This window comes from Rhinatrema bivittatum, chromosome 10, assembly GCF_901001135.1.
Source record: "Rhinatrema bivittatum chromosome 10, aRhiBiv1.1, whole genome shotgun sequence".
Lineage (NCBI taxonomy): Eukaryota > Metazoa > Chordata > Amphibia > Gymnophiona > Rhinatrematidae > Rhinatrema > Rhinatrema bivittatum.
The window spans coordinates 106281015-106796076 of record NC_042624.1 but is presented as its reverse complement, the minus strand read 5'-3'; the positions used below and the strand labels follow the sequence as shown (position 1 = coordinate 106796076).

General features: G+C 42.3%; 3 protein-coding genes and 1 long non-coding RNA gene across 16 annotated transcripts; 2 read left to right on the top strand and 2 right to left on the bottom strand.

The window, feature by feature from the left end:
• Positions 1–9080: 9080 nt before the first annotated feature.
• On the top strand, positions 9081–50273 carry C8A (complement C8 alpha chain). The gene is made up of 11 exons (XM_029618202.1): positions 9081–9330; positions 13306–13405; positions 18602–18746; positions 19704–19851; positions 25827–26016; positions 33125–33325; positions 34913–35153; positions 39097–39231; positions 39971–40128; positions 45682–45904; positions 49989–50273. The coding sequence occupies exons 1-11, from the start codon at positions 9215–9217 to the stop codon at positions 50135–50137; spliced, it is 1806 nt and encodes a 601-aa protein (XP_029474062.1). The 5' UTR covers positions 9081–9214; the 3' UTR covers positions 50138–50273.
• An 8845-nt stretch (positions 50274–59118) lies between these two features.
• Positions 59119–94049, bottom strand: C8B (complement C8 beta chain). Its single transcript, XM_029618842.1, has 12 exons — positions 93853–94049; positions 90651–90822; positions 80585–80726; positions 78610–78751; positions 77430–77562; positions 77118–77315; positions 76160–76400; positions 73820–73948; positions 70463–70626; positions 65588–65741; positions 60981–61049; positions 59119–59950 (listed from the first exon to the last, which is right to left on the bottom strand). Exons 1-12 carry the CDS (start codon positions 93933–93935, stop codon positions 59799–59801), a joined length of 1779 nt encoding a protein of 592 aa, XP_029474702.1. The 5' UTR covers positions 93936–94049; the 3' UTR covers positions 59119–59798.
• A 24085-nt stretch (positions 94050–118134) lies between these two features.
• DAB1 (DAB adaptor protein 1) lies at positions 118135–440164 on the bottom strand. Of its 13 annotated transcripts, none has more exons than XM_029618405.1 (16): positions 380004–380116; positions 374789–374991; positions 238856–238995; positions 232115–232213; positions 164555–164686; positions 162806–162925; positions 160981–161019; positions 159543–159608; positions 151406–151465; positions 140976–141026; positions 136813–136875; positions 133580–133688; positions 125270–125812; positions 123273–123403; positions 122793–122891; positions 118135–118448 (listed from the first exon to the last, which is right to left on the bottom strand). In XM_029618405.1, the coding sequence occupies exons 2-15, from the start codon at positions 374853–374855 to the stop codon at positions 122808–122810; spliced, it is 1704 nt and encodes a 567-aa protein (XP_029474265.1). In that variant the 5' UTR covers positions 374856–374991; positions 380004–380116; the 3' UTR covers positions 118135–118448; positions 122793–122807. The 13 variants fall into 13 exon arrangements, with proteins under 13 accessions (XP_029474265.1, XP_029474268.1, XP_029474269.1 ...); XM_029618408.1 differs by having other exon boundaries at positions 151412–151465; XM_029618409.1 differs by lacking the exon at positions 122793–122891.
• A 6011-nt stretch (positions 440165–446175) lies between these two features.
• Positions 446176–448631, top strand: LOC115100147. Its single transcript, XR_003858972.1, has 2 exons — positions 446176–446303; positions 447153–448631. It is a non-coding gene; the product is annotated as an uncharacterized LOC115100147 (long non-coding RNA).
• The last annotated feature ends 66431 nt before the right edge of the window (positions 448632–515062 follow it).

Below are 515062 nucleotides of genomic sequence, written 5' to 3'. Positions count from 1 at the left end.
CACATGGACAATGCCCGTGCTAAGGAAAAGGGGTGTGTTTATGGAATTTTTAGAATTACTACACTGCGCGGTAACATAACGCTTTGCATCGGTAGTATCAATCACGTGGTGCAGTAAACATTTCGCACCACCCCGCAATAATTCCTATCTTGCGCTGAGAGAGAGTATCTCACTCTGCATGTAAAACTGGTCCCTAAACCCTAAACCACCACCAACACCTCACCTCGAGCTATGAGCTGGCCCTCCTATAGAGATATACATTCTTGACTACTATGGCCTTATAGATAGTCTCTGTCTCTCTCTTTTTCGCTCTCATTTTTCAAAGATTGTAATTCTATTATTCTTTTTTCTCTTCAGATTGCAGCTATTTGGGTGGTTCCAATCTATTTTTTTGGCTTACTGTGATATTTTATTCTTTTTCTTTTTGTATTGTGCCATCTTGTGGACATATCTTTAGGAAATTGCTATGTATACTTTTATTTCCTTATCTTGACTTTATTGGTGATGCATTTGTGTTTTTTTTCCTCTGTATAAATTTGAAGGGGGTCCACATTAAGAGAGCCGGTGAGTAGGAAAGTCACCCGGTCTGGATACTTTTACTCGTATATTCAGCAGACTGCATATGATTATGCATTCTGCTGAATATGACTAGGCAAAATCCAAATTATCTGGATATCTTTAGGACTGCTCTTGGACAAGAACAGACTTACCCTGATATCTTAACTGGATAATACTGAATTTCAGTGTTATCTGGATAAGCTAGCCTCATCCTGGAATGCCCTTGGAACACTCAGAATTATCCAGGGTAAGTTTCATCCTGCTAAAAACTTATCTTGATAAGTCTGAGGCAGTCAGAGCAGTGGGAATTTCCAGTCTCATGTTTTGTCAGCTAAGTCCTAAACTTAGCCAGGCAAAATGTTTCAATGTACGTCACACAAACTAATGAAAGAAACAGTGAACACACTTGTATAAATGGCAATAAGTACAACCTAAAAAAAAATATGAATTAAACTAATTATTAGAAAGGATGTCAATAAGCTGGGACAAATGCTAGACCTCTAAATGAAGGAATGAGGAAAAAGAGAAGATTCCCTTGCTATTGACTTGGGGCATTCAGCCAGAAACATGCAGTTACCATTGGACAGAAGAAGGAAGAGTTTTTTGTTGAAATAAATCAGGAGACCCCCTCTGCCCCCCAACTCCGCCCCCTGCAGGAGTCTGGCAGAGAAAAGACTGAGAGGATTGGAGTCTTGGAGAACTATCAGGGACCTCAGGTATTTTTCCCTTTTTGGAAGAGGAGACCCATTCCAGCTAGTGGATCCCAACCCATCTTGGGATCCTTTTTTCTACACCCTGGAGGAGAGGATATCTCTGAGCCTACTAAACTGATGGACACTTATGCAGATTAAGCTGAATTTGGATATTTTTAATGCACATGGATGATACAATGTGGAAATGTGTATGGTGCCAACTTATAACCATTGGCAGAATTCTATAGTTAACGTTCACCCAATGTTCTGGGGGCTTGCCTGTCCCTCCCTCCCTCCCTCCTCCCCCACTGGAGAATAAATGATGGAGATAGTGGGACTTTGGACTTGGCTCCAGGACTGAGTGTGACTCCCACCTTCTTAACACACCTTAGAGGGGCTACACAAGAAAGAAGATTCTTGCCTCAATGCTTACGGCATCTAGAAATCAGATGGCATATTAGGAGCATAAGGCCCATCTAGTACATTACCATGCACTCCAGAAGATCACTACTGATCTCTATCTTTCCCTCCATGTCCTCACAAACAAGAATCCTGTATGTTTACCGCAGGCTTTCCTGAATTCTGTCACTGTTGTCTCCACCACCTTGCCTGGGAATTCATTCCATACATCCACCACCCTTTGGGGCAGATTTTAAAAGCCTATGCGTGCCGGGCCTATTTTCAAAAGGTCCGGCGGCGCGTGTAAAGCCCCGGGATGCGTGTAAGTCCTGGGGCTTGAAAAAATTGGTGGACCTGGGGGCAGAGCATGGGCATGGCCAGAGGTCTCCATACGGCCGCTGGGCCAGGGGATCGCGCGCTGGCACTCGGCCAGCGTGTGCAACCTACACCTGCCCAGAGACCAGGCGCAACTTATAAAATAAAGGTTAGGGGGGTTTAGGGAGGGCTGGGGGGTGGGTTAGGTAGGGGAAGGGAGGGGAAGGTAGGGGGGGCTGAAGGAAAGTTCCCTCTGAGGCCACTCTGATTTCGGAGCAGCCTCGGAAGGAATGGGGAAAGCCATCAGGGCTCCCCTAGGGCTTGGCGTGTGCACCCCCTTGCGCGCGCCGACCCTGGATTTTATAACATGCGCGCGGCTGCGCACACATGTTATAAAATCAGGCATACATTTGTGCACGCCGGGTTGCGCACACAATTGTACGCCCGTGCGTATGTCTTAAAATCCGGCCCTTTATGCGAAGAAATATTTTCTGATATAACTCCTGAGTCTATTCCCTTGGATCTTCGTGCTGTGATGTCTTGTCCAAGAACTTCTCCTCCACTGAAATAGGTTTGCTTCTTTTTCGTATTTATATTTATACCTTTTGAGGTATTTGAACATCTCTAACATGGCTTCCCCCACCCCAGCTCAAGGATATGCATATTTAGATCCTAAGTCTCATATTGGGGTTTTGATGCAGACCTTGCACCTTACTTTCACTTGTATTCCATATCTGTTCTCGTGTTTTTCATTTAGGGTCCTATTTTTTCCCTCCTATATTATCGTTCCTCTGTTCTGGCATCTGATTGTGTGGTTGTGCTGTGTGAGTAATAATAAAGTGGGTTGCCAGCAGGTGGTAGCATCTGCAAGAAGGTTTACAAATCCTGATAGAATATTCTGTCTGCACAGTCTCCATGGAGGATTTTCCACCAGACTCGGAAATACCAAATAACAGTCTATAGCTCTCATCTATATTGTGTGTGTGTGTGAATAATTTGATCAGGGCTCTCAATGTGTTTGATTAGAGACAGTGAGCGTGAAACATTGCTTGTTTGGGTTTTTTTTGTTCTTTTGTCATTAGTGAGAATTCCATGTATAGGACATACATTTGTGTTTCATCCATTGCGTTATACAAAATTTATGTATACACACTTTGTAGTGACTACGGTATATACTTTGTGCTGATGTATTTGTTTATTGATGTATAGGATGAACTTTGTAAAAATATGTATATTTGTATAGATCTTTAAACATTCATGCACTGAAATATATGTGTCTAGGGGCCTTATTTTCCAATATCGCATTGGTAACGCATTAGGGGGCGTTACCAATGCAAATGAGGCTTCTTTCGTGCAGTGGGGAAAAATCGCGTGCGGCGATGTTTTCGCCATTCACGAGGCCTGTTGCAGGAGGGAGGGAGGGAGGGAGAGAGGGAGAGAGAGAGAGAGAGAGAGAGAGAGAGAGAGAGAGAGAGAGAGAGAGAGAGAGAGAGAGAGAGAGAGAGAGAGAGAGAGAGAGAGAGAGAGAGAGAGAGCCTGCCTTACTATAGTGCCTATGCCCTACCTAGGTATTTTAACCCCTATGGGAGGGCCACCTACTAACTCGGGGTGGGGATTAGGTATGAGCGTCGGGGGTTGTGGGCCACTTTCGCATTCCACATGAGACCTACGGACAGAACAGTGGTCTCTAGTGCAGATTTGCTGGCTGTCGGAGTGAGGACGCTCACTCCAAGAAGTGGTTTGGGCAACGTTCTCTCTACCTAGCTTGATGGACACTCTACCTGGGCAACAACATGCTAGGGTGGAGAGAATGTTGGCCAAATCTCCGCTTGGAGTGAGCGTCCTCACTCCGGCCAGCAAATCTGCACTAGAGACCACTGTTCAGTCCGTAGGTCTCATGTGGAATGCGAAAGTGGCCCCCAACCCCCGACGCCGCTCATACCTAATCCCCACCCCGAGTTAGTAGGTGGCCCTCCCATAGAGGTTAAAATACCTATGTAGGGCATAGGCACTATAGTAAGGTCTCTCTCTCTCTCTCTCTCTCTCTCTTTCCTCTCTGTCTCTGTGTGTCTCTCTCTCTCTCTCTCTCTCTCCTCGCTGTCTCTCCTCTCTGTCTCTCTCTCTCTCTCTCTCTCTCCTCTCTCCTCTTACTCTCTCCTCTCTGTCCCCTTTCCTGCAACAGGCTGTCTGGGATGGCGGTAATCCTTTTCAGGCCGTAACGCAGTCCATAACGCGAGGTTGGAGTTGTAGTTATTAGCCGCGATTTGCGAATTTATCGCACGCGGTAAAGTGCTTGGAAAATGAGGCCCTAGGTTAGTTTAGAAATCGCTCATTTATTTTAATGTTTGTAATTTACAAATAAAATATTATGTTTTAATGTGAACATTGGAAAAAATGCACACTGGCTGAAAAAAAATTAACTTCCCCAATATATAAAGGATAGTACAAAAACAGGGGTAAGTATTATAATCAATTTTAATAAACTTTAATTAAGATGTGTTATGGCCGTCGGCCGCGGCAGTCTGCGGCCGGGACCAAGTGCTTACCCGTGGCATCGGGCTGTCTCCGAGGCTCCTGCTGGAGCAGGCAGCCTTCCTCGGCGCTCTCCCTGCGGCCTTGGCCGCTGTTGAGGCCGGCCACATGGCCCCTGCTTGGCCGGGATGACTCCTCCCCCTCCGGGTATGTTAGAGACGCGCGTGCGGCTGAAGATTTTATTTAAAGGGGCCACGACAGGAAGTTGTCGTGGCTCCTTCCTGTGACTCCTCCCTCGACTCTGGTATTTAAGGCAAGGTCTGCTCCTCAGACCTTGCCTTGGCATTGAGGCTCCGTGTTGGTTGATTCCTGAGCTCCGCTTCCCTGGTTCCGCTTCCTGGTCCCGCTCCTGCTCTTCATCCTGCTTCGTCTCTCCTCCCTCGTTGGACTGATTCTTGACATTTGACCTTTGGACCGGCTTCCGTTCTTCTCTTGGCTCGACTTTGGACCGGCTTCTGACCCTTTTCCTGGTTTGCACCTGGACTGGCTTCGGATCACTCTCCTGACTTGCTCCTGGACCGGCTTACAACCCCTCTCCTGGATTAGACCTTTGGAGCGGCTCTTGACCATTCTTCGGCTTCCACTCCTGGACTGACTACGACCTGCTGGAGGTGCCAGCTGTCTGGAATCCATGACCTGCAGGAGGCGCCTGCATCCAGACCTAACTTCAGTCTTCAGTGAGTCTCCTAAGTCCCAGCGGCCCGGGTCCCTATGGGCTCCTCCTGGGGGGAACACGAGCTTCCAGGGCAAAGTCTTCGTTCAACTGCTGATTCACCAGGCCTTGCCCTCCGACGGTAGGGACCTAAGAGGGTTGATTTTCTCTTAGGTAGCACTAACTCTACCTCAGAACAAGGGTCCACTTTCTGATCCGTAACAGATGAAAATAGTTTATTCATAATGTCAAATTTACAACAAAATTAGAAAATAGGCTGACAAGCATATTCATAATTTTTCAACCATATCATTCATCTATTTATACAAAACTTAACCGATTAATCAATTGCTTAAATGATCCACCACAATTAAAAAAATACACATACATGAAGCACTTGCTCACACATCAATACCATGTACACTAATACCTACAGTACCTGAATGTAAACCGATGTGATATCTCAGATCAAATGTCGGTATATAAATAAATAAACAAACAAATAAATAATGAAAAAAAATCTAAATATTAAAAAATACTGAAAAATATCTTATGGATATCTTTTTTTACATAAAGGGAAATTTTAAAACACACACGCCTTCATCCATGTGCTTGCAGTTGCCGGCGCGCACACATGGATGCAGCAATTTTATAACATGTGCATATCGGCGTGCACATGATATAAAATCTACCCATGTATACATGCGCTCCCAATTTTATATCAGTGCGTCTGGGTGCTGAATCGCACAAGTAATGGGGAGGATTTTATAACATGCGCATAGTGATGCGATAGGCCCTATTCCCAGTTCCCTCCCTGTCCCCTCCAATAAAGGACCGGACTGGGAGGGAACTTCCGAAACCCCCCACCTATGCTGCCTGCCCTTTTTTCCTACTAACCCCGACCCCTAAAACCCCCCCCCCCCCCAACTAACCTACATTTTTTTTTATTTCCCCAACTTACCTGCTATCCTGTGTAGCAGCAGGTTGCATGTGCCTGTCTAATCCCGTCGTGTACGTCAGCAGGACAGTGCCCAATGGTGCTGTCCCAGCCCATCCACGCCCCAACCAGAACCCACCCCAGTCCACCCATTTTATTTCACGCCGTTCTTCGGTGCGTACTGGGAGTTACGCACGTGGCCGCAGGCGTTTGACAATCCCCGTGGCGTGTGTGCAGCCCGGCCATGCCCGTATCTCCCGGTATAGGAGCGCATAGGTTCTTTTAAAATTGGGCTGATAATGTCAAAATTTCAAAGGAAAGTTTTGACAAAATCTTCTGACATCCAACAGAGGAATAAACGAGTAAACTTCACTCTTAATCCCGGGTGCAAAAAGGCTTGTAACGAAAACTTCTGAAATCCGACAGAGGAATGAAGAAAAGACTTCACTGCCAGTCCCGACTAGCACTCAAGTTTCACCTTTTATATATAAATCTGCATCAGGGGACATGGTTGAGGTCCATCAAAATGGGGAGTTAGAAACCTTTTTGCTAAGAGAGAAGTACTTTTGGATGACATGCTATTGGGATGCGTCCTGTGTTTGAAAGAATACTTTACGAGAAGTCCTTTTTTTCTAAGCCGATGAGGTCTGGAATAGGTGGTTAATGACGGTATGAACATCGGATAGGAGTGTTTGATTCCAACAGACTTTGCCTATACAAACATTGGGCAGGAAGTTTAAGCATGAACATTGATAGTGTCCCCTGAAGCAGCCTTATATACAAGGCGAAACTTGGGCCCTAGTTGGGATTGGGAGAGAATCCTTTTCTTCATTCCTCTGTCGGATTCCAGAAGTTTTCTTTACAAGCCTTTTTGCACCCGGGATTAAGAGTGAAGTTTACTCTTTATTCCTCTGTTGGATGTCAGACGTTTTTGTCAAAAGTTTCCCTTTGAAATTAAGACATTATGTGAAGAGGGATATTCATAAGATTAGAAGTCTTTCTACTTGTACATCTTATTGTATGTGGGTATTTTTTAATATTTTGAAATTTTTTTATTTTTTTTTATTAGTGCATATGGTATTGATGTGTGAGGAAGTACTTCATGTGTGTGTATTTGTATGAATGTTTGTTTTTTTATTGGGGTGGATCATTTAAATAATTGATCAATTGGTGACGTTTTGTATCAATAGATTAATGTATATGGTTGAAAAATTATGTAAATGCTTGTTAGCCTGTTTTGTAATTTTGTGTAAATTTGTCATTATGAATAAACTCTATTTTTATCTTAATTAGTTAAGGTTTATTAAAATGAATGTGAGCATTGAACAGTAGTGCTTTTGTCCTCTTGGATTTTTTTTTTTTTATATGGTCTGTAAGCTTTGGCCATTCCAGAGCGATTTTATGAGTTTTGTTTAGTTTGTTATAAATCTCTTAGGGGGTCTCTTATCGCGTGCGATACCAAGATGGGGGCGGAGTCGGGGCGGCGTAAACCCTGGAAGAGGCGGAGTCAACGCCGCACCGTGGCCGACACCGCGAAGACTTCGCCGACAGCAAAAGGTACGCTTGTTTATCGGTGTCAGTTTCGCCCCGAATAACTACACCTTTTATGGTGTAGTTAATTGGCGCGACGCCGGCAGCGATCGCACCGTGGAGGTGCGATCGCTGCCGGCTATCGCAGGACTGCCTCCCCCCCCCCCCCGTCCCCCATTAGCTCGCGATTCAGGGAGCCCTGTGACGTTGCTAAATCTAGACAATGTTCTTATGTTCTCACGTACTCCGGTGAATGCTGAGATCCCTTGTCATGTAACTTTACTTCTGCTATGGATGATGTGTAACTTATAAAATAAAAGGATTGAGACATTTCTGAGGGGTTTAAAGGGTTTGGCATAACTGGGGGCAGTGTAGGCTATCAAACCAGGGGAGGTTGGAGACCTAGCTGTTAACTTGGCAAATTGGTGTTCGAACTGGTAAACTCCCCTTACTTGCGTGGTAGAAGCGGGATGCGCACGTCCACTTAAAATTTGGCGCACTTGTACATGCAGCCAGGCTAATTTGTAACATGCACGCTTATATAAGTGCAAGTTCTAAAATAGCCACATTGCTGGGCATGGGCCAGTGCATGCCTACAAATGCACATCCGAGCTATGGTTTGCTAGTTCGCGCCTAGGGACACGGCCATCTTATAACATACGTGCGTACATGTGTGCATGGTATAAAAAAAGGCTGCATGTGCGAAATGTTAAGTAGGCACATGCATGTGCATGCAAATGCTGCTTCTACCGCATAAGTGGGGGGATTTTAGTAGCCGCGCGCTGATGCAATTACCAGTTTCCCCAGTTGGTTCCCGGTTCACCCAGGAGAGGGATAGGACTTCCTAACCCCCCTAGTTAAATAGCCTTCCTTTTATCCTGTTAACTCCGACCTTTAAAATCCCACTCCCCTCTTTACTTTTTTTTGTTTTTTGTTTTCTAACTTATACCATCCATAGCAGAAGTTAAGTTACGCAACAGGGGATGCCGACGTGACCTATGCAAGCGAGTATTTAAGCGCACATCTCTTGGTCTTCCCCTGACACGCCCATGCCCAGGCCATGCCCCTCACCTTTAAAAACAACATTTGTGCGTGTAGTGGGAGATATGCGCGTATACAGCCGGCTTATAAAATCTGCTTGGAGTGTCTCCTGGCTTTGCCGCGTGCAGCGCTTTTAAAATTCACCTTAGAATGTACGTTATAAAAAATTCAGAACTCACCAAATTACCCGAATGAATCAATTTACAAAGCAATGCCTTTTTATCGGACCGGTCCTTTCGTTGTTCACATCCAGTTGGTGCACTAATGAGGTTACATTTTAACTGATAAACAAATCCGTTGATTTTAAAATGTAAACATAGACTTGCCAATTCCCATTGCAAAACTATTGCCCTTCAGGATCATCCCAGAATGTCAAATGATAAGGTACAACCTTTGTCAATGATTTGCAGGGTTTTGTTTTAGTACGTTCAGAACTGAGTACCTTGATGCTGCTGGCCTTAAGCTTCAATATAAGGGTTCCAATTTAAAAAAAACCAAAACAAACAAAACGTGTTTTTAACCTTTAAAGCAAAATACATTAGCATTGAGTATATTTAGATGAAAATGTGTGCTTTCAATGAGATTTCCACTTTGTTCCTGTTGATAATCTGTCTTGTATCATGTCTGGGCACAGTTACAGAAAACAGTAAATTGGATGGGTTTCCTACACAGAGGTAAGTATCAGCTGAATAACAGCTTTAATTACTGAATTAATAATGTGTATTGTAAATCAAATATATACTCTGGTTAATTATGACTTTTGAGGAGCACTGTATTGTGATTCTGACAGTAACCATATATTATAATAACATAATCTACAAATTGTCATAGTAATTTTGGGCTTAATATGTTAAGTATATCAACAGACCTACTGCATATTCATAAAAACTCCTTTTCAATTTAGCATAATTAGGATTTATGCCTGCTAGTTGTATTTTTCTGGAAGTAAATATCCTACGAGTTTACAAATAAACTTAAGCAAAAAGGCACAGCTCTATCCATGCCACCAGTTTGCTTGCTATGCAAGACTATGGTTTTCAGAATTCATTTGATTTATTTACATTTGGTACTGCAGTGGTTGGATCTCTTTAATATATTTAAAAAAATTCTTTGACTAAATTAGTCGTAGGGAAAGTAACCTTTTGCATACATTGCACCAATTTTCAAAGTAAACCTATGGGAAATAAAGTGCACACTCATCCACACAGTTACGCCTGCTTTTAGCAACAGTATTGTTATCTGCCTTGAACGTTGTCTAGTGTGGGATATAATTTTTTAAATAAGTAAATTAAATCTAATTTGTGTAAGGTAACTTACATGCACACTTTTTAAAATAAAAAATATGCACCATTTTTTTTCTCCCAATAAAAGTATGCATAAAATTGGATTATGCATATACTTTGCATAAACCATGAGCACAAACCCATGTTTTATGTGTGTAAATGGCTTTAAAAATTACCCCTTAGAGTCAACTGTACCAAGCAGTTTCACATAGGCACAAAATGGTGAGCACACTCTTGTACATCTGACCCCAGTCCTGTATTCATTGTGATATTTTTCCAAAGACACTAAATACAAAAAATCTTTAGGATTCACTAAGCGTATCCCATCCTGTCATGCACATTTACTCTTTCCATTTACTTAGACTAGAAGTTTTCTGGGTCAGAGAATCCCTGCCCTCTTTAGTGTAAGTGTAAGAATGATTTTTATTCATTTATTTTTAACTCACCTATCATATTCTGCTCTAGGTGAGATACAGCATAAATTATGCAGAATCATTTCTTGTAGCTCTGCAAAAAACATCTGTGCACAGCTTGCTCAGGGCTGTGCACAATATTCATTTTATGTTCTGATTTTTATTATTTTGATATTTATTTGTTGTCCTGCTTAAATCCTAAAACTAAATGATGGTAATATTGCAGACTGTAGGGACACAAGTAGACATATTTTTTGTTTCAGTTAATTCATTTATTTTTAGATCATTTTTTAATTTGTTTTTTCATTTTGTTGTATTTTTAATTCATTTTTCTTTTCAGTAAATGGTGTGCACTATTTACAAAATGAATGAACTTGAAAATTTGTGGGATTTTCAGAGGCACTGGCCATTGGTATTCATTTTCAAAAATCTGAAACGAATCTGCCTGATTTTGGTTCGTATTCCTTATTTGTTTTAAATGAATGCCATCCCTAGTAGATTGCAAGCATCCTACCATAATTTATTTATTTATTTATTTATAACTTTTCTATACCGAAGTTCAAATAACAGAGTTAATTATCACTCCGGTTTACATTGCAACCATAAAACAGTGACAAAGTTGTCTTACATAGAACAGGGGGAGAGAAAAACTTGGATACAGCTTAAGCATAGGGAGTAACGTGTCAAAACTGGTAAGAACTGATAAGAGTTGGCTTTTTGGGGTAACAAGGTATTCCGAGGGAGGGGGTAGGAATGAGGGATTGGAAGGGGGGTTGGAAGGTGGGGGGGAGGGTTACCATAGATTTAATGAAACTAATATACATATATTAAATAGCTTAGGCTATTGATGTATTAAATAGCTTAGGCCATAATGATCTGCACGCCCTTTTTTCCTTATTCCTTTTGTATTTTTTCCTATCTTTAATAAAACAGTGTAGTTTTATTGGTTTCCCCTCAGTTACATTGTAAACCGGTACGATAAGACCTAGTCTTGAGCATCGGTATAGGAAAAGAAATTAAATAAATAAATAAATAAATAAAATAGTTGCTGTTTTAGTCAATAAAACTGTTGTAGGTGATTCTTTTTTTATTATACATTCTTCATATGTTTCTGACTAGCTTTTAAGAGATATGCTCCTTTCATTGGATCAAAACAAAATTTCTGCACTGATCTGATGAAGGGAGTATAGCTCCCATAAAGCAGCCAGAAATGTATTGTTGGTCTAATAAGAAGGCATCACCTACACATTTTTTGCTGATCTTTGTTTCTACATTTTCCTATCTTGCAGTTTTCAGGTTCATCCTCTAATTTAAGTAATGTAAGATAGGTTACCATTTAGGCTTACACTGGGGTAGTCTTCCAAACCTTTCTAATATTCTAAGCCCATACCAGTTAGGCCGGGTCCTCTGTTCTTCAAAACATAAACTACTAACACTATTTTCTCCTAGGGAAATAAGACTTGAACGAAACCAGGAAACGAGGTTCTCACATCTGGCTTCCCAGCCTTTGGAATTCCCTCTCCTTTTTTCTATCTATGAAAAAAGGATTATTCTAACTTCAGAAAGGCCCACAAGACCTTTCTGTTTTTGCACGTGCTTGAAAACTAATGTTACTTTCACTCGCTTGACTAGCTGATTATTTCTGCACTCTTTTACTATTTTAAACTGTATTTATGTAGTCAATTTGGCGGTTATTGTTTTATTGGAATTGATTCTATTAATTTTATGTTACGTTTTACCAGTTTTATTATATATCACTTTGATTATCTTTATAAGAAAGGCGATCAATCAAGTCTAATAAACTAAAGTACTTTGGGGTAGATTTTTAAAGTTATGCGCAGGTGTAGATTTGTTCGCGCAACCCGGCGCGAACAAATCTACGCCCGATTTTATAACATGCGCACTGTTGCGCGCATGTTATAAAATCCAGGGTCAGCGCGCGCACGGGGGTGCACAATTGTGCAACCTGTGCACCCCAAGCCGAGTAGCCTGCCTCCGTTCCCTCTGAGGCCTCTCTGAAATTGGAGCGGCCTCGGAGAGAACTTTTTTCCCGGCCTTCCCCCCACCTTCCCCTCCCCCACTTTCCCCTACCTAACTCACCCCCCAGCCCTAACTAAATCTCCCCCTACCTTTGTTAAGAAAGTTACGCCTGCCTTGGGCAGGCTGCCGGCGCGCCATTCCCCGGCCCGGGGGCTGGTTCAGAGGCCTCGGACATGCCCCCGGGCCGGCACCATGCCCACGGCCCCGCCCCCGGAACACCCCCGAATGCCGCGCCACCCCGACACGCCCCCCCAAGCAAAGCCCCGGGACTTACGCGCGTCCCGGGGCTTTGTGTGCGCCGGCAGCCTATGCAACATAGGCGCGCCAGCATGCAAGTCCCCTGCGCACGTAAATCCAGCTGGATTTACGCGCGCAGGGCTTTTAAAATCTGCCCCTTTATATGGTGGTTGACATCACAATGTGCTGAAGCTCCAATGCAATCCTGGAATTGGTTTAGCACATAGTAAAAGGCTTTCAAGACAAGCAAATTTGTCACTTTCCTAGGGTATGCAATGGCAAGAATCAATGTGAACTTTTGTGAATTGATGAAATCGCATCAAATCTGTTGGATTTTCCCCAGATTGGATGTAAAAAATTTCAGGAATTTCTCCAGCGAATCTAAAGAAAATCAGAAAATTCCCTTAAAGCTGGAACTAGGCTGACATTTCACCCAGCTCGAGTTTGACTTCAAATTCTCTGCTCAGCTCTTCTTACCATTGAAATGGACATGTTACAGGATTTTAAAATCAAGCTTGGTCTTGGGTTGTAGACTGAGCTTGCACATGGTGCTATGCATTTTTCAATACAATCGATATTTTTGTCAGATATACTAGTTCAATTCGGACAGATACCATTGTTCTACTAAATTTGCATTCCCAATCAATGTAAATCTGATGTCTCTAATGTTTTTTAGGAGGGCGAGCAGGTCAGCAGATGGGAGTTTAGCTCCTATTGACTGTCAGCTTGGTCACTGGACAGAATGGACTCCTTGTTTTGCTTGCCAAGAGAAAAAAGTAAGAGCTCAATTTTTGCATGTTCTAGAGGTGATGATGGTGGTATCAATGTTGGGAATGATGATGGTTAGGTCAGCACCCAATATCTCAAGTTATGATTCAATAAATTATTATGCAAAAAACATTTATGTTAATTGGATGAATCCTCTCCCTAAAATTTCTGCTGTAGGTAGTGATGGATTAAAGGAGAGGAAGTCAGAGAGACAGTTTCCCAGGCCCAAAGCCTAAAGGAGTGCAGGGGTTTGGGGCTCAGGATTGCATAAAGAGGAATGAGAGTAGGGGGAGCCATGACTGGGGTTACTGCCTAGAGCCCAAGTCACCCTTAATTCATCTCTGGCTACAGGAGGAAAAACTGCACTAAAATAAAAAGCTGAACATTTCAGGAGAATTAAGGTTAATTTGATGGAAAATTCAGATGTTATGGTAAGCATTGTTAAATGTACCACCATTCAATTACATAAGAACATAAGGGTTGCCACACTGGGTCAGACCAAAGGTCCATCAAGCCCAGTATCCTGTTTCCAACAGTGGCCAATCCAGGTCACAAGTACCTGGCAGAATCTTAAGGGGTAGATAAATTCCAAGCTGCTTATCCCCAGGAATAAGCAGGGGATTTCTGCAACTCTCCCTTAATGGTTAATGGACTCTTCCTCCAGGAACTTGTCCAAACCTTTTTTAAACACATCTACACTAATAGCTTTCACCACATCCTCTGGCAACAAATTCCAGAGCTTAATTACTTGTTGAGTAAAAAAATATTTTAATAGTTTTAAATGTATTACCTAGAAACTTCATTGTGTGTCCCCTGGTCTTTGTACTTTTTGAAAGAGTAAACTGATTAACATTTACTTGTTCCATTCCACTAATTATTTTATAGACTTCTGTCATATCTCCCTTCAGCCATGTCTTCTCCAAGCTGAAGAGTCCTAAACTCTTTAGCCTTTCTTCATATGGGAATTGTTTTATCCCCTTTATCATTTTGGTCACCGTTCTCTCTGTACCTTTTCTAACTCTGCTATATCTTTTTTGAGATGTGGTGACCAGAACTGCACACAATGCTCAAGCTGAGGTCGCACCATGGAGCGATACAGAGGCATTCTGATATTCTCTGTTTTATTCTCCATTCCTTTCCTAATAATCCATAGCATTCTATTTGTTTTCTTGGCTGCTGCTGCTGCACACTGAGTAGAAGATTTCAATGTATTATCAACAATGACACCTAGGATCCTTTTCCTGAATGGCGATTCCTAATGTAGAACCTTGCACTGTGTAGCTATAATTTGGGTTACTCTTCCTAAGGGGGTCGATTTTCAAAAACATGCATGGGCATGCATGTATGCGTGGTTCCCGGCACACGCACATGGACGCGGCTATTTTATAACATGCAAATGTTATAAAATAAGATTCCCGCACACACATGCGCGCCGGATTTTAATGTCCCTGTGCGAATGTGTGGATGGGTGGCCTCTCCCGTGTGTAACAGGGGAGTTAAAAAAAAAATATGCATGGCGATGTGAGTAGGGTTTTCCCAGTTTATTTTATTTATTTATTTATTTATTTATGTGTGAGCTTTTATATACTGAAGTTTGGTACTAGCCTTCACTCCGGTTTACAGGTATAACAACGGTTTGCAGTAATAACCATAACAGTCAAGGTTTGTACATTGAGAACAGCAACATAACGTTTAACAGTGATAATATTGATTGTGAAAGGCAAAAAAAATAAACCCTCCCAGTCCGCTTCAATTAAGGAGCAGACTGGGAGGGATCTTCCCTATCCCCTTAACTACTGTTCCTACCTTTTCCCCCCTCCTCTCCTCTCCTCCCCGACCCCTAACCCCTACCTAGCTAGCCCACATTTTTTTGTTTTATTACTTCCTGCTCCTTCCGAGCAGAAGTAACTTTGGTGCGCTGGCCGGCTGCCGGTGCGAGCTTCCCCGGGACAGGACCTAATGGTGCTGTTCCGGTCAGCCCCCGTCTCGATGGCCCGGCACTTTTGCGCATACCGGGAGATGCGCGTGGCTGGGCCATTTCTAAAATGAGCTCGGCTTGCACACGGCCCAGTCACGCGCGTATTCCCCGGATTTTATGCGTGCGGGTTTTTTAAAATTCAGGCTTGAGTGCATCACTTTGCACTTGCCCACATTTATTTATTTATTTTTTTATTATAATTTTTATATACCGACATTCTTGTATAAAATACAAATCATGCCGGTTTACATTAAAACAGAAGGTGCAGGAAAAATGTTACCTTTGTCAAATACATTAAATTTAATTTGTCATTTGCATGCCCAGTCTCCCAGTCTTGCAAGGTCCTCTTGTGATTTAACAATTTTGAGTAATTTTGTGTCGTTGGCAAATTTGATCACCTCACTGGTTGTTCCCATTTCCAGGTCATTTATAAATAAATTAAAAAGCAGCGAGATGTGACATTAGTAGAATTTCCTTTATTTAACTTTGCTTCTGCACCATTTACTCAACTAGAAAAAATTTAGGCCAGAGCACGAAACCATGGGAGGAGAAAGCCTGAGATGCTTTTCCACGCCTTCCCCTTTCACTGGCTTTCCATGTAACTTTGAACAAGTCGCTCTGGGACCTAGTTATAAAAATGTGATAATGCCCATTATTATTAAATGGGCCTCATTAATCTCAATGGAGCCCATTTACAGGGACGGTAACTTTCAAACCGGCGTGCGTACACCCATCTGCCCGCGTCCAGGTACGCAGCTATTTTATAACATACGCAAGCATATACGTGCATGTTATCAAATCACCTTGCCTTACGCACGTGTGCACCACATTTTAAGTGGGCGAGCTTATGTGCGTGCAAATCCCACATAATTTGGGGCATTTTAAAAGGGGCGCACGCCGACCCCATTTCCAGTTTTACCAGTTCATCTCCAGTTTGCCCAGTTGAGAAAGGACCTCCAACCTCCCCCCCCCAGTTTGATATCCTTCACTCCCTCCAGTAGGCCCCGACCCTTAAACCCCAAAGATCTGCCTCGTTTTCTTTAAATTTAAACTTACCTGACACCCATAGCAGACGTAACGTTACGCAGCAGGGGCCCTCAGCACACACCAGGGCACGTAATTATTTACGCACACATCTCGGGTTCCCGTCCTGAAAACACCCATGTCCTGCCCGCACCCTGCCCTTTTTGAAATCTTTCGAGATGTTCGCGCTGTGGGAGATACGCGCGCATCTCGGCTTTTAAAATCCACTTGGCGTGCACGAGCCCAACTTATTCGCACATCCCCCGGCTGATGCGCACGCCAGGCTTTTACAATTCATCTCTATCAGCGTGCGACAATGCGGCTGAGCGCACTTTCATAAAGAGGCCCCTTCGTGTCCGTGGGCTTCAGTTTACCCTGCTGCGGGGGTGGCCGATCGTCATTTCCTGACTTGCATGCAGCTCTCATGTAGAGTTCAAGGGGCTCTTGAAACACACTTAAAATGAATAAAGGCAAAATAAAATATTATTTATTCAACTAATATTACTAGCAAATTACCTAATAGTGGTACAGATAGAGCCCCACTGCTCACCCATATACATACACCACCGTGAAGGTTTGTAATTTTTTCTCTTTTGAAACTAGCCTGGTAACAATGGCTCTACCTTTCAGTCTAACCATGCTGGGCTGGTCTATCCCTAATATGTAGGATCCACAAACTAGCAATGCTAGATGCCTATTCTTCAGGAGCCCATCATCTAGGACCACAGGTAGGGAGCTCCTGGGACAGACCTTGGTCCCTAGCATAGTGTTTCACTCAGGTGCTAAGGTCAACACAGCCTGTACCAGACCCTCCCCTGCACACCTGTCACACATGCACACTGGAGCGCTAAGCCCTGCACAGCCTGGACTCAGACTCGGCTCTCTCTAAGCACTCCACCCTGGGTATGCAGCGGATATCCGCTGCATACCCAGCGGATATCCGCTCACCTACACTTAAGTGCCCTACTGGCCACAGACAGATCTCTGGCCTAGCAAGGCTGGTGCAGCACACCCTTAGAGTCCCCAGCACCAGCACAGGCAAAGTACGCCCGCTGACAAACAGTCTGCCTGCAGTAGCCAGTAGTCCTGTGTTTTAAACGTAGAAACGCGATGGCAGAAAAAGACAGTATGGCCTATCTAGTTTGCCCATCTGCCCAGCTAATTTAGCTTTACAGTTGCTATCACTCCCTCAGAGATTCCCTGTGTTTATCCTATGCTTTCTTGAACTCAGGTAATATTTATGTCTCCACCCCTCTACTAGAGGCCGTTCCATGCACCCACTACTTTCTGTAAAGAAATATGTCCTAAGATTATTCCTGAGCCTACTCCCTTTCACCCTTATCCCATGAGCCCATATTCTAGAAAGAGGCCCGCCTAAAATTGCTACCATATGCGCACATATGTAGGCGCAAGCAAACATGCGCTAGTATTTGTATCGTTCTCACAACTGCGCGCACGTTATACAAAATTTGCCTCTTGGCGCATAGGTCTGCTCCTTATTTTAAGCACTTGCGTGAGGAAATGATGTTCACGGATTTTCCTTTGCGTGCGTCAGCACATTTTATGACGCATGCGCGTGCAGGAAAAGACCAGTTTTTAAGTAATTAGTCCACCAGTCTGCCCAGTTTATCTGTAGGTCATCCGGGCTCCCCCCCACCCCCCGATTATTCAGCCTGACCTCCCCCCTGTTTACCCTGACCCTTCACCCAATCAGTATTTCGCCATAAGAGTGTAGTTTGGGCTTATAATGCTGAATAGCAGAAGTAAATGGGCTGCACGCTCGCCGCGTGCGCTGGTTATAAAATAGCAACTTGTGCACATAACTGTTGGTCCTGCTCCGGAACTTTCCTTTCTCAGCGCCCCCATTTATTTGCCCTCCATTACTTGGGCATGTACGTGCGAGGTTTATACACTAAGATGGCACACGTGTGTGCTTGTATGCGAGGGCATCTGCCAGTTTTTGCGCACGCATCTCTTTTTTAAAATTCCCCTTCTAGTTACACGTGTAACTCCATTTATAATGACCTCCTAAATGTGCGTACTTTATAAATTACCTGCCTGGGTGTATACATTAAAAGGTAGACCTTCCAAAGCCGTTTAAAGGGATAACTCAAACGTTATGGCAAATATGGCGCGTTCACCACTTATCTGGCTAAATTATGTACCATTCGGGATCTCCTTTTTTTTTTTTTTTATCATTTAGTATAGACACAGAAAATTACAGCAGCCAGCCAAATTTGAGGGAAGACAATGCGCCGGTTATCTCTGGGATGAAGCATTTTGCAAGACAACCGAGAAATGTGCACCACAAATCCAATGTGGAGAAGACTTCCAGTGTGAAGAAACGGGTGAGCAATACGTCTGCTACCATAAAAATAAAAGAGACCTTTAGCCCTAGGCGGGACAAATAAGAATCTTTTCATATAAATATTTTGGGTACCCCACACTGGGGGGGGGGGGGGGTGCAATTTTCATAATGACTCAAAGATTACCCCCAAGGGGGTTTTTGGTTTCTCTTTGAAAATGCGGCCGGCCGTGGACGTGTGTTCGTTTGCACCTGCACGCATGTTGCCTCTCCATCTCCACCCCCCTGTTTTTAGCAGGTAAAAGTACATGCAGTGACGGGCACATGTAGTTTTACCTGCGGATGGGGGCTGAGGGGGAGTTAAAGAGGCAATTCTTAGTGGGGCTTTTGCTTGTGTTTGCCCCCATAAAAAGCTTTGAAAATTGCCCTCATAGTAAAGGAACTGCATGCTCCTTTTTAAGTTAAAGTACTGTTTTCTCCTGCATATCTTGACTGTAGAGCTCCATATGAAAAAGGGTCAGACGCTGACCGTCCTGGTATACTCCCCATTGCATTTACAGAAATGTTAGATAAACAGGATTACATTTCTGTGTATGTGGGCCATGTGTGTGCATGTGGGGGGAGGGGGGAAGGGAGGAAGAGCTATAGGTCCACTCTACTCCTACATTAGTGGTAGCTCTAAAATCCCAGCCATCTAATGTTCTCTAGTTCAGTGGTTCTTAAATCCAGTTCTTGAGGCCTCTGACCAGGTCCGGTTTTCAGGATATCCACAATGAATATTCAGGGTCTATAATTTTGCATTTGTCTTAAGAGCCAGTTTAGTTTGCATGCTTTGCTTACGCTGAAAACCAGGTGGTCACGCTCAAGAACTGGAGTTGGCAGTCTCTACGCTGGAGACGTGCTTCAGCGGCTAAAATGGAAAAGACACAAAGACTCTGCTCATCTGATATTGACAGCACAGATTTAGACAATGGCCATAAAAGGAGCAGTTATTTTCCAGGTCGCTGCATTAAACTTCACTTGCGATGCAATGGGGAGCAAGACTGCAGAGATGGATCTGATGAAAGAGATTGTGATGCTGCCTCCGATCATGAGACTGTCTGCAGAAATCTCTTCCCCATACCTGGGTCTGAGACAGCAGTCAGAGGGTGAGTAGTGACCTTGTATAAACTGCTTTATCAGCAACCAAATTCATTCCTGTAAAATCATATTAAGGGGGAGAGTTTACCAATTGCAAAACATAACAATCACTTTGAATTAATTGGAGAAAATGGTTGAACAAATAATTACTTGATTTATATTCAGGCACTTCAAAGAGGATTACATTTAGGCCGTATTCATAGAGGGCTTACAATCTAGGCTTGTAGCTGAGGCAATGGAGGGTGAAGTGACTTGCCCAAGGCCACAAGGTTCAGCATGGAGATCTGAACTCTGGTTTCCCTGGTTCACAGCCCACTGATCTAACTGCTAAAGCAGGTGGGGGTACTCTTTTTGGGGCATTGGACCAGTCATAGCTGGGCTGCACCTTCATGGAAGCCATTTGCCCTGGGGTGCCAGAGTTCTTTCTGGCAGGGAGGAAGATTTAACCTTTGGGGCTCTAGGTTCACAGGGGTAAGCCCTGCACCAACACTCAGTCTTTCTGCTATTTCTTTCCCAGCAGTACCCACTATTTGGTTATCCTGGCTTTAGGGCACCTCTGACTCTTAAAGAAGATGATGGACACTCTGTTGACGTGTTCCAAAATAAATTTACTGTAACCAAAAATTACCTAAAGTCCAATTAGCAATAACAATTCTCTAGTTGATCTTCTCACAAAAGGGAACAGTCCAAAGGTATTTTTTTTCTCAGTGCTATCAGCTGAGTCAGTGTCCCTTAGGTGGCCAGCATTAGGCAACAACGCAACACACTTTAGTGATAGAATGTGAGCTCCTAGTGGGGACTGGGATCTCCTATCTCTTTCTCTGAGATTAGCTCTGGGCCTCTGTTGTTAGATGTGTGCACTAACACCGAAGCGATAGAAACATGAAAAGAAAAAACCGAACCATGGGAAAACCGATATTTCCCACAAGGTACCTGAACCGAAGCACGACCCGATATAATAAAATGAAGCACATGCCTATCTAAGAATAGTTGCTCAATTTACTGTCTACAGGGAGTAAGGATGCGCAAAATGTGTCAAAGTAGGTTTATCCAGGGCCAAGTTTGCTTTCTTGGCAACCCTTCAAGGATGTGGTGCTGGTGGGCCTCTTCCCAGATGTTGAGCCATGGTGAAGAACCATTTTGCAATGCTTTGCTGTAGCGTTGCCTCTAGAAACCACCAATTCCTTACATTAGTTTACTCGGTGTTGCACTGGGCTCGCTGATGACTTATGAAAATGTAAATAACCAACCTAAAGCAGATCATAAATGCCAAATCCTACATCTGTGACGTGGTCCAGGGCCAGGAATCCCTTGATGAACTTTTTCAGAAAATCAAAGCCAGTCTCATCAAGCACAGCAGAACTAGCGGCTGAAAACTCCTTGACAAGAACTTAGCATCGCATCGTTGTGCTTATGGAATAAAATAGCACGTTGCGTTACTAGTCTTGGTGACTGTATGAATTATTACAAAACTTTGGTGCCAGGACATGAGAGGTGGGGGGGCCTGGATTTTGGATTAAGTCTTATAAGACTCAAAAAGGAAGAAAACAAAGCCTAGAACAGTCCTACCAGTGGAGGTGGTGGAGATCAACAATGCAACAGAATTTAAATATGCTTGGAACAGATATGAAGGGCAGTGGTAGAAATCAGGGATGAGAAGTCTGGTACGAGACATGGGGGGGGACCTGCTGTCAATTTATATGCTCATCGATTCAAAGTGGTAGCCAATAGGGATGTGAATCGTTTTTCAACGATTAAAATTATCGTCCGATAATGTTTATATCGTCTTAAATCGTTATAGAACACGATACAATAGAAATTATAACGATTTATCGTTAAAAATCGTTAAATCGTGTTAGTGCGCACTAACTCGAGTTAGTGCGCACTAACTCGATTTAGTGCGCACTAACTGAAAATGATACAAATAAACACTTTCCAGGTCACTGAAGGTCAGTTAGGAATGAATATGTGTTCCTATTGGCTGGCTGCCCTCTTATCTATTGATATTACCAAGGTTACCACTGAGGTGATGGTTGGGGGGATGGGAAATGGAACTGGAAACTAACGAACACCAACAGAAAATGAAACAAAGTGTTCACACTTCCCAGGTCAGTAAAGGTCACTTAGGAATGAATATGTATGTATGTATTCCTATTGGCTGGCTGTGCTCTTATCTATTGATGTTACCAATATGGTTGGGGGGATGTGAAATGGAAACAGTTGGAAGCTTGACAAAAAAAGTAATGTAATGATCAGCACTCACGTGACTAGAACTTGTTTGTTTATTATTTTTGTTAGCAGGCACCTGAAATGCTAGTGCATGTTGAATTTGCCAATCACTGTGCATTTTAGAAAGGTGGTCCTGGCTGGAACTGTACACAGTTCAAATATATGTAATTGATTGTTGGTAAGTGTATTTTTTAAGTAGCCACACTGGCACCAGTATGTTTACTTTTCCTCCTACTTAACTCACTAGCTCAGCTTTGTAAGAAGGGCTTCTCTGCTTGTGTGTTGTTTTTGTTTGGTGTGAGGAGAGCAGAAACATCAGATCTTTATTCAATCTACTACAGTCATCTCTTACAGTGCCCTATCCCTATTAATACCAGGAGTGTTGTGATCTTCCTGCACACAGTGCCCTAACCCTGATACCAGTCTGAGACAGCTCCCTCCCTGCATTACTAGTGAGAGGCTGGCTTCACAGACAGGGGGGAGCTGCCTGACCCTCACTCCTGACTTCCCCCATGTCCCAGCTAGTGAATGGTGTGTGGGTGAGGGGTGGGGGGGAGGATGGTGAAGTCTGAGACAGCTCCCTCCCTGCATTACTAGTGAGAGGCTGGCTTCACAGACAGGGGGGAGCTGCCTGACCCTCACTCCTGACTTCCCCATGTCCCAGCTAGTGAATGGTGTGTGGGTGAGGGGGGGGAGGATGGTGAAGTCTGAGACAGCTCCCTCCCTGCATTACTAGTGAGAGGCTGGCTTCGCAGACAGGGGGGAGCTGCCTGACCCTCACTCCTGACTTCCCCCATGTCCCAGCTAGTGAATGGTGTGTGGGTGAGGGGGGGGGGGGGAGGATGGTGAAGTCTGAGACAGCTCCCTCCCTGCATTACTAGTGAGAGGCTGGCTTCACAGACAGGGGGGAGCTGCCTGACCCTCACTCCTGACTTCCCCCATGTCCCAGCTAGTGAATGGTGTGTGGGTGAGGGGGGGGGGGGGAGGATGGTGAAGTCTGAGACAGCTCCCTCCCTGCATTACTAGTGAGAGGCTGGCTTCACAGACAGGGGGGAGCTGCCTGACCCTCACTCCTGACTTCCCCCATGTCCCAGCTAGTGAATGGTGTGTGGGTGAGGGGGGGGGGGGAGGATGGTGAAGTCTGAGACAGCTCCCTCCCTGCATTACTAGTGAGAGGCTGGCTTCACAGACAGGGGGGAGCTGCCTGACCCTCACTCCTGACTTCCCCCATGTCCCAGCTAGTGAATGGTGTGTGGGTGAGGGGGGGGGGGGAGGATGGTGAAGTCTGAGACAGCTCCCTCCCTGCATTACTAGTGAGAGGCTGGCTTCACAGACAGGGGGGAGCTGCCTGACCCTCACTCCTGACTTCCCCCATGTCCCAGCTAGTGAATGGTGTGGGGGTGGGGGGGGGGGGGGGGGGAGGATGGTGAAGTCTGAGACAGCTCCCTCCCTGCATTACTAGTGAGAGGCTGGCTTCACAGACAGGGAGGAGCTGCCTGACCCTCACTCCTGACTTCCCCCATGTCCCAGCTAGTGAATGGTGTGTGGGTGAGGGGGGGGGAGGATGGTGAAGTCTGAGACAGCTCCCTCCCTGCATTACTAGTGAGAGGCTGGCTTCGCAGACAGGGGGGAGCTGCCTGACCCTCACTCCTGACTTCCCCCATGTCCCAGCTAGTGAATGGTGTGTGGGTGAGGGGGGGGGGGGGAGGATGGTGAAGTCTGAGACAGCTCCCTCCCTGCATTACTAGTGAGAGGCTGGCTTCACAGACAGGGGGGAGCTGCCTGACCCTCACTCCTGACTTCCCCCATGTCCCAGCTAGTGAATGGTGTGTGGGTGAGGGGGGGGGGAGGATGGTGAAGTCTGAGACAGCTCCCTCCCTGCATTACTAGTGAGAGGCTGGCTTCACAGACAGGGGGGAGCTGCCTGTCCCTCACTCCTGACTTCCCCCATGTCCCAGCTAGTGAATGGTGTGTGGGTAAGGGGGGGGGGGGGGGGAGGATGGTGAAGTCTGAGACAGCTCCCTCCCTGCATTACTAGTGAGAGGCTGGCTTCACAGACAGGGGGGAGCTGCCTGACCCTCACTCCTCCGGGGTATTGTGATCTTCCTGCACACAGTGCCCTATCCCTGATACCAGGGGTGTTGTGATCTTCCTGCATGCAGTGCCCTATCCCTATTAATACCAGGAGTGTTGTGATCTTCCTGCATGCAGTGCCCTATCCCTATTAATACCAGGAGTGTTGTGATCTTCCTGCATGCAGTGCCCTATCCCTGATATCGGGATGTGTGCAAGAAGATCACAACACCCCCGGTATCAGGAATAGGGCACTGTGTGCAGGAAGATCACAACACCCCCAGTATCAGGAATAGGGCACTGTGTGCAGGAAGATCACAACACCCCTGGTATTAGGGATAGGGCACTGTGTGCAGGAAGATCACAACACTCCTGGTATTAATAGGGATAGGGCACTGTGTGCAGGAAGATCACAATACCCCTGGTATCAGGGTTAGGGCACAAGTTCTAGTCACATTGACTGATCACATTACTTGTTTTGTCAAGCTACCAACTGTTTCCATTTCCCATCCCCCATATACTGTCAGTAGGAAACTTGGTAACATGAATAAATAAGAGGGCAGCCAATAGGAATACATATTCATTCCTAAACTGACCTTAACTGACCTGAAAAGTGTCAATTGTATCATTTTCAGTTAGTGCGCACTAACTCCCAGTTAGTGCGCACTAACTCCCGTTAGTGCGCACTAACTCGAGTTAGTGCGCACTAATCGGAAAAAACGATTTTTAACGATTTTTTAACTAAAAAATCGTGCCTAAGACGATTTTCTTGCCCTGCCACACGATTTCTATCGTTAAGACGATATGGAAAACGATTCACATCCCTAGTAGCCAACCAGAGAGGAAAGCAATGGAGCAGGCTAGGTGGGTCAAGTGGTCCCTGTCTCCTATCATCTATGATGTTACTGTGCCTTTTTATTTTTTTGAAGTTTATTATACAAAGCTGTTGTCCTGAGAAATCCCTCGTATTGTTGTCACTTCATTTTACATGGAAGGGTATTACTGACTGGCTTTACTCCCTCCTCCTCACTGTACTATAAAAACATTATGTACAGCATCACTAAACGCCATGTCTGTTTTTTGACCAAAACCAGAGAAAGCATACATACACTTACAGATTGACTTTTGGCACATCATAAACTAGAATCACAGAGGACGACAACTAGGTGATCTAAATGGGCCAGATGGTATTTATCTGCCATCATTTGATTATGTCATTATACTAACAATTATTTTTGATGACCTGGAAAAAAATCTGAGAAAATTATTTTTCACTCAACGCACAATTAAGCTCTGGAGTTCATTGCCAGAAGATGTGATTAAGGCAGTTAGTGCAGCTGGGTTTAAAAAAAGATTTGGACAAGTTCCTGGAGGAGAAGTCCATTAACTGCTTTTAATCAAGTTGACTTAGGGAATAGCCACTGCTTATTACCAGCATTAGTAGCACGGGATCTACTTAGTGTTTGGGTACTTGCCAGGTACTTGTAGCCTGGATAGGCGACTGTTGGAAACAGGATGCTGGGCTTGATGGATCCTCGGTCTGACCCAGTATGGCATGTTCTTATGTTCTTAACTCTGGCAACAGAAGAATCAGGAGAAAATGATGCTAACAGTTACTGTATATGTTCTTTACTAAGCAATACCAAACTGAGAATTTTCAATAATGTCTTTTTCTTTAAAGATTTAATATACTTACCCAGGATGAAAACCAGTATGTGTATGACCCTACATATTATGGTGGCCAGTGTGAGTATGTCTACAACGGAGAGTGGAGAGATCTGAAATATGATCCTGCCTGTGAACGCTTATATTATGGAGATGATGAGAAGCATTTTCGAAAACCTTACAATTTTCATTTGTATCAATTTCTGGTAAGTGCGCTCGTTCTCAAAAGGGCACCAGCTTTCTATATTCTGTCCAGCCAAAGCGAGGCCTGGCACATTGTTGTTTTGGCTTCAGCATGTTGTATAAGCACAGCGCCGGTAACTTTCAAAGTGGCACGCGGGAGCACGTGCGGGCGCAGGCACTGGCCTGAGCCCAGGGACGCGGCTATTTTATAACTGGCGCACATATATGTATGCGTGTCATACACTGGCCTGGCCATGTGCACGTGTGGCCACATTTTAAGTGAGTGCGCAAATCCCGCTTCTGCCACGTAAGTCGGGGGATTTTAAAAGGGGCGTGCGCCGACGCTATTCCCAGTTTTACCAGTTCGACCCCAGTTCACCCAGTTAAGGGATAGGTCCTCCAAACCCACCTAGTTTAATAGCCTTAACTCCCCCCAGTTAGCCCTGACTCTTAAACCCCCCCCCCCAAATCTGCGTCGCGGAGGTATTTCCGCGCACATCTCAGGTTCTCGCCCCGAAACGACCACGCCCAGCCCCCTTTTGAAAACCTCCTAGATGCGTGCGTGTCTCGGCGGCTTTTAAAATCCACTCGGCGCGCATGAGCCCAACTTCTTCACACATCCCCCCGCTGATGTGCACATCGGGCTTTTAAAATTCACCTTAGAGAGTTCCCACGAGTAGGCATTATGTTGAAGGACATTAAACAACTGTGAATACAAGTGTCTTCTTCAATCTACTCATATACCAGATTACAAGAGCTCCTGCAGGCACCGCTAAGGTGCAGCCCCATTTAAAATGGCATAGATAGAGCAGGAGCACACAGTGTCCTAGATGCTTGTACAGTTATCAGCATTATTCCATCTGTATGAAATGGGAAAACCTGCTAGAAGGTAATTTTCAAAGGAAAATGTAAATGCAACATGCTATCACAGCAGTTTTCAAAAATCCCACTTACCCACGTTAAGTGCTTACACTGAAAACGAGAAATAGGCATGCACATTAACTCAACATCTACAGCATTTTCCTTTTTATCTATTATTTCTCAATGCTAAATATGTGCTTTTAGTATTTTATTTATTTAATATCTATTTTTACTATACTTTATTTTAATTTCTCTTTATTTTAACAGCTAATGTGTTTTGTCATTTCTGATCTTTTAATTATTTTAGCTGTTAATTCTTTTATGATATGATTGTAATTTCATTGCTTTTATGTATTTTATTGAAATGCTAACCGCTGTAAAGGCTATGCTGAGACAACGGTATATAAATGACAATAAACCTTAAACCTTAACACAGGTAAATCCTATTGATAATTCAAAGGCATGTATTGTAGCAATTTTCAATAAAACTGGTCTGAAAAGTTCACATATCGACAAAAATGTCACAAATGGGCTCACACAGCAACTAGGGCAGCCAGACACTTGGCGACGTGGCAGACAGAGTGAGAGAGAGGAATTTGCTTAACACATTTCAGACAGAAACAATAACTTTAGCAGAATGAGCTAGGGTGAATGATTTAGTTTTTTTTATATAGCACTTATCTCAAAAAGTTATTAAAGCAGTGTACAGTAAAATCATTAGAAATCAATCATTTACAATGTGCCCAGTCTGGTTATCTCTGCTCATTGGGTGAGTTTCTGAGTTCATTTCATGTCATACAATATTGATCTCAAGTAGATGATTTACCATGTCTAACACAGAAAGGTATCTGAGAACGGCAATACCCAGGATGCTTTACATTTAATTTTACTATGTATGTGGTTCTTTCTTTAATATGAAAGGTCATTGAAATCTGTATAGTATCTTATTTTCCTATATATTTTTATTAATACACATTAGAGTATGTTTTCTGGAGGGCATTTATCTTAAAGGTTATGTACCTACTGTTAAGCCCTGGCGAGCAAACCTTTATAGTCCAATATAAAGCACCTGCCTAATTTGTGATTGAATATCAGGGTTATGTGACTAAAACATACAAGCTTACCTTGAGCCTTTTAAAATGAAAGCATAATGAATGCATGTCGATTATGTGCACACCTTTACAATTCAAATGTATGAGCATAGTTTGCAAACCCTCTCCCCCTGAAACATCTCCAGGAATGCCTCTCTTTAACGTAGCCAAAAGCAAGAGCGCTGTGGAAATGCTCCCTTACTTTCAGGCAGAACGGTCATTAGTCCTCCCCTCCGATGGCATGGCCTCTTATTTCCACTGCTGTAGTGCTAGTGGGGGCCATGGTTCACTGGCACCCAGGGGCCGCTCAAGGCAATCTGCTGCCTGAGGCAAGGGATGAGATGATGCTCCCTCTGCCCCCTGCCCCCCCCCCCCACATGCTCTCTCACCCCCCTCCCCAGGCTCACAATCTCTCTCTCACGCACACACACACCTCCACACACAATTACTCTCAACTCCGGCGCGAGTGGGACATGGCTCTGCTCGCGACATGCTGGGGTCTCCTCCATCTTTGCCATTTTCTGCGCATAACATTCTGGTCCAACAGCTCCCAGTGCTTTCTATTATATGACCTTCCATCTACATCTGCTAACTTAAAGTGGCCATATCCGTCAGGCAAGGCACGTACCTGCCTCCCTTGCTTCAAACTGTTGGTCTCTTTATCAGCTCAGGAACTGCTTCCCCTGCCCCTAAAGAGAACCTGCTTTCCATAATGGTCGCCATATTTTTTCCTACACTAGATAACGATGACTGCCCACTGGAAATTGCATGAGCCTTCCTTCCCTCCCTACCTATTCAGATTAGGCTTATACTACTGGCAATGGAAGAGTCCTGTTCCCCGAAACTACTGCCAGTGAGCAGAGAACTCACAAAAAGTAAGACTGGACACACTTTCCCTAATCCCTCTTGCCAGATAGAATAAGCGGCCTCCGGTTGAAAGGAGCTGAGCTCGGCTGGCTCCCCATGCCCTTACCTTCTGGTCCACGATGGAGCACGCCATCTCGCGGACACGTGCCGAGCTGAAGTCACTAGCATCCATCAGTACCAGATCATAACAGAATTTGGATGTAAATGGAGATGCTGGAGCCAGGCTCGAGGGATGGATAACCGGCGAGGCACTCATGGAAAACTTTCAGCGTCTGAGCAACAACAATAACAATTTGGGGTGGGACAAAAAAAAAACCCCAACAGTGATGAGAAACAGGGGCGGATTGTGGGAAAATAGTGGCCCGGAGGATTTTTCTCCATAGTGGCCCATGGGTACCCAATTACACATACAATATAATTTACATATATAATTTACATATATATGCACACACCCCTTAAAACATAAAAAAAAGCTACCCGGCATGCACATGTTATAAAATCCATGGGCCGTGCCCACATATATCATTTATAAAATATTTCAGTAAGTACTTTCATTCAACAAGAAACCTATTAGTTTGAAAACATTTACTATTTTCAGTAGAAGAGCAGGTGGCAGTACAACAATACACTGTTCCACAGTCACCAGCAGCTTGAACTGACGGACTTAATCCCAGAGTCAGAAAAAGTGACATTCTGAGGTAAAATTAATATACACGTTGTTGTGATAATTTAATTCACTGTTGTGATGCCAACAAGAAAACTTTGCATCTTGGAATTCATATGGCATCATACCTATTGTGATATATTTCGGCATGGTCCTTCCGTTTCAACACAGTACTACCTGCCAACACTCAACGAATAACAACCCTGCCTATGAAAAAGAATACCACAAATATTACACCAGAATCTAAAATATCAATACACCTCCTATCAGGAAAACAGAACAGGCCAAGCTACTACAGATCCCTACAGAGAAACCACATGTTAAAGGAATGCTTCATCTCAGTCTTCGCATGCAGAACACAAACTCTCACCAAATACAGAATAAAGCCACATAAAGTATAAATAGAAATATGCAGACAAAAACTAAACTGTAAAAAGCATCACGCCAGACTCTATACAGTGCAACAATGGAAAAACAAAAATTTCACCATTCCTCATGAAACAATCAATAAAATCAAAATATATAAATCATTAATCATAATAGTAAAATCATACTAATAAAACAATTTCAAAACAGCTGATGAATAGAATATCCAATAATTAAAGACTCATGCAAATTTTGAAAGCTTTACCAAACACCAATAAAATATTTCAAAACAGCAGACACATCATACTACCCAATAATTAAAATGGTAGTCAATCAAGAAAAATGAACTTTAAAAGCCACCTTTACTTACCCTCTCCAGCAGTTCTCCTACTCCTTTCCCTTGCAGGCCACACCAGAAGCAGTAGTAGCTGCTTAAGCTGTCCTCACGGTCCTCTTCCTTAGGGACCACAACCAGTCTCTTCTCTCTCTCACACACACACACAAGCACACACATACCAGTCATCTCCCTGATCAGTCTCTCTCACACATACACATGTCACTTCGCTGGCCAGTCTCTCTCAATCACACAATGCTTTCGCTCTCTCTTACACACAGGCTTTCAATCACATACATGTTCTCTCTATTTCACTTACACACAAGCTCTCAATCACACACATGTTCTATCTCACTTACAAACAGACTCAATCACACAATTGCCCCCTCTTTCTCATAGCCACAGCCAGCCAAAAACATGCTCCATCTCTCTCTCTCGCGCACACACATTGACACACATGGAAACACCTTCTCTGCCTCACATACACGCCAAACTCACACAGAGAAGCACCCTCCCTGCCTCACATACACACCACACACACACAGAAGCACCCTCCCTGCCTCACATACATGCCAAACACACACACAGAAGCACCCTCCCTGCCTCACATATATGCCACACACACACAGAAGCACCCTCCCTGCCTCACATACATGCCACACAGACTCAGAAGCACCCTCCCTGCCTCACATACACACACATAAAAGCCCCCAGCTGAACAGCTCATCTTTGGTCTGCCGGCCTCGTCTCCGGCGGCAGCTGGCGCCGGTCTTCATTTTTTCGGCCCCCCCCCCCCCTGGCCTGGTCTTCTTTTCTTCGGCCCCTGCCGGCCTGGTCTTCTTTTCTCCAGCGGCGGCGGCTGGCAGCAATGTCACTCTCCCGGGTTCCGGCGGCGACACTTGGGCTTGTCTTCACTTTTTTCAGCTGCCGCCAGCTTGGGCTCCAACAGCGGCTCGCGGCCCCTCTTCCTTTCTTCAGCCGCTGCTGGCTTGGGCTCCGGCAGTGGCTCACGGCCCCTTCTGCTTGGGCTCCGGCGGGGCTTACGGCCCCTCTACCATTTTTCCAGCTGTTGCTGGCCAGGATGGGCCCTGTCGTGGCCTTGCAGGCCTCTCTTCCAGCCCCACATGGTTGTCCTCTGTCTGCGGCAGGATGGCTCTGCTGCAGCCCCGCAGGTTTCTCTTCGGGCCGCAGCGCTAGCAGACCCTCTTCTTCTCTTTGGCTGGGAAGTCAAAAAATAAAAATCACATGATGGGAGCGACCGGCCCACCGGTGGAAGCCCGATCCCCCGATAGGGCAATCCGCCCCGAGAAACTTTAAAGCCATAAAAATAATTAAAGAATCCAAGCAAAAAGCACCTTGAAAATTTAGCAAACTTTGATGAAGGGGCTGGGGCGTCTGTGGGTGTGGAGAGATGCGGTGTGGGAGGCACAGGGAGCTGGCTGCTGCTGCTGCAGAGTTAACAGAGCGGCGCCGCGAGACGTTTGGCGGAGCTTGCCCGGAGCTCGCGCTCGGTCCCGCGGCGGTCGGCTGAGAATGATGCAGCCCTGAGGCGCTTTAATCCCACCTTTTTTTTTTCACAGTTCCCGCCTTTGCCCCTGACTACCGGCCCCCCCCCCCCCCTCTCTTTCCTTTCTCCCCTCCCACCTCTCTAATGGAGACTTAACTAACTGAAGTGACCGAGGACACTCCTTGGCTCCCACTATGCAGAAAATGGCAAAAAAGATGGCATTTGTGCAGTGGCCGGGCTGCACTGCACAAATTCTGCGCTTCACGGTAGCGCAGAATTCCCCCAGGACTATCCACAGGAGGCCCGCGGGTCCTGTCTTGTTTTGGCGCCAGGGTGAGGTGACTGCTAGAGGAGTTTGGGGGGTGGGGGGAGGTGTTTAAGGCAGTTTTTCCCGCTTCCAAAGTTTGCCACCCGAAGCGGCTGCCTCGCCCTGCCTCATTTTAGAACCGCCCCAGCTGGCACCTCTAGACCTGGCACCCATTTGGTTGCCTCTCTCGTACTACAGCTCTGCTTTCAGGTGGCCGAATATCCACTTTCACCGATTCAGCCAATCTGCCAGCATAACTCCTTTATTCTGACTTAGCCTTTGAAAATGTATCCCCACTGATAACCGTTATGTGCAGGTACGATGGACTGCCAAGGTTAACGGGAAATCACCTAGAAGACCATAGCTAGGTTTTGGCCAAGTCAGGCTGTACTGAATTTTACCCCATGCAGGGCCGTGCTCAATAGCGATTTACTTGGTTAAAGTGGCCTGGCTGAAAATTGCCGCTCCTCAGCTAACAGAAGCTAAAAGTGTGCGTGGGCCTTCCGCAGCGTATGAACTGGTAGCTGCCGGAAAAAGAGGCATCACTCATTCAAAAAATTTGCACGAAGTATGGATGTTAAAAGCACTCGTGAGGTTTGCAGCCTCACAGACCGATCTGAAATTGTCCCTTGTAGTCCCGAAAGAAATGAGAGAGAAAACCATGGTTTCTTATTCTGTACATATATTTAAAAGATGTGAAAAAAAAAAAAATCCAAATGCTGCTAGTTTCAGACAGTTTGTCTTATGGGTGACTTCCGATGTGACAGCTGAAGACACTGCAAGATTTCAGAAGGCAAAGTCTACTTTTGCCTTATTATAATAACTTTATACCAGTGGAAAAGCTTTTGGGCATTACTTCTGCAGCCCACCTGAACGGAGCACCAATACGTTCTAGAATAATGCTATGATACAACTGCAGCTCTGTAAAAAGAACCATCTTAGCAATTACTCCAAAAGCAAATTACGCCCTTAGGCAGATATTGGAGAAATTCATACATTTTGGTAAACCTTGCACAAAGCAAATATTTAAAGAAAACAGTCTGAATGTTCAAAAAAAAAAAAAAAAAAGTAAATTCCATAAAAACATAAAATAATAAGTAATATTAAATTACCATCACTTCTATTTTATTTCAGGCTCATGCCGACTCTGGATTCTCTTCTGCGTTTTATGAGGATGCAAGAGACTTACTTGATGCCATTAAAAGGGACACATCTTCATCTTTAGGATTTACATTAGGAATAGGTCCTGGTGACAGTCCTGTGAGTGTTCAATTCGGTACCAGCAGAGAAAAGGCTGCAGGAAGTCTTCGGAACATAACTAAATACAGCGAGAAGGTACTGATATAAAATAGGGCAATTTTTCTCATTCAGATTGTATTCTGTTCTGCATCCTCTGCACATCTTAGGTGCCTTTTTATCTTTAATGCTTTCATTGCTTAATTTACTCAAAAAATGAAAGCAATAGCAAAGTCACATATTGGTATCTCTCTCTCTCCTCTTCCCTCCCTCCCTCCCTCTCCCCACCACCGAATGACATAATGTGCCTGCGGTGGATTAATCAGCATGCGATGTGAAAATGAATTGCAGAAATTAGCCTAACCATGCCCCCCTTTTTTTTTTTTTATCGCGGGAGCTATTTTTGCTATATTTATTATTTTTTGATGAATCTAGGCCTACCTTTGAATCTTATCTTGTGTTTTCCAGTTTGTTTTTGAATAACCTCATTAGAAGGATGAGTTTTGTTTTTGTTTTTAAACAATTTCAGGAGCTCACAAAGTTAGGACATCAAATTCTACTGGGCCAGAGTGAAAAAAAAGTGTCTTTCAGTATGTAATTGTATATTTAGTTTATGTAATTTACAGCGCTGTACTCGTCTCTAGTAGAAATACTGGAGTACTGTGTTCAGTTCTGGAGCCCTTATCTCAAAAGGGATAGAGACAGGATGGAGGCGGTCCAGAGACGGGCTACCAAAATGGTGTGGGGTCAGTATCAGAAAACCTATGGGGAGAGACTGAAGGATATGAATATGTACACCCTGGAAGAGAGGAGGTGCAGGGGTGATATGATACAGACCTTCAGATACCTGAGAGGTTTTAATGATGTGCAAACATCAAACCTTTTCCGCTGGAAAGAAATCAGAAGAACTAGGGGGGTCACGAAATGAAACTCCAAGGAGGACGTCTCAGAACCAACGTCAGGAAATATTTCTTCACGGAGAGGGTGGTGGATGCCTGGAATGCCCTGCCGGAGGAGGTGGTGAAAACCAAAACAGTGAAAGATTTCAAATGTTGTGGATCCCTAAATGCTAAAGAATGGAAATGAAGGAAAGAGGGCATTGATTAACTTCCTGGTGCAGTGGTAACAACCCTTTAACCAATAAGCTTGTTACATAAGAACATAAGAACATGCCATACTGGACCAAGGGTCCATTGAGCCCAGCATCCTGTTTCCAACAGTGGCCAATCCAGGCCATAAGAACCTGGCAAGTACCCAAAAACTAAGTCTGTCCCATGTAACCATTGCTAATGGCAGTGGCTATTCTCTAGGTGAACTTAATAGCAGGTAATGGATTTCTCCAAGAACTTATCCAATCTTTTTTTAAACTCAGCTACACTAACTGCACTAACCACCTCCTCTGGCAACAAATTCCAGAGTTTAATTGTGCAACTCCATCATTGCTCTCTACTTCAATGGCAGGGGAAAAAGGGGAATTGGATTCTTACAGAAACCAATGAGGGCCCGACTTTTATGGGCTGGGGAAACTGATAAGCATAGGGTAATCTACAAAGCACAGAAGATATTACCATAAGCTTACTAGGCAGACTGGATAGACCATTTAGTCCTTTTCTGCTGATATTTCTAAGTTTCTGTGTTTAAACTACACAGTTAAGAGTATCTTTTGTTGAATTTGTTTCCCTACAGAATACTGGTTTTGTACGCGTTATGACCAAGGTGCAAACAGCTCGTTTTAAAATGAGAAGGAACAACCTTGTTCTTGATGAAGACTTCCTGCAGTCGTTAATGGAACTTCCAGAGAAATACAACTACGGACTGTATGCCAAATTTATTAATGATTATGGCACCCATTTTCTAACCTCAGGAACCATGGGAGGCATTTTTGAATACATCTTGGTTGTTGACCAAGAAATGATGAAGGCTGCTGGTTCGTATGCAATTGAAAGCGTTTTGCGTTATTGAAAGCTATAATTCATGTGCGGTGTTTCGAAATGACATGAGAAAAAAAGCAGGGAAACATTCTATTTCATTACGCGTCTTTTCAAAGTGAAAAGAAAAACACCACCAAAATGATTTAAGGGTTGCTTTTTTTTTTGGTTTCGGAATGCAGCCCTGGCCCAGTCTCCTGCCAACGCCACCAACCATCCAATGCTGAAATAAAAAAAATAAAAATTAATCGCCCTGCTCCTTCTCCTATTCCTTTCTCCTCCATTGATCAATCTTGCCCCATCTGTGGGTTCTCTTTTCTCCAAACGATACCTACTGACCCTGAGGCCAGAATGGTGGAGACCTCAGAGCCAGCAGGAGCACCTGGGGATCAGTTCTTTCCACTTCTTATAACCTACAGTTGAGATAAGATGGGTTCAGGGAGAGGGGAAGGCCCAGCGGTGGGAGGGGGAGAATAATTTTGATTTTGATGGCACTAGTAGGGGGGGGGGGGAGGGGAATCCGGCCTCTTTTTTTTTTCACTTTTTTTTTTGTTTGTTTTTTTCTTTTCATTTCGAGTAAATGAAAGTGAAATAAATGAATTAAAAAAAAAAAGAAAACAAACAAAAAAAAAATCCTTTACTCATCCATATCATAGAATCATAGAAATGTGAGAATGGAAAAAGAGCCTTCGGCCTGTCCAGTCTGTTCATCCACGCCAACTACTCAGCACTCCAATCCCTATCACTCCCTGTGCTTATTCCATGCTGCTTTGTCTTCACCACTTCAATCGGAAGGCTGTTCCGTGCATCCACCACCTTCTCTGGAAAGAAACATTTCTTTAGACGACTCCTCAGTCCACCCCCTTTCCCCCTTTCCCCCTTATCCCATAACCCTTCATTCCAAGCCTCCTTTCCATTGAAAGAGGCTCTCTCCTATGCATTGATACCTTGCAGATATTTCATCTCTATCACATCTCCGCTATCCTGCCTTTCTTCCAGTGTATCTTTAATTCTTTCCAAGACCATTGAACGTTTTCAAAAGCTGGGAAGTGCTACAACAATAGGTTTTCTTTGAGTTAAATGCACTTAATGAACTAGAAATAGATTTCTGAAAATTGCTAAGATAGCAGGTCACATTTACATTTTCCTTTGAAAATGACCCTGCACGGTAGAGTTTAAGAGTTGGTAAAGATTAAGGATCACAGATGTGGGACTAGGTCACATAGGTATAGCTGAATTGTTTATATTTTTGTTTTTTAGTTCTTGGTTCTGTCAGATCATCTTCTCGGTTCCCACCTGTACTTACAGTTAAAATAACGTGAATAACATAAACATAGTGTTGATTGTAAGTGGCATTGCATTATTTTACTTTTGTTAACAGTTTTGAATGTTAGCAAAGATGCTGTAAGCCATGCCCTTAAAATAGCATCTATGACTGTCTATTGTGTCACTTTTTTCCTCTTTCTTCATGATAACTTTGAGTGTTTACTATATGGTCTTTTTCCAGTATTTATTTTTTTTCAGCTGGAATATTGCGCCACAGCTTAGAATTCCCAGCAAGCATTGAGAAATTCTGGATGTTGAAGGCATTTCACCATGTATTTGTAATTGCAGTGAATGTCTGAACTCTTGCAAACATGATCTCTGCCGTACTGCGGGGTAGTGTACTATAGACAAGTGTTGCCTCTTCATTATTTGTAGGGGAGCACAGCCTTTTTTAAAAATGTTGTTTTGCATAGCTGGTGTACCATTGTTGTACCAATGCTAGAGAGCAGGAAACAGTTAAGGGGAAGTCGTGCTTCCAGCTCAGCGTGAGGAGTTTTTTTTGGTGGGGGGTAGGGTCAGAGGAAGGATTGAGGCTGGTGGGGAGGGTACTTGGAGCCACCTTGTTTAACAAAGATTGGATGGCTGGAAGAGCCTAGGACATGACAGATTTATTTTTAAAGAACGGATGGGTGTGAGGAAGGACCTAAGACCCATACAATGTTCTTTAAAATCGAGGGCAGGAAGGGGAATCAGGAGGATAGCCTTGGAATTTGATTTCCTTTTGTTTTATTGAAAAGAAATGAAATAAAACTGTGAATCAAGCAAAAATATGACATAAAACACAAAATAAAATCTTTTTGACTGCACACTCCTATCTTTCCTGTAACCTGCAACCTTTTAATATGTTCTTGGAAGAACTCGCACAGCCCATCGCCTCAGTGTTATTGTTAGGGACTACAACAGACACATTTGTTTCTGGCCCACATAACCATTTCATGTACAAGAAGCAAGTACCAAACTCATCCCTTATCCACATACTACACGCACTGCTACACTCCTGTTATAGAACACCAATTCCACCTTCTCCCCCCCCCCCACCATACATCTTCACAGTAGGTAACATCTAACTTCCCATAGAGTCACGTAAGTCACAAATCACCATCCCATCCCAATTTCTCCTCCCCATTCTCCATCGCACAAACATCGCCAGAGTTCCTTCTTCAATCAGCTCAAACAAGCAAAGGAAGAACGATTTCCTGCAACCTGGGGAAACCTTTATTCTTCACTTTCTGAGTTCCCACATGAAAGTGAATTATGGCTCAATTCCTCCAAAGATGTGAGTGTACATGTCATATGTATGGAGACATAAGAGAAACAGTTCCAGCGCTGAATATCTTCCAGTATTTTCCCACTTAAATGTCAATGCAACTCATAGACCAGTTCCAAGAGTCTAATAAAAAATATTACATGAGCTGAGGAAGCTACATTAAAAGGCCATGGTGTTTTCATCTTAAGGCCCCTCATGGTGCTAGGACAGGTTCCACCTGAACTGGAAACTGACAAACTCAGGAGAAGTCATGTTATTACACATCTTCCTTCATAGCTAAAAGACTGAAACAATATCTTCAACTTCTCCTTGTTTTTGCTTACATGAATTTAGAGCAGAACAGTTCTGTCCCAATGTTCATACTAAGTCATAATTGATGATTCTCTCCTTCTCTCCCTGTCCTTGTGTTTCTCTAGAAACAAACCCAGTCCTAATCCATCATTTTTGCTTTGATCATGAACCAGACCCAAAATAATCCAATTTGGCTCCAAAGCATGATTTTTTTTTTAAAACTGTAATTCAGTAAAGTTGGATCTACCCACATTGAGAAAAGTATATTGAGCTTTTGTATGTGTTGGTAAGAAGTGCTTTTATATCCTTGTGGGCTTTTAAAATGTCTTTTATTTAATATTTGTATAGTGCAAATCAAATGTACTGTAATCAAATAGCATTTATTACCAAATTTCTTACTAGTAGAACATTTTATGGAAAAATATATTTGTAATGCATATTTCATGTTTTAACTGAATATGGTCTTGAATAAGTTTATTAAAAGTTATTACAATTAGAACTAAAAAGGACAGTTTTCAAAAGTATGTTACCCATGAAAATGAGGTCTTTGAAGTTGCCTACCTTTAATGCAGGCTAAGTGGCTCGCGTTCAACAGCATGGGTAATTTTGCCCGCCTTGCTTGGAGACACTCCGGGGGGGGGGGGGGGGGGGGCAGGGAGAAGGCGGACTCCTCAACAATGCATGCAGCTTTGTATAATCAAAACCATGCTCATAGTTTCCGATGGAAAAATTACCCTAAGAGAAATCAGGTGCAAGTCTCTGTTGGATAATTTTTCCAGGGGGCAATAATCAAAGCAGAATTAACTGCTTAGTTGCCATGTAGGCAAAAAGTACCAGTAGAGTTTGCGCCAACATGGACAGTTTTATTATTGCCCCGAAAATATGAACGTGTTCTTGAAATCTATTTGATGCATCCAGAAGACATGCTCATTGCCAGCTACCGATTATCAGGTGCTTTAAAGGCCACTTATCATTTGAAAAAAGAACAAACTGTACTTTTTGTTATTGTTCTCCCTTCCGATTTTAATGTTATCATTCTTTCCTTTTCTTGATTACAGAGTTGACCAGTGAAACGATGAGTTCATGCATTGGACAGACATTGGGGATCTCAGTTGTTTCAGAAGAGGAGGGTCTAGAAACAACATTGAAAGCCTCTAAAAAGGAGTGTGAAGATAGCGGTTTGATGCGCCATAGTAGGTTTCCCTCTGGCTGACCTGATTAAAAGAAATGGCGCTCATATCGGTGAAGAATGCCTCGGCATGGTTATTGGGTCTGTGAAGGGCTTCGCTTTCAAAAGCTTGCCAAAGTGTGCACATTGGCATCCGTGATGATCACGCGCTCAATGAATCCCTATTTTCGGTTGTGATGGTGGGGTTGGTAGGCTGCACTTAGTAAGCCCAGTGCGGTGCTCGAGGCATTGAGCTATTTTGAAAACCTGACAACAGAGAAATGCAGAAAAGAGATTCACACACTGAAAGCGTATTGCTTCGTGTGCAGTTTTAGTATGCATGTAATTCACAGAATTGCATTTTATTTTCCATGATAAATATGGGAGCAATAGTCAAAGCTGGGGTTTTTTTTTGTGGATAAACAAGAGTTTAACGTGTAAAAACATGTTTGGAAAATTGTCCCTCCCCCACACGTGGGTGCTGTAAAACAGAGGAGTTAGGTTGGAGAAGTGGGAAGAATACCTAGAGATTTCATTTTCAGAGCTCTGTGCATACTTGCAAAGTACATGGGCACAGACATTATCCATGCTGGCCCTGTTCTCAAAGGGAACTCGGCAGGGACTGCAAGCTCTGTGGGGAAGCACTAAACTGTCCTCCAACCTGAATAAACATACAGGATATCTTTGTTAACTGGGAAAGCCAGATTTAGACTTTTTTTCTTACCTTAACATTTTTTTCTGTATACCTCACTTTAATTTTCCAGATTCAGCTGAACAGAAACAACTCATTAAAGATGTCATCTCCCGGGTTCGAGGTGGGAGTGCTGCCTCAAGTGGCAGATTCTTAACAGATTTTAATGCCGCTACATATCGGCACTGGGGAAGATCATTAAAATATAATCCTATTGTTGTTGATTTTGAGGTAAGACTCTTCCAGCTGGAAGAATATCCACAACCATGTGCAATCAAAGGAACTACAGTGTACCTGTATATCAGCAGGGTAAGACTGCACTTCTTTCTACAACAGGCAGGCAGTATGTGTCAATGGGCATAAGGAGCATAGAGGGAGTGATTTTCTCTTACAACATATGCACCGTGGCCATTGATTGACTGTGATAGGGAACAGCTTGCTTTCTCTGTGTAAAAGTCAGTGACGCTATATCTCTTGTAGTAACTTCTTAGTAAGCATCAGCACTTCTCTGTGCTCTGTTTATAACAAAAGTGACAATCTGGTCTGCTGTCTGTGGGTGTCCACCCTAGGGTGTACATTGATTGCAGCGCTAAAAGCCCCTAGTGATCCATTTGAATAAATTCCATTATGCTACTGTGCTTGCTGCTATACTCCTCACTCTGTCTTGGGGTCTTCATGCCACTGAGTGTGTGGCCATATCCCTCACTCTATGCCTGTTATGAATCCAGCCTTCTATGCAGCCTCCCTGCCACAAGAGATCCTCATGGAGCTACACCTGCTCTCACTCTAGTCATAGTCTCCATGGGCTCATGAGTCAGTAGGGCTTGGCCTATTTAGACCTGCCTTTTGTTACAGCTGATGCCTTGTCATCGAGTACACCCAGCACTCTGCTTGGCTCTGTTCTGTCTTGCTTAGTCCTGTGGCATCCGGGCTTTCCAACTCTGTCTTGCCTAGACCTGTGGACTCTGGGCCTTCCAGCTCTGGCTTGCCTAATTTGTAGAAAGAGGATTGCATGACCATTTTAATGTGGTCTTGCATAGAAAGAAAAGGATCAATAATAGCTCCAAGTTTACAAACATTTTGAGAAAAATGATGGTCTGATTATTAAACTGGAAAAATGTAGGAGTATTAGGAATTGGAAAACATGACAAAATAATAGCTTCAGTTTTCATGATTTTGAGAACTAGTTTGCTTTGATTGAGCCCTTTCTGGATAGTTGTGAGACAAGACAAGAGAAATGTTTCGGTTTGTAACCAAGCGTCTTAAGTGGAAAGAACTTGATATTGTCAGCAAATACTTGAACACAAAGGCCGGTTAAAATGCAGCATAAGGGCATTAGATAAATGTTGTACAGGGCTGCGGAGAGTGCAGAAGCCTGGGATACACTGGAACTGAGGGGGATCTAAGAGGAGGGTTGGGAATCAATTTTGATTTATTGGGTCCTGAGGTGAAGAAAGTACTGAACCCATTATCCCAACAGATTGCAGTCTAGAAAGAAGAATTTGATGGTTGACTGTGTTGAATGCTAAAGAGATATTCAGTAACACCAAAAGGAAAGACATACCCTGAACAAAGCCTCATCTCACCGTGTCAAAACTAGAAAGTAGAAGTAATTCAGTGCTATAGTACTTTCTAAAGTAAAATTGATATTGAGCAACTATGTTATTGGAATTGAGAAAATTGCTGAGCTGAAGAACAGCTGTTTCTATAATTTTAGCCATGCATGGTAAAGAAGCAATAGGATGATAGCTGGCTGGTAGTGTTAGATTGGCTGAGGTTTTCTTAAGGATAGGGTAAACTGAAGCCTGTTTCAATGAATCTGGAAGAGAGTCATATTTGAGGCAAGAATTAATGAAATTGGAGATGAATGTAGCTGTTTCAGTCCTAATAATTTTCAAAAGTGTTGTAGGACAAGGGTTGAGATGATTAGAATAATTCATTTTATTAATGTTATGGATATTATCTGATTCTGAAACAGGTACAAACTGTTCCCAGGTTGGACCATCAGAAATAAACTCATCAAGAACATCATTTTCAGTGTTCAAAAAAAGTATTTTTCACAGCTACAGCTTTGTCAATAAAATATAGTGTGAATGTCTCAGCAATGTTCTTTCTAGGAACTGTGGGTGGCAAGATGGAAGAACATAAGCTAGGGTTAATAATCTGTTTAATGACAAATCAATTCTTTAGGGTTATTAAATACAGTGGTAAGATTAGATTACATGTATGCTTTTTTTGCAGTGTTAATGGCATCTTGATAAGTTGAGAGTTTGGAGTTAAAATAACAACTTGTTGCATTGAGTAGTATAACGACATCACTTCCTCTCTAACTTCCTCAGCTCACATTTCTTTTTTTTGGAGACAATTGTTAAACCACGGGCAAGTTTGGCTCTTTTCCTGGGAAAAAAAGCTTCAAAGATAAGTTTATCAAGGATCAATGTTAGTGAAGTATTCCAGTGTTGTACAAATTCCTTGGGGAGGTTGCAAATATTGTTTTCTAGTAATGGTACTATTTTTGATGCTAACGTTTGAGGGTCAATATGGCCGCGTTTCATAATGGTAGTTTTGGTGCTGGTGGGCATATGGTTTGTACAAGAAGACACGAGTGAGAAGGATATGAGGAAATGGTCGCTCCATGGAATTCTAGTAGTAAAGACACCTGCACCGCCCAATGAAAAACCAGTATTATTAACAAAAACCAAATCAAAGCAATGACCTTTCTTATGCATTGGAGCAGAAATAATCTGCTGCCAACCACAAAAGTAGAGGGTATTCAACAGAATCTGAGCTGAATGGGATAGAGAAGGAGCATCAAAGTGGAGATTGAAATGACCTAGAATTACAATTATAGTCTTAACAAGGTGAAGATCAAGGTTAAGGAGTGATTCAAAGAGAAGGGAGGAATTATGAGAGAGAAATCCATAGGTTAGACAAATGTTAATGAAATGTGATTTCAAACAAAGTAGCTCATATGGAAATGGAATTGTAATGTCCAGCTCTGTGAACTTTAGATGTTTTTTAAGGAAAAGAGCTAAGCCCCCATCTCTACGACCTTGTCTGGACTTGAAAAAATAAGAGAAGTTAGGAGAGCAGCAGCAATTAAAGATTGGTACATCATAAGTCCTTTAGCCATGTCTCTGTAATACATAAACAGATATAAGATCCTGAATCTAACAAATCATAAATAAGTATAACAGTGGGGTTTTTTTTAGCTATCGATGGCATTGACTAGGAGGGTTATTTAGTAGATACAACAAGGGTAGGAATAGGTGTTAACAGGGTGCGTTTGAGAGTTCTGAGGGAGGATAATCATTTTGGTTGACGGATATTATAGTGATCATAGCATCCTTGGCCCATGATTATTGGAATCCTTGGTTGTTCAATTGTAATGGTATAGAATGCTCACTGCTACCTTCTTCAGCCATGTCAGTAGCGATAAGGACCAGATTCAGGTAAGTCCAAATAATGTGCGCATAAAGGGGCAAGCTCCTTTGTCTCAATCCTTCATGTGCACGACAGAGGCGCGTCCGCACCTCATTTAAATTGCCGGGCACTCTCCAGTGATGGCAGCAGTGGGTGGGGCTCTGGAATGAAATGTCATATTCCTTCCAGTTGTCACATAGATGACAGATAATGAAAGGCGGTGAGGCAAGACAGCAGGTCCTTCGGCGTCTGCACCTCATTTAAATCACCGGACGCCCTCAAGTGATGTCAGCAGTGGGCGGGGCTCCAGAATAAAGCAGGGGATTCCTTCCATTCACCCGGTTGATGACAGATAATGGCAGGTGGTGAGTCAAGCTGATGGGAGAGGCAAGATAGCAGTAGCAGCCAGCAAGGCGGGAACCTTGATAGCCAGCCCTTGCCTCCAGTCTTGCCCTGCTTCAGTATCCACTCCTGCATTGCCTCAGATCCCAGTCCTGCTGCACTACCTTAGTGTCCAGTCCTTGTCTCCAGCCTTGCACTACCTAAAGTTCCAGCCTGCACCTTGGTCCCAGCTTCAGTCTAAGTCCTGCCAGCCCCCAGAACCCAAGGGCTCAACCTGCACGGAGGTGGCCGGTCCAGGCAAAGATCCTTTCTGCCCTGACTTGAAGTTCTTTGCTGCCACTGTGGGGGTTCCCAGCCCTAGCTGGACCCTCAGTTGTGACAATGCCTTTGGGTATTGATGCCATTGTTGGTGCCCTTTGCTCCTCTTTTGGTATCTTGGGGTGTCATTTCCACTATTTGTGCCTCTTTGCCCTCTCGTGGTGGCTTGGGCTGTTCATACCACTGATGGTGCCCTTTGTACCTCTTTTTTGGGGCTGTGGGTTGTTCTTTCCACACTTGGTGTCTCTTGTGGTGCTATTGCCTCTGCTGCCAATGGCTGCCAGCGAGTTTTATAAAACTTGGATAGGAAAACCCCAAAGTTAGAGTCAAAAATAGGCCACATCGCTTCCCCCATTGACTCTAATGGAAGCACATGAAATGAATGAGCTTCTGATCCGACCCAAAAAAAACTGAATGAAATGGCGAACCAAACTGAATATTTGTTCTATTCACATCCCTACTGACAACTAATTCTTACATATTCTCTGCACTGTGATATCAACGTCAAGGGATGCACTTTCATTTGAAACAAATGGTAAATCTCAATGACATTTCCCATTTTCCTTAATTTTATTTTGAAAACAGTTTCATTTGTTTATATTTCATTTAATTTTCAAATAATGGCAGCCTCCTTTAACTCCCCCTAACCTCTCACCCATCCATGGGTCGAAGGGGCAGAAGTTATCTCTAGTCACTCCTGTCCAGCCGGGTCTCCATTCCAAAATGGCAGCGGGCCAGCACCATTTTGTTTTACAGAGATAGGGAAGTAATAGCGATGCCTCTGCCCAACAAACCGGGCACCAGTCTCACTGCCGTTTTGAAAGAGAGACTCAGCCAGACAGGAACGGCCCAGGATCTTTCCTGCTCCTTAGACCCCACTGATATGGGGTAAGTGGTTTACGGGGTGGGTTTGGAAGAATCAGGAAGCCCCTGGGGTGAGGAGGCGGTGATAGCAGAGGGGGTGGGGCAGGATGGACTCATCATGGGGGGGGGGGGGGGGGGTTGTGTCATTTCAAATAGATGAAACAACATTAAATAAAATAATTTAAAAAAAAAAACCCAAATGTGAACTAAACATGTTTTCATCTTTATCAATGTGCAGTATTAAGCCAGTTTCAATGGGATTTTATGAGGAAGAGGCAAGTAACTCATGTCTGCCAAAGGTGGTTACATTAATTAAGTTCTGGCCACTGATGACATGCATCCAGTTGTTTCCCCCTAGCTAGCAACATTCCTGCGACCACCCACCCACCTCTTTCGAGCACTTGGCATGAATATTGTTCATGTCAACAAAATAGGAAATAGGTGGGATATAAACAGTATTTAAAGCTTAGAACTAAGCCCAATGGAAAATTATCGGGATGTGCTGAAATTTCCCTTACCCAGAGACACTTTTGTGACTTCATACAAGTTAAATTTTCCCCTGGTTCTCAGTTAAAATCACAGGTAACTCTTTTGAAAGTATTAAATTATAAGTCTGTTCTTATGTACCGTGCCAATATGGAAGGAATTCCTGCCTCATTCTGCCCCAAGTGAGGTCATTCTTCAGTGAATGTTCGAAAAGCATTCTAAAATCCTATTTGGAAGAAAAGCACAATATAAATTTGCGTTACTCTGAGCATAGTTGGTGCTCTTAATAACAATATACAAAGGCAGGGAGAATAACCAAGATCATCTGTTCTGTTTTCTGACATGTTATAGTTACAGCCAATATATGAAGTAATACATAGAAGTAACCTTCGTGAAATGGAAGCAAAAAGAGAAAACATGAAAAGGGCCTATGAAGAATATCTGAATGAGTTTAATGCATGTCGCTGTGGTCCATGCCAGAATAATGGTGAACCAATCCTCAATGGGGACATCTGCCTCTGTCAGTGTAAATTAGGTTATGATGGTCCAGCCTGTGAGAAGACATCTCGAACAGGTAGGACAACCAATCCCCTCCAATAAGTAAAAATATCTTCTTTTCAGCTGCATTTTTGCTATGATGATGTTATTGACTATTGTAATATTTTTGTTGCCACTGTCGAACCTGTTCTCAAATGCTGCCAGTAGTATCTCATTAGTGGCACTGGGCGGGCTAGAATAGCTAAAGGATAACATTTATAAACGTCATCAAAGAGCGCGAGTTCAAATTGTCCCAATAATAAATTTGATATGCATCAAGCCTTCAACCAAGGTGCTTTCTAAATAGTGATTTTAATGTACATCAGTTTTCAAGCAGAATAATTTGCAATAAATCAATATAATCCAGGCACGTACCATCTGACATTCTTTAATTCGAAGTTCATCACTGTGCTTGATATAGTGTGAATATTTCAAACATAGGGAAGGTATAAACTGGTTTGGTCCCCTGACACGGCAATGTTTCGCTTGCCGGCTTCTTCGGGAGAAAATCAGAAAAGTAAATATCAGAACCACACAGCAGAGAGATTGCACAGACGTTTTAAAGCAGATAAACAAGCACATGTCTAAAAATACACAGGTAGCACCTTTTAAAGTAATCAACAAATATATAAATATATGGATAAACAAACCCGTGCCTAAAAATAATTCCACAGCTTACATACAAAATGAGCAGTGCTTCACAGTGATGTACAGACAAGAAGTGCATTACCGGACAGGTAAAGAGCTATTAAAAATGGTGCGAGCCACATGATCTAAGGAATACAATAAAAAATAGAAGAAACAGACTGCATGAACCCAGAACATTCAATATCTCATTTAAGGCCGAGTGGATGCAGTGACTGTAGAGTAACGATCCACTTCTGTTCATGTTGTAAAAGTAATCGATCTCTGTCACCCCCTCTGGGACGGGCATGAACTGTATCAATGGCAAAAAAAACCCAACCCTAAATCTGAAATGGTATGGTTAGCGGCTCACTGTCTTCCTGTCCTTTTTCTCCAGTCATTGGCAAGGCGTGCCGTGGAATTCACAGATTTTTAAGCATCTGATATGGCTGCAATGTGAATACTGCTGTGAGGGCCCCTTTCATTTCCGCTCTGGATATTGATGTAGTGTTAATAAAATTGTCCAACAGCAGCCAGCAAAAGGTTAAAAAGTCATCCTTATTATAGCAAACATTGGCAGTTTCCACTGTTCTGCAGTATTTCAAGAATCCTGTTTCTAGCTGGTTTCACCAGGAAGTTCTCTGAGAACATAAATAGCAGAGGGAAAGTAATTCTCAAAGGTATTTCCATGGGTAAAACATTGCTTTGCCCACAGGACTGCCATGTAACAAAACTGCCCATCCCATACGCGGGTAAACTTACGCGCGTGTGTTCGGTCTCTGTGCGCGTGAGTTTATCCGCAGTGGCTTTAAAACATAGGCGTATATATGTGCGTGTGTTTTAAAATCGGCTATTCGTGTGTACATGTGCACTTGATTTCATATTGATGCACTCATGTGCGCACAAATGCCGCCTTGCTCGCTAAGCAGGGGGAGTTTTACAAGTCACGCGCTCTGATGCTAGAATCCATTTTCCCAGTTTGTTCCCAGTTCAGTTAACCAATCAGCCTTCCTAATCCCCCCCATTACTTTGCCTTTTACCCTTAGGCCAGACCCCCTAAACCTCGCTATGTATCCTATTTTTTTTAATTCTATGACTTACACACTGTCCATGTCAGAAAAATTCGGTTTTAAGCCCATAAATCCTTTTGAAAATTATGCCCCCTATTTCCAGTTCTTCCCAAAGCGTCTGCCTGGGAATGCCACCCATAAATGTGGTTAAATGTATATACATTATATCTATATAAATAAAAATGTTAAATAGTTTGGACAAAATGGCTAATCTCAGAAACCACTGAACCGATTGCTTTCAAATTTGGACACAACCTTCATTTCGCATACAGGAAGGTTCTTCTGTACTTACATTACAGATATGTCACACCTGTGACAGGTACAATAGGTTTAAAACATTTTTCCAGAAAACAGGGACATCTGCTGGATGTAAGCGCCATCTGTTACACCTTACACTAACACGCGCTACAGTAATCATTTCGCCAGTCCAGATCCACGTTTCACTTCCATTTTAACACATTCGCGCACTTTTTTCGCCGGAAGATAACTATTTCCTTTACAGATAAAATACACCCACCACCCTCCTCACACCCCCCACACACATGCCAAATTGATTTACTTCCCACAGCCTCCCAACACACACAAAACCACCCTCCTCACACCCCCCACACACATGCCAAATTGATTTACTTCCCAGGCCCTCACAACACACACAAAACCTGACAGAAGTCCGGGAGGCTCCAGCGGGGGGCCAGGACCGGTCCGGGACACATCTCCTGCACTACGGCCGTCGGCTGCCAGCAATCAACATGGCGCCGACGGCCCTTTCCCTTACTATGCCACTCAGGGACACCAATGGCGGCAGTCGCCCATGTGACTCCCGGACTTCTGTCAGGTTTTGTGTGTGTTGTGAGGGCCTGGGAAGTAAATAAATTTGGCATGTGTGTGGGGGGTGTGAGGAGGGTGGTGGGTGTATTTTATCTGTAAAGGAAATAGTTATCTTCTGGCGAAAAAAGTGCACGAATGTGTTAAAATGGAAGTGAAACGTGGATCTGGACTGGCGAAATGTGACATAGTAAGGGCCCATGTGACATAGTAAGGGCGAGGGCCCCTCGGCGCCATTTTCAGGACTGGCAGCCGGCGGACCTTTGCCCTTACTATGTCAGAGGACCTACCGCTGCCATTGCTCCACCCCACTGACATAGTAAGGGCAAAGGGCCGTCGGAACCCGTTTCAGTGCTCGCAGCCGACGGACCAACGCCAATACATCGCTCCCGGACCGCTCCTGAACGCCTGCTCCACCGACTGACATTTTTATCGGGTCTCGGGGGGGCTGGAGGGTGGGGGGTGGTGATGAATTTATTGCGAACATCTTTGGGAGGGGTCACGAGGGGGGGCAGGTTTAATTCATTCAGCAACTCTGGGGGGGCAGGGGGGGCTACTGTTTTTCGCATGGCTGGGGGAGGGGGGGGCAGGAGAGTGTGGGGTGGTTAGTTTAAGAGAACTTTTCTCATAGGGTTGTTTTTTGGGGGAAGGGGGAGGTTCACACACAAATGCATACACTAAAGTTGCACGATCTCGGGAACGCACCAAAATAGCCCTCCCCAGACTACAAAACAAATTTGGAAGTGCAAATTTGGTTAGGCCCTCCCCTATTTGGCTACATAACGCGCACAGACGCCCAGGGACAGACCACAGGTAGCACCAACAATTTTAATTTCCCAGGTCTTGGGAGGGGGCAGGAGGGTGGGGGGTTATTATTTGATTTAAAGGGTTGGGATTGGGGGTTCCCACAGAAATAGAAAGACAAAGGTTTTCTGATCTGAAGGGTAGGCAGTAGGCGGGGGGAGGTGACAGTGAGGGGAGGGAGAATGAGGGGGGAGGTGAGTGTCAGGGGAGGGAGAATGAGAGGAGAGGTGAGTGTGAGGGGAGAGAGTTGGACTGGGGACAGGGGAGGGAAGGGGGGTGAGTGACCAAGGGGGAGGAGGATGAGTGACTGTGGTAAATGAGCAAGGGGAAGGGGGAGGAAGGGTAAAGAACCTGACTCTGCCACTGCAACGCGTGGCCGGGTACTGCTAATATTATATACATTATGGTCCAGCATGGGCATTTGTAGCCTCAGTATAAGATGGCAGTTTTCAGACAGTCAATTGTAATTTATGTGCATAAATGGCTTTAAAAATTGTCCTTTTATCGTATTTTTGGTTGCACTTAATGGCAGTTTTGTTGAATTTTGGGAGGGGCTCGTGTTTCGATTTGTAGATGAATTGGCTCACATGTCACCCATATATATATCTCCCTTCAAACTGTCTGGCTCCCCTCACTTTTGCTCCTGACTCTTCGCTACCGAAAGTCTGAAATAAATGTGATTGTACCACAGGAAGAGCAGTTAAAATGCGCTGTTATATTCTGCTGAGGCTCTGTTGTTTGCCTATTTAAAGGAAATCTGCATGTTTTTTTTAATGAAGTTTTAAAATGTTTCCACAGGCACCAGTGCAGATGGGAGCTGGAGCTGCTGGACAGCCTGGTCACAGTGTCAGTCTGGAACAAGAAGACGGAGCAGGGAATGTAATAATCCTGCCCCTAAAGGTGGCGTGTGGTGCCTCGGAAAGAACGCACAAACTGAGTACTGCTAAAGCTGGCTTAGACTGCTGGACAGCAGATGCGATTACACAGAGACAGAGCAGAGGCCCGATTATTTTGTTAAATACATTAAAAATGCCCCGAGATCTTCAATAAACAAGAGGGAAGCCTTGAAATGTCAGCACTGCATTTGGTTGGAGAACTAGTTCATTATCACAGTATTTTCAGTTTACCTGGATGCCAACAGCCTGCTAAAAAAAAAAAAAAAGAACTTCCAAGTTCACCTCAATATGTAGTCTGTGTGTGTGTGTGTGTATGTGTATGTGTGTGGTATGTGTCTGTGTGGTGTGTGTGTGTGGTGTGTGTGTGTGTGTGTGTGTATATTTAACCTTATGAGCTCCAGAAGGAAGTCCTCTTTGACACAATGCAAGTATTAGGAAAAGCATGAGCAATAATTTTTGAGAGACTGAGATCATACACTACGGGCCAGATTTTCATATCTACGCCCGATTTTATAACATGCGCGCAGCCACATGCATGTTTTAAAATCCAGGGTCGGTGCGCGCAAGGGGGTGCACACTTATGCACACCGAGCCCTAGGGGAGCCCCGATGGCTTTCCCCGTTCCCTCCGCCCCCCGCCCCCCCCTTCCCCTTTCTAACCCGCCCCCCAGCCCTACCTAAATCCCCCTCCTACCTTTATTTTTGTATTTATGCCTGCCTCTGGGCAGGCGGAGGTTGCGCGCGCCTGCCAAGTGCCAGTGCGCGATCCCCTGGCACAGCCGCTGTACCGGAGGCCTCGGTCCCACTCCCACCCCGCCTCCAGACTGCCCCACCCCGCCCACTCCCCGCCCCTTTTTCAAGCCCTGGGACATACGCGCATCGCCTGGCCTATGCAAAATAGGCTCGGGGCATGCAGGAGGGGTTTAAAAGGGTTACGCGCATAACCCTTTTAAAATCCACCCCAATGTGATCTGGCCTACGTTTGAGGTTAATTCACCCCATGGAATGCACAAAAGAAACCCATTTGGAGACATACTGACCTAACTGAAACCTGTTTGTTTTCTGTGAACTTTCTGTGAATTATAAAGTACATCCAAACCAGAAGACACGACTACTACTATTAAATATTTCTATAGCTCTACAAGGTGTAGGCAGCACATAAGGCACAGTTCCTCCTCTCTGGAGATTACGGTCCTCATCAAGAGAGACAAATAAGATAAATAAGAGTGCTGGGCAACTAGATTTTAAGGTGGATTAATTTGTGGCCAGAGCACAATTTAGCTAATTGGGAAAAGCTGTAGGAAATAAAGCTTCTGCCCCCATTAAAAATCTATCAAAGAGAAACTGGAACAGTGGGATTGAAATTAAATCAAGATAATCAAACAGCCGCTTTGAATGGCTCGGACCAGGTGGCATACAGTCCAGAGTTATGAAAGAAATCAAAACCAAAATTGCAGATCTGTCATTGGTAAGTTATAACCTGTCGTTGGCATTGTAAAATTGGAGGGTGGCCAATGTAACCCCGATCTTTAAAAAAGGCTTCAGGGGTGCTCCGATAAATCATAGACTGGTGAGTCTGACTTCAGGGCCGGGAAAAATTGTGGAAACTATTCTAAGGAACAAAATCACAGAATATATAGAAAGACATGGTTTAATGGGACACAGCTACCAGGGGCGGATTGTGGGAAAGTAGTGGCCCGGGGGATTTTTCTCCATCTGGCCCATGGGTACCCAATTACACCTACAATATAATTTACATATATATATATATATATATGCACCAGTGGTGGATTGCAGGAAAATATAGGCCTGGGGCATTTTTTCAAAACCAGCCCTTTCCCTGCAGCACATATGTCAACAGCTCCCAAAAGCACGCCATGTTAATTCTGGAACCAGATGGAATTGAGCTAAAATATCTCCAAAATAAAAACGTCTTGTGAGGTAAAAATATTGCTTACAACATGTATATTATACTTGTATGGAGTGCTGAAAAACCCTGCAAAAAAAGTAAAAAAGACCCTTGGAATTGGTATTGTTATTCTAGGGGCAGTGTACTCAGGAGTGCAGCGGCTGTGATGGACAGGTTTCAGCGAGAGGTCTTTTTTGCCGCCATCTGGGAGGTTTAGCAGGTCTAGATAGGGGTCCCAAAGCAGATACCACACCCAAATCTCAGGACCCCCCGCCCTCCTGGGAGATCCCACATCCCAACCCCAAATCTCAAACCCCAGGCTAATAGCGCCCGCATTAACTGGTGGGAAACTGCTTTTCTCATCCTGGTCCAGACAGAACAGACAGGAGATGTCTTCCCCATGAGTACAGTTTTGAAAAGATTGACAACTTTTGAAAAAATATTGAAAGTTGTGAATGTCTTTAATTTATTTTTAAAAATATCTGAATCGGTCTTTTCCACCTCAGGACCTCCGAGTTGAGCACGTCCAAGTTGTTCTCGTCCCGCAGATCTGCCGTGGGTTCCCTGCTGAACCTCCCGCATGGTGGTTAGATAGACCTCTCGCTGATACATGTCCAGGGCTGGTTAATGAGGGCTCTTTCAGCGTGGGGTTTGAGATTTGGGGTGGGATGTGGGATCTTCTTTGGGACCCCTATCCAGAGCTGCTGAATATCCCACATGGCGGCTACAGTGACCTCTCGCTGCTACCTCTCCTGGGCCCCCTTCCATTACAGCCGCTGCCCTCCTGAGTACACTGCCCCTAGAATGTAATTGCACCTTCCCAAGGGAAGGAGGAAGAGATTTTTTTTTTTTTAATGGAAAAGGCCAATTCAGAATTCTTTAAAAAATAAATTAGACATTCGCGACTTTCAATATTTTTTCAAAAGTTGGCAGTCTTTTCAAAACTGTACCCATGGGGAAATGAACATTTGATGGCTGTTCTCTCTGCTGGGAATCTGCAGTTCTCACCCAGGTCAGGTTAATGCGGGCGCAGCCTGGGGTTTGAGATTTGGGGGTGAGATGTGGGATCTGCTTTGGGATGCCTATCCAGACCTGCTGAACCTCCCAGATGGCGGCTAGATAGACCTCTCGCTGTTATCGGTCTTTTCGATTAAAAAAAACAACTAAATCGCTTCCTGGTTCCGTTAGGGAGGTGCAATTACAATCTAGGGGCAGTGTTCTCAGGAGGGGAATGGCTGTGATGGGCAGGTTGCAGGGAGAGTTTTTTGTAGCCGCCATCTGGGAGGTTGAGCAGCTCTGGATAGGGGTCCCAAAGCAGATCCCCCATCCCACCCCCAAATCTCAAACCCCAGGCTGAAAGTGCCCGCAATAACTGGACCTGGGTAAGAACTGCAGATTCCCAGTAGAGAGAACAGAAAAGAAATGTACAACACTTACCCATGGGTACAGTTTTGAAAAGACCGCCAACTTTTGAAAAAATATTGAAAGTCGCGAATGTCTTTAATTTATTTTAAAAAATTTCTGAATTGGTCTGTTCCATTAAAAAAATAAATCGCTCCAACCTTGACGTCCAACCTGGATGTCCAGAAGTTGGGAAGTCCAACATTGGGGACAACCAACCTGGACGTCCAATTTGGGGACGTCCAACTTGGACATCCGGAAGTTGAGACATCTAACATTGGGGATGAACAGAGTTGAGACGTCCAACCTCAGGATGTCCGAGTTGAGCATGCCCAAGTTGTTCTCGCCCGCAGGGCATTTTTCAGCCTGCAGTTTGAAATTTGTGGTGGGATGTGGGATCTGCTTTGGGTCCCCTGCTGAACCTCCCAAATGGTGGCTAGATAGAACTCTCTCATGAGGTTGGACATCCCGACTCTGGACATACCAATGTTGGATATCCTGACTCTAGACGTCTGACTCTGGACGTCCCCAATGTTGGATGTCCCGACTTCCGGATGTCCAATTCTCCCAGGAGGGGTTTGAGATTTAGGGTGGGATGTGGGATCTGTTTTGGGACCCCTATCTGGACCTGCTCAACCTCCCACATGGCAGCTAGATATACCTCTCACTGATACGTGTCCAGGGCCATTTAATGCGGGCGCTTTCAGCCTGGGGTTTGAGATTTGGGGTGGGATGTGTGATCTGCTTTGGGATCCCTATCCAGACCTGCTTAACCTCCCACATGGCGGCTACAGTGACCTCTCGCTACTACCTGTCCTGAGCCCCCTTGCATCACAGCCACTGTCCTCCTGAGTACACTGTCCCTAGAATGCAATTGCACCTCTCCAAGAGTACGAGGAAGCGATTTTTTTTTTAATCGAAAAGACCGATAGCAGAGAGAGGTCTATCTAGCCGCCATGTGGGAGGTTCAGCAGGTCTGGATAGGGGGTCCCAAAGCACATCCCACCCCCAAATCTCAAACCCCAGGCTGAAAGCGCCCGCAATAACTTGACCTGGGTGAGAACTGCAGATTGCCAGCAGAGAGAACAGACAGGAAATGTCCAACACTTCCCCCATGGGTAAAGTTTTGAAAAGATTGCCAGCTTTTGAAAAAATATTGAAAGTCAGGAATGTCTTTAATTTATTTAAAAAAAAAAAATTCTGAATCGCTCTTTTCCATAAAAAAAAAATTGCTTCCTTGTACACAAGGGGAGGTGCAATTACATTCTAGGGGCAGTGTACTCAGGAGGGCAGTGGCTGTGATGGAAGAGGGCCCAGGACAGGTAGCAGCCATCGGACTTTGTAGCCGCCATGTGGAAGGTTAAGCAGGTCTGGCCCTTTGTGCCAGCGAGCTGCAGATGACTGCCCACATCCCCAGTGCTGACACTTCAAATACTCTCTTGAGGTACACTTCTAACTTCCTGTCTTGGAGGTCCTTCAGCACCATGCCCCCTGTGACCGGGATGGTGGTACGTTTGGTGACCGCAGACACCACGGAATCAACCGTCAGAACCTTGAGCAGATTAAGAAACTCCTCTGGGAGAGGATATAGCTTTTCCATTGCTCTGCTAACCTTTAGGGTGGCTTCGGGCGAATCCCATTCCCTAGAAAGCAACTGTAGGAACGTGGGATGGGCAGGAAAAGCCCTGGCCGGTGGCCGGACTCCTGCCAGCACAGGGGCCCACTTTTTTGCCTTGGGGTTGGGCCCTGGTGGCTCCGGGGGGGGGGGGGGGGCATCAATATCCAGCTCCTTCAGAATATGCGGGATCAGATCGTCCAGCTCGCCCCGTTGAAAAATGCGGAGGACCCAAGGGTCGTCCCCTTCCATCTGGGCCACCAATAAATGGTCGTCCCCGGCCGGATCTGGGACCAGGTCCCCCCCCCCTGTACCGGAGGGTACTCTCTGGGTGGTCCAGGGGGATCCTGGGATGAACCCGTCTTCCCCCCTTCCAGATGGCTGCTATCCTGGGGAGGCCCCCCCCCCCCCCGGGAGAGGATCCGCTCGTGCCAGCTTGGGAGGTGGGGGTCCCGGGATGACATCCAGGGTCTGTGACATCCTCTGCAGGAATGCATTATGCATAAGAATAACAAATTCCGGGGAGAAGGCAGGGGGCCCGGGGAAGGCAAGGCCAGGGCCTCCCCCGACTGAGATCGCAGCTCCGACGCATGTACTGTGGCCAAAACAGGTGGCAGTGCCGGAAACGGGACATCTGCATCTTCGTCAGAGGTTCCGGCGTCAGTCGTGTCCAGGGACAAAATGGCCGCCATTCCCGCGCTCAGTGGGAACTGGGCCTGCCACTGTCAAGCATCACGGTCCTGACCGCGAGCTCCGGAGGCATCCCCCTGCTGCGAAGTGCCCTCCCCGCCATGGAGGCAGCTCGTACAAAGTCCCTCCCGCGAGAGCCTGCCCCCGAGCCGGCCACACGCGGCGCAGGCCGACGCTCGTGGCATGCCATGTCGGAGGGGGAGGGGTGATGAAGCGCAGAAAGTGGAACTCTTCGGCGCCGGAAAGTATGGCCCGAGCCAAAGACCGCCCCGAAACACCCCACCGCCCCGTGAAACTCCAAAAGCCGCCGAGGAATGGGACCTTCCGGCGGACGGCGGTCCCAGGGAATGGACGTCGCAGGGCTGCGGGTCAGTAAGCGGCTGGGGAGGGGGGAGAGGTTAGAACCTCTAACTTGCATCCCGGTGGTCTGGCGCAATCAGAAGACAAACCTGAGAAGAAAAGTTAACATTCACTTACCCACCAACAGCACTGGTAAACTAGACAGTCAGGAGGTAGAAAAACAGAATGCCAGGCCTGTCAGCAAGTGCCCTGGGGAGAGCCAGAAGCAGAGACTCTCCCAACTCACAAAAGCATCCTTATTGATCCACCCTTCCACTCAGTATTTTGAGACGTTGCTTGGCAAATAGCAGCAGATATTCAGGTTTCCTGGAATCATTTAATGTCATACGTGGGTTTATCCTGGGCTGACAAAATAATATTCAGCACCACCATTCAGGGTGAACAGGAGGCAGAGCCATCTGGCTCTGCTCCTGAACAGTCCACAAGGGGCTATTCAGTTACTTATTCAAGTTTTATTTACCTCCCGGACACCTCCATTCGAAACTTATCTGGAAGACGTGTGGCAGGGGCCTCCCGACCCTCATGCCACACAGTTATGGGAGAACAACTATTCAAATTCTCTTTTCCTCCCATAAAGGATTCTGCCACCTTTTCTGCCTTTACTCTTTCATATTCCGTTCAGCCTGACTGTGAAAGGAGCGGGAGGACTGGAGATATGAAACGCAGCAGTCTGGTAACTTTCTTGTTGCTGCTTTTTAACCAGACAGTACTGTTTTCTCAATGTATGCGGTAGAGTAACGATGCGCGTGTTTTACAAAACACGCACAGGTTATAAAATACACTATGGTAAAACTGCGTGCGGCCCATATACAAGGAGATTCGCTGCTGCGCGCTTTGCTTTGGACGTTACCCTCCCCGTCTTCTTGTTGCCATTTTACCCAGGTAAATGTCTTTTTGGAAATTGCCCTTTAAGAGGGTCATTTTATAACGGCTCGTGTAAGGCGTGTGAAGAGAGAGCATGTGGACTTTACTCAGATTTTCCAAATGAACTTAACACAGCTAAGTTTGCTTTGAAAATGAGCAGGTGCATATGGAAAGCTGTCTGCATACATTTCTGCCTGCTTGAGAGCAGGTGTAAATAAATATATATATATATATATATATATATGCGTATTTTTGTACACACACTTTTAAAAATCTCTGAGCTGCTTCAGGCATCTCTAGTTACAATGATAAAATATATATATATATATTTTTTATTTTCACAGTGGTGACTTTCTGTCAGCTTCTCCAGCTGGAGCCTTTTTGAATTTTCTTCCGTTTTTCCCTGCTGCGACTGGAGTTGAGGGTGGAGGCCACCACTGGCCATGATTTGATTTGATTGATTGATTGATTTACTAACAGGTGAATTTTAAAAGCATGGCAAGGGCGTTAATTAGGGGATGCATGAATAAACCGGGCTCGCGGGCCGAGTGGATTTTCAAAGCTGCCTGGATACGAGCGTATCTCCCGCAGCGCGCACACTTCCAAGCTTTGCAAAAAAATGGGCGGGGCAAGGGCGTGGTCTGAGTGGGGCATGGGTGTTTCAGGGCGTGAACCAAAGATGTGCGCATAAATACTTATGCACCGGGCGCAGGCCCAGATCCCCTGCCGTGTAAGTTTACTTCTGCCGTGGAGGAGGTGTAAGTTATAAAATAAAGAAAAGTAGGTAGACCTGTGGAGTTTTGAAGGTTGGGGCTGACTGGGGGAGGGGTGAAGGCTATTAAACTAGGGGGCTTTGGAGGACCTACTCCTTAACTGAGTGAACTGGGGACAAACTGGTTTAACTGGCAATGGCGTGGGCGCACGCCTCTTTTAAAACCCCCCAACTCGCGCGGTAGAAGCGAGATGTGCGCACCCAGGCACATTCCCGTTTAAAATCTGGCGCACATGCGCTCACGGCCAGGCTATTTTATAACACACGTGCACATATAGGAGAATGTTATAAAATGTTCACACCCCTGGACACGGGCCAACGCGCGCATGCAAACGTGTGCCCTTTTGAAAGCTGTCATCCCTGGTTTTTTTTTTTTTTTTAGAAAATTACCACTGGTCTTTGAGTTTGGGGAAATTTTCCATTATTTTGATTGCAGAGTCAAAGCGGGATAAATCTGCTTTGCTTAGCTAATGTAATAGATATCTTGAAAGAAAAGGCCAGATGCCTGAGACATGTTTCCCATAGAGACAGGGACAGTAAATGTCGTACTGGCCTGTGGGCGAGCGCCCGGAGCACGCCCAGGGATGCGGTCATTTTATAACTTGCCCGTGTTATAAAATAGCCTGGACATGCGCCCCTGTGCGCCTAATTTGAAATAGGCGTGCGTCTAGGTGCGCAAATCCCGCTTCTACCGCTTAAGCTGGGGAATATTAAAAGGGGTGGGGTGTCCAAGCCATTGCCGGTTTCATCAGTTCACCCAATTAACAGCTAGGCCCTCCACACACCCCGCTGCTTGAATAGGGTGCACTCCCCCCAGTTACCTCAGACCCTTAAAAGCCCCCAGCTGTGGTTAGTTTTTCATTTTTTTAAAGCTTACATCTCGCCTCTAGCAGAAGTAAACATACGCAGCAGGGGGCCTGGATGTGTGCCCGGCCACATAAGTATCTGAGCACGTATGTCTTGGCCACACCCAGAAATGCCCAGACCACGCCCCGCTCCCCTTTTTGCAAGCTTTTCAGATGTGCGCGCGGTGGGAGATCCGCGCGCATACGAGCAGGTTTTAAAATTCAGTTGGCGCACGCAAGCCCAACTTGTGCGCACATCCCCCAACCGATGTACATGCCGGGCTTTTAAAATCTACCTCAATGTGGGGGGGGGGGGGGGGGGAAACCATCAGTTCATCTAACCTACTCTCACTTTCTTTAAACGGAGCCTAGGGAACTATATAGAGGCCAGATATACTGATATATATATATATATAGGGGCTATTTGGGGAGAAATGTTCAGTCCATGACATGAATCGGGACACAGCTGCTGTTTCCAGTTTCCTGTATCAGATTCATATTGAAAACTGTTTGACTTTGAGAGCTGCATCTAGAGTTACTCTTTCTAAATAAGATAGTATAAGCATAACACAGTCTGTCGTGTTCATCTGATTTCAGTATTTATTGTACATTCCAGATTCCATACAACTTATTTGATAACATTTTTCCAAACATACTCCCAGCCTCTGGATGGGTAGCAGCATTATTTATATTTTACATGACAGACTTTTATGGAGGAAAGAAAGTACAACTCAATGTAAACAATCTCGTGGGAATGTCTCTTTTGACTGCTTGACACCCATTAACCAACACTCTGCTTATTGTAGAGATCCTTTCTCTCACTGGTAAGACATTTGGGAGTGAACAGAATGATCCCTGGGGCACTGACAGATTTCTGACAAAAAAAAATAAAAATTCAGTTCTATTTTAATTGGAAAAAAAAAAAGAGGAAAATTTGTTTTAAAAATAATAATAATAATGACCCCCAGAACAGAGCATTTTCTGTGGTTAATGTCCTGGTGAGTTAAGAGGCCTTGCTTTTTACCCGAGACCCCTAACTCTTCCTAAAAGGGGACTTAAGTGCTGGTAAATGAAAAATTTAAGATACAACCGAAAAGATTAATTTGGAATTAAACCAGGCTCAGTCTTCTTCCTTTAACTTCCTGTGCCTGGACCATCAAATACAATAATTGACCTCTGATTAATTTCCAGGCCAGTGACAGCAAGCATGTATCTCGTGGCTATATTATTGTTTATTTTAATATTTTTTTTCTTAAACTAACAACTGATTATTTCAGTCTCTTGGCCCTTACATCCTTCACCTCCATTTTGGGGGTGAGGTTTATCGCACTGTCTGTTCCTCCTTTGTTCTCCCCTGGAGCACGAAGACCATCCAGACCAACACCCCCAGTTCCCATTCACACTGATGTCTGGAAAAGAAGAAAAATAATAAGCATCAAAAAGTATCATGTGATGAATTTCCAGGCTATGCAACACGCTAACAAGGATGGCAAGGATAAAAATGTGTACATGTTTATCAGGCATGCAGTTTTATAAAGGTCCATTTCTTTAGGGTAAGGCACAAAGTTTACCTGCAGAAGTCCCTTTGCAAATTAGCCTCCCAGAGGAAAGCAGAGAGTAGTAGGGATGTACATTTATTTGAAACGAATTTGGAATCCAAACTGAAAATGGTTCTGTTTGTTTCAAATGAATCACATCCCTACCTGGTCCAATAATGCCCAAACATTTTTTTTTTGGGGGGGGGGGGGGGGCAAATAGTGTGTGCTATTAGCAAACAGTCCGCACTGTTTGCCGAGAAATAATTCTGTACTGGTGCTGAAAGGAGCAAGAGCGATCCTCAGTCAATTCTGATGGCCGGGTCCTCTGGAAAAATGGTAGGCTCCATATTGCTTTATGGCCATAAAATATTACGGCTATAAAGCAATACAAACACAAAATAAGCTGTACAGTCGTAGTAGTTTACAGTTGTAAACAATATGGTGCTAACTGGCTTCATTTCTAAAGATAGCAGAGCAGAAGTGACTGGGGATCCCTCTGCCCCTTATGGAAGAGATAAAGGGGGTGGTGGGGGTGGGTGTAAACCCCCCCCCCCAAAATGTAAAAATTAAAACAAATATCTTGCCTCTGCATATCTCTAGAGAGTAATCTGGGGCAATAACATAAAAAAAATCTTCTATATTTGGAAAAGTGGGTGAAACAAAGAAAATTTGGTAGGATTGCAAGACTTTCTAATGTTCAATGTCCAACCTTTTTTGTACTACTTTATTTGAGAACAAAATACTTAACTTTTGGAATATGGAAGAATGAAATATGGTAAAGCATTAATCAGTTCCCCATTGTACAACACATGCACTTGGCATAAATCCTTTTTACCATATCGTCAGTATGAGAGAAGGCTTATATCATTCCAGTGTTGCGGTTATCTGTCTTGCCGCATACCTTTTCTTTTTGTCCTCTCACAGGCTTTGCCCTGAAATCCCACTGGACAAATACAGTCACAACGAGTTTCTACAAAGAGAAAAACTTTATTAGATCTATGATAAAATAAAAACCACTGAAAACATTGCTTTGTATGTATTTTTAGGCTTTGTTGTAATGGAATATGTTATACTTTGCCTTGAGTACCATGGTGAAAGGGTGAGCCATAAAATACAGCCATTAAATATGAATGTACTTAAAGGACCCTTCTCAGCTTACAGGAAAAACTGACCCGAAAAAGGCCTTGAATGAATGCATCCAAAAGCTTGTATGGGAGTGCCTCGGTGCAATGGGTCCTCGCCAATAGAAAGGCAGGGAAACACGGTTAAACCTAGTCATGGATTTGCCCTGTACAACAGCATTCTGGATACGCACACTCTAGGCTAGGAAAAGCAGAATTATGGAAAGAGGAGGTTTTAGGGAGTGTTTTCCCTAAACCATACATTCCTACTGAAAGCTGATTTGCAGTACACGAAATTAAGTTTATTCCTAGTTGAACTCCTCTTTTTACGGAACCACTACAAAAATGTTAGAATTCGCATCCCTAACCGTGATTTCCCTACAGAAGATCTTGATCCTAGACCCATCCACTGTTGGAACTTTAAGCAGGGAGTTTGTATGGGAAAAGCTTTTGTTTAATTTTTGGTTTCATTGCCACATTTTAGTTTCGTTTCTGTGATTTAGCGTGTGCTAAAAATCCGCCCCAAAATGTATTGTTTTTCCCCCGTTTCAGATTAGAAATGGCATGAAATGAAACAGATGTTGCTGGTGTTACCGATGTTGTTTTAAACAACTGCCCATTCCTAACTTTAATATTTCTCAGGCATAGGGATACAATTTCTGTAAGTCTGATTGTACTTGTTTCATATTCTCTCTGTTTTATGCTTGGAAACGGCTCGTTGAAAACTGCTTACCCTCCCTGCATGTAAAAGCACCATGCTTGCTTGCAGTACATGGTACGTCATGTGCAAAGGATAGAGGTGTTCCTGGAGGCGGAGTTGGGGAGGGGTTAGCATCGACATGCAATGCACATACATGAGTAATCTTACTGGAAATGCTCACTCACAAATAGCAGGTACAGATCCGTGTTCATATTTTTTTTCTGACCCAATTTTCAAAGGGAAAGATTTTCCCTTTGACAACTGATGTGAAGTCTTCAGGTAAAAAGTACCCACTGATTTTACACTTCTGCACACAGTTTGAAAGTTGACCTTTTTGGCAGCAATTTTCAAATAGCTCATGTACTTTACACTACGGTAACAATAAAAAAAAAGAATTGAGGTGAGTAGTTACGCTACAAAAATGAGTGTAAAGTCAGCGGGTTAAAAGTGACCATATACTTTGCACCTGGTTCTTTTTTGCGGGCAGCAAGGGAGGGTTACATAGCACGCTTACTTGTGAAAATGTCATATATACAAATGCTAGTTTTCTAACGCTGACCTTAACCTGACCTAAATACGCCTCCAGGAAGGCCTCCTCACAATCTGCTGTAAAGTACATGGTCCTGTGGAAGCCTGCCCGTATTTTTAGCTGACCTGAGAAAGGGCAATTTTCAGCCCGGCCAATTCATGCGAGTGTAAGAAGAACCGTAAGCTTCCTTACCAGAAGGTTTAAACCAAACGTTCCGGGGGAGGTCGGGAGAGAGATGAGGTTGGGGGGATTTAGCTTCCCCACGTGGGAGAGTCAGATGGTGCGGTCGTAGTCTTACAAACCCCCCGCCACCATCTCAGCGCGCGGATTCTCGGTTCGATTTTCCAGAGTTACCCCGCTGTAGGGCAGACCTGTCTGTGCAGCCCCCCACTTCTGATGACTTTTCCCGGATAAAGAACTGGAGACAGAGTGCCTTAGCCCTGCTTTTTGGGACCGAGCTTTGGAGGTGCTTTTCCTTTCGGGGAAGGACGTTTTTCTACCTTTCCTTTCTCTCATTTACTTTACCTTTTGAGGAAGATTTTTTTTCAACTGTGTTTTTACTGACTGAGAAACCCAGGGACTTAGAGTTTTGTTTATCCAGAGGGTGCCTTTCACCTAGAAAGGACCCGAGGAGAAGCAGTGTCACTGAGGAGGAATGGACTCTCCTCCCTTACCAGTGAGCAGGAGTCGGAAAGCATTTGTCTAAGAGCTTTGGCTATTGACTCAGGGGAGGAGCATCTTGGAAAAAGAGGTCATACAGTGCCAGCCTTGTAGAGACAATAGAGAAGTGGGGAACGGAGAAGACTTCAGGAGCAGTACGAACACTGGGGCTTTGCGTTCTGATAATCAGTTGGAATGCATTTTATAATCATTACTTAGGGGAAGAGGCTGAGGATTAAATTACAAGCAGGCCGATTAAAAAAAAACTGCTCGAGAGCCGGCGCTCCGAGGCACCTCCCCTGGGCGCGCGATTCGGTATTTAAATTAGTGCCGGCGCTAATAAGGAGGCGCCAGGGACACTAGCGCGCCCCTAGCGCCTCCTTATTAGCGGAAGCGGCGGATGTCAGCGGGTCTGACAACCGGCGCTTAATTTTACCGGCGTTGGTTGTCGAACCCACTGACAGCCACGGGTTTGGAAAACGGACGCCAGCAAAATTGAGAGTCCATTTTCCAACCCGTGGGCAGATTGTTGGTTTTTTTTTTTAAAGAAATTTTGGTTTTTTTTAATTTTTGGGGCCTCTGACTTAATATCGCTATGATATTAAGTCAGAGGGTGTACAGAAAAGCAGTTTTTTCTGCTTTTCTGTACACTTGCCCAGTGCCGTTTGAAATTAACGCCTGCCTATGGGCAGGCGTTAATTTCTGAGAGTTAAATGTGCGGCTTGGCCGCACATTTTACTTTCTGTATTTCGGGTGACTAACTTATAGGCTCATCAACATGCATTTTCATGTGATGAGCACTATTAGTTTCGGGGGGGGGGGGTTGGCTGCTTGTTTTCCATTCGCTATTAGCCCTTACAGTATAAGGAGTAATAATAGTGCGTCAAAAACTCATGGCCAAACGGGGGCTAAACGGTGCGCTCGGCCTCACGCGCCGTTCTGTATCGGCCTGAAACAGAGGAGAAGTAAGGAGTTAAATTACTCAAGGAATTGGCTTAAATATTCAGAAGGTGTTTCCTGGAAGAGTAAGGTCACAAATTTATTAAATTTCACCTTGTAAGAACAATTTGGACTAGTGTCCTCGAGCTGTAAAGAGCCAGTAATTCACTTTTACAACTTATCAGTAAAATTGAGTTGGAACCCACGCAGTTTCCAGCGTGATCAATGCTGCGATTCGTTTTAAGAGACTGTCAGCACTCTTTACAAGGAACTGGAAGGTTGGCTTGGAAGTAAGCAAAGTAATAGGGCATCCCCCCACAGCGAGCCCTGGACTCTCAAAGATGAAGTAACACCTTGGTGAGAGCTGAGCAATTAGGATCCGATCTGAGATGTGACCCTTTGGATCCATTATCCGGGTTTTGCCACCCAGGGATTACACAAGTAAATTGCTGTTTACCCAGAGGTGACAGATTAGTCTGACTGCCACTAGATCTGCAGCAGTTTTGAACCAGGGAAAGTTCTAGCGAATATGCTGGAACCCAGAAAATACCTGCGACTATAGGAATGGAGTCGTTGAGGGGCCTGGCCAAACAGGAGGTGACCTAGTATGCAATAAAAGTCCTCTGGGACAGGCAGTCTGTACGTGTTTCTTGCCCAGGAATTATTTAGGCTTAATTGGACATCTGGAAACAATTTTGAGGTTTGGACTGAAGATAAGCACCCAAATTATTAGGTTAGATCCAGAGGAGGAGGAAGGAGGGTCTATGCAGAATGCCACATAGATAAAGTGGTTATTTATCTGAAAATCCAAGCATGAGCTGCTTAAAGTTGCATGGATAAGGGCTGTGATACAAAGAGCTGGACTGTCCTGGGATTTTAAGGACTGGGGGCTGCCTGTGATAATGCTGTATGAGGCTGGAGGCCGCAACCAGTAGGTGGAGACGAAAGCTGATGTATAGCAAGATACAATATATATGCAGGTAAACTGTAAATAAAGTAGGTAATGGTACATTGTTGGCATCCTGGCTTATCTCTAAGTAGAGAGACAGAAATAGAAAGAAGCTTGCCACTCCTGCTTGAAGCTAATCCCCACCCTTCCGTGAGCATCACAGAGTGACAGCGTCCTGAGATGAGAGACTGGTAGTGCTCTGCGTCATCAAGCATTGGGCTTTTAATCTCCACTGGTGGCAGTCTGATACTTTTTATAAGTGAGAAAAAACTCAAATCATTGTTTGTTGAACTAGCCCTCTTTACGAGTTTTCCCAAAAAATGTTTATTTTGAAAGATGTGTCACCAAGGAATCTGTGAAGCTCTGCATTCACTGCCTTCTGACCTGGGAATACGCTTCCTTCCCAAACCAGCTTCGTCAGCTCCTGATCTGAAGTTCAGAAAAATTTCAGGGAAGGAGACTTCAAAGATTAGAGAGAGAGAGAGAGCGTGAGAGTAAGAATCAGCGATTTAATTCTCAGCCCCACTGGAACTTGCAAAGTGGTAGATCCAGCCCCCACCCTCACCCCCAAAACAAAATTTTAACAGAAATGTTTATTGGACAATTTAACCTTTCAGAAATGCGATTCCATTGTTCTGGCAGGGAGCACAGCGACAAGAGCCGGTTTCTGCCTCATACTCCTCCAGCGCGCGCTTTACGTTGGCTTTCAACGTGCTCACGCTCGCAAAGTCTGCGGCAGTCATCAACTCGTAGAGAGGTTCGGCCTGCAATGACAAAAGACCCATTTATAAACTCAAGGATTATTTGTTATCTTCTTTACAGCTCCTTTGGCTTGTTACTTTGAATCTATTAAATACATACAAAGATGTTGTTGCCTTCTTTGACACTTACTTGTTCAAAGCCCAAGAAGAAAACATCACTGTGGGTGAAAGGGAGTCAGAAAGTCAGTAGAGGGGGAGAATCAAGGGTTACTATTCATCAGCAATGATCTCAGATTAATTAATTTATTTATTATTAGCTGACTTGTCAAACGTCTTTACCCAAGACATCAGACACATGAATTTATGGAATAAACCAACTTTAAAAAAAAAAGATTTTAACATTAATTTAACATTACAAGAGCTGCAGAGAGCCTCAGCTGGAATCAAAGCACTCAAACTATCAGGTGTATTTCTTTATCCCTCCATACAAAAAAAAATAAAATGTACCTATTATTTAGGATTCTCTACACCTTGGAACCTTGCCAAGTACTTGTGAGATGGCCTGGCCACTGTTGGAAAGAGGCTACTGGGCTTGATGGATCCTTGGTCTGATCCAGTTTGGCAGTTCTTAAGTTCAGTCTGAGGAGCTGCTGGCAAGCAAGGGGCCAGGAATATGACAGGTAGGGGTACATTTTATAACATGCACACGTGGGGCTCCTGGCATGCGCACATGGATGCACTGATTTTATAACAAGCACACATGGGGCTCCTGGCATGCGCACATGGATGCACTGATTTTATAACAAGCACACATGGGGTTCCTGGCATGCGCACATGGATGCACTGATTTTATAACAAGCACACATGGGGTTCCTGGCATGCGCACATGGATGCACTGATTTTATAACAAGCACACATGGGGTTCCTGGCATGCGCACATGGATGCACTGATTTTATAACAAGCACACATGGGGTTCCTGGCATGCGCACATGGATGCACTGATTTTATTACATGCACACATGGGGCTCCTGGCATGCGCACATGGATGCACTGATTTTATAACAAGCACACATGGGGCTCCTGGCATGCGCACATGGATGCACTGATTTTATAACAAGCACACATGGGGCTCCTGGCATGCGCACATGGATGCACTGATTTTATAACATGCACACATGGGGCTCCTGGCATGCGCACATGGATGCACTGATTTTATAACAAGCACACATGGGGCTCTTGGCATGCGCACATGGATGCACTGATTTTATAACAAGCACACATGGGGCTCCTGGCATGCGCACATGGATGCACTGATTTTATAACAGGCGTGAGCATGTTATAATCCATGTGCAGGCGGCGCACACAAGGGGAGGGGAATTGATGCAAAATCCGCGTAGCGACGCAATTGAGCCTTCCCCAGTTCCCTCCCAGTCTGCTCCAATTAAGAAGCGGACTGGGAGGGAACTTCCCTAAACCCCCTGCCTAACCTTCCTTCCCCTCTCCTCCCCACCCCCTAAAGCTAACCTACCTTGGCTCAATTTTTTTTTACTTTATTACTTGCTGCTCCTTTGGAGCAGATTTACGTGCGCCGGACGGCTGCCAGCGTGCGATTCCCTGGGACAGCGGCTAATGGCCGCTGTCCCGCCCCTTTGAAGAGGCCTGGCACTTGTGCACGTACTGGAGTCTACGCACGTGGCCGGACCCCTTTGAAAATTCGTGCGGCACGCACAAGACCCAGCCACATGCCTAGACCCCGGCCTTCAGTGTTTGTTTTCGTTGCACGGAACAGATCAGCACATTCAAGTTAGCTTTAATGCAGCCTCCTGAAATTATGTGCAGCAGCAGACCTGTGTAATGATTTTGCCTACCATTTCCAACAATGGGGCAGGTCCTTTGGCTTTAATTTAACCGAGAAAACAAAAACTACAATCATAAAGTTAATTTAGGCGCTCTGCTCAGGAAATGTCATTAGGTCAGACAGGTGCACAATTTTGATTGATTTTTAGTCTCTTTGCCCACAGAGCTCTGTTTCTTAAGATCTTTGTAACCATAATGCTTATGAAGCTGAGGGGGAGGGGGAGGCATTAATATGTCATCAGGAAAATTAAAAATTATTCAATTAAATATAGCTTGTTAAATTTTAGTGACCATCTCATCACATCCTAACAGATAAAGACATTTATTTGTAAATGTTCCCTTTTTCGGCATTTTTCACGAGTAAAATTATTCCTTGCTGGGTACTTGTGACTTGGATTGGCCACTGTTGGAAACAGGATGCTGGGCTTGATGGCCCCTTGGTCTGACCCAGCATGGCATTTCCTACGTTCTTATGAAAGTCTGTGCTTATTAAAGGAATAAAGCCCTTTCTACTGCACAGAATTGCATGGGCTCCTGCCTATGCCTTTACCTGCCACAGGCAATTCTCTGAAGCCCTGCTTTGAATATTGCTTTACCAGGATCTCTTTTGTTCTAAGGTAGCAGATAGGTTGCAAGTTCTCATTCAAGGAAGGTTAGGATAAGCTAGATCAGGGGGGTTACCTTTCAACGAACTTCCCCAGCCTAGGGAGCGTCATTTTGAAACATCAAGGGAAACTTTTATGCAGCAGCATATGCATCGATTTACAAAGCAAACTTATGTGGATTTGTTTGTTTTGAAAATTATGGGAATTCCAGGCAAAAACTCCCGCACAGAGTCACAGCTACTGTTTGCAACTCGGGCGTGTGAATGTATGCGTGAGCTTTTTAACATCGGACGTGGGGGGGCATGTTTCCAGGCTCCGCCCCGCAAGAGCTATTTTTTGTGCGTATAAAAGCAGGCACCACATCAGGTTGTGTGTGATTTTTATAGCGAGCCATTTATGAGCGTCAACCTGTGTTTTAGATGCAGAAATGACTTTACCACCAGAAGAGTAGAAGGTCTTGGCCCCATTAAAACATATCCATCATTTTCTCTATATCAACTTGCACAAGAAATTAGAAACCATACCCAGTATGGAAATGAAATGCGGGACCCCGGCTGTCATTCGTTTGTTTCAGATTTACTAACCACCTCTCCTGCAAGGAGGTCACCATGCCCAGCTCCAGCCTAAGCTGGAAGGGAAACCTGCTCTGAGGTTCTTTTATATAGCAGGGATATATAAAATAATGACATTGCTTTGCTTTCTGTTGTTTCCAATCCAAAATGACACAACCCCCTTCCCTCCCCCCCAAAAATAAAAACCTTTCCATTTCGTTTTATTTTCGTTTTAGCACGTGCTAAACTCATAGGAAGCCATTTCTGCAGGTAACAGACTTTTATAAAACTGGCCATTTTGTGTGCAGGAAAACGTAGATGGATATGGCCTGAGGGCCCATACGTTTACCCGCCGTGAGCCAAGGCATTCCCGAGGCAGGGCTGGGGGAAGGCCTTTGCACATCTGTACATACTTTTGAATTTTCCAAAGTATGCACGTAACTTTTCTCCTAAAAAATAAAAACCAAAAACTACATGCACATAGGCGAGGGTCTAAAAGGATGCAGGTAGCTTTTGTGGGAAAGTACGCTCCCATTGAAAACTGGCGTAACGTCCATGGGGAAACGGTTCCCTCAGATTTTACACCAAGGCGGGCACTTTCATCATTACTCACGTAATGAGCCTATCAAAGCAGGTAGGGATAATTTTCAAAGTCATTTACATAGTATAAAATGTGGGTTTGTCTGCGCAAATGGCTCGTTTTTTAAATTGCACATAAAAGTATGTGTAGAACCAGATTGTGTGCATGATTTTATGTACATTAGAAAATTGGCATTTGGGGGGGGGGGGGGTGATTTATCTACCTAAGGGCTAGATTCATCAAACTATGGCATATGATAGGAAGAGGGGCAAGTTTTATGGTAATAGCTTATTTATCACAATGTGCACTATCTTAGCACATTACTGCAGTGTGCACATTACTGCAGTGTGCATTACTGCAGTGTGCAATAACTTTTCACACTTTGCAGTAAGTGCCACAATTGTTGTAATTCCTACCTACAACTACTGGGGGGGGGGGGGGGGGGGGGGGAGACAGACAGACAGACTGGCTATAAGGCCCTTCTAGTAGGTAGGTATTTATACCTCTATATGAGGCCCACCTAGTTACTTGAGGTGAGGTTTAGGTAGTAGTGTAGGGGTTAGGGGCCACTTTTACATGCAGAGTGAGAAGCACAAACAGAACAGTGCACTCTTGTGAAGATTTGACGTCCTTCGGAGTGAGGAAACTCACACAACAATGAGATTTGTACAGTGTTCTCTCAACCCAGCTTGATGTTACCCAGGTAGAGAGTCCACTTAGCCAGAAATCCCGCCTCAAACTCCACCATTTTCTAAATTACCATTGCATCATGCGTTATGGTGCTTTATGCATGCGAAAAGCTCATAACACAGCTTAGAAATTAACCCCCTAACTTCGATATTATGTGCGTAAATTAAACTACACAAGTTCCACCCTGCAAAGAACAGATATAACTTTGTGCCAATTAGTTTGCATGTGTATTCTTAGCGATCATTTTCAAGGCAAATGTATGTGTATAAGTTTGCTTTGAAAACTGGCAATACATAAGTTATGTAGATTGTTGTAAAATCAGTCACCCTCCCTACGTACACCAACAAAAAATAAAAATAAATAGAAAACTAAAATAAAATAAAATGACATTTTTTTCCAATGATGTCACTAATGTACAAACCCACAAAGAAATATTATAAATGTGATTTCCAATAATGTTTCCTTCATTTTATATTCCTATCCTCTCTTCATTACCCTACTTTTAAGGTGATGATGTCAGGATTGTATTGAACTGCATCTCCCCACTCTTGCATTAGATCTGGTGTCGGTAAGTCTTTGTAAGCGAGAGTGGTGATGTATTCACTAGCTCCTCCTCGGACAAGGGCTAAAAAGTCTTCTACAAATTTTCCAGTCCTGGAAGTATCTGTAACATAGAATTATCAGGTGTCAAACTGTGTTTTATTTTTTCATCATTTTATTTTATTTTTTTTAAATAAAATCCTAGTTCCACGCACACTGTGTTCTATACATAAATTGTTTTTTGCTTTTTATTAGAATAATTTTTCTCGCTTCCTTTTGTCTTTCTAACTTCTCCTCCTCACGCTTGGGTGAGCCTTGATGGCCAAAGGCAGGACCATCGTTAGGCTGGTCTGATCTTGCCAGGCCCTGCAGTGGGTTTTACTTCTACAGACTTAAAGACGGGCCAGCCCATGCAAGGTGGGCCGAGGGGAGGAGAAAGGTGACAGGCAGAACTGGTGTGATGTAGGGCTGAGGGGGCAGAAGAAATCAGAGGCACCTCCTTCCCACCCAGCCCGCACAGCTGCCGCTCTCTCTTCCCAGCACTGGACAGGCAGCAGAAGCACCGCAGTCATGGAGTCAGAAGGAAGCTGCCTGAGCTGCTGCTGCTGCTGCTGCTTCCGCTTCCCCTACCTTCCTTGACTAATTCATTCATTCTGCTCATAAGATGTGATCAACTACGGAAAGCGAAAATAAGCAGCACTATACTGCAAAGTACAGTCCTCCTCCAATGGCACCTACTCTTCTGCCACTACCAAAGGGAAGGGAGAGCAGAAGTGGGAATGGGGATGAGGGTGAGAACAATGAAAACCAGGGGGCAGAGCCCATTCAAGGATATTAGGCACCCTAGGCAAATCTTATAGCCTGGCGCCTCACCCCTCACCCCCACCCTTCCCCACACACAATTAAAATTATGGATTTATATTAAAAGATTTTACATGAAAAAAGATGTTGATGTAAAAATATCACTTACAACATGTATATCATATCTGCATGTTCTACTGTGGTGTCAACCAGAAAACTCTGCTAAAAAGCCACTTGGAACTCATATGGTTTTAAGCCTATTGCAGTGTGTTGGATATGGACTTGGCCCTCAGAAAGCCAAGAGTAAACAGAATTATCATTACAAGATACTAAACCTCCCAATGACTGCCAGCACTCAAACAATAACAATCCTACCTATGAGAATGCAACACGGCAAATATTATACCAGGCCCTAAAACACAATACTACACCTATTAGGAAAACAGAACAAGCTAGGCTGCTATAGATCCCTATTCAGAAACTACAAGCTAGCAGACTGTCTCACCACGGTTATTCATGCAGGACACAGACAAACCCTCACTGAATACAGAATAAAGAGACCATACAAAAAATAAATAGAATCTACAACAAGCCAGACTCTACATGCAGTGCAACAATGGAAAACCAGAAACCTTACCATATCTCATAAAACATCAATAATAACAGTTAAATCATACCAATAAAAAATGAGTGTGTTAGGGAATATGGTACAGTCTCTCCCTCCCACATAAACATGCTCTCTTTCCCCACACACACACATGCTCTCTGTACCCTGGCCCACCCCCAACATATACACACACATTCTTTCTGTCCCTTGGTTCCCCTTGCCACACACACACACACACACACACACACACACACACACACACACATGCTTTCTCCCCCACATGCTTTTTCCCTTTTCTCACACACAGACACATGCTCTGTCCCCTGAATCCCCACCCCACACACATACATGCTCTCTTTCTCCTGCCACACACATACATGCTCTCTCCCTGGATAGCGTAGGCAGCAGCAGCCACCTCCTTGGGTACATGTATCATCGTGAGGTCTCCTCGCTCTACTGCTTGTAGAGCAGACGTTGGTTCTTTCTTCTCCAGCTCCTCTCCTTGGCTGTATGGGCCCTGCTGCTGCTGCTCCAGTTCCTCTCTTGGGCCCTGGTTCCACTGCTCTTCCACACAGGTCCTGCTGCCCCTACTGCTGTTCTTCTCTTCAGCTGGGAGGGCCCAGCTTCACTTCTCCGGCTCTTCTCTTCAGCCGCAAAGGGCCTGCCGCTGCTGCTCTAGCTCCTCTCTTCTGCACGGACCCTGCCGCTGCTACTCCCTGGCTCCTCTCTTCTGCGTGCACCCGGCTGCCACTGCCCCGGTTCCTCCAAAGCCATGTAGGCCCAGCTGAAGCTGCTCTACCGCGAACTCTGAGTCTTTTCTTCTGACCCTGTAAGATCCCTGCCTCCAGCTTCAGACTGGGCCTCCTTTTTCTCACCTGTGTGGATCAAACGCATGCTTCCTCTTCTAGCCCATGGGCAGGAAGTAGGAGGCCCAATGGCAATGGTCCTGCCACCAGAAAAGTCTGCACTGTTGCTTCCACATTTGAAGAGGGCTGGTGGAAGCTCTAGGCTGCTGTCCCTAAACCTGTAGCACTTTAGGCAGCCGCCTAGTTCACCTAGTACTTCCACTGGCCCTGCTGGGGGGGGGGGGGAGATGAATAGAGAAATGGGTGGGGGAGGGGACATGAGCAGGAGAGATCAGAGATGAAAGGAAAGCAGGGGGATGGAGGCAGTGAGTGGAGGAGACCGAGGGGTAATCGTACCTGGTATGAAAATGAAACGTGGGGAGGGGTCTCACATTTCATTATTTATTTTCAGATTTAATGTCCACCTCTCCCAGGGAGGCTGAAAGGTGGTCACAGTGGCCTGCTCCAGCCTAAACGTGGCTTCTGGTTGAAGGCTGGAAGGGACTCCTGCTCTGAGGTTGAGCCCATCAGGGTTCTTTTTTATGCAAGACTCGTTGCCCCCGCAGCTGTGCTATCAACGTTCCCTTTCTCACAGAACAGAGCAGCATGCCTGAACCGGATGGCTTCATCAAACGACCCATGCTAATCTGCAGGGCCATGGCCAACCAATCCAATGATCCCACCCAAAACTACCTTTCGTATATTGTACAAGCTGACATATACTGTAGTGGGGTTTTGGCATGGGAATTGCTGAATCAGTAAAATACGGTGTATCTGGCATATAACTATAATAGTTTTTTAAACTATTCATTTATAAGTAGCAGTTATCCAATTAAGTTGGGGCATTTTAGGAAAGAACTCATTCCAGTGATAAAGAATTAATAATCATGGCCCAGGCGGGCACTATACAAACTCCCAGAGAAAACCTCTGCCACATGCACCACACTCCTGACACACATCCTCTCTGCTGCTTCGTCTCTGGACATAAGAGCTGTCAATCACATCTGTTTCCATGGAAGCCAAAAGTCATGTCTGTTTGCAAAACTTTTTTTTTTCATGCTTACCTCCAATTTCTTTTAAAAGTGCCTTACATTCTCCAACAGATATTCCTGCACTGACGTAGACACCTTCAATATTTCCTCCAATATTAAATCCAAAATTCATGCAGGATTGGACATCACTTAAAGAGTACCCTTAAAAACACATTAGAATTTCAGGCATTATTTAGGTACAACATTTCAGGGACCTTCAAGAACATTTCTCGGTTTGCACCTATAATGTAGCAAAACAGCATTTCTCTTTAAGAACTGAGGCAATTTCAAAGAGGGGAACATTGCTTGCTGCTCCACAGGATATTGGCATAGATTAAGAGATGCTATAATGATAATGCACCACATGTAAGTCATAAAATCATAGATATAGAACATAGATCTGGATGTACTTTGTCCATTTGGGTAGTGCTGAAAAGTGGAAAATAAATACAATTAAAAAAAAAAAAAAAGATTTATTTCATATAAAAACAATATCATCAAGGGGAAAACCAAAGCTTTTATTACATGAATGAGGGATATTGGCATTTCTTATACTTTGGTATAGCCCAATAGGAAGTAATTAGAAAAGATATCTTCATGGAAAGGGTGGTGGATGCAGGGAACAGCCTCCCGGGGGAGGTGGTAGATCCAAAAACAGCAACAGAATTGAAGAAAGCTTGGGATGAGCCCAGAGGATCCTTAAGTCACAGATGAGGGAAGGGCAAGAGAGAGATCAATGCAGCCCTGGAGCAACAGATCAGGAATGAAATTGAACAGAGTAAGATGTATCTTGCAGTCCTTTTCCGCCTGTTTCCGTACCCTATGGTTATCTCTCATGAACACGCTACACTATGACATCAGAATGGAGCCACTAACCTTTGATTATAAACTTTGTTTGTAGCAATTTGATTGAAGATAGAAAAGGGAAAAAAAAATCTAATTTTTAATGGATAAGCAAACCAAATACAGGCATTGATTAATGTTCTGGCTCGTTTTGTTCTTTGCTCCCTTCCCCCCTGGTTCTTTTTCACAGGGGACAAGTGAGATGTGCTTGTGTCGGGTAGCAGAGCCCGCTAACAAGCTTCCCCTTGTCTCCTTGATCTGTGCAAGCTCTTACGGTGGAAAAGTAATGCAAGCCGACCAGAAAAGATGAGCCCAGATAAACAGTGTCAAGAAATGACAGTAACAGTAACAATGAGGAGCAGCACGGATGGAGGTGATTATCATCTGGAAAAAAATGCACTGACTTTATACAATAAAGATTAGATTTTCAGCCAAGAATAGGAATCGCACACTTAAGTGTTTTCTGTGATGAGAGTGTAAAAGCACAGGCACGGCTGACGGTGGTTGTTTTGCTAAAGGAGAATGCCAATGCGTTGGGTGTACAGTGCTGACAATCAGGGACATTCCTTTAAGAAGCATGGCCTCTGAAACAAAATGAAAATGAAGTTGTCCCCCAGAAGTCAGGAGAATAGCACAGGTCCTCAGCCTAATAAAAGGATTGACAATTATAATAAATTTTATTGGACAAAAATGAAAATTATCCAGAGATGTTGAACATAAATTTAAGGACCACATGTTGGTCCAAGATCTCTGCCAATGAAGAATATGTTGTTTGAAAAAGATGTAGCAAAAAGTCAGCTATTAGAATGCTAAACTGCTAATTAAAGTGACTCAGTAGGTCTTGCACAAATATCTTACTTTAGGGTCTGATTTCCAAAAGAATTTACACGGTTTTATATGTGTAAAGCACTTTACCCATGTAAGTGGGCTTTTGAAAATTGCTACAATATATGACAATGAATGTCCATAGGATTTACCCATATGAGTGCACTTTATACTCATGAATGGCTTTTGAAAATTGCTATGATAGTATGTTACATTTACATGAGCAACTCCTTTGAAAATTCACCTATTAGTGTCGCATTTCAGAGGTCTGTACCTGCCAACATCTTCCATATTTAATCATTTCATTAATTAAAGCATGCTTTTTGCAGTCTCATTCATTCTGGAGGTCAACCACTGGAAGCAAGGCATATTAATCCATTGCTCTTTCTTCTTCACACATCATCAGTGAAAGAAAGGGAAGATTTTAAGTGCTTACTGATGTTTGCTTTTCATGATATGTGAAGAAGAAAGAACCCAAACAAATGAGTCAAATAAAGTACATGAAAGGGTTACATAAAAAAATGGCATTCACATGAAGAAGAAAGAACCACCACTTCATTTTTCTCAAGTAGGCCGAAAATATCAAAATTTGCAATTTGTGGTTATGCTGAGCCATGGGCAAGCCACATGTCTATCCAAAGAAGAGTCTGTGATATAGGAAGAGCAGCTTCTCGTGGCAAGAGGAAAAAGGCTTAAAACACCAACCTGATTGCTCAAGCTGTTCACTGCTCATAATTAAAGTATATTCATAGATGCCTCCGAGAGTGGCTTCCGTGATGTAATGGGTACCGTAATCCCTGAAGAGGTCTCTGTAGGCACCATAATTGTACTCTACGGGCAACTGCTTTATCCTCTGAAAGAACTCATAGTGAAGCATCAGATTCCTGCTCTTCAGTTTATATTGGGCCACTTGCAGGTCAGAACGAGCATGGATATATTTGCTACTCTAAATGGAAAAAAAAAGTGCATGAAAGTAAAGGACCTGCTCTGGGGAGTATTTTAATTTTAGTGGTGTTTTTCAGCCAGTAGGTTTTAATTTTGTTTCCGATATTGCTACTCCCTTCTGGCTGCACTCCACCACATCAGTAACTTCTCCAAACTTGATATTTCTTCTGTAAGGGCATGCAGTAGTCTTTATTTTAGCAAATTCTGTTCTGGATTTGTTGGAGGATCCTACAGTATGGGCCTGCCTACCGTTAACAGTGTATTCATGAAAGACTGCTCATGAATAAATCCCTCAAATTCCAACTTTTGTTTCCTTTACTCTCCTTGGGGACAGTGCCACAGCAGGCCCCAATGACTTAAACTCCAGGGACTGTTCCTTTGTTTCTAGGTGCTTTGCCAGGAGCAGCCATGTGTATCCTGGCTTCCTTTGCCAGCCAGCCACCATTGCCCCTCCTCCCTGACCTGTCTGATTTCTGAGGCTGCCCAGATCAGATTCCTGCATCTGACACCCTGCTTTCCATCAGTAGTGCATGAACTCTCTGCTAGTCGTGTTTTATCTCTCTGCAGCATTGTCACTAGGCACAGATGCTTTGCATATTAATACGACATTGTCTGAAGTTTACATTCATTCCAGTATTGCCTTATTGGAATTCATACTATATAGTGAGCAGTCTTGTATGTTCTACTGGTAAGGACATCATTCTGTGAAAGCACTTACAGTTCTCGAATATCTTCTTGTCCTTGTAATAAACTTCTTAAATTTGCTGTCACTGTAGCTGAAGCCCAGCTCAAATACCCCAGGTATTTTGAAGCCAAAACTGGAGCTAGTCTGTTTAGAAAAAGCCTTGAAAATATCTTCTTCAAAATTTGAATAGGATTCATATGCAGTCAATTTAAATTCATATTTTCCTCTGGACTATAAAAAAAATAAAATAAAAAGAACAGCAAGTTATTTTAGTATTATAAAATTAATTTACATAAAAGCATGGGAAATGGATACTAATAACTAATTTTCTGTTACAGTACTTACTTCTGGAATATAATTTTCTACATTGTATGGTTTTCGAAATCTGGTGTCAATAATATAATGGGGTGAGCACCCACCAGCATAGTATCTGTGATCCAAAACTAATCCTTCAAGGTTATTAGTGAAGATATTTAACCTGCAGAAGAGACAGTAAGAGGTTCATTGTATTTTATTTCATTTATCACACTTGATTGTGTGACCCCAATTGCCTGCTGTCAGAGACAGGATGCTGGGCTCGATGGAGCATTCGTATGCCCCATCATACAATACATCAAAATTCAATCCAAAGCTGATCCCTCAACCAGTCTCACATCAAATATACATTCCATACAACAAACCCCATCGTCCCAGTTCCAAAATTTTTAGAATCCTGAACCCATCCAACCCATAAAAAAAATATAAAAAATATATAAAATATAGTGCGCACTGACTGGTTGTTAATGCGCAGTAAGGTCTATTAGTGCGCACTAACTCACTTTGTTGAAAATTGCCGAAAATAAAAAAAAAGAACCGTGGGAAACCAACATTTTCCATGGAGCTCCCGATCCGAAGCCTGAACCAATGGGGCGGATTTTAAAAGCCCTGCTCACGTAAATCCGCCTGGATTTACGCGAGCAGGGCCTTGTTTGCGCCTGGTGCGCCTACAAAAGTACGCGAAGGCGCACTTTTTAAAAATCTACCCCAATGTGTTTAAACGAAGCACATCTCTAATATCTTATACAAGAAAAGATCCCATTGATTTGAGTGACTGGGGTGCCGTATAACTCAGGCAGGTTAACATTTCAGATTCTTGAATCATGTAGCAATGTGCTTTGCCTCTGATTGACAAATCTGATTATTAACCTGGATTTATATACAGCCTTTCATCTGACTGGATCCCAATCCAATTTAGTACTTTAAAAACATGTGATCGTCTCTCAGATACTAGCATGGCTGGTAGATTGTGATGCCTGAACCGTGTGACAGCTTCCAAAGGAGAGAGAGGACACAGGAGCACTGTTGTTATTACTCAAATACAACTAGACAAAACGAAGCAGAAATCTGCCAAGTGACATGTCTAAGGTCCCACTGAGAATCCGTGGAAAGTAGGATTGGAACTCGCGAGTCTCAGAAGCTCCCTTAGTTCAACAGCTCCCTGCTACGACCATTAAACCACGCCACCTTCTATGCTAAGAAGACTCACCCACTTGCCAGTTTCTCTATTCCCCAGTATTCCTCTGTCACCTGGGTGCACGTCCGATACACTTTCTTGCAGTTTTCTTCATCAGACTGATCCCCACAGTCATCGTCCCCGTTGCAAACGAGTCTCCGTGGAATGCATCTTCCTGATAGGTAAAGGAGAAGTTTTTCAAAGTCACTTTCAGTCACCCTTTTTTTCCCCCATTTCTCTTCTGTCACTTCCTTTATGAGGATAATTTTCAAAGGTGCGCTAGCCGTGGCAATGGCTTGTTACAAAACTCCCTCCCCATATGCGGGGAAAGCTTCACATGCATAGCCACTCCAGGGGAGAGGGGGTGCCAGCATGGCCATTTGGCTAGGGCCTACAATGTTCAAGGGGCCTACTTGTGTTGGGCAAAATTTAAAAAAAAAAGCTAAATATATCTGTTTCTAACATGTATACATACAAATTTCAATTGTAATTGAAGAATTTGCTACAAAAAAGCTCGTAAAGCCTTCTTAAATAAATAAAAATTATTTGGGAAATTTAGAAAACAACTTCTCTTATTAAGTATCACATCAGGACCTTACATAGGGGCCTACTTTTCTTAGCTGGCACGGGATGAATTCCCGCTCTCCCCGGCCCCGTGCATAGCCTCTATGTGCGGAAGTGTTCTCGGGGGATGGGTCTGGCAGTGATTTACACTGATCACATAGTTTTGGATTTTCAAAAGTATGCATGTAAAGTTTCCCCCCCAAAAAAGGTCTGCACACAAATCAACAGGTATAAATGTGTTCAAGTTGTTTTGGTGGGATATTATTCAAAGGGACAGTATGCATGCACTTTCCCTTTGATTTAAAACGTATGCAGTCTGTTAAAAATTACCCCTTATAGGTAGAGGATGAATTGTAAAAGTGGCCCCTCCTGATTTCATAGGGCAAAGTATGTTCAAAAGCAGAGCATGCCTACGAAAACTCAACAAATAGCTAATAGCTTACACTGTCTCATAGAAACAACAAAGATTGTGTTTTGTGTATAATAGTAACACATTATCCACCGTGTCAAGGTGGGAGGTGTTTTCCTGCGGTTCCCTTGTATTATAAGAGCAGTCATTTTGGCAAAAATGTTATCAATTATATCACACAGTTTATGTGTGAAATGGCATTCTTCTAAATGTATCACTTGGGATGGCAGTGACAACCCAAGTGTGAACAATGTACAATCTCTGTGTTTATGCTAATGAAATGCCACTAGTACGCAATGTAGATGTGGGTAAGTGGCATCTTGGGGGTATTCCAATCTGCAAATTATAGTGTGTTACATACTTCGATTATAATATTGCTACTGCAAAGAATCCATCACCAGTGGTACTACTCACTCATATCCCATGGAGATTCAATTACACCTCTGTTGGTAGTTGAAATATGCCTCAGTAGTGAGAACCTTAAGAAAACTATTAGGTACCATGGGCATTTGTCATATCTTGCATTAAAATAATAATTGTTAAAATAGATTGGGACTTTAAGAGGTAGAGCACAACGTGATACCAGATGTGATCATAAATTCGCTACTGCATAGTAGAATACTAGGCACGTTAAAGAATTCTCTAGAATCTTCTCCAAATGTCACAGACAAGTGAAAAGAGTAAAAAAAAATCACTAATTGACATGCATAAGTCAGTTGTGGCCTTCTTTTCTAGACATCCTGACCACCGTGATGTCTGTAATGGCTCTGATAACCCAATTGTGCAATGGTGGCTCTCGCCATTCTGGCAGTGTGATACCTGTGCGGTACTTCCGATTGGGGTAATGTTGCATGGCAGTTTCCCAGTCTTTGCAGGCAAAAGATGCAGAGTATAATATTTCCTCACTCACCTTAGAGCCAGGTAATGGCTTATCCGTGAGCTGAGAGCAGAAAGCGATCTAAGCAAAGACAGTGCAGGCTATGCCCAACGGATCAAACCGAAAGTAAGGAGCACTCAACAAAATGAAATAAGCACCTGTTATTGTACATGGAAAACCTTCACACCTCTGTGCGGTTCTGCAAGGAGTGCTTGTAACACAAGCTGCTTCTTCTTTGTCAGAGAAATTGCATGGGTCGCCACCGAACTGAGAAGGTTGTTCCACTCGTGCATACCTGTACTACGTAGACAGAGAACGGAGGTATTTAAGTACAGGATCTTGAATGCTGTGATCCCAATTAAAAACAATAACCTTCCGGTTGAACCTTATTTAACCTTAAAAAGGAACTCTGCATTTGTTATTGGTATACATCCTGAAAGACTAAAATAAAATCTTTTAGAGATTCACTTAGATGAGACATCATCTCTAACAAGAGCTGAAAATTAAAGAAGCTACTGCACGCTATTTTTAAAACGAGCTGAAGGAATCTTGGGGATGTAGCAGGTCATGGGACCATAAAGGATAACCTTTTCTATTAACAGGTGTCTCATTAATTCTTTTCACATACACCCGCCAATCATGCCCATCCCCCACCTCTTCTCTTTCTCCCTTTCTCTCTCTCTCTCTCTCTCTCACACACACACATTGATCTAATCCAGTTTTTGAATGTCAGTATAAAGTCCCAACTGGCAGACAGATTTGGTTTCAAAACTTACCGTGATGGCAAACAAAGAATGAATGCCCCCTTAGTCTGCTCAGTTCCTCTCCTTATTGCAATATTCAGGGCCACTTTAACCACTTAAAGGGCCCCAGGGCAAACTTTTGAGGCTGGGCTGCATTTTATTGTTTCCATGTTTGCTTTTGAGATTTTATTACTTCCTGTCCAAATCCAAGCTCAAGGCAAATTACAATCCGGTGTGCTAGGTAGTACCCTCCCGCTGGGGGCTGGCAATCTGTCTGTACCCGAGGTAGTGGAGGGCAAAGTGACTGGCCCAAGGTCACAGGAAGCACTAGTGGGAGAAGTGGGATTTGAGGCCTGGCCTGCCTGGTTCTCATCCCCCTGCGGGAACCACTAGGCCGCTATTGAGCACCACCCGCCTCCTCGGCCCCAGTATTCTCTTCCTTCCCTCCTCCCCTCCCCCATTAACCTGCTCCCGGCGGTCTGCTGCTGAGGTTTTCCTTCTCTGTGCTGGGAGATGCATAGTCAGTCACTAGGGATGTGCAGGCCATAAAAATGGATTCCAATTTTTTTTTTTCAGTTTGTTTAATGTTTATTTCACATCGGTTCATTTCCTAAACTGAAATCAACATAAAACAACAACAACAAAAAAAAAGACTCAAACAGGTTCTTCCCGGGGCCCTCTAACACCCTCCCCCCCACCAAGAAACCTGCGGCATCTGGCCTACTTTGCTGGGTTGAGCCAAGCCCAGCTGGGACCTCCCCAGGCCCTTCTGACTCCCCTCCTGCTCTCTGAGTAATCGATGCCCACTCACTCCTGTCCTTTGCAAATCCTTTTAAAAAAATGGCGCTGGCTGGTTCTTGGACTGGCACAATGAGTGATGTCAAAATGGCGCCGGCCTAAGGGCTGGCCAGCATCATTCTTCAAAGGATTTGCAAAGAGCAGGAGTGATTGGGAATTGTTCTTGCCACTTTCTTTCCCATTAAAAGGATGAGGGCCGGGAAAGTCCCCGATCCCAGCACATGGGGGGGGGGAACCTGGGGTAGGTGCCCCCCAGTTGAGCTCTGCTCAGCCCAGCTGGATAGACCTGGGTGCCATAGGGACAGGAGGGGGACTGGAGGGGTCTAGGAAGGCACTGGGAAGCAGCAGAGGGGACTGAGGGGCCAAGGGAGGTCTATTTTTTGCTAAACAAACAAAAAATACCCCATTTTTGGGTATTTTCAGGCAAGGCTATTTTCAGTTTGGATGTTCTATTCATTTAAAACAAATGCACATCTCTATCAGTCAAAGGCCACCACCTCCTTCCAGCCCATGTGGGCTAATGCAAGCCCCCCTCCACCTTCTTCTATCCTGCTTAGGCCCATACAAGTATCTCCTGAAATGTCTTCTTCCTTCAGGCCTGTGCGGGCTGGTATAAGCGTGATGGGAAGATCCATGCACTATGAGCAGGGCCAATGCAAATTTATTAATAGACATGTTCCCAAAAGTGACCTAGAAAATTCCAGCCAATTGGGTTTTGAGGATATAGACAATGAATGCAAATGAGGAACATCTTCAGGCAATGGAAGCGGTGCATTCACCATGGATATCCACAACCCCTGACTGACTGGGGGCTCCCTTCTTTGAACCTTCAGCCTTGCACCCCTCCCAAAAACCCCCTCTATGTGAGATTTTGAGCATTAAGCTCAACAATCAGAATGAACCCACCACCATCACCTTTCCCCTGAACAATCCTGAAAATAACACATTATTAAACATCAAACCTTTGTTTCATATATCTTTATCTATCTATCTATCTATCTATCTATCTATCTATCTATCTATCAATATGGACAGAAGAACACAAGAAATATCATGCTGGGTCAGACCACGGGGACCTTTGAGTCCAGCATCCTGTCTCTGACAGTGGCAAGTCCAAGTCACGAGTACCCAGCAGATCCCAAAGAGCAGATCCATTCCTTGTTACTCAGTACCAGGTACAGCAACATTTTTTTTCTATTCTACTCAACTAATAATGTTCTATGGAGTTTTCCTCAAGGAATTTGTCCAAACATCTTTTAAACCCCTCCACTCTACTTGCCTTGGCTATGTCCTTTAGCAACAGGTATTACACAGCTTGATTGCTCACTGAGTGAAGAAGGATTTTCCAAGATTTATTTTAATTCTGCTGGTTGTTAGCTTCCTGGAGTATTATTTTAGCATTTTTTGAAAGGGTAAATAAATATACTTTATTTACTCGTTCTACCCCCTCATGATTTAATAAACTTGTATCATGTTCCCTGTTAACCACCTCTTTTCCAAGCTGAAGAGCCATAAAATGCAGCAGGTCTCTTTGTAGGGGAGCCATTCCACACACTTTATCATTTTTGGTTGACCTTCTGTGTAACTTCTTTAGTTCTGCTATGTCTTTTTTGAGATGGGGGGGACACCAAGATTCGGGTGCACCATGGATCTTATCAGAGGCAAGATGATATTTTCCATTTTATTCTCCATTCCTTTTCAGATCATTCCTAACATTCTGCTTGCATTTTGACTGCCATCACACACTGAACTGAAGATTTCAATATAATGGGGTACATTTTCAAAAACAGCGCGTGCGCGAACAAAAGTACGCTGGATTTTATAAGATACGCGCGAAGCCGATACCCGAGGCAGGTGTAAATCTGCGCGCGCCAGCAGGCTGCTGGCGTGCCATCACCCAACCCGGGGGCTGGTCTGGAGGCCTCGGCCACGCCCCCGGGCTGGCGCCACGCCCCCTGCACCCGCCCTGAACCGCCCCCTGACCCGCCCCCTCCCGCCCCTTTTACGAAGCCCTGGGACTTACGTGCGTCCCAGGGCTATGTGCGCGCCGGCGGCCTATGCAAAATAGGCGCGCCAGCGCGCGTCCTGCGCGCGTAAATCCGGCCGGATTTACGCGCGCAGGGCTTTTAAAATCCGGCCCATTGCGCACAAGGGCTCCGAGGTCCTTTTCCTGGGTAATGACTCTTAATACGGAACCCAGCATCATGTACCTTTTAGTTGGGATTATTTTTTCCTATGTGCGTCACTTTACATTTGTCCACATTAAATTTCATCTTCCATTCAGATGCCCAATCTCTTAGTCTTGTAACGTCCTTCTGCAGTGCCCCAGAATCTACTGCTATTTAGCAACTTTGAATACTTTTGTGTCATCTATAGATTTGATCACCTAACTCATTGTTTACTTTTCCAGATCATTTATGAATATGTTAAACAGCACAGATTCCAGTACAGACCCCTGGAGAACTCCACTAATGGCCTTTCTCCATTTTGGAGAACTGACTATTTATTCCTACCCCCTGTTTCCAGCTGTTTAACCAGTTATCAGTCCACAATTGGACACTGCCTCCCATCCCATGCTTTTTTAATTTCCTGAGGAGTCTCCCATGGGTTACTTTGTCAAATATCTTCTGAAAATTAAATTACACTATGACGGTAACTTTCAAACTGGCACGCGGGCGCCAATGTGCACATGAGTCAGCCTGCACCCAGGGACGCGGCTATTTCATAACTTGTGCGCGTGTATACACGCATGTTATAAAATCGCCTGGCTGTACGCATATATGCCAAATTTTAGGTGGGCGCGTACATGGACATGCAAATCCCGCTTCTACTGCATAAATCAGGGGATTTTAAAAGGGGCGAATGCCGACGGTATTCCCACTTTTACCAGTTCGTCCGCAATGCTCCCAGTTAAGAGAGAGGTCCTCCAAACCCCCCCCTCCCCAGTTTAATATCCTTCACTTTCTCCAGTTATCCCTGACCCTTAAAATCCCACAGATCTGCCTATTTGCCTCAACCCACCCTTTTCCCTCACCCCCGCCACTCCTCCCATCTGACATAACATGTATATTCCAGCTGTATATATTCCATATATATATATTTCCATGTATATTTCCGCTGATTATAATCCATGTTTTCTGTATTATTAATTTATTGTTTTATGTTAATTTATAGTTTGTAATTTTGTTAACTTATTGTTCAATTACTTAATTCTGTCCTATCTTCCGACATCCATGTTTTTACTCTCCCTGTTTTAATGTAACTTCTCTTTTCCACTTATACGTTAATTGATTTTTCCCCTTGTTCTAATGTAAACCGGTACGATAAGACCTGGTCTTGAGTGTCGGTATAGTAAAAGAAGTTAAATAAATAAAATAAATAAATAAATAAATATTTTTCTTTCTTTGATAACTTGCATGTCATCCATTGCAGAAATAAAGTTACGCAGCCGGGGGCCTCAGTGCACACCAGATCACGTAAGTATTTACGTGCACATCTCAGGTTGACGCCCCAAAATGTTCAAGCTCCACCTAGACCAACCCCCATGCTCCGCCCCTTTTTGAAAACTTCTGAGCGTGCTCTGGGAGATATGAGAATATCTCAGCAGCTTTTAGAATCCGCTCGGCGCACGCAAGCCCGACATATTCACACATCCCCTAATGAATGCGTACGTCAGGTTTTTAAAATTCACCTTTATATTAGCTGGTTTGCTTTTATCTACTCAAACCGAAAATTCCTACGGTGCTTTTTACAGACATTTTTGTTTATACAGATATTCTGTGCATATTTTTCCCTTCCAGAAGTTGCATGAAAATAAAATCTAGGGGAAAAGAACTACTATTTCAAAACTATGCAAACTGATTTGCAGGATTTTTACACATTTTTTCCCTAAAACTTAAATATGATCTTATGTTTAATTTCCTTTAATTTTTGCTTGTAACTCAGTTTATTTCATCCATAGACCATCCTGTATCTATCTTCTCCCTGCATAGTATATTCTTCTTTGGGTGGAACAGTGTCCATTTAATGAAGTCAAATAATATCTGTCCATCGCAGACTATATTTTCTTAATTTTTCTTTCTGTTGTTTGTCTTTTAGTAGCTATGGGTAAGGGTGACCTGTTAATTCTTAAAGTAAGATTTCGACTTGCTTCATTGCACTTTTGCCAAGTCTTATCTGCTGAACCTGAACCAAGCCTGACGTTTCTCTCTTTGGATGAATAATGGATCTGCTTCTCCATTAAATCTAATTTTGGACCTGGTATAAGCAGTAAATGTTAATGCTGCAAAGTATTTTATGCAGTTAGATTTTCCATTAGTACATGGCTTTTTATTATTTTGAGCTGAAATGGAGCACTCCAGCATTCGACCAGGTACTCCTGCACCCAGCATTCGTCCAGACACTCCAGCATTCAACCAGGCACCCCAGCATTCAACCAGGCACCCCAGCATTCGACCAGGCACCCCAGCATCCAGCATTCGACCAGGCACCCCAGCACCCAGCATTCGACCAGGCACCCCTGCACCCAGCATTCGTCCAGACACTCCAGCATTCGACCAGGCACCCCTGCACCCAGCATTCGTCCAGACACTCCAGCATTCGACCAGGCACCCCAGCATTCGACCAGGCACCCCAGCATCCAGCATTCGACCAGGCACTCCAGCATTCGACCAGGCACCCCAGCATTCGTCCAGACACTCCAGCATTCGACCAGGTACTCCTGCACCCAGCATCCGACCAGGCACCCCAGCGTCTAGGCACTCCAGCATCCAGCATGAGACCAGCCACTCCAGCATCCAGCATTTTAGAAGGCTGAGCCCTCCCTTCGGGCCTAACTCCATGGTTGCTTGATGTGACCTCAGTGTAAGACCCATACCGAGAAGTCCTCCCGCTTCAGGACACCACTAGCCTAGAACTCCCCCCTGTCTACTGGATACTTCCTACGGGCTACACACCCACCCCTTTTCCCATCATGCACCCCCTAACCATCCCCATCATCCACAACCAAAGGTGGAGAGCACCTAAGCTCCCCACCACACCACTCCACCACAACCGCCAACAGAGACTCAGGCCCATCATGCTGACACCCATCACCCAATGCCTTGGCCTGGCTCTGTTTTCAATCACGCTGTTTAATGCGCAATCCATATCCAAGAAAACACACATACTCAATGACTTCCTATCCGACTCTAAACCAGACATCTGTGCCATCACAGAAACCTGGTTAAAACCAACTGACACAACCCTAATCAACCAGCTTCCTATCCAGACCTACGACATACTGTCCATACCCAGACGCAAAAAAAGAGGAGGAGGCCTCCTCTTAGCAACAAAAAAATCGCTAGGTCTGACATTGCAGACATCCAATACTATAGCAAATATGGAATTCGCTTTATTCAACTCTAAACATCTGACTATCGCGCTAATCTACGCTCCACCCGGTCTTTTGGAATCCGACCCTTCCCCAATCATAGAACTAACAGCAAAACACTTAAATTCAGGAAAACCGGCCATCTTGATGGGAGACTTCAACCTCCACGTGGATGTCCAACCTCATTCCTCCAACTGCAAAACTCTTCTCTCCTCCCTCAACCATATGGGTTTCAGACAAATTGTGACAGAACCCACCCACAAAGCTGGTCATACTTTAGACCTGATCTTTATAAACGAAGGTCTTTCATCCCACTCCACCCCAACCTGCCTTGCGGTTCCTTGGACGGACCACCTAGTCATTTCCTCAACGTTAAAGATCCTTGAGCCTCTTCCCCAAACAACTCAAACAATCACCATCTCAGTCAGGAAACAGTGCTCAGGAGATCACCTAAGCAAACACCTAGCCAAAGAACTAATGAATCTGGACCTCACTGACGCCAATTCAGCAACCTCATCATGGAGCAACATCACCAACAAGGTTGCAGATCAAGTGTGTCCCATGACAACAAAGTCTATCAACCCGGACAAAGACAACAGGAAACCTTGGTTCACCACAGAGCTGAAGACTCGTAAACACGAGCTTAGAAGCAAGGAAAACCAATGGCGTAAAAGCCCATCTACAACAACCCTCCTCAACTACAAATCATGCCTCAACACCTACAGAAACGAAATCAACAAAACAAAAAGAGAATTCTTCTCCAAAAAGATACACCACTTCTCATTTGACTCAAGAGCCCTCTTCTCCTATGTCTCAGCCCTCACTAAACCTCCTGGACCAAACATCCCAGATGAACAAGCTCTTAAAAAAGCCAGTGAACTTGCCGACTTTTTCGACAACAAAATCACCGCACTCATAGCCCCCCTCAAAGGGCCTACGCCGCACACAAGCCATGCAAGCAACCACAGCCCGCAATCAGCTACAGCAACCGCCCGTCAAACCAACACATACACAGCAGCGCTTGAAATTCTTGAACCCACGTCCACCCTAGAAATAGCGAACATCCTTAGGAAGATAAAACCGTCCTCTCACCCCTTAGACCATATACCATCAAACCTGCTGAGTTCAATCCCTGACATCATTGCCAAGCCAGTTGCAGATATCATTAACTGCTCCCTCGCCCAAGGCCAAGTTCCGGACCAACTCAAGTTAGCATTGCTCAAACCTCTCCTCAAAAAACCCAACCTTCCCACCACAGACCCGGCTAACTACAGACCTATAGCTAACCTCCCCATGCTAGCTAAAATCATGGAGAAAATTGTCAACAGACAACTTTCTGAATTCCTTGACGACAACAATATCCTCACCACTAACCAATATGGATTCCGGAAGAAAAAGAGCACCGAATCCTTATTATCCACACTAACGGACACCATTATCTTCAATCTCGAAAAAGGCCAACCTTGTCTCCTCGCGCTTCTGGATCTTTCCTCAGCGTTCGACACCGTGAACCACTCTAGCCTACTACAACGTCTTACAGACATCGGCATCACAGGAACAGCTTTCAATTGGTTTAAGTCCTTCCTAGAGAACAGAACATACAAAGTTAAGATAAACAACAAGGAATCTCACCCCATCCAAGCCAAGATGGGAGTACCACAAGGATCATCACTCTCCCCCACCCTCTTCAACATTTACCTTCTCCCACTCTGTCATCTACTTACTAACCTCAAGCTCACCCATTTCTTATACGCGGATGATATACAAATTCTCATCCCTATCACGGAGACCATACACAAAACCATGGACTACTGGAAAAAATGTCTCTCATCCATCAACGATCTTCTAACCAGCCTCAACCTGGTTCTAAACACCAACAAAACGGAAATACTCATAATAGCACCGGATCAACCTGCCCCGCCAACATCCAGCAACTCTCGAGACACCTCAGGATATGCCACCGCACCTCAAGTCAGAGATCTGGGAGTACTACTAGACAACAGACTCAGCCTCAATAAATTCATAAATAACACTACAAAAGAATGCTTCTTTAAATTACAAGTGCTAAAGAAACTAAAGCCTCTTCTACTCTATAGGGATTTCCGCACAGTACTCCAAGCCATCATTCTCCCTAAACTAGATTACTGCAATTCACTCCTGCAGGGCCTTCCAGCATACACCACCAAACCACTCCAGATGGTACTGAATGCCACTGCAAGGATACTTACAAACGCCAAAAAAAGGGACCATATCACCCCGATCCTCCAGCATCTCCATTGGCTGCCCATCAAATATAGGATTCAGTTCAAAACCTGCATGATGATTCATAAGGCCCTACATCACATCTCTCCACTCAACTTAACCTTCCAGCTTCAACTACACTCCTCTAAAAAACCAACCAGAAGGGCATACCAGAACAGAATGATCACCCAACCTGCAAAATCTACCCTGAGGAAACGTGCTCTATCTACAGCGGGCCCGTCTCTCTGGAACTCCCTACCACCGGACCTCCGCATTGAGCCGTGCCATACTACTTTTAAAGTGAAACTCAAGACTTGGCTCTTCCGTCAAGCTTTCCCAGAGAGCTAAAAGCAAGAAGAACAACAACCATCCTTGCCTTACAGCAATAATCTAATGTTTATATTACTTCAGATATATGTTTCCAAGTTGTGTTCTAAGTTGATCTTAGTTGTTTTTCCCAATAGATTGTACTTTATTATATATTATCCGTTTATTAATTCGATATGTTCCATGTAAACCGCCTCCCCGGCGATAGTTATTTCTGTTAAATGTGAACCGGAGTGATATGTATTGTATACAGGAACTTCCGGTATATAAAAACCAAAAATAAATAAATAAATAAATAAATCTGATAAGCAAGGTCACATCACCATATACAGTAAACTCTCGAATGCCTTTCAAAACCTGCTTTCTTCCATTCTGAAAATTTCTCAATAGCAATAGCATTCCCTAGGTTTGTGCAATTTTGATGATAATTAAATGTTATTAATAAAAGCTTTTGATTTCATGGCTTACATCCAGAGAAGACATTCAATAATCAATAATGTATGCACCTTCATTTTGTGTTGCACTGCCTAAATGCAGAACAGTTCCATTGGACTGTAACCACAAGCTAATGTTACATATTATTATGTTAAAACTAGAGTGGTATTTAAACATAAGAGAAAGGAAAGTGTAATTCAATATTACGCCATCCAGATTCCCATACATCAAACTGAATGCTGTGATATAAAAATGCACAGGAGAGACTACACTCTACTAATATTATATTTATAATTTATTAAAACTCACCCGCTTCTTCTGGCAAGGGTCACAGCCGCTCCAGGACGACCAACTGGAGAGCACACAGTCAAGTGGCTGAGGTGGATTCCACACAGATCGTGGCCATCTCTTCATAGCTGCATGATGAATAGTTGAATTCAGCTGAAGGATGGGATCAGGTTCACCGCTGAATTTCAAACAACTGGAAAAATTGTATACTTATAAGCTCAAAAAAATACCATGAACAAAACCCGAGCCCTTTAATGGAGACTAAAGTTGTTATTCAATAAAAAATGCCCTTCCAGAGGAGGTGGTGAAAACCAAAACCGTGAAAAAATTCAAAAGGGCAAGGGTTAAATACTGCGGAACCCGAAAGGCTGAAAGATGGAAATGAAGAATAGAGTGCACGGAGTAACTTGATGGTGCAGCGGTTATTACCCTTACCCAATAAGCCTTGATACTGTTGATGCAACTCCATCATTGTTCTCTGCTTCAAGGGCAGGGGGAAAAGGGGAAATGGATTCAGATTCAACCGAGAGCCCTGACTTTTATGGTCTAGGGAAGCAAGTAAGGGGGTAACTTGCTAATACGGCAGTTACTACCCTTAACCAATCAGACTGATACTTTAATGCAACTCAAACATTGCTCTCTGCTTCAACGGCAAGGCATAACAGGGAATTGGATTCAACAGCAACCGATGAGGGTCCTGGGAAACAGGTAAGCATGGGGGGTAACCTACACGGCACAGCACAAACTACCATAAGCTTACTGGGCAGACTAGATGGCCCATTTGGACCTTTTCTGCCATCATTTCTATGCTTCTATGTTTACATTGTATGTTTATTTTATTTTATGACTGTTTTTATTTTCTGCTCCAGCCTCTTCTCTCTGTCCATGAGAGACCCTTTAGTTATGTGGGCGCATGTAGTCACACAGCTGAGAGGTGGAGCTATTTTTGGGTCCCCTCCCATAGGCAGTGGGGGTTTACATTAGTTCAAAGCCAGCAAGCTTGAACTAAGCCAACAAGCTCTGGTACAAAGAACTTGCCACTGTTTCTGTGCATGAGCTTGTAGAAGCTAATTTATTTCCCTGTGTCTTGGTCTATTCAAATATAACTACACATTGTTATTATTAGTTACAATAATAATTATAGCACCATTTCTTCTACCCCCAAAATAGCTGTATATGTTTCAGTGATGCTATAACAGAACAGTGTATTTCAATCCTTTTGGATGAATAAACTACGTAAATCCAAATTGTTGTTGTTATTATTTGGGTTACTGTAAAGATCCTGAAAATCTAAATACAAATTATCGCAATAAAACATGATAATGGATTTGACTATCTAAATAAGCATTGTGTTTGACAAGGTCATAAAACAATGGATTTTCATTTGGCAGCAGTCCTGAAAGTGGATATTATTAAGTATTTACAAACTGCATTGGAGGGTTTTGCAAATTGTAATTACCTTCTTTTAAAGAACAACAATGATTTAAATTTCTTTTGGGTACCGCATCTGTGGTTTTATTCTCTGCAGAGGCTTTAATTACAAAACAGTGATGGGGGAACTCAGCCATTTAAGCCGCAGTTAACAACATACTAACTACCAAATAACATATGCACATGAGTTTTTAGGTCTATCAGGGACGCGTTCGTACTCTGGCGCCAGTGAAGCTCTAAAGAATGGAATGCTGCATTCATGACGCCTGGAGAAATTGTACTACAGGAGTTCCAGGCTGCACGCACACAAAATGCCATACTAAGAGGGTGAATTTTCAAAAGTATACATGTGTAAAAATTAACATATACATGTGTAAGTAGCTTCTACTTGTGTTTTCCATATTTTATAAAAGTTGAAAATATGCGGGTATTTTCACTTTTGCATGCACATATACTATAAGGGGCAGATTTTCAAAGGGTTACGTGCGTATATTACGCGCATAACCCCGAAAACCCGCTCCTGCGCGCGCCGAGCCTATTTTGCATAGGCTTGGCGACGCACGTAAGCCCCGGGGCGCGCTTATGTCATGGGGCTCGAAAAAAGGGGCGGGGAATGGGCAGTCCAGGGGGCGGCGTGGGCATGGCCAGAGGGCTCTGAAGGCCCTCTAGGCCGGCGCGCGCAACCTACGCCTGGCCAGAGGCAGGCGCAACTTATCTAACAAAGCTAAGAGGGAGGTTTAGATAGGGCTGGGATGCGGGTTAGGTAGGGGAAGGGAGGGGAAGCTGGGGGGGGGGGGGGGGGGGAACGGGGAAAGCCATCGGGGCTCCCCTAGGGCTCGGCGCGCACAAGGCGGATCTGTGTCCAGTAATCATCTGCGAAGCTGAAGGGGAATTCACCTAGTTGCAGTTTAAGCCAAGTATTTTTCTTTTGTTTAGAAAACACTAATAATCCCCTTTTGCGACACAAGGTAACACAATTATGAGCCTGACATAGCCACATGTTGTAAACTGTATCTTGTAGATATTTGGAAATTCCCCTTGAGACACAGCATTGAGTCCGAAACGTGTTTTTGCTGATTTTGCTGTTAGGGCTGTGGCTTGGCCGCAAATACATTTGTAAGTTAAAGGGGTTTTTTTTCCCACAAATCTCCCATTAGCACACGATTATTGAGGCCCTTGCATGCAAGCAATATTTTTGGTGCATTTTGAGGATCGGTATAATTTCCCAGCTCATGGAATGGTTTTTTTTTTTCCCTAAGCCAGTACAAGGACTGTCAAATACTAATGAAGGAGTTTGTCAGTGTCCGCATTCTTTTCCACAGAATCACATTTAAAAGAAGAAAAAGAATGAAAGGCAAATGCTGTGTGCGACTGAGGAAGGCGCTCACGTTTGGTGAAAGCCTACATAATTGGCTGAATCAGCAGGCACACACCATGAGTCCCAGCTGCCGACATGCTGCATAATCTACGCCCTTAACTCTGCTTCCCATCAGTCCAAAGCACAAGGAAAAGGGCTTGTTTTTAAATAGTTTATGTAAACCAGAAAAACATATAGAACTGCAAGGCATTTCATGTTCAAATGTAAAGAAACAAACGATCATTAAAAGCGTCCTATTTTTGAAAAAAGACTTTGCCACAAGCACAGACCAAGAGAATCCACTAAGTACATAGTTGCTATACGGTTTATCTCCCGGTCACAAATAGACATTCAGTAGTCCAATAGTCAAGCAGATCACATTGATACCGACATTTTCAATCATCTTTTCTTATCTATTTTAAAGCAGTCACTTACCCTGTGCAATGAAAATTTAGAAAGCCCAACAATGCGTAAAAAAGTAGCATTTCTATTGAGAGCTGAGTCTTTGGTGTTTCCATGCTTTTAGGGTTTACAAAACTACTAAAAAAAAAAAAAAAAAAGTTCCCATTGCATAAACTGGAGCCACTGTGATGTTTGCCAATGTGTCCTATTGCTTCAGCCCTGATCTGGTAAGCAAGTACACATGGCCAGCTAGAGGTGGCCCACCCACTGTAAACAAAACCCAATGACTTTCAGCATTACCCACCTTGTGGAAGCTTTAAATCTGAATCACTGAGGCTGGTCCAACAGAAAAGGAAGCCCTGTAGGGTAAATGAGTGCCTAACAGTGTCACGCTGGGCTGCAGACCTCTCAGTTCAGCAGACCAGGAGGAAGGCTGGGTTGAAAAGTACAGCCAGCCATATGCACTGCTGCTATAGAAGAAACATTATTTGCTTGGTGATATGTCTCTGGGTTCTGGGTTGGTCCTGCATTCCTGCCTGGCCTCTAGCACTCCCACGAACTTCATAAATGGCTAATGCAAAAAGCACAGGCAGCCAGCTAGCTTCTATCCTATATCTAGCGTGGCCACAGGGTCTCTCAAAGGGAAGGAGAAGCTTTCGGCTTTAATGAATGTAATGGTTGCATTTTTCCCACTTCCCTCCCCTTACAAGCTCGTCCAGTTCAGTGCATGGCAGACAACCTCCTCACACCCACTCAGAGACGGATTGCAGGAGACATCAGCCTGGGTTTCTTTTCCAAAACCATTCATTAGGTATCTGACTTCCTTGGGCACCTTCCCTGCAGTACCAGTGTCAATGGCTCCCAAAAGCACGCCAAGTCAACCCTGGAACCTGGCAGAATTGAGCCAAAATATCTCCAAAATAAACTTAATTGTTCCTAAATAACTAAGAAGTTGGGCACATTTTAGACTAGGGGTAAGAAGAGTTGCAGCCCCCATTCAATCAGTTGCCCCCCCCCCCCCCCGCACACACACAGAAAAGTCTGCTTATATCTCTTATAGAGATGGGATCTTCCAGGATAGGGAAGATCCCTGCCAGAATCCTCACCAACTCCAATAAAAGAGATCACATCACCCCCATCCTCCGTACCCTACACTGGCTGCCTATCAAATACAGGATCCTTTTTAAAGTTCTCACTATTATACACAAAGTGATGCACAACCTCTCTCCCCTCATATTAAGCACTCAACTGAGACCACACACTTCATCCAGACCCATCAGAAGTGCAAACAAAGGCACACTATATGCCCCACCAGCGAAAACATCACTAAGGAAGCGTGCCCTATCTACAGCAGGCCCCCACCAATGGAATGCTTCCCCCCCCCCCGGACCTACAACTAGAACCATGCCCCTTGGCTTTAAAAAAAAAACTTAGCTTTTCATCCAAGCTTTCCCTGACACTTAACCCTGGCCTGGGTTCAACAACAGCCTTGTCCAATGACCAATGTACCTTCACTTATCTTTTGCCTCGGTCTAATTACAGTTCTGTCCAGAATCCCAATGTTCAGTCCTGTTCAGTTCCCAATGTTCATTTACCCAGTGTATTTTCTCTCCCCTTCCTTCAGCCCAACGTACGGAATATTTTACCCACATACGGTACTCGTTTTATGTTTGTTTATTTCTCACTCTCCCATTAATTTCCCTGTGACGGTCTCCCGGACCGATTTTTATTATATAATATTCAGCTAGAGTTCTTTGTTATTACATAATATTCAGTTTGCAGTTTGAGTTAATTGTACCAGTTATTGATACACTTGTTTCTTATACCATTTCTTGTTTTTCACTTGTTTTATGGTACTGCTTTTGTGCGAAGTTGTAGTTTTTTGTAAACCGGGGTGATCTGTATCCCATACAGGAACCTCGGTATATAAAAGTTATAAATAAATAAATAAATAAATAAATATCCTGGATTCCTGGTCTGGCCAACCAGTTGCAAATAATGAGACAACCACACTGCCAGCCAGTGTCAGACACCTACACACGCTCAGTCACACAAACACATTTTTAGATTACAGGAGCTTTATTGGCACATACACACTGACACACAGACACACACTCTCTCAGACACTTTCTCACAGACACACACACTCTCTTTCCCAATCCCATTCTCTAAGAGACTCGCTGGTTCCACAGCCAGCTGCACCTCTCAGAGCTCAGTCCTGTCACTTCAGTCAGAAGCCTCCCCAATACTGCACAGACACTTCCTCCTGTCTTCCTCCCGTTTCTTCCTGTGTCTGTAGCTTGCCTCCACTTCTACACCACTCTCCCACCACTCCAGTGCATTCCCATTGACTACAGGTTACACAGTCTGCTGCTTTTATGGTTTCCCAAGCTCTGCTCACCTAGTCCGGGAGAGTGGGAACCAGAAGTGGCCTATACTGTTCCCTGGGATTATAAAAAGAGAAAATTAAGCTCTAGCTGAGACTGGAAAGAGCCACTAACCCCAAGCAGCACAGCTCCAGATGGAATCCTGCTCTTTCTTGTGCAGCCATGGCTAGTGCAAGGGTATTAGGTGTCCTAAGCCTACAGCCTTGCACACACTCCTGGCCTTCCCCTCCAACAAATCATTTAAAAAATATGCATTTATAGTAACAGATTTTACATGAAAAAGAACATTCAAAGTCCAGCTTTCTAAAGTAAAATATCACTTACAACATGAATGTTATTTACATGCACTGCTGCAAACCAACCAGAAAACTCTGCAGAAAAGACACCTGCAGCCATACTCATAAAAGATAAAACCATACTCATAAAAAGAATGAATGTTTCAATGCAGCTAATGAATAGAATATCCAATGATTAAAAACATAACACTGTCTTTTTACATTTTCCAAACATCAATAAAATATTTCAAAATAGCAGACACATCAAATAACATCCAATAATTCAAACTAAGGCTAAAAAAAATCCCCTGCTCTCCATACTTGGGTATGAACAAACTTCCTCCTCTTTCTCTCATATATATATATATACACACACACTCTAACACACATGTTCATTCTCAACACACTCCCCTATATTCTCCCTCACACACATGCTCACTCGCTCATGCTCACACATATGCCCACTGGCTTTAATAATCCTCTTGCTCACACATGCTCATTGGCTCATTCGTTCTCTCTCGCTCACACACACATGTTCACTGGCTCATTCACTCACATATGTAACTATTGTAACTATGTTAAACTATTATGATTACTGTAAACCGTTATGATGGCGAAACCGAATGACAGTATACAAAACTTGTTAAATAAATAAATAAATAAATAAATATGCTTGCTGGGGCGGATTTTCAAAGGGTTACACGCGTATATTACGCGCGTAACCCCGAAAACCCGCTCCTGCGCGCACCGAGCCTATTTTGCATAGGCCCGGCAATGCGCACAAGCCCTGGGATGCGCGTATGTCCTGGGGCTTGAAAAAATGGGCGGGCTGGGGGCGGGACCGAGGCCTCCGGCACAGCGGTCGTGCCGGGGGCTTGTAGGCGCAACTTCGTCAACAAAGGTCAGGGGGGGTTTATATAGTGTTGGGGTCAGGTTAGGTAGGGGAAGGGAGGGGAAGGTGGGGGGGGGGGGGGTGGAAGGAAAGTTCTGTCCGAGGCCGTTCCGATTTCGGAGCAGCCTCGGAGGGAACAGGGAAAGCCATCGGGGCTCCCCTAGGGCTTGGCGCGCGCAAGGTGCACAAGTGTACACCCCCTTGCACGTGCCAACCCCGGATTTTATAACATGCGAGCGGCTACGCGTGCATGTTATAAAATCGGGTGTAGATTTGTGCGCGCTGGGTTGCGCGCACAAATCTATGCCCACACATAGGTTTAAAAATCTGGCCCACTGTGTTTCACTCACACTCACTCACACACATACTCTGGAAACCACAGCAAGCCTGACTGTATTATGCTGTGTAACAATGGAAAAACAGAAAATAAAACATCACGAAACATCAAGCAACAAAATCACAAATCATCAAGCAATAAAATCAAGAGATATAAAACATAATTCATTATATTAAAACCATACTAATAAAAAGAATAAATATGTCAAACAACCAATATCCAACGAATATCCAATAATTAAAAAAAGTCACACAAATTTTTTCTAATATTTCCCAAACATAGAATATTTCAAAAAAGCAGACACATGAAATAACACCCCAAAATTTAAAATAATGGAATTAAAAATCTCCGGCTCTCCATACCAGGGATTTTTTCTTACTTACAGTCATTCACAGATTGTTGTTAATTTGGGGGACAGGGCCTCACAAACCTTTTCCTCTCTCTGTCCCCTTCATAAACAAATATGCCGACAAACACAGATTCTCTCACACGTATGCTATCACATATACAAACTCAATTTCTCTCACACTCACACACAGTTTCCTCGCTCTCTCATATACACACAATCTCTCTGTCTAATATACATGTAGGATCTCACACACACATTCAGGCTCATGCTATTATACACATGCAGGCTCACACACACATATATAGGCTCTCTTGCTCTCTTATATACATGCAAGCTCGCACACACCACATGCAGATGCTCTCCCTCTCGCACTTTATATGCAGACTGTCTCATACAACATACAGGCTCTCTCACATACATATGCAAGTTCGCATACTCTCTCATAAACACTTGTATGCTATTTTGCTCTCTCATTTAGGTTCAGGCTCTCTCTCTCTCATACACATGCAGCTCTCATACACAGATGCATGCTCGCTTGCTCTTTCATCTACACAGGCAAGCTATCTTGCTTTCTCATACACACATGCAGGCTCACACACACACACACACACACATGCAGGTGCAGTCCCAATTTCACACATGCAGGGTCTCTCTCATACACATGCAGGCACTCTCTCCTTCTCTTTCATACACACACACAGGTTCTCTCTAATACACACCCAATCTTTCTCTCACACACAAACACACACACACACACACACACACACACACAAATAGGACCGAATTTTAAAAGCATTGCTCACACTAAAAAGCCCATATATGTGAGTATATGGGCCACGCGCAAGCAAAGCATATTTAAAAAGCCGTAAATTACGCACATACCATATGTACGCAAGCGTGAGTACAAAAAAAGAGGCAGACAAGGGATGGGTTGGGGGTGGGGCATTGGCATCTGGGGCGGAGCCAAGAATAATGCGCATAACTTTATATTTTAAAACTGGAGGCCACAGCATGTACCAGCTTGTTATCTGCATAACTTTACTGCTGCTCCTAAGGAGAAGCAAGCCTGAAGATCTCATGTTTTTGGGCTTACACAACAGGGTGAGGGGTCTGGGTCAACTTGGGGGAATGCAGAATGAAAACCTAGCAGGGTCTGGTTAAACTCTAGGTAGAGTGGACAAACTGATAGGAATAACTGGGAATGTCCTTCATGCAAGCAGGTTTAAAAATCTGTTTACATATGTCTGTTAAAGCCGGCAAAGTCCAATAGAACCTCTTAAAATTAGGCGCATACTTACAGGCAAAAGGCGTATTTTAAATCTTACACGCATAAATGCATACACGATTTAAAATTCCAGTGTATGTTCTCTCGCGCACCCATAAACACTCGCGCGATCATTTTAAAATTAGCCTGATAACTTTCAGGCCTCTTTCTTTCTTCTGGCCCTTGTCTTAGGCCACTGCGGGATAGCTGCGCTGCTTCTGACTGCCAAAAGAGAGGTGGGAGGAAGCCACAGCTAGCTTGCGCATTCTGTTGGGGGGGGGGGGGTCCTTGTGGCCCTGCAGGCCTCTCTTCTGGCCACGGCAGGATGGATTCCATCGTGACCCCACCAAGCTTTTCTTCAGGGTGCGATTTGTGGGCTCCGTCACGGCTCTGCAGGTCTCTCTTCCAGCCATGGTGGGATGGGCTCCAGCGTGGCTTCACCAACCCTTTCTTCAGGCTGTGACAGGTAGACTCTGCAGGCCTCACTTTGGGCCATGGCAGGATGTACTCCACCTTGGCCCCACCGAGCTTTTCTCTGGGCTGCGGCAGCTCCTCTTCTTTTCTTTAGCCACGTGTGATCAGAACCACCGGCCCACCAGGGGGGGGGCCAATCCGCCTCTGCCACTTCCGACTCTGAATAGTTTGTAAATGTTAACTTAGAGAATTAATTTGGAATATTTTGTATTGTATTTTCAAACAAAAAAAATATTTAAGTGATGTTGTTTTGTGGCTTTTATCTTAAGGTCACTTCCTCTTTTTGGATTCTGATTTATTATATAAGAAGGTGCCAGACAAGATCATGGAGATAACAGGTTTCAAGTATAAAATTATTTTTGCTTCTTGAAGACATATCATCATGTTTATGACTGCATCCATCAACATACAGTAGCTGCATTTTTAATTGGCTTTCACATGTTTCAAAGTGAAAGGAAAAATATTCATTCCATTTGTGCTTATAAGGTGTTCAGTGAAAATATTCTTGGCTTGATACTGTAATTTTAACTGTTATTTTTTAATGGCTAAACATTTGGGTTAAAGTTTATGGATATGTTATTGAAAAAGCATACAAATTTTTAGTACGCTTTGCTTACCGCTCTCTCATTTGTAACTTAACATTAACTTTATGGCAGATTTGCAGTGACCTTCAGCAGCTGATTAATGTGTTCCAGTGACTATGACCTTGCTGTAAGAGGACATGTACGATGAAGGATGCAGCATTTGCTGTCTGCTTGACCCTTTAAAACTCATGTTACAGTTAATGAAGGAAAACCTGACACAGGAAAGTTTTTTTTCTCCAGAACTTAGGGAAAAATAAGGCTCCACCAGCACAACATATATTTGTTTCGCTAAAAGTAAAGAAGTAATAAATACATTAGTTCCTACAGACAAGCTTTGTAAAATATTAGAGGTGTGCACATACTTTTTTTTTCATTGTTTTGTTTATTGTTTGTTCTGTTTTAATGTTTTTAAAATGTCAAAAAAAAATCATCCAACAACAACAAAAAAAGCAAAACAAAATAATAAATGTCAGTCCCGACTCCCCAAAAATCTTCCTGGCCCTGCTCTCAGTTCCCCTCCTCTACCAAACCCTCTTACCATGTTATATTCTTTATGGGGCTAGAGCGAGCCCCGCTCGTTCCTGCCTTGTTGGTGCTACAACTAAAAATGGTGCTGGTGGACTAAGGCCAATGCCATTTTTAATTCCCTCCATACAAAATAGCACCATCTTGGGCCTGGCTGGCACAATTTTGTACAGAAGATTTATAAATTGGGGCCAGCCTAAGCCTGTCGATGTCATTTTTAATTGTCGCACCAGCAGGGCAGGAGCAACCAGGTATCACACCTGCCCTGTGAAGAACATCAAAATGGTAAGAGACTTTGCGGAGTGGTGAATCAGGAAGAGGGTCAGGGAATGGGATTTTATTGGTGACACATTAAAAGTAATTGAATTAAATTATTTTTGCTTTAAAAATGAATTGAAATGAAACAGGAAATTTCATTAAAGTTTCCATTTTAATTTCATATATAAGTGATCAATGTTTGTATTTGAGTGAGAGATGGGCTATAGTCTCATGGACATTTTAACCATTTCTCAGAAATATTTAAAAAAAAAATGTGCCAGATCAGCAATAAATTTAATCCACAGGATTTTAATCTGGGTTTAAGAAAGACTGAATTGTGTTCATTGTGACTTACTGTAAACCATAGTCCTGGAATTTGATTTCACATGAGTTTAGGGAAGCTGACCTTTGATAAGGTTTACTTTAGCTGTTAATCATTTCATGGCTGATAAGAACAATTTACAGGAAATGTTACTACCTCATGGCTATTGCATGTGGTTTGTTAACTTTTGTAGGCTTGTAAACGATAAAAATTCAAAGCACAATGACATTATAGTCAACAGTAATTGCAGGTAAATCACTACAATTTACAAGAATCCTTAAAATATCAATATAAGAATTTTGTAGCTACAGTAGATGGCTCCCTCTTTTGGCCTTCTTTCTACCTTTCTCCTAATATATTTTATTTGCATTTTTATTCTCAGATGCAAGTTGTGCACATACAAATGTTTTATTATGTGTTGATGAGGTTTAACATTGTTGCACCTGGCTTTTCTTAATTTCATATTGCTGTTAATGATTATGTCGCAAGGCTTTTTTTTTTTTTTTTTTTTAATGTAAAACAAAATTTCTTATCAGAAATCTAAAGGTGGAGGGTCCATGCAGCCTCGAGAACTTATTTGTGTCAACATCTTTAGAGCATTCTTTCCAGTAAAAGGTATCAGAACCTGCAAAGAATCCAGATTCTTCCAAGACCAATATGGCTACCAGCAGGGTCAGAATTAGGGCTCTGGTGATCATAGGCATCTTCGGGGATGGAGGTGGAGTCCCCTAGCATTCATCTGCCCATGTCCTCCACTCATTTTAATTTTACTTCACCTCCAGCCCAAGGAAACAATAAAAAGAAGATCAGTGATGGGGCTATGAGCTCCCCCTCCTCCTGCATGGGAGTCCTGGGACTAAGGAAAGCCATATGAGAGGTTGGGCTGCTGCCAGTCTTGTCGGCGTGTGCTAACTCAGAGGCCCACATTGATGTTCTTTCTATTGTGGTCAAGTCGTTGCTTGGAAATCCTCCACCGGGCTTTGAGCTCTGAGCTGGATACTTCCAAAATTTGGCAAATAGGGGTCCCTTGCCACATAACTTTACTTCTGCTATCGATGATGTGTAAGTAATAAAACAAGAAAAAAACTAGACAGATCAGTGGGATTTTTAAAGGTTTGGGGCTAACAGGGGGAAAGGGAGGCTATTAAACTAAGGGGGTTTGGAAGTCCTATCCCTTAACTGGGCGAACTGGGAATGAATTCAGAAAACTATCAATGGTGTCGCCATGCGTCCTTTTAAAACTTCTCCACTTATGCGGTATTAACGGGATTTGCACACATATGCACGTGTCCACTTAAAACTGAGTGCCAATGTATGTGTGGCAAGGCTCTTTTATAACATGCGCGCATATACATGCATACAGTAGGTTATAAAATGGCCGCGTCCCTGGGCATGGGCTGATGAATGCGCGTACGCATGCACCCACACGCTGGTTTAAAAGTTACCGTCCCTTTGGGTAGAGGTTTAGTTGGGTTATTGTTGCGTTCATGCCTATTCTCGGCCTCGCTACACCCTCTCTACCTCATGGCGACTCCCTTCGGGTCTGACGGACAGATGCTGCTGCAGCTTCTTCTCACCATTTTTTTCCTGGAATCCCAGGGCTGGCCTGACGCCACGGATCCGCCATGTTCCTGATGATGTAAGGGCATGCGCGCGCACCAGACTTTGTACCAGCAAGGGCGCAAACCTCGGGGGCATCCCCCCATAGTGACATCACCCGCTTCCAACATAAAAGGTCTTCGATTGCTACTTCGAATCGAGTTAGCAAGGACAAGGGTAGGAATCCCTTCCTCGCAACTCTGCCTCTAGCAACTCACCAAGGGGTACCCGCTCTTCGGGGGCCCCGCTCTCTCTCTTCTTGATTTCAGATTGCTGGACGGGATCCGGTACTCGCTCCTCGAGGGCGTACATTCCCGAATACTCAGAAGACTCCTATTGCCTGGAGGCGATCGCAGACGTGAACACAGTGAGTCCTATTACAGACAGGAACCGATACTCGCTCCACGAGGGCCCATGTTCCTAATCTCTATGACTCCCTTCAGTCTAAGACGTTATCGCAGGTACGGAGATCGTGAGTTACCATAGCAGATTGCAGATAGGAACCGGTACTTGTTCCACAAGGGCCTATGTTCCTAATACCTTTCTCAAACTCCCTTCTTCCTCAGAAGATATCGCATACCTATATCTTATGGATTACTATTACAGATTTAACAGATAGAAACCGGTACTCGCTCCACGAGGGCCTATGTTCCTAAATCTCTCCTAGCCTCTCTTCTATTCCAGAAGGCATCCCATACACAGTTATTGTGAGTTCTATTTCAGACTGCCTATAGGAGCCAGTACTCGCCTGCGGCTCCTGTTCCTGAATACTGAAGACTCTCTGTTGCATAAGAAGACATTACAGTGTGTGAGTGTGTCATCTGCCACTGGTTATGTTCAGCATACCCTGTCTACTCACTACCTATAGTCTCTCCTTACAGCTCAGCAACTCAGAGATCGTAGTTCCAGTATCAGAGGGACTTCAGCCCTGCCGGGCACTTCAGCTCACTACTGCCACCTCTGGTGGTTCTACTTCCAGTCTAATAAAGAACTATCTGTGTTTGTCTCAATACTCCAGCCTAGCCAGTGGTCCCTCTCAGGATCTCCATTTGAGGGTGCTGTCATCTGCCATCGGCCCAGGGATTCACTATTTCTACTAAGTGTTACTCCTTACACTAATAGAGCGGTATTATCATCTACCATTCTGTGGGAGCCAACCCACATCAGACCATTACTCCTCTCTTTGCGGAGGCTGATCCATATCAGATGGCTAGCTCCCTGTGGGGATCATACAGGTTACTGGCTCATCTTTCTACAGGTACAAAGCATAACAGTTTGCTACTCCTCCACTCTGGGGGAGCAGAGCACTAAACGATTACTAAACTCCTCCTCCAACAGGAGCCAAGCCTATCAGATTGCTATCTCCTCCCCTTGGGAGAAGCTGATCGCTAACAGACCGCTCACTCTGCCCTCTTGGCGGGCTGAGCGCTAACAGATTGCTAACTCCTTAGCAAGGTCTATAACAGATTGCTAACTCCTTAGCAAGGTCTATAACAGATTGCTAACTCCTTAGCAAGGTCTTGATAACAGTTATAGCTCCCCATGTGGGAGAATGCAATGGTTGAACCCTGGTCTATAAAATCTCAAGACACTATTTTGTAAGTATGGATTTTGAGTTGCCTTTCTCAAAGGCAGGACGTCATCATGCTTGTTCCTGGCTTTTTTTTTTCACTTTATATTTATTGAAATTTCACAATTATCAACAAGCATACAAACTTGTAGCAATATACATGAGAGATGATTTACAATAATAAAATTAATGAAAGAATATATTCCTTATTAAGCACTCTTCACATCCCATCTAATATTAAGGAAAAGGGATAGATACCAAGATGAAAAAGGAGCGGTGTATATTAATACAATAACTACTAAGAAAATTTGAATTAAGAAGCAATGCTTGAAAGTGAAAATATTCAAATATCGATGAACAATAATCAAGCAGAATTAGCTGAAGGATGGGCATCCAAAAAGTACGTAAATGGATAGGATCAAAGTATACATGTTCAAATCCAAGATGGATAACAACACAATGACAGGGGAATCGCAAAGTAAATTTTGTGCTAAGTGCCAAGACCTCAGAACACATTGAAAGACATTTTTTTCGACATTCCTGAATGTGATATCAGGAATGTCGACATTCCTAATGTGATATCAGGAGGATATATTCAGATTTGCTGACCAAAGAAAAGGGACAATCTATATCGGAAAAAAGATCTTGACATCAGAGCTCTATCTTGAGAAAAAACAAAGGAAACAAAGAGAGTCCCATGTGTAGAAAGCACTATATCCATTGAAGATTCCAAAAATTGTTTTTTGCTCTGTTTTTGGGAATAGGAACTTTGGGTCTCTTGGAAAAGGACTTGTAGTATGGACCAGAAGGAAACTGCCTTTCTTTCATTTTAAATGACTCCAACGTTTGACTTGTTTGTTGGTGGGGAAGAAGTTTATCCACTCTGCTTTTCATTTTGGGTCACATTTTGAAACTGATTTTAATTTTATCTTTCCTCTGAGTTCCCTTTGGATTCACGGAGTCAGGGAATGTCATCTTAGGAGTTTCTCATTCAAAGAGACCCAATAACCCTTTAGAATTCTCATTCATTCCATGAAGGAGACGTGGACTTTAGAAGGAGAGCATTGACACCTTTCAGATATGGACCAACTATCCTATCACCTGCATAGTGAAGAAAGGAGATTGAACTGGGAAGTAAGAAGTACATTCTGTCCTCTGGAGAAAAATATGTAATAATGGATTTTCTGGTGTATCCTATTAACTGAGTTACATCTGCCTGCATTCTGAAATTTGGAAAGGAGCCTCTAAAACCACCTTTGTAATTGACAAGGATCAGAACTGAAAGAAACGATGCATTAAGTCTTACAAAATCACAGATTTATTGAAGAGCCAAACATGTAAATAGATTGGATTGCATGAGGAGTTGTAAATAGTCATTTTCATTACTCCACCATCTATTGTCAGTAAAGTTGGAAACCACAATCCGCTTCCAGTGTGATTGTTACTGCCATATACAAGGACTGTCTTAACAATGTTCAGAGCCTTGGAGAGAAATCTCTTCTCCCCAACAGGTAATCTTCAAACTCAGAGAAGGACTTGAAAACTGTATAAAAAGTTTGAATATCTTGAAAGTGGCCTGTGGCCTCCTCAGTGAGGACGTCAACCCAGAGGTTATACATTTTAATGCCAGAACAGGGACCCTGTGGCACTGAAAATGTGAGTGTGTGAAAAACTGGGCTTTAAACTGTTTAAGACATTTTTGCTGTAATCAGTATTGAAATTGCAAAGTGTTTTAAGAAATGTGACATAGAAATAAGACATTTGCTGTTCCCGCTGAAGGGGCGTAGCGACATAAAAGTATATAAATCTGGTTGAGAAGAACAAGTTGTGCGCATGACATTTTGTCATCATAGAACATCAATGGTTGCCATCATATGTAATAGGTGAGCATAGCACTTCTCATCATCACGTAATCAATGTCCTCTATGTTGTGTGTGAAGAGCATGAGGCATGGCAGAACGCTAGACTGTGATAATGTGCCTGGCGGTGAATTTGCTCTGTCTGGAGATTAAAAAAAAAAAAAAAAAGAGACCAACCAGAAAAGCTACCAAATTCACTCAATCATCATCCATCACAATCCATGCAAGGACTGCATGTCGGAGAGAAGACCATAACCATGCCAGTTTAGATGGGAGATGCCATCAGGTGTTGCATCTAACGCTGACAAGTGATCTATGAGCTGCAAATAGTTACTGGTAAAGCAAAGCCATAGACTTGTGTACCTCCATTGTTTCTTTAATTGAACTTAATTGTTGCCATGCACGAGCTAGGATGGAAGACCACCAGCAAGTGTGTCATATTCCATATGCGTATCAAACTGAGCCAGTTTATTGCGGTAAGAAAAGTCACGGGTATGGCAAATCCCAAAGACATTCCCACTCCCTATCAGGTACATGGTAGAGTGTGGCTGGTGGTAGATGATGACTTGCCAAAAATCGGCTACGAGTGCTGCGACTGCCACATTCATCACAAGTGGACGACAGTCATACAGCAGAGTGTAGTATGTCAAGGGAGGATGTTTACGATGGAGTTGGCCAAGGAGCTGTTATTCCCTAGCATTGTCAAGAATTGCACTATGGATAAACATAATATTTGTTATTTATTTATTTCTCTCTCTTTATGTATATATAAAATATATATACATTTTTAGGGTGTGGGATGGTAATGAGGATTCTTGTAATTTTCAGCTGCAGTTCTGGCAGTTTACTAGCTTGCTGGCAATATGGCATGCAGTCAGGAAATTGGGTGATTGGGTTGAAAGGTTTTTTATTTGTTTTTATGTATAGGTTGTAAATGTGATCAGGTGAATTTTCAAAGGAGTTACACGTGTAAAAATAGCATTCTATGATACAATAACATATTATAGCAGGCCAGGCCCCGGTATTGGTCCTAGACTTATGTCCAGGTCCGGAACTCTTGTGAGGACCCAGCCTTAGCCAGGTCCCAGAGTTAAATCCAGGCCTGGGCCTCGGTGACAGGGCCTGGGTCCTGGCATTGGATCTAGGCCAAGGATCGATGCCGGGCCCCAGCCAAAGCTGTACATTTCAACAGCCGTACATCAAAACTGTGCCGTCTTCTTGGGTTTCAGGCTCTGCAATGGTGGCACTGTGGGGTGTCCTTCAAGTAGGCAACAACAAATTCAATCTCTGGAAGAAGAAAAAAAGATGGTGGAAGGCCTGGTCCTGGTCCTGAACCTAGGCCCAGGCAACAGGACTCAGTGACAGGCCACAGGTTCGGCTGGCCATGGCTTTGGACCAGGGCTGAGGCCTCAAAGACAGGCCCTGACATCAGACCTGGGCTTAGGCTTGTGCTCTGGGATTGGACCTAGGTGATGGAACCCTGCCTTGTTGGGCCCCATGTCAAGCATTGACCTAGGTCTGGGCCCCAGTGTTGGATCTAGGCCTAGGCCTCAGAACGGCTCTGATGTTGGCCTAAGCCTAGGCCCAAGCCCAGGCTCAGGTCTTGGTGATGAGACCCAGCCTTGGTCCGGACTCTGGAGTCAGGCCTGGGCCCTGGCCCTGGCCCATTTTTTCTTTTACAGTGAAGTCAATGGAGCCTTCCCTCATTCACTTCAATGTAAAATGAAAAAGCAAATGAAAAGAAGGAACAATTTTTTTTCATGTCAAATGAACCCGATGGATGACTGTGATCTACAAAATGAATAAGCAAACCAAACTAGTTTTTTTTTTTTTTTACAGTGTACATAACATCCCTAGTAATTAAAGCAGCACTTTACTGTACCCAATTAGGCTGAAATGCTGAACTTTGGATACAAAAAAGAACTTTCTTTAGAGAAAGTAATTTATATTTTGTGGCCTACTTCAGGGAACCATATTGTCAGCTTTCCTCTGGCCCCTGCATGTCCCAATCAAAGATGATCCATTTTCGTATTATGAGGCTCTCCTGATAGAGCCATTCGTTAGTTCCTACAGCATTCAACCCTTCAATGGCAACGAAAAAATTCTTTAAAGCATGATTGTGTTCCTCCTAAGAATGTGTTATAATGCAAAACAGAGTGTTCCTTTTCTAGAGAAGCATTTCAATACAATTGATGTTCAGATTGGCTGTGTTGAAATGTCACTTAAATAATCACCTTAAGACTTGAAAAAGCCTAACATAAGCACCTGTGTATGCAGATTTAAAAAATATAACTCCAGTGCAAAAAAAATAAGGCAAATTGCTTTGGCACATTTATCCTTGTAAATAACAAAATAATTTTTATTGACAAAACTGGAGGAAAGTTTAGCAGTGGAGGAAAACTGATAGATTTGTTGTCTGTTTCTTCTAGGATGAGACTCGGTGCCACCACAGATCTCATGGCTTAGGCTTGGTCAGATAGGGGCCAGATAGGGGCTCTTATGTTTAATGATAAGCATGCCATATATATGTAAACATTTTCCACAAACATCGGGTTATTATTGGCTGTTCAGCCGAGCTGAAGCTGTTGGCAATGATAAGAGGTGATGTTTATTAATGTCGCCAATTGTGTAATATTCATCCATGCATACCAATTCTGCTTGCAGGTGACAGCCACTAAGAACACAGTTCCTCTAGCGGGAAGTGATGATGTCTAATGATGGAGTATGAGTCATGATCAATACTTGAACCTGGCAACAGACATTTCCACCTCGCTGTACAAACGCGTTCCCTAAAGTGAACAGAACTTTAAATGGTGTTGAATACAAATCACACTATTTTTTCATATTTTTATTCATAACAATATTATGTAGTGTATTACAGAAATTAATGGAAAATCTCTAAAAATGTTGTTCTGTTGGATGCATTATACATAGTTAAAAATAATGCACTCATATAATGTTAACAAACTGCTAACTGAGGTAAAGTTAAAATAGGTCTAGAAATGTACTGCAACAGTAAACCTCACTTTCTCATCTTTATTGAATGAAAAAGTACAGATCAGAATGCAGAAATCAAAATAAAGGAACCCGCAGAGTAAATATTTTCGTCGAGAATGGGCACTGAATATAAGAGGCAGGTGGCACTTTATAGACTAACCAATTCATTGAGGCATGAGCTTCTGAGGACAGAGTCCCCTTCATCAGACCAAATGGACTCTGTCCTCGAAAGCTCGTGCCTCAGTAAATTAGTCTATAAGGTGTCACCCACCTCCTGCCATTGTTGTACACAAGACAAATTTTGTCAGACATTTGTATGAGACCAATCAGAATGATTCTATGGCATGGAAAGATCAGAAAATTACCAGAATTGATGCTAGAGAGGTAAAAATCTCTGGCCCGAATTTTAAGACATTTTTTTTAAAGCTGATAACCTCCGTTCCCCCCCCCCCCCCCCCCACACACACACCCACCTTTACTCCCCTAGGATATACTGAACCAGAATTATTAAATTTTTGTAAGATTTTTAAAATTCTTTTCAGAGAAACAGGGAAGCCCAGCTAGAACACAGCAAATCGAAGGTGTGTTGGTGCTCCAAGATAGACTAAGTGAATCCAAATCAGTTGCGAGAGACTGCCGCACTCATCCGCGGAAACAAGAACAGCCCTTGCAGAAGAAATAGTCAACAGCTGCCCTTGTACAATTTCTTTGAATTGGTGAGTTGTTGCGTTAGCTGTAGCGATGGTAAATTGCCTCGAGCTAAAATTGGAAAGGCAGGCTAGAAATATCCCTAAATGATTATTTTAGAAGTTACAGAATCATTTGCATGGAATTCTGCAGGAAAAGAGCAAATCCTACAGAATCTGCAGAAAAATCCAAAGGAACTGTTGGAATCTGAGAAGCACTGCAGAATTCCACTACATAATGCAGTAGTGACCATGAAATTGTGCACAATTTTGCTGAAATGCATTATGGGCACCATTAGAGGTTATTAGAAATGTACTGTACATACTTCTTCAAGCTAAGCTCATCAGGTAATTTCAACAAACTTGGACAAATATTTGTTGCATCATAAAATATTTCATTAAACCTTTTTTGAAGGAAAATTCAGAGTACACAAACCAGATTACATCAGGTCATTGGACCCGCTTTTGGATTGCCTGAAAATGATTTTTCTGATTGGCTTCAGATTTTTTTTGTATTTGTCTGTCAGATGTCACCCAGATGTGCACGCCCCAGCAGATCCGGATGAAATCCCAAATTTCCATCAAATGTGAACCAGGTTGAAATCGGAATTGTTCAACTTTGATTTCAAATTGTTTCCACATCTTTAGAAGTTACCATGCACGGGAGGTTGGAGAAGACAGGAGAAGACAAAAATCCCATGAGTGGAAAATATTACAGAATTTGCGTTTCACTTCTGCGGTATAAAAATTGTGCATGCCAGTCAGGCCCTCTGCTGTTCTGATCTGTTTAACACACTCATCAATTTGGATAAAGGCACAATACACCAGCCTGGGTGGGTTTTATGTCTATGAGTTAGTGTGGCATTTTTCTGTTTCTTCTCTTCTTTGTTCTTTGCAGAGGCAGCGCTGTTCTCCCAGTTCTATGATTATGCCTGGACTTTCCCCAGAACAACCCCTGAATAATTTTCAAAGGGCAGTTTATACATATAAACTGGGGTTTAGGCTCATAAATCCGTTTGAAAACTTTTCCCTTAAAAGACAAAACAAAGTAAAATCTAGGGAATACAAAATCAAGATTAAATAACTTACATGTATAATCTAGACATTTTTGTAATCTTTTAAGAGCTTAAATTGATCCCCTGCTCCTTCTGACATGACTTCTTCCTGCACTTGTGGTAGGCATTCCAAGGGGCAATGCTGGGCAGGAGAAAAAAACCATTTGCACGCATAGGGGGAGATTTTCAAAGGATTGCGCGCATAAGATTTCAGAGTGGTCTCGGAGGGAACGGAGGCAGGCTGCTCGGCTCAGCATGCGCAGGTTGCACAATTGTGCACCCCTCTGCGCGCACCGACCCTGGATTTTATAACATGCGCACGGCATGTTGTCGGGGGATTTACGCCTCCTCTGGGAGGCGTAAATCCCCCGACAAAGGTAAGAAGGGGGTTTAGACAGGGCCGGGCGGGTGGGTTAGGTAGAGGAAGGGAGGGGAAGGTGAGGGGAGGGCGTTAGAAGATTCCCTCCGAGGCCGCTCCGATTTCGGAGCGGCCTCGGAGGGAACGGGGGTAGGCTGCGCGGCTTGGCGCGCGCCGGCTATACAGAATCGATAGCCTTGCGCGCGCCGATCCAGGATTTTAGCGGCTACGCGCGTATCTACTAACATCCCGCGTACTTTTGCTTGCGCCTGATGCGCCAGCAAAAGTACGCCTATTCGCGCGGTCTGAAAATCTACCCCTAAGCATGGAGAAGACAAATGCAAGCCACCCAAATGTCCAATATTTAGAAAGGTACTTTTAGCAACTAAGAGATGTTTAATTATTGTAAGTGGCTGTTAAACTCATACCAGGTGGACTTCAGCCTGGTTCACTGTTGACATGAAATGAGGATTCACCTGGGAAAAGCTGACCGGAAAGCTCTGACATGGGTCCACAGACCAAGGAAATCCATTCCACCCTGGGTTTTCCCAATAATCTGAAACTGGGTAAGAAACCTCTTTTAATGAGATTCACATCCCCCCATTTAGCAATTGCCATATGAGCATATTCTTAGGTAAAGCTCATTGCAGAACTCTTAATTCCTTTCTCTACCTGAGAGTTAAATTGACTCTTCATTACTTTTTCGCCTGTTCCATTCAGAATTGGAGCTGCAGCAGTGCAAAGCTTAGGGATCCATTGAAACACAACCATCTGTTACCCTCTTCTTTTTGTAGGTCTCCAATCTAACATGACATTTATTTCACTCAACATTAAAAAGGTCGTTTTATAATACTGAGGGTAACTTCTTATACGGCAAATACAGTTCTTCATTGCACCGATTTTCAAAGGGAACATACGCGTAAATGTTTGCTTTGAAAATAATCCCAGCAAAAGTGCCTGCAGGAGTTATACCTGCTCTCCAAAACGCGAACATTTTACTATGTAAATTTGCATGCTTACCTTTTACAAATGGGAAAGTATTGCCCTCGAGTGACAACTCTGCCCCTCGAAATGTCTTTGTGCAGTCCAGTAAACTTCCACATGAACAGGACATTCGCATGCCTGCGTATTGGGCAGGCAATTTTGTAAAATCCTATTTCTGAGTGTGAAACAGTGTCTGATGTGTGGAAATGCATTTGAAATTTACCCTCAAGGAGGTCAATTTTCAGGCAAGTATGTGCATAAAACCTGGGCTTTTTCTGCAGGTAAATGACTATTCTAAAACTGATTTCAACTTGGAGCATTTAACAGTGCGTGCAAAACCTGGTTCTGTATGTACTTTTATGAACCTTGAGGAGAGGCGTTCTGGGAGGTGGAATTGTGAATTATGGGTTTGGTTTTTTTAAAATTTTAGAAGGTATATACATCAGTTACCCTGCATAAGCTATGTCCTGCTTGCAGGAGACTGAATCTGTATGCATATTTAGTTCATTACCTAAATATTTTCAAAGTAAACATATGCATGCAAGTTTACTTTCAAAATACTTAGTAATGTTAGCACATACAAAAGGGATGTGTATTTGTTTAAAACGAATGTGCAATCTGAAGTAAATGAAGCCATTTTAATTTCATTTTATTAAATCCAAATCAAAAATGTCTCAGAAAACTCTAAAATGTTTGGATTTTTCATTTCAGCAAATAGCACATACAGATAGCACTTACAGACAGTGGGCCGGATTTTCAAAAGGCTCAGTGATGCGTGTAAAGCCTCGGGACGCGTGTAGGTCCCGGAGCTTTACTAAAGGGGCGGTCTTTGGGAGGGGGGTGGGGCCAGAGGCCTCTGACACAGCAGCCATTGCCACTGCGTTGAAGGATCACATGCCGGTAAGCTGCCGGTGCGCGCAACTTGCGCCTGTCCGGAGCAAAAGGTAAGAATTTTGGGGGGGAGGGGTTAGAGTAGGGCTAGGGGGAGAAAGGTTAGAGGAAGGGGTGGGATGGTTAGGTTAGGGGGGAAGGGAACGGGGGAAGGCAGCGCGGCTCGGCGCGCACAAGGTATACAATTGTGCACCCCCTTGCGCGCGCCGACCCCTGATTTTATAACTTGCACGCACATGTACGTCGCGTGAGCTCCTTTTAAAATCTACCCCAGTGGATGCTATATACCGAAACAAAAAATCCAAAGAAATAACCTCCCGCACCAAAATGAAATTTGGCTAAAAAACAGGCTGAAAACAAAAGAAATGAACCAAAAATATTTTGCCTGCACATCCAGGGATGGTAACTTTCAAACCGGTACGTGGGTGCAGTTTGGTACTAATTTAAAACTTACATGTACATTATAAAATAGCCTGGGTATGCGCGCCCACTTTTAAGTGTGCAAATCTTGATTCTGCCGCGTAGGTCAGGATGTTTTATAATGGGTGTGCGTGCATGCCATTGCCAGTTTCACCAGTTCAACCAGTTAATAGCTAGGTCCTCCAAACCCTCCTGTTTGATAGCCTGCACCACCCCAGTGACCCCAGACCCTTTAAACCTGGCAGAAATGGCTGGTATTCTTTTTTTTTTTAAATGTACACCTCCTCCCTAGCAGAAGTAAACTTACGTAGCAGTGGATCTGGCGTGCACAAGGGCACATAAGTATTTATGTGCACATCTCTTGCCCATGCCCCAAAATGCCCATTCTCAGCCCAGACCACGCCCCTTTTTGAAATCAAGTGAGATGTGAATGCAGCAGGAGGTAAGGGTGCATCTGGGCGGCTTTTAAAATTCGGAGGGTGCACACAAGCTGAATTTGTACATATATCTCCTGATTTTGGCATGTGCCAGGCTTTTAAAATTTACCGTACAGTGTACATCCTGCTTTACTGCTATGTGGACTGCAGTAAAATAACCCTCTTTATGTTTTGATGAATGATTTTCACAATTTTTTACAGCTGCCAAGTGATCTAGTTTCTTTAGGCAGCTCCTGGGATTTGTTTGGGGTGGAAGAAGTTGACTTCCACCATTCTGATGAATTTTGGTACCATCTAGTGCTGATTCCACCTTAGGATACCTAATACTACAGATATCACAATACATTGGGATTGCAAATTCAAAGCCCAGAAATGGCCATAGGTCTCCCTCCAGAAAGCAGGTCACCTAGCAGCTCTGTGTTTTGTTTTTTTTTAATTCTGCTCTGTAAGCCTCCCTGCCCTTTCAAAAACAGAAGAAAGAAAGACAGACAGTCATATTGAGATAAACATTTAAAAAGGTTGTAGCATTATTGAGATCAGGAGCCTGAGACTGCCAGTGAAAGGAAGGGCCTGTGGATTGTATCTCCTTATCAGCCTCTCAAGACTGTAACCAAACATACCAAATACCTTTTTGCTTTTAGTTTGACTTTGAGAAAGTATAAGTAAAAGCATCGCAAAATCTTAACGAATGTTAACAAGAGACATGAACAAATAACTTACAAAGTTAAACCAGTGGACAAGGACACCAGTCTTCTAACTCTTTTCTTATTTACCAAGGATTGTCCTGTCTTTTCCATGGTCTAGTCAGGCTGGGCTCCCATATCATCCCCCTTTTGTTTGATATCAATCATTTAGTAGAATCAGAACCCCCCTACGTCTTATACTGTAAATGACCATAACCAGTGACTTTTCTTCTCTTTTTCTTCGTACCATGAGCGTCAACAGTCAACTATCAATAAGAAAAAAAAAATAACCAGGTCATTCATCAAAATGCGTTAGGGCCTGAATGTGTGTTAAATGGGTCTCACGCATGCGATAAATATTGCAACGCAAGTCAGCATGCACATTTTAAATTTGTTATGGAAATGGGAGGAGTTAATGCAAATTGGGGTCTTCTACCATGGAATGCGGTAGATTATCGCACAGTAACATGGAATTTAACATCAGAAATAAATACACCTTTTTTTTTGTGGTAGAAAACTGTTTTATCGCACAAAAAACCTTTTAACTCAGGGTGAGTTTGGGGGGTGGTGTTACATACACAGTCCGAGGAATTAACTGCAAATTTGAAATCACTGCAGAATTTCTATCTTTTGAATCGATGAAAGGTACAAGAGGAGTTTATTTGTACAATGCAGTCTCTAGCTCCCAAACCCACCCTGAGTTGAATGTGCCCATCTATAGTGCTAGATATATATATAGAGAGTCCTATCCTCCCCCCACCCCCAAATACCATAAACCAAATAGCACGCCATGCATAAACCAATGCATGCTGCGTTGTGATACCCTATCGCACTTTGTGGAAATCACCAATGCAGAAGATAGAAAATTAGCCAAACACACCCATTTTTTTTTATCTCAGACGTTATTTCTGCCTATATCTATAACATTTTGATGAATCTAGGAATAAGTTTGTCAATTTACTGTCTATTAGAACATGAAGGTCTTTAGTTACCAAATTTGTTTGCTTCAATTATTTGTCCCTGTTTTCTTTTCTGCTTTCATGCCTTAAAGCAATATGTATTTTTTTCTGAAACCAATGCAGCATGTATAACTCATAAAACCAAACATTTAAATATCCAGGGCTCCTCGTAGTGAGGACAGCTATATAAACCGCTAATGTTTAAGACTGAAAACAAAAAGTGCATAACCCCAAGAACATACGATAAGACCTTGTCTTGAGCATCGGTATATTAAAAGAATTTAAATAAATAAAATATTAATAAGTTGGCCTAACTGAATTCTTTTGCTCAGTTTGCTTGCACGAAATTCAGTACAGTGTAACTGCATAGGGAATATTAAGAAAATGCTTTTGATCATTCTGGCAAGCTTTCCATAGGGCAAAAATATATAAATACTTCACAGAAATCATATGCTGCATCAAATATCACTTTTTTGTTTCATAAAAGTAATAAATAATGTAAATTAATCTCTTTTACAGCTAAGTAAGTTCCGTGATTTTGATTTATAGATAAGGCATTATATTCTTCTCATCTGTGACTTAGAAAGACGCGTCTTAGGAAAAGTGATTGTATCTATTTTTGCCATGAAAAGTGAATGCAGGTTCATTGTATTTACTAAAAAAAGAAAAGGTAGCTCACCGTCACCAGCTCCAGTGTTTCCCATGGGTTTTATTAGATTCTGAGTTTGTGTTGCCGACAGATGCCATGACCCTGGACATGCTGGCTCAGTCCTGCCTTATGTTTCTGAACATGCGGCATTGCAGTCCTATGATACAATGGGGTTAGAACCAGGACCAGCTGGGCTTGACCAGATGAGATGCAGCCCACTGAGAAACATAAGCGGATCACCGCTGTCAGATGCCCTAGGACTCAAATCCATTAATAGAAGCAGATGAGGAAAAACATGGGACCTTATTCAATAAAGCTTTTCTTTGTTTGTTTTTTTTTCTATAGGCACAGAATGGGGAAAAGTCCTTTTTGAATAAGGCCCACAGTGTGTCGTGATTTGCAAAAACGCGGTCTGTTGCACTTTATTACCTTCTCAACAGTGTGATGGAATTAGTAAAAGAATTATCATAACATTTATATTTACAAAATCTGGCAATGTTTTTTTTTTGTTTTTTTTTTTAATGTCAACTTCCTTAAAGCCATTTCCCTTAAACATTTAAAGAGGTTAATGGTACAATTTTCTTTTTTCTTCCCCCCCCCAAGTTATAAAATAAAAATCCCATTTGAATTTTCTAATGTACAAAAAGAGATAAAGAGATGAACAAGTTGATCACAGAATCAGTTTGTTCTACCCAAGTCCATGCCACTACAGTCCCGTGGTACAAGTCTGTTTCATCCAATTCCATGAACCAGAAGTATTTGGCAAATGGTTTTTCTTCATTAAAAATGGCACACAGAGAAGAAAACACTTGTCTGCATAGCATTACAGCAGCAAGATGGCGGAGAAAGAAAAAAACAGATCTTCCTTTGCTTTGTTTTAAGTTTGTCGGCTCGGAGGTTTGCTCTTCGTTTCATCAATGGAATCTGCTTGTCCGTGGCCACCCACGGCAGGAGCTTCTTAAATAGAAAGCAGAATTGTTCTTGTTTAGATGCGCTTGCTCTCTTCGTCTTTTCCCCTTTCGCTCAAGGCCCACTTGGCAACATTATCAAATGTGTAATGCAGTGATGAATGGCACAGCTAAAGCCTCTGTCTCTTCAAAATAGGAATCCATACATCACAGGCAGCACACTCCCCTATCTCCTCAACCATCAAGAAATGCTCACCCTTTCTGGGAAAAAAAAATCATAAAATTACAACCTCCCCACCGCCCCCCCCCCCCCCCAAAAAAAAATAAAAAAATTAAACAGCTGGTTTATTGTAATGATGCAAAAATTTCAAGAAAGTCCCCATGACATAAAAGTGCACACCGTGGGCTACAAAGTTAGAACATGATGCTACTTACAGATTTTGGATTGGATTTAAGAAAAAAAAATAATGATTGTGTTACAGTGTTTCTTTAAAATTCCCCTTACTGAAAGAGAATGCCCCCAAACACAAAATCTTAAAATGAAAGATATAAAACCATAAAAAAATACCAGTATGAACGTTTTCGATTTGGGGGTTATCAACAACTCACATTGCTAGGAATGACTGATATTTTTAAGTATAATTATTCTTTTTGTTGGTTGTTGGGTTTTTTTTTTTCTTTTTGTGCTGCCTTGAAAATTTGCCATTGGTTAATAAAGTCTCTGTCAGGTACACTTGTAGAACCGATCCTCTGGGTAATCATCTTAGACCAGATTATGCGAAAACAAGCGATGAGAGTCAAAGGCCTATCAGGTTCCAGATTTCTTGTCTCATCTCGAAGCACCAGATACCCATTACAAATGCCGTTTTTTAAGTCTGTTGATCTGGGCATAGAGAGGTTCTGCGTCCTGGGAAAGACAGAAATAAAAATGAGGAAGGTCGTCTTTAAAGCCTGTATTTATTGTAGATTGGAACATCTTAATGTGGTTGGCACTGGTTCAAAAATAAAAGGCCTATAGGAGTGGGGGAAAATCACTTTTCCGAACATCAACAGATGATCACGAAAAGCTATACTGAAAGATATCAAGATTCTTGAGGGAATTTTGAAACTGGTTTTAGTATTGCATCAGAAGTGGAGTGTTTCATGCACTGCGCAGAGAGGTACAAAATCTCTTAGAAATTGTCTACTGAAAATTTTGAGTGTAGTGATACAGTCATGGAGGATAACTTTCACAAATATGTGCGTGGTGGCATATACGTGCATATATGGTCGTGAGCAGATGTATGCAAGGCTCTTACAACCCACATGTATGATATATGCTCATTTTATAAAATGTATGTATTTCTACCCTACAATATACGCATGTTTACACGCAAATGCATGCAATGCATTGAAACTATGTATACAATACAGCAGGTCTAAACTTCGCCGGGTAGACTTATCTGATGAAGGGTGTATGAATATACGTATTTTCAGCAGCTTCGCCATGCCGCTGAATATACATCGTAACTTGGGTGGATAAGTTCTAAGCGGCAGGGAAAGAAACTTTGATACCGGCATGTGGGCACACGTGTACGTGTGTGCGCCGGCTTGCGCCAAAGGACACAGTCATTTTATAACATACGCGTGCACATGCATGCATGGTGTACAATGGGCTGTACGCGCTTACTGGTGTGAACAATTTTACATGGACGCACAAATGCTGCCTCTACCACATTAACGGGCGGATTTTAAAAGCCCTGCTCGCGTAAATCCGCCCGGATTTACGCGAGCAGGGCCTTGCGCGCCGGCGCACCTATTTTCCATAGGCCGCCGGCGCGCACAGAGCCCCGGGACGCGCGTAGGTCCCGGGGTTTTCGGAAGGGGCGTGTCTGGGGCGTATCGGGGGCGGGGCCGAATGATGCGACGTTTTGGGGGCGGGCCCGGGGGCGTGGTTTCGGCCCGGGGTGTTCCGGGGGCGTGGCCGCGCCCTCCGGAACTGCCCCCGGGTCAGGTCTCGGCACGCCTCCCTCCCTCCGGGAGGCGTAAATCCGTGGATAAAGGTAGGGGGGGGGGTTAGATAGGGCCGGGGGGGGTGGGTTAGGTAGGGGAAGGGAGGGGAAGGTGAGGGGAGGGCGAAAGAAAGTTCCCTCTGAGGCCGCTCTGATTTCGGAGCGGCCTCGGAGGGAATGGAGACAGGCTGCACGGCTCGGCGCGCGCTGGCTGCCCAAAATCGGCAGCCTTGCGCGCGCCAATCCAGGATTTTAGAAGATACGCGCATATCTTATAAAATCCAGCGTACTTTTGTTTGCGCCTGGAGCGCGAACAAAAGTACGCAAACTCGCTTTTTAAAAAAATCTACCCCTAAGTGTGGGGATTCTAGCAGACACGCACAATTGCCAGTTTTAGCAGACCGATGCAATTGCCAGTTTCCCCAGATCTCCCAGGTAAGTGATAGGACTTCTTAACCCCGCCCCTAGGTAAATAGTCTCCCTTTTATCCTGTTAGCACCAATCCTTAAAACCCCGCCGACTAGCCTAGATTTTTTTTTGAATTTTATTACTTCCACACCAGCCACAGCAGTAGTAAAGTTACGCGGCGTGGGACCCTGGCGCAAGCTTGTGCGTGTAAATCTTACGCGCACATTTCATGTTAAAATCTCAGAACGCCCATGTCCCACCACTTTTTTTTGCAACTTCTGATCTGTGCGCGTACCGGGAGATAACGCACGTATAAGGGCAGCTTTAAAATCCACTCGGCGCGATATCTCCCAGTTTTGGCCCATGCCGGGCTTTTAAAATTTGCCCCTAAGTTACTTACGTGGCCAGCTTTGAATATCTACCCCTAGGTGTTTATTTGGGAGGGCTGAACATGGCCGAGGGATTTTAGCACTTGTACAGAAAGGCAGGGTGTTATAAGGAGCTTGATGACGTCCTCTATACATCCAGAAAGCAGGCAGTGCTGTCAAAGGCTGTCATTTGAGCCGGTTCAGCCATCAGCCTAATCCGGTCCTGGTTTCCTTAAGCCTTGCAAAGTGATAATGTTACATATTGTCCAGATCTGTCATTATTACAGAAGAAATGTATGTTCTTGGTTTTACCTCTTTTCTTAGGCTAACATGCATTAAACACTGAATTCAAGTTATTGTTGCTTAGTAACTAGGCCCCATAAGACAATGAGATGATGAAATACTTGGAGCCGATATTCAAAAAAAGCTGTGCACCTAAATTTAGGCTCCTAAGATTGGTGCCTATTTTCAGCTGAACTTAAGAGCCGAAAAGTCTGATATTCAACAGCATGGGGTACAGACAAGTTATCCGCATATGGTTAGCTGGATAACTTGTCTAAGATATACAGTGTAGCACTGTAAATTAGACTTCTCTGAATTCAGCTGGATAAAGTTCTAGTGCTCTTATCGGGTTAATTTTAGGACTGCCCTCTGACATGACCAGACTTAGCTGGACAGGTAATCCAGCTAACTGAATACTGGAGTTATGCAGGCAACTTATCTGGCTAACTTAACTCCACCCTGGAATGCCTACAAGTCATCTGGATAGGATTTATACAGCTAAGTAATTAGTTGGATAAATTGGAGGTGGATAGAGCATGGGAATTTTAAAAGCTCACAGTTTGTCCAGCTAAATCCCAAACTTAGTCACACAAATCATTTCAATAGTGACCCCTAAGTTTTCAGCTGAAAATTCACATCAATTTAGGGACCCAAAACACAGGTTTAAATGTGGGCCTGCTATTCATTTGCCTAGATTTAAAATTCGAAATTAGGTGTCCAGTTCTGAAAATCAGTGCTAAGCTCCTAACTTTGTTACCCCGCCCTGCCTCGACCTCATAGCCACCGACTTTTTAGGCTCCTAAATTTGGGCACATAGTGAAACTAGGTGCCTAAACTTAGGGACTCAGCCTTAGTAATTTTCAAAAGGGTGAAGCGTAACTTCCAAAGTTGGCACCCAAACTTGGCTCTTCCATCAGTTCATGGAAGGACTACAACATTTTACCAGCCTTGTCCTTTCTGAGTTGATTTGCCTTGCTCAAAACGTTTTACAGCTTTGTGAGGAGAAGCTACAAACGACCTGTTTGTAAACTAAATTTCTAAAATGCTACCGTCTGCTTTGAGTGAGTGACATGTTCAAAAGGACAGGAAATAAATCCAACTAATATAAATAATAAAGTTATTTAATATATTTCAATCAGAAATGTATATAACTTGCTTATTTTCTCAGAATGGACTTATCGCATCAACCAGCTTGATCACTTTTAGGATATTCAAGGGTATGAACGATGTATATTCTCTGATTGAAGATGAAGAGTATGCAGGCTTTTTTTTCCCCTCATTGGTCAATGTAATATGTAATATACACTGTGAGGTCAATATTCAAAAGCCATTTAGACGGATATCTCAAAAGCCGGTTAACTTTGAACAAGTATATTGAATGGGACAAGTTATCCAATTAATCTTAGCTGGATAACTTGTACACTAAACAACTTAATCCTATCTCCAAAGCAATTGTTTCCTATTCATAGCACGTCAGTGATTCTCTCCTGTGCACTTCCAGAGATCCGAGGCTCTCAGTCTGGCAAGTCTGCATGTCTCTAGCCCATGGTAGAGAATCTCAATGCAGTTTTGAAAACATCAAAGGTTTAATGGACTGTCTGTTTTATACACTCCTGAAAATTGGCCTCTGTAATATTAGTCTACTTTATTTAATCTGCTACATCGGAGCAAATGCATTTACAGACCTGATATTCAAAAAAAAGCTGAGTATTTAAATTTAGGCCACTATTTTCAGCTGAACTTAGGTCCTTAAGTTGTGCGTGTACCTTGGACAATAGGCGCCTATATTTAGGTGCTCGGATCTTTGAAAATATCATCCTCTTAGCCAAGAACAGATATAAACCGTTCTTGAAAACTGAACCTTTGCTGATAACCGTAAAAAAAAAAAAAAGAATTCCATGTTGAATCTAGAGTTTTTGTACAACTCTGAAATAGAACGCCATAAACAACAAAATTATTTTATACATGCAGGTAGCTGTGAAATAAACATACACTACACGTCTTCAAAACACTCCGCCGGCAGCAAAAAAAGCCATGCAACCAATCAAGATGGAGGAGGGGCCGGCCATGCTGAGGGTAGAAAAGAAAAGGTGACATGGGAATTGTTGAACAAGGCAGGAATCCATGGAAGGGAGTGGTAGGCAATGGTGGACGAGGACGTGAACATCTCAGAAATGATGGTAAAAAAGGACAGATACCTACCCCAGCTTGTGCTATCTAGCTACCGACCTGTGGGCTTATAGTATCAGCAATGGGGCTACCAACTGAATCACTGTTGGACGTGGCCTGAGCTCCATCAGGCTAAAACATAAGAACATAGTGACCTTTTTTTCTCAGCATTGGAAAGGAAATAACAGCTTTTCTCTTTGTTTTTACTAAATTGAAACATCGAAGTCTATTCCACGACACTAACCTATCATAGAATTAACAGAAGAATGAGTTCAGCTAATTTATAGCTAGGCTGTCATTTTACAATGAGAAAATGTTTGAACAAAAGCAATCTGCAACTTCTCTTTAAAAATACCGATTAATGCAGAATTTCCAGCGGTACAATTTTCCATCTTTTCTGTAAATTCTTCGGGCAAAGTTGACTGAAAGCATTTCTCCCATTTGTGCGCTTATGAGAAAACCTGCTTAGCCTATCTAGTGCTTTATGATTTCAAGCGAGTAAACTGCACTCACTGCATCCTGTTCCTCAGTTTTGCTTGGACTTTCTTCGTACCCTTCTTCAAAGATGTCATCTACTGCGGGATCGCTCGTATGAGATGCTGATGATTTGGATGGAGAACTTTGCCTTGGAGCTGGGGTTGGGGCTGAAAAGAGAAGGTGAGGACTGTGAGCACAAGGTCAATGCTGAAAAGAAGAGTAGACGATGGGTCCAAACTAAAAGAAACGCACTGCAAGTCAGAATGCATCTCTGTCATAATTTCTGCATTCATGCTTGCTACATAGCAAACTACAGTAGAAAACCAGTGTGCTAAATTGTGAAAGATTGTTTTTTTGTAAAAATGGGTTTTGCATGAAAAATTTAGCAAAACACTGCATATGTAAAAATATGAAAGCATGGGTGTTTTGGGTGAAATTTTTTGCAAAAACTTCTTTAGCGAAACAATTTTGCAAAAGTGGGCTTTGCAGTAGTAAACTTTCATGCAGATTTCACATGACAAAGGAGTTCACGGGCTTAGCCTGGCACCATTTTGGAAATGGCATCGATGGGGCAGGAGCGAGTGGGCATCACTCTCCCTGGAGTAAGTTTGAGGGGGCTAAGGTGAAGTGGGCGGAACAGGGAGCCCCAAGTATGATAGTCACTTTTTTAGAGGGAACAAGAAGGCAGAGATTAAGGGGCAGGGCTTAATAAGCCCTGCATCTTAACTTTTTTTGTCCCATGATGAGCTAGGGGCTGAGGGATCAGGATGGGGGGACCACTAGCACCACCACAGAATTGTTACTATGGGGGGTGCTGGAGGCTGTGATGGGTCATATGACCCCCTTTAAAATATGGCAGCCTCCAATGGGTCCACCAGGAAGAGAAATGTTTTACACATTGCCATGGCTGGGAATGCGCCAAGTTCCCAGCTCTGGAAACGCATTGAAAATTTCATGGGAAAGTGCACTACGGATGTAGACAAACTCACTTGCATCTGTAGTAAACTTTCGTAAAATGTGCATTAACCAGTAAAAAGAAAATCCCGCAAGTTAGAACACTGGCCTCTAAATTTTTGAATACTCAGTCCTGTAAACAGAAATACACTATGACCACTTTTTGTAAGACAGATCCTAAAACGTGCACTGCTCTGAACTCCATATGTCATTTCTCATTACAAATTTCCTTGGCGTATGATAAAGACACTCCATTAACCTTTGCTGTTTGGATTCAGTGGTTTGAAACTAATAATTTTCATCTTAAACCTGCCTCAACCTGTTCGGAAACATAGTTCACAACAGGTACATTTGTCATTTAGCTGGGTGACTGCTAGGTGAATATACAGCAAATAAGTAATTTCAGATTCTATCAGCAGTCCGTCACGGTGTATCTTTAAGTAAATTCAATAAGCAGGGTCATTCAGAAGGTCCATCAAATTCCACCAGACTTACCGGGAGCTTCTTTTTCAAATAAGAAACCCTCTGTTTTATTTCTGTGTCTGTTCCTGCATAATTGGAGCCAAGCACTCAAAAGCGAATCTACATTGTGTGAGTTATGTTTTGCAGGTGTTTGCAAAGTCATCACAGTAGCTGCTTGGCATAGGCACTATGGTTACTAGATGTCACATTAATTACAGATTTTCAAGAAAGAAAGCTGAAGTCAAAGATGGCAGAGTGGTAATCTCTCTTTAAAATAATTAGTATAATTTGCCATGATAAATGGATTGATATACTCACAGTCTTATTCTCTTGGGATGACTGAATTCCAAACCAATTAAAATTATTTTGACGTTTTGCAAAGAAGATAGTCTTGTGACTCTCAACTGCTGCTGAGTTGATTTACTCTGCTGCACATTTGCAATGTGCATTTGGTTCAGGCTTGTGTTTCCTACACCCAAAACTCTGAAATCCTCGGTCCTAACTGTTTCTGGGAAGCCTTGGGCAGAGGTAGATCTTGACTTGCTTAGCCACAGAAAAGGGAAATTGCTCACAGAAACAAATGATACCATGGAACGAAAACTAACTTTCTTACTCACGTGAATTTGTAGAAGGAGAGGTGGAGGTCATAGGAGTCAAATTCAGCTGGGAGATATCAAAATCATCACAATCATCTGCTTCCTGTGCCAGCCCAACTTTGTCAAAATAACTTGAGAAGGCATCTGAGGTACATGAAAGGGAAGGCTGGTCTGGTTTTCTTGATGGCACGGGTGGAGGGTTGGCCATCTGAAAATCTTTAAACATTTCTTTTCCCATGTTTTGTCCTGGTCCCTGTGGACTTGAGCGCATGGAATCACTCGTTGGTTGAACAGTAGCTACAGGAGTAGTGGTACCTTGAAACATGGCTGCTTGAAAGGGTATAACAGTTTGTGTGGGCATGAAGGCAGCAGTCGGGAACTGAGCAGCCACAGGTGACCATGCTTGCTGGGAAGTAGGAAAAAGACCAGGCTGGCCCCATGCTATTTGTTGGCCTCCCGGCATCACCTGAGCCATTGGAGGTTGCCCACCTAAGACCATTTGTTGCTGGACTAGTGGTTGTTGTCCCCAGAAGGAGGGCTGGATGGCTCCCATTGCAACATAACCTTATAACATATAAAAAGATAATGTCAGAACTAAATAATGGACACTGTGAAGACAGGGATTTTCCACACTGAGGAAAATTATTAAGACAGACATTTTATTTATACCAGAAGAGAAAACAAATCTTTTACTTACAATAAAACTTGGAAATCTACTACTGCAGTCACTGTAGAAAAAATCTGTTAAATTAGAGTTACGTGATACAAGCAACTTGCATAGGGAGTATGCTCCTGTACAAGCATTGTACCCTTCAATCAACACAGCTACATCTGCTAGGAATGTGCACATGTTTGGAAAGAAAGTGTAAAATGGGACAAATGAGTGCATTTTCATTTAATTTCAAACAAAAATTTTTAAAAAATGTAGTGAATTTTTTTGTTTTGGGGAAATAGTGCATGCTATTTGCATATAGGGGCAGATTTTCAAAGGAGTACGTGCGTAAGATACGCGCGTACCCCCCAAAAACCTGACTCAAGTTCCCCTTGCGTGTGCCGAGCCTATGTTGAATAGGCTCGGCGGTGCCCGCAAGCCCCGGGACGCGCGTAAGTCCCAGGGCTTTCCTGGGGGGCGTGTTGCGGCGGCGCGTCATCCAGGGGCGGGGCCATGGGTGTGGTTCCGGCCCGGGGGCATTTCAGGGGCGTGATGCTTTTGTTATTATATTCATGGAGAAACCAGATGCGATATAAGCAGTTGATTTAAAAAACACTAAAATAAGACACCCAGCTTTACCACAAGATGTCAGTCTTTCTCTGTCATATTTAAGGCAATTTAAAATTCTTATTATACAGTTTTGAATTACGCTGTGAAACATACAAACAACTTCCCAAATGTATCTGAATTATGTATTTAGATTGCATTGTATATTTCACATATACTTCATGCATACTGCCTGATTCACTAAGGCTTTTCTCCCATTCTATGTCTATAGGAAAAGGCCTTGACGAATCAGCCCGTAGTTTGCTTTTTATTCAGTCTCAAGTCATGAGGAGATGCAGAAGACTTCTTACCAATACAGTAACTTTATCTGCCTATCTAGCTAGCTAGCTGTCTATCCATATTTATAAAAAGGCAGAAATAAAGAATATAATTGGACAGTTATGGCCACATCAAAACTAGTGAAAGGATGTGCCACAGTAAAGCCCAATCTTAATGAGAAAAGTAAGACTCCAGCCCTCATACTGGTGAGGTTTTATTGTGCAGAGGTACAATGTTGGGACAGCGGGAGGGAGGTCATAGTTAATATTTACAAGTATAGTCAGGTTTATTTCTCTTTACTGTGAAATTTTATGTGTTTAGATGCTGCTGTTAATCTTGTTAAATGTTTATAATTGCATTTTTTGTATGTAGCTACATATGAGTATGCAGTACAACTCCTTCATCTGAAGACCCACTATTAGGAAACACACATTACCTGGAATAAAATCCTGATGGTTGAGAGTACTAGATAGCCCACCGAGCAACAGGAAGGAACAAAAAAAATATGGCTAGCTACCTCCAACCCACCCTATTTGATAGTCCCTTTCTGTATCACCAACCTCTTCCCTCTGACTTGACCCTTCCCGCCTGTGGCCCAACACAACAGGACTGTCAAGCCAAGATCAGACTCTTCTTTTACCTGCTTCTCCTACTGGTGGTTCGTTCACAAGTTATTCACACAGCTGGTGCCTCGCTTACCCATGTGCTTTGTGTCGCTAGATCAGCCGTTGAATTGTGTGGAGCACCATGAGGCTCGCACAGCTTACCTGGCAATGTGAAAGCACGGGAGATAGAGGCGCTGGCTGCAGGAATAGCACGTGAAAAGACATGACAGGCTGCTGCCTCCAGTTGCCATTATCCAGAATGACCTTGATCTACACTATTCCAGATGAAAGGTGCTACATTATATATGCACATATTTAATACATATGTTTGTAAAGAGAGATTGTGACTATTTACATATAAATTACTAAAAGGTGAATTTTCAAAACATTACATGCATAAAAATTAGCATTATACACACATAAATAGCCTCTAATCGCGTATTCCGTATTTTATAAAAGTAAAAAATACATGCATATTTTCACTTTGGTATGCTTATGTATGCATGTATAAAAGGGGCGATCTAGGGGCATTCCAGGGTGGAGGCCAACACTTAATACATGTAAGTTGCTATTTTAAAACTCACTTACTTGCATACAAATTTCAACTTACGAATTTTTACTCCTGCTAATTATCTGGCATAAGTGATATCAAACGTGTTTATTATGAAGTACTGACTGGGTGGGAGGTCTGGGTGAACTGGCGGGAGTTCAGGCTGAAGAACCAGGAAGGTCTCAAGGACCTGGAGAAGGACTGGGCGAATTGGTGGACTAATTGGTAAACTGGTTAATTTCATTTATGCATGAATATTTAAAAATCGGCTGAATTACGTGCATAAATTGGGACTTATGCAAGTAAGTCCTTCTTTACTTTTATGCATAAAATATACAAACGCGTGTTCAATACATTAATATACATGGTTTCAATGCATTGCATGTATTCACGTGTAAGCCTACATATGCATGTATGTTGTGGGGTAAAGATCTTCATATTTTATAAAACCCACATATATCATATGCACGGGTTATAAAATACTTTGATAAAACTATGTACAGCCATATATGTGTTTATATGCCACTGTGCACAGTTGTTTGAAAATTATCCTTCCAGTATAAGTAAATATGGGAGCTTATAAATGTATAATTTTTTTATGGCAATAAATCACTAACACCAGTTAAGCTCACATGGTGTGCCACATTACAACCAAAACATCTAAACCACCAGTGCCAATACATTTCTTTTTGTTTCTTAAAATTTTTTTATTTTTCATTTTAATACTTCTTATAAAAAATGATCTCACTACAATACTTTTAATAAACAACGGGAAATCCTCAGAGAGCATACATTTTAGTGAAACATGGTGTCGGTGTTTCTTTATTAAAGATAAGTACTGTTTTAGAGGATAATTTTGCCACTGCATTTGTGATTGGCTACAATTGTCTATGTAGACAAGATAAGTCATTGGAAAGATGTTAACAATAGAAAGAGGAAATTGTACAGTTGTCTAATGCATGGGTACTCAAACTGGTCCTACAGGCCCCCCCAAGCAGTCGGGTTTTCAGGATATCCCTAATGAAAATGCATGAGAAATATTTGCAAAAACAGGAGATAGTGCAAGCAAATACATCTCATGCATATTCTTTAGGGATATCCTGAAAACCCGACTGGGGGGCTCGTAGGACTGGATTGAGAACTCCTGATTTAGTGCATTGAGCCATTTTCTAATGTGAAGTCTTTAAAGGATTTTTTTCCTGTGATGGCAGCTTAAATGGCTGAGAACCACAAAAAGTTTAAATTTTCAAATATTGTGGGGGGATTGACTAAGATTTTCCCTTTTCACATTGTTTATTAACAGTACTGTAGTGAGAAAAATTATTTATAAGAAGAAGCAAAAAATGTAAAAATAAAAATCATTTAAAAAAATATATTGGCATCGGTGTTTTAGATGTTTTGTTACTATATTCTTAAGTAATAGAATATGTTCTGCTATTTATGAAATTATTTGTGGAAATCAGTTTGTTACTTTTGCACATTATTATTCACCAATGAACGCCAGGCAATATTAGACAGCTGATAACTTTTTTGCCTTCTATGGGTATATGACATTTTTTGTAGGGTAAACAATTTCTGAAATGTCATTGTTACAGACATTTTTAAAAAAAATTGCACTCAGCATAGATTGGTATCAAAAGGGTTAGAGTAAAACAAGTGAAGTCACAGTGTGATTAAGATCTGGAAATGTTTTTATTTTGCGGGGTTGAACTGAGTCGCTCTCATCAGATATACAGAGACTATGGGGGTCTTCACTAGATGGCCCTGGCTCCCAGCCCTTGGGTTAGGCAGCTGCAAAGAGTCATTCCACTCTATGTAGCACTTCCCCCCAGAGGTTGACTAGAATCAGAGCCCTTGAGGCACGAGGGGTGGCTAGCCCAGGTTCTAGTGTGGCAGTGTAGATTTGATTTTGAAGGAGAAGTTGCTGTTCCAGTAGTGCTCTCCAAGTTGGGCCCCCAGCTTAGCACAGAAGGGAAAGAGGACACTGCCCTGCCAGCTCCCCAGAAAGAACTGGAGGGAAAGAGAGGGATAGAAGGATTTTTGCAGTTTTTTTTTTTCTGACCTTTTACGGTTTTGGCTTGTACCAGTTCTGGCAGGCTGTATCCCCTGCTCAGAGCACTCAGGAGGGGGCTGTGTTACCTTTTTACCCAGATCAAGAGGAGGTTACAGTGCCCATTTAATGAAGAGAGAAGATTTTCTCTCCTAGTTTGAGTTTCCTATTGCAGAGGGAAGGAAGTAGTTTTCTTTCACCTTTCCTTGCCCAGAGGCTGAGAGCTGTAAGGAATTGCAGCGAGATGTAAGGACTGCTGTCGGCAATTGGCCATTCTCTCAGGAGGGTCTACAGCTATCTTTTGAAGAAGCGTCAAAGGGAACGAAGAGGGTTATGTCATCTGGAGACCCCCAATGCAGTTTCCACTTTTGTGACACAGGACCCTGCCAGGTTGGACCTCAGGTACTATGGAAGGGGATCTGGCCATGGTTAGGACATCCCCAGCCCATTTGTGACACTTATCATTCCATCCCATGGAGGATAAGCAGGTTTCAAGCCCCTGTCTGGAGGGGAACATCCATAGAGGCAGTGATCTTTTAAAATCTGACTCCTATACATCTAAGCACCCTGGCTGTACTTGGACACTTTATTTTTTGTATCTATTAATTCTTTTGATATCAATCACAGTACAATTTAATTTGAACAGCCATCCAGCTAGGTTTATAAGTTTACCTATCCCAAAGAGCTATGGTGTTTCACACACAAACACACTCACACAGGATTTCAGCCCTGCCCTGGGCCTTGAAGTTATCTCCACCCCCCCCCCCCCCCCCACACACCCAACAGAAAGGACCTACCCCTTGGGAAACGAAGATGAGAAAAGTGACTGGAGAAATAGACCTGAGAAACAAATTATTTTATGGCCCCCTTATACAGCTTATCCTTCAAGAAGGGGTTGTAGATATAATCCAACTTGCTATCCCATTCCTAACAGTAAGCTTGCCAGATTTGGGGCCTAATGTTATTAGGTGTTCTGCATTGCTAGCAACAAGCCCAGCAAGTTTGGGTTTAACCTGAATGCATTTGATAACTTGTAGTTTCTATATTGAAAAAATATGAATCCAGATGTGCAGTGGGTTGAGAGCTAAAATTCAGGACCAACCCTGCATTTTCTTAGCATGTAAGGACATTGGTTAAAATTAATGTGATCAGGAGCACAAAAAATAATGTTTTGATTTAGATATATAATCAAGGTGCATTGACATTGATGAGAGCATGGTGTACTAAGCATTCTTCCTGTAGACAAAAAATGGGAAAAAATCCTCTCTTACATCTGGCCTTCATCAATGTCAATTTGCTTAAAACTCTTATGCTACTGTAATGGTATAGCCGTAAGGGACTATTCACAAGATATATATTTTCTTTATTTCTATAGAAGTATACTTTGCCTTTCTAAACTTAAAGACTGAATCCATTTCATAGAAAAAGGCAGTTAACCTTTGTCCTTTTTACAGATGTATCCTTTAAGATAGGAACATACACAGAGGTATTTCCTAGCTCAGAAGCAAAAGCAGGAAACTGAAGGGGAGGAATGGAATGGGTCAGTAAGATGGATCTGAGTTTAACTGCTCCAGATATCACACAAAAATGGTATTATTGCCAACATGAGGCAAACAAGGATCTGAGATGTGTACCAAAATTCAGCACAGAATGGGAAGATACTCAAACAAGTAATTGCAGACATAAAACTCAGGAACGTACTGTGGACTTTTGTTAAACAGGCTATGATGACCAAATAAGGTCTGATATTGCCATTCAATCAGATTTGAAATGAACTCTTGCCAATTGATAATGACTTGCTAACCTTGCAAAGTATTCCTCTGATTATCATAAAGCTCAGTCATATCCAATGGGATATCCGGAAGGCCAATTAATCAGATGTTTAATCAATGAAAGAGGCCTAGCACCAGATATCAGTCATTTATGACTCAGATACTGACAATGACAAGCTAAAGTCTGTCTATGATGACTCCATGCAAAATTATCAGCAGAGAAATTTAAATCCGTAAGATTGCAAAGAACAATAGGAAGTGCTGGAAGCACAGAGCCATACCCTGCTAAAGACTTTGATTTGGCCGTACTTATGAAGCAGGTAAACTTCAGATGATATACTATAAATCTTAGATGGAGCTAGCCATTTCTGTTGAAGGATAACTAATCACCCTCATAGGGTAATACGTTTTGGTGGTGAGTTTTGTTAATACATTTTGTGTGAATTCCTATTTTTTTTTTAATTTTATGTTTATTGAATTTTAATATATGACAAAGCGTAAGTATTATGAAACAGAAAAGATGATTGGAAACAAGATACCCAGGAGAAAAATAGCTCTTCAATCTAAACAGTCCACAAAATATAATCGAGGGGAGAGGCAGGAAATGAGGAAAATAAAGGAAAAACATTCACAACAGAAACTGCACATCATGAGATTTATAAATATATCCTGCTATCTTCTGGATTAATTCCTGTTTTGTGATAGCCTGGAGACAGTGGAGTTACTGGAAAGACTGGTGTCACATACAGTAACCTATAATTCGTTTGTACTTGGTTACAGAGCCTGGAAGGTAGAGGGATCCAAGGGTTAAGCTGTATACCAATTGAGAACCTGGGAGGTAGAAGGGTCCATTAATATATTACAATTATAGCTAATTAGCCTGGAGGTTAATTTGCAGCAACAAGAATCCAAGATTTTGAGATTAGGCGTCTGATACATGTTCCCTGCATTTATTCACCTTACACTTAGAATGGCATATTCTCAAATATTGTCTAGGAAAGAAGGGCAAATTAATGGACAATAACTGGAGAGACTAATGATAAAAAGCCCCTTGCAACAAATAACTGAGGAAGGAGATAATTTTTATACCTATAAAGTAAGAAGAAGAATATACAATTTATTAAACTCACAGAATAATGTTTATATTATGTGGCTTTGGTCAGTTAAAGAGAGAAGAGCAGCTTTTGCTGTGTTCAGTGACATTACTGGCTTTACCTGCTTGTATTGGAATAATTAAACAGGAAATGGTTAAAAATGCAACTCTATATTCTGTTTATTGTCAAGGGAAGTCTGCTAATAAAACTTGGGTGCCTTCTTCTCTATCTGTGCTTGATAGTAAGTATTTTATTGTATTTGGTATAATGAGGCAGGCATCACAGAATTTCTTCCTTGGTAGTTTACACTACCATTGTATGGCATATCTACAGCAGAAAGCTGAACCTTTTCCCCACCAATACATTTATATACCTGCTCCTTGAAGAAGATTAACTCACAATACTGATAAGTTAAATTGCATGAATTTTTGCAGGTGATAACTGGATCAGTGTAGGGAACGGTTGGTAGCTCCATTGTTTAAATAGAGCTGCCCATAAGGCTTCCCTCAGCCATTTGCCAAGCATCCCAAAGATTCCGAATTTTTTAAGGCATATTCAAGAAAAATGCCATTTTATACTTATGATGAGCAGAATATTGAAAAAATATCATGTTACAATTCATTTTACTCAATTCATTTGAATTAGTTGGGACAAGCCAAATCATAACATTTCTCAGTTTTGGAAGTTTTGAGGTTTCTAAGATGAAGAAGGTATGCTCCTTACCTGAGGGTACAGCAGCAGGGTTGAAAGACAAAGATCCAAACAAGTCTGTAGTGGAAGGATGCTGTTGGGATGAACATGGGACAAAGGCATCACCTGGAGTTGCAGGAGTCTATAGACACAGACAGAGAGAAGATAAGACACAGGAGCATGCTGAAGTGGCAGAGGATAGCACCTATCCTGTGAGTCCCCAGTCTGTTGCCACTTTTCTGACCAAGTCAACTAGATAGCTGTATCCCACTGTCTGAGTATCCAGTCATCCTGTGCCAGCAGAGATTTGATAAAAATAGTCCGTGCAGGTTTCTTACATCTCCAAAAGGAATTTAATTTACAGCAGCACGGTATCTAGCACATAGACAAAAGTGTGCAAAACCAGTAAACTGCTAAAGTGAAATGCATTGATTGCATCACCACTCTGACTAATAGAAAGCATGCTGTGCAGCAAGGCATTGATAGGCCTCAGATGGCAAAATCTATCTACAAAACTGGAGTCCACTACTAGCACCAGTATGCTCTACTGGAAGACTGGCTCAAAAGGGAAAAATGTCTCTGGATAATGGTCAAAGATGGTGAGAAGGCTCCTATGAGGCCACCTTAAAAAAATAAGAAATCTGTACGCTGCTGCAGATGACTAGAACTTCAATGATTGAGGATCATGTTTATGGCTTCTATATACCAGGAAGCTTTCCATATGCCAGGACTGCTGCAAGGAAAGAGGTCAGGCCTGGTCATTGGCCTGAACTCTTTGGCTACTCATTCTATTTAGCACTGGAAGAGTCTGTGTGTTCTATGCAGCTTTCTCCCAAAGACCAGCAAATTTGGCTGCTGTATCTGTTGGTTTCTCTTTGTTTTCCTGCTTAATGTGACATGTCATGTTTTTCAGTTGTAAAATTGGGGACTTTATTTAGACCTTCCAATGTAAAGTTTTGTTGGATTGAGATTTCTGGTTTTGGTTGCTCCTGCGTGTGTAGATAGCTGAGGCCTTTCCCTGAGTTAGATTTAAGATTATGATGCCCATAGGCAGAATGCTGGGGGTGGGGGATTTCAACCACTGCAAATGAAAGAGCAGCAGGGCAGTCCCAGTTTTTGAGTGCCTTTAGAATTTGACACCCTAGATACTTGCCTACATTGCCTATGCCTTAATCCAGTCCTGGCCTTTCCCATACCTTAGGTGCCATTGTCCTCCCTCTTGGGTATGTGCATGGCGCACACTGACCAGCTGGTTGGCCACCCCCTGTCCCACTGACATACTCCTCCTCCTTCTGCCTCTGGCTCTCCATGTTAGTCTTGCCAACATCTCACCATTTTCTACCACCTCCTGTACCAGCCTTGTGTCATTCACCAGCATGACCGCCTGTACCCAGAAGACTTCCCTGTTATAGAAAACCAGGTGACCGCACTCTTCCCGTTCTGTAATGGCATCAGTTAGGGCAGTCATGGGACAAAATGGCACCCCAGGCAAGGAATGCTTTTGGGCTCTCATTCTCATAGTGACGGCACCTTGGGCAGCTACCTTTCTTGCCTACCCCTTACAAGAGCTTTGGTGTCAGTCATAGTTTCCCATGCCCAGCTTAGCATGAACAATTGGCCTTCCGCTTAAACTGTAAAACCCCGAGGGAATATAAAATTTCGTGAACACAAACATCTGTGTGTTTTAGCGATATATATGCTAATCTGCATGGTATGCAGCACTCCTGGTTTGCAAAAAATAATTTCTCATTAACATATGTGGGTGTGCAGGACCATCACATTTTGGGAACGCAGCAATAGTGCATCGTAATGGTCCTAGTTAATTGCTCAGAATTATATGCGGGTGTGGATGGCCATTTACTCTCAAAGTTCCAGTAGCAGTGTTCAGGACTTTATTTTTCCATTTCACTGGTGGGTTTTGTTCTCATTTTGTTTTTATCTTGGGGGTTTTTTTTTGTTTCATTGGGTTGTTTTAAACAGGGCTGCCAGCCATACCTTCTCCTCCTGCTGCTGAAATTAAAAATCCCTTCTTGGGCTTGCTATCATCTCCTTCCAGATCCCTCCCCAGCTTCTCCACATCCTTTGGGATCTTCATGCAGCAAGAGCAATCCCCAGTCACTCCTGCCCCACCGGTGCTGAGGTTTAAAATGGTACCAGTCGACCCGAGGCAATGCCCGTGCAGAACATGGACACACTTCAAAATGGCATTGGCCTTGGGTCAGCTGGCTAGTGCCGTTCTGGAAGATGCGCTGGTCAGGCAGAGGTGACAGGCGTTTCACTCCTGCCCCATGAAGACCCCTAAAGCCATAGAGGATAAGCTGGGAGAGACCGGAGAGAGCAAGCCCGGCCAGGCTTGTTTTTTTTTTTTTGTAGATGGTGCATTTTGTGAAATGGGATGGGGGAGGGAATTTGGATAGGAAATGAAAAACTAACACCATTTCATTTGCTTTTCCTTTGTTTTGTTTCCAGAATGGAATGAAACCAAATTGGAAATTGTTTTGATATTGTTGGCAGAGTTCAGGCCTCCAACAGGTATTTCCTATCTCGTTTCAAATGAAAGCACATCCCTATTTAATATGCATTAACACTGCTGTAGAAGTGAAAACAAGCAGAGTGCAAACAACACCATCAGCTCGTTGGTAACCCTGAAAAGACATTTATTTAACACTGTTTCATCCTGTCAGTTTATCCTGGGGGGGTCACATAAAGAGGGGCGGTTTTCAATGGGATTTCCACGCATAAATGGGTGTTTACTTGGGGAACCCCCCCCCCATCCTCTTTTAAAATTACCTTCCCCCTCGATGGGGAAAAGAGGTGGGGCTGGCGGAGATTTCACTTTAAAATCTTGGCATGTCCTGTCCCCAGCTCCATACTCTGTCTGCACTTGCAAAGTACGCGGGGTAAAATAAGCCCGTAGCACTGCCAGCCACGGGCTTCTCAAACGCAATCTCCCTGTGGATTTTCCCTTCGAAAACTGGCTCGCCTGCCTTTGGAAGTGCTCGTGGGCTTGTAAGCCGTCCGTGGCCACTGAAAATAACCCTCATAAGGAAGAGAAACAAAGCAATGCATTTTATTATTTATTGTCTTATAGATTTCTTGCTAAGATGTTTTTGTACCACTGTCTAAAAGACTTATTCGTGAATAGCACACATCTAAAAAATGTTGTCCATATTGAATTAAATATAAGCAATTAAAGAAATGGATGAAATGGAAAAGCTCTTTTAGTGGACCAATGCCCAGAATAGTTTAATTCTGCCTGCACTTACCGGGGGAGAGGTCACATCTGGAGGAGTTGACATGTCTCCAAAAAGCTCTAATTGGGTAACAGCCTAAAAAAAAAAAAAAAAAAGAAAGACTATAACAGAAAGGCAGCTAAATATGATTGCAATTCCCTCTTCATTCTTAGCAAAATGTTCCATCATCATGCTATTAACTGTCAAGAAACTAGGAACACACATGTGACATAACTAACAAGTCCCATATAAATGCTTCATCATTTTTCATCTGCTGTTAAAAAAGCAACAAATCATTAACCCTTCTAGCCTTAAAGCTGCAAGCAACAAGCCTGATTCAACAAGGGATTTTTCCTCCCATGCAGCAGGTGCAACATGGGAGAAATCCTGGGACAGATCAGTCCCCAGGTCCTTGCATCTTCTGCGGTTGCTCAATCACATCCGTCTTGTCGTCCGCTGCAAAAACTGTAAACATGCATTGCAAGGTCTGTGAATTTTGAAAACTGCGGTTATTATTGGCTTGCGACTGCATGCCTCGGGTGTGTGGTGGAGCAGAGAAATCGGGAGGGAGCCTTCTGTTTCCTGAGGAATGCAGGGGAGTGGCAAACGTGAACATCCTTATCTAGAGCCCCACTGGGATCTCCACCAAGAGATTTTGGTCTCTTTGTCTGGACTGAATGGTGCAGAGTACAGGAATCGACCATCTTTCCGGAGACCCACCACTGAAGGTTGCTACGATGGTTCGTTCCTGCCTGCAAATCAGCAGGTGACCTTACGGGTCCAGTATTTTATTTTTGGTTTGACAGTTGAAGGAGGAGGTGATTTTTTGCAGCTCTCCTATTCTTATTCGCTATTGTCTCAACACTTTTGCTGAGTAGTGTAGGAAGCAAAGAGATCAATCCAGTGATTTGTGAACAGGCTCTCTTTGGTTTTGAGTGTTACCAGCTAAAAACATTTGAAAACTCGTTACTCCTCAGAAATGAAAAAGCAAAAAAGGCAAATCTTCAGACACGCTGACTGAATTATTTAAACAGTAGATTTTATGATTACTGCTTTAATGGGCTAAAGTTAAGAACATAAGACCTTCTACTCTGGACCAGCCCAAACAGTCAATCTTGCCCAGGATCCTATCTCCTACAGTGGCAAGCAACGGGTGCTCGGTAGGAACGTGTATTAATTTTCTAATGAAATGGAAAAGACAACAGAAGAACATTGACTTTCAATGTCTGATCCGCCCTCCCCACTCGCCCGGGCCCCTGTAATCCCAGCCTGGAGCGTGGTAGCGAGACAGCATTGCTGACAGAACATTGCTGGAGGGGGCTGGCAGCGGGTTAAGTTACTACCGCGCTCCTGGCTGGGGTTTTGGGGGGGGGGGGGGGGAGAGTGGGGAGGGTGGAATACAAGTTGCAGGTGGGAGGCAGAAGGGGGCGTGAGATTTTCCAGAAAATATTGGGGAAGGAGGCGGCCAGTTTCGGGGTGCTAGTGCCCACTGCTTTGTTTTTTTTTAATTTGGTAGATTGGGTGTGTGGGTGGTGGGGGATTGGTAATATCATGCCCACACTTATTTTAACGTGTTTTCTAGAGCTGGGAGCTGGGGAGGGGGGAAATCAGGCTTGAAGGCTCCAAAGTTTGGGTTTTTTAAAATTTTCTTTTGCAGTTATATTCTGAACATAGCCAGTTAGGTAATTATCTGGCTACTTGCAGCTGGATAAATTTTAAACCTAAAATAGTTATATTCAAACATAACCGGTTAGATTTGAACATTAGCTGGCTAAAGGTAGCCGGATAACTTTAGGTGAGTTTATTCAGTGGGACATTTACTGTATCCTGCTGAATATCCGGGGCAACTTAACTGGATAATTGTCCACTGGCCGGCTTCCTGAATACTGTCCTCTTCATATGTTGCTTTTCTCCCATTAGATTTTATATATTACAGTACACCAGGAAATCACCAGCAAGCAGCAGTTCACTCCTTTTTGAGGGACAGAGGTTTGGATGGCATAGTTTTATTATCTCTTTCAACATAAAAGTTTAATTTTGCAATGGCTTGTGGGACTAAGCAATCAGTGCAAAACAGGAAATGCATGGAGCTCTCCTATAACTGTACAATCACTAAACCTGCACATGACTTAGTGGACAGGAAATGGATAAATCAGTAAGAGTTTGGAAGTTATGAGTGCTAGCAACTTGACCATGCATGGTGTCAAAAGGCTAAGGAGTCTTTGAAGTCCCGTCAAAAGTTTTAATTGGCTAACTTCTGAAATTAGCCAGTTAAGCTTCTGCTTTAAAAATTTCCCCCACTGTCTAAATTTAACCACTCAAATTTACAAGATAGCCAAATTTAGCCAGTCAAAAAAGGAGCAGCTCCATGGGGAGGCTCTTCTATGCATCCACCACCCTCTCTATAAAGAAATATTCCCTAAGATTACTCCTGAGCGTATCCCCTTTCACCTCATCCCATGAACCCTCCTTCTGGAGCCTCGTTTCTGTTGAAAAAAGCTCACCTCCTGTGCATGGAAACCTTTGAGATATTTAACTGTCTCTATCATATCTCACCTATCTCGCCTTTTCTTAGATCTCTAGATGTTTAGATCTTTAAGTCTGTCCCCATATGGTTTAGAACAAAGACCACACTAAGGGCCAGATTTTCTAACCTACGCGCAGGCGTAGATTTGTGCGCGCAACCTGGCACGCACAAATCTACACCCGATTTTATAACATGCGTGCACAGCCGCGCGCATGTTATAAAATCCGGCGTCGGCGCGCACAAGGGGGTGCACACTTGTGCACCTTGCGCACGCCGAGCCCTAGGGAAGTCCCGATGGCTTTCCCCGTTCCCTGAAATTAAAGTTGTTTTTTTTTGGGATATTCTATAGGTCCAAAAAGCCACCTTGCTTATATTATTATTATTATTTATCTTCCATCTTATGCAGCACTGTTTGGCCAATAACAAGATAAACAGCAATCAGATATGACATACTAACACAAACACATACAATAGAATTAGACATTAGAATAAATTTAATGCAATAAAATGCATTAATAACATTTCAAGCTCACACTCATAATTGTTGGCTAAATCATAGAGAGACAAGCCAGAGAAAACAAGTGCGTTTTTAGGTGCTTTGTAAACTGCAGCTCTTCAGATTCATCGGTACAAGAGAGAGAGTTCCAGATTGTAGGATCAAGCACAGACAGAGAAAGCTCTCCTGCAGGTAGTTTGTAGATGGACATTTTTAAACAAGGGGATAACCAAAAGTGAGTTATCTTCAGAACACCAATGTACAGTACACGCTGGTACATACATAAAATCTTTTTCAGTTAGGTAGGAGGCTAATATGGTATTTGCCATTGAAAGGAAGACGAATTTGCAGGCCGTAGAAAGAATTTACCTCCAGCCATCAAGGGGAGGAGGAAATGGTGTGTCTGGGTGTGTGTGGAAGACTAACGGGAGAAAGACCTTCAAGCCCTCCTGTCTTCCCCTCCTGGGCCTGAGCAGAACGCCGCCGGCTCTGCAGGAGCTGGATGTGACCCGCCGAAGCTCGGCAGGGGAAGGCCGGCAGCTCCCCCCGTGCCCACAAGCCCTGCCTCAAAGACTTCCTCTCCCGGCAGCTTGAGAGCGGAGCCTGGAAGCATGAGGTGGAAGGCCGGTAGGCCTCTGCTAAACAATATTTTAAAACAGTATTTTGTCCCGCATCTATATCCAGTACCGTATTAGACCAAAAGTAAAACAAAGGAAAAAAAAAAAAGAGCAAAACCAAGCTATAACAACACCTTTTTTAAAATCCCAGCTGGAATTAGTGGCATCATTTTATATTGGAGGCTGTCTTACATTCAGGCCAATACATTCTATAACGAATACTATCTGAGAGCTGTGAAGTTAAGCAGAAACAGAGTGATGTGCCACAAATTTTCTTGTTAAAAGACTTTTGCTAGCTCTGCTTCACCCGGCCGGACCCTCATGAAATAATTTGGCTCCAGGGAGCCCCCCTGCAGCACCTTCACTGCACAAACCTTTCCTTACTGCTGAACCCCTCGCAGTGAGAGGTGCTTAAAGGGCCGAGGTGATTGTTATCAAATGGCTTGGTGGCGCCAGGTTGACCCGGAGCTTGACAGCTTTCGTTTACCAGGCCCTAACCCCGCTCTCCCTCGCGTGCCCAGGGCTGTTCCTGCCACATCCAGTGGCCCCGCCTTACCTGTGTGACCTGCAATGGATTTTCATCAAAAAACAGCAAGAGATCTCCATTCTGCAACAGTAAAAAATGATTTATGAACATGAGATGAGTGATTTATGAAAGGGAGGTGAAATGAATTTATGACTGTGAAGATGGCAGACTCAAGAATTATTCACTCGGCTACTGAAACGAAAATCTATTCCGCCTGCTACCAAACTACTTCATTCATCTCAGCAGCTGAGTGAGCAGGGAACCTCCTCTGCTTTCATACAGTATACCATGGGCTTTACATGCAGGCTTGCAATCCACTTCATAAATATTCATGAAGGCCTTGTACTTGTACTGACCAAGAGCAAAATTAGAACTCACAACCCTATCTCCCACCATACGTTAAGCAATGCAGTTTTTAACTGTTTCGGGGTTACCATTGCTGCAAATTATAACAGCACGTACAGAACACCTCTCCGAGCAGTGAAACAGCACCTCTCCATCCCACTCCCCCCCCCCCCCCCCCAAATCCAATCACAGGACAGCAACGAAACAGCCCAAGATCCCACCTCTTCTATTTGACCCACTCCTCCCCCTCTCCAACCAGCAGCTCAACCCCTTCGTCCAGGTCACTCTACCCCCCTCCACCCAGAATCCTTCCCCAGGCCAACTGGCAGGAGGAGAGCTGAAGTGAGGCTGACGGAAATTCACCTGGGAACAAGCGAATCAGCTGGGCCATTAGGGGCTTGATTTCCAAAGCGCTTCTGCGTGCTTAAAGCCCTATTTTATGTGCATAAAGCAAGCTTTGAAAATCAAGCCATGTGGTCTCCAGACAGAAGTATGTTTGACACCTGCTTTCCCATGTACTTTCACCCACAGCAGGAAGAGCTATTCTGGTTTTCGGAGCTGGGGCGGGGGAAGGATTTATGCGCATGCTTTTCGTTTGCAAAAGCAAACTCATAAATCTCCATGCATAAAGTTACACCTGTTGCTGAGCAGGTGTAACTCCGTGTGCGTGCGTGCCCTGCTATGTCTTATAGTATAACTGAGGGAAAAAAAACATGTTTTCTGTCTGAATTACTTGCACAGCCGTGGATACGGAGGCACTATATAAGTTTCTCAGGAGCATCTCATTCCACCTAAGCTATTCTATTTTATTTATATTTACCACAATTTTAAAACTGCCTAGGGAAGTTTGCAGATTCTCAGGCTTCTGCAAGCTAAGTTTCAAAGTTTAGCTGCATCCAGGGAGCTACATTCGTCTGGCGGGTGTGGGGGGTTAACTTCCAGGACCCTAGGCATATCTAAGGAAGACTTCACTGCTCCAAGCCTCTGTACTCTGGAGAGCCACTTAGGTGCAGGAGTAACCACAGTAATCTCTGAAAAATAACACCAAACACAGGTGCCAGGAGCAAAAATAAAAGGGCGAAGTCCACTACAGTGTTCAAAGTAAAAGTTTCCTTGCAGAAAAATAAAGTCCCCACCAGCATGGAAACATCAAACTGCACAGAAATCACAAGAGTCAAAACTGTGGTTCCTGTGCTCCCTGTTGCACCACCATTCGGGCTCAATCATCCCTTCCCTTTGGAAAGAAGGGTACTTGGCAGGGCAGCTGCAGCATAAACCAAGAAAACAGAAAGGACCCAAATCCAAAAACAGAGTCCGGGATTATCACAACCTCTACAAATCTCCTTGCCTTTGCTTTCGCACTGCAGCGTGGGCTTAAAGATCAGCGGCTCAGCCTTTCTGGATACAGGCGGGGAGCCCTGCCTTCCAGAGTGGTCAAGTGAAAGTCCCAAAACATTCTTCAGATCTAACACAGACTCCTTCTTTTCCGATCAAAACCCCAAGGAGCGAGGCTATGGCCATGAACCTCTACTCCCATTTCTCTCCCTCTCTTCTCCAGGCCTGAGGGGGCCTAGACAGGGATCTCCACGCCCTCTCTCCCCCAGGATCGCCTGCCCTCTGACTCTGAGCCTGCTCATGGGGATATCTGTCTCGCACACAAGCCTCCCGCAAAAAGGTGGGGTTATAGCAAGGGGAGGGTCCCAAAATGCAAACATCGCTCCCACTGCCCATAGCTGGAAAAACTGGGAGGGACTGAAACAGTGACGGGGGCAGCCCCCATCACATACCCACGGACACTGCACCTGCTTTACTGCTGGTGGAAAGTCCATGCTGGGATTTAAAAGTGAAATTTGCTCCTGTACTTTCCCATCCTTGCCCACGTGGCCACGCCTTTTGCCCACAGATATAACAATGTGTGCAGCGAAAGCGAATGCATACGTTTACATGCTGGCAGGACAGCAGCTTTCACCCATGGGGATTTACCCTGGTAACTGCTTAGTTAGCCAAATTATCCTCTACATGTACAAACCCAGCTGCCAGTACCTGGGCCTCTCTTGCCAAGAAAATGATACTGTGTTGAAATTTTTTTTTTTTGCATTGAATACACAAGAAACAAAATTCAAAGTCATTTGCTAAACTCTGAATGTAGCACAATCTACACCAGTTGTACTATCTTTCTGTGCTGCTTTCCCGCGTTTCTCTTCACCCACCTGTTTTATTCCCTTGTTAATTATTCATTTTGTTATATTGTAAACCGATGTGATGTTCACACTAACACCGGTATAAAAAAGGTTTTAAATAAATAAATAAAACCTCTCCCTGCCTCTTGGGAAGGGGCCCATGCTTCCCAGGCCTTCGGAGCTCTGACCCACTCGTTGATGGGTTCAAGCCACTTGGTTTCTGTAAAAGTGGGACAGGATTCAGCCTGTAGGACCAACCGAGATGATCCCGGTACTCCAAAATAAAAAACTCCACACTCCAGGCGATGTGTTCCAAAAGAAAGATAGGTTTGTTCCAAAAAATAAATTCAGAATCAGCAGATATAAATATACCTGAGCAATCAATTCCAAAGATAATTTTTTTCTAATTAGCTCAAAGAAAATCACATAGGCAGCCAATGCCCTTATGCAAGGTCACTCTTAAGTTTATACTTGGGGCAACAGAGGGTAAAGTGGCTGGTCCAATGTCAGTAGGAGGAGCGGTGGGATTTGAACCCTGGCTCCCCCTGGCAGCGTCCATTGTGCTGACCACTCGGCTACTCCTCCAGTTGAAAGCAAGTGCAGAGCAGGCATGTGAAAGCATGCACGGGGATTTCAAGAGGGACCTTCCGCCTGTCCCCTTTCCCTTACTGGTAATAGCACAAGTGCAGCGAACCGCTCGCGTACTTTTACAGAAAATCGTATTATATTTTCATCAACTTGTTGCTTTATATATTGTTTATTTTTCGGATATTTATGAATAGGCTGGACACCGCTTAGAACATATTTAGTGATTCGTGGCTTATACTTTTTTTAAATGACTAACATAAATAAATGCAGGTTCTGAGTGGGGGGGGGGGAAGACAATTTTCAAAGAAGCTTTTTACGTGGGTCGAGGTTGGTTGGCCCGCATGGAGAGTTCTACCATTGCCCTCCTGGTGCTGCACGGAGAGTCATGGAGTCTAATGCTCTGTTCTAGGAAGGAACGATGCCCATTCATCTTTTTTTCAGAAAGAAGAACTTAGGCATCCAGAAAAGGCAAAACTGGCCAGTGAACCGACTTGTTCAATCTCTGCTGATTTGCAAAACCCCTTTACATGTAGTGGAAGACTTTGGGCTGTCTTTTTCTTTCAGTTCATTGCTAGCAGCACCCCCCTTTTATATTTAACAAAGAAACAAAGGATTGGCAGTGTGATTAGTTCCTAAGAACGCCTGCCCCATCTTCCTCGATGATTGAGCTTAGCACTAAAAGCTATTACAAACCCGCCCGTTGGGTTAAAGTGTAATGCAGGGGCAATAATCTTTTCATGAACACTTTCTCAAACATATTTAATTAGAAAGTTTTATTTTTTGCATTTTTCGGTAGCAAGAATAAAAGGAATTGTTGTCATTTAGGGCAACGTATGATGAAGGGAAAAGATAATCAATTTCTTACATTCCAGCTCGGTCATGCTTGCAGGGGCTGACGCTGGTTCTCATTAGTTCACGTCAATAGGCCTTAATATCCCCGAGATTCAAGTGCCTGAAAACCAGTAAATGAATTGGCCGGAGCCACCTATGTTATCATATCTACTCTCCCTGATCAAATCATAAGTTATCCAAATCCAAGTCCTATTAAAAGCATATTTACAATAAGAAAATGGCAGATGAGAAAGTGGGGGCAGTGTGGCCAGATGGGTAGAAACTGAAATATTGCATCTAGTAATGGATTTGAATTCATTCCCTGATGCACTTTTTGGTTTCAGTCCCAATTATCTTAATGAAATGCAGGATGGTGGTGCATTATAATGCTGTGCGAGGTATGTCTTTTTAAAATCAGTCTGAAATGTTGTGCTGTCCATGGAGCAAAAAAAATAAAGGCAACCATGAATGAATACGTTACGGTAACCCAAAAATAGTGCGGGCAAAAATAGGGCGTGCCTATGATATTTTCAGTAAAAAAAAAAAAAAAGAATTAAAAAAATAAGTAAAAACAACTGCTAGTTCATACTAGGGGTGTGCAGGCTAAAAAAACATTGTTTCATGTTGTGTAGTGTCGTTTGGGGGTCTATTTTCCTTTTTGTTAATGTTTTCCCCTATTTTTTAATGTTTCAGAAATAGTGCACACTTTTACTGAGTAGTACACGCTATCTGCAAAACAATACACACTGTTTTCAAATAGTGCGAACCATTTAGAAATAGTGCATATTAAAACAATAGAAGAAAAAGCACAAAATGGTGTGGTTGTTTTCTATTGTTTGTTTTAAATGCACATCCCTAGTTCATAGAAGCACTACAGTCAAGGATGGCTTAAACTTTTGATGGATTCCCCCTGAGGAGCCATGCAAATCAAGAGCTCTATTGTTTTTTTGGTTTTTTTTTTTACATCTAGCTTTGAAATATGCTGTATTAGTGTTTTCTGGCTTTTACTGATATTGAAGCAAGTATTGGGTAGTGTAAACACCATAGACTATAATTGTTTTTGAAAACAAATGATTACTTTTCTTTTTGAGTGCTTTTAATGGCTTAATAATGATTACTATTTCATTCACCACTTCTTTAAATGCCAACTGTAATGTTTATATGAAGTAGCCATTTTTGCACTCATTTTTATATTTCTTAAAATTTTTTTCCTGAAAATAATTTATGGTTTTGCGTACTGTACATGGTGCCATCTGGTCAGTCTCATTGGCCTCAAAATGTTCCTGAATAATTAGTGTCAAGTCAGGCTAACTGAAGCTCATATATACTCTATTTTGCATATGGATGAATAAATGAGATCTCTTGTGAACCGAGGAATGTGGCTTGAAACAGCAGGCTGAATGTAAACATGCTGTAATTAGGGCCAGCAGAAAAGTATATGAATGTAGTATACTACATTCTGGAGGGGACTCCCCACACTCTCAGTGGCATATTTCTAAGTGAATAACCATACTGGAACAGATTTGCACAAAGAGAGGGTTAATTTATTAGGCCATCATCATAACAGTGAATGGGAAGAAGGGACAAGACAATAGTGCACTGTAACCCTTGCCCCTCCCCCTCCACTAATCCCCTCTTCCAAACAGTAGCTAATATAGACAGATATGCAGGCTAGAGGCAGACACTGTATAACGGATAACATTTCTTGGCTGCAGCTTTATTAGCTAATACAATCAGAAAGTTAACATAAAGCACATAACTCACGGTAGCAGTTAATTACCCTAATCTAACATTGCCATCTAAACATCCCAGATAAGTTTACTATAGTACTCATCCATATACATCCTTATTGTCCAGTTTGCATGCATTCGTGGCCTGCCAGACAGATCCAGCCTCGTGATGCCTCTAGGCAATCACTAAGACTTCTATTTTGGCAGCCTGACAACTCTGCTTCTCTAAGATGATTGTCATATGCATATGTATGCAGTCTGCCCAGCGGACCCGGCTACTTCTCACTAGCCTACCCAATACTCGCCATTGGCTAAAGCTCCAAGTTTGCCAGGGAAACTTCCTGTCCAAGATTGCTCCTACTATCCGGATGCGGATGCCCTTGGATGATCTTGTCCTTTTCCACCATAAACTGGGGTAGTGATCTATCACTTACCCCAGCTTCCTTCCATGTGCTGCAGCCTAAAGGGTTGTGCAAGATCTCCCTCCACTGCATCTTGTAGAGGTGCTTATGCCTATCCAAAAAACATATCTGAATAATTCTTCTAACTGGCCTACCAAACATATATCATGACCTGCAATTCTCCATGCAAGTTCTTGCAGACGTTTGCATGAACTTGCATGGAGAAGACTGAGATAAGCAATTGATGAAGGGGACAAGAGATGGAAAAGATGGTGGCGATGTCCTATAATAGATGACAATGGAAATGCTATTTGAAAACACAAACTGTAAAGTTCTCAGCTGTGAAGCATTTGCATAATGTAGCGTTGCAACAAGAGAAAGGGTGTGGGATATGTCTGTTATTTATACCTCCCTCTCATGCCAAGTAACCTAGGCTGAGTGATATCCATGTTGGGAGTTACACAAAATGAAGTTAAGTTCACTATTCTGATGTATCCTGAGATACCAAGAATGCTTCTTTGTTTGTCAGCATAGGGAAAGGCTGCAGTACCAACGTTACATTAGCAGACCCTTCTGACAAGGCATATAGAAGAATAATAAGCAATATAAGTAATTACAATCATTTATCAGCAGTCTCCAGTTAAGTTATCCGAGTAAGATACCACCACTCAGATACGCCCCCTGCATACCTCTGATTTGTCTTGGTAAGTTTTGTTCATGCAAACGCTTACCCAGATAAATCAAAATCTCAGTGGTTGGCGTGCTAGGAAATTCAGTTCCAGCAGTGTGTCTGGCTAGCTCCCTGACCTAGCCAGACAAACCATTTCAATATGGACCCCTCTACTGAAAATGTATCCCATGCATATCAAATGTTCACTTACTCTGAGATAAGCAATAGTAGAAGCCCTGTTATTTGCTTATAATTAAATAAAGTACACAAGAAGCATTAAGGAAATGCATTTCTTGGCTCATATAGAATGCTTGAACAATATGAATTCTGTAGATTTGCAATTGTGAGCACTGAAAAGGGCTGTTTAGCACACAGCTGGCATATAGTACTTGGCCAGCCAATGCCATTAAATGGTTGCAAGACTGTAGAGCCGAATAAATGTTTCTACCATGCCATCTTTCTATCCAGGCATCTGAAACAGCCCTCTCCCCAACCCTGCCACACAAAAATAAAGTTAACATATAGTCTAATATACATTGTATGATGTCCCTTAGCTATTCTACCTTGCAGGGTACAACTAAAAAATTAAAGGTGAATTTTCAAAACATTACGCACGTAAAAATGAGCATATACGCAAATAAGTAGTCTGTACTCATGTATTCCATATTTTATAAAAGTCCAAAATACGCACATATTTTCGCATTCGCATACACATATACATGTATAAAAAAGGAATGGTCTAGAGGTGTTCCCGGGAGGGGACAACAGTTACATGTATAAGTTGCTATTTTAAAAAGCAGTTTTGCACATACAAATTCTAACTTACTCATGTACTTTTACACCTGCTAATTATCTGGTGTAAGTGATATTAAATGGGTTTATTGTGAACTACTGACTGGGTGGGAGATCTGGGTGAACTAGGGAGAACATAAGATCATAAGATTTGCTATACTGAGTCAGATCAAAGGTCTATCAACTCCAGTATCCTACTTCCAACTTTACACTTTAAAAACCATTCACCCTCATGGACTCAATAAGGACATTGAATGGCATTTATTCGTGTAAATGGGGGCGGGACTTATTTTTGACAGTCTCGCGATGACACCTGTTTTTGGCGCCAAGGCTTCTTCTTTAAATTGTGTTCACATAGTGAGGGTGTTTGCGCTCCATGATATGATTAAAGGATGTAAGTATACATTGTATCTCTGTTACTGTTATAGCCTCTTATGTTATGTTCCACTCTGACTGACTGTGTTTGTATTTTAGAATTTATATTCTGTGTGGTCCCTCCCGATGCAGCCACCAGCGAAACACGGGACCGTGTCGGGGGACTGATACCTGTTTATATATACTAACGTGGAGTTGCCGTTTTCTACTGACTGTAAGAATTAAAACTGAAAAATTTCTATTATATCTTGTGGTGGAACTGAAACTTTTTCCTTGCACGTTATATTTGGAGATGTCAGGAGGCCCCATTTCTTTTCTTTTTTTTTTCGGTGTGTTTTTTTAACTAAATAAATGAAATGGACATTAGATAAAATGAATTTTGTGGGAAAACAACCCCACTCCCAAAAAAACGTCTTCCCGCCCCTAATATTTACTTATATTATTAGCTCACTCTTTTGATGGATCATCATCCCTCGGGCACACTTGTTAGACAGGACGTATTAAATGATAGAAGGGCACAGCTGTGGTTCAGTGATGCAGAGGCATCTCCACACCCTCCCTTTTTGCTATACACATGGGTGAGGAGTTGCACTCTTCTTTACACTTAAACTTTGCAGGAAATTTCACACCATTGGACTAAACTCCCAGCCCCTCCACATATACGACTCTACCAATTTCATAAGCATTTTGCTGTGAAAGGAAGGCCCCGACTCCACACATTCAAGGGGTTATTATATGCCCAAGTTACACCAGTTTTCAAAGCAAACCTATTTATTTTATTTATTTGTTTATTTATTTACATGTTCTGATGCCCTGCCTCTTTCCATGGTATGTGTACAGCACGGATTACAGCCAGTCAGGCCTTCATAAATCATAAAACATCAGCATACAATAAAACAATTAAAATCATAAAACGTATGCGTTTAAGTCCGTTTTGAAAATTATCCCACAAAAAAAACTACTCGTTCAAATAGTTACACCCATTATTTTATGCAGGGAATGTTTTCTGGGAAATGTCCACACATACAAGTCAATTTTCAAAGGAGTTACACATGTAAATATAACATACTATCATAGCAATTTTAAAAAGCCACTTATGCGCGTAAAGTGCACTTAGACATGACTATTCTATTGACATTTCAATGGCATATATTGCAGCAATTTCCAAAAGCCCACTTTCATGGATAAAGTGCATTTACACGTGTGAAACCCAGCTTTAAGTGTGTAAATGCTTTTAAAATCAGGCCCAAACTTTTCAAAATCAGAAAGTATTTGCGTAAATGCAAACCCCACCCAGACTCAGCATCCTATGGCAGTATTTTGTTCAAAAGAAATAAAAAATTTATGTTCCTCTTCTTTTTCTTTTTCCGTATTGAATGTGGTAGGGCACATGAATACAGTAGTTCTGAGTACATTTAAATGATATTGTATGGCAATGAAAGTGCAAACGAGCATTTTTGGTTTCCTGCCCATAGTTTAAGTTGGCATCCTGGTGTGGGGCATGCACAACAGGAAAGGGATAATGAGGCATACTGTAATGAAGCCGATAATGTATTAAGCAATTACGACTGGAAGACAGCCTAAACTTCAAATAATTGGGGATTTATACAGTTTTCTCTGAGATGTATGGGGCTTCTGAGATAAGCTTCAATAAATTACAAGATGGTGAAAATTTCCGTAGAAAAGGAAATTCAAGGAGGTCACAGGAAGGAAAATTCAAAGAAAGCATAAGAAAATGCTTCGAAATTGAAAGGGTGGTAGAAGCCTGCAATTACTGGCAAAAGCAACGGCAACCAAAACGATGACAAAATTTGAAAAACATGTTTGACAAAAACAGAGAGCAGCGTGGTAATGGCAGATTTTTTTTTTTTGGGTGGGGGGTGAATAACAGGTAGAAGAAATCAGAGGGGAGGGGGGCTTGTGTCACATAGAATGTTAGAGGGTCAAAGAAGGGAAAATAAAATCCAATAGGTAGAGAATAGGGGGCTTCAGCTGGATTGTGTTTTGAAGAAGGCTGGGGAGGCCCTCACAAAGCAACCACTGCTGTAACTCTGTCAGAGGTAAGCTGCATCAGGTTTCCAAGAAGCTTGGAATAACTTGCACAGAAGAACCATGGTTATAACCCTAACGTCAACTAGAATGGAGAGTCTGGATACTTCAGAAAACAGCCTCTCTAGCTTTGGTGGCTGTTTGTATTATTAGAAAGCTTGGTTGTAAGGCATGGGAGGGAGTACTCAATGTTGGATTAAGTACAGGACTTGTAAGAAGCCATAAGGAAGATAACACACCCTGTAATAGACTACTAGTGGAGGTGGTGGCTTGGGATATATATAGAGGGCAGTGGTAGGAACAGGTTTGAGAGGCCAGGTTAAAAAATCATGTTGAGATGGAGAGCCATTATTGCTTATCCACTCAAAGTGGTAGAGAACCAGAGAGGAAGACAATTGAGTAGATTGGATGAGCTGCTCTCATTTACTGTGTCATACATATAAAATTATGCACAGCTTCACCTATGCTTTTTGCCCCAAAATAGAGAAATCATACGTACACTTACAGGTTGACTTTTTGGCACATCATAAATACCTTCCTTCTTCTGGCTGGTTGGAACCTAGATGAATGAAAATAAAATACATAAGGTATCATGTTTAAAAAACCCCACTATCAGATGTACCATTGGACATCACCCTTTCAGAAATAGAAAGAAAGTAACGGGGATAGCACCAAAAAATAAATATAGGGCCCCAATGGGATTCCTACTAAGGAGTGTGGTCTATTAGGAAGGTGAAACAGTGTAGAGCAGAGGAGTGCATCATCATTATCATAGTGCCCTCATTAAAGGTTCCTGTAAAAGTTTATTCCATCTTTACTATTTGCAAGTGAACCCTAATATTTTTATAGATTTTATAGCTCAGAGTGGAAAGGACAGGAGGTTTTCCTTTTAGTATCCTTAAGTTTGAACAGCACATGCCCAAAGCCTTAAGAACATAAGACCAAGGCCCACTGAGCCCATCATGTCTTGGCAGACAGTTAAGAGATTTACTTCCAATTCACTTCCAGTGGTTGGCGACTTGTGTGTGTTTTTGTTTTTGAGTGGTTTATTCATTGCATGCTTTTCATTGGAGGAAATTTCATTCATACTTCCTACCCTAGAAAGGGGAGTGAAGACTTGAGGGTTTGGTTTGGGTTTTTTTTTTTGTCATCTGGGTATCTTTCAATCCAAGGCATTCTGTTGCCAATTCGGCATTTGGATGAAGGAGGGGATACCCAGTTGGTACTATAACTGGGAGGAAAGAGGATGGAAAGTGCCAATACACCGGTGCCCCTCTAGAACAAACATGCTGTGGAGGTGCCCACAAGGGACACAAGAGGGGGGAGGAGAGAACTGAAGAATTCAAATCTAGAATTGGATCCCAGCTGTTTTAGAGGAATCCCTAAAGGAATAGGAGGACACTTTCCAGTTTGTCCGGGGCAGTTTCATATTCCATCCAAGGAGAAAGAAAGGACCCTGAGGGAGAATTAAGGGACCACTGATTCACACATTCACTGCTTTCCATTGCATTATAGATAGTATCGGATAAACTTGAATCAACAGCCATATTATTCATGTTGAACAAGTACCTCAGTAAACGCCATTAGACTGCCCAGCTTCTTCATTGGCATTTAGAAGATCAGAGTAAATGTAACACCTAGGACTTGGAGATTTATCCTTTCCACAATCCCCTCCTCCCCCCCCCCCCCCCCCCCACACACACAGAAGAAAGCATGCACCAGGGTTGTGTGAGAATGAGTCCAGGACTTAACCCCAGTACTGAGTATGAGCCCTCTTGGGACTGAGGATGAGGGTTACATAAAAATGTACTAAAAGGAAACCAATATACTAGGCAAATATGTGCTTTACAGTGCAGGATAATGAGGTGACTAAGGACTCTACCTTAGATATTCTTGCAGAAATACAAACTCACAACATGTTTACTGCACATCACACTATACGTAGCTATTGCATGCACATGCATTCTTCAACTATGAGACAAACATATCAGAAAAGGCTATGCCATGTCATTTGAAAACATCATAACTAAGACTTCAGGATCATTTTGGCACCAGTCATGTTCAACTGATTTGCCACCGTTCAAGCTGAGCATCGGTTATGGTTACTGCCCATTCTTCTGCTTACATAAAGGTAACAGCAGTGAAATTCTCCACAACTAATCACATTGCATTGGGAAAGGAGGAGGCAAATTTAGAATAATCAAGAACTTTACTTTAACATTCATAATTAGTACGTGCTGCAAAGCCATTCTGTCTAAATGCTGCATGCTTTTGGTGAAGATACTTCGTTAGATTGTATTATATTAGAGGAATGGACATTTCAGTGAAATAACATGTTATCTGTACTGTGTCGTCAACTGGGTGAGATTGCAACTGTACAAATGCAAAGATGCTTTTGTTATTGTACTGTATTTTTCAAAAACAGTAGTTTCAATCATTAAATGGGGAGGGAAAGGGCTTGTAGTACAATCAGATAACAGAGTTGCAAGAGAAAGTTGAAATAGCCTTTCATTTTGCGATGATAGATACCACTTCATGGTTTTAACAACTGCAATACTACTCTGCTTTTGTCATTGTAATGACTTGAAAATCATTCATATAATAAAAAAAAAATAAGTATATGACTTTAGTTGAATAATCATTCTGTACTAACAATCCTGAAGAATGTGTTGCCCATTTTTAAAATTTTCTGCTCTGGCCAGACCCTGAAGCTCAGAAGGGGGAGTGTAATCTGGGTAACCTATACCCGTGATCAATTTTTTTCCTTTTGGCTTCAAGGTTGGGGGCAGAGAAGGCCAAAACGATTGCTGCTAGAGGGCTGACGGTTGATCAGTGGGGTGGTACCACAGCCAGATTTATCTCTTTGGTGTCCCTAGGCACTGAGCAGAAGTCCCCTTCTAAGATGCAGTGGCCAGGAAAGGAGGAGTCCTACCCCAGAAATGCTCAGAGGTGAAAGGGGCACCTCTCCTCCACAGGGCATTCCTCTCACCCAAGCACTGCTCAGTCTGAGCAGGAGTGTGCCGGTAGATCCATCCCCATTAAGGCACAGAGGTAGGCCAAGTGCAATTGTATAGTGTTCTGAATGCCACCACCCCACTCTCGGGCCCTTAAGAAAGTGGGTCTGATGGGATACTGCTGCTTAGGCTGAGCTACACTATTAACTGTATGCTATGTTTATATTATTTTTATGGGTTGGGTGGGTTCAGGATAGAGGAGGTACTTCTTTCAACTTGACAGCACTAGTCAGCTGTTCTATCCTGCCTAATGAGAAATTCAGGCCTGAGTGGGTCTGACACCAAACGGTTAATGCGAGGACACGGGGCAGTGACATGCATGCCTTGGAAGAACCTAAACTCCCTGCTCTTTAGGTTCCTAACCTCTTTTCCTCTCCCATTCTACCCGACTGCAAAGGACCAGCCTATCCTCTCATGGTGCTGCTGGCCTGCTCCACCCTGGACACCCACATCGGGCTCGTGAGGGAGGGAATAAGTGCGTAGTAGAAGTGGTCAGAATTCCCCCCAGGTTTGGCCCATTGACAAGCTTCAAGCGAGTGATAGGACAGAGATCCCAGCAGACTCTTCTCTCGAGCAGCACTGCTGAGGGTGCTGCTGGGTAGCCATTAAGGCCATGAGTGTAAGTAAGCAGGACTTAGCAGCCGTGCAGGAATCGACCAGACTTGTCAGGAATGTTGAGTGTGGCCAGGCTGTCACAGCAGAGATGGGGTTTTCAAACAGTGACAATAAGGAACAGCTTCTAAAAAGCCACTGAAATTATTTGGGCTAAGATGAGATGGGGAGGGGGGTTTGATCTCCCCAATTTTGCCAGGGTTTAAGTGTCAAAGAGGAAAAGATCTGCAAGATGACGTGCATTATTGAACGGTTATGATCTGATCTTTCTAGCTATTATTTAAATAAAGACAATTGTGATCTATTGCTTCCAAGATCAGCTCTGCTTCCTGGTAAGGGAATACAAATGTCTGGGGGTGGAGCTCGCTGAGGCTGGCTGCTCATGCCCTTCTTATGCTTTTCACTAGCTTTAAGGTGGCTAAACTGTGCTACGGTGGGAACTGGGAAATAAGAAAAGCAGCATGAAGGGGATAGAGATAAAGACTGTGACAGAGCTTGAAAGTAATGGCCTTTCAGTCTTTCTTCTCCTCTGCTGCCTTATTCTGACATGAACAACACACTTTGACCTTTCTGCTGCCGAATGGCATATTATTGTACCACCATTTTTAAAATTTAATTTGTTTTAAAGCACCCTTATTTAGAGCATTGTTTAATCCCTAAATAATCATAACCACGTATATAATGCATATTTGTGTGTGTGTGTATATAAACAAAGAGCAAGATGGCAGTTTATAACAGGAAGGCCCATCTTGTCTGCCCAATCTCTCTTCCTATGATGACACCACAGAACCGACCCAATCCCTTACCTTAGACTTACTTCCCCATTCTTTCTTGAAATTATTACTGTCTTTGCCCCTCACCTACCCCTACCTACCCTCCCTGCCTCTATAGGGAGGATGTTTCTTGGATCCATCACCCTACTTCCTTATTTGCTCCTGAGTCTATCCCCTCCATTCATCCATCCATCCAGCTACTGATCCATATGGAAGGTTCACCACACACACACACACACACACACACACGGTTTTATTTCACAGGTGTCTGCCCTCTTACTACAGAGTTCAGATATGAAGCTGCCAGCTTGCAAACTGAACATCACAACAGTAAAACCAAAGGGAGAAATAAAGCCCCAGAAAGAAAGAGGACTTGACATCCAATGCCCTTCCTCTTATGGCAAAAAGATTGTACAATGAAATAGCTCTTTTTGGGGGGAGAGGGGTGTGCCCATTTCCTTATGCTCGTTTTGGGCTTTCAGCTAAATAAAAAATGGCCTATTTTGGGCTAAAGCACCAAGAGCTTTTATTCACAGTTCCTGAGTATGTCATTTTTAATTTTATATCTGCCATCCAGCCCCCCTAATACAAGGAGAGTCCTCAGCCAAGGGTTGCAAACCATGCCTCCCTCTGAAATTCTGCTAAGATGCAGCCTAAGCTTGGCCACTAGGTGTCACCATTGAGCAATGGCTGCTACTTTCTTCCTCTAGTCTAGAGGCTTTGAACATTGCCTTTACAGCACCTCCAGCTTCAGCCGGGGAAAAAAAGCTTGACCTAAGAATCAAACCCAGGTTTTTTGGGCGGCACTTGCCACTGAGTCAGCGGGCTGGCCCTGGAAACGTCCTGCCCAAATTCCATAAAAGCCTTATACTGTATTAACGCACACCTGCATCACTTAGGCTACATGGGCAGAACTGGTATGATTTCACTTGCATAGGGTTCATTAAAAGTTCAGTTTGCGTGTGCATTATGTCTGAGAAAAGCTCTAGTAATAATGTGTGCCAAAATTTACAAATGCAAAAATTCTAAGACATGAATATTTGTGCAGATCTGTTAATGTGTATGCCAGTAACTAATTTTGCTCAGCTGGAGAATATCACTTTCAATAACAGAAGGCACAGAGGTAACTTGCACAGAGCAGCAGTTACTTCCCTAAAAAACCCAGACAAACCAAAAACAAACTTGTTGGGCAGACTGGATGGACTACTTGGATCTTTTTCTGCAGAAATTTATTGGGCCGGATTTTAAAAAGGTTACGCGCGCCGGGCCTATTTTCAAAAGGCTCGGCGACGCGTGTAAACCTCCGCTACGCGTGTAAGTCCCGGGGCTTTACTAAAGGGGCGGGACAGTCTGGGGGCGGGGTCAGAGGCTCCAGGCACAGCGACTATTTGCTGCTGTGCGTGGGATCGCGCGCCGGCAGTTGGCCGGCGCGCGCAACTTGCGCTGCCCAGAGGCAGGCGCAAAAGGTAAATTAAAAATTTTGGGAGGGGTTAGAGTAGGGCTAAGGGAGGAAAGGTAAGGGGAAGGTCAGGTTAAAGGGGAGGGAACGGTGGAAGGCAGCGCGGCTCGGCACGCGCAAGGTGCATGACTGTGCACCCCATTGCGCGCGCCGATCCCTGATTTTATAACATGCGCACGCATGTTATAAAATCAGGCGTACATGTGCACGCTCCTGATAATGTGCGCACATGTAGGCCGCACGTGCTTCTTTTAAAATCTACCCCATTATGTTTACTATGTAATATGTTATGTTTCACCCAATGTAAATATTATTCCATGGTTTACAAAAATTCAGATACACAGATGAAGAGAGAGCTTTACAGATATTTTTACATGTCATAATAAATTTTAGAAAAGCTCTTCCCCATTCAAAGTATATAGTAATATATATATAAACATTTGGAAGCCAATATTCAAAAAGTCATTTAATGGATAACTGGCTACAGTTAGCCGAATAAGTTATCAGGGATATTCAGTGGGATAAACATGCGACTGAATATTCTCAAAAAACGTTATCTGGGTATGCCTACTCAGATAATTTTGAAACCTAAAATGGATGTAACAAAAAAAACAAAACAAAACACGAGGGAGGTGCCTCAGGTAATCACCAACCCATGAAAGAGACAGGAAATAAAAAATTGATTAGAAAAGGCACCAGATCAAAAATTACTTTTTCTTACAACCATGAAGGTGTCTGCAAGCCAGACAGTGTATGGATGGGTTTCTCCACCACCTGGTCTGATCTATCATCCACTTTCTTCAAACAAGCAGCTTCATAGCCATATGGAAGATAATTCTTCACAAAAATTTTTATAATGCAATAAAAACTTCTTAAATCCAATTAAAACACCACCAAAATAGTGTTTTAACTCACTTGGCAAAACAGGCCTGAAGTGTAAGAAAAATTGAAGCAAAGGTAATCACCAGTCAGACATTAGCATACATAATGTACTCTTAGCAAGTACAGTCTACTATGAAGTTATAGGGGTTAACCTCACCTTCTATATGCTAATCTCTTCTCTGGTTTATGATTGACAAAAACATTCTGCCAATCAGAATGCAGTTTTCATTTAAGCCCTCTGTGCTCTTAATAGACAACTAGCAAGGTCTCTGGAGCTTCCCCTCAGAATAATACTGCTCTGTGTTTACCTAAAACAGTTCCACAAATCATGAAAACAAATTCTTTACAGTTGTAAAATGTTATAGCTGCACCTCTGGTCCTCAAGAGTCACAAATAGGTCTGTTTTTCAGGATATCCACAATGACAATGCATGAGATATTTGCAAATCTGTCTCATACTTATTCATTATGGATATCCTGAAAATCAGGCCTGAATGTGGCTCTCGAGAACCGGAGTGGGTCAACCACTGCCTTAGTTGCTCAAGTAGAAATGGGAAACTAAATGACTCCTGCCCTGCAGACACCAGGATTTCTTTTCATTGAGTGCAACAAAAGTTTATTCCAGTTGGGTTATCACTTAACCAAGGAGAATAATATTAAAAAAGTACTTGCAATTAAAGTTAAAAAATGTATAGTATGCTTATTTAAAAGTGATTTATTGCATTATTCATGTAGCTGTAAAAGCTGCCTTGCCAATAAAAGAACTGGGAAAACAGATGTTTAACAGCATAGCAACATGCTGCTGAGCAGGGACGCAGGATTTAAATCGATACTCTTCCATATCATAAGGTAAAGATACCTGATGTGTTTATTAAACCTAGGACCAATGAGATCTGAAAGTCAGAGGCAGCAGTTTTCCCCAGAGTAAACTAATCCCACCCAAATCATGCATGCAAAGTTATATGCATGAACCACTGTAAAATGCAAATCCTTGAATATGTGGTGCTTTCTGCCACTTCAAATGCACAGCATTCCGAAATGGAAAATCTATACATTTTTTAAAAAAATGATGTTTTGGTCCATGAAACTCCAAACGTCCTGTTTTGAGTTTTATTTTTCAGCATTTGGTGAAAAAGCATTGCAATTGCATTTCCATGGGAAATTGTGTTGTCTCTGACTAGTTTGTTACGTGCTCTAAAACTAAACGTAGGTAGGAATGTAGGTTTGCAACGTGCTGCCAGTGTATCTCTCTTACTGTGTAGTGATGTCTGACAAGGGTTCCCTATCCTTTAAGAACGAAGCAAACTTGAATTGGTTTGTGCTCGAGGTAACTGATGATTTTCCCCGCTTCCCTTTAGCTATGTACACTTGCCACAGGGATCTAAGAATGCCTCCAGTAAATACTAATCAAAACACAGACATTTCTTCCAATAAAAAAAGATATAATAGCCAGCATAAAAGAAAAAAAAATCAAAGAAAGTCATTTTGGAGTTGTCCCTTTTCAAGGCTCCCATTCTGAGTTCATGGGAAAAAAAAAATCCTGCACCTGACGCCAAAGGGTTAAAGACTACAGGCACGCAAGATTGCTAAGCCAAAATGGACAAAATCAATTTCCCCCTTGCATTCTTGTGGTGCAACCTGTTCACTGTGACAAGAGGTTATTTTTTTTTTTTCTCCCTTTTGGAAAAACGCTTGTAACATTTTGTACCACTGGCGAATCAGGCCCTCAGGTGTAAGGAAAATTGAAGCACAGGAGTATTTGATATTCATGTTCTGCTTGACAAACTGTTCTTTAATTGAAAAAAAAAAAAAAAAAAAAGCAAAGTTCAATAAACTTATTAGGCTCTCTCTGCATTCAGCCATCCACTACCCACAATGCAGGCAGTAACTTATATACCTGGTAAATGTTTTCTTCCGTATCAGGATCACGGATTGGCTCATGTCCCGCCTCAAACACAATGTACTATTACATCAGCAGCCAGAGAGGAAAAGATGGAAGGTAAAACAGAAGGAAAACACAGAGAAGTTTGGAATGTCAGATAAAAAGTCACAAGCAAGCAATCAACAAGTTCCGGCTGCCAAGGTTTACTAAAATGGGAAGCTTTTGTTTTGTTATTGCATACAATGGGGATTCCACATTTTATGGTGCCAGCGCTTAGCCAGAAGAAAGTTTTCCTGATCCCGCTTACAGAACTGAATAGTCAATCCCATTACAGTCAAGACCAAAAAAACATGAGCTAGGATAGTGGTCAATCAAGGGCCTAAGGTTTGGCCACATCACTGGGGGCTCCTCCTGGTCTACAAAACAGGTGCGGCTGTTTTCCAGAAGAGATATGCAATTTTGGCGATAGAGCTATCCCTTTCGATCTATGGATGAAGCATTACTGGACAAGGTCCAGAAGGCGGCCCCTCTTTTACTGCTTCTATGCCTAAAAGATAAGTAAATGTATTGCTTGCAGTCACCTTTTAGCTAGGTGGGTAGCGCGGGTTAAGTCTGTAAGATATAGTTTACCACGAGACACATGCCAAAGAATTTGTATTTACATGTGGCTTGAATGGAAGCCAGTTTGTAAAATTTCAGATCTAACGTCATGGCAGTCTTTAGACACTGTTGTGACTACTTTACAAAACCTCTAGCAGTAAGAGCATCCGGCCAAGTTCAGCAATGCAATGCGATGGCGCTGGAGCAGTTAAAACATCACCAAAGTTATTTAGAAAAAAATGGGTAAAAAAAAATGAACAAACTGCACTGCAGTGCCATTCACAGACTTGTTTGAAAAGGAGCTGGCTCTGATGTCAGTGCTACCTAAACATAGCACCCACATCGGCCTCAGCCATACAAGGTGGCAAATAGGAATAATAATATCAGTCTATCTGAGGGCTCCGTATGCTCTCACGCGAAATCCCTTTCGCTGGAAAGAACGTGAACCGGGATAAACTAACGCCTTTCATGCTTCCGTTAGGGGGGTTTTTTTTGGTTTTTTTTTAATCCTCGTTAACAGTGTCAGATCTCTGCAGGATACTTTTCATCGGCATGAAGGGCAAATCCTCATGGTTTCTAAACCAGGATGTAAATGAAAGTTTAAGTTGTATTTTTTTTTCCATTGTGTTAGATGAATGGCCTCATTATTTCAGCGTCTCTTATCGTTGTTTCTAAAATATCTTTAAAAAAAAAAAAAACAACATGCTGCTCACATATTTTTTTTTAAGCTGTTTCTCTTCAGCAGTGTAATTATACTTTCAAAACACCCTGCTATTAGCTGTGAGCTGGCAACAAGCTGATTTCTTTTCAGCATCTTCCTGGAAAGGCTGCGTCTCACCACCCCATAAATTACCTGGTACACAGGGTCTTCTACATCTTCTTCCAAAATTGTCTACGTCAAGGTGTGCAGAAACAAAAGCGAGGAAGAGAAATAGCAGAGACATGAGAGGCAGAATTGGAGATTAAAGGACAGCCAGGGAATCAGGGGCATGCAGACCTAATATCTCTAAGGAGGTACAATCAGGCATCTGGGTTACTCACTCATAGATATTCAAATACAGGTATGCAAAGTGTTCCATGAACAAATTCACAGATTCTCAGTGTACATGCACTTCTGTGTGTAGGATTAGAAAAGCATTTACTCAGGCTTCCCCCCCCCCCCCCCCAAACTTTGGGATCCATTCACAATGGGACTAAGCAGCTAAATCGTCCCCTTTGAAATCTGAACATGGCAGAGCAGCTAAATCCAAAAGGATGATACATTTAGCTGCTCTAAAGAGGGGAAGCCCGTAGGCAGGGTTTGCTTAGGGGAGGGATAGCTATCCAGGATAGCAGGCCTAAATCTAGCTAGCTATCCCTGCACTCAGAGCTGGTGATCCCCTTCCCACCCATCTGATCTAGAAAATTCCCAGCCCACTCCCAACAATGCCCCAACGCCCCTCCCGCCTGCCCGAACTTAAAATCGCTCCTCCCCTAGACATCATTTTGAACGCTTTCCTACTTTCAAATCTGAGAAGAAAAACTCTGGACATCACCCTGATATCTATCCCACTTGCCTCACCTCATATTAAAAATCTGTGTCCCCCATCTCCTCCCACTTACCTGATCTAAAAAATAAGTTGCCTTTTGACGGCTCCCTTCCTCCCCCCAGAACCTTCAAAAGCTCCTCAATGCTGAGCCAATATGAGGATTCAGGCCTACCTGAGTTACGGCCTACAGGCCCAATGTCTAGCACTGCTCAGGTGCTAGGTACTGCCAGAGCGATGCTGGGTGCTGGGCTGGTAGGAGGCAAGCCTCTGCTCTTCTGCTGGATCAGCATTGGTGACTCTTTTTTTTTTTGGAGAAGGCTATAGGGTCAGTGGGCTCTTAGGCATCTACTTATTATTTTAGAGCAGGCTGGTGAAAAGGGATTGGGGGCGCAATGTGCAGAGGAAGCTGGACATGCTAACTGGACAGGCGGGAGGAAGATCACCAGCTTGGTTAGTTGAGGAGGAAGGACCAAGCTGGCTAGTGCTGATTTTCAGCACTAGTTAGCTACATTTAGGCACCCAAGTCTAAGGGGCCTCAATCTACGCGGCCAAAATTACCAAGATTATATTAAATCGAAGCTCATTTCAGATCCAAAATAACCTAGATGCCTAGGTTTGGCTGGAAATAAGCTTAATTAGCTATCCTACATTTGACTGGCATAAGACTTACAAGTCAGTTCACTGGCAACAATCTGAGCACACCTTTTGCCCAAGGATTTACAGTAAATAAACATTTACACCAAACAAGAGTTGCTGTAGTAACTAGAGACATCTTTGGATTCAACAGTATGCCAAAAGCAAAAAATAAAAAAAAAAGGATGCCCCCCCCCCCGCTCAACATAATAATATGTTAACCACAGGTCCCTTCCCTTCAGACAACGCCTTACACAAGTTCTGAAGAAGGTGTTTCCATTTTGTACTTTTGACATGGTCATAGTTAAATCTAACTTACCGTAAGCTTCACTTGATTTCAACAGAAACTACAATGATATTAATGTATACATTTTTTTTTTTTTAGATTGTTTAAACAATCTAAACATTTTTTTTTATTTTGAACACTTAATTGTATCCTTTCAAACAGTGCTTGCCACTGTTCTACTGTGACCCACTCATCGACGCCCAAGTGCTAGGCGGTGTTGGTTTCTGTACCTGGTAAACTGCTTGCTCGCACTGTTTATCTTTCTGTGCCTTTTTCTCCATCTCTTCCCTCTGTTTCAATTCGAAAATGAGTTGAAAGAGGTCTCGCAAGTCCAATATTACGGGCTCGGCCTGTGTAAAGTTAAAGGGGAATACACGTGGCTCTTAGCTTGACGCGCTTGTCGTGGCAACGTTACTGTCTTCAACTGTCGACCAATGCATTTAGGCAGGAGACTCCATCTCCATGTGTTGATTCACAGTACTCATAACAGATGAATAATAAGCTATTAAGAAATACTGTTACAATCTGCAGCATTAATAAGGACAGATGGTGATTTGTTTTCCCCGATTCCTTAATAGTCCATGAGTAAGTAAGCATTACATTTCTTCAGAGAACAAAGCTAATACAATTACAGCTGCAGTGACAGAGTAAAACAATTTTAAGCCCTTCTGTTTTCACACTCCTTCATTCTTTTCTGGCCGATGGGGATTGGTGGGGGTGGGGGGGGGGGGATGGAAGGGGAGCTCAAAAGCTACTGAAAATAGATGAGCTGAACCAGGGTGAGGTGACCAGATATCGGAGCCAAACCAGGACAAGTCCTGAACAGGATCATGTGAACTCTGGGGCAGTCAGAGAGTGGCTCAAATCTCAAGCCAGGAAACTATGTTAATGCTCATCTTATTATCTCTTTTGACATTTTTAATGCAGCAATCTGAGGAAAACGCGTTTCTTTGTGTAGGAGAATAATGTCTCTTCCCTCTAGTGCAAGGGTGGGCAACTGGGTCTGGTTTTCAGGATATCTACAATAAATATGCATGAGATATATTTGCAAGCTCTGCCTCCATTGTTGATATCGTGAAAACCAGGCCTCTTTGTGGCCCTCCGGAACTGCTCTAGTAAAATACATATTTGCTGGCAGTGGTAGTCCTAGAAATAGTACAAGGTCTTTGTCTTCACATGAAGGTCCCTATTTACTACAGAGCATTAAAAACCTGCGATAATATGTTGACGTGTTTGTCTTGATTACCTTGTAAGCTCTCTTGAGAAGGGAGTGTCTCTTATGTGTTTTTTGTACAGTGCTGCGTACATTGAGCAGCATTACTAAAGGGTATTAATCCCTTAGAGATCAATTTTTAAAAGGGTTTATGTGCCTAACTTTCAGAGCTGCTTACCTAAATTGAACCCCAACTGGGGTTGAGCACCTAAACGTAGGTGCCTGAAGAGCGGGTGAGGCTGGGGGGGGGGGGGGGGGGGGTCAGGTCAGGGGAAGAAGTTACCCTGCCTAGCGCCTCTAAATTTGGCAGCTCAGATCTTCCCTTCCTCCCATTCAGTCAAAAATTAGTGCGGCCCAAATCACTCCCTCGCAGCAGTCCAAGCCCGGGATGGGAGTTGGGGGGTGGGGGGTAGGGAGGATGCAAGAACTGTTTCTCTTTCCCCCACCCCAGGCAATCTCTCCTTCCTCCCATGTGAAGTGTTAAAAAAAAACCCACCAAAAGCCCCAAACCGCATTTTGGCTCTGCTCCCTTCCGATCTTCCACTGGTACCGGCCCCCTCCCAATGCCCCCTCCCCCTTCTGCCAGTCCCCACCCCCACCAAACGCACTCTTCCCTCCTCCTGGCTTGGCGTGCGCCATTGCTCTGACAACGATCCTGCAGGTTACAGAAATTATTTTAGAAACATATTTTGTCGGGAAAATTGGAATCACCTTCACATTCACTAAGTCACCAGTCGCATGCTGTGTGAAAGATTTGGGTACTCACTGCCTGGGCGCTTTTTATTGCCACAAATCTATGGTTTCCTTCCTTTCCACAAACATATCCAAAGGCTCGGTGGTCTGTGATATCCTTTGCAATATATGAAATTTCATGAACTGCGTGATGGTGTTGAAGTACCTAAAACAAGCACCAAAAACAAAAAACAAGTGTCACATTTTACCAATCATTTCATTTGGTTTCTCATTTGGCTTCATTTTCAATCAGGATAATTGTTTTTTTTTTTTATTTTTCATGATTAGCACTAGCTACCAACGATGGGCTCGTTCTTCCTTACGCGTTCTTCATTTTGGCCAAAACGTCTGTGAGGTTGACCTGTTGAAGGATGTTGTACCGGAGCGTGCGTCCCTTCCTCCTGAGATTATGGAAAATGGCACCCGGTCTCTAGGGGATACAGGGAAAGAGAGGAAGGAGAAAGGCTTCTGGGAGATGCTGTTTCGGGGAGACATGACCAGGTGCAGCGAATTAAGAAGCTCGGGAAGAGGCTACAATAAGACGGCAGCCGGGGAAGCTGCCAGGAAAGCCGGGGCCCGAGAGGACAGGGCCAGGGCAACCTGAGAGCCAGTGCCAGACACCTTGGGAAGCTGCGGCTGCTGGAGAATTTAGCAGTTTGGCAGGGTGCTGAGGAGGAGAGCTTTTCTGGCTGTTGCAGGGGAGTTATGCAGGCTAGCCCGAATGTAAATGCCTCCAGCGCATATACACTGAGTGCCCTGGTCCATCGGGAGGTGGAATTGTGATGTTAATTTGCGAGATAAAAGACGTGGAGGGAAGGGATCGTTTCTGTTCAGAGTATTGCCCTGGGTATCTGTGCAACAAGAACTAAAAGATAAAAGCTTCATTCCTTTCCATGTCCTGTGGATTTCCTCACAGGGGACCACCATAAGAGAACAGAGGTTATGCTACCGGACAAAACAAGCTACCACGGAGTTGCGGAGCATTACAAACCCTGCTTTCTGCCTGGTTAGTCTTCTTTCTGAGCACTGTATGTATCCAGCTGCCCTCTACTCGTGCATTAATTCTATAAGGAAGCCTCTGTGAGATACTCACACTGCTACAAGCATTGAGTTGTACCAGTATCACAAACACTGTGGGTACTCAGGGACGTCTGTACCACAGGCAATATGAATGCTTAGGGTCTGATTCATCAAGGTCTTTTCACACAGAAACGGAATAAGAGTGAAGCCTTGGTGAAACCGGTACTCGGCGGGGTCAGTACCATGAGTGCCATGAGAATTTCGCAGCAGGGCAGTCACCAGGCTTTACAGCCCCCTGGCCGATCAGGGATGCCCTTGCCCCCTTCCGATGTCTTGAAAGAGGGGGGGGGGGAGGGGTGTTCCTCCTCCTTCCTCCGGGTATGGCCACATGGGAGCCACACACCTTCCTTCCATTGGTCCTGGGAGTTCTTGCTGTCTCTCCCCCAATCACCTCTCCTCGTCGCGCTCTGGCTGGCTGCTCCACTTTCAGCACCACTGGGGCGCTCTCTCTTCATCCTGCAGCCGTGTGGTAACACCAATCGGTTGTTCGAGCCACGTGACACTCTGTATCTCCAGAGCCCGGCGCGGTTCAAACAGCTGATGTGTGAACCACGTGAGCCACGGGGAGGAGAGGCACCGGTGGCAGAGGGGCGGCTCCTTGGCTTGACGACCCAGGTAGGTGCCTGGGTTGCCCACTCTTTCTTTATCGGTGTCAGTACCTCTAGCAGAATGGGCATTCCTCCTAACCTTTACTTAAGGACCTCAGTTTCGTGCACCTCAGAAAACGTTCACTTATTAAAGCAGTGAATGAATAGATATGGTACATCTGAAAGAAGACTGGCATGGGGTCAAGCGATGCAAAAATATTCCGGGGCAACTTTCAAAACAGCCCGGCCAGCTGCAAAGCCCAATGGTACTTTGATTCGATGGACTGTGAACAAATTGTAAAAGGGAAAGTCCGCGCATGGTTTTCCCTCTGAAAATCGCCCAGCGAGAGGAGTCGTAGGCTGCTTCTTCCACAGATGCTCCTTGTGACTTCAGGCAAGCCATTCCACCCTACATTGCCTCAGGTACAGACTTAGGAGGTAACTTTCAAAATGTTTTACACACATAAATGGACTTCATGCACGTAAATGGGCTTTTGTCTGATTTTAATGTATGATGTTATACTTAGGTTTTTTTTATGCTTTATTACGAATGTTATCATGTAATCCACCTTGAATTTTAGATGTGTGCGAATACATTTTTAAATAAATAAACACATAGATAAATAAAATAATGTGTGGCTACCTAGGCTGCAGGTCCCACTAGGCCACAGGGTTTTCAAGACACGACCAGGGTAGAGTTTGGGGGTGGATGGGATAGGGTAAGAGGGTCCTGAGGCCAGGAGGGGGTGTCATTTTTTCACAAAAGGTCAGGGTTGGGAAGGGTGGGGGAGGGGCCTGCCCCACATGTATTTATTGTTCGTTTTTTATATCAGGTACTGGACTGCCTTCTAGGGGTGGTGGGGAGAGGGTGGGATGGGTGTCTCACAAGATCCCCAGGGGAGTTTCAACATATTGGGAGAGGGGTTTGTTCGGGCTGCTCTACCCTTTAAAATAATGGCAGCCCTGGGGAAACGGAGCAGCCATTGCATCGCATTTGGGGGACACTAACCTGTGGTATTTTTTCCTGCGGTGTTTTACCACTGGGAAAATGCCACAGGGTTTATTAAACTGCAGTGCCAAATAGCACAGTTTTAGTAAACCTTTGTGGTATTTTCTTCTCTGGGGAAATTACCATGGCTTAAGTAAATGACCAAATAGTTTTTTATTCTCAAGTCTATGTGCATTGATTTTTCCGAAGAACATCTACCCTTGCAAAAAGCAGGTGCCAGAAAATACTCCCGGCAATGTCCACAGTGAAAGTTTATGTGCACGCTCTTTCTGAGAAACGGTGCAAAGTATGTGGGTAAAAAGTGCCCATGGGCATTGTCCCGGGGAGGGCAGTCTGAAAATTGACCCTTTCGCCATATTTGCTATTGAAAATATCATTCTCCAAGGCTGAGGGCTGTCGCTGCAATGACTGGACTGGGTGAGTTGGGAAAGGGGAAGTGGAAATCCCCAGGTAGTTGGGAAGAAAGGCATAGGGTGGCAAATCCTAGAGCTGGAAATCCAAAGGAAGAGGAAGAAACCACTTTCCATCCTGTCCCTCCCAACAAAAAAAAAAAAATCATTTTCTTCATTCTGACGGTTTTCATGTGGACATTTCAAAAAATATTTATTTGCAAAAAAACATCAAGACGTCCATGGACTTGAAAATGTAACACAATTTATCACAATTTAACACAGAGGTTTTCACTTGATTTTGAAACTACTTAAAGGAATACAGGAGCAGAGAATGAATTATGGAATTACTCCCCCACTCGGGTCTCTCTCGCCCACACAAAAATGTAATCTATGGTTTAGTACAGTCAATTATATACTCTTTGCATTAGAAAATCGTTTACATGTGAGGCTTATCATTAATATTAATTTTCTGCTGCATTTAGTTTGCATATATGTATTATGTTTCCCATTATCTAATTTTCCCTCAGGAATCCCCCCTCTCTCTTTATGCTTCTAGTCCTAATTTGAATTTCCCAGTCCAGCCCCGCATGCTATCATCTCCGATCATTCTTGCACTTTAGAGCTGACGGTCTCTACAGAGCAATTAAAAGACCGCCTTGCCTTGCCGTCATGGCATCAGTGCAGGAAATCAGGCAATCGCAGAATGATCTGAAGCTCATCAATGTTCTTCTTTAGCTACTACTGTTACTGCTGCTAGTTACTAGTGCCATGGGTTCGTTTGAAACGACGTAGACGAAGTCAGGCACCTATGTTGTTTCATGTCATTTTCAAAACGAAACGATAGGAAAAAAACAGAACATTTTTCCTTTTGTTGCTTGTAGTGCACACTACCATTTGGAAATGGTGTACATTATTCTGAACAGTGCGCACTATTTCTGAATCCTAAAAAAAAAAAAAGAAATTGAGAATACTTAAATGACATGGAAATTTTCCCTGAAATGACACGACATGAAATTTTTTGGCCTGCATACCTCTACTAGTCATTTCTAAAGCACTGCTAGTTATATGCAGCATAAAAGACAGTCCCCGCTCCATGGAGCACAGTCTAGTGAGGACAAACATGCATGTTAAACAAAAGTCTCTGGGAAGTGTATTTATTGTAGAAAATTAGGTAGGATTTGAAGGCAGTCTCAAAAAGCTACCACCCAGGAAAAAGATCTAGGCATCATAGTGAATAACACATTGAAATTGTCAGCTCAGTGTGCTGCAGCAGTCAAAAAAGCAAATAGAATGTTAGGAATTATTAGGAAGGGAATGGTTAATAGAACGGAAAATGTCATAATGCCTCTGTATCGCTCCATGGTGAGACCGCACCTGGAATACTGTGTACAATTCTGATCGCCGCATCTCAAAAAAGATATAGTTGCGATGGAGAAGGTACAGAGAAGGGCAACCAAAATGATAAAGGGGATGGAACAGCTCCCGTATGAGGAAAGGCTGAAGAGGTTGGGGCTGTTCAGCTTGGAGGAGAGACGGCTGAGGGGGAATAGGATAGAGGTCTTTAAGATCATGAGAGGTCTTGAACGAGTAGATGTGAATCGGTTATTTACACTTTCGAATAATAGAAGGACTAGGGGGCATCCATGAAGTTAGCAAGTAACACATTTAAGACTAATCGGAGAAAATTCTTTTTCACTCAATGCACAATAAAGCTCTGGAATTTGTTGCCAGAGGATGTGGTTAGTGCAGTTAGTGTAGCTGGGTTCAAAAAAGGTTTGGATAAGTTCTTGGAGGAGAAGTCCATTAACGGCTATTAATCAAGTTTACTTAGGGAATAGCCACTGCTATTAATTGCATCAGTAGCATGGGATCTTCTTAGTGTTTGGGTAATTGCCATGTTCTTGTGGCCTGGTTTGGCCTCTGTTGGAAACAGAATGCTGGACTTGATGGACCCTTGGTCTGACCCAGCATGGCAATTTCTTCTGTTCTTATATAATGGATATGATACGGCCAGAGATAGAGCATGTCGCAAAGATGCAGGAAGGCTGTTCTGGACATACAGTGCAACAAGGCAGACAGCATGGCGTTGGGAGATGGTATTGGAGGAGAAAGACACAGATAGCAAAGTTGCTCACCTGTAACAGGTGTTCTCTGTAGACAGCAGGATAAATCAGCCATACACAAATCATCCAACATGGCAAAGTGCTCTCAGTGCTCCAAAAGAAAAACCAGAAGGTTTTTCAGAGCATGCACATATATTCCCACTCAGCTGTCCACCATGGAAGTCTCCTTAATATGAATAGAAAGCTAAACTTCACATCTTAAGAGGTGAATTGTGTGGCCATTTATGGAGAATACCTGTTACAAGTGAGCAACTTTGCTTTCTTAGGGGACAAGCAGGGTAAAGTCAGTCACACAACTGGGGATTCCCAAGCTGAGAGTTGCCTATGATTTGGCTACTATTTCTGATGCCAGTATTAGTTCATTGCAACCTGTCGTCAAGTCTGTGATTGGAAAAATACATTTAACACATTTTGAAGACTATTTGAATGTGCTTTCCTGGTGAGAAGTATTTTCTAGGCAGTAGTGAGCAGAGAAGATATGGATGGAAGACCATATAGCAGTCCTGCAGATATCCTCTTTAGAAGCAGATCAAAGACATGCACAAGGGGGCTGCTTGAACTTCAGGGGATTTTACCTTATATTTTGGAGCTGTAAGCCTGCTTGAAGTAGCAATAAGATATGGAATCAGAGATCCAAGTGTTGCTGTCAAGGGTATTCTGTGAGAAATGCTGGTAGCTTATGCTCATGTACAGCATCCCCTCTCATTGCTGCTGGCTCTGAATTGCAGCCAGGAAAGCTGCTAAGGACTACAGTCCCTCTTTCAGGCACTGCTGGTGGCTACCAATGCAGAGAGAGGAAAACATTTTTTTTTTCCTTATTTACACTCCACTGGAACTTCAGATGCCAATGAGCTTGTCTCAGGTGGCGCCTGGCAAATGGAGTGACTAGTAATATCACCTCCTATAAAGTTGTATTTGAGTCTTCCTGGAAGTAGAGGGTTGCTCTAATGTATTTTCTGAAAGAGTTTGTAACACCAAGCAGTGATCCTGTTTCTTTCATTTCTTCACCAAATAGCGGGATGGTTGGTAGCTTCATCAGAAAGGAAGGGATGGATTTTAGTGATGTTATAAAGGATTAAATGACATGCTGTAGCAGTTTCGCTCTAAGTTATCACTCCCGCTCACTTAGGTACCACAGTGGTTGTGTGTGGACCTTAGAGGCCCAGCAAGATGTTCTTTGGCACTCCATCACTGGCAGCCTTCAGCTGGATAATAGGTGGCATATACTTGTACTAAGAAATAAATATAGAACAAGGCAAATGTGCAATAATAACCTTGGTTTCTTGTCTTCCACCACATCTGTAAGTATTTTAACACAGCCAAAATAACTTGCAGCTGCACTTACTGTATTAATATCCGTCATGTAATAACACTCATTTAAGCTAGCATGAACTTTGTGGTTGGTATGTTATAAATAGAACTGACAGAACATTTAGAATAATGTGACATGAGCATCTTAATGTCATAAAATGGGAAGTCTAACAAATATTTGAGAGCAGCTATTTGCAGGCGAAGGCAGACACTGCATTAACTGCTAATACCCAGCTAAAAATTGATATTTTTTTTTTCTCCCCAGTCTGCGTCATACTGCTATGCTTGTGTACATAAAGAGTTTGATTTATTCGTCCTATGGAGCAAGCAGCAGGAGTTTCCTAACAAAATGCACCAGAATGAAATTCGTCTACAGAGCTATACTATTTTTCCAAGGAGCTGCCTAAAATAAATGAGTTTTGGAGGACGCCGCATGCTTGAATAGCAAAATAAATAAATATTTCCATGAGCACATAATGTTCTCATTCAAGCACAGAGTACATGCATATGAATTGTGCCTGCTTGTACTTGAGGATCACTTGCATTTTCAGTCTGAATTTAAAAAGTTGGTTGTGACACAGTTGGGTAGATACAAATTACTCAAATTTGGACTTTCTTTTCTGAAGTGCCTGCCTACATTGTTAAGAAACATTATGCACAGTTAGTGGAAAAGGCTTGAATTAAATCTAAACTGAAATTTTAAAAAATCTGACTTTTCTGAATCAAATAAAACTGGCCTTCATAGTACAATACTTGATGTACCAGCCTCAACATTTTAAAACAAATTTTTTGTTGTATGGGAAGCCAGGGTAAGGAGTGTAAAACTAGAGAGAAATGCTCTCTCAGAGCACCCTGTAATCAGTCTTGATACAGCATTGAACAGTAACTAATTGCAAAGCTTGCAACATAGTTAGACAATCCAATATATTGGGCATTACAATAGTCTAATACAAACAGATAATACAAAAGATTGGATTACCGTCCTAAAATCATTCAAGATGTACTTCAGCTTCCATAGCTCTCCCAAGTCCTATTTCTTCTAATCTCTTAATCAAGATGGGATGGGATACCAAGTCAAAAGCCTTTGATACAGCTAACATTGCTACAATGACTTCAATCCCTTGATCCAATGTATTCAAAATAAAAGCCATGGAAACCAAAAGGGTTTCCTTGTCATGTCCTGCATGGAACCCACAGTGATGTGAATTTAAAAGTTGTTCCTCATTTAAAATGTCCACCAACTGTTTCAGGACTATCTTTTTCAAAATGTTAGATAATGACAGGCCTATAACTAGAGGGATCCGTCATAAGTAGATCACGGCCTTTTAAAATTGGACGCACAATGATTCTTTTCAATGTTCTCTGTTAGGGATAGATTAACCAGGGATTTAAGTAACCTCAAAAAACAGTTTCTCAGACTGTATAAAATTCACAAATGACAACTGTCCAGAGGACTAAATGAGAATCTTACCAAATTCTCTTCTACCTCGGTAGAAGCTACAAGTTGAAAACCCTTCTTGATTCAACTGGTCTAGGGGTGATGTCTTCCGCAGTACTACCAGACGGTATTCCTAGATTTTTACAGATCTGACTAATCTTAGAACAACATTGAGGAAACTTTTCACAGCTTAGAATATCCTGATTTTCATCAGTGTTTGGAGATGTAGTTAACTTGAAAACTATCTTAAACAAAATACATCAGTTTTTAAAGGATTCTTTTAAATAATTGCTTTAATAAAGTCTTCTACAGTTCTCAAACTCAACTTTATATCACAATATGTTTGCATGGAAGCCTTGCACAGTCAACAAATTATGAGACTCCACTGTTTCCTCTCTACATAGCACATCAATCTCTTTTTCTCTATCAAGATAGTATTAAACCATGGCACTTGCAGTGCAATTACTATTGGAACAAACTTCTTAAGAGATGCAGTCTCATTGATCGTTGTAGATAAGCTAGTGTACAAAGAGTCAGTCAACTACAAAGACCCAAAATCTAACTCATTTTCAAAAATATTCCATACTTCCTCAAATCTGGCTAATTCAATCTTTCTCCTAACCTGTTTCTCAATTTTAGCACAGATACAGCTTGCTTTCCTCTGGCATAAATCAAACTTTATTAAAGAATGATTAGATCAGCCGGAAATAACAATAAATACAATGTATGCCCTACATGTTGAATTAGGCCAGTAGCCACTGAAATGAAATCTAAACATTCTCTGATTAAAGTGGAGGAAACACATTTTACATGAATATTAAAATCACCTACTATTAAAAGATTCTGAAAGCGCAATGATAATGAAATTATGAAAACTAAAACCTCGGCTAGAGAAGTCCCTTCACTTCCTGGACAACGATAAAACACTCCAATTGACCAGGTACCCAAGGACACTGGCAAGCTCTCGGCCCATATGCTTCATAGGTAAGCTGTCATTCTATAGTATTATAACTCCTTCACTTTTCCTACCCACTCTAGCATGTTGATAATAAGCAAAGCCATCTGGGCACAATTGATTCAGGAGCATCATATCAGATTTTGAATGCCGTGCTTTGCTCAATAATAACAAATCTAATTTCAAATCTAATAACAGAGCGAGTAAAACCTCAACTTTATTACTTACAGAGCAAGCATTAACATACAAGACAGAGAGTGAGTTAGAAAAAATATTCTTATAACTCAGTTTCAGAGGAATTAAATTAGATGGGTTAAATCCGCTAACTTAAAAAGGAACCGTTACACGAGTAATAACCCTGTCTTCCTATACCCTCAAATACTGAAAGTGAACTGAAATCTCTCCCACTAGGCATGTTAAGAGCACAAATATGAAAACAAAACAATGCAATACCAATATAGGCTGCAGCCCTTTGCCAGTGTGGCCAGCTATCAGCGTGGCTTTTTTCAGGGCGTAATCATTGTGTCCCCGTAATGTTGTCCTGGTTGGGGGAGGGGGGGGGCGTGGCTGGCAGGTCCTGGGTACATCAATTGCAGGTAGAGCAAGCGGCAGAAATAACAGTAATGCTGGAAAGTGCATACTTCACAGGTTTTTACTTCTAAAATGCCAAGAGCATACAGGTGCTCATACGTATGATGCCCGCCTCTGAATGCACCTAGATCCACGTTTTTTTCCCTGTTAAAATATATCCACAATACTGCATAAACTGCATGAGTTCACAAGGTTTGTAACATAGCTTATGTGTCTACATGCTACTTAAGTGTATTTACTCACCCCCCCCCACACCCCCGTTTCTCTATGAAAATTCACCTGTAAGTGTGCATTATAGCAGTACTTTAATGCATCAAGTGGGACTGTTTCAGGGAGGGCAATTTTCAGACTGCTTAATTACCCATGAAAATAGCTTTTGAAAATTGCACTCAAAAAGCCTTTATTTATTTACAAATATTTCTAACCTGTTATATCTTGAAATACTAAGCAGTGTACAAATAAAACAATCATAAAACCAACCAACATAAATAACAAATTTAGATCATAATAACTCCACAGGATATCAAGGAAGCCTACACATAGTCAAATCCCCAAAGCTTAAATAAACAGAATCATCTTTACTCTTTTCCTAAATGATACTAAATAAGTATCGGCACATATCCTGTCCAGAAATGGGTTCCAAATAGTGTGACCTGCAATCAAGAGCACCCATTACCTTGTTTCACACAATAGAAAACAGAATGTTAAAAATGCTGCAATAATGCATGATAAAAACATGCTGCTATCACTACTACTAATCACGTCTATAAGCCTACTCAATGTACACAATGCTAAACAAAAACATATTTTATTTACATTTTGCTTTTTGACACTTCAAAGTGGAGTATGTTTAGCTACTGGGGGTAGTTCCCTCTCCCCACTTGGTTTATAATCTAACTTTGTACCAAGGTCACAAGAAGCAACAGCAGGATTTAAATGCTGGGTTTCCTGGGTCAGAGCCCACTGTTCTAAACATTAGGCTACTCCTCCATGCTCAGTAGAGTTTACAATCTAACCAAGACAAACATGCAGGGCAAAAGAGACTGGCTATTTCTTTTATTACGAAAACAGTTAAAATTAATAAGGCTGTGAGGGGGTTAATTAGAGATTAAGATTTAAAGGCAGCCTCAAAAAGGTGGGTTTTTAGACTGGATTTAAATAAGGCAAGAAAGGAAACAAGATGCACCAACTCAGCAAGTCTATTCCAAGCATACGATGTAGCTAAGTGGAAAGCATGGAGCGGGAATTTCCAGTAGAGGAGAAGGACATAAATAGGAGAGACTTGCCCCTGCTGAGCATAAGGGATGAAAAAGAGTATAGGAAGAGATAAGAGAGGAGAAAAATGTTCATTTTTTTTTTCATTTTATTTGTTTTTCATTTCATACTGAAATCAATGAGGGAAGGCGCCATTGACTTCAAAATAAAAGAAAACATGGGCCAGTCCCGTCGATAAGAACATAAGAACATAAGAAATTGCCATGCTGGGTCAGACCAAGGGTCCATCAAGCCCAGCATCCTGTTTCCAACAGAGGCCAAAACCAGGCCACAAGAACCTGGCAATTACCCAAACCTAGGCCTAGGCCTAGGCCTAGGTTCAGGGCCAAGATTCAATGCCTAGTATTGGGTCCAACTCTGGGTGCCAAGCTGAGGCTGGGTCCCATCACTGAGAACCGGCCCTGGGCCTAGGCCCGATGCCTGGCCTAAGGATGGGTTCCGTGCTGAGGCAAAGGCCTAGGCCCAGGTCCAACACCAGGGCACCGCCAAGTTCAGGTCATGTCGCTGATGCCCAGGCTTGGACCTAGGTCTACGGTTAAAGCTGCAACCAGCCCAGATCTGAATCCCAGTTGCTGTGGCCAAGGCCTAAGCCTGGGCCTGATGCCAGGGCTCTGCCAAGGTTGGGTCCTGTCACCGAGGGCCAACTGAGGCCCAACATGGCCTAGGCATAGGCCCACGACCAATACCAGGGCCTGGCCAAGGCTGTGTTCTGTTGCCAACAGGCTGGGTTCAGGTCTGAGACCTAGATCTGGAGGTCTAGCAGCGGGCCATCCGGTGTCTTTTTTCTTCTTCCGTTGACTCAAAATGATGCCCTCTGCCTGGAGGATGCACCACAGTGATTCTACTGCAGCACTTTCCTCCAGAGCGTATAGCACCATTTTGTTGTTTGGCCATATATTTCTCAGGTGTAAGCCCATGCCTCGGGCCTAGACCTTGGCCTTGGGGACTGGAAACTGACATTGGGCCTAGGGCTAGGCCAGGCACGATCCATCATAAAATGACCTGACTTCCTTTGGCACCCTGGACCCAGTCTTGGGCCTAAGTCTAGGCCAAGGCATTGGTGATGATACTTGGCCTCAGCCTGGCCCCAGCATCAGCTTCAGGCCTAGGTCTCAGTGACAGGACCCGATCTCAGGCTGGTCCCCAGGAACAGGAGTAGGTCAAGGCCTGGTCCCACCAGAGGCCCATTTTTTGTGGAATCTTTTAACACATTAGTACAAAAATACCCCATAATTTTTTTGTAATTTTATCTGAGGGTAACTTTCGGTTTGTATAATTTGTACAAAAGTGGCATCATTAATTTGTTTCGCCAAGATGTTTAAAACAAATGCACATCCCTACTGTACAGTGAAAGCTCTGGAAAAGCGTGAAATAAACGATGATGATGACGACAGGTGAGTATAAGGAGCTTGAACGTTATACGGAAATGGAGAGGAAGCCAATATAACGACTTGAGAAGGGGGGTTATATGATTTTGGTGATGTTATAGAAGAGAAATGACTCATTTTAGTAGTGTCTTGGATATGTTAATTGTAAACCGATACAATTAATACAATTAATTGTCTTATTGTCAATTAATATTGTCAATTAAGTGTCAATTAATTGTCAATTAATACAATTAAGTGTCTTGGATAAGTTAATTGTAAACCGATACGATGTGCAAACGGTTGTCGGTATATAAAAAATGCCAAATAAATAAATAAATGTGTAGAGATGGAGAGAGAACAGTCGAAGATGAACCGAAGATTACGGGTTGAGAGGACTTATCCTTATTTATTTATATTCCCCTTTTTTGCACTTCAAAGCAGATTATATTCAGGTATTGGGAGGATTACAGTGTTGTCCACAGAAAGAGAGAAAGGAGGAAGAGGGGAAGGGGGCTTGAGGGGAAAAGATGTCTGTTTTAGATTCTAAAAACTACAGGGACCATAATTTAGTCTGTTGAGTTACATCATAGCTCCACTGGCAATGTATTATATATTGACTAATGTTAATCTATCTATGTGAGGTTACCAATATGCATAGGGTTCCTTTTAGTTCCCTACTAGCTTTAGCTAGGTTTATACCATTTGGTGTGAGGAGAGACAGTTTAGGGTTAAAGTGTTTGCAGCTCCCCCATGTGGAATGCTTGCAATGGAACTGTCCTGTTGGTTAATACTGAGAAATCATCATTTTACTCTCATGGATTTCTTTTCCTTTTGAGGAGACAGCATTTTTGGTGCTCATCTCTGACTTAACTTAAACCTACATGGAGGTGTTTATTTTGGATGAAAGTTTCTTTCCACCCTCTCATTCCATTCTTTAATCCTTGATTAGGAATTTTAAGTTTGGAGTACCATATCCTTTTGGACTCAGTTAAGCTTATTAATTTTGTTCTTCAATTCAATGGGAGAGGTTCTCTTCCAGGAAGAGGAATCTGAGATCACCAAGAATAAAATTAGAGGGGTAATGCACAGATGGGATGAAAGTTGCTTTGAAGGGCCAGGATTTGGATAGATGTCCCCATCTGAAAATAAAAGGAGGAGCTGGAGAATATGAAGAAGAGAGGTAGAGGTGTGATGACAGTGTTGAAGATGAGATGATGTCAAGGACAGTAGAGATGGCTGGATGAGAGGAAGAAAACTTTGAAGCTCAAGAATAGGGGACAGGATAGAGCAGAAGACAGATTGGTGGGTGAGGTAAACAAGTAGAGAATGGGGACAATAGACTAGGGTTAGTTGTGGTTTACAGCAGGGGATAAGATTGGGGAGGATTTGTATTAGGAATAGTAGATCTAGTGGAACTGTAGGAACTAGAGGTAATGCCTTGGTATAGTATAAACCTCCTGGCCCGCTGATGGAAACCTGAGGAGCTTGGAGTGTCCTCTGAGGCAGTTGAGAGAAATATGCAGCTGAGCTTCAACATCCCCAGTACCTGGCTGGCTGCTCTGGGAGCACGGAGATGCTCAGGACCAAAGTGAGTTGTGTGATGACTTTGTATTTCAAATCTAGCAACACTGCTCAGGCTGACCCTACATGGCCTTACACACACAGCAGACCCACTGCTCCTTGGGCTCCCCACAGTGACAAGGCTGCTTCATCATGGCTCTCGTGAGAAAAAATATCAGAATGCAGTTCTTCATGAGAAAAGGTCGGAAACGCCAGTTTTAGATGATGAATGCAAAATACAAAAACCCAGAGTTGTTCCTTAGCAGGAGGCTCTCCATACAAATAAAAAAAAAATGTGGTCCTGACGTCTACGGCCATTCTATTAAAATAAAATTAATATCTCAAATCCCTCCAGGGGATGAGTATATCAAAAGTTGATGGAAAGACTGAACAGAATGGAGATTATTATTCAAAAGCAGTGGATGAGAACACTTCTGAAAGCACAGTTAGATGTATGGATGTTTTTTTTACACTGACAGCATGCCAAATGACAGTCCAAAAGAAAAAAACCCTCAAATGCCCTGCTGCTTTGCTCTGACTCAGAAACTGATCAATACGTGCTAATGTTCCAAGAGCTTCCAAAGAAAAAGATTAAACTACGTTTAAATGGATTCCCGTATTTGAAAAAAAACACCCTTTTTAATCACAGAGAATATTTTTAAATACAAGTTGCACACCAGGAAGCTGAGGCTGATCGTAAAGTCCTGAAATTAAAGATCAAATTAATAGTTTACAACAACTTTGCAAAAATTCAGCAAAAAGAAGTCACCCAAAAAAAAGAAATTAGATTTTGTTCAAAGATGGGTTCTTGCCAATGTTTTCTGTAACATTGCCTTTAGCTGCTAATTAGATTATTATTTTATTGCCCCAGGGTGCCCCATAGCATGCAGTTTTATTATGACTGTGTTGAAGAATTCCAATGCATTATGGGAGTTGGACTATTTATTTGTTTAATGGATTTTACATTCCACTTCTCCCATAAGATACCAAAGTTGATTGCAATATAGTTCTCAATATAGTACACACCAATATAACAATCATATTCCTAACATAATATACTGCAATAAATACTTTAAAATATATAAGATTAATGTAAAAATAAACTAAAAACAAAATACTAAGCAAAATGCAACCTTGGCACCAAAGTCATATCATTTATCCAACTTATAGAACATGGTACCGGAAAGCTGCCAAACATGTAAACTGTGTATCAGAAAAGTTTTGGCTAAAGCAAAAACCAGATGAATTTTCTCCAAGAAAGTAATTCCTCTGCAGCAGATAACAAAGCTAGATGTGTAACTGCTACACTTAGGGGTAGATTTTAAAAGAATGTGCGCGCATGTTATCAAAATCGGGGGTCGGGGTGCACATTTGTGCAACCTGCGCACGTTGACACCCGCAGCCTTCCGCATTTCCCTCCCCGTCTACTCCAATTTAGGAGCGGCCTGAGAGGGATCTTCCCTACCCCCTATACTAACCTTCCTACCCCTTCCCATAACGTTCCCGCGCCCTAGCCCTATCCTAACCCCCCCAAAATCCTTATCTTACCTTTTGCGCCTGCTTTGAAGCAGGTGCAGGTTGCACGCACCGGCACCCTGCCGGCACGCAATCCCCTGGCAGAGCAGCAAATGGCTGCTGTGCCGGGTGCCTCTCACCACACCAAACCCACTCCAGACCTCCCCGCCCCTTCCCCGAAGCTCTGGGACTTACACGCATCCCAGGGATTTACGCGCGTGGCCAGGCCTTTGAAAATTGGCCTAGCGCACGTAAGCGCGTAAAGTTTTGAAAATCTACCCCTTAATGTTTCAGGAATAAATAACAAATAAAGGAATTTCAGCAAGAAAGGTGATGGAGGTATCTTGTACCTAACAAGATTCAAAAAAGTTAACAAACTAAGGCCTAGATTCATCAAAATGTGATAAATTTAGCATGAATTGTGGCTATGATAATTTTAGAGTTACTAAACTGTGTGCCATTTATGTTGGGGAGAGAGAGAGAGAAAGAGAGAGACTATTTATAAGGCTCTTATAGTATCACTTCAGGAGAGCCAGCTAGTAACTCGAGGTGAGGTTTTAGTGGTGGTCTAGGGTTTTGGGGCCAGTTTTCCATGCATAGTGAGAAATACAAACAGCACAGTACACATCAGTGAAGATTTGATGTGATTTTGAGTGAGGAAAGTCACACAAAAATGAGATTTCTACAATGTTCTCTCACCCAGCTGTGTTGTTGGGTTTGCTATTAGTTAACACTAATGACTGTTTTTATTTATTTATTATTTATTTTATTAAAGGCTTTTATATACCGACTTTCTTGATACAAATCAAATCAACTCGGTTTACATCGAACTAAGCAGTAACTATAACCAACCAATCAACAAGAGACAATTTGAAGGAGTATAAAGTTACATTATAATAAGGATGCCTTTTTTTGGTTTTATTTGCTCGAAAAATCTTTTTTAAAAAAAAAAAATCTTTTTTAAAAAAAAAATCTTTTTTTGAAAAAAACTTTTTTTTGGTTTTATTTGCTCAAAAAATCTTAAAAAAAAAAATTCAGTCCAGGCTGTCTTAGCACTTTCTGTGCATGACATGCTGTCAGACTTGATGACATCTTATTCTCACTTTGGTATAAGGTTGTGTGTTGACTAGATTTTTCAGAGGTTGGCTAGTTGGTCCTATTATTTTGTTTGGTTTCATGATACTGGGACTTGTGAATTCTTTTTTTGTTTAGTAATTTGAATATGACATCTTTGAGAATGTGCATTTCTTTTATTATTGTATTTTGCTCTCTCTTCAGTATTCTTCAGTCTAGTTTCTTAGGCTTTCTATTTCGGTTTTGTCTGTGTGTTTCTATTCTGATTTGTAGTTGGTCTCTGTTTTGCCTGTGTGACTGAAGTGCAGTATTTTTGCTAAAGTGTAGTTTCTCTGTAGCAGCCCAGCTTGTTCAGTTACTCCACTAGATGATGTATTAATGTTCTAGGGCCTGGTTGCATTGCTGCTTTTTCATAAGGTTCCTGTTATTTGAGTCCTGAGAGTCAATGCTGTGACTGTATGGTATTTATTTATTTTTAACTTTTATATACCGACATTCTTGCATTAAATGACAAGATTCTAAACTAAAAAAAGAAGGACTCACAAAAATATATCGGAAAAGAGTATCAGATTATGTCATGCTCTACCAGTATAATCCACAGGCTCTTGCCCGCAATGGGCTACAACCAGTTTCATAAAATTGAGCACTTAAGTCACCTCATATACCTTTTCCCAGTATCAAATTACTAAACCGTGAAAGATTTTTTAATACAAAATATTTTTCTATATATTCTCTATATTTTATTATATTGTTATCTATTCTAATAATTTTATCAAACACTAAAATTGACAGCTTATCAATAATAGTTTTCCTCTCACTTGCCAACTCAAAAATAGAAGTGCTCTACCACTCAGAAACAAACACTCTCCTGACATTGCTAACATTTCGACACCTGCGTGCCTGCTTCAGGGAAACTTTAACAGTCTTAGCCTGGCTCTGAACGGCTCACATTTCAACAGATGGCAGAAAAACGCATAACCCAAATTTTACAAAAGTACAAAATATATGTGTATGTGCACCTTTACGCGTACATATATATATGTAAAAAATAAGTGATCTAGCAGCATTCTGGGGTGGGGCTAATATTTGCATGCAGAAATTGCTATTTTAAAAGGCACTTATGCATGTAGATTTGCCAACTTACTTACACAATTTTACACCTGCTATTTATCTGGCATAATTCATATTAAAGTTCCCTATTGTGTAGTGCTGATTAGGTAGGAGCTCTGGTTACACTGGAGGGAGATCAGGCTGAAGTACTAGAAAGGTCTTGTTGACCTGAAGAAGGACAGGGCAAACTGGTGGACTAATTGGTAAAACTGGTCATTTCCTTGATGCATGCATGTTTTAAAATATAACATAGCGTGTAAATCCCGATATGTGTGAATAAGGCCTACTTTATTTTTGCACATAAAATAAACCCATGTATATTTTTAAAATAGGTAGGAAAATTACACATATTCGATGCATTAATATATGTTCTCTCAATGTATAGCATGTATTTACACATAAGCCTACATCTACACGTAGGTTGCGGGATAGATATACGCACATTTTATAAAACATGAATGTGCATGGATTATACAAAACTATGCACGGTCATATATGTGCATATATGCTACTGCTTTTGGTATAGTTGACTTCAGGATAGCTATATAAATAATTTAATTAGTCTTTGATTTGGAAAGTACATGACAATAATTACACAAAGCATATTAACAATATTACCCCATAACACTTTTAATCTGGTGCCTCTAATTGACATTTTAAATTGTCTTGTACAATTTAACTAAACAGCAGTAGATGGCTAACAGATATCAAATATCTAACAGATTATTTAATATTAACCCTTAGGTACCTTCAGGTTCCAATTATTCTAATATAATTTGCCGCGCTTTTAAATGCATGAGTTAAAGCACCAAATGTTTAATTAACTTGCAAATGCAAGCACTTAATTAGCACCACCCATTAATTAAATAACAATATAACATTAGTAAAAAGTGGTCAATATGTTGTTACTGCTTTTACCTTACAATAATTCTATTAAGCGCCACATTTAAGATTCAGATGAAAGCAGAGCAAATAAAGCATAAAAGATCTGCAAATCACTTTACTTGTGTAATTTTGAAATAATATATATTTTTTTTCTTCAAAAACATAATTTCCTGAAACATCTGTAAGAAAAAAATTGGCACAGAAAAAAATCAGTTGTAATATTTGGCATGGGAGCAATCCCTTTGTGCTGTGGTGTCGTTGATGCAGCCTCACAGGTGAACTTATGGGGTTTACACCAGCAGCAGGCAGACACGCTCTGTAGCAGGACAGCCTGGAACTTCACCCTAACCAGCTGCCTCCCTCGCAGGTTGAGCCCTTGGGTTCTGGTGGCTGGCAGAACTTAGGCACGTCCCTAGGATGGAGAAGAGAGCAAGGGTCCAAGGGCATGCTGGGATCAGGACAGGCAGCAAGCTGGAGATATGGAGACAGGCCATGGATTGGAACAGGCAACAGGTCAGATCCAGGTGGCAGGCAAGCGCGGTCAGGTCCAAAGCAAGAGGTCGATACCAGGAGGTCAGGCTGGAATGGACGAAGACACACGCATGCACTGGACAAGACAAGCTGGACGAGACAAGCTGGACGAGACAAGCTGGACAAGACAAAAATCTGGATGAGGCAAGAACCAGGAACATGCAGGAACAATAAGAACACAGAGAAACCAAGAACACAGGAGCAACATGTACTGAGTGTTTAGAAGTGGAGTCAATTAGATCATCAGAGGGCTCTGCAGCGGTCTTCTCGCCGTGGGCCTTTTAAAAGGAGAGACTGTACATGCGCGCCTTTGCAGGAGCCAGCATGGAGGCGTGCCGTGCCGCGCTCAGCGGCGTCCATGCCGAGTCGGAGTCAGCACCTGCCGGTGGCATCGGAGAGAGTGCAGTGGCTCATGGGACCATCCCATGAGCTGCCAAGCCTAACACCAGGCAAGCATAATCTAACATAAAAATCATGGGAAGTTTTGCCTCATTCTTGAGTACTTTTGCCCAAAAGTTCCTGCAGTGCTTTTCACAAAGTTTTTTTTTCTGTAGATCTTTTCCCCTCCTTCCCAAAGTTTTACGGAAAGCTGCACAGGAAAATAAATTAATTTGTAAATGCCAATATAAATAGCCATGTTTTTAAAGAGTTCTTAAATGCCTTAAAATCTGTTTGAAACCTAGAGATTCAGGCATCGTGTTCCAGAGCATTGGGTCAGCTATTGAAATAGCCCTCTTGTGAACTTCGCTAAGGTGTGCACTGTGTATAGATGGAATATCAAGCAGATCTCTGTGGGACAATTTAAGTGTCCTCAGAGGTACATAAAAGTGAAGGGATGCATCAAGCCAAATGGTATATTTATTAGAAACGATTTTATGAATTAGTGTCAAAACATTTTAATATGTGCGATATTGAATTGGCAGCCAATGTACGGAATGAAGTTCAGGTGTTATATATGATCATAAAAGTGAATTTTAAAAGCCCGGTGTGTGCCAAAACTGGGAGATATGTGAATATGTCAGGCTGGCGCATGCCAAGGGGATTTGAAAGGCTGCCCGGATACGAGCACACAATTATTTTCCAAAAAAGAGGCAGGGCATGGGCGTGGTCAGGGCGAGGCAGCGGCATTCCTGGATTTCTCAATGAAACCAGCGCGCAAATACTTATGCAGACAAGCATGCACCAGGATTTCCTGCTGCGTAACTTTACTTCTGCTATGGATGACGTGTAAGTCTTAAAATAAAATGTAGGCGGGTCAGCGGGGGTTTAAGGGGCGGGATTAACAGGGGAAAAGGGAGGCTATTAAAGTAGGGTGATTTAGAGGTCCTATCCCTTGCTTGGGTGAACTGGGAACAAACTGGTGAAACTGGCAATGGCGTGGACATGCACCCCTTTTAAAAGCGGGTTTTGCACGCTTGAGCATGCGCACAAGTGTGCGCTCAGCCTATTTTATAACATGCGTGTATATACGCGTGTATGTTATAAAATAGCCGCTTCCCTGGGCGTGAGCCGGCAAATACGTGCATATGTGCACTCATGCACCTGTTTAAAATTTGACAAGATGTGAGCTGTGGTGTTTTGAAGCAATTGTAGAGATCACAAAGAATTAGCCTGGAGGCCTAACAGTAAGGAATTACAGTAATCAATATTAGTGAATATAAGAGTCTGGAAGACTTGTGCGAAAATGTTCCCTAACAGAGGTTTTAGACGTTTCAGTATTCAGATCTTGTTATATTCTTGTTTGATAACTGACTGAATATGGCAAGACATCAACAATTTATTGTCTAGGATTACTCCTAGATCATGTACTGAGCTAGAGAATGAAATTGTATTTGAATCAAATTTAAAGACTTGAGGTTGTTCAAAGATTTTTGTTTTTTGTGAGATGGATTATTTCAGTTTTATCAGTACTGAATAACTATTTGGATGGCTGTGAGATATAAGTGAGACTGGATGGCTGTGAGATATATGTGAGACAAACACCAGGAAAAGAGACCACATCACTCCAATCCTAAAAAACCTACATTGGTTGCCAATTCACTTCAGAATCATCTACAAGTCCATCTCCATTATATACAAAACCATCCATCAACATGCTACAATTGACCTATAAATCCTGCTCCACTTACATAACTCCTCAAGACCTACCAGAGACGCATACAGAGGTTCACTCCAGGTACTTCCTACCAAAACCACTAGACATATTACTTTGAGATCGGGCCCTCTCTACAGCTGGTCCACCGTTATGGAACTCCATCCCCCCCCACTACCGGACCTTCTCATCTACAGTACCACCCTGGATATATCTTATTGCTGGAGAACTGTGTTTATTGCATTTCCCGCTCCTCGGGTTATACCTTATCTTTTCTCTCTAATAAAGTCTCTCTCACAGCTGTGTCCTACGTCGCTGAGACCACGCCCATCGACGGTGAGGCTCATGGGGCTCCTCCCTGTGAGTGGAGACATCTCTCATCTCGGCCCGGGGTTCACAATTTCCTACAAAACCATAACACGTATGTCTTTTTACCCTCATTATAGTGGAGGCATTCCCAGCATAGGATAAGATCAGGGGAGAAAATAAACAGCATTGTTTTAGATTTTCAAAACTATGTACCTTAATTTGGTTGGAAAAATTATCTGCAGAAAAAAGGAGTTACAAATTTGTGAATGATTTTCCTTGGCTACTTTTCAAAGGGAAACATTGCATGTAATTTCTCTTTGAAAATTAGTGCAAAGGCTATGAATAAAAAGTGCCCACAGACTTTGCAGCTGTGCAGGTAAGTAAGAAAATTGCTCTCTCCAAATCTTGACCAAGAATAGCTGTCTGGGAAATGAAGGACTGTTTGAGGTCACCAAAAGTTTTTGTTTGACTGTAGAACTCTTTTCTGAGAGCTACGAGTCCTTCCTGGACTATGTGCTTCCTGGATTTTGCACTGGATGGCCCACGCCATTTTTAAAGATGGCGCCAGCTATCCAGTGCTCCCTCCATGTGACAGGGGCCGGCCAATGGCACGGATACCCTGTCACATGGTAAGGGCAAAGGGCCATTGGCGCCATTTTGATTAGTGGCAGCCGACGACCCGGGAGTGGGAGATCGCTCCCGGGACCCCCACTGGACCACCAGGTACCTGTAAAAGGTTTTTTGGGGGGTCGGGAGGGTGGGGGAAACTAAGGGATTAGTTTTAAAGGGTCAGGGTGGGTTTTTTGTTTATCGGCTCAGGCGCAGCCGATAAAACCGCGATCGGGCCGGACGAAAAAAAAAACATGATGTGAATCGGAACTGGAATCAGAACCAATTCCGATTCACATCTCTAGTATCTAGCAATCTGAAGATGAAAAATCAATGTAACAAAACGATAGCCAAGGCCAGAAGAGTGATGGACTGCATAGAAAGAGGAGTATCCAGTAAGAAAAAAAGAGGTGATGATTCCCTTGTACAGGTTCTTGGTGAGGCCTCACCTGGAGTATGTACAGTTTTGGAGATCATATCTCAAAGGGGACAGAGATAGGATGGAGGCGGACCAGAGAAAGGCGACCAGAATGGTTGGGGATCTTCACCAAAAGTCTTACGAGGAGAGTTTGAAGGTCCTAAATATGTATACCCTGGAGGAGAGGAGGAGCAGGGGAGACATGATACAGACCTTCAGATACTTAAAAGGCATAAATTAGTTATGCCTTTAGTTAGTTAAAACGACTTAGTTTTTGGGTGCTTGCCAGGTTCTTATTCCCCGGATTGGCCACTGTTGGAAACAGGATGCTGGGCTTGATGGACCCTTGGTCTGACCCAGTATGGCATTTTCTTCTGTTCTTATAAATGATGCAATTTTAATTACAAACCTGTTGGAAAGAAATAAGGAGAACTAGAGGTCACCAAATGAAGCTCAAGGGAAGATGTTTCAGATTGATGTCAGGAAATATTTCTTCATGGAGAGGATAGTGGACGCATGGAACACCCTACTGGAGGAAGTGGTGAGGAATAGGACAGTGAAGGAATTGAAAAGGGCATGGGTTAAACACTGCGGATCCCTAGAGGCGAGAGAAGTGAAATGAGGAAAGAGGCACGATAGAGGCAGGATCCTTTTTATAGTCTGGGAAATAAAAAAAAGGAGGGGGCAGTCTGGGAAAACAAGCAATCATAGGGTTGACGTACCAGTGTAAATCAAATAGCACAAGAGGAAGTGTAGGTATTCAAATAATCAAGGGGGGTGACTTACAGATGCAACACATATTACCCTTAACAAATTAACCATGATACAACTCAAACAAGTAATCTACAAGGCCCAGGCCCTGACAGTCTGTGAATCATATAGGATGTGAACTTGCTGGGCAGACAAGATGGGCAATTGTGTCCTTTTCTGCCATAATTTTTTTCATTTTCTATGATCTTTAGTAACTTAGTACTGTCAGCAAAAAAAGACCAAATGGTCCATCCCATCTCCCCAGAAAGCTTTCCATGGCAGCAACTGCTGCTCCATGCAGGTTACCCCCAAGTATCCACCAAGAGCCACTCTTTGCAGGTATCCTCATGTGTCTAATAAGAGTAGTAACTGATAGTAGGATAGGTTTTAATGCATATGCTAAAAAAAATGTGTGCAGTGTACAATAACTGATGTTTTAACAGTACATTTTTTAGCAACAGTACATTTTTAGCAGTAGGTAATGAGAACAGTTATGACTGATTTAACTATTACAATTAGCAAAGAGCAGCATGAAAACTATGCCACTTGGGTGGGCGCAATGTTGTATTAAGAGAATTAATATTATTGTATTTTTATTTGATGTTTTATGGTTTGTATTTTAATTTCTGTAAACCGCCAAGATTGTATACAAATAAATAAATAATAATATTTTAAAAATGTAGTACAGGTTTTTGTACATAAGCCTCATAGTCTTGTTTCAAAGTCACCAAAACTAGAAATGCATCATCGGTTACGATACTGTGTATTTTGAAAACCCTCAAGTGATGGGATTTTCAGGGGTATCACAGTAGCTTTGACCTTTTGCTCTACATTTTCTTCTGCAATATCAAATGTAATCTATTTACCACTTGAATGAATTCTATGCTTTCCTAGTTTTTAAGGAGCTTATGGGTTGTATTGATCAAAGAACTAACCTTACTGTGCCCGAGTAGTCAAAAAGTTGATAGTCTAACTGAAATGTTACAGTATGATTCTCATTTAGTTTCCCCCATAAGATTTGGAAATGTTTTTCCAGCTGAGTTTTAAAAGGATGTGGTATATAGTGATGTAGAAGTACATTTTAGTTCCAAGTTTATATAAAGAACTCACACTATAGCATTCAACTTTTCAGAACACTAATGATGAGATCTAACTACAGATATGCACAGGTGAGACTGAATGCTTTCCAATTTTCTGGACTAACTGGGATCTCTCTGCCTGGCAGCATTCATCTTCTGAGGCCATAGGACATTCTACCTGTCCTTCCTAAGGCAGGGTCCCCAAGTCATCAATCCTCAGGGCCAAAAATAGGCATTCAAGAGTTTCCAATCTTGACCAAGTTTCAGCCCTCAGATTTATATAAAGATACATTCTTTGGACAAGAATTGATTCAAGGAACCATATGGTTCCTTCTATGCACATAATGGAAGAGGTGATTACAAATGTGGCTTTATGCTTTCTCTTTAATAGGAGTGTGCATGAAAAAAAATGTGTCGTTGTTACATCATTTTGTTTCACATTTATGATGTTTCTATCATTTCATTTTCCTGTATATATCATTTCATTTGTTCATTTTGTTTTAGCAGGTTGTTGTGAGTGTGGACAGGCACTCAAGAGCGAGAGCCCCTGTGCCGCGACGTGACTTGTGCAACCCTAGGGCTGGCCATGATCCATGCCACTGGAGGTGAATGCATCCGGGCACTGGCTGGCTGAAACAGGCATACTCTTGGCTTGGAAACAGGAACACGCCTGACTTGGCATAGGAATACTTGGACATACAACACATACTAGGAAGTGAGACCCAGCAGCACAATGCAGGTTTCTGCGGTAGCTCTCAGGCCACTCAAAAGCTTTTTTGGACTGCTGCTGCTGCGAAGTTGTTTATGCATGAGGACAGACGAAGGCTGAGGACTCAGAAAATGTGGACAAGATGCTGAAGATTGGACATGATGAAGGCTCAAGACTTGGGACAAAACGAAGGCTCAGGAACTGAAACATGAAGGAGTCTGGCGCTGCTGCATGCCCTACACAATCCCAGGGCTGGCCGCGGACCACACTAATAGCGGCATAGGCATAGGACTCAAAAACTTGGAACAAGACGGAAGCTGGAACAAGAACCCCGATGACCAGGCACAGGACTCAAGAACTCAGATTCAGACTGAGACTCAGGAGCTCAGACTCGGGCTTTAAAACCAAGAAAAGAATTCTGAAGACTTGAACCAGTAACGAAGACTCTAAAGACTCTAGACAGGACAAAGGCTAGAAGCAGGAACAAGGCAAAGGCATGGATTCTGGAACAAGGTGAAGACTTGACTAGGACTCAGAAGATTCAGGAACCAGGAACAGAATGAGAGCCCAAGAACATCACAGGAACGAAGACATGGCGGACCTCCATCAATGAAGATAGGAAACAGCAGACCTTGTAAAGACAGCAGGAAGCCATCAGACATGGAGAACTTCTAACGATGAAGACAAAAAAACAGAAAGCCTTGAAGGCAACAGGAAGCTGTCAGAAGAGCCTTTTAATAGGGCTGGCTGGAGATGACATCATTAGGAGGCACCACAGCATTTCCTGCCACAAGCCCTTTAAATCCGCGATTGAGGCACGTGCAGGGGCCTGGGGAAGACATTAGCAAGGACATTGGACATCGGAGCAGCATTAGAGACAACAGCCCACAGGCCGTGAGAGAAGGTGATGGGAACGGTGGTGGCTCACTGCTGCAAGGAACACAGGTAGCGTTGGGGTCAGCGGCGTTCAGGTGAGTGAGGCTGCTTCTAGGGCCCTCCCACGACTGGAATCACAACATATGTGATCTATTTTTTAATAGTCATTCTTTGTTTTACAACATGTGTACTTTACAAACCTTTGCAATCAGCATGCACTAAAACCTTCAAATCACATGACATGAAACAAAAGTTTGCTCATTTTTTTTCTATTGTACTGAATGGGAAATGACACAAAAGCAATATAACTAATGTTGTTGGTGTTTAGATCCATGCAACAGTGAACATTAGTAGCACTGACCAGTTGCTATGGCAAACACTGGTGAACTCAGCCACCTCGTTTCTAAATAGAACAGCCCAAGTTGAGAAAGCCTCTCCACTGCTTGAGATTTGTCTGGATCAGGCCCATTAAAAGTTATGCTTTTTTTTTTTTTTGCTTATCTCCATTCAAGCTTAGGCTGTTTGTCTCAATCCTCTAGCTGATTCGACTCAGGAGGGGTAAGATACGAAAGAAACAGAAGTTTGTGTCATAAAATCAGTACATATTAGAATGATTTATTTGTTTGAAAATATGCTCGCGATTCTGCTAATGAAATACATAGCGAGGGACTCAGAGTAGCTATATGATTGTCCTTCTAAGCTGCAGAGCTGCGGACTGTTCCTGTAATCTTTTATTTACATGGTATTGTATCTCCGCCTTTCTTTTGCAAGCTCTGTTTCCCAATTTTTAGAACCTCAGAGGAGTGTCGGACTAGTTTCTTCCAGTACTTAAAGATGTTGTGCATACTTGTAAGTGCCTAACCTTTCTTTCCGAAAATGATACCATGCACAAATGGAACAGTAAATATGCTGAAATGTCAGCATGACAGCTGCTAGCCACAGATGGGTATAAATGTGCATCAAAGTTTGACTTTGGGTGGAAACTGAAAACTGGCAAATTGCTCTGGGAAAACAAACTTTCCCTCACTGACTTTATCAATATAGCTAGCGTCTGGCAAAACACTAATTGCTCTGCTGGCAACGACCAAGAAATTATAGATTTTAAACAAGCAACGTCACCAGGAAGGTAAACCGTCAGTCTGTCTGAAGGACAAGAAGGGATGGGGATAATTTAAATTTACTTTGTGAAGTCAACTCTGCTAGAGAAGTAGTTGACCAGGTTTGTGATCACTTTTAATTTTTTTTTTTGCAAAGTTTCTAATGTAACTTTTACATACAAAAATACTTGCACATGTGGGGGATGACTTTCAAACTGTCTCTACTTGGACAAAGACCGTGTGTATTTTAAACCTTTGGGCTTTGCATCCATTTTCTAAGGGAAAGCATATGTATATTTTCACTTTGAAATTTATCAAGAGTATTGCGGGAACTTGCATCTGTTTTTTTTTCCCCCTGCGGGTAGATTTTTGCAAGAAAAGTGTGCACAAAGATTTGCAAGTGCCATTTCTCCCCTGACTGAAGTCTTCCTCTCAATGTGGTCAAAAGTCCTTATGTTGTGACTTTTAACTGCTTTGGGGAGGATAATTTCCAGAGAGGGCCGATGAACAAAACACTTTTTAGCCACTTAAAACTCATAGCAAATTGCCCTCTTACTGGATAAACGTTAATATACACACAGAAGCTCAGTTAGCACAAGTCTGAAACTTGTGAGCAGTTATTCAAGTTTTCAAACAGAGAGGTCGGAAAAGGGGGAGTGTGAGAAAGGGTGAGGGAATAAAGTGGGGAGTGCGGTTGTTTTAAAATTTACCTTTGCATGTAGAGTGACTAAGTAGCTCCTTGTCAAGGGAAAAGAAATTGAACCAGCTCCTGGTTTACCCCCATGCATGCAATGAGACATAGTTCTGCTTTTCTTACAGAACTCAATAGTGAAATCAGAACTACATTTCTATGAATGCAATGGGTAAAACCAGGACTGGATTAGCTTGTCCCCCTTGCCATGGAGCTATATGGTCACCCTAATGTAACAACACCCCCACATACAGAGAAACTCTGATACCCCACTCACACCCATTCGCACACTCACTCTAACACATCCTCACACTCTTCGCATGCTGTACATACTTTTCATTCATCCCCAAAACCCTTACTCATCCTTACCACATCTCACATGCTTATCCCCACATACCTCACTCAATCCTGCCTTCCCTTCCCCCTGCCCTCTTGAGCAACTGAAACCCATGTGCACACACACACACACACACACACACCTGGAGCAATTGTAGCAAGCACATGCAGATCACGGCATCATAAAACACACCCTTAAGTTACCATGCAATTCTAGACTTGTTTAGATTTAATTTAAGGAAATACATTTGTCATGAGATTAGTAGTCAAGGTTTTGCCGGCATGCATCAGCAATTCTTTGATTGATTAATGATTTCCATGGTATGGTTTAGCGGTATGAAATTCCTTTCAGTTGTATTGTATGGTCCAGACGCTAGATTTACTGCCACTATTTATATTCATTTTCCCAGGAAACATGTCTGCTGAACAGCAGCTCAGAGGAGCTGCGCACAAAAATAACATAGTGCAAAACCTTGATAGTTCAATACTTCAAAAGGTGCAATTTACCCAAATTTTGGGACTTAGAAAACTGTCTTACAAAAAGTAAGTCATCGATTTTGCAGAATAAAAATGTCCCCACAGTCTCAGGGATCTATAGACCTATGGCTGTGTGCTATGTGTTCGGAAAATAAAGGTTTACGGATAAATCTTCAAGAGCTGCTGCTGAGCAGCCAAGATATACAGTCTATTATTTAGTGGTCTAGCTTTATCCTAATTTTCAGCCACAATCCAGCCTGCTGGGTTGTGACTGAAAATGATCCTAAAGTCCACTTAGCTGGTTATTGTAGAGACCCGCTGGTTTGTTGGTGGGCTGAATCTGGGCTGCTACCCCGTTCCCAGGATTATTCTCTCTTTTTTTCAACAATAGCACGGTTGCTGGGGTTCTACAACCCAGAGCCCCTGGTTCAGAAATGGGAACACTACTTAATTCAACTTGCATGTGCTGGGCAGTGGGTGTCTTATCTTTTCTGAGGGATGATGCGCTCTTGAAATAAAGCACAAAGGCCAATATTTACTTTAACTTTACTTTAAATTTAAAAGTTCACTTTAATTTTAAAAGAATGATCCAAGATAGCATTGCAGAAATCATGAATAGCAAAATAAAAATCATAACAAGTAAAGCAGTGGTTTCTTTATCCGTGATGATGCACCTTCTAGCCACTCTCCTTCCTCCAACTGACCCAGCCTCTACAACTTCTACTAACCCTGCCCCATAGATGAGATGATTGTTCTCAATAAATACTGAACATAGAACAAAATCCAAACAGGAAAATCAATTACTAAACAGACACCAGAATTCTCTAAATAGAAAGCATATCAAAAATCACAATTATAAGGTGATTCTCATAAATTAGACGTGATATGTCATAACATTGAAATACTGGAGACCACTGTAAAGTGGACAAGCAATGTCTTTAAGTTTTAATTATTGGTCACCTATATTTTTAAACAATCTTATACTGCACATAAGAACTTAAATTAAGAGCAAATTGAGATCAGCTTGACCTGATCAGGGGTAGCTGTGTATATTGCAGATATCAAAATGACCATCTAATCTCAGCATTTCAACATGCAAAGGAAACAAATGCCATTTTTAAACATAAAATAGGCGCAAATTCCAACCAATCATAGAGCTCACAGAGAAGACAAATGAAAAAAACTAAACTAAAATATTCATGCATGCATGCAGTGCATGCATATCTATCTCATGCTTATTCATTATGGATATCCTGAAAACCTGACTGGTTAGGTGTGTCCCGAGGACTGGGATGAGAAGCACCGCTTCAGGGTAGGAAGAAAGACCCTTTGCACATGCTCAAGGAAAAATGTCTATCCCTGAGGCACCGCCCACAGAAAGGGTGGGACAAAGGCAAGGAAGGGGAGGGGAAGACCTATAAATGCAGAATCTTTGGATGCTAACAACAGGGCAAAACAGAAGCAAGAGCTGCAGTATAATTTAGCTGCTCCCAGTCTCAGCACCTCAATACTAAAACAATAGGGGGCAGGGAGAGAAGCAGGATAATGAATTTGGGAATAGAGACTAAGTCTGAGATCCTCCTGTTCTCTCTCTCCACCCAATCTGTACCTCGTTCTCCCTCGTTCCTACCCAATCTCATTAAAAAAACTAATGTGTCCCCCCCCCCAAATAACTACCCCGCGTATCTCTTTTAAAATTCACCTTTAAGTTGGTAGGAGGTAAAGGTTTGTCCTCCTGCCAGCTCGGCTTAGGGCCTTTTTTTTTTTTTTCAGAGGGCTCAAGGGTCAACATTTTTGATGAGATCCTGTGGGAGGGAAGGGGCAATGATTAAGAACATAAGAAAATGCCATACTGGGTCAGACCAAGGGTCCATCAAGCCCAGCATCCTGTTTCCAACAGTGGCCAATCCAGGCCATAAGAACCTGGCAAGTACCCAAAAACTAAGTCTATTGCATGTAACCATTGCTAATGGCAGTGGCTATTCTCTAAGTGAACTTAATAGCAGGTAATGGACTTCTCCTCCAAGAACTTATCCAATCCTTTTTTAAACACAGCTATACTAACTGCACGAACCACATTCTCTGGCAACAAATTCCAGAGTTTAATTGTGAGTTGAGTAAAAAAGAACTTTCTCCGATTAGTTTTAAATGTGCCCCATGCTAACTTCATGGAGTGTCCCCTAGTCTTTCTACTATCCGAAAGAGTAAATAACCGATTCACATCTACCCGTTCTAGACCTCTCATGATTTTAAACACCTCTATCATATCCCCCCTCAGTCGTCTCTTCTCCAAGCTGAAAAGTCCTAACCTCTTTAGTCTTTCCTCATAGGGGAGTTGTTCCATTCCCCTTATCATTTTGGTAGCCCTTCTCTATACCTTCTCCATCGCAATTATATCTTTTTTGAGATGCGGCGACCAGAATTGTACACAGTATTCAAGGTGCGGTCTCACCATGGAGCGATACAGAGGCATTATGACATTTTCCGTTTTATTCATCATTCCTTTTCTAATAATTCCCAACATTCTGTTTGCTTTTTTGACTGCCACAGCACCCTGAACCGACGATTTCAATGTGTTATCCACTATGACACCTAGATCTCTTTCTTGGGTTGTAGCACCTAATATGGAACCCAACATCGTGTAATTATAGCATGGGTTATTTTTTCCTATATGCATCACCTTGCACTTATCCACATTACATTTCATCTGCCATTTGGATGCCCAATTTTCCAGTCTCACAAGGTCTTCCTGCAATTTATCACAATCTGCTTGTGATTTAACTACTCTGAACAATTTTGTGTCATCTGCAAATTTGATTATCTCACTCATCGTATTTCTTTCCAGATCATTTATAAATATATTGAACAGTAAGGGTCCTAATACAGATCCCTGAGGCACTCCACTGTCCACTCCCTTCCACTGAGAAAATTGCCCATTTAATCCTACTCTCTGTTTCCTGTCTTTTAGCCAGTTTGCAATCCACGAAAGGACATCGCCACCTATCCCATGACTTTTTACTTTTCCTAGAAGCCTCTCATGAGGAACTTTGTCAAACGCCTTCTGAAAATCCAAGTATACTATATCTACCGGTTCACCTTTATCCACATGTTTATTAACTCCTTCAAAAAAGTGAAGCAGATTTGTGAGGCAAGACTTGCCCTGGGTAAAGCCATGCTGACTTTGTTCCATTAAACCATGTCTTTCTATATGTTCTGTGATTTTGATGTTTAGAACACTTTCCACTATTTTTCCTGGCACTGAAGTCAGGCTAACCGGTCTGTAGTTTCCCGGATCGCCCCTGGAGCCCTTTTTAAATATTGGGGTTACATTTGCTATCCTCCAGTCTTCAGGTACAATGGATGATTTTAATGATAAGTTACAAATTTTTACTAATAGGTCTGAAATTTCATTTTTTAGTTCCTTCAGAACTCTGGGGTGTATACCATCTGGTCCAGGTGATTTACTACTCTTCAGTTTGTCAATCAGGCCTACCACATCTTCTAGGTTCACCGTGATTTGATTCAGTCCATCTGAATCATTACCCATGAAAACCTTCTCCATTACGGGTACCTCCCCAACATCCTCTTCAGTAAACACAGAAGCAAAGAAATCATTTAATCTTTCCGCGATGGCCTTATCTTCTCTAAGTGCCCCTTTAACCCCTCGATCATCTAACGGTCCAACTGACTCCCTCACAGGCTTTCTGCTTCGGATATATTTAAAAAAGTTTTTACTGTGAGTTTTTGCCTCTACAGCCAACTTCTTTTCAAATTCTCTCAGCCTGTCTTATCAATGTCTTACACTTAACTTGCCAATGTTTATGCTTTATCCTATTTTCTTCTGTTGGATCCTTCTTCCAATTTTTGAATGAAGATCTTTTGGCTAAAATAGCTTCTTTCACCTCCCCTTTTAACCATGCCGGTAATCGTTTTGCCTTTTTTCCACCTTTCTTAATGTGTGGAATACATCTGGACTGTGCTTCTAGAATGGTATTTTTTAACAATGACCACGCCTCTTGGACATTTTTTACTTTTGTAGCTGCTCCTTTCAGTTTTTTTCTAACAATTTTTCTCATTTTATCAAAGTTTCCCTTTTGAAAGTTTAGCACGAGAGCCTTGGATTTGCACACTGTTCCTTTTCCAGTCATTAAATCAAATTTGATCATATTATGATCACTATTGCCAAGCGGCCCCACCACCGTTACCTCTCTCACCAAGTCCTGTGCTCCACTGAGAATTAGATCTAAAATTGCTCCCTCTCTCGTCGGTTCCTGAACCAATTGCTCCATAAAGCTATCATTTATTCCATCCAGGAACGTTATCTCTCTAGCGTGACCCGATGATACATTTACCCAGTCTATATTGGGGTAATTGAAGTCTCCCATTATTACTGCACTACCAATTTGGTTAGCTTCCCTAATTTCTCTTAGCATTTCACTGTCCATCTCACCATATTGACCAGGTGGATGGTAGTATACCCCTATCACTGTAGTCTTCCCTGATACACAAGGGATTTCTACCCATAAAGATTCAATTTTGTATTTAGTCTCATGCAGGATGTTTATCCTGTTGGACTCTATGCCATCCCGGACATAAAGCGCCACACCTCCTCCCCTCTGTCATTGCGATATAATTTGTACCCCGGTATAGCACTGTCCCATTGGTTATCCTCTTTCCACCATGTCTCTGAGATGCCAATTAAGTCTATGTCATCATTTACTGCTATACATTCTAATTCTCCCATCTTACTTCTTAGACTTCTGGCATTAGCATACAAACATTTCAAAGTTTGTTTTTTGTTTGTATTTTTATTCTGCTTTTTAATTGATAGGGATAAGTTAGAATTTTTTAGCTCAGGTGAGTTTTTAGTTACAGGCACTTGGACTACTTTTCTAATTATTGGAACCTCACTGTCGGGATGCCCTAATTCTAATGCATCATTAGTATCCTTTAAAGATACATCTCTCCGAACCATGCGCTGCTGAGCGACTGTCGGCTTTCCCCTTTGTTCTAGTTTAAAAGCTGCTCTATCTCCTTTTTAAAGGTTAGCGCCAGCAGTCTGGTTCCACCCTGGTTAAGGTGGAGCCCATCCCTTCGGAAGAGACTCCCCCTTCCCCTTCCCCAACTTTATTTGATGAGACTGGGGTGGGGCGGTGGGATTGGACTGGGGCTGCTCCGGGATAGATATATTTTTTTTTGTCTGTTTCAGAATGGGAAGGAAGCATAGGATCTCCAGCTCCCGGTGCAGGTGCAATACCCCAGTACTGCCACAACAATGTTAAACTCAGCTTCCAGCTACGCTGAAGGCCGTCGGGATTTACAAGGATTATCTTTACGCAAATTATTTTAAGTATTTCTAACCCTCACTATGTTTTTAATCCTAGGCGGGGTACATAGCAATATGCTATAATAGTTCAAAACTACACGCATTAACAGATTTCCAAGAAGCCACCTAGCAGTTTCCTCACCTAAGTCGAAAATACATCTGCAGACAATATAACAGCTTAACCTCCAAATGCTTGCTTAAGCAGAATCCGCTCACTTTCTTCCTCTCTTCAAAAAGGTTCCAGAGGCTAATTTGCTCAGTTTATTGGTGCTATTCTTAATAAAATCAATGTCCACACCAAATGACTTGTTTCCAACTTGCTGGGTTTATTTAGTAATATGGCAAGCTATTATAACGCTGACTGACAGGATTACTAATGTTTCTTGAGACTCAAAGCAGTTGGTAATTTGCTGTTTGACCAAGATGGTACAAGGTTTTACTTTGCTAGTTTTGATCTTATTCTCACAATTAATTTGCACAGCATTACAGGCAAAGATAAACGTGCCCAGGAGTCCACCCACGTTTACTCTTCCACTCTTTCGTTCTCCCTACTTACAGAGATTTACACTTCAAAAGCAGATGTGCTGCTGGGTACCTGGGGCACAGGCCACTAGATCCTCCCTCCTCCTGTGTCTCCCCTGCAAGAACACATGATTAATCCATTCACCAGGGTCTGCAAGGGAACCCAAACCTGAAAGAGACCTACTGCAAATCCTGGACCTTACCGGAGAATCTGGAAAACACAAAGATTATGATTTTCCAGAAAAAATTGTTTTAAAAAACAAAAAACCTTCAAATTGCATACTTTGAAGTATTTTATACTTTTTGGGGGAGTTGGGGCCACCTGAACTGGTGGACCTGGGTTGAGATGGGGTCAACACTGACACCTGCTCAACCTCCCCATTTAGCTGCAAGTTTTGTTTTTTTTGGCCAGCGGCCCTTTAAGGCGATGGTGGTCCCATGAGGCTGGGGCTGCCATTGCATTAAAGGGCCACTCACTGCATTCTTTTGTGTCATGGTGCGTGGCTGTGACACAAAAGAACGCGCCAATCATGATGTGTTTTCAGGGGAGGGGCCCCACTATAGCAGCAACAACCCCCCCCGGCGATAGTGGGACCCCCTCCTGCGAAAATACATCGCAGCTTGATGAATCTAGGATTAAGTTTGTACCTGAAGCAATGAAAGGTAAAGTTACTTTACCCTCTTAAACTAGACTTTGAGTAGGCACACATTTATTTAAAGCACTTGCACTGTCTAAAAGTGAATCAAGCAGCTGTAAAGAGTAATTTCATCATTTGATAACATCTCAGTAAAGGTACGAACAGCAAAGTTCTGCCATTTGGAGCAATGAAAGGTAAAAGAGGAGTTGATTTGTACAATGTACTCTCTACCTACCTTGATTGAAGCTAGGTAGAGAGTGCACCAAGCTAGGTAGCGCATATTGTACAAATCAACTCCTCTTTTACCTTTCATCACTCAAATGACAGAAAATCTGCAGTGATGACAACTTTGCTGTTCGTACGTCTGACTGTGTATGTAAAACTGCCCCCAAAACCTACCCCACCCCCAATCCCCACCCTGTGTTAAAAGTGCCCCCTCTGTGCAAATTACTGGTGGATTTAGGATGACATTCTTCCTATATGCTGACATTCAGTTTTTCATTCCATCCTACAAATCATTTGAAAACATAGTATTGACACTTTCAAGCTATATGAAAGCAATACAGCAGGAACTATCACAACTTAAACTAACATTAAACCCTAAAAAGATGGAAATAATTTGGAAAACTAGGACTACTACAGATACCTACAGAGAGCCTGCATGCTAGCAGAATGCTTCACCTCCCTCACACATATAGAACACAGACCCTCACCAAATACAGAATAAGGGATCATAAATTAAAAATAGAAATACGCAGATAAAACTGAATTCTTCTGTGTTCTGCTCTCCTCTCCTATCACCACTCTACACACTTTCTGTTCCTTGTAGGTAGAAGGAGAGGGGGGAATAGGAGAAGGGTCTGGATTAGGGAGGGTTCCTCTTTGGCGTTGCACTGTGCTCAGTCTACTGCAGGCTCACAGCCACCCCCCTCCAATTCCTTGCATGCTGCTTGGGGGGGAGGGGCTGGAGTAGGAATCAGAGAGTGGATTTCTGTTGCCTGAGATCTTGGCCAATAGAGTCATCAGGGCAGAAGCATGTGGGCTTAAGCTCATAGATAAAAGCGGCCTAGGCAATTTATTTATTTATTTAAAACATTTGTAGTCTGCTTATATCAAAAAATTATACTAAGTGGATAGCAAGTTACATAAAAACAATATAATCTAAAACAAACAAACAAGATAAGGCACACACAATTCTGGGTCATTCAAAAGCCTCTCTAAAATGGAAGGCTTTCAACAACTTTCTAAAAATCTTCAGATCATCTGAGGAAGGTAAATCATCTGGTAAATCATTCCAGAGTTTGAGGCCTTTTACTGACAAGTTTGATTTCTGGTCTCTTCCAATTGAATTTCCTTTATCGTCGGAATCTCCTAGACCGCAATACACGGGTAGGGTGGCACCATTTAAACAGACTGGTTAAGGAAACAGGGGAAGCAGCATGAAACGACGTAAACCAATAGTAAAATTGTAAACGTTACCAGTTGTGTGACATGGTAGCCAATGTAAGCTGCCTAAATTGAGGGCGATGCGCTCCTGCGATGGAACTTTTCTTACCGTGTGTGCTGCAGAGTTTTGCAATAATTGCAGCATGCGAACACGATTTTTCGGCGATGCCACATACAGGGAGTTACTGATGATGCTCCCTTAGGCTTGACCCCCGGGGCAGCCATCACCTCCCCCCCCCAGTCCCAGCTCTGTTTAAATCCCACTATGTTAGTCGCCTTGACCACGCCTTCCGGCAACAGATTCCATAGCCCGATTGTGCACTGAGTGACAAAATACTTCCTACGATTTATTTTAAATCTGCCGGTTGCTAGTTTCACGGCGTGTCCCCTAGTTCTAGAGTTCTTTGAAAAGGTAAATAATGGTTCCCTATTTACCTGTTCCATCCCATTCATGAATTTATAAATCACAATCATATCCTCTCTCAGTCACATCCTCTCTATGCTAAAGGCTAAACAGATTAAGGCTCTTTCTCCATAAGGGAGCTTTTCCATCCACTTTTACATTTCTGTTGCCTTTCTCTATACCTTTTCCACCTCCACTATGTCTTTTTTTGAGATGGGGTGACCAGAATTGCAAACAATACTCAAGGTATGGTAGCATCATGGATCTATACAAAAGCATTTTCATATTCTCAGTTTCACTTCCAAATAATTCTTAACATTCTATTTGCCTTTTTGACCGCTGCCACATATTGAGCTGAAGATTCCAAGGTAATGCCCACAAGCACTCCAAGGTCCTTTTCCTAGGTGGTGACTCCTTTTCATGTGGAAAATCGTGCTTTAATCAGGGGCATGTTTATTTATGTTATGTCTTGTGACTGATGCCTGTATTCTCACTTGATATATGTGGCAAAGTAAAGAATATAGATTTCCACTGCATTGTACAGCATAACCTGTAATAAACTGCAGAACCTAAAATACCATCCAGATATAGCTGTTTTTTTTAACTCTCCTTTGTTTCATGCTTCATCTTTGAGACCCTTTGCCAGACAGCATGTCATGGCTACTCTGTGAACCCTTGCTGACCCAAGGGCGTCAGGGGCTCCTCATCTGAGGTGCACCCTTAGCATTGCTCTTTTCTATCTGGGGTCAGCAACTTCCTTCTTCCCTCCCTCCCCAGGCCTGAGCACGCCACCTCCATGGTGCTCATGCCCGAATAACCCTGGCGGATGGAGGAATGAAAAGCTAGATCCCCTGTTGTGGGGCAAAATTTCAGCTCCAATCGTTTCTCATTTTCTGGAGGCATGCCATTCTTTCCAGCAGATCAAGCGGACTATAACTTGATTTTAAACCTGCAAAGGAAAAAGGGGGTGATCGCTAGAAATTATTGTGTTCTAGAGAACAAATATGGATTTTTAATTTGAACTCCTGTTACTATTCTGGCAGTGGACCCTTGTCCGAAGTAGAGTTAGTGCTACCTAGGAGAGTAAACCCTCTTAGGTCCCTACCGTCGGAAGGCGAGGCCTGATGATGTAGACGTGGAATGAAGACTTCACCCTGGAAGCTCGCGATTCCCCCAGGAGGAGCCCGTAGGAACCCGGCTGCTGGGACTTAGGAGACTCCCTGAAGACCGAAGAAGATCTGGATGCAGGCGCCTCCTGCAGGTCGTGTAATCCAGATAGCTGGCGCCTCCAGCAGGTCAAAGTCAATTCAAGTGTTGATATCCAGAGAATGGTCCGAAGCCGGTCCGAGGGTCTAAGCCAGAAGAATGATCGGAAGCTGGTCCAGGGGTCGAAGCCAGAGAAATGGTTGGCAGCCGGTCCAAGGGTCAAAGCCAGAAGAATCCATCCAATGAGAGGAGAATTAGGAACAAGGACCAAGAAGAACAGGAACCAGATGAGCAGGCAGCGGACCAAGAACTTGAGGCACAGGAACTCACAGGACCAAGAGCCAAGAAACGAAGGCAAGGTCTGAGGAGCAGACTTTGCCTTAAATACCGGAAACCAGGCAGAGTCCCAGGAAGAGTCAGTGACCATATCCTGTGATGGTCCCTTTCAATTACCCCAGCAGCCGCGCACGGCTCTAGGAGGCCCAGTGGGGGAGGAGTCAGCAGGGAGGAAGAGGCGGCCATATTGGAAGCGGCCAGAGCCGCGGCAGCTGCCAGCTCCCGCGGGCATCCCAAGAGGAGCCAGACACCGCGGGTGAGTTACCAGCCCCGGTTGCGGACCACTGCGGCCAGCGGCCATAACAACTCCGTGACTCCAAATGGATTAAATGAATTTACTGAATGGTCTGAAGTTGGCTGATTTTAACTCCATGTGATTTTTCAAGCAAAAACAAGTCCTTTCATTGTGTTTGGTGCTTTTTCAAGTCAATCATGCATTTGAAAGAACTTGGGTCTGCTTCCGCTTTTCAGAAAGAAGGATCCTCTTTATGATGGCGGCGATTTTCCCTGATGCAGAGCGCTAAAATTTCAAACACTCTTGAAACGCTGTTCAGTGTTGGGTGACATTCTTGCCGCTTTTTGAACGACGATTCACTTGGACTTATAGAATAAGTTTAAAAGAGATTTCTCATATGAATGTGACTGATTTAAAAGTTTTATTTGCAATATGAAAAAGCACAAAAATTTATAGTTCACGCGATATCAGAGCCATGTGATGATATTGTTTCCCCGTAGCTCTCTGGCTGTTGAGGCGCAAGGTTTGATTGTCTCTGTTATCTCCATTACTACTACACCTTCTTGTATGAGAGCTGCTGTTTTTGTATATATTTTATGGTGCACAGTGGTATGCCCCAAGTCACAAGGCTAGCCTTCCCTTACAGTATGTTTTTAGCATGCTGTCTGATGGAGTAAAAGAGGGTGATGGTGTCAGGAAGGTTACCTAGTTCTCCTCAGGTGCAAATGTCTTTAAAAAGCACCATGATCATTCCCCGAGGAAGCAATACAGGGTGCACAACTGCGGCAGCTCCGTGGCTAAGACATATGCCTGACTCGAGCAGGAGTAAATGTAATCGGGGCTGAGAGCCTCTACAGGAAAATAAAAGCAGCATATATATTTGTGTGAGTGGCTGTTTATAGGTAGATCTTTCAAGTGACGTGGAGGGAATTAATGGAGTAACTCAGGCGATGCGTCCTCCTATGTGCTTTGGATAACTTTTTGTTTTTCAGGCCATGACAAACATTTTCTGATTTTGCTGAACATCTTAATGTCTCTCTTTATGACAGGTGCTACTCAAGATTTTTTCCAGCTTTCAATCTCCACAGATCAAAAAGAATGTGGGCTTACTTGGCCCCTAACTGACCAAAGAAAGTATTAATTTACAGCTCAGTCAAGGCCTCAACATCTTTGCCTCTTTGCAATGATATTCATTCTTGGGTCGATTTTTCTTTAGCTTTATCTTCAGAGCTAGGTCCGTGAGCTAACTTTCAACACTCCCCTCACAGCTCCTCATAAAATCTTGATGCGTAATCTGTGGCATGTTCTCCCCTGTGCCTTTGTTGTGTTCAGCAGAAGCCTGACCTTGTGTATATAGTGCTGTTGAGTACTTTCTCCCCTGTAGAATACACAAACTTAGTTGAAAGCTTGGCATGGCTGTTCATGATGAGGACTGCGTTTTAATCAGAGGCATGTTTATTTATGTTATGTCTTGTGAGTGATGCATGCACCTTGTTATATATGGCAAAAAAAGGCAAACAGATTTCCAACAGATTCTAGAGCACAACACGCCTAAGCACACGATCAGCACCCAAACCCCCTTCTTTCTTGAATCCCCCAATAGACACAAACATATATAACTGATTGAAAACGTAAATATGCTTTGTAAGTGGATATGAATTGGGGATGTGCAGGCTGACAATTTTCTGTTAGTTTTCTTCAATTTTGGGTAGGCTGATTTGTTTCTATTTGTTCCATTCATTTTTGGCAAATAGTGTGCCTATTTGCTAATAGTGGATCCTATTAGTAATTAGGCACACTCTTTACCAATTTTTTCTAAAGGAGCCACATGGCCCATATAAAGTCCGCCTCCATTCTGCACCCTTGGGTCAAAACCTCCCTAGAGTCTAGCGTCCTCTCTCTTTTACAATCCGGTAGCAAAAATCTCCTCTCCCCCCCACCACAAGACTTACCATATGTAGTATCCCTTCAGACTAGTAAAAACAGGAGCAGGAGCAATCCCTGTTCACTCCTACTGTATCCTTGTCATTTTTCAAAATGGCAACAGCTGATATCTATGGCTGCCATTTTGAAAAATGGTGCAGGCATGGCAGAAGTGAGTGAGGATTGCTCCTGCCCCTGCCTCTGCAACTAGACTCCAGGGATACTTCGTATGGTAAGCCTCAGTGGGGAGGGAGGCACCAGGCTCCAGGGATTTTGGATATGGGGTTGGTGGGTTGATGGGGAAACTAGACCCCATGGAAGTTTTTCACATGGGGTGTGGGGTGTGGGGTGGGGAGACTTTGCTTGGGTCCTAAAGCCTTAGTTTTGAAATGGCACCCTGAAAACAAAAAAAATTCTTACATTTCTGAACATTTTCAGAGGAGTCCATTTTTGGTTTGGTGCATTTGTAACAAACCAAAAAGCAACTCACTTGGCACATTTTACCCATTCAAATAAAATGAATGCATATCCATCAAGGTCTTAATAGCTTAAACATAACCCCCAAAACCCTCAAAGAAACCTACGTTCAAACAACACAGGATACTTAAACATCCCCCCCATCAGAGATGCTCATCTAACAACTACAAGAGAAAGAGCTTTTTCCATCGCCTCTCCTAAATTCTGGAACACCCTTCCTAAAGCACTAAGAACCCAGCACAACCTGAAAACATTCCAAAAGGACCTAAAAACTTTTATGTTCCGCAAATTCCTCACTGACTCTCAGGCCTCTGATTATCCCAACTCTCAACTGAACTCGCATATATAAACCTCCTTCCCTGCTCCCCGAACCTCATCTCCCTTCTTTCCAACCTTGTAATGCTTCCTGAACTTGAAACATTTTCATATCTACTACTGTTAACATTAGTTTACTGTTTCACAACTGCAAAGAAAAATATGTACTGTTCACTTGGTTTTTATTGTTGTTTAACTACTAATTATACATAATCTGTAAACCGTTATGACGGTATAAAAAAACTCAACAAATAAATAAATAAATAAATAAATATGCATGACTGCAGCATATATTAGCACCACAAGTAAATAAAATACATAGTATTACAATTATTCATGCAGAGGGAACAATTTTGAGATTGCCTGAGTAGCTTTGTAAGTCTATGGGTACCTGCAAACTAATTATTGCAGGATATTCCCCACAGAGTTTACCTTTGAAAATGTAGGGCTGGTGGGGATTGCAATAACAAAAGTACCTTTGGCAGGTTTCCCTGTAAATGTTTTGTAAAACATGATCATGTGAGATAGATATAGATATATATATATTTTTTTTTTTTTAAAGAATTTTGCAGCTGCAGTTGTTCCTGAATACGAAAAAAATCCTCGATTCTAGCTTGAGGGTTATTGGCTTCATTTTGGAATAAATAAACCCCAAGGTATAACAGTCCACTGAAGAAGCTGTAAACAGCAAAACAAAGGGCCCCCTGTTGGGATTGGCTACTGAGTGTGATAATGTCCAATATTACATGATTTGTATATTTATTGTATCGGTGAACTGCTAATACTTTTGGAAGATTATGAGGGTGGGATATTTGTATGTTTCTAATAAGGATTTTTGTATAAAATCTTAATTATTTATTAAGATTTTTTTATTTATTTTATTTATTTGTGTTTTTCTATACCGGCATTCACGGAAGTTCGTATCATGTCGGTTTACATAAAACAAGGGGTGAGCAATACATTATAACGAACATAACTAAAACATAATATATTAAAAGTAGTTTGTAACTATAACCTCTAATTATCGGTCAGGTGTATTTGTATGGTTAATATTTTGGTTGATTAGACCTGGCTTCTATACCTTCCCTGGTTTATTTGTTTGTCTTGTGGTTTCCCTATTTAAGAAGGATATTATTTAGCCAGCTGCATTTATGGGAGATTTATTTAGCCATACGGAACAAGCGGCATTTAAATATTATTTCGGGGCTAACATTCTTTGAGTCACGGGGATAGCTCTATTGCTTGTGATTGGAGGGCTTTACAAAGCTTAAGCAAAAATATATATACGTATGGAACTTCATGCAGCAATGCTATCTGAATATTGCTGCATAAATCGTATCCCTAGAGGTCTTAGGATTGTTAAAGAACCTTTATTAATTGTTGATCAAGAGGATTTCATATCCCAATGGAATGCGGTATTGAATAAATGCTCCCATGATTTGATGTTAATTGTGGAAACCATTAAACAGTCTTTAATGGGGTTGTAGAAAATCAGCGATACCTCCTGCCTACCAAACCCAGAAGAATAAAAGGCCTCTGGCCTCCCCTCCCTCTGACCTCTTCTTAACCCATCTGCAAGTGCTCCATGGGCAGGACCAACACAAAATTGCTTTTGTCCAGTGGCTCTGGGTTTTCAAAATGGGCACCAGTCAACTCAAGGCTGGCGCAATTATATTGTGTGGTGGCTGTAAAATGACAAACGAGCACCATTTTGTTCATTTACCTTTCATTTTGTTTTTAAACCAAAATGACATCGCTCTCTGATAATATACAGGCAGGAAACTACCACTGCAACAACCTCCAGACGGGCAGATTTAGGTATAGGGAACATAGGCAACTGCCTAGGGCGCCACATTTTGAAGGCAGAGGGAAGCTAGCTTCTGCTTGCTATAGAGCTGTGTGCCAGCACAACTTCAAAGGAGCACCACCATAATACAATGCCTACGAGCGCCACGATCTTAAAGATGACCCTCCCTCCAGTGGAAGGTGCTATGGCAGGATGGTCCATTCCTCTGCCCTACAATACTGTGGCATATAAAAACTCGTACGTCTCACTCTGCATGTAAAACTGGGCCCCTAAACCACCACTAACACCTCACCTCGAGCTATTAGCTGGCTCTCCTATAGAGATATAAAAAGTCTCTCTCTCGTAGCCTGCCTGTGCACTTCGAGAGCTGCAAAATAGAAGTATCGCAGGGTGTGAAAACTTTACCGCACCATGTGACACTACCTATGCGAAGCACTATGTTACTGCGTGGTGCGGTAATTCTAAAAATTACCCTAAACACACCCCTTTCTCTTACAGCGGTCGTTATGCGTGCGATATTATAGCATTTTGATGAATCTAGGGGTAGGTCTGTTAGCTTCTCAGAGTTGCAATGGTCACACTATCTCTTTAGTTAGCCAAAGGAGTTTTATATAGCAAGCCACAACAGGCAAGCAGACAAATTCCCTGTCCAAATGTGATTTATCTTTACATAAACCCCTATCCAGGCTCTGGGATTTATACAAGTTTTTATATGGCACAGTTGCACATCAAACACCTCAGCTTGGGCGTAATATAGATAACAGACCCAGTTAATGCCTGTGTTTTTATTTTTTAATTGGGCCCTGTGGCTACAGCAATACATTTTTTTTAATCATTCACCAAGGGGCCTGAAAAAGAACAAAGCACTTTCCAAGCGTAACTTATTTCTGTGAAATTTTGTCTCTGTTTTAACAAGAAGTGAGCATCTGTAGATTCTCTGTAGGTGCTTGTCAAATTGTTATGCCAGTTCTGTTTCTTGCTTAAAGAAGCATCAAGAGTTCAAACCTTCTCCTGTAATTTCACAGTCAAAGTTCTGTGCCTGCTATGTTCACTTTTTAATATTCAGGGTAGATTTCAGCGGCTACAGAGGTTTACGTTAATCAGTTCCATAGGTATTTGGCTTGAGTACAAAGTGTAACAGTAAATGAAGGCAGATAAATGGCCCTTCCAGTCTTCGGGTTGGAGCTTACCCCCTTCTCCTTCTTTTGAGGGCTGTAACTGCCGCTCCGTACAGGCTAGTTCTGAGTTAGATTTCCCAAAATCTGCTCTTACCCTCAATATGCTGTAAAAGGTTTCCCCCTCTAAAATCAGTACTAGACCATTGCCCAATAAAGATGGCTTCCTTATCCTTAGCACTTTTTGACTTGAGAGTCATTCGTGAAAGCGGAGAGGAGAGGGACAGTGACAGGAAATGAAGAAATACAGAAGAATAGAGAAGAAATGAAAGATGAAAAGGAGAAGCCCAACAAGATGAAAGAGAGAGACTGGGACCAACACGATCAGAACAATAAAATGTACAAAAATCAAAATTAGAAAAAAAATTATTTTTTTCAGCTTTGGAAATGTGCAACACATATTTATTTGCATTTTGCTCAGTATTGGATGAAGTGGTAGAACAAGAACTTTTGCAACTTAAACTAACTTTAAACCCTAAACAGACTGAAAACTTTTGGCTAAGTAGAAAGTCATCAATAGTCAAACTACCTGCTCTCAACCTCAATAACATTCAATTAAGTCATCAAATCAAGTATGGAATTTAGGTATACAGTTAGATAAGTAACTTACAATGAAAATGCACATCAGTAAATTAATTAAGATAGGATATGCCAAGTTGCATATTCTACATCGGTTGAAACATTATTAACTTTTGCTGACTTCTGAACTGTACTGCACACTAATCTTCTCAAACCGAAACTACTGTAACTCCTTACTTCTAGGTATACCAGCATGTCACTTAAAGCCTCTACAACAATTACAAAATGCAACAGCAAGACTATTACTAGGATCTAGGAAATATGATTATATTATACTCTCGCTTATGTCACTGCATTGGTTATTAAATAAGCCAGAATATACTTTAAAGTATTAATGTTAATATTCAACATCATGCATTCCAATAACATCAGCTTGCTAGGTGTAACATTATAGTCATACAATCCACAGAGAACACTAAGATCCCAAGATATCGGACTATTGTGTAGTCCCACAATATGGAGCACCCATCTGTTGCAAATAAAAGATTGTGGGGCGGATTTTAAAAGCCCTGGTCACGTAAATCCGCCCGGATTTACGCGAGCAGGGCCTTGCGCGCCGGCGCGCCTATTTTCCATAGGCCTGCCGGTGCGCGCAGAGCCCCAGGACTCGCGTAAGTCCCGGGGTTTTTTGTCGGGGGCGTGTCGGGGCGGGGCCGATCGACGCGGCGTTTCGGGGGCGGGCCCGGGGCGTGGTTTCGGCCCGGGACGGTCCGGGGGAGTGGCTGCGCCCTCCGGAACCGCCCCCAGGTCGCGTCTCGGCGCGCTAGCGGCCTGCTGGCACGCGGGGATTTACTTCTCCCTCTGGGAGGCGTAAATTCCCGGACAAAGGTAGGGGGGGGGTTTAGATAGGGCCGGGGGGGTGGGTTAGATAGAGGAAGGGAGGGGAAGGTGAGGGGAGGGCGAAAGCGTGTTCCCTCCGAGGACGCTCCGATTTCGTAGCGGCCTTGGAGGGAACGGAGGCAGGCTGCGCGGCTTGGCGCGCGCCGGCTGCACAAAATCGGCAGCCTTGCGCGCACCGATCCTGGATTTTAGCGGCTACGCGCGTATCTACTAAAATCCAGCTTACTTTTGTTTGCGACTGGTGCGCCAACAAAAGTATGCGAACGCGCATTTTTTTAAATCTACCCCTGTATGTTTTCCATAGGGGTCCAAAGCTCTGGAATTCTATGCCTGAGATGCTATTTAAATTAGATATTTAAATATGAACCAAAAACATGGCAATTCAAAAATGCTTACAAACTAACCTAAATACTGCAGAATATATTGAACCACAAAGACATTAAGAATAAAAGATACCAATCAAATCAAGAAGAATAATCCAATTGAGAGAATAAAAGATTCTCAAACAACACTCTGACTATAGTGTGAACACCAGAGATGTGATTCGGCCAAACCTTTTGGTTCGGCTTTCGTTATCGGCCCGCCAAAGGAAATTTCGTTTTCCCGTGGTTCGGGCTGTTTTTTTTCGGCCGCCCCGAATTTCGGGGTTAGTGCGCACTAAATTCCCGGTAGTGCGTGCTCACATTTCGGGAAAATTCATTTTTCAATGTGAGCGCGCACTAATAGGGATTTAGTGCGCACTAACCCCGAAAAATGAATGTTCCCAAAATTTCGGGAAAATCCGCTTCGTTTTATGGGGCGGAAGAACCAGGACGAATTAGGCAATTTTGTTGAAATTGTCTAATTCATTCTGGATGAATGCACATCCCTAGTGAACACTATCATTTGATTTAACTTAACATACTCTTTACCTTAAATACTAGATAAACTAGTAATACACTCTAGATAATTTACTTTGTTAATGTATTTCTAGGAATATCAATGCTGAACCAGCCATTGTTTGTCTGTTAAGAAATAACTATAAATGTCACTTTGTAAACCATTGTGGTCTATACATGGAACGCCAGTATATAAAATGTCTAAATAAATAAATGCATAAATACATTAATTAAATAGACGCAGCATTTGCACGCATAGGCACATGTCCGTATAAAATTGCACACACATAAAATGGCCGCATCCCTGCGCACGCGCCTGTTTAAAAGTTACTGTCCCCGAGTATACTTTTTTGTATGGAGAGATGTAACATTCTGAGTTCTGCTCTGCACCTAATGTTGGGAGGAGTTTCTGTGAAGGCAGGGTATGTTTACAAAATTTGAGGTTCAGAGTTTATACTAGGGTTCGGTCTTAAGCTGTATAGACTCCAGACTTCACTCTCATTTAGAATCGGTTGAATGTTGCTATTGAATATTCCATAAAAGACACTTGAGATATTTTCTTATAATGTCTTTTATAGCCAACTTAAAGGTGGGGCAATATTGTGGGGGTGGGCAGGATGTGTGGAAATATTGCTATGGCTTGTCTCCCTCTATACTTAAGTTCACCTTCTATTGCCCTCCCCAAAGCCAGTGCCTTTCAGGGAAGGTGGTAGCATCAATCAAAATATGGAATAAGCACAAAGCACAAAGAATTCCTGCTGGGAAGACATGAAGGTAAAAAAAGAGATCAACAATGATCATCTGGGGTCTAAGGTATTGTACTAGCAAAAGTTTGGCAGACTGGATGGGATTTGGAGTCCTTTATCTGTTATTAGATTCCATGAAGTCAATATTCAGCAGTGCAGCAAGCTAAAGATAATCTGATAAATTGTTAGGTACAGGGCTTTATTTCAGGGGATACGTGCCGATATCTAGTACCAGCAGCTTTTCCTCCACCTGCTTGATTTGCCCTGTGGTCCCTAAAAAAAAGAAAAAAAACAAAATATGCATCCTGCATATGAGTACTGGCACCATTTTTAATTCAGTGGTGCACTGCTGATTAGGCACTCCATTGAATAGAGCTGGATAATGCTCTAGTTAGCCAGAGAAATATGGCATGACCATACTTAGCTGGATAAATTACCCAGCTCTGCATATGAGAGTTAGCCAGATAACTTATCTAGCTAACTTAATGCCTCCCTGGAATCCCCCCATTATGCCTCCAATGTTTCTGCGGTCAGAGCAATAGAAAATCTACAACCCACAGTTTGTCTGTCTAATTCATGAACTTAGCTGGACAGACTGTCTGAATATTGACCCCTATGTTTGTGTTACATTTGAAATTTTTTTTTACAATAAACAACAAATTATATAAATATAAGCATATACCAATATGGACACCTTAAGGGTTAAGAGAAGATGTCAATCAAAAGAATACTTTTTTTTGTAAGAAAGGTCGAATGAAATTGCATTGATTTCCAAAATGTAAGTGAATTCTATAGATAGAATTCAAAGTTGGTTAGATAAAAGGACTTGCGGATAGGAGGCTTTGCATTTAGTACTTAATTGCTTTAAGGGCATCTAATAAAGTCCATTCCCAAACCTGGCACTTTTGTAGGCCATACAGTTCTCTTATACTGACTTTCTCAAACACGGGAAAGGAATGGAGAATAAAACAGAGAATATCAGAATGCCTCTGTATCACTCCGTGGTGCAACCTCAGCTTGAGAATTAGGTTCGGTTCTGGTCACCACTTCTAAAAAAAGATACAGCAGAGTTAGAAAAGGTACAGAGAAGGGCGACCACAATGATAAAGGGGATGGAACAATTCCCTATGAGGAAAGGCTAAAGAGGTTAGGACTCTTCAGCTTGGAGAAGAGACGGCTGAGGGGAGATATGACAGAGATCTATAAAATAATGAGTGGAGTGGAACGAGTAAACATTAATCAGCTGTTTACTCTTTCAAAAAGTACAAAGACCAGGGACACACAATGAAGGAGACATTTAAAACTAATAAGAGAAAATCATTTTTTACTCAATATATAATCTCTGAAATTTGTTGCCAGAGGATGTGGTGAAAGCTAATAGTGTAGCTGTGTTTCAAAAAGGTTTGGACAAGTTCCTGAAGGAAAAGTCTATAAACAATTAATGCAGAAATCCACTGCTTATTCTTGGGATAAGCAGCTTGGAATCTCTCTACCCCTTGGGATCCTGCCAGGTACTTGTGACCTGGCTTGGCCACGATTGGAAACAGGATACTGGGCTTGATGAACCTTTGGCCTGACCCAGTATGGCAAGTCTTATATTCTTAGAATATTTACTGTGTTAATTAATTTGAAATTTGAGTCCAAAATCTAGAGCTAGTATCATATCTAGAAACAGTGGAAACATGAAACGATTTCCACATTTGGCTAGAATTCTGTTTTTTTTCTGTATTGAAAGAGTTATGCTGTCTTTTCCTTGGTTTATTGATTGTATTGCTCCCCTTTATGGTGGACTTTTCTGTGATGAGTGAACTGAATATAAATGTCCTTTATTTTTTTCTTGGCGGATATCTTATTGTGTTCTCTCTCTACTCTTCCCAGCAAGATGTATTCTTGGAATTTATTTTTAAATGCATGAATAAAAATATACATATAACCATTTCCAAATATCAAGATGACATCTAGGTGGTCTTGGAAATTCATGTACAAACATCTTTGGAAAGTTTTCACGCCAGTCTAATCTAAGGAATCCAGTTTTCGTTGGGAAGAGTACGGCCACTAGGCCTGAGCACTGCAGAACATCCCAAATCACTAAAAGAAATAAAGACCAACAGACAAGTTGTAGGTGATATGTTTTCACTGGACTAACTTAATACATTGGTAATAAAGTTAATTGAAAGGCCCAGCACTATGGAAATGCACAATCATCAGTATATAGTGCTTTTATACCCGGTGGAGGGAAAACAGTTTTTAAAAAATAAATCAACACTGTGTACTTCCAGGATTGTGCAGTCAAACTTTGCATTTGGTCACTTACATGACATCTCATTGATATTTTTGCTAAGACATGTTTGCTAGATATAGACTCTACCCAGATGCACTGCTTCCTGGCAGTAGATGTTCAGTATGACAACAATGAAAATAAATCATTTCCATTTTTCATCACAGGATCTTAATGTCCTTGCCCTTCTGACCTTATATTGAGGAAGTAGAAGTCTTTCATGAAGACAGCTCTGAAAATTTACCACAGGAAGCTCCTTCTGTCTACCCCACATACATTATTAGGCATTTTATTCTGCACACTTCTTTAGTTTAAAATAGGTTACATTATAAATAATATTTTTGGTCCGGCCAATGCCACTTTGTGTGAACTTCTCTCTTTTAATATTACTGTTCAATTTCACATTATTGAACAAAAGACTGCATATGAATTAAAGAGGATATTACAATAATTGAGAATGAATTGTAGCTATGATATTGTAGCTATGATGTTGGATCTACAGTACACATAGTATCATATGAATCATCCAAGAAGTACATGTTCTGTGAAAATGAGTGAGGATTTTTTTTTTTATTTATGCCAAAATTGTTACAGTTTTTCAAAATTATTCATGTTGAAGATGGCTTATTCATGACATAATTATAAGCGGCTAACATTTTCCTTTACAATCAGAATGCATGAATATAAGTGGACAGGGTCTCAACTTGAAAATAAACCAATTAAGGTAACAAGCACAAACATGGACAAGCAAAATATGATTGCTTGTCATGTACTTGGACATTTTACTTTGATGAGACATGAAACTGACTGCCACAAAGCAACAGAAGAAAAAGCTAATTATAGGTCAGGCATTTGAGGAACTGCTATAATTCGGAGACAGTGTAACCCATAATTTCTGATCTCAAATCTGAGATCAGCAAAGTCTAAGGCTAGTGATTTCTGATTTATCAATGAAAGTATGATGACTTTTTTTTTTCCAACAAGAAAAACACAGGTGCAGAAGTGATATAGAAATTTGACTCATCTGATGCAAAAGGATACAAGTTCAAAAGGTTGAGGCTCATTCTGCTGGGAATTAGGCATCTAGATCAGCTCTTTTATTTAGCAGCTCAAAATGTTATTTCTGGTGTTAAAACCATGCGATATTGCCCCTCATTTAATTAAATCCCACCCAAACTCCTCTCCTGATCCCACCTCCTCCAAAAAATTTGCATTTGCGCTGTTCGTTACTGTTCATTACATATATGGGCAACAAGACTCACTTGTTGCCCATAGTCCTTGAAGAGCATCATTGAATCTTAATCAACCCCGATGGTTTACTGTAACCTCTCCTCTAATCTTTATGTTATCTGTTAAAAATGTTAAATGTATTTATAATGTTATTTAAATGTTAATTGTTATTTGTTATAATGTAAGCCGCCCACGTGGCGACAGTTTTTTACTTCACTGTACACCGGTGTGATATGTATTTTATACAGGAACGTCGGTTTATAAAAACTAAAAATAAATAAATAAATAAATATATGTTATGGTGTTAACGCATTTTGATGAATGACCCTAATAGTTTTTTATTGCTTTTATGTTTCGCAAGTATCTGACTTCTCACTGCTGATTTGTTTCCAAATCATCTATTGGAAGTGATTGAAGGACTAGACAAAGTCCAGTTGCATTCAGAGTCAATTTCCACCCTAGCCTCTATGGAGAAAATATTGTAGAATTCAATATGGCTGAATACATTCTCCACATTCCTCTGTCATCTAAATAAATCACTACTGGCAAAATTGTGAGGCACTTGAAAATAATATATATTTTTTTAAATCCCTTTTCTGTGCTCAGTGTGTTCCCCATTTGCCTTAGAAGCCAAGGGATATCCATACTAAGGAGAGGTTGGCATCGTACTAAATTAAGAAGGAAACGTGCAAAACGAGAACAAACACTTTTTCAGATCTCTTTTTGCTGCTCTGCGAATGTTATAACAGCAACCAGTTGCAAGGAACTTGCAAAGCAACTGTTTTGATTTATTGCTGCTTCTGCTCACAGGACAAGTGTTAGTGCCCTATGTCTCAGAGGGACTGGAATGTGCAGGAACACCAAATGGCCCTTTTTGAATTTAAACAACTAGGCAGAACGCTAATGAAGTGCACACTAAGAAAAAGCACCAATTTACCACTGCCATGCCACATCAATTTTTTCCCAAGTTTTCAGGTGAAATATAGGACTTAAAAGTTGTTGGGGTTTTTTTTTACAGCTGTATACCAAAATGCATACCATCTAGCAACCTAAGCTAAGCTTTGCTAATTGCAGAATGCATAGCATCCACTCTTTAGCTGGCATGGATGGCCACTGAATTTTACAAAGGGGCAAAAGAGTAATTATCAGTTCACCTTCTGAAAGACAGTATGACACGTGCAAATAGTAGAAATCAGACAGGTAAAACATACTCCAAATAAGAGCCTTATCTGAGAAGATTTTAAGGCTTCAACTTAAACATAAAATTATTTCAAGTACACTGTACAGGATTTCAAAAAATATATAATTGAACTGTCTTTACAATTTAACTCCCTTGTCCGTTAGTCTTCTGAGCAAGTATAATGTTGTTTCCATGGAAACTGACCTCAGTTTAGCAATCCCGGTTTAAACACTAATGTTTAATACATGCATTCTAGAGGAAAGGGGAGGGGATGCTGCAAAGGAATAAATGCAGAAGAAACAAACCTTTTTCAGAGGAAAGAATGCTCTAAGACAAGAGATCATAGAATGAGGCTCTAAGGGGAAAGACTCAGGAGCAACATCAGAAAATATCTGTTCCTAGAAAGGGTGGTGGATGCATAGAATGGTCTTCCAGTGGGGGTTGATAGACATAAGAACAGTAATGAAGCTCAAAGGAAAATCCAGAAATCAGCTGAGGTCTATGACATTGTTACGCCATTTCTAGAGCACTACTAGATGTAGCTTACATCGCAATCTGGTCCTGGGCACAGGGAGACTCATGGCCAAGGACAGGCCACATGGCCTCCCAGGGTTCCAGAACCGGGGGGGAGGGGAGGAAGTCTCTCTCTCTCTCTCAAGGCCCTTCATGTTTTTCCTCACTGGAGCTCTTCTTTAAAATCATTTTGACAAATGTGATTGATTAGCGGTCAATCCAATTAAATTAATATCAATTCTGCACATCAACCCAGTCCAGGCATAAAAATAACTCAGATACCAAAACTGTTGTTCAAAAATTTAATTTCTTTACTGGCACTGATGGCAGGAAAACATAATGCAAAAATAAAAATGGTACACCAATAACTAGTGTGCCAAACAGCAACACAAAGTCCAATAATCAAACAAATGAATCTCAGTCAGTTTCAGCAGTAATAACACTGCCCTCCCAAACAGGTCAGCTCTAGGAAGAAGAACCCTCTTTCCCTGGGTCTTCCCACTTTGAAGGCAGTTCTTCTCTTTTCACTAAACAGCTTCTGGATGACTCCTCTTTCAACCAGGAACTCCTCAGGACACCTTTCTCAACTGGACAGTTTTCCTTTTACCAAAATTCCCACCATGGAAAAATCCCTTCTCCACAAATTTCTCTCGTCAGATGAGGAATTTCTCTCGTCAGATGAGGAATTTCTATTATCTTTGCTTCCTGACCTCTTCTTTTCTTCAGACTTCCCAGGGCTCTCCCTCTCTCTGGAAGTATCGGTAATCCTGACCTTGGGCCCCAGTCCCCTTCACTGGACAGGAGCTCCACTTTTCAGACACTCCTCAGTTGTGAGAAGATCTCACTCCTGGTACTTTCCATCTGAGAGGAACGATTCCAATAGCACTAGTATTTGGAGATGTGGCACTCTCCGACTGCACTTTCCAATCTAGCTTTTCCTGACTCTCCTGGCACTCCTTCCCCAATTCTTCCTGTATCAAATGGGTGCAGAAGTTTTATTAAATCAATGGCACCACCCACTGGGGAGTCACACCTTCTTAAACACTCCTACCTACATTGACCTCACTAGCAGTGATAGGGTCTCTTGATACCACTGACTCTAAACTACAGGCCATATAAGGGGCATATTTGGGGTCCATTTACAGAGCTGTATGGAGCACTGCTCTCGTGTAGAGCTTACAATCTATTGAGGATGGACAAGCAGGGCATAAAAGAGACTAGGGGAGTTTAATTGATTACGGAAAATGGTTAATACCAACATGGGTGTGATCAGGAAAGCCCGTTTAAAAGCTGCCTGGAAAAGGTGGAGTTTTAGATTGGATATGAATAAGACCTGAGAGGAAGTATGATGCACCCACTCAGAAAGCCTATTCCAGCTAGATGATGCATCATGGTGGAAAGGATGGAGTCCAGGACCTGGCGATGGACATAGATAAAAGTGACTTGCTCGATGATCAAAGTTGAAGAGGAGGGGTATAGGGAGAGATAAGAGAGGAGAGGTAGTGAGGAGGTGCAGAATGAATGTTTTTGTAGCTGCATAAGAGTAACTACATGCGGGAGTGGATAGGGAGCCAATGTATTGACATGAGAAGAGGAGTTACAGTCTAGGGGTGCAGTGAGATTGGTGAAAGGTAAGTCACACAGCTGAATTTTGAATGGATAGTAGTGGAGAGAGATGGTTCAGTGGACTAGGACTGAAATTGGGCAGACTAGATAGCTGTTATCTGCTGTTGTATTCTACGCTTCCATGTTATACATTTCCTGGATTTGAAGTAGCTGTGGACTACCTCCTGGATTCTCATCTGTTTTGACACAATGATCATTTTAGCTTAAGATTCTCTAAATTTATTGACAGCATGCATTGGGTGGCATATTATTGAGGAAGCTGAAGACAATAGCATGTATACTATTAAAAAAATCTATGAATGAGAGACATAGTACCTAATAAATAAAGCTGGAATGCAACTGGTCGTATGTATACATTTGTTTTTCATAGCATACAATTTCATAGCTTTAGTAGCTTGGGGGACAGCGAATTTCTTCCATTGGTGTATAACGGGAGAAAGCTTTTCTGGCTCACTCCCCATTCTGCATATGCAGGATGGCACACATATGTGCATCAATACAAATTGAATAATCTGCTGGATTGACACTGTTTGTGCACGTGCCAGATTCCAAAATTTGCCCACTCTAGGCCATTTGTGATTAAGGCTGTGCTATCGCTTGTTATGGTTACCATGTACCCCGGGAGGGACTGGGCGAGAAAACCTGTAGGAGAATCTGGGAAGAAGGAAAGCCTGAGTGGAATCTTCAGAGCCGAGGAATCCTCAGGTTAGGAGAAAACCTCCCTCACCTAAAAGTCATGGGGGAGGGGAAGTATGGAGAGCAAAGAGGGAGTGACTTCACAGGCATTGCATCATCAAGGAGGAGGGGGACACCTAAGTGTACTGGGAGGAGAGGGGGAGGTGGCCCGAAGAAGGGGCAGGACAGGAACAGGAAGGAGCCCTACTAGAGACAGAGGGAGACTTAGAGGAGGTGGAGGTGGAGCTTTTGCAGGATCCTGAACCAGACCTAGAGCCAATGGATGTGGGAGACGAATGGTGGAAACCCCTTCAAGGAGACCTGGACTGCTAAAGCCATACAGGAATAAACCATCTGATAAAGCACGGGCTGTGTTTGGAGTTTACCTCATTACATTGAATAATCCTGCAGAGGAGAACCATTTACTAAAGCATCGGCTGTGTTGGGGAACATTACCATTTCATTTCAACCTGTGGAAAGGCAGAGATCAGCGCACACTTTAAAAATGACCTAGAATCCTAACAAATACTAATTGGAGAGAACACATTACACCCATACTAAAGGATCTACAGTGGCTCCCAGTTAATTTTAGAATACTTCACAAATCACTTACTATCATTCACAAAAGCATCCACCATCAGACCCCCCTCGACCTTCTCCACCCGCTAAAACTACACCATATGGCTAGGCCAACAAGGGAAGCTTACAAGGGATCCCTACACGCCCCCCCCCCCAACCAAAACAGTGCGCCGATCAACCATCAGAAACCTGGCATTCTCAACGGCAGCCCCCTCCATCTGGAACACCATTCCTCCAGACCTTCGGCTGGAAACCTGTCTCCTAACTTTTAAAAAGAAACTCAAGATGTGGCTGTTCAGTCAAGCCTTTTCCTGTGCTTAAATTCAGCTTCAGCTTTACCACTCAGAATCTAATCCAACTCTTCATCTTCAACTCCTAAACAAGCACTAAATTCTCATAATATGCTATAGTACAGAGATAGACTATACAAGCATCCCCACACGTATTTAGGTATTAGTACCTATTGTTTTATACCCCCACTTTCTTTTCCAACTCCCAGTTGTACTCCCTTGTTTTATTGTAACTTTTTCTCTTCCTCTAATTATTACCTCTTGTTAATTGTTACCGTTATTGTTAAGATCTTTGTTCTCTGTAAACCGAGTTGATTTGATTTGTATCAAGAAAGTTGGTATATAAAAGCTATAAACAAATAAATAAATAAAATTATGACAATGTTTAATTTTGTGTTGTTTCCCATTTCAAAAGAGAAAAACACAATAATATATCATTTCTTTTAGTTTCTGTCTTTGAAGCACATGCTAAAACCATCTAGTGTGTACTGAAATAACTTTGCACACAAGAATCTGACCAAGAAGAAAATAAATGAAACAAAAGGCTTTTTTTCATGCACACATCCTTGTTACTGATCAGGCCTTCTTAACACAATGACTGCAAAGATAAAAGTTCGTAGCCTTTTCACAAGCTGATTTGCACAGTGATCATATTTAGTCATTTTGTTTGCTGAATGTCTTCTCTCTAACGAAAAAAAATGTTTCATCACAAAAAAATACATCTCATCCTCTAATGGAAAAACCAAAGCATCTTATTAATTTGATTTAATATCATATCAGCATACTTCTGTTTCCAAGTGTGCAGAAGTTGACTGACTCTAGACATCAACCACAGATATTGCGTAGTATTGATTATCATTTTAGTAGCAGTGCAGTAAGGTATAGATCTTGTTAATGTTTCCTCCTCACACACCCCCAAACCCCCCCCCCCCATGAATTAATTTCTAGTAAAAAATGAACTCACCAAGTTTCTATAACTCTATTGATTGGAGCCCTGCCCGTGTTTTATGTGAATTTGTTAGTAATTGTGTTTGGTGGGGAAAATGCTCATGTGTGAGAAGGATGCAGTGCTATTATTATTATTATTATTGTTTATTTGATTTATCACAATATCATAACCAAGACGAGTGTTCAGCTGCTGAAGGCAGGGCATAGTTACATCAGAGCCTTTACTTTTATGGGATTGACTACATGAGAGAGTAAGCTAAGCAGGGAGCAGGAGAGAGACTTGAGGGGGCACGACAAGATATATTTCTGATAAATGCAACACACTGTCTAGGTGAGACTTCCAGACTGCCAGAGGGATAGAGCTGATGAACCCTATAATATAACTACTGTACCTTCTGACAACTGTTTCATGCCCTTTGTTTAGCTAGCTAATTTATCTGAAAGAAACAGGAGATGGACAAGGTTGGACTCTACAGGGACTGAATGCAAGCATTATTTTAAGCTAGGAGAGATTTATACCAGTGTCCAAGGAAAAGGAGAACAGCCTCTTGGGAATAATTTAATAGTGTGAAGTACCTGTTTTTCCCAAACAGATTTTAACAAAGAACATTTTCTCAGGTCTGTTAATTCCTTTTTTTTTTTTTTTACAAAATGTGGACTAGAACAATGCCTGAGCAGGTCCCTCACAAGACCCAAGCAATTTTGCACATAAGTTAATTGCAAGCTGCAAATGTTTTGCCACCATCCAAGGCAGATGGATAGGTGCAACGAATGCAGTGCCTTATGCACCATTTGTTAGGCAGCAGCTTCTGAAATCCCCACGAGCCAAAAGGACATGGTCTCACAGTAGTACAACTGCTACACATTTTGGCCACACATCATTGTTTTGTAAATTAGATGGTGCACGAGGTGTTTTTGTTTTTTTTCAAAGGAGGAACCCTCAGGGAAAGGAGAGAGTTCTTATGTTGGAATTGGAGGAATTTTAGCCAGGTGTCACATCTAGAAATGAGAAGATGGGAAGTCACCTTCAGATATTAAGGAGCCAATGCATTACAGATTAGTATGCATGCTAAGGTCATTTAGCATGCATTCAGAATATGGAGCCCTAGCATGCATGCTACACCGGGCTCAAACATTGGTGAGTTTTTGCTAAAATTAGCACATACCCAGATATATATGTGGGAAATTAGACTTTAGCAGAGCCACAGTAACAGAGTGCTATAGTATACACTGCTCCATCCACTGTGTTCTGTGGGCCTGCTAAAATCCTAAATGTTAACATCTCAAAATTCCCTTGCTACCTGGTCAAAGTGGAGGGCTGGTGAGCACATGGCATTTCATCCCTGCAAGCCCCCCTGTCAAGATCTCCACAATCCTTTCAATTAAAATCCTGTATCCACCATGCCAAGCCCCCAAACACCAAGGAGTTTTGGGATTAAGGGGCATGCGAATAGCATTACATGCAATGGGAACAACTGTTTTGTGGGTGCAAATACAAATCTAAAGGTGAATTTTCAAAACTTGCGCACATAAAAAATAGCACTTACGTTTGTAAAACAGCATGTACACGAGCATATGCTATTTTAGAAATCTCAACACATAAATTAGGGGCCATGAGTACATTTAAATGTGTTAAAAAAAGGGGGGGGCCCAGGGACATTCTGGGAGGGACCAACATTTACGCGAGTAAGTTGCTATTTTATAAGCAAGTCATGCATCTAAATGTGACAACTTCCTGGCGTATACTTACTCCTGCTCAGTAACAGGAGTAAGTTATCGTAAACATCTTAAGAGAGAAAAAAATGGAGGAGGGAGGTCTGGGTGAATTTCAGGCTGAAAAGCCGGGTTGGGGGTGTTCATGAGCTGCAGATAGACTGGGCGAACTGGTAAACTAATTAGTAAAACTGGTTAATTCATTGCCATGCACATGTTAGAAAATCCCCCATCCTCTGCGTGTAAAAGCCAGCTTATGGGGGATAAATGCGTCTAACGTATGCATGTAAAATCTTTTCGTGTATCCCTTTTAAATTGGAAGTAGAGATATGCGTGTATATTATTTGCACACACTTATCCAGCTAAATTTGACTTATCCGGCTAAGTAGTACCTTTGCCACTAGTTATATAGACAAGTTTGCACTTATTCGGCTAAATAGCTACCTTATCCAGACAAGTTTTGACTTATTCAGCTAAGTAGCAGCAATGTGCTACTTAGCTGGATAAGTCTGAAAAGTGCTACTTGTCTGTTTAAGTAGCATTTGTCAGACCCTGTTAAGAAACATAGCCAGACAAGTCTGGGATAAAGTGCTACTTAGACAGATAAGTCTTAAGCCGCTAATTATCCAGCTAAGGGCCTCATTTTCTAAAGTATCGCAGGCCTGCGATACTTTAGGGAATGAGGGGGGGGGGGGGGCGGGCCTGCGCTAGCCGGCAGCGATCGCACCATCGCGGTGCGATCGCTGCCGGTTTCGCACCCAATAGCGCCGCCATAGAAGGTGTAGCTATTGGGCACGAACTCGGACGCGAAAAGGGCCTTACCTTTTCGGCGTCCACGGCGTCTTCGCGGAGTCGGCCCCGGTGTCGCCCCGACTCCTCCTCTTCCGGGGCCGACTCTGCCCCCATTTGGGTATCGTACGCGATAAAAGACATTTCGCGTGCGAAACGTCCCTTATTGCGTGCGATCCGGGTAGAAAATAGGCCCTAAGTCAGATATTTGGTTAAGTCAACAAGCACTACTTAGTTGACTATCTGATTTAGCTGGCTAAGTAGAGCTTTTAAAGACTTATCCAACTATCTTACATAACCGGATATGTCAGAAAATCACCATTTAAATGGAAAAGTAGCGCTTTTCAGACTTATCTGGCTACTTAATCGGATACATTGGAACTTATCAGGATAAGTGCTGCTACTTATCCTGATAAGTCCATATTTCCACGGCCAGTTTTCACAGATGTGAGCATGTTTGCATGCATATGTACTTGCATTTTTTTAATATGTATTTATTTATAGATTTTAATTATACATGTTACAAACACATGCAAAGGAAAAGGCATATCAAGAAAACAATTACTCATAATGCAAAAAAAAAAAAAAAAAAAAGGTAAGTAATAGATATAAAAGCCTTAGACCACAACACAGTTGCAAGATGGAGATAAAGACATTATAAGGAGATTCTTATTAAAGAAAGAGAAACAAAAACAAGGGGAAAGGGAAAAGAGCATGGCAAGCTATACAGTTGTGATACCTCTCAATATCGCCGTTAAACAACCTAGCCATTAAAAACATGTTTTTGGTCAAAGAAAAAACATAATTGGTCAGGAGTAAAGAACTGATATGTGTTCCCAACATAAGTAATTATACATTTGCAAGGGCATCTAAATCTAAGCAAAAACGTAGCACCCACAGACAAAACTTCCTGATGCATTACAAGAAATATTTGCCTTCTTTCCGGAGTAGATTTCACATCAGACTATATCCAAATTAATTTTCCATAGAACAGAGATTGAGTTTTATGAAAACAACATTTCAGAATCCTGTTCAAATACAAATAAAACCAGAAGAGCTCCATCTCTGCAATGGAACTCTCCCTACAGGGTAGATAGTTACATCCAATGGAGGATCAGAAACCAGGGATCCTGATATAGGAGGAATAGAATTTCTGTCTTTTCTCCGCGTTAGTAAGAAGCAAACTTTACCAAGAGGGTGACAACCCTCAACAGGTAATCCCAAAACTTTGGGAAAATACTTCTTTAATGAATCTCTGACAGAAGTCCCAGGAATCTTGGGAAAACTTAAGAAGTGTAGATTCAAACACCTAGAAAAAATGTTCAAGCTGTTCAGTTTTCCCGTGAACTAAGTTCTTATCCTGAATTAGAGTTACATTAACTTCCTGGATATCTTGGACTTGCTTCTTTATATTACCCACCTTTGTCGCCACTTCCTGGACCGCCTGCCAGTGAACCTCACATAACTCTGAGACAGTTCTCTTCTCACCAGAAAATGAATGTCCCATGCACAACTGGATATTGCGGTTATCTACCTGAGCCAAAACAGACCAAAGGCCATGTAGAGAAACTTAACCCCTCTCTTACCAAGAGTTCCAGAGGCTTAGTCAGGAAAGCGGCAGTGATATCTACAGACCGGGACAGTGCTCACCGGCGGTGCTTCTTCATGTCCTCCAGAGTGAGTGGTATCATGCCAGGGCAAATCTTCTCCAGCAGCGGCCACTCCTGCTCATACAGCAGTCGAGTAATCTTCCTGTGACTGCTCCAGCATCATGATGTCGGGGAATCCAGGCTGCTTTGGAGGCTGGCATTCGGGGGGGACACTATGTACTCGCATTTTATAACCTGCGCATATTTGTGTGCAGGTTATGAAATGCCATAGAAACTTTAACAGTAACTTTCAAAGTGACCTTTCATTTGCCGGCATGCGCACATGGACGCACCAGTTTTATAACAAGCGCACGTTATAAAATCAGCCTCCCGCACGTGCATGCGCGCATGATTTTATGTCGATGAGTGCATATGCGTGTGAATGCCGTCTCCAGCCCTTGGGGGGGGGGGGGTGGATTTTAGTAGATGGGCACAGTGATGCATTAGTTTTATTTCCTTGCTCCCTCCCAGTTCACCCCAGTAAAAGAGAGGACTTCCTAAACCCCCTACCTAACTTGCCTCCCTTTATACTACTACCCCGACCCTTAAAACCCTGCTGACTACTCCTTTTTTTTTTTTATTTACCTACTTAGACACACTCCATAGCAGAAGCAAGTTAAATGGTTGTGGGATCCCGGCGTGCGCTAGTGCGCAAAACTGACCTCATGGTGCAATCCCAGCTCGCCCATGTCCCACCCTGATCCCGCCCATTCCCCAACCCTTTTTCGCCAAACCTTTTTTATCCATGTATTGGGAGAAACACGCGTGGCCGCGGGCCTTTTAAAATCCGCATGGCCCATGCGCATCCGAGCACACGCGTTCTCCTGGTTTTGCCGGGCACAAGCCTTTTAAAATCTACCTCTTTGCATGTAACCATATGCGTGTGTATATGGACACGTATGAGCAGTTTTGAAAATTATCCTCCCTGGCCCCTAAGTTCAGCTGAAAATAGGTGTCTAATTTAGGGACCTAACAGAAGCCTAAATTTAGGTTCTCTGCTTTTTTTTTTTTTTATAAGTTTCATAATGCATCACCAATTAAGTGGCTTTGTAGCATGCATGTTAAATTTCTTGCACAGTTATCTTCTTTCTGTATCTGTAGTACATATCTTTAAAAGCTAGTGAAGACATTTGTGTTCAGGCAGGCTTTTGACAGAGGGCAGTTGCTGCCATTGTTTAGGTAAGTGAATCGACCCTAACATCGGCCGTTTGTGCTGGGAGATCCTCTATTTTTATGGCCTTACCATCTAATACATTTTAGATAATCATGAAAATCCATGCAGCCATGATTGTTTATGTTTATTTTATGCATAGATTGCCCAGCCTTATCTCTCCTGACCAGCTAGAAGAAATAAGGCACATCTTAATGATGATGTACAAACCAATTCACCACACCTGTGCATAACCTGCGGCTTTATCATATCAGCTCACCGATCTGGTTTGTTTTAAAGAAACAAGGCGGGCAATGGAGACAGCGGAGATGGAGTCACAGAAATCTGCCTGCAGTTCCACTCCCAATTCACTCCAGACATTCCTGTGCCAGCTTTAAGATCATTTCCTGCCACCACAGTGTATCTTGAGTGAGTGTGCAGACTTTGTTGGACCTGAGGCAGGCTGAAATGTGTTTGCTTTGAGTTTGACTTGAACTGGTTTTGCACCTTTGGACGTCTTAATGTCTTTGCCTGTTCCAGTTTCTGATTGAAGTGCCGACATGATTTACTAGAGTGGCTGCCTGCACTGGGGCACTAATTTATATGAAATTCAGCAAGATAAGAAAGAAAAGAGCATTACAGGATCATTCTGTTTGCTCACTCATCCAGTAGTATACACAAGACCATTCTCATGTGCCACACTATGATATGTGCTTTAGCTTTCAAGTTTCGTCTCTTTATTTACTTAAGCTTTCCTGTCCGATTAAAATGATGCATTCAGTAAATGTCTCCTTTTCATTAAGGAGAAAATACCATCCTGGAGGTCGGATTCACACTGAAAATTAAATGCAGATTGAAATACCTCAAAAAAATGATATAGAAATAATACCTTGAAAAAATTAGGAAAATAGTTAGAAAAAAACTGAAAGGTACAGCTATAAATGTTAAGAGTGTACAAAAGGCATCGATATAGGTTAAAATACCATTTTAAAAATGCAACCCAGATGTATTCTACACATTAAAAAAGGTGGAAGGAAGGGAGGGCAAATGACTGCCAGCATGGTTAAAAGGTGAGGTGAAAGAGGCTATTTTAGCCAAAAAAGCTTTCTTCCAAAACTGGAAGAACGTTTCATCTGAAGAAAATAGGAAAAAGCATAAGTACTGGCAAGTTAAATTTAAAATACTTTGATAAGACAGGCGAAGAGATAACTTGAAAAGAAGCTGTCCATAGAGGCAAAAACCCATATTAAAAACTTTTAAAATTATATCTGAAGCAGGAAGTCTATGAGGGAGTCCATTGGACCATTAGATGATCGAGGGGTTAGAGGCACTTAGGAAAGATAACGGTATCATGGAATAGCTAAAGAAATTCTTTGCTTTATGTTTACTAATGAGGATGCTGGAGAGATACCTGTTCCAGAAACAGTTTTCAAAAGTGATGAGTCATATCAATTGAACCAAATTACATTGAACCTGGAAGAGGTAGTAGGTCAGATTGACAAACTGAAGAGTAGCAAATCACCTGGACCAGGTGATAAATACCCCAGGGTTCTGAAAGAACTAAAAAATGAAATTTCAGATCTATTACTAGTAATTTGCGACCTATCATTAAAATCGTCCATTAAACCTGAAGACTGAAGGATGGCCAATGTAACCCCGATATTTAAAAAGGGATCCAGGGGGTGATCTTTGATTGGTGAGCCTGACTTTAGTGCTGGGAAAAATTGGGGAAACTATTCTAAAAAACAAAATCACAGAAATATAGATAGACATGGATTAAAGGAACATAGTCAGTATGGATTTACCCAAGGGAAGTCTTGCCTCACAAATCTACATTTTTTGAAGGGGTTTATAAACATGTGGATAAAGGTGAACTGGTAGATTGAGTATGTTTGCATTTTTACAAGGATCTTGATAGGGAACCCATGAGACACTCCTAAGAAAATTAAAAAGTTATGGGTAGGCGGTGCTGTCCTTTTGTAAATTGCAAACTGCCTAAAAGATCAGAAATGGAGTGTAGGATTAAATGGTCAGTTTTCTCAGTGGAGAAGGGTAAACAGTGGAGTGCCTCAGGGATCTGTACTTGACCACTGCTTTTTAATATATTTATAAATGATCTGGAAAGGGGAATGTTGAGAGAGGTAATCAAAATTGCAGATGACACAAAATCATTCAGAGTAGATAAATCACAAGTGGTTTATAATAAATTGCAGGAGTACCTTGCGAGACTGGAAGACTTGGCATCCAAATGGCAAATGAAATTTAGGTACAGGACATTATAGTTACATGATGTTAGGTTCTAGATTAGTTGTTCTGGGCCTTATAATGGACAATACATTGGAATCATCAACTCAGTGTGCTGCAATGATTAAAAAAGCAAATAGAATGTTAGGAATTATTAGGAAAGGAATGGTGAATAAAATGAAGAATGACATAGTACCTCCATGATGAGACTGCACCTTGAGTACTATGTACAATTCTAGTTGCTGCATCTCAAAAAACTTATAGTTGCACTAGAAAAGGTTCAGAGAAGAGCAATTAAAATGATTAAAGGAATGGAGCGGATCCACTATGAGGAAAAGCTAATGAAGTTAGGGCTGTTCATGCTTAGAGAAAAGACGGCTGAGGGGGGAATATGATAAAGGTCTATAAAATCATGAGGGGACTAAAATGGGTAAACGTGAATCAGTTATTTACTCTTTCAGACAGGACTAATGGGCATTCCATGAAATTAGCAAGTAGCACATTTAAAACAAATCAGAGAATATTCTTTTTCACTCAGGGCCGGATTTTCAAAGCCCTATGCGTGTAGGGGGGGGGGTGTTAAGCGCACCGGGCCTATTTTATAAAGGCCCAGCGACGTGCGTAAAGCCCCAGGACACGTCTAAGTCCTGAGGCTTCAAAAAAGGGGCGGGGCGGGCCGGACCAGAGGCCTCCGGCACAGCGGACATTTGCCGCTGTGTCTGAGGATTGTGTGCCGGCAGGCTACCGGCGTGCGTAACTTGCGCAAGGGGTTTAATAAAGGATGGGGGGTTAGAATAGGGCTAGGGGGTGGAAAGGTTAGGGGAAGGGATGGGAAGAGAAGGATAGAGTAGGGGGAAGGGAAGTTCCCTCCCAGGCCGCTCCTAAATTGGAGCGGCCTGGGAGGGAACGGTGAAGGCCGCAGGCGTCGGCACGCGCACAATACGTTAGTGTGCACCCTCTTGCGCGCGCCGACTCCCGATTTTATAACATGCGCACGCATTTATAAAATCAGGCGTCCATGTTTGCGCGCCGGGTAGTGCACGCACATGTACCCCCACGCGCTTCTTTTAAAATCTACCCCTCGGTGCACAATTAAGATCTGGAATTCATTGTGAGTGGATGCGATTAAGGCAGTTAACATAGCTGGGTTTAAATAAGGTTTGGACAAGTTCCTGGAGAAGTCCTTAAACTGCTATTAATCAAACTGACTTAGGGAAAAGCCGCTGCTATTACTGGCATCAGTAGCGTGGCATTTATGTTTACTGGCAACTTCTTATGTTCTTATGAAAGGTCCCTTGGCGCTGCTTCTTAGATCAGAGTCCAAGACAAGATGGAGGTAAACGTGAATTTGCAGAGAGAGGGTGATTGACTTGAGGATACATTAAAGGTCCAGGGCAAAACTGTTTTCACACCAGTATTAATAATTCCATGAAAACGGCATAAGTGCACAAATGCCTTGCTCAATTCTGTTTTCTTAATCCTATGTAAATTCTTTAGTAAAGAGGCAAAAAAAATGGTATCTTCGCAGTCTAGCAGTAAGACTTGTTTCAGCTCCACAGTCACTGCAAATTCCAGCTACTGCTCAGAGGAAAACACAACGGTAAAGCGTGCACACACCATACCACAGAGCCGAAAAGGACAGCAGCGGCTCATATGTAGCCACTGTGTGACTAGTAACAAAATGCCACTTCTCATGGGAACGAGATGGACACACGTTTAAAGAGAATGGAGCCGCAGAAGGATTTCCTGTGCGCCAGTAGCCTGCAGGCGGCCCGGGCGACTTTGCATCCTTCTCATAAGGCCTGCCTGGGAGGGAGCCCCAGCTCCCTGAAATTGTGGTTAACTTTTATCACTGCGGTGCAGCAATCGTGATCTCATAAAGTACGGTCAAAGTAAGCTGTAGGTGCTACCTCTTCATTGGATCAGCTTAGTGGCGAGCTCGCGAAAGCCGTGCTGCCTTCATTAGGTCAATGCAAAAGGAAGCCCGACTCTGGAAAAGGAGTCACAAATGTATGGAGTTCTTGTCCTTGCAGGCGATATGTCCTCATTGGACTTATTTGTCAAGCTTTCTTGCTCGTCTTTTGCCCAAAGATTTCAACTCAAGGAAGGTGAAAAAGAAAAAAAAAAAGTCATAGAAAAAAATTACTGAAGCAAAAAGCAACTCTGGAACGTTTGCCCGACAGTGCGAACTCTGAGAATCTGACAACGAACCTCCACATCGCTTCCTGTCACGGTTTCAGCTTGCAGGAATTTTTATGTGAAAAGGTTTTGCCCTCCAGAAATTGCAGAAAATTAAATCCCTGGACAAAAGGCTGTTCTGTTTCCAAAACATACAGGGAAAAGTGACTTGCAGGCATCGTGCTCCCTTTTTTGCCCTACTTTTACCTGGAATTTAAAGTCTGGACCAGAACCTCTTTTTTCGTCAGCGGTGGTACGACTTTACACGGATGTTTCTCTCCTCGCTATGGAGACACAGTCAGGTGGACGTTTATCTAAATGTTGCTCCAGTGCCAATATTCTGTGGTTATTTTCAATGGGGAAAGCAATGCCAGACTTATCACCAAGTCTGCTCCACACAGCAGAGTTTGTGGCCCTCCTGAGGCAGAGCCCACAGAGGACAGTCACGTCTCTAAAGACATGCGAGTGATGTGCTGAGTGGAGAGCTCACTAGTCACCACCTTCAACATGGTGTGCAACGGTAAAACAATACTCAACATGACTGACTAACCTTGCTCTCTTATTATGCAGCATGCTGCGTGCTGACATGCCTGCTCACAGAGAAAACCTTCAATAGATATTGAGTTAAGGTTGGAAAAGAACAAAGTAGAACAAGCTTTGTCGAACTGGATCACTTGCTGATTCACTAAGGGGCAGATTTTCAAAAGGCCCGGCGGCGAGCGTATAGAGGGGACGGGGTGGATCCGGGGGGGAGGGGAGGGGGAGGGGGGGGCCAGAGGCCTCCACGCGGCCGCTGGGCCGGGGATCGCATGCCGGCAGTTGGCCGGCGCACGCAACTTACTACAGCCCCGGGGCTGTAGTAAATTTTAAAACAAAAACAAGAAGTCATCAAAGGTAGGGGAGAAAGGGCGGGGAGGTAGGGGAAGGGAAGGGAAGGGGGGGGGGGAGGAAAGTTCCCTCCGAGGCCACTCTGATTTCGGAGTGGCCTCGGAGGGAATGGGGAAAGCCAGCTGGTCTCCCCGAGGGCTCAGCCGCGCGCATGTTATAAAATCGGGCGCACATTTTAAAATCTGCCCATAAGGCTTTTCTCCCATTTTGTGTCTTTGAGGTGGAGGGAAGTTTAGAAAACCAGGCCCAAAGCCTAGCTGGTTTGTGCAAAGATAATCACCCTGACCGGCAGCTTCTCCTCGAAGTGCACAAGCATTTTAAGGAGCAAAGAACCATCAGGTTCAAAGTACGACACCAAAAACTCATCAAGGTATTCTCTAGCTCCCCTTCTCTTCACTAGAACAAAAAGTGGCCTTTGAGATATCTGCTGCTCAGCGTGTCGGGAGGCCCTTCACCTATTCATATGCTATTATCCCGCCAGCGGCCAGCCAGGGGAAAGACTTTATAGCCATCCCCTACCCGTCACTAAACTAGGTTTTGGCTTCCTGTGTGGTCACTGTACTTACTCCTGTCTTTTCATCAAGGATCTTGATTCCTCCAAAGGAGACTGTTAAAAACACTTTCTGCTTGTGCTCTCCTTTCGAGCGTGCGGCGGCAGCAATTCCCTGTTGAGAAAAAGAATGGTTTGGGTTTGTTTTTCCATTTTGGGTGCTTTCCCTCGCACAAAAGAAGTGCTGTTCTAGTAATCCTACTCATTCAAAACACAGACCCGAAAGTTCATCCATCATAGCTGTAATATAGCTTAACGTTATATTCTTTATCATGAATGATGCATATATGATATATTTCATAAGAACGTTCAATAAAAGCATTCACTTATTTGCTAGGAAAATAACAATATTAACCTCATTAATCATCAGTATCGATTTTACCTCCAGTGTTATGCTAAATAGATATTGTCAGCCCCTCGCAGGCTGCAGTTTGTGCTCTGCACCTCCTGAGGCTTGACCATAAAATGGATGGGTGTTTCTTGCCTGAAAAGTAATAGTATCTACTCTCCAAAATAGAATCAGATTCTAACCCACAATCTTGGTTCAGAGCGTATTGTATTAGAAATTGAATACTGTCAACCAGAATTGTAAGTAGTGACTGAGTGGGTGCATTGCTGTTCATTTCATCCCATCAGAATGAGTCCTAATTCTTAGGTTCTCTAGTGGTTTGCTGATTTTAGACCTGTAAATTAAACTCATTATTTTATCCCTTTATTTTTTTTTTCATGGCTTTAAAATGTTTGGTTCCAGTAGCCCTGATTAGCGCTGTAGAATTTTACTTATAGCAGCCTAGGGATACTGACGCTCCCTGTCTTGAAGAGCTTACAGTCCACAGCGGGGGTTAAATGTCACAGTGGGAGCCATAGGAAGGTTAAACCGCGGTCTCCTCTTTGCAGCTTTTGTAGTCTAATCATTGCCCTCCCACCCTCGCTGAGATTCTGAGCGCTGTTTGTTTTATGGATCAGAGCGATTCTGTTTGGTGTGTAATCACTACCACATAGCACAAAAGCCAAAAGGAATTCATACAACTGTTTGATGCAGCAAACTGCCATTTCCCATTCCTTCTCCCCATATCATGTACATGACAACTTACTGTATCCAGTACGAAATCTCCACTGACCCCTACAATGTGTCGCAAGGGCCACAGCAATGTCTCTTCCTGTCTATCATGTCACGGCACCCAGTCAACAACCTAATCCACAAGCAATGTTGAGATCATCCCTATTATTTTGAGATCATCAATGTTGAGATCATCCTATTATTGAGGAATCCCTATTAGCCACATTATCAGACACCATTCTCCTTAATTTAGAAAAAGGCCAACCGTTCCTTCTCACACTACTGGATCTCTCCTCAGCGTTTGACACCGTGAATCACTCTTGCCTCATTCAGTGTCTAGCCAACATTGGAATAACAGGATCAGCGCTAGATTGGTTCAAATCGTTTCTGGAAAACAGGTCATACAAGGTAAAGATAAATAGCAAAGAATCTCACCCCTGTGACTCAAAGCTGGGGGTACCTCAAGGATCATCCCTGTCACCTACTCTGTTCAATATTTATCTTCTCCCACTTTGTCAACTACTAACCAAACTCAAGCTAATGCATTTCTTATATGCGGATGACATACAAATACTCATCCCTATAGCGGATTCTCTTCAAAATACCTTGTCTTTCTTGACCAAATGCCTCGCAGCAATCAACACCCTACTCTCCAGCCTCAACCTGGTACTAAACACCAACAAAACTGAAATCCTTCTTATAGCTCCAGAAAACTACATCCCGCTCTTCCCCACAACCGCCAACCAATGTCCCAGCATCTCAATTGACCGCACTACCCAAGTGAGAGACCTGGGTGTACTACTAGACAACCGACTCAACCTCAGCAAGTTCGTTAACAACACCACAAAAGAATGCTACTTCAAATTGCAAGTATTAAAAAAATTAAAATCACTTCTTCTCCACCGTGACTTCCGCCTGGTACTACAATCCATCATCCTCCCGAAACTGGATTATTGCAACTCACTCCTGCTGGGTCTCCCTGCTTGCACCATCAAACCACTTCAGATGGTCATGAATGCCACAGCCAGAATTCTCACAAACACTAAAAAAAGGGAACATATCACCCCCATCCTACAGCACCTACACTGGCTGCCGATTAAATATAGAATTCACTTTAAAAGCCTTATGATGATACACAAGGCCATTCACAACTTCTCCCCTCTCAACCTTACTTATCAACTCCAACAGCACTCCTCTAAGAGACCGACCAGATATGCGTACAAGAACACGCTTCTTACCCAGCCAGCAAAAACGTCTCTAAGGAAACGCGCTCTTTCCACGGCGGGTCCCCCTCTCTGGAACTCGCTCCCTCCGGATCTCCGCATAGAGCCCTGCCACAGGACATTCAAAAAGAAGCTAAAGACTTGGCTCTTCGCCCAAGCCTTCCCGGAGAACTAAGACCAGAGGAATACAATGACACTTTACACCCTGATTCCCCTCTCCCTCTGTACTTACGTTTCTTATAGTGCCATATCTCAGTTTAATGAGGCCTTGTTGTTCATTGTAAGTTCTCTGCAAATTCCTTACTGTCCAAGTACTTTTTTGTTACTCTGTTCTCATTGTAAGCTGCCCAAGAGGTAGTCCAAGTTATTTATTGTTAGTTTTTATGTTTCATTGTAAGCTGCCCTAGAGGCATCAGTTTGATTTCACTGTAAACCGGTGCGATATGTATATTATACAGGAACATCGGTATATAAAAATAAAAAATAAAAAATAAATAAATAAATCAGAGCTATTCTTTAACTTATGATTTTGACGGTAAGTCTACAATTTTCAAATCCCATCCTGTATTACCCTGAGGAAGTCACTTGACCAGCACTGCTGGAGAGTAAGAACGTAGGCTCTTTTTGATAGAGGCCTTAAAACCCAACAATTAATCTTGTATGGTACTGGGTGGGTACAGTGACGGCAAACTACAAATAATATACACAAGTTATGAAAAAATACTCAAAAAGTGCAGAATTCACCCTTGTTTATCATGGCAAATTATACACAGAAAGTAAAAGAAAAACATAAATCATCTGTAAATAGCAACACTTAAAAATGCAATGACATTCAGAAAATAATAGGATCAATATCTTTCTTATTGCTATTTAGCCAAGAATCTTCTTCCTAAGAAAAGTTGACAGTTAACCGATTAATTAGTATGTTTTGTTTTATCTGTCTTACGAGGAAAGAATACGCGTATGTGACTAGAAACGAGGCACCTTGTTTTTTATCCTTCCCCTTTTTTACTCAATGAATAAATTGGTCAAACAGCACAAACTGCAGTCAATCAGGAAAGCTTTTCAAAGGAAGATTCTGTGCTCTCAAATTGTTAGCCACATTATTTTCAAGCATCTGGAGACAAATTTACAAATGAATAACCCCCATGTTGTGTCGATGGAAAAAAAAACACACCCACAATCAATTTTGGTTTGATTTGGGTGAGTCTGTGCGTGTTATCTGCAAAAAGGTAAAATGCACATAAAATGCGCATAGGAATCACAGCTCTCAGCATAATGAAATATTAAACTGACCTCCTTTGCCCCGTCACTGAATTTTGCAGGCAGTTTTTAAGGAAATCCTTAAATGCCCATAAATCATAAATTCATGATCATAAGACAGAATGTCGTCATAAGAGGGGAACTTTCTGGTTTTTCCATGCTTTTGTTTTCATAAAGCTAGAAAAGCGGGTGGCAATATCCCCATCTTTCTCACAGCTCCATTTCGAAACAGTTAGCATCCATGAGCTTCCGGCTTTCACAGCTGTAGGTACAGTTTGCACAGCATATGGAAAGCAATTGGACTCCTTAATGCATTCTGAGCAGAAATGATAAAATGGAAGACATAAGTATATCATCACGACCTGTCTGCTGGGAAGGCACGAGCATTCATCTGCGAGATCACCTGCACGCATCTAGCCAACCTGCCTGTTCCTGCGATGCTCTGGTAATGCTGGAAACTGCTCCCCAAAGAAGCCTGCCTCATTCCAGACTGGTCTCAATTTCAACATCTAATAAAGACCCCGGCCCTCTGTCCAATCCTCTGCAGACCAGCGAACAACAGATTCTTATTTTTATTGGTACCTCTTTTTTTTTTTTTTTTACACTATTTGACTTTGGGTTTTGTGATTTATTTGATTTATTCCAATTTGTTATTCAGTTTGCTTATTTTATTACGGAGGGCGATTGTCAAAAGCCATTTCCACGCGTAAAGTAGCATTTTGCACGCATACACGGGGGTCTTTGAAAACTGCCAACCTTATCTGCATGCAAAATTTCACGTCCAGTGCCAGCGTGCACGTACTTTTACGTGTAGAGAGCGAAGGCTTTCCAGGAGGGGAGTCCGGGTGGGTCCGGATTCACAGGCAGACTTTACGTTTTGATTTAAAAAAAGGATGCCCATAAATTCTCTGGGGAAAACTTCACGCACCAAATAGAAGGTGTAATTGTGTGCTCGTAGTTTTTGTGGGACGGTTTTCAAAGCTGGAGCATGCACATATTTAGGCTTTGAAAATACGTGGGAGTAAAAGGTTATCCGCTGACTTTATGCCGAGTTGAAAGTTGCTCCCCATTAAGTTTTATTCATGTTTGTGTTCAGTTTTTTTCTCGTTTATTTCATGGATCTTTTGTATTATTTATTTTCAACTTTTTGTTCTTTTCAGTATCATGCTTGGTACAATGCATGCTTTAATTTATTACCCTCTGCTGTACCGTGTCCTGAGCGCTCTGCAGGAAGCCATGTATGAAATGAATGGCATGGCATGTTACGTTTATCTTGGACCACTGCTCGGACAAATCTTTCAATTACGTTAACAGGGAACAGGCATCTAAGGGAGCATGGAAGTGATTTTCCTGTAGGAGTGAAGGACAATCAGGACAATTTTCTGAAAGTCATTTCCACAGGTAAATGGCCATATACTGACGGAAATGGTGTCTCTGAAAACTGCCTAGCCTCTCTGCAGGTAAAATTTTGTATGCAGAGGCAGCATTCATATAATTTTACCTGGACTAAGGAACATAAGAACATGCCATACTGGGTCAGACCAAGGGTCCATCAAGCCCAGCATCCTGTTTCCAACAGTGGCCAAACCAGGCCATAAGAACCTGGCAAGTACCCAAAAACTAAGTCTATTTCATGTTACCGTTGCTAGTAATAGCAGTGGTTATTTTCTAAGTCAACTTAATTAATAGCAGGTAATGGACTTCTCCTTCAAGAACTTATCCAATCCTTTTTTAAACACAGCTATACTAACTGAACTAACCATGTCCTCTGGCAACAAATTCCAGAGTTTAATTGTGCGTTGAGTGAAAAAGAACTTTCTCCGATTTGTTTTAAATGTGCCACATACTAACTTAATGGAGTGCCCCCTAGTCTTTCTATTATCCGAAAGAGTAAATAACCGATTCACATCTACCCGTTCTAGACCTCTCATGATTTTAAACACCTCTATCATATCCCCTCTCAGCTGTCTCTTCTCCAAGCTGAAAAGTCCTAACCTCTTTAGTCTTTCCTCATAGGGGAGCTGTTCCATTTCCCTTATCATTTTGGTCGCCCTTCTCCGTACCTTCTCCATCGCAATTATATCTTTTTTGAGATGCAGCGACCAGAAATGTACACAAGAAAGGAATTCCTGAGGGTGGGATTGGGGAGGGATGCGAAAGTACGCATTTGCTTTTGGATTTTCAAAAGCACATGCATGCTTTAATTTGGAAAAAGATCGAGCGGGAAAAGCAGGTGCAAAGTTGTGCATGCGCCTGTGTATGCAGTTGACTAACTAATGAACTTTAAGTAGTTTTTTTCTGTTATTTAAAAAAGTAGATTAATGGTCTGGATCTTTTCCACCATATACGACAGTGTTATTTTAGGACCGAGGCTCGGGAAGGTAATTCCAGTGGATTTACACACCAACGAGCATTGCCTGACTTTTAGGAAGAATTGAAGCCATGGCTATTTTCACAAACCAATAAGTTTATGAATTGTATTCATTGTTTAATTGCTGGTTATTTGATATTTTATTATTTTTATTGTATCATTATGATTAATGTATACTTGAATCTTTTCTTTTTATTGGTTTTCTTTGGTTGGTAACATACTATATTGATTGATTTATTTGGTTTTAATTATTAGATTGTGTATTGTTCATACTGTATTATTATGATTGAGTTTGATTCTACTTCACTTCAGAATGTTTCTATCAGAAATTAATCATCAAATTTAAAGCTAAGCTAAACTAAATCTAATTTTTCCAGCTTATAGAATGGGTTTATGCATTCTATTTTATAATTCTCTCCTTCAACATTCTGACAATTACAATTCTCCTTTCTGAACTGGAAAACACAGCACTTCAAATTAATGAATAATTTGAAGCCACAATAACGGTTTAGCTAGCATATTTAAAGAAGATTGGCACATCAACAAGTTTGAAAGCCTAAGCAGGGGGCCAGAAGCGAGCAGTTGGTAGTTTCCAAGCTTACAAACAGCATTTTTCAGTTGTGCAAAATAAGTAGCAGGAACAGGAGCAAAAATAAACCCTTGTATATGAACTTGAAATACTTGGGGAAATGCATAATCCTGTTGACAAAGGATCTAAGTTTGCTGTACTTATCGTCTTGCCGTGCAACACATCTACCAGGACTCCAAGCCTGCTTCTGCTGAGTAGCAGACCTTCAGCTGTGCTGTGCAACATCTATATGCAACAAAGCCATGCTCTACCTTGAGTTTCATCATAGAGTCCTGACATAACTTGTCTCCCCGCGCTGCAGAAACCTCGTCAATCCCAATCAGCTTTGCTTTGTATCGAACACCATCACCTTTAAATCTCCTTATCAAAGTGGATTCACTTCGGTCCTGACCTAAAAAGAAGCAAACACTGTTCAAATATACTTGCCAATGATCTACAGCAATATTTTGAGTACCACTGGAAAAATATAGCATTATATTAACATGACAAAATTACAAATCATATTGCTGTTTGTTCTCTTAAACATGTACATCTATTAGTGCATAGAAACAGGGCTGGTGCTTCCCTTAGGCAAACTAGGCAGTTGTCTAGAGCGCCAAGATTTTGGGGGTGGCAAAATCATGCCAATGTGAGGTCTAGAGGGGTGTTGTACCAGAGCTAGTGCTGTCAAAGAAGGGAGCAGTGAGCTGGAGCCATTGCCACTAGTAAAGTTGGAGGAAGGGAGAACGAATAACTAAAGGTTTGTCTAAGACTAGGGTATTAAATATGCTTGCAACAGTCCTGCATAGAAGTGATAAGTAGTAGCATCAGTAGTATTAAATATTTATTACATGGGGGGGATCGAAAAACAATTTCTAATTATCCTCATACTCCAATGCATGGTTATGCCATGAATTTATGGCAACATATGTAGTTATACAGCAAAATGTTAACACTAAAGCTGTCCAGAAAAATTATAACTGAATTAACATGCTATGACAACATTTAATGTAGGCAGGGATCCTCATTCCCTGTAGAAAATATACTTCTGGTTGACCTAAAAAATTGGGAGACCATCTGACCCATCATGTTACTTATAGTTAGCAAGCATGTCAGTACCGTAGTAAGATTTGCAAACTTGATTAAGTCTACAGTAATTCGCAATACTGCTTTTGCAGGCATGGAAAGAGTGTAGAAGCAATCATTGCGTTTGTTGGATCTGACTTACCAAGGGTTCCCCAATGTTTTTAATGACTTTGTTTCTGGCCCGGCAGCTTCACCGCTGCTCACTTGTGGGATTTTCCCAGCTCAGCTAGCCTCCAGCTACCTTAAGCCCTCACATAGCAGGCATAAAAATAATCTGCCTCCTATTCTGCTGGAACTTTTCCTTATGTCTAATTGTGAGTGAATTTTCTTTGGGAGCACTTGTCAGCTCAATATGCAACCTGTAGGGGAGATAGGCTGTAGTGACTCTTCAATCCCATGAACAAACAAGCGTTATTACTCCTGTCGTAGAGTCCTGTTTGATGATATGAAAGTTGTAGTAACAGAATCACAATATTATTTTGATGTTTTAAAGTCATGTTTGAGTATGAGTAACTTGTTGGGGAATTTTGTTTTCCTCCCCTTCTCTCTGCTGCCCTCTTCTTTCACTCTCCCCTTCCTCAAGCTGTTTGAGTCAGGGGTGACTAAGAAACTTGCTTCTGATCTGAGCAGGTGGGATGTGTTAATTAACTTCTCTGTAGTCGTAAGCATAAGAGAATTCTAGAAACGGAGTTTCCCTCCAGCCTTCCCAAGTTGGCTTGCATTTAGTTCTGGCTGGATGGGAAATAACTGGGAGCTCAGGAAACAGCAGCATTTTAAGCAGCCTGCAAGGCTGCTACATTTCTGTGCCTTGATTAGCTGGAGAAATGTTTTGCAGATTCTTTCTCCTTGAGTGCTTTACATTATGAGGCCAATACTGAAATGCTACTTAACCAGATAAGTAGGACTTATTTGGCTAAGTGATGGCTGCTGAATATCTGGCTATATTCAGCGGCGTCATTTCCGGATAAGTCCCTTATCCGGCTACATAGATAGCCCTTAATCGAGTAAGTTAGACTTGCTATAGAGCAGATATAACTTATTTGACTAAGTACAGACTTGTATGCAGATATCCAGCAGCATAGCTATGCTGCTGAATGTCCCATTTAAGTTAATAAGATAAGTCTTATCCGGTTAATGTAAAATAAACATTTTATTTTGAATACTAGGCCTTTTATATTTAAAAAATTCACTATACGATCACTTGTTGTGTTTTCCTGTAAAACTAAATTGATGTCAATTATTAAAGAAGTTCCTTCTGACTGAGACAATGACCAGCTAATAAAATCCTGTTGACCGTAAACCAGTGGCCTGGTGTTTGTATGGGTGAACTGTTGCACGAAGCCATCCATTACATGAATTCACAGCTTCCCCTCCGTATTCACCCTGCAGCCTGGCCATTGCAGTGATGATCAAAGGCTGAGAGGCATGGACCATGGCTCCCTCTGGAACTATTGCATTGCAAGACCGGCTTGCAAGTGTTGTTCCGGGGTGATAGTTCTGGATGCCTTTCCCAGGCCTGTTAACAGTGCCTCCACAGTGTTCGCAACCTCAATTATCCTGATGGTCAGAAGTCTGGGCCTGGAATTGAATTTCGGTATCTCTAAAGGTTCTCCCAAATTTTCAAGGGTTTTCAACTGGAGAAGTCCTTAACAAATCAGGTCTTTTGTTCTGATAACACTACGGATCAGTAGTATAGCTGCTATATTACTTTTAAATTTATATCTTTCTAATTAGAAATAATGAAACCAGGGATGAGTGGGGAGAGCTCTACTGTCCCTGCTCTGTGTCCCAGACCATCGCTCGGCTTGAAGCTTCCCCCAGTTGCTAAGTCTGACGTCGGGAGGAGGGGCCAATCTGCCAAAAAAAAAAGGAGGAGCCTGTTACAGTGAGCAGAGAAGTGGTGAGGACTCTGTCTGTCCCTGCTCCGTGTCCAGGACCATTCCTCGGCTGGAGATTTCCCCCAGTTGCCGCATCTGTCGTCGGGAGGAGGAGCCAAGCCATGGCCCTAGGCGAGGATTTTCTCCAGTGCAGGACTTTGCTTTTTTGTAAGGATTTGACTCTCCGGGTACTCCCTTTCCTTCTTCTACTACAATGGTTAAGGGGAAAGTTTGCTTCCTTCCTTCCCTTCCTCTCAATCAACTATTCCTGGAATGTTTAGTGCAATAGACAACATTTTTCCAAGATATGTGTGGAAAAGTGTGCTCGGAGGATGCAAAATGACATCATTGTGCACAATTTAGGTGGCCCCCACCCTAATCCCTCTCATGGCAACTACCACTTGCCTTGTACATGGTTGGGGGGAGAGGGACATTTATAGAAGGCATTATTCCACAGTTAAAAACGCATTTACTCATGGAAAATGTTTTGAAAATTGCCTGCTTGAAAGTTATGTTGATTCTTTTTTAGAAAATGAAATGAACACTCAGTAATTCTGATCAACTGTCTGTCTATCATAGGGATAGGAAACACAACGGTTAAAATGGTTTTCTTCTTTTTTGAGCAATTGTTCTCAATCAGTATACATCTCTGGACATTGGTCTCAGGAATCTGACCTTGCTAGCAGGGTACCACAAGGGTCAACCCTCTCAGCCGTACACTTTAATGTTTACATTGCCCCAATCTGCAAAGTTCTTTCACTACTTGATGTTGGCTACCGTCTGTATGCTGATGATATTCAGTTTTCTGTGCCAATTTCAGAGTCTTAAAGAAGATCTCTCATTGTCTGAATTCCCTCAAGGATTGGTTGTTGGAAAATAAACTTCAGTTAAATATGTCTAAGACTGAAATCTTATATCTGGCCAGATATCCTGATTTGAAGGTACCTAATCCTTGATTTTGGATGGTGTTGAAATTCCAATAGTGGGTGAGGCCAGAAATTTTGGTTTCATTATGGACAACCCCTATCACTAAAGCCTCAAATTTCAAAAGTTGTAAAAGGTGCCTTCTTCTGGTCCGAAGATTACGACCCTTCCTAAATGAGCCAGATATAAGAACTGTTATTCATTCTCTTGCTCCTTCATCTCTTGATTATTGTATCTTGGTCTTCCACAAAAATCCTTGAAGGTCTTACAGCTTGTTCAGAATTCAGCTGCTAGGGTAATAACTGGGACAAGGGTTTGTGAGCATATTTCACCTGTCTTGAAGGGCCTCCATTTACTTCGCATTGTGGAGAATTTCCTTTAAAATCTTAATACGTATTTAAAGGGTTGAATGGCATCGCACCCCATAGCTTTAATGCAGCTTTAAAACTGTATCATCCATCATGTACGCTTAGTTCAGCTAGTCAATTCCTTCTGAATGTTCCTTCACCAAGAATTATTCGCTTAGACGAATCTAGGCTTTTCAATGTCCAAGGTCCTGCTTTATGGAATTCCTTGCCCTCAGTCTACAGGAAGAATCTTCTATGTTAAAATTCAGGAAGCTATTAAAATCCTTCTTGTTCTCTCAAGCATTCCCTGATGATATGTAGCCAGCAGGGAGCAGTCAACTGCATAAAATTCTGGAGTGTGAACTATAAACTGAAAGTAGTTAGATGGAAATTGTTATAATAGTTTTTTCTTATGTCAATGTCTTTTCATGTTGGGTTTTTTTTTATGAATGTTCATTTGTTAAACTGCTTAGAAATTTTGTTTTGCACTATACAAGTTTTAAAATAAATAATTAATTCATGTATTCAGAAGAAGAAAACAGATAGAGAATACTGTTTATATACTGTACATCTGTCTAAGAGACTACATTCTGATTTTTGATTTGCACTGTTATTATAATCACAAAAGAGAGTTGTATATGAGTTTGGTCTTAAGTAAGATTCTTGATTGCAATGGAATAACTGCAGAAAAACTGTAATTACCTGAGAGACTTGTGAAGTCAGTTTACATGAAACCTATATAGCTTTGAGAGCTTTAGGTCTGCAGGTAGATTTGCTATCAGGAGCTCTGACATCCCACCCCCCTTCAGGCTGGTACGACCTGGTTCTAGAGGGGGAGAGGATATCTGCTGCAGGGGCAGGGCTTCCGTGGGGGTGGATGCCTTGGATTCAGCCCTTTGTGGGGAGTTCATCAGAGTGATTGATGCTGGGCTGCAGGAGGAGGATGCCATTGGATGGGGCAGGGATGCTATGTCAAGAGGGACGTGCCACAGAGGCAGGGCGAGCTTGATGCTGTGCCTCAGGGTGTGGTTTCATTGCAATGCAGGGGAGTTGATGGCTGTCTGGGGGTGGGCGGGATTGGAAGGGAACCTATTCTTGTGCACTAGATTCAGGGGGAGAGGAAATGTTTTGTTCTCACCATCCGAAAGTGAAAGGGCTATTTAGCAAGGGGGGTATTTCATGACTTTCCAGGCATGGTCTGAGGCAGATGTCAAATGTATACCTTTACTAAACTCATGGAAAATAGCGAGTGGGGAGAGCTGTTCACACAGTTCCCATGGGCCTGGTAAAAACTAAATTTGCATATGATGCTCCCTCGATTATAGGGTAAGTCACCAGTGCTGGATTACAAAAGTAGTAGACTTGCTTTTATGGACCCTCCTAAGTTAGGGGCCCCCCCCACCACACATACCCACAGGTTTATTGTTATGTAGTCAGTATTGGCCTGTTTTGTACCTTTGCAAACTATGAGGAAAAGCCCCCAAGATCGAGATGCCTAGGAGCCCCAGAGGGTTTTAATGTGCCACTGGACGTTGGACTAAATTTAGTGCAACCTTCTTAATGTCATGAGGGAACATCTTTTAGTATGAATGACAAGCCCTTAATGTACACATTATTGCATATGCCCCATAAAGTTCAAACTACTATAGAAAGCTAAAAAGAATCCCAGAAAAATGATGCCTAATCAAGCCATAAATTCTTTGGCTCATTAAGCCATTGAGTCATAGGGAGGGCAATTTAAAGTGGCCAGAAGCAGCTTGCAGACCTGCTTTGAGCCTGAAAGCTGGTTTTCAAAGGGAAACTCCCCAGGTAGCAGGGCTGAATTTATGATTACGGTGCCCACAGGCAGGATCGGGGAGCAGGGGGTCGTCGCCCCCCCCCCCTTGGAAACCAGAGATCAGGGATGAGGGGAGGATCCAGTTTTTGGGCACCTTGAAGATATGGCACCCTAGGCACATGCCTGTGTTGTGTATGCCTTAATCTAATTCTGCATGCAGCGAATCTTTAAAATCCCATTTTTGTCATGCTCTTATAAAAGGAGTCTACTGTCATAAAATCTTTCGCCGGCTAATCAGCTTCTTACCCTGTTGCCAAGCTAGAGGCAACCGCACTGTCAGCCACTGGCTGAAAGCCCCAATGTTGTTTCTCTTTGAGTTACTGAAAGGATCTTAACCATCCCGTCCCCCCCCCCCCCCCACACACACACCCCCCATCACTATCACACACATACAGAGGAACTGAAGCTGAGGAGGGGGGAAATGAAGCTGGCGAGGGCCACTGCTGAGAGGAAGATTAAGCCTAAGGGAAGTGGCTGAGCCCCAGGAAGAAGAGTAGAACTGAGGCTGAGGGAGTTAGGCTGCTGACCCATTCTGCTGAGAAGGGAATGAGCAGCTGAGGGAGGGGAGAGGGAGAGGGGAGATAACCTTAAGGCTGAAGGGGATGATTGAGACTTGGTGGGTGCGGGAGGCATTTAGAGGAGGGTGGATCAATCAGGGAAGGGAAGAAAGGACTGAGCAAGTAGGTATTCTAGTATTTTGTAAAGATAATGGAAAACATGGATTGCTAGCTCTGATGTTTGCAAAAACTTAATTGTCATAGCACAGTCCTAAAATAATTTGTCAAGCATTATTTGGTCTTAAATCTTTATTACTAGTATGTCCCTCATCCACAAATAACTAAATTTCCTAATAAGGTATTATAAATGACACAATTTCAAGAGATTGCACTATTATTTGTCTGTACTAATGTAATATATTAACATCAGTTAGGGACATTCAATAATCCTACTTGATACCCTGGAAACAGCTATGTACCTTACTTAAATCCTCAAGTCCCTCAGGGTATAATATGAATTTCCTATTTTTAAGACCATCTAAACTATATAATGATATTATCAGCAAAGTCAATAACATGCTTCAAGCAGCCAGTTCTCTGGAGAATGACACACTACTGTCTGTTTTATATAAAGAAAGTACAAAACTTGTATCCATCATCACATTCAAATTATAAACCTGCAATCACTTAAATCACAGAGAGATTTAACACGTTGACATATTGTAAACAGTTTAAATCTTCATGAAGATAATTAGCATTTTTATAGCACCAAGGCAGTGAAGAATGCAGAGCAACGCACAGCCTGGAATGACCTCTAAAGCAGTATAAGCTGAACAAGCTGAGCACACCTTGATAAGAAGACAGCTAGTTACAAAGTACAATTTTTTGGTTTGTTTTTTTTTGTCGTGCAGGATACGCCATTTTCTTTTGGTGCGGTTAAGCACAATTATCAGATTTTAATGAGTCTGGATGCCTAAAGCCTATGCTGCTCCGAGTTCCACGGATGCACTCTAAAAGAAGAGCAATGCATGCATTCCACGAGAAACACACATCGTCAACGCCAGCGATATTATTATATCTTCCTCGTAGAGTCCATTTCATGCTGAACAATTGCAAATGCATATTCCAAATCCACAGGAATACAGTCTTAGTTTTAGACATGCTGGGGCCCAATATTGAAACGCTGCTTAGCCGGATAAGGGGATAAGAGGAAGAGGTGGGAAGGATCTCTGACCTGCAGATCTCAAAACATAATTGTCAATTTTAGAAGGGGTTTGGGGGGTGCATGGCACAACAGGGCCACGTATGAAATTTTTTGGGAGGGAATCGGACTTCAGGCCCCTTCTTTTTTTTTTAATCTTAAAACAGTGCTACTTCACCAGATAATCTTTTGAAGGTATCTCATTAAATAGCTATTTCTCTGGCCGCTCAAGGCCGGATAACTTAGGTGGATGAAACTGAAATTTGGCTAAGTTAGCTAGTTAATTTGAGAATGCCCAGAACGCCTCTTTTTTTTTTTTTATCTGGCTAGATTTTAACCGGACTGGGACTTATCCCAACTCAATATTCAAAAACTTGACATTTTGACAAATAACTTGGAATTAACCATCTAAATGGATTTGAATACTGACCTCTTAGTAACTAGGCCCCTAAGTTTGTACCTGGACATTTAAGCATCTCAGTTTTCAAATGTTTCCAGTACTTTACGTTGGACCAATGTTCGTCATGGAAACTCATTTATATGGGGGCTTCACAGGCTCGGCCCTGACCCTATACAGAATTACAATAGTGTATACCCAAGATCATTAGGGCCTAGACCTGGGAAAATAATATTTTGGTCTAGGCCACCTGGGAAAATAATATTTCAGGCACCTAACTAGTTTCAGCTTATAAAACACAGAGCAAACCACATAGCTCACATGAGCTTTCATAGATAGTCTGTGGTCAAATAAGACCCCAGATTCTAAACCTGCAGTTGGAGGAGAATTGACACACCACCCACTTTCAGGTCAACTGGAGAGTCCGATAAAGGTGACCGACTAACTTATAATGCCTCTGTCTTCTTTAGGTTAACAGTCAAACAATTATTGCCCATCCAAATGTTTGTGGCTTTTGAGCACTCTGCTAGTTTAAATTGCCTGAATTTTGTTTGGCCTACAGAGAAGGACGAGCTGGATGCCATCAGCACAAATCCTATACACCATACTAAAAGACACCAAAACCTTCCCAAATTGGCTGGAGACATGTTAAACAGTGCAGAAGTTCAGGGCCAACCCCCATATCAGTGGGTCACTGGGATGACTCATTTATGTTTTGCTTTAGTCTGCGTGCTTCAAAAAGCAGGACACCCCCTAGATATCCTCCAATAGGAGCCTTTGGGAGAATTAGAAACAACCTACTGCCGAGAAGGATGCCAGGAAGGACTACAAATCCCAGAAGTCTTGGGAGTATGTGGCTAAGGCCATTAGAGTCAGCAGGTGGGGCAGATAGGGTATGCCCACCCACTCCTGCGGTGGTAGGCTAGATCCCCTATAAAGCGAATGCTGCTAGTAATGGAGGAGGAGAGGGGAAGAGAGGAGGAACACAGCAGCCCAGCTACAGAGTATCATCCCTCAAGACCAGAGAGGGAGCTGAGCCCAAGAGCTTGGTGAAATGGAGGAAGATCAGAGGCCCTAGATCCAGAAGAATTTAGCAAGCAACCCACAAGATTAAAAGTTAAATGAAGTGTTCCTTCTTTGTTTTTTTTTTGGCTGGAAAGAAAACTGATATCTTTAAGCTTTAACACTGTGATTTTTTTTTTTTTAGGAATAAGTAAAGGAAAAAACTTTCTAGAAATCCTGTGGGGAACCACATGGGAGTGCAGGAGAACCATGCACAGCCCTGTCCTTAGCTGTTTTTTTTTCCTTCTTTGTTCAGTTTTCTAGTGCTGAGGTAAACAGCTGTATGTTTACTAAAAGGCAGGATCAGTTACAGCTTAGGTGAAAAGGCAAACAGTGGTCAAGATTAGGACTCTCCAACAATACTAAAGTAAAGCTGAGAGAGACAGAGAGAAGCCCAGTAGGAGCAAGCTTTGTTTGCTATAACTGCCTCCGAGGAGATTAAGGGACTGCAGGTAATACAGGAATACTGCAGCCAACCTTAACTGAAAGTCAGCTGTTTAGGGTTAAGCCTGGAGAACGGGATACTACAACTAGCATCTTACTGCAAAGCGTTATGATGATTTCTGTCTTGGGAAACTTCTTCCTGCCTCTCTGCGAGAAGTGATGTGAATCTGCTGAAGTGAAAAGGTGTTTACGGGCAAAGCTCTTAACAATAAAAAGCTGCTGTTACTGAAAACCCTGCTGTGTTTTCAGTTCTCAAAAGGAAGAACATGGAAAGAATGACTGTGTAATCAGAGGGACGGAGACCATGCAGTTTCTGGGTCCTGAGAGCAGAAGCTGCAGTCAGACAAACATTGGGATTGAGAGTTTAAGGGGAAGGAAGTTACTCTAGAGGAAATCCCCGCCATGCTGAACGTTTCTGACTTAAAAATTCACAGTAGAGAGAGGTTTAAAGAAACCTTTGGAGCCTGAAGCCAGGTTGCCAATGGAGCTAGGGCAAGTATTCTAGACTGCTGAAGCATCTCTATACTTCCCAGAGAGGGTTGAGAGGGGATAAACATGTTCAGCCTATGTTAGGATAAGAGGTCTGCTGGCTAATGCTGAAGAAAGAAGAGGCACTAGAGAGATGCCCTCCCCTGACTCCACAGTATTGTTTTCTTTTGGTAAAGATGAACTACTTGTCCATGCTATCACGGGGTCAACCTTCTCTCGAGGATTACCCTGCAGGTCAAGTCTCACAGTACCCCAGCATTCATTCCGAGGCACCCGGCCTTGCAACACGTGTTAATGATCTCCTGATAAAAAATACTGGGAACATTTGACAACTGATAAGTTTAAGCCCAGAGTTTCTAAATGAATAAGCATGATAGAATGATTCAAATTGTCAAATGCAGATGAAATGTCAAAAAAAAATTGACTATATAGCTCCATTCCTATCCAATTCCAACCACAGGAAATCAAGCAATGAAAACAACAGCGTTTTAGTGCTATGACCCTCGCAGAAGCCTGACTGGAAAGGGTCAAGAGTTTCTCAGTCCTCCAAGACTTCCTACAGCTGAGCTAGCTCTAGCTGCTCAATTAATTTTCCTAAAAAATGTAGATTAGAGCTTGAGCAGTAATTACTGGAATCCAAAAGGTCCAAGGTGGATTTCTTGAGTACTGAATGAATGGAAGCTTTTTACAGTAAAGAGGGCAAACAACCCTCAGATATAGAAACATTAATTAAGCTAACCAGTGCCATAATCATAGGTCCCTTAACGGTCTTGATGAGATTGGCAGAACAGGGGTCTAGTAAACACTGGGGGCTCTTCATGGTTGACAAGAATCTGGCCAACTGAGACTTATCCATTAACTAAAACTGATCCCAGACCACTCTTGTCTCCAATAAATTTGCTTCAAAAACAGATTTATTAGCTATCCAAAATGTCTCACATAACCTAACTTTAGAGGCAAAGAAGTTGACCATCTGTTCATAGCTAATCCTTGGCTATGGTGAGGCACCTGGGCTGTTTTTTCAATAATGCTAACTGAAGCAAATAATTCCCCCAGTTAACAGTGAAGCCTAAATCTTTTGTGCAAAAATACTTTTTTAGTGAAATCAATAGCTTTCCTGTAGGCTCATAAAAATGACTGATGATCTTTTTTAGGGACAAAGGATTTGGATTTCCACCACTTCTGCTCAGCCCTTTTAAGATCTGTAATGTCCAGAGAATACCAGGGGATCTGCTTCTTTTTTATCCTCAGTCCCTTACCCAAGGAGGCCATGGCATCCATATTATATCAGTCAGAAACTTATATCAGGAGGCAACCAGGCAGGAAACATTGTCATAGTTCAAGTTCTCTACTAGATGGAAGCAGTGTGCTTCAACCATGGTGATATCTACTGGATGCCTTCTTGGGTTACACAGCAATAAAGTGTGGTTTTTTGATATCTGGGAACCCATGATCAGGTTAAATTTAATCAGTAGATGATCAGACCAAGACATCAGGGATAATAAGAATTTACTTCATCCTTAACTCTCAATTGGCTATTCTTTCTGGCTTTTGTGTCTGTGTTTTTATTGGATTATAAACTTCATGAAGCATGAACTGTCTGGAATGTATATCTGTAAAGCACTGCATACACCTGGTAGCGCTATACAAATAACAACAACAACAACAACAACAATAATAATATAATTCCTCAGGAGATATCAGTGATTGAAATTTTGGTGAGCATTTCTTTCTTGATCACTGTGACAATTAAGTATAAATGCAGCATGAACAAGCGAGAGGTGGGCCCTCCGAAAGAAATTTTTACAAAAGGAAGGATTCGTTCCAAAAAAAGATTTTTTTTTTCCAAAAATGTATTATGACTGAAGAGAGAAGAATTCTGGGAGCAAGACCAAATCAGGAAGCAAGTGAACCAAGAAGCAGTTGAGTTAATATTTGGAGTGATCTGGTTAGTGCTGTTTTGCTGCTTTAAGTCATGTTGTGCAAAAAGTCAGTGACCCTAAACAAGGATATACATAATTGAACCTGAGCCTGCAGCCATGCACACAGACTGAACCAAAGGGTAGGCCTAAGCAACCCAAACATGGAGTCTTCAGCCATGTGATGATCTTGGCAGCTTAATATGGGACTGTGAATCACACGGAGGAGAAGTAACTGCACTTGTTCTTCCCCTATCAGACATCTGTCTGCACCTCACAATGTGCTAAGAACACCGAAGACACAAGAACTGTGACCGCATATCATTGGGGAAAACTTTGCAATTAGCCAAGAAACCAGCTATGAAGCAGGTATTGTTTAGCAAATGTCCGCTGATTAACTTAATTATCTGTAGTGAGAATATTCATATGCATTCTGGACTCAGACAACATCATTTGCATCCCACCAATCCTATGTCTATAGATGGTAGTGACATCTAATCAAGATCAACGTTGGATCTATGGAACTGAATATGCAATGAAGCTCCAAACAGAGAAAAAGACTCTGAATTATACAGATTTGGAATTTTCTTGGGGCTTTTACCAGTGAACATTTTCCCAGTGGATTTTTCCCAAGGGATTTTCTTCCCCAGAACTTAGACTGTTATAGTTCACTATACTCATAAACTAGCATGCCTAAGAGTGAGTTCTGTGCTCAACATAGCCTACTCTGCTAAACTTGGAGAAGGTATCTTGCCAACTTATTCACTGAAAGAACTTTGGCAAGCTCGGGACTTGACCCTGTTCCTGCTGGCGTACCTCACAGAGACTCTGTGAAACCTCTGGGTTCCATTTTCCTGTCATTTGCCCGCTGGGTTGCTGGATTCCCCACGGCACTCCTCTGCAGGAGTGAGACCCACCATCGGCTAAGGGTGAGCTAAAACCAGGCTTAATTACCTTTCAGCTGGGTAAATTAGTTTGGCAAAGTGTGTTTGGCAGGAACAAGTTGGCTTGGAGATAACGCATGAGTTTATGCTAATTTTTCATAACAGTGCTTTGCTCTGTAAAACTTAGAAACTTAAAAACAAAACTACAATTTATCGAATCAAATATTGTATACTTATGCTGCTGCAATAAAACTGATTGATTACCTCACAAAATGTAAGCAACTGCTCCCTTAAAACTAATGAATTTGTATCATCATGTAATGGACCCTCTGGTTATATTACCATTAAGCTCTTGGTGATTCCTGTAGTCAGTTAGTGCAGTATAGGTTAGTGAGAAGGGGAGGCACCATTCTATACAGCCCCTACCTTTGAGGGTGCTGGAACAGCCATCCTCTTTAGAAGGGGATGTCCATCTAGAGTCTTCAGCCCCTGGGGAGAGAGAGAATTTGAACTCTCTGTGCAAAAGACTGTGTTTTACCATTTTACCAGTTGGGAAAAGGTTTTTTTTTAATCCATCCAAAGGATACCTTGCTCACCTGGGAACTCTACTTATCCAAGCCCTGGAAGGTGAATGTTTCCTTTGTCCTGGTAATTGAAACGCATGCACAGATAGAGGGAAGAGACATTCTGTGGTACTAAGGATTAAGTTATTTGTACCATATTTCATCTGAGTTTTCAATAGTAAAGACTTAAATTTTGGACACTAAACCAGTGACCAGTGTATTTCTTTGCCACAAACAGCTCACACAGTGAGGATAAGTATCCCTCTCCCCGGGAGAGTAATGTGCAGACAAGTCACCCCTGTCACTCTGGGCCCTGAAAGTAAATCTTTCTTCCTATCAACAAAGAATTACAAACCTGGGGGGAAAAGACTTTGTAAACACTAGCCTGGCCTCATCGGAGTGTAGTCCACACCCAGGGATGGGGTTACAATCAGATTATCAGTTAAAATGGAGGTTGGCAACTCAAATCTTTGGGGTCCCAGACCACTTAGGTTTTCAGGACAACCCTAATGAATATGCATGAATTAGATTTGCATACAACTGAGGCAGCGTGCATACAGATCTCTCATATGCATATTCTGGGATCTTGCCAGGTACTGTGACCTGGATTGGCCACTACTGGAAACAGGATACTGGGCTTGATGGGCCCTCGGTCTGACCCAGCATGGCAATTCTTATGTTCTTATATTATTCATTAGGGATATTCTGAAAACTTGACCTGTTAGGGGCTCTCAAGAACCAGTGATGGCCCACTCTTGCTTTAAGCAATACATGCGATAATAATATCAAGGCACCCTGAATCAGCTGCCATACCACATCCATCCTCTCACACAAATATAGCACAACTACTGGAGATCAAAAGCCACAGCCTTATTATAACACAATACCTGAGCTATCATAACATAAGCCGATTCAATAAACACACCACCCACTCCCAAGTACACTCCAGCAAGCTAAACTATCCCCCCAGTCACCCAACCTGTAGGCCATGTCAAACACTAGGCACCTGCCACAGCCCGCAAAGAGCCCACAACCTGAGGGGCTGAACCCAGACCCCTCTGGACAATATGGCTCTAATCCTGTTCATATCTCGGCTTGGGTATCCCACCACAGCAACGTACAGTCAAAGATCTATATGTAAACCCTCTCAAGGGCCAGAGTTGTCTATGCCTTCTTTAAGCAATACTTGCGATAATAAACAGCTAACTTTATGTTCAGAGAGCAAAGTCCTTCCTTTGACTGTGGCATCTTCCTTAAGTCTGCAATATTTATACACCAAGCTTGAAGGAGGGCAATGCACTGTAAAACTGAGGAAAAGAGATACCATAGCAGTTTATGTGGAGACTGACATTTTACTGATACTCCTTATATATCCTTATATATCGCCCTCCAATCCAACCTCATGAATAAATAAATTAAATTCATCACATTCTAGGTTTTCATAAATAAGAAATGAAACAAAAAAAACGGAACTAAATCCTTCCACATGTTATCCCCTATGCTTAATAACAGTTTGTACTTTGCATCCCTTGTTTAACCCCCCTTATCCCTGTAACCTTATTTTGTAAACCGTTATGATGGCGTTATTTTGACGTTTCCGAATGACGGTATATAAAACTCATTAAATAAAATAAATATATGAGCTGTAGATTTCATTATGCGTTCCCAGTTAAGTAGAGACAAATGAATACAATTGTGCTTTCGGTGACTAGAAAAATTAGATTTTTTGGGGGTGTACTTTCCTTATGTAATTCTGCAGAATGCTCAGCTTGACCTTCAGCCTCCCAGTCACAGGAACAGATGAGTCAGTCCTGCTGGGGTTTTGTTTTAACTAAATTTTAAAACATTTGTATATTGAGAAACTACCAGAATGTCTTGAAAGAGGAGCCAGGAAATAAAAATCAGAGCAAATGTATTTGCTCCTCATAAGCTGGAATAAAGATTGTACTTGGTGTCTGCAGAATATCATAACTTGACAATTCCAGGTGCAATGTAGTGCAACAGGGACTACACGCTCTTCAGTTACAGTATAAAGTCAAGTGCCATGGAGAGAAGAGGAAAGGGAGAAATGTACCTGGAAAACAAGCAAGCTGACATGATTTTTTATTGACGCTAGAACTCAAAATTCCTTATTGCTGTGAAAAGGGGAAAGGCTGAATATACAAAAAGAGAGCCTGGCTATGCGAAAAGCAAGTTCATAGCCTATCTCATTTGTCTCTTCAGCAAACACCTAGTGGTTCAGAACAGAGTTATAAACAAAACTTGATGGCATGCACACCAATCTGAAAGCTTTCAGCCCTGATGTGTGTCCTATAATCCTGCTAGTCTGCTTCGGGGGAAAGACAATATCTCACTCACTCTGTATCTTGCACAGCACAAGCTATCCTGGCCAGCACCTGCAGTGCTCTTCTCAAATTCCAGTAATTCAGTGCTACTTCATTTTTACAGTCAAGCATTTAATCTTGTCCTGTTGCAGATCTACTTGACTTGTAAGCACTATGCTTAAAAGAAGAGGATGAATACAGAGTGCAGTCCTGGAGTAGTAAAAATAGGTTTGGCATCTTCAGTGACTTGATTTCAGGTAGATATTTCAACATAGCACGCAGTATACATCTACCAGAAAAGCATCCCGTTCATTAATTCAGGAGACAGATGTGGGTGCTAAAACTACTGGCTGCATGTTGAACACTTGCTGGGGGCTACTGTAGAGTTGTATAATTGGAGAATTTGTTTCTGGAAGTCCAACAGTCAAATCTAGCCGAAATGCCTCAAGGCCAGCTCTACTCTGCATCTGCCTCCCTTGTAGGATAAGCAGCTGGCCTCATGCCATCTGGACAGGCTGCACCAGTATGGTTCATCCATGGGCTTTTAGTTTCAGTTTCTAAATAGGACAACGGGTCAGAAATCCAATGTGGAAATTGGGGGGAGGGGGGGGGGGCAGGAATGTAAAACCAAGACTTGCTCAACCATCCAGATGAAATGGAGCTGGTACGTCACTGAAGGGTAGTCCTCCAACTACCTGCCTCCCACGAAGGCACCTTTGACATCCTCCCAAGAGAGCTCATTCTTGACTGGAGTTGCCAATCTGCTGTACATATTTATCTAGATCTACTTCCATTGCCGTGACTCTGTGAGACCTCGCGCTCCCTTTTCCTGCTCACAGTCTGCTAGTCTGTCCATAGGGCCGCCAGTCAGACGTGTATATTGGAATATTTCCTTTCTTCCGTGGATGAGGAAAATAGTGTAATGATCATGCAGTGTAGAGCTTCCTCTCAAGGCCCTCTGCACTTCTGCCAGCTTCTGGCTTTCTATGTGGCCTATGAGTAGTGCTCAGTCCATCCCTACACGGAAACTCTGCAAAAAAAAAAAAAAAGCTTTTGCAGGTTTTGAGCCAGTGACTTTCTGTGATGGAGGTTGGTATCCTGCCACTGCGCCACACTGGGCGACTGAGAGGATTCAGACAAGATATAGAAACCTTGCACTGAACCCGGAATTAGAACCAGTAACCCCAATCTCGATGAACCCAACTGGGATTAGAAAATGGATTTTCCTGGGTATGAAGAGGTTGCTTTTGGCTAGCTGTAAAGCGGGCTACAGGACCCTGCATTCTTCATAGACAGTGAGATGTGTCCTGTCCCTATTCTGTATTCACCAAAAGTGTGCACTGGAAATACTGCCCCCGCCTCCCCCCCTCCCCCACCGGAGAATCAGTCAGTGCATTTCTGGCATTATACCTCAGCTGAATAAAATGTTACTGAAGTGCTAAATGAGAGCATCTTTCTTTAGTTTTCCTCTGGGTTTCAGTTCATTTGGAGGATAACTTTCAAACAACTCCATGCGGACCCATATGCCCACGTCCATGGCCGCACAGAGATTTATTACAATAGTTCATAACCTGCACGTATCGTGTATGCGCAGATGATAAAATATGCATATGTCTATCTCCCGACAGGCAGGCACTTTCATTGCACTGCAGGTATTCGTGTGTTTGGTCACCTGCAAATTCCTGCAATGCTTTGAAAGCTCATGCTTTTCTACCTGTTTTATATACATACCCACGTGTATTTTACGTGCAAAAAAAAAAAAAATATATATATAACTTCCTCTCAAAAAGTCTTGATTTACATGGGTAAGTCGGTATATTTTAAAATATGCCCGCTCGCTTCCTCCACCAGTTCATCCAGTCCTTCTCCAGATCATCAAAACCCAACTAGTTCTTCATCCTGAATTTCCCGCAGTTCCCCCAGAGCTCTCAGCCAGCCAATAGCAGACAGCAGACGAGTCCGCTATCAATTGTGCAAGATAATTAGGTGTAAATCTGCATGAATACGCTGCCAAATGTGCTCACGTAATTCTCTTATAAAATAGGGGCTCACATGTGTAACTCTTAGCCCCATCCTGGAACGCCCCTAGACTGTTCTGCTTTTTGTGCATATTAAATGTGCATGCAAAACCAAAAATATGCATAGATTTATGTTTATAAAATAGCATGTATGTGAGTAAAAGCTACTTATACATGTATATGCTAATGTTACATATGTAACTCCTTTGAAAATTCACCCCTTAATATTTATTTTGGTTCAGTTCATTTATTGAAGAAAATTAAATATTAAACAAAAAGAAGAGACAAAAAAAATCATAAAGGAGTATCTCCCCGATTCCCCCTCATAGCTTCCCTGCTGTCTCCCTGGACCCTTCTTACCCCTGCTGCAGGGGTCTCCTAGAGAGAAAAGGGCAGGAGTAAGCACCACCGGTCCTACAATGACCCTGGCCAGCTTTGCCGTCATCGCCATGTTGTTTTACGATGGAATGCTTTTATGGCCATAGAGCCACACAATGTCACTCGTAGGGCCAGCTAGCATTATTATAGGACCGGATCTGGTAGGGCAAGAGTGTCTGGGCCTTGGTTTTGCCACTTTCAAGGTAGCAGATACCCTATGGAAGGTGTAAAACGGGACTGAGCGGGCAGCAGTGGGGATCGGAAGTGTGATTTTATGAATTATGCACGGGCAACCCGGCGCGCACAAATCTGCGCCCCGATTTTATAACATGCGCGCACAGCCGCGTGCATGTTATAAAATCCAGGGTCAGCACGCGCAAGGGGGTGCACAATTGTGCAACTTGTGCGTGCTGAGCCGCGCAGCCTTCCTCCACCTTTCCTTCCCCTTCCCCTCACCTTCCCCTACCTAAACCCCTCCCCCCATACCTTTAACTTCTAAGTTGCGCCTGCCTCCGGGCAGCAAATGGCCATTGTGCCTGGAGGCTCTGGCCCCGCCCCTGCTCCCGGACCACCCCACCCACTCCCCGCCCCCTTTTTCAAGCCCCGGGACATAAGCGCGTCCCGGGGCTTGTGAGTGCTGCCGGGCCTATGCAAAATAGGCTCGGCGCGCACAGGAGGGTTTTTAAAAGGGTTACGCGTGTATATTACGCCCTAGTATTTGCTAGCTCACACTATTTACCAAACCGGAAAAAAAAGCTTTCAGATTGTTTGGTATGAGTCTATTTTTGGTTCAGTTGCAATGAACCAACCCATTCAATGTTCCCTATCAGTGAAACATTTTCCTGTTAGCGTACCGGAGGATTTTCAGACTGTGCACTTTCGTGCAAAGCCTTTGGACACTTTTTACCTGTTGACTTTGCACCAAGCTTTGAAGAGAAAGCCATGCCCGCACTTTTCCTCTGCAACTTGCCACAGGTACAAACTACCTGTGGACTTTCACACCTGCTTTTTGTGTGGGAACCTTTTATAAGGAAAACAACACGCAGAGACTTGAAAATGTAATCTACGCATGCTATCATTTCCGATGCCGCCCACACCGAGGCCCCAGGAAGGCCTCAAGGCCTCACCTAAATGTGACCTAAAGTGCACCCTGCTTAACTTTAGCCATATAGAAGGATGTCAATTTTTGGGACAGCCAATTCAAATTAGCATAATAAATGATGGCAGATAAAGACCCCACGTGATCCACCCGCTCTGCCCAGCAATTTGGTTAGGGGAGTAACTGCTGCTCCATGCCTTCTGCTCACCCATGTAAATAGCTTTACAAAATTGTCTTGATTATATTTGAAGTTCTTTAAGCTATCTGCTAGTGCTTTTTCACCCTCCTGGAAGGAGCTTTATTTGCAATGCTAGCTCTTTACCTGGATTGCCTGAGTGTGATATCGTTTATATCATCATACATGAAGATGGTCCAATCAGAATCACTGAGTAGGAAGCCATTTTGTTTTCCCTCTTTTGCTAATATGGCAGTCCCCAGAGGAAATGGAAGGCAAGTTTCAATTAAAAAAAAAAAAAAAAGTAAAATTTCTAAATGATATAGATTGTTTTACTATCTGCAGTGTATAATTTTGAAATATTACTCACTGGGCATAGCTTTCTATATTCAAAATAATCTCTGACATCAATAGATTTTGCCTCTTCTTATTATTGGTTTTTATTGCTTCATTGATGTGCAAAGTGATATACAGAAGCAATACTTTCCAAAAATCAGGCTTAATTGTCATCTCTCCTTAACTGCTGCATTCAATTATTTTTGGCTGACTGTAAAATTCTCTCTTCTCTTTATAAGTGATTCCTACAAATGTTATTTCCATAAAAAATGTTTGCGTTCTCTCCTCTTCATTAAAACTCAGGGACAACTTGCTTTGGCACTGCTATATGCAAAGTTTATAGGGAAGTGAAAGAGAATAAGACCTGTTTAAAGTTCAAAAGAATAAGGAGTGTTTTCTTGTATTAATGTCATGGAGCAGCCCCCCTGCCACTCCTTCGGCCCTTTCAGATCACTTCTGGATGCTGAATTCTGCTCTGCCTCTTCCTTTTTACTCTCTGTTCCTACCCACAGTCTGGAGTAGGGTTGCAGCGAGGTCCCCCGGTAGGAATTACCGGCCTTCCACTATCTGGGCTTCTTTAGGCTTCCTCCGGTCACGTTCCTGCCTCTACAACCTCCTGCTCCGCTTTGCTGGCTGAAAATGTCTTCCGCGAGCACCTGTGCCTGCTGCTTTGTCCTTCCCAGCCCAACGCCGTCTTGCGTTCCTTGATCAGCATTTTCCCCAGCCTTTTCTAGCACTGAGAATGTGATTCTCTGCCGGTTGGGGCAGGGGTGAGGCTCGGTCCTTCATACTCTGAGCTCCTCCCAAAGGCTCTCTTTTCTGCTGCTTGACCTTTTTGCTTCTTGCTTTATTTGTTTGCTCTCTCCACTGTCCCTTGGAATGCGTTATTGAACTCAACCGCCAGTGTCTTGTATGCACTCCATCAAAATTAGGTAATTAAAAAAAAATAGAACCTTTCAGATACAGAACCTATTTCTCCATTGCATCGTCTTTTAGGTTTCCTTTGGGGGTTTTTTTTTTATTTTTCACAAATGCTTTGGAGGCAATTTTTCCAACAGTTGCAAACTCCATGGATGGTTTCGATGTACCCAAATTTTCAAAGGAAAGCTATATAGGCACTTTCCCTTTGAAAATCTGGGTACAGTATGTGCATTAACACTGCCTGTGTATGTTGCACCTGGTTTTTGTGTGGGCAGCCGAGAAGGGGAATGTTTTCATGCATACTTTTTGAAAGTGTCAACTACATGTGCATTTTCCCTCCCTCAACTTAAGCACGCTCAAAAGAATATCCCTATTTCTTTTGCTCACTTTTACAATCTGATGTCTTGGTGTAAGTGGTTGATGCAGAAAGGGCCGACTGTAGCTGCCTGCTAGGAAAGGATAGGAAACCTAATTGGGGAAGATTTCTGTATGCTGCTGCTTCTGTCTGCCCTATAACAATATTCAGTGTGCACGGTGACTTCATCTATCAAAGGCAGTCAACTATAATTAATGCCCTGGGGAGAAGATGAGATTTACCCAAAATAAAGGAAAACACAATGAAAGGAACGATCAGAAAAGAGCAATGTAAAAAAATAAAATTAAAGAAATTGTAGAGAGAGACAGAAATCCACAATTATACGAAACAAAAAAAAAATAATTGTAAGATCTTTTTAATGCAGATTTGAAGCTTGCATTTCTGTTCAATGTGATTATCAGGAAGGTAGGAGAGAAAGAGTATGTCGATATTTACTCTTCTTAACCCCTGCTGCTCTGAGAGGTTATCTAGTTTCTCAATTGTGTCAAAGTAAGGTTCCAACAATCAAGCTGTAGGTGAGACCTTTCTATTGGACTTGCTCAATACATCTGTGACTAGCTTTCACGAGCTCTGCTCCCTTCATCATGTCAATGATGGGTTTAAATAATGTAGAATCAGCTAGGCATGCAGTTGTGGCTTGACAGAGCTGACAGACAGTAAAACTTTATAGTTCCAAGGGGTCTATGTCTGATAATATCTTTATTAAGTCCTTTTGTGTTGGTTCAAAAGTCTTTGATCTTCTTAATTTAAAACATTTTTCACTCTTGTATAGCCTGGATATTCCCTTTAAATTACAGCTCAGTAAAAAGATGGGGCGGGGAGCTTAACAGAGATGGTAAAACGCGACAGTGTCTCAAGGAAACATTTTCTTTCATGTGCCCTTCTTCCACTGGTGCTTCCTCTCGGGTCCCTGGCATAGTCAGTTATACTCTGGCATCGGACTGTCCTCATCAATCAATGCTTCCTGTGAGAAAGTAGATGGGGGGTAGGACCCTACTAGCTTGACTAAAACCAGATACTTAAAAGAGAAACCAGCAAGATAGCAGTGGGAGAAGTGATGCCTTTATTAAGCTAACAAGTGTTTAAAGAGTCTTGATGGCTTGCATTTTAAAATATCACTTCCTCCAATAAAGCAATCATCTCTTCTTCAACTGCTGGCTTTTTTCACCTTTAAAAAATTTTTAAGCATGTGTTTGGTGCAATAGAGCTAACTTGCCAGAAACAGAATGCATGGTCTTCATATCTATGGTATTGCATGTATAATCATACAGACGGTTTGCACTGGCTTTTGGAAATAGTGAGGATCAACTTACAATTTTCTCATATTTATCAATGAAATGTTTTAACCCCAAATTGTAATATTTGGAATCTCCTGCTTACACTTTCAGGCTAAAGTATGTTTTTTCTTAAATTGGTTACACAGAAAATTTGAGAACTGACAGCTTAACAACACAAGAAGTGCTAGGGTGAGCCCAAGATCCATGGAGCCCAGCATCCTGTCTCTGACAGCAGTCCTGGTCACAGGTACCCATCAGATCCCCAATAACGGATCTATTTCTTGCATCTCATTCCCAGGGATAAGCGCTGGCTTTCCCAAGTCTCCCTAGCTAATAACTGTTTATGGACTTTTCCTTCAGGAACTGTCCAGCCCTCTCTTAAATCCGTGTTAATTGCAGTAACCCCATCCTCTGGCAACTGATTCCATAGCTATATTGTGCGCCGAGTGAAAACAACGCATCTTACAATTTGATTTAAATCTGCCAGTTGCTGGTTTTATGGAATTTCTTCCAGTCCTAGTGTTATCTGAAAGAGTAAATAACCGTTCCTTCACTGGTAATTTCCTAAATCTCAATCATATAGCCCCTTTCAGTCGTCTCTTTTCCAAGCTGAGGAGCCCTAATCTGTTGAGCCTTTCTCCATAATCACATAAATTAAGCTAAACTAAGGAAGCTTTCCCACCCCCTTTATCACTTTTGTCTTTCTTCTCTGCACCGTTTCTATGGCCGCTATGTATTTTTTGAGACAGGACCACCAGAACTGCACACAATACTCAAGGATACCATGGATCTAAGCAAAGGCTTTAAGATATTCTGAATTTTGTTCTCTGTTCCTTGCTAAATAGTCCCTAGCATTCTCTTTGCCTTTTTGACTTCTGCCAGACACTGAGCCGAAGATTTCAACGTATTGTCCACAAGCGCTCCGAGGCCCTTTTCCAGGGTGCTGGCTTCTAACATGGAACCCAGCTTTCTGCAGCTGGAATTATTTTTCCCTACGTGCATTACTTTGTACTTGTCAACATTCAATTTTATCTGCCATTTTGATATCTCCTAGGCTCCCATAGTCCTTCTGCAGTTCCTCAAAATCCACTGCTGATTTAACAAGAACACGTCAATCTATTAAACATGGGCTCTTAGAGGTTCCTTCTATCAAACTTGCATGCTTGGGTGAAACCCGAAACAGAGCCTTTTCAATTGCAGGATCACTGCTTTGGAATTTCTTGCTGGATCAGCTCAGGTTAATAAATCAATGTAAGAAGTATTTGAAGTCTTATTTGTTTAAGCAAGTTATTGAAATTGCTGATTAATATGGACCTACAAGAACATTTTATTTATTTATTTAGTAACTTTTATATACCGACGAACGTTGGGAACATCTCGTCGGTTTACATATAACAGAACTGAGCAACAGGCTTTACAATTTTTGCGTAATTAGATAATTAAATAAGGAACATTCAGAGCATACAAATAACCAATTAGATTATATAAGTAAAATTATAAAAGTGTGATACATGAAAGAGGTTATCTAAACGGGGGTGGGGGGGTGGGGAGGGGGAGATTCTGATATATAGGGGTGGGGAGGGGGAGATTCTGATATATAGGAGGGTATCCACAATTAAAGGAGGTATATATACACGTGATTGGGAACAAATTTTTTATATATAAGTTTTTTATATACAATATGTAGTCCTGATAAATTCACTTTATGGGGGGTGAGGGGGAAGAGGTAGTTTAGAGTAGAGGGAGGGGGTGAAAAGGAGGTGGAAAATAGGTGGGGGGAGAGGGAGGGGGAGAGGTTAGGAGTTGTAGGGGGGTGGGGTTAGAGTGGTTGTGTGAATATAAGGGGTAGAAGTAATTGAGGAGCTAGGATTGGAGACCCAAGTCTGCGGGGGGGGGGGGGGGGGTGAGAGTGTATGTGTGTATATTAGGTATAAGAGTGTTTGAAGAACATATAACTAGATGGCCTGATTGCCTAGTTAGATATGCAGAACTTCGGAAATATTATGTTAACTGGTAGTCTGTTAGAAATGTGGTATGCCTTGTCTGAGTTTATCTGGCTAAATGCTTTTGAATATGGACCTCGATGTTTTTAAATCAGAAAAAGTAGTTCCAATAAAATTAATTTGGTTGAAAGAGATTGTCCTAATACCCGGAATCTTTGTTTCACCCTTTAATCCTAGAGAAAGATTTTACAATAAATCATGTTGAGTAAATTGACTTGCCCTCTGCTGACTTATGTAGTTCAAACAATGGCAAAAGGGATTCAAAATTAGATATCACTGCAGGAGAAGAGGCCAATCAGGTCTCAATGCCTTTGCAGGGAGTAGTGATTCTGCAGTTAGCATCTCCATTAGGGGTGCCCCACATATTTCATTTTATGTTTTTGTTTTATTTTTTTTTGTGTTGTGTGATATTGATTTCTTTTCGTTTATTTAAAATGAAAAAGCAAACAAAATTTAAAAACGAAACAAAAAATAAAATGTTGCCTCCTCCCAAAAACGCATTCTCAGAACCCCCTCCTGATTCCTCAAACCCCCCCTCCCCCCAAAACCCTCTTCCTGCACTCATATTCTTCATGGGACAGGAGCAATCTCCGGTCACTCCTGCCCCAGTGGTGCTACAATTAAAAAGGGCACTGGCAGACCAAAATCAATGCCATTTTTTGCTTCTTTCGTACATAATGCTGGTGGCCAAGATCTGGGCCTGACTGGTACCATATTGTATGGTATAATTGACAATGGCATCTGCCTTGGTCTGCTGGTGCCATTGCTGATTTGGCCATATAAAATGGCACCAACCAGACCCAGATCCAGTCTGGCACTATTATATATTGAAGAAATTAAAACCGGCATGCTGGCACAATTTTTAATCAACTGGGGATTGATCCTGCCCCTTGAAGAACATCAACATGGTAAGAGGGTTCATGGGAGCGATCGGGAATTATGAGGAGGGCCTGAAAAAGCTTCTTTTTAACAGCACGCTTTTTAAGAAATGAAAGCAACAAAAACAAACAACATTTTGTTAGCTTTTGATTTGTTTCACTTACAAAACAAAACAAAACCCAATTGAAATAAAATGGGAAATGTCATTAGAATTTCCCATTTTGTTTCAAACAAATGCACATCCCTACTCTCCATCACTGTTGACGAAGATTCCAGAAGTACTGCGATACCACACGCACCACTCTCAGACACAGGACCAAAATCCACAGAGCAGCTGCACAGATTCCAGTAAAACAATTCCAGCAGACAGAGCTTGAGGAAGCTCAAATGACTGGCCAGCTGAAAAATTGTAATCTCTAATAGTTTATGGTACAATGCAACTTTACTGTTCATGCTTAGTGACATCAGCTTTTTTTATTATTATTATTTAGAAATACTTTTCAGTGGATTAGAATCGTTGTTAAAAAATATCTACAATCACCTATGCAATCTGTAAACCTGTGCCTTATCCCTTACTTGAAAGCTGATTTTGTTTTGCAAAAATATAGGCACATTTTGCTCTCCTAACTCACTTTCTACATCCTCCAGGCTCTTGCAGTGAAGTGTGAAGGTGAAGGTAAATTCAATATTGCCCATGTCTGTGACCTTCTATTTTCATAAACACTGATGGGGAGGGGGAGGGGGATCTTGGACTTTGATTAGGAATGTTTAACCTTTTACACAAACATGTGGAATTACATTTGCTAGATCTAGCAATGGCTGTTCCAGAAAAGACAATAATTTAAACAGATGGCACATGAGGGAGCAGGTTGACTCTTAGGATAATAATTTTCCAGCATGCAGCGTAGCAGAATACAGTGCACCACATGCAAACTTTAACATGGCCATTCTGTGTATTCTTCAGAACTTGAGCATCTACTGCCGCAAGACATATTAACCTGCTGTAGCCATAAACATGTCCCACAATCTATATGCAAATAACAGAAGCACCAATGTCCATGTTAAATGGGCAAAAACTCTTTGGTACTTATGTAACCCCACAAATAACATAAATGGTAGGTATGGATTGCCCAGAATGTGATTATCTTGCCTTTGTTTATTTTGAAAGCCTAATTCATGAATGAAATCCTATGAAGAGCAAATGGGCTGAAGGAACATTGATTCCAGCTATCCTGAGATATATTCAGTTTCTGAAATCATATTTGTATTCCTAGTCCTAAGGCCCAGAGCCTGATCTATAAAAATTAGAGCTGAACTATTAGGTGCTAAAGATCAACTTCTTATCCTTTGCAAATTTGATTTTTACTGTATTGAAATAATGTTTAAGTCAAGAGCATGGAAACAGAAATTGAGATGAAGACCACCAGGCTCTCCTTTCTACTTAATACCATAGACACTTATTGATCTCTGGTTTTATCCTCCCTCTTCCACCACTAAGGAGTCTCAGTGCTTGTCCCATACATTTTTATTTATTTATTTTATTTATTTATAAATGTTTGTATACCGCCTTTACAATTCAAAGAATTAATCAAAACAGTTTACAATAAACATACACAAAAATAAAATTAATCTAAAAACAACAGCATTAAATTAAACAACATTGAATTAAAAATAATTAAAACAAATATGACAACTAAAAAATAAAAAATAGGCCCAGCGATAGATAAATAATGTGGTAAAAATTGAGTAGTGTAGGTGAAGGTAGGCTGAGGATTGATGTAAGTGATGAACAGTTCTAGTAAAATGATTATATGACTTTAGAAGGTGGTCAGTGAGCTATAGACTTTCTGAAAGAGATAAGTTTTTAATGTTTTCTTGAATTGTTGAGAAGAAGATGTAAGATGGAGGGAGTCGGGGAGAGCATTCCAAAGAATAGGGCCGGCCACTGAAAAAGCCCTTTTCCTAGTTATTTCGAGTCTGGCTAACTTAATAGGGGGTAGATCTAGGAGATTTTTTGAAAGTGATCTAAGTTATCTAGCGGGTACATAAATACGAAGGTTAGAACAAAGCCAAGATGACGTTGTATTATAAATGAGTGCATGAATAATGGTCAATACTTTATAATTTTTATTTATTTTATTTATTTAAGGTTTTTATATACCGGCATTCATGATAAAATCACATCATGCTGGTTTACATATGAACAGGAGTGAATAAATATATCAACTAGAACAATCGTGCAGGAAAAAGCAGATACAAATAACAAGGAATGATTAACTGGGAGAAGATGGAGATAAAGGATAGAGATTAGTAATGGCTAAAAACTATGTACAAGGAGACGGAGATGAGCTGCTTGTTTTAAATATGTAGAAGGTGAAGGCATTAGTTTGAGTCAGGGAAGGCTTGCTTGAACAGCCAAGTCTTGAACGGAAGTCTTGCTTGAACAGAACAAGCCAATAATGAATTCTGTTTTGTTTTGCCCCAAGCCCCTCTACTGAGAGGATGCTCTATACATCTACCACCTTTACTTATGTTATTCCTGAGACTATGCCATCCAGCTTTATATCATAACCCCTTCTTCTATTGTCTTTTGAGCTTTACTTACGCATTTCTGGTTTCTGAATGTATCAATCATTTCTTTCCTTTCCTTCCTCTCTCTAATCATCTTGGCGTTCTGCTAGATTCTCTCTTGGTTGGTAATCTTGAGGGCATTAGATACGATCACTGCCAGATTCCTTTTCTATCTGGTGGTCATTAGTCTCAATCCCTCTGCTTCTTCCCAGGGTTTCAGCATCCCAAATGCATGGCTACATTTTTGTCCCATTAATTATAGCTACCATACTTCTGACCGTTCTTCACATTTTCTTAAATCTTGCCTTGTTCTTACTACCTTTATAGGGTCAACATTATTGCAGTCTTGGATTTGTGTCGGCTGCAAAAAAAAAAAAAGGCATACTTGCTCTTAATTTTTCCTCCTTCTTGAAAATGATGGCTTCAAATTATGTGAATTAAGAATCCCTGTACCGTATTTTCAGGTGTATAAGTTGCACCCCTCTATAAACAGTCATTTTTATAAAAAGGTTGGTAAATAAGACACACCTATTTGTACAGAGTCTTATGCATTTATGCTAATTTTTTCTGATTTATGCAATGAAGAAGCGGCACTGTTATGACTGTCAGTCGCAGACGGCTGCTACCGCGTCTATTTACTTCTTGCGCTGCCCTTCTCCCCTCTCCTGGCCTGCTCGCGGCGGGGGCTAGCCTCTACCGCCGCATACCTCATTCATGGGAGTGTACTTAGCTTTGGGGAGGAAAATTATGTGCATAGCTTGCATTTTTAACTCTACACAGAAAAAGTAGCTATACAAAAAGGAGATGCAGAAGTCTGCGGGTATATGTATACCTTTTATTTGAACCTCGTGCAAAGTCCGCAGGTAGAAACTGTAGGTAAGAACTGCGGACAGTTTGAAAATTTTTCCCTGGGTGCATACTGCATAGGGCTGAGTTATGCACAAGTCCTTATTCTTTTTTTCTTTTTTTTTTTAATTATTACATTTATTAATTTTCCAAAATAATTACAAGAATCAGTCTTCATAAAGAGAAACCCAACACATTTATATGCAAACATTACCAAATTAAAGAAACATATACATCACTTTCCAATAAAGTAATAGTTAGGGATGTGCATTCATTTTGAATGAACCAAATGAATCTGAACCAAAATGGGCATTTTCATTTTGGTTTCTTTTACCCCAAAATGAATGCCCAATCCCCAAATCTGAACATTTTCATTATGATTTGTTTCAGAAAACAGCACACACTATTTTCTGAAAGAAACTGAAATAGCACCCTCCCCCCGAAAGTAAATTCAAGGAAGAAATGGCCCAAATTAAAAAATAAAATGTAAAAGTTTAGTGTGCATGTCCCTAGTAATAGCTCTACTAAGACATGTTGTCCAAATACTAGTGAGGTCCAAGATACAGAATTTCTGGTGCATATCAAGATGAGAAAAAGAAAAAAACAAGGGAAAAAAGATGGCTAAAACAATGCTATTGATTGCTGGTTCTACTTAGCCTCCGTACCCATACCTCAGGTAGTTCCTGCTTCACCCCATGCAAAGCTGGCAACATGACTTGTGGAACTTTCCTATTATCTTAAAATTTCTGCAGTTGAATTTGATTGTAGAAAAAGTCCTTGTTAACATGCAAATTACTAACACATAAACAATGAAATTCCAATGTGAGTGCTGTCCCTAAGGAGACAACAGCCTGTCACTGAGACAGAAACATCTTCTATCTCAATTGAGATGCTTTGCAAACATCAGGAAACACAGAAATCCCATGTTCAAAAAAGCACTCATCTGTAAATCTGAAATACATTTTCATTGTCCATTCTTGTCTGGTTAAAAAACGAAGGCCACCAGACAAGCACTCCTGGTAATGAATTCCAAATGAGAAACTTCCAGGAAACAAGTCACACCAAGGCTATCAACATAAGTCTCCCTGTTGTTTCTTGTGACACTTTCCAGATTCTCATTTGGTCTTCCTGCTAGAATATAGAAGAGCCTACTTAAAGATAAGCTTTGGGTCATCCTTGGAAAACTGCAGCAAAAGGGCAGGTATTTGCCAGAGATATATAATAAACTAAAGACTCACTGCTCCAATTTGTAATTGAAAGAGCAAGGTTATATCTGTCACCTAAATGGTACATAGTCCAGATCATGGCAGGCCTCTATTGGGATTTTATTTCAAAGAAGAATGGCCCATCCACAAAAAAACATGTTTCTTTGTCTTCACCAGGCAACCATCTGCTGTACTGACCTACCTCGGTATGCCTTATAGGAAGATCTTAATGTCCATATTAGGATATGCAAGTCTAAATGTTTCATGGGATACTAGGGGACAGAGTCTCTTAACAAATGAAAAACTATGGTTAGAATCTTAAAAGGTGAATGTTGACTGATAGGGAAGCCAATATAAATCACTAAGGACTGGAAAGCAGCTTGAAATCGTCTTGCCCCTAAAATCACTTGAGCAGTACAATTTTGCATCAGCTGAAGTTTAATCAGGACCTTATCAGTTAGGACACTTAACAGAGAGTTATGGTATTTGATTTATATTCTGCTTTTCAGGCAGTTCAAAGTGAATTGAAAAGTATTTGGGAAGTGAGGGGACAAGAGCTGGCACCATCACAGTTGGCAACAGTGGCCTTACTTTACGAATCAGACGTAACTTGGCAAAGGCCATTTTAGATACTTTGGAAATTTGTCCAGTTTAAAAAAGGAGTTCAGAAATATTTCCAAATTGCTTCCTTAAGCTGTAAAAAGAGATTATCTAGCTTTGGTAAGGGTGGAAGAAGTGATACAGCAGGTTTCCTCACCCATATCACGTCAGCCTTTTGTGGACTGAATTTAAGTTTGTTGTTTCTCATCCGGCTTGAAATATCTGTCACAGCGGTTACTGTGAGGTCTTTCCTAAAGGAATCAAGATCTGAATATCATCAGCAAAAATATAATATCATATCCCAAACTGTTTGATGATATTCACCAAAGGAGCCAAATAAACACTGCACAAAATGGACAATAATATCAGCTCCTGAGGGACCCCAAACGTAATTGGTCATGTTTTAGATGAACAGTCACCCACTACCACTTTCCAACAGTGACCATTAACAACAGAATTGAATCGGCTCAAAATCAAGCCCAAGCTCAAATATTCATTGAAGTAGGACATTAATCAAGAGTGTCTAAGGCCAATGACAAGTCAAGTGATACCAGTAGGGATGAATCGTCCCTGTCAAGAACATGGGGCGGATGCCCAACCAAAGCAAGAGGTACCGTTCTCTGCTCCAAATCCCTTTCAAAAACCCAATTGTTGGGGATCTAGCCTTGGAGTGGCATGCAGAAGGTCAATTTGTTGCACTGATACAACTTTTTAAATAATTTTACTCACAAACGACAGGTTTGAGATAGGTCGATAATTTAATTAATTATTTAGATGTAGTGAAATCTTGTTTTTCAGATTGGCCTGATTAAGGCTAATTTAAAACTTTAGAGAAATGAGCCACATGTCAGAGAAGAGCTGACTGGAAACACTATCCACTCAAGAATTTTAACCCCTGCCTTTTCCAAAAGCCCCGCTGGTATAGCGTCTAACTGACGAGCAGTCAGTTACATAGAGATAAATAATTTCTGTAAAACAGTCAACTTTGACAGCGGAAATTCTTCCCAAATCAGCTCTTCATTTTCCCTTCCCCCATCTAAAACCCATAACTCAGTGACATCTTGATTCTGATTCTGAAGTGTGTTTGTGCTCGTCTGCTTGACATCATCTCGAATGTTTTCTACTTTTCTTTTTAGCCAAAAATTCAGCAAAGGCTTCAGCAGTCAGGGAGAGCCTGGGGAGACACTTTTGAGTTGGAAGTTGGCGCCAATAGCCTGGCACTTGGGCCGAACTTCTCTCTGCAGAGCTGTCCTTATACCCGTCATGATTTTAGCAGTAAAGGACATTTGCTTAGCTTTGCTAACCTCTGCTTTAGAGACTTCACAACGTGAAGGGGGTTTCCCTTTGAAAAGTGGGCAGGTGGTGCACAGCATATACCTCAGGTCTTTGCATACTTGGGCCTGCTTTGAAACAGATGCAGAAAGTACACACAGGGCTCTCCCTCCCCGACCTAAACCTGCCCCTGCCCCGCTCCTCCTTTGAGTCATGGGTAAAAGCAACTGCGCTGAACAGGGTTGGCACTTTTATCCGTAATGAGGGGGGGGGGGGGATATGGGCATTTTCAGCAGGACGTTTTACACTGTTTACCATCATAAAAGACTTTGAAAATTGTCCACCCCATATTACACTGCCTGCTGCACTCAGGCCTCAAATATGTTAACACGTCAGATTTCTAATCCATTGCCACATAATTAATCAGCATAGGCTGTATTAGTTTACATTTTGATGAATTACACTGCATGAGGCTAACTTTCAGGCCACTCAGTGCAGCCCCATCTAGGCATGTATATGGCTGCACAGAGATCTATCATAGCTTTAAATATTCCAATAAGCGGCAACTCCACTGTGTTGTAGAAACAGTTCAAATACAGCGGAGTTGCCACTTATTGGAATATTTAAACCTATAATAAAGGAAAATTACTGGACCATCAAAATCTTTTCTGCACTTGCGTTGTATGTACTTTGATTGCTGAGTGCAGCCCCAGCTCTTACGTCGTGATTCTGCACAGAGAACTGTGACAGCATTTCATAACTTGCTTGTATGGGGTATGCGCAGACTATAAAATATGCATGTGTCTACACTCAAACGTACATGTGTATGTATGGTCATGTGCGAATATCTGCAACGCATTGAAAGTGCGTATTTCAATGCAATGAAAGTGTATCCTTTTCCCACCTGTTTTAAAAACATACGTGCATATATTCTGTGCGTGAAAAAAAAATGCGGCTTGCATAAATGCCCGTTTACGGTGTATTTTAAAAGATGCACTCGTAATCACCAGGGTGCCAAAGCATCCACCAGTTTACCCAGTCCTTCTCCGGGTCATCGAGACCCTCCTAGCTCTTCACTCTGAACGTCTCCCAATTCACCCGGACCTCCCACCCAGCCGACAGTAAATAATGGAGGAGCCTGGTATCAACTGACCAAGATAATTAGCAGCTGGAAAATCACATGAATAAGTTGACAAAATGTATGCGCGTAATTCTCTCAAAGTAGCAGCTTGCACGTGCAGCTCTTGGCTCCAGCCTGGAACTCCCCCTAGACCAACCCTGGTTTTTTTTTCTGCGTGTAAATGTGCACGCGAGACCAAAAAAACTTTTGATTTTTTTAAAACAGCGTGTATGCGAGTACAGGGCTACTTGCCTACGTGTATGCTAATTGTTCCTGTGGAAATGTTTGGAAAATTCACCCCTGCATTTATCGGAATTAATGACAGATTATAGCCATGCAGTCATTGCACATCAGCGCTGACTGCTCTTCGCTCAGATTTCTGAGGGACTTAACACGGTACTGTGCAGCATGTTTCAAAGGCATGCATAGAGTATGAATTTATTTACTCACTGTCAAGTAAAAATAGACTTCAGGGACCCATTTACTAAAAGTCTGTATTTTTCCATTTGTGTCTATGGGAAAAAATGCTTGATAAATAGGGCCCTTTAAAAGTAATAGACAGCATAGCCCAGTAGAGTGTATTAAACTTCCAGCACTACGGCATGAAATGCTGTTGTTCTTTGTAGCATAAACTTTCCATGCTGTTCTGTAAAGATATAAAATGTTAAAACATATTCTGTTTTGAAATGATGGAAAAAGAGAAATGCCCACAAGAAACAGAATCGATAAGGAAGTTGCGTCCTCTCTCCCTGCATCCTGAAGAGGTCAAATCTGTTAACAAGTCTGAATTTTAATCCATTGCCACATGGTCCAAGTGGTATAGGCTGGATTAGTGTATTATATTTTTTTTTCTTGACGATGCACTGAAGCTTATGAATGTGTTTTCTTTTACTGTACCGAGCACACTTTCAATAAAGGAACATTTATCAAGTACCACCCCGAAAAAGCTCTGTTTTGATCCTCCCTATTCATGCGGCACCTGGAGAAAAATTCAGCAGCTGCTTCTATCGCAGCAGGTCTTCCTGGATGCTTATGAACGGAAGCTGGACAGCCGTACAGCAATCTGTCCTTCTACTTCCAGCACTCCAAAGCAGCGAAAACGGTGGTGGATGATTGGGACGGCCACTCCCCTTGGCAGGGGAGTGGCCGTCCCAATCATCTCCTCCGCCTTTCTCCTCCCCTCCACAGCTGTGGAGGGGAGGAGAAAGGCGGAACTGAAATAAGGTCCAGAGGGTCCAGTATTCCAGGGGAAGACTAGGGGTTGAACTTGGGGGGAGGGGCTAGCGGGGGGAGATGGAGTTTTATCTTCCATCACAGGGCCTCATTGTCTATAGCTTTGTCCGTGTCAAACAAAAGCTTAAACGACTCAAGTCCACAATCTGTTTCTAGTGAGAGGGAAACTTTTTCAATGTCTATTAGATCATGCCAAGTCCATGTAGAACATTTTATTCAATATGTATTTTAATTGAACTACTCAAGATTTAATAAATAATAAAATGAAGGATGGTTACATAGTGCAACCCTGCGCCCTAAGGCATAATAAAATACAATAATCCCCAGCCTTCTCAAATACATCCCCTTCTTCAGGAAGAGCGAAGGGGAAAAACAACCATAGGCCCAGGAATCTTTTGGTATATACGTGGCTAACTGCATACTTCAAATGAGCATAAAAAAATACCAGCATGTTTCACCTGCATATTTTTTGCTTGCTTTAGGGAGTTATAAGCAAGGTAACTTGCTGTCTTATTCCTAACTAAACAATTTTAGAGGAATCAATGTCAACTGAATTTGCTTAGATCCCAGTTTTGTCACTTTGATATCAATGCTGTTTCCACTAAAATGTTTTTAAGACAAGTCTCTGCTGGTAAGGATAAACTCTAGAACAGGAGAGGGGAAAAAAAAAACCACACTGACACCATAAGCAGTCAGAGGTGTCCTGATCAAACACTAACCAATGACAACTCCATTCTCCTCAGTACCATATTACCAGTCTCTATTGATCTGCCTCCCATTTAAATTTAGTTTTGATGCTAAAAAAGGTTGACTTAAGGTCCATCCGATAGCCATCAAGGACAATGAAGTGTCACTGCTGTCAGTGCCTGTGCTAGAAAAACAGCATAATCTGTGTTTCTTTTATCTGATTGATGCAGGCTACCGCCACAGAAAATGATCTGAACTGATTGTCCTTGATTATTTCTCATAAGATGAAGGACAACCAGGCATTGAGCTCTGGATTACCTACAGGTTGTTTTGATTTCTTGCGAATTTATCTCCCCACAGTTGTAATGTCTACACACAAATCAGGAAGCTTCCATCTGTCATAATGAGTTTTGGATTAAGATGAGATTTGCAGGATTCCTTTCTTAGAAGCCTGGATGAAGCTGAGAAGATACCAAGCCTGCTGCATGCTCCAGAATTAGGGAATGCTTTTTGGGGTAGATGTAACTAATGAGCCTCTCTAATCCTAGTGCAGCTTCTGCTTTAGCACAGTTTTTTTTAGGCGTTAACTTATTCCCCTTGTGTAATAGGGAATAAGTTAACGCCAAAAGACACACGCAGTAAAGCAGATTAGCGCATCTCCATGCAAAGTGCAAGGTAATGAGCTATTACCCTGCAACACAAAGAAGCGTGCCAAAGCAGAGATCCCATCTCACGGGTCATTTTAATGTAGGAAATTTAACTCCTGGGTCAGAGAAGGAGTTAAACTTCCTGTGGTGGAGCAGGCTAAACGGGGAAATCCCCTCCCCACCCCCCAGTTAAAATATAGTAGCAGGCCAAGGACACATTCCTTATCCTCCCCTTTCCCAACTTAAAGTTTTGAGTCGGGAGAGCCACTGACTTGCACAAGTTTAAAAAAAAAAGTGAATGGTGGTGGAGGGCAGTGCACATTCCTTCCTGGATTAAACTTTGGGCTGGTAAACTGGTTGAGTGTCAACCCCCCCTCACTCCCAATCACCAAAGATGTGGCCAGGGCCCCCAGGTCCCTGGCCCTCACCTCCCAGTCCCAGCTGGAGAAGTAGATCTTGCCTCCTCCCCAGACTGCTGGTACCGCTCTCAGCTGCATCTGTATTAATATTAATTTATGCACTTCGCTGATTGGCCCCTTTCCATGACAGCAGACTGGAAAGGGACCAATCCCGGCTCAGAACTCGACTAGCATGGAACAAAGCTACAGATCTCTTGTGCTTTTCATACTAGAAAGCTGATACTTTTCTTATAGATAAGGCACAGAGAGGGCTGTTTTATGACTAAAAGTGAAAAATGACAACTTCCCCCCCCCCCCCCGTACTCAATAGGAACGCGCCTTGAAAAGGAACGTGCGAGCATGTTTAAAGGCTCAGTGATGAATGCTGATTGAAGTACAGCACATATGCCTTTTCCTCTTAGCATTTCTCTAATTAGCAAAGTGTCAATCACAACTCACTATATATCTCTCTATAAATTAGAATACGCTTTTCTGCTTCTCTGTTTTAGTCAGAAGCATTCATAACTCATACATCATGTTCCAAAAATGTGTAGGGTAATAACTGGTGTTATTTTGAAGCCCAAGAGTTGATTAACTTTTTCTTACTAATGAGTGAAAATTTCTCATTTTGCCAACACGTTTGCCAGCACTTGGGTTAAGCTGAAATGTTTTGTCAGATTCACCAATGACTATGGTGGTTGCCACTGGGAAGAAAGAATTGTATATTTAGGCACATTGCTGTAGAACTGGCCCGTTTGCTATTGGAGCAGACAAAATATTTGTTAGGAACTGAACTTCACGGAGAAGGAAATTGCACTGGAATTTAAAGTGGCCCTTTTTTTTTTTTTTAAATTCATTTTATTTTTTTCTTCTGGTGAAGGTGTAAGGGTAGAGCCTCCGATGCTCATGTTATGAAAGTTACCACAGTTTACAGATGAAGGCACCACACATTTTTTTCTTCTAGGGCTGGAGAAAGAAAATTCTAGTTTAAATCTTTTGAATGAGACAATACAGCTACTGCTGGAGAGCAATGTCCATTCATTTTCTAACAAAATGGGGGAAAAAATGGCTTGTTCTGTTAGAAACTAAAACAAAAAGAGCATCTCCCCCTCCCCCGCCCCAAAATTCAGGGGTTTTCCATTTCTTTTTCTTTTTTTTTTTCAGAAAATAAAAAAAACAGCAGCACCAAAACAAGTTTCCCCCCAGGGCCATCCCTGGCTGTCTCTTACCCCTCCTGTGGGGTTCTGCCACGGTGTAATTGGGCAGAGGCGATGCCTGTCTTCAGAACGGCACCAGCCAGCCCCGAGGCCTGCACCGTTTTGCTGTACAGCCATGGAGCACGGAGCCATACGGCAAAATAGCATCGGCCTCGGGGGTGGCTGGCGCCGTTCTGAAGACAGGCTCCGGCGGGGCATCGCTTCTGCCCTTTTCCAACTTTACAGAACCCCACGGAAGGGCGAGGGGGGGGGGAGTATATTTTAATTTTGGCATGGGGAGGGTGAAACCCAGCTTCTTCCTTTCTTTTTGTTTTTTGTTTTGTTTTGTTTTTTGTTTGCTTTGGTGTTTATTTTGGTTAAATTAAATGAGCAGAACCAAAATAAAGAGCAAATGATACGAAAACTTATTTTAAAAAAAAAAAATCTATTTTTTTTATCCATGCATGCCATTACTGTCAGATTATTGTGCACCGATAATTTTGCAGAATAATCCAATAAATATTAAATACCACAGTTAGCCCGAGAGCTCAGGCTGTGGCAATACATATACTGCAGCACAGAGGATTACTTTCCAAGTCTGCCATCTGCTGGAGTTGGCAGGGCTTTGATATGGCATGAAGATGATGTGCTCAGATTTGTAGAGGCAGGGAAAGCTGCTGCTGCTGCTACTGTAGGCAGCTTCTGCTGGTCATAGAGTGGCACTGAGGGATAGCCTTCGACACCGTTTCCTAACCCGTGTGCTCGGAAACCTGATCAGCTATGCCATGGGAGTCTCTACTGCCCGATGCTCAAGCCCAGACCAGCACCTGGACTCTGCTCTCAGCATCTCACAGCAATGAGAGCCACCAGCAGGTATTCATAGGGATAGCCATGTGGTCTGGTGAGGCAAAAGTGACACGAGGCGGGTTGTACCCTATAGACCGAACAATTTATTGAGGCTTCCTGAGGCATTTCTGGGGCATTCCTGACCCCTCCTGACCCTAACAAGATCTCAAAGCCTAGGTTTACCCTTCTGGCTAAGCCAAGCCAGGCCAGGGCCTCCTCAGATCCCTCCATACTCCTCCCACTCCTTTTTCCTAGCAAGAACCCCTATATAAAGGGCAAGTTGAGGTCAGGAAAGTCTCCAGTCCCAGCTGAATTCTGGACTGGGGACTGCTGGCACAGCAGGTCCCGCTTACAGGATGGAAGCCATATTAAGATGCAGGATCTGGCAGAAGAAAATTAACAGTCGGTAATGTAACCCCTGGGCTGGCATCTTCTTGTGAAGCCCTAAGAACCACATCTCAAACACAGTTCCCATCCTGATGTTAATTTACTCTTGAATGTCCAGAATTCCCTAATGGGAGGAAGGAGATTACTCTTCTAGGCCCTGTGTGTTTAGTTCTAAATCCACATTAAAGTCCGTTGTAAACAGCATTAATATAATAATCACGCTGGAAGCTAATGTGGTTTCCAAATTAAGATTTTACTAATTCATGATGAAATTGATGAAAGATTCTTTACAGCTTCTGTTATTTACAAAGCCATATGTACAGCTTCAGATCTCTAATAAATTCGTGACCTTCTATTTTTAATCAGTTTTATCTTGATGGCAAAGCCAATTCCAATTGATCATTTTAGTCTTTCTTCCTTCCAGTCACTGGGGCAGTTTGTAAGCTCCCTCCCAATAGCTGGTGGGTAGGTTGTTTAGTCAATATAGATGCATTACATGAAAAAGTCCCAGCTTATGTAGCTCTTCTGCAATCCTTGTTCTCCTTTCTTTAGTTTGTACTTGCGTGAAACCTTTGCACTCCTTTCTTCCCTGTTGATCTCATTGAGATGGCCATGGATGTATCTGACTGGTGCCACAAGTCTTCTTCTCCCTTCACATTCTCCTTCTCCCTTGGAATGAATGTGGACTCATTCCTCCATGAGGACACTGATGGTCCCAAAGTTCTCTCTCAACGAGAGTCACCACTTCCTAAAGATGGTTTTTTTTTAAATTTATTTAGATTTATATTCTGCTTTTTCATACTTTTTTTTTTCCAGTGCTTCAAAATGGATTACATTCAGGTACTGTAGGTATTTCCCTATCCCCAGAGGGCTTACAATCTAAAAAGCTGAGCCCCTGGGCCCTGGATTATGCAGATAAAACAAAACAGCTTCTAAAGAAAAAGGGGAAATCAAGACATGAAGGTGGAAAAACATCTTCCTCAGAAAAGAGAGGTTCTCAACAACCATGGCAAAAATAAGAAAAGGCATCGTACATTCTTCAAACCAAGAGGCCCCCAGAGCCCTTTCCTAGGAAAATAAACCATAAGGGAGCAGCAAATGGGACATCCTGCTGCTAAGATGGTGGCAAGGATATAGACTGGAGCTCCCCACTTTGATCTCCCAAAGGAGGCAGATCCACTTACAGTACAACATCAAAACTACACCATCTGCTTCCCCCTATAAGGTTAGACCATTTCTCTTAGCAGAGATCCTTTAGGTTCTCCACAGTAATTATAGCACGTCTCAGGCATCCATCTATGGAACCAGAGGGGATGGGGAGAGAGCTATTCCTTAAATGTGACTTGTTTCCGCTGCAGATCAGCTACAGAAACTGAAAGATAGATTGTACAAGAGAAAATAAGCAGTCTGCACTAGAAACAATGCTGGAAAAAGAACTACAAATAAATAAATAAGAGATTACAGAGAGCCCAAATTGATATCAGGTCTTCAAAGTCCTTTCTCTGCAAGCAGTGTATTCAGTTTAGAACCATAATCCACAGCTCTGACATTGTTTGTACAGCTGTTTTAATACTATGGGAAATGTGCATTATCTTCTTGCAAATGTGTTAAGTGGGGGGTGGGGAGGGCTAAGCATGGAAGAATAGCAGACACAGTCTTGCTAATAACCCACTTAATTTATCATCAAACAGCTGTGCATGCAGACCAAGGATGGAATGCAGTCGTGGAGAATATATGCTTATTATTCACATAACTGAAGGCTGTTTTTGTTTATCAAAGTATTACAAATTCACTAATGCACTCAAAAGGACTATACGGCCTATCTAATCTTCCCAGCCAGGCATCAAGGCTGGAGTGAGCAGGCTTTGCTCTGACCTTCCCTTCCTTTACCCAGACCAGCAAGGGGGGGGGGGGGGTAAGTGTGGAACTAGGGAGGGAGATCCCCAGCCCCAGACCCAGGGAACTCCTGACTGGGCTAGGACCCGGGCTCAATTTTAAAGGTGGGAATGGGGGTTAGAGTGGCCCAGGGAGGCCTCAGCTAGGCCTGACTCAGTCCATCTGATCAGCCCTGGGTTCTGAGCTGCATTTTATAGGGCGGGAGGCTCAGTTTGGTTTCTTTTTTTGTTTAGGATTTTTATTTGGGCGGGGGGAAGGGGTAATATTTTTTTCAGTTTGAGCACTAAATCAAATAAAAAATATCACTTACAAACTGAAAAAACAACTCTTCTACCTGAAACGAAAAATGAAATCAAGCAGAAAATGTTGGGGCTGCACATTCCTAGGCCAAGTGCATAAACTCACAGATTAATTTTGGTTATGATCATAGGAGGACTGGATATATTCTTTGGGATCCCATTGGGTTACTTGTGACTTGGACTGGCCACTGTCAGAGACAAGATGCTGGGCTTGATGGACCTTTCGTCTGACTCAGCATGGCATTTCTTGTAATCTTAAGAAGTCTACCAGATTGCTTGCCATTACCACCAAGGGAAGTGTGATCTCCGAGATCCAACAACGGATTTAGTAGGGATGTGCAGCAGGGACGGATTTGTCCCATTCGGTATGCGGATTCGTCGGGACCCAAATCCGTTGCATCCATTCTCGGGGGATCCCGATCCGTTCATTAGTTACATATGTATTCGTTTCCCAAAAAAAACCCCATCCCAACCCTTTAAACTTAATTTACTACAACCCCCCACCTTCCTGATCCCCCCCAAGACTTTCCAAAAGTCCCTGGTGGGCCAGTGGGGATCCTGGAGCAATCTCCTGCACTCGGGCTGTCGGCTGCCAGTATTCAAAATGGTGCCGATAGCCTTTGCCCTTACTATGTCACAGGGGCTATCAGCGCCATTTTGAATACAGGCAGCCGACAGCCCGAGTGCAGATCGCTCCAGGACCCCCGATGGACCACCAGGGACTTTTGGCAAGTCTTGGGGGGGGGTCAGGAGGATGGGGGTTTATTTGTTAGTGATACGTTGTATTCGTGGGGGTTCGCCATACGTTTTGTGACCCCCACGAATACAACGAATATGGTATATACGTTGCGGATTGCCAATACGTTGCAAACGAATGCACACCCCTAGGATTTAGCGCCTGGAGATAATGTCAGCATCAGAGATGCAGAAGAATAAGGCTGTTCTCGGCATGCACTCAAGGAACAGCTTTAGCAGGGGCAGAGAATTTACTGGTCACGCGGGTCAGTGTATAGATGGACAAAATGGGGGAAGAGACGAGAGGTGTTGCCCATTCCTGGATTAGAATTTGAGTCACGAGGTGACGCAGTGGAAGCTGCAACCCCAGATTTCATCTACATTAGCGGTCAGACTAACCATCTGTTTAACTTCCAGATGTTACCCTAGATGCCTTATGGACAATTCTGGTGAGATTAGATGCTTCTTTGACTAATTGCTTCTCTGACATAAATTCATTGTCACAAACTATGAAATTATGAGGGTGCAATCAAGAGTCCTGATCTAAGGAACATCAGAGACTGAAAGAGGCATTGAAAAACAGGGATTTGCAGCCCCAAAATTTCTGGGTTGGTTCCTTTTTTCATTTAAGGGGAGGGAAGTGCTTTTCTGGATTTGATTTGTTTAATTTTTTTTTTTTATTCAGTTCATTAGTCAAATTGAAAAAAACATTAAACTAGAAAAAAAACCCTCAAAACACAAAAAACCTGAACCTCTAAACAAGGAATCAAACAAACGAAAAAGGCCTCAAGCAGCCATGGCTGGCCATCCACGGCAAAAAAACCCCACAAAAAACAGCTTGGGCCCAGCACTGAGGCCTGCCATCGAGTACTGATCTCAGAGCCAAGGCCTGGTCCTGATGTCAATGCCTAGGCCCAGGCCTCCCGACATCTCATTTTTGGTCCGGCACTTCAAAACTGATGCTGTCTTCTTGAAGGATGGTGCCGCAGTGACATTACTGCAGGGCCTTCCTCCAGAGCAGATGGTGTCAATTTGATGTACAGCCATATTGCTATTATTACAAGGTTCTCTATCCCAACAGTGGGAGCTAATGAAGGTTGAGAGGTCCTATGATGTCTTTCCTCTTTCCTTTTATGGGTTATTACAATTTTAGATCCTGAACCTATATTTCTATGACAAAGTTTATTTATGTTTGAAACTGTATAAATAAAATGGGGTTTTTTTGTTTTGTTTTTTTTAATAAAATAGGATATACATTGTCTGTGTAGATGGTGTGCAATGCATATATTTTTCTGCAACTTTCCAAGAGTTAATTCAGAATTTACCTTTATTCACTTGTAAAGTAACTGCTATCAGCATTTTCTGCTGTAGCCCACTGGTGAACCATTTCAAAATTATGAGATCCGCCTCTCAAAATTCCTCTCTAAGGGGCTGATGTACTAAGACCAGTGGTGAAATCGGTGCTAGTTCTCTGAGCGTATTTTTTTTTTTTTTTAGCACGCGCAACAAAAGCAGGTGCCTCCGCGGGATGTACTAAAGGCTGCGTATGTAAATGAGATGCGCACAGAAAATCCACACTGATGTGAAACCCACATGGAAAAGTGTGCACACTAGCACGCACTCACAGCCTTATGTAATAAATCGCACACAAACCGGGGCTGAAACCCGCATTAATGTGGTGACCTGCGAGTGATTCTCGGGGAGGGGGGAGGCCCTTCCCCTTTCAATAAAACCATGAAGAAATTAGTAGTCTGAGAAGGGAACTGAAGGCGGGTAGAGCAATGTCTATCCCCTTCATGTTCGGTCTCCGACCGCATGTATTCAGCGGGGGAAAACCGCGCAGAAACCCGCTTAAAAACATGCAGCTGGTTTAGCTCTAGTGCATGCAAATGAGGCAAATTAGCCATTCATGGGCTACACAGGAAGGGGCGCATCACTTAGTGCAGGTTTTTGTATGCGGGTTTTTTAGCGCCTAGGTCAGGGAGGAATTAAGTTAAAGCACGTGTCTGGAGACCGGTTTTCCTGGCATTAATGTGGTTGTCCATGCAGCTCTGGGGTAATCATGCAACTTTTCAGCTATTTTGATGCTATAATAATTTTCTGATAATCTGATTGAAATTCAAAACAACAAAAGTATCTGTACTCTAAATGTCCCAGTTTATTCCAGGTTCTTCCAGTTGTGTTCCTTTTTCTGAGTACCTCATGCCTCCCATGACCTGCTAGTGAGGCCCAAACCACAAGATGAGTAATAAGCTTATGATGCCGCGTGGAAGGGAATTTCTAATAGAAAATATGCTTGTGTGAGATTCAGGCTTGCGATACTTGTGAATCCTGTAATTTTGTTTCCCAAGTTAGAGCAAATGAGTGTTTCTCTGTGTTCTGCAGTTGTACTGCACTTTGAAGAAATGACTTGTGTTTCGGAGGTTCTGTCCAGGGGCGGATTGGCCTATCGGGGGATCGGGCATCCCCCGGTGGGCCGGTCGCTCTAGTCACATGGTCTTCCGAGCGCGTTCGTGACAGAGCCGTGCTCAGCAGACCACGTGGTATCTCCTGGGCGGCGAATCCCCGGGCCGGTCGTCATCGGGAATCCACCCCTGGTTCTGTCCATATTTTTAAAAAATGGTTTTAAAAATATTTTTCAGAGCCAGTTTTAGTTATCCACATCACTGACTCTTGGACAATATTCTGATTCATTTTCCAGCTCCTGCTACAGCTTATTTTCAGAGTCTCGGTGGGTAAGTGCAATAGAGCACGGCTGAAGGGTCAAACAACGTCAAATCAACTTTGAGGCACAAGAGTCAGATGGGTCATCAGCATGAGGGTTAAGGACCCCAAGAATAAGGGAAGGGGAAAATGCTTCAAGGAGGAAGAAAAGCCATGTGTCAAAGTTGGTGAGAAAGAAAGATGGAGACTTTTCAGGGGGGTCAATACATAAATGACAGCTACCTGTAGAGATAGTGGGAAGAATAGACAGGAAGAAAAGGTGGAAGAGTTTGAGGTGGAAGAAGTTGACACCTACAGTAAAAGAAGAGAAGTAGCTTGACACTATCACCACAGCCAACCGAGTGAGGCATATTGCAGAAAAGACAATCTCTTACAAAGGCATCACCGCCTCTTTTTTCAGCCTACTGGCTGTAGCTTACCCTCTGGTCTTTAGCAGCTTATGTCTGCTGTTAGTTCTGAGTCCACTCCAGCGAGCAGTCAGCTGGAACGCTACAGCCATGCATTCCACTTCCTGCACATAATCGGAGAGCATTATCACTAGAAATGGTCTCTTCAGTCTATCCTAAAGATTACAATTCTTTTTAGCACTTCTAGTTTGACTAGTAGAGCAAAATGCTGCTGATTATCAGACCAACTTGAAATGCTTCAATACCAGATTTACAAAAGAAAAAGCCATTTGGCAAATTCCAGTTGTATAATGAACGAAGGAATCCACTTTATATACCGAAGACAATTTCAAAACGTTCCCTCCCCTATTTTCAAAGCTAATTTTTTAATGTAAGTTTAAGATCAGAATTAAATGATTAGTTAGGTCATAGGAAAAATCCTGGGGCAGGAGTTTAAGAATTCTTTTTGTCACTGGATTTGCCTAACCTTGGGGAATAGATTGGTTTACTCACCTGTGCCTCTGAGACCTACTGCAGAACAAGATGTTTACCCTAACCTGGATTTTCTGGTCAACAAGTGTAATTAATTAAAAGGATTTTGCTCCATTTTTAATCAGTATTTTAAGAATAAAATTCAATTTTATAGAATTTTATTCTGAACTTTTAAAATTGTGATTGACAATGGAGCAAACTTATTTACATAGTTCATTCTCTACAGAAAGGCCTGGTCTATGATGGCTTGAGTATCTTTATAAAAATACTGTGTATTTTAAGTTAAGGATCTAGAACAATCCATTCAAAATTGTCAGTAAAACAAACTTGCTGTAGTCTGTCATCCCTTTCTTTTGCTCTTAAATAGCAACCAGATCCCATGAATCCCATGGAGCTCTGGTTATTTAACTATAAAATCTTCTAGATGATATGTGCACAGAAGTTCTTTGTTACCGTTGATTTCACTTTTGTCATGGAAAAAGTTGTCACAAAGTAAAACTCAATTTTTATAAACAAAAACCTAGGCTCAAGCATGCAGAACCAGCAGAAATTGTGATAATTTCAAAGTTAATGCCAAGTAGGTTTTAGAGGAAAAAAAGGGGGGTGAGTGCGAATATATAGAAAACAATCTGGGAAAGGTGCTGATTCAGAAACTCATTCTGATGACCACATCTGGAGCTGCTAATTGTTTTCAGTGCCCCACTGAACTGGGTTTCCCTGCTCTTCCTCTAGTCTAGGAAGAAGAAGTCTGCAAGCAGGAAAGGAATAGATATGCCAATCATTTGGCCTTCTTCCAGCCTAACCAACTGTGTAACTTGCCATCACAAAGTACAATAGACATTTGATTCATAGACAGTCAGAACATTTTAAAAAAAAGATAACCAAGCTGCTAAACCTAGTTATTAGTTTGTCACACTGAACTTTTTAGTGGTAAATTTCATGAAATGCAAAGGTAAAAAAAAAAAATCAAAGAAATACAGCTCATTCTAGGCCAAATAGTAATCAAAAGCAATTTCCAAATAACACGAAGGATAAGAAATATCATGGACCAGTTTCAGAGGAGTCAAGGTGAAGGAAAAACGTTTGCCAATTCATTTGAGAATATTACTATATGAAATTTAAACTATGTGTTCATCGCACCTTTCATTCTCTGCCAGGTTTTGGTGAAAACATACAATAAAACAAATCATTTCTTTGATATTAGATTCTGACGCTGTAATATGGTATCAACAAAAAGGAACAAGCAGCATTTTACACTTCAGTGCGTTTCATTTAGCTGCTGTTCAATGACAGCATTCAATATGACACAGTTCAGAGTGACAGCACCGCGCGGGAACTGTCACCTGAGGGGTTTATACATCTTTAAAATTTTTTACTCAAATGAAATTGAGTGACAGCCAAGTAAAATGCAGCTCTTAACTTCAGTTGCTGGATCAGGAAGTCAATGAAAAATACATCTATAGTTCCTTAAGGCCTTCTGGTGATGAACCTTTTTTTTTTTTTTTTTTGCTAAAACAAGCAGCAACTTCTCAGACACTGAAATGCCTGAAACATGTCATACTACATATCACAGACAAATATAGAAAAATATTTCCACGGAGGGCACAATGCACTGACGGCAATAGAAATTTCCTGCCATCATTGAATAACAGCGTCATGTAACTATAATGTGGTGATTATAGACTGTTTACAGAATGAGGCCAGAAGTTGCTGGGGGAGGTGGTGGTAAGAGATTTCAGCAGGAGTTAGAGTGCTATACATTCAACGCTGTCTATCCGCCTGGATCAGTGGGGGCACACCTTGTGCCTCAGAACAATTTCAGTACTGTCATCACAGGAAAAAAAGAACTGAGACATCCATTAATTCATATGCCTAAATGTGTCAACTAGAATATGTGATTTAAAATACATATGAAATTCCTAGCCTTTCCTTAATGGCTGCTCATGCACACGTATTTTATATCGTGCACTCAAATATAAAAAATTCTCGTAAATCTCCCCAAAAGCGTTTGCGTATCAAAAAATATATGGCATGTATTTTAAACGTAGACAGATAAGTTTCAACTTATCCAGCTAAGTGGTGACAAAAGTCCAGCTAAGTAGAGCTGAGGCAACTTATCTGGCTAAGCAGCAGCTTTTAAGACTTATCCAGCTAAGGCCTAGATTTTCTAACCTACCGCGACATCGTGAATCGGGCGGGAGGGCAAAGCGGGGAGGCGGGCCTGCGAAAGCCGGCAGCCATCGCACCGCAGAGCGCCAATAGCGCCATCATAAAAGGTGGTGCTATGGGGCGCGAAATAGGCCACGAAAAGGCTCCTTACCTTTTCGCCGTCTACGCTGTCTTCGCGGCGTCCGCCCCGGTGCCGTCCCGACTCCTCCTATTCCGGTCTTGACGCCGCCCATTTTTAGTGATCGTGCGAAAAGTCCCTTTTCGCGTGCGATCGCTTTGAAAAATGACCCCCTAAGTAAGATAGCCCAATAAGTAAAAGAAAATTGGATACGTAAGATGTGGCTAACTAGCATCTGAAGACTCATCCAGCTATCCTACTTAGGCCTAGATTATGAAAATGCTATAAATATAGTGGAAGTAGCATCAGTGATAAAATAAGGGGGCGTGGTTAGGATAATTTCCCTGCTCCCTCATTTCATAGGTAATTTCCACAAGCTGAGAGAGAGAAAGGCTCTGTAGAGACCAATATGTAACTTTACTATTTATACCACAGTAAGAGGGGGCACTTTTAACTCAGAGTGGAGTAGGTTGGGGTAGGTAGTTTTACAGACACCGTCAGAGGTACAAACAACGAAGTTGACATCACTGAAGATATTCTGTCATTTGGAGCAACTTTATCTTTCGTTGCTCCAAATGACAGAAATCTTCATTGATGTCAACTTCGCTGTTTGTACCTCTGGCTGCTTTGTAAAACTACCCCCCCCCCAACCTACCCCACACACCAAACCCCACCCAGAGTTAAAAATGCCCCCTCTTACGGTGGTATAAATAGTAAAGTTACATCTTGGTTTCTCTCTCTCTCTGTCAAAATGTATCTGAATATGTGATAAACATCTGCTAAGTGTGCGTATTTGTACTCCTAATTTTTATCATGCACATGAGGAAATGTAACACGCTCATTTTTCTTAGTAACTGACGGCTTCTACACGTGTACATTCTCAAATTTTATAACATGCATGCGTGATGGAAATTACCAGTTTTACTAATTAGTCCACCAGTTTGCACGGTTTCTCTCTAGGTCATCAAGATCCGCCCCCCTGCAGGTTCCTCAGCATGCATTCCCCTCAGTTTACCCAGATCCCCTCACCCAGTCAGTATACGCCTTTAAATAATTCTATTCTTACACTAGATAATTAGCAGGTGTAAATATGCGCAGGTAACCGGTTATAAAACAGCATCTTAGACGCGAAAATTCTGGCCCTGCTGGAATGGCCCTGGCCTGCCTCTAGCCCGCTCTTTTTTTATATGAGCAAATGTATTCACGTATCGTTACTTGCATATGTATGTTTGAGGTTCATAAAACAGCAACTGCATGAATATGTGCTATTTGGAGGTAATTTTCAAAATAGATAAGTGCGTAAATGTAACACACTATTGAGGCGATTTTCAACTCGAGTAAAGTGCAATTATGCGAGTCAATCCTACGGACAAGTCAATGGTATATATTGTAGCAGTTTTCAAAAGTCCACTTACGCAAGCAAAGTGCATTTTACTTGAGAAAAGCCCAGTTTAACGCGAGTAAATACTTTTTAAAATCAGACCCTTTGTGCGTGCATAGACTCATTTTGATACCTTTAAGTGTACACATCCCTAGCTTATATTTATATGAATAATGCAAAATTAAACTAAAAATAAAATATAATGAAGATAAATCAACTTAAACCAATTAAGGCATGCAGCATGTGCCTTGCATTCCTGAAGAATATGCCAAATGACAAGAGTTAGCTATATGAATCAACCGGATATACGAGAGATGCTTTTTCTAGATGTACAACAATGGTTCAATATTTAAGCACATAAATGGCAATGGCCTGGCTAATCTGCCTTCTCTTTTTCTGAAGTTGTGAAGTTGGTTGCTCCCAGCTTTATGTGGTCTGAAATTTGCTTAGCCACAGCAAAGCTCACTTACCAACACATTTGACGGATGATGCAAAGAAAATAGCAAATTCTACTCTTCATCATGCTTCATCGGTTTACAAACGATGTCTCTGCGCTCAGCTGACCTGCATTCATTTTTTTTTTAAGAAAAGCAGTTGTAGATATCATCCACTCTTTGAAATGTTTAAAGGATCTGGGTGTATTTGTGAAAGGAGGGAGAATGAATGGTTGGGAGAAGAAACAAGGGGCTCGAAGATGCTAAAGGCTTTCTAGTACCCTCAGTAACTTGCTAAGAAAAGATTTAAAAAAAAAAGAAAAAAACAACCCTCTCCATGTTTTATTCTTTGTAAAAAGTCTCTATAATCATATAATTTGTCACTACAAACAGATCTATAGTTTTCCCGGAACAAAATACACAAGTCTGGTTGGCGCCTTTATCCACAAGGGATTTTCTTGGATGACATACAGGAGATATTTTTTTCTCACTTATAAAAGATGCCAACTGTCTCCATTTTTGCTGGGCATGTTGATCCAGGCCTGGTTTTACACCACTGCATGCATGGACTTCTACTTCTGATTTCCCTGTAACCAGCAGGACTGCAATTCCTTTACATGCTGCAATGGAATAAAGTCAGGACTCGATCAACCCTGAAAAACGGAGCCAGTTTACAACATTCTAGTGTAGCTATTTTAAAAAGCCATTTAAGCACATAAAGGGCCGGATTTTCAAAGGATTTACGCGTGTAACCGCTCCTGTGCGCGCCGAGGCTATTTTGCATAGGCCCGGCAATGCGCGCAAGCCCCGGGACGCGCGTAGGTCCCAGGGCTTTGTGAAAGGGGAGGGGAGGGGAGGGGCAGGGCAGGGTGGGACTGAGGCCTCCGGCACAGTGGCCGTGCCGGGGAATCGCGTGCCAGCATTCGGCTGGTGCACGCAATCTACGCCTGCCCAGAAGCAGGCGCAACTTATTAAACAAAAGCGAGGGGGGGCGGGTTAGGTAGGGGAAGGGAGGGGAAGGTGGGGGGGGGGGGGGGGGCGGAAGGAAAGTTCCCTCCGAGGCCGCTCTGATTTCGGAGCGGCTTTGGAGGGAACGGAGAAAGCCATCGGGGCTCCCCTAGGGCTCGGCACGTGCAAGGTGCACAAGTGTGCACCCCCTTGCACGTAATCGGGCATACATTTGTGCGCGCCGGGTTGCACGCACAAATGTACACCCGCGTGTACCTCTTAAAATCCGGCCCAAAGTGCACTTCCCTGAAAACATCCCATGGGCAATTAAATGGCATATATTATTGTAGCAATTTTCAAAAGCCCACTACCACAGGTAAAACACATTTACAAGTAAAACCCAGTGTTAAGCGTGTAAGTGCTTTTGAATAGCAGGCCTTAAGGCTAGTTGAGTCAGATCTAGAAAACTAAGAACGTTTTTTCCAATGAAACTTCTGTTCATGTATTAGCCTGTGGTATCTCTAGGCAAAAGTGCTTAGAGGGGCCACAGGAAGGTGAAGTGGGTATGGAGTGAGGGCAAGGCAAAGCAACATTTCTACACCTTCACAGCACGACCTCCTGTCATTTCTGAACATAGCACTGGTGTGTGCATTAAATGCTCCACTGCTATGCACGATGCCAGGGACATAGCAAGGGATTTTGGAACATGAGCAAGCTGTCAGTTTGATTATCCCCTTCATCATCCTTGTAAGCTCTAAGGTAAAGACAACCAAAATGCAGAGTGTATCGGGCAGGAGGAAGAAGTACAGTGGGGATATTGCATCAGTCCTTCCCCCCCGCCACCCTTTAACATATACTTCACTGATCTCAAGAAACTCAACAGTTTCAATTATATAATATATATATGAGTTATCGTCAATTCCACTGCATAACCTTCTGACACCCTCTCAGACCAGACAGTGTAAGGTGTACATAGTTCTGTGTATGTTTATATTTTATATTCACATATATATTTTTCCCTCAACACCTTATACTCTCTGCATACCATGTTTTTGTAACCCCCCCTTTTTACCATGCCATGTAACCAAATCGTTCCATGTATTTTCTCTATCATGTTATACGTTATCTGTAAACCAATACGATGTGCAAACAGCTATCGGTATATAAAAACCTTTAAATAAATAAATAGATAGATCTCCCCATACTCCTAGAGAGATCTTCAGCCCTGAGACTGAAATGAATAAAGATGTGCATTCATTTTCATCTGAAATGGGAAATGCACAAATGAGTTGATTTCTGGTTTGTTTCAGGCAAAGAAACATCTGAATCCTTTTCAGTTCATTCGGTTTAATCCCTTTAAAGTCTATGGGGGAAGCAAAACCATGCATTTTTGTTCTTAAAACCCGATAGAGCAGAGCCAGTTGGGGGATGAGACAAGGAAGGAGCAAGACAAATTATGTTTCAACATTTTTTCAACCAGCCTATCCAAGCTGGCAGCTTCATGTCATGATTTCATCACATTTTTGTAAGTGAAAATAAAACTATGAGCACTTTGAGTTGTGACCATTTATTTCATTCATTCCTCTGTTGCATTTCGGAGAGTGAAGACCGAGGCTCTGAAGTTCCTTGCTTCAAAGCTTATTGTGAAAGAAAAGATAAGAAAAATGTTAGTGAGTTACTGACACTGCTTATCTGTGGTTTCAGGTGCTACTTAGTGGTAGGAGAAAGTCTGTAATCTTTGTGAAAGGGTTACAGTGTATATCATCAGGTTAAGACCGATACTATGCCAGAGGCAGACAGATTGTGAAGGTTTGTCATACAAAATAGCATTGGCCAGGCACAGGCTCAGGTCCAGGCCAGCATAATTTTGTTCAGAGAAAATTTAAAATGGTGCTAGCCTTGGTCTGTCAGCAGTATTTTTAATAGCACTGGGGTTGCTCCTGTCTCATGAAGACCATCAACTTGTTAAGAGGGTTAGCAGGGGTGGGTAACTGAGAAGAGGTCCTAGTAGTGGGTTGATTTTTTTTTGGGGGGGGGGATAGGGCCAACATTTATTTTTTCTTTTGTTCTTTTAATTTCATTTGTTTGCTTTTAAAAAAAATTAGCTACAAAGTCCATGCATTAAGATGTGATCGCTCCTGCTCCAAGGAAAACATCTGCTAGATAAGAGGGTTAGAGGGATGGGCCGAGTAAAACTGGGCTGAGTAAAACTAAGATATTTCTCCTTACTTCTCATTTATTTAAAAGGTTTTTATATACAGTGTATACACATAAAGTGGAGATAAGCGGTTTATAAGTTAAAAACCATACATAATAATAAAACGAGGTAAAAGAAAGTAACACAAGGTTAAGAATATCAGATGTATAAAATTACAATCTCAGAAAAAGCAAAGTATGAAAAAACTATTTTATATGATGCGTTAGCATTGCGGATTAGGAAAGTCTTGTGAATTATTCAAATAGCAACCCCACCCCAGCACGTAAAGCAAAACCTGAATTTGTGTCACTTGATGTTGTTAATACAAAAACAACCTGGCAAGAAGAAAGCAATGCCACTCGCTGACCACTGCACAATCATGGTGCTGCCAGTTTCATATCAAGGGGCTCTCATTATCCCTGTTCCATTGGTTGAAATGCTCCTTTCTTAAATAAAATGATTTTAAACCCTCCAACACATTTCTTCATATAACACAAGAAAAGACAGAGTGTACCTAGAGCTTGGGAAGGACAATTTTGAAAGCGGTTCCTGCAGGTAAAAAGTGTTTTGCACACATGGACTGTGAAAATTGCAGCGGCTGAACCGGATCATTCCAGAAGCTAAGCCTTTCCAAAATCCACCCAACAGGGTGTGAGAAAAAGGAAGGGGGAATGCAAGGCAAGGACTTCTAAGAGGAGAAGGACAAGAACAGCAAATAAACAGGGGCCTAAGAGTAGGATTGAGGGGGAGTATTGTAGAAGAATCGAGTGGTTTACCAAGCAATAGGCAGAAGTAAATGTATTCATCGGGAAGTACTTTTAGCCGCATTGCAGGAGGGCAATGTGCAGACAGTCGATTAATGTGGATAGGACACTGTTTACCTGCATGAATGACATTGAAAATTATTCTCCCCACATCCTAGGTGCTGGAGAATTAAGAAAGGAACGTCTCAACAAGTGGAGCCCCAAGATATCAAACTGGGCAGCCCATCACTGCGGCACCACTTTCCTCTTCATAACTACAACTTAAATTGATACAATACTAGGTTTGGGGTTACAGGGTGAGGTCAGGGGCGGTTCTATAATGAGGCAGGGTGAGGCGGCCGCTTCAGGCGGCAGAATTATGAGGCGGCAAAAAGTGCCCCTCTCAGAACGCCACTGTGGCATCCGCCTCACCCTGCCTGCCCCTGTCGCAGCTGCCGACCCAGGCCAGCGGTGGCAGAAAAGAGGAGGGTTGCTGCCAAGGTGCCACCGCCAGAGGCCAGGCCAGCGATGTGAAGGAGGGCCGCCAGCGCCGGAGGCCAAGCCAGTGGCAGCTGAAGGAAGGAGGAATGGGGGCGGGGTGAGCGGGTGGCAGATCACCTTGAGCTGCCACTGGGTGAGGTTGTTTGAATGGTAAGAAGTGAGAAGAAATGTCCTGGCTCTGCTCTGCACTTAGGGTGTGCAGAGACTCGTTTTTTATTTGTCATTTGATTTGATTTTTTAATTTTCCTTTCTTCATTTTATGTGTTGTTTGATTTTTCTTTTTATTTAAAATGAAAAAAAAAAACCCAACAAAAAATATCAGCCTCATCACCCACAATACCCCCACTCCCAGGGCCATCCCTCTAACCCTCTTATCTAGCAGATGTTTTCCTTGGAGCAGGAGCGATCACATCTTAATGCATGGACTTTGTAGCTAATTTTCAATAGGAAACAATCTAAGAGTGCAAGTGCATAGTCTTTGAGGGGGAAATAGTGAAAGAAAAAACAAGAGCAAACTTTTGCTTTCATTATTGTTGCAAAATCTGTAGGTTAACATTACACGGGTTTGCAATACTGTAGCCAGACCGAATATTACCCTTATGATAACTATAAATATACTTAACAGTAACTCGGCAGTAATTAAACTGCCCACATCAGTGCAATCCATGGGTAAAAGTATGCACATTGTTGATCAATATGCACACTTTTACCTGTAGACAGGTTCGGGCATATTCAAAGCCCCAGTTTCCACAGATAAAATGCTTTATTTACCTGTCAAAAGGGCTTTGAATATTGCCCTCCACAAATATATCATATTGACGGAAAGCAGAATTATTGTTAACTTCATAAAAATTCTGTTGGGAAATGTATTAGAATGATATTGAGGGTTAGACAATTAAATAAACTGTTAAGGGTCATTGGCCTCCATGTGTGACATTTCGGGGATTCTGCCAAAGAAATTAAATTATAATGGATTGAATCCATTATTTACAAGTGATGCATTGCTGAAAGGCATGAAGAAATTACACGTGGGCAAAAGGGAAAATGTATTACAAACTTCAACTACATAGCATGAGATCTTGGTTCTGTAGGTCTATGTGAGCCAAACAACGGTGTCAAAAGTCGGTACTGCTTTAATGCATTTTAGGGAGTGCGAACATTTAGAGGTAAAGCTGCAAAGTCATTTTACCCAGATTAGCTGGCCTGGGGGAAAATGATCCTCCTCGGCCCAGCTAAAGGTACGTGAGGGCTTCCACAGCATTCACGCTTTTAACTGGATTGCAAAGGGGCATTCCTGCGGGGGTGCTTGGTTCAGGGAAGGACAACAGCATGCATTCATTCAATTTAAAAAAAAAAAAAATACTATTGCTTCCCCCATCTCGGCCTCCCACACACAGAACGGGTAGGTGGAAAGTATGTGGGTGTTTTTAGTTCGTGCACTGTATCTGTACTAAGCGGGGGCATTCTTTTTGGTGACTTTTAAAAGCCCACCAAACTTTAGGAGCCACCCAGATGCACGCACACCTCCTCCTGCAGGCACATCTCATGTGATTTCATAACAGGGCAATGTGTGGGTATTGTCTTGATAAGGCATAGGCATTTCAGGGCGTGGCCATGAGATGTGTGCATAAATAATTATGCGCCCTGACGCGCACTGAGGTCCAGTTTACTTCTGCTATGGCAAAGGTGTAAGTTGTAAAATAAAATAAAAACTATTTTGGAGGGGTTTAAAGGGTCTGGGACAAATGAGGGGAGTGCAGGCTATTAAACCAAGGGGGTTTGGAGGGCCTAGCTCAACAATGGGCGAACTGGTGGATGAACTGGTGAAACTGGTCATGGGATGGATGTGCGCTGGTTTTAAAATACCCAGACTTATACAGTAGAAATGGGATTTATATGGCTTGGTGCGCACCCACTTAAAATTAGTCGTAGATGTGCGAGTGTTCAGATATTTTATAACATCCAGTGGGAGCACTGGGAGGAGAGGATCACCTTGCTGTGGCTGGAAAGAATCAGTAAGTACTGCCTGGAGAAATTTTTAAAACTTAAAAGTATTGAGGAGAAGTAAACAATTGGAGAATATTATTTAGTGTGTTCGTGGGTTTTGTTTTAAAAAGATAATCAGAAAGGCAGGCAAAAAACTGAAGTTTGTGTGTTTGTATTCCCCCCTCCCACCTACTCCTAGCTCATCCTTTAATTTATAAGCAGGTGTCACTTTCACACTTAAAAAAAAAAATCAGCCTTTTAACTTAAACTCAGAAATTCCCCACACCTTATCAAGAGTTGAACATTCCCTTGTAGGTCACTACCAGATATACAGTGAATACATTAATACATTTAAAGGACCCTAATTGTACAGAATCCTACACCATAGCAACCTAAAACTTAACTAGGAACTGAACAAATTTAAGATGAAGGCAGAAGTCCAATAGCAAGAGGGGGGTCTTCCAGACTTTTGCATCGAGTGTCACATGTATGATTTTTTACCCACCGGTGAGAAATTGTACGTGTGCATCCGAGGCAAAGAGCTCCTGTCTCTCAGACCTGGAGATGCTGAGGCAGACAGAGAGGTATATACATGAGACCTTCAGGGATATAGTAGTCACATCCCAACTCCATTCTGGCAGCCCAGGTGCTGCCTTGGAGGAGGAAGGCCTCATGATCGGAGAGCATCAACCTGGTGCAGCAGGAAATGATCCTGTAGCAAGGAAATGCTCTCCAGGTGGTGTATTGTCCTCTCGCACAGAGGATGTGTCTCCCAGGTAGGGATGTGATTCAGCCGAACCTTTCAGTTTGCCCTTCGTTATCGGCCCGCCGTGGGAAATTTGGTTTCCTGCGGTTCGAGCCATTTTTTTTTCGGCTGTCCCAAACTGAAAAAAAAAACAACCCTAAATTACAACCCCCACCCTCCCGACCCCCTCAAATCTTACCGAAAGTCCCTGGTGGTCCAGTGGGGGTCCCGGGAGCAATCTTCCACTCTCAGGCCATCATCTGCCAGTAAACAAAATGGCACCGGTGGCCCTTTGCCTTTACATGTGACAGGGGCTATCGATGCCATTGGCCAACCTCTGTCATATGGTAGGAGCAATGGAAGACCGGCATGGGCCATCAGATGAGAAGGGAAGCTAACCAAACTGATAATGCAGTAATAATGGGAGACTTCAATTACCCCAATATTGACTGGCTAAGTGAAAAATCAGGGCATGCTAGAGAGATAAACTTCCTGGATAGAATAAAAGACAGTTTTAAGGAGCAATTGGTACAGGAACCAACAAGAGAGGGAGCAATTTTAGATCAAATTCTTAGTGGAACGCAAGATTTGGTAAGAGAGGTAATGGTGGTAGGGCTGCTTGGCAACAGTGATCATAATATGATCAAATTTGAATTAATGACTGGAAGGGGGACAGTAAGTAAATCCATGGCTCTAGTGCTAAACTTTTAAAAGGGAAGCTTTGATAAAATGAGAAAAATAGTTAGAAAAAAACTGAAAAGTGCATCCACACAGGTAAAAAGTGTGCAACACTAGAAGCACAGACCAAATGTATTCCACACATTAAGAAAGGTGGAAGGAAGGCAAAACAATTACTAGCATGGTTAAAAGGTGAGGTGGAAGAGGCTATTTTAGCCAAAAGATCTTTATTCAAAAATTGGAAGAAGGATCCATCAGATGAAAATAGGATAAATCATAAGCATTTGCAAGTTAAATAAGACATTGATAAGACAGGCTAAGAGAGAATTTGAAAAGAAGTTGGCAATACAGGCAAAAACTCACAATAAAACCTTTTTTAAATATTAAATATATCCAAAGCAGAAAGCCTGTGAGCGAGTCAGTTGGACCATTGGATGATCAAGGCCATCGTGGAAAGATCAAATGATTTCTTTGTTTCGGTGTTTACTGAAGAGGATGTTGGAGAGATACCCGTTCCAGAGAAGATTTTCATGGGTGATGATTCAGATCAACTGAACCAAATCACGGTGAACCTGGAAGATGTGGTAGGCCTGATTGACAAATTGAGGAGTAGTAAATCACCTGGACTGGATGGTATACACCCCAGGGTTCTGAAAAAACTAAAAAATGAAATTTCAGACCTATTAGTAAAAATTTGTAATCCATCATTAAAATCATGCGATGTAGCTGAAGATTGGAAGATGGCCAATGTAACCCCTATATTTAAAAAGGGATCCAGGGGTGATCCAGGAAACTATAGACTGGTGAGCCTGACTTCAGTACCAGGAAAAATCATGGAATCTATTATAAAGAATAAAATCACGAAACATTTAGATAGACAAGGTTTGATGGGACATAGCCAACATGATAAGGGGTATGGAATGGCTGCCCTATGAGGAAAGGCTAAAGACGTTAGGGCTGTTCAGTTTGGAGAAGAGATGACTGAGGGGGGATATGATAGAAGTCTACAAAATCATGAAAGGACTTGAACAAGTTAATGTAAATCGGTTATTTACTCTCTCAGATAATAGAAGGACAGGGGGTAATCCATGAAGTTAGCAAGAAGCTCATTTAAAACAGATCGAGGAACATTCTTTTTCACTCAGTGCATACTTAAGCTCTGGAATTCATTTCCAGAGGATGTGGTTACAGCAGTTAGTGTAACTGAGTTTAAAAAAGATTTGAAAAGTTCCTAGAGGAAAAATCCATAAACTGCTGTTACGATAATTAATAAGCAATAGTAGCTTGTGATTTATCTAATGTTTAGGTACTTGCCAGGTACTTGTGACTTGGATTGGCCACTGTTGGACTTGATGGACCATTGCTCTGACCCAATATGGCATATCTTATGTTCTTATGTTATTTCTTATGCGCACACATGTGTGAACAAGTTATAAATTCACCACAACCCTGGAACAATGTGAAAGATACCATACCCGGGTTTGAGGAGTTTGGATTTAGGTGCATACTTTTGAATTTTTGAATGTACATGCATAACATTTAACAGATAAATTTCTGCATACATTTTAGCAGGTGCAAACCTTTGCAAGTAGGGTTTGATCCAATCATCAAAGCAAAGTTGCATGTATAAGCTTTGCTTTGATTATTGCTGCAGGAACAAAGCATCCATAGGCAAGCAGAACAAAAACAAACAAAGATAAACAAATGTTCACCCTTCAGTCACTACACTGCCTCATTTAAATATGCTCTAAACACTTATTCACCACAGTTCTATAGGAATCAACTGGGGAAAATTCTTGAACTGTGTGGGCATGCTTATGGACAGAGTTCTGGACATTGAATTTGAAGTGACCAATGAATCTTCTGTTAACAGAAGAGAGTTGGTAATAATTAAAGTAGGGAACACTACAGTAGTGAACGTCTATAAGTCACCAAACATTCTTTGGTCAGACCCCCGCTACTGTCATTTCCCTATCCCCCATTATACATAGGTGATTTAATAGCCATCATAAAAACAGAGGAAATATACCAAACAATGTTGCTGGCAAGCAGGATTACAGACTGGGCCTCAGAGGAAGGTGTCGATCTGATATATGATCCAAAACAACTAGGATCATTTTAATCAGTGAGACAGGCATCAGAATATACATCTGACCTGTACTTCACAATAACTGATGGTAGATAAAGACCAAAACGGTCCATCCAGTCTGCCCAATAGAGTTTCATTGATGTTAGATATACGTAACACAAAATCTCTTATGCAAACCAATTTCCTCTCCCCCTCCCACCAAGCCTTTTATTTGTCCTCTGAACTCTTTTCCCTACCATTGTACTGAGCATGCCCAAAATGGCCTTCAACAGCTAGTAGGCCATTTTAGGCTCTGCCATCTTCAACTTTGTTTCTTATAGATCGAATGCCCAAGCTAACACCCCAATGCAATCAATCACACCACTGTTTAGTGGTATCTGTGGATCACCCCAATGCAATCCTGGAAATACAAAGCAGTCATAGCACTTATGTTATGAACTGAACTGCTACTCCATTCAGGTTATCCAGTGCTTAATTACCATCCTCTGCTTCCAGAGATCCCTTGTGTTTATCCCATTGTTTATTATTATTATTATTATTATTATATTACTTATTTTTGTTTCTATCACCTTCTCTGGCAGGGCATTCCAGGTATCTACACCCTCTCCATGAAAAAAAAAAACCTGTTGATGTTGTTTCTGAGTCTAACCTCTTGAAGATTCACATCATATCCACTAGTTTTATAATTTCCATTGAAAAAAAGTTTTTTTTCTTGTGCATTTATATCTTTCAGATATTTAAAATGGCAACTTTCAAACTGTGCACCTAAGTGTAAACTTTGCAGGTACTTTTTACCCTCAGACTTTATGTCAATTTTAAAAGGGAAAAGGTTCCTTTGAAAATTGAGTCAGAGAAAGTATATGCACAGACCTACATGAACATTTGCTAGCAAAATTATATATGTACATTAATGTGTACATGCATAAATGTTCACATATGTACATAAGTGCTAAACCCTGTGCATAAAAGTACTACATGCATGCTTCTGCATGCACATAGGGCAGGAAATTGTCAAAGATCCATTTCTGTGTGTAAAACACTGTTTTAGGGTGGAAATGGCTTCAAAAATTGCCGCCTTCTTTATGTCTGCCTGCATCATATCTCCCTTGTCTCTCCTCTCATCTGCGGCTCAGTTTGTTTTGTTTTAAATCTAATGCCGGTGCTTCCAAAAACCCAGAAAATAGTCAGATTTTTAATTTCAGCAAGGAAAAATGAACCCAAAACATGTGCGTGCTCCTCCCACTCGGTCTCCCGCTGACCCCATTTCTTTTCCCAGGGCTCTCTGAAGCTGAAAGGGGCAGGAGCGATCCCCGGTGGCTCCTGCTCCTCAGGCTCCAGTTAAAACATGGCGTCAGTGCCGAGCTGTTTTACGGCTGCAAAGTAACACGGCTGTAAAACAGCTCTGCGTTGGCTGGCCCCTCAGGCCGGCACCGTGTTTTGACCGAAGCTCGCGGGGCAGGGGTGGCCATGGATTGCTCACGCCTCTGTTGGTTTCAGGAAGCCGCCTGAAAAGGAAAAGGAGCGAGAAGATTTTTAAATTGTAAAGAGAATGAAGGGAGCGCTAGAGATCAGCCATGGCACCGGGCAGCCAGATGTTTATTTCAGTTTCATTCATTTGCTGAACCGAAATAAAAAAAAAAGAAAAAAGAAAAATCCAAAACAAAATGAAATGCTTCCCTATGACACCCCCGCCCCCCCCGTATTTCCCTCTCACTCCCTTTACTCTTTTTGCCTCTGCCACCTCCATTGAGAGAGAGGCTGTTCCACGTGTCCACTGTCTTTTTCGGTCACTCAAAAAGATCCAAGCCAGAGGAAAACTTCAGATATTTCAGCTGTGCGGCTACAAACAGAACTGTGATCCTGCACCCATCCCTGCGGCTTGCAAGTGACTGAAAACATGGAATACATTAGCTGCATCCAGGGGGGTGAAGGCGCAATCACAACGGTCAGCATGGCAACCTGGCCCCTTTGGAATGACCCCGGGCACATGCAAGGGCACAGCACCGCCAACTATGCCACAGGCTCGTCCCCCCCTGCCCAGCTCTTCTTAACAACCCAAGCATGAGGTGAGTGAATGACAAATTTGCTTTCACTTTTGGCTGATTTTCAAGGTAATAAAATTCTAAATGCTGATGAAGGATGCAAGAAATGGAGAGTAGCTAGGGCACAGCTGCTCTCAGGTTTCGAACATGGGATAATTCAACTTTTGTCGGGCTTTTTACTAAGAATCATTTCTTTCTATAGAAAGAGCATATGGAAAATAAAAAGTCTTTAGTACATCAAGCTCACTTATGTGTGTACAGTGTATTTACCACTCTGTGTCGACTTATTCAATATATAGCTAGAATCAATCTCTGTTATAAATAAAATAAACATAAGGACAAAAAAAAATTTTGAAAAAGATGCTTACTCATGGGAAACAAAAGCGGTAATCGTCCCTTAGCTGAAGTTATATAGATTTGGTTACCTAAACTTGGTTCTTTTTAAAACTTATATCAGAAAATAGAATGTTGGCACCCAGAACAAAGAATCTTAACTTCAGCTGCAAACCGTGGAGAAACATTTGAAAAGTTTGCTTGGATAAATAACATGGCTGCACATATTTTATTCATGCCGCGTAGTCTAGGTCTCCAAATAGCAGATCTCTGGAGATGCTTAAGTTTGATTTCACTCAGCCCTTAATCAGTAGTGCAGCGCATTGAATATTAAAGTTAAGTTTCTGACAGGAATGATCCCTGACAGCACGGAGTACCGAAAAGGGGTAAATATAGCTTCTCCCCACAAAAGCAGGACTAAGGAGAAGGAGGAGGAGGATAGGCTTAGAGTCCGCCTGAACTTGGTGGTGAGACAATTCATGGAATCTGGCTGGGTCTGGCGAACTTCAGGAGTCAGACAATAATTACTTTCTCAGTTGCCCTCTTCACTGATGAGCTATATTTTGTCTGTCAGTTCGCAGCCCACACAAAATTTAGCCCAGATAAAGAGAGGCAGACCTTGGGGTATTCTGGGGGCAAGGGTTATACATCTTGACTGGTCAATGCTGATGTTCAGTGCTGGTTGGCCAAAGTTATGCAGTTAATTCTGGTCAGTCATTTGACAGACCTAATGTTAACCAGGCAACCCACCTCACCAATGTAAAAAAACCAAAAACCTGCTGCCTTAGGGCCAATGTCCCCTTCCTCCCTTCCAACTACTGACCTGATAAAGCTAAAAGCTATTCTGTAGCTTTCCTTCCTCTCTCCCTACTGCCCAGGAAATAAATTCTAGATGTCTGAGGTGCCCTGACCCTTATCTAAAAAATAAACATGGGGACATCAAATCCCCACTTTCAACCCTCTAAACCTTTCCCCAAGTCTAGCAGGAGAACAGGATCTTCCCTCCTCCCACTGGGTTGAATACTAAGTGTGGATAGCACTGACATCTGCCGTCACTTAGTATTCATTTATTTACTCTACTCTCAGTGAATGGACAAATGGATGTTCAGCGCTGAAGTTCAGAATGAGGATTGGTCCCTTCACTAAGCATCAGGAGCAAATCCCTGTTCAGAATATGCGTTCTGAATGGACATTGCTTTATATTCATCGGGATGGTAATTTTGATTCAGGCATGTGGGCGCATATGTACACATGTATGCCGGCTCTCGCCAAAGGACGCGGTCATTTTATATCATATACGTATATATATGTACATGATATAAAATAGGCTGTATGCGTATACAGGTGCATACAGTTTTAGTGTAATTTCAGTAGATACGCGCACCAACGCAATTACAAATTAAACCAGTTCGTTCCCAGTTTGACCAGTTAAAGGATCAGACTTCCTAACCCACCCCTATTACCGGGAGATACGTGCATATGCACGCACTGGCGCAACTTCTCTGCATATCTCCCAGCTTTGACGCACGTAGGGCTTTAAAAATTCACCCACTGAGAGTGCAGTGAATAAATGAAGATGAAGGGCTGGTAGCTGTCAGCACCACCCACATTTTGTATTCATTCCAGGAGAAGAAGATAATGCCCTCTCCTCCGTCCACTGGGCTTGGGGAAGGGTTTGTAAGAGATTTGGCACTCTACCTATTTTTTAGATGGGGAGATTGGGTAGGAAGAAGGGAGGGGGTATCAAGACCCTCAGCCCCTATAAATTTTCATTTAAAGTTAGAAAAGTGGGACTTATTGAGTTGGGGGTGGGGGGGTCAGCAATCTGTGCGATTGCTTCTTTTCTTTCAAAGGGAAGTGGGAGGGCGGGGGGGGGTCAGGACAGCAGGAGGCATGGGGTCTTCTTCTTAGTTTAAATAGGGAGCAGGAGGAGGGAAACGAGAGTGACATCACTGGCTAGCCAGTTAGTGCCTGATTTTCAGTACTAACTGGCTAAGTTTAGCCGAGGGGCCAAGTCACACGGGGGCCAATATAATAAGCCACATTAAGCCTACCACGGGTTTTTACTCATGTTTTAATGTGGGTTTTTCAATGCTAACCTTACCCAGGTATGTAATAAGAGCTTAGCACAAACCCCCCCCCCCAACAGAATAGCTTAGCACAAGTGCATGCAAATTGCAGGGTAATTGCCTAATTAGTTATTACCCTGCAACTCAAGGAGGCGCGCTAAGCGGGAGGTGGCCTAGCTTGGCTCCTTTTACCACAGGAAACATAACACCTGCTCATAGGCAGACGATAAACTTCCCGTAGCACTGAACCCCACTTCTGTGAGTCCTCCATCCCCTCCCCCAAGCAAGTTTGATCCTGCCCCCACCATAAAAAAAAGAAAAACAACTTAACGAGGGCTCCAGCCAAACTCCCCCAAGCATGGACAACTGCTCACCTTAAAAAACAGATGGTCGAGTCTTTGGTCGGGGGTGCTCGGGTCCATGGGTTCTGTGGGCCTCAATCTCAGCCCCCTCATCTTAATGAATCAGCCTAAGGGAACTCCCCACCCACCCTTTGGAATCCTTTAGTAAGCATCGGAAGCCTCCAAAAGACTCCCCCCCCCCCCCCAGAAGGCCCTGCATCCTCTGAAAGGCTGATCCTTCAACTCAAAGCTAATTGGTGTGAAATGTCAGTAAAAGGACCAATCCCCTTTCAGAATTCTGAAAGGACAGCCCAATACTTAATATTAATTTATTCACTCCTTCACTGTCTGTCAATTGGTCCCTTCTCTGCCACATGTCAGGGAAAGGACCATTCCCCCTTCATGAGGCTGTCCCCGACTGGAGACTTAACTAATTTTTTTTAGGTGAATGGTATGAGATGCTTGGGGGGGAGGGGGGGGATTGAGGGAGGTAGAGGGAGTTTGACAGGGTCCCTGTGGTTTTTTTTAAGATAGGGGTAGGATCAGACTTGTTTTTCTTTCTTTTTTTGCACAGTGTTTAAGCTAATGGCAGAGAACATGGCTGTGGAGTAAAAAAAGCTGTTTAGCATGCTTTTTTAATGAATGGTTTATTACTGTATCCCATGGGGACCACTCATTTTAGCACTCAATGTAAAACAAAACTCACGCTAAAATCTAATTCTGATTTTAGCGCGGGCTTTATTACATTGGCTAGATTTGGGGGAATATTAAACTGACAACCTTTATGGTTAGTATCAGCTGAATATTTTTCCCTAAGGATAACAAAAAAAAATTAAATTGCCATTTATCTTCAGGTCTTTGAATATCTACCTCTCTATAAGACAAGGCTGAAGGAACTAAATCCCCAATAGAGGGAGAGGGGCAATGCGATAGAGCCCAAGTATTTTTCAGTGGAACAGGGGCTCTACGGCAAGGGCTCGGGATAGGAGCTGCAGCACGCTGAAGCGCACAGGTAATGTAAGAAACCATTTCTTCCCAAACGCCGGGGTGCATGCATGCAACAACCTCTCAAATAAAAGTAGTGAGGGGCAGAAAGTGATCATCGGAATCTAAAATAGCATGGACCAGGCAATAGAGGTAGGGAAGCCAACATAGGGAGGAGGAATAGCCTAGTGGTTAGAGCAGTGGAGTATGAACCAGGAGACCAGGGTTTGAGTCCTGCTGTCACTCCTTGTGACCTTGGGCAAGTCACTTTACCCTCCATTGCCTCAGGTACAAAAACTTAGATTGTAAGCCCTCGGGGGATAGAGAAGTACCTAAATGTAAACCAGTGTGATATCTCGATTGAGATCAAATAATAAAAATAATAAATAAATAAAGCCGGAGGGTGAATAAGGAGAGAGAATGAGCCTGCATCTATGATCAATCACTCTCTCTATGTCTCTGCCGTCTAAACTTTCTTGACTCCAGTACTTATCCTGCATAGACAGAGTTTACACAAAGGACAAAAATAGCTATGTGTTGGCTCTGACAATCTGAATTTGTTCCACAGTGACTGAGTAAGGTTTGTATTTGTGTTGTGTGGCGACCCTTTGGGATTACCACTAAATGGCCCTATTTTAAAAACAAAAAAAACCTTAGGGTAGGCATCAGAGTTAGGCAGAGGAGAGAGGAGTGTTCCATCTCAGAGCAGCGCCTCCACGGAGGTTGCTGGAATGGTTAAGCCTCCTGCCGGCATTAGAGCAATTGCCTCAGAGATCAGCGTGGCAGTGCAAATTTGGTTTAGGGTTGAGAAGAAGCAGGAGCTTTTCCTTGCTTGTAGTTTTGGCCTACTCCAGGGACCAGGCCCCCGTGGCCTGTAATCCAGGAGAGGTGGGAGACTAACCCCCTCCCAGTACACCACCTGTCTAGTTGGGTTGTTTCCAGTGTTGAGTTCCTGGAACTTCTTGCTGAGTTTTTGGAGTTTCCCTGGCTCTTGGCCTGGGAAGGGATTTCGGGACGTCCCTTCCTGGGGTGGCCAGGACGAGGAGGACTCAGCCTGCCCCAGTTCACAATTCATGGTTGGTGGTTGGAGACTTCCTGCGGGAGAGTTCCAGCATTTGGAATTTTCAGTGACAAATGTGTTTGGGGGATCTGGGAGAAAGTATTTTGCTGCCATCCTTCCTGTCCTAGACTGGGGAAAACTAGAAGAGCTGATTGTTCCCTGCTGCCTGGACCTTTCATTTAAAAGAAAAATTTGGGAGACCCCCCCCCCCCCAGCTGGAGTATTCACCCTGGGGAAGAGGTACAAGTGGGAGCTGTGCTGTGTTGAAGCCCTGTTTGATTGGCATTATTTTGGAAGGGGCTGTTTTCTACCCAACGTAGGAGACTCCTGACCATCCAAGAAGTCTTGCTTTTCCAGGCCTTGAAAGACGAATTCTTCCCTGGCCCAGCTGCTGAGGGACACTTTCACAGATAAGGAAAATTGGAGGACTGTGCACATAATCTGTTGGGCCAAGAACTGGTGTGTACAGCATCGCAAAATTGTTTTGGAAGAACTTGCAGCAGTAAAAGTTTTCTTTGGACACCTATCCCCTATGGTGGGGGCTGTTGGCACTCGCATCCCTCTCACCTGAAGTAAGAGAGATCTCTCCAGGAAAGGAAAAAGAGATTCACTCTTACACCTTCCTCCCCTCTCCCTATTGGAAAGAACCCAACACCCTCCAGGGCTGTGGGACAGAAACAGAGAGAGAGAGAGAGAGAAGTTATCCCTGGGGCCCTGTGCACCCCCCTGCCCTCTAGGTCCACTGCCAGAACAGGGGCTACAGTTGGATAATGAAGGAGCCTTAGATACACATCTTACAGATGCTGAAGCATAAATTCAACCATAGAATGTATAGAAATTAAATCAAAACCTGACAGCTTCAGCTAACTAGCAGTCACCAAAACCCATTCTCAAGCTCTACAGTTAAAGCCAAAGCAATCAAGTCACTAGTTCTTGTTCCATATTTCACATAGTTTACCACAGAGCCATCTGTTATCAGCTGGAGTAAAATGATTTATCAGGACAGCAACAGCATGACTGACAGGATATACTTATTCTTGAAAAAAAATCAAACCAGTGGAAAACATTCTTGCGTAGATTGATAGCACAAAATATATGGGAAGCAGATGCTACCACTGTGGAGAGTGACTGAAGTAGGCATGATTTAGGTGAGTTTATGGTTACATTTGTTTGTTCATTTGTGTATTTTCAGTGGTGATCTGTTGCTTTAAGCTTCAGATAAGTAACTATGATTTTCATTATCCTCGTCATGAAGCTAAAATGCTTTAAATAATTATGTAGCCAGTTCAGTATATCAGTTTCCTATGAGCTGTCACTTCCCATCTGTGAGTGGCGGGCCAAATGACCATTAGCCTCCTCTAAACTATGTTGTCTAAAATGAGACTTTGGACAGCAGACATCAAGAGGCCAGTGCAAAAAAGTATATTAAGCCTAATGTCACGTTAACGTTTGTCAAACATGCATTAGGCTTTGGTTTAGTGTGTGTTAATGCTGTGTTGGGCTTAATGAATTGTGTCTACATTAACGAAGAGTTAACGCAGACTAGCACGTTAATAATGTTAATGAGCTGTGTTTTATGCAAAGACTTGCAAAGCGGCACATTAAATTTAAAATGGGAGTAATGCAAATTGCACAGAGCTGCACGATTTGCATTAACCCTTCCAGAGATGTAGTTAAACATTTGTGCCTTAACCAATACTTAATTTGCTGATGCACGATGTCCCCCTAGCCATCCAGTAAAAAAAAGGCCCCGTGGACCAAGCCTCCCCCTCACCTTCTCCCTGGGAGAATGAAGTCCCACCAGATCACACACCCCCTACCTGCAGCAGAATGAGGCCCCCGAGACAAAAAAAACTTCCCTGGTGGGGGAGGGCAAAGGACCTTGCAAGATTGATCAATGACATTTTGAATGGAGGAGCTAACTGGGCAGGAGGCAATAGTTCTCTCCTGCCTCTTCTGCAATAAGTGATGACAATGGGAGCAGGTGCATGTTTGTGCGTGGGGAAGGGGAGTGGTGCCCTGGCCTGAGAGGAGGGAGGAGGGAAAGGTAATTGAGCAGCCTAGGGAGCCTCATTCTATTGAGAGGAAGGGTGGAAGGTAGCCTAGGAGCCCCCTCATTCTGTCAGGGAATGGGGGTGGGGGGGGGAGGGGGAGATGTAGGTAGCATCTCTGCTCACATCAGGCCTTGCGTTACCGGTGGGGTAATATCGATACGGTCCCAGCAGTGGTAACATGTCAGCATTATCTCCTGCAAAGCACCAGGCTTAATGCCCATTAGTACCTTGGGTGTTTAATGGGCAGTTTGGTGGTTTTTAACATGGCTTGTTATATTGACCACTAAATGAGGTACTGGTATACTTAGATATTACAAAAGTACAGGTTTGTCTTCTCAGTCTCAGGCTATGAGGAGGTGAATTTCTATCACTGATCAATGGCTTGAAGCAAAAAGGTTTTCATCATAGAAAGTTAGACAATTAGGTTTAAATCCCCCATTTTGCCCTCACCTTGTCCACCCTCCCTAGACAGCTTGCCAGTTGGCTCTATGAGCCCTTTCTGACCCAATGACTGGAGGGGGAAGACTTCTCAGGGGCTCACATACAGCACCATTTTCAGGGAAGTTCGATGCATACCAAATAGCAGGTGTAACTCCACGAGGTAGTTTTTCCCAAGATTATTTTTAGGTATGTTTTATTGTAAACTACTTTAATAGTTTGCACTGGTTATTATTAAATAAATCAAATAATTTTCAAAGCGGAGTTTTGCAATTTCAAGTCTGCATTGACAGCTGGTGCAACTTATGCACCCATTTATGGTACGAGTTAAGCAGGAGGTTTGAAAATTATCCCTCCCATTACCCCTTCAATGACATATAAAATAACGAGGTGGCGTACGCCATGGAAGTGATGAGCCCAGTCCTGAGTAGGAAGATAGACAGCTGCTGCTGCTACAGCAGTGACCCCCTGCTCCTCAAAGGATCAGTGCTGAGGGCAAGTTCTGGAAGGAGCTTCCTGCCAGTATTCCTGGCCAGCTCAGGAACATATCCCCGAGTATGTTCCCTGGGGTGGGGAGGAAAAGCTAAAAATGTAAAATAAATGAGGCATTAAATAATAATAATGCATACAGAAACAGAATAGAGTTGCAGATAAAGACCACAAGGCTCACTTAATCTTGACATCTTCCCTGTTAGTTAAACTCTTTCTTTGCTTCCACCTTCCCACAGTTATGGGTTCTCTATGCTTAACTCATAAGTATTTCAATTCGAATAATGTTTGTGCATTTATCACCTCATTGAGATACTGCTGAATGCACCTATCACCCTTTGTTCATTTTACTACTGAATTACTCCAGAGCAATGTCCTCCTAAATTACATAAGGGGACTGCTACCACGTCCTAACTACAGTGCATGCTACAGCTCTTCTGCAGCTTGAACTGCATCAGGTGGACAGTTCCCATGTGAGTCCTGCAGGATCTGCTTCTCCCCACATGCTCAAATTGTGGAAGGACCTGTAGCACGCCCCGCGATTAGAAACTGTGAAAGGACCCGCAGCACACCCCGCGATTAGAAACTGTAAACGGACCCGCAGCACGCCCCGTGATTAGAACTGAAAGGAGCTGCAGCACGCCCCGCGATTAGAAACTGTGAAAGGACCCGCAGCACGCCCCGCGATTAGAAACTGTGAAAGGACCCGCAGCACGCCCCTCGATTAGAAACTGTAAAAGGTCCCGCAGCATGCCCCGCGATTAGAAACTGTGAAAGGACCCGCAGCACACCCCGCGATTAGAAACTGAAAGGAGCTGCAGCACGCCCCGTGATTAGAAACTGAAAGGAGCTGCAGCACGCCCCATGATTAGAAACTGTAAACGGTCCCGCAGCACGCCCCGTGATTAGAACTGAAAGGAGCTGCAGCACGCCCCGCGATTAGAAACTGTGAAAGGACCCGCAGCACGCCCCGCGATTAGAAACTGTAAAAGGTCCCGCAGCATGCCCCGCGATTAGAAACTGTGAAAGGACCCGCAGCACACCCCGCGATTAGAAACTGAAAGGAGCTGCAGCACGCCCCGCGATTAGAAACTGTGAAAGGACCCGCAGCACACCCCTCGATTAGAAACTGTGAAAGGACCCGCAGCACGCCCCTCGATTAGAAACTGTGAAAGGACCCGCAGCACGCCCCGCAATTAGAAACTGTGAAAGGACCTTCAGCACACCCCATGATTAGAAACTGAAAGGAGCTGCAGCACACCCCGTGATTAGAAACTGAAAGGAGCTGCAGCACGCCCCGCGATTAGAAACTGTAAAAGAACCCGCAGCACGCCCCGTGATTAGAAACTGTGAAAGGACCTTCAGCACACCCCACGATTAGAAACTGTGAAAGGACCTTCAGCACACCCCACGATTAGAAACTGAAGGGAGCTGCAGCACGCCCCGTGATTAGAAACTGTGAAAGGACCCGCAGCACGCCCCGCGATTAGAAACTGTGAAAGGACCCGCAGCACGCCCCGCAATTAGAAACTGTGAAAGGACCTTCAGCACACCCCATGATTAGAAACTGAAAGGAGCTGCAGCACACCCCATGATTAGAAACTGAAAGGAGCTGCAGCACGCCTCGCGATTAGAAACTGTAAAAGAACCCGCAGCACGCCCCGTGATTAGAAACTGTGAAAGGACCTTCAGCACACCCCACGATTAGAAACTGTGAAAGGACCTTCAGCACACCCCACGATTAGAAACTGAAGGGAGCTGCAGCACGCCCCGTGATTAGAAACTGTGAAAGGACCCGCAGCACGCCCCGCGATTAGAAACTGTGAAAGGACCCGCAGCACGCCCCGCGATTAGAAATTGTAAAAGGACCCGCAGCACGCCCTGCGATTAGAAACTGTAAAAGGACCCGCAGCACGCCCTGTGATTAGAACATGGGGGCTGGACTCCCACGAAGCACAGAGGGAACATTGCTTCTGAGTCTCCTTTCAGCTTCATACTATGACCCCTCTGTTCTAGAACCACCTTTTCATGGAAATATGCTTCCCACTCAAGCATTATTCAAACTTTTCAGGTGTTTATAGGTCTTTCTGAATCTCATTTTACACTATTCCTTCATATTGTCTTTTGGCTTAATGTAAGAGAGGTCTTACTGGTAAACTTTATCATGGAAGTCATTCCTAAAAGTTAAGGGTAACATTGTGTTATGAAAGTTCATTTTTCAAACAAACATACAAAAAATAAGACTGATACACGAGTCCTTTTCAATACCACTTGTCTGACATTTACCAGATTTTCAGGTCTAGAAACTTATCAGGGGGAGGTCAATTTTCAAGGCCGTTTACCTCTGTAATTCGAACCACCAAAGGGGTTGGTAGTGGCAAGCCCGATGCCAGGCTGGAGGGGAGGGGGATGCTTGCAGGCCATGGCACCACTGTCAGTGCAGCAGTGGACACAAGCTCCTGGCTCCTGTGCTGCCACTTTTATATGCTTGTAACATCAGAAATGGACTGCGTAACCCCTCCCCCCCCACGCCCTTTGACCATTTTGCCCAGTGACTGTCCTAACCTAAGCAATATGGCTTGGCTGAAAATTGTCCAGCAAAAAGTGCATCTGGACTTCTGTAGTGCGAAGGATAAAAAGAGGGTTCTAGTGGGTGCGTTTAGCCAGAGGAGGGGAAAGGGCACACGTACGTGGCATTTTCAAAAAGAAGTGTGCCGTTTCCCCTTGGCTTCCTGCACAAACAACTGGTGCAAAGCCCGCAGCCTCTTTTAGTGCATGCACTTTCCAGCTCCCGGTTTTCCCAAGGGGAACAACGTGTGCTGCTCCCCTCCTAAAATTCCTGCAATGCGCGTGGGCTCAATGCGCCCACGCGCATTGCAAATAACGCAAGCTCGGGTCACTGCTGCAACTTGAAGGGGAAACTATGAGGGGCCAGAGAAGCATCTGCTGCACGCGCTCAGTCCATCCACACATGGGAGGAGGAGGAGGAGAAAGAGGCTGATGAAGTAGCTGCCACCTGTCTGCGCTGTCCAGTGAATTTACCATATGAGTGGTGGTGCAGGACTAATTAGTATCTAATTACACTGCCACTTTGAAATTTTCAATTGATTAAATACTGACTAGTCACTGATTAATAATTTGTTCTTGCAGCATCGGTAACATAAAGCAGCAAACCTAATCCGGATATTATGATAACAGAGCAAATACATCTTTGTACTATGAATACGCACATGCATATGGCTATCTATAGACACTACACATATACCATATCTATATAGATATCTATGTAAATACATAAGGGTATATAGCAATGGAAACTCTGGTGACACATCAGTCTTTTTACCAGTGCTGGATGTATGATGTCTGAAAGAGTAGGAGTGTCCCAGTGGTATGTGTCTCGCCAGGGAGTATGATTTAACAAAACACATAAAATTACTATAGCGGGTGATCGCTCTTCAGTTTTCTGTCTTAGAAAGGTGGCTGAGGCTCAAGGGAGAAGCAATCAGGTCCCCAGAATTTGGAAGCAGCTCGAGTCCAGGAGGACCAGAGGCTAGAGCTGATTAAAGGAGTCACTCCCTGACGCCTAGAATGGACTGATTGAAGTTAAGAAGGAGAAACCTCCAGACATGTGGATCAGCTATCGAGTTCCTCGGGCTCTATTGCTGCTTTCCTATTTTCTGCTACAGAAGGAGATCTGCTCTACCCAAATCAAGACTTGATTCAGGGAAATACCCACGAGTTTGCAGATTTCTGAGACTGCAACAATTGGACTGTTTTGAAGTTTTGTTTTCTGTATGGAATGCACCTCAAGAGGTTGATCTGCATTTTGCAACACAGTAAATGGTGCTATTTTCTGGAACGCTTGCTGGTGTGGATGCATCCTGACCCTGTGCCCGTCAGAGCTTTTACCAAGAAGCTCGGGTGCTGCAACAAGCTGCGACCCTGATGTGCCCCTTTCTTAACTTGCCAAGGACCAGGGGTTACAAGAACGGTAATATCTATCTCCCTCTTTATATATTAGAAGCTCCAACTCTTGGCTTGTAGATCTTGCAGAACTTCTCCACAGCTAAACCCTCTGTCCAATGGAAAGAGATGGAAAGGTGCAATGCATGTGAAATAATGCCAATTTTTTTTTTTTTTTTTTTTTTTACAGTAATCTGATTATGTTTTGGTGAACAATTTTCCAATAGTCTGTGTAGTTGCACTTTTAATACACGTACTTTGCACAGAATCTCAAAGGGAAGCAACTTGCGCAGACAGGTGGCAGCTACTTCAGCAGCCTCTTCCTCCTCCTCCCATATGTGGATGCTTCTCTGGCCCCTCATAGTTCCCCCCTTCAAGTTGCAGCAGTGACCCGAGCTTGCATTATTTGCGATGCGCATGGGCGCTTTTAGCTGCATTTGAAGGGGGGGGGGGGTGCACATTAGAGTCAAGCCATTTTACCCCGGCAACTATCAAAAACTGCTCTCCCCATTCATCACATGTAGCACTATCCACAATTAGTAAATGAGTTTCCTATCAAGTACATAGTTTGCCATTTTAAACCGAAACAGAATGTGCCTCGTGAAATTCTTAGAATGAGAGGCGTGGAGGACTGCAGGGCTGGAAGTCTGAAGCTGCTGGCAATATGCCATTTGCCTTCTGGGTTGCCTGCAGCAGCCCCACCGTAGCTCCGGTGACTTCCAGGAGTCGCTTTGTGAATTTATCCTAGCAACACATGGGATGCCGAGCAATAGCACTGCACATGGTTTGGGAGCAGACAAGGGCCGGCCTATTTGGAATGCAGTGGAAGCTCTGTTAAAATCATGAAAGAACTCGTGGAAACACACACATAGACAGTACTTGTCTTTCTAAAAAAAAAAAGTGCGGATAATCCATGGCATTCCATGCTACCATAGTGATGCACAATTGACTCTTTAACTCAATAAAGCGACGGTGGGTAGTCTTGGCAACCCCTGGGAAAAAAGCCATGAGATCACCCCAGGTTGCTGGCACTTTCAATAGGCTGATGCTGTGTCTTCTATTCAAACCATTGAGATGCAGCACTCATAGGAGCAGATGGGGGGTGATGGTTACATATTCAGTCAGGCTCCCAACAGGAAATGTGGACACATGCTTTTCAGCCCTCACAAATCAACCCGATATTGAAATGGAAAGCACTGCTTAGTTTGTGTCTGAAGACTGGGTTGTTGGGTAGATTTAGAGTATTCACTGACTTTAAGTCACGTGAAAAGAAAGAGCAAAGTACGCGTGATAGCAATGCGCCTACATTTTTTCACTTTTAGACCGTAATTTTCAATAGTGTGTATAAGTCAGCAGATACGGACATAAGTTGCTGCATTTAAAGTTGCTTTATTTATAAAATTATAAGTTAAGCAAACTAGACCTGTAACAGAAATATTGAAGCCGAAGTCAAGGAAGAAAAAGAAAATGAATAAGTAAAACCAATTAATACTTAGGGAAAAAAAGAAAGAAAAGAGGCCAAAAAATTCACAATAGTCCCCAAACATAAGGGGGAGAAAAAGGAAATTGAAGAGAAATACAGAAAGAAAAAAGAACTAGGAAATAAGAACCAAGCATGCCACATTCATAGTTAACTATGCAATGCCCTGGCTATGCCACAGGGACAGCAGCAACAAGCTTTTTCTGATCTAGGAAAAAGCGTAACCGATAAGGTGAAAAAAAAAAATGGTATCTATGTTGTGATCCTGCCCGTGAGGAGCGCGGGCAGGCTCTTACCTTCTTGCGGCCAGTCGGGCCGCCGACGCTGCTGCCTCCGCGGAAAGCATGCCGTCGTCTCCGGGCTCCTCCCCGGCTGCCTCCAGCCCTGCACTGCAGGGTCTGCCCACCAGGAGCCTTCCCATGTCAGCTCCTCTCCTGGAGCTGACATGGGAAGGCTATTGACTGTATTAGGTGTATTGCATTTCGTGAGGCCACGTGATGCTGGAGCAACCTTCATTACGAAAAAAAGTGGATTGCTGAAAAAAAACTAGGTCGAAATGAAAGCTGGGTTCAAATCATGGGGAAAGACTGCCGATGGGAGTTTTATGGAATTTGGTGACAGTTAACTGCTAAAATTGTCTCAAGAAGGCGAAAACATTATTGAAAATTCCAGCAACAAGCAGTAAAAAAAAAAAAAAAAAAAAAAAAGCTGTTACCCCACTTGTTTTAAAGCCGTTTTGCAAGCTAACGTTTTCAATACTGATTAAAATGGTATCCTGATTGTTTCTATCAGATTTCTGGTTGCTGCTACAATGGAGGAAGCATAGGATATGCAACACCCGGTACACACACAGAGTCAGTAAGAGCATATTTCTTTTAATGCAGGGATCTGCATACTTTGTGCACCTATTTTTTAAAAGTACACATATATATATGTATATTTGATGCAGGAAATAATTGTGATTTGTACATATAATAACCCTCTGTTTAAGAGCAGAGGCAGGCATTTTATAACGCGCGTTATGTACATACTCCACTTATGAAATTACTCACTTGTGTGCGTGCTTTTAATCACCAGTTTGCAGACACCTCCATCAGTTCACCCTGACCCCCAACCAATTAACCTAAGCTTCCCATCCAAAAACTGCAGAAAAAAAAGACACGTGTGATTCCATTTCCATGACTCAAATAGCAGGTGTAAAAGTATGAATGTAAATTGCTTATACATCGCTTACAAAACACTTACTTGTGCACATACTTCCAAACCCGGCCCTTGAATACTCTTGTTACTACTTAAATAGAGCTATGTGCAAAATGGAAAGTACGTTGTCCTTCCAACCTTCTGAAAGCCTGCAGACTATGCATATTACACACATGCATTAGGGATGTGCAGGGAGGGAATTTTCATTTTGCTATTTCGTTTCAGGTAATGGGTTTTTTTATTTGACTTTCGGTTCATTTAATGTTTATTTCTGTTTGGTTCATTTGCCAAATCAAAATAAACATTACAATTCCCCACTCCCTCCCAAAAGAAAACAAAAAATATAAACAAAATGGGGCTTTCTGGCCTGCCACCGCTGCTTGACCTGACTGGAGCCTTCCCAGGACCTTCCTCATCTGCCCACAAATAAGCCAGGGCCTGCCTGGTGCCCTCTGCACCCTGATCCCCAAGCCCCCCCCCCCCAAAATAAACAGCTGGTACGAGGATCTCTCCAGCCCCCCACTTACCCCTTCCATGGGTTTCTTCACTGCAGAAAGGGGCAGGAATAATTCCCAGTCACTCTAACTCACCTGGTTCCTCTTTAAAAATGGTGCCGGACTCAGGGCCATCCGGCACCTTATTGTTTACAGCCATAAAGTAATATGGCCATAAAACAATATAGCACCAGATGGCCCAGGGGCTGCTGCCATTTTTAAAGGAGGTCCAGTGGGCCAGGAGGGACTTGGGATTGCGCCTGCCTCTTCTGTATTGAAGAATCCCACAGAAGGGGTGAGTGGGGGCCTGGAGAAGTCCCAGTCAATTTGCAGGGGTGGGTGTTGGGACGGAGGGCCCTTGGGAGGCCTCAGCTTATTTGCAGGGGGATCTAGAGGGTCTCAGGGTAGCCCCCACTCAGTACCCATTCAGCTCAGGCAGCAGCAGGGGGAGTCCAGAAAAAACCTACTTTTTGTAACAATCCAAAAATATCTGAGAATTCGGGAATATTTTCGTGTACATCCATTTTCAGTTTGTTCCATTTGGAATGAACCAAAAATTGACCAGTTTGTTATGGAAAATGGATTCATCTGAACAAACGCACATCCATAAGGCACCTACATCCTGATTTTGCATTCATAGACCCCCACGCAGCTCTTTGAAAATTGAGCCCCTTGATGTACATGCATTTGTTTTCTTCCCCAACCAGTTACGCCCTCTCCGCCTGCGGGGAAGGCCTTTTCATAGGGTGGCGGAATACCTGCTGTGAAAGTGCATGTGTAATTTCAGGGGGCTGAAAACCCATTTATACAGAGTCAGCCAGTCTACCACATGGCTTCCTATCTCACACCTGTAGTCCTTTGAAAACTTTTCCCAACACTTCTTAAAAATGGACCCTTTTAAATCTCTGCTTTGCAAAAATGTTTGTCCAGCTTTTCCGGAAACTCTTCTATGGCATGATGAATTGTATCTGGTCAGTACCGGTTCCCTAAAATAATTTCTGTTCATTAAGTGGAACGAGTGCATTTAGTTAGGACTGTAGTGAGCAGGCTGCAGACATGGCAAAGGGGTGCAGATTGCAATGTTCAAGGTGGTGTGCAGTGGCACATCGGAGGGCTCAGGAGAGTAAAAGAAAAAGAAATGATTTCCAGTTGTTACATTTCAACACCAGCATCTTTTTGGTCTTTTTGACATCTAAGCTTCCTTCCATCTATGGAGCAATGAAGGTTAGCAGCAAGCATTATCGATAGCTGAACTGTTGCATCGCAGTCCGTGTTGTGGGCTTTTTTTGATGACAACAGCGCTCTTGAAATGTCCCTCGAGTCCTTGCATCTTGCAAATGCTTTCATGCTTTATATGTCACGCTAAAATCAGCAAAGACCCTGTTTGGGAAAAGGCGCCGAGGGCATGCCCTGCTGTTGGAGCACCCGGCACGACATTCTCAGGCTAGGGCATCGCATTTTATTAAACTGCAGGAGAAAACAGAAAATACGAGAATTCAGGTTTATGTGAACAGGGAGCAGAAGGGGAGGAAAGAGGCAAGAATTTATCTCTGCACAGGAAGCAGAAAATAAGAACAACCAGTCCTGGTCTTTATCTGCTGTCATTTGCTGTGTTACTGCCTTAGAGTTCGAAAGACAAATTGTTGCTTTGGGGTAATAAGGAAGCTGCTTTCATTCCTAGAGTAGCTGGGTTTTATGCTGATGAGCACTGCTCCCTAGGTATCAACAACACAGATAAAGCCCAGATCTGTCATTCACAAAGAGAATGCATTTCACATAAATATTTCCTGCCAGACCTTCTCCAGCTTTTATGGCGATTCCTGAATGAAATGATACCGAAATGTTATTTGCTTGCCTGCCGCAGCCCGACTTGCTCCAGGGTCTAGAGGGAAGAGCGACAGAAACAGGCCGCTAGCCTCTCCTCTGACTGGGGAGAGGCTAGCTTCTAAATAGGGTCATGCAATCATAGGCTGCTAAACATCTAATTAGGAAGAACACAGTTGGTATAAGGCTGATAGGCATCTTATCTCTGCTATCCAGGAGGATTCCATAACCTCCGAGATTCTCTCAACCCCAATTATAGAGTCCGGCTAATTGAAATTCTGGCACTTGAACTTAATAGGACAACGATAATTTAAGAAAAGATAATTTTGTTGATACATTTAAAGAGGCCAGGAAAGGCTACCCAGAAATAATAAATAAAGGTTAATACTACATTTCAAAAGCCATTAAATTGCTTTTTTAAGCTTTGGTGAATACAGCATCTTTTTTTTTTTTGCATTGAGAAGTATTGGAAGTTAGTGTCATAATTCATGCAATTCAGAGATTTTCTAATAAAGCCTAGCGTAAAGTATAATATGCTTATTTTTCCCCTCAGAGGAACTGCCAGAAATGAAAATTCCCTTTTTTTTAATCTGAGTGCTATCTTCTAATTGAGAGTTTGATGTTCTCAAAAGTAATTTAATCATATCTCTGACAACTCAGCTGATGCAACTCAGAAAGTTCTGAGGCTGTTCCTTTCACACAATAATGCTTTTCCGTGGCAATAGCTATTGAAATCTGGGATGCGTGGGTCTCCTCTGGCCCAGTCTGAAGGCAAGTTTAGACTTAAGTGTCTACCTTGCATTTAACTTGGATAATCAGAGTCAGTTTTGCCTGGGCCTGAATCCTTTTTGTGATGTTTTCAGAACCCTTCATATGTGTTCAGACTGCTTCTGATTCAAGTGAATATGCAGAGATTTGAAGTGCTGGGAAGGAGCTGGCTGTCGTGGTACATGTGGGCACCAACGACATAGGAAAAGGTGGGAGGGAAGTTCTGGAAGCCAAATTTAGGATTTTAGGTAGGAAGCTGAAATCCAGAACCTCCAGGGTGGCATTCTCTGAAATGCTTCCTGTTCCACGTGCAGGTCCCCAGAGGCAGGCAGAGCTCCAGAGTTTCAATGCATTGATTGAGACGATGGTGAAGGGAAGAGGGATTCAGCCAGGAAACTTTTGGGGAAAGGGGAGACTTTTCCGAAACGATGGGCTCCACCTTAACCAGATTGGAACCAAGCTGCTGACACTAACTTTCAAAAAGGAGATAGAGCAACTTTTAAACTAGAACAAGGGGGAAAGCCGACAGTCACTCAGCAGTGCATGGTTCGGAGAAATGTATCCTTGAAGGATACTAATGAAACAGGAGAGTTAGGGCATCCCAACAGAGAGGTTCCATTAAAAGCAAACATAGGGCCTCATTTTCCAAGCCGCTTGCACGCGATAAGGGACCTTTCACATGCGAAAAGTCCCTTATCGCGTGCAATACCAGGATGGGGGCGGAGTTGGGGCGGAGTCGGCCCCGGAAGAGGAGGAGTCGGGGCGTCACCGGGGCTGACTCTGCGCCGACGCTGCGGACAGCGAAAAGGTAAGGCCCTTTTCGCGTCCGCTTTCGCTCCCAATAGCTACACCTCCTATGGTGGCGCTATTGGGTGCGAAACCAGCAGCGATCGCACCGCGACGGTGCGATCGCTGCCGGCTAGCACAGGCCCACCCCCTGATTCGGACCCCCGCCCCTCATCTTCTAAAGTATCGCAGGCCTGCGATACTTTAGAAAACGAGGCCCATAGTCCATATGCCTATATGTAAAAAATCACCAACGCTAATGATTTCCGAATTATCCCAAACAACTGAAAAGCAGGTTGTTAAAACAAACAAAAAACACACTTTGAAATGTCTGTATGCCAATGCCAGAAGTCTAAGAAGTAAGATGGGAGAGTTAGAGTGTATAGCAGCAAATGATAAGATTGACATAATTGGCATCAATGGGACAGTGCTATATCAGGGTACAAATTATATCATAAAGATAGGGAGGATCAACTTGGTGGGGGTGTGGCACTTTATGACTGGGAGGGTATAGAGTCCAACAAGATAAAGATCATATAAGAGACTAAATGCTCAGTAGAATCTATATGGGTTGAAATCCCATGTGTGTTGGGTAAGAGTATAGTGATAGGAGTATACTACTGTCCACCTGGACAAAATGGTCAGAGAGATGATGAAATGCTAAGAGAAATCAGGGAAGCAAACCAATTTGGCAGTGCAATAATAATGGGAGATTTCAATTACCCCAATATTGACTGGGTAAATGTAACATCAGGACTTGCTAGAGACATAAAGTTTCTGGATGTAATAAATGATTGCTTCATGGAGCAATTGGTTCAGGAACCAACAAGAGAGGGAGCTATTTTAGATTTAATTCTTAGTGGAACGCAGGATTTGGTGAGAGAGGTAACGGTGGTGGGGCCACTTGGCAACAGTGATCATAACATGATCAAATTTAAACTAATAACTGGAAAGGGGACAATAAGTAAATCTGCAGCTCTAACACTAAACTTTCAAAAGGGAAACTGATAAAATGAGGAAAATAGTTAGAAAAAAACTGAAAGGTGCAGCTGCAAAGGTTAAAAGTGTTCAACAGGCTTGGACATTGTTTAAAAATGCAATCCTAGAGGTGCAGTCCATATGTATTCCACGCATTAAGAAAGGTGGAAGGAAGGCAAAACGATTACAGTCATGGTTAAAAGGTGAGGTGAAAGAGGCTATTTTAGCCAAAAAAAATCCTTCAAAAATTGGGAGAAGGATCCATCTGAAGAAAATAGGATAAAACATAAGCATTGTCAAGTTAAGTGTAAACATTGATAAGACAGGCGAAGAGAGAATTTGAAATGAAGTTAGCCATAGAGGCAAAAACTCATAATAAAAACTTTTTAAAATATATCCAAAGCAAGAAACCTGTGAGGCAGTGGGTTGGACCATTAGATGACCGAGAGGTTAAAGGGGCTCTTAGGGAAGATAAGGCCATTGCAGAAAGACTAAATGAATTATTTGCTTCCGTGTTTACTAATGAGGATGTTGGGGAGATACCAGTTCCAGAGATGGTTTTCAGCAGTGATGAGTCAGACGAACTGAACGAAATCACTGTGAACCTGGAAGATGTAGTAGGCCAGATTGACAAACTAAAGAGTAGCAAATCACATGGACTGGATGGTATGCATCCTAGGGTACTGAAGGAACTCAAAAATGAAATTTCTGATCTATTAGTTAAAATTTGTAACCTATCATTAAAATCATCCATTGTACCTGAAGACTGGAGGGTGGCCAATGTAACCCCAATATTTAAAAAAGGCTCCAGGGATGATCCGGGTAACTATAGACCAGTGAGCCTGACTTCAGTGCCGGAAAAAATAGTGGAAACTTCTCAAGAGCAAAATCGTAGAGCATATAGAAAGACATGATTTAATGGAACACAGTCAACACGGATTTACTCAAGGGAATAAACATGTGGATAAAGGTAATTGGTAGATGTAGTGTATTTGGATTTTCAGAAGGCATTTGACAAAGTCCCTCATGAGAGGCTTCTATGAAAACTAAAAAGTCATGGGATAGGAGACGATGTCCTTTCGTGGATTACAAACTGGTTAAAAGACAGGAAACAGAGAGTAGGATTAAATGGTCTGTTTTCTCAGTGGAAAAGAGTAAACAGTGGAGTGCCTCAGGGATCTGTACTTGGACCGGTGCTTTTCAATATATAAATAAATGATCTGGAAAGGAATACGATGAGTGAGGTTATCAAATTTGCGGATGATACAAAATTATTCAGAGTAGTTAAATCACAAGCAGACTGTGATACATTACAGGAGGACCTTGAAAGACTGGAATATTGGGCATCCAAATGGCAGATGAAATTTATTGTGGACAAGTGCAAGGTGTTGCATATAGGGAAAAATAACCCTTGCTGTAGTTACACAATGTTAGATTCCATATTAGGAGCTACCACCCAGGAAAAAAAGATAATACTTTAAAATCGTCGGCTCAGTGTGCTGCAGCAGTCAAAAAAGCAAACAGAATGTTAGGAATTATTAGGAAGGGAATGGTTAATAAAATGGAGAATGTCATAATGCCTCTATATCGCTCCATGGTGAGACCGCACCTTGAATACTGTGTACAATTCTGGTCGCCGCATCTCAAAAAAGATATAGTTGCAATGGAGAAGGTACAGAGAAGGGCAACCAAAATGATAAAGGGGATGGAACAGCTCCCCTATGAGGAAAGGCTGAAGAGGTTAGGGCTGTTCAGCTTGGAGAAGAGACGACTGAGGGGGGATATGATAGAGGTCTTTAAGATCATGAGAGGTCTTGAACGAGTAGATGTGACTGGGTTATTTACACTTTCGAATAATAAAAGGACTAGGGAGCATTCCATGAAGTTAGCAAATAGCACATTTAAGACTAATTGGAGAAAATTCTTTTTCATTCAATGCACAATAAAGCTCTGGAATTTTTTGCCAGAGGATGTGGTTAGTGCAGTTAGTGTAGCTGGGTTCAAAAAAGGTTTGGATAAGTTCTTGGAGGAGAAGTCCATTAACGGCCTTTAATCAAGTTTATTTAGGGAATAGCAACTACTATTAATTGCAACAGTAGCATGGGATCTTCTTAGTGTTTGCGTAATTGCCAGGTTCTTGTGGCATGGTTTGGCCTCTGTTAGAAACAGGATGCTGGGCTTGATGGACCCCTGGTCTGACCCAGCATGGTAATTTCTTATGTTCTTAAGTATTTGAAATGTCTTCAGGAGATCTCAATTTTCAAACACCGATTACAGGTATAAATCTGTGAAATTCAATTATACCTGTGTAAAAGGGGCATGTCACTAGATCTCTGCTCTTCCCAGCATGGGCATATCGGGGATCCATTTTCAGTCGCTGTGCGGCTCAGCTAGTTAGCTGGAAAAACATATCCGGTTAACCAGCAGGGTATATTCAGCGGCGCAGTCGTGCCGCTGAATATACCTGGCTATCTTAAAGTTAGCTGGTTGTGTCTAACCGGCCCAATCACAGCTAGCTGCATAGGTTAAGTGGCTAACTCTGAATAGCTTATGCAGCTAACTCTGCTCCACCCAGAAACGCATCCCGCCTGCCCCGGAACGCCTCCGACTTATGCGCCTAAATTCTGGCCGCATCGGGCAATTAATATCGCCGGGCAGCCATTTAGGCGGATAACTTTTCAGTTATCCGTCCAAATGGCTTCTGAATATTGACTTCATTATGAATGTCAGGGTAATGAGGGGACTGGTACGCCCCTGTAGGAGTGGCCACAGTTGGAGAAGTCTAAGAAGTCTCTGGTCAGTAGGTTAGGAGCTGAGAGTGAGAGAAGTCCAGTCTCTCATTTCTCTAAAGGAATCTGGCTTTCAGGGAAGGGGAAAAGCCTGTCATCTGTCCCAAGTTCTCCAGAGTCCTATAGTGAGGAAGGAGGGCCACACAGTTACCTGAAGTAGTGCTTCTGATACTTGGGCCATAAGGAGCTGTTCCTGAGGAATCCATCTGTGGGGTGGGGCAGTAACCCTGCTCTAAGGGAGAAAACCTTTTACCTTGGGTTTGTCTTTCTATGGGGGAGCTAAAGCCCTGATGCATGAACAAGGATCTACACCGAAGCAGGTGCCTGCCCAGAGGAAACCATCAGTGTGGAAAGAAATGGAAGAAAAAGCAGTGTGTTGTCCATCTGGTGTCCAATCAAAGTCCAAAGAAGTCCAGTGGAGATACAGGAAGAAGTATGCAGGAGAAGGATTTAAGGACTTGGAGAATCATATACCAGGAAGGGTTCTTGGGGCCAGGGAACCCAGCGTCTATCCAAGGGAACCTCAAACCCCAATAACAAGAGCGAGAGCAAGAGGGTACAACAGCAACCTCCTTGGTACATCTCTGTACCTACTAAATGTGAAAAACTGTACCACCTGCAACATTTTGATTTGAAATGTTTTAGTAAAGACTTTTAATCTTGGACCACCATAGCTTGTGTGTCTCCTTGGTGCTGTACCATCTAAATGCCTTGGGCCCTGAAGGTCATCCTTTACCAATCAGAGGATCCACACCAGCATTTATAGCACTGAGTTGAGACTAAAAGCCCTGGAACTAAGTGTGCTGCCCAGTTTAAAATTATACCTGGAGGTTGGGTGGGAGGGGCTATTCTTGGATACTTTTTCTTTCCTCCACAGCTTTAACCCTGACACACACCTGGAAATGCCCACTGTGACTGCGGATAAATACAGTTGAGTTGTGAAACTGTGTAGCAACATTTATCTGCTCCACCTGGAGAAATTTCAATCCCAACTTAGGATCTAGGCACATAAATCCACAGGTAGGTGCCTAGATCCTTTCAAAATGTTTCTCGTTCAGAAGCTTAGCTTGTACACTGCATCAGCCACCTTTTCTGCGAGCAATGTCCATCTGCTATCATATTCTCCGTTTCTGTTTCTAACGCAGCTTCTTTTTCAGCAAACTATCATTGTTAAGTTCTTACATAATAAGTCTCTCAAGCTGTTTTATTATTATTATTTTTTTTTTACCAAGGGTGCATTTAAACGTTAATTTAGGTGAAAGTCTCAAATAGTTTTTGTAGTAGACAAGCAACTTAACTAGATTCCTGAGCAGTTTGAAATAGCTTTAATTTGGAATGTGGTTACATCTAGTGCTCTTTTGTTTTCAGTCCTTTATCCTCTGGAATAAACTTAAAGGAGAAAATGTTCTCTTTAAACTTGATTGCTTGAAATGCAAATTTCAGATCCAGGTCATTACTGACCTTGGGGAATTCAATCTCCTCCACATCCCATATGTCTGCTTTGAAAAGTTCAGGCTGCTTAGAGAAATAATTAGTTTGTTAAGAGAAGTGCCAACTTTGAGTGTAGCCTGGCAGTTTGCAGAAAGTACTTAACAGTAATTTAATTTAAAAAAATGATACAAGTACTTTTCATAACTCTTGAAAGCTAGGCAAGGTCCTGGAATGCAGCTGCGGGTCTTCATCCACCACTGCTGCCGATGACTCGAGGTATGGTGGCGAAGGAACAGCAGTCACGCCCATGATCTTAGACTCCACCGGCCCCTGACACAGAGCTTGGTTGGACAGGAAGAAGCCGAGGGTAATGCTGTCTCATGTGAGTTCTAATGAGCATTGTCTCTCTTCCTTCTCCAGGTCACCAGCAGGAGCAGGAGGCTAATACTGCTGCCACTGCAGGCTCGGTTTCTCAGAGCTATACTCAGGGTAGACAAGAAGGGATGCGGAAATCCGGTCATTTTGATCTAGGCCCTGCATGGAACAGGGAGAGGGGTGAGGGGTTCCACAGCACTGCAGCTGCATAAGACAGCAATATTTCTGGCTAGGTTAGGATATTCCTGCTCGGGGAAGGAGTGAGAGGCTCCGATGGGAAGGCTGGGGGCTTTCTAGGTGGCATTCTGCCCAGGGCCCCATGGAAATTCTCAGTGAGAGCATTTCCAAGTTCCCATCAGGGAGGGGAAGATGATGAAACTCTTATTTGGCTGCACAGAACATGAACCACTGAGCCAATGATTATTAGGCTCCTGATTCCATGTGATATATCAGCACTTTTTGCCAGAACCTGAAAACATATATATATATATATATATATATAATATATATATATATATATATATATAAATATATATATATATATAAATATATATATATATATATAAATATATATATATTGCCTTCCAGAAAAAAATTCACCCAAAGCAGTGAATTGAACAACATAGTAAATGCAATAAAAATTTTAATATAGCAAAACCATCATAAAAACATAAAACCTAATTCAGCATAAAAAATAAACATGGACCAAGCTCCTTTTGATTTTTTAAGACCGCTGCCAAGACCATAGTATCCCCCCCCCCAAATTAATCATATCACATATTCTCCTTATGTTAAGTAAGGGTTATAATTGCTGATCGGTGCAGTTACTTCTAAGCCTTATGTTAAGGGTAGTCCCTCAGCTGTCACCATTTCACCACTCTACCCTCCTGAAGTGGTCAGGCCTGTAATTTTGTCCTAAATAGTACCATCTTAACTGAAATTATATATATATATATATATATATATATATATATATATATATATATATATAAATAAATACATCAAAAATTTATGTAGGCTTCTTAACTGCCTGACTGTGGAACTTTAAGGAAGATTTTTAAAGCCTTATGCGCACCAAAACTGAAAGATCCCAGTATGCACCCAAATCAAGATGTCAAAAAGGGGGCAGGGCATGGGCGTTCCAGGTCTGTAACCTGAGGTATGTGCGTATTTACATGCACAAAAGTACCCTGGGGTCCCCTACCACGTTACTTTGATTCCGCTATGGAGGGCGTGTAAGTTTTAAAATTAAAAAAATCAGGACTAGTCAGTGGGGTTTGAAGGGTCAGGACTAATAAGGGAAAAGGGAAGCTATCTAGCTAGGGGAGTTAGGAAGTTGGATGCCTTTACCTAGGCAAACTGGGAAAGGGTTGGGGAAACTGCTAATTGCGTCGGCGTGCGTATCTAATTAAATTCCCCCGCTTACGCCGTAGTCAGCATTTGCGCGCACAAGCACGCGTCCATACAAAATGGCGCGCACACATATGCACGTGCAGCCAATTTTATAACCATACGCGCATGTATGTGCATATGTTATTAAATGGCTGCGTCCATTCGCGCGAGCCACTTTACACACGTACATGTATGCATTGCCTACGCGGCTGTTTACATTTTGGTCTCAACGTTAGAACTCGACTTTTCTTTCGGTGATTTCCCTGCAGACATTCAGCCCGAGAGCACAATGATTCTAGACACTTACATTTTCTTTAACAGAAGTGCCATCTTCAAACTCTTGATCCTTTGATCTTAAATACAAATCTTAATTCAGAGTGTGAATATTTTAGGTTATTACAAATAGCATGTTTTAATTCAATTGTGACTATGCAGAGTTCATTTTATTTTTTTTACTCTCCCGATGCATGAGTTCTTTATAACCCTACTGTAGAGAACAACAATGGGATTGCAGTGCCTCCAGTAAACAAATATATCATGAAAGAACGTGATGCTGCAAAGGTCTTTAAATTTAAGGCCACACCAGAGGTCTCATGCAAGCACTTTTGCCATTAGTCTGGATTCTAGCCACAATTTGGCTCTCTCTTGAAAGCTACTAGCATGGATCCTTTTCCAAGCTACTGCCTGAGTATTAATTGACCCTATGATACGGTTAATCAAAGGAAAATTTAAAACAATCCAGGAATGTAAGACTTTTAAAGTTATAATGATTAAACACTTCATAACTGTCAAAAAAAGGCTTCAGCAAAGATCTAGGTTTTCTATCGCATTATGAGACATAAAATTATACTGCCTGTCACCTGGTTGTCCAGAAAAATCCTCCTCACCCTGTCCGGTCTCCTTTCCCTGCAATGCCTTTTATGGTTGAGGTATGTTTGATTTATGTTAAACGTCATATTTTGCTCATTTGAATTCTGACCTGAAGAAGAGAATTTTAGCTCTCTAAAGCTAGTCAAGAAATGAATTGTCAGTGCAATAAAACAGTATCACCTTTATATATATATATATATATATATATATATATATATATAAATTTATATATCTGTATGTATATATTTGTTAACCTTAATTTTGGAGTATTAATTGTGAGCTTCAAACAAAACTAAAAATTAAATGGTGGCAGCTGAAGATTTACGTGACCCAAGTCAGAAAAAATGCTCACATATGTATATATATATATATATATATATATATATATATATATATATATATATATTTAAATTTAAAAAGTAGAAGATATCTTGCAGGCAATTCCATCAGGTGGAGTTAAAAAAAGTACAAAAACACCCAAAAATCAAGAAAGGAAGGGTGTGAAATCTGTGCTTATGCTTTTCAACTTTGAACCAATTGAAAATTACCTCACCCTCTTCAGACTGAGGACATGTTCAATAGGGTACGCTGTCTATATGTGCGCCCCAAGAGAAATTCTAGAGCTGCCTCAGACACTATGCGTAGAAGAATGGTCAGAAGAAAAAAGGGAGGTGATATTGCCCCTGTATAGGTCCCTGGTGAGACCTCACTAGGAATACTGTGTACAATTCTGGAGACCACACCTTCAAAAGGGTATAAAACAGGATGGAGTCAGTCCAGAGGGTGACTACTAAAGTGGTCGGTGGTCTTCATTCTAAAGCATATGGAGATAGACTTAATCTAAACATGCATACCCTAGAGGAAAGGTGAGGTACGGAAGATATGATAGAGACATTCAAATTTCTCAAAGGTTTCCTTCCATGCGCAGGAGGCAAGTCTCTTTCTATGGAAAAGAGGCTCTACAACAAGGGATCATGGGAAGGTGAAAGGGGACAGACTCAGAAGTAATCTTAGGAAATATTTCTTTATAGAGAGAGCAGTGGATGCACAAAACGGCCTCCCAGTGGAGGTGGTAGAGAAAAAACAGTTTCTGAATTCTAGAAAGCATGGGATAAGTACAGGGGATCTCTAAGGAAGTAACAGAAATTGTAATGCTAAATAAATTAGCAGACTAGATGGGCCATATGGTCATTTTTTGCCGTCATCTTTCTATATTTCTAAGAAGCCATAGGAAAAGATGGAATATCAAATGGAAACAAAGAAATAATGAAGATAACCCTATTCACTAGGAATGTTAAGGGAAACCTTTTTTCATTTAGGCCTATTCTATTCATTTTCAGATCAGTTTTATTTGTGTTTTTGTTTAGTGAGCTTTTATCATTTTTAGTAATTTCAGAAACTAGTGTGCACTAATAATGAATAGCTTGCATGCACAATTTGCTAATAGTGTGCACTATTTACGAATAGCTTGCACTATTTGCTCATAGTGTGCACTATTTGCTCATAGTGTGCACTATTCACAAAGGGGTAGATTTTAAAACCCCTGCGCGTCGGCGCGCGCAAAGCCCCGGGACGTGCGTAAGTCCCGGGGCTACGTAAAAGGGGCAGGAGGGGGCGTGCCCGGGGGGCGGTCAGGGGCGGGTCCGGGGGCGTGGCGATGGTTCGGGGGCGGGCCGGGAGGGCGGTCCCGAGTCCCCCGGCACTGCGGCCTGTGTCGGGGGATGCCGGGGCGGCACGTGCAAGTTACTCCTGCTTCAAGCAGGCGTAACTTGCCCAACAAAGGTAGGGGGGGATTTAGTTAGGGCTGGGGAGTGGGGGGACACGGAAGGAAAGTTCTCTCCGAGGCCGCTCTGATTTCGGAGCAGCCTCGGAGGGAACGGAGGCAGGCTGCTCGGCTCGGCACGTGCAGGCTGCCGATTTTGCACAGCCTTGAGCACGCCGACCCCGGATTTTATAAGATACGCGTGGCTACGCGCGTATCTTATAAAATCTGGTGTACTTTTGTACGCGCACGCATATGTTTTGAAGATCTACCTCAGCGAGTACGTACTATTTGCTAATAGTGTGTACCATTTGCAAAGAGAGAACATTTTTTGCAAATAGTATACACTATTTTCTGAAAAGAATAAACCTAACAATTTGGGTGACTTTTTTGAGGACTGTACTTTTATTTTTGGGTAAAATGAACCAAATAAACTCTCCCAATTCGGTTCAGACTACCATTCATTTTAAATCAAATGCACATCCCTGCTATACTCAGAATAAGTAATAATAATAATAATAATAATGCTCACCTGGTATCAATTAAAATGTTTAGTAGGACAAGATGGCTGCATCTAGAGAGGATATGTAAAGTTGTTCTCTGTCCTATCCTGGTTTCCTAGCTAATTTCCTTCCTATGTCACCAAAAAGAAAAGGAAAGATTAGGGGGGTTTTCCCTCTAATCCCTCTAACCTGGACAGTTGATCACCTCCTTCTTGTCCTTGGGAGCTACTTCTGGGAGAGATTTTCCCATTGTGAGCAGCGTCAAGGGAGCCTCAAGTTTACCAGGGAAAGTAGCTTCTCTCAGATCCCCTGGATATGTGTCCAGTACGAGTTGTCGCCAATGCTGTTGGATGACCTTATAGCCGTGACAGAGGCAAAGGGGGCTCACATGAGAATGCCACTAAAACATAGAAGACCTACTGCGTTACCAGAGACTGAGGGGTGTGGAGAATGTGGTTGTACTGTCTCTCTTTGACGCTCTGCCATCTGCGAGTGGCGTTGCTCTCTCCTCTGGGTGAGTTACAACTATCCACAGCTAAGCCAACTGTGGTAACTTTGGAGGCATAAGGAAAGTTAATAGAAACTCTTTGCATTTCTATAAAGGAATGCACTGCCAAAGTCAATTCACTTCCCACATGTGAAGAGTCAGCAGTTAAAAGGCATGAGGAACAGATTTCTGAAATCCATACTAAAATCCAGTCTTTGTAGTCAGACATTAAAGATATTCATTCTTTATGTGCACCCATTTCCAAAAACAGGCTATTTCTCTCCCATAGAATTGAAGCTCTTGAGAATTGGAATAGATGCTTCAATTTAAGATTGGTTAATTTCCCCAAAATAAATGGGGGAACTTCCTTTTGATACCTTGAGCAGATATTTCCTTGAAGTGTTGTCTATTCCTGTGGATCAAGTTCCTTCTATTAATAAGTCCTTTTATCTGCCTATTTCAACTCGTTCAACTGAGTTGAGGTCTCATCAGTCTCTGGCTGGAGAAGATGCATTGAATCTGATGGTCTTTTTGGAAAACTCAGGACCTGAAGTGATAGAGCACTGTACTTTACTTGCTTTGCTTATTATTGAACAAGTTATAAGGAAAATCATGAAGTCCTATTTCTGCAATACTAATTCTCTTTTCCACGGTCAGGCAGTCAGAATTTTCCCTGATATTTCACGCTCTACACAAGACAGAAGACATGGTTTTCTTTCTTTGAGGCAAGAAACAACAGTTTTGCTTTATGTATCCTTGTAAATGAGTTACCAAATTTCAGAATGACTGTTATGAATTTTTTGTTGCTGTTCAATTGAGGGCTTTTCTAGATGCCAAGAAATTGACCGTTGACAGTACAATATTGATGGGTAGCTTCCTATGTGAAGCCTTTTTCCTAAATGTTTCTTTTTAAGTTCTCTCTCCTTTGTATACCGCCCTTTCGTTGGTCTGTTGTTGTACTAAGGTGAGGTACTTACACAAGTGTATATTTCTTAATTTTTTATGCTTATTGATTTTGCATTGCATGTGAGACCTTGACATTTCTATTGTACAAGTAGCTTTTGTCTTGTATAAATGAAAAGCTATAAATAATAGAAAAAAAATATTTACTCTCTGAACCTTTTGGAGATGCAAACATTTCCTCATGCTAATTTAATTTTTTTTATAAAATTTATAGTCTGCTTTACCCCCTTTTCTAGGCGCATTACAAAAAGTATGTTTAGAATTAACAATGAAAACATCTTATGCATAGACAAAGCAAGAACGAGCAGCCCAGCCCCTCTCATGACATTTCTCATCACTCACAGTAAAAAACAGTAACACACTACAGATCTCGACGCTGTTTTCATTTTGTTCCCTATCAACTAAGCTTGCTTATCCCCATGCAGTTAACAATCTCTACTGGGGGGGTGGGAGCTCATAAACAATCATCAAATTGTCCCAGATGCCTGCTCAATAAGAAATGTCTTTATTTGTTTTCTGAACTACTAAATGCAAAGTCTCAGATCTTAGCACAACTAGGGGGAAATTCCACATTTTGGTAATCACAACCACAAAATGTAATGCCCTTGTCTCTGCTAGTCTTAACAGATGAGCAGATGATAAGTCAAGTGTGTTAGACACACTGGAACACATTGACCTTGAAGGGTGATAGATCCATAAACCATAAGCGGCTTGGAATCTATTTACCCCTTGGGATCCTGCCAGGTACTTGTGACCTGGCTTGGTCACTGCTGGAAACAGTCTGGCAAGTTATGTTCTAATGTTCTTATCTTTAAACTTGAGCATATACAAAGAGGAATTTCAGCATTCAGAGTCCTTTGTAATAAAACTAGTATCTTCAACTTGATATGGTATGTTACTAGCGGCAACTAGTTCTAAGCCTGTGACATTGGTGTAACATGAATTTTCTGTTGGTCACCAGCAAGTACAAAAGCTGCTGCATTCTGGATTATCTGCAATGCACCCAGGAGAGTAGATGGTAGACCAATATGCACAGCATTACACTAGTCCAGACCAGCATTACACTAGTCCAGACCTATCAGCAACAAAGACTGAAGAATTAAACGGAAATCGTTCAGTATCACGAATGGTTTTAATCTTCATAACATCCTAAGGAGGTCATTAACTAAGCTGTGGTATTTTCCCTAGAGCAGGAAAATACCATGGGATTTACTAAACTGCAGTCCAGAGGATTGCAGCTTAGTAAGCCTCGCAGTATTTTCCCATGTAGTAAAATATCAAAAGGAAAAATACCGCAAGTTAGTTCCCCCCAAAAATGCCACACAATAGAGGCTCCATAGCCCAAGGCCACCATCTTCTTAAAGGGCCCCAGAGGCCTGAATAACCCCTCCAGTATAGGCCAAACCCACAAGAGTCTCTTGAGACCCCTGTCCCAACCCCCTGCCTCCCCATGAGATGGCCACAGTATATAAAAGTAACGCCCTCTCCCTAAAACCTTCCTCTTTTGTAACAACACCCTCCACCCTAGCCCACCCCAACCCCACTGATCCTTACCAGAACATCACGTTAGGGTCTCTATGCTCCTGGGGAAAGTTAGCCCCAATTCCTGAGCTGAAGCTAACTTTGTAGAAAATAACAAGGCTTGAGACTTGTCAGTAAAGCTGTGTTGTTTAATTTACATAATCTTGCCTAGTAATGAGCTGCTTTGCATGCATTTGCTTATTACCATATGTTATCAGAGAATAACTCTTGTATGGTAGGGGGGAAAGACTGATACTTCACTTTCAGTGCATATCCAGCATAGCTCTCTGCTTCAATGGCAGGGGGGGGGAAAGAGGAAAAGAGGATTTATATTCAGCAACAACCAACCAGGAATGAATTACATAGTCTGGGCAAACAAATAATTATGGGAGTAGCTTGCTTGTTACGGCGGTTACTACCCTGAATCAATTAAGCCGGATACTTCCCTGGGAATACATATCCAGTGCAACTCACTGCTTCAACGGCAGGGGGAATAAAGAAAAGAGGAATTATATTCAGACAACTAACAAGGACTGAATGACACAGGCTGGGTAAAACAAATAAGAGTGAAAGTAACTTGCTTATCGCAACAATTGCTACCCCTGACCAATTGAGCTGGATGCTTCGCTTGGATGCAGCTCCAGCGCTGCTCTCTACATCAATGGCGGGGGTGGAGGGAAACTGGAACCAGGGAGTTGCTGATGGGGGCCAAGAGTAACAGATAAGTATGAGAAAAAAAAAAGTGTGGAAGCTTGCTGGGCAGACAGGATGGGCCGTTTGGTCTTCTTCTGCCGTCACTTCTATGTTTCTATGGTAATAAGCAAATGTATGCACAGCTAAATACCATGCAGTATACACCTAACCTGGCTAAGTAAACAGACCCCTAGGTTTATAAAATGCAGTTTTTACAATTGCCTTTACTTGAGGGCAGAATGACAAGGTGAAATCAAACAGAGCCCCGATTTTGTGCTTGTGAGACTATTGGTATGGACCATTCACCAGACTGGAAACCCAGTCTTCTTTCTGAGACCAAAAGGGTGCAGATATGCCTGATGAATATTCATTGTGGAAAGATTGAATTTGCAAGTTGTGCCCGGATAAAAGAAACAAAACACATGAAGGACCGAAGTGAGGTCGCAATGCAGTCTGCTCTCGAGCATTTGTTCTGTTCTCTTTTCAAAGCAAAGGATTTTGTGCTTCCTGTCCCAGAATTGCTGGGTGCATGTAAAATTCACAGTCTGCAGACTTAGGGGTGTGCAGCAAGGTGGAGGGTTCATTTCTGCATTTTGATTTCATTTAATTGGGGGGGCAGGGGAGGGTTCATTGCATTTCTTGTACTTTAATTGTTTCATGTTTTGAAAAGTAAAAGACACTGGAAGCCAGGCAAGGAGCCTCCCCCCCCCCCCCCCTCCATCCTACCCACTTGGGCCTCCCCCTCTCCTGCTTGCTGGGAGGGAGGCAGGAGGGATCTCCCGACGCGCCATTTGAAAGAGCTCTGGTGAGGCGGGAGCATCCGGGGATCCCCGGGCAACCTTGGGGATGGGGGAAGATGCTTAATAGGATTTTGTTTTTTAGAATTGTGATTTTTGCTGCAGGGGAAGGAAACCCCAGCAATGGCTGTTGCTGCTTTTTTATTTTTTTTTTTACAAAACAAAATAAAAAATTATTCAAATTGTTAGGTTTTTCTTTTATTTCCAAAAAAAAAAAAAGAACAAAAGTACATCCTTAATGGAGACTGGGCCTTCTTGTCCTGTCAGGCTCCACTGGTGAAATCTCAGGCCAGTGACTCGAACACCACAATCATTTCTAGGGATATGCATTTGTTTTACCCAAATGGATAATACACAACAGATGAGTCCATTTTTGGAATGGTTCGTTACAAACTGAACTGAAACATCAAATCCTCCAAACGTTTCGTTAAATTCTCAGTTTGTTTTTGGGGCAAATTGTGCACACAATTTCATAGCTGTGTGAATACACAATCTCCCTCTCACCCCCTGAAAATTAAATTTCAATCCAGCAGGGCCAGATCTGCACCCCAATCTTATTCTCTTTCACCCCCCCCCCCCCCAAAAAAAAAATTAAATTCAATTTAGCCCAGCTGAGGGCACACATTCCCCCCCTCCCCCCTCCCCATTCCTTACTGTGGTTGTCAACACACAACAAATGCCTGGTAGTCAATGGGAGGAGGAGAGCATCGTCCCTCCTGCTGGGTTAAATACTTATCTGGGACAGCTCTGACACTTGGGTATTAGTTTAATCCTTTCTCTGCTAGCTCCAAACCCACAGTCTGAGTACTGCCCCTGATACACTGGATTTAGTTTTAGGGGGGAGAAGAAAGGAGATTGGGGCATTGCTTGACATCGCTACATTGAATTTAATTTGGGGGGGGGGGTGGAGATATGTGTGAACTTCTTCCAAATTCTGCGCACAATTTGTTGAAAAGAAAAAAAAAATGAAAAGTCCTGGAAAGAATCCCCCTAGAGTGAGATGATCAGAAAAGAAAATCCCCATTGCAACAAACCAAGCGGCATTTTCTTTTAATGCAGACTCAAGTCATTTCTGTGTTTCTGAATTGCGTTGTAAGGTATAGAGTTCACACCTGTCTCTTTCTAGCCTGTGCTTTTTTTTTGTCTAAATAAAAAAGTGCATATATTTTGGTTGCAAGTTACATAAAAAACAGAATGCGAAGTATAAAATGGCAGCCATTATGTCAAAGAAATGTTGAACTTGCACTTTTTTTTAAAGCTGCCAGAATGATTCTGACTATTACCATGGCAGCATGTATATTAGTCCCCTATTACTTTCATGGCAGTTTTACTTAGAAATCCAAACTAATAGCTCATCTCAAAAGACTTATTGTGGGTAATTTTCAATAGCATGCATAACTCAGCACTAACACACGTAATTAGGTTTGCCTAAAGTTACACCTATATTTTATAAACTGTGCTGTGTTAAGTAATTGCAACATGCACATAATAACCCTCAGTCATTGTATGGAGGCAGATATTTTGTAAAGTTGGCTAATGTATGAACATATGTCACACCTGAAAATACTTTCTTGTGCACATATTTCCAAGCTGAGACCTCACCAGATGACTCAGATCATTACCAGTTCACCCACACCCCCTCTACCATTTGCTCCAGAGCCTCACCAAAGAACTACAGTCAAAAGCGAAGTCAGATTTAATATCCACAACTTGATTAACAGGTGCAAAAGCATGCATGTATGTTTGACAATGTGTATGCATACTCTTATTATAAAAGATGTAAATGTGTATTTATGCCCAAACCACACTCTGGAATGCCCTTGAAATGCTCTCTTTGTATGCACATACATTTCCATGCAGCAGCAGCAGCAGTATATACATATTTTTAATATTTGCTTACAGTGAGGGTACTGAGGGCAGGCAGGAGCTGAATATAGGCTGATCTGGAACACGGTACAGAGTGGGAGCTGGGACTAGGTATCGGCAGGGCTGGAGACAAGGCTGGAGTTGAGGGCAAGGCCTAGACCAGAGGCAAGGGCAAGGTCTGGGAAAGCATATAAGAGACTGAACTGGACAGGGCAAGACAAGGACAAAACTAGATAAGGGCAGGACAAGACAAGGATAGGCAACAGGAAACAAGAAAGCCCAACAGGGCATGAGACAGGGCTAGGTAACCCTAGTAGGCTCGAAGTCCGCAAGGCAGAGCAGGTAGGCCCAGAAGGCCACTGAGCAATTCAGGTGAGTCCAGAAGGCCCCAGAGTAAGGCAGGAAGCCAAGATAGGCTACAGAGCAAGGCAGATGGCTGAATAGGCCACAAGCCAAGGCAGAAGGCCTGGGTAGCCAAAAGGCACAGTATAGCAAGACAAGGCTGGCCAGGGCAAGGAACTGAGGAGACTCCATGAAGAGACTCCAAGGGAATGGACAGGCTGGGTTAAGCAGAGCTGAGACATCAGGTGATCAGCGAGGAAGTAACTTGCATAGCTGGGAGTGGGGCTCGCTGAGGAATCCTGGTGGAAGGGAGGGTGCACAGCAGGCAGAAGCATAACAATATGGTCACACGGAGAACTACTGTAGTATTTTAGAACCTGCATGTATCAGGTAGATGCAGATTATAAAATACGTTTTGCACATAGATTGGTATATTTTAAAACTTGGGCATATAATTGAAATTAACAGATTTCTGATTCCTCTAGAAGGTCGCCCAGTCCTTCGTCAGGCCATTGAGACCCTCCAAGTTCTTCAGCCTCAATGTCCCCTTAGTCCACCCAGACCTCTCACTCTCCCAGTAATTGACAACAGACCCGTCTGACATCAATACAGCGAGATAATTAGCAGGTGCGTAAAATTGCGCAAATAGGTGACCACATGTAGAGGGAGGAGATCTCAGGGATGGTAAAAGAAGGAAGAGTGGAGGTGGGAGCACCAGGACAAGACAGTAAATAACTCAGCTAGCCTGTTGCCCCCCTGAAGCTTTTTGCCACCCCTAGGCACGGCTAGTGTGCCCTATTGACAAATCCAGGACTGTACCTAGGTAAACTTGCCACTCTCCCTGCCCTGCTCAATAGATCCTCAAAAAAACCCCACCTTAATTCCAAATATAAAGTCATATCAAACATAACCAAACACAATGAGGTCGATATTCAGTGCCATTTGGCCCGACTTAGCCAGACAAATTGGCAGGAATTGAAAATTCCCACTGGCCGACTGGAGGCAATCCGTGGGGCATTTCAGGGTGGAGTAAAATTGGATATCTTATCTGGCCAACTCCAATATTCAGAGTTAGCCGGATAACTTATCTAACCAACTCTAGTCTGCCAATGAGCAATCCTAAAGTTAGCTGGTTATATTTATCGGCTAATTTTAAGATAGCTCAGTATATTCAGCAGCGTGGCTGCGCCACTGAATACCCCACCAAAGTTCGCCAGAGAAGTTTATCCAGCTAAGTTGCCAGCCACCTAGCGGCAGAATATGGACCTCAGTATAAACGAGCCAATCCAAAATGTAAAACCATATCCAATAGGTAAGTCCCGAATAAAAACATGTCAGGATAGCAATAAAATTAAAAGCAAGCGCATTAACAGTAGGCAGGAAAACCGCAGCACAGCCAAAAAACACGTCAAGAATATAGCAAAGATAAAAAGGCAACTCGCCAGTGCCCAGTTAAAACAACCATACAAATCGTCAGCGCTTATAGGCCTGCTCAAAAAGCCAGGATGTTCTATTTTTCTAAAACATCGACAATCAGTAATAAAATGCACAGTCTTAGGCAAACTATGGCACTTTCACAGTATCAGCCAGATTCAATAAGGATGCTCTCCCATTCTGTCTCTAAGAGGGGGAAAAAAAAAACCCTCTAATGAATCGGGCCCTATATTTTATCTTTCCCATGGTTCAGAGGCCTTGCACTGCAACCTCCCGGGATTTTTTTCCCCCCTCTTCTAAATCCAATCCCAGCTAACCTACCGCAGCCACTGCAGCAAAGGGTCCTTGAGCTGGGGGCCATACACCAGGGCTCCTCTAGAACCCTGAAATCATCGACACTAAATCTGGCCAACAGGTGTCAAGTAAGGTGCCTAATGGCTGGGTCCTTCTCCCAGCCTTTCAGAGCATCCCAGCCCCAGCCAGCTGAGCCAGGAGTCGCACTCGGCTCTTCTGAGTGGCAGTGTGCGGCACTAGGCCGAGGTGCGCTAGAATTAGTCAAGTACCGCCCCTCCCTTTGCCAAAAGAAAGAAGAATTCATTGTTTTTCTAATGAGGCCTCGGGGTCTTACATACATATGTCAGGGAAGGCAGGGCATCGGGCAGGTCTGTGGACAAAGTAGTGGGTGGTTACAGAGCATCCAAACGGAACTCATCAGGCCATGGCAAATATTTCTTTTTTTTTTTTTTAATAAATATCTCCCACATGTTCACTTCTAGGGCCGTGGCTATTCAGATATTTTGCTCTAAGTGCCAAAAATAATTTGGCTGAAGTAAAACTCTAGCTGCCCAGAAAAGCCTTGCATGGGTTCTTGAATGGCACCCAGAGCAATCAAGCATTATTGTTGCTGGAAAGGTCCTCAAAGACTTTCTTCTGTCGTATAAAATCAGGGAAATCCATCTTTAAAATTTATTTATTTATTTGAAGAGCTTTATATACCGTTATTCGGGAAGCCATCATAACGGTTTACAAAGTGAATACATTTTAACAAAGAGGAAATAAATAATAATAAAATAAAATCCAGTCCTGTGCTGGCATTATTTGTTTCAGATGAATGTTGAATGCAGGTAAGAATAAAACTGGTTTCCACTGTTAGGAGGCAAGCTTCAGACTGTCCACTTTAGGGGAGGTCTGAGGGCGCTTTTACAGGCGGACTTTGCATCTAGGTTTCAAAGAGAAAGCACGTGCGTCCTTTCTCCCCGAAACCTGACAGCGCACGCATCCATTCCCCTCCAAGCTTGCCGCGCAGGTAGAAAGCACCCTGGGACGTTTGCACTTGCTTTCTGTGGCAGCAGATTCTGTGCCGAGATTCAAAGACCCAATCCAGGCGGTGTCATTGCACGGCCTTGCACCCAAACACACCCCCTGGGGAACACCTCACATGGAAAATGCTGCTAAACAGGATGGCAGCTTTCAAAGCGGCACGCGGGCGCGCACGTGCGTGCATCGGCCCGCACCCAGGGAGGCAGCCATTTTATAACACGCGTGTATATGTGCGCATGTTACACAATAATCTGACCACCCGCGCATGTGCGCGCAATTTTACATGGACACGCACCTGTGCGCACAAACGACGCTTCTACCCCGCAAGTGGGAGGGATTTTAAGAGCCATGCACGCCAACACCATCGGACGTTTTTCCAGTTCATTCCCAGTTTACCCAGTTAATGGATAGGACTTCCACCCCCCTCCCCCCTCAGTTTAATAGCCTCCCTTCCCCCCTGTTAGTCCCGACCTTTAAAACCCCGCTGATCGGTCTAGATTTGTTTCTTCTCTAAGTTACACGTCATCCATGGCAGAAGTAAAGTTACTTGGCAGGGGACCCCCCGGCGCGCGCCATTGCTTATAAGTACGTGCATGCAAATTTCATGGTTAAATCTCGGAGGCCCATGCCCCGCCTCTTTCGGGAAATATTTCATTTGTGCGCACGAATCCGGCTGGCCTTTAAAATCCGCTCAGCGTGCGCCTGCCGGACATATTCGTGCATCTCCTAATTTTGATGCACGTTGGGCTTTTAAAATTCACCTATACGTGCCCAGCGAACCGTGCTTACTTTTAACTGAAGTGAGGGAAGGTGGTGATCCACTTTCAAACAGTTAGGCATAGGGAGGGTAATTTTATAACTGTGTGGGTGGCGGTACTGTCCCAGTGTAACCTTTTTAGGTGCAGACTTTGCCCCACATTTCAAAGTAAAATTAGGCGCACAAGATTTGCTTTGAAAATGCTCGGGGGAGCCAAGTACTCTTCTCTCTCTAACTCAGGTGAAGTTGCACCTGCTTTTCCCAGGGCATAACTTCTGCAGCTTAATTTCTGTAAGAAAATAAATGTTATTTTCCAGTCTGCTTTGGGACTTCTCCTCTCGTTATAGTACAACTTCCTGTAAGAATAAATCATGGGAAAATATTTATTAATCTATTGAAAATGAGAAACAGCTTGAGGTAGGGGCTTCAGACTTGAGCTGCATGTTTGGTACTGCAAGATCTCTGTTTTACATTCCCTCTCTATTCAGATAAAAATTAGCAGCTGAACATCAGCGCAGACACCAGAAAGCATGGAACCAAACCATTAACTTGAGAATTGTTCACAGACTTTTCATGGCAGCGCTGTATCTGCCAATATCAAGGTTTGTTTTAAAATTTGCTGGCGCCTGCATTGCCTTTCAGCAGCATATCATAAATCAGCTCCTCTTTTCTAAGGGAACAATCGGTGCTGCTATCACAAAGAAATTCAATTTTCTGATTACATTCATCTAACTCAAACAGCATGTCTTTGCCATAAAACCTAGAAAAAACTACATGCAGTTATGTCGCTTGTTTATCTTCTGGTGGCTTTATCATATTTGGTCTATAAAATACTATAACATGCTTGTCCAGTCAACTATATTTAAAAGTCTAGCACCCCCTCCCCCCAAGGTAGAGGGCACTCTTATCAGAAAACTCCTGCACGATAAACGTATGAGATCCTGGGGGTTGAAAGACCCCTAGTGTGAATAGCCAAAGTATTTTGGAATGTGTGTAACTGTTTGCCCACCTGGAGCAGAGAGGGGATCAACAGCTTAACCCTAAGCAGGAAGCTGGGGCAAGGAGGATGATGTCCACTAAATAGGGAGAGTCAGCTCATGGCGACAGGAACTCAGGCCAATGCTGGAAATTCTCTAATGTTCCTGTAGGAGGAATGAAAGACTGGTTTGAAGTTATTCCATAGTCTGACCCGGGAGTGATGCTAATGACTCATAATGAGTATCCCTCTTGAATTTGGAAGCCACCAGTCTACTGCTCTATACAGATCTCCAGTTGTGCAGTTCACTGACTGTTTTTCTGTGCAATGTAGCCTATACAAAGTGGTCCTTGTAAATAGTCAGCTCAGTTGAGGAGCACATCTGACACATGGTCTGAAGTTAATGTTATTCCATGGCCTGACTATGGAGTTATAAGCTGCCACAGAGAGGACTGGTCATCCTTCACAGTTAGTGATGTCCCTTCCATGATCCAGTATCCGACCTGATTGACCACATAGCAAAGACCTTAAACTAAGCAGGTTAAGTCCCTACTCCCCCCAACCTCACCAGTAATATGGTTACCAAAGTTACAAGAAATCCAGCACCCGAAGAATGGCATGTTTCAACATTTTTATCTTGTAATGCTAGTAGTTGGGTTTTTTTCTGCTTACAACAGAGCAGATCATGTTTGGCCCATGTTAACAGTGTATTGCCGGAGTCAGAATGGCCTGTGATTTAGCAAAGCACTTTCACGGGCTTACGTTAAACAGATCGGTAGCCTCAGTCCAGTTTCAACGGATAGGTGTCCCTCCAAATTAGAACTTATTGGCATATTACAATACTGATCATAAGGCAAAACTAAAATATTTTTGTAGTGAACTCCCATAGTACTGCAATACGGTACATAATATCTATCTGTTTCTACATATATATGCACCATTTCATTCATTCAGTAGTGTTCCTGTAATGGTGACTTCTCTGTTTACTGATATCAGTTCTACTAGCAAATAGACCAAAGACTGAATGGACATTGAACTTTCACCCTCGAGAAGGAATCCATCAAAAGGAGGAGTGAAGTATGTATCCAGAGGGAATGTGTGCACTGCTTCTGCCTTTGTGGCACCCATTCCCTGGATAAAGGGAGATCTTCAGTTTTCAGTGCCATCACTCTGCAGCTTGCACGGGTGGAAATGTTTGCTGCAGAACTGTAGAGAGAGCTCACCTCTAACACCAGCTTTGGAAGATTAGGTAGTTAAGAGAAGCGGTTTCTGATCATTTCAAAACACAGTGCTTTTGAAAAAGTTAGGCTTTACTTATACCAAGAGATAGCCAGCCACACAAGGGAATAAACAGTTAAAAAAAAGGGATTTATGATGAAATCCATTCATTTCGGGTGCACATGTTATTAAATACACATTTTTTTTCTCTAGGCACAGACTGGGGGAGGGGGGGGCACTTCCTTTTTGAGTAAGGTCCATTGCTTCTTAGTCAAGCATGCTTGGTGCAGATACAGAGGGCACGGATAAGAGTGTGGGAAGAAGAGAACCAGAGATCAAGAAGCATCTTCAGTGACCCAAGTAGTAGGGACAATCTGGGGATGGCATTTCTATTGCCAGGAAAACAATTATTACCATTTACAACATGATTTAACTAATCAGTATTTCTAAATCAATTTCTGTTATAACTAAAACAGGCTTATTTTTTATATGAATGCAATTTAAATCAAAATAGACTAAAACAGGTTTCCCTTTTGACTGAGCCAATGGAAATATATTCAACTCGCTCTGACTAGCAAATGATGAAATCCAAGCAAAACAAAGTCCTCCATATCAAACTCTAATAATGCATTTGATGAAGGAGTGTTGTCTTCTATTGAATCAGCTTAATTAGTGTGAGAGATGTGATAGTAAAACGATTGGTACCTCTTTTTCATTACTCAAGAATACTTCATTGTGTACTAGTGCTTAATCTAGAAGAAAAAAAAACCGATTTTTAATAGGGAAAGCCATTGCTACTGAACTAATTAGCTATGCTATAGGTGTCAAATTAATTATCCCGCTTATTTTTTTGTCCAAAAGTGAACCCATTGTTCAAAACTTACATTCCAAAAGTACTATTATACAAGGCCACTTCTACAGGATTTAAGAGCATTCAAGGAGTAATTTTATAACAGGCTACATAAATTTGTAGGCTGTTATGCACCTATTAAAGACATTTTCAAAGTAAACTTATGCATTTAAGCTGCTCTGAAAACTGTTCCAGCAAAACTACACAAATGCAATCAAACTTGCCATTTGGTGCACAAGAGAATTTACCTGCATACACAGAACTATAAGCGCCATTATTTTTAGCAGCTGACAATGCTAAATGCCATGCCACGCCACACCAAAGAGCTTTTGTTTGAAAAGATGGAGAATTTTCATGTTGAACAGCATGGATTCCCCTGAAGCAAAACGTGTTATCTTTCAAAATGCAGACCTTGATGGGTCTTGGACAGAGTTCCACAGGGATTGAAAAGTGTAATTAAAACCAGTGCAGTTTACATTTATGACCAGCTATATAAATGCAATTTACACAACTTAAAGAGACCAAAATCAGGCTAAGTACAAATTTTACTGCTTGTGAGGCCTCTATTCTCCCTGGGGCCTGCCTTCTTAGCTCTCTCCCCAGGGAAACACCCTGTAACTAGAATTCCCTTGTAGATTTTCTTAAGGTGAACCAGGCTAAACATCTAGTCCTGGACATTTAAGGAGGGTCTAACATATACACTTACACATACCCTCTCCCTCAACTTGACTTTGTCAGGTCAAGTATCTGCCTCTACCCAGGTTAGTTCCCAGGGAAGTGAATCACCATTCCTATTTTTCTTTCCCACTCTGAACTAGCACTGACTAGTAAGGAGCCCCTAGGCCAGAAAGTATCTTCCCCTCCAACATCTGTACATGCCACTGGCCAGACTCACGGAATTACTTTCGAGTGAGGCTTGCTTAATTTCTTGAGGGATAGCTTCCCTCACCCTTTTTGGTAAATCAGTTAAGGGTTCCCAGAATACCCACTATTCCCTTTGATCTATATCACTATGCAAAGCTGAAACAGTGAAGTCTCTAGCATGCCCTCTCCCCATCAAGCATACTACTTTTTATTTTGAGTTCATGAGAACTCTGTCCATAGCAGTCTCTAAACAACATTAGGGGCCTCTCAGATTTTCTTCTCTGGAGCTGCCTGCGTGGTCAGAGTACCTTTGACTCTGTGCTATATAAGTTTGCATCATCCTATGGAGAAGCTTCCATAGGTGTCTCAATGCAGTCCGGCCTGGTCTGTCTAGCAGTAAGCTGGCCCCACAAAGTCTCAAACTGAGGATAATCATGCCCTAGAACAATGAGATATGGAAGCTCGGGAAGTATTACCACTTCTATATTGGCTTGTCCCACCGGAATTGTCAGTAGAATCTGACTGGTTGGTTGCTTTTACTGGTCACCATTTATGCAGGCCAGTATCACCTTCTTCTTGAAATCAATATACCCTTTCTGGGCTAGCTCTTTCTGGATAAGAATCTTTCTACATCCTGAATCTATCAGAGGTTGGGTAGGGATCTCACCCAGCTCAACTGGGATCACAAAGTCCCTAAGCCCCAAATGAGAAATATCAATGAAGTTTCAGCTGTGGAGCTTCGCAAGATTGCACTCCTATTCTTCATCTTCAAGCCATGACAACATGCACTTTTTCTCTACAATGGGAACACACCTGTGGGTTTAGATCTGGAGGCTGTTCCTCCTCTGGAGGTTTTAGCTCACCCGTGCTAACTAACATCTAGTGCTAGCTGTGTCACTAGGTTGATGTCCATAGATTTTCTTCCTTCATAGAGACAATCGTTGGCCAAATGACCTCTCTTTTCACAGTTAAAACAAGTTTGTGGGCCTGAGATCTGTGACTAGAGTATGAAACCAGAGTTGTCCTCCTCTGAGGATCATTGCTTGGGTCTTGCACTCTCACTGATTTGCAGTGGACCCTTTGTGGGTAGCCTTACTAGTTTTCATATTAGTTCTGGCATCAACCTAACTTGATGAAAGGTACTCGCCACTTATAATGCAGTTTCCAGGGTGAGCCCTAGGTGCTGTCATACCCTCGGTCCAGCCTGTCCAGGAACTGTTCCAGGAGATTTGTTTTCATCTTTGGCTGTAGCCATTTCCATCTGGCATCCTTTAGCCAATGAAAAAGGCTCTACGGACTTTTCTCGGGCTGTAGGGTGCCACATCGGAACTGTTGCTGGTATATTTCCATAGCGTAACCTGCCTTTTCCAGGACAGAGGTTTTGACTTCCGAATAGCTAGCTCTTCCATCTGGGTTGTCAGCCTAAAAAGCTCCTCAGCTTCTGCCTATAAGCAGACTCACCAGATAGGTGATCCAGGTGGTTTCTGGCCAGCCAGTCAAATAGGCACTTCTCTTAAAATTCCTTAAGGAAGCATCCAAGTCTTCTCCTGTCTTCATTTTAAACAAGACCGGAGGCAATGGGATTGTCCATTTTGAGGTGACTTACATTGCTTGAGCTATCTGTGCCAGCATCCCTTCTTGCAATTTAAAGTGTTCACGTAGAGCTTGAACCATTCTCTGGAGTTGCTGCTGCCCATCAGTGAGGGTCTACATGAATTGCTCCATGTCAGTTAAATATCCTTAATTTATTTATTTAAAAAATATTTATATTCCATCTATAAAGACAAATTGTGCTAAGTGAATTACAATTAAGATTAACATAATAAAACACAAACATTCATAAATCAAAATTAAAACAAATTAAAATTTTTCTATAGACTATTCTTTACAGGTAAATTAAAGAACCAAGCACCACCACTGTTTATCTTTAGGATAAGCAGCTTGGAATCTATCTACTCCTTGGGATCCTGCCAGGTACTCATGACCTGGATTGGCCACTGTTGAAACAGGATCCTGGGCTTGATGGACCTTTGGTCTGACCCAGTATGGGAAGTTTTATGTTCTTAAGAACCTGCTTACCTCAGCAGTGCTGGAAACAAAAATGCAGTAGCCTTCAGATAAGTAGCTTTAGCAAAGCTCCTGCTTCTTTCTTCTTGCTTATGGGGTCCTCTGTCCTCCCGAAGGCCTGCCCTGGAACCAGGATTCCCTCGTGGGCTGTCTTAGGGACTTTTAAGGAGGGTCTAACATGCACTCCGTTTTCAATAAACCGATATACATACAAAGCAGGATCACTATTTTCTTTAACTATGATATAGCTGATGAACTGTGTTTTGTCTACTGTGTAAGATTTATATCCATTAATAGGATTTTTAATATCTTGACAGAGCATGCAACATAAACTATGATTCCCTGACCTGAGATAGAACTGTATTTACTTGGTAAATTGTGTGGTAGCAATCTAGAAAGCCAATGTACTAAAGTGTGACAACATGGACTGTTAAATAGTATTAGTTATTGTGCATTAACAGCCCATATTAATAATATGCAAATCAGTTTACAGAAAAATGTCTCATGTTAAATTTAACATGTTAATGAACTATAGTTAAGTTCCTCATGGTAATATATTTTCATTAATGTTTACACATTTTAAAGTGCATTATTTTACTATACATTCACAGGTAATAAGCAGATTTGCATAATTATTTTTATTTATAAATATTTGATATTCCACATTTTCTAAACACTAGGAAAATTACATAAAAATTAAAAATAACATTGAACACCTAAGTAATGCATAATTATATAGTTTTGCATTGTTTGCAATAGCTTTAAAAACAATAATACGCATAACCAATGTAACATGCTTTAATGCTATTGTGAACTTCAGTTTACTTTAGTATATTGCCTCTAAGACTTTTGAGTTGTTTTCTAAAATGTTTCTCACCATTTGAGGATCACTGGAATGCTGTGAAATTCAGAAAGTTATCACTCAATAACATAGAAGAAAACTGAATTTTATTTAAAATCTTAAAAAAGTTATCCTTTGCTGGAGAATATCTATTTGTTTGTTACCTTTATTTTATTGGGATCAATCCTTTTGTTTGGAAAATATTCCTTAATCCTTTTAAGAGTTTGGCCTTAAAACGAGTTGATCTCTATGCAGAATAGCAAAAGTCATATTTTCATAAAACAGTATTGAAAAGACTGAACTAATTAATAGATGCTTATCTCTAATTATATCTAATTTGCAGTGCCAAGGTTAATGGTTGCCTAGCCCTAGCTACGTAGTATGGCTTTTAGTACTCACAGTACAATAACAGTAAAATGATCCCTAATTAATTCATCCTACCAGTGCATAAGTCATACTATTTAACACAGAAGATTTCTCACTGAAGAGTCTGAATTCACTGACAGTACATCCATTAACTGACATATGGTAAATTAGGAACTTACTGAAATACCTTTGCAATTACCATCAAAAAGCTTAGTACAAAATAAGGCTTAATGCAAGAACATCTCTCCCAGAAAAAAAAAAAAAATTACCTTGCAATGATTCCTCCTAACTTCTCATTACCTAAAATGTCTATTGCATGCCCTATATGTATTTACAATTGAACCATTTATCAGAAATATAAAGATTATGTAGTGAAACGTTAACAGGTAAATTTTCAAAGGAGTTAAGCATGCAAATGTAACATACTTTCATAGCAATTTTCAAAATCTATTTACCTGCATTGAAAGGTGAGTTTTAAAAGCCCAGCGCATGCCAAAACTTGGAGGTACGTGAATACGTCAGGCTGGCGCACGCTGAGCGGATTTTAAAAGGCACCCACGTGTGCGTGTATCACCCGCTGTGCACAGAAAATTTGTTTTTCAAAAACGGGGCGGGGCCCAGGCGTGAACCGGGCAGGACATCAGCGTTCCTGGATTTCACATTGAAACCAGCGCGTAAAGACTTCTGCCCACGAGGGCGCACCAGGTTCCCCTACCACGTAACTTTACTTCTGCTGTGGATGACATGCAAGTGATAAAACAAAAACAATTACACAGATCAATGGGGTTTTAAGGTTCGGGACTAACAGGGGGAAAGGAGGGCTATTAAAGTAGAGGGCTTTGGAAGCCCTATCCCTTACCTGGGCAAACTGGGAAAATATGCACTTGCATTAGGTGTGTGTCTATTAAAATCCCGCCCACTTATGTGGTAGTGGCAGCATTTGCACGCATCGGCGCGTGCCGGCTTAAAACTGCACACACAAATGCGCTCGTTGGTCCTGTTTTATAACATGCGTACATATATGCGTGTCCATTATAAACAGCCGCATCCCTGGATGCAAGCTGGCAAACGTGTGTTCATGTGAGTCCGTGCACCTGTTTAAAAGTTACCGTCCCTGTGCACATAACTCGGGTAAAATTATTGACAATTCAGTGGCATCTACTGCAGCAAATTTCAAAAGCCCATTTACACACATGCAGTTCGTGTACACAAGCAAAACCCAGTTTTATAGCGTATAAATGCTTTTGAAAATCATGCCTTAGGGTTGTATTTTCACTGTGCACATGTAAAGCGATACCTGGCATTTGTGATCAGGACATTCTTTCTTTCTATGGACCAAAGTCTATTTGAATCTCCGGTATTAGAAACCAACAGCAAAGCACAAAAACAAGAAGATGAAAAGTTAAGAAATTATATCTGAAACTCAGTCCATTCCAAATGTATTTTTTTTTTTTATTTCTAAAGCTTATATTCCATAGCTTCCAGTTCTGTTGTTAACAGAAATTACAAATCTGCATTCATAAATGACATACACAAACATTACTACTACTACTAAACATTTCTATAGTGTTACTCAATGTACGCAGCGCTGTACAAACAACACATAAGAGACATTCCCTGCTCGATAGACCTTACAATCTAAATAATAATAAACACATAAATGATAAATCTAATTATCAAAGAATCATGCAACTTTACCCATAAACCTGCTGGAAAAGCTTTGCTTTAACTCTGCTCCTAAAATTCATATGGTCAGCCCCTCCCTGCAGATCATTTACAAGTGACTTCCACAATATTGTGCCTGCAATAGAGGAGGCCTTGCTTTGAGTTTCTTGCAGCCTTAAATCTGTAAAAGATGGTACTACAAGAACATTCTGATCCAGGGATGCAGATGACGTGTAGCTTCACAAAAACTCACTATGTGAGTTTCACTTCACTATGTATCAATGCACACATTTTAGAACCGAATACTTTGCTGAATTGATAGCTAATGGAGCTCTTTCAATCTTGGTGCAATTCTTTCTCTGTACCCAGCTCCACTTATCACTCTGGCAGCCACATTTTGGATCAACTGCAACACCCTTAACAATACTGCAGGTAATCCCAAACATAGGAGTTGCAGCAGTCCAATCAGCACAACACCATAGGTAAATCTACTTCAGAAACATTTTTATTTATTTATATTTTGCTTTTATATTCCACCTATCATTCAGGTACTGTAGATATAATACTTTAAAGGTCTTATCTTCAATTTGAAGTATGTGCTTAGCACTGATCTAACTTATGCTTTTATTGCCAGACTTGAATCAAGAAGTACTTCCAGATCCCACCCTTCAACTGCAATAGTTTTCTCAAATGACAAATGAAACATTTTCCAGAGAAGCACATTTTCTTACCTATAATATTGTTGTTTCCTGCAAATTAAGCACCAACCTATTTGCATGCATCCAATCATTCACTGCTTTAAGAGAGCATTAAAAGAACTCAATAGGGACACTCTCGTCCGGATTTCAAGAAACAAAAAATTGAATGTCCTCTGTGTAAATATGATAACAGCTGTCATAAGGTGAAGACTTCCAGGCCATCCAGACCTCTTCAGAGCAGTACAGTGACAAAGTGCACATTAAATAATAAGACCAACAGTGATGACCTTGGTCAGACCTTGACATCAGTGACTTTCAGGACAAACTCTTACTTCTTATCCTAACTTGTTGTTCCCTATCTAACAGGAAGGCTGAAAACCAAATATTTAAACTCAATGGTAATCCAATAACTTGTAAAATAGGTTTAAAAATCAACAATACTCCCCCTTCTCTTTTACATTTTCTAGGATGTCCCTCATAAGCATACCCAGGGAGACACATTTGATCAAGGAAGAATACATAACAATAAAAACATAAATTAATACATCCACCAGGAACCAAACTACTTTGCTTTCCAGAAAAAAGCCAAGGCATGGCTATTCAACCAGGCCTATCCTGGCGCCAAAAGAAGACTGGCAGTTTATATTGTCACTCAGTTTAGTCAAACTGTCATTCCTGCCTATCTTTTGGTGCCAAGACAGACAGGAATACTGGTTTGATTGAACTGAATGACAGTGAATAAACTGCAATGAAAAATAAGACATCCCCTGATGCAGATTTTGACATCGAAACACAGACCCGTGTTGGGGTTTCTTTGATTGCATATTGGATCACATGTATACGGTCATGTGCAAAAAATGAAAAATCCTAAAAAAATACAAAGATTGGACCTATGATTATTGTTAAGGCTAAGAAAGCATATGCATGCTGGTAGAGCCTATTATGAGGTCTGGATAAAACTTTCATGCATATGTTGGTTGTTTGAAAATTGTATTATAATATATTAACCAGAGGACTATTTATTTTACTCATAAATAAATAAATATTTCTGCTTCTGTATGCCAGGACTCTATCATACATCCAATATTAGTTCCTGAATTAACCCCAACTAAAATACCCTTATTCTTTGCAGACTGGGCATTAATACATCCAATTTTAATCTCAATTAATTTGAATTACTTATAATTTCATAAGCATTATATCTCTCTGGATAAACTAGGCACCACTTATAAAATAAGTAATAATCCCCTTAAATTTAAAATAAGGAATCCCCAATACAGCATTAGTAACACCTTCACTGACCTTTAGCTTACTGAGGTTGATATATTCCTCTAACCTCATTAAACAATTAACAAAAACATATTGTAAGCGATGTGAACCTTTGTTGCTATGGTGAGACTGACATAGCCTTTGGGGTGAACACGTAGGCCTTCACTGACAGCTGTTTGAGGTTTGTTGGCGAGAGACTTCACTTATACGAGCCCCTTTCCCTGCAGATTCAGACCTTGGGTTCTGGGGGCCAGCAGGAATTAGGCAGAAGTCTCTATGAGAACAGGTCGGCAGTGGACTAGGTTCAGGCAAGGTTTAGAAGCAGGCAGCAATCAAGAGTAGTCAGTGTCCAGGCAAGGGTCAGTAGCAGACGGCAAACAAGAGTAGTCAGTGTCCAGGCAAGGGTCAGTAGCAGATGGCAAACAAGAATAGTCAGAGTCCAGGCAAGGGTCAGATCCAAGAGTCAGTACACAGGGAAGACAAGGAGGAGGAAGACTGACACAGCAGGGGAGGGAGCTGGATATGATGAGACAGGGCAAGCTGGAGAGATGTCTGAGGCAAGGCTGGGCTGGATGAGGCAAGAAACAGGAACGCAGGAAGTAGGAACACACACACTACACTCCGGATGCAGGAGATCTGTTGCTGAGGTGAGGTGGGGAAGTCTGGGGAGCCCTTAAATAGAGCTGAGGCTGCAGACAACATTGGTGGGCCTTTAGGCAAAGGGCCACATCTACGTTGGTAGACAGTGGTGATGTTAAATGTTGCTACCCTCTAGGTGCACATCTGGCGGCAATCACATCAGTTAGTGCAAAATGGGTACCGCATGGTTCAAATTAACAGGCAAAGGAAGGTGGCAGATAAAGTGCCATTCGCACAGGTAAATGGCTTTTGAAAATAGCCTTCTTAGAGGCTCACAATTAGCAGAAATGTTATTATTTTCTAAAAATTGATAAACATTTAAATAATAGCAGCTACTTCAGTGCTTCCAATGGTTAGTGACTGAGTTTAAAAAAAAATCTCTTAATTTCAAAAAGTATTTCATAAAAACTACGCAGTAGTCTAAAAAAAAAAGTTATGACGGAAAAAAAAAAAAAAATAAAAACAAATTCCCTTTTATCTACATGTTTCCAATTAAATGTATCTTTCTTAATGCTGACTTTATTAACCTTGGCTTAGTAGTTGGCTTATATTTTACCAAATCTGGTTTTAACATTAAGGCACCTAATATCTTATGAACTAGCATTGTGCTGATTGTCTTGAAGGGAAAAATTAGTAGAGCTGTTTCTTCACTTTTGTGCAGTGCAGTTCTTTACCCTGCTGGGGTATGTAAGAGGTGGTAGAGGGAGGGTGGAACTGAACAGTTTGTAGATCCAAAAGGTTGAACTAAATATTTAATTCTTGATTCATAATTTATCTATATTTATACAGTATTATCTCTCCCTATAATACGTGTCGGCTGGAGACAGGACTTTTTATATGTGGCTAATGTAATCATACAGTTCCTCAGCCAATTTCTCCCATCACTTATCCTTCGGGTGGTGGCAGGAGGTATTTGCCTCTCCATATGGTGTGTCAATTACAAACTGACAAGGTGAGCAGCTATGGTAGCTGTCATGGAGCGCTGCCCTTGTCATAAATAATCTGAAGTCAATCCCTGCTGGATGATGCCTTTTTCTAGAGAAGTGACCAACAAGAAACTAATCAACTCTCTGGGAGTCTCAAGGCATTCCAGTCTTTGCCACTTAATTATTCTGGGCTTGATTCACCCAAATTTGGGACTTTGAAAAAAAAAAAAAAAAAGTAGCTTCAGAAAGTTATTCACGGACTTCGGCCATAGGTAGGAAATACATCCTTCAAATGAATACATTCCATTAATTAAATAAATAAATGTCAAATGGAGGAAGAAGAGTTGGCAGACGTGACACTGACTCAATAAAGAGATTTAAAAGATAAAAATAATCACATCCTATGTAAAAAAAAAAAAAAAAAAAAGCGTGCATCTCAGAGAGCACAGAGTCGCATAATAATAATAATAATAATTATTATTATTATTATATTTTTTCTTATGACATTAACAAGGGCAGCCAGCGCAATCTGGTACTCAGATCACACTCATCCTCTTTTACATTCCACTATGCATGAAGGAGAAAGATTAAAACACTCCAGTTTGGAATAACAGGGGCCACAGCTTCATTAACAATGACATAAGGTGGACCCTGAGCCAAAACATTTAACTGATAATCAAATCATTTCTCCCCCCAGCCCCCAAAGCCTGCATGGTCCCTTCTGCCACAACCTAGTGGCAGGCTACCTTCAACCTGCCTGTTCTCCCCTAGGGCCCTCCCCCAGGAGTGTACAGTGGAGGCTGGGCTCGGTACCATGTTAAAAACAGCAAGCAGCTATGGATCCGGCCGGGCTGTCTCCCTCAAACCATGAATGTAAAAACACAAAAACATTTAACAGCACATAATTAAATGGAAATAACAACCACGCCTAACAATTAAGGACATGCATTCATTTGAAATGAAAGTGTAAAACGGAACAAATGAGCTAACTTTTTTTTTTTTTGGGGGGGGGGGGGGGAGGAAATAGCACGCACTATTTGCAAACAGCACACACTAAGTAGCGCAACAATTTGCTAAACGTGCACACTATTTCCCCAAAATGAAAAAGCACATACAAAAGGTTGGAACTTCGAAAATAAAAAATTAAAATGCCAAAAAAAAAAAAATTAAAAACAAAATGAAGATGAAAAAATTGAGTGTGCACTTTCCTATTAACAATAAGAAAGAATCATTATAAAGAAAGGAAGAAAGACATCATGCATGCTCAGTTTTATTAGAATATGCATGACCCTCATGGCCATGAAGCCAAAAATACTGCCCACGCTTCAGTCACCACACCACACTGCTTAAATTGCATATTCTCAAAAGCACTTATACTGCCTTGCTCAGTGCAAGCAATGGGAGAAAGGATAAAGAAATGAAAACACACAAAGCTGCCATATGTATTGCCCAGACTACTTTCATACTGAGGATATTTATTTTATTTAAAATTCTTTTATACCGCCTTCTGACCAAGATAAATCAAAGTGGTGAGCAGCCCATCATAAAACTACAATACAACAAACATAAATAAACAACACAATAAATACAATACCTAAAAGCCGAATATAATCCACCCTCACCCTGCATCCTGCTAATCAGTAATAAGGTGATAAAGAAAAGTATACAAGCATGAAGGGAGCATCATATGTATACTGAAGTCTGAAAAAATACAGTTCCTCATGCAGGTTGCCTTGTACTCACTTCCTTTAGCAGCTGTATGATACATCACAGGGATGCAGTCCATCTCTGCACTCCTCAGCTGTGAGCATCATTCTCCATACTAGCCCTACACACTCACATATTTACTGTATATACTGCACATTAGGGAGGTTATTACTCATATGCAGAGTCCAACAGCCACCCTTAGGCCTCAACCACTTTTATAGTGAAAATGTAATAATAAAGTCATATATCTTCTTCAGCAAGTGAGTTATCTCAAAGAAGCACAATGCCACCTCTTATCTATCATGTATACTACAGATATAGGAGATGGATTGGGAAAATTAATTAGCCATGACATACATAAAGAAAAAGTCACATCTGCATACAAAGGATAGTTTCAAAGAGACTTCTGCAGGCAAAACTGTATTTTACAGGCAGAAATGCCTGTTACGAAACTGCCCGTCCAAAATACAGGTAAACTTACCTGTGTATGTCATTTCCACGCATCTGTTTACTTGTATTGAGTGGAAACTTCCTGGAATGGAATTGGGGAGGGATTTAGACTTATGAGCACACTTTGGATTTTAAAGTATGAGTGGACGTTTTAGCAGGTGTAGCTTGAGCGAGTAAATATGGTGAGATAATTACCTAAGTAGATTTACTGTATGTGCCTAAGTCCACCTTGAAAGTTGGTGCAACTTATTTCGCATATGCTGACTATTTTGTGTATGATGTTGCAAAATTACTCCAACAGAGGACAAAGTAATGGCACTTGGCCATAGGGTTTCACTCTCTGTCTGTTCCAGCATGGAAGCGGCTGCTTTAGCCCCTCTTCTAGCGTTTTTCCTGTTCCCAGTTTCTGGGGCCATTGGCCAGAAGATGCCAAGTTACTTCTTTCCTAGGGCTTGGCTCTGCCCCAAGTATGACTGCACCCTCTTTGGGCGTCATCAACTACCTGAAGGTTTTGAGGAGCCAGCAGTTATCGATGGTGGGTCACCTCCATATGAGATGCCTCCCAGAGGGGGAGACACTAAGGGGCGTGGCCCCATTTCTTCTCTTTTGTGCTCTGGAGTGGATTGGAGTGAAATACAGACTCAGCAACAGTAAGTATTTAAATATGTGCTTTGTTGGGCCCTAGTATGACTGGTTAGCTGTGGTATTTCGTAGTGGAGCTAATGATTATGTTTACAATGGTATTATGCAATATTTCTGAATCAAACTCAATTGGGTTATTACGGTTATGAAAGATATTCTCCAGGTAGGTTGTATTTTTCAAATCTGAGGACAAATCTCTAACCCTTCTGTAGAAAATCTGCCTTATTAAATGTTTTCCTTCGTACAAAATGTCTCTCTAAGCAATGTGATATTTCAAATTTCAAGGTGAATCTGGTCAGTGCTCAACTGGTTAAATCCAAAATATTCACTATTTTTTACTTTTATTGCTTACAGATTTTACCTCTTACTGAGTCATGGATTAGTGACTGGGACTCTGTTACTAATTGTCTTTTGTGTCCTCCTGGCTTTAATCAATGTAGATCTAAAGGTAGGTGCTATGTTTGACGGTTCACGGGCTGCTCTCCCAGTTCAGTTCCAGCCTTGTCTTCAGTACCTGCTTTGTCTCCTGCCTTTGTCCAATTGTCACCTATTAACTTCTTTCTTCATATCCTTCCATGTTGCCCGCCTGTTCTTCTCCTTGTCTGCCTGTCCTGCTTATCCGTCCCTCCATTCCTCTCTGATGGATTCTTGGTTTGACCTCGGCCTGATTATGAATACTCCTCACCACTGCTTGCCTCTGACTACTGCCTGGTCCTCAGACCCACCTGACTGCCTCCTGCCTATAACACACCTAACTTCCATAGACCTCTTGTTCTGCCACTAACAGATACCTCCCCAAAGTCCTGTCAGCCCCGGCATTCAAAGGCTCAACCCACGGGGAACTAGGGTTGGTATAGGCGAAGGTCCCACTGGGTTGCCACTTCATCTGGGTTTGTCTGCTGATGGTGGGCTCCTTCCTGCAGGTAGTGATAATCCTGCCTTGGTCCAAGGGTCCACAAACACAACAGTGGGGGGCACTGATGCGATGTTAGTTCTGCACAAAAATCTTAAACCTCATAAAATGGATATTGTGCAACATTTTGGAACTGAGTGTCTTTTAATGTCCTTAGACTGCTCATTTAATTACTTTATTATTGGTATATAAAGCTTCATGGGATGCCCAGCTATCTCTTTCTGAGTTTTCTCAAATGAAATTATTAGCAATGTCAATACTGAGGTGGATAATCTCTCATTTTTATAGATTTTCATATGTATGCTGAGGCAGAATTAGATAAATAGGATTTAGAAGTTTTATATGCTTTAACTTCCCAAGGGTTCAGTCTCCCACTCATGAGAAGGATAAGGTTTTATATTTAATATTTTCTCCTGGTTCCTCAATATAATTGTAGACAGGCAGATGAAGTAGCTATGCAGTTTGTGGCTTGGTCTGATCACAGTACTGTTGCTTTTTCAATTAAAGGTCAGGTGCCTCTCCATATGAATAGGAAATGAAACATTTTCACAAAGTCTAAAAGTTGTGTATAGGGAATATGAACAAGATTCATTGGAAAATATTGTTGATACTTGCAATTTGTTATTGACTCAGGCTTTGGATTCAATAGCTTCATTAAGAGAAAGGTCAACACTCCAGAACTTGGTAAAGTGAAAAGTATGGGTAGGAAACTAGAGAGTATTTGGTGATGTTCTAGGGTTTCTTAGACAGGATGGAATATAGATTATTTATTTATATTTATATGTTGTATTCCAACCAAATACCCACAGCAATGTGCAATAATAATAACATTAACCATAAAATAAAACAACAAACACAAACATTATTCAAATACAAAGAGAAAAGAAAAAAAGAAAATATACAATCTGTCATCATAAAATAGAAGTCAAAACACAGACCAAGACAGTTCATGAAAAGGTTTGGTTAAACAAGACATTCTTTACTAACTTCTGAATTTTAGTACAGTCAGCTATATTTCTAATTGAAGAGCTTATAGAGATCTATACTTTTGGTGCAATAGCAAAAAAAAACACCATATTTTTCATACCAAGCAATCTAACATCAGCTATTGAAGGAACCCAAAGAAAAACTTTACTAGATGAGCAGAGTTGCTTAGAAGGAATAAGAACATAAGACTTGCCATATTGGGTCTCACCAAAAGTCCATGAAGCCCAATATCCTGTTTACAATAATGGCCAATCCAGGTCACAAGTACCTGGCAGGATCCCAAGGGGTAGAGAGATTCCAAACTGCTTAATCCAAGAACAAGCAGTGGATTTCTGCAAATCTACAAGAATAATGGTTAATGGACTTTTCCTCCAGGAACTTGTCCAAAAATGTTTTTTTAATACAGCTACACTAATAGCTTTCACCTAGCAATGTTTTCCAGAGCTTAATTATGTGTCGAGTGAAAAAATATTTTCTCTTATTAGTGTTAAATGTATTCCCTAGTAGGGATGTGCAATTGTTTAGGATGTATTAGGCAATTTCAATGAAATTACCTAATTCGTCCTGGTTCGGGGAACTCAAAAACCAAACCAAATTTTCTCGAAATTACGTGAAAATTCAGTTTGCGGGTTAGCGCACTAATGGGAGTTAGCGCTCACTAACAGGGAGTTACCGCACACTAACCTGAAATTTGGGTCCCCCGAATTACAAAGGCCCGAACCGTGGGAAATATGAAATTTCCCACAGCGGGCCAAAAACGAAGCCCGAACCAAAAGGTTCAGGCTTTGCACATCTCTATTACCTAGTAACTTCATTGTGTGTCCCCTGGCCTTTGTACTTTTCAAAAGAGCAAATAACTGATTGACGTTTACTCATTCCATTCCACGCATTATTTTGTAGACTTCTATCATATCTCCCGTCAGCCATCTGTTCTCCAAGCTGGAGTCCTAACCTCTTTATCCTTTCTTCATAGGGGAATTATACCTTTTCTAATTCAGCTACCTTTTTGAGATGTGGTGACCAGAACTGAACACAATACTCAAGATGAGGTTGCACCATGGAGCAATGCAGAGGCATTATGATATTCCCTGTTTTATTCTCCATTCCACTCCTAATAATCCCTAGCATTCTATTTGCTTTCTTGGCTATTGCTGCACATTGAGCTCAAGAATTCAACGTATTTTCAACAATAACGCCTAGATCCTTGGTGACTCCTAATGTGGAACATTGCATTATGTAGCTATAATGTGGGTCAATCTTTCCTAAGGGCATCACTTTGCATTTATCCACATTAAATTTCATGCCCAGTCTCCCAGTTTATCAATGTCTTTGCAATTTCTCACAATCCTCATGATTTAACAACTTTGAAGAATTTTGCATCATTGGCAAATTTGATCACCTCACTTGTTGTTCCCATTTCCAGGTTGTTTATAAATATTTTAAAAATCAGTGGTCCCAGAAGAGATCCCTGGGGCACTCCACTATTCACTTTTTTCCATTGGGAAAATTTACCATTTAGCCTTACTTTCTGTTTTCTTTTAACCAGTTCACAATCCACAATAGGACACTGCCCCCATCCCATGACTTGTTAATTTCCTAAAAAGTAGGAATAACATGATAAATTCAGCTCTTAAAGTAAATAGGAGCCAATTATGCAAGACCTTAAAGACAAAGATCAGAATCTTAAACTGACTTCCGAAAAGCAGTAGTGAGGGCTGGGGATATATGATCCCAAAGATGCAAGCCTAATGCTAACCTAGCTGCAGAGTTCGGGACCAGCTGTAATCTTGCCAAGTGCTTCTTCAATAAATCCTCTAAAAGGGAATTGCAATAATTCACCTAGTTCATCTCAAACACAAGAACTAAGATTAATTTAAATAAGGATAAAGTTGATAAAGATGAACCCCCCCCCAAAAAAAAAACAACAACATGATATCACCACTGCTGATATATGAGGGATCAGAGACAAATTACTATCCATAAGCACTCCTGAAATGTGTACTTGTTCACTCCTCTGAAGTTAATTCCCTGCAGTGTTAGTACTGACCCTGTCCACAGAAATATAAGGCTTTGCAACCCACAAAACTTCTGTTTTACTAGAGTTAAGTTTTAACATCTTCTCTGATATCCACAAGGAAATTTTCCTTAAGCAAGAATTTATCCAAGGTCCTAGCTCCAGATACAGCTGATTATCACCAGCATATATCTGGAACTGAAGTCTCTCTGATCAAAGAAATCTTGACAAAGGCCGAACAACACAGGAGAAAGATAGCCCGCAAGGGGAACTCCATGAAGAAGATAACCCGTCAGCAAACAGTACCCATTGAAATCAAGGCAGCAAAAAAGAAGTGAACCAGTCCAAGGTTAATCCCTTAACACCGCAAGACCACAAAAGATTTAACAGAATTCTGTAGTTCACAGTGTCAATAGCTGTATTAATATCCAACAATACTACCACTAAATCATAGCCTTTTATCAAGAGGGAGTCATTTTCAAAAGGATTTACACACCTAAAACTGGGTTTAAGGCACATATATGTACTTTACACGTGTAAACAGGCCTTTGAAAATTGCTATGATATATGCTACTTTTATGCAAGTAAATCTTTTTGAAAATGACCCCTGTAGAGATTATTAAATCATCAAAAACAGCAATACAGTTTCAGTACTAAAACCAGGACAAAAACCTGACTGGTTAATATTCAAAATCTCACTCAAAGATAAGAGATGTTTGAAAGTGAAACAAAGAATGTACACTCTATTAACTTCCTTAAAAAAGGTAGGTTTGCAATAGGATGATAATCCTCTACTATCTTACGGTGCAAAGTAGATTTTCTAAGGAAAGGACAAAACAATTTCCTCCTTCAACTGTGAGGGAAAAATCCCTGACCTCATGGAGACATTCACAATCCAAGGTAGGACTTCCAGCACCCCAGACCTAGCTTCCTTGATTATGCTTGGAGGTCATGGGGCAAACAAATATGTAGCAGAATGCAATTAGACAGTAACGTATCCACGACTTTCAAAGGAAACCTCCGTAAAAAGAAAACGTATTTATAAAGCAATCAATAATGGAAAGAACTGGAGTTGTTTGGAGTCCAACTGAAAGAACACAACTGAAAAGTAAAGGGAAGATGATAGAAGAAATAATGATGACTCGAATTTCTCAAGCAAAAAGTGTTTCCATAGCTTTGTTTGCAGTACTTAAGAACCTTCAAGCCTAGTGTTAAACCATCAAGATTTTGAGCAAAAAAAAAATCACTCAGAATCAAGAAGAGTTGGATGAAAACTGAAATTATATTTTATCCTTGGGCTGGAGTTGTGGTTTGCAGTTCTTTCAAGTATGTAAACTGTGATGAAATTTCTAAAACAATTACCAAGTTATTGTTGCCCTTATAAAGGGATGGGCTTACTCTTATTACACCTTTACAAGGGGAGGAGTCAGGGGCAGGAATTTTGTAAAAGTGGGCTGGCTTCATGAAGCCATAACACATGATATTGCACATTTTTAACATCGAAAATAACTACACCTTTTTCAATAGCATTAAGCTGTGCCCATATCACAATTTGTGATTTTTAAGCTTTTGTGAAAGAGAGAGAGAGCTTCTGGGGGTGGCACCATAGTAAGCAGCTACTTATACTACTATAGGAGGCCCACCTAGTAACTCGAGGTGAGGTTTAGGTAGTAGTGTAGGAGTTAGGAGCCACTTTTACATGCAGAGTGAGATGAACGAACAGAACAGTGCACTCTTGTAAAGATTTGATGTCCTTCAGAGTGAGGAAACTCACACAACAATGAGATTTGTACAGTGTTCTCAACCTAGCTTGATGTTACCCAGGTAGAGAGTCCCTCAAGCTAGGTTGATAGAACACTGTACAAATCTCTTCACAAAATGAATGACAGCATCGTTTGTCAACCTTATATTATTAATATACTAAAAGAAAATATTATGATTGGTTTTACTATTTTTAGTAATATTTCTTTCATTGTAAGTTGCAACTTGCATAATTGTTCTCTAATATATTTTTTATACGCTTTGTAGCTTACTACAGGTCTCTGACTTTCCAGTTATTTTTTTTTAATTATTATTATAGTTCAGCATTTATATAGCCCCCTAATCCAGGGTGCTTTCTAGAAAATTAAATATATGTTGAATGAATCATTGCCCCAGTGATCTTACAATGTACATGGGAAGAGCCATTCTTGAGATTCATAATGCCATTGCTCTATATTCTCTAGCAGAGGAGAGGAGAGATATGAAATGCATATCCCATTACATTTCTGAAAGAGTGAATGTCACCCATGTGTGATGGGAAAAGAAGAGGTGGCCTTTTAAAAGCAGCTTCTGGAAGAAAAACTATAGGCAGTCATTAAAAATAGAACATTGCTAAAAATATTTGGGTAGAATTCATATAATAGAGTGAAAGAAATGAAGTGTATTCATGCTAGATTTTGATGCATAGTGCTGCATTCTAGCCAGGAGTTTCAGGCAATTTGATTCTAACCAGAGCTGCAAAGTCTCTCTAGGATGCCTTTTAAAATTCCAGCAAGGTCTCTGCAAGGCAGCCTCTCCATGCTGGTTTTACTATGTAGCAAGTAGCTATTACACCAGAGAGGTGATGTTGTATGTGAGCGGATATTAGAAGTATAGTCCCTTCTAAATCATTATGGTGAGATACTATCACTCAAATTCATAGCATTGAAAAACACTGGCCCCGTGTACCTAACTTAAAAGGTAAACGAGTATTGCTCAATTAAAAAAAAACAAACCCTTTCACTCAAGTCAACAACAACAACTAGCTATCCTACCTCTCAAAACAATCCAACTGGAAAAAAAATGTATTTGTTTTAATGATGTATGTTCTGTTGTTATCCACCAATATTTGTGGATTGGTGGAATACAAATACTTCTAAATAAATAAAGAATGAATGAACCTAGGTCTAGCGCCTAGGTTCAGCACCAGATCAATGGAATTTACTTCCTCCTATCTGCAAGGAATAAATTATCTGCTCAAACTTCCTTCCAGCACCAACTAAAAACATGGCTGCTTACCCGAAAGACTATTGCCCTCAGTATTGACTAATCACACTACCACACTGGAACATCTCAAATGTAATACTCTGAATTTTAGCCTTATCTACCCTCACTCTAATGCATCCCACTGTAGTGTTACCTGCCTCACTGTAAAGTGTAACTTCTTGCAATATAGCCTCTAATCTACTACAATGTGCTCCATTTTGAAGTGACTGACCAGTCGAGAAGGGTGAAATAGGAAAAACTTAAATTAAATGAAGATATGATGCACCATCAATGCGTGTGACAGGGGAATAGGATCTTTGAATTCTACCTCGAAAGATGGTCCCTGGATGCCTAGAATCATGACAGGGCATACAGTCAACAGCAATGGACCCGTCAAATTGACAAGCTGACAAGTACTTTATTCATCACAGTTAGCATCTCTCCTTACTGCAAGTTGACAGTTAACATCCCCAGTACATAAAGAAAGAAGGAAATCTAATTCACAGTTGACATTACATCAACTCAACAAGAATTTGGCATATTTACAGCTGGTAATCAGCTAAAACAGCACTATGAATGCAAACTGCAAAATCAGCAATTAATGCAGTCTTCTTTATTGTACTGACAATATTGACAGTAACCAAACGGAAGTAATGAAGGATGTGCAAAACGTAACTACAATTTATATTCTATAATGTCAATGCGTTATATATACAATACATAGTATATACAGTCTCTTAAATGTACAGCTTTTTACATTCTATTCTAGAAAAATCTTGGATACAGTTTTTCTATTTGAGACAGTTCATCCCTCTGTATCAACTTGGAGGGCAGAAAATGCTTTATTTACATTTATATACTGTACTATCATCCATTGTAGGCAGTTTACAACCATGTGTACATAATCATACTCCAAATAAACAAAACAAAATACAAACATATAAATCATAACACAATATATTCCATTCAAAAACATTAATATTTTCTTCATTATTTTACCAATTACCTCTGGTTTTAAAGGAACTGGAAAGCAGAAAGTAAAAAGCAAACCCCTGAAGTGTGACCTGAGAGGGTGAAATTACATTACCAGATTTAAAGCACCCTCTTGCCTGCAACCCCTATATGGACTTCTGGCTGGACACAGGGGGTCACAGGGTCATGGGCATCCCAGAGGTTCTTCCTGCACAGGGGGAAACGAATCAGACTTTCAAGGCCCCTAGGGAGGGTTACTTTTCTGGAGCTCCTCTGCAAGCCAGTCCAATTAGAATAAAGCACCACATTTTCAAAAACTAAAGTCCTTTACTGGTCACTGATTGCAGGAAAACAAAATCCACAGCCAGTTCACTCTGGCTTAGTGCACCAATCAGTACAGAAAAACATACTGTCCAGAAGCAATAAAACATGCACAAAGCCCTATTTTACCTGGGATGCTGTAATGTGCAACTGCTCTTGTTTGTTTCCTTGACATCTTTGTTTAAAACTAAAAAAGAAATCTGAATAAAAAAATAAACTCAGACTCTCAGTAGTAAATGCTGCAAACCCTGGGCAGATAAGCTCGGTTTACCCCTCCTTCCGGGCACTTCCCCTGGTATCTGCCATCCCCAGCCTAAGCCAGGAACATCTCATGCTAGTGCTTCCCCACGGGCAGCAGCTCTGAAACAGGCCTTCCAGTCTGGACTCCAACCTGAATCTCCCGCTTTTAACTCTTTCTGGACAGATGAGGACCAGAGGCGAGCAGCACCTCTTTTCTTTGAGACTACCGCTCTATCTTCCCAAAACTCTTTCCTCTGCTGAGGAAAAAGTCACTTTGATGTGGATCTTCAGAAAAGAGGAGTCTTCCTCGGCGTCCTCAGCAGAGAACTCCTTTCTGGTCCCAGAGGCTTGGGCACCCCAATCTTGGACCCCCAGCCGCCCCCCCTAGGACAGAAGGCAAGCAGTCCTCTCCCCTTGGAGGGAGAATCCTCAGCACCTGCTCCCTGAAGAGCTCCGTACTCGTGCAGGCACAGGAAGTTTGTTGAATTGCTGATACCCTCCCACTGGAAAGCGCAAACTGACATCGCACCTCGTGCAGGATCTATTGAGATGATGGATGCTACCTAGTAAGTGGCAGATCTGGGACCCACTTCCATGTCTGATGAGAGCATATCTATTATGGGGATCCGTGACAGACATGGTCCTCGTACACCTGGGGCATCACTTAAAACCAGAAGTGGACATGTCATCACAAAACAAAAGGGACACGAGATCGAAATCTATGGCAGTGGTCATCGATGGCCAGTGAGTACCAAGCGTACTGCCGCCCCAGGGAATCAAAAAGGAAAAACATATCCCAAAATGCTGAGAAATCTATCCAGGATGCTAATGGGAGAACCGAGGGAACCCTGCACCAACAGTGCGAGAAACACGAAAAGGAATTGCGAGGAAAAAGCACTACGAAATGTGAGGCTCCGTAGAAAAGAAGAGACTGAGGGGATCCCATGTGGATGCGTGGTATAGTGCTTGTGTGAGCATGCCCAGTGAGGCTCAGTCAAAGTTCTAGGAACTTTAACATAAGTTTTCCATGCCCGCTTCATCTGATGATGTCCCCCATGTATGAGAACTGCCATCCTGCTTCGCCTTGGAGAAAGAGAAGAAATACAAATGGACATGAGACACTAGAAAAAGAGTTAGAAGAAGACAGACAAAGGAAATGAGCCTGGGATCAACACAATTAGAAAAGTAAAATGTTCAGACAACAAAACTAGAAAAAAAGCATTTTAGTTTTGGTTTAGGGATGATATGTCTGCTTTTGGAATGTGTATCTCTGATATATTTTGTATTTTGCTCAGTACAGGAGGAAATGCATTTCTTTATCTATTTCTCCAGTGTGTAAGTGCATGAAGATGCTGGCTCTGTGGAGTTTGCTTTTCAGTTTTTTCCTGTGCATTTCTAATTTGTAATCACTGATTCTGTATTTTGTCTGTCACACAGGTGAGATATTCTGTTAGTGTGTAGCTTCCATGTAGGAATATATAAGAGTCCAGCTTGTTTTGGTTTTCTTGTTCAAGGGCTTGTTGCAATATTTTCTGTGCTACCTTTACATGAGTAGGGTTGTTGCTGTTTAAGTCTGGCAGTTGATGTGCTATGGTTTAACAAGTTTGCTCTATAGCTTCAGTGTGCATTCTTTGCAACGTTTTGTATTACTTCTCAGTGTGGGTGTTAACATATTAACTTTAGGAGTATTCTGCTTGGAGATAACCTGCATGGAACGGCAATTACTACCCTTAACATTGGGCAAGAGAGTAAGCTTCAAGGAGCAGCAATTACTACCAAAAGCAACTTGCTGGGCAGAATGGATGGACATTTGGCCTTTATCTGCCATCATTTACTATGTTTTGCAGTAACTGAAATAACACCTGAATATTTTTGTATGGTAGTAGTAAGAGAAAATGTCCCAGTTCCGCTCTGAACCCATAGATGGTGTTGTTGTGGACTCAGCGTACATTTACAGAACCCAAGGTGAGGGGTGTATATGCGGGTTCTGTCCCATCTATATAAACCCCTCACTTTGCTGCCATACAAAATAACTGAATGATGCTATCATATAATTTTAATGGTAGTTTTTATGGTGGTTGAAACTGGCCTGGGTTTCTCTGTTGGACAGAAGACCCTTCTGACTAGAGACACTACTCTGACATGTACACCCAACACCTCACTGCAAAACATTTCCTGCAGTGCCTCCTGCGTTATGAATGGGGGTGTCCTGTCTCTGCGTGGACAGAGTGTGGAAAGAGGCAGGTGCGGAGGATTCCATCCATCACAAGCAGGGTAGGATTACTCCCTGATGACAGCTGCATGGGAATGTAAGACAGAAATCATTTAAAGTTTAATATTTAAAATTACGATGTCCAACTATGTATGTATTTTCAAGGTTGGGGGGGGGTGTCAAAGTCCATCCTGCCGCCATTAGCATGGTTTGGATGGGCATTCCCCCCCTTAAATCCACCCCCACAATGGTATGGTCCTTGCTGGGATTAGGTAGGCCCTGAGACTGTTCTCGGCAGTGCAAGTTTCTTTCAATTGGTCCCTTAGTGACTGCTGATTGGATCCTCCCCGCGGAGGTTGTTGGATGTGGGGCAGGGTTTGTGTGGCGATTTAGTTATGCACGATTGCACCTCTCGGTTCCCTACTTGGTGGAATTCAGGACGATTTTTCTCCCCCCTCCCTTGTGTATGAAGTTACTGTACTTGTTTTTGCACTGTTACAGTGGCAGCAGTAAACCCCAGCCTAAGTTGTTGCAATGTATAAAGCTTCCTGATCTGCAGGGATGACATGGCAACGCGTCTGTAGCTGGGGAGGGGAGGGGGCCTCCTGCATGAAGGTGCTGGCAGACAGTGAGGTCACCGGTCAGGCTGAAGGAACTCTCCTGCAGGAACATGACAAAAAGGAGTGGGAATGCCGCGGCTGAGCAATGCTGGTGCGATGTTGGAAGCCTTGGCAGGCTGTTGGCACCAAACTATCGGGTCTATCTCAAAAAAGATATAGTTGTGATGGAGAAGGTACAGAGAAGGGCAACCAAAATGATAAAGGGGATGGAACAGCTCCCCTATGAGGAAAGACTAAAGAGGTTAGGACTTTTCAGCTTGGAGAAGAGACGACTGAGGGGGAATATGATAGAGATGTTTAAAATCATGAGAGGTCTAGAACGGGTAGATGTGAATCGGTTATTTACTCTTTCGGATAGTAGAAAGACTAGGGGGCACATTTAAATGGGGCACATTTAAATGGGGCACATTTAAAACTAATTGGAGAAAACTCTTTTTCACTCAACGCACAATAAAGTTCTGGAATTTGTTGCCAGAGGATGTGGTTAATGCAATTAGGGTAGCTGGGTTCAAAAAAGGTTTGGATAGGTTCTTGGAGGAGAAGTCCATTAACGGCTATTAATCAAGTTTACTTAGGGAATAGCCACTGCTATTAATTGGATCAGTAGCATGGGATCTTCTTAGTGTTTGGGTACTTGCCAGGTTCTTGGGGCCTGGTTTGGCCTCTGTTGGAAACAGGATGCTGGGCTTGATGGACCCTTGGTCTGACCCAGCATGGCAATTTCTTATGTTCTTATGGAGGCAGGCTGCCCCAATGCTGCATGGGGGGGGGGGGCAGGAGGAGGGTAAATGAGAAAGCTGTTAAATAGTATATGAGTCACCTTGCTAGACTCAGCTTAGATGATTTAATAAAATGCAGTCTTTATGAAATCCATTTTGTGTGTTTGGTGTGCTTTCATGGAAGAGAGTGTGTATGGGGAAGAATGCCCTGAGTCCCACCTGCCCATGTTATAATGTTTATAAAAGGAAATCACTATTGATAATTTGAAAATGTCCTGCTGTTAACACTGGACTTTATTTTATTTATTTGGTGAATTTATAACCTGCCAATCTCAAGTACTTGATCTTCTGAGCAATAGTCCTTACAGAGAAAAGCAAATGTAAAAACAGAAAATCAAAAGCGGCTTTCTATTTACTTACAGCGTGTAACAGATGAACCAAAGAGAAATCAAATGTACAGGGAAGTTACAGGACATATTTCCAGGGAAATGAACAACAAAAAAGCACTCAGGAACCATTTAAGCCATTAACTAACCCGAGGTTTCTTAGCTATTCCGTTGCAGTTCTGATTCACTAAAGTTCATTTCCTATTCTGCGTCTACAGGATAAAAGCTTTACAGAATCAGGCCCCCTGTCCCTAAGGTATTCTGTAACAAGAATGCAAGGCCTTGAACCACTAACCTGTCTCCCTAGGCCGAGCACAAGCATTTCTTATGCCAGGACAACCAAATTAAGGACAACAAGTACAGCTTCTTAAAGACATAATACCATAGAGTGAAATGACTGGATGGCCTCTAGATTAAAGGGGGTTCAAGTCCAGGTGTGCAACATGGTATGAGCACCTCAATCTTTCATCCTTCCGTGCTGGATAAAGTATGCATCAGTTGTAACTGGCTAATAATAATTGTGCAATTCATCTTTAAAGCTATTAAGCCACTACATGAGTGCAATATTATTATGATGATGATGATAATTTTCATGATCTCTATAATGAAAATGTGAGATCCTTTTTCAGAGCAAACTAATTTGCAAGGAGTTCAGTTTTTAGATGCTTCCTTTAAGCTGCAATTTTTAATTGGTGTCCAGCAATTGAGGACTAGAATTTCACCTGCTTTTCTCAGTGTTCAATTAATGTCTACGTCTGCTACATCTTTCAGTGTTGACTGGTAAAGGTGCAGCATTGTCTGAGCTCCTCTATGCAGGCTCAGAAGCTTCAGGTCCCACAGAATTCTCCGATATTAGACCCAATCAGCTGCAAACTGTAACCAGAAAGATGAGAAGTTCTGGATTTGGAAAACTTTAATTGTAACTCCTGGCAATGCAGTTGTTTGCTGTTCTGAGTGTGCAGAAACTGAAAGCGTTGCACAATTTACTGCATATAGTGCTATGAACAAACCATATATGTGGGCTATAAGGGTTTTATTGTTCTGATAAATTTATGTTTATTTTGTATTTGTTGCTTTTAAATGCAAAATGCATTTCATGTTCTATTCTGCCTTGGGCTTTTGGGATGGGCAGAACATAAATATTATGAATACATAAATACATGTGTTTACTTTTTATTATTCAAAAAATAGTAACCTCATTCTTACTTATCATCCAGAACAGCCAATGGCACGTTTTCATGCTGGTGAAAATGTTAAAGCCTTGTACAATCCATATACATAATCACAATGGGTTGAAATTTGGTGACTTTGCATCATTTTTTATTTCTGAATATTTTAGCCCCCCTCCCACCCTCTTCAGTGTTTGCTCCACAACTCATATACCCTGGAACAGCCGGTGCCCGTTTTCATACTGATGAATTTTATGAATTTCCACTCATCCTGATTCATGTTTTGAGATGTTTTGACTTCTAACTGCACTCTGAGCCTCACAGTGAATCAATTCGTTCACCATAAAAATGTGTTTTCTTTTACTGATAGAGTCTACTACATAGCGGCGTAAAAATGTGTCATCGAGCTTTTAAAGGCTTGCACAATCAGTGCACATGATTGCAGTGGGTTGCAATTTTGTGACATTTCTACAATTATGATAACCTTTGATTCCTGAAAATTTTACCCCCCCCCCTTCAATTTTTGTTCCACATGTCATATACTCTAAATCAGTGATGGTGAACTCCAGTCCTCGAGTGCCACAAACAGGCCAGGTTTTCAGGATATCCACAATGAATATGCACGAGAAAAATTTGATTACAATGGAGGCAGTGCATGCAAATCTTTCTCGTGCATATTCATTGTAGATATCCTGAAGACCTGGCCTGTTTGAGGCATTTGAGGACTGGAGTTCTCTATCACTGCCCTAAAAGAACTGGTTGAAAATGGATGATTTTCTCAATTTTCACTCATCCTGCTTCATCTTTTGAGGTGCTTTCACTTCTATCTGCACTCTGACACTTGTGTCTAACAGAGCATCAATTCATTCACTGATAGAGCCTAATAAAATAGCAGCATAAGTGAATGGTGCACAAATTGTACATGCTAGAACAGCCAGCTGCATGTTTTTGTACTGGTGAATTTTCTCAATTTTTGCTCATCTTGATTCATCTTTTGAGGTGCTTTGACTCCTATCTGTACTCTGACAATTGTATCTAACACAGCATCAGTTTGTTTACCATAAAAATGAGTTTTCTTTCACTGATAGAGCCTAAAATAGAAATGGCATAAAAATGTGCCAGCAGCTGTTGTAGGATGTGAAAATGGTTGGCTGTTCTAGTTAAGCCAACATAAAAAAAAAAAAAAGTTTAAGTATTATTATATATGGACAGCCTGGGAAGAAAAAGCACAATAAAATGTAGGATGAAATTGGTGTTGAAATAATGAATATATGTAATTACTAAGAGTAGCTGTACATCTAAACCTTGTTTTTATAATGTATGGTTTACATTATAATCCAAGATTTGTTTTACACTGTCAACCGTTATCATTACATTCATCACTCAATACTCAGGCTATGCAAATAGTTTGATTATAAAGACAAGTAAACAAAATTCTGCCACATTCCCACAGGACAAATATTTTCTAAATATTATGCACCATGCATAGTAAGTTCTCTTCCCCTTCTTTGATGAATTCATTTTCATTACATGACCTAATTAAAAATCTACAGTAATCAGGATCAAAAAATGTTAGAAAGCTAGGACTTTGGCAATCTATTTCTTCACAAATAATGCAAAATTTCCAATTATATGTTCACTCCCGAAGGAAATCAAACAATCCAAATATTCCTGATCCTAGCCTTAATGTCCATTACATCAACTCTGCTTGAGCTTTGTTCTCCGTAATGAACTGTGTCAGCATAAAGCTTGCATCTTTCCAAAGAAATCATTTAGGTAAGACTGTCTTATGCTCTATTAAAAGGAGCATCCCAAGGATTTCTTTCAGCAAACAACCTAGAACTAAAAGTTTCCAGCAAATAACTTAACACTATACCTGAATCAAATATCCATTTGATTTGTTCAGCCCAAATCAGTGATTAGAAACATATTAGATTGTGTACTGAATGCTTCTCTCACTAAGGGGCCAATGTACTAAGCCACAGACTTCCCACAGGTTAGAGACCTGCTTCTGTGAGAGTTTGCTGTGGATGCTACTGGGCTCAGTTGACAAAGATAGCTAAACCTCATTGATATGTAGTTAACTTTTATTTTTTGGTGTGTGAATACCAACATGCAAAGGTATCTTCACACACCAGTTTTCACCGATTTCTGACTAAGTTACTCTGCATGATAGTGCACTGCAGCAGCTCATTAATTCTGAATTGCAGTAAACTTTGGCACGTAGCACACTACAGCAAAAGCTTACCTCTTGCAAGGGTGCAGGAAAACTGTTTTAGCTTAATTTCAATTTTTCATTCCAAGTTTTGATTTGTTTCATGTTTATTTTGTTTTGTTTCATTTACTGAACCAAAATAAATATTCAATTAAAAAACAAAAACCCAAAAGAAAAAAAAAAACAAAAAGCAAAAAGAAACTGCCCCCAGCACCAAAAACAGAAAAATGAACTCCCCCAGGCCTTCTTCATAAGCCTCTAGACCCTAGAGGATCCTAAGATCTGTAAAGTAGAAAAGCAGAAGTACCCTGCTTGGCCCTGGTTTGAAAACGGTGCCAACCGGCAATACAAAAAATTGGTGCCAAAGTCAGAGCCCCTTTCTACTTCACAGACTCCCCAATAGGGGGTAAGAGACCTCTGGGGGTATGGGGAGGGCTGATGGGGAAGGCCCAGAAGGGGTTAATTTTGCCTTTATGGTGGCTTTTAGGGGGTTTTAGTTAGCATTCTGAAATGAATGCTAATGAAAAAATAATCGTTTCAGAGGGGTTTTGTGTTGGTTCATTTTTAAATGAAAAGCAAGTCATTCATTGCACATTTCAATGCACACCCTTAGATGTTTTGCTAATTTTTAATAAGTTCCATATTTTCTGGCTTCTAGATGGTTGGATTTGTCTTTTACCCTATACCAAAGTCTGAGGAACAATTTACATGCAAGGATCACTATGGACCTTCTCCAGAGTTTTCACTGGTTTCAGTGACAAGAGGCGGGTTGCACCCTATAGACTAACCAATTTATTGAGGCATGAGCTTTCGAGGACAGAGACCATTTTACCAGAGGTGGGTAAAATATATGGGGATGGTGGGGTGTGTGTGTGTGTGGGAGGGGGGGATATACAGAACAAAGAGAAGGCACTGAATTAGGCAGGCAGGATTTAGAAACAGGATTTAGAAACAGTGTTAATAGCATTATAGTCCAGACTACTGCAACCTCCCTCTCTCCTAAATCCTAAGTAAACATTTTTTTTTAATTTTTTTCTTTCAATCTAAAATACACAAAGCTACAGAGGGCTCCCTCTCCCTCTGAAATCTAAAAGGGAAATGCTTCAAAATGGAGACTAGCTTAATGTTGCTTTTAGATCCAGATTAAAAGAAACTGAGGAAGTCATTGTCAATCTCTGCAGCTAGCAGCTGAGATTGATTGATTGAAAAAGTGCTGCTTCTTGACTGGTTCTTCTCCTTCGTTGTCCCATTCCATCCCAACCCCTGAATAGCATCAGTAGAAAGAACTGCAGTTTTTCTTGCCCATGTATCCAAAAATAAATGGAAACAAAAATATTTATTATTTTTGGAACACCCCCCCATCCATTCATTTTGCTTGGAATTTTAGCAAACTAAAAATGGTCTTTTGTGGTTCAGATTACCTATTTTATTTTCCCTTCTCACCTTATGGTACATGAAAACCTGATGTAATACCAAAACCTAGGAAAGAAAGGCAATACTTATCTTTTTCTGATCCTTACCTATTCATGATTTCAGTATGAAATGCCTGACTATAATTCTGCACATGACATCCAGCTGTACAGTGAGCTGAGTTTCTAACTGACTTGCACAAAATTGAAAGAGACTGGTTTCCAGCACATCGACTCAAGCAAAAAAAAAAAAAAGAAAATTTGGAAGGTTTTCTTCTTGATAATTGCAGCAAAGGTGGTAAGCAAGAACGCTGGAAGAGATGCACGCTGTGTTAAATGGAGGGGGAAGATATCGGATCATCACACTCAACACAAGGTAATGACCAGAAGGAGTCATTGGTAATACGCCCATAACATCTTCTTTCATTTATTTATTAATGTCCTTCCAACAAAATCCCCAGCCTTCTATCCCCCGTTTTGACTACGTGAACCATGTAAATGGAGTGAGTACTCTCAAACCATAACTTTCCGGCTGTAAGCAGAGTTCTGACTAATATTTCTAAGCTCTACAACCTCAGTTTTTAACTGCTTGCTGAAGATGAGAGCACTCAGCCAGCAGAGATTATAAATTTTGGGCAGAGAATTATATGACGGGTCATAGTTCACAAAACTTGCAAAAAAAATGTTTCTTGTAAAGATGTTTCTCTATCAATATATGAGAAATGGCTCTCCCCTTCCTGTGCGGTAGATCAAAAACATCACTGAAGACTGGCAGCTATACAGACAGACATACCTTAGAAATTAAAAATAATCGTTTTTTTATATAATCTTTTTTTGTTTAATACAGCAGATTAATTTAATTAGCAGTCCCCTGCTACCAACTAGATAATTGACTGCAGCATCTGCCAGCTGGAGAATACCAAAAAAAACTAACAGGCTGAAACCACCTGATTAATATCACACTCTTGGTAATGCGGAGGCCAGGCCAGAGGTCCTCTTTTTCCCAAAATACATCTTACTCATAAACATACACCCCTCCCTTGCGAGAGAGACATTGCACTTAGTACATACATATTACCCAGATACATCACTCTCACACACACCCAGACACAACTATCCCAAGAGATACTGTAATCAATCTCTCTCTCTCTCTCTCTATATATATATATATAAACCCCAGATTTATCACAAAATCACATATACTTGCTCTCATACACACCTCACATATACACACATTCCTAGACACATCGCACTCACATATCCACCTATACCCCAGACTCTTCACACACACTGACATAAACATGCTCACATACATACCTCACATATACACACACACACATGCCCAGACACATCGCACTCACATATACCCACCCCATGAGATTTTGTATTCAATACATATGTATACCCCCGACTTTTCTCACACACACACACACACACACACACCTCTCTCATTGAGCCACACTTCCAATCCCTTTTGTCTTTTTTTTGGCATTTATATTTCTTTCATACCACATCAAGTATGAAAGCTGGACATTTATGCTTAAAAACACCTTGGTTACAATGTACAGACACCTCTTCAATGTATAGTCAAATTATACTTGGCAGGAAAAATCCCATGATAAGAGAATGAAACTTTCCTCTTCTCAGCTCCATAATTTTTTATTTTTCTCAAACTGATGCAGGCCGAATTTACATTGAGCAGTTGTAAGTTTCAAAGATTAACATTTATTTATTTATTGGCACTTATTAATCGCTTTCCAGATAAAATATCGCCCAAAGCGATGTACAAAAATTCAATACATACAATTTCCATATCCATATGAAATTCTCTCCTTTCTAAAAGAAGAAACAGTACTAAGAGGTAAGGACTAATTATGCCATGAAAGGTGTGGTAATTTTAGTCAAAACAAGTACATTAAACCTCACTGTGTTGGGTTTGTATACTCCCTCTATATGCACAAAGGGGCAAATCTTTAAACTTACGCGAGGGCGCAGATTTGTTCGCGCAACCCGGCGCGATTTTATAACGTGCCCAATTTTATAACGTGTGCGCGCATGTTATAAAATCCAGGGTCGGCGTGCGCAGAGGGGTGCACAATTGTGCAACCTGCGCACACCGAGCTGAGCAGCCTGCCTCCATTCCCTCCGAGGCCGCTCTGATTTCGGAGCGGCCTTGGAGGGAACTTTTTTTTTGTACCCCCCACCTTTCCCTCCCTTCCCCTATCTAACCCCCACCCAACCCTAACTAAATCCCCCCCCACCTTATTTTGTGGAATCCACGCCCCCGGACATGCCCCGGCCAGCCCCTTATTTGAAGCCCCGAGACATACGCGTGTCCCAGGGCTTGCGCGCGCCGCCGAGCCTATGCAAGATAGGCTCGGCGCGTGCAGGGGGAGCTTGGGGCAGGTTTTCAGAGGTTACGAGCATATCTTACGCACGTACCCTTTTGAAAATCTGCCCCAAAGAGAATAAAATACAGTTTAAAGGAACTATACTAAAATGGAACGGGATCTGCATCAAAAGCCCTATGAGATGAGACTTAAGGGCCTAAATGTGTACATATTAGAGGAGAGGAGAGACAGTGGCATATGACAGAGACGTTTAAATACCTGAAAGGTATTTAATTACACACACAAAAAGCCATACTTCTTAAGATTGCTTTCATAAGAACACAATAAACACAAACATGTTTCTTGCCTATAATTGTAGATAGTGTAGGATATAAATTTTTTAAATATTTTTCAATGGAGGTAATAGAGGTTACAACTGCAACAGCCTTCAAGGAGGCATGAGATAAACAAAGAGGATCCATATGGCAGAAGTACGATCTAACACTGGGGTTGACGAACAGGCCACATTTGGCATGTGAGAGCTTTTAATTCCAACCTGTAGTGGTGAGGTGAGTGCCAGGCAAGAGCAGGTGGTGTGCAGTCCTAAGTGACTGCAGCTGCAGGCTAGCTGTGGCGGGCCTGCAGATAAGGCTCAAGGGAATTCCTCCTCTACTTTCTTCAGACCTCCAGGGGAAGCCACTCCCATCCACTCCTTAGACCTTCATTGGCCATTCCCAAAACTGGCCCCCAATGGGGCCCTCAGGCCTTAACATTTGCCAACACCTGACCTACCTACATATGTTTAAAGTTCCAACTATGAATGTATGTTGAGGCTGCCAGAATGATTAATATATAATGTTATAAGGCCAAGCAGGAAACACAGGCAATCCTGCAGTCGGGTCAGTCTGGCAGGCTGCAAGTTCAGTAATTACTAGAAGTCCTAGCGTAACTGCAGGTGCTCACATAGCCAGGTCTGTATGGCAGATGTCTACCTGCTCTGTGCACTAGGTTGGTATTGATGGGGTACTGTGCCGTTCACGATGGCAAACTGCATCCTTATATACACAAGATGAAGGACGTTCCCAACGTGGCTCAGTGAAACATGGTCCATGTCGCGGGACCGTGAGCAACAAGACTTTGTACAAACTTGGTTTTGGATGTTTACATTTCTCAGCCATACTTAAATATCTTGATTAATAAACTTTAGGACATTTAAACATTGGCAGATTCCTTCCTGTAATTTGGATGTGATCTGATGGTTTTGGCCCTCCATCTACTTTCATGCTTGTACCATCCAAAAAGGCTCTGGAGACCTAGGAGGGTGGATGTTTGGGCAACAGCCATACTAGTATTGGCAGCTATGCAGATTATTACAGAGCCTTATGTTTAGAAAAAAGACAAGGGAGAGGTGCAGGGAATGAAATAAATAGGGAATCTTACAGGTTCATCTACCCAAGCGGGTGGAGAACAAAAGGAGGAAGGTAAGGGGGAAAAAACCTGTCTTGGATAGGGACTAATATCCTACAAGTAGCTGCATTCTGGCTGGCAGCTGGGACATATCCTTAGCAGGATGTAGAAGAACAATCCGGTTGAATAAAGGATAGGGATGTGCATTCGGCCACCCCGAAAAACAAAGCGGATTTTCCCGAAATTTCAGGAAAGTTCATTTTTCAGGGTCTGCACGCACTACCCCGTTAGTGCGCGCTAATCCCAAAAATCGGGGCGGCCGAAAAAAATCGGCCCGAACCACAGGAAAATGAAATTTCCCGCAGCGGGCCGATAACGAAGGCTGAACCGAAAGGTTCGGCCGAATCACAACCCTATTAAAGGAGCAAACTGATTCTTTTCTGTTGTCATCTACTCTGATACCAAAGCTGTGAAGCTTTTTCCAGGACTTAGAATTCTGTAAGGATTGTGCTCCTAGACAGCAGCAGAAATTAGAAAGGAGAAGGGTTTTATGTCTCTCAATAATTATTATCATCAGTCAAACCACTGGGGGAAAAAAAACCCCAAGCAATTCTACGAAAAGCTTGCAAAAACAAAAGAGAAAACAAAATGACACCCTACCTTTCTTTTTAGAGTCTTTCTTCGCGCTGGTTTTAACAGCCACTTGAAGTTCTGTCTCAGTTGACATCCTATTAAATCCTTAGTCCTCTTCTCACAGATCCAGTATCTCAGTCAGGCTCATTTAGGACTCCTCTCCAGCAGAATAGCTTAGCCCTTCAGATACTATAATGCAGACAGCATTTCTCATTCACTCTTCTCGAGTGCTGAAAGAAAAACAAAAGTGATTAGGATTTTTTTTTTATTATTATTATTATTTTTATGTCGTTCAAAAGAAAAAAAAAGATATACATTTTTTTGCCAATGAAAGCTGCTACTAGCCCCAAGAATGGCTTAGATTATGTGGCACATGAACAAAAGAAGGTATATATATAAAGATCCCAAAATATAATTTACATAAAGACACAAAGGATTCTGTAATTACACTTTTAATACATTCTACAAAAATCATTTACAAAAATACACATTCTTAAATATTTAAGTATACTATAAAGATGACCCAAAGAATCCCAGAGACAGCATAATAACAATATTCAACAAGCGATACGAAACACACATATAGGGGCAGATTTTAAAAGCCCGGCGACGCACGTATGTCCCGAGGCTTGAAAAAAGGGGCGGAGCGGGGATGGGGCAGGGCGGGGGCATGGCCAGAGGCCTCCGTAGGACCTCTAGGCCGGGAGATCGCGCCCCGGCACTCGGCCGGCGTGCGCAACCTACGCCTGCCCAGAGGTAGACGCAACTTGCATAACAAAGGTATGGGGGGGGGGGTTTTGGTAGGGCTGGGGGGTGGGTTAGGGAGGGGAAGGGAGGGGAAGGTGGGGGGGGGGGGGCGGAAGGAAAGTTCCCTCCGAGGCCGCTCCGATTTCTTTCCCTGGACCAGCATGGAAGCAAACATTTTTGATCTGTACACGTCTCGTCTTAAGGCCTAGACCAGTCCCACACAGAGCCATTTCTAAGTAGAATGTGAGGAAAGTTATGCGACCCCTCTGTTCGTACACTCGGACACAAAGAAATGAAGTTGTGATACCTTTCTATCAGATTAACTTAATTCATAGATCAAGGGTGAATGAGAAAAAGGCAGGATTACATATAATTTTGTATTATTTTCCCCATTTATTCGCTGAAACCCCCCCCAGGCACTATGGTATCCTTAAAAAGAAAGGGAGAAAGGAAGAAGATTCTTTTTGAGTCCATCCTACTCCGTTGGTGACTCAGCCAGCAGTCATCACCTTAACAGCAGCACCCAATTCAATGTAATTAGACTTAAAGTGGGTAATTTTGTAACATTGTGCATAAATTAGCCAGCAAATATGTGCAAAGGCTACACCAGTTTTCAAAGTCAACTTTGTGCGTGTAACCTTTAGCCATATAAGGGACTTGTACAGCTAAGAGGCAGCCCCTGAACATGGATGTATATTCAGCAGCCTCTACTTAGTCGCATAAATCTCACTTATCTGGCTAAATATTACTGAAAGTGCTTTCAATATTGACCTCTATTTTTAGTAATCTCAATTAATAAATTTACCAAAAGAAAAAGCAACCTTTTTTTCACATCTGCAGTAGCTGCATATTGAGGGTCTATGAATGTAACTAAAGTGATTTCATGTTCAAGAAAAGATATAGTTTATCTAATTCTAAGTTCAGGAATTATGGCAGTATATTACACTGAAGTGGCAAGCTTGCAAATGCTTGTAAATGTTCCTATACTGTTTTTCTCTATACTCTCCCTTCTGCAGATGTTTGTTATGTAAATCAGCTTGGTAGTCAATCTGTTCCTCATAGCAACAGCTTTTGGTGTCTCTTGTAATCCAAGTAACTGCTAATAAATATAATTACTGTTTCGTAAGGCTTGGAAATGTTACAACATGCATTTCAGATCTTGGGGTGAGAGGTTCTCTTACTCTTTCCTGGAAGTCCTATCTCACATTTTCTCATAGTCTCAGGCCATATTCCATTTAAAAAAATACAGTCATCCATTTTTTTATACTAATTTCCTGCTTAAGCTGAGTGCCGGTACAGGATGTTCAGCCATCCTAGGTGGTGACCTCACCCTACCACATGATCTCTCTTTCTCTGGTAACCTCGCGAATGTACAAATCACGCCGCGCAATGCCTTCACATCGACCGCGGCACCCGCGGCATCCTGCCCGCTTCTGGCACCCTAGGCGGCCACCTAGATCGCTTAATGCCTCCCGCCAGCCCTGCTTAAGCTTTAGCAAAATCTCTAACACTTTAAGAAGTCGCATATGTAGGCTTCAACTTAAAGCTTCCCTTTGCATTTCCTTTATCTTCCATATAATATACTCGGAAGAAACAGTGTATTCAAAAAACATTTTCAAAGCTCAAACCACAATAAAGAATAGAATAAAAAATTAGAACGCAACTATACAAAACAACCACAAATCAGCAGTCTACAAATAATTCTTCACTTTAATACCATGAACTCAATATTAGAAAATAAGGACCTCAAAGCACTGGCAGCAGGCCCAAGACTCTTCAAGCCCGTACAGCCTTTTATCCACTAGATACACTTATAGAATCATAGGTCCTAATTATATTGCACAATTAAACAGTCAGAGGTAGATTCTGAAAGCCCGGTGCACGCCAAAGTCAGGACATGCACGCCCAAGTCGGGCTTGCATGCCCATCAAATTTTAGAAGTCGCTTAGATGTGGGCACATCTCCTGCTGCACACCTCTCACTTGAATTCAAAAAGGGGCGTGGTGGGGCATGATCTGGGTAGGGCAAGGGCATGGCCAAGAGATGTGCGTGTAAATACCTGTGCACCACGGCACGCACCCAGTCCCCTGTCACGTAAGATTATTTCTGCTATGGAGGAGGTATAAATTATAAACTTAAAAACCAGCCATTTTGGAGAGGTTTTAAAGGGGTAACTGGGGGGAGTACAGGTTATGAAAGGTTTGGAGGACGTAGCTCAACAATGGGTAAACTGGTGGATGAACTGGTGAAACTGGTTATGGTGTGGATGACGGCCGGTTTTAAAATACCCTGACTTACACCACAGAAATGGGATTTACGTGCCCAGGCATGCACCCACTTAAAATTAGGTGCACATGCGCATGTGTTCAGGCTATGTTATAACATGCACGCATATGTGCGCACAAGCTATAAAGTCGCCATGGTCCCTGGTGCACACCAATGCACATGCGCCAATGTGCATCCACGTGCTGTTTTGTAAGTTACCGCCCTAAGCCGCTCATTAGAACAAGACTCATTGAGCACAAAAGCTGTGTTACTATGAAAAAAACAGAAAGCTTCATTAGTTGAACATTTTATCCAATATGGTCATGTCTTTTCTGACATTAGGATGACTATTTTAGATAAAATTCAACCATTTTGGTGGGAAGGTGATAGACAACAGATGGTTGACCGTCATGCATAAGAATTGATTTTTTGCCTGTGCACTGTGCTGCCTCTTACCTAAATGCCAATATTGAATGAGGTGTTCTGTTTTGAGGGACGAATGTTAACCATAAAAACATAAGAACATGCCATACTGGGTCAGACCCAAGAGTCCATCAAGCCCAGCATCCTGTTTCCAACGGTGGCCAATCCAGGCCATAAGAACCTGGCAAGTATCTAAAAACTAAGTCTATCCCATGTTACTGTTGCTAGTAATAGCAGTGGCTATTTTCTAAGTCAACTTTATTAATAGCAGGTAATGGACTTCTCCTCCAAGAACATATCCAATCCTCTTTTAAACACAGCTATACTATCTGCACTAACCACATCCTCTGGCAACAAATTCCAGAGTTTAATTGTGCGTTGAGTGAAAAAGAACTTTCTCCGATTAGTTTTAAATGTGCCACATGCTAACTTCATAGAGTGCCCCCTAGTCCTTCTATTATCAAAAATCATGACATGTGCAATAGAGTGCCGCGATTGGACTGTGTGTTTTTAAATATTCTGTGCTCCTGCAGGTCTGATGACTAAGATGAAAGTGTATGCCTAGATCAACATGAATGGCAGCATTTGGAGCATTATTTCTTTGAAATCAAGCCCCTAAAGCACTGCAGTGAAATTGTCCATAAAATGTGACATCACATGCAAAGGAATGCAGTCATTTTAGAATACAGAAGGGGAGTATTTATTTTTTAAAATATTTTATATGCATTCAAAAATATTTAAAAATACAGATTATAATGTTTAATTAGGATATATGATTATATTAGTGGATCTCTATGGGCCTGGTGCTAGTGATATGAGGCCTTTATGTTCTAATATTTAGTTCATTCTGCATTAAGGTGAAATATTGTTCCGAGATTGCTGATTTGTGGTTGTTGTGGTCAATATTCAAAGCCATTTAGATGCATAACTCACTAGTTATCAGTCTAAATGGCTAGTTTTAAATATTTGCCTTGCTTATCTGGCAAATGTTTAGCCAGATAAATCATTATCTGGCTAAGATTCAGCTGAATAAGAAAGGGACATGTTGAGGGTGTTCTGGGGTGGGGTCGAGTTATCCAAATAAGTTATTCGGCTAACTTAAGATAAGTTTGAGAGTAGGTCTAAAACTATTTTGGTACATGTTCCCAGATAACTTTAGCCTTAACCAAATATATTCAAAAGAATATAGTTGATTATGTGGCGAAGTACAGGATTTAAAAATATAAAGCCGGCACCAGTGTTGGTTGATCTCACTGTCCCCAGCCTCTCCACTTCCAGCTCCCATCTAATTAAAAAAAAAAAATCATACTCTCCAGGATCCCCTCTCCCGGTACCTTAATTAGTTTAGTCTTTCGCCCACTGTGACCCAGGCTTGGGACTTCTGCCTTCGCTATATAAACAATACAGCACCAAAATGACGTGATGACACAAAAGGATTTTTTTTTCTTCTATCTGCACCTCTGCTGTTCTCCATTTTGTTTTTCTACAACTTTTGGGTAGATAAGGATGCAAATTTGCGTATTTCAACCCACCCCAGCTTTTTCCTATATTTCTTTTTACCCAGCCTCTCAACCCTGCCCCCATCACTGCCCTCCACGTCTGTCTCAGACATGCTTAACGACGTTCAGGGTCGTAACCACGGCTGCTCCGTGCAGGTTGCCCCAGCCTTCTTGGAAGTCTAGTGCAGCTCAGTGCCTCAGGGCAAGAAGATACTCTTCCCTTTACAATCTACAAATGGTTAATTACATCCAATTCGAAAACATATTCATGGAGCTTCGGCAGAAGAATAAAGCAAAGTGTACATTACCAGAGTGCTGTCTCAGTCATATATTTTTTTCTAAAGGTGATAAAAGAACATCCATTTGGGAACCCTTTAACAGGAGAAGCTGGAAATAAAAATAAGCTGAAAGCAGAGCAAGGACAAAGTACAGTGGGTCAAAGTGTACTGTAATTAGAGCTGGTAGATGATTACTAAAGTGAAAAAGTGCAATTACTCTGGGGTGGAAGTGAGAAGTGCTCAGCAAGAGCTTCTCCAATGCAGCAGGCAAAAAAGCAATAGACAAAAAAAAAAAGTTTTCAATAGCATTCACAGCCAATCTTTTTTTTTTCTTCTTTTTCCTTCATTCTCACCCATCCATCAGTCCCCACATCCATTTGTCATGCTATAATTCAAGGCCCTCAGTAGGTCAAGGGCAGAAAAGAAAAACTTCCTCTGAAACTGAAGCCGTGAAGAAGGCAGGAGTCACTTGAGTGCAGTTCTCAGCCAATGCCTCATCCCTGTGAGAAACCGGAACCCTGGCAGGCAATGACTGGAATCTCCTACACCTCAGGACATAGCAGCATCCCCTGGCATTTGTGTCTGCCATCACTAGCCCCTTTCTTAGAAATTTACCAATTCTAATCTCTCAAATGCTTTCATCAAGTATTCCTCCAAAATTTATGGATTTCAGGAATATAAAAGAATGTGCATTCGGTTCAGTAGTTAATGCGCATACATTTTTTGTATGCACAAAACTCAGTTTTATGTATGTACATACAACTTACACGTATAATATAAATTTTATGCATATAAAAGGACATTTGCATGCTTAAATTACCAATCAATGAAACCAACTGAAAAAAGCACCCTCCCAAAATAAAGGCCAAAACAAATAAATGAACATAACATTTTGTGTGTGTACATTCCTACAAGACTTAACACATCTTTAAAAAGTTCATCCTTCAAAATGTTGGGCAGGCAGATTTTGTGTACTTTGCAGTCGGATACGGACTCTCCTTTAGAAAATCCATGGTGGGCTGTTATAGCCGGGAAGCTATAACAGCTATAGCTCTCTGCTTCAACGGCAGGGGCAATGTAGAAAAGAGGATCTATATATAGACAACCAACAAGGACTGAATTACATAGTTGAGAAAACAAAAGCATGGGTGTAGCTTGCTTATTGAGGCGGTTACTACCCCTAACTAAGCTACATATTCAATTAGATGCACTTCCAACACTGCTCTCTACATTACTGGTGGGGTGGAAGGGAAATAGAACTAAAAGGTACTAAGAGCCAAGTGTAACAAGTAAGAGGGAAAAAAAAAAAAAGAGTGCATAGCTTGCTGGGCAGACTGGATGGGCCCTGATTTGGAAAATATGCAGAAATTATGGGGACAGATTCAAACTCTACTGGCCCATGTAGAGCTAATTCATTCTCTTTTGGCTGATTGTGCTTGTCTATAAAGGAATTATCTGCCAGCTAGTAGGGGGTTGTTTTTTTCTTTTAAATCAAGTCCTGCATATGTCTTTCTTGTGCTTCCAATATGTCGCACGATCCAAATCATAGCCATACCACTTGGGGCCAGAAGAGGCACTCCGTTCCTGAGTCACTCATCGAATGGCATTAAATTCCAGTGGCACAGTACCTAATTTACATATATTTCTCACCAAAGTTCTTTAATAATGGGAAAAGAACAGCAGCTACCTACCAAAAGCAAAGGAGAAAATAAGGAGTGAGAATTAGTAAGGTTAAAGGAAAGAAGCAGCACAGTCCAGCTTGCTGGATTATGGAAGGAGAATGATCTGTCACCAGTATCCACCCCGAACACGGAGACCAGAAGAGATCAGAGAGGTAGACCCGACATAAAATCATCTAGTGAAGATTAGGGAGGGAAGCAAATTCTGATTTGACTCTGGAAACAAACAAAACACAACAACAACAAAAAAGAGCAAAAAAAAATGTTTCCAAGAAAAGGAGAAAAATCACACCTAATTTTTTTTTCAGTCCAAGTAAAGAGCTGGCCAGCAACATTTTGGACAACCCTAGTACCTGGAAAGCTGGGATTTGGGGAGACCACCGAGTAGAAAGAGCCTTAAATAACAGCGACATGATAGATGCCAAATAACAGAAGACGGCTTTCCAGCAGTAGCATCTGTCTTTTTGGCAGATTCTTCAATAGTAATATTGGCATCTTTGGAGCTGCCTTTGGGTCAGTTACACAATTATGCTTCTGATAAGCTGTCTGGCAGCATTCTCTTCCTAGATGCCATAATCTGTTGAGCCATCATTATTCAATTCCATGTTGTTCAGCTTATTTGAATCATAGCTGACTTACAGTTTCACTATAAGATTCTAATAGCTTCATAGTAAAAACAAAACAAAACAAAAAATTTTCCATACACCAGTGAAATATTTAAAAAGTACATGCAGGGATACATTGTTGCATAGTCTGTGGGTATTTATATCCATAGGTTTTGCATTATTTTTCGAAGGGAAAGTGCGAGCATAGAAACATAAAACATGAGAACAGATATAGACTATATGGCCCATCCAGTCTGCCCACCCACATCCCCTACCCAGCTTTACAGTCCCTTCCCCTCCCTCAGAGATCATCTGAGCTTGTCCCATGTTTTCTTGAATTCTGATACAGTTCTAGTCTCTAAATCTCCATGTTATGGGAACGCTTGAGGCAGTCCCATTTCTGGGATTTCGTGTACCCTTTGACCACGACGCAACTGCAGAGGAGCTCCGGGAAGTGCCGAGGCAGGTGAGGCGTGTCCAAGCACAGGCTGAAGATGTGGAACCCTAGCCTCTGCCGAATCTAAGAACATAAGAAAATGCCATACTGGGTCAGACCAAGGGTCCATCAAGCCCAGCATCCTGTTTCCAACAGTGGCCAATCCAGGCCATAAGAACCTGGCAAGTACTCAAAAACTAAGTCTATTCCATGTTACCATTGCTAATGTCAGTGGCTATTCTCTAAGTGAACTTAATAGCAGGTAATGGACTTCTCCTCCAAGAACTTATCCAATCCTTTTTTAAACACAGCTATACTAACTGCACTGACCACATCCTCTGGTAACAAATTCCAGAGTTTAATTATGCGTTGAGTAAAAAAGAACTTTCTCCGATTAGTTTTAAATGTGCCCCATGCTAACTTCATGGAGTGCCCACTAGTCTTTCTACTATCCGAAAGAGTAAATAACCGATTCACATCTACCCGTTCTAGACCTCTCATGATTTTAAACACCTCTATCATATCCCCCCTCAACCTGATCGCATCAAAGAGACCCAGCAATGTAATGTTGGTCTCTGGGGTAGACCTCTGGCCAGTCGATAACCCTTTTGGACCTGCTGTACGGAACAGCAAATGTGACAGGACGGACAGAGGCTGAAGGGCGAAGACATCAAACGAAGACTCAGGATACGTGAGGGATTCACATGAAGAGTCAGAGATGAAGACTTGAAGGCTGAGACAAGACTCAGGATACTTAAGGAATTGACACGAAGACTTGAAGAACTGAGACGGACTCAGGTTGCTTGAAGAGAAGGACTCCGAAAGAGTCACAAATTGCTTGGAGAATACTGAGTAGGTACTGCCACATCACGCGCCCTACTCAGCCAATCAGGGCTGGTTATGGACCACGCCAGGAGGCGCGCCCTACACATCCAGTCAGGGTTGGTTGCGGACCACGCTAGTGGTTCCCCGCACAGGTTGATGGAAGAATCAAACAAAGACTCTGGCGAGGCTGCACCGAGGCATGCCTTCCACAGCCAGTCAAGGCAAGGGACGGCCCACACCAACGGAACAGGTTTTAGATAGAGTTCAATCGTATGGACAAGGTGAACGCACAAGGCTCCGAAGATCCGGACAGGATTCAGGATAGGACATCAGGATCTAAGGACTCGGAGGACCTCACTCGGCGCGGGAGCTCGAGTGGACTCGGAGTATGGAAACTCAGGCTAAAAGCTCGGATACGGGACTCAAAATGAAGAACAATAAAAACCGGAATCTTCTGGAGGCTTACGCTGCTATAGTGGAGGACATCTGGATAGAACATCAGAAGATAAGATCTGAAGAACGAAACATCAGCAGATCTGAGAAGAAGGATTATGGAAACATCAGAACAACTGGAACTGATGAGATGAAACATCAGAACATCAGGATCTGGACGAAGAAGACCAGGAACTGACGAGAGACCACAATGAAGATGAAGACATGGAATGAGGGAATCACCCTTCTATGCTCAGGAAGAAAGTTACTTTCAATTCTTCATCCTTCAGATGACTCTTCCGGCGAAGATACTTCTTCCTCGTCTGCCTCTACTGCATCCTTCAGGGCCTCATCTTTTTTAGAATCTTGTCAGAACATGGAGCCTCCTCAAGAGTCCTTGCCATCAAGACCACAATCCCTTCTTCAGCAACGCTCATACCACTCCCACAGTCATGCTGTGGGAGTGGTATGAGCCTCCCTGGCCAACACAATTTACCAGATCCCAACAACAATTCCAACCAAAGGACCCATGGCAATGACTTGTCCTGGCTTGCTGGTGATCAATCTCTCTTGGGCTAGGGTATTAGCAATGGGTCATGGAACTGTCAGGGCAACCAGAAGTGGGAGTCAAGGATGCCTGCTGTAGACTATATAGAAGGACGAGGTACTCATGGATTCTCCCGCATGGTTATGAGAGAATTCTATGCAAGGTAGTAGGGAAGCCTAGTCATCTTGACAGTCACTGACATATGCCCCTAGGAATACCTTGAGAATCTGTTTAGTCCACAGAGTAATCCAGGGTGACCTTAACATTTTTTGCAGAGATTCCTCCAGAACCTTGCAGTGAACTGGACTCCCTGATCTAAAAGCAAGTGATCAGGTAGGCCATGGAGGTGGAATACATGTTGAAAGAAGAAGCAGGCCAGCTCTGGGGCAGATAACAATCCAGAAGAGGCACAAAGTGAGCATTTAGTAAATCGATCTACTACCATCCAAATTATGGAACAGTCATTAGAGAGAGGAAGATCCGTAATGAAGTCCATGGCTACATGGGACCATAGTTTCACAGGGACTGGCAATGGCTGTAACAGTCCCCAGGGTCTAGCATGAGATGGCTTGACTGCGCAGTTAGGGCAGGATTTGACATAGTGACATACATCTTGAGTCACGAGACCACCAATAATGAAGAGAAAGTAATTCCAGAGTTTTCTTGGTGCTGGAATGGTCAGCTAAGCAGGAGTCATGTGCCCAATAGATTATCTTCTCTCTGAGTCTTTTAGGGATGACCATCTTCCTGGGAGGTACAGGAGTAGTGGCTGCAGCTAGGATTCTCATCGTATTAATAATGGTCTGCCAACTTATGTCCTCAGCAATCTAACATGGAGTGTAAGGCCTTGAATTGTGGTGAGATTGGCTCTGCCCAGCCAGTGAACCAGCTGAGCCCCCACCAACATCAGGCAGACTCGCTTGAACTGGGACAGGAGCACACTTCACCTATACCAGCCTTTTCCCCCTTCAATTTAAGCCCTTGGGTTCTGAGGCTGGCAGGACTTAGGCAAGAGTCCCAAGGAGAGCAGATAGGCAAAGTCAGTATCATGCAAAGGTCAAAACAGGCTAAGGTCAAGCAGGTCAAGGTGCAGGGGAGATCAGGCAGCATCAGTATCCAGGCAATGGTCAGGGCATGTGGAGATCAGGCACCATCAGATTCCAAGCAATGGTCAAAATCCGTGTTATTTTATTTTAATGTTTTGTGTTTTATCTATGTTTTTCTTGTTTTTATTGTCTTGGGTTTAATGATTTATTTTCTTAATGTATTATTTATTATGTATGTTATTCTAGATATGTGTAGAGTATAAACTGTTGAAAAAATAAATTTCTGAAGGAAACTAACTTTTAAAGAATATTCCAGTAGAGATCTGCACAGATTTTTTTTTCATGTCATCTTCATTTTGGGGCATTATCTGTTTGATTTAAATGGTTCAAGAGGTGTTTATTTCAGGTTTCCCTAATTCGGAGTTAGGGCGCACTAACAGGACTTAGTGCACGCTACCTGGATGCTAGCACGCACTGACTAGAGTTAGTAAACATGAAAACTGTTTAGTGCTCAATAACTATAGTTAATGCGTGCTAGCATACAGTTAACACACACTAAGTCCGTAAATAGGAAACTATAAATAGTGTGCACTAACAGGACTAACTAACTAAGGGAGTTATTTTCCAAAGCGATCGCTTGCGAAAAGGGACTTTTCGCGTGCGATCACTAAACGGGGAGGGCGTCAAGACCGGAACAAGAGGAGTCGGGGCGGCACCGGGTTGGACGTCGCGAGGACATCGTGGACAGCGAAAAGGTAAGAACCCCTTTTCACTGCCTATTTCGCACCCAATAGCACCACCTTTTATGATGGTGCTATTGGGCGCGAAAGCCAGCAACGATCGCACCACAGAGGTGCGATCGCTGCCGGCTTTCGCAGGCCCACCCCCCACTTCGCCCCCCCCCCCCGCCCCCATTAGCTCGCAATTCAGGGAGCCCTGCGACATAGGAAAATCTAGCCCTAAGTCCCTTGAGTGCACACTAACACGAAATCCTAATTTTTCCGAATTTTGTCTTTTTTTTGTTTTGTGGGAATCCTGAAACAAGACGAAATAGACAATTTCGCTGCCATTGTCTATTTTGTTAAAAACAAATGCACAGCCCTATATTCCAGTATACAATCCACTAGCTTGTCAACAAGTGATCCTAAGTTATGATATACCAAACAATAATAATGAAACATGAAGCATGCCAAATTATACAAGAATACACATCTTATCCTATTGTATGAATAAAGTGCGAAAGAAAGTTATACAAATGAAGCTAGTATGAAAATAAAAGGAAAATCGGATAGTTTTCAACTTCTCAAATCAATATAAATAATGGCTTCCTGTTGAGCGGTGGATAAAATTTAAAGTTTTAACATTAACCTTTCATGTTATGTATGAGGATCGTCCCATGTACTTGCATAATTTGCTGAAACGGTACTATTCTTCCTGGGTATTATGTTCCGGAAATTTAATTCTTCTGGAGATACCTGGTATAAACAATATTAGTTTGAGGAAACAGATAAACGTGCTTTATCAAGAATTGCTCCTGGTCTATGGAATAGCCTCCCTTTGTCAATATATCACATCGATGATTATAAAACTTTAAGGAAACTGTTGAAGCATTTGTAGAAGGTGAATAAGCGGTATGGTTGTTCTAATGCTTTGATTTTGTTTGTCTGTCTGTTTTTATCCTGTATTGTTTATAGGAAAATTGTATTCTATGATTTCTTGGAATCCACTTAGAGCAGGTCCTAGTAATAGGCGGAATAAAAAATATTGCAAATAAATAATTAAATACATATTCTTCTGGTTAAAATCACAAATACTGGCTGTTGATATATATATATATATATATATATATATATATACACATACAGAGAGAGAGAGAGATGTGTGTGTGTACATATATATATGAATAAGTATGCATATGTATATGTATATATACATATATATACACAACACTTCCCTTAGTATTGAAATAATCTTCCTTCTGGAAGGCAGGTATTAAATAGCACTACTCACCCCTGACATTTTGCTTTTATTATTCAAATAAATTGATGCCTGAGCCAATTTAAAAAACCCACAATTAATTCACCGGCAGAAGAAGAAGGAGGGGAGATCTGAGCACCCTCCACAAGTATCAGAGAGTCTTTTAAAGAGCTAGCGGGGACCTTTTCATATTTTAGGGCTAAGTACTGATCAAGAGCCATCCACTGAAATGAGAAAGGAGGCTCCAATTGATTCTGAGCAAAAGGCTCTTTGCCCTCGGTGTGCTTAAGCCCAGGATCCTGTGGCTTTGCAGGGTAGACACTAGGAATGTGCATTTGTTAAAAATGAATGCTAAAAATGCAACAAATTAGGCCATTTTCACTTAGTTCCGAATAGAACAAACTAAAAATGACCTCTCCTGAAAATACCCTCACATCTTCAGATATTTTAATTTTTTTGACCAACCTGGCTGGGCTGAGCCAGGCCTTCAGGTGGGGCCAGGCCCTGGGTTTGATTTTACAGGGAGGGAGGGGGGATCAGAGGGACTGAGACCGGAGAAAATGTTGATAATTTCAAGATTGCTCCATAAACATGGCTTCTGTGGGAGAAAAGCCATATGATGTATGCATAGCATTTGTAAAGAAACAGATGTCGCACGCATGTGAGAGAAGGTTTTAAGGTCTAATGAGACCAAACTGAAACCTTTTGGTGTCTGTGCTAAGCAATATGCGGCACAAAACAGACAGCACAAAACCCTTCTAACCAAGCTCTACTGGAACGCATGGCGGTGGCTTCATTATATTGTGGTGATGTATTTCAGCAGCAGCAGGGGGCAGGGAGGCTTGTGAAGATCGAGAGATGGATGGATGGTGCAAAGTACAGGCAGACCCCAGAGGAAAACCTATTCCAGCCTGCCATAGACCTGGGACTTGGGGAGATGATCAAAAATACAAAGCAACAATGGAGTGGACCACTCAAAGCCCAGGCCTGAAACCAACAGAAAATCTGTGGTAAGACTTGAGGTCTACAGTCCATAGATCTTGAGCTCTTCTGACAAGAAAAATGGGCAAAAACTACACCATCACTCTAAAGTTGGTAGTCAATTATGCTAAATAGCTCATGGCTGTGCCAGTGCAAAGGGGGCTTCCACGAAATGCTAAGTCAAAGGTTATGAAGATTTATGCAATCAAGATTTTTTGGGGGGTGAGGGGGGTATTCATAATTGATTTTGGAATATATTTATCATTATTCTTTCACAATAAAAGTGCAAAGCATGTTGTGCAGATCAGTGAAAAACTTTCATTTTAATGCAGTTTGATTCGTATATTTTAGAAAGCAGAACGTGAAATGTACAAGAGTGTGAAGATATTTACTAAACACTGTATATCTATCTATATATATCTACTGATAGAAAAATAGAGTTATAGATAGAAGTACAGTACATATATAAATATATAGCTAGATAGACAGATGTGTATGAAAAGCCAAAAATATATAAAAAAAAAAAATAAAATCATATAAATAGATAGAGAAGATAAAATAGCCTAGCATTCACTTTAGGCAACAATACTTCAGTAAAGATGCTTATCTGTTCCTGGTTTCACAGGACAGGGAAACATTGCATGAATCAGACTTTAGGTAGTTCTTTCTTTGCTTGGGTTCATTAATTGCCCATCTGGGACGCTTGCTTTTAGGTTGCTTGCTGTACTGCCCGGGCTATAACTGGTGGCCCTATCCCATGATGTTCCAGTTGATGACATTTTTTTTATCATCTAACATTTGCATTGAGAACATTGTTCTCCAATGTACTGCTCTCACAATTCTCATACGAAAAAATAATTTAGGGGGTTATTTACTAAAGCTTTATCGCGTGCGTTAGAGCCCTAACGCACGCGATAAACCCCTATTGCACGCGAAAAGGGCCTTTTCGCATGCGATAGGATGCAAATAAGCTGGAGGGGAGGAGTCGGGACAGGGAGGGGAGGAGTCAAGGTGGGGAGGGGGAGGAGTCGGCCACGGCATCGCTGCCAGCAATAATGTGAAGGATATTATCGCCGGCAGTAGCACAGCGAATACCACCCCCTTTTTCGCTGGATTCATCATTGCAAAAGCAATCTTGAAAGGGTAGATGTCCCCTAAGAAGCCTTTCTATAGGAGTTTCTCCCTTCCTGAAGTGAAGCAGCCTGATTCACGATAACATTAATGTGCCATACTTCAATGGGAAGACTGTGGCTTTCTCCCATCCCCACCCAAATTAGAAAAACAAAAAGCTTCTTGAGCTTAGTGCATTGGGTTCTATTGTGCAATTTGAGCTTAGGCACAACATTTCCACCAGCCAGAGTTTGCATTACTGGAAATGTTTTGCTTTTTAGTGATCTTCCATGTGCTGTAACAGTGTGCGGTTTTCCTTTATGCTTTCTGGCACATAAGAAAACGTTTGGTGGCAGTATTCTCACTGTTGCAAAGCTGGGGCTTACCTACGGCATATGCTGTGGCAGGGACCAGGAGCTGGGAAGCCGCTCATTAGGAATCAGCACCTGTCAAGGGAAAATCACTTTCCATCTGGAAATGATAGACCCTCCAGTTATGTGTGTTGTCCCTTTTGAATACTCCTTAATTGTTCCTACTGCTAGATGCATGCCTATAAAATATTTATCTTGCTATCATATATTTTTATTTCTTCTCCTCTTCAGTGCAGTTATTTGAGAATGAGGCTTTCTAAATACCAATCCTGTTCTCAGACTTTGGTAGATCCCTAAGCTTGCAAGCTAATGCAGTTCTTAACCTAAAACTGGTTATCATATATATATATATATATGTATATATATATATATATATATATACACAGCCAACTGTTCTGTTGGTTTGCTTTCAGCATATTTTAGTTTTTTTGTAGGTTAGGGAACGTCTCCCTTTTTTATTTTAGAATATATTGGTAGGTGCTACTGCTGTTATTAATGATGTTTATGACACATTCCAGCCTTCATTTTCTTTCATGCTCAGAGGATTTGGAAAGTGCAATGTGAGGGACAGGCCCAATGGCTCAGCGGTAGTGCTGTGCACTGCCATGTGGAGAGGCCGGAGTTTGAACTCTTATTTACGTATCCATTTACTTCAATTTCTCAGATGCACAATTGCAACAGGAGCTTGAGCGACTTGCAAAATTTCACATGAAATGCAATTCAGGGACAGATGCCATAAAATTATTTGATCCCTGTCCAAAAACAAAGGGTTACAAGGACAAGTAGCAATACGTAAAATCAAGTGCATCAAATACATTCAGATTAAATAAAAGATATGCATCAATGTATAAAATCCTATTTAACTTCCAATGTTCAAGCTCTAGCATCATTCTGAGTTTAAAAGGAACACAGATAAAACGAATCCATGAATGTCATATCAAAGAACTAGGACTTACACATTTTTTTTTTATTTTAGATATTTTCCCATAAACCTTCGTTCTTTTGTCAGGGAGCTCCACAATCTAGGTGCCTTGGTCAGGCCTTCTGCTCCCTGGGGTGACCAGGTCTGGCATGCTGCAGAGGGGTAGCGTTCACAGCCTCTGGGGGGTGGTGGTGGTGGTGAGGAGTCCCAATCATCATGCGCCAGCAACATCTAGTGGCTGAATTTTGAGGCCATGACTGCAAGGTTCTTGAAGGAGCCTTCAACTATCACAGAATGACTTGAAAACTGATTTGAAACAGATTTTACTGTAAAGTGTCTTCCTGCCACTCGAGGAAGACTTCATGGGGTACCTACACTTTGGTTTATTTTTAAGGGGGGGATAGGGGATAGGAAAGGGGGTTGGGGATGCTGGCACTTAGGTTGTTTTAAAGCAGGGTCAGAGGATCGGGGGAAGGCTTTGGGGAGTGAGAGGGCTCAAGGCACCAGGCAATGCTTTTTTTTGTTTTTTGTCAGAAGGGAAAGTGGCAGCCAGATTTAGACTTGCTATTTCAGTGCCTAGTTTTGACCAAGCAAGTTAAATGGCTAGCTCTGAAAATGAGAACTAGCAATCAGCCATCTAACTTTCTGTTCCTGACTTAACTCCGCCTCCAGGTTTTAGCCATTGTAGCTTTGGTATATGGGAATATAGATATATTTTTCTTTTAACATAAAGGATATCCCTCTTATAAATATCTTTTTTTGTCAGCCAATGATCTATGAACCCTTGTGCATTGTCTAGAGGTAGGCCAGACCAAATATTATAATTCTTTGTATCAAGGGCTTCCAGGAGTTAAAAGATTGCAGTGATAACCTCCACTACCTCTGGGAGTAGGACATTTCAGCCTTTGCCATCTTCAGCTTTGCTCCTTATAAGACCAATACTTAAGCCAAAAATCCAGGCCCCCTTTTAGGTTTTATCAACAAATTTTGGAATAATTAGGGATGTAACTTTGTTTAAAATTAATGGGTAATCTGAAATGAAACAGGATATTTTTGTTTTGTTTAAAATGAACAAACCAAAAACAGGCTCGATCATTGTATATATTGCATTTGTTTTACATGAATGCACATCCCTAGTAAATTAAGCACTTGTCATCTGCATACACTGCAGGCATAAAGTACATGGGTACTTTTGTACTCATGTAAGTTGTAGCAAATTCTGCATGTCCTTGCCATCACACAGCTCAGTGAGAATTGACTAGCTATAGATGTGAATCGTTTTTTGTGTTTGTGTCGTTCTTCGTTTTTCGGCCACCGCGGAAAATGTAATTTTTTGGCGGTTCGGGGGTTTTTTTCACGAAAAAATGGGAAAATTCCGATTGTTTTTCAGGCTCCCTGAAACATGCTGAATTGGACAATTTCATTGAAATTGTCCAATTCGGCAAAAATGAATGCACATCTCTACTTGCTAATATATTTATGTATTTATTTAAAAATTATTTATATCTCACACCCTTCAAAGTTTGGGGTGGGTTACATATAAACATACATAATCAGTAGTCGCATACAATGATAACAATAAAACATACAAAGCCAAAAAATCAAACTTAAAATGGCTAAAAGCCACTAAAGGTGACTTAATGATCTGTGAAACAAGAGGATTGTTGCTTGGACCATTTATTGTTCCTGGAAATCCTTAAATGCTTCTTTGAATAAACATGTTTTAAGAACTTTCCTGAATTCTTTTGGGTCTTTAATACACCAGAGATGCAGTGATAAATTATTCCACAATTTTGGTCCTACTATTGAAAAGGCCCTTACCCTTATTGAGTCTAGACGGATGTGATGAGGTCCAGCGCCATCTAGAAGGCATTGAATGGATGATGTAATGAGCAACATGGAATGTGAAGTCTAAGGGTAGACGTGATCCATGGGGAGGGATATGTGATGTAATAAATTGTGTGTAATGGAAGCCATTTTGTATTGAATATGCGATTGCAAGGGTAACCAATGTAATGAAAAAAGTACAGGGGTAATGTGGTCAAGGATTCTTGCTTCTATCAACATTCTAGCCACTGTATTTTGGATAATTTGTAATGAACATAATGTATTCTGGGACAGATCAATGAAGAGAGAATTACAGTAATCAAGAGATGAGAATGTGAACGATTGTAGAACTGTACGGAAATCATTGTGGTTGAGTAAAGGTTTTAAGTGGCGAAGTAGTTTAAGCTTTGCAAAGGAGGTCTGAGATATTGTTGCAATGTGGGGTTTCAAAGACAATGTGGGATGAATGCTGACCCCCTAAACTACATACATTTTTGTGATATTTGAACTGTGTAATGCTCAAAGCTGAACTGTTCTGGAATTGGATACTGCAGTGCCTGACCAAAAACTATATCATCAGTCTTTTGTAGGTTCAAAACAAGCCTATTGTGAGATAATCATGTCGTAATGCTAGATAGGCACAGTGAAAGAAAATTGTGTGTAGAAGACCAGATGGTTTTCAGAGGAAAGAAAAATTGGATGTCATCAGCAAATAACGTATGTCAGACCTAGTGTGGTTAGTAAAAGGCAGAGAAGAGTGAGATAAATATTGAATAATGTTGAGGATAGGGTTGAACCTTGTGGTACTCCAGTGTAAAGAGGGAATTAACTGGATACTGAATTAACAATCTTTACTTGTGATCTTTCAGAAAGATAAGATGTAAACCATGTGTGCAGTATGGGGCAGGTTTTCAAAGGGGTACACGCATAAGATACAGGCGTACCCCCCCCCCCGAAAACCTGCCCCAAGCTGCCAGAAGCAGGCATAAATAGGACAACAAAGGTAGGGGGGATTTAGGTAGGGCTGGGGGGCGGGTTAGATAGGGGAAGGGAGGGGAAGGTGGGGGGGAGCAGAGGGAATGGGGAAAGCCATTGGGGTTCCCCTAGGGCTCGGCACGCGCAAGATGCACAAGTGTGCACCCCCTTGTGCACGCCGACCCCGGATTTTATAACATGCGAGCGGCTGCACGCACATGTTATAAAACTGGGCGTAGATTTGTGCATGCCGGGTTGCACGCACAAATCTATGCGCTCGTGTAATTCTGAATATCCGGCCCTATGTGAATCCAGGAAATTAGGCAATCACTATAATATCATATTTTCAATGATTTTTGTAAGAAAACATTGTGAAGAAACAGGCTGGAAATTGGACAAAATAGTCAGATCAGCTGCCTCAAACAAAAGATCGACCCAAAGTAGTTTACAGAGTAATACAATGGTCAAATACATCAAATTAAAACAAAACTTTATAAAATATTATTTAACTTTTTTGTTTTCCTGGAGAAACAACTATTTCTTCAGGTTTTTTTGACCTGTTTACATTTTATTCATTTTTCAAAAGAAATCAAAGAATGTTTCTATCCCCTCCATCCTTTCCCTAAAAATGAATCGCTTTTAAAACCCTTTTCAAAGGGTTTTTCAGTGCAAGAAATTTTTAAAATAGACAAACGTTATGCTTCCTTAAATCAAATGACCCTAAAAACTCTACTGCAGAAGTGAGAAGGGATACTTTGCAAGCTTTCCTGTTGAAAACAAAAACATTACAGTAGAATACACTATGGATAATTAGCACTGCAAGATCCCACAGCACTGCTTCAAAAGAAATCTAGATTTTAAAAATATCACCACGCCTGTAAATAAAGGAGGCGTTTCTTGGAAGATGCACCTACCATAATGCAACACCACCTCAGCCATATGGATGGTTTAGAAGCCAAATCTTCATTGCTGAACGAAAAGGACAATCCTGCCCTAGGGCTTTATTTTCTGTAAGACTATTTTATTGAGGAGGTTAAAGCCAAACTATTTTGGGATTCTTCTGACATTTACATTTAAATCCAAAAGGTCCAGCCAAACCTATGCTTAAAGATCTACCACTGCTAAATACTACCGCTAACAGCAAATACACCTATCTCTAGGAGGAGACCGAGAGGAATAGAGGGGGAGGGAGGAGGATTTCAAATACCCAAAGACTGAGAGCTATAAGCAATAATTACATATCACATTTTGTGATGATAAGTTTTTGTTTTTTATATTTAAATCTGTTTATTAAAAGTGTCATTAAAATATATGAACAAAGAAAGTGTGAATGAACAAATTCCTTAAATGTGATAATTGCATACATACTTGAAAACATATCGACAACAACATCTTGGGTAATTTTGTGAATAATTCTTAACGAGACCTTTATCCTCTCCCACCCCCTCAATAAACTTCCATTCCATTCCCACTCGAACCCTAATTTGATTTTAAACTTCTCTTAACTAAAGGATTTAGCATGAGATTATCTTTCTGTTATCTATGGTACAAATGATATATTCCCTAAAATGAGACAGCATATATTCTCAAGTGTAGCTCCTTTTCCCGGTTGTGCTATGAAGGCAGAGGTTACAGGTAGACCCGAGTCTACGTTCAGACAAAATTCCAGTAACTCCGGTGTGGAAACTCTGATAAGGGGGGGGGGGAGTTGTATTACAAATATTATTAATTTACAGCATCCTGTAGCTGTGTGACTATTTGCAAAGAATATGATTAGCCATTTGCAATTATTATTATTATCATTTTTTAAATCTGACCGGGCCTGATTTATCTTTTCTCAGTTTCTCTGTCATCTCCATCCCTTGTCATAACACTCTGACATACTTCCATGCGTGCACTGTGCACGCCGTTACTGTGGCATGAGCATTTGTTACTGCAGAGCTTTGGCCCTGAAATAGTATCAGTTCAGTTTTAAACGCTAATCCTGAAGATTTTTATTGCCCATTTTTGCTCTGTTAAACACTTGTCGTAACCTTTTTGTGTTAGCTTACTGGCGTAATCATTAAGCTTTGGCACTTTGAGCTTGATTGGTTTACCTAAGCCAGCACTTTTTTGAGCTAATTGTACACAATTTAACATTCACCAAGCACTGACAGTCCTTATTCAAGCCAAGTGTGAAAGTTTTTAAATTAGCTTTCACAGTTTGATTCACAGATAGGAAATGCAAAATGGCACAGGATTAATTTTTTTTTTTGTAACTACAAAAGTACTGCTGAATAGCCTCAGGGCTATTTCAGTTCATTTAATTTAAAACTATTAAAAAGAGCTTTCATAATATACACAGCACTCCAACAATGGGCCAGGCTCTAGAATGCACGGAAAAATATTTCTCTAATGTCGGAGTGTGTTCCCATGACAGGCTTTAGAGGAGGATGCGAGCCACCCCAGGACAAAATGAATTACAGCTCAAGAGCCTTTTCCCAGGGACAATTCCTCTATTAGGCAAATGAAGCCTAAGGCAGTAAAATTTTTGGGGGGCGGGCGGAGTGGGAAAAAAAACAACATAGAAACTCCCATTGTTAAGCCATGATACCACATGAAGGAAGGGCATGGATGCTGGGCAGGTGGGGGAGTTATGGAGAGAGAGGATTCTGGGCAGGTAGTGAGTAGCGAGAAAGAGGATGATGGGCACTACAAAAATGGGTCAAAGAGACTGGGATGATGTTGTGTGCTGACAGCGAACGAAGGGCAGAAAGAGGAGGAGGCTGGGGGAGGGATGGGGAGAAGAAGAGAGGAGAGATTCTGGACAGGGGGATAGAGAGAAGAGATGTTGGCTGGGTACCGTGGATGGGGGGGGGGGGGGGGGGACGCAGGACTTGGCAGAAGGCGAGAGGAGAGGGAGAGGTGGATGCCGACCAAGGTAAAGACCTGGAAACTGTGCCAGAGCTGCCACTGACAGGCAGATGTGTCAAAGGGAGGGTGCAAGAATGACTTAATGCCCTTGCTCCAGCCCTGCCTCTCATAGTTCAGCCCATAGGTTCCTCTTGGTGCCCTCGCACCAGGGTCTCTGTGGTGGTGTGATTAATTATACAAGTGTGGAAATATTCTGCACAACAGTCCCACAAAAATGGCCTATCAGATCATACATGAATCTGGCATAATTGCATTAATGTTGAATTCTTCAATGTTGCTGGTCCTAATAACAGGGCCTCGTTTTATTTATAGACTCTGGCCACTAAATTAGCGTATCACTGTTCGAGCCGTGGAACCAGTCCTTCCAATCAAATCATTAGTCATGACGTAATGACGACTTATTTCTCGGTAAGCCCCTAATAACACAAACTCAGCAGAAACTATGAAATTATGTGCATTAATGAAATGTATCATAAACTTCACTGTTTTCTATTTTTTTAAATAAACTTGGCAGATGTTGAATTACACCACAACCGATGTGAAGACAAAGGCTTTCTTTTTTTTCCGTCCTTTCTCTAATAATTAACTATTTGCAATGAACCTATCATTATGTCACAGTCAGAAATGTCAGCTCCATCAGAGTTTCCATAGGCAGCAAAAATTTGATTTCAAGCTGAAATGTAAGCAGTGGGCCTCAAACCGGCACGTGGGAGGGATAAGCCAACTGGGTTTTATTTCAAAAGTCGGCTTGCTGATGGTGAGCACGGTGTTTTATTGCTCCTGCAGACAACTTTAGTGCTTTTCATGAGATTTCTGAAGGGAAACGGCCATCAGAAAACTTTTTGATATGATTTCTCAATAGCTGGAGCAGGAAATTGGCTTTTTGGTTTCTAAATATATATTTATATACTAATAGCAAATTTTTCAAGTTTTGTAGTGTGGACATGTTAGCACGATTTCCTGCTGTGGTAGATGCATGATTTGAGGTGCGTCTATAGAAGATTTTTTTCACTAAATTTAACACAGACAAACAATGAAGCATAAGAGAAGGACCAATACTGTGGGTGTTACAGCACCACCCGACCAGAAGGTGCATATTCTGCATAACCCTAGTGGCTAATGTTAGCGTGCAGCCTGTGAAAATGGATCTTACAAGACAAGAGGTAGCCACTGGCGGAACCTCCTCCACCAGCCTACAACAAAGGAAGAAATAGCTCCCCTGCTGGCTGATTAAGACAAGAAACCAACAAGAAAACCGGCGTCTGGTGTGAATCTACGTTAGCCAAGTGAACCACCAGGAAGGTCCCACCCTACCCCTTGCTCCCCCCTCCCCACTGCCCTTGAATGAAAGAAGACACAGCTGATGCAGGAAACCCCCCCCCCCCCCCCCCCCAGCCCCTGCTAGCCAAGAGGAGGAGAAATGTCTGGGTGCAGCGTTCCTCCTCCCTACCCACCAGCCAACAACAGAAGGTGCCAGTGTGGCTCCACCCTAGCCAATGACGGAAATGGAGACAGTAGTCGTGGTAGTATCATCATTTGAGCAGATATGAAACACATCTCTAGATTCCTTGGGTAGGGCTGCACGCTTATCCAAAGTTTGGGCTCCGTCCTATACATCGAGGCTCACTAACTTTGGTCCCTGAAGGCTATAAGCAGGTCTGCTTTTCAGGTGTACACAATTAGTATTCATGAGCTGGATTTGTATATAATTTTTTTTCCAGGTACCTGCATTGACTTACATGTTTTGACTATCGTCAAAGACCAGACCCGAGTGCAGCCCAAAGGAAGTGGTTGAGAAACCTCTGCTATCCTTGAAAATTCATCTTGTGCAAGTTCAAGTGATGAAAACATAGGGGCAAGTAGATTGATGGCACTAGTAAATATTCAAATATGCGTTGTTCAAGGCAAAGTTAACTATGAAACATATTGCCACCATTAGAAAACACGTCATTGATTCTGGCACAGAGAACTTCCACAGAAGTAGGCCAAGCTTTGTTAAACTGAAGTGCTACTGAAATCAGCCAGAATTCCATTCTAATTGCCACTTACTGTAATGGAGAAACCATTGTGCATATGGCATTACATGGCAGTTCTTTTAAGATTTTAGAAAGGCATAAAATAACATTTTAATTTCTGACACGCCTTTCTGCTGGAGTGCCCAAGGCGAGGTACAACAATCCATTAAAACAACAAACAGCCCCATTTGCCAGACATTGCAATACATCAGTATAATAGGTAAAACCATATTTTACACGTACTTATAATAGGGTTTGGAAGACAATAAAATATATTCGTGTTACTGAGAACATTTGAGCATTATTAGTAAAACAAGTAATGATATTCACTCTTAGTGCTAGAATGGCCACCCGTTCATCAAAAGGCCCTCCCTTGCTACCTCTGTTTAATCTCTTCCCACTGAGGCTACAGAGCTCCTATCATTTAAATTTTCATCCTGCTACAAGACTGCTGGGTCTTGACTATAATTTATGCTCCCTTTTCATTCTGATGTGCTTTATTTCTGCTTGGCCTTGTAAAACTGTAAAACAGTTTAATGGTCAGAGTCCAGGGCTTCAAACCCAGAAACCCAGGTTACATCCTCCTATCATTCACTGTTTGAATTTAGAAAAGTCACTCAGCTAGCCCAATAGCCTAGCAGCAGTGTAGAAACAGAGTGGGTCTGATTCCCAGATCTGGTCCCTGCTTCCTTGTAGGGATGGGCAATAGACTAAAATGACATGAAAAATGCCAGTGATAGGTTTTGGGGTTTTTTTTTCATTTAATTTTGTGTCATTTCCCATCTGAAATGACACAAAAAAACAAACAAAAATAGCACTAATGTTTCAGGCAACTTTTTCAGGAGGAGCAGTGGGAAGGCACCCAAGATTGCCAACCAGTCATCCTGTAGCTTCTGTGCTGGTAGCCCGAGCAGGTTCAAAGCCAGTGAGCCAGCACATCCTTCATGCTTACAAGAGATCAACAGGCAAGAAGTGCCACTATGTGAGTTTTTAAAATGCTCGCAGTGTCAACATGGAGCAGCAAGCTAGGCACCAAAGGGGGGAGGGGGGGGAGGGAGTGGGAGTATAATCCCTGGCATTGCCCATCCTGGCAGCAGCCAAGGAAAAAGCAAGAGGCCCAGGGCACTTGCAGCACCCATCCTGCCAGCAACCGAAAACTGCAAGAGATCCAGAACTACCACGGGGAGCTGAAAGAGAGAGAGTGCCATGGAAAATATAGTGGTGGCAGTGGGGGTGGGAGGCTTGGCAGGACACGGGACAAGCCATACAGCAGGGGAAGCATATTGGAGGGGGAAGAGGCAGGGAATAAATTCTGGGGTGGGGTGTGGGAATACAGTTGTGTGTTTCCCTTCTATTGCAGTCAATGAGTAACAGAAACGAAATGACAGAAACGGAAATAAATTGTAAACAAAAATAACAGAAACTAAAGAAATAGGAAAAGCAATGAAAGTAAAACACAAAACAAAAGCTTTTTTTTCCCTGTACACTCCTACTCTTCCAACTGATTAGGGCTAGGGAAGCTAGGGAGGTAGCATTCACAGCCTCTTGGAAGGAGAGAGCTCCCTGCCTTCGTACATCAGCTGTACACTGGGTTCTTCAGAGAGCCAGGGTCCATGGCTCCCAGCCAAGGCCCATCATTGTGATATCTAGGCTGTGTATGAATGCTCATGGTGCCTAAGTTTAGCTCAGCTAGGGCAGATTCCATTAGAGCTGAAAATCCAGAAATCATCAGCACCCAGCGTAAAAAAACCCCCCAAAAAACCCACTTAAAACCTCTCACGTGCTTAGCTTTACATTATAAACTCTTAGAAGCAGGAACAATATAACCACGTTAATTATCTTGAGTCATACTAATAATGTTGATTGAAATAGAGAAGTGCAGAGTGCACAACTGATTTTAGCCTGGGCTGATTCTGATGTACATTTTAGTTCATCTCACATCCACTGGGGGCTAAATTAATCAAATTGTCTCCCTCCATCCCCCAACATTCACACACACAGTAAACGTGGGTGAAATTCAAAGAGAATCTAAAAAGAATCTGAAAAAAAATTCCTCTCTGAATTTTTTCAGAAAAGCTAACGGTGAACCTGAAGGTCTGATGAAATCTGGTTTGGGAGTCTTCAGATTTTCGTGCAAAAAAAAAAAAAAAAAAAGGCTCGACAAACAATAATCTAGAACCTCAAAAGCTTTCCTGGTTCATCGGAATGTTTTCCAGGTCTGTTTTGAAGATGTTTATAGGTCGCTGGACAGCACCCAGTAAATAAATAGCCAGTATCATTAGTCTGTGCACTGACATATTATTCTGCTGCAATAGAAAGCAGTCATGGGCTGCCTTCTGCCCCAGTGCACAGGCATAAAATGGGACAAACACTATTATAAAGAAATTCTACATTTATACATGATGTGTTTGATCTTCTCATAGTCTTTTTCTTTAAGAGAATAATGCATTTTTTAAGGTAATTAGAAGAGCAGAGTTGTATGTTGTTCAGTTTTTTGGGTACTGTCTAATTTTTTATGAATGTTTTTGTATACCCGCCTAGAATGGTAGGTCGGCAGGTTATAAATTCCCTAAATAAATACAATTAATAAATACGCCTCTTAAAAAAAAAGGCCTAATAAATCATTTTGAACAGTCTGGGGCTAGCAGTCATGAACTCAGAATCCCATTACCAGCCATACCTCTGTGATCAACATTGCTGCAACCAAGAGATCTGTACGGAAAGGCCATAGTAGCTACTTTTATCCAAAGGTGAAATATGATAGCAATAGTAAATATACATATGTGGGTGAGAAATCTCCTCAGGTCTTTCTCTTTTACAATGCCAAACTTGAAAAGAAAGCCCAGGAAGGTGAAGCATAGGAGATTTATCTTTTATTTACAGACAATTGTTCTGCCTGTGCAGTGTGGTGCTGCTTCTCTTCCTTGTCACCAGCGCTCTCTGAGCTGCACAGAGTTTCTGCAGGGCTTGAATTAACAGGCCGGAGTTTAAGAAAATAAATAAAAACCATTCAAAACTAAATCCTTGGCTCTGCTCCTGTTTTGCCTGCTGCAGACAATGTAATGGACCCAGCATGAGCCAGTTGCAGGCAGCCAATAAGCCATCACAGCACAAATCTACGAGGCGGAGCTTCTGGTACCAGGCTACATGCTTGGATGATGGGTTGCTACTAGTTGCTGTGATTTTCACTGGAAAGGCATTGGTTTCGTAGGGTAGCTCGGTGGTGCTCATCCTAGAGCCCGCTACACCCCCTCTCCCCCACCAGCCATTCAGGATCCCAACTAATGAAAATGCATAAGATATAATTCCATGCGCTGCCTCCAAATGTATGCAAATACATCCAATTTATATTCATTATGGGGATTCTAAAATGCTGACTGCCTGGAGGGACATGAGCAGTGGTGATTTAATGCCAAGTTATGCTGGGTCGCTGACCCGGAACCTTTTCGCTGATGGTGGTGTGCAAGGGCTGAAGGGACGGGGGCAGAGTCAGCAGCCTGTGCAGGCCAAGGAAGGAGAGACGGGCATCAGCAGCCCAGGCGAAGCAAGGGAGGAGGGTATCATCACCCTCATCAAGCAGGCACTGGAGGAGAAGAGCTGCTGCCTGCCCTGGAAGTGCCTGGACACAGTGAGAGAGAGACTGCTGGAGTTACTGGGCAGGAGGAGTGCCGGGACGGGCCTGCACCAGTGAAGAGAGAGTAGAGGAACATTTGATCTGCTGCTCTCTCCCCCAACCAATTTTGCATCACCCCGGGCATGAAGAACAGTTTGAGTACCACTAGGGTAGGTTTCTAAGCATCCACTCTGCAGCTTTAAAGAAAAATGCTTGAAAGTTATGTATTAATCTACAACCCAAATTAGTTTGCATAACCTCACTCAGACTGCTGCTTAAAATGGTTTTTTCTTTTTGCGCATTGTACTAGCATCAGTGTATGAATTCATCTACTACTACTACTTATTTTTAAAGCACTACTAGACATATGCAGCAGTGTATAATTAAAATATCTTTTATAGTTACAAAATATTTTCTCACAAGCCAAGTATCCAAGAGATTTAAAATTTTCCAGCCTAAAAATATCTTTTACTTTATACATAAAAGAGCATGTTACAAGTAGATTTCAACATTATCAGGGGTTTTATTTTCCTGTTCGAACCAATCAAATAAAGTATATGCCTATCAGTTTCAGCCAGAGTTAAAAGTAAATGGTTTTGTTCACTTAAAATAAAATTCTAATTACAAGCCAAGTAATCAAACATGCACCGAGCTTCTAGTGCAGAAAGCCCCAGGAAGTGCTGAGAATCCTGCTCTCAAAATCAATTCATCCAAAGCCTTTCGCTCCTTAGATCCTCTTGAAAGTCACTGAAGACTTCCCACGGGCTGATTGGTAGCTGCATTTTTTTTTTAGAAAAGTGTTTACTGTTCTGATTTGGACTTGACAGGACATCTTTAATGCATTTGCCAGGCTAAAGCTTTTGCACCGATTGTGATCAATGATCTTCCGTATTAGTTGCCAGTGAAGGAAAAAAAAAACAAACAAACAGGCCATATACCCACAGCCCCCACAATGCATCACTGTCTCTCTCGCGCCATCCCAAAAAAAAAAAAAAAACAACAACAAAAAGAGCAGCAGCGTACCCGATACTGCATAAATTTCTCCTTTCATTCACGAGGGGGTCACGCGCGAGCTCTGTGATTCGGGGGGGGGGAAGAAGCATTCGCCGGGTTCTAAGGACGGAGATGTCCCAACCAATCCATTAAAGCTTTGTGCGCGCTAATGATTGACTCGTGCACAAGAAGCATCGTGAGCTGCGAGAATCGGCTGCCAGCGCTCGTGATCTGAAGGACTGCAGGGCTGTGATTAGAATTTTCAATCAGGGCTTCCACAATCCATCACTGCTACGGTGGAGCAGGAGACGTCTATAAACAGGTTTCCTCATCAGTCTTTTTGTGTTATTAGCATAGCAAGCTCTGGGTCACCCCCTCCATCCCCTCCCCCCCCCCCTTAAAAAAAAAAAAAAACAACTTGCAGTTAGAAGCAAGTAAATGTATTTTTTTATTGTTAGGAGAAAATAGCTTTCTCAGGGCAGCTCATGATTACTTCCCATTTGCGGAATACAAAGGTGATAAGATCATTTGGAACAGGGTAAAAAATTATTCGGGAAGGAAATCAGAATTCACCAATCCTTTCCTTTCTCCTTCAGGCATGCTCCCCGACATGTCTATATGAAAATGAAGCAGCTACTATCACCGCGTTGTCATTTGTGAATAAAAAAAAGCAAAACAAAACCCTGGAATAGCACAGAAACCATTACAGAATGTTGTGGGGTTGTTGTTTTGTTGGTTTTTTTTTTTTTTTTGGCAATGGATGTTTGCAACCCCCCTCCCCCAAACCTTGATAGATTTTGAAAGTGCACCATAAACTTCTGATGCTTTAGTGCCTGATGAAGATTCACAGCAGAACTGCTCTTCAAGGGTTGGATAAAGAATGAGCTACAAGCCTTCTCGTCCCCTCCACTAATTACTAAAAGCCATGTAAATCTGAAGGCAGGTCATTTCCTCGTACAGTACCCGTCCTGTACATGTCAGTCTTCCTGACTACCATGCCAGCTGTTAAAAAAAAAACTGGCAGGAATGCAGAGCGGATTCAGAGATCTGTCATGGACTACCTGGGGCAATCTTCTGCCATTCAAAAGTTGCGGCCATTAATAACCAACAGCTGATTACGGCTTATTTGTGGCCTGCATGTCCATTTCTACAGCTTTTTTTTTTTCTCCAGTCAATGAAGGTGAGAGATGGAGGGAAGACAATTCTCAAAGACATTTACACGGCTAACTAGCGATTTACCCACAAAAATTAGCTGAGAATTGCCCTTCCCCTCAAAATGACTAAAAACACATGTGGTGTTCTCAGGGCTGGTGCAAGGGTATTAGGCACCCTAGGCAAACCTTACATTGACACACACAAGCACCCTCCCTGACTCACATATACACCACACACATACAGAAGCACCCTTCCTGTCTCACATATACACCACACACATACATGAAGCACCCTCCCTGACTCACATACATATTACACTCTCACAGAAGCACCTTGCTTTCAGACTTGCAGCATTTTTCACTTTTACTAAAAGTGAAAGTGATGCTCCCAACTGTTAAATAAGAAAACCACATTCCTATCAGAAGGCGAAATGTCCCTCCCAAGGGACAGCCTCCCACACCATACAGCTTCTCTTGTTTTACGCTTTCAGGCAATAAAACAAGTGTCTTTCTTCAAACTATCAGTCGTATGATTATTCATGTCGGAGACATGGAACAGAAAGACATCCTTAGTCAGCTTCCCTTTTAAATGGGAAGATTCCAGTCTTAGTCATTTAAAAATATACATTTTCTAAAGGCTTTAAAAAAAAAAAAGCAAAACCGTTTCAGATTGGAACTATTCTAGTCTTCATGCTTAAATTATGCTTCAAAAGAAAAAAATTAAAAAAAACCCCACCTGGCATCAGTATTTAAATTTGTGATTTTGCTGAGATGAACATTTTAAATACTTTTTTTTTTTTGCTTTAGTATTTGTCTCTACCCACTTTGTTAAATTTTATTTTCCAGAAGAGGGATGCTTAAAATTCAGTAATTTTCAAAAGTTGCGCAACCAGCACATAAGTTGAGGTATATGTATTATCACATTTCATTTTTTTAAACTGGCAGATTCCTCTCACATACATACCACATACACACACACAGAAGCTCCATTCCTTTCTCACATACACACACACAGAAAGAAGATCGGCGCAGCCGGTCTAGCTGATCACGAGGCTGAAGAAAGGAAGATCGGCACAGCCGGAGACCAGGCGCCGAGACTTAAGGGGCGCTGCGGCAGGCAGCCAGCCCCCAACTCGTCCTGCCTCCCCCCCAGTGCCACCCTCCCGACGACCCCCTGGTGGTCCAGCGGAGGGCCCGGGAGCGATCTGCCGCTCCCAGGGCCTCGGCTGCCACTAAACAAAATGGCACAGGTGACCTTTAGCCCTTACCATGTGACAGGGGCCAACCAATGGCACCGGTAGCTCCTGTCACATGGTAGGGGCTGAAGGCCACCGGCACCATTTTATTTAGTGAGAGCCGAGGCCCCGGGAGCGGCAGATCGCTCCCGGGCCCTCCGCTGGACCACCATGGGGGGCGTCGAGAGGGTGGCACTGGGGGGAGGCAGGGCAAGACGGGGCTGGCAGAATTTTGAAAGGGCACTGGGTGTTCCACAAAACATTAGGAGAGTGCTCCTGGTGGCGTGTTTTGGGCAGGAGTAGAAAATCCCATTCGTAAATTGCATTATTTTTCTTGCAAAGTCTCCCCACAAAGAGCAGGCACAAAAGTGCATGGAAATGCAGACGCGCAGCAAGCGCATCGTTGCTGTAGGAAACCTGGTGCAAAGTCCCTGGGTAAACAGTGCCCATGGACTTTGTCCTGCAGTCTGAAAATTGTCCCCTGAAAGCCCAAATTGTTGAGCCACTATACTTCTGCTCTGCCACAACCCCAGAGCTGCATGCTATCATCAGTACTTTTCAACACATACCTCAGACCACTAGTACAGATGACCCGAACTTTCTGTAATCCAGACCACTTTTGGGGTTACTAATAGGTCCTGCAACAGCCTACTACAGTTAGGGGAAATAATTAGGGGAGAACCCGTCCATGGAAAACCCTCCCATGGGCGGAGCTGAAATGGACACCCTTGGTCCTGAGGCTTTATAGCAGAGCTCTGTAATAGGCTCTGGGGACAGTATTATTTGGAAGTTAGAGAGAGAGGTTGTATTTTCCTAAGTTGGATTTTGGGCCTTCCTGGGGCCTCAGAGACCCTCCAAGACCCCTCCAGGATAAACCAAAGGGTCTCTGCTGCTGTACTCTCCCCATGAGGTACAGAGTGATTGCTCTGGGACTAATTTGGGGGATTTTTTTTTTATAACTCTTTATTTTTATTAATTGATTAATTGAACAGGCATATAACAATAAGAGTAGAAGAATGAGACTCCCGACCATATTACAAATGCAAGATAGTCCTAAACACTAAGACCATAGAGATAACAAAAAAACTCCAGCACAACAGACAACAAGCAAAGGAAATACATTGGTAGGCAAGAAGCGCCTACGAGTCAGAGAATGTCAAAGCGTCATCATACAAATACAATTAGGTTTTTGTCAAATATTCAAGATAAGGGTTCCAAACTGACTTTTGGGATTTTGAACTTTTATTTACAGGAGCCCTGCTGAAGGCCTGGGCCTTTCTGAAGCCCCGGGAACGGGGAATCCTGGGCTGAAGACGCCCAGTGTTTTAGGGAAGATCTGCCCAGCAAAGGCGGTGACCCGTTGCAGTGGATTCCTGCAGTTATCTAATTTACGGAAGATTTGTTTTCCCAACATCTGGGAGGAAGTGTTTTCTGCCCCTCTTCCTGCCCATCAAGGGGACTGGCAAGAACTGCAGTCCAGCAGGCTTCCTACCACCAGGGATCCCATCAGAAGATGAATCTACTAACCGTGAGTAAAAGATCCACATTCAAGGGAGGACACCCATCTGGTGTCCTCAAAGAGCCCTGAGGGATAGAGACATTAACTCTGTGCCAAGATAGATTATGTGCCATCGGGACGGGTTTCCCGTCCATCCAAGGGGGCTTAGCCCAGAGGGACCCCTGCATAATCTAATCCAGAAGTGTGGATGGATTCCTGGCCTAGTAAAGGCTAATGCACAGATAGAGGAGAAAAGATCTGTAATTAAGAGAGAAGCTGCAGAGACTGGTGTGTGTCTTTACCATATTTAATTCTGCCATTCAACGAAACTGTATCAGGAAAGCATTACTCTGGACACTGCCTACGCGGTCTGAGTCTGGTTTGTTTGGCACACAACGCACAGCTCACAGCAGAATGAGGGAGCTCCATCACAGCTCACTGGTCACCCCACACTGGGACCGGAGAGGTCTCCTTTCCACCCCTAGTCTGAAGGACCTACACTTTGGGATGGGAGGAGAAGTAAAAGCTGAAGAACTTACAAATAACTTTATGCCCCCCCTCCATACTTCACTTGTACTTTAAGGAGGGGTTATATAAAATGGAGACCAACGTGGGGCATGAAGTATGGGGTGGGTATCGACGTGGGAATTGCTATGAAACAGCTTATTCAATTAATTGGACATTATGCAAAAAAACCCACGAACTTTACCAAAATGACCACCGTTCCTACCAAAATTGCCACTCCTGCCAAAGTATTCGGTAGCAAGTAAAAGGGTGCCATAAGAGGGGACAAGTCAGCAAACATGTGATGTCATCAGCTGGAACGACACAGATATGTCAGCGCAACGTCATCACACCAGCACTCTAGCATGAGGCATGGCCTACACAGAGCGCACAGAGCACATTCGCTGTGACGCTGTGGATCCGGACTCAGCAGATCTGGACACAGCCAGAAATTATATCAGCTACTCAGAGTTCCAGAGTCAAACAGTCATGGCCAGTTCTGCCCATTCGGGGACAAGCAGCAGTCACCATTCCATCCATGGCTCAGACACGGGGACTGACAAACAATGAATAGCTCCCAGCAGTGCTGTATCTCTGGAATGACATGACCCAAGAAGGGAAACTCAGCAGGTGATGCCTCGGCATCCGCAGACATGGCATCTTTCTTCGTCCCTTATGGGAGGATTAAGATAACCCTCTGAGGAGCCCAGAAGATGGGAGCACGGGAGTGCCGGCAGTGCTATACCTTACAGCCAGTCCAACTGGTGCAACTCCAGTGCAGATATTGTCTTGGCCTTAAGTATGGGGCGGCCAAGTTAACCAGCCGCACGCCCACCCCTGGAGCAACCTCGCAACTTGCTTCTATCCTGGAGGGAGTGACCATGACTGGACAGTCTGTAACCCCATCTCTAGGATCCGAAGGTAGTGGGGACCACGCCATCAAGAAATTGAGTGGAGAAGCCGCAATCACAATTCCAGCCACATCTGAAGTTGGCAGCAGCAAATCGCCATTGGAGGAAGTGGCATAGCTCTGGAACCCAAACAACTGCTGTTGAGGCTGGCAAAACCTGACTGGGGAGACCTACTGGAAGCGGTGTTCTCACTAACCGATTCTGAGGCTGATAAAGATCTGGAGAGAGGTAGGCATCCCCGTGGAGACCACTAACACAAGCAAGGCCCCGAGGGATGGGGGCGAAGTCTACCAATTGTACGGGCTATCAAAACATCCGAAAAGAAAGGCCAGTCATTAGATGCAGGATCCACCAGCTCCCGCTCATCTGGAGGTACTCCATCAAGGAAGACAGGAGGTTCGAGGGAGTCAGCCCAGTAGAACATGGCAACCAGCGCTACAGTGGCCTGGGAGAGGTTCCACATTATAAACCCGGAGGTCAACTTATACACCAGAGAGCAAAAGATCTATAGAGAATACTGCATGTAAGCCATGAAGGGGTGCCAAGTGAGGATTTCTTCAGCAGAGGCCTCACTGGCTGGAAGTAGCACATCAGTGTCTGGAAGGCTTGAATCTCCTTATATCAGGTGCCCTGCACCCAGTGAAGCATCAGTAGCCCTTTCACCTCACAGTATACAGATGCCAATAGTTATTTGACTGAGCTATACAGATGGATGTCAGAGACCAATTATGCGTGGTCCACAGTACCTGCCCTGATGCTAGAAAGCTGCTCAGATCCTCCCAAGCAGAGAGGCTGGTATGTCACCGGGTTCAACTGGACTTTGGGTTGTATTATTCATATGTGCTATTGCACATTATGGGCTATGTAGAACTGAACTGGCATGAGTGGCTGAAGGAAGAAGTAGATCACTGCATCACCAGCAGTGCCTATGATCCCAGCTTTTAGATGGGCCCACCCAGATTACCCTAAAGAGGTGGCCAAGCACATGAAGGAGATGCAGCTGGGCCACAGAATTAGAAAACATGCTGCTGTTTCCCACCATATCCTCGGGCCACCCACTAGGAACAGCATCCACACGCAGCTTCCTTGTGGGGCGAACTTACTAAAACCTCACCCTGATCATTATGAACCCTACCCTTTTTTTATTTTGAGGTAGTCACTAGTTTTCTGGCTGAGTTGTTGCTCAAGCTTAGGATGTTATTTATTATACATTTTTCCCCATAGACGCAGAATTTGAGAAAAGCCTTAATAAATCAGGCCCTTAGTCAATACTGTTGATTCATTTGAAGTTGAATTTAAAAAATGATGCGTGCACATAAAATAGCAGATGTGTGCACAAATAGTGCTAATTCGTGCTAGTGCTATTTTATAAAACTCGCACATATGCATTTAAGTACCGGTACGTGCATAACTTAGCTCGTGAAAAAGAGGGGCAGATTTGGGAAGGGTCAGGGGTGTTCCAGGGAAGGGCCAACATGTAAGCGCATAAATCTCGATTTTAAATCTCCCACGTGCTAATGAGGTCATAATGACAGCAAGAGGCTTATAAAAGGCAGCGCTGCCTGGGCTCAGTGGCATTTCACAAAAGGGCAGCAAGCAGTGAGCATCTCTGCTGGCTCTGGCTCTCAGGAGACTGAAGGACCTGAAGATTCTAGAATGGAACTCAAGCAACAGAACCAAGGTGGACTCCCTGCAGGTAAGTGGTGTAGTGGTGAAGAGTGGGTATAGGTCACAGGGGAACTTGTGGCCTCTTTCTTTTAGTGCCCCCGCTAGAGTGTGCCGGGGGGGGGGGGGGGGAAATCCCTTTTTGTTCTCTTTTCCTTGAAAATAGGTCCCTCCTCCCTCCATCAGTCTCAAATGGTCTCTCCCACCAGCCAGTGAGGTCATAATGACAGCAGGAGGCTTATAAAAGGCAGCGCTGCCTGGGCTCAGTGGCATTTCACAGGAGGGCAGCAAGCAGTGAGCATCTCTGCTGGCTCTGGCTCTCAGGAGACTGAAGGACCTGAAGATTCTGGAATGGAACTCAAGCAACAGAACCAAGGTGAAGTGTGAGAGCTATGAGGTAAGTGATGAGTGGGTTTAGGACATGGGGAGACCTGTGGCCTCTTTCTTTTCAGGGAAGGGAAGGGGAGGGGACCTTATTATTTGGTCTCTGGTGCCCTCACTAGAGGGTGTCAGAGGACAGAATTCCCCTCTTTGTTATTTCTCCCCTTTTTCTTTAAGGAGGCAGGGTGGCCTTTGGCTGCCCCTACCCCCTTCCCCAACCTTAAAATAGGCTCCTCCACCTCCTCCCTCCATCAGTCTCAAATGGTCTCTCCCACCTGCTAATGAGGTCATAATGACAGCAGGAGGCTTATAAAAGGCAGAGCTGCCTGGGCTCAGTGGCATTTCACAGGAGGGCAGCAAGCAGTGAGCATCTCTGCTGGCTCTGGCTCTCAGGAGACTGAAGGACCTGAAGATTCTGGAATGGAACTCAAGCAACAGAACCAAGGTGGACTCCCTGCAGGTAAGTGGTGTAGTGGTGAAGAGTGGGTATAGGTCACAGGGGAACCTGTGGCCTCTTTCTTTTAGTGCCCCTGCTAGAGTGGGCCGGGGGGGGGGGGGGGGGGAGGAAGAAAATCCCTTTGTTCTCTTTTCCTTTAGGGAGGTGAGGCAGCCAAGCTGCCCTGCCCCCTTCCTGGGTCTTGAAAATAAGTCCCTCCTCTGCCTCCATCAGTCTCAAATGGTCTCCCACCAGCCAGTGAGGTCATAATGACAGCAGGAGGCTTATAAAAGGCAGAGCTGCCTGGACTCAGTGGCATTTCACAGGAGGGCAGCAAGCAGTGAGCATCTCTGCTGGCTCTGGCTCTCAGGAGACTGAAGGACCTGGAGATTCTGGAATGGAACTCAAGCAACAGAACCAAGGTGAAGTGTGAGAGCTATGAGGTAAGTGATGAGTGGGTTTAGGACATGGGGAGACCTGTGGCCTCTTTCTTTTAAGCCCCCCCCCCTTCCCTTGCTTTATTATTATTTGGTCTCTGGTGAAAGGAATTGGCAGTCTGTCTATCTGCCAGAAGGCGGGCATCACTGCTATTACCACTATCCTAACTGCTAGTAACCCTCACCCTTTTCAGATGTTTTAGCAGCGAGACTCAGAACTGAATGTGCATGGAAACTGAACACCGATGGTACATGAACGTAATCTGCTTTGAAGTGGCAGAAAAACAGAATATAAATAAAGCATAAATAAAAAAATGTACAAAATGATACTGTTACCTGACTGTAGATGTGGACGCTCCAAAGCAAGGTCTACGTCTAAGCCAGGAAAGCATAGAACACTCAAAGGACATTGTGGGGAGTTGGCGCCAATTCTGCACATAAGAAAGAGACTCCTAAAATACTATAGTTTCTCTGTGGAGTTTTCTTAGGGAAAGCCACAAAAGACCCACCATGAGTGGATGCCACTGCAAATTTTCTGTAATTTTATTTTTGAGTATATATATATATATATATATATATATATATATATTTTGTTCATGGCAAATTCTAAATTGACAGTTCTGGAAATAGTCTACAGAAGCTGCAGTGTGCCATAGGCAGTGGTCAATCTAGCTTCACACATTATCCTTCAATGTGTCTTTAGTCTGTTTTTAAAATGATCACCTCTAGGGGCGGAGAGAGCAGTTCAGTTTCCATGGCTATTCTGTCCTTGGCCTCTCTACTGAGACTCCGCAAATCTGAAGGGGGAAAAACAAAATCTGGCTGCAAGATGGTTTGGACCTACACACAGATCAGGAGTACTGGTGGATACCCTGAGAGAGAAAGAGAGAGCCAGAAAAACATACACACACATCAGGAGGGACGACATGCAGCAGCTTATTAAATTATGGCCTATCTGCTCGTAACTTCTCGTTAGTAGTTATTACTGTACTTGAGACCGGGCTGCTAATGACTTCCATCATCCCCGCCTGCCAGATCGGCCAAGCTTTGAGAGTGCCTGCATTTCCACTAGAACTTCTGGTTATTATTTACATCTTTAATGTTAACATGGGATTTGCAGTGGACTTCCCCGGTGCCAGCAGTTAAGGGCCTGCTTTACTGGAAGGCTTTCTCTGACTCTGCACTGGCTGTTGCTACACACAGTGTATAATAAGTGAAGTTTGGTTTAGTTTAAAGGACAGGAATTTGATGCTTCTATTTTTAGAGTGTAATGGTCTAAAATGCTTTTCTGGATAGTTGTTTTCATTTCTCCAACCCTTGGCTTAATGGAAGACGTTTAGTGCTAAACAGATGTATTCTTTTATCAAATGTATTTTGCCCCTTTACACATTTCTGCTCCAAGATTTTCGACTTTAAGATTTGGCTTACTTTGCATTAACATGTTTTCTTTGCTTTTTTTTTTTTTTTTTAACTTCCTATACCAAAGATAACGATGCCCAAGCAAGCAAAACAGGGACACGCATTTCTCCTGTTCCTGAGTCACAGAACAGTTCCTTTCAGCGATATTTTGTTTGCCTCCAGATACTTTGCAGTCTTTTATTTGTATTGTTGGATCAATTTAAAGCTCATTTCTTGAAACACAGTAAAACTGACTCATCTATTTTATTATTTATTGGAGGGATGGAAACTGGTATACAGCACTAGTTAGTGTTACAGTGAAGTGGTATCTAGGATTCAATGGCATTGTGAACACACAGCCAAAGCAATCTTGCTGTAGATCACCCCAAAGAACTATGTAACAAAACCTTAAAATTAATTCTTTTAAACCATGGATTCTTATAAGCAATGTACCTTCATGCAGGAGCCACAGTTTTTATGTCATGTGGTAGCTATTAGTGAGAAAATATACTTCTCTATTTTTTTACATATTCTTTTGTTTTTCCTCCATAGCTCTTCCTCTTCCAGTTTTCAGGGTTAATCTACAGGACTCATCTAATCTAATCTGGAGATTTCTACCCTTAGATGGAAAGAAGCTGGACCCCAAAGGTCATTATGAACAACAGCATTTTGTTGTTTTTCTCCCCCCCCCCCCTTTTAAAGTCATCTCTCTTTCCTTCTAATATTTGGCTGCACGACCTCAGGAAAATAAGCTGAAGGGGCTGCTTCTATCGTTTTTTCAATACTCTTTGAATGAAGACAGGAGTACTCTAGCGAGTGCTGTCAAACAGTACCTGTTGAGTCTCCCTCCACCTGAGTACTACAGGCTTTGTACAGGCAAAATTCCCAGCTCTGACTAGATCAAGTAGTTAAATCAGACTTTAATTTTCAACCTGGCTGTCATGTTTGACAGCACAAGAGGCTTTCTCTATCAGCCTATATCCAGACCTAATCAGGACCTGCCCCACCACCACCACCACGTGAGAGACCCAAATAAAAAGTTACTGTAAGGCCATCACTCAAAGCAAGTGGTATTTCCTTTCATTATTGACCATTAAACCATGTTTTACGGCTTAGGTAGCACATTTAAAACAAATCAAAGTATTTTTTCACTTGGTGCACAATTAAACTGTGGAATTCATCGCCAGAGGATGTGGTGAAAGCAGTTAGTGTAGCTGGCTTTAAAAAGGGTTTCAACAAGTTCCTGTTGGAAAATTCCATAAACCACTATTTGCCATGTAGACTTGAGAAAGCCACTGCTGGTCCTTGGTTATGGGAAAGAAGGACTGGGTCTATTCTTTGAAATCCTTTTAGGTACTTGTGATATGGATTGGCCACTATTGGATGGAGACAGGGTGCTGCGCTTGATGGACATTTGGACTGACCCAGTAAGGAATTTCTTATGTTCTCATGTTTCATTTTGCTTCATTTCATTATGGGGTGTATGTCCGAAATTCATTTCTTCGGGAGTATTTTCCATTTTTTTGGAGGGGATTATTCATTTTGGGAAATAGCATGAGTTATTTCTGAATAGTGATTGCTATTTGTAATTTTCATGCACTATTTGGAATACTGCATCCTATTTTCATAGACTGTATATGATTCATAAATATAGTGTGCTATTTTCCAAAATGAATAACCCAATGATTTTAGGGGTTTTAATTTGGGGGGGGGGATGGGGACTACCAGGAATTTGATTCATTTTCAACAAACAAAAATGAAATGGTTTTTTTTGAGGGGGGGATTCACGTTCCTTATTCATTTTAAACAAATACACATCCCTTCCTAACCTACAGCACACCAAAGAAACCCCAGAGAATCAAGAATATTTGCTTAGGAATTCTAAAGATATACAAAAGAGACAACTTTTAAGATGATGCCTGCTCCATTCACCAGAATGCAGTGAACTCTCACACCTCAAGTCATCTCAGCTCTCCTAACGAGTAGGATGCACTCGAGCCCATGACCGGATTTAAGTTTTTGGCACTCAAAGGCAGAGTTGCTACAGCAGCTCCCCTTTGAAGCTCTGCTGCATGGGGGCTCTCAGACAAGCGAAGCAGGCTCCTCTTTCACCTTAGAAATTTGGCGTCCTTCAGAATTTGGCGCCTAACTTGCCTATGAAATTCAGGTCTGCTTGGGGCTCCCGGATGTATGTTATGCTGCCACTGAGTCAGCCTCTCAGAACCGCTAGCTTATCTCACTATCATCTGTACTCCTACAACAATATCACACTGTTCCTTAAAAATCTGAAATAATCGCATCATGATTTTGCAATAAATTATACCTCTCCTCAGGATTTTACAGTTGAATTTAAGGAAATAGAATGGATGCTGTTCTGAGTATGAATTAACTTTTGGACATAAATATGTCAGCCAGAATTTCTGTGTAAAGGAAATAAAGAATTTGGAAATATTAATTGATAGACTTTAGGATGTCACTGTTTTAATACTAGACATTAAAAGTTTGCAGAACATACAATAAAGATGCATTTGGAATTTGGATTAGATTACTTGCTTTCCCAAACCTGAGCTCAAGGCCAGTTACATTTCAGGTACTGTAGGTATTTCCCTGCCCATGAGGACTTACAGTCTAAGGTTCAGTACCACAAATCTCTTAATTTCATGACAATTTAGAAAGTTTAGATTAGCCAAAGACTTAAGAGATGCTTTTTTTCTTACTATGCTGAAGTGGCATATTGGCATTTTTTGGATGGTTGGGAATACTGATCTTTCACTTTCTAGTCTTACAACATGCTCAAGGAACGATGACATCTCACTACAAAGCATACCCTGTTATGGTCAATTGATTAAATATAAACTTGATGGAATGCTGAGAAAGAAACTTTATAACTAGAGTACATGAAAAGGATCGGTTCTGTAGGCACACAAGACTAACCATTGCAACCTGCCCTGTCTGTCAAACGGACCATTCTAAAGATAAAATGATCTGCTGGGAGGGCATTTTCTGCCTGTAAATAACCAACTGGGAGACAAGCTTTTGACTTCATCTTAAAGACCTCAGCTGCTACAGCCCAACATGAACTGCAAGGGAATGATCTCCTGTCTAATTAACGCCACTTAATTACAAAATCCAAAGCTGAAAAAAGCTTTTGAAATCCTTTCATTAGAATAACCCTTAATTATCTGTTAGGCATGTATCCTTCTATTCCTTGAGCTGAGTTTAGGCAAGGCAAGAGGAACCAATATTTTGAAAACCCATCGACAGATGCAACAAAAGGCAAATCACTGCTGAGACATTTGTTTACTGGTCTAGCACTGCAGGATATACAAACAAGAAGAAATAGTGTATTTTTAAACCCCATTTTGAATTCCCACCGAGATAAATTGCTCTCAGTTTAATGTATACTGCTAGTCTATCTATGAAGTGTAAGCAATGGAAACAGAACACCATAGTATGTAGTTCCAAAAAACATTTGTTTTCTAAAAATAAAAAACTGAAAACGGCAACTTTTCCATGCAAGAAACAGATTAGGGCTAAATAATTTACATAGAAACATAGAAATGACGGCAGAAGAAGACCAAACGGCCCATCCAGTCTGCCCAGCAAGCTACGCACTTTATCCGTTTTTTTTTCCCCTTTTTCTCTCTCCCACCTTTTACTATTGGCTTCCAGTACCTTCCAACCCACCACCAATTTAGAGAGCAGCGCCGTATCTGCATCCAAGTGACATCCAGATCAATTAGGGGTAGCAACCACTGTAACAAGCAGGCCACACCCTTGCCCCATTCTCTTACCCACCCCTGGTTTTTTTTGTTTGGTTTTTTTTTATTTTTTTTTATTACGCAGGGAGCATAACTATCAAACAACTGCACACAGTGGCATATATGCACATATATGGCCGTGTGCAGATTTAATATCGTATTTTATAATTGCACACATCAGATACATGTCTATCTTTGCCCTGCAATATATGCACACATGTATGCTTACATGAAAATATATTCAATGCACTGAAAGCAAATATTTCAATGCATTGTACTTTGCCTACTTAATTAAAAAATATAAGCTGGATTTTAAAAGCCTGGCACAAGCATCAGTTAGGGATGTGAGAAGAAGTCGGGCTTATGCATGACAACCTTATTTTTAAAAGTGCCTACATACGCACGTAAATGCTGTGGTGCACACGTCTAAAAAATTTCCAAAAGCGGGCATGAGCGTGATCTGCGCAGGGCACGTGTGTGGGTGTTTTGGGGCCCGGCCAAGCGATCCAGGTGCAAATACTTTCAGCCCTGGTGCGCGTCGAGGTTTCCTGCCGTGCTCCTTTACTTCTGCTATGGATGACGTGTAAGTCATAAAATAAAAGGACTGAGCCATTTCTGAGGGGTTTGGAGTGTTTGGCAAAACTGGGGGCAGCGTAGGCTAACAAACCAGGGGGGTGTTGGAGAACCGAACTGTTTACTGGGTGAACTGGTGGCCGAACTGATAAACTGGGAATGGCATGGGTGCGTGCCCCCTTTTAAAATCCCCCGACTTACATGGTAGAAGTGGGATTTGTGCACACATCCATGCGTGCGTGCGGTCAGGCTATTTTATAACATGCGCACATATACGCACGCAAGTTATAAAATAGCTGCGTCCCTAGACGCAGGCCGATGCACGTGCGCAAATGAGCTCCTGCAAGCCAGTTTGAAAGTTACATTCCCTACGTGCATATATTTTATGCGTGAAAATAAAACAGGACTTACTCGCAAGAATCAGGATTTATGCGTGTAAGCTGGTATATTTTAAAACATGCGCACGTAATTGAAATTACCAGTTTTACTAATTACTCCACCAGTTTGTCCAGTCCTTCCACCTGACAAATAGAACACAAGAAACACGTTTCATATCACTTACACAAGATAAGTGTAAGTGATATGAACTTGCTCATGTAAATTTGTATGACTGAGTTGGGAAATCTAAGCACTTAAGGGCCTGATTTTCAAAAGCATTTATACGCTTAAAAATTGGTTTTAAACATGTAAATGTACTTTATTCATGTAAGCGGGCTCCTGAAAATTGCTATAATATATGCCATTGGATTTCTCCGAGTAAGTGCACTTTACACATTTAAATGGTTTTTGAAAATTGGTACAATAGTTTGTCACATTTACTCCTATAACTCCTTTGAAAAATCCCTTGATAGTGCCTTTTAAAATAGCAACTTATTGCCTACGTTGGTCCTAACCGGAAATGCCACTAGACAGCATGCATGCGCATATATGTGCACATGCAAGCAAAAATATGCATGCGTATTTGATATTTATGCTAAATTTTACGCATGTAGAGGTAGATTTTAAAAACTTGCATGCGCACGTCCATGTGCGTGCGCTACCCGGCGCACACACATGGACATGCGATTTTATAACAAGCACACGCTGGTGCGCGCATGTTATAAAATCAGGGGTTGGCGCGTGCAAGTTGGTGCACATTTTTGCAACCTGCACACGCCGACGCCCGCGGCCTTCCGCAGTTCCCTCCCGGTCCGCTCCAAAAATGTACCCCATAGATGAATTTGCTACGGCTCCTAGCTGTGGCAGTTTTTTAATTTTAACATGAGAAGACAGCATTGCTGCTTTTAAAAAATGCACTCAATAAAATGTGAATTTTAAAAGCCCGGCGTGTGCCAAAATCAGGAGATATGAGAGAGAGCGCCTTTGCATAGGTGTCAATGTGTCACTATTTATTCCACTGTAAGAGGGGGCACTTTTAACTCGGGGTGAGGTAGTTTTGAGTGCAAACTAGGTAGAGCGTACATTGTACAAATCAACTCCTCTTGTACCTTTCATCAATTGAAATGGCAGAAAATCTTCAGTGATGTGTGCTTTCCTGTTCCTACCTCCTACTGTGATTGTAAAACCACCCCCAAAACTACCCCACTCAGAGTTAAAATTGTCCCCTCCTACAGTGGTATAAATAGAAAATGACATATTGACACCTATGCAAAGGTGCGCTCTCGCTATCTCTCTCCCCCCCCCCCCCTTTTCCTGGTTACGCACCTGTGGTGTATTAATCAGCGCTTGAAGCAAAAAATAGCGCAGGCGCAATAAATATATCTTGCCTTGCTGAAATTACATATGCAATGCGAGAGCAGGGAAATTAGCCTAACCACGCCCCTTTTTTTTATCGCGGGCGCTATTTCTGCTTTATTTATAGCATTCTGATAAATCTAGGGGTTGGTTTCAAAAGGGGTGTGGTTTGGGCGTGGTCTGGGTGGGGCGTAGGCATTCCGGGGCAGGGCCAAGAGATGTGCATTTAAATATTTACAAGTCTGGGCACGCGCCGAGGTCCGGTACCACGTAAGTTTAATTCTGCTAGGGAGGAGGTGTAACTTTAAAGGAAAAACAAATCTGCCATTTCTGCTGGGATTAAAGGTCTGGGGTAACTGGGGGAGTTCAGGCTTTTAAAGGAGGGAAGTTTCAAGAACCTAACTCTAGAATGGGTGAACTGGTGGATGAACTGGTGAAACTGGTTATAGCATGGTTGTGCGCTGGTTATAAAGTAGCCTGAGTTGTGCAGTAGAAACCTGATTTACACGGCTAAGCGTGCGCACACTTAAATTTGCACAAGTGCACGCATGTACTAAAATGGCTGGGTGCTGAGATATGTGCCCATGCACCAGTTTGAAAGTTACCATCTGGAAAGTTTTCAAAAAGGAGAGCGGCATGGGCATGTTCTAGGCAGGGCATGGGTGTTTCAGGGTGTGAACCTGGGATGTGTGCGTAAACACCTACTTTTTTTTTTATCATGCGCCAAGGCCCCCTGCTGCATAACTTCTGCTACGGATGACGTGACGGGCAAGTTAAAAAATAAAGAACAATATGCAGATCTGAGGGGTTTTAAGGCTCGAGGCTAACTGGGGGGAATGAAGGCTTTTAAACTGAGGGTTTGGAGGACCTCTCTCTTAACTGGTAAAACTAGGAACAGCGTCGGCACGTGCCTCTTTTAAAATCCCCCAATTTACCGGTAGAAGCGGCATTTGCACACACATGCAGGCACCCACTTAAAAGCTGGCGCATGTATAGGCGCATGTGTTATAAAATAGCGGTGCCCCTGGGTGCGGGGTAACTCACCTGCTCACATGTGCACCGGTTTGAAAGATACTGTCCCTGGAGGTAATTTTCAAAAGGATGTAAGTGCCTAAAAGGAACGTAGCATAGCAATTTTCAAAAGCTCATTTGCGCAGGCAAATCTTTGGGAAACCTTCCTCCTTAGAGTAAGGTGATCATGCAACACCACGCTAGTGTAATCATGAATTCTAGGCTGCTCACACATATGACTTTTAGAACTAATATCTACACTAGTCTCTTCATTACAGCTGCATGTAACAGCTGACCTCAATTCCCCTTATGTTCATTTTTTGTTAATAACACACATCAGTTCTTTACACTGATTGAAATGTTTAACTGCCAGTCACCTTGCTCTGTTTCCCTCTTATTTTTTCCCTAGGCCAGCCTCTCAATGCTACAGAGCAGTGAATAAATTGTAACCACATATGGTGCCCCAAAGTGATAAGCAAAATGAGCAGTTCTAACAATAGTTTTCACAAGAGTCAAATATTTCACTTGTTTAAACATCCATATATTATTTCGTATCAGTTAAAATGAAAAGCTTATTAATGTAACAGGGATAGTACCTAAATGACTAAAAGTGCCTGGGATCTGCATGCTAAAAAAAAAAAAAATTCTCTAATATAAACAAAGCAAGTCTCTCATCCTGAATACCAATACCTTATTGTATTGTTATGAGACAAGATCTGTTGTTTGCCAGGTCCTGAAATTACTTTCTGAATGTACTGGCCAGAATGAAAAGAATACATTTATCAATCTAATTTCCCAGCATCGGCACAATAAATCAGTCTGCATAGGCAAATGCAAACAAGCAGCAGGATAACAATTCAACATATTTTAAAAAGTGCTGTACAGAACCCTTAACTGTATTTCCTGTTTGCAGAAGAGTGATAGAATAATCAACAAACTTTTCAAACAGCAGAACAGATCACATTTGAATCAGAATGAAATTTTGTAGTCTGCCTTATGAAGTGTTCAACATTTTAACAGGTATCAAGTTGTGTTTATTTAGTGCAAGCCTAGGCATGGAAATAATGAGGGAAGTTTTCAAAGTCATTGATGTTGGGAAACACTGAGGTAGATATTCAAAATTTAGAAGGATTTCTAAGATAGCCAGATAGCCAACTTAGACCTAGATTCATCATTTTCCTATAAATTTCACAGGAATAGTGCCTGTGATAAAAAAAAAAGGGGGGGGCATGGTTAGGTTAATTTTTGAGATACCGCAATGAGAGAGAGAGAGAGACTTTATAAGGTTCTCATATAAATCAACGATTTATATCACTGTAGGAAGGTGAACTAATAACTCAAGGTGAGGTTTTGGTGGTGGTCTAGTGTTTGGGGGCAGTTTTGCATGCACAATCATAGGTATGAACAGCACAGTACACATCAGTCAAGATTTAATGTGATATGGAGTGAGAAAAGGTACACCAAGATGAGATGTGTACATTGTACTCTCGACCAAGTTTGATGCACTCTCTACCTAGCTGCTGTCAAGCTAGGGCAAACTAGGACAAGAGCACAATGTACAAATCTCATCCTGCATGGCTATGCTGCTGAATATCTCCTTAGTAAGCACTACTTAGGTGGATAAGTCTTATCCAGCTAAGTTTAGACCTGCTATTGAGCAGGTCTAACTTACCTGGATAAATTATCCACCTAATGCTGAATATCACTACTTAGCTACTGATGCAGTTATCTAGTGCTAAACTCACTTTGAATATCAGTTTCTGATTTATCTGGATAAATAGGCCCATCTGAAAATTGCCCTGCTAAAAGCAGTTAAAAAATAGATATGTGAATTATTTTTTTTTTAATGATTGGGAAATCTGAACTGAAAAAGTCCATTTTCAGTTTGGCTCATTTCAAACAAAACAAATGGCTAGTGCCTCTGGAAACCCTCAAAATTTTGGGATTTTTCTTTTAGGCACAAAGGGGTAGATTTTCAGACCTATGCGCAAGCGTACATGTGTGTGCTCTACGCGGCACACACACATTACGCCTGATTTTATAACATGCGCGCGCAGGCGCACGCATGTTATAAAATCAGGAGTCGGCGCACGCAAGGGGGTGTACAATTGTGCAACTTGCACGCGCCAAGCCAACGCCGAGCCGCTCTGCCTTCCCCCATTCCCTACCCCCTCCACCCCACCTTCCCTTCCCTACCTTTTTCTTCTTTCTTCTTTTGTTTTAAAACTTACTTCAGCCTTGGGGCTGAATTAAGTTGCGCGTGCCGGCTGACTGCTGGCGCGCGATCCCCGGCATAGCAGCAAATGGCCGCTGTGCCAGGAGCCTCTGACCCTGCCCCGCCCCTTTTTGCAAGCCCTGGGACTTACACGCATCCCGGGCTTTAGGTGCGTCGCCAGGCCTTTTTTAAAATAGGCCCGGTGCGCGTAACCTTTTGAAAATCTGCCCCTAAGTTGATAGAAATGCTCAGCAGTTTACAGGGAGCACATGTGCACTTGTGCATACTTGCTCACTCCACTGAGGACTTACTGCCCCTGTTACATAGTAGATGCTGCTGGAGTGGGAGGCAGGCAGCTCGCAGCAACAGTTCGCCATGAGGTAATTCCCTTCAGGGAATTCCACCAGGTTTCAACCAGTAAATAATATTACACTCCAAAATTAAAATTAGCCCTCCTGAACCTGACGGCGAGAAAGTACAGCAACCATACAGCTAATAAAATAACACTACTTAAGAAGGAGAAAACACCTTCCTAAATAGTTAAGTCTCCCACTTCCTAAATTTAAGATATTCCCCTTCCAAACAAATATTTTTTGGTAGACTGTTCCAAAACCTGGGACCATACAAGAAGAAAACAGAGATCACGTTTGGGATTACCTACAAGCCTGAATTGAAGGACCATAATGCAAATAATCACTCACTGATCTAAAGCCACAACATAAAGTATACTTTAAAAAAAAAAAAAACCTTGTCAGAAAGATATTGGTGACCTAAACCATGCATTGCTTTAAATGCCAAACAGATTATTCTAAATTGAAATCTCACATAAATTGACAACCAATGCAATTTAGTGAGGGCTGATGAAATGTGGTCTTGCATTTTATAGCCAAATGCTTACCTTGCTGCAGCATTTTAGATCATTTGAAGTGAATCTGAATTTGTTAAAATTTATTGCCCACAATGGAAGTCTATTCGTGGTAGGTCTACCAAGAGAGAGGTGCAACAGTCCAAAAAACTCAGAACCAATGCACCGAGAATAATTTTTAACTGAGAATCAGAAAGAAAAAGTACAAACAAAATCAAAACAGACTAGGCAAAGCTTGTACCAAGCCGCTTTAGTAATTGCAGAAATAGGTTTATCCAAATTAAGATGTAACTCTCTCTGGGGAAAATTCAAGATGGCTGCTTGAGAGGACGCCACTCACACTGCCCTGCCTCCCTGTTTCTTAAAAAGGTTCTTTTTTACTAATTAAAAAGGAATATGCCGCATAAAAGGAAGGGGAAAGTTCGGGTCTTTCCACCGGACTCAGCTAGCCCCACAGGGCAGCGATTAATACCTGAGTATGCGGTCCCCACCTCCGGATTAAGAGCATCAAGCCCCGCAAGTGAGACTGGGAGAGGAGCCCCGTTTTCGCCGGGGGAAGTAACATAGTAATAACATAGTAATGATGACGGAAGAAAAAAACAAAATGGTCCATCCAGTCTGCCCAGCAAGCTTCGCAAGGTAGTAACTGTCGCTCCATGCAGGTTACCCCCATGTTTCTCTTAAGGGTAGTAACTGCCGCTCTGTGCCGGTTTAGCGTTTTTATTTATTCCCATCCTCTAGCCTTTTAGGGATCCACAGGGATTATCCCATGCCCTTTGAAATCCTTCACAGTTTTAGTCTTCACTACTTCCTCCAGTGCTCGCCTGATCCCCGAGAGCTGCTGCAATTTTCTCCCCTGAGCGAAGCCAACAAGGCAGGGTAGACATGCCAAAGCTAACGCAACCGGGACGTCCTTTCCTCTCCAAACCGTGTGATCGGGGGCTCCTGAGAAAGGAGGGTCGAGTGCAGGAGCCAGTCCCCTGGAGACATCAGGGGAAGGAGCGTGAGCGGAGGAGGAAGGAGCGCGAGCGGAGGAGGAAAGAGTGAACAACTTGAGTCACCTGGAGATTATTAAACCGACGGTGATTACTCTACAGTCCTTGTGGGACTTAATAGCAGGTATGACCCGGACATTCAGAGAGCATGCCCGACGCCTGGAGAAATCAGAGAAAAAAATAGATTCAGTTGAAATGGAGCATTGTTATTACAAGAGCACTCTAATTCCATACAAGTATTGTCTGATGATGTTAAAAGCCTACAAGACTCTAATAATGCCATCACGAGTGACCGAATATCCTGTTTAAGAAGACTGGAGTCTATGGAGAACTATTTGAGACATTTAAATTTGAGACTGTTAAATTTTCCAAAAGTTTTGGGTGAACTGCCCTTAATGAACTTTAAAAGATTTATGAAGGAGACTCTTAAGATTCCTTTGGAATCAGCTCCAGCTGTAAAGAAAATCTTGTTTCTACCACAAAGAAGGAGTCCTACCCTGTCATTAGTTGCTAATCCTACTGAATATCTTGAAAATTCTAATATAGAGGTCACGGAGTATACAGTACTCTTTGCTTCCTTTTTTTCTGGGTACGATTTGATTCTGTTGATGAAAAGTTATTTTAAGAATTTAAATGTTCCCTTTTTTTTTTTTTTTTAGATTTTTTATTGGTGAATATCACAAACAGTACATAAAGATCAGATTGAATATAAACATCACCACTGAATACATGTTTATTCCCTAGACTAGTCCCACCCACCCTCCCTCTCCAGCCAACCATCAGGAATCATCTGGTATGAACCCATAAAGACTCCAAAGTCTCAAGTCCACGCATTGTATCATGCAGTCTCGTGCATTGATGCATGTATCGCAGTTCGCCCCCTAGAGGTATCCCAATTGCTGCAGAATGAAGGGTCATATACATCTCACTTCCAAATCCAAACTGCCTTAATCATCTCCGGAAGCACGCCATCGTAGATAGGCATCCCAGGTGCGGCGGAACGACTGGAGATTGTGCTGCTTATCTGCCGTAATTTTGTACATTGTGCAGACATGATCCAGTCATCGCAGGACCGCCGAGAACTGTGGTCCTTGGATTTGTTTCCAAGAACGTGCGCTCTCCATCCGTGTGGCTATACATGCATGAAGGCAAAACGGATGTGTGGACATCGTATCATGGCCCTCCGTGTTATGCAAGAGTGCAAAGTCCATTGAAAGCTCGATTTTTGTATTCCAGTATGGCTGAGCCCAATTCTTTCAGTCATTTCCAAAACTTCGCAATACAATCCCCCAACCATCACATGTGAATAAAGGTGCTTAGCTCCCTACATCCCCTCCAGCAATATCCATTGTTACCAGGTAGCATCTTACATAAATGTTCCCTTTTTGGGATGTCTGATACGTATTTATCCAGACCTCTCAAGAGCTACGCAACAGCATAGAAAGTTATTTTTGTTAATGCGGCCTGAGGCTTTGGCTTCAGGAGCAAGTTTCCTCCTACATTATCCGTGCAAATGTATAATTAAATATTCTGGAAATATTTATATCTTTTTTTCCCCGGAACAGTTGCAGATGTTCCTGAATGGGAGGGCATAGAGTCTGCAATATTGGAAGGGATCTGTAATTATTGTGGCGGGGTACCAAGCAGTATTGTTAATTTTGATTTCTTACAAGTCTCCTCTGATTTCCCTTTTCCCCCATGTATTACCTTTGAAATATAAGAGGTTATTGATGTTTCTATGATTAGTAGATTTATATATAGATTTATATGTAATAAATAATATGTATTAAGATTTCTTCTCTTAGTTACATTGCAAAGATATTCTTTGTAAAATGTATGAAAAAGCTGATAAATAAAAAATTAAAAAAAAAAAAAGATGTACCTCTCTCAAAATACCAGGAAATTTCACAAGAGAGTTTATTGCAAACATGGCCACATCTAAATAAAGGTGAAACTCTGAAACATTTAATGCTGCTCCACCCGGCCAATGAAGCTCAGGTTTAGATAAATTCCGTGAAACCTTATCAGAATGCATCCAATCAGAGATGGCACATAGACCCTTAGGGAATCGCAGTGGAGGATTAGCCGGGAGCCAGCGGGGCAGAAGCAAGTGGGAGTCAGTCTTGCTCCCTTCACCCTCAGAGAGCCCACAGAACGAATGGCAGAGGGGCCATGGGGAGGTTGCAGAGGAGTTGGGGGGGGGGGGATTTTTTTTTCTCTGTTTTGTTTTGCATTTTATTTAATTTTTATTTTAGCTCAGCAAACCTGAATCGTGAAAACTACCCCCAGCCCCCTGAAATGAAAATGTTTACCCTGCACATGCGATTCCAGTGGTGAGTGTAAACAAATATTGAATAGCACGGGGGACAAAATTGCCCCTTTTGGAACCCGCCCAGAGCCTACACTTTTAGCTGCATTAAAGAGGGGCCCATTGCACAACTTCCTAAGCCTTTTTTCCCATAGGCCTCATTTTCTTTCTTGCCGGGGTCAGAATTAAGGAGCGGGAGATTTCCTCGGCATTACCAGATATTAATATCTCCAATTGATTGGATATGCGACTTGGCAGTGTTGTGCGTGAGGCCTGTTCCATTTAACAAGTTATGATGAATCTCCCCTAATTTGTGCATCTTTTGACTCTAAAAATATACAAACTGTGGGTCCATCATTCTAAGCCTGAGACGGCGTGTTATGTTTTAACCGACCTTGAGAGAGAGACTTCCATGGACACCTTGCTTTATATCTTGGTCAAAAGGCTTAAGAATTATCATCAGACCCTGCAGTAGTGGAGTATAGAAGAAAATAATATAAAACGGTAAAGCTAAGGAGGATGGTCCTATGAGGCTTCCTTTATGACCAATCCCTATTTTCAGTCGGAAGAACGGACAAAGGTGAAGTTAGGCGCAGAAAGAACAAGCCAGAAGGCTCTTAGCGGAAGAAGAAAAAAATAATAATCGAAAAACCACCGTAAACCATGCAACACATTTTAAATAGATGTAAAGTAAACTGATGGTAAAATTAACTTCTGCATAATGTTAGTCCATATCACATTTCAATGTCATTTTTTCATTCTGAAATGTCATATCAACATGGCATGGCCTCTGCTGAATGTTTAGTAGGTGCTAAGGGCAACCTGAAGATCAAAGATGTAGGAAAACACTAACCATAATAGCTAAGGATAATAACATTTGCAAGCTGATGGTATATACATAACGGTGCCCTGGAAATCAGCCTCTATAGAGAGGATGTATGCTTTAAAACATATTTTCAATCAGTCCCATGTGAAATTTATGCGCCTACCTTTCAAACATGATTTACAATGTTTCTCCACAAGAATCTTATGAAGGCTTTTAAAAAAAATAATTTACCCTTAAAACCATAACAGGAAAAAATTAGAAAGAAGGCAATATAGCACAAGGAGACCTTCTAGATGACCTTTAGAAACTGAAAAGAAAATTGCGTATGCAATAATGTTGTAGATAGATCAATTGGTAGCATTTAGATTCCATTAAACTGAAGCTTGTAGTGTTAAAAATACATCATTTGGATGGTAAGACCTAACTTGTACATCACAGAGAGTTTAGGGATTTTTTTTTTTAATTCGTGGAGCCGAGATATTCAGTTTTGACTTTACCTCTGGTTCATGGCAGTGTCCTTTATAAAACCTTCAAGTGTAAATTATACCATACATCCTTGGCTAGGTTTAAAGAGGGCTCTTCTCCTTACAAGGCTGTACCTGCATTACCATTTTAAAATAAATTGTAGAAAAGAGCGCGGCAATCATTGACTCTGCTGAGGCAGACATATTATACAATTCAAGCCAACTCCCTTTACACGAAGGAGAGCTTTATTGAAAAACTCAGACAGTGACATCTGAATGACCGAAATCTAATTTTCTATAGGGCTGTGCTGTTCTTATTGATCTACAGTGACACATTCATATTGTCTTGTGAAGATTTCCTGATTAAAGCAGATGGACATAATGAATATATATGCATGTATTTACCTGTGAATAAAATATCTCCCTGCTCACCCAGCCGGATATATATCTAAAGACAAGACCAAACTGCATGTCTGAGCATAATTCAGAACACCAACAACTAACATTGCACCATTTTGGTAAGCATATAATTAATTACCCTTAGATACTACTGCTCAAGACTGCAATATAATAAACTGGCTAAGCTATTAGATGGTAGAGCAAGAGTTAACCTTTGCTATTCCTTTACATTATTTTTTTGCCATCACTTTAATCCTTCCCACATCAGAAAGTTATGCGACAGCCTAAACAATTTAACCATCATCCATTTATTTAACATTTAAACAGCTTTATTTTTTTTTTTGTCTTGTTTCCCCTTCCAAGGCTGAACTTGTGCTATTGGCATTAATTATAAATCACCATAAAGGTGGCTCAGCAGTAATGATTTCAAAGGATTTACAGTAGCCCTCACGGTTGCTACTTTCCAGGGCTTAATGCATTATGGAGTGCTCGGCCAATCAGAACCTAACCAGGAGGACAAAGCTATAAAACGGAATGTTGTTCATAAGATTGCTAATGGCACCGTGAAACACCGGCTCCCTAGCTCCACGCGTGTTAATATATCGGGGAGAAACAATTATATTACTGCTGCCATGATGAAATGGGGAGGGGGGAAGGGATATAGATTATGGAAAGATCCCTAATTTCACGGTAGAGTAAATGCTAGGCCAGGAGATGAACTTGTGTCTATCAGGTCAATCTCATCTTGCCGTAGAAATAATAATGTCCTGATATACTTTATATCTCAAAAGCAAAATCAGTATAGATGGAGAACGGCCAGTTTTAAATCCCCCAGCCACTATGAGGGCAAGGGCAATAGGACACAATTCCTGAGCTACTCCTTTAATTACGGAAAGAAACGAGTTGGATAGTTGAAATACTGTTGCATTATTTGTTGTTCGAATTTTGCTCATTTATCAATAGGCTTCAATAAAAAAACAATGCACTAACTACAGACGGTAACTTTAAGACGAGTGCGCGCGCACCCATATAATCTACGTGTAGATGAGCGTGAGGTCACACAGGCTGAAATCTTAGATCCTGCGCACGTTACAAAACAGGCCTCATGCGTGTGTGTGTGCTCCTAATTTTAAGCATGTACATGCACATCTGGGAATTGGCATTTCCATGCACAAGTGAGGAAATTTTACAACATGCATGAAGGAAATGACCGGTTCAACCAGTTCTTCCACCAGTTTGCCCAGCCTATATCTAGGTCATCAAGACGCCCCTGATTTTGTACTCTGCTCTTCGAGTGCATACATGTTTTATGTGCAGAGGGAGGATAATTTTCAAAAGTATTCATGGTAGATCATTTATGCTTGAAAGTGGACGTGCGGAGATCTGAGCATTTTATAATCTGTGCAGCGGGGGCCGCATAGTTTTATAACATTCCACATAATTCTGCTCTGAAAATTTTTTGCACAATGCAAGATATTTGCACATCGGTACTTCTGCGCATATATGCGAGGTTTATAAAATAGATCGGACCCACGCATGTGCTAGATGCTGTGCATCTGTATTTTTTGGTGCACATATCTCATTTAAAAGTCACATTTAAGGGGGTCATTTTCAAAATTATTTACATGAGTAAAAAAAGAATTTGTGTGTGTAAAAGTAGACTATATTCATAGCAATTTTCAAAAGCCCATTTACATACGTAAAGTCCGTTTAACTGCGTGAAACCCAGTTTTACATGCATACATTCTTTTGGAAATTATCTCCTGTGGTTTTAAAGCATGAAGTCTATTTAACAGAGATGACCATTAGGAGGGGAATTGCAGGGAATAAAGTTTCATTTTGATTCATGTCTGGGTTTTTTTTCCATTGAGTTTTGGTTTGTTTAATGTTTATATCCATTCATTTAATTTGCCAAACTGAAATAAACATTAATTAAAGAAATACCCAACCCTTTCAGAACTGAGGCCTTATACTGAAGTAGAGCTTCCTTGGGATCTCTGCCTCTCCTGGAACTGAAACAGGGGCCTTTCCAGGTCCCCCTCCCTCTGACCCTTTGACCCTTGCTCACCTCATCCAGGGGATCTCCACCTTGACAGTAACAAGAGTGATCCCAGTTACTCTTTCCCCTCTGGCTCCTGCTGAGACCAGCTCCCATGTTTTTACAGCCATAAAACAAAATGGCACCCGTTTCAAGTCTGGCTTGCACCATTTCGTTGTCTGGCCAAATGTTTATACAGCTAAATGATAAAATAGAACCAGTTTCGGCGCTCTTTTACAACATTGCCCATCCTGTACAAGTTTACTCTCAAAGGTCACTTTTAAAAGGAACGTGTGTGCGCGCATGAACACGCATATCGGCGCACAAGCGGAAATAACGCTGCAATTTTATATCGTGCGAGCAAGTTTGCGCGTATCATTTAAAATCCCCCTGCCACGCATGTGTGTGCACGTAATCTTAAGAGGCAGCTCGAGGAAATGTCCCGCTCCTATTTCCGCTAGGGCTTGAGCGGCTTTTACGCGCGTGTGCAAGCGGATTTTAAAACATGCTCGTGCGAGGGAAAAACCAGTTTTTCCCATGAGTCCACCAGTTTGTCCAGCTGATATCGGGGTCTTCAAGACCCCTTTGGTGCTTCATATTGTAAGCCCCCACTTGACCCCAAACCTTCATGCTGTGCTAAAAAGCCCTAAAATTTGAGATCTCTAGATTTGCTCCTCATCAGGTACCTGCACGCAGATAACACATGGTTAATGGTTAATAAAACGGAAAATGTCATAATGCCTCTATATCGCTCCATGGTGAGACTGCACCTTGAATACTATGTATAATTCTGGTCGCCGCATCTCAAAAAAGATATAGTTGCGATGGAGAAGGTACAGAGAAGGGCAACCAAAATGATAAAGGGGGTGGAACAGCTCCCCTATGAGGAAAGGCTGAAGAGGTTAGGGCTGTTCAGCTTGGAGAAGAGACGGCTGAGGGGGGATATGATAGAGGTCTTTAAGATCATGAGAGGTCTTGAATAAGTAGATGTGAATCGGTTATTTACACTTTCGAATAATAGAAGGACTAGGGGGCATTCCATGAAGTTAGCAAGTAGCACATTTAAAACTAATCGGAGAAAATTCTTTTTCACTCAATGCACAATAAAGCTCTGGAATTTGTTGCCAGAGGATGTGGTTAGTGCAGTTAGTGTAGCTGGGTTCAAAAAAGGTTTGGTTAAGTTCTTGGAGAAGTCCATTAACGGCTATTAATCAAGTTTACTTAGGGAATAGTCACTGCTATTAATTGCATCAGTAGCATGGGATCTTCTTAGTGTTTGGGTAATTGCCAGGTTCTTGTGGCCTGGTTTGGCCACTGTTGGAAACAGGATGCTGGGCTTGATGGACCCTTAGCCTGACCCAGCATGGCAATTTTGTTGCAACTGTCCCTTTCCAACGGCTTCACTCTGCCTACCTCTCTTTGTTTGCTCCTCCTCTTGCTGCGGATGGACGCCTGGCTACCGCGGCGTCTGCCTGCCGTCCTCTCAAGGATGATAATTTTAAACAGCATCCATGCCTCCTGCAAGTTTTTAAACTTGTGGTTTGCTCCTTTCAGTTTTTTCCCCAACAAATTTCCTCATTTTCTCATAGTCTTTCTTTTTATAGTTTAATGCTACTGCTATAGTCTTCCTTAGTGTTCGTCCTCTAGTGATTATGTCAAATTTTATCACATTATGATCACTATTGCCAAGAGGATCCATCGCTTTTATCTCTTGCACCAGGTTCTGGGTTCCACTGAGAACTAGATCTAATATATTTCCCCCTTTCATTGGTTCCATGACCAGCTGCTGCAAGAAGAGGTCATTAATGGTATCTAGGAAATGTACCTCCCTTGCATGTCCTGATGTGCTATTTGTCCAATCAATACTACTCGAGTAATTGAAGTCTCCCATCATTACTGTTTTGCCCATTTTACTAGCTAGTAATCTTTGTTAGCATGTTGCAGTCTGTTTCCTCATCCTGACCAGGTGGGCAGTAAAATATCCCCACTACTATACTCTTCCCTTTTACCCTTGGAATTTCTATTCATTAGGATTCTAGAGTTCAGATTTTTTTTCCTGCAAAACATTTATCTTACTTGATTCTATGCCATTCTTAACATATAGTGCCACTTATGTATCAATCTTATCTGCCCTGTCACCGATATAATTTGTACTCTGATATCTACTGGGCATACTGGATGGACCATTTGGTCCTTTTCTGCCATCATTTCTGTTTTTATGTCATCCTCCTTCCACCAGGGCTCCAGGATACCTATTAAATGTATATCTTCCTTTAGTGCCATACATTCTAACTCTCCCATCTTATTTTTCAGACTTATAGCATTTGCATATAGACATTTTAAAATAATTTTATTTATATTTCTATTTTATGTACCCGCAATCTGCTTATTATCAGATGATACGAGCATGTCAGAGTCATTTTTATCTGTATGCTCTGTATTTAAACACATCTGGGGTTTTTTTTAGCTTTTACAATCACCTCTCTATTGGGACATTCTAACTTACTTGTTTTGTCAGTATCATTTGAATATACCTCTCTCCAAACTTCTAAGCAACTATTGAGCTGCTGAGTGACTGTTGGCTTTCCCCCATGTTCTAGTTTAAAAGCTGTGCCATCTCCTTTTTAAATCTTAAACCTTAGAGTAAGGGTGTCAAAATGCAATCTTTGAGGACCATAAGCAGCGTTCAAGAAATATAAAAGATCCTAAAAAGAGGAACACAGGGAAGAATATTTGGTGAAACTGAAGGAGACGAAGAAAGAAATCAAGAAAGCAAAAGGTCAGGTGGAAGAAAGGATTACCAAAGAAGTAAAGCGAGGTGATAAAACATTTTTCAGATATATCAGCGAAAGGAGAAAGGTCCGAAGTGGTAAAATGAAATTTAAAGGTGACAAAGATCAATGTGTGTAGACAGATGAAGAAATGACCAGAATATTAAACAAATTCTACAGTTCGGTATTCACTAAAGAAGACCCTGGAGAAGGCCCATTGCTAGTTGAGAAGACTGTGGATGGGGGTGAAGAAGACAAAACTCAGTTTACAGAAGAGAATGAATGGGAAGAGCTAGGAAAACTGAAAATGGACAAGGTACATCCCAGGATACTGAGGGAATTCAGAGATGTACTAGCGGGTCTGCTGAAGGGCCTGTTCAATAATTCCTGGTAATGGGAGTGGTGCTGCAAGATTGGAGAAGAGCAGTGGTGGTCCTGCTTCACAAGAGTGGGAGCAGAGAGAAGGCTGGAAACTACAAGCCAGTTAGCCTCACCTCAGTGGTGGGAAAATTAATAGAGACTGTGCTGAAGGAAAGGATAGTGAACTATCTTCAATCCAGTGGGTTGCTCGACCTGAGGCAGCATGGATTCACCAGGAGACGATCCTATCAGATAAATCTGATTGATTTTTTTTGATTGGTTGACTAGAGAATTGGATCAAGGAAGAATGCTGGATGTGATTTACTTGGATTTTAGTAAAGCTTTTGATATGGTCCCATATAGGAGACTCGTGAACAAAATGAGAAGCTTCGGAGTGGATGCCAAGATAGTAGCATGGATTGCAAACTGGTTGACTGACAGGAGACAGAATGTAAAGGTAAATGGAACCTACTCTGAAGAAAGAACGGTGTTAAGTGGATGTTACGATTCCTCCTGTAGTTGGAACTACGGGAGGCATCTCATCTTTCTCTGGAGGCCTCTCTGAAGCCGGGGTCTCGCCTGATCTGGTTGCCCAGCTTTGCTCTATGGCCTGGGAGGCCTTTGACGTCCTCGGGGCCTGCCTGAGGCCTGCTTCAGTCTCCACCTGGACTTCCTGGTTTGGGCCCCGCCCTTCTCCCTAGGGGCCGGCCCTCAGCTCTTCTCTCCAGTTATAGGGCCAGCCAGGTGTGGCTCATCTGAACTCCTCCCAGGGAGTTGCTTGTTCCTGTCCTATAAAAGGACTTCCTCTTCACTCAGTCCTTGCTTCGGCAATGGCGCTAGTCTACATAGGCTGTGTCTCCCTTGAACTTACTGATGTTCCTGCTTGCTTCTGATGTTCCAGTCCTGATGTTCCAGTCCTGATGCTTCAGGATGTGGGACCCATGCCTCCGAGAGTTCCTGCTTCTGTTCCGAGTTCCTAGACTCTTGCTTCTGATTCCTAGTTCCAACTCTGGAGGACCCGAGGGGTTTCCACTACCCTGAGCTGAGTGACTTCCCGAGCTTCTCCTGCTCTTCTCGTGGTCTGCAACCAGCCTCTGGGCTGTGTAGGGTGCAAAGGAGACAGTGTGGTCTGCGACCGTCGATTGGGGCCACCCATTGGCAATGGAATGGTAGGGCGCCTGAGGGTCCTGCTCATCCCTCTTGTTCCTGTCTTCATCCTGACCTCCTCTGTGCTTTGCTCCAAGTTCCAAGGCCTTGCTTTCTCCGCTTCAGTCCTGTGCCAACCTGACCTCCGTCCGGCCTGCCGCCTCTGCTGCTCCCTGCAGCAGGTCCGAAAGGGCTGGGAATGGTCGGAGGACTGTTCAGAGACCACCATAATAGTGTGGCCTCCCGGGGCGTGTAGGTCGGCGGAGTGGCCGGGACTTGGACCATCTTCTCCACTGCAAGGGCACACCTCACTTCTCTTCCACCTAGAGAGCCTTGGTATGCCAAACCTCAAGTGCTTGCTCGAGACTGACGCTAGCCCTAACAGTGGAGTGCCACAAGGATTGGCTTTGGGACCAGTTCTGTTCAATATCTTTGTGAACGACCTGGCGGAAGGGATAGAAGGTAAAGTTTGTCTATTTGCGGATGATACTAAGATCTGCAACAGAGAAGACATGCTTGAAGAAGTAGAAAGAATGAAAAGTGATTTAAGAAAGATTGAAGAGTGGTCAAAGATTTGACAGCTGGGATTCAATGCCAAGAAGTGCAGATTCATGCAACTGGGGTGCAGCAATCCAAAAGAGCTGTATGTGATGGGAGGTGAAAGACTAATGAGCACGGACTGGGAGAGGGACCTTGGTGTGATGATCTGAAGGCAGCAAAGCAATGTCGTAAGGCAATAGCTAAAGCCAGAAAAATGCTGGACTGCATAGAGAGAGGAATAACCAATAAGAAAAAAAGAGGTGATAATGCCCTCGTACAGGTCCTTGGTGAGATACGGCACTGCGTTCAGTACTGGTGCCGTATCTCAAAAAGGATAAAGACAGGTTAGAGGCGGTCCAAATAAGAGTAACCAAATCGGTGAGGGGTCAGTATCACTGGATGGATCATTAGGTTCTTTTCTGCCATCATTTCTATGTTTCTATAAGCTGTTCTCATTTTCAGGATATCCTTAAAGATGAGATATATTTGCATGCACTACCTCAAACGAATGCAGATTTATCTTAAGCATATTCATTAGAGATATCTTGAAAACCAGACCAGTTTGTGGCCCACAGGCATTTCAATGTGACATCCCTGTCCTAAAGGCATATGAATGAAACTTTTGTTGGCTTTTGTTGTAGTGAGGTCCATATTAAATAGGCCGGAGAGCAGCAGAAGTTACCTAGGTAAACTCATCTGGATAGCTTTAGCTGTTAACATTTAGCGGCATGGGTAAAGTCATCCAGGAAAAGTTATAACTTTATTCGAGTATGTTTAGTGAGAGACTTGTTCAGCTGAATATTTCGCTAACGTTATCCATGGGAAAGGAATCCTGTCAGTCTTGAGATTTCAGAACTCCAAATCTAGGCCTGGCAATGGGGTGGGGTAGAGCAAGATCCCAGAGACAGAACTGAGGCATGGTCTTATGCAGTTGCTTAATTTTGTTGGATTTCGCAAAGATCGTGTAGTTCATGAGTTTTTGAGACTGTATAAACTCCTTCTTCAGATGTGTGTTTTGCTGTTTTGATTTTTTTTTTTCTTTAAAGAAACTGACTCTGTTTCCATTCCATTAACTTGCATTATCAAACCTGTAGTGCTATCAAACTGATACTCATACTTTGTGATATCACCATAATTGCATTACAGCATCCGACTTACTGTATCATACTGATGCATCACAGTGATTCTTTTTACCATGGACGCTCACTGCAAATGATGGCAAACGATTACCATCATTTAACTGCTTCCATGAAAAACAACTAAAACATTTAAGTGAAAATGTCATCTTTTACAAAACCACTTTTTAATAATATGAAAGGAAGATACTTGTTCCTCCAAAAGATAACAAGCATACTTCAAGAGTGACATTATGATTGCACAGAGCAATAAGGCACTGTAAACCCAGGTCAAACATGTATCACATGAAAATGTATTTATGGTGGCTGAGCGTGCGAGATACAGATGGCATTGCATAAGAGCAGCATTGCGTACGTAATTCAGTGCGCTCGCTGGTTCTTGATCATGTCACTTACAAAAGGCCGACACCAATTCAACTTATTTATAGCAAAATTGGAAAAATAGATTTATGGATGAAATTCTTAAGCTGGGGCCCAGAAATGCAATTTTATTTCTGCCTGAGCGAGCAAAATCTGGTGTTACAGGTAAAGCACAAAGAGAATTTCTAGAGTTTGCTCTATAATGGCTTTAGTTAGATTGGACTGAAAGAAAAGGTTTCGATTTCTCCTAATAGAGAATTTATTACTTGCTGAAGCACCTTTATTGAAAATTGTTAGTGCATGGCTCATAATTATCAAGCTGAAAACACCAACGAAACAAACTCCCCTCTCCCACCCGCATTATATTTTATTTTCAGTTTTAATGCACCAAATGCATGCTACACTATTTGAAGCAACACTCATAACCACAAATTCAAGGTTTGCCATATACAAAGGAATGGTGTTTCCTCTTTATTGATATTTTAATTCCATGGGTGGGAGGGCAATATTCAAAGTAATTTTAGTGGGTAAAGAGCATTTTATCCGCATAAAATGACTTGACGGAAAATTGCCCTCCTGAGAGCTGCTAAAATTCAGTGCGGGTTCCTGCAACATGTACTTTTAGCTGAGGCTTTCCTATAGGTGAGTTAATATCAGGGAGGAAAAATGCATGCATGAATTTGAGTTTCAAGTGAACACAGGTTATTCACCCCCCCCCCCCCCCCAAATCCCCAGCCTCCACTCAGCTGTCTGCACAAACAGCAGGTACAAAGTATGCAGATGCTTTCAATGCACACACTTTGCAATGGGTAATTTTCAAAAAGAAACGTGTCGTTTCTGTTTGAAAGTTTTTCATAGAATATGCATGTTGAAGGCACGCCGGTAGTTCGCAACTATAGGCGGGCTATTTGAAAATTGGCCCTAGCCTCTAATTGCCCATGAATCGTCTATAAGCAGGGTTGAGAGGCTGATATTCCAAAGACCTAGGCTCCTAACAGAGATACGAGAACGGATCTTCCTAAATGAATTTCTCCCTCCACTCAGCACCTAAATGTAGGCACCTATTTTTACTAGGCTCCGAAATGTGCTTCCTAACAAGCAGGTCAATGATGGTGAACTCCAGTGCCACAAACAGGCCAGGTTTTCAGGATATCCACAATCAATAAGCAGGAGAAAGATCTGCCTGCACTGCCTCCATTGTATGCAAATCTGTCTCATGGATACTCATTGTGGATATCCTGCAAACCTGGCCTGTCTGTGGCACTCATGGAATGGAATTCGCCATCACTGAGCTAGGTGGAGCCAGGCTAGTGTCAGGTGGGGTAAAGTAAGTTAGATGCTCAATACTGATTTCCAGGGCTAGGCTCCTAATTCACGTTCCTAAATGTAGGAGAAGAAATAGCCACAATAGATTCAGAAGTCCACATCCAGACTGGTCATGCTACAGCATATACAGCACTATAGTTTTGGGCCACGGGGTCAGCCTGACATAAAATATTTTAAGACAAGACAAAAAAGCCAGCCTGGGATTAAGATCAAAAGGAAAAGCTAGAGAGCCAAGAGATAGGCAAGCAATCTGTTGCTTTAAATCTTAAATATGCGATTATTAAAAATTCCTCCTGCTTTTGATTTTGCAAGGTTATATATTTTTTCTGAAAAGGGAAAAACAGAAACAGCCCAGAGTAATGTCTCTGAACTGCATTTCCAGCTAATACTTCTGAGTAATTTAACAATGAGCAATGCAGAACACCATACACCAAAGCGCAATACAGAATGGCAGATGAAAACTACAAGACGGCAACTGGCAAACCGGCGCACGGGTGCACATTTGCCCACACAGGTTATAAAGTAATCTGGCCATGCACACATATGTGCGAAATTTTAAGTGGGCGCTCAAATCCCTCTTCTACCTTGCAAATCGCGGGATTTTAAAAGTGATGCACGCCCATGCCATTACCAGTTAGAAGTTTGTCTCCATTTCACCCAGTTAAGGAGAAGGGTCCTCCAAACCCCCATAGTTTAATAGCCTTCCCTCCCCCCAGTTTGCCCGTACCCTTAAAACCGCGCAGATCGGCGTCATCCATAGCAGAAGTAAAGTTACGCAGGAGGGGATCTGGGTGGGCACCCAGGCGCATAGGTATTTATGTGCATGTCTTTGGTTCAGGTCCTGAAACGCCCAAGCCCCGCCCATGCCTTTTTTTTTTTTTTGAAAACTTTGGAGATGTGCGCGCTGCAGGAGATACTGCACCTATCTGGGCAGCTTTTAAAATCAGCCCGGCGCAGGCGAGTCTGACTTATTCGCGTTTCCCCTAATTAATGAGCGCACCAGGCTTTTAAAATTCACCTTCAAGAATGCCAGCACGCATCGCACGCGTGGTTTTCGGGCAACCCAGACATAAATAAGACAAGTAACAACATTCCACACCTTACAAAATAAACTTCGGTGCACATCCAGTATTTCAGCATCTGAATAGTAACACTAAGACAGTAACAGGATTGATGAATATTAATAAGCATGCCACCAGCACACGCTGACATTCATTCTGGTGTCCCCTTGACGGCGTTAACCGATGCGCTGAACATCACCCAGTGCTTGGTGAATGGTGAACTGGGGGCACAGGGTTCTATAACCTCTAGTTGCTGATAATGCCATCAGTTCTCATAGGGATAGAGAAAATAAAGTTTAGCCACGCTAACTAGAATACACACATCTTGAGACTTTCCTCCTACCCACTCCTCTCAGGCTCCCACTCCATCAGATTCATTTGCATTTGCTGTGTAATTACATTCCAGCGGTGCTGCTGTACTGAAGCCATCCTTGAGCAATACCGTAGATTAATTAGGCAGCCTGCTCTTCACCTCCCTCATACAAATAATAAAATAAAAAGCCTAACAAAGGCAGCCTTTCCCCACAGAAAACACCAGATAACAGAGTCTTTTTTTTTTTTTCCTCCTAAATAGACTCGAGTTTGATGCTTTTCAAAAACTGTGATGATGATGATGATAACCCTGCGAATGGGGATCTCTTCTGCAGGGGCGCCTGAGAGAGAGAGAGACGGGGAGAAGGGGTACGAGGGCGGCAGCTGAGGGCAAAAGAAAAGCAGAGAGGAGAGAGAGAGAGAGAGAGAGCGCGCGCGCGCAGGAGAGAGAGACTCAGAGAAAAAGTCAGACTGAAGGAGGAAAGAAAGAGACAGTAAGAGCGGGGAGGGCAATGAAATGAGCCCTAAAAGGGGCACGTGCAGCCAGTAAGTTTAAGACGCAGGCGGGGGAGGGGGAGGCTGCCAGACTTGGCCATCAGCAGCTCCTCCTTCCTGTCCTGCTGCATCTCAAGCTGAAGCATTTACCTTCCCGGCCGGCGGCGGCGGCTGCCTCCCACCTACCTGCTCTCCTGTTCAGCTTTATCAGGAGGCCACTGATTCCGAGTTCATGAAACTGGATCAGGAAAGAAAAAAAAAAAAAAAAAGGTACCGGAGAGAAGCGCTAACCTTGAAAGAAAATGTAAAAAAAAAAAAAAAGACAAACAGCACTTTACATGTTTGCATTTCTCTGTGCCCCATGTTTAAAACCGGAGCTGGTTATTGCTTTTCCTGGTGGCAGGCCGCCTTCTTCCGTCCGTCCGCCCGTCCGCTCTTTGGCCTCTCGGACCTGGCAGAGTCTTGTGGGGGGAGGGGGGCGTGAGGTCCGCCTCCTCTTTTCCCGAGGTCGCTTCTTTCCTGCTCGGTGCAGGGGATGAGGGGCAGCGTCAGGAGGCCGCGCGCCTCAGCCAGGTCTGCCCACACCCCCCGCCTCCCCAAGAGGCCAATTGCTCTCCGAGGCCAGGAGCAGGAGAGTAACCTTTTGACACCACTGGTGGCGAAGCAGCTAGCAAACTGGGAAATGAACTACAAACTCCAGCTTTCCAAAGACTTCAATAGAAACCCAAAGACAAAATTGGGAATGGCTGGCTGCCAGAAGTCTGGGAATTCATTGTGAGATTAGTTTTAATTTAATAAGAAAAAAAAAACAATCCTGGTTTTAGAAGTGAAGAATTTTTCAATTTCTGTATTTAGTGACCTACAAAGATTATTTAGTATTGTGGATGGAGTACACTAGATGAATTAAATAAATTAAATCTTGACGATTTTGCTCTAATATCAAGAAATTTGGTGGACATTTTGACAACTTTCACTCCAAAACGTTTATTGCAGGCAATATAGAGATATGCGAATATAGACAATATAGCGAATGCTAATAGATCGTGATGAATTTTTCAATTTTTTGTATTTCTAATCCTAGTTATAACCTCCACATTCTATGTTTCTCATCTTTAACTGATTAGTTTTTTGGTTTTTTTTTTTGGTTAATCCATCTCTGTTTGATGTAAACTACCTCGTTTTTAATGTAAACCTTAGTTTGATGTAAACCGATGCGATATGACTTGTGCCATGAATGTCGGTATAGAAAAGAATTTAAATAAATAAATATTGAGTCATTGGCTGGTTTACAAAGCTAATTGCATCAACCTATCCAGCTAACTTTCGGGCCGATACGGTAAAGTCCGCGGGAGAGCGGCCACTCTCCTGTGCGCGCGATTCTCTATTCAAATGAGGCCCAGCGGTAAAAACAGGCAAAAGGAGGCGCTAGGGACACTAGCGCGTCCCTAGTGCCTCCTTTTGGACCAGAGCGGCGGCTGTCAGCGGGTTTGACAGCCGACGCTCAATTTTGCCGGCGTCGGTTCTCAAGCCCGCTGACAGCTACAGGCTCGGAAACCAAACGCCGGCAAAATTGAGCATCTGGTTTTTGACCAGACAGCTGCGGGCCGACTTCAAATTTTTTTTTTTTTTATTTTTCGAAACTTTCGGGACCTCCGACTTAATATCGCCATGATATTAAGTTGGAGGGTACACAGAAAAGCAGTTTTTATTGCTTTTCTGTGCACTTTCCCGGTGCCCGAAGAAATTAGCGCCTACCTTTGGGTAGGCGCTAATTTCTGAAAGCAAAATGTGTGGCTTGGCTGCACATTTTGTTTTCTGAATCGCGCAGGAATACCTAATAAGGCCATCAACATGCATTTGCATGTTGCAGGCGCTATTAGGTTCGGCGGGTTGGACGCGTATTTTCGGCCCCTTACTGAATAAGGGGTACCGCTAGCGCGTCAAAAACGCGCGTCCAATGGCGGGTTAACAGTGCGCTCCATTGGAGCGCACTGTACTGTATCGGCCAGTTTGAAGGGTTAGCCAGTGGTGCAGCCACACTATTGAGTATAGCTGGCTGTCTTTAAAGATAGCTGAATATGTTTATTCGGTTATCTTCATGACTACTCTACAGCATGACTAGAATAAGCCAGATAAATTATCCAATTTCCTGTGAATATCAGAGTTAGCTAAATAATTTAACTGGCTAACTTAACTCCGTCCTGGAACACGTCTGTGAAATCTGGCTAAATTTTATCCAAATAATGAATTGTAAATGGTGGAAACATAGAAAAGTTGGCATTTAACCGGATGACTTGCTAAATGCCCTGAATATTGCAATCCCCCCCATATTTTCTTTTTTTTTTAAACATTTTGCTTTTGGTACCTTAGTGGCTGAAATCATTTATTCTAAGGAGCAGTCGGTGAGTTTTGGGATTACAGCATTGGGAAAATGTGCGTGACGGTTCCCTAAGAGACAGAAGAGTGTGCTCAGATGTATTCTGAACAGTAAATAATTCAGTTCCTACCCCTTAAATCTCTCCATAAAGCCGCTTTTTTTCCAAAACCAATTTCTTATAGGCATTATATTTTAAAGAACAGCTGTCATTTTTATAACTTCTTTCATTCAAACAGACCAGGATCCATTTTACAATTTAATACCCATGGAAACATGCACGTAGTTGCCGTTCAGACAGAAATTTCTGGATACCAATTTGTGACACCTTTCCAGTGGTAAGGGACAAATGTTAATGGCACAGATTAGAACTAATTATTTGTCCAGTTGCAATTGGGTAAATTTTGTGCAAGCCGAAAACATGAAAACGTCAATGGTGACAAAGAGAATCAGTGGGAAAAAAGGCTTTGACGTGAACCCATGAATTGAGATGTGTGAAAAAGTTGCCTTAAAAAATATCTAATTTCTGTGATGCTTTTTTACCAGTAAATTTGAGTGAGAAACCTAGCGGTGACGCATGAAAAGAAAATCTGACATTTCTCCCATTCTTTCAAACCCCGTGAACAATTTAGACTTGCACACCTCCATGCGCAAACTCCAGCACACATCCTCCCAAATACAGCAAAGAAATAGTTACGTGCTATTATGGGGGGGGGGGGGGGTGTTTAATTCTAATCCTGCGGCCAAAAAGTAACAATGTTAGTCACATTTCTTTACAGATATTTTTTACATATATAAAGTGAGAATGTAATTACTAACTGCAATGGTAATATGCATACAAATTAACTTAATTATGTCATGCACATTCACTACATTAAAATCCAGGAAAATAAAACAGACCTGCATAGTAATTTGAATTGCAGTCTTCACTATACAATGGTTCCTAGGAACATTTTTCTCTGTCGGTGCATAATGTTTTTGCACAGTAAATTAATATGAGATTTAATTTTAAATGGCCGCCTTTGCTTGTCACATAAGCAACGTGATGTTGCAAGGTGATGATGATTTCAGAGGACAGTGGAGTCTTATTTATTTATTATACCAACATTTGATCTCAAACTGAGATATCGCACCGGTTTACATTCAGGTACTGTAGGTACTTCTCTATCCCCAGAGGGCTCACAATCTAAGTTTTTGTACCTGAGGCAATGGAGGGTAAAGTGACTTGCCCAAGGTCACAAGGAGCGACAGCAGGACTCAAACCCTGGTCTGTAGTCCAGTGCTCTAACCACTAGGCTATTCCTCCTCCCTTACTGATACTGTGAATGCTGTTGTGGTGTTTATAAGCTCTGACACGTGTCTAAAGTGTTAACAGTTGCAATAGTGGGATACTTTCAGCAGGAAAAATATGGGCCGAGTTTCTTTCTTTGACATTTAGGATTAGAATGTGTGCAAAAACCAATAAGGGGTGGTGACCATTAGAGACTGTTATCGCAGGGGGAGATCTCTTTAGGCGGAGAAGCAGAAAGCCTTCATGGCACTGATTGATCAAATGTTATTTTTTTACCCACAGGCATGTAATACAACACCTTTGATCAAGCTAGTCCCCCACCTATCTGGCTTAATTAATGACCCGGAGTGGAAATGATTTGTGGAGTTAGGTTACCGTTTGGTCTGTCGGCTTTTCTAGAATGGGTTTTAAAAAGACATGGTTTTATATTTACCTATCCGATGAACTGTATGTGGCAGATGTCCGTACTGATATTGTGCAGGAGCAGCCTAGCGGTTAGAGCAGAAGGCTACAAACCATAAAAGCCAAATTCTGCTTCTCCCACTGATGCTCCTTGTGACCTTGGCCAAGTTATTTCACCTTCCAGTCCCTCAAATTCAACTCAGATCATGTCCCTTTAGGCAGGGAAATAACTACAGTACCTGAATTCCAATTTGCCTTGAGCTCGGATTTGGAAAGACAAGTAATTAAATCCATAATTATGTTTAATACTTCTGAAATTTATATTGATATGAGTTTCTAGTGTAAGCAATTTGCATGATTCATTCTCATGAAAGTAGGAAATAATAAGTTGTTGAACAGTGCACCAAATAAATAGTTGGAAATACTTTTCTGGCCTTCCTCTCAACAATTTTCTCTCAGTTTCGGTTGCCCAAGTGAACCAACTCCTTTACTCACTAATGGATAACAGGAAGGTTACCCCCAAGACTGAACCCTTTAGTGCTTCCCTTCTGCCATCAGGGGTCGCCGCTGCAGCAGTAAATTCTCGTCTTCCTCCCCTCACCCCATCACCACCTCCCATCTCCCATCTCCATGCCTAAGTCTGTGCTGGCCCCGCTCGAGTGAGGAGAGTGATGACCGAAAGTAGCAAGAGCGTCCAGTCCCTTTGGGTACAGCGAAAGGGGATCTATAGAGAAACCCCCACCCCAACAATCCTTCTGTCAGAAGCAGAATGTTAGGATCCGTGGGTTAGTGGACCCTTGACCCGAGGTGAGAGTTGGTACCGCCCACGGGGAGGGGCCCCACAGGTCCTCACCGTCGGGAGGCGAAGTCAGTTGCAGCAGGAGATACAGTACTTCAGGCAGGGCTGGAGACGCAAGTGCCAGAGTGGAAGCCTCCGACAGAGAAGCGCTAGGCAGGCCCCGAGGAGTGGGGAGCGCGAGACAGAGAGTTTTGCAGGAGTGCAATAGGAATGGTCCCGAGGGGTGGAGCAGCGTGATGAGAAAGACTCCGGTGTGATGACGTAGGCTGCCCCGAGGAGCGGGGTTGTGCACAATGGAATCTCTTGAGTGGAATGTAGGCCAATCCCCAAGGAGCGGGGAGACACAGAGCACAGTCACTGATGTAGCACGAAGGCACTGCCCTGAGGAGCGGGGGAGCGCGCGCGCAGTCACTGATGTAGAACAAGGCACTGCCCCGAGGAGCGGGATGCGCAGGGCAGAGTCTACCAAGTAGCAAGGCAGTTCAAGGGGCAACCCCGAGGAGCGGGGAGGCCGGCAGACAGAGCTTCTGGATGGCGCAGGGGCTACCCTGAGGAGCGGGGAGGCCCAGAGTCTAAGTCTCCGACAGGAGCGCGAACGGGCCCCCAAGGAGCGGGTACCCGAGACAATGTCCAGAGCTGAAGGCAGACCAGCACTCAGGAACCAGAGGTCCAGGGAGAACAGAGCAAGCACCAGTAGCGAAGGAACTCGCCAAGTCGATTAGTGCAGGGCCAGGGCGGTGCTTATGAATCCAGGGTTGATGATATCATCAATAGCCAACTCCCCTGAGGTTCCCGCCATAGCATCCTTAAAGGTAGACTCAGTGGCACACGCGCCTAGGAAGGCCCAGAGGAGGCCTAGAGGTCGATGGCATCCCAGCCGCCATGAGAAGTCCTGGGAGGTAGATGGTATGCGTCGGGAGCGGCTAGCCACAGCCTCGAGTTCGCCCGGAGAGGAGAGCAGGACAGCACATGACATGAGTTGGGTCAGTCACAGCCATTTGCAACCAATGGTCATAACACAGTAAGAAAGGAAGAAAAGTATGCTTTCCAAAAATATCTTTTTATTTGTCCTTTATTTCCCTAAACCAGAGGTACCCCAATGTATCTCATGCATATTTGTTGTGGATATCTTGAAGGCTAGACTGGTTTGTTTGGGTACCTCTGGATTAGGGAAATAAACCATTCATTTTGATTATCCTGAAGACCAGACTAGTTTGTGATCCTTAAGGTCCAGATTTGGGGACACCCCCCGCTTTAAATTGAGAAAGTGTTCTAAGAAATTTAGTAGGGATCTAAAATAACATGCAAAAAACACCGACATGTGTTGTTTGTTATCCAAAATAACAGAAAACACCACATTTTCATCTTGCTTCTTTTTTGCAATTTAGTGCAAATGGTTTAATGCATGCTAAATACCTTTAGTGCATGCTAAAAATGATATAGCACATAGTAAAATGCAGAAACAAAAAGAGGAAATGGCGACAAAATGAAATGAAAGATATTTGTATCCTATGCGCGTACCCCTTTGAAAATCTACCCCTCTGATTGTTCTATAGTAAATAATGACATCATGATTTTACTCCAGCCAACCAATGGGAAGTGTCTTTTCAAAACCAGATGCGGATAAATTGTGGAGGGTTCCGGGGTCAGGTTAGAACCCGTGGAGCTGCTAAAGTTTATAAGAATGAGACAGCTGCTTTGTTACCTGTTGAGCTACGTGCTAGTAGTCTAGTTTAATGGCTTTCTTTCATTTCAGTATTTGGTATTGTGTAAGATCATCCCTGAAGCAGAGTTTTACCTCGAAACACGGCATGTGTCGGGATTGATGGAATTCATTACACCAGATACAGAAAGAAAAACTTAAGGAAAAAAGATCAAAGATGTAAGTGTTGGTTCAATCTCATTTTATTTGCAAAAACAAACCAAAAATTATCTTTCAACTTCTAGACCGATGATTATCTGTAAAGCAGTAAAGGTCTTTGGTGCCGGTAGCATTTAGTATGATGGCCCTTCTCTATATGAAAGTGGGGTTCTCTTTTGCTATTTGTGTTATCGCAGAGTTTTGGGTGACTATATTATTTTTTATTTATTTTATTACATTTAAAAATGCCTTTCTGCTAAAAGTTACAAACAACATTGCCAATAAGTGATTTAACAATAAAAACTCACCAGAACAGTAGAACATAGTTTATAAACCCAATATAATAAACAATAAATAGAAAAATACTTAAAATAAAACATCCATTTCTTAATTAAAACATAAAATCTAGAACCAAGAAAATCTTGATAAGCTAGTTCAGTTATTTTTTAAAACAATCCACATTTGTACCAAACATCTGAATCTAGGAAACGTTTTCTCCAGTTGGGTTTCCCTAGTAACTGCATTCCTCAGTATCAAAGCTGTATGTGAAAATGCACACTGCCTTGTTTTTACCAATCTGAAATCCTTAAAAGAAGGAATATTTTTCAGTGCTTCTCTGACTTATCTCAAGGTTTATATATATATATATATATTTATTTATAATATTTCTAGACCGTGCTATCCCATGTTCTGGGTGGCTTTCAAAATTCTCATACATAAAAGCATCTCTAACATAAAATAGGACACAACAACAGTCTTTCTTCATAATCTTTGATGCCTAAAAGACTTTGCACCTGCCAGCCTTAAAACTGCATGACTGCGAGCTTATATAGACTTCTAATCAGTTACCCATTTTTTTGAATATTGCAGAGTCATTCCATTCAGGACCTTAAAGATCAAACATGAAATTTTAAATTGGACCTGTTCCTTAACTGGAAGCCCATGAAGATCACTCAATGTACAGCTAATTTGAGCTCCAAATGGACAGTTGCTAATCAATCGAGCAGTGGCATTCTGTACTAATTGAATTTTATAAGCAGTCTTTACTGGCAAGCCAACATAGAGCTCATTAGTGCAAAGTAATTGAACCAACACCATGGCATGAAAAACTGCCATCAAGTCTTGAGAGAATATAAAGAGTTTGATATGATGAAGCTGCCGAAAGTATTCTTTGAAACTGCCATAATGTACTCCTCCATCAGAGTCCAATATAACTCCAAGGTTTTTTTTTTCAGCTCAGATTGCAGAGATAGCCTAACTCTCTAAAACCAATTTACAGCTGGAATTTGCAACATTAGTTTTGCTGACCCACAGGGCTTCTGCTTTTCCTGGATTAAGCTTTAGATTATTTTGCCATCCAGCAAGACATATCTTGTAAACAATTGTTAAAATAGGAGCCAGCCAATACAAATTCCCACCAGAAGGACAAAAAAGCTGGATGTGTTCCATAAAGAAATGTAAATACCAAAAACCCTTATAATATTAGCCAGAGCAAGGAAATAGACTTTTAATAGAGTGGGGAACAGGACCAACCCCTGGAGAAGTCCACATTGCAGGGTAGAGGAAGAAACTCCTTCATATGACATGACTTTCTATGATCTTTGGCTAAGGAAAGAATGAAACCACTTTGGCACTCCCCTATCTAGACCAATTTCCTATAGCCTCTGCATCAATATTAGGTGGTCCACCATGTCAGATGCCACAATACGATCCAATACAGCAAAATCCCCCTTATTAAGATTCTGGTGCATATCACCAACTAGCGACACTAACAATGTCTCACTACTACTGAATCCAGCACTGTAAAATAGACTTTTTGACTAATAACCTCAATCTACATTTCATTTCTTATGTGCCAAATGTGAGAAAGTTTGGCACCTGTGCAGGCCAAGTCTCAGTCTCTCGGGTTAGGATTCAGGAATGTAGAAATGAATCAAGATAGTAAAGTGGACCTGGGCTTACTAGGGGCAGATCATTTTCTGAATTGGAACAGGGAAACCAACAACAGGAATCTCCCCTCTATATACCCTGTTCTTTACTATCCAAATTGTTTGTGCTAGTATTCAAACTGTGCACCAGATAAGGTCCCCACCAATGTGTACTGTATTTTATTGAATTTTATGTACTGTATATTTGGAAAGTGGTATATGACTTCTTCAGGGAGTACCTCAAAGAGAGATGAAGTACCTCGAGTTGTCATTAACTGAATGGGAAAATCTCATGGAAGTAGAAGAGCAGTGGGCAAAACTAAAAGGAAATATTACAAGGGCAACTAACCTGTTTGTTAGGATAGGAAATAAAAGAAAGAGGAAAAAGAGGATGCTATGGTTTTCTAAAAAAAAAAAAAAAGTAGCTGAAAAAGTAAGGGTTAGAATTCCTAAACTGTAAGAGTTCACAGAAAGAGAAAGACAGGCAATAATATTTGGAGAAGCTAGGGAAGAAGGCAGGAATGCAAGAATTCAAACAGAAGAGAAAAGAGCAAATACTGTAAAACGGGGGGAGGGGAACAAGACATTTTTTTTAGATTTGCTCTTCCTCTGGTACTACTAGTATAAGTGGCATTGTGAACCTCAGAGGTGAACAGGAGGAATATGAAGAGGCTGATGTTCACCGTGGAAGGGCCAAGAGCAGCACCACATAAAACAGGATGTGGAAGTGAGGTAATCTTCAGTTGACTTTCAGAAAAATGTGTTTGTGTGGAGATAATTAAACTTAAAGTAAAGTAGATAACGTGATTGGGACCAGATGGGATATATTTTTGGGTACTAAGGGAATTAGAGAAATTCTGTCAGCTCCAGTGACTCACCTTTTCAACGCCTCTTTAATGTAAGGAGTAGTTCTGGAGGAGTGGAGATGCGCAGATATAGTTTCTTTTCATAAAAGTAGAAGTAATGAGGAAGATGGGAACTACAGACCAATTAGGCTGATCTTTATGGTGAACAAATTAATAAAATAGTGCCCTTTCTGGGATCCAATGGATTGCAAGATCCAAGGCAATATACTCTTGTCAGAGAGATCTTATCAGACAAATCTGATCAGTTTCTTGATTGGATGACCAGAGACTTAGATCAAGGGATAGTGCTAGATGTAGTATTCTTGGATTTCAGCAAGGCCTTTGACCCAGTTCCACCTAGGTTACTTATAAATAAATTGAGCACCCATGGTATGGGCCTCAGAATGATTAACTGGGTTAGAAACCAAGAGTGGGAGGTGAAAAAGGATAGTGGTAAATGGAGTTCACTCTGAGGAGGGGGCATTACTAATAGTGGGCCTTAGGACTTGGTCCTTGGATTGGTTCTTTTCAGCATTTTCATGAGTGACATAAAGGAAGGGTTATTAGGAAAGATTTGTCTTTTTGACGATGATGCTGAAATCTGCTTTAGACTTAAAGATTTATATATGTATACCTTAAAGGAAAGGCAAAATAAAGGAGCTATGATACGCACATTTAAATACCTTCAAGGGTTTCCATATAAGAGGATGAGAGCCTCTTTCAATGGAAAGGATGCTCCAGAATGAGGGTGAAAGAAATATTTCTTTACAGAGAGGATAGTTGATGCCTATCACAGCCTCCCAGTGGAGGTAGTACAGACCAAAAAAGTATCTGAATTTTAAGAAAGAATGGGGTAAGCACAGGAGATCTCTGAAGGAGTGATCCGAATTGTAAAGCTAATTTAAGGGGTCATTTTCTGAGCCTATTCTGACAGTTATCGTCGCCAGTAGCACGCCCAATAGCACCGCCTTTCACGGTGGCGCTATTGGATGCGAAAGCCGGCAGCGATAACACCGAGGTGGTGCGATCGCTGCCGGCTTTCGCAGGCCCGCCCCCCCCTTCGCCGCTTGATTCACCATTCTCTGCGAGAATGGAAAATCCAGGCCTTAGTTAGGTGGATGGGCAGACTAGATAGGCCATAAAGTCTTTTTCTGATATCTTGGGTCTATGTATTTGTTTCTATAAGAATTTTACATAAATAAATCATATATTCCAACCAAATTTTATTTTGGGGGTTTACATCAATCAAAATTATAAATTTGATAAGGGATAGTAAAAGTCACTGATTAAGTCGGGGTTCGCAGGCTTTTACAACCAAAATGCAGCTTCAGTGATATCAAGTTAACAGTTACACAAAACTATTACAAAAGCCAGAGAATTTCTTCCTATGTCTCAAAAATGCACTCCAATACTCCTCATTGCTTCTTCTTAAGAAATATATTACATACTTCCTTTATTGTCAATTCAGGATCACAACTCCATCAACTAGGGTGCATGAACTTCTTCGTAATACTCACATCAGCCTTAGTTACAGTTGGAACACTTTGCTCTCAACTTCCTCTTTTCTGGTCCTCCTCGGGCTGTAGGGCCTTATGTTTCTTCTGCTCCTCCTCTTAGACCCAGGCCAGGCTCCTTGGTTGCTTCCTCATGGGAAGAAACACCACTTCAGCCTTGGGTCATCCCCCTTGAGAGGGAAAACTCCTGCAGGCTCCTCTCCCTATAAAGGAGGGGGTCCCTGGACTCACCAGCCTTCTGGTAGCTTCCTTTAGCCTTCCCCTGCCAAACTTTGAATCAGACATTATATATTCCTAAGAACACTTCCCCTAGAGGATCCTCTCCTCAAACATTTTCAAGGAACCACATCATTAGAACCCAATCAACATTGTATCCAGAACTTTCCCATTAGGAACAATGCACTGTGCGCCTTCACGATATACTCTGCCATCTGGAAGCTGTTCACCGAAATAATCTACCTAATAATGTCTTTTCTTCCACCAGACAATGCACAATATCCCAGGAGCAAGTCAAGGCCTCCCCCACCCAGACTCTCTTCCAGGCCATACTTCAGTGACAAAAGGCTCATTTGGGTACCCATCACAAAAGCATTAATGAAAACTCATAGGAAGGCCTTTAAAAATGTAAAATAGCCCCTTCAGAAATGACTTGGGCTGCAGAGTGGTGAAGGAAGTCTGAGACGGGTAACTTCTATTTGAATGTATTTGGCTCGCTGGGCTCTTGAAATGAAGCGAATAGCATGTATGTGCAGTCTTTGATTGCATCAGTCCTATGAGAAAGGACCATTGGGGGGGGGGGGGGGGAGGCATTTGAGGATGTTAGGAAGGGTCTATGGTGGTCCCCTGTTTTTATATGGTACCAAATGTTCTTTTTATAGAAACATACACAGATACATATGGCAAATAGGGACCATAAAACCCATTCATTCTTTCCAGTTGATCTCTGGCTTCCTGTTCACTTCTTTGCAACTAGGAATTCTTCTAGATGTGTCAAATATTTATTTTCAGCCCAAATATCTCCTTTTATAGTGGTTGATATTTGATAAAACCCGAATAACTGCCACTACTTGCCTCCCGGAGACTGTAAATAATTAGGGTGCAGTGAGCCCCTGCAGCAAAGGAGAATGATATATCAAGAGTAATAAACTGTCTGAACATTTATCTTGCCTTTAATTCCTTTTAAAAGATTAGTCATTTATAAGTGGAATTTTCTTGCAGGGTAGCGACTGTTTTGAGAAATCTTGTGTTAGATGCAAATGATTTCATTTGCATTCATAGCAGACTTTCAGGCAAAATGTTCCACGTGTTGCCAGAATCAGGAATTTTGTGCTTTCCTGGCCACGCAGAATGCACAGAACATTTCACTAGCTGGCGTTCCCATGGGTGTACATCATGCCTTAAAGGGACCATGCAGCCATCATCTCCCTGCCCCTCTTCTCACTGGTACTAAACCTCTTTTGGTTCTAGTGGCTCCCCCAGCCCTTTCCCCAAGACTGCTGAGGGGTGTCAATGTCAAAAACCAGGGGTTCGGTAAGCCCTGTCCCTCCAGACCTTTCAAAACGAGAACTGCAGACTCACCCCATGACCTCCGCCAAGCTTACTCCATAGCAGCGGGGATCTTCTAAGGGCAGAAGCGAACCTCACTTGCTCCTGCCCTGCAGGCACCATTTTTCAAACGTGGCTCCAGCTAACTGTAGTGCTTCATTGCCACGTGGGATAAAGAGGTCCACGGGGGGCATTTTGGAAAATGGTGTCACAGAGCAGGAGTAATGGGGGGGTTCTCTTCTACTCCTGGAAGATCCCTGATGCCATGGGATAAACTTGGGAGAGGTCGTGTAGGTGAGCGGGGGCCACAATATTCACATATAAAGTTTTGGAGGGACAAAGGGACTGACCTTGGAAGGGCAGGGTTTACCAAGCCCCTGGGTTTTGACACTAACATCCAGCGTGTGGCTTGGGGGTGGGGGTGGGATGGCACTGGGACCACCAGGGATTTGGTACTAGTTGAGGGGGAGAAGATGGGCCGTGTGACACCTTTAAATCTGAGCAGCAATTCATGTGAACCACCACTTCTTGAAGCAAACCTGAAAAATAAATATACCTGCTCAAGATTTTTTTTGTTTTTGGTTTTTTTTTTTTTTTACAAAAATGGGCCTGCAAAGACTTTTTCATGCACCTATTTTCACAAAATATCACATTAATGAGCTGCTTTGCATAATTTCGCATCGCAGCAATTAATTAATGTGGCATTTAAATAAACTTACCTTTGTAATGTGCTGTGCACAAAGGGTTAACTGCAGCGAAGTCCCCTTTTGTGAATTTTTTCAACAAAGAGGATTTTGAGCAAAATTTAGTGCAAAAATCTGACGTTTTTGTGTTTTTGTGAATTTACAGGTGTTTTACAAAATGTTTCACACAAAAACCCTTCTGCAAAAATCTTTCACAGCTTAGTCCCTTGGCATCTTCAGTTGATGCAAATGGATCCTTAAGTTCATTTGTAATCCTGTGTGATTTTCATGCGCCCTAGAATGACAAGTTCCCACCCACTGTAATGAACAGTCTATCTGCATGTTTCATACAGATTTCTGATGCCAAAATTGATTCAATGATCCCCAAATTCAGCAAGGAAACGTAAAACGCCTACAGTACCTAAATGTAATCCACTTTGAGATGGCTGACCAGTCATGGAAGGTGGAATATAAATAAATAAACAAAAGAAAATCCAAAAAGTTAAAAAAAAAAGTTTACCTTTTCCAAACTTAAAAAAAATCAGATAAGGGCACAGAGAACCAAAAGCATTGCTTGTGTATGACGTGGACACAGGCCCATAAATGTTTGTTTGTTTGACCTCAGTCAATTAAGAACCCATAAACACAGTAGCTTATAAGAATTAGTAGAAACAGTTTCTTGGAGAAAGCAAAATCCATTTTAAAGCCTCTTAACACCAGGGCTATCTCTGACATTTAATTCCTGTACAAGCCAGCAGGGTGCAGAAACATTCAATAGAGCAGGCTGCTACGTTTCAGTTTAGCTAAAGATGTGCCATCTTCTTTTAGAAAAGGGGTTTTCTTTCAATGAAAGAGACCCCTTGCTGGTAAAATCTGGAGAAATTTGATGCTGGTTTGAGCAAAATCTGGCATAGAGTTCTGCAAGTTCTTAACAGATCTTGGAGAATTCCAAAGATTTTGTCAAACTGTAATCCAGCCTGATAAAATTCAGCTTTGGAAACATTCACTGGTTGCATGTATGAAATACTACTGTGTTGTAAGAGAATTAAATGGATGTTAGAAGTGCACCAGACAAGTTTTAATACTCACACTGTTTAAATTAATAATGTTCCTCATAAGTCTGTATTTTTGCTATTCCACAAGTTAGTGGTTCCAAAACCTGTCTATTCAGGTTAATCACAATGAATATGCATGTGATAAGTTTGCCTATACTGGGTTTCCAGTATATGTAAATTTATCTCATACTTATTCATGGTGGATATCCTGAAAACCTGATTAACAGTGAGGTCACCAGGATAAGTCTGGGAAACTACTGCCCTAAAATAGTTTTGCTATAATTCTTCTAAACCTCCTGACACTCACCAAGCCCAGTATCAAGAATCCAGCAGATCCACGCAGCGATCTCTGTGATATTATTCTGGATGCAGCCGTCCCCGAGGGCTCAGGGGATTTACTGAGCGCTAGCTTAAAGAATTTAAAATGCCTCAGATGAGAAGCAAAATATTGGATTGAAGGTGAAAGGTGAATATTACTTTATAGAGACAAACTTCAAAATGCGCACAGAATTGTGAAGTGTACGAGCACTGTTTACCGATGGATTTGACGTCACTTTTCAAAGGGGAAATGGGGGGGGGGGGGGGAAGATTTAAAAAAGGCGCGCAGACCTGCGCCTGCTATTTGTGTGAAGACGTTTTCCAGCAAGAATTGCTAACCCTATGCAGAAATGCCTCTGCTCTCTCTGTGTGTATAAAGGTGCATGCGGACTGGCATTATGCATATTCTTTTACAAACAGATAGGAAATGGCTTTAAAAATTGTTCTTTCCTTGTATAAAACATTGGTTCAGTAATTCTCCCTTGTATTGCTGCAGAGCTGCAGGAGTGACCCACTTTTTTTTTTTTGGGGGGGGGGGGGGGCAATGCGGGCAACCCTGGATAAACATGTGTGAACAATTTGAAGTTGAATTTGGACCAGGAGGATTTCAGCCTGATTTGAGTGCAAAGGACATTTTTTTCACTCAGGCTAGATTCAGAATGTAGATGTTGTGATCCTGCCTGTTATGCAGCCTCCCAACCACCAGAGGTCCCCATAGAGTTCCTCCTACTCTCACTTAAGCCTCCATGATCCCATGACTCAGCAGGGCTCTGCTATTTAACTCTGCCTCTGGCTTTGCTCACCGCCTTGTCATTGAGTCTCTCTAGCTCTCTGCTTGACCCTGACCTGCACTGGACTGCACTTTGGCCTTCTCAGGCCTTCTGCTTTTGCCTTGGCATTCTCAGACCTTCTGCCCTTGCCTTGTTCTGTGGCCTTTCTGCTTCAGTCCTGCCTGGTGGCCTTCTCAGGCTTGCTGTCTTGTCTGTTGCTTTGGCTTTTCTGTTCCTTGTTCTGTTTTGTCCTGTCCTTGTCTTGTCCTGGTCTCTCTGTGCCAGTGTTTCAGTCTGTTCCAACTTTACTCGCATCTGGCTCCAGTGTTCCAGAGTTCCATGCCTGCTTGCACCCATTTCCAGATTCCAGTTCCATACCTGCCTGATTCCAGCCTTGCCTTGTCTCAAGCCTCCAGTCCTGCACCAGCTGCACCTCTACGTCAGCCACAGTTTAAGTCCTACCAGCTGCCAGAACCCAAGGACTCAACCTACAGGGAAGCTGGCTGGTATAGGCTGAAGATCCTTAGTCCTGTCTGCGTCTGTCCTGTAGTTCTGGCCTGTCCCTGTGAGGGTTCACCAGCCCTAGCCAGGCCCACAGCCGAAACAGTAGACAGGTGATGAACAAACAGGGAGGCAGCAGTACTTTTGCCACAAGTGATAACAGGGTTGGATCCAAGCCAAGGTCAGTACGAGGTAGTCACTCTGAGAAAGCAGGAGAAACAGGTGCAGAAGGAGCATGAATACTAGGGCAAGGTCCAGGAAATCCATTAGACCAGCAGGGCACCAGAGCTGAAAAGGAGTTTATATAGTGCAGCCAGCCAGGGCTGGCCCTTGCTCATCTAATCGGTTCACAGCTGAATGGTATCAGAACAAAAAGTAATAATAATCCAGCTGGAAGATCACTTGGACACCTGATGGCGTGACTGAACAAACAGGCTGTTCTCCAGCATATCCACAGGTCACCAAATCAAAACTGGTCCAGCATGTTACTCAGATCTATTACGGTAGGACATTTCAATGGATTTCTTCAAGTGAATCTAGGTGAAAGTCAAAAGAAAAATCCAAAAATTAACTTTCCACTTTCCTTCAGAAAAGTGTAACAACGCAGGAAAAGCACTGTGCATCTATCTTGATCCAGCCTGGGAGATAGAGAGAGGTTGTCGCATCACATATGGTGGGTCAAAGCCACTGACTTTCTCAGTTCAAAATGAATCCAGACTGGAGAATTGAGGGTGGTTTTATTAGTGGCTGATTTTTATTGCAGCAGAAATTACAGATTGATTTCTAGCAGTCACAGAGCTTGTATATTTCTTAATACTGTGGGTTTGGTCATGGTAGTCTGTCTGTCCTTGCCAGATGCTCAAATTTCCAAAACTAGACAAATTAATCTGCAAACAACCTAGAAAGAGCTTCCCTAGTTGGGAGATTTATCTGCTATGAATGATTAAGTCTCGTTCATTGTTTCAGCCCACGGCAAGTAGGTACTTCATGGAAGTTGTTTCTTTCCCCAGGCAAAACAGTTTTGAGAAGTGGCTGCTGCCAGGACAGATGGGAGTTTCACGGTCATCAGTTCAAGGGAGAAACCACCACCCCAGTGTAGGGTCAGAGAAAAACTGTGACAATTAGGCTCTGTCCTGCCGAATTGGATATGGAGATTGTTAAGGGCCTTTTCTTCTGCCTCTTTTCTGAAAGCTGCTTAGTCACTCTGATATCCAATACCAATCCCAGAACAAAGATCTCCAAGTCTCACCTGTTGCAGCTCCTCACAAGCAGTCACAGGTGTGCTGTTTGTTATTTCTGTGGGTCTGATGAAGTTCCTGTGCTTTCTTGCTATGGTATGGTTGTACAGAGGCTACATAGAGTCAAAGTGACACAATTTGGAACATTTTACAGGTGTACTGAATTGTTTTTGAAGGTGTCTTGTCGATCTTAAATCCTGGCTTCTTGGTTCTCATCTCCAGCTGCATTTTGGCACCTACAGACTTGGCTTTTAATGGCAGAAGTAGGCACAGAGATACAACAATGCATTGGGATGGGAATTGAAAACCAGGAACAAGCAAATTTCTTCCTCTAGAAACTGGGTCACTTGATTGTTCTGGTGTTAAAAACAATTATCAGCTAAAATATAGGAGCACATGGAAAGATCACAAAACAAACCATGCAAAACTATGTGTCGATTCTGGAGGCTGCATTTCAGAAAGGACATGAAGCTAGCAATGATCTGGAGCAGGGTGGGCAATGCGCGTCCTCCAGGGCTGCGTTCCAGTCCAGGTTTTCAGGATATCCCTAATAAATATGCACGAAATAGATCTTCATACAACAGGCAGAGTGCAGGCAAATCTCTCTCTTGCATATTCATTAGGGATATCCTGCTAAACCTGACTGGTTTGCGGCCCTCGAGCACCGGCATTGCCCACCCCAGGAGAAAGGTAACCAAAATGGTGCGGGGTTTGTACCACAAGCCCTATGGGATGAAATGAAATTACTGCAATATGTATACTAGGGTTGTGCATTCATTTGCAATGGATACAAAAAAAATGCAACAAATGAGGCCATTTTCAGTTTGTTCTGAATGGAACAAAAGTACCTGAAAATGGGTATTTTGGTATTTGTGGCATTTTAAAAAAAAAGGGCCTCCGGCAGCCATGGCTGGGCTTTCCCAGTCAGATACCTACCCAGGCATGGTGTCGGGACCTAGCGCTAGGCCAGGCCAGATCCATGCCTAGGACCAGGCTGGGGCCTGGCGTCAAAATGGGGCTGGTCACATTGGTGAAAGGTGACAAAGTGAAATCACGTCAGCATCATCCTCCAGACGGACGGTATCATTTTTCAAGCACTGGGAACTGAACAGGAGGACCTGGAAGCACCAGCCCAGGGCTAGGCATTGGTGCAGTCACATGGCTGCATTGTGCTTCTTAGAAAGTATGGGCTCACCTGCCCCTGCCAACTGCCTCCAGATTTTCAGGACAGGCTGATCCACTCCTGGTTTTATCCCTATGCTTGCATGAACTTGAAATCTTAGTTTTCTTATGTACTACAACAGGGGAATCAGGGGTGGGGTAAAACCAGGACTGGAGCCACCTGGCAACCTACACAAAGCGGCAGTTAAAACCAAAAAGACACAAAGGGGGTGTGGGTGTCAGATTCCATGTGGATATAAATTGTTGCTGGGCAGACTAGATGGGCCATTTTGGTTTTATCTTCTTTCTTTTCTATATGACTAAATCAAGTGACCTATAATATATTTATACAGCCAATTATGAAGATTATTGGGGGTAATCAATCAGAAGTGTGAACAGTGTACACCTTGCTCATTATCGCAATATTCATAATCATCTATCCTTTACATAAAGTTCACACAATTTTTTAGTGTATGAAAAAATATCAGAAAATTCCACCAGACTAAAGAAGCCTACTTTTTGGGATGCTTGCGTGTGTTTATCTGCGGTCCACGGGTATGCATGGATCCAAAAAAGTAATCGTGCCTCCACCTCCAGTATACTATGAAAATCTGGTGTGCATACAGCACCAACCAAAATAGTTATTATGGAACAGAGAGACACATAATGATCTCATAAGCCTTTTTTCTCCCCTTTGGAAAGTAGGTTAAAAAAAGATGTGCATTTGTTTATTTCGGTAAAAATAAAGGGGCAAATCTTTAAACTTACGCGAGGGCGCAAATTTGTTCGCGCAACCCGGCGCGAACAAATCTACGCCCGATTTTCTAACATGCGTGCGCTGCCGCATACATGTTATAAAATCCAGGGTCGGCACACGCAGGGGGGTGCACAATTGTGCAACCTGCACGTGCCGAGCCAAGCAGCCTGCCTCCTTTCCCTCCGAGGCCGCTCCGAAATCGGTTCCTGCCGTAGTTCCAGTGGGATGGAGTTCCAGAGCGGAGGTCCTGCTGTGGAGAAAGCCCTGTCTCTGAAGGTTATATGAAGGGAGGTTTTGGAATGAGGTACCTGAAGAGATTCCTTATAGTACTCTCTTATAGGTCTGGAGGATGTGTGTTTTTTAAAAGGGATTTGAAGGTTGGGTAGGCGCTAATTTCTTAAAGTAAAATGTGTGGCTTGGCTGCACATTTTACTTACTGTATCGCATGGGCATAACTAATAGGGCCATCAACATGCATTTGCATGTTGAGGGCGCTATTAGGTGCCGCGGGTTGGACACGCATTTTCCTCCCCTTACTGAATAAGGGGTAAGGGAAAACGTGGATCGGCCTGTATGTTCTGATATTGTTCCTGAGTCTGTATCTTTGTAGCTTCAAACTTTGACCCCTAATTGTACAGCTTCCTTACCTCTGGAAAAGACTTGTTTGTGCGTTAATATCTTTCAGTTATTTAAATGTTTGTAAGTAAGAATGCTTTATGGGGAGATTGCATCTGTCTGTCTTTCTGTGACCACTAGGGTTGCCAACTAATTCCAGATTTTCAGGACAGATTGATCCAGTCCTGCAATTACTCACCTGTATGCAGGTACTTATAGTCTTGCTTTTCATAGGGAATGCAATAGGGAAATCAGAATAAATCCAAGCATGCAATGGAGTAAAACCAGGCCTGGATCAATCTGTCCTGAAAAATCTGGAGCTATTTAGCAACCCGCACATCACAAGCAAAACAACAGAAAATAGGATGTTCTGCTTTGATGTGATTAGAGAGTAAGGTGAGGAAGTTATAATTGCTGAGTTTCATGCTGGGCAGGCAGAATGCCTGGTCTTCAGGAATGCCACTTTCATACCTATATACTATTAGTGGGTGTATACCTTTTGTACTTGTTTTTTTAAGGATAATTTCATGCCTTTTAATTTGCAATGATTTTGTTGAGATTATCTTTAGGGATTAGCACTTCCAAACCCAGAATACTTATCACAAACACAACTTAGGAAACAATAGGAAGTCATGCCAAAACTTTATTAGAAAATCCAAGTCTTTAATGCTGTGAAGCTAGTCAGTATTCCTTAACAGAAATAATTATCCCCCATCCCATCTAAGATTTATAATCACCTGAAATTTAGCTGCTTCATATGTCACTAGCCAATTTAAGAAGTTTTTAGCAGGGCATGTCTTTGTGCTGCCTGGACCTTCTGTAATATATTTTGTCTTCACTACTTTCTGTTGTGATCTTCCTGGTTTGAGATTTTATTCTGATGGTTTTATATGTGGCCATCATAGGCAGAACTTAGCTTGCCATCATAGGTATCTGGCTCATGAGTGGCTAGCTTTGGGTTGCTGGGCTGCTGCTTTGGCATTTTATGGCCAGATCTTCCAGATATCAGATTGGTTCTTCTGACTCTACATGATGCCTGGCTATAGCAGAATGCATTGTCAAGCTTTCATTGACTCAGTTCAGTGTCAAGCCTTATTTGGTTATCATGACCTATTCACAAAAAGGTCAAAGTACCTTCCATCTGTGGTTAGTTATTCAGAGATTTTCCTGTAATGTACTGAGCTTTGTCTGGTCTCAGGTCCTTTAGTCAGGGCTCTTAATTTGCATCCTGCTTTTCTTTTTGGTATGGCATTCAAAGCATATCTATCTCACTGCTCATCTATTCTATTCTTACCCACTAGGTTTTTCTGTAGTTTCCTGTTGCAGTTTAAAGTTCTATGTAAAGATTCATGTGAAAACAGGAAGTGGCTGTGCTGCTAGAACAGAAAAAGATACTGTGTTGTACTTTAAATCCTATGTACAAATGTAGTCTCTCTATAAAATATATATATGTATATGATTATATCTAAAATTGATCCTTACTGACCATTAACAATTTTACAGGGTAGGCAGTTCCAATCCTGGAGTGCCACCAACAGGTCTGGTTTTCAGGATTTCCACAATGAATATGCATCAGATATATTTGTATGCAATGGAGGCAGTACATGAAATCTATCTCATACATATTCATTGTGGAAATCCTGAAAACCAGAACTGTTGGTGGCACTCCAAGACCAGAATTGACTACCCTTCATTAAGAAGTCTTTATCCTTTCTTATACCTTTTGAGGAGACTTTAATGAACTTTGACAGAACATTCATTCTGAGGTCTCATTTGCAAATACATGTGGAACTCAAAGCATTGTTTCGTTTGGAAGACAATTTATTTAAAAAATGAGAAATTATTTTGATAAGAAGTGATGGATTTTATTTTACACAAAGAAAACAAATGATTAATTTTTTTGTAAAATAAAATATGAGTGTTATGATTACAAATATAACAGTGAGTGATGTTTAAATTTCTATGATTATCTCCAATAATCTCTATAATTGGCTCCATTTTGAAAAAAGCTGTGTAAATATAGTTAATTGGATATTTTTCTAAATACAATAAAACCATAATTCATAATGTTTCAATCAATACTTAAATATAGTAAAGAGTAGTCAGTAAAGCTGGTGGAAGATCCAGCTACTATAACCTGTGGAATTTTAACCCATGTCATATCCAGCCCTTCTCGTTTCTGAACATGAAAACAAACAAACATTCTCAATTCAATTACCCTCTACATTATTATTTTTGTAAGTATTTTATTTATTTATTATTACACCTTTTGTGTGTGCCACATGAATTCTTCAAAACCCCCTAAGATGTTAAATATGTTTGGAATTCAATGTGCACTTTGAAAAATATAATTAAAACAACAATAAAAAGACCATTGCCTTAGCAGAAACTATAAGGGAGAAAAATAGCAGATTGCTAATTGAACGCGCTAGCTATATAACCTCTATATATGACCTATATGACATAACTGTAGTTTTTCCACATATTAATTGCTTCAAATAATTTGCTCAAAATTAGGTTAGATTCAAAAACTCGATCAATGCTTGAAGCAAGGGTCACAAGTCGTTACCATAGCTATTTGGTAATTTGACTGCAGAAGTATTCAAAAGAAAATAAATCCCTATATCTCCTTCAGCTTCACTATATGCACTAATTATACGTAGTTGACCTAAAGGGAAGAAGCTAAGGTTCCTTGTTAAAGAGGAGAAATACATTTAATTGAGAAATGCATTTAAAACAAGAAATTATGCATTTGTTACATTTTATTTTGGCATCGGTGTGTAAAGTTTTTAATTAGTTTATGAACAGTCTCGGGGAACGGAATGGCTTGGAAGGGACTGCCCTGGCAGTGTAACTGTTAAAGCATGATAAGAATCCTGCTATTTAGAAGGCCATCAGGGCCAACTGTGTGCAATGACCTTCATTAATTAGAGCTTTATATTTTTGCCGAGGAGGGGGGGAGAGCTGTTACTGTTGTTACCCCATCTGCTCTTCTTCGTTTGGCCTGTTTGGTAACAAAGCTCCCACTAATCATCTAAATCTCATTCGAAACACATATGCACTACTCATTATATTAATATAACAGCAGGGGAGGAGTAGAGGAACTTGTAAATAGGCTGCAAAGCACTGCTTGCAACTGAGGGGGATGGGGGTGCTGTAAGGCAGGTAAGCATTCCTTTCCCCAAAAGCAAACATTCGCTGGGGATCTGCCATGCTTTGATAGTGGGGGCGGGGGGTGCTGTTTTAGGATGCTCTGTCAATCCCCTAATATGTCAGGAGCCAGGCGCATTAATGAACTGAACTGTCTGTTAGAAAGAAGGCATTGAATTTGAGCTTCGGGAAGGTAAACAGTGATTTGCCCATGGACACGAGCTTTTCGAAAATTGCCCACCTTATATGCGGTAAAATGTAGAGCCTCTATATGCTTATTTTACCTGCCATGAGAAGAGGCACATTTTTCCTTTCCTTGGAAAAGCTACCTGCACAAATTTGCAGGTATAAAATGTGCACGGATAGTTTCAAAGGGAAACTTTGTGCATCCTTTCCCTCTTAAAATTAGTGTAAACTCTTGACTTTGCATCCAGTGAGGCCAGTTACAAAATTACCCCCAATGTTATATGGCCAAGAGGCTCGAGACTGACTTGAAAAGTAGACTTTATTTAGACAGTTCTTGAGTTACTGTATGGTAGCTCCAGGAGGAATCCGGTGACCTCTGGCACCAGCTGTGCTCTTCTGGAACTTACGTACTGACTGAGAAAATACATGACAGTGTGTGTAATACATGCTACCCCCCCCCCCCCCTTTCCCGAGGGGCCACACTTCAGAGACTGCAGACAACTTTCCAACTCTGTGCAGCAGCTGGAAATCAGTTTCTGCTAATAAGGACAGGCTAATCTGGAAGGCCCAAGGGATCATATGCAGTCTCCTGGAAAAAAATACAAGCAGTCCACACACCATGAGTTGGGGGTCCAAAACAAAGATGAAGTTTACTGAATACAGGAAAAAAAAAAATCAAATTCAGCAGTGAAAAAGAAGTAAAGGAAGGTGCAATGTGTTTATAGAAAAATACAAAAGAATGGAACAGACTCAAAAATAAATCAGACAGAGGTCACGGACAGAAAATGTAACTCCTCATGCACATTGAGAAGGACGGTAACAGGGACTTTTGTACTTCCCTTCACTCCTAAAAAGTCTCTCTTTTTCAGACCCGCCATCAGGAATTAAGTGATCATTGTTGCACTTCAACAATATCAAATACCTGGTTGTACACTCGGTCTTCCAGAAAAATCCCCCTTACCCCATAGAGCTTAGGAAAAGGAAATCCTCCAGGGGACTTTTCCTTGACCTCCTCTTGGAATTCCTCTCCAGTCAAATGAGCAGCAAGACACAGTGACTGGGTGGACAGGAGACAAGGGCCCTGCTCTTTCCTATCCTGGAGAACAGGCAGGCACAGCCTCCTGATGTCCCCTCTCAGCTCCTTTGTCGAGGACTCTCTCTAGTGACTCACTGAAGCATCCACAGAGCCTGCTAGAACTGACCCACCCTTTTGGGGAACGGACACTCACTATCACTCACACAATCCACTAAAGCCCCTGAACCTCCAATCTTTGGAAAGTTCCACTGTGCATCAGGGCTTTTAGAAATAACAAATAAACAATCACCCCACAATTATAGTGATTGTTGAGTGCTGGTATGGTCTACCATCAGACATGTTAGGCTGCCTGCTCACTTACCTCACCCTTGAGGTCAGCTATATTCTGGGCTGTAGAGAATAAACTTTGAGTTTTTAGGTTATAAAGGGGTTCACGTCTGTTCTTTATTTGCAGGGGGAAAGTTCTGGGTTAAAAAAAAAAAAAGTCAAATCCATATAAAAATACACAAGTCACATTGAGGTCCATATTCAAAAGCCATTTAGATGGATAACTAAAAACCTAAAAAACAAATCGGAAGCCGATCCAGTTGGCTGTGATACAGTAAAGACAATGAGAATCGGACGATCAGAAGAAGCCCTAGTGTCTAGCAGAAGGAATGTCAGAGTGTTTTGCAGACACTAATGATATTGTGACATTGTGACAGCAGCCCTGCAGGCATATTTTAAGTCCTGCTAATTGAATTGCCCCTGAGGCAGCTCTATGAGCGAAACTCGGCCAGAGTCGGGCATTGAAATAAAGGGCTTCTTCTGATCGTCTGATTCTCATTGTCTTAACTAAAAACCTATCCATCTAAATGGAAAATGCAGCATATTCAGTCACTTATCCATCTAAAATTATAGCCAGATAAGTAGTTATTCGGCTATAATTTAGCCAGATTAAAAAAAAAAAAAAAGGCATTTTGGGGGCATTCCACGGAGGGGCTGAGATATCCAGTTAACCTAGCCGAATATCTGGTATATCTGGCTAGTAGGGATGTGCAGCAGGGATGGATTCGTCCCATTCGGTATTCGGATTCATCGGGACCCAAATCCGTTGCATCCATTGTCGGGCGATCCGTTCATTAGTTACATATGTATTCGTTTCCCAAAAAAAACTCCATCCCAACCCGGCAGTCCATTGCTCCTACCATATGATAGGGGCCGACCAATGGCACCGGTAGCCCCTGTGACATAGTAAGGGCAAAGGCTATCGGCGCCATTTTGAATACCGGCAGCCGACAGCCCGAGTGCAGGAGATGGCTCCAGGACCCTCACTGGACCACCAGGGACTTTTGGCTAGTCTTGGGGGGGGGGGGGGGGGTCAGGAGGATGGGGGTTTATTTGTTAGTGATACGTTGTATTCGTGGGGGTTCGCCATACGTTTCGTGACCCCCATGGATACAACAAATATGGCATATACATTGCGAATTGCCAATACATTGCAAACGAATGCACACCCCTACTGGCTAGGTTAGCCGGATAATTTTAGACCTGCTTCTGAGTAGGTCTAAAGTTATCCGGCCTTGTGTGGCAGGATAACGTGCTACTTTACTAGATATATCTTATAAAGATATCCGGCTAAGTAGTGCTGTCATTAGCTAAGCAAATAAAAGTACAGAGGGTGACCAATCCCCCCCCCCCCCCCCCCCCCAAGCCTGTCAGGCCATATTCTCTTATCCTCCCCCAAAAACCTTTTTAATGATTGAGGAATTGCCCAGCATTCTACGCTAGGACCTGGTCCCGAGTGTTAAACATGCCTTTGGGCTGCTTCCCTGCATTCCCCCCCTTATGAAGAAGAATCCCAGCACCCTCATCCCGCTCAATATCTTTTTGATATGAGCTGGGAGTGAGGGACCCTCCGTCCTGCTCCCTCCTGTACATTTCAACATAAGCTTATGTTATCCCACTGAATACATGGAACAAGTTATCCAGCTAACTTTAGCTGGATAACTTGTCCACTAACCAGCCTACCAAATATGGACCTCATAAGTAAATAAATAAAACAGCAAAAACACATAATGATAGTTGGTAAAGTAGCTTGCTGGGTCAATTCAGGTATAAGCAGCCAATATCGTGCTCTGCATGAGCAAAGATCTCTGTTCAAACTGGGCGTTTGTAGGACTCAGTTCTGCAAAATTCCTCAGCTGTGTACATGGTGCATTATCTCTTCAGATTTTTTTTATACTAGGGACTCTTTTTAGGTGAATTTTATCCTTTCAAAACAGTGAAGTAAAGATGTGCTGGACTTTTTGCTTTGTTTCAATTTAATGAGCACTAAAACAAAACAAAATGAAAAACCAAATGACATGAATTAAAATAAAAATATATATATATTTGTATACCTGTATATAATTAACTTCTTCTATCTCTTTTTATTTCCTCCACCCCAGTTCAATAGTCCCTGTTAATTGTAACTGCATCTCTTCTTCACGTTTATCTAGGTTCTTTGTTATTTTCATTGCACCCCTTTTTTATGTAAACCGACATGATGTGAACGCTTCATGAATGCCGGTATTAAAAAAAAACCTTAAATAAATAAAATAAATAAATAAAAACAAAATTTTAAAAACTTTCTTTTTTTTTTTTTTTTACACATGCCTACAACAGGCAGCACAGAGGTTTTTCAAAGCTAGTGGCAGCAGGAAGTCAGAGCTGTTGATATTTGAGAGCCCCTGCTGGGCTCTGTGGCTTGCAAAACTAAAATACCCCCCTCCAAAACACCAGCTCTATACATAAAGGGATCAATTTTCAAAGACTCATGTGGAGGTTGTGTGTGTGAATCTGGCCATCCCACCTTGGGTGAATTTATTATTCAGAAAGGCAAGAAATAAATCCATATAATAAATAAATGAGTAGCTTCTGTGTGTGGTAAGGGAAGGGCAGAAGTGCCCATGTACTGTTGCTGCAACATGCAAAAGCATGTGCATACAAAGAGGGCTCTTCTAGGAAGGGGTTGGGAAGTATGTACACATTTACATATTTCATAAACGGACTACATAAATGCATCCAATGTGCATATGCTTTTTGGGTAGGTGGTTGGGAGAAAATGATAGAGGATGAATGTGAACTAGTGGAGGGTGTGGGTGAAATGGTGAAGGTCTCTGCTAACTGGGGCTTGGAAGTACTCGCACAAGTGAGCATTAAGATACGTGCCTATATCAGTCAGGTTTGTAAAATACCTGGCTCTGAGTATAAAATGAGGGTTATTATGCCCACGTTACAATTATTTAATTCATAAAATATGAGTGTGGGGTTCACATGATGCGGTGAGCCAAGCGGGAGTGCAGGAACTGAGCTATGAGCTCTGTATAGTTTCTTTTTCTGTTTTTGCCTTTTTTTAATACCATTTTAATGACTGATTGAATGCCTTTGTCGGTGTATGGACAAATCTTCTGTTAGAAAGACATCACTACAAAAGCTCCCAAAAGAGATAAGGAGAAGTCTAAGACAGCTGATGGCAAAGATGACGGAGCGCCTCCAGTCCTATATAAGACACTGATCTTTGAACTTGCCACCTCCATGGTTTCTGCCCTTGACTGTAAGTTTGAGACACTGAATATTTATTATTTATTTATTTATTTAAAATTTTTATATACCGACATTCATCCAGGATATCACATCGGTTTACAGTGTAACACAAACAAACGCCAGGCATGGCACTTTACATTGAACAAATAAAACAAGTTAACAAATGAATAAATGAGGGTGTGAATAACAAGGGGAAATTTGCATTAAATAATCAACGAAAAATTGTTGAGACAACTTAAGAGACTGAGAAGTAGCATAACGTTTTACAAGAAATTAATTGGTCAGACAGTGAACACTCCAAGCTGAAGCGAGGATGGGTGGCACAGGTGTTTTATGCATCAGTTTCTACAAAGAGTCATGGGGTTACAATACTGCTTAATAAAAATGTTTCTTTCAAGTTAGGTACTTTAATTAAAGCGCCCAAAGGTCGATATGCAATAACTCTGGGAGAGTTATTTGGCATGCAAGTTATTTTAGCTTCAATTTATGCGTCAAATAAATATGATTTTTTTTTTTTTTTTTGCAGTCCTGACGGCTAAAATTATTTCACTGGGGAGGTTCATTGGGGGGGAGATTTGAAATATATAGCAAATCCAGATTTGGATAGGAAACCTAGAAGACAACTGATTTCTTACAGTAACATTAAGGGGATAAATATCTTTAGGGCTTGTGGATAGTTGGAGGATCTTGAATCCTAATGTCCGAGATTTTATTCATCATACTAGAGCCCATGATATGTTTACTCGCAGAGTTTATTTACTAATATCAGAAAGCTGGTGTCACAGGGAAGGCAGGCTGGGCTGGGATTTCCCTCACAGAATTAGAGCCAAACTAGGGGGTAGGGCAGATTGGGTCTTCTGTCAATATCATCCACCTCCCCCACAGGATGAACTCTTGGGTTTCAGTGGCCAGCAGGACTTACAGTATCCCGAAGCATGACTGGTGCTGGAACACATCACAAACTGGGAACTGGAACATGGTACAGGCTGGGAGCAGGAACAAAGCACAGGCTGTGAGCTGGATACAGGTAGGGCTGGAGACAAGGACTGAAAACAAAGGCAGGCTAGGCCAGAAGACAAGGGCAAGGCCTGGAATAGCATGCAAGGTCTGGGCAGGGAAGGATAAGGACTGGACAAGGACAGGACTAGGTGAGGACTGGATAAGGAAAAGACTAGAACAGACAACAGGAACAAGAAAGCCCAAACAAGGCACAAGGCTGGTTAGGTGAACCTAGAAAGCCTGAAAGCTGCAAAGTAGGACAGGAAAGCCCAAGAGGGCACTGAGCATGACAAGTGGGCCTGAATGGCCACAGAACAAGCCCAGAAGGCCTGGAAGGACCCAAAGCAAGGCAGATAGGCCTGGAATGCCACAGAACAAGGCAGGAGGTCATGATAGGCCGCAAGGCAGAAGACCGAGAAGGACACAAAGCAGGACAGCAAGGCAAGGGCGGCCAGGTTAAGGAGCTGAGATGTCTTGATGAAGAGGCACCGAGGGAATGGACAAGCTGAGTTAAGTAGGCCTGGAGTCGCCACCCTATGGGATCAGCAAAAGCATCTGCGAGTGAGGCTTGCTGATGACCTCTGTGGCAGGGAAATGTGTAGTAGGCCAAATCGTTACAGCTGGTTCTCAAAATTATCCTCAACTACCACCGAAGCTCTAGTTCTATCAGAACATTGTCCTGTCTCTTGCTTGTTGCACATAAGAAGCAGTGAAACTCGAGAGCTGAATTTGAGGATGCTGCTTGGTCTCTCTCTAAACAGATTTTCATCAGTTTTTGATTGATAAATGGAAGCATTATGAGTATAATAAAGGGATTCATAAAGAAAGCTCTATACTATTATTGGGAGATGGCAATAACTGTTATAAGGGAGGACATTATTGGTTATGTTAGTTCTAAGTGGAAATTATTAAACAGAGAGAAATCTTAGAGACTGAGAGATTATTGAAAAAATATAAGCAACAGTTGTTGCACAGTGACTCGAAAGAGACCAGAGAAATATAACCAAACTCAGCAATGTTTTAATGATGTGCTGCATAAAATGGTGGGAGTGGCTTCATAATCTTTAAGGCATACATTTTATTTATATGGAAATAAGGCTAATAGAATGTTAGCTAACCTAGTAAAGATGCAATCAGGATTCAGTTTTTGCACTTCTGCTTAATGAGAAGTCTGGGAAGATCTATACTAATATACCAGATATTTGCACATTATTTTGTAAGTTCTATAAAGACTATATACAACTGAAGTGGAAGATGTGGTAATTAAAAACTAATTTATGGAAAATTTAGAGCACCCTGTCTTGAATCTGGAAGACTTACAAAAATTGAATGCCCCTCTATCGAATGAGGAAATATCCAGAGTAATTACAGAATTCTCTCAGTTTAAGACCCCAGGCCCAGATGGACTAAATGTGCATTTTTACATTAGGAAGGGAATGGTTAATAAAACGGAAAATGTCATAATGCCTCTATATCGCTCCATGGTGAGACTGCACCTGGAATACTTTGTACAATTCTGGTCGCCGCATCTTAAAAAAAGATATAATTGTGATGGAGAAGATACAAAGAAGGGCAACCAAAATGATAAAGGGGATGGAACAGCTCCCCGATGAGGAAAGGCTGAAGAGGTTAGGGCTGTTCAGCTTGGAGAAGAGATGGCTGAGGGGGGATATGATAGAGGTCTTTAAGATCATGAGAGGTCTTGAACGAGTAGATGTGAATCGGTTATTTACACTTTTGAATAATAGAAGGACTAGGGGGCATTCCATGAAGTTAGCAAGTAGTACATTTAAGACTAATCTGAGAAAATTCTTTTTCACTCAATGCACAATAAAGCTCTGGAATTTATTGCCAGAGGATGTGGTTAGTGCAGTTAGTGTAGCTGGGTTCAAAAAAGGTTTGGATAAGTTCTTGGAGAAGAAGTCCACTAACTGCTATTAATCAAGTTTACTTAGGGAATAGCCACTGCTATTAATTGCATCAGTAGCATGAGATCTTCTTAGTGTTTGGGTAATTGCCAGGTTCTTGTGGCCTGGTTTGGCCTCTGTTGGAAACAGGATGCTGGGCTTGATGGACCCTTGGTCTGACCAGCATGGCAATTTCTTATGTTCTTAACATGTAATAAAGGCTTTACAGGGGTTACATGTCTGACTGGTGGAGAAAGGAAGAATGCCAGAAACTTTGAGTAGTTCCATTATCTTGGTCATTCCTAAACAGGGCAAAGATGGTTCTTAAAGATCAATATTATTATTGTATCTAGACATTAAGATTTATGGGAAGGTTTTGGCAAAATGGTTGAAATATATCATGCCCAAAACTGACATCCTGGTAACAAATGAGATTTGTGTGCAATTGAAGATTGGATATGAATATTTGTAAATTGTTGATTGTTCTGGAAGCCTGCCATGAAGGTTTAGTTCAAAATTATTTAATTGTTGGTTTTGATGCAGAAAAGGCCTTCAATAGGGATCTTGTTCTTTTCTCAAATATATTTTACAGCAATATGGCTTTCAGGGGTTGGATTCTTGATTATATTATAGTTTAATACTCTACCTCAACTGCTGAAGTGCAGGTAAATAGCTGTTTATCAGAGCCTTTTAGGTTGCAGCAAGGTACTAGGTAGAGGTGCCTGTTGTCTCACATTCTGTTTATATTAACATTGGAGCCGTTGATAATAAAATTGGGTAGGGATGAAGGAATATTGGATATTCCTTTAGGTGGTAAGCAATTGAAAACACTTCTGCTTGCAGATGATATTTTAATGTGATTGATGCAAGCTCAGCAAATGTTGGCTAGGTTATTACAAGTGTTTTCTAAATTTGAAGCATTGGATATCTTAGGTAGTTTGCAAGGGACTTGGATAGACGTTCCCTTAGTGTGGGCAAAAGATGAGCTTATATATCTGAATTTGTACATGCATAGACATCCTGTAAAGTGGTTTGCTTGTAATATGTCACGGAATGGGGAATCAGCTGAGTGGAGGATTCCCTCAACAGGAGCAGTGCTGGACACTTGGGTAAAGCCAAACAGGGTCTTTTGAATGACCAGCCACCTCCCCCTTGGGTTGACCCCACAGGTTCTGTTAGCCAGCAGGGCATTTTGTCAGCAGTACATAGCTAGCAGAGGTCATGGCAGGCAGCGTTCAGGTAAAGTCAGGGTCCAAGCAGGTCGTCAAGCCAGGTAGCGAACAGACAAAGTCAGAGTCCAAGCAGGAGGTCAAAGCAGACAGTGAACAAGCAAATTCAGGGTCCAAAGTGGATGTCAAGGCCAGAGACAGTACAAGTCAGCAGCAAGATTAGTCCACGGAAGGCTGACAGGGAAGGCAAGGCAGCACAGGGGAACCAGGTAGGAGCTGGGGACTGGCACTGGATATATGGGCTGGAATAGGAGGCAAGACCTGGAACTGAAGATAGGGGCTGGAACTGGAGGCAGGCAGGAGCTGGAGATAAGGGCTGGAATAGAAGCTAAGGCCTGGGACTGGAGACAGGGACTAGACCTGGAGGCAAGGCAGATGTAGGCGACAAGGGTTGGAACCAAAGGCCCACAGGGAGCAGGAACTACTGGGAGGAGTGGACTGGGCCAGATAAGGATTGGAAAGGACCATAAGAACAGGGCAAGGAATGTACCAAGACAGACTAACAGGAAACTAATGCAAAACAAGATACATCATATAAGACAAGACAAAGGAGAAACAGACAAGGAATTCTAAGTAGACCACAATACAAGACAAAGTGAGAATGAAAGGTCCAAAGGCAGGGTAAGGCAGCCAAGGAGACTGAAGGACAAAGCAAGAAGGTCAAGGAGGCCACAGGATAAGGCAATAAAGCCAAGAAGGCCACAGGACAAGCTAAGGTGGGCTACTGCAAGGAGCCAAGGTGACTTGATGAAGAGGCCCTGACTTGTCGGAAAGGCAGGGCTAAACAGGGCTGGTTTTGCTGAGTCATGGGATCATCAAGGAGGTGACTAGAGCAGAACAGAGCGTGGCTCCATGAGGACCTCTATTAGCAGGAGGAGGAGGGAGGGGGGCTGCCAAATCACCAGCATAATGTTAAAAGAATAATACAAAAATTTAAGGACAAAACCCAAAGCTGGATACAATTCCCAGTTTCACTTCCAGATAGAACAGCATTGGTGAAAATGATACTAACCCCATAGTTATTTTATGTCTTGTAAATTATTCCTTTGGTTCTCAGGCATTATGCTCACTGTTGAAAATTATCCTCAAGATACATTAGGGCTGCTTTGGAACATATTTGGCTCTATCATAATGGGATTTACTCCTGTGGAAACTTATTTCTACAGCTCCAAATTTCAAGGTAATCAAGGTATTAGTTTTTAATTTGTGGCTGAAATTTTGTGTTCCTTAAATTGCTTTGTAAAAATGTGTTTTGGCTGCATCTGTCTTTCTTATCTTATACCGTAAGATAATTGTTGATAGTGTCTTTTAAATACTGATAAAGCACAGAGCTACAATTCCGGCAGAAATAGGACCAAAAGGTTGTCAAATAATTCAACCAGTTGTTAGCTATTTGTCCCTTTTATAATGCTGATCATCATCAAACAGTCGTGACAGCATACCCTCACTACATGTGTTCAGAGATTGAGTGTGGCATGGTGGCTTCAGCAGAGGAGATTTTGGAAGCTAAGGTTGGAGTGTCCTAGAACCTCTCATTCCAATCCATAGCAAACATACAAGAATTAAAATAGGTTTGGATAGGGTACGAAAGAATGTAGAGCCAGAAGAAAAGAGGTAGAAATAAAAGCAAGAAACAGACATGTTTATGGTAGGGCGCCTGGGAAACACTGCTGTCTCAAAGTAAATAATAGCTGACGGCTGCCGCCACATTGATTCACCATGATGTGTTGAAGATCACAACTATTGATGGAACATTAAGGAAATAAATCCAAGCTTTGTGCACTTTAAGCTTTTCAGAAAACAGATAAAATATATTTGCTTCCAAGGTATACTTATGTTAATTTCAACACATGGATCCATGAATAGCATTGTGAAGTCCCTTTCCATTGAAAAATGCATATTGATATCCATGTACAAAGTGAGGAATTGAATAGTTTTTTTTTTCTCATCTGACAGAATAAAGATTCGTGTTACTTACTCTTCCTAAGACAGGCATCAGAGGTTTTCACAGCTCAGATGGATGCATGATGATTAAAAAAAAAAAAAATGTAGGTGCTGTGAAACATTTATACAAGAAAAGGAGGCGGCTGTGTGTGTGATCTGGAACCTGAAATGACACTCTGGCATGGAACAGATCCTTCTACGGCACAAGTGTGCAACTCAGAGATTCCAGCAATGAGCCCAAATCCTCACCTTAAATCATACACGTCTTACAAAACGGACTGGCAAGATATTAAAAATAAATAATTTCAAGTCAGCAGCTTGTGCAATAAAATTAATCATTGCCAAAAGCCTAACCCCACATGTACTGTGAAAGATGCTGGCCTGTATGCTTACAGACTTATAGAGTGACACAAAAGGGCAATATGGCACCCCTCTCTGACTCTGTACCTAAGGCAGACGCCCTTCTAGCCCACCTCTTGCAATAGTCATGTGTGTGTGTGTGTGTGTGTGTGTGTGTGTGTGTGTGTGTCTGTGAGTTACTCAGGGAAGCTTTAGCTATTGTTCATTGAAGAAAGCTGTTTGCGAGAAAGGCTGTTAACAAGGACCATGCTGTTAGAGTGAGTCATAGTAATATTCGTAATGACAGCAGAAAAAGACCAATTGGTCCAGCCAGTCTGCCCAATTAAGATTGCTTTCCAGGCTTGAAGCAGGGCATTTCCCCTGGGAGAGCCTCTCATCACAGGACATTCACTGGTTTGGTCTTTGCATATATCATTATTTTTCTCCAGTGGATTTGCCTATTTCTTTTTTGGCTTGTATCGGTCTCCTTTCATCATTTGCTCCCTCTTTATTCCAGCGTTCCTTTTGTCATCAGCTCCTGGCCCTTGGACATGTAGGGACTGCGCTTTGAAACAAGGATCTCATCTCCTCTGGGAAAATTCTTTAATAAGTAAGCCCATGTTTTGCATCTATGGAGAAACTTTAAGTATTAAATATGTGCATTATTGTTCCAATAAGAAAAGTGGCACTTTATATTTGAAAAAAAACCCAAACTATTTTTGATGGTAATTTTCACTATGAGCGTTTGCTTTTACACAGAAAATCTTTATAAAACAAGAAGGTCCACATAGAATTAATACAGCCTACTTTCTGGGATGCACATGCACACATCCATACGTGCACACCCAGCAGTGCTGGGCTTGATATGGAAGAAAGCAGTGTAGTTGGTACATTAGTTCCCCTGAATATGCAGGAACAAGTTTTTATTGGACGATCTTAATACAGTTTATATTGGCTTTCAAAAGCTACGCTCCCTTCTTCACTTCAATGCAGAATGAGTCCCTTGTAAACAGATAATATATGTTTCCCTCAGTGTGATGTTTGTGAAAGACCTGTAAAACGGAGTCCGAGCCTTATTAAACAAACAATCTACACATAAAAACGTAGGAAAAGAAAAATTCCCCGATAGGACTGCAGACGTATTGAACTCAAGCCATTCTGGGATCACATTAATTCTAATGAGACTCGTGAATGAGGAAGGCAAAAGGACATTTTGTAATATCTTTAGAGCTAACACAGTGAGGTTACAAATGTATAGAGTAAGTCTTCAGTCAAGTATGGATTTTTCAAACTGGAAGCAAGACCACTGTATTTGAAGTTTCCAACTAATGTAATTGCTATGCTAGAGAGTTGGTAGACAGTTTTCACTGTGATGGGGCCAAACCTTGCATGAAAAATTGTGGTTGCTTATAGAATTTAGACCCGTTTCTCTGGAACTTCTTTATTATATGGAAAACCAACAAAGCAGTTAGGCAGAGGCAAAACTTTTATCAAGCTAATGGATGCATAAAGTTGGCCAGCTTTTTAGGCTTTTATTGCTTCTGCACTTCTGCAGTGGCCTTTGTCCTCTAATCGCTAAGTCTGCTTTAACATTTTCTCCAATAAATTATTTTTCAGCCTTATGCAGTACGTTATTTGGAAAAATGACCCATAGAAGCTAAACTAGAAGGGCATGTGAGATAGTGCTCTTACTTTGCTCTTTGTGCTTAGATTTAAAACTCTGAAATGACCTTTCCTCCCTTATTCTCTTCTTGCAAGGCTTTGAGGATACAAAGGATGCTTCATCTTATAAAATAATGAAAAACGAATAGATTGTTTTCAATGAGTTCTGAGGTTTACCTAAACAGCTTTCTGATAGCAATAAAGCAAGCATACGGTTTGTTTGTAACCTCTGACAACCCATGGCATCCTGAGTTTTTCCCATGGGTTCCCTTTGCATCCTGCAGTTGGCTCCATTGAAGCTAATGGAGTCGTAGAGGATTGCCACTGCACTATTATTCTGCCCAGGTTTTATTGTCTTCTGTACGTTCATTTTCTTGAGTGTCATTTTCCAGTCCGTTATTGATTCGCAGGGGTTTTTTTTAATGTTATTTTCATTTTTTTTAGTTTTGAATTGACCCAGCAGTTCCCTCCCTGGAACCAGGGCTGGGATCTGATGCCATGAGCCTTCATTTGAAATAATCTCAGGATTTCCCCCTCCTATTTTAGTTCCTCTCTTAGTTTACTTAGTCCAGTCATTGCAATGACATGCATCAGGGCTCCATCCAGACCCCTGTAATTATGGGCCTTGTATCAAGCCTCCCTCTCCAGGGGCTGGGAATGCTGTCTCTTCAGCATCCTCTGACCCAGCTAGCCCAGATTTCACCACAGACTGGCCTAATTATTTTTTTTCAATTCTATTCCTTTGTGTCTTAGTGCCATAGTGGATGAAAAATGTCTCGTATCTACTATAAATAAATAAGCTTCTGAAATAGGACCAGTTGTATTTAAAAGCCTGAAATGTCCAGTGTGACCTAGAAGATTAATTGAAAGCAATGGCAACAACCATAACACATAAGAGCAATCACAGTGATCATCAATGATCGTCATGCATTACGAGAAAGGGACCACACAGTCTCATAATCTCATATGCCACGCCATGTTCGGATTGTATACTCTCTGACCCCCATGAAAGGTATCAGCACCTGCAAAGAATTCCGTGCCGCACGATAAATTCTGTTCCCCAAAATTAGGCACTACCAGTCCCTTCTCTATGTTAAAGAGAAAATATTCTCTCTTAGGTGAACAGACTGGGGGCAGCAAAGGGCTCCATTTCATTCATTCATTCCAAATTGCCAGCGCTGTAAAAGAAATCTTGGCATATATCAAATATAAATAAAGGAATCTAATCCCATCGCTTCAGCTGTTCTTTTCAGAGTTGTTTTCACTTTCATTTTTGAACAATGGTGCTCACTTTGCACGTTTCCATTAGATTGTAAGCAGGACATGTATATAAAATGACAGAATGCCAAACCTACCCAATATCTGATTGACCTTTAGATCAGACGCTTGTCAATACAATACGTTATAATTTCACTTGTGCAATACTCAGGGGATGTGAAACAGCAATAATAGCCAGGTGCATATTTTTCCATTTCCATTGTAAAGCAGGCTTTGGAAATCCAAGCTGATCAATATCAGAACTTAAAATGTCTTTTCCTGTGCAGATTACATTTGCATAGCTTAAATATTGAATTGCTTGTGCTTTTTTTCCTAATTGATCAAAATAAACCAAATATTGACTGTTTTAAGCAGTTATACCCCTTAACTTTGATTTTTTCTTGAGGCACAAAGATACCTAGATATATTGTGATAAAATCGTAGATTTAAAAAGATTATGATGTAGAGTTTCACATATGCGTCTTCTTCTGTGGTCTTAAGTAACAATAGAACTACAATCCCTACTGATATATTCATGCAAACTGGTTGCATCCGCTGAGGGTCTGGTTATAGCGAAGGCAAAGGACCTGTGTCTACCAGATCCACCCCTCTCCACTAGTTGTACAGGAAGTGCACATTAGCATCACTCTAAAAAAGGGAAAGAAAGAGTTTTACCTTTTGTTAAGGACACACATATTGGTACTGTGATCATACCACCACACCTTAAAATCAGATCTCACTGACGTAGTGTAATATATTACATCATTATATACATGTGGGCTATATTTTCCAAACTGTGGTATTTTTCCCAGAGGCGTTTTGTCACTCGTGCAGTATTTAACCCGGTGGTAAAACACCACTGTGAAAAATGCTGTGGCCTAGCTGCCCCTTTGAAATACTGAGCGATGATGGCCCCATATTCTGGGGCCGTCATCTTGACTCAAAAGTTATTTGCTAATACTTAATGAACTGGTTTGTTTTTTTTGCATACTTTTGCATCACAGCAACTCATTAACTATAAATTTGAATACAAAGACAAACAACTTTGTTACGTCCTCTTTGCATTCATAAAGAAAAATAAAACAGCGTGCAGTCACAAACAATGCACAGTGTTTGACATTTTTCTGCACAAAGTTGAATTTGCAAAATTCTTCTCATTTAGTACATTGGCCTCTCAGCTTGGGGATGACAATAATGCTGCCTAAAGTATCACGCTATAACAGTAACAGTGCATTGCCACAAACAGGCTACTAAGATAACAGGGCCAGTGCGTCCCAATAAGTGAACTAGGCAGTCGCCAAGGGTGCCAGCCATTAGGGGGTGGCAAAGAGCAGCCATGTGGGGCTGTGAGCAGAGCCCATCCCATTCACGGCCGAGAGGAGACTCGGCGGGCCGCAAGCAGCACCCAACCTGCTCATGGCTGAGAGAAGCAGAGACTTGGTGGGCCACAAGCGGCACGATTGTGTGTGTGTGTGTGTGCGAGGGATTGTGTGTGTTCGAGAAAGCAATGGTGTTAATGAGAGACAGGGAAGGTGCCTGTGTAAAGGTGCGTATGTGAATGAGACAAGGAACCTAAGTGTGTGTAAGAGAGGGGGCCTGTCTGAGTGAATGAGGTCAGGGCCGGAACCAGAGCCTGGACAGAGGGAGAAGGTGGGCACAAGGCAGAAGGTTTGCCTAGAATATCTAATACCCTTGTACCAGCCCTGTAAGATATTAATAATGCTGCCTAAAGTATCACGCTATAGCAGTAACAGTGCATTGACACGAACAGGCTGCTAAAATAAATGGCAAACACACATGGGTTCCAACATTTAATTCTCTTTATGAGTCAAATTAGATTTATTCTGAGACTCAACAGGCTATGCAAAGAAATTCATTACAATACCCACTCTGATTTTTTTCTCAACATAAATAAGCTTGTCTAATTGTCTATCATGATTAAAGTTATGCCAATAAGAACCTTCTTTTCTAATTCGCTGAAATTCCAAACTGTTATTGCCTCTATTGTCCAGGCAGTCAGTTCCACATATTTAAACAAACATTGTTTAAAAATTGTAAATATTTTATCCATTTATGTTCATACTGCTAACTATAGAACCAGAACATGCTACATATGAACAGTATTTTCTCTCATCTCTAAAAAGATAATTGAATAATCATTTATTATTAGTATAGAAGCCAAAGTATGTGAAATCGAATATCTAGTAGAAAAGGCTGACATCTTCAAGTTAATTAATGTTTTTGTGGTTCCTGTGAGATTTTTTTTAATGTGGTTATGGTCTAGAACACAGAAGTTGAATCATGTAGTTTGTGGCCTAAGACTGGTATTGAGCAAGCTGCATCAAAATATTATAGGTCCTACTGATTGCACTAAAATGGTCTTCCTTCTAATCAGATCAAGCACCTCATTAAGATAGAAGATTATCTGGACTTCAGCCTGCAAGACTCCTTTCTGTGCAAAAATGGAGCTATTCAAGTGTTTGCTGGGAAAGCCAGTACTTTTATTTGCAGCAAGATGGACCAAATGATTGGGGTCTGTGTTTACAATCATAAACATCAAGTGTTCACCAATGAGAAGCATTTATTAGACCACATAAATAAGATTTCAGAAGGGAGAGCAGCCCTTCCAGGCTGCATCAAAAAGCAGAGCCCGCATTGGTGAGTGAAGCCGCTCGTGGGGCCACTTCGAGCTGCAAACCTAACAATGAGTATGGGACGAGATGAGCACTCAGTTTATAAAATGTCTAAAGTAAAAAAGGAGAAGGAGATGAAGCAGGCAAAGGAAGGTGAAGACGACAGAAGAAGGGTGAAGAGGAGGCAAACAGGGATAATTTCATTGTAGCTGGTGAGTTTAGGGTGTATTGAGGGGGAAAATGCTATCAGAGTGAAATAAGGTAGAATGAGGTTGTGAAAAGCGATGAGTGGAAAATGAGACCGAGAGGAGCAATGCATGAGGCAAGTGCAGGTCAACTTCCGAGGAGCCAGAGTTCTGCAGAAATGTACTCCTCCTGTAGGAACAGAGCCTCCTGGGAGTCTTAGAGAATAACTTTTCTGATCACAGCAGATGAGCAGAGTTGTTGGTTAGCATATACTTTATATAGGAAGTCTACAAGTCAGAAGCAAATTTCCTTTGGGCCAGAACCAAATATTCCATGAGTTAGTCTGAATATTTTTATGCAACCTAAGAAAAAGAACCCTCCAAAAGGTTGAGCGCCTCCAGATGTGCAAATCAAAAAATTTTCATAATCAAATCCCTTGAGAATAAATAAAAGAGTCAATCTCCTTTAATAGCAGGTCTTTTGACATTCACTATACTTTTATTCCAAAAATAGAAACCTCTTCCATTAAGAAGACTCAGATCAGTTTACATTTCCTCATAAGCATCCACGTCTAATTCATTTTAAGTAGGGCAATTTAAACTCCGTGCTTAATCTATTTCCACTTGATTGACAGAAACATAAGTTTTCCAATCTTGGAGCATATCATGGCATGAAAGTCAACCAATCGGAAAATGAATCCACTGACAGCTATCTGAATAAGTAAAATAATTTGAAGGCTTTTTCCAGTCTATATAGGATGGCGAGAAAGACCATCATAAATCATGATGGAGTTTGATTTTGGCCCTATCATTTCAACTAAATACGGTATAAAAGGTACACTGGACTTCATAACTAAAAATTGTAATTTTTAGTTCTAGGAAACGTGCCATAAGAAATAAAAAAGATAATTACAGGAAAGAGTAGTCCATGCAGACTCAATTTATCACTTTCTTTTCAGTTTTTGTTGTGTTTTTTTTTTTATTTTGTGGTTTTCTTCTGCTCCTTTAGGCTTCCAGCTCAATCCATCAGCTCTGCTACCATAAGCCTTTACTCACAAGCATCTGAAGATGGGTTTTTTTTCCCTCTTATTTCCTATCCCCTCCCAAATTATTATAGTCCTGTCATTGCAGAGATGGACCCCGGCCAGGCAAGTAGCACCAGAATCCCACAAGCAGGGGCTCTGAATCAGACCATTTCTCCCCATGGGCTGTGAATGCTACCTCTGCAGCATTCCCAGCCAAGGCCAACCCAGGGAACAGGAGATCTGTGCCAGGAATCAAAAGCACGTCTCTCCGCATGCAGCACAGTCACTGAATCACTGTCAGATTAAAAAAAACAAAAAACAACAAAACAAAACCAAGACAGCCCAGTCTCTGTGCTCATAATGATTCTTTAATGCTGGGAATCAGGCAAAACAAGCAGGCTCTTCCTGACCTATAGTTACAGGAATTAAAGAATACCAAAGTAGTCAAAAGTACAGTTTCCCTTACCTGGTAGCAGAGAGAGAGAGATCCAGAGCAACTACCAATTCTTTTAGTGCCATTTTAACCCAAGCTCACTGCAAACACTCAGAAGACCTTGTGCCAGCAACAGCACTTCCTTGCCAGCTACTATTCAAGCTCAGCTATGTAACCGGGGTGAGTTTCCTCACAGCCAATGGGAGCCTGACTAGGCCTAGCCCCGCCCACAGCACTCTCCATCACTTCCCCTTTTCCTCACAAGCCAGCAGAGCTTCTTTGGCAGGGTTCCGGGCTTGTATTGACAAGTCAGGTGGTCAAAATCCTGCCCTTCCTTAAAAATGCTGGGCTAGCCCCTTGTTTGTTTGTTTTTTAATTTTAAATCCTATAAACAATAAAGAGTAAGGAATTTCTTTTATTAGAAAGATTCCATAATTATTACTAATTGTTAAGTGTTCAGGGGTCAGCACACCAAATTTCTTTTTGGCGCTTGGCAGGTGAATAGTGGGGAAAATCTGAATAGTAACTGTTATAGCAGCAGACGATAGGCAAAATAAAAACAAAGAAATGATTTTTCCATGGTTTGTAAAATTTACAAAAACATATTTGGAAGATGTAGGCAGAGGTACCACTATAGATTTTCAGTTAATGCCCCCCTACAAGTGCATATTCACAGATATAAATGCGTCTCAGTTGCCTCCAGGTGCCCTCAGATCTAAATATATTTATGCTCGCTGATGCTAGCATAAGCCTGAGCAATTTTGGTATTTTTAAAACTTTTGGTTTTGCATGAAGAAAAGTGGGGATAAACACCCTTGTTCTCTATAACACCATATAAGTGTAGCAATCTTCTATGTTTAAGATGTGGCACAGCAGTGCGTGCAGACGCCGCTGATAATCCGGCGTGGCACAAGCCGCGAATGCTGTGGAAGGGGCAAGGAGACATGGCCTCTTCTGCCATGCGGTGTTGGCGCAGGCAGATGACGTGGCCTACGCACACTGGCGCACGCACTGACATGGCCAATGATGTGACCAGCATGCTGACGTCAACCCCCCCCCCGCCGACATAAGCATGCCTAGTCCCAGCCACAGGACTCTCGAGCTACAGGTGGGGGGGGGGGGGGCTGAGGGGGGTCCCAGCATGAGGGTTCAGTCGGGAGAGGGTGTGGTCAATTATGGGATAGCTCATTGGGCAATTCTGGCCCTGGGCTGTCCCATGGAGCAGGGGCAACCACACGGTGGGGAGGCATCTGGCCAGCAGGCAGTGCCCCGGTCCCTTTTGCTTCCTGTCCTCCACGTGGCTGCCTCGCTGCTGCCAAAACAATTTGGTCATTTGGATATTTTTTTTAAAAAAAGGTGCTCAGGCAGTGTAAGGATGGTAGCCCAGAGGTAGTAACAGCCTGGGAACTGATCGGCCTCAACTGGAACATAAGAAATTGCCATACTGGGTCAGACCAAGGGTCCATCAAGCCCAGGATCCTGTTTCCAACAGTGGCCAATCCAGGCCACAAGAACCTGGCGGCCCGTGAGTCGGAAGACGGATGCTCAATTATGCCGGCATCTGTTTTCCGAACCTGTGGCTGTCAGCGAGCTCGAGAACCAACGCCGGAAAAATTGAGCGTCGGCTGTCAAACCCTCTGATAGCCGCCGCTTCTGTCAAAAAGGAGGCGCTAGGGACACGCTAGTGTCCCTAGCGCCTCCTTTTACCGCAGGCTCTCATTTGAATATTTTTTTTAATTAAATCGTGCGCCCAGAAGAGTGGCCTGTGCGTGCATCGGGAGAGCAGGCGCTCGCCCACTCTCCTGCGCTTCTTTCTGTATTGGCCTGATTGTGATATAATTTGTACCCCAGGATAGCACTATCCCATTGGCTCCTCAATCTGAATTCCCCCTCAGTTCACCCAGACCTCCCACCCACATTTAATATCACTTATGCCAGATAATTAGTAGCCATAAAAATATGTAAGTTGGTAAATGTATGCCCGTTTTTTAAAATAGCAACATATATGCATAAGTATTAGCCCCACACTGGAGCGCCCCTAGACCACTCTCTTTTACGTGTGTACATGTGTGTGCCTAAGTGAAGCTATACATGCATTTTTGGCTATTATAAAATACTGAATATGCAAGTAGAGGCTACTTTTGCATATATATGCTTATTTTATTATTATTATTTATTTGTAAGCTATTTGCGATATTGCATTTGCACATGTAAGTGGATGCACAGAGATTTAGCCTAGTTTTTTATAAACTATGCAGTGGGAGCTACACAGTTTATAAAATACAGAGTAATTCTGCTCTGAAAGCACATGCGTATATTTCAGTACACGCGAATATTTCTAATGCAAGAAAGCACTTACTTTCTCTACCTATGAACATACATGCATATATTTTAGATGCAAAAAAATGTAACATGTACAGGTAATAACTCTGATTTATATTTTATAAAGTATGCATATATATATTATTTTTCTGCATGGAATTCCTTTGAAAATTTACTCATTAGATTGTAAACCCTCTGGAGATAGAGGAATACCTACAGTACTGGAATGTAATTTGCTTTGAAGTGTCATGAAAAGTAGAATATAAATATAATATTTATTTTTAAGATTTTATATTAATAGGCATGAGATTTCAGTCTAACAGGAAAAAAAAGCAAGTAAAATGTATGACCTGCCTTATAGATTGGGATTTATAGCTACTGAGTAACCCCCAAGGTATCCATTACAATAATAAAAAAAAAAAAAAACAGCATCCAATCCATCTTGAACAATATTGATATGAATATTAAAATCTCCAAAGACAACTAAATTTTGGAGAGTCCAAAATCAATTCAGAGATAAAGACCTGATTAAAAGATGGTGCATGGTTAAAGCCAAGATCTTGAGAACCCCACAATTTCATAAAAAGATATTTAATATCATGTGATTGTCTTACTGACATAGTAAGAAAAGTAAGAATATCTTGGTTACTTCATTACTATATCTGGACATTCAGAGCTGTATCATAGTAATAACCCATTAGATTATTGCTATGTTGTTTATTTGTGGCTCCCAAAGAAAGATGTCCATAAACGTCAATGCACTCAAAAGTTGGCCACGCAACTGCTGACCGGTGCTCAGGAGGGAGGAAGGGTTACTCCTGTCCATGAGACGCTCCATCGGGTGCCTTTTTCCTTTCATATCCAGTTGACTCTAGTTCATTCATGAACTGAGCCCAAAGTACTTAAATGAGAAACTAAAAGCATACATTCCATCGAGATGCATAGGAGTTATTGTAGATTCCTCCCCTAAAGAGATACGCTTGATGGAAGACAAGGCATCTTTTTTTTTTTTTTTTTTTTCATTTGCTGCTTCATCACTTTGGAACAGATTTCCATGAAATATGCATCAGCTATCCAATTTATTGAGCTTTAGACATGCTATTAAATCATGACTTTTTGAATAGGTTTTTAATTCTTAATCTTAATATGTTTATTGAGCATCTGATTCTCCAGGTGCTTTTTCAGCTCTTTATTATTAAGGGCTGCATTGAGGCTGTCTTGATGGAAGGAATCCATATTAAGTCGTTATTTGTAGTAGGGTTGATTATGGTTTTTTTTTTGGTCTATGTGGTATATGTTTAGAACATGTTTTATTGTATAGTGTGGGCTATAAATCTTTTAAATACATAAAACTAAAATAAAATGTTTTATTGCATGTTTATTTCTTAGGCTGAATTGCTTTTGGTTTCATTTTGTCATCTGTGTTGTATTTAATTTTAGGTTCAGGTCATGTTTCTTATGCTCCCTAGTTTACTATCCCATAATGTGCATTTTACAATGTTTTTCTTTTTTTTTGACAGCTGGTTTTGTTTAACTGCAGTTCTGTTACCTGCTGTTTATTTTATATTTTTAATGTTAAGTATCATTATTATTATTGCACTTCACCTTAAGCTACTATTGTAAAGTAGAAAATAAATATGAATAAATACATATATAAATAAGGTTGTTCTGTGTAGTCTGTTTCGAGCTGTCAAGGCCTCCTATCATAAGCGAGAGAGAGCAGAGACTGAAAGTGTCTGAGTAGTAGCAAGCATTCATGTTGGTTGTGAAGGAATTGTTTCTACTTGATGTACGGCACTGCTGATAAAGCAACGGGGGTAAGGAAAAAGAGTGGAAGGGGGAGGAGACATTTTATTTTAATTTTTACATTTTTCTTATTTGTGAGCTTAACCCAGCATCTGGATAGCATTCTCTTCAGTTCTCGTTTTTACTACAGTGGGATTTTTTTTTTTTCCCATTAGGAATGAAAGATTTCTCGTTGGTTCATTTTTCCTTTTCCCCTCATTGATTCCTCTGGAGTTGAGCCAGGCAAATGTTTATGAGTGCATTTTAAATGAGGTTGTTGTTGGCCCCCAGTGAATATGCATGTGCTACATTTGCATGCACTGCCTCCACTGTATGCAGATATACCTCATACATATTCATTGTGGATATCCTGAAAACCAGACAGGCAGCGAGTGGGTCCTGAGGCCTGATTTGAGAACCACTGCTCTAAAGGGTTAGCTACAAAATTATGCCTCATGTCTTTTCATAAAACTAATAGCAAGGGAAAACAGAAACATGTGCTCCATAGTCATGAAGCAGTTATCAACTACCAATAAAGCAACCATAGCAAAGTTTTCCTTCTTTATTACTCCAGTCCTACTATTGATGATTACTGCCATTATGAATAATGCATAGCATGCACGTGACTTTCAAAATTGTAATCTGAAAGGGAAATGATTCCAAAAGAAACAAAATTCTTTGCAAGTGCTAATAACCAAAGATAGTCGTGTTCAAATAAGACAGAAATTAATAAAATAGCAGCTGACTGATGGCACTAATGCATGTCTACAATGAACAAGAACAGGAAGTCAGTAAGAGCCAAATATAAATGATAATCAGATGGAAAGAGAACAGCAAAGAAACAAAACCGAATAACCGTATGGAATCCAGTGTACTGTTCTTCTAGAGAAAGTGCACTGCATCTAATTTTTCACTATGAAAACCTTCTATATCAAAATGCCATTGCTTAAATTGTCTTCTGTTGCACATGCAAAATAAAAACAGACACTATGGGAAAAAAATCAAGTACGCGCGTATCTATTAAAATCCCGCGTACTCTTGTTTGCGCCTGGTGGATCTCTTTTCCATTTTTTGAAAATATGCTCTTTTGGCTAAAATAGCCTTTTTACCTCACCTTTTAACCATGGTGGCAGTCATTTGGCCTTCCTTCCACCTTTTTAAAAGTGTGGAATACATCGGGTCTGGGTTTCCAGCATATGGTATTTTTAAAGAACGTCTGTGCATGATGCTCCTTTCGGTTTTTTACCCAAGCGTTTTTCTCATTTTCTCATAATCTCCCCTTTGAAAGTTAAATGCTATCACAGTAGATTTCCTTAGTGTCTTCCCTCCACCATTTCATCTAAAAAGAAGGAAATAAGATGGGACCGAAGATCTCCGAGGCCTGGGCCTGGGTCTGGGCTTAGGCCCCAGCGTCAGGACCCGGTTTCCAGACTGGGCTATGGCATCAAGCCTGGGCCTGGGCCAAATTCTGGCCTAGGCCAAGATCCAGACATCTGGACCCAGCCTCTGGATCAGGCCCCGGCATCGGACCTGGGTCCAGGTCGAGGCTCCTGCATCAGGACCCGGTCTCTGGTCTGGGCTATGGCATTGGGCCTGAGCTCAGGATCTGTCTGAGGCCCAGGCAACAGGACCTGGCCTCCAGGCCAGTCTCCAGTGTTGGACCTGGGTTTGGGCTGAGATCTTAGTATTGGAACCTGATCTGCAGACCGGGCCCCAGCATCAGGCCTGAGCCCATACCAAGGCCCTGGCATCAGGATCCGGCCTCTGGACCAGGCCATGGTGTAGGCTGTGGGCCCAAGCTGAGGCCCAGAGTTGGGCCTAGGTGGGGGCCAAGGCACCTGCATCAGGACCCAGTCTCAGCACTGGGCTATGATTGCACCTGGGCTCAGGCCCGGGCTGAGGCCCAGGTGTCATGACCCGGCCTCCAGGTCGGACTCTGGCACAGAGCCTGGGTTCAGGCTGAGGCCCTGGCATCGGGACCCAGCCTCCAGACTGGGCCATAGACCTGGACCGTGACCCTGGATCCCTGATGGAGCAGGTAAGCTTTGTTCAATTTTTGGGGTCTCAGCCAAGGCTTATGCCTTTTTCCCCTAGGTGAGGCTTTGGGCATGGGCCTAGCCCAGATGGATCACATTTTTGTTTTCAAAATGAAACATTAAGACCACCAACATTTCTTCGGATTTTCAATCATTTTATTTTGAGAACAAGACGAAACAAAATGGGACATTTTGTCTCATTTCCTATTTCGTTTCTCCTGAATGCCCATCCCTATTGGAAAGCCGACTGCTAAGAAGGTGGGCAGTTTACTGATATTTGTTTTGAATGTGATAATAAAGTTTAAGGTGCATAAAGAAAGGCAGGAGTCAGCGGCAGGAGTTCTTGCTCCGGTATGTGAAGATTTTCTTGGCTATCTTACAGCGTGTAATTGAACTGTTTTAAAACACGAGATGCTCGCATTCGGCCCATTTAATGCGAGCAATTCTTTTAAAATTCACCTCTTAGGGTTTGCCTTTCTGGTAGGCCTTCCCATAAGCTATCGTAATAATCCAACTGCAAGACTGCCAGAGACTGCATAACTTAGTTTAAAAGATTTTAGATCCCAAAAGGTTGCAACTTAGCAACCATTCACAACTGAAAGAAAGCATTCTGGGCCCAAATCAAAGCCTGCGTTTCAAACCTCTTATCAATCTGCACCCTCAGCTCTTTTACTACAGAAATCATCAGCATCTACACCTCCTCCATAAATAACTTCACTGTAAACTATAGGGATATGCATTTGGAACGAATGGACCCATTTTTTGTTTTGTACCACACAAAATAAATTTGCATCAGAAAAAATTTTTTATTTTTTATTTTTTGGCAAAGTATTCCAAACAGTGTGCAATGTTTGCAATACTTTGCCGAAAATGAATAAAACCAAATAAAAAAATATAGAAGCCCAAAAATAAAAAACGAAATAAAATAAAAACAAAAAACAAATGGACCAACTGTGCACATCCCTAGAAGACTGAAACGGATCCAACAAACCTATATAAACTTTGGTTTTTTTGTCCATTGCACACAAGTTTACTTTCCCACAACCAGTTCAAAACCACTCTCATATTCCCAGATTCTCCTCCCAATGAGACCACCAGCTGAATGCCATCAGCATAGATGAAACTAGTCAATCCCAGCAACTGTATTACCTGACCCAAAGGATGCAAAATGCTATCAAACAGCAGGAACAACACCAATCCCTGAGGGCCGCCACAATACACCTCCACAGAAAAGTCTCCATCACCATCACTGCAAGTGATCTCTTCAAAGAAGAAATCCAATTCAGAACCAGTTATGAGGGCAGTTTTCAAACTGTGCACCATGGGATGTCGTCGATGTTTCTCTTTGAAACTTGCCATGAATGCACCTACATTTTGTGTGGGTAGATTTTCTATAGAAAATAACACATGTAAACTCGATCCCACATAAAATATCCCTCCCTCCCTCCCCAAGGAATGTCTCCCCTGAGTGCTGCTAGAACTGCGCGCATTGAAGCCATATCGAGGGAGGGCTATTTTCAGACAGACAATTTATGCAGGTAAATCACTATATACCTGTGTAAATGGCTTTAAAAATTGTCCTCTTTTTAAATGCAGAAAATGTAACCACAGTGTTAAATCTTCTCTCGGTGCCTTCGTAATGCAAATGTGGTGGTGTGGGCTGCAAATTTCAGCTGTTGCTACAGTTAATCTGCAACTCTGCATATAAAAACTCATCCCATTAGTATTACGAGACAAGTGAAATTGAAGTTGCCAATTGTCGACTGCATCTGGGATAATGTTATTTTCTTGATGGATAACATTTGGTATATATTAATTTGCACAGTTTCGAGAGTTTTGGCTCAGTCATGTTCCATAAATCTAAGTCAATTCCCAGAAAAATAACAATTGTAGTGAGCCCTTCAGTTTTCTCATGGGCTAATGGAATATCTAAGTGACCTGCTATCATCTGAAAGCTTTCTAAAGTAGGAGCCAGAAGAGGCTGGAAACTATGTACAGAGTGCTTAGTCTTAGCTTGCTGGTGGGAAAATTAATGAAGATATTGCTGAGGGAAAGGATGGTCAACTATCTACAATCCAGTGGGTTGCAGGATCTGGTGGATGCAGAGAAAGGTCATGTCAAACAAATCTAACTGATTTTTTGGATTGGGTGACTAGACAATTAAGTAAAAGATGAGCACTCAATGTGACTTCAGCAAAGCTTTTGACATTGTTCTGCATAGGAGACTCATGAATAAAATAAAAATTCTGGGAGTTTGTCCCAAAGTGGTGCAATGGATTACAAATTGGTTGACTTGACAGATTTATGTATTTATTTATTTATTTGTTGAGTTTTATATACCGTCATTCGGTAGAGCCATCACAACAGTTTACAAAAGTATACATTTTTCTTAGCAGTTGTGTAACAGAAAAGCAATGTGAACGTTATACATTTTCTTAGCAGATGACAGCGAGTGGAGATAAATGGAACTTACTGTGATGAGAAGAGAGTGGTAAATGGAGTGCCTCAAGGATTGGTTCTGTGGCTGGATCTGTCAATATATTTCTGAGCGACATAGCAGAAGGGTTAGAAGGAAAAGTTTGTCTTTTTATAGATGCTAGAATCTGCAACAAAGTGGATACACCTGAAGAAGTAGAGAGAATGAAAAGTGATCTAAGAAAGCTGGAGGAGTGGCTGAAATTCAATGCCAAGAAGTGCAGAATCATGCATTGGGGTGAAAAGAAGCTCTATGTGAGGGGGTGAAAGACTGATGTGCACTGACTGAGAAAGAGACCTTAGGGTGATAGTGTCTGGCAGCAAAGCAATGTGACAGGACGATGGCTAAGGCTAGAGAGATGCTGGGATGCACAGAGAGAGGTATAACCAGTAGGAAAAAGAAGGTAATACTCCCATACAGGTCCTTGGTGAGGCCTCACCTGGAGTACTGTGTTCTGGAGAGCATATTTAAAAAAAGATAGAGACAAAATGGAAGCAGTCCAGAGAAGGGTGATCAAAATGGTGTGGGGTCTACACTGAAAGAGTTATAAGATTGACGAACCTAAATATTTACACCCTGGAGAGATAGGGGAGATATGATGCAGAATTGTAAATACCTAAAGGGTATTAATGATACACAAGAATCAAACCTTTTCCAATGGAAAGGAAGCTGTAGAACTAAGGGTCATAATATGAAGCCCCAAGGGGGAAGACTCAGGAACAATATCAGGAAATATTTCTTCACAGGAGGGGTAGTGGAGGCATGGAATGTCCTACTGGAAGAGATAGCGAAGAAAGGAACGGTAATGGCATTCAAAAAGGCATATACACAAAGAGGAATCTTAATGGCTAAATTATAGAAATAAAGAAAAGGGGTTACCTGTGTTAACTGGGGTAACCTGTATAGACTGGCAGTTACTACCTAAACAAGTTTGCTGGGCAGACTTGTGTCTTTCTCTGCTGTCATTTACTATCAGGCCGATTCAGTATGGTGCGCTCAGGCTGAGCGCACCGATAGCCCCCGTCTGGACGTGCGTTTCCGACTCGCTATTATTACCCCTTATACAGTAAGGGGTAATAGCGCGAGGAAAATGCGTGTCCAACCCCACAAAAACTAATAGTGTCCGCAACATGCAAATGCATGTTGATGGCCCTATTAGTTATTCCCGCACCATACAGAAAGTAAAATGTGCAGCTAAAGCCGCACATTTTACTCTCAGAAAATAATGCCTGCCCAAAGGCAGGAGTTAATTTCAGCCGGCACCAGGAAAGTATACAGAAAAGCAGACTTGATATCATAGCGATATTAAGTCGGAGGCCCCAAAAAATAAAAAAAAATTAAAAATCGTAAAAAAAAAAAATCAGCCCGTGACTCGTGGGTTGGAAGACGGATGCTCAATTTTGCCGGCATCCTTTTTCCGAACCCGTGGCTGTCAGCGGGTTCGACAACAGACGCCGGTAAAATTAAGCGTTGGCTGCCAAACCCACTGACAGCCGCCGCTTCTGCCAATAAGGAGGCGCTAGGGACGCACTAGTGTCCCTAGTGCCTCCTTATTACCGCGGGCCCTCATAAGAACATAAGAACATGCCATACTGGGTCAGACCAAGGGTCCATCAAGCCCAGCATCCTGTTTCCAACAGTGGCCAATCCAGGCCATAAGAACCTGGCAAGTACCCAAAAACTAAGTCTATTCCATGTTACTGTTGCTAGTAATAGCAGTGGCTATTTTCTAAGTCAACTCAATTAATAGCAGGTAATGGACTTCTCCATGAACTTATCCAATCCTTTTTTAAACACAGCTATACTAACTGCACCAACCAGGAGCGTGGCCTGAGTGTGTGTCGGGAGAGCCTACGCTCACCTCGGTGCGCTGGCTCTCCCGCACATTTTACTGAATCGGCCCATATGTTAGTACGTAACAAGTAATGGGGTGCTATTGAGGCATCGGGGCAAATACAAGAAAATTGTCTAAATAATAAACAATGGTCCCTCCCTACAACCCTGATACCTGGTATTCTGTAAAAACAAACAAACAAACAAACAAAAAACCCCACAATGCCTACTGCTAGATATGGCAGAGAAGTACCCACTTCTGCCTTCTCTTTCCATGAAATCTGCCAGTGTGCCATCTCCAGCTGCTAGGAGCATAAAATGGCAAATTAATAGGCAACAGGGATGATTAATCTGGGGGTGGTGCAAATATCTAGGGATGTGCATTAATAAAATGCAAAATGCGTGGAACTGGAACACAACACTTATATTTAATTTAATAAGGAAACAAAAAGCACCCCTCCCCCAACCCAAATTTGCCTTTTTCCTCATTGACTTTTGTTTGCAAAATTAAAAGAAAAAAAAAGATGCAAAATTCTCCCCCTTTGCCCTGGATCACAAATACCCCCTCTATGGGGGCCTCTGAAGCAGAAAGGGCAATAGTGATCCTCAGTCACTCCCGTCCCTCTAGCTCCAATTAAAAAATGGCACCAACTGGCCATGAAGTCGATGCCATAAAATAAAATAGCATTGGCCTCAGGATCAGCCAGTGTCATTTTTGAACTGGAGCTGGCATGGCAAGAGCAACGGGTGATCACTCCTGCCCGTTTCCAGAAGAAGCGAGTATGGTCCGGCGCTTGGGCTGGTTCAGGGGTCCCTGCAGCTGCTCGGTGTGCGTCACTCTAAAGCTTTCCCAGGGGGGGGGGCGCTGCACCTTCTTGCACCGGGCTGATCGAGCTCCTGTTGGAAGGTGCATGTTGTCTTTGGAGCCCTGCCCAAGTATAGTCAGGTTGGAGCAGCAGCTCACTGCTGGAGCTTTAATCCCTCCTTCTTTGTCCATTTGATTTTTGTTTTTTTTGGGGGGGAGGGGGGGCATTGCGGCAACTGACACCGCGTGAGGATTTGTCGATGCCACACCGTTCCACTGGATGTCATCAAGGTCATGGAATGCCATTGAGTTCTTTGATGCCATGTCTTGTTGCTCTTTGTAGCCCTGCTGGTGTCATCAATGTATAATAGTGGGAAAGGGTCAACAGCAAAGGCCATGATCCTACGGTCGTTTGGAAGCAGTTTTGTCAACAGGTTGGCAATACAACCTGGTTGGCAACACAACCTGTACACTGCAATCAGAAATAGGGAGCTGGGAGATTGCTAAGGCTGTGAGCGACGAGGGTGAGCAGCTCACTAAGGCACAAAGAGGCTGCAGCGAGGGAGGCGTTTTTCCGTACAGAGCTTGCACTACCTTATCCCTCAGCTTACCCACAAATCCTTCTGAGTTTTTCCCACTGTCACAGAGCTGAGCAAAGGAAAAGGGGGAACAGGAATTCACTCCAAGCACTGGTGGCCGGGCCTGTTATGTTATACTGTATACTACCAAGATTTCAATACTTCACAACCAGGGGGATTGGCTACACAGGAAGAACCAAATGAGTCCAAGTCAATACAGATATTTAGGAGGAAAAAAAAAAAAGTTAGATTTGAATCAGGTTAAAGCCAACTTTGAATAATCATACGCGTGCCCAAACTTGTTTACAGACTTTGTTGAAGGAAGGCTGACCTCAATGTTCAGTGACTACATTGCCTGTCTGGGTAGGCAGAGTTTGGTTTTCCGAGGAGGTGATGCATCCATGCTCTGGGGAGAACAGTAGTGGGCCCACCAAACCCCATGGCAGACCCTCCTGCTAGCACAAGAGCAACAGTGAAGGGCTTAGTCTAAGTGGAGACCTCCTCCTGCCCTCAGCCTGCAAGGGAAACTATGATGCTCCCGACAGAAGGCGAAACAGAAGGGGTAAAACTTCGAAAGACAACACACAAATGGAAAATTTAAATTACAGCCATGTAATTTGCCCCACCCCATCAAAATATAGCAGATAAATCAGATCAATAGAAGCTGCCAGCTTACACCATGGGAGGCCACCCTTTGAGGTCATTTGTCTAATAGGTGTGGTGCCTATCTTTGTTGTTTTTATATTTGACTGACATCAATTTATTTTAATAAAAGCTTGACCTGAATGTTCACATTTCTGTGTTTTTATTTATTTATTTATTTAGAGATTTTATATACCGCAGTACGTAAAGATATACATCACCGCGGTTTACATTTAACAATAACTTAGCAACAGGCTTTACAATTGACATTATTAATAAATATTAATTAGAATTAATTACAAAAAAAACAGTATAGACGGAAAAACAGGCTGTACAGCCCGTGGACCATCCATTAGAGTTTAACATACAAAAAAGAAATTGAGGTAACTAAAAATATTTACGAACCAACGCATAAATCATAGAGCATATAATACAATAACAGTGCTGAGAGGGGATACAAGTTCTAACTTGAACAGAGGATAATTCTATTATATACAATCGGTTAAATGTCATAATAGGGGATTGGGAGGGGAAGAATAGTGGGAGGGATAGTGGGAAGGAGGGACCAGGAGAAGGGGGTTGTAGAATGAATGGCATTTCAGTTTAATTGGGTATCATTGTGTTTTATCTTTATAACTGTGTATATCATTGTGTTTTATCTTTATAACTTCACGCTCAACCCTTAGGGGTTTTTTTTTCCCATTTAGCACCAGGTAACACAAGCATTTCTATTTATCATGGCCTACATTTTCAAGGAAAAGGAACACAGCATGGCTATCCTTGCCACTCTGTTTTTGTTCTAAAATCAGAAGGCTCCTTTTGTTCCTGCAAAGTGGTGCTCTAACCCAGAACAAACTCTTTGCTTTTCTTCAGTTTCTAGGCTAAACTAATTTCTCCCTTATCTCTCCTTCTGTTAAATGCTACAGAACCAAATCTAAACTAACAATTGGTAAGTGGGTCTTATTTTCCATATTAGGAGAGGCTCTCAGTGGCTTGAATTTCTACTTCCTCTGAGTCAATTCTCAGGGGTTTTTTTTTGTGCAACCTTGAAAAAGAAAGCAGGTTTCTTTGGGGAGATATTTATGTTGCCTGATAATACAAAGATGGACAGTATTTGAGGTCAAGTAGTCTTAATATAATAGAAGGACCAGGGGTCACTCCATGAAGTTAGCAAGTAGCTCATTTAAAACAAATCGAAGAACATTCTTTTTCACTCAGCACACAGTTAAGCTCTGGAATTCATTGCCAGAGGATGTGGTTACAGCAGTTAGTGTAACTGGGTTTAAAAAAGGTTTGGATAAGTTCCTAGAGGAAAAATCCATAAACTGCTATTATGGTAATTAATAAGCAAGAGTAGCTTGTGATTTATCTAATGTTTGGGTACCTGCCAGATAGTTGTGACTTGGACTGGCCACTGTTGGAAACAGGATACTGGGCCTGATGGACCCTTGGTCTGACCCAGTATAGCATATCTCATTTCTTATGTTCATAGATGCTAGGCCTGATCATCAGATATGCTTTACGTGCATTTCTATTGTTGCCTGTTTCTAGTGTTTTTAGCATGATCTCCCACTTTTCTGATACTTAAGAGTATTTCAAAAACTGAGAGAGAGAGAGAAGCACCTTCCAGATATAGTTACGGTAAAATTCATTCAGGAAGGATGTTTTAGGATGCAAAGCCAACATTCTTTCCTATTCACGTATTCATTACTTTTATTCTTACAACCTAGAAAGTTCTTACCAGGAACTACAAATGTTCCCTTCCCCCTCCAATGCACACAGAGAAATAGTTTGTAAAATTGCACTGATTTGTATTAAGTTTTAACAAATTGTTAGAAAATGAAAAAAGGAGTACAAAGAAAAGTACCTAAGAAGAGTACAAAAAAATTTCAAATGACTCTAAAATGAGCATGGAAAATAGCCATTTGCCCGAAAAGCTGAGCTGCTTATTTCACTCTGTCTTCCTCATTTAAAGTAAATAGTTATAGACTAATCTGGAAACTTTACATTCCTTTTACGTGAGTGCCTTTCTTTCTTATCTTGCATCTTATCTAATACATTTTGACTCCTTGTGCAGCAAGAATGCTCAGCAGCCAGAATGAGCATATGAATGCACAGCTCAGCTATTTGGTACACTGATCTATGAACACTGATCTCAAGAGATTTCAAGAAGCAAAATCCCTGCTGGGTGAAAAGAATGTTCCGTGGGTTAAAAAAGGAATTTTACCTGTGGACATTGGCTCTTCCCTTGCCTAACCTATCCACCACCTATCAGTACCCTTGATGTTCAACATGTAAGGTCTAGAATTGGGTAGATGTGAATCGGTTATTTAGTCTTTCGGATAATAGAAAGACTAGGGGGCACTCCATGAAATTAGCGTGTGGCACTTTTAAAACTAATCGGAGAAAGTTCTTTTTCACGCTACGTACAATTAAACTCTGGAATTTGTTGCCAGAGGATGTGGTTAGTGCAGTTAGTATAGCTGTGTTTAAAAAAGGATTGGATAAGTTCTTGGAGGAGAAATCCATTACCTGCTATTAAGTCCACTTAGAGGATAGCCACTGCCATTAGCAATGGTAACATGGAATAGACTTAGTTTTTGGGTACTTGCCAGGTTCTTATGGCCTGGATTGGCCACTGTTGGAAACAGAATGCTGGGCTTAATGGACCCTTGGTCTGACACAGTATGGCATTTTCTTATGTTCTTATGTTCTTTTGTGAACTGAAGATCTGTCTAGGGGGTGAAGAAAGGGCGGAGACTGGAACAATGCCCAAATATATTGTATATGAGGCCAATATTCATCAGGCCGTTTAGTGGACAACTTATCCAGCTAATGTTAGCCAGATAACTTGTCCCATATATTCAGAGGGATAAATGTCCCGCTGAATATACTGTTTAAAGTTATCCAGCTGCATGCATTTGGCTAACTTTAAAACCTAACTGGCTATGTTTGAATATAGCTGGTTAGGTTTTAAAGTTATCCAGTCTTGTGTGGCCGGATAACTCCCTTCTTACCCAGATATCTTTAAAAGATAGGGATGGGGGAGGGGGGTGCGGGCAGGACTACTCATACTGCAGGTGGGTGGGAGGGATTGGGGGAGGGAAGGGCTCTGCTATCTGATGCATGTTACTGGGAATTTGGGAGGTGAGGGGGAGGTCCCCAGTGACCTCTATACGGGGAGTTTTGGGATTAGGTGGTACACAGCCCAAGAGGCCCATATCTAAAATTTGGGGATCGGGAGGGGAAGAGTAGAATTGCTGGCCCTGTTCATTTATTATTTTCTTCGCTGACAGCGCTACTTATCCTTTTCATCAAATCAGATGTTCCACTCTCCACTAAGCATTAGGTTTAAAATAGCTCTCCCCCCTTGTTGGTTCCTTGCTAGCTGCTCCACGCAGCAATCATTTATTTCATCTCGAACCTTTACCTCTTTGGCAGTCTTGATGTGAATTAACTCAATCAATACCAATAATAAAATCGCCCATTATTGCTGTGTTGCTATTTTTGTTAACTTCCCTAATTTCTGTTAGCATTTCATCATCCATTCTGGCCAGGTAGATGGTAGAACACCCCCAGTTTTATTCTATTCCCCTTCTCACATGAAATTTCTATCCATAAAGAGGTCTATATTTAAACAACATTTAGACAGTTAAAGTAATAGTTATCTGTCTAAATGGGTTACCCCGGGTATTTTAAATGCTTACTAAGCTTAATACTTATTTTAAATGCTTATTTAGCTTAATGCTTATTTAGCTAAATTCTAGCCAGGTAGCTAGATAAGTCAGAGGTGTTCTGGAGCAGGAAGGAGGAATTCCAGAGAGGAGTGCAGTTAGCTGCATAATTTATCCAGCTAACTCCGATATTCGGGCCATAGGATTGTCCTAAAGTTAGCCGGTGAATATACCCTACTTGTTAGCCGGATATGGTTAGCTGGCTAACTAGCTGAGTCACTCAGGGGCTGAATATTGCTGCCCTGATTCTACAGTGCATTTTGTTTTCTGTATAACTTTTATCCTGTTTGACTCTATGCCCTCTTTAACATATAGCACCATCCTTGGACCGAGGTAGGATTGGCACTTCCTGCAGGAAGGAGCCCTGCTGGTTCCCACCATCGGCAAGCAGACTCAGACGAGGCAGAGACCCGACAGGACTTTCACCTATACCAGCCTACATTCCCCTCAGGTTGAGTCTTTGGGAGTCGGGAACAGCAGGACTTAGCTTGGCTAGGGTGGTAGGCAGTCGTATCCGAAGTCCAGGCAATGGTCATATCTGGTATCCATCTGAGGGAGGAGGAAAGGGGCAGATAGGCAGGGCAGGCAGGCAAGGACAAAAACAAGCAGGCAACAAGAATGGACTGGAATGGAAACAGAAGACAACCTGAAGACAGCAGGATAAAGACCAAGACAACTAGACAAGGACTAAAGACAAGGCTGGAAGGAAGAACTGAAGACAAAGCTAGAACAAAGGATTGAAGACAAGGCTAGGATGAAGAACTGAAGACAAGGTTGGAATGTAAACAGGAACACTGGAAGCAACATGCTCAGGAGTAGTGGGACCTGTTGATGAGGCAGTGAAGGAAGGAGTAAGCAAGTACTTTATAGGGCTTGGTGTGTGTGGTATCATCCGGCGCTGCTGGGCTTTTCCCACTGCTGGCCCTTTAAAGGGCATGAGGTCTGGCATGTGTGCCCCTAAGGATCGTTTTAGCTGGGGCAGCGGCGTCCCATTGCATAAGAGTGCAGAGGTCTGCCGTGTGGAGCACTGGCAGCGCGTTGGGAGCCAGAAGGAAGGGCTCAGCTGGGGAAGTGAGTGCGGCAGTCCATGGACTGCCAAACAAAACACAAATCATGCACTTCTGAGTCTGCTTTACCCCTAGCATCTAGTTTAAAAGGTGCTCTATTTCCTTTCAAAGGTGAGTGCCAGCAGGCTGCTTCCACTCTGGTTAAGGTGAAGCCCATCCACCAGAATAGGATCCCCCTTCTCCAGAATGTTCTCCGGTTCCTAACAAACCCTTTTCCCTGCACCATCATCTCATTCATGCATTGAGACTCTGGAGCTCAGACTGCCTCTGGGGTCCTGCATGTGGAACTGGGAGCATTTCTGAGAATGCAACCCTGGTTCTGGATTTCAGTTTCCTACCTAGGAGCCTAAATTTACCCTCCAGAACCTTCCTCCTGTACTTTCCTATGTCATTGGTATCTACGTGTACCACAACAGCCGGCTCCTCCCCATCACTGTCTAAAATCTTATTTAGGTGGTGCATGAGGCCCGCTACCTTCACACAGGCAGGCAAGTTTGCAAGCGATCTTCATGTCCATCAGCCGCCTAGCTACCTACATTTCTAATGATTGAATCACCTACTATGATGGCTGTCCCAACCCTTCCCTTCTGGGCACGTAGCCCTGGGTACACATCCTCAGTGCGAGAGGATAACGCATCAACTAGAGGGCAGGTCCTAGCTACAGGATCACTTCCTGCCATACCAAGCTGATGTCAGGTGACCTTGATCCTCCAATGGAGCATAAGGGCTGCCTGCTTGACTGGAGTTGGGGCTGCTCTACCATGCCTCTCTACCTGCCTCAGCTCCTCCATGTCTGCCACTCTGGCCGCTAGAGATCAGACCTTTTTCTCTGACAGCCAGGAGCTCTTTGCACTGGGTGAACACATACAAGGGGGGAATATTCAAAAGTTGCCATTTAGACAGATAACTCGTGAGTTATCCATTTGAATGGCCTTGAATATGGACCACTAAAGGATCAAAGCTCAGAAATGAGTATCTGGCCAAGCTAATGCCGTATTGATCCCCTCCTACTTGTTTTTATTCCCCCAGAAAGGTCTCAACAAATCTCAGATATTCACTGACTCTGGACACAGTTTCTTCGACACGTTCTATTTATTAAATTTCACCCAGTATCTTCATCTGGTAGAGGCTATTAAACCTTTGCTCAGATTATCAGATTCCAGAATCTCATGATAATGATAGCTCAGATTTATTCAGAAACATTTAACGGAGCTGCATTAACTGGCTGGTTTTCATATGGCTGCCATGCTCTAAACTCAGAATACTTAAAAAAAAAACCAACATGTTAAAGATTTAAGGTAATGAAATCTACATAAATTTAAACATACTGTTTAAATCCCAGCGTCAGAGCAGGGATTTAAACAGTAATCTCAGATGAATAATTAACCGATACAGGCTCTTTTTTAAAACTACACTATTCTATTACTCCGAGCTAGAATAATAACCTACGGTGACAAAATTATTTTAAATCCTGCTTAAATTAAAGAAAATGATTAGGCAAAAGTTGATGGCTTTTTGTTGTGTAATCTAAAAGGTCTTCATTCCATATGCCTGAGCATTTTCATGAGCATTTGTGCTAAAGACTCCATTCTATACGAGATGTAATAAGAGTCGATGAGAGAGATTTTTTTTTCAGCTATTTCGTCCAATTACGTGTCAAAAAATGAATGAGTTCATACTGAACTAATGGTAAATTAAAAAGGTAATAACAATGAATTTAATTACACCAAAAATAAACATACTAATTTAGCATCTTGATAAAAGACAAGCCACTGAGATAACATGGTTAGGTGAACCTGAAAGAATGGACTGCTTGCTTTCATGTTGCTACAGTAACAGTAGATGAAATCCCTCTGCTTGAAAGGGGCCAGAAAGCCTATGCAGATGGTGGCAATGTCTAATTATCTTTAGATAGTGATATCCAATTATATGCCTAGAAAACAACCTCACTAGGATGTATTCTTAATTTAATTTAATTTTAGGTTTCTATTCCTCCTTTCAGGGCAGATCGGTCACTTCAAAGAGGATTACAAAAAGATTAGTTTGCAATTGGATCATAGGGTTGAGATAACAGTTAAATCATAGGACTGAGGTGGCACAATAACATGATAGCTAAGTCACAGGACTGAGATAGTACCAGATTAAAACAGTTAAATCATAGGACGGAAGTAGTACCAAAATGAAACAATGAAGTCATAGGAATGAGGTAGTAAATTAATAACATAAGGTGCTACATTACCATTTCAGTGCAAACTAGATTTGGGCATCATATATGTTTTCCACCGATTGTTTGGGGTTGTCAGGGGCTGGTCTGTTGAAGTTCTGCTTTTTTTTTGTTGGCCAAAGAGCTACTTTTTAACTTGACTACGAAAGACCATGTAGTCATTGGTGGCTTGAAGATTCAAACTGAGAGAGCTTCACAGGTTGGGGTTATGGGCCTGAATTTGTTTTTTTGTGAAGGGTCTTGAAAACCTGTGTGCAGTGAATGTGTAATCATGTTAGTGTGTGGGCATGTGAGGGTGTTGAGCGTATGCGCAGGTGAATGGAGATATGTAGGAGTGTGTGTGTGTATGTCTCTACAGGAGGTGAGTTAGGGTGTGAGGGGAGTTGAGGTGGGTATGCTTGCGAGGGGTTGTGGCTATGTGTGTTTGGGAGGTATGAGACGTGTATCAGATGTGGGTTTGCATGCGGGTGTTCGCGTGCATTTGATGAGTATGGCGGTATAGAAATGTGTGGCGTGTATGAGTATGTGTAAGTGTGTGGTGGGTCTGTGTGAGTGCATGTGTGTTGGGGGTAAGGGGTGAGTATGTGTGGTGTGGATGGGGGATTTGAATGTGTATATGGGTGGCAGATGAGTGGGAAGTTGGAGTGAGTATGCATGTGTGGTTTTGGGTGTATGGGTGGGCATTTGTGGGTGAATGTTTGTGGAGGTAATTTGTAGATATAGGAGTGTGTGGGATGTGTGAGGTGGGGATGTATGGTGGTGGGGAGTAAAAGTGTGTGTGTGAGACATGTGTGGGGGGCTGTGGCAAGTGAGTAGGGGTGTAAGGGGATTTGGGACGAGGGTGTATTATGGGTGTGTATGAATGTGTTTATGTTAGGGCATGTGTGAGATTTGTATTGAGGGGTAAGAGTGTACGAAGTTTGGGGTTTATGGGGTGGTGTGTGAATGGATTTGTGTGTTTGAGTATGTGTGTGTGTGTGTATGTTTGTGTGAAAGAGAGAGACTTTGGGTATGGGGGAGGTGACCGCTTCAGTTATTTTTCCCTGTCTCTGCCTGTGTTGCTCTGCAGTAAAATGCTGGAAGGGCAAGGGAGTCTTTTGAAAGGGAGCAGCAGCAGTCCCCATGCTGCAATTCTAAAAGTTTCCCATAGAAAGCAATGGGGAGTTTTGTTTTCGGGAGAGGCTTGGTTCTCTGAAAATCTGACCCAATGTTTCTGGTTTTTAAACTCATCTGGGAAGGACCCGAATGCTATGACTGGTGCGTCCCCATGTATAGCAAGGGGCACAGGCACTGGATTGCAGTGTATGTAGCGGGTATCAGGTTTTATACTGCGGTGCTCACCCCTTTTTTTCAGTTTGGCTCTTTCATTTGCATATTAACGATTTTGATAAGCCATTATTAGTGAAATAAAACTTCCACTCCAACTTACTTTATAGGTAAGATAAAAAATGTTGTGGTTTTAAAATTATCATGGATTTGCTTGTTAAATACAAAGAACTGAAGGTTGTCTATGAACAGATATCCGGATCTTGTTGCTCAGATTTCATAGTATTCCAGGGATTTTATCTCCATTAAATGCCAATATCTTGGTCTATTACCCCAATGCTGTGTTACTGAGCCTTGAGAAATTGGTACATAGGGAGGACGATTTTCAGTCATTTAGATAGGTAAATTTTTAAGATATCTATAGACTATTAATCTTAACTTCTTACAATGAAACACCCCTAGGTACAATAAAACAAATCACAACACAGTAACTGGCCCGCTAAGGTTATTCTTCAATTCACAACCTAGAAATAAAAAAAGGATTCTACTTCAGTTTACAAGACACGGTCCTAAATTAGCTAAATGCACATAAGTGGTGATTTATACATGTAAACGGGCAATCTGAAACCTGCCCTCCCTCAATCCACAATAAAGGCAGGCGCAGCGTTCCACGATGGATCAGGTGCGGTTATGAAAGGTATTTAGAGCAGTGCTTCCCAGCTCTCTCCTGGAGGCACACCCGGCCAATTGGGTTTTCAGGATTTCCACAATGAATATACATGAGGTAGATTTGCATACCCCGGATCTCCAATGTATGCAAATATATCTCATTGCATATTCACTATGGATATCCTGAAAACCCAAAGGGCTAGGCTTGCCTCCAGGAGAGGACTGAGAAACACTGATTTAGAGGAGGCCGTTCCCAGGGGCGCATCTGAGGTCGGGGGTCAGAAAATAACACACATAAGCTTAGACTGCGAGCCCTCTGGGGACAGGGAAATGCCTACAGTGCCTGGATGCAATCCGCTTTGAAAGTGCCCAAAAGGCAGGATATAAAAATCCAAAATAAAACAAAATAAAGATAGATTTTATTTTCAGGTCCATGCGGTTATTTTCTGGAGGACACCTGCTGCCACTGAAAATGATGCTGCAAAGCCTGTGCACACCTGCGACACCTTTCAAGGCAAAGCAAGCAGGTTCTTCCTTTTTGAAACTCGATGCAGGGTCTGTGGGTAAAAAAAAAAGTGTCCCCTTCCCCCACCCGGGACTTTGTCCCAGTCTGAAACCTGCCCCCAGAATAAACAGATTGTTGTTACGGAAGCAGCCGAGCTCTGGATCACAGGCCGGAGTTATTTCTGTGAAGACGCGTAGGAAGGGCGAATCAGCTCATAAGTGCCACCCTGCCAGGGTCTGGCAGTACAGGAGCCCGGAATCTACGCCATAAACAGATTAAACAACTAAAACAGCTGGACATGTTATTAGTATCATCGGAACAAGCATCTACGGCTACAAGGCACAAACGTGTCTCCCTGCTTAAATCACACTTTCAAACGGTTCATTTAGTAAATTAGCCCAGTTATCTCACAGGGGGTCCTCAAAAGGATTTTACGAGGGTCTTTTCATCACACTGGTGGGGAGGGGGGAGTCAGAGCAATGATTCTTAATTCAGTCCTTGGCACTCACCCCACCAGTCAGGTTTTCAGGATGTCCACAATGAATATGCATGAGATAGATTTGCATGCACTGTTTCTGCTGTGCATTCTCATTGCGGACATCCTGAAAACTAGACTGGCTTGGTGTGTCCCAAGGGATGGGGTGGGAACTCCTGTTCTAGAGGTCCTGCTACCCCCTTGACCGGTACATATCATAATGCCCACATATGCAGGGCTCTACCAAACTGTGCACTACTGTGCCATCTCTGGTTTAAAACTGGGTTTAAACCGGAACCTTAATAAACAACCACAGGGCAGATTGCAGTAATACTGGCGTATTACTAGGCAATCAGTTTCAGATTAAAAATTGTGAAAAACATTCCAGACTAATTCAAACTTTTATTTTTGTTAAATTTACTACCTTGTTTTCAATTTCAAAACCAGTAAGTGAAGACACATGGCTTTAATAGAAACTTAGAAACGATGGCAGAAAAGGACCAAATGGTCCATCCAGTCTGCCCAGCAAGCTTATGGTAGTATCTGCTGCACCGTGCAGGTTACCTCCATGCATATCTGTTTCCTAGACCATAAAAGTCAGAGCCCTCGTTGGTTGCTGTTGAATCCAATTCCCTGTTATGCCTTAGCATTGAAGCAGAGAGGAATGTAGCAGTTGCTTCAAAGTATCAGGCTTATTGGTTAAGGGTAGTAACCACTAGGGGTGTGCATTCGGATTGACCGCATTAGTAAAACGCAACTCATATTTTTTTTTTACTTAAAAAATTGATTCGACATAAACGATCGGATTTCCCACATATCGAACATAGATATGTTCGATATGTGGGAAATCGCGATTGTTGAGCCAAAATAAAAATATAAACCCCCTCACCCTCCTTAATCCCCCCCCCGACTTACCACAACTCCCTGGTGATGGAGCGAGGAGTGAGGACGCCATTTCTGCAATCCTTGGCGAGAAGCATGTGACGTCGGCGGCACGTCGAGTGACGCCGGCGTCACGTGATTCCCGGCTCGTTCGCGCCGGACGGCTCGTTCGGCCCAAAAAGAACTTTTGGCCAGCTTGGGGGGGTCAGGAGGCCCCCCCAAGCTGGCCAAAAGTTCTTTTTGGGCCGAACGAGCCGTCCGGCGCGAACTTGCCGGGAATCACGTGACGCCGCGTCTGAGTGACGCGGCGCCACGTGATTCCCGGCAAGTTCGCGCCGGACGGCTCGTTCGGCCCAAAAAGAACTTTTGGCCAGCTTGAGGGGGTCAGGAGGCCCCCCCAAGCTGGCCAAAAGTTCTTTTTGGGCCAAACTCGCCGGGAATCACGTGACGCCGCGTCACTCGACGTGCCACCGACGTCACATGCTTCTCGCCAAGGATTGCAGAAATGACGTCCTCACTCCTCGCTCGATCACCAGGGAGTTGTGGTAAGTCTGGGGGGGGATTAAGGAGGGTGAGGGGGTTTAAATTTTTTTTTTGCACATATGTACATATACCCAACTCATTGGATTTTTTTTATGTCCATATTGGCCGCAAGTGGGACCCCCTTTCGGACATAAAAAATATGAACATAAAATTTTGCTCTGCACATCCCTAGTAACCACCTCAACAGCAAGTTACCCCCAGACTTTTTTCCCCAGACTGTAAAGGTCAGGGCCCTCGTTAACCTTCCCCTAGAAGCCCTGCTATTACCAGCCTAGACTATTGTCAAGTGTATGTGTAGACATGAGAATTTGCAGGGTATAATAGGAATTTTTCATCTGATTTTACTTTTTTTACTCAGTGTATTTTATATTAAATAGTGTTTGTTTTCATGGTAGTTGTAGATACAGTAAGCAATAAAGATTAACCTCTTTATGTCACTTTAGCATATTGACTATTCCTTGGTTTTGCAGACGACTGAACACATAGTCAATCTTAATACCAAAATCCATCTTGGTATGTTCAGTAATATATTGTTATTCCTCATACTATAACCCTAGGCTTTTAAAGTTGCTATGGGCAAAAGGCTGAAATTTCTCTAGGGCTTACAACAAAATGAAACTTGTACACTGTATGTCAAGTACATGGTATAGGTTGTGATAAATCAAGTAATTTAGAGTTCCCCACTGATTTTCATATCGTTACTGTAGGTAGTAAATAGAAATGTGTAACTCAGGAGAATATAAAATCAATTTTATTTTTGTGTGTGTCCTACCTTCCAATATCTAAATTACGTTAATCTGGGCCTCTACTTTAGGTTCAAATTTAAGATCAAATCATGGTGAATAGAGCCCTGACTATATTACCCAATATCAGGTTTCTGACTAGCACAATGCCTTCAGCACTTTATCACACCAGCAATTTTACATTCCTGATATGACAGCTACCAAATTAATATGGAAACATAATCTATTACACTACATGCTTCCTTTGTTCCAACTAGCCCTCCTGTGTCAACTAATGCAGCCCCTGTTGCTTTTAATATTGTTAACAAAATCTCTCTTTTATGTAAAGTTTTAATCCACAAATTTGAAGAAATATGTTCCTTGAGCTTTTTGAAACTGAACCAAATGCACATCTTGGGTTATTCTGAAAGCTTGCATATTCTGTTTTGATAAAAACTATGCACCTCATGACCACAGAATCCCTCAGTCACTGACATTACTGACAATCCGGAGATATTTGGCCTAAGTCATTTTGAGCCTCAGAGTGACTAATTATACTTTCTAATAGTCTAGAAAAAAAGTTGTCAAATAGTGCAAGTAATCTTGCCCAGGCTGGGGTGATAAGCTAGAGAATTAAAGCTACACAATACTAGGAATGTGCAGTCATTTAAAATGGCATAGGGAATGTCAACAAGATTTCCTATGTTTTCTGTCATTTTGAAATGAAGCTCCAAAAAATGAATGAAATTTCATTTTTTTTTGTTTCTGTTTTAAACACATGGGGGTAGATTTTCAGAGCCCTGCTCGCCTAAATCCGCCCAAAACCGGGCGGATTTAGGCGAGCAGGGCCCTGCGCGCCGGGAAGCCTATTTTACATAGGCCTCCCGGCGCGCGCAGAGCCCCGGGACTCGCGTAAGTCCCGGGGTTCTCGGAGGGGGGCGTGTCGGGGGCGTGTCGGGGGGCGGGCCCGGTCGTCGCGGCGTTCCGGGGGCGTGTCGGCAGCGTTTTGGGGGCGGGGACGGGGCGTGGCTACGGCCCGGGGGCGTGGCCGCGCCCTCCGTACCCGCCCCCAGGTCGCGGCCCGGCGCGCAGCAGGCCCGCTGGCGCGCGGGGATTTACGTCTCCCTCCGGGAGGCGTAAATCCCCCGACAAAGGTAAGGGGGGGGTGTAGACAGGGCCGGGCGGGTGGGTTAGGTAGGGGAAGGGAGGGGAAGGTGAGGGGAGGGCAAAGGAAAGTTCCCTCCAAGGCCGCTCCGATTTCGGAGCGGCCTTGGAGGGAACGGGGGGAGGCAGCGCGGCTCGGCGCGCGCAGGCTATACAAAATCGATAGCCTTGCGCGCGCCGATCCAGGATTTTAGTGGATACGCGCGGCTCCGCGCGTATCTACTAAAATCCAGCGTACTTTTGCTTGAGTCTGATGCGCAAGCAAAAGTAGGCTGATCGCGCTTCTTTTAAAATCTACCCCATTGAGATCCATATTCAGTGGGCCAGTGGACAGTAAAGCTACCCAGCATCTTTACATAGATATTCAGCGGCACTTAGATGGATAAAACTGCCACTGAATATACCCATATAACTTTAGGACAGCTTTTTCCACGATCAGACATACCTGGCTAATTTTATCCAGGTAGTGCTGAATATCAGCGCTACCCAGATAATTTTTAGCCACACCCCCCAGAATGCCCCATGTGCTGCCTCTTTTTATGTGGGTAAATTTCACCCAGGTAATAACTCACCAGGCTAAATTGTATCCTCCCGGTGGGATGGGACATTTAAAACTTGGAGTATGTTCTGGGTAACTTTTAAAGATACCCAGAAAACTGTTTTGAACATTGATTTCTATATTTGCATATAACATGCACCACAAAGAAAAATTAAAATAAAACAAAAATAAAACAAAATTAAAACCCCCCCACAAAATAAACATAAAAAAGGAAACAAAACTTTTTTTTGCATGCACACTCCTAAGCAATACTGCCTGTCCAAAACTTTGTGAAATGACATTTCCTATACTATACCATAAGAAACAGCATTCTCAGCACCTACTACCTTACTATAGTGAACAATGAATCACAACCATATGAACAACCTCCAGTCTTGTACCCTAAATATATAGCAATTTATTAAGAAATTGACAAAAGGATCAGTGCAGACAGTATCACAGAAGCACAATTCAGCATAGACAAATAGCGAGATAAATCCACTCCATAAGCCAGCCGAGTTTTGTTCTCCTGATACTTCAAGTCCAGCCATCAGTTATCAACATTGCACAACTAAACCCTCTCTTTGTACAATACTTTGCCTTTGTGTGTGTAACTCTCTTTAGGGGAATACTGCTGATTCCACAGGTCCATACAAGAATTTCTTTACATGGGCTAGCTCTTCAGTCCTTTCCCCAATTCTTTTGTTTCTCGGGGGGGGGGGGAATTCTTCTCTATGGGGGGAAGGATTACCCTTCTGGGCCCATGCACTGGAAACCTTTGGTGTCTGTGTGTTACCTTTGATCTTCAGAACAGGTACCTGGACATAAACTGGCAGGACTCGTCGGATGGGTGTTCAAAAAAAAACATTTACTGATATTGATTGTAAGAAAATCAATAAAGTCAATAAATAAAATGTCCAAATACATCCAGACTCCTTGTCTTTGGTGTAGTACAAGTATAACTGATGCATCCCTCTGTGGAAGGGTCCCTTTTTACTGAAACTGGGAACTTGTAATCCATCCATGATGTAGAATGAACGTCTGTCTCAAGGGGGCTGGGGTATCCTGACAGGGGCGGATATCCCTGTTTCCCCAACAGTGCCTAATTCCAAAAGGGCACTCCCGCTCTTCGCCTGCCTGTATCCCATGTCCCCGGGTGGAAACTCTGGATGGGGGTCTCCTAATGGTCTTCTCCTCCAACTCCTCTTCAAAAGAATAATTCACTGATCCTCCTGAGGGAAGGGCCAGTTCTGGAACCGTTCTTACTGCCCAGATCTGGGCAAGGAAGGAGGACAACAAAAATACTTCCTTGTCAAAAGCCAATAATTCAATCTGGCACAAATACTTGCTCTAATTCACAGGTCTCTGCTACTTCCTCTTGTAGGGTCAAAGGGATGTACAGAGTCTCACCTGCACCTCCAGAGAGGGGATTACAGCCTTCCGGAAGCTGCAAGTCAAAACCAGCAAAAAATCAAATCCTCAGATGTAAAATAGAAAAAAACACGCTCCCTAAATCTCTTTTCCCTCCAGTCTATCACCAAGACTGGCAGGGCAGTGCCTCTCCCTTTTTTTGCTAAGCTGGGGCCTACGTTTGGAGAGCATACTGAGCACACGTCTTCCCTTCTAAAAAAAAACCAAGTACACTGCTTCCTTGTCACATGGGCTAGCCCCCCTCCCCCTCGCCTAAAAGGACCTCCCATTCCTGCAAGCCTCTGGTGGAAGTGCAGCACTGAATGGCATAGCCCTTATACAGATGACTAACCAAGGGCTGGGGACTAGGGCCATCTAGTGGAGACCAAGGTGTCTCTACATGTGCAAGAAGTGGGATATCAGGCTTCTGAGCATGAATAAAAAACACCCCCTCTGCTTTTAATGAGAAAATACTAACAAAGCCTGCAAGCTCATATCTTTCATTAAAGAGGTTTATTACTGTATTTGTCATTATTGTGTGAAAAACAAGTTTGCACATTCCTTTTTTAATATGCAGATTCAAGGAGTTCAATACAATTGCTGAAAAACAATTCAAGATGTTGTGCCTTCAGGTATCATGATGATTATTAGGTGCAACCCATGAAAGGTTACAACGCCCAGTTCTGCTCACAGGGATGGTCCATGCCCTAGGGGGCACTCCATGAAGTTAGCATGGGGCACATTTAAAACTAATCGGAGAAAGTTCTTTTTTACTCAACGCACAATTAAACTCTGGAATTTGTTGCCAGCGAATGTGGTTAGTGCAGTTAGTATAGCTGTGTTTAAAAAAGGATTGGATAAGTTCTTGGAGGAGAAGTCCATTACCTGCTATTAAGTTCACTTAGAGAATAGCCACTGCCATTAGCAATGGTTACATGGAATGGACTTAGTTTTTGGGTACTTGCCAGGTTCTTATGGCCTGGATTGGCCACTGTTGGAAACAGGATGCTGGGCTTGATGGACCCTTGGTCTGACCCAGTATGGCATTTTCTTATGTTCTTATGTTCTAATGGCCCAGTTAGCTCAACATAAAGCTTAGGATTCTGGTTTTTCAGTAGGTAATAGAATGAATGCTAATTGTTTCCCTGCAGCCTGTACCAGGTAAAATTGTAAATCAGCACTTCTTTTAAGAAAAGGTGAGCTAGGTCATTTCTGTTTTGAGCCACTTCTGAACCACGGGCATTCTGGAGCAGTCCCTCAGCTCCGGTCCGCTGCCGACACTATCTCAGCGTAGCTCGGATTCGATGCAAGATGAGGGGAATGTGCATCTCTGCTTCCAGCTGAAATGGCTTTCTGGCCTGAGAACGAAACCTAAAGATTGCAGGAGGAGGTCATGCCGGTGGGTATCGGCTCACTTACTGGACACCCTGTCTGGCTTCGGACTCGCATGTGTTTGCTCAGCTGTTGGCTTTGATTTGCAGCTCTGGAAATAAGTTTGGAAACACATTCAACATTACCTTTATCTGGGTACAATTTACCCACCTCATCTTAGCTCTCATTTGTTTTTTTAAGTGAACCATGCTGCACTTTGCTTCTGCTCGATTCTCAATTTTTATATGAGTTCGCTCTGCTCTGCCCAGCCAATCAGTTGCGTCTGTGGTAGGAGAAGACAGGAACATTTTATTCTGAATCATGTAAAAAAAAGAAAATAGGGAATACATTGACAGAAATGAAAGGAAAATTATGAAGTAGACCAAAACCGGCCCCAATAAATAGGCAAGTTCATATTATGACTTAATAGAATTCCAATTACTGCTCCGACCATTGCCATTAAAAGCAAGTGTTGTGTTTCAATAATTTCATTTGTTTGCTGGTTCGCCAGAGTCATCCATGCTTGTGTGATTTCTGCAACTCGCTTTAGACTGGGCTACCAAGGAAAACCAATGACACCTAAAGCTCATTCAAAGCACAGCAGCTAGAATGCTGCAAAATGCCAGGGCACCCAAAAGGCTCACTCCTGTCGTAAAACTGCTCCACTGGCCTCCAATACTCCATCGAGCCAAGCTCAAACTCCTGGTACTAGTCTACAGGGCCCTCATAAAGATGTTCACCACACGACCTCAGCAGCCGCTTTCCCCGATCTACACTTTCCCACACTTTATAATCGTTTCCACAATCCCGCCTAGTTAGTTGCGCCAAAATTGTGTCGCTGTAAATGTTGGGTGAAGGGAAATCTTGATGAGAGCTTGCTAATGGTAGTTTAGGGCTAGTGGTCCTAGTTGTGACTTTGAGAGTCTGGTCAAGGGTCTCAGCTTGGCCCTGTCCCCAATCGGTCCGGGGAGGGGAGGGGAGGAATGGCGAGAGGCTGAGGCTCAGCACTGGGATTACAGTTGTTAATAGTAAACCTGCGGATGGATCTTACTATTCCAAAGTGACTCTGGTGTCCGCTGTTCCTTATTGGTATTCTATGTCCCTGGAGGGGAGTGAGCAGGAGCCAGGGGGTAAGCGGCTGTCCTGGTGCCCTGGTTGGTATGCAATGCATTGAAGGCAAGTATTTGAAAGCACTGAATGTTTCCACTTTTCCTACTGATTTAAAAATATATTCACATACATTTTAAATGCAAAAAACAAAAGTAGGACTTGCAGAAAACCCAATCTATATGTGTAAGTCAGTATATTTAAAAACATGCTTGTGTAATTGAAATTACCAGTTTACCAGTTACCCCACCAGTCTGCCCAGGGATCAAGACCATCCTGGTTCTTCAGCCTGAGCTCCCACCGGTTCACCCAGAATTATAAACAATAAACAAGTCTGATAGCAATTGTGTAAGATAATTTAGCGGTGTGAAATTACTCAAGTGTTTTGTAAAATAGCAACTTACCCGTGTAACTGTTAACCCCACCCCTAGACCGTTCCTTTTTCACACGCGTACCTGTGTGCATGAAATGTAAAGTATCCGCATACTTTCAACTTGTATAAAACTGCAATTGCGCGAGTACAGGCTATTTACGCAAGTGTATGTTAATTTTATGTGCATGTAACTCTTTGATAATTACCCTCATAATGTACAACATCTTGTATCTATTGACACAACTACAAAGATTGCAATTACAGCAGCTGGGATACGTAATAATATTATATTCCACCAAGTAAGTATTTCTAGGAAGGAGCTATCCTTCCAATAGAAAGGACGAGGGTTAAGGCTGAAAGTAATGAAATATGTATCAATTTCTTATTACAGGCAGAAATATCTTTCATAATTGCAATCGATTTCCAAATAATGATTTGAAATGTTCAGATTAAATATTTGCTATATCATTAATCCTTCCCCATCTCCTGTCCTAAATTCCCTTTTATTGACACAGAAATTTAATTTAATATAAAATATGGGAGAATGTTCTATCTCAGTGTAGCCAAAGCCAACATATAATCTCTTCCTGATATATGGACATTTTTACCAGTGTCCAGAAGGCTGCCTTGTGAGCAATAAAATCCAGCCTTTATTTACTTATTTACTTTTATACGCCGACATTACCTAGGCCCAAGGTGGCTTAAGCAAAATATACGCAATATTCCACACACTTAAAATAAAACTAACCACTTACAAGCAGAGCTTTGCATGAGGAATGTAGGCAATGAAACAAACAATGGTTTGCCAACCCCCCCCCCCCCCCCGAAAAACAAACCACAGCCCGTTGTGAAGATTCCACAAAGACCACTAAGTCCTTTCCTCACACTTTCTCTCTTTCTTGCCAACCTCCGGTAAGTGCATTCTGCAGCTATTGGTAACATAGCTGGCGCTGCCAGGTGTGCAAACCATGCAATTGCACAGGGCAGCACACCCGGGAGGGTGGCAGATCCAATGAAAAAGGGGTCCAGGAAAGGGAGCAGCGAGAGGCCCATGTAGCCGCTGGTAGACCCCATCCCACCGGCGGCGGAAGAATGCAGAGACCTATCTGGCCGCCGGTGGATCCCATCCCATCCCACTGGCGGATGAAAAATGCAGAGGCCCATGCAGTCGCTGCACAGCATCAGAAGAAAACAGGAGCTCGTTCCGCCATTCCTCCTGGTATGCTGGCTGGCCCCAGGGTACTCAATGCTTGCCATGCCTGCACTTCCTTTATGGTCATCTGGCGATGCACGAGATGAGCAGACAGGAAGTGATAGCAGTGCGAGTATGCACATGAGGAGGAGCCGCAGGAAGGATGCTTAGAGCTTTGCGACAAATCCTGTGCTCTCCCAAGGAGCGAGGAACTGTGTGTTACTGAGGGTCATATTCCAGTAAGGTTTTCAGCCTCAGGCTTCAGTACCAGAGCCGTAGCCAGGCAATTTGGCACCTATGGCCAAGTGAAAAACTGTGCCCTGCCCTTTTACACAACACATGACACCGCGAGTTGGGGGACTCTGTTCAATGTTTCTGGAGCAACAATGCCCATGGCCGGCGCAAGGATATTAGAGGTCCTAGGAAACCTTTACAGCCTTGCATCCCCCCACCCTATCACACCCTCCTCACACACAATTAAAAATTATGCATTTATAATAACAGATTTTTCATGAAAAAGAACATTCAAAGCACAGTCTTCTGAGGTAAAAATATCACTTACAATATATACATAGTGGGGCAGATTTTATAAAAGTACGCCCGCACGTACTTTTGTACGCGCACCAGGAGCAAACAAAAGTACGCCGGATTTTAATAGATAGGCGCGTATCCTTTAATCCGGGGTCGGGGCGTGCAAGGCTGCCCAAAATTGGCAGCCTGTGCGCACCAAGCTGCGCAGCCTGCCTCTGTTCCCTCTGAGGCCACTCCAAAATCGGAGCGGCCTCGGAGGGAACTTTTCTTCCACCCCCCCTGCACTTCCCCTCCCTTCCCCTAACTAACCCACCCCCCAGCCCTGGAGAACTGAATTTGCATGATAATTTGTTGTGACATGTGCCAAATATTCCCTAAAGAATTACAAACCAGGTTATGTTGAGAACATTAAAGCTATAAAAAAAAAAAAAAGACAAGGCGAATGTCTGAAAGTCTAAAACTCCTAATGTTTTCAATGCTGCCAGACAGCCAATGTCACTTCAGTTTGCTTCTTTATCTTTCCTGTGGCTTGTGTTGAGATTCATTTGTACATAACTAGGTTACTAATGATACCACAGATGAAAAATAGTTCTGTAAGATTTAAACAATTATAACAATCAGCTGAATTTACATTAGTGGTAGAATTACATTACTGGAGAGAATTCATTCAACAGCAAAAAAAAAAAAGAAATCAAGAGATGCAGAATATTCAGAAAAGGTTATCCGTGAAATAATTTATTATATAAAAAAAATAGACCTGACAGTATTTGTACTTGAATTACCTCTCTCCTCTCCAGATACATTAATCTATTACAAACAGATGGTAGGGTTGTTTTTTTTTTCCAGATTATATTGTCAGAATGCAATTGGCTTGCATCAGATCAAGGGATTGAAGGTAAATTTGTCTACCTCATTCCTACTGCCTAGAATATAATAAGATCTCTGAAAACTTTCTCCCATCCACACAAATTAACATATTATTATAAATCACAGAGAAGTAGTAGTCCAATATCATATACATATAGAAACATAGAAATGACGGCAGAAGAAGACCAATCGGCCCATCCAGTCTGCCCAGCAAGCTTTCACAGTTATTTTTCTCATACTTATCTGTTACTCTGACCGCTGAGGTCAGGGCCCTTATTGGTAACTTTTTGGTTCTAATTTCCTTCCACCCCTGCTATTGATGTAGAGAGCAGTGCTGGAGCTGCATAAAAGTGAAGTATCAAGCCTAATTGGTATGGGGTAGTAACCGCCGCAATAAGCAAGTTACTCCCACCCTTATTTGTTTACCCAGCCTGTGCAATTTAATCCTTGTTAGTTGTCTTAATATAAATCCTCTTTTCTTCATTCCCCCTGCCATTGAAGCAGTGAGCTGCTCTGTATATGTATTCAAAGTGAAGTATCGGGCTTAATTGGTTCGGGGTAGTAACTGCCGCAACAAGCAAGCTACTCCCACGCTTATTTGTTTACCCAGACTATGCAATTCAGTCCTTGTTGGTAGTTGTCTGAATGTAAATCCTCTTATCTTCATTCCCCGCTGCCATTGCAGTGAGCTGCACTGTATATGTATACAAAGTGAAGTATCAGGCTTAATTGGTTTGGGGTAGTAACTGCCGCAACAAGCAAGCTACTCCCACGCTTATTTGTGAATGCAAATCCTTTGTCCCACATTTCCTCTTGCAGTTGAAGCACAGAGCAACGTTGTAGTCGCATTAACCATGTGTATGTTTATTGAATAAGGGTATTAACCACTAGGTAGTAGCCATCATTCCTGCAAGCCACCCCCATGCCTCTTCCCTTCATTCACATCCTCAAGATTTTATGGATCTACAGTGTTTATCCCACGCCCCTTTGAAATCCTTCACAGTTTTAGTCTTCACCATTTCCTCCAGAAGGGCATTCCAGGCATCCACCACCCTCTCCGTGAAGAAATACTTCCTGACATTGGTTCTGAGTCTTCCTCCCTGGAGTTTTAAATCGTGGCACCTGGTTCTGCTGATGTTTTTGCAACGGAAAAGGTTTGTCGTTGACTTTGGATCATTAAA

What these genes read in the sequence shown, in the direction of transcription:
- C8A (XM_029618202.1), top strand. Translation starts at nt 9,215, where the DNA reads ATGAAAATGTGTGCTTTCAATGAGATTTCCACTTTGTTCCTGTTGATA. An exon ending in TCTGAGACAGCAGTCAGAGG is followed by an intron (nt 19,852 to 25,826) that starts GTGAGTAGTGAC and finishes TTTTCTTTAAAG; the next exon opens with ATTTAATATACTTACCCAGG. An exon ending in TAACTAAATACAGCGAGAAG is followed by an intron (nt 33,326 to 34,912) that starts GTACTGATATAA and finishes GTTTCCCTACAG; the next exon opens with AATACTGGTTTTGTACGCGT.
- C8B (XM_029618842.1), bottom strand. Translation starts at nt 93,935, where the DNA reads ATGGAAACACCAAAGACTCAGCTCTCAATAGAAATGCTACTTTTTTAC. An exon ending in ACCCTTGCCAGAAGAAGCGG is followed by an intron (nt 80,727 to 90,650) that starts GTGAGTTTTAAT and finishes CTGTCTACGTAG; the next exon opens with TACAGGTATGCACGAGTGGA. An exon ending in ACTTTTAAAAGAAATTGGAG is followed by an intron (nt 70,627 to 73,819) that starts GTAAGCATGAAA and finishes TCTATGTTACAG; the next exon opens with ATACTTCCAGGACTGGAAAA.
- DAB1 (XM_029618406.1), bottom strand. Translation starts at nt 374,855, where the DNA reads ATGTCAACTGAGACAGAACTTCAAGTGGCTGTTAAAACCAGCGCGAAG. An exon ending in TAGAAGACCCTGTGTACCAG is followed by an intron (nt 159,609 to 160,980) that starts GTAATTTATGGG and finishes CTGATGTAATAG; the next exon opens with TACATTGTGTTTGAGGCGGG. An exon ending in CCCTGCTGCTGTACCCTCAG is followed by an intron (nt 125,813 to 133,579) that starts GTAAGGAGCATA and finishes ATATGTTATAAG; the next exon opens with GTTATGTTGCAATGGGAGCC.